This window comes from Bos javanicus, chromosome X, assembly GCF_032452875.1.
Source record: "Bos javanicus breed banteng chromosome X, ARS-OSU_banteng_1.0, whole genome shotgun sequence".
Taxonomy (NCBI): domain Eukaryota; kingdom Metazoa; phylum Chordata; class Mammalia; order Artiodactyla; family Bovidae; genus Bos; species Bos javanicus.
The window spans coordinates 68,165,485-68,742,200 of NC_083897.1; the positions used below are offsets into that span (position 1 = coordinate 68,165,485).

The 576,716-nt window shown below is 38.1% G+C and overlaps 1 protein-coding gene, 1 long non-coding RNA gene and 2 pseudogenes across 4 annotated transcripts; 3 read left to right on the forward strand and 1 right to left on the reverse strand.

Annotated features, from left to right (window-relative positions):
* Window positions 1-15,248: 15,248 nt before the first annotated feature.
* On the forward strand, window positions 15,249-264,944 carry CHM (CHM Rab escort protein). 3 transcript variants are annotated; one of them, XM_061409549.1, is made up of 15 exons: window positions 15,249-15,341; window positions 45,254-45,320; window positions 95,988-96,060; window positions 109,814-109,938; window positions 128,681-129,068; window positions 130,917-131,033; window positions 133,595-133,715; window positions 136,603-136,828; window positions 183,232-183,309; window positions 194,037-194,141; window positions 195,887-195,950; window positions 204,188-204,284; window positions 242,572-242,670; window positions 249,213-249,373; window positions 261,513-264,944. In XM_061409549.1, exons 1-15 carry the CDS (start codon window positions 15,293-15,295, stop codon window positions 261,702-261,704), a joined length of 1,962 nt encoding a protein of 653 aa, XP_061265533.1. In that variant the 5' UTR covers window positions 15,249-15,292; the 3' UTR covers window positions 261,705-264,944. The 3 variants fall into 3 exon arrangements, with proteins under 3 accessions (XP_061265533.1, XP_061265535.1, XP_061265534.1); XM_061409551.1 differs by lacking the exon at window positions 249,213-249,373 and having other exon boundaries at window positions 261,513-261,599; XM_061409550.1 differs by lacking the exons at window positions 15,249-15,341; window positions 95,988-96,060 and adding an exon at window positions 15,348-15,579 and having other exon boundaries at window positions 128,685-129,068.
* Window positions 220,344-221,286, forward strand: LOC133243090 (histone-lysine N-methyltransferase SETMAR-like; annotated as a pseudogene).
* Window positions 264,945-300,376: 35,432 nt separating the features above from the next.
* LOC133242445 (ferritin light chain-like) lies at window positions 300,377-301,313 on the forward strand (annotated as a pseudogene).
* Window positions 301,314-422,891: 121,578 nt separating this feature from the next.
* On the reverse strand, window positions 422,892-425,938 carry LOC133243091 (uncharacterized). The gene is made up of 2 exons (XR_009734973.1): window positions 425,396-425,938; window positions 422,892-424,247 (listed from the first exon to the last, which is right to left on the reverse strand). It is a non-coding gene; the product is annotated as an uncharacterized LOC133243091 (long non-coding RNA).
* Window positions 425,939-576,716: the final 150,778 nt, after the last annotated feature.

The window sequence follows — 576,716 nt, forward strand, 5'->3', positions numbered from 1 at the left end:
GAAGGAGATCAGCCTTGGGATTTCTTTGGAAGGAATGATGTTAAAGCTGTAACTCCAGTACTTTGGCCACCTCATGTGAAGAGTTGACTCAGTGGAAAAGACTCTGATGCTGGGAGGGATTGGGGGCAGGAGGAGAAAGGGACGACAGAGGATGAGATGGCTGGATGGCATCACCAACTCGATGGACATGAATCTGAGTGAACTCCGGGTGTTGGTGATGGACAGGGAGGCCTGGCGTGCTGTGATTCATGGGGTTGCAAAGAGTCGGACACAACTGAGTGACTGATCTGATCTGATGGGGCCAGATCCCATGGTCTTAGTTTTATGAATGTTGAATTTTAAGCCAGCCTTTCACCCTCCTTTTTCACTTTCATCAAGAGGCTCTTCAGTCCTTTTCACTTTCTGCCATATGGGTGGTGTCATCTGCATATCTGAGGTTATTGATATTTCTCCCAGTAACCTTGATTCCAGCTTGAGCTTCATCCAGCCCAGTGTTTCTCATGATGTACTACTCTGCATATAAGTTATATAAGCAGGGTGGTAATATACTCCCTTGACTTACTCCTTTTCCAATTTGGAACCAGTCCATTGTTCCATGTCCATTTCTAACTGTTGCTCCTTGACCTGCAAACAGATTTTTCTGGAGGCAGGTAAGGTGGTCTGGTATTCCCATCTCTTTTTGAATTTTCCACAGTTTGTTGAGATCCACAGAGTCAAAGTTTTAGCATAGTCAATGAAGCAGAAGTAAATGTTTTTCCAGAATTCTCTTGCATTTTCTATGATCCAGTGGATGCTGGCAATTTGATCTGTGGTTCCTCTGCCTTTTCTAAATCCAGCTTGTACATCTTGAAGTTCTGAGTTCATGTACTGTTGAAGCCTAGCTTGAAGGATTTTGAGCAATACCTTGCTAGCATGTGAAATGAGTGCAACTGTGTGGTCTGTTGAACATTCTTTGGCATTGCCTTTCTTTGAGATTGGAATGAAAACTGACCTTTTCCAGTCCTGTGGCCACTGCTATGTTTTCCAAATTTGCTGACATATGAGTGCAACATTTTGACAGCATCATCTTTTAAGATTTGAAATACCTCAGCTGGAATTCCATCAACTCCACTAGTTTTGTTCATAATAATGCTTCCTAAGGCCATTTCACCTCACACTCTAAAATGTCTGGCTCTAGGTGAGTGAACACACCACTGTGGTTATCCAGGTCATTAAGATGCTTTTTGTACAGTTTTTCTGTGTATTCTTGCCACTTCTTCTTACTGTCTTCTGCTTCTGTTAGGTCCATACTATTTCTGTCCTTTATTGTGCCCGTCTTTGCATGAAATGTTCCCTTGGTATCTAATTTTCTTGAAGCAATCCCTAGTCTTTCCCATTCTATTGTTTTCCTCTATTTCTTCACATTGGATGAAAACCTGTAATTTGTATACTGCTGTATGGAAATTAGGACTGCAACTGAGGATTCACCATTAACACAGCTGATTTCACATGTTTTGATAGTTCTATAACATTTCTCACAGAGTCCTTGATATCATGCATATATTAGGACCATTGTATGGAGCATTTTGAATGCTAGGCTGAAATGGCATCAGTTGTTTTATATTTAATCACTTCATGATGATATGTTAATAAGTTATTAATATATCACCTAGATTTCTGAACTTAATATTAAAAATTATAGCAACCAGCATTGCAGTAGTAGTTTCGTAACAGTGAAGAAATGGGCAAAAAGATTGAGATACAGTTCTCCAGAGATATTCAAAATATAATAGCTTCTTCAAGCCACCTGGAATAATTTGACCACAAACTGGTCTGAAGGCAAAGATAAACAGGTTATCTCTTAAGATCTGTTTTCATCCTATGACTTCTTGATCACTACTTAAATTTGAATTGTAATAATATTTGAATGGGCTTCCCATTTGCTCCCTGGGTAAAGAATCCGCCTGCAGTTCAGGAGAGGCAGGTTTGATCCCTGGGTTAGGAAGAGCCCTTAGAATAGAGCATGGCAACCCACTCCAGTATTCTTGTCTGGAGAATCCCATGGACAGGAGGAGACTGGTGGGGTATAGTCCATAGATTTACAAAGAGTCAGACATGAATGAAGTCACTAAGCATGCATGCAATATTTGAATGTTGATAATAAATACTCTTTCAGCTGTAATTTTTGGGTGGAGAAATAGTTTGCAGAGAGCCATCTGTAATTGTCTTTTATTTTGCAGGATCCACTACATAGGTGTTTAAAAATATTTTTATTGAAACTGTTTTGGTAGCAATACTCATACAGGCTACCTGAGGAAAATAAGGTGTTATTGTTCCAGACACTGGAGTCTTCTGGAACTGAAGGATAAAAAAACAAAAACAAACAAACAAAAAAAACACAGTCATCTTGGGACAGACAACACAAGCCTTTCTTCACAAGGGCAGGAACTTGCTCTTGCCCTCACGGCAACTGTACTTCTCTTTGCAGGTCTCTTCTTCTCTCCTTCCTCTTTATCAGTCAACTTCCTTTGGTATTTATCTTGATTATGGCCATAAACAATATGGATGCTTTACACAATGAGTGCTCCAGCCCACCTCACATCAAGACAAATCTCAATACTTCTTTCAACTTCTCTTATACTATAACTTCTATCTGTGTCATTTGTTTAGAATTTCCTGAATAGGGAATCTGGTTGGCCTGGGTTATTTTTTTAAAACAGACCTCAAGTCTAGGCATAAATCTTGGCAAGCCATGGATTCTCTTGGGTCAGCTTTATTCTTTTCCCTCCAGTCAACTGTGGTTAGAGGCTTGAAGTCAAGTGGTATTTAAGACATGATTGTTGTCTTTTGGCTGGGATGTAGGAGGGGTATTTTTCAGGAGAAGGTAGAGTGGCAATGGTAGACATAGATACTATAGAAATACAGAGATAATTCTTGCTTTTTGGTAGGCATTTCATATATTTCTCTCTAAACTCCTAATCCATTCAGATGGATAATATACAATATGGTTCAAATGACCTCATCATATTCAAACTTGTCACAAAATCAGTCTAAACATGAAATGATTCTATTTTTAATGTTTTGAGTCATACCTAGACTTAAAAAAAAAAAAAACATTATCCTTGAAGATCAGAGAAAATAAAAAGCTCTGAATCTTAGGTTTTTCAACAATATCCTGTAAAGACCAATTTAAAATGCTTTTGTGTTGAGATAAAACATGAATGTATTGTAGTAAAATCAGACTGTACTAATAAAACACAAAAAATAGGAAAGACTACTAGTACGAAGTATAGATATTTTAAATTTTTGCTATAAACATTTATGTTGTAAATTCTCATGTGAGGCTTTTGTCAGCAAATCTGGAGGGGATAGCTCACCCTTTAAGATTAATTATCTCTTTAAATATGAATTTTTTCTTATCAAAATGAAAAATCAAATACAATTAAATGGGAAGCCATCCTATATTGCAGAGTTCCATGTGCTTGCCTGAATTTTTTACTTTGTGTAACCATATACAGAATTCGCTACATTCAAACTTTGTGGATAATAAAACTGCTGCTGCTGCTAAGTCGCTTCAGTCGTGTCCAACTCTATGCGACCCCATAGACGGCAGCCCACCAGGCTCCCCCGTCCCTGGGATTCTCCAGGCAAGAACACTGGAGTGGGTTGCCATTTCCTTCTCCAGTGCATGAAAGTGAGAAGTGAAAGTGAAGTCGCTCAGTCGTGTCTGACTCTTAGCAACCCCATGGACTGCAGCCTACCAGGCTCCTCCATCCATGGGATTTTCCAGGCAAGAGTACTGGAGTGGGGTGCCATTGCCTTCTCCGAATAAAACAGAAGAACGCAAATTATTTTATTGAATGATGAAATGCAAATGAACAGTGCTGACACTTAATCTTTTCAGTGTGTATGCTTGAGTATGTTTAGACAATTCTAATTAACTGGATGTTAGTTTGATAAAATACAGGGAAACTTAGGAATCAGGCCACTTAATATTCAGTTTAATTATGTTGGTAGCACTTCTATTTACTTGGAATGCCAAGGATTCTTTGGTGAAATGAATGCCCATTTTGTGGTCTGTTATGCAGAAATGTTTAATCCGGTGTTTGATTTACTCTATTAAATCTTCCTTGTTGAATGTGCTTATTCATCCATGCAGAATTGGGTATGCTGCTTTCTGTTACTATGACATTACAATTAAACAGCTAAAAGAAGAACAGTAAGACTTTCTGTAAAGGTTCATGAAATTCCCACAAAACTATTGATAGTTTATTACTTTGTTCTGTTTTGTAAGGACTGTGAAAAAATGCAAATGCATTCTGATTATTTCTGTATCAAAGAAACTGAGAAATAGTTACTACAAATAGTCACTTTGTTAATAATACTAACACTTAAAACATATTTCTGATATAGCAGAAATGATTCCTGTGATTACATTGATTATTTTTTAAAGGTGGAAATGAACATGAACTCAAAGTACCCAAATATACAGGAGAAAAATGGATGTAATAATATTTGTACTATTTTCAAATGGAAAAGTCTAAGTTGACTTTGTCTGGATATGCTGTTAGACTCAGAGAGTTTATATGCTCAAAAGTACTACTTTGTGTAATATCAGGCTGTTCTCCAGTAAACTGGACTTTCTCCACTTTTAGCTATTTTTTTTTTTTTTGTCCTAAGTACTTGTGTTTGTGAACTTCTATTACCACACAACAACAGGCTTAGACTGAAAACTTTTAATTCAAAGCAAGCCCTAATACTAGATCTTAATTTTTAAAAATTCTCCTTTGTAAGTATGGAACTTTAGCAAGATACTAATAATATACTTCTGAACTGTTACTCCTTGTTTTTTCTTTTTTTTTGAGGGATGTTAAGAGACAGAAAGACCAGACAGAATGATCTCTGTTCGTTTCCAAGGCAAACCATTCATTATCACAGTAATCCAGTCTATGCGCCAACCAATAACGCTGAAGAGGCTGAAGTTGAAGAGTACTATGAAGACCTACAAGACCTTTTAGAACTAATACCCAAAAAAGATGTCCTTTTCATTATAGGGGACTGGAATGCAAAAGTAGGAAGCCAAGAAACACCTGGAGTAACAGGCAAATTTGGCCTTGGAATACGGAATGAAGAAGGACAAAGACTAATAGAGTTTTACCAAGAAAATGCACTGGTCATAGCAAACATCCTCTTCCTACAACACAAGAGAAGACTCTACACATTTACATCACCAGATGGTCAACACCAAAATCATATTGATTGTATTCTTTGCAGCCAAAGATGGAGAAGCTCTATACAGTCAACAAAAACAAGACCAGGAGCTGACTGTGGCTCAGATCATGAACTCCTTATTGCCAAATTCAGATTGAAATTGAAAAAAGTAGGGGAAACCACTAGACCATTCAGGCATGACCTAAATCAAATCCCTTATGATTATACAGTGGAAGTGAGAAGTAGATTTAAGGGAATAGATCTGATAGATAGAGTGCCTGATGAACTATGGACGTAGGTTCATGTCATTGTACAGGAAACAGGGATCAAGAACATCCCCACAGAAAAGAAATACAAAAAAGCACAATGGCTGTCTGGGGAGGCCTTACAAATAGCTGTGAAGAGAAGCGAAAAGCAAAGGAGAAAAGGAAAGATATAAGCATCTGAATGCAGACTTCCAAAGAATAGCAAGGAGAGAGAAAAAAGCCTTCCTCAGCGATCAATGCAAAGAAATAGAGGAAAACAACAGAATGGGGAAGACTAGAGATCTCTTCAAGAAAATTAGAGATACCAGGGGAATATTTGATGCAAAGATGGGCTTGATAAAGGACAGAAATGGTATGGACCTAACAGAAGCAGAAGATATTAAGAAGCGTTGGCAAGAATACACAGAAGAACTGAACAAAAAAGATCTTCATGACCAAGGTAATCACGATGGTGTGATCACTGACCTAGAGCCAGACATCCTGGAATGTGAAGTCAAGTGGGCCTTAGAAAGCATCACTACGAACAAAGCTAGTGGAGGTGATGGATTTCCAGTTGAACTATTTCAAATCCTGAAAGATGATGCTGTGAAAGTGCTGCACTCAATATGCCAGCAAATTTGGAAAACTCAGCAGTGGCCACAGGACTGGAAAAGGTCAGTTTTGATTCCAATCCTAAAGAAAGACAATGCCAAAAAATGCTCAAACTACTGCACAATTGCACTCATCTCACACACGAGCAAAGTAATGCTCAAAATTCTCCAAGCCAGGCTTGAGCAATACATGAACCGTGAACTTCCAGATGTTCAAGCTGGTTTAGAAAAGGCAGAGAAAAGAGACATCAAATTGCCAACATCCGCTGAATCATGGAAAAAGTAAGAGAGTTCCAGAGAAACATCTATTTCTGCTTTATTGACTATGCCAAAGCCTTTGACTTTGTGGATCACAATAAACTGCACAAAATTCTGAAAGAGATGGGAATACCAGACCACCTGACCTGCCTCTTGAGAAACCTATATGCAGGTCAGGAAGCAACAGTTAGAACTGGACATGGACCAACAGTCTGGTTCCAAATAGGAAAACGAGTACATCAAGGCTGTATATTGTCACCCTGCTTATTTAAATTATATGCAGAGTACATCATGAGAGACGCTGGGCTGGAAGAAGCACAAGCTAGAATCAAGATTGCCGGGAGAAATATCAAAAACCTCAGATATGCAGATGACACCACCCTTATGGAAGAAAGTGAAGAGGAAATAAAAAGCCTCTTGATGAAAGTGCAAGAGGAGAATGGAAAAGTTGGCTTAAAGCACAACATTCATAAAACGAACATCATGGCATCTGGTCCCATCACTTCATGGGACATAGATGGGGAAACAGTGGAAAGTATCAGACTTTCTTTTTCTGGGCTCAAAAATCACTGAAGATGGTGATTGCAGCCATGAAATTAAAAGACGCTTACTCCTTGGAAGAAAAGTTATGATTAACCTAGATAGCATATTGAAAAGCAGAGGCATTACTTTGCTAACAAAGGTCTGTCTAGTCAAGGCTATGATTTTTCCACTTGTCATGTATGTATGTGAGAGTTGGACTGTGAAGAAGGCTGAAGGCCAAAGAACTGATGCTTTTGAACTGTGGTGTTGGAGAAGACTCTTGAGAGTCCCTTGGACTGCAAGGAGATCCAACCAGTCCTTTCTGAAGGAGATCAGCCCTGGGATTTCTTTGGAAGGAATGATGCTGAAGCTGAAACTCCAGTACTTTGGCCACCACATGCGAAGAGTTGACTCATTGGAGAAGACTCTGATGCTGGGAGGGATTGGGGGCAGGAGGAGAAGGGGATGACAGAGGATGAGATGGCTGGATTGCATCACTGACTCGATGGACGTGAGTCTGAGTGAACTCCGGAAGTTGGTGATGGACAGGGAGGCCTGGCGTGCTTCGATTCATGGGGTCGCAAAGAGTCGGACATGACTGAGCGACTGTACTGAACTGAACTGAAGAGCTATACATTCAAACAAACAGGGTTATTTTCTAAGGCAAAAAGCTCACTTTTCGAACTCAGAGTATTGATAGTTATATGACATACTTACTTTATATAGTAGGAGATCAGTGTCTGGTTCTTTTGGTTTTCTACAATATGATAAGAATGAGATTCTCTGACAGTGGACACAGTGTGTGTGTGTGTAAAATTATGTGACTACTGAATCATAAACTGCACTAGTAACACTGAAATCTGGGAAAAGTATGTAATAGTTCTGGTTCATCTGGCCCATTACCATTCTTAGAAATTATTTTGCATGTCCTTCTGATGAGCAGGCAAACTATCATCTATGAAAACACATAGATGTTTTTAATATATGTTAAAAATTTGTCTGATTAACATTCTGAATCAGACCAATTTCAGCCTAGGGTTTCCTAAGGTGTGTTCTGTGGCTTAAAACTTATTATGAAATCTTCATAGGTCACATATATATTTATTATAAAAGATTTGAAGAGTCCTCCAGTAAGGAAACCATTTAATTGCTCCCTAAATGTATTTGATCATGAAATCCCTCTTAATATCCTGATGAATTACTTTCCTCCCAAGAACACACTTTGGGAAAGAGGTTAACCATGGTACTGAAAGGGATTTCATAGATCAGTATTATAGCTCTCTACCCCTGCAGCATTGAAGAAGTATTTATTAAGCTCCTATCCAATTATAGGCATTCTTCTAGATGCTTTGGGTAGTTCAGTGAAAAAGTTTCCTTCCTTCCTGCTACTAACTTTTATGATTGTTGAATTTATTTACATAAGCCATTCTTTAATATATGTATGTGTTCAGTTCCCAAGCTACCTTGGAGGGAATATATTTTATATATTGGTATTTTCATTTTTTGCCAATCAGGTTGGTGAAAATCTGTATCTCCCACATGCTCACAATGACTATTACTACTACTGTAGGTACTGTTACTAACAACAACATTTACTGAGTGCTTGCTGCTACTGTTGCTGCTGCTAAGTCGCTTTAGTCGTGTCCAACTCTGTGCGACCCCAGAGACGGCAGCCCACCAGGCTCCCCCGTCCCTGGGATTCTCCAGGCAAGAACACTGGAGTGGATTGCCATTTCCTTCTCCAATGCAGGAAAGTGAAAAGTGAAAGGGAAGTCGCTCAGTAGTGTCCGACTCTTCACGTCCCCATGGACTGCAGCCCACCAGGCTCCTCCATCCATGGGATTTTCCAGGCAAGAGTGCTGGAGTGGGGTGCCATTGCCCTCTCCAGAGTGCTTACTACCAGTCAAATATAGTCTTAAGCACTTTATTTACCTCTCATAACTACCTTGGAGGGTTAGTAATATTATTGTCACCATTTTTACATATGAGGAAACTGAGATTTAGACAGAATAATAATTTACCTAAGATTGTTCAGCTGGATAGAATAGGGACTCAAAAATGAATTCATAACTATTATCCTATACTGCCTTTCTAAGAAAAGGCTGTTCATTGCAGTATCATTTACAGTAGAAAAAGACTAGAAAAACTTAATATCTATCAATAAAGAAATATTAAATAAATCTTGATGTATCCATATAATGGAATTATAGGAAGCCATTAAAAATGAGGCATCCATATATGTACTAAGAATACAGGATCTCCCAAATATACATTAAATGAAAAAAAAAACATGTAAAGTAAGGAATAATGTTTATAGCATGCTACTGTTTGTGTCAAAAAATAAATATATTACTACTACACACACACACACACACACATACACACTCTAACGCACAAAATCTTTAGCAGGATTCACAAGAAACCGAATACAGTATTTATTTCTGGGGAAGACAGCAGGGGGCAATGATGGTATGAAAATTTATTAGTATATCTTTGTATGACATTCTGTACTGATTGAATTTTTATTAACCATGTGTGTATCATTTGCTTAATTATAAACACAAAATCTGCTGATGAAACAATTTCATTTGGTAATAAACTCATTTTATTCCCATTTAAAATAGTACTCCTGTATTGTTTCCTGAAGAATTCCTATACAATATTATTTATCTAGTCACTAAGTAGATTAAAATTTATTTATTTTTGACAAACAAAAATTCCATATATTTAAGGTACACAATGTGATGTTTTGATATATGTACACAGTGTGAAATCATTACTATAATCAAACTAATTAACATATTCCTCACTTCTCATAGTTACCATTTTTCTATGATGAGAACACATGAGATGTACAGTTACAACAGAATTCATATATAAAATACATTATTATTGACTATAGCCCCCATACTCTACATTCAGTTCAGTTCAGTCGCTCAGTCGTGTCTGACTCTTTGTGAACACATGAATCGCAGCACGCCAGGCCTCCCTATCCATCACCAACTCCCGGAGTTCACTCAGACTCACGTCCATCGAGCCAGTGATGCTATCCAGCCATCTCATCCTCTGTCATCCCCTTCTCCTCCTGCCCCCAATCCCTCCCAGCATCAGAGTCTTCTCCAATGAGTCAACGGTTTGCATGAGGTGGCCAAAGTACTGGAGTTTCAGCTTCAGCATCATTCCTTCCAAAGAAATCCCAGGGCTGTTCTCCTTCAGAATGGATTGGCTGGATCTCCTTGCAGTCCAAGGGACTCTCAAGAGTCTTCTCCAACACCACAATTCAAAAGCATCAATTCTTCAGCACTCAGCCTTCTTCACAGTCCAACTCTCACATCCATACATGACCACTGGAAAAACCATAGCCTTGACTAGACGGACCTTTGTTGGCAAAGTAATGTCTCTGCTTTTCAATATGCTATCTAGGTTGGTCATAACTTTTCTTCCAAGGAGTAAGCGTCTTTTAATTTCATGGCTGCAGTCACCATCTTCAGTGATTTTGGAGCCCAGAAAAATAAAGTCTGACACTGTTTCCCCATCTATTTTCCATGAAGTGATGGAACTGGATGCCATGATCTTCGTTTTCTGAATGTTGAGCTTTAAGCCAACTTTTTCACTCTCCACTTTCACTTAAGTTTCCAGAAATTACTCGTATTATAACTGAAATTTTTCACCCTTTGACCAATACCTCCCCTTTTTCCTACTCCCAGCCTCTAGTAAGCACTATTGTATTCTCTGCTACTATTAGTTTGACATTTTTTTTTAAGCTTCTTCTTATAAAGTGAGATCAGGTGATATTTGTCTTTATTGTTTGGCTTATTTCACTAGCATAATGTTGTCCAACTTCAGCCATGTGATTCTTCTTTTTTAACACTTATTTTATATCTAATATACATGTAGATGCCACATTTTCTTTATTCATTCATTGATGAACATTTGTTTCTATATATTGGCTACTGTAAATAATGGTGCAGTCAAGATGGATATCTCTTTGAGGTACTGTTTTTATTTGCTTCAGACATCCACCCATAAGTGGAATATTTTTGATGTCTATTATTTGCCAGGCACTGAAAGATGTGGCGGGAATGTAACAGTGAACAATAGAGGTACAGTCCTTGACTTTGTGGAACTTACTTTCTAGGAGGATGGCAAATATGAAACACATAATTGCATAAGGAACTCATTATTTCCCATCATGAAAAATTCAACAGAGGAGTGTAGAGTGAGATCCTAAGCTAGTCCGAGGCACTTGCCAGATTGTGTCGCTTTGAATAAACTGCAAAATGAAGATTAAACTAGAAGAAAGAGGGAAACTAGAAGAAAGAGGGAAGAAGGATCAAAGTTCACCTCAGGCACATGGAGTAACATGTGCAAAGACCCTGCAATAGGAAGAAGCATGGGATATCAGTGGAAAGTAAAGAGAGCCAATCTGGCTGGAACTCAGAAAAAGGTGAGAGATACGAGATGACTGTTGAGTTCAGCAGGGCCTTTTAGAACACGTTTAAAATCTTGGAGTGGATTTTTAAAGCAATAGGAAATCATGGAAGTTTTAGGTAGAGAAGAACATGATCAGATTTGAATTTTTAAAAGTTTACCCTACTGGTAGTGTGGGGCGTGAACTGGGGAGGAACAAGAATGAAGGAGGTGGCCAGCTGGGATCTACTGTAGTAGCCTAGGGAAGAGATTATGGGGGCAGTCCAGATTTAGAGGTGGATATATTTACAATATATCCTTGAGATAAATCTGGCAAGAGTTGCTAATGAATTGGTTTAGGGTGAAAGACAGTAATATATTAAAAAGATGATAAATGATTATATATTAAGTTTTTGACTTGAGAAACTGATGAGAAGTTGGGAACATTTCCAAGCTAGGGAACACTGGGTGAAGAGGTTTGGGAGTAATGTTGAAATATTCAGGAATTTAGTACTGGATACGGCCAGAAGAGAGAGGGTTGGATATATGGATTTGGAGTTCAAAGGAAAGGTATGGGAGAGAGAGCATTAAATTGAAGTTTGTAAAAATTTTTATGGTTTGGAGGAACATCATATCCCACAGTTGAATAAACTTCTGAATACAAGGTAAATGTTCAGAGAATTGTGGTTTCTCAATTCAAGAAATCTTTAAATAAAAAAATAATGTCACAATGATTTAACAGATTAGTCAGTTTGTAGGTATCCATCAACTCATTGTACTGTGATTTATCCACAAAAAATATTTCAGTTCTCAAAAATAGATATCTTTAGAATAATAGACACAATTAAGCTGCTTTGCTTTATGCTATTTTGTTGATGTTGTCAACCCCTACACTCACTTTTGCCTTGCAAAAGATTAACAAAAATACATGGGAAATAAAAAGTACTTTGAGTGTTTTCTCCATGAAGATACTTTACATTTTCCTAATATAATAATCTTTTCTATGCCCAGAGAGGGTGTGATAACTTCAGAGAAAGGGCAGCTAAATATAGGCTGGCACTTTGTGAAAAAATTATATTTATTTATGGCTGTGCTGGGTCTTCATTGCTCCACACAGGCTTTCTCTAGTTGCGGTGAATGGTGGTTACTCTTTGTTGCAGTGAGCGGGCTTCTCAATGCAGTGGTTTCTTTTTTTGCAGAGCACAGGTTCTAGGAACATGAGCTTCAGTAGTTGCAGCACACAGGCTTATTAATTGTGGCTCAGGGGCTCAGTTGCTCTGACATGTGGAATCTTCCCGGACCAGGGATCAAACTTGTGTCCCTTGCATTGGCAGGAGGATTCTTATCCACTGTACCACCAGGGAAGTCCTAGGGTGGCATTTTTATCTTTTTGAGGGTTGTGTGCTCTCTAGCTTCAGGGGAAAATAGTATTTCAAATCTGGGGGAAAACATAGTGGAAAATTAATATTACAGAGTAATTTTTTTTTTACTTAATTAGATATGAAAGTCATGAAGACATGTTCATTGCTGTAATCCCAGCATCTAAATCTTGCACATAGTATTTAAATACTTGTACATAGTAGGTACTCAATGAATATTTAAGGAAAGTTAAATGAATTAATAAGTTGTATCTTCACAGTGTGATTATATTTGTTAAAAAATTTCTGAATCCACAGAAAGTTAGATATGGTCATATTGAAAAGGATATATATATATATATATATATATATACATATACACACACATGCACACATACATATGTGTATACACACACACACACACACACACACATACATATACCCAAATATCTCCAAAGACAAAAATACTTTCATTTATCATGTTTTTAACCACCCACCCATCTCCAAAATAGAGATTTTGGAAAGCTTCTTGCATTTCCTCTGGTAAATCTATTAAGTTTCATTTCCACTGCTGGTATTAAGAGTCTCACAGATCTCACAGTTACGGTCTATTTCACTTCTGATACTACTCAAAACTTTCTGTGTGTATCAAGGCAAATAGCAGAGTGATTTGCTAGACAATAATTTCCCTTTTCAGAGGAAACTCTATTACACAAAATATTCACCAGAGGACCCTATCACAAGAGTATTGTTCAATACAACAAGAGATTCCATAAGTGATATTAATACAACACTGTATAATGTTGCTAATGATTGTCACAAAACTCAACAAAGTGCAGCCAAAAACCCCAGTAAAATACAATTTTAAAGACTTTTCATGGAACTTAATGTGGTAACAAACATGTATTGAGCATCTTCAAAATATAAGATACATTCTAGTGATGGGCATCTATCAAGGTGAAGACCCAGTCCCTGTCTCTATAGTACTTACCATTAGGGGAATCAGGGCTAAGTTGTTCAGCAAACACTTACTGAATTCCTGCTATACACCAGGCTTGTGTTTGATGCAGGGGGTAAAAAGATAATTAAGGCACAACCTCTATCATTAGGGGCTTATAATTTAAGGTATGGTATATCTGGGTGTGTATTTTGAGGGCTATGTGTCCAGTATAGGAACCAACATAAACACAAATAATTTTCAGTGCAATATGGGAGGTTATGACAGAGTGGTAGCAAAATGTAGGGAAATTTAACCCAATATAGGGAAGAAATGCAGGGAGGAGGTGGTGGAAATGACTGACTGAGTCTTGGGGGTAAATGTTACCTGGAGAATGGGAAGATCATTCCATGCTGGAGGACAACGGTGTGACTGCGGAACTACAAACAGCTCAGAGGTCAGGCAGGTAGTGTAAGGAATGGTCCAACGCGGCACTTTCTTTGAATTATTTTGAAACTCTGGTAAAATAACTACACGATGAATTTCTGGGATCAAAAAAGTACCCTCCCTCACTCCCATGCATCTTCCCTCTCTTTTTTACTTTGGTATTATAAGACAGCTGCTGCTGCTGCTAAGTCGCTTCAGTCGTGTCCGACCCTGTGCGAACCCATAGATGGCAGCCCATCAGGTTCCCCGCCCCTGGGATTCTCCAGGCAAGAATACTGGAGTAGGTTGCCATTTCCTTCTCCGGTGCATGAAAGTGAAAAGTGAAAGGGAACTCGCTCTTCGTGTCCGATTCTTAGCGACCCTATGGACTGCAGCCTACCAGGCTCTTCCGTCCATGGGATTTTCCAGGCAGGAGTACTGAAGTAGGGTGCCAGCATTTTAAATAAGGGGGATGAGGGTACAGGTGGGAGGAGGCCGACCTTGAAAATACTCACGAGAGCTATATTAGCTGCTTGGCAGAGGCAATCTAACCCTCATCAAATACAATCACTTGAATACAAAGGCCACTTTACTTAGATCGTCTCTGTAGTACCTAATTGGGAAAATCTTGTATGAACTCCTTGTATACTTGTATGAAACCAGATTCAGTTAATGCCTATCAAGCAACTACTGTGCTTTCATTTTTCCCTTCTGCAACCAATATTAATATATAGCCAAGGTGGTTGTTTGGACTAACTAGAACAAATACAGATGCAGTAAGGTTCCATTCCGGCGAAGCTAGGGAGAGGTTTTTTGTGGATTTTTATTCGGGCGACAAAGACAAAAAAACCCGTAAGGAATAGAGTGTGAAGGTATTGGTGTGAAAAATTATGCTTTGGGGGCCAAAACGAAAGTATAGACACGCCAAAGGAAACAGTTTCCAGGCTGAAATGAAAATTTCCTTTGTTCACAGAGCAATTCCCTTTCAATTTCACTCCGCCCTCGTGTCTCCTAACAAATCTTGCTTCATCATTGTCAAGCAGTTCGCAGGTCTTCCCACCATTCATCTTAGCCATCAGAGTAAAAATCTACAACTCTTTTCTACCTCCAAACTCCAGGCTAAATGCGCTACTGTTCTCAGCCTGGAAAAGGAATGGAGCTTTTAACGTTCGATTAAAAAGTTTCAAATACAGTGCTGTAGCCTCCTACCGGGACCCACCACTCGAGAACTACAATGCCCAGAATGCACTGTTTCCCTTCCGCCATCTACCGCGGCAGGGCGGAACTTGATCTTATTTGCACAAGAAACAGTCACATGACACGTTTCCTGTCAAGATGGCGGATAATCTCCCTTCGGAGTTTGATGTGATCGTAATAGGGACGGGTATGTGTGGCTCTGATACTACCTGGACAAAGTGTAGGAAGTCTGTCCCATTCCTACCTTCTCTGTCAGGAGCGAGGGTCGGCGAGAAATGTTGGGGTCGAGTGTGGGAGGAAGGACGGAAAGGAAGTGAGGTAGTCTGGAGTCAACGCGGGACTTGGGCGCTCCAGGGAGGGGCTTGGACCCGCGGTGCATAGCGCCATTTGAGTAGGGGTCGATATGGTTGATGCCGATTGCTGAGGTTGGTTGCTGCGGGTGATTCCTGTAATTTTCTTAGAGGGAGGAGGGTTTGCAGTGTCAAGAGAACGGAGGGTGGGAATTTTATCAATGGAGACACCATGGCATGACATTATGATTTCCTCGTTGATTTCAAAGTGATATTCCCCATTATTTTGTCTCGCCATTTCATAGGAATTTTTCATATATTTATATAATCCTAGGGTTCAGTGGATCTCGGATACAGTTTGTTACTCAGTTGTTACCCATTTACGTTTAAATGTACTAAGGCGAGGAAGTGGATTATTTTCTGTTGTGTTGAGAAGCATGCCGCTGCTGCTACTGTTAACTCGTTTCAGTCGTGTCCGACTCTGTGCAACCCCATAAACAGCAGTCCACCAGGCTCCTCTGTCCCTGGGATTCTCCAGGCAAGAACGCTGGAGTGGGTTGCCATTTCCTTCTCCAATGCATGAACGTGAAAAGTGAAAGTGAAGTCTCTCAGTCCTGTCCGAGGTTGTAATTTGTTGAGGTAGCCATTATTCCTGCTTTATGGTGCTGAAAGAAACCATTTTGCTTTCTTCTACCCATCTATCTACCCACAGCTAAATGAGCTGAGAACAAGGTCTGTGAGTCCAGTTTTAGTGTGTGATCATATCTTTCTCTTGTTTGCCCATGGTTGATGCTTCATGTTTTGGGTGGTGCCAGAACTCCCTCTGCAGTTTCTAGTTGACAAATTACACGTACAACACGTGGCAGAAAACATTTGGAAAAGTTGTTATTTTGTTTTTCTTAACAGTGTAAAGGGTGAATTTTAGATGGGATGAAATAGTTTGTTGGGTGGGGTTTTGTCCTGTCTACAGAATGTGGTAGGCTGGAGAACCTCTGGTGAATGAGACCCTGTCCATTGTGTTAATAAATTCAGCTCATTGTCTTCTCAAACAGTAGGAGCAGCCATGTTTCCAGGTCGGGAGTAAAAATAACTACCTATTTTCGACTGATTATTTGCTAATCCGTGTGCTAAGCTCTTTACAAATCGTATGTAATCCTCATGACTTTGTTAGAGTAGGCATTTTCTACACTTTACAGAGGAGGAAAAAAAGCTTAAAAAGGTTGCAGTTTGCTCAAGATCACACTGCTGGTAAATTTCCAAAAGTCCATTGTATACTAAAAGGAGAATCAGTAGTTCTGACACTCAGAATTAAACCATATTAATTGAAATAACTGGGAAAACTTGGTTGTAGACCTTGCTTGGCCATTAACCAGCTGTGTGAATTTCTAGGGTTAGGAACTTAATCTCTCAGAGCCTATTTCCTTGGTTTTGAATATAGGCAGGATAAACTAAATAACCTTTCCAGTGTTGTCTAACAAAAAATTCACGTATTCTAGTTCTACATGGGTGATTGTTCTCAAAACAGTAAGGACATGTTTATTCTCAACCTGAGAATTGCATGGCTACAAATTACTTTGCTGTAACTGCTATGAACAGATCTTGGATGACAGCTGGAAGGAGTCAGTAGATTCTATTTATTCTCACCAGTCTATCTTAAAACTTAGAACAGTATCCATTTAAAATAGTTGTTATACCATACTTGGGTCCTGTGTTACTCCCTTTTTTTGTTGTACTTTGGAACTTAGGGTGTTTTAAAAATTACTTTGTATCATTAAAATATTGTTTCTTGATTCAAATTTAATTGAAAAGTGGCAATTCTTAAGTGCTGTTAATTATTATATAAGAAGTATTTTGCTCTCTAGTTCAGTTTGTAATATGGACTATATCCATCTTCTTGGAGTCTGTTATGATAGAGGTAGGAAGATTCTGTGAGTGATCCAGAAAATTGCATCAGGAAACATCTGGTGTATTTGGAAAAAGATTCATTTTAGACTTATTAATATGAGAGTAATGTTACTTCTCAAAGTATGGGAAGAACTTATTTGAGTTAGAGGTTTTCATATCACTTAGTGAACACTGTGTAACTTTTCAAGCACATTGTTTAAATTTATGATTTGAAGCTTTGTATGTAGATAAAAGTCATTCCCAAATAAATGAATTCAATAATTATAATCATTATTAAATAAGAGTGATTTTTAATGTGTTTGGAATATTTCTCTTCTGAAATAGTATGCTGAAAGTGGCCTTTAAGATATGTTTGCCTTACCAAGTATACTAGCTTGAGTCAGTCATAGAAAAATCAGTGTTTCAAAGATTCAGTTTTGATAACAAAAGCAGAAGTAATCATGCATGTATCAGAAACATGAAGAAATGGGCTATGAGATGCAGTTTTTCTTTTAGCAGATTTAGTTTCAGTTAAAATGTCATAAAGAAACAGTTGCTTTATCAAGTAAAATAACCTGTGGATAATATTTTAAATCCTTTTGGCCTTGACTAACTTGTTTTTCTTTTCATTCTTCATAATATAACATTTTCATTAAGGACATGTTTTGAAGAGATTATGGGAAAATAAAGATTTATATGCATTTTCTTAGTTAAGCCCATTTCCTCCTGATTACAAAATACAGGAAATAATCTCTCAAACACCTGAAAACAGAGGAATAAGATAAAGTACTTAAACTATGCAGAATATAGAAGAAACTGAAATAAGGAAGGAGGGCCAAATGGAGCCTCAAGGGAGAGGACAGAAATGGAATAGCAACTCCAGTATAAAATTAAAAAAAATTTTAAAAGTTAAAAAAAATAATGACAATTATCTTAAAAAAATAGATGTAGAGATGAGTGTCTAGAAAGTGGCCTTCAGTTTGGGTGCATGATTGTAATTTTTAAGACATTTGACATTTATAAAGACATTTGAATAATAACTTTGTAGGTTACAGAGAAGTATCATTGGTCGCAGGTTAAAAATCATCCTAGTCACATAATAACATAATAGCACCTCACTGGAGGTGACTTATCTGGCATCTTGTATAATCTGTAACCTGCAGCAGAGCCATCAATTCAACATAAGGGCAGGTGGGATGGAAGTTACAAGCATCATGGGATATTATTGGCATTCTTCTTGCATAGGGGAATCCCTCATTCTCTCACCGAGAGCATATTCATTCTTACTTTAGAAAATTCTAGCATGCTCAGAGCATATTAAGTCTTAGTCACTCAGTCGTGTCCATCTCTGTGACCCCTTGGACTGTAACCCACCAGGCTCCTCTGTTCATGGGATTTTCCAGGCAAGAATATTGGAGTGGGTTGGCATTTCTTCCTCCAGAGTAGACACAGGAGATGTTAACAACTGCTGCAAAAGCTGTGTTTGGAGGGTGTCATTAGACCTAAGTGACAGTTCATAGCCTAATGTGAAAGGGGAGAGACAAACACCTAAAATGCAAACCTACATCAGGCAACACAATGACCTGGGACCATTTGGCATAGTGACAGACTACACGGTTTTTAGAATAGTCAGCCCAGAATTACTGAGAACCTAGTCCCTGCCCTTGTGACGTTTACTGTGTTACCTATTCTGAGGAACTATTTGGGGTTCCTGACAGTCACATGCTCAGAGCTGTTCTAAGACAATGTGGGCCTTTCATTGCATCCTTCTTGTTTTCTGAAGACCACATAGAGATTCATTCAGCATCCCTTTCCTTTCTAAAGTGCATCACACATGTTATATTTTGGAGTTCTTCCCCTAAATGGACTGTCGAGTAGACTAACTTAAACATTTTTCCTGCAGAGGATAAACATGGATCCTTTTTATTTAATAATTTTATTGCTAAAGATTATGGGGAAAGAAATGAAATAAGAAAAATAACAAACATGGGGGAAATTACAGGGATATTGCTCGTAAATCCTGACTGCCTTGCTATATCAAGCTCAGCATAGTCCAGAATCAGTCATTGTGGCAGCCTGGCATAAAGGGAATCACTTAATCTTCCTTCTAGGTGACTTTGGGCAAGTTGCATAACATCTTGGAACATCAATTTGTTCATCTGTAAAGTGAGAGACTTGAATTAGGTGACCTCTAAGATAGGCATCTCCCAACTCTAAAATTTACCATTGTGTGTGCATAATTATGACACTGGGTCCTTGAGAAAAGACTAAATTTTATATAGCCCTCATTTGAAGTCAAGTCAGTGTTTTCAGAAATTTTTCTATCAAAGCAGCTTATAAAGAAGCATTTTTTTGGAAATGATAAACTGCTTTCATCAGGAAAGGTCATGTGGGTAGCACAGCTGAATTTCTTGATGTTCAGTCACTCAGTCGTGTCTGACTCTTTGCCACCCCATGGACTGCAGCACACCAGGCTTCCCTATCCATCACCAACTCCTGGAACTTGCTCAAACTCGTGTCCATAAGTTGGTGCTGCCATCCAACCATCTCATCCTCTGTCGTCCCCTTCTCCTCCTGCCTTCAATTTTTCCCAGCATCAAGGTCTTTTCTAATGAGTCAGTTCTTCTCATCAGGTGGCCAAAGTATTGGAGCTTCAGCTTCAGCATGTTCTTCCAATGAATATCCAGGATTGATTTCCTTTAGAATTGACAGGTTTGATCTCCTTGCAGTCCAAGGGACTCTCAAGAGTCTTCTCCAACAACACAGTTCAAAAGCATCAATTCTTCAGTGCTCAGCCTTCTTTATGGTCCAACTCTCACATCCATATATGACTAGTGGAAAAAACATAACTGACTAGATGGACCTTTATCGACAAAGTAATGTCTCTGCTTTTTAATATGCTGTCTAGGTTTCTCATAGCTTTTCTCCCAAGGAGCAAGGGTCTTGTAATTTCATGGCTGCAGTCACCATCCACAGTGATTTTTGAGCCCAAGAAAATAAAGTCTGTCACTGTTTACATTGTTTGCCCATCTATTTGCCATGTGGTGATGGGACCGGATGCCATGATCTTAGTTTTTTGAATGTTGAGTTTTAAGCCACCTTTTTCACTCTCCTCTTTCACCTTTATCAGAGAGGCTCTTTAGTTCCTCTTCTCTTTCTGCCATAAGGGTGGTTTCATCTGCATATTAGATGTTATTGATATTTCTCCCAGCAATCTTGATTCTAGCTTGTGCTTCTTCCAGCCTGGCATTTCGCATGAGGTACTCTGCATATAAGTTAAATAAACACAGTAACAATGTACAGCCATGATGTGCATCTTTCCCAATTTTGAACCAGTCCATTGTTTCGTGTCTGGTTCTAACTATTGCTTCTTGAAACATTGGGGGGCAGTAATGTTGTCGGGGGTATAGCTGAAACTGATTTTTACTAAATACCTGTTTATGCCAGACTTTCTGCCAAGTGATGTCTTATGTATGTGTATTATTTAGTCCATTCCTGGGATGCCAGTATCTGGTTCTAACATCAGAGGATGCCCATGCTTTTTTTTGCCTGTATTTCCCCAAATCCATGAACCTGTGGTCTAGAGCAGAGTTTTTTTTTTTTTTTTTTTTTTTGCAAGATGCCACCTATTTGTGGTCATGGAATCAATTCCAGCATTTAAAAAAAACAAAGGTGGAACAGAATATGTATTAGAATATATTATATGTAATAAGGATGAGTATAGTTTTATGGAATATATTTCATGTGTGTATCACTGAAGCACACCCACATACATATATTCATATATATTTAAGGGGAGTGGCTGAGGGCAAAAAGTTTAGAGAATATTGGTTAACTGAATAGTAGGAATGAAAGTAGTATTTTAAAAGTCCTTTTGTTTTATAAATGCTATACCATCCATATGTTCTGTTTACTTTGACATGTATGTATCTTATTTGAGAGCACTGTGTAGTGCAGCAGTCCCTGATCTTTTTGGCACCAGGGACCGATTTTGTGGAAAACATTTTTTCCATGGATGGGGGACAGGTTGGTTTGGGGATGATACAAGTGCATTACATTTATTGTGCACTTTATTTCAATTATTATTGCATCAGCTCCACCTCAGATCATCAGGCATTAGATCTCAGAGGTGGGATAACCTAATTTAGTGATTGACAGTGTGGCTCTGAAATTGGACAGACTGTGTGTGAATCAGTTATGAGTCTTGTGCCACCTTACACATGTTCTTTAATGTCTTAAGTTTCTTAGCTCTAAAAGAGAGTAAACCTCAGAGAGTTCTGTTGAGGATTTGGTGGAATAATTATTTAAAATGCTTAGTAGGTGTTCAGAAAACGTAGTTTAAATTTATAGCCCATTATCTCCTACTGAGGGGCTTTTATCACCACTGCTGTCAAGGAGTGAAGGCTTCCTTGGAAAGGCTCATGGTTTCCATGGAGAGCAGTGGAAAGATTCAGGTGTCTGAGTCATTGTCCTGCTCTTCTCACTGGCTGTTTGGTGGGAAAAACCTTTGTATGTCTCTTACCACTATTTCTATCAGACTTCTTAACTGATGATTTTCTTTCATTTTCTTTTACTCTGTTTTGTTCACCAGCTTGCATTATTTGTTGTTTTGCCTGACGGTTTTGAACAGGTTTATCTTGTTTGAGGCATAGTATGAAACTCTTGTCAGTGTAAAATGATGAAGAAACTAAAGAAAGCATACAGATTTTGCTGTTTGAAAAATGCTTTGCAATTCTTCAGCCATTTATTGATGGAGAAGTATGTCTTTTCTGTTGTCAATACCTAGAAAAGTAAAGGGAATTATATAACTGCAAAGCAGATTCTTTGGGAGAAGCTTACCCTTCTCTATAAATCATAAATTTGAACCAGTCACTCAGAGAGAGCTGCATCTGTAACCAGAGTTCTCTCTGCAGCATCATTTTCATCTCCCATGCCTCATGTCATTTTCTTGTTTCCTCCAGTGTTCTCATGATGTTTTGGGTAACTCAGGCTACAGCAATTAAAATCAAATACGGCTGCTCGCCATCACATTCTCATGTTTAACATAAAATCCCAATGCACAGAAACAATTATAATTCCATATAATTGACCTGTTACTCACGCTCTTAAGTTTCAGTGCAATCTTCTAACTGAAAAGTTAGGCTTTGTAACTACGTAAATAGTTTAAAATGGTCTATGTAAATGGTTTAAAACCTAGAACAGCTTAAAAGTCACTAACGCTTCTCAGTTTATATTCATATGTATATTACAAACTATATATATGTATATGTAAACATATATTATGCATAAGTGCTAGAGAGATTGGAAACATTTGGGGGATATTTAGTTGTAACAAACAAAATAGGGATACTTTTGAAAGATTGATTTGTTATCATTTTTGCTTTTCTGATAATCTTATTAAAAGGCAGTGTAAAAGATGAGAATTTATCACAGATATTGACTTCTCCAAGTGTGATTATGAGAGCTATTGTGTTATTCATAATGAGACTATTTAAAAACTAGTTTGAAAATAGGTGAAGAGACCAGGGGCAGGTTTGCCCGTGTGGTGCTTCACAAGGGTATTTGATCTTATATTGGATTTTTACCAAGAGTTTAAGTGAATAATGTCATACCGTTTGACTGATTTCATTTATATCACATTTATAAAAGTACCAGTATCTGCTTTTTCTCCTAAGTAGTGTTCATACATATCTTTTTTGTCCAGCCCAGTGTTCATGTTGAGTTACAGTGGCTTTTGGTTAATGGTAATTTTAGTCATTTTGTATTGCTTTGAACTGTTTTGGGTCATGTATCTGTGATCTGAATTTGCATATTTGTTAAACTGCTTTTCAATATATGCATTTAAAATAATTGTGATGGAAAAGCTTGCACAAAGTAAAGTGTAGTGATATAACATTTTACATACAGATATCAGGCATATTAGGAAGATGCTGAGTTGTGTTCTAATCCTTAGTTTTCTATATTACTTTGGTATGAGCTAAGCTAAATAGATGACAGAAAATTAAATTTAGTATATACAACACACTGTTAGACAAATGTATGAAATTATTTCTAGCATTTGTTATATACTGAGTACTATATTAAGCCCGTAAAGTGCATTATCTTATCTGATTATCACGGTAACCTTGTCTGTTGCTAGATGCTTATTGTTATCTCCATTTTACAAATGTGGAACCTAAGACTTAGTTAAGTTTGACTGAGGTCAGACTGTTAAGACTGAAGTTCCTCTGGCTAGGTGTTGTTAGACTGAACTGGTTGTATTTTTCCATGTGAAAAAATACCTTATATTGTCAAGGTTAGATTATTGTGCTATAGTTTCAGTTCAGTTCAGTTCAGTCGCTCAGTCGTGGCAATTGCTTCATTTTGGGGGGTTACTATTGTTGACACTAAAGTCCTGATGCCAGAGAAGCCTTGTGATGTTAACTGCTTATTATAGACAACATCATGATGTCTGTTGTCATCTTGCAAACATTTTGAGTAAGGCGAACCTAATGACCTGGTTGTATTTATCCCTTAAAACTGAAAAAACAGAGTCAGCCACTGAAGTAGTGGCAAGAAATGGGGTCAGAGAATACAGTCATATTTCTACTTGAAAATCTGTGTCCCTAGGAATTATTCACTGATTACAAGATACATAATTTTCAACAGAAATAAAATCATTGTTAGAAATGCCCTATGGGTTATTTGTGTGTGTGCAAGGGTTTGCCATTTTGTCATTTAAAATTTCTTTTTTAGTTTTATGTGCTTGTAAATTAAGTTTTCAAGATCAAGTATGGGACTCATTGTTCTGTTCATGAAGCTTTTTTTTTTTTTTGGGTTGGTTGGTTCTTTTGGTTCCTATAATTGTCAACAGTTGTCAGCATTTACAGTGGATTCATCCTATTAATAATTGACAGAGTGGATGTGATAATATCTTTTCCCTCCAAGGACCCTGTCATTAACAAATAATAATAATAATAACTAACACTTTTATGTCTATATTTCCAGACCATTTCGCACTTTGTGTGTATAGATGTGTGTATGCTATTCTATTTTTCACATCACAGTGTTATGAATATCATTTCATAATAACCAAATCTTCATCCTCAGTGTCTTAAAAAGATAACTTCTTATTTGGAGATAAGTTTAGATTCACATGCAGTTGTAGGAAATAGTATAGAAAGATCGTGTATATATTTCATCCAGCATTCCCCAGTGGTAGTAACATCTTGGATAAATACATGTGATATAAACAGATAATTGACCTTATGAAATGACCTTATTTATTGACTGTGCCAAAGCTTTTGACTGTGTGGATCACAATAAACTGTGGAACATTCTGAAAGATGGTAATACCAGACCACCTGACCTGCCTCTTGAGAAACCTATATGGAGGTCAGAAAGCAACAGTTAGAACTGGACATGGAACATTTGGAACTGGTTCCAAATAGGAAAAGGAGTATGTCCAGGCTGTATATTGTCACCCTGCTTATTTAACTTATATGCAGAGTACATCATGAGAAATGCTGGGCTATAAGAAGCACAAGCTGGAATCAAGATTGCCAGGAGAAATATCAATGACCTCAGATATGCAGATGATACCACCCTTACGGCAGAAAGTGAAGAGCAACTCAAAAGCCTCTTGATGAAAGTGAAAGAGGAGAGTGAAAAAGTTGGCTTAAAGCTCAACATTCAGAAAACGAAGATCATGGTATCTGGTCCCATCACTTCATAAGAAATAGATGGGGAAACAGTGGAAACAGTGTCAAACTGAATTTTTTGGGGCTCCAAAATCACTGCAGATGGTGACTGCAGCCATGAAATTAAAAGACGCTGCCTCCTTGGAAGGAAAGTTATGACCAACCTAGATAGCATATTCAAAAGCAGAGACATACTTTGCCAACAAAGGTCCGTCTAGTCAAGGCTGTGGTTTTACCAGTGGTCATGTATGGATGTGAGAGTTGGACTGTGAATAAAGCTGAGGGCAGAATTGATGCTTTTGAACTGTGGTATTGGAGAAGACTCTTGAGAGTCCCTTGGACTGCAAGGAGGTCCAACCAGTCCATGCTAAAGGAGATTAGTCCTGGGTATTCATTGGGAGGACTGATGCTAAAGCTGAAATTCCAATACTTGGGCCACCTCATGTAAAGTGTTGACTCACTGGAAAAGACCCTGATGCTGGGTGGGGTTGGGGGCAGGAGGAGAAGGGGACGACAGAGGATGAGATGGCTGGATGGCATCACTGACTTGATGGACATGACATTGAGTAAACTCTGGGAGTTTGTGATGGACAGGGAGGCCTGGCGTGCTGCGATTCATGGGGTTGCAAAGAGTCTGACACAACTGAGTGACTGAACTGAACTGAATGACCTTATTCAGATGTCACCAGTCAAACATATACTTGTGTGTGTGTTCAATTCTGTGTAATTTTATCACATGTGTGGATTGTTGTCAAATCCAGATACAAGACAGTTTCATCATAGTCTCTCATAATATCTTTTTATAGCCACGAACGCTTCCCTCCTTCCTACATCTCTAAATCCTGCTGCTTCTGCTGCTGCTGCTAAGTCACTTCAGTCGTGTCCAACTGTGTCCTACCCCATATATGGCAGCCCACCAGGCTGCCCCGTCCCTGGGATTGTCTAGGCAAGAGCACTGAAGTGGGTTGCCATTTCCTTCTCCTAAGCATGAAAGTGAAAAGTGAAAGTGAAGTCGCTCGGTCGTTTCCGACTCTTAGCGACCCCATGGACTGCAGCCAACCAGGCTCCTCCATCCATGTGGTTTTCCAGGCAAGAGTACTGGAGTGGGTGCGATTGCTTTCTCCGCTCTAAACCTGGCAACCCTTTATCTGTTCTTAACTTCTATGATTATGTCACTTCTAGTTCACTTCACTTCAGTCACTCAGTCGTGTCCTACTCTTTGAGACCACAGGAACTGCAGCACGTCAGGCCTCCCTGTCCATCACCAGCTCCCGGAGTTTACGCAAACTCACATCGATAGAGTCAGTGATGCTGTCCAGCCATCTCATCCTCTGTCGTCCCGTTTCCCTCCTGCCCCCAGTCCCTCCCAGCATCAGAGTCTTTTCCAATGAGTCAACTCTTCACATGAGGTGGCCAAAGTATTGGAGTTTCAGCTTTAGCATCATTCCTTCCAAAGAAATCCCAGGGCTGATCTCCTTCAGAATGGACTGGTTGGATCTCCTTGTAGTCCAAGGGACTCTGAAGAGTCTTTTCCAACACCACAGTACAAAAGCATCAGTTCTTCGGTGCTCAGCTTTATTCACAGTCCAACTCTCACATCCATAAATGACTACTGGAAAAACCATAGCCTTGACTAGATGGACCTTTGTTTGCAAAGTAATGTGTCTGCTTTTGAATATGCTATCTAGGTTGGTCATAACTTTCCTTCCAAGAAGTAAGAGTCTTTTAATTTCATGGCTGCAGTCACCATCTGCAGTGATGTTAGAGCCCAGAAAAATAAAGTCTGACACTGTTTCCACTGTTTCCCCATCTATTTCCCATGAAATGATGGGACCGGATGCCATGATCTTCGTTTTCTGAATGTTGAGCTTTAAGCCAACTTTTTCACTCTCCTCTTTCACTTTCAATAAGAGGCTTTTTAGTTCCTCTTCAGTTTCTGCCATAAGGGTGGTGTCATCTGCATATCTGAGGTTATTGATATTTTTCCCGGCAATGTTGATATCCGACTGTGCTTCTTCCAGCCCAGCATTTCTCATGATGTACTCTGCATAGAAGTTAAATAAGCAGGGTGACAATATACAGCCTTGACGTACTCCTTTTCCTATTTGGAACCAGTCTGTTGTTCCATGTGAGTTCTAACTGTTGCTCCTGACCTGCATATAGGTTTCTCAAGAGGCAGGTCAGGTGGTCTGGTATTCCCATCTCTTTCAGAATGCTCCACAGTTTATCGTGATCCACACAGTCAAAGACTTTGGCATAGTCAATAAAGCAGAATTAAATGTTTTTTTTCTGGAACTCTCTTGCTTTATCGATGATCCAGCAGATGTTTGCAATTTGATCTCTGTTTCCTCTGCCTTTTCTAAAACCAGCTTGAACATCTGAAAGTTCACGGTTCATTTATTGCTCAAGCCTGGCTTGGAGAATTTTGAGCATTACTTTACTAGCATGTGAGATGAGTGCAGTTGTGCGATAGTTTGAGCATTCTTTGGCATTGCCTTTCTTTGGGATTGGAATGAAAACTGACCTTTTCCAGTCCTGTGGCCACTGCTGAGTTTTCCAAATTTGCTGGCATATTGAGTGCAGCACTTTCACAGCATCATCTTTCAGGATTTGAAATAGTTCAACTGGAATTCCAGCACCTCCACTAGCTTTGTTCGTAGTGATGCTTTCTAAGGCCCACTTGGCTTCACATTCCAGGATGTCTGGCTCTAAGTGAGTGATCACACCATCGTGATTATCTGGCTCGTGAAGATCTTTTTTGTACAGTTCTTCTGTGTATTCTTGCCACCTCTTATTTATATCTTCTGCTTCTGTTAGGTCCATACCATTTCTGTCCTTTATCGAGCCCATCGTGGCATGAAATGTTCCCTTGGTATCTCTAATTTTCTTGAAGAGATCTCTAGTCTTTCCCATTCTGTTGTTTTCCTCTATTTCTTTGCATTGATCACTGAGGAAGGCTTTCTTATCACTTCTTGCTATTCTTTGGAACTGTGCATTCAGATGCTTATATCTTTCCTTTTCTCCTTTGCTTTTCACTTCTCTTATTTTCACAGCTATTTGTAAGGCCTCACCAGACAGCCATTTTGCTTTTCTGAATTTCTTTTCCATGGGGATGGTGTTCATCTCTGTCTCCCGTAGAATGTTACGAACCTCCGTCCATAGTTCATCAGATGCTGTATCTATCAGATCTATTCCCTTAAATCTATTTCTCACTTCCACTGTATAATCATAAGGGATTTCATTTAGTTCATACCTGAATGGTGTAGTGGTTTTCCCTACTTTCTTCAATTTAAGTCAGAATTTGGCAATGCAGAGTGCATGATCTGAGCTACAGTCAGCTCCTGGTCTTGTTTTTGATGACTGTATAGAGCTTTCCATCTTTGTCTGCAAAGAATATAATCAGTCTGATTTTGGTGTTGACCATCTGGTGATGTCCATGTATAGAGTCTTCTCTTGTGTTGTTGGAAGAGGTTGTTTGCTATGACCAGTGTGTTCTCTTGGCAAAACTCTATTAGCCTTTGTCCTGCTTCATTCTGTATTCCAAGGCCAAATTTGCCTGTTACTCCAGGTGTTCTTGACTTCCTACTTTTGCATTCCAGTCCCCTATAATGAAAAGGACATCTTTTTTGGGTGCTCACAGAATGCAGTCCACTGAAGAAGGGAATGACAAACCACTTCAGTATTCTTACCTTGAGAACCCCATGAGCAGTATGAGAAGGCAAAATGATAGGATACTGAAAGAGGAAGTTCCCAGGTCGCTAGGTGCCCAATATGCTACTGGAGATCAGTGGAGAAATAACTCCAGAAAGAATGAAGGGATGGAGCCAAAGCAAAAACAGTACCCAGTTGCGGATGTGACTGGTGATAGGAGCAAGGTCCGATGCTGTAAAGCGCGATATTGCATAGGAATCTGGAATGTTAGGTCCATGAATCAAGGCAAATTGGAAGTGGTCAAACAGTAGATGGCGAGAGTGAACGTTGACTTTCTTGGAATCAGCAAACTAAAATGGACTCGAATGGGTCAATTAACTCAGATGACCATTATATCTACTCCTGCAGGCAGGAATCCCTTAGAAGAAATGGAGTAGCCATCATGGTCAACAAAAGATTCCGGAATGCAGTACTTGAATGCAATCTCAAAAACGGCAGAATGATCTCTGTTCGTTTCCAAGGCAAACCATTCAATATCACAGTAATCCAAGGTTATGACCCAACCAGTAACGCTGAAGAAGCTGAAGTTGAACGGTTCTATGAAGACCTAGAAGACCTTTTAGAACTAACACCCCAAAAAATGTCACTTCCAAAATCTTATTAAATGTCATTTCTAGTAGATGATTAATAAATACACTAGTATTTCTATAGATATCCTGTCATTTATTTAACTTATCAACTTTTTTTTGACACTTCAAGTTTTCAGTTTTTCACTTTCATGAAGTGATACTATGATGAACCTGGTGTACCTAAACCTTTTGTATGTATTTAGTTTTTTCCTTAGGACAAATACCTAGAACTGTAAATGTTAAATTGAATTTTAGGGGGTGGTTATGTAATGATTTTCATTTGTATTGATGAATTACCTTAAGGAAAGATTGCTAATCTATTATCACTAGCAGAGTATGAGAACACTTACTTTCCCATAGTCTTTCAGTATTTTCTAAGAATGTCAACATCATAGCCAGAAAATGTTTCCTTGTCTGAATTTATATTTTCAGATTATAAGTGAGATTATTTAATAGGTATATTGGTCAATTTATTTCTTTTATTCATTGCTTTTACCCATGTTCCTATTGTGTGATTTTTTTCCCTTTTCAATATGTAATGATTCTTTATATATTAAAATCTTTAATTCTTTGTTATGTATTTTATAAATTTTCCTTCTATTTTCATGTGTGAAACTTGATAATTTTTATGTATCTATCAATTGTTTTTTTTTTTTCTTTTATGGTTCCTGCCTTTGGAGTTATGCATAGAAAGCCTTCCCTTCAAAGATTAGTAAATATTGACTCTGTTTCTTTTTAATATTTTATATCTTACATTTAAATTTTAATACACCTGAGATTTACTTTATTCTAGAATATGAGGGGTATTCCTCCTAAGTCATTAACTTGTTATTCTAACACCATTGATCTACTCCACTAATTGAAATACTGCCTTTTTTTTCATTATAGGAACAATTTTTTAACTTTCTGCCAGTAATTTGAGTGTCTCTTTGAGTATAGTTGGAACTGTTAAGTTGGCATAGATGGGGCATCCGATCTGTAGAGAAATGATAACTTTTCCTCTTTGGAATCTCAAGAAACAAAAGGAAATGTTAGAATATATAAAAAATTACAGCATCTTCTCTGAAAAATAGCAAACTAAAAGAAAAAGGAAAACAGAGTAGGAATATTTGTAATTCATAACAAAGGGCTGTTGCTGCTGCTGCTGCTGCTGCTGCTGCTGCTAAGTTGCTTCAGTCGTGTCTAACTCTGTGCGACCCCATAGACGGCAGCCCACCAGGCTCCCCCGTCCCTAGGACTCTTCAAGAAAGAACACTGTAGTGGGTTACCATTTCCTTCTCCAATGCATGAACGTGAAAAGTGAAAGTGAAGTTGCTGAGTCCTGTCCGACTCTAGGTGACCCCATGGACTGCAGCTTACCAGGCCCCTCCATCCACGGGATTTTCCAGGCAAGAGTACTGGAGTGGGTTGCCAGTGCATTCTCCAGAACAAAGGAATAATTACATACAAATAATACCTTCAAATTTGTATGAAATACATCGAGATCTCTACAGGTAAGATGGGCAGAGAATGGAAACAGACAAGACGAGTTACAGATAGTTGACAAACTGTGGGGAAAATATTTTTCCTGATCAGTAGTCAAGTGCAAAATAACCTAATAGTTAAAAACATTAAACACACAAATTAAAAACACAGAAAGTTTTTACAAATTTAATGCTTTAAGAACATTAACATCAACTAATTGTTGATAAAGTTGTATTCAGTTGAAATGCTGATGATATTATAAATTGGGACAACACTTTAGCAAAGTAATACAACGATTTGTCCTAAGAATTGTACATATGTTTGTTCTATTAGACTCAGTAACTCCAGATCTGAGAATTTATTGTGAGAACATCACTTAATAGAGGTAAAAAGCTACAAGGGTGACAGCATCTATTTTAAAGCTGCTTATCATAGTAAAATTTGTAAACAATATAAGCACCTGAATGCAAAGTTCCAAAGAATAGCAAGAAGAGTAAGAAAGCCTTCCTCAGTGATCAATGCAAAGAAATAGAGGAAAACAACAGAATGGGAAAAACTAGAGATCTCTTCAAGAAAATTAGAGATACCAAGGGAACATTTCATGCAAAGATGGGCTCGATAAAGGACAGAAATGGTATGGACCTAACAGAAGCAGAAGATATAAATAAGAGGTGGCAAGAATACACAGAAGAACTGTACAAAAAAGATCTTCACGAGCCAGATAATCACGATGGTGTGATCACTCACTTAGAGCCAGACATCCTGGAATGTGAAGCCAAGTGGGCCTTAGAAAGCATCACTACGAACAAAGCTAGTGGAGGTGATGGAATTCCAGTTGAGCTATTTCAGATCCTGAAAGATGATGCTGTGAAAGTGCTGCACCCAATATGCCAGCAAATTTGGAAAACTCAGCAGTGGCCACAGGACTGGAAAAGGTCAGTTTTCATTCCAATCCCAAAGAAAGGCAATGCCAAAGAATGCTCAAAGTATTGCACAACTGCACTCATCTCACACGCTAGTAAAGTAATGCTCAAAATTCTCCAAGCCAGGCTTGAGCAATAAATGAACTGTGAACTTCCTGACATTCAAGCTGGTTTTAGAAAAGGCAGAGGAACCAGAGATCAAATTGCTAACATCTGCTGGATCATGGAAAAAGCAAGAGAGTTGCAGAAAAACATCTAATTCTGCTTTATTGACTATGCCAAAGTCTTTGACTGTGTGGATAAGAATAAACTGTGAAACATTCTGAAGGTGATGGGAATACCAGACCACCTGACCTGCCTCTTGAGAAATCTGTATGCCGGTCAGGAAGCAACAGTTAGAACTGGACATGGAACAACAGACTGGTTCCAAATAGGAAAAGGAGTACATCAAGGCTGTATATTGTCACCCTGCTTAATTAACTTCTATGCAGAGTACATCATGAGAAATGCTGGACTGGAAGAAACACAAGCTAGAATCAAGATTGCCGGGAGAAATATCAATAATCTAATGACCTCAGATATGCAGATGACACCACCCTTATGCAGAAAGTGAAGAGTAACTAAAACGCCTCTTGATGAAAGTGAAAATGGAAAGGGAAAAAGTTGGCTTAAAGCTCAACATTCAGAAAACGAAAATCATAGCATCCGGTCCCATCACTTCATGGGAAATAGATGGGGAAACAGTGGAAACAGTGTCAGACTTTATTTTTCTGGGCTCCAAAATCACTGCAGATGGTGACTGCAGCCATGAAATTAAAAGACGCTTACTCCTTGGAAGGAAAGTTATGACCAACCTCGATAGCATATTCAAAAGCAGAGACATTACTTTGCCAACAGAGGTCCGTCTGGTCAAGGCTGTGGTTTTTCCTGTGGTCATGTATGGATGTGAGAGTTGGACTGTGAAGAAGGCTGAGCGCCGAAGAATTGACGCTTTTGAATTGTGGTGTTGGAGAAGACTCTTGAGAGTCCCTTGGACTGCAAGGAGATCCAACCAGTCCATTCTGAAGGAGATCAGCCCTGGGATTTCTTTGGCAGGAATGATGCTAAAGCTGAAACTCCAGTACTTTGGCGACCTCATGTGAAGAGTTGACTCATTGGAAAGGATTCTGATGCTGGGAGGGATTGCGGGCAGGAGGAGAAGGGGACGACAGAAGATGAGATGGCTGGATGGCATCACTGACTCGATGGACGTAAGTCTGAGTGAACTCCGGGAGTTGGTGATGGACAGGGTGGCCTAGTGTGGTGGGATTCATGTGATTGCAGAGTCGGACACAACTGAGCAACTGAAGTGACTGAAGTAATATAATGTATATTGGTGAGCCCCAAGGTCTCAGGATTCTGGTGAGTGGATGGAGTAGGCAGTTTTACAGTATGGTTCAGGATAACTTTTATTACAAGATATCATACATACAAATGAAATGTATCTGTGTGTGTGTGTGTATATATATGTGTGTGTGTATATATATATATATATATATATATATATATATATATATATATAGGCTCTTTCTTTCAATGAAGAATAACAAAGTGACATGTATATATGACCCAGCTGAAGAAAAAGAACATTACCAGGACCTTGGGAGCTCCCTGCATGTATATGTATCACTGTCCATCTTCCCTTCCTTTCCCATGCCATAAGCATTATGACACACTGCTTTAACTGTTCTCTTGGTTTTTTTTTTTTTTTGAAGTGTTTTTTTTATTACATGTTTATATCCCCAAGTCATATGTTGTTAGTTTTTTCTGTTTTTGACACTTGTCAAAAATTCTGTTTTTTTCCGTGACATGCTTTCCTTCATAAATGTTATGCTTGTGAGATTCATCTGTATAGATTCATTTAGTGGTAACCCCCCTTTCTCTACCCACAGCTGTTAGTATTTTGTAGTATTCTAGGATTGCAAATCTTCAACTTCAGTAGGTCATGCATATTCACCAAGATGATTTTATTTATTTGCCCTTCAGTTTTCATCTTTTCAAGCCCCTGTCTCCCTTAGGAAATATATAATGTCATAAACATACTCACACATTTACGACACAATAAGATCATCAAGTATGTGTTTTTCTGCAACTTTTCAATACATAATTCTCACCTTTCTTTTCATTGCAGTAGTTTTATCTTATCTAGCACACAGACTGTATTTAACTTTTGTACGGTATATAGTTCGGTCCGAGGCAGAAGAGAAGGAGAGACTACCTCAACGGAAGTAGGTTACCTTTATTCAGGCAAGGAGGGTGACAGTCGGCCTAACAACCAGGTTGAGATGACTGAGATGTCAAAGAGAGACTAGGCCTGTGATCCTTCCCTTTTAGATTTGGCTGCTTTCTTGCTCATAATATCATTCACCTTTTTCCTCTAGACTGTCTTTCCTATAAACTGAAATATATATCTAAAGGCTTGGTGGATTCAAGGTTAACATTTTTGGCTAGAACATCTTTGGTGATACAGATATCATGTTGAATCATACCAGAAGACACAAAATATCTGGTTGATCCACTGTGAGTGTTGCTAAGATTGACCCAGGATTAGGATGATGACAATATGATGCCTCCATTGTATGGATGTATTTTTCCCTTGTGTATTGAAAATAATCTGTATGTTGCTTCTGGCACTATGCAAAAAACATTGTTTGATACCAGCTATTCACTGCATTGTTTTAAAATTGATTGGTATTCCTTATATGAATAAGTGTTTTCATTAGGACTTAGAAAATGATGTTTTTGTTTAGGTCTTTGATTCCTTCTACATTTAATAGCTACCACTGAATGCCAGTTTCTTAATTTACAAAAAGGAACATACCTTTATAGCATTATTGTGCTGTGCTAAGTTGCTTCAGTTGCCTATGACTCTTTGTAAACACAGGGACCATAGCTCGCCAGGCTTCTCTGTCCATGGGATTCTCCAGACAAAAATATTGGAGTGGGTCGTCATGACCTTCTCCAGGGGATCTTCCTGACCCAGTGATTGAACCTGCCATTTTATTGTCTCCTGCATTTTCAGGTTGGTTCTTTACCACTAGCGCCACCTGGGAAGCCCTTTATAGCATTATTGGTATCTACCAATAAGTACCTATTTCCAAGATTCAAGTCATTTGGGAAACTGAATTAATTGTAAGATTACTTAATTGAGATGGACAAAGAGATTTAGATTTCCTGTAGCAGGATAGTACTTAAGAGCACAGACTCTGGGCCCAGACTAGATAGGTTCCGATATTAACTTTGCCATTTACTGGGTATGTGGCTTTGGGTACAGTACTTAAGCCCTGTTGTCTGTTTTCCCATCCTTTACTGCCTAATGTATACCTGTAGACAAAGAATAGTAAGTAAAGGAAAAAATGAAAAAAAAAAAAAAATTAGGGGTTGGGTTATGGGTGAGTAAAATATTTTCCTTAGCATTGTGTCATATTTGCAGTGTAAGAGAGAAATGAAAAAGAAAAGTCATGCTGATTTTTAGATGTTTTTAATGTGTATTTTCAAGTGCAAGATCATTGACAAATGACTGACAAACCTTTTACATTGATTTTGGTTTATCTCTCTCATTACAGTGTTTTAGAAATTCTTAATGCAATAAAATTGTTATTTTCATTAGATAAAATTTTATGTTTTGTTTTATTTTAGTAAACTCAGTGTAATCACTGTTCAGCTTTTTAATAAATAGTATAAAATATTATCCTCAAGGTTTTCTCAATGAAATGTAGCCAATTTTCTCTTAAATACATAAGACTACGTGTAAAACTTAATTTGAAGTGGTTTACCTCAAGGAATGATATATAGTAACAAATTCATAGGCTCTTTCAAAATTTAGTTCATAAGGATCATAAGGTTTTTCTCTCTACTTTTTAAAAAATGGATTTCATGAAAGGATTCGTATAAGGAAGAAAGGTTATTTGTTGCATGATTTTGTAACATTCTTGGGATAAGCACAATCTCTCTTATCATCTATTTTAGTCTTATAGCTTTATAAGTAATACACTAAAGGTCATTTTTCTTCTGTGACACCTAAGTAAAATACGTTCTGAACAAGAGACTTTATTTTCCTTATCACAAGTTAAATATTGCTATTAAATTTGAAGAGAGCTCAGCTGGGATATACTTTGCTCTGAAAGATGATTTTAGTCATTTAAATTGATAAAATTTAAATTGATAAAACAGAAATACTAGCATTAAGAAAATTAAGTGAAAATTAATTGTAATTGAATCTGTTTATTTCCTGGTATGAAATAGGTCTTTGTCAAATATTATATTACTTAGTAAAACTTTCATTAAGAGATTGAGTTGATATAGTTTTCTCAAAGAACAAAATACTAAATGTCAGTTTTCCAAGGGATTATTTTATTTCATAGACTCAGCCTTTCATTATGTCACTAAATTTCATATTAAATTTTATTTTTTAAATGTTTTATTATGGCCAGTTTCAAACTTAAAAAAAAGAGAATAATAAAACCCCTCATGTACCAGTTTCCCAGTTTCAACTGTTATCAATTTATGGCCTATCTCTTTCATTTGGTACCATCCACCTTCTCATTTCAGCTTCCAATCCTGGATTATTTTAATGAAAATCCTATATGTCATATTGTTCTCCATCTGTAAATATTTCAATATGTATCTAAAGGATAAGGGCTTACCTTTTTAAAAATAACTACAGTTCTTTTGGACTGGGCTTCCCAGGTGGCCTAGTGGCAAAGAATTCACCTGCCAATGCAAGGGATGCAGATTCAATCCCTGGGTTCGAAAGATCACCTGGAGAAGGAAATGGTAGCCCACTCCAGTATTCTTGCCTGGGAAATTCCATGGAGATAGGAGCCTGGTGGGCTACAGTCTTTGGGGTCGCAAAGAGTTGGACATGACTGAGCACTCACTTACTCACTCCCAATTGTTACTCCTCCATGCAGGAATTTATCTAGGACAGTTTTTCATTTTCCTGAGTTCATAGGGCCCAACTCCATCTCCACTTTCTCACCTCTAGCATTCCCAGGGGTACCTTGGCACTCATCCACAGCTTAGAGTCTGTAATGTCCCCTCCCACTTGCTGCTGTTATTCTCAGAATGACCTCCCAAGCTTCAGTGAGTACCTGATTTTGGGGTTTTCTGGCCATCAATGCTGTCACAGATTTCTTTGTCTTCCGGTCATTTTCCTTGTACAGTTTCTGATACCAGGCGGATCTTACAGCTATTGAAGTTTCCTAATGACCCACTTGTATTTGGGAGTTCATCACAATATTTTGTCACCTATCTTTGTTGTAGATCTTGTCCCTGGGTGTTTGGTTTTGGTATCCTGGTTGCACTGTCTATTTTTATGGGGGTCTTAGGGGGAGATTCAGAAATTTTGCTCCTAATGCCATCTTCCCTGAATCCTGTTTTTAAGTTCAAGCCATTTGCATAAGAACAGAGGCCAAGTTGTTGATCTGTCATTAACATTCACCTTTGAGAACTTGCAACAAACCTTACAGATCACTTGCTTCTAGTGCTTCATTTTATCTATAAGGATATTTATAAGGAAGCTGAATTCCAGAAAGGTTAAGTGACTTTTCAGATATTTACTATAAGCCTGAAAACAAGAATCCAGTTTTCCTAATATTGAAACGGTGCTCTTATTCAGTCAGTTCAGTTGCTCAGTCATGTCCGACTCTTAGCGACCCCATGGACTACAGCAGGCCAGGCTTCCCTGTCCATCACCAACTCATGGTTGGTTAAACTCATGTCCATTGAGTTGATGATACCATCCAGCCATCTCATCCTCTGTCGTCCCCTTCTCCTTGTGGCTCAGCTGGTAAAGACTCCACCTGTAATGCAGGAGACCTGGGTTTGATCCCTGGGTTGGGAAGATGCCCTGGAGAAGGGAAAGGTTACCCACTCCAGTATTCTGACCTGGAGAATTCCATGGACTGTATAGTTCATGGGGTCACAAAGAGTTGGACACGACTGAGTGAATTTCACTTCACAGTGCTCTTATTAGATGTTCCTAAAAATACACATGAACAAAGCTAGTGGAGGTGATGGAATTCCAGCTGAGCTATTTCAAACCCTGAAAGATGATGCTGTTAAAGTGCTGCACTCGATATACCAGCAAAATTGGAAAGCTCAGCAGTGGCCACAGGACTGGAAAAGGTCAGTTTTCATTGCAATCCCAAAGAAAGACAATGCCAAAGAATGTTAAAACTACCACACAATTGCAGTAGTTTGAACTTATCTCACACACTAGCAAAGTAATGTGAAAATTCTCCAGGCTAGGCTTCAACAGTAGGTGAACCAAGAACTTTCAGATGTTCAAGCTGAATTTAGAAAAGGCAGAGGAACCAGAGATCAAATTGTCAGCATCCACTGGATAATCGAAAAAGCAAGAGAATTTCAGAAAAATATCTACTTCTACTTCATTGTTTATGCTTAAGCCTTTGACTCATAACAAACTGTGGAAAATTCTTCAAAAGATGGCAATACCAGACCACCTGACCTGCCTTCTGAGAAATCTGTATGCAAGTCAAGAAGCAACAGTTAGAACTGGACATGGAACAATTGATTGTTTCAAAATTGGGAAAAGAGTACTGTAAGGCTCTATGTTGTCACCTTGCTTGTTTAACTTATGTGCAGAGTACATCTTGCAGAATGCCAGACTGTATGAAGCACAAGCTGGAATCAAGATTGCTGGGAGATATATCAATAACCTGAGATATACAGATGAAACCACTCTGATGGGAGAAAGCAAAGAGGAACTAAAGAGCTCCTGATGAAAGTGAAAGAGGAGGGTGAAAAAGTTGGCTTAAAATTCAGCATTCAAAGAACTAAGATTATGGCATCCAGTCCTATCACTTCATGGCAAATAGGTGGGGAAACAATGGAAAGAGTGACAGACTTTATTTTCTTGGGCCCTAAAATCGCTGCAGATGGTGATTACAGCCATGAAATTATTATTATTTTTTTAAATTTTATTTTATTTAACTTTATAATATTGTATTGGTTTTGCCATATATCAAAATGAATCTGCCACAGGTATACATGTGTTCCCCATCCTGAACCCTCCTCCCTCCTTCCTCCCCATACCATCCCTCTGGGTCGTCCCAGCGCACCAGCCCCAAGCATCCAGTATCGTGCATCGAACCTGGACTGGCGACTCGTTTCATATGTGATATTATACATGTTTCAATGCCATTCTCCCAAATCATCCCACCCTCTCCCTCTCCCACAGAGTCCAAAAGACTGTTCTATACATCAGTGTCTCTTTTGCTGTCTCGTATACAGGGTTATTGTTACCATCTTTCTAAATTTCATATATATGCATTAGTATACTGTATTGGTGTTTTTCTTTCTGGCTTACTTCACTCTGTATAATTGGCTCCAGTTTCATCCATCTCACTAGAACTGATTCAAATGTATTCTTTTTAATGGCTGAGTAATACTCCATTGTGTATATGTACCATAGCTTTCTTATCCATTCATCTGCTGATGGACATCTAGGTTGTTTCCATGTCCTGTGCAGCCATGAAATTAAAAGACACTCCTGGAAAAAAAAGCTATGACCAATCTAGACAGCATATTAAGAAGCAGAGACAATACTTTGCCTGCAGAGCTCCATAGAGTAAAAGTTATCATTTTTCCAGTAGTCATGTATGGATGTGAGAGTTGGACCATAAACAAAGCTGAGTGCTGAAGAATGCCAGCTATCTATGGCATTCTGACTGTAGAATGGTTGACGTTGACTTCTTGGGCAACCTCTTGTGTAGTTGTAAGAGGATCAGCTTCAGTGATGGCTCCTGGTTGTTGTCAGCTTCCCATGGCTGACTACCGTGCTCCTCATCTTCATGGCTCTTGTTTCCTTTGCAAAACTTCTTGAACTACCACTGCATTGTACATTCATTAGCAGTTCCTGAGTCAAATGCCTTGTTCATGTTGTGAATTGTCTCTGGTACTTTACTACCCATTTTTAACTTGAATAAAAAAAATAGCTCAAATGTGCTTTTTGTCTAACATTTCTGGAGTGTAAAATAAATACAAAATAAACAGCAAGTAATGTTAGCAAAAAAACATAAAGTGAGAAATGTGTATTAAGATGATGTATAACATAGCCACATTTATTTAAGAATGTATTCCAGTATGAAACAGGAAAATTCAACAATGCAAAACTGCGATTACTTTTGTACCAACCTAATAACTCTAACTAGATAACTTCAGGTTTGTTATTGAAGGGATAGGAAGAGAAAGGAAGGGAACTGGCATTTATTGAATATAAGCAACATGCTTGGAGACCCTGTGTAAGGTGTTTTATATCATTTTTACCATATTCCTCCCTGTACCCCTATGAAATATATTATTAGCCCCATATTATGGTTGAATAACATTGTACTTGTATATTTGTACTCAAAGTTTTTACAGTGTATTTCCAGTGTAATGCTGTGTGAGTTGACCCTGATCTAAGGTGTAAAAGTCGCTCAGTCATGTCTGACCCTTTGCGACCGCATGGACTATACAGTCCATGGAATTCTCCAGGCCAGGGTAGCCTTTCCCTTCTCTAGGGGATCGTCCTAATCCAGGGATTGAACCCAGGTCTCCTGCATTGCAGGCCTATTCTTTACCAGCTGAGCCACCAGGGAAGCTGATCTAAGGTATTTGTTTCTAACTCATGTCTGGCTTTCCCTTGTGGGAGAGATTGTATAATTCATTGTAAGCATATGTATATTCCATATAAAAATGCCTCACAGGGATGTGTGAATTTGAGTAATGATTCAGAAGTAAGTAGTTCACTTTTTATGGTGCCAAGTCTTAAAAAAAAACATTGTTTTGAAATTAGTCAAGGGTTTAAAAGCTATAAAAATTGAGCTTATAAATATTAATTTAAACAAAACCAGCAGTTACGTATTTTGCTAAATTGTAAGTAAGACCAAAAGGTTTAATTATGTTAACTTTTCCAAAACAGGAATTTAAGAAATGTGAAAGCTAAAGCTCCAGTTTTATGCAAATTCATCCTTCATGCTGTGACTAGAGGTATTTTTCTGAAATGCTGATGATTTGATCTTGTTCTTAAGGCTAAAATCTTAGACTCCCTGTTGCTTACAGGTTCAAGTTCAGACACCACAGTTTGGCTCCAGCTACACTATGTGGCATTATTTTTTGATACTCTCTTCCTTCACCCTTTGCCAAGAATATTCCCTTCCACTTTCTTCTACAGTTTTCAGTTGAGTTATTATAGATCTGAAAGACTGAGCTGGTTTGTGTCCTCTGCTCTTCAGAGCTTTTCCATGACTACCCTTTACAGAGGGAATGCTTCTTTCCTTCGTGTTCCTTTAACAGTTTTAATTATATTTATTATTTTAAATCTTTTAAATTCTTGTTGTTTAGACTCTGAGGTCTTTTAGGCTAGAAATTACCTTTATCTATTTTTTTTTTCCTATCTGTCACAGTCTGTTCTGTCCCCCCCTTTCCCCATTACCTTATCTCTTTCTTCTCTTTCTTCAAACAAATGTTTATAGAGAATCTACTGTGTGCCTCCTCTGTTCAAGGCACTTGGTGTTTATTGAATGAGTGGGAAGAAGTATGAAATCCTGGCCAGGAAAACTTTAGCTGTGTTGTTAGCTTGTTGTTTTAATCATTTTAAGCATGAGGATAATAGGCTCTTGCCATTTAACATTGGAATGGTCTATTGCTTTCACCAACTTGTGTGAGACTATTAAGGGAAAACACAAATGATGGTCATTTTCGTTTTGTGTGATTTGGATTCAGATCAGTATTGAAATCCGTTCTTGGCTTTACTTTGTCAGTAGAGACATGTCTTCTGACAATGTTGATTGCAGCGTTGGAAATAACCACATGCCTATTTGCCAATCCAAGGTAACAGCTAATTTGAGCCAGATAGAGAAGAGTAATTTTATTACTGTTTGCCATTGGAGTTGGCATCTGGTAAAAATGGGTGTATGTTTGGAGTAGTATTTAGGTGAAAATGTACTGCTTCTAAAATACCTCTCTGAAGAGAATAAAAGTAGGTATTCTTTATAGAGCAAATACCCTCTGCTAACAATTAACAATCCTCCAAGGCAGATGGTGGTATTTCCATTGATGGATGAAGAACTAAAGGCCTGAGGTTGCAGAGCTAGTTAAGCAGCAAAACTAAAATTCAAACTTGGCTCTGTCTGACTGGAACCATTCCTCTTTCATTATGTTACCATCCTGCCCTTACATCCTCATTCTCAGACTCAAGTCCAAATTGGAAAGAGTGAATTTATCATGGTAATTTGAATTTGTGATACTGAATTACTGAATTGCTTGATCTTTGGCAAGTAATTTAACATTTCTCATCCCATTTTTTTTCACATGGATAATACTGCTTCCCTCCCAGGGTTATCAGATCAGATCAGATCAGATCAGTCACTCAGTCGTGTCTGACTCTTTGCGACCCCATGAATCGCAGCACGCCAGGCCTCCCTGTCCATCACCAACTCCCGGAGTTCGCTGAGACTCACATCCATCGAGTCAGTGATGCCATCCAGCCATCTCATCCTCTGTCGTCCCCTTCTCCTCCTGCCCCCAATCCCTCCCAGCATCAGAGTCTTTTCAAATGAGTCAACTCTTCACATGAAGTGGTCAAAGTGCTGGAGTTTCAGCTCTAGCATCAGTCCTTCCAGTGAATATTCGGGACTGGTTTCCTTTAGGATGAATTGGTCGGATCTCCTTGCAGTCCAAAGGACTCTCAAGAGTCTTCTCCAACACCACAGTTCGAAAGCATCAATTCTTCGGCACTCAGCCTTCTTCACAGTCCAACTCTCACATCCATACATGACCACAGGAAAAACCATAGCCTTGACTAGACGGACTTCTGTTGGCAAAGTAATGTCTCTGCTTTTTTGGTCATAACTTTCCTTCCAAGGAGTAAGCGTCTTTTAAATTCATGGCTGCAGTCACCATCTGCAGTGATTTTGGAGCCCAGAAAAAGAAAGTCTGACACTGTTTCCACTGTTTCCCCATCTATTTCCCATGAAGTGGTGGGACCGGATGCCATGATCTTCGTTTTCTGAATGTTGAGCTTTAAGTCAACTTTTTCACTCTCCACTTTCACTTTCATCAAGAGACTTTTGAGTTCCTCTTCACTTTCTGCCATAAGGGTGATGTCATCTGCATATAATGAAGAATAAGTGATTATTCTGATGTATATGAAAATACATTGTGAATCATAAAGCCCTGTGCTGATATTTGGTGGTATATTATTAATGCTGTCTTTATTACACACATAAACACACTAATTCTGCTTCCTGAATATTTCTTTGCTGTTGTCCTTTGTAACTAAGCCACTTAGTCAGTCACTGTTGGTCACTCAGTCATGTCCAACTCTTTGAGACCCCATGGACTGTAGCCCACCAGGCTCCTCTGTCCATGGAATTCTTCAGGCAGGAATACTGGACTGGGTAGCCATTCCCTTTTCCAGGGGATCTTGCTGATCCAGGGATCGAACCCAGGTCTCCTGCATTGCGGGCAGATTCTTTCTCATCTGAGCCACCAGGGAAGCCCACTAAACCACTTAGCAGCCTGTAAAGTAGCATAGTGACTGCATTTCTTTAAAAAGAAAACTTATTTTTTATGTATAAAGAGTTTATGTATACATGTTTATGTATAAAGAGTTAAGGTAAAACGTTAGAATGATACAGTTTTTACCGTTATGAAGAACTAAGCGTACTTAGCTTTTTAGAATTTTCATTTCTTCCTCCTATTTCTTTCTACACTATAAACTTTCACTTTTTTTCCTTTGAATTATATCTTAAGTTAAGGTTGCAACTTTATAATGGCTTATTTCCAATAATTGATATTTAATGGCTATATCTACTACATTTGGTCAGAACGTCTCTTTTGAACTAAACATTTTATACCCACAAAGTGCCCAGCACTGGAAAACTAGTTCTTCCATGAATGCAAATGCAGCTTTTGTTTAATGTGATTTTTAACTAGAAATTGGCTACATCGGTTGCTTCCATATGCTTGTTGCTTTTTTACATAAAGAAGATAAGCATTCTCTTTTCTTGAAATCTTTGATGGTTAATGTTTTGTTTAAACTGTTGCCAGAAGGATGCTGTTTCTTTTCTACTAGGTAAAAATTCAAGAGGACCATGGTATCTCATTGTAGTGAAAGAGTCAGTAGCATCACTATAGAATTTCACTAAACTAGCTTTGTTCATCTGACTGATGTAAAATATTTTAGCCTCTGTTGAAATGGTAGCTCTTATGATAAAAAGTTATGGAAGAGTCTTGAATTTATAACATAGAGTGGTAACTAGCTGATGTAGCTGAACATCTGGATTTTTTTATTATAAAATTATCTTTGGTAAATATTTTTTGGTATTGGTATTAATAATAGTAATATATATTTCCCTTTATGATAACAAAGGGGCTTCCCTGGTGGCTCAGATGGTAAAGAGTCGGCCTGCAGTGCAGGAGACCCAGGTTTAATCCCTGGGTCAGGAACATCTCCTGGAGAAGGAAATGGCTACCCACTCCAGTATTCTTGCCTGGAAAATCCCGTGGACGGAGGAGACTGGCAGGCTACAGTCCATGGGGTCACAAAGAGTCGGGCACGACTGAGCGACTTCACTTTCACTTTATGATAACAAACTTTATGATATGGCTTAATTTAATTTCAAAACAATAATGTTCTTATCAAACTACTGTATTAAGCAGAAGTGAAATAATGTATCATGTAAATGACCTTTTTAAAAATTAGTTAGCCTATTGCTTAAACTGAAAAATATATACCATTACCCCTAAGAGACAATGTGACTTGAAGTTAGATTTATGTTAAAATTTCAACTCTAGAGCTTTTTTTCTAAGCATTGGGCAGCAGGTTAACCAGTTTGCACCCCAGTTTCTTCTTCATCTCTAAAATGTGTATGCAGATCCTTTTCTGTCAGTGCATTTGAGAGAATCCGATCAGCTAATATGTGAATATAGTTTCTGAAACAAAGTGCTTGTATGAACAATATTTTGACAGTTGCTCATTTATGGTACGGAGAAGGCAATGGCACCCCACTCCAGTACTCTTACCTGGAAAATCCCATGGGTGGAGGAGCCTGGTAGGCTGCAGTCCATGGGGTCGTGAAGAGTCGGACACAACTGAGCGACTTCCCTTTCACTTTTCACTTTCATGCATTGGAGAAGGAAATGGCAACCCACTCCAGTGCTCTTGCCTGGAGAATCCCAGGGTGGGGGTGCCTGGTGGGCTGCCATCTATGGGGTCGCACAGAGTCGGACACAACTGAAGTGACTTAGCAGTTAGCATTTATGGTAATTGGCAGATAAAAAGAATTTAAGTACTTGAGTTTTAAAACATCTCCCTTCCACATGATAAAATTTTCAGTATTACTAGTATATGTTCAAGAAGCATCATTCAAGTATAATATAAACTTTATAATTTTGAATACAAGAATGAGCCTCTTTTGTTAAACTCTTCTATACAACAGTGGTATGAATTGAACATTTTTTGTGCTTTATATATAGATATATATATTTTTTTCTACATCCTAAATGATACAGGTGTATGTTTTTATAGGTTTGCCTGAATCCATCATTGCAGCTGCATGTTCAAGAAGTGGCCAGAGGGTTCTGCATGTTGATTCGTAAGTTAATCAGTGGTAGCATTTGATACTTCCTAAATATCTCTATACAAAATTAAAATTTAAATATACATACATATGTGTGTACATATATATGTCCAATATAAACTTTTAAAGTTAGAAAAATTATTAGAATTGTTTAATTTTCACCAAAAACATGGGAAATATATAATGTATGGGTTCTCCTATTATAGTTTGTGAAATAGTGATCTCTTTCCTTTAAATATAAACCAAACGTACCATAACTATTTTTCACATGAGTGATTTTGTTTTTCTAAATGATAATTTTCCACAAGGCTTGGAAACCTCATACTTACCCTTTTAATCATATATGTATGTGGGTATGTAAACCCTGTATATGCTGTTGTATTTTAGATGTGGCATTCGATAGTTGAAGAAATCAGCTAATAGAGTATGTGATTTTCTTGTAAAATCTTAACTACGAGTTTTCTAAAATATCTAGAATTTTGTTTTTTCCCCTTTTCCTTAAATGTGATGATAAAAAGGAAGTAAATGGCAAATTCAACTTTAAGGTAAAGTATAAATCTTTCCATTCCTGCTTCCTTCAGAAACAAATCCTTAACTTTCCACCTACCTATTTAATGCTTTTGACCTTTGTATTTTGGTACTTTAATTGTTCATTAAAATGGAGTAGAAAGGAAACATGAAATAATGACTTATATTTGCTGTTTGATAGTAACAGGTTTTTCAAAATGCCAGAATGCAAATAATAACTAGATTTATTACAGCTTACAGTGCCTTCTCATATATTATCCCATTGCAAGTATGTAGGAATCCAAAAGTGGTATTAATTCATTTACCCTTTCTAAATTTATTTTCAAAATATATTAATTCCCCAGTCATTGAATGAAATTTCTAAATTGAATTACTTTCTGTTCTTAAGTCCTGCCCTTGGAATTCTCTTTCACTGTTATATGCACACACACACCCCACAGTGAACCGCTCAGTCGTGTCTGACTCTGCGACCGTAGCTTGCCAGGCTTCTCTGCCCATGGGGGTTCTCCAGGCAAGAATACTGGAGTGGGTTGCCATGCCCTCCTCCAGGGGATCTTCCTGATCCAGGGATCGAACCTAGGTCTTTTGCATTGCAGGTGGATTCTTTACCATCTGAGCCACCAGGGAAATCTGTTCTGTGTGCAACTGCTGTGTTAATGTCTTATTTCAGTCTTTTTGACATATGGATTCACATGCCAAAAAATGTGCTGCCTTGAATGCTGAGGTACTAGACCAGTATGCTTTAAAAAGGCTTAATAAGAACATAAATCAAATTTATTTCTGATAACATTAATTAACCTAAAACTGAAAATGAAATCTCAAATTTGCCAAAGTTATCTGCTGTGTTTGCACTGTAAGCTACTTCCTATATCAGCTTCTTTACACATGTAATTTAATACCCATCACAGCCAAGTGAGGGTGGTGTTATCCTAATTTAACAAATAGGAAATGTGGGGCATAGTGAGGTTAAGTAATAATTCTAACTTTACCCAGCTAGTGCATGTCTTTTTCTAAAACCCAAGATCTTCCCAGAATTAAGAATATTTTATAAATCACATAGGGTTTACTGATAATATAAAATAAATTTTGATTAGGAATATAAGTTAAATCTAATTTTGATAAGCAGTAGGTCAGAAAGACTTGATAATGTTAAAAACTTATACCTTAAATAGTATTTCAAACTGACAGAACTTTTTCTTCTATTTTAGATCCTCACACTTGGTAGCTTTTGAGAGTTTAGATACATCTAGATATTGATTTATAAGATGGTTTTCTGCTCTATACCACGCTTAAATATTTTCTCATTTTTTTTCATTTTTTCCATTATGGCTCTTCATGTTGCTGTTGCTGTTTGTTGTTCAGTTGCTCAGTCATGTCCTACTCTTTGCAACCTCATGGACTGCAGCATGCCAGGCTTCCCTGTCCTTCACCATCTCCTGGAGCTTGCTCAAACTCCTGTCCATTGAGTCGGTGATGCCATGCAACTATCTCTGTCGTTTTCTTCTCCTCCTGCCTTCAGTCTTTCCCAGCATAAAGGTCTTTCCTAATGAGTTGACTCTCTGCATCAGGTGGCAGTATTGGAGCTTCAGCTTCAGCATCAGTCCTTCTAATGAATATTCAGGATTGATTTCCTTCAGGGTTGACTGGTTTGATCTCCTTGCATCCAAGGGACTCTCAAGAGTCTTCTCCAGCACCCCAGTTCAAAATCATCAATTCTTTGGTACTCAGCCTTCTTTATGGTCCAACTCTCACATCCATACATGACCACTGGAAAAACCATAGCCTTGACTAGATAGACCTTTGTTGACAAAGCAATGTCTCTGCTTTTGAATATGCTATCTAGGTTGGTCAACTTTCCTTCCAAAAGCAAGCATCTTTTAATTTCATGGCTGCAGTCACCATCTCCAGTGATTTTGGAGCCTCCAAAAATAAAGTCTCTCACTGTTTCCATGGTTTCCCCATTTATTTGCCATGAAGTGATAGGACTGGATGCCATGATCTTAGTTTTTTGAATGTTGAATTTTAAGCCAGATTTTTCACTCTCCTCTATCACCTTCATTAAGAGGCTCTTTAGTTCTCTTTGCTGTCTGCCATAAGGTTGGTGTCATCTGCATATTTGAAGTTACTGATATTTTTCTTGGCAATCTTGATTCCAGCTTGTGCTTCATCAAGCCTGGCATTTTCCATGATGTGCTCTGCATATAAATTAAATAAGCAAGGTGATAATATATCTCCTTGATGTACTCTTTTGCCAATTTGGAGCCAGTCTGTTGTTTCATGTCCAGTTCTAAATGCTGCTTCTTGACCTGCATAAAGTTTTCACAGGAGGCAGGTAAGGTTGTCTGGTATTCTCATCTCTTTCAGAATTTTTCAGTTTGTTGTGATCCACAAAAATCAAAGGCTTTGGCATAGTCAATAAAGCAGAAGTAGATGCTCTTCTGGAATTCTCTTGCTTTTTTGATGATCCAGTGGATGATGGCAATTTGATCTCTGGTTCCTCTGCCTTTTCTAAAACCAGCTTGAACACCTGGAAGTTCTCAGTTCATGTACTGTTGAAGCCTAACTTGGAGAATTTTAAGCACTACTTTGCTAGTGTATGAAATGAATGCAGTTGTGTGGTAGTTTGAACATTCTTTGGCATTGCCTTTTTTAGGGATTGGAATGAAAACTGACCTTTTCCAGTCCTATGGCCACTGCTGAGTTTTTCAAATTTGCTGGTGTATTGAATGTAGTACTTTCACAGCATCATCTTTTAGGACTTGAAATAGCTCAGCTGGAATTCCATCACCTCCACTAGCTTTGTTCGTATAGATGCTCCTAAGGCCCACTTGACTTCGCTTTCCAGGATGTCTGGCTCTAGGTGAGTAATCACACCATCATGGTTATCTGGGTCTTGAAGATCTTTTTTTGTATAGTTTTTCTTTGTATTCTTGCCACCTCTTCTTAATATCTTCTGCTTCTGTTAGGTCCATACTGTTTCTGTCCTTTATTGAGCCCATCTTTGCATGAAACGTTCCCTTGGTGTCTCTAATTTTCTTGAAGAGATATCTACTCCTTCCCATTCTATTGTTTTCCTCTATTTCTTTGCACTGATCACTGAGGAAGGCTTTCTTGTCTCTTCTTGCTATTCTTTGGAACTCTGCATACAGATGGGTTTATCTTCCCTTTTCTCCTTTGCCTTTCACTTCTTCATAGGGAAAGGAGAAGAGAAATAGAAGATTCATAGGGAAAGATGATTCAATCTTTCCCATGTCCTTTTATTTCCTTTTTTTTTGTTTTGTTTTAGTTTTCTCCTTTGAGTTTTATTGTGATAAAATTGCCATACAATACTGTGTAAGTGTAAGGTATATAGCGTAATGATTTGACTTACATCATGAAATGATTAGCACAATAATTTCAGTGAGCATTCATCATCTCACATAGGTACAAAATGAAAGAAATAGAAGAAAATTTTCCTTGTGATGTGAAGTCTTAACTTTCATATATAACATAAGGCAGTGTTAAGTTATATTTGCCATGTTGTAGATTATGTCCCTAGTACTTATAAGTATTAGCGATGTAATATCCCCATTGAACCTTTTGACTGCCTTCATACAGTACCCCCTCCCATACCTGCCCCACCTCCAGCCTCTGGCACCAGAAATCTGATACCTCTTTTCCTATGCTAGTCCTTTTATTTGTGCTTTACATCTACAATAGTACCATATATCCCTGTTCCATGTACATAGTTTCCCATACTTTATTAAAAAAAAATAACCTTTAAATTGTAGTTTAAAAAAAAATAACATAAAACTTGCCATCTTAACTATTTCTAAGCATATATAGTTGAATAGTTTTGAGTATATTCCTAATTGTTGTATAGCAGATCTTCAGAACTCTTTTGATGTTATAAACCTGAAACAGTATGCCCATTAAACAACAACTCCTCATTTCTTTTCCCCCCAGCTCCTGGCAACTCTCATTCTGCTTTCTGTCTCCATGAATTTTACTTCTTTAGATACCTCATATAGGCTTCCCAGGTGGTGCTAGTGGTAGACATGAGACAAGGAGTTCAATCCCTGAGTTGGGAAGATTCCCTGGAGGAGGGCACAGCAACCCACTCCAATATTTTTGCCTAGAGATTCCCCATGGAAACAGGAGCCTGGCAGGCTACAGTATGTAGGGTCACATAGAGTCAGACCACTGAAACGACTTAGTACACATGCACACAGATACCTCATATAATGGGAATTAGATATTATTTGTCTTTTTGTAACTGGCTTATTTCAAACAGTATAGTGTCCTCAAGGCTCATCTATTTTGTATCATGTGTTAGAATTTCCTTCCTTTTTAAGATTGAATAATATTCCATTGTATGTTTACCCAATACAACGTATTCTTTAATCTGTTGATAAATGCTTGACTCACTTCCACCTCTGGCACATAGTAAATAATGCTGCTATGAACATGAATGTGCAAATATATCTTCAAGATCCTGCATTTAGTTCTTTTGGATATATACCCAGAATTGGGATTACCAGATCAGATAGTAATTCTATTTTTAAGTGTTTTGAGAAACTGCCATACTATTCTTGATAGCAATGGAAACTTAAAATTCTTACTATTAATTTTTCCTTTTTCTGTTTTTCACTGCTCTGTCTTGGTAGAGATTTGTCTATATTATTAGTCTTTTCAGAGAACCAGGTTTTGCTTTATTGTAACTTTCTTTGGTATCTTTGTTTTCTATCTAATTAATATCTATGCTTATCTTTATTGTTTCCATCCTCCTTTCTTTGGCTTGAGATTGGTCTTGTCCTTTTTCTAACTTCTAGAATTGAATTCTTAGTTCTTTGTATTTTAGCTTTATTTTTAGTGTGTTTATGGTTTTAGCTCCCTCTTAGGATCACAGTAGCTATCTTGTATAAGTTTTAAGTCTTATAGCCATATGATCTCTTTTTTGATTCATTAGTTATTTAGAAATATGTTTTTAAATTTCTAGATACATTTTTTATTTCAATATCTTACTGAATTTATAATTTTGAACACTCGTGACAAAACAGGGAAGTGAGAAAGTAAAGTTCTAGTGTGCCTATTCATTCTTCCTGCCTGCAACCCACTGTTACCTTTTTATGTGTCCTACAATATGCTCGCCAGAAAAAGAGAATGAGGAAAAAATATGTAAGTTTTTATCATGTTTAAATTTGATTCAGTATAGAAAAAAATCAGGATACTGAGTAGTTCCAGCACCATGGATTCCTCATTTTGTCTTTCTATGTCTGTACCCACCTCCTTCCTCTACCTCCCCTATTTCTAGCCTCAGCAACTTGATTTTAGCTGTATAATTTTGTCATTTTGAGGATGAAATTGTACAGTGTACATTTTGGCTTTGGCTTTTTTCACTCAGCATAGTTCATCCAAGTTGTTACTTGGAGATTTATCAGTAGTTTTTTTTCCCCTTTTTTATTACTGAGTAGTATTCTGTATTCTGTATGTATCATAGTTTGTTTAACCATTCACCTGTTGAATGGCATTTGAACTGATTCTAGTTTTTGGCTCTGATAGAATTGTTGTGTTAACATTTATCTATAGGTTTTTGTGTGTGTGAACTTAAGTTTTTATTTTTCGGGGATAAATGCTCAGCAGTTCACTTGCTGGGTCATATGGTAATGGCATGTTTATTTTAGTTTATTAAGAAATGCAGTCTAGTTTTCAGAGTGCCTATACCATTTTACAGTCCCACTAGCAATGTATGAGTGTTCCAGTTTCTGTTATCTTTGACAGCATTTGTTGTTGTTAACTCTTTTTGGTGGGGGATTGAGGAAGGTTCAATTCTGGCTAGTGTGTAGTGATATCTCATTGGGGTTTTACTTCACACTTCCCTAATGTCTAAGGATGTTGGCCAGTTTTCAGGTGCTTATATGGTATCTGTGTATTCTCTTTGATAAAACATCTTCATGTCTTTAGACTGTTTTCAAGTTGGATTGTTTTACTGTTGAGTTTTGAGAGTTTTTCATACATTTCTTACCAAATATAATTTTTAATTATTCTTTTTTGAATAATCAATTTCTAATTTAATTACATTAATGTCAGATAATTAGCTCTGCATGATTTCAGTTATTTAGTGTTTTTGAGAATTGCTTTATGGTTTATAGCTATATGATTCCATGTGACTTAAAAGGTTTTTTTATGTTTTAGTATACTTTGTTTAAAGGAAAAATTGTACATTTTTAGAATGTTTTTATGAGTAAATTTAATGTAGAAATAAAACTAAAAAGGAAAACTTTTGCTGATTGTTGGATATGGAGATCCATCTCTTCATTAGATCAAACTTGTTAATTTTGTTGGTTCAGAATATCTGTTATCTGATTGCTCTATTAATTGGGAGGTGTTTATTAGAAATCACTTTTACTGACTGTGGCATTCTTATTTTTTCTTTATAATTCTATTAATTTTTGCTTTATGTTTTCTTGAGTATTCATAAAAGCATGTAGATTTAGATTTGATGATATCTTTATGTAGTTTACCTTATGTTTTTTCCCCCTGCTAATGCCTTTTGCCTTAAAGTTTGTTTTTTATATTACATAGCAATTTCAGGTTTCCTTGTTTTTTCCCCCAAGATTTCTTCTCTGCCCTTTTATTTTCAGTCTTTCTGCATCTTAATATGTATGCATCTTACAAATAGCATATAAGTAGATTTTACTTTTGGAGAAGACAATGGCACCCCACTCCAGTCTTGCCTGGAAAATCCCGTGAAGAGAGGAGCCTGGTGGGCTGCAGTCCATGGACACGACTGAGGGACTTCACTTTCACTTTTCACTTTCATGCATTGGAGAAGGAAATGGCAACCCACTCCAGTGTTCTTGCCTGGAGAATCCCAGGGACAGGGGAGCCTGGTAGGCTGCCGTCTGTGGGGTCGCACAGAGTCGGACACAACTGAAGCAACTTGGCAGCAGCAGCAGCAGCAACAGATTTTACTTTATTACTTCAGTCTGGCAGTCTGTTTTTTTTTTAACTGAATTTAGTATATTTATCATGATTTACTAATATTTGTATATATTTCTACTCTTATTTGTGTGTTCCCTTTACTGTACCATTCCTTTTTTTTTTTTCTTCTCTTAGCTTTCTGTCTTGTATTGGGTAGAGGTATATTTGTACTTTTTCCCTCTTCACAACTGGATTGGAATTAGAGATGAAATTTCTCTTCCTTTGGTCTAGAATATGCTTAAACTTTTGGCATATATATTCAAATTAAACTTTCAGAGTCATCAAAGTACTCTTTTCAAGCAATACAATGACCACCCCTTGCATATTGCTACCTAGCATTTTGGTAATACTTTGATCTTCTATCTTTTTTATTAATAGTTGATGCGCTGCCCTGGTGTCTCAGATGGTAAAGAATCTGCCTGCAATGTAGGAGACCCAGGTTCGATCCCTGGATTGGGAAGATCCTCTGGAGAAGGGAATGGCTATCCACTCCAGTATTCTTGTCTGGAGAATCCCACATGGACTGAGAAGTCTGCTGGGCTACACTCCATGGGGTCACAAAGAGTCAGACACAATTGAGTGACTAACACTTCATTTTTTGTACTTAATACTTGCTTGGATATGCTGTTGTGTTTATCGGTCTTTTTTTTTTTCTTTGCTTACTCTTCATTCTGGAGACAATATCCTGCTTCCTTAAGTTCCTTCAACCTGAATGTTAGTATTAAGCTCTGTCTGTCTGTTAATGCCTTTGTTTCACTCTCAATCTCAAATTATAGTTTAGTTGATTCTGTGATTACACACTGAAGGTAATTTTCTTTCAGACTTTGTCCTTTAGCTTCTTTTGTTGTTGTTGAGAAATGTCATTCTTTGTTACATGAATTCTCTTTTTTTTCTGATTGTTTTAATATTCTGTTTGTCCTTATAGTTGTATAGTAATTTGTTGAGCTGTGGATTTTATTTCTATTTATACTTATTCAGAAATTGTTTTGTTTCTTGAAATCAGATGATTTATGCCTTTTCTTGGTGGGAAAACACTCAACTGTTTCTTCAAACATTATTTCTCTCTTATTCTTCCTTTTAGAAATTCTCTTATGTATTGCACCTTCTCATTCTATCCCCTAGGCCTTTTAAGGGCTTCCCTTGTGGCTCAGCTTGTAAAGAATCCACTTGCAATGTGGGAGGACCTGGCTTTGATCCGTGGGTCGGGAAGATCCTCTGAAGAAGGGAAAGACCTTTTAATATCTCGTTCATATTTTTCATCTTTTTACCTTTTGATACTACATTCTGAGTAGTTTCCTTACCTTTATCTTCTTGTTCTGGGGTTACCAACTATGGCCCACAGGTTAGCCACTTGTTTTTATTTATTTAATTTTTGTTGTGCTGTGTTACAGTGCATGGGATTCTCATTACAGTGGCTTCTCTTGTTGCAGAGCATGGGGTCTAGACACACGGACTCAGTAGTTATGGCTCATGGACTTAGTTGCCCCATGGCATGTGGAATCATTCCAGAACAGGGATCGAACCTGTGTCCCCTGCATTGGCAGATGGATTCCCATCCACTGTAATACCAGAGAATTCTCCACTTGTTTTTTAAAATAAAGTCTTATTGGAATACAACCATGATTATATACTTAACACCTGTTTACATAGTGGCATATTGACTGTGGCTGCTTTTACACTACAAAGGCAGAGTTAAGTAGCTTCAACAAAAACTGTGTTATCTGCAAAGCCTGAAAATTTACTATCTGGCTCTTTATAGGAAATGTTTGCAGACCTCTAGTTCATTAGTTCTGTCTTGTTGTTGTTACTGTTTAGTTGCTAAAGCATGTGCCACTCTTTTGCAACTGCATGGACTGTAGGCCACCAGGCTCCTCTGTCCATGGGATTATCCCATCAAGAATATTGGAGTTGGTTGCTATTTCCTCCTCTAGGGGATCTTCCTGACCCAGGGATCAAACTTGCATAACCCACATCTTCTGCACTGCAGGTGGATTCTTTACTGCTGAGCCACCAGGGAATCCCAGTTTTGTCTTGTGTGTGTGCTCAGTTACTCAGTCATGTCCAACTCTTTGCGACCCCATAGACTGTAGTTCGCTAGGCTCCTCTGTCCATGGAATTTTCCAGGTAAGAATACTGGAGCAAGTTGCCATTTCCTACTCCAGGGGATCTTCCTGACCCATGTCTCTTGTGTCTCCTTAATTGACACTGTGCCACCTGGAAAGCCCAATTCTGTCTTGAAATATGTCTAATTTTTTATTTTACCTAGCTATTATTTTCTTAAATGACATTCATTTCTAGGAGTCCTATTGAGTAATTTTTTAAAAGCTGTCATGTTCTTCCCATGTGTTTCAGTTCATTTTTTTAAAGCATGTGAAGTTTTATGTGAACTTCTTTGAGGTTTAACATTCCTGTTTGTTATTTTTCTATCTTCAGGTTCAGTACTTTTTCTTCTTTTCTTTCCCTAAAATATTTTTCCAGATTTTTTTTAGTGGCGCTTTATCTGTGGGAATGCTCTTGTGACCTGGCTGATGGGATATATTCATACTAAGTGGTTTTGCATTTTCTTTTGCCTGGTCACCTGATGCTATTACTGACTATATGAGTTTCCTGTTGCCCCTGTAACAAACTGTCACATATGTAGTAGTTTGCTGCTCTTGCTCTTTGTCACTAAGTCATGTCCAGCTCTTTGTGACTCCATGGACTGTAGTCCACCAGGCTCCTCTGTCCATGGAGTTTCCTAGGCAAGAATAGTGGAGTCGGTTGCCATTTCCTTCTCCAGGTGATCTTCCTAATCCAGAAATCTCCCAGCATCTTCTTTGTCTCTCGCATTGTCAGGTGGATTCTTTACCACTATACCACCTGGGATACCCCATGTAGTATCGTATCACAACACAAAATTTATTCTTTTACAGTTCTGCAGGTCAGAAGTATGAAATGAATTTTACGGGTCTGAAATCAGGTCATAGGCAGGCAGTGTTTCATTCCTTTTGGAGGATTCAGGGGAGCATCTGTTTCCTTATCTTTTTCAGCTTCCAGAGGACACCTGCATTCCTTGGCTCTTGTCCCCTTGCTCTGTCTTCAAGAGCCTCAATTCAACCTCTATCATGCCATCTTGTTTTTCTGCCTTTGACTTTCTTGCTTCCCTCATAAGGAACCTTCTGTTTACATTGGGGCCTACATGGATAATGTAGGATATTCCTTCTACTTATGATACTTAATTTACATGTTAGCAAAGTCCCTTTTGCCATATAAGATGGCAAATAACAAATAAGCTGTTATTCACAGCTTCTGGGGATTCGGATATGGGCATCTTTGGGGAATAATGGTTCCCCATTATTCTGTCTACAGCACTGGATCAAAACAATTTGTATGTTAATTTCTCAGCTTGATGATTCTTGGTTTATGTGAGTAGTATGCATTAAAACATAGTCACCTGTGGTTCAAATTTGCAATTGTAAAGTCTCAGAGAAATTTTCCCTGCCACCTACCACCTGCTTCAGCAATATTCCATCATATACTCTTGAAGTATACAGTATTCTCTTACATCTTTATGCCTTTTTTTCATGCTGGCCTCTATTCTATGTGAATAGAGTACTCCTCCTTTAGGACATAGCTAGTATACCACTTTCTAGTGATGTATTCCTTAAGAATCCAAGTAGTATTAATTTTTCTATTTGTCTGTACTTTCAAGCATTCTGTATATCCTTGTAATATTTTCCATACAGTATTATTATTATTTATAAATCTGTTGGCCCTGTTAGACTCTTAGAAATTAGGGATCAGGTCTTAGTCATCTTTATATCCCCAGTGCTTGAGAGGTCTGGAATATAGCAGCTCTTAAATATTTGATAAATATTATATATGCCAAGCCACTGTTCTAGTGATGGGAATTTAGAGTTACCTCGTACATACTCAGTGCAACATTGGTCCTTGCTGATCTACAGGAAGTAGATTCACAGTAGTTTGTAAGAGAGTCATCTGTTGATGAGAAAGTTGAAGTTTGCCTATAGTCAAACAAGCAGATGGCTGGGACAAAACTCAGATCTTATTCCTATTCCAGCATTCTTCAAAATATACCACACTGTCTTTGTTGTTGATGTACCTGTATATATTTATTAAAAATAAATTAGTTGAATTATTCTAACTAATTCTAATTTGTAGACAGTAGAAATCACTACCTTGCATTTTTGCTTATTTCTCAATTAAGTTCTACTGTTGAATAGATTTGGAGAAGGCAATGGCACCCCACTGCAGTACTCTTGCCTGGAAAATCACATGGACGGAGGAGCCTGGTAGGCTGTAGTCCATGGGGTTGCTAAGATTTGGACACGGCTGAGCAACTTCACTTTCACTTTTCACTTTCATGCATTGGAGAAGGAAATGGCAACCCACTCCAGTGTTCTTGCCTGGAGAATCCCAGGGACGGGGGAGCCTGGTGGGCTGTGGTCTATGGGGTCGCACAGAGTCGGAAACGACTGAAGAGACTTAGCAGCAGCAGTTGAATAGATTAGAATCATGCTTTTCAAACTGTAGTGGTTTTCTGGCACTTTAGGTGGTGGTGGCATGTGAAGCCAAGGGATAGACAGTGGAGCATCTTCCTCTTGTATAAATTTTATAAACATTATAATGCACTAAAGTATTAAGATTTTTTGAACAAATTTTAGATTTGTGGTTAAATTGCAAAATTAGTACAGAGAGTTTCTGTATACACTTTATTTAGCTCCCCTTAATGTTAATATCTTCTGTAGCCATAGTACCATTGTCACAACTTAGAAATTAATATTGGTGAATACTAACCACTAAACTGTAGAACTAATTTGAATTTCACTAGTTTTTTTTTCAGTAATGTTATTTTTCTGCTTCAGGATCTAGTTCAGGATCCCACTTTGCTTTTAGTTGTTAATAGTTTCAAATCGTCTCCCCCAATATATACTAATGTTTGCCTAATGGTAATTTTCTATTTTCCTCTTCCTATCTTCATTTATTTATTGCATTTCTTCTATAAATAAGAACTGTTTCTTCTTTCTCATTTATTAAATTATGTATGTTATGTATAACTGTGGATTAATGGATATTTTATTCTCTAGGTTATAATCTCATGTTGCCATTGTTTATTTTGTTGCTCAATTTGTTCCAGCTTTGGTCATTGTGAGTTCCTTTCAGTTGTTTCCTGTGTCATTGTGAAATATCCAATCCTTTTTTGAGCACTTCCTTACTTTCTGACACTGCAAGATGCTCCAGGCTCATCTTGTGTTTTCTCTGCTGTAGCCCTAGAAACAATCACTTATCCATGAGCCCTCTCTCTGTGTATTTGAGAATGAGATTTAGAAACCAAGCTCAGAGTACTAGATGTCATTCTTACTGGAGTGTTATGGTTTCAAGGTCTCTCAGTGGACAGAGCTAGTTAATATATTAATGTATATTAAGCCATTCATACATACACATCTATATTTCTATGTTTGTCTACCTGTGCATGCTAAGTAGTTTCAGTCGTGTCTGACTCTGCGACCCTATGGACTATAGCCCACCAGTCTCCTCTCTCCATGGGGATTCTCCAGGCAAGAATACTGGAGTGGGTTGCCATTATATATAATATGTATATAATACATATATATATTTAAATACCAATACCTTCCATTGAATGGCGAACATTTAAAAATATTACTTAAAATGGTTGTATAATAGAGTAAGATATAAGCTGTACCAGAGTTTTTAAAGATGACATGAAAATTCAGCAGTGTGCTTACATAGGACTACTCTAAGCTATCTCCTGATTTCCCTTAGCATAAACTTTGTCTTAAGCAATGAGAGCTGTTTCAAAAGAAATTTCAAGAAGTCTCATGTTACATACTTTATCTGCTCTTAGATGCTTGGTACACAGGTGTTTAGTAAATAATTTTTCGGTAAATGACTCAATATGAGAATGTATGAATGTGAAGAGGTCAGGAACATGGTCAGCATTTGTAACCTAGCCATCTTGCTGGATGTGTATCATTGACTGTACAGGAGATTGGAGATAAAATAAATTAACACTTGCAATTCAACAATAACAAACATATCCTACCACATATCCTACCATCATGTCAGCATGTTAAGGACCTTGTCTTTGTATCCTGAACAACATCTTTGTGTAGACACTGCATAAATGCTATTTATTGATTGTTTAGGGTTCAGGAGAACTTACTTTTCATTTCTTGAAAGAATAGGATAAGAAAGTTTCTACAGAACATGTTTATTTTGCAGTTTTGACATCTTGAATTTTTGGAAAGATTTTTCCAGTCATGGAGAATGAAAGTTACTCTTACTTTACTTTAATGTTTAAAAACAATCTAAGTTATGTAATATGATACATTGAGGATCATACTATTGACAGTGGTGTGCAAACTATGATCCACAGGCCAGCTGCTTGTCTTTGTGAATGAAGTTGTATTGGAACACAGACATGCCCATTTATTTATGTATTGTCTATGTCTGCCTTTGTTATCCAGTGGCAGAGGTGAGTGGTTGTGATGGAAAAGCAATGGCCTTCAAAACCTAAAATATTTACTGTCAAGCCCTTTAAAGAAAAAGTTTACAGGCTGCCCTCCTGCTATAGAGAATATTTTTAGTCTATATAACTATATACTTTAACTGTTCTGTTCAATAGGTAAATTCTGTATTAAGTAAAAATGGCAAAGATAGAATCAGAGAAGAAATAATGATTTATATTTTAAAATTCATTGAAATCCTGCTTTTACTTTTTTTTTTAATTACAAAGGCACTATGTATACAGGGTATCATGAAAGCAAAAATACAAAAGCACTTGTAATAACTGCTGTTACTTGTTATTTTATATTTGCCATAAACATTAGTTATGACATTTTTCTAAGCCATGCTACATTGGTTAGAATGAAAGAATAAGGGTCTATAATAAAGAGACCCAAAATCCACTGGCTTGAAAAATCATCCCCTGAGGTATTCCTTGATTGCATGGTCTAAACAGGGTTGCAGGTTTGCCCAGGTTTCACTTCCCAGAAAGGAGATAGAGCATGGATGATAGACCTTTGTCCTTTTAAGACTTGGAGTGGCGTATATCACATTTGTTCCTATTCCCTGGACATACATCTGCATTCCCTTGGACATCTACATATAGTTATAGAGTTATATGGAGGCATGAAATTCATCTCTAGTTTGAGGGCCGCATGTCTACTCCCAGCTAGTGGGGGAAAGGGGGAGATTTTGGTGAACAGGTCATAGTCTCTATAGTTTTCTTACAGAAGATGTATGCTTAAAAACAATTGAAGTATAGTTAAGGTACAGTATTACATATGACAGGTATACAATATGTGACTGACCATTTTTGAGGTATACTCCACTTACAGGTATTATAAAATATTGGCTATATCCCCTGTGTTGTATAATATGTTTTTGTAGTTTCTTTTACACATAATAGTTTATATCTCTTAATCTCCTACCCCTATAATGCCCCTTCCCACTTTCCTCTCCCACTGGTAACCACTAGTTTGTTCTCTATATCTGTGAGTCTTTTTTATATTCATTAGTTTGTTATATTTTTTTAGATTTCACATATAAAGTGATACAGTATTTGTCTTTTTTAGTCTGACTTATTCCACTTAGCATAATACCCTCCCAAGTCCATCTATGTTGTTGTAAATGGCAACAATTCATGCTTTTTTCTGGCTGAGTAATAATTCCATTGGGAGAAGGCAATGGGACCCCACTCCAGTAGTGTTGCCCAGAAAATCCCATGGATGGAGGAGCCTGGTAGGCTGCAGTCCATGAGGTCGCTAAGAGTCAGACACGACTGAGTGACTTAACTTTCACTTTCCACTTTCATGCATTGGAGAAGGAAATGGCAACCCACTCCAGTGTTCTTGCTTGGAGAATCCCGTGGACAGAGAAGCCTGGTAGGCTGCAGTCCATGGGGCCACACAGAGTCAGACATGACTGAAGCGACTTAGCAGCAGCAGCAATAATTCCATTAAAAACACACACACATACACACGGATATGTGTGCATGCCACATCTTCCTTACCCATTCATCTGTTGATGGCCACTTAGGTTGCTTCCCTAACTTGGCAATTGTAAATAATGCTGTTGTTAAGTATTAGGGTGCATGTATCTTTAGAATTAGTGTTTTTGGTCTTTTTTTTTTTTTTTTTTTTTGGCTATATACCCAGGAGTGGAATTTATGGGTCATAAAGTAGTTCTCTCTATTTTTTTTAATTAATTTATTTTTTATTGAAGGATAATTGCTTTACTGAATTTTGCTGTTTTCTGTCAAACTTCAGCATGAATCAGCCCTTTTGAACCTCCCTCCCATCTTCCTCCCCATCTAACCCCTCTAGGTTGATAAAGAGCCCCTGTTTGACTTTCCTAAGCCATCCCAGCAATTCCCGTTGGCTATCTATTTTACATATGGTAATGTATGTTTCCATGTTACTCTTTGCATACATCTCATCCTCTCCTGCCCTCTCTCCATGTCCATAAGTCTATTCTCTATGTCTGTTTCTCCATTGTTGCCCTGTAAATAAATTCTTCAGTACCATTTTTCTAGATTCCATTAGGCGTTAGAATATGATAGTTATCTTTCTCTTTTTGACTCACTTCATTCTGTATAATAGGTTCTAGATTCATCCACCTCATCAGAACTGACTCAAATATGTTCCTTTTTATGACTGAGTAATATTCCATTGTGTATATATACCACAATTTCTTTATCCATTCATCTGTCGATGGACATCTAGGTTGCTTCCATGTTCTATTTGTTGTAAATAGTGCTGCAGTGAACAATGGGATACATGCGTCTCTTTCAGTTTTGGTTTCCTTAGGGTGTATGCCTAGGAGTGGGATTGCTGGGTCATATGGTGGTTTTATTCCTAGTTTTTAAAGGAATCTCCATACCGTCTTTCATAGAGGTTGTATCAATTTACATTCCCACCAACAGTGCAAGAGTGTTCCCTTTTCTCTACACTCTCTCCAGAATTTGTTTGTAGACTGTTTGATGGATGGCCATTCTGACCGGTGTGAGGTGAGTTAGTTGTAGTTTTGATTTGCATTTCTCTAATAATGAGTGATGTTGAGCATCTTTTCATGTGTTTGTGAGCCATCTGTATATTTTCTTTGGAGAAATGTCGGTTTAGGGCTTTTTCCCACTTTTTGACTGGGTTGTTTGTTTTTCTGGTACTGAGTTGTATGAGCTGCTTGTATATTTTGGAAGTGAATCCTTTGTCAGTTTTATTTGCTATTATTTTCTCCCATTCTGAGGGTTGTCTTTTCACCTTGCTTATAGTTCCCGTTGCTTTGCAAAAGCTTTTAAGTTTAATCAGGTCCCACTTGTTTACTTTTGTTTTTATTTCCATTACTCTAGGACGTGGGTCATAGAGGATCTTGCTTTCACTTATGTAGTCAAGTGTTCTGCCTATATTTTCCTCTAAGAGTTTTATAGTTTCTGGTCTTACATTTTGGTCTTTAATCTATTTTTAGTTCATCTTTGTGTATGGTGTTAGGAAGTGTTCTAATTTCAGTCTTTTACATGTAGCTGTCCAGTTTTCTGGGCACCATTTATTGAAGAGGCTGTCTTTGCCCCATTGTATATTCTTGCCTCCTTTGTAAAAAATAATGTACCCATAGTTGCATGGCTATATTTCTGGGGGGCTTTCTGTCTTATTCCATTGGTCTATATTTCTGTTTTTGTGCCAGTATCATACTGTCTTCATGACTGAAGCTTTGTAGTATAATCTGAAGTCAGGAAGGTTGATTCCTCCAGCTGCATTCCTCTTTCTCGAGGTTGCTTTGGCTATTTGGGGACTTTTGTGTTTCCATATGAATTGTGAACTTTTTTGTTCTAGTTCTGTGAAAAATGCAATTGGTAATTTGATAGGGATCTCATTGAATTGGTAGATTGCATTGGGTAGTATAGTCATTTTTACAATATTGATTCTTCCTACCCAGCAAAATGGAATATTTCTTCATCTGTTTAAGTCATCTTTGATTTCTTTCATTAATGTCTTATACTTTTCTGTGTACAGTTTTTTGTCTCCTTAGGTAAGTTTATTCCTAGATATTTTAATCTTTTTGTTGCAGTGGAGAATTGGATTGATTCCTTAATTTCTGTTTCTGATTTTTCATTGTTAGTATATAGAAATTCACGTGATTTCTGTGTATTGATTTTGTATCCTGCAACTTTGCTAAATTCACTGATTAACTCTTGTAATTTTCTGATACTATCTTTAGGGTTTTCTATGTACAGTATTATGTAATCTGCAAACAGTGAGAGTTTACTTCTTCTTTTCTGATCTGGATTCATTTTACTTCTTTTTCTTCTCTGATTGCTATAGTTAGAACTTTCAGAACTATGTTGAATAATAGTGGTTAAAGTGGACATCCTTGTCTTGTTCCTAATCTTACATGGAATGCTTTCAATTTTTCACCACTGAGAATAATACTTGCTATAGGCTTATCATATAAGGCTGTTACTGTGTTGAGCTAGGTTTCTTTTATGCACATTTTTTGAATGTGCATAAATTACTTTAATCATAAGGAATTTTAATTTATTTTAATCAAATAGGTGCTGAATTTTGTCAAAGGCTTTTTCTGCATCTGTTGAGATTATCATCTCCTTTTGATCTTTCATTTTGTTAATATGGTGTATCACATTGATTGATTGGCATATATTGGAGAATCCTTGCATTCCTGGAATAAACCCAACTTGATCATGGTTTATGATCTTTTAGATGTATTGCTGAATACTGTTTGCTAAAATTTTGTTGAGGATTTTCGCATCTGGGTTCATCAGAGGTATTGGGCAGTAGTTTTCTTTTTTGTGTGTTGTCTTTGGTTTTGGTATCAGAGTGATGGTGGCCTTGTAGAATGAGTTTGGAAGTGTTCCTTCCTCTGCCATTTTTTGAAAGAATTTTAGAAGGATAGTCGTTAGCTCTTCTATTTCTCCAGTTATTTCTGGAGAAATAACTCTAGAAAGAATGAAGAGACAGAGCCAAAGCAACAATACCACCCAGTTGTGGATGTGACTGATGATGGGAAGTCAAGTCTGATGCTGTAAAGAGCAATATTGCAAAGGAGCCTGGAATGTCAATGAATCAAGGCAAACTGGAAGTGGTGATACAGGAGATGGCAAGAGTGAACATCGACATTTTAGGAATCAGCAAACTCAAATGGACTGGAATGGGTGAATTTAACTCAGATGACCATTGTTTCTATTACTGTGGGGAAGAATCCCTTAGAAGAAATGGAGTAGCCATCATAGTCAACAAAAGAGTCTGAAATGCAGTACTTGGATGCAAACTCAAAAATGACAGAATGATCTCTGTTTGTTTCCAAGGCAAATCATTCAATATCACAGTAATCCAAGTCTATGCCCCGACCAGTAATGCTGAAGAAGCTGAAGTTGAACGGTTCTATGAAGACCTACAAGACCTTCTAGAATTACACCCCAAAAAGATGTCCTTTTCATTATAGGGGAATGCAAAAGTAGGAAGTCAAGATATACCTTGAATAACAGGCAAATTTGGCCTTGGAGTGCAGAATGAATCAGGGCAAAGACTAGTAGAGTTTTTCCAAGAGAAAGCTCTGGTCATAGAAACACCCTCTTCCAACAACACAAGAGAAGACTCTACACATGGACATCACCAGACGGTCAATATTGAAATCAGATTGATTATATTCTTAGCAGCCAAAGATGGAGAAGCTCTGTACAGTCAGCAAAAACAAGACTGGGAGCTCACTGTGGCTCAGATCATGAGCTCCTTATGGCCGAATTCAGACTTAAATTCAAGAAAGTAGGGAAAACCCCTGGACCATTCAGGTATGACCTGAATCAAATCCCTTATGATTATACAGTGGAAGTGAGAAATAGATTCAAGGGATTAGATCTGATAGACACAGTGACTGAAGAACTGTGGACAGAGATTTGTGACATTGTACAGGAGGCAGTGATCAAGACCATCCCCAAGAAAAAAGAGAGGGATGGGTAGGAAAGTGAAAAAGTTGTCTTAAAACTCAACATTCAGAAAACTAAGATCATGGAATCTAGTCCCACCTCCCACCACTTCATGGCAAATAGATGGGGAAACAGTAGAAGCAGTGACAGACTTTATTTTGGGGGCCTTAAAAATCTTTGCAGATGGTGACTTCAGCCATGAAATTAAAAGATGCTTGCTCCTTGGAAGAAAAGTCATGACCAACCTAGACAGCATATTATAAAACAGAGACATTACTCTACCAACAAAAGTCTGTCTAGTCAAAGCTATGGTAGTCATGCATGGATGTGAGAGTTGGACCATAAAGAAAGCTGAGTGCCAAAGAATTGATGCTTTTGAACTGTGGTGTTGGAGAAGACTCTTGAGAGTCCCTTGGACTGCAAGGAGATCCAACCAGTCCATCCTAGAGGGAATCAGTCCTGAATATTCATTGGAAGGACCAATGCTGAAGCTGAAACTCCAATACTTTGTCCACCTAATCGGAAGAACTGACTCATTTGAAAGGACCCTGATGCTCGGAAAAATAGATGGCAGGAGGAGAAGGGGACAACTGAGAGTGACATGGTTGGATGGCATTACTGACTAAATGGACATGAGTTTCAGTAAACTCAGGGAGGCCTGGCATGCTGCAGTCCATGGGCTCGCAAGAGTTGGACACGACTGAGCGACTGAACTGAACTGAACTTCTAATTGTCTGATAATTCTCCTGGGAAGCCATGTGGTCCTGGGTTTTTGTTTTTTGGGAGATTTTGATCACCATTCAATTTCAGTACTTGTAATTGGGTTGTTCATAATTTCTATTTCTTCCTGGTTCAATCTTGGAAGGTTGAAGTTTTCTAAGAATCTGTCCATTTCTTCCAGATTATCCATTGTATTACCGTATAGTTGTTCCTAATAGTCCCTTATAATCCTTTGTATTTCTGCATTGTCTGTTGTAACCTCTCCTTTTTCATTTCTAATTTCTTTGAGTTTATCCTTCTGTCTTTTCTTGATTAGTCTGGCTAAAGGTTTGTCAATTTTGTTTATCTTCTGAAAGAACCAACTTTTAGTTTTATTTATCTTTACTATTGTTTCATTTCCTTTTCATTTATTTCAGCTTGGATCTTTATGATTTCTTTTCTTCTTTTTTTTGTGGTTTTTCATTCTTCTGTTTCCAATTGTTTTAGGTGTGAAGTTAGATTGTCTATTCGATGTTTTTCTAGTTTCTTGAGGTAAGATTGTATTGCTATAAACTTCCCTCTTAGAACTGCTTTAGCTGCATCCCATAGATTTTTGAGTTGTCGTGTTTTCATTGTCATTTGTTTCTAGGAATTTTTTGATTTCCCTTTTGATTTCTTCAGTAACCTGTTGGTTATTTAGAAATGTGTTGTTTGATCTCATTGTGTTTGTATTGTTTACATTTTTTTTTCTTGTAATTGATATCTAGTCTCATAGCATTGTGGTTGGAAAAGATGCTAGATACGATTTCAGTTTTCTTAAATATACTGAGGTTTGATTTGTGACCCAAGATGTAGTCTATCCTGGAGCATGTTCCATGTGCTCTTGAAAAGAAGTTGTATTCTTCTGCATTTGGATGGAATGTCATGAAGATATCAATTGGATCCATCTCATCTAATGTGTTGTTTAAGACTTGTGTTTCTATATTGATTTTCTGTTTTGATAATCTGTCCATTGGTGTGAGTGTGGTGTTAAAGTCTCCTACTATTATTGTGTTACTGTCAGTTTCTCTTTTATGTCTATTAGTATTTGTCTTCTGTATTGTGGTGCTTCTTTGTTGAGTATATAGATATTTACAATTGTTATGTCTTCCTCTTGGATTGATCCTTTGATCATTATGTAGTGTCCTTTCTTATCTCTTGTAATCTTCTTTATTTTAAGGTCTTTTTTGTCTGGTAGGAGGATTGCTACTCTAATTTTCTTTTCTTCCCATTTGCACCCATCCTCTCAATTTCAATCCATATGTGTCTTTGGGTCTGAAGTGGGTTTCTTGTAGGTAGCATATACATGGGTCTTGTTTTTGTATCCATTCAGCCAGTCTGTGTCTTTTGGTTGGAGCATTTAATCCACTTACATATAAAGTAATTATTGACATATATGTTCCTATTGCCATTTTTTCAATTGTTTGGGGTCGATCTTTTTCTTCTCTTGTATTTCTTGCCTATATAAGTCTCTTTAACATTTGTTGTGAAGCTAGTTTGGTGGTACTGAATTCTCTTAACTTTTGCTTGTCTGAAAACCTTTTTATTTCTCCATCAATTTTGAATGAGATCCTTGCCAGGTACAGTAATCTTGGTTGTAGATTTTTCCCTTTCAGTATTTCATATATATCCTGCTCTTCCCTTCTGGCCTGCAGAGTTTCTGCTGAAAGATCAGCTATTAAGTGTATGGGGTTTCTCTTGTATGTTACTTGCTGCTTCTCCCTTGCTGATTTTAGTATGCTTTCTTTGTGTTTAGTCTTTGTTAGCTTGATTAGTATGTGTCTTGTTTGTGTGTCTCCTTGGGTTTATCCTGAATGGGATTCTTTTTGTGCCTCTTGGACTTGATTAACTATTTTCTTTTCCATGTTGAGGAAATTTTCAGCTGTAATCTCTTCAAAATTTTCTCATACCTTTTCTTTTTCTCTTCTTCTTATGGGACCCCTATAATCCCCCATAGTTTGAATGTTGGTGCATTTGATATTGTCTCAGAGGGGTCTGAGACTGTCCTCAGTTATTTTCATTCCTTTACTTTATACTGCTCTTCAGTAGTTATTTCCACCATTTTATAGCCAAGCTCACTGAATCGTTCTTCTGCTTCAGATATTCTGCTATTGATTTCTTCTAGAGTATATTTAATTTCAGTAATTCTGTTGTTTGTCTCTGTATGTTTATTCTTTAATTCTTCTAGGTCTTTGTTAATTGTTTCCTGTATTTTCTCCATTTTGTTTTCAACATTTTTGATCATCTTTACTATCATTATTCTGAATTCATTTTCAGGTACTTTGCCTATTTCCTCTTCATTTATTTGGACTTCTCTGTTTCTAGTTTGTTTCTTTATTTGTGTAGTATTTCTCTGCCTTTTCATTTTTTTTTTTTTTTAACGTACTTTTTTAGAGTTCTCCTTTCCCCAGGCTTCAGGGAAAGTTGAATACTTTCCTTGTAGGTTGAATTCTTTCTTCCTTTTGGTTTCTGCCCTCCTAAGGTGATGGCATCCCACTGCAGTACTCTTGCCTGGAAAATCCCATGGACTGAGGAGCCTAGTAGGCTGCAGTCCATGGGGTCATGAAGAGTCGGACATGACTGAACAACTTCACTTTCACTTTTTACTTTCATGCATTAGATAAAGAAATGGAAACCCACTCCAATGTTCTTGCCTGGAGAATCCCAGGGACGGGGGAGCCTGGTGAGCTCTATGGGGTAGCACAGAGTCGGACACGACTGAGGTGACTTAGCAGCAGCAGCAGCAGCAAGGTTGGTCCAGTGGTTTGTGTAAACTTCCTATAAGGTCAGATTTGTGCTGAGTTTTTGATTTTTTGTTTGTTTGTTTTTCCTCTGATGGGCAAGGCTGAGTGAGGTGGTAATCCTGTCTGCTGATAATTGGGTTTGTAGTTTTGTTTTGTTTGTTGTTTTGATGACAAGCCCTGTACAGGGTGCTATTTGTAGTTGGGTGATGCTGGGTCTTGTATTCAAGTGGTTTCTTGTGAGTTCTCAGTATTTGATACTCCCTAGAGTTAGCATTGGAGAAGGAAATGGCAACCCACTCCAGTGTTCTTGCCTGGAGAATCCCAGGGACGGGGCATCCTGGTGGGCTGCCATCTATGAGGTCACACAGAGTCGGACACAACTGAAGTGACTCAGCAGCAGCAGCAGCAGAGTTAGTTCTCTGGTAGTCTAGGGTCTTGGAATCAGTGCTCCCACTCCAAAGGCTCAGCGCTTGATCTCTGGTCAGGAACAAAAGTTCCACAAGTGATTTGTTATGGCGTTGAAAGTGAAAGTGAAGTCGCTCAGTCGTGTCTGACTACCAGGCTCCGCGATCCATGGGATTTTCTAGGCAAGAATACTGGAGTGGACTGCCATTTTCTTCTCCAGCAGATCTTCCCAACCCAGGGATCGAACCCAGATCTCCTGCATTGCAGACAGATGCTTTACCGTCTGAGCCACTAGGGAAGCTAGTTATGGCATTAAATGAGATTAAAACAAATATCCAAAAACAAGAAACCAAAGATGAACCCTAGATAAAATGGCACTTACAAAATCTGGCGAATAGTAATTAAAATAATTGAATATACATATACACCCATGAGCAATGTCAGAACAGTCCAACAAAAATAAAGTACAGTGTGTTGACCTGGCAGACAAAGGAACAAAGGATATCAAAATTTTTATTTACAAGTTAAGAAAAATACTAACAAAAACAAACTGGATAACAAAACTAAGGCAAGGGGCCAAGTGGGGAATTAAGTAATGAAAACAAAACTAACAAATATTCTGAGAGGAAAGGAAAGAAAGAAGGAAAGAATAGATATGCAAAGTTTAATAGAGGTAGATGAAGAAAATTTATATACATTAAAGTTTAACTATAAGGGGAAAGAAAATAGGAAAGGCAAACAAAGGAATGAATGTAGAAAAAAATATAATAGGTTAAAAAAATTAAAATATAAAAAATGGAAGAAAAAGAAAAAAAGGGGGAAATAAAAAGGAAAACACCACAGAACTGCAAAAGCCCAATGTAGAGGCAGAGGTTTATAACAACAATAAAAAGTCCAACTGAACATACACACATACATATACATGCATAAGCAAAATCAAAATAGTCCAACAAAAATAAACTATAATAGATTGACCTGGTGAACAAAGGAAACCAAAAATTATATCTACCAGAACAAAACTAACTAAAGCAGAAACTGGAAAACAAAACTATAGCAAGGTGCTAATTGGGGTATAAAGCAATGAAAATAAAATTAACAAATGTATTTAGAAAAAAGCAGAGAAAGAAAAGAAAGAATAGATATGCCAAGTTAAATAGAGGTCGATAAAGAAAATTTATATATGTTAAAGATTAACTGCAAAGGGAAAAGAACAGTAGGAAAAGTAAACAAGGAAATAAATGTAGAAAAAATAATAGATTTAAAAAATAAAAAAAAAAAAAGAAAAGAAATAAAAAAGGAAAACTGCACAGAACTGCAAAAGCCCAACGTTAGAGGCAGATTTTTATAAGAACAATAAAAATGTGTCTAAAATAGAAAAAAAAGCTTTAAAGCTTATTTGGATTTCTTAATACCAATAAAATCGTCAACTACAACAGAGGGGGGGGAAAGGGGGAAAAAAAAGAAAAAAAATCCAAAAGAATCTACAGAACAAGTTAAAACATAAGAATAAAAAAGGTTTTTCTTGAGTCATTGATGTCAGGGTCTTTGCCCTCTCTAGGAATCACAGTCCACCTCACCTCCCTAGGATGCCCTCCAACACAGTGGTGGTCTCTGGATATGTGTGGTGGCAGCCCAGATGTGTTTTGCCTCCAGTGTCCACAGTAATCAGAACTAGTACGTTTTCTTTTGTGGAAGCTCTCAATGTCCTTTTATATATTCCATGGACACAGAGTCTGCCTAGTTGATTGTGTGGATTTAATCTGCAGCTTGTACAGATTATGGGAAGATTTTGGGCCTTCTTCCTTAGCCACACTGCCCCTGGGTTTCAATTGTGGTTTTATTTCCACCTCTTGGAGAAGGAAATGGCAACCCACTCCAGTATTCTTGCCTGAAGAATCCCATGGACAGAGGAGTCTGGCAGGTATAGTTCATGGGGATGCAAAGAGTTGGACATGACTGATCGACTTTCACTCACTTCACTTCCACCTCTACATGTGTGTCTTCCCTTGGGGTTTGCTCTTGAGGGTGACCTGGAGGACTTGGGTTTGCCCTTGTGAGGGCCAAGAGTGGAATTGGTGCAGCTGCTTGGGTCCCAGGGGTCTGGCAGCACCAGATACTCAGGAGTGTTGGCAGCTAGGAAAGCAGGAAATATAGTGCTCTAGAAGGGTATGGCAACCAGTATTGGCCAATATGCTCCAGTATTCTTGCCTGAAGAACTCCCCTCCCTGACAGAGAAACCTGGCAGGCCATATTCCACAGGGTCATAGAGTCAGACAAGACTGAAGCCACCCAGTGCACATACAAGACTTTTTTTTTGCCTGTGGCAGTTTTGCCCCAGTGAGAGTTGAGTACGAAGGTAGTGCAGCTGCTTGGCTTGTGGGGGGACCCTTGTGGCACCAAGTGTGCACAGATGTGGACTCCCTCTGCCACAGGAGTTAAGGCCCTGTCAGAGTCTTTTTTTAGAGCCTCTTGTAGCTGGCGATCAGAAGGCTTTTTTGGCCATTTTCTCTGTAGCTCCGCTTATTCAGGCACTTATATGGCTCCCTTGCCTGGGGTCCTTCTCAGTTGTTTGGCCTGTCAGGCACATAGAGGCCACTCCCCCCGCACCCCTCCCCCCCCCCCCCCCCGCCCCGGCTGGGATCCTCCTCTGTAGATCAGCACATCAGGCAATTAAAGGGGCACTCTTAGTGGGGTCCTCCTCTGTAGTTCGGCATATCAGTCATTTAAAGGAGCACCCTGGGTGGGGTGCTGCTCTGTAGTTCAGTGGGTCAGGTGTTTGATGGGCCAGCCTCTCTTGTTCAACTAGGATGCTGGCATGTGGGGAGAGAAAGGCTATGGTGGTGGCTCCACCTGCTACGCGTGACTCAGCAGTATCACCTTGCTTCCACGGCTGCCTCTTTCTTCCACAGGCATTTCCCACCACAGTCTCGTTCACATTCCCTCAATCCATCTCTCTGCAGTAAACAGCAACCTTCACCCTGGGATTGCTCCACAATCGCTAACTCCAGCTCCCAGCTGCTCTACCTTCCAGGGGACCAGTGTTCCTGTCCAGCGTATATATTGCTCCAGCAATGACACTCTTCATTCTTATTCCATTTACGCTGCCAGAAATCAGCTGTTTCACTCTCAGCCTTAAATGTTTCTCCTCTGACTCAGACAATTGCCTCGATGTGGGGATCAGACCCCTCCTTCAGTTCCGCCACACGCTAAGCGCAGGTCCAGTACTACTAATACACCTGTTTTTCCCCCTCGTTCCTTCATCCTACCGAGTTTTGTGTGGTTCTGTATATTCTTTTCCACTGATCAGGTACTCCTGTTCTGCTCTCAGTTGGTGTTCTGCATGCACTTCTGTGTCTGAAGGTTTATTCCTGATATATCTTTGAAGAGAGATGTACTCCATGTCCTGGAGAAGGAAATGGCAACCCACTTCAGTGTTTTTGTCTGGAGAATCCCAGGCACGGGGGAGCCTGGTGGGCTGCTGTCTATGGGGTCGCACAGAGTCGGACACGACTGAAGTGACTTAGCAGCAGCAGTACTCCATGTCCACCTCCTCCTCCACCATCTTGTTCTCTGTAGTTCTGTTTTTAATTTATTAAGAAACCTCCATAGTGTTTTCTGCAGTGGCTGTATCAGTTTACATTCTTACTGACAGTGTATGAGGCTTCCTGTTTCTCCACATCCTCTCCATCATTTGTGTTCTTTTTGATGACAGTCATTCTGACAGGTATGAGGTGATATCTTGTGATTTTGACTTGAATTTCTCTGATGATCAGGTAGGTTTACTCCTAGGTATTTTTTTTTTTTTTATGTGATGGTAAATAGATTGCTTTTTGATTTCTCTTTCTGATAGTTCATTGTTTGTGTATAGACATATAGCAGATTTATATTTATTAATTTCGAATTCTACAGCTTAACCAAATTCATTGATGAGCTCTAATAGTTTCCCAGTGGTGTCTTTAGTCTTTTCTGTGTGTAGCATCATGTAATCTGCACACAGATTACAGTTTTACTTCTTCTTTTCTAGTTTGAATTCCTTTTATCTCTTTCTATGTTTGATTGCTATGGCTAGGACTTACAATCCTATGTTGAAGAAAATGGTGAGAATAGACATACTTGTCTTGTTCTAGATCTTAGAAGAAATGCTTTCAACTTTTCATTATTGAGTATAGATTTTAGGTGGGTTTGTTTGTGTAGCCTTTATTATGTGGAGATATGTTCTGTCCATGTTCACTTTCTGCAGGGCTTTCATTGAACATGGATGCTAAATTTTGTCAAAAAGTTTTTTCTGCATTTACTTAGATGCTCATATGATTCTTAATCTTCAATTTGTCAATGTGTGTATCACATTGGTTGATTTGTGGATATTGAAAAATCTTTGCATCCTTGGGAAGATGTACTTTTTTATGGTTTTTACTTGAACAACATTTTAACTTGCCAAAAATAAAGTTTTCCAATTAATTGTAATGGGATACGTATTATTTTTTTCAATCAAACACTGCAATTTATTTATTCAGTTCACAACTGCTGTGTTTGAGACTGTTTCCAGTTTCCCATTATAAACAAAATGTAGGCATCCATATACATATAGCTTCTGGTTTTAAATATCTAATATTTTGGGGGAAAGGTAGTGTTCCAAATTTTTACCGTGTTTGCAAAATTACCTTATAACCTTTTTCTTTTTCTCTAATTTAAAAATTCACAATTTCAGTGACTTTAATGTGCTTGTATAACTTCTGTGCCTTGACAAAATGAAGTTTTATGATAAGGAATTAGGTAAAATTTTCTTTTTTTTGCAGGAAGATTTATGTAGTTAGCCAGCAGAGTAAGTGATGTGATCTGATTATTTCATCATGATGAACTGTTGAGTAGTATTGCTTTTCTAATCTTGATTATAGTTTTTCTTACAGACAGCAGCAGGCAAAAATGTACTTTGAGTTTGTTTATGTTTATGGATTTCATCCATGATTTTGTGAAGATAAACTTAGTAATTTAATGGCTTGCTACTTTTTACATTTATATACCATTTAAGTGATGATAGTTCTGAAATGACCCATTATAAATCCTAAGTACAACCTCTGTTGATTTATAAACTCTATCCAAGCATTATTCCTATCAACAGCAGCTAATCTCATTTAAAATAGTTCTTTCATTGCTCTTTTGTCATAAATTTTGCAGGGAGATTTTTAAACCAAGTTAACTTCTGCCAAATTGCAATTGAAGGAGCTGTATTTTTGTGTGTCAGTTATCTGTGTAAGTAAATGTAAAATCTGTGGTTCTTTTTAGAGAACAACATTTACTGTAGATTTTTATGAGCTCTGGACATGTGAAATTTCAAGAATAGATGTTGTGATTTAGAAAAGCAGTTTGCAGTTCAAAATGTGGAGATTGGGATTTACTTTAATCTTGAAGTTATTTGAAGGGGGTGCAAGAAGACCAAAAGTTTATACTTTAACAGAATCTATTTCTACCAGTAATTGTTCCTCTGCACAGCCTCAGTCTTTTTCTCTAATAGATATATCATTGTTTAGTTTTGTTTCCTATATATCTTACTTTCTATATAACTGCTTCAGACAAAAAGAAGATAAACAAAATAAATTGAAAAGGATGATGTTACCTCACTGCATTAATTTAAATTCATGATTTCTTAGAATCTTTTTTAAAAATGAGTATTCGGTGTCTTTATGCCTCATGTTATTAAGTATTTAGTGGATACCTGATGTCAACCCAAATGAATGTCACAGATACAGCTATTGATGTTTTAGTCTTATGTAATGACCATATTCTTATTCCTCAAAGTTGAAAACATTGTTATACTTTACTAGTTTGACCAAAGAAGTATGTTAATCTAAATAGTATTACCTTGTGTGATTAAAAACTGATGTCACCATACATGTTTATTAGTTTGTGGGCTAGATTTGTCTTTGGCCTGACAAATGAAATTTTTTTTTTATTTAGAAACAGTGTCTAGTTAAGAATTATTTAGGAATTGTAATAAAGAGAATTAAACAATTATTTTGTCCCTGGTTTAAACGTTTTTGTTTTGTTTGTTTGAAGAAACTTTTTGCCCTTAATAATAAAAATTTACATATCCTTGTCAGAAAAATTCAAGCAATGTGTATGTCTATATATTACATGCACATATACGTGAAAATAGACATGTTGGTTTGCCCACATATCATTCCCAAGGGACCACCGTTGGTGTGTTACATTCTGTCTGGTGGAATTAAAGATAGTTTTATGAGAATTAATGAATGCATGAGTGAAAGGATAAAATTAATTGATTTTGATGAGGTGAAAATATGCAGTAATAGTGTCTCATCATCATGTCTGTTTGCACATTCTTTTCTCATTTAAGGGTATTTTTTAGTAATATTATGTTGTAGTGGTAATAGTGGGAAAAAACAAATTAAAAACAAGTTTAAACAGATGAATAGTTGATCAAAACTAAATGAGATCACATAGAATTGTATCAAGGCTTCCCTGATAGCTCAGTTGGTAAAGAATCCTCCTGCAATGCAGGAGACCCGTTTGATTCCTGGGTCGGGAAGATCTGCTGGAGAAAATATACGCTACCCACTCCAGTATTCTTGGGCTTCCTTTGTGGCTCAGCTGTCACAAGGGAAGTAAAGTATCTGCCTGCGATGTGGGAGACCTGGGTTCAGTCCCTAGGTTGGGAAGATCGTCTGAAGAAGGGAAAGGCTACCTACTGCAATATTCTGGCCTAGAGAATTCCATGGACTATACCCATGGGGTCACAAAAGTCAGACATGACTGAGAGACTTTCACTTTCAGAAAAATTCATCCCAGGAAGTTTCTTGAGAGTTGTAGATCTATGACTGACCATGATGTCAAAGGAAACTTTCTGTGTTCACTGTTTCTCCACCACTGACTTGATATTATTTTGACATCACCTTTTCCTGTATATCATTGTTCATTTTATGTTTTGGCACTGAGGTGGGAGACACTAAAATTTGTCAACAATTGTTACTTCTCAAGAAAACAGCCTCTTCCAACAACAGAAGAGAAGACTCTACACATGGACAACACCAGATGGTCAATACCGAAGTGAGATTGATTATATTCTTTGCATCTAAAGATGGAGAAGCTCTATATAGTCAGCAAAAATAAGACGGGGAGCTCACTGTGGCTCAGATCATGAGCTTCCTATTGCCGAATTCAGACTTAAATTCAAGAAAGTAGGGAAAACCACTGGAGCATTCAGGTATAACCTGAATCAAATCCCTTACGATTATACAGTGGAAGTGAGAAATAGATTCAAGAGATTAGATCTGATAGACAGAGTGCCTGAAGAAATATGGTTGGAGGTTCATGACACTGTACAGGAGGCAGGGATCAAGACCATCACCCAAAAAAGAAATGTAAAAAGGCAAAATGGTTGTCTGAACAGGCCTTACACATAGCTGTGAAAAGAAGAGAAGTGAAAGGCAAAGGAGAAAAGGAAAGATATACCCATTTGAATGCAGAGTTCCAAAGAATAGCAAAGAGAGATAAGAAAGCCTTCCTCAGTGATCAGGGCAAAGAAATAGAGGAAAACAATAGAATGGGAAAGACTAGAGATCTCTTTAAGAAAATTAGAGATACTAAGGGAACATTTCATGCAAAGATGGACATAATTAAGGACAGAAGTGGTACGGACCTAACAGAAGCAGAAGATCTTAAGAAGAGGTGGCGAGAATACACAAAAGAACTCTACAAAAAGATCTTTACAACCCAGATAATCACGATGGTATGATCATTCACCTAGAGCCAGACATCCTGGAATGCAAAGTCAAGTGGGCCTTAGGAAGCATCACTACGAACAAAGCTTAGTGGAGATGATGGAATTCCAGTTGAGCTATTTCAAATCTTAAAAGATGATGCTGTGAAAGTACTGCACTCAGTATGCCAGCAAATTTGGAAAACTCAGCAGTGGCCACAGGACTGGAAAAGGTCAGTTTTCATTCCCATCCCAAAGAAAGGCAATGCCGAAGAATGCTCAAACTACTGCACAGTTGCACTCATCTCACACACTAGCAAAGTAATGCTCAAAATTCTCCAAGCCAGACTTCAGCAATACGTGAACCGTGAACTTCCAGATGTTCACGCTGGATTTAAAAAAGGCAGAGGAACCAGAGATCAAATTGCCAACATACGTTGGATCATTGAAAAAGCAAAAGAGTTCCAGAAAAACATCTACTTCTGCTTTATTAATTATGTCAAAGCCTTTGACTGTGTGATCACAACAAATGTGGAAAATTCTGAAAGAGATGGAAATACCAGACCCTCTGACCTGCCTTTTGAGAAATCTGTATGCAAGTCAGGAACCAACAGTTAGAAATGGGCATGGAACAGCAGACTGGTTCCAAATAGGGAAAGGAGTACGTCAAGGCTGTATATTGTCACCCTGCTTATTTAACTTATATCCAGAGCACATCATATGAAACCCTGGGCTGGATGAAGCACAAGCTGGAATCAAGATTGCTGGCAGAGATATCAATAACATTTAATATGCAGATAACACCACCCTTATGGCAGAAAGCAAAGAACTAAAGTGCCTCTTGATGAAAGTGAAAGAGGAGAGTGAAAAAGCTGGCTTAAAATTCAACATTCAGTAAACTAAGATAATGGCATTCAGTCCCATCACTTTATGGCAAATAGATGGGGAAACAGTGGCAGACTTCATTTTTTTGAGTTCCAAAATCACTGCAGATTGTGACTGCAGCCATGAAATTAAAAGATGCTTGCTCCTTGTAAGAAAAGCTATCACCAACCTAGACAGTATATTAGAAAGCAGAGACATTACTTTGCCAATAAAGATCCGTCTAGTGAAGTCTATGGTTTTTCCATTAGTCATGTATGGATGTGAGAGTTGGACTATAAAGAAAGCTGAGCACTGAAGAATTGATGCTTTTGAACTGTGTTGTTGGAGAAGACTCTTGAGAGTCCCTTGGACTGCTAGGAGATCCAACTAGTCCATCCTAAGGGAAATCAGTCCTGAATATTCATTGGAAGGACTGATGTTGAAGCTGAAACTCCAATACTTTGGTCACATGATGCTAAGAGCTGAGTCATTGGAAAAGACCCTGATTCTGGGAACAATTGAAGGTGGGAGGAGAGGGGGATGACAGAGGATGAGATGGTTAGATGGCCATCACCAACTTAATGGACATGCGTTTGAGTAAACTCTGGGAGTTGGTGGTGGACAGGGAGGCCTGGCGTGCTGCAGTCTATGGAGTCACAAAGAGTCAGACACAACTGAGTGACTGAACTGAACTGAACTGAAGAAATACATACATTACAATTAGAAACTGGTTCTAAAACCACATGAGATTATGGGTATTTTTGGTACCCCAGTGTTGAGAAGTTAACAGCAAAACAGACTGATGCCTACCTTCATGGTAACCTGGAAACCTAGTAGGGGGAAATAACTGTGCTCATGAAGAGAAGGAAATGGCACCCCACTGCAGTATTCTTGCCTGGAAAAATCCCATGGACTGAGGAGCCTGGTAGTCTTCAGTCCATGGGGTCACTAAAAGTCGGGCACGACTGATTGACTTCACTTTCACTTTTCACTTTCATGCATTTGAGAAGGAAGTGGCAACCCACTCCAGTATTCTTGCCTGGAGAATCCTAGGGACAGAGGAGCCTAGTGGGCTGCCGTCTATGAGGTTGCACAGAGTCGGACATGACTGAAGCGACTTAGCAGCAGCAGCAGCAGCTCATGAAGAAGAAAAGGGCAGTGCTATAAGAGTAATGTGGATTACTTAGATCATTTAAATTTGGTGATAGGAGGGTGGCTTAAATGGAAGTGGTTATAATAACTTCTTAGTTGTTATACTGTGGATATGGGACTATAAAGATCTTTGAGAACTAATGTCATTTTTCTTTTAAATAAAGAGTTAAATTGATTTATTCTTTGAGGCTTTTTGTGTGTGTGTGTGTGTGTATGTGTGGCTTAATAAAACTGTACCTCATTGAGTTACCTCAGAAATTCCATCCGCAGTTGTGTGGCAAATCAATTTTATGATATTTTTCTGCCCTGGAAATTAACTTTACATACATGTAGTTGAGTGAAAAATATGGTCTGATGCCTTGTTTATGCTGTGGAAAAACAAAAATACTCTGTTCAGATGTTTAGTGATTATGGCTCTTGACAAAGAAGAAACCAGTATTGATTCACTGGCGACTCCTATTGTGAATTTTCTTTTTAGTTTAGTTTAGTTTTTGCTTGTGCAAAGTTAGATCTGTTTATGTTTTGTTTAACACAAAAAATATAACAACATAGCTCTTTCTTTTACACTGGAATACTTGGTCATATGTGAATAAGGTAGCTCAAAGATACGTGTTTAAAAGGTTTTAGGTTTAGGACTGCCATAAAGGGATAGGGAAACAAAAGAAAATGTAACCTCACTTAAAAGAACATTTTTATTTATCTTTACCTTCCAATATCCAGATGAAAGGAAGAAAATCTTATTTTGTCTCCTGTAGGATGAGAAAAATATATCAAAGAAGCAAGTGTTACCCTAGCTTTCCCCCCTCTGTATTTCACCATGTTAAAGACATTTCATTAGGTTTACAGCACTAAATGAGTGAAAGTAGTTTTCAGTTGCTTAACATAATCTAGTATTCAGTGTATGCTGTTACAAACAGTGTGATGTAAAAATATCTACCATTTATTGAATATTTGCTCATGAAAGGTTGCTGAACCATGACAAGACACCGGGATTCTTGGCCTCCGGAGGAGAAGAATTCAATCTGGGGCCAGAGATGAGGCTTGATCACTCAGAGCTTTTGTGTAATAAAGTTTTATTAAAGTATAAAGGAGATAGAGAAAGCTTCTGACATAGGCATTGGAAGGGGACAGAAAGTGTACCTCCTTAGTAATGTTAGCAATGGAGTTATATGCTCTCCAGTTAGTCATTACAATGAATCAAAAGAGTGTCTGGAGGTTGTAAAGACCTCAGCAGACCTACTCCCATAATTTACATTTTAAGATAACAGGATTAGCCAGTAGGTTTACTCCAGAGACTGTCCTCAAGCAGGATACATTATTGTTACATCATCCTAAGGAATGTAGGGGGAAAAAAAGTTTGTCCTTTCTTCCTCCTTGAGAATTCCAGACCCCTCTCTCCTTGGGCACCCCTAGACTTCTTATCAACCTGCCTAGGAAATGACTCTCAATCATTACTCTGCTAGATACTTTGAAAATATTAAGCTATTTAATTCCTATTATATTTCTCTAAAAGAAATATAAATTCTCTCCTTTTGCGGATGAGGACACAAATTCAGAATTGAAATCACTTGTCAAACGTCACTTGTCTATTCAAGGAATGAACCAAGATTTGTAGCCAGGTTCCTTTGACTGCAGAGCCTGTGTTCTTTCACTAAGATAAGCTGTGTGTAGGGTTGGAAGCGGAGAAGGCAATGGCACCCCACTCCAGTACTCTTGCCTGGAAAATCCCATGGATGGAGGAGCCTGGTAGGCTGCAGTCCATGGGGTTGCATAGAGTTGGACGCGACTGAGCGACTTCACTTTCACTTTTCACTTTCATGCATTGGAGAAGGAAATGGCAACCCACTCCAGTGTTCTTGCCTGGAGAATCCCAGGGACGGGGAGCCTTGTGGGCTGCCATCTATGGGGTCGCATAGAGTCGGACACGACTGAAGCAACTCAGCAGCAGCAGCAGGGTTGGAAGACTAAGAAATTCTGAGTTTGATGGTCAGGAGACCCAATTCACACTGTTACTCTGTCACTGATTAGTTATATGACTTATGTTGTTTTCTTCAACAGTAAAATGGGCCTAGTGTACAACCTACCTTGAAGAGTCCCTGTGTGGGACCAGTGAGATACATATAAAATGTTGAGGTGTGGCCAGAAGGTCTGACAGTTATGTAGCAAGTTCACTAAAAGACTTTTACTTTAGAATCACTGGGAATACATTAAGCCTTTGTTTTGGAGGGTGGTGTGTGTCGAGGGAAAAATTCTTGGAAGCAATTCTTGAATTTTTATGGGTTTGAAACAAAAATGTCATTTTGTCTTTAGGTCACTGAAATCTGTATGACAGGAGCTTCATTTGCAAATGACAATTCTTGCACAAGGATGATTTTTGCCCATAGTGCTCAAACTGGCTGGATTGATTGAGACAGCTCCTTGCAGAAATCATGATATATCAGCATTTCTCTAGGTATTACTAACTGCATTTCTCTAGGTATTACTAACTTTGACTTCTTTTAGTCAGTGGGTTTGAATGAGAATAGCTTTCACACAAACCAGAAAAACTACAAGCAAAGATAATTGAATGTACATATGCATTTTTACACTGCATTTCCCTCTTCCCCTCACTTTCTTTGTCTTGAGCAATTTCTTTATCATTCATCCTCCTCTAAAAGATTTCTCTTATATTTTCTTCCTCCTTGTTGTGTGTGTGTGTGTGTGTGTGTGTGTTTTACTTTGAAATGGCAACTATCCTTACCAGCTCCTTGGCACTTTGAAGACTACGAATCAGCTTGATAGCTAGAATCAGAGTGATCAACAGCAACAAAACAAAGTTTTTTCCTGTCTCTCAAACTTCCCTTCTCCCACCCCCGCCCCCAAAATGAAACTGGAGTTTGATTTGCCTTTCCACGACAAAGCAAGAGTTAAATTTTAGGAGCTGTGACTACTCTGACACAGAAGATAGGGGAAAAGGGAGAGGGAGTCAGCAATCCTCAGTCCTTTGATCTGTCAGTTTTGCTGTTCTCTCAACAGCGTCTGCATTCTTGTCTCTGTTCTACATTCCCAGGGTTGTTAGCAAACCTAGCTATTCCTGGCTGGCACTGGACTATGGTAGTTGCCAATGAAAAGGGCACTCGGGACTCCTGTGGACATGTTCTCCTGTGTCCACACTTGGCATAGAAGAGGGGAAGAGGATGATGACTAACTGTATGCTAGCCATTGCTTTAAATGATTTCATTCCTGTTTTAATGATAAACTGAGGCTTGAAAGAGTAACTGTAAGGTTATTGGCTGAGGTTGCACAGCTAGTAAGAGGCACAGTTGGAATTTGAACCCGCGTCCATCTGATCCTGAAGCCTTTGGTTAATAGCAGTACATTTAATTCTCTTAGCATTAAAGGTTCCAAGTTGACCAAACTGCTGCTGTTGTCCTTAAGTTTCTCCTGGTTTAGTCAGAGGAAACACTCATGCAATTTAATGACAAGACAATATGATAGATAAAAATTGTATAATGATTCATTCATTAGTGTATAGGCTAGGCTACAGTGAAGCAACTCTGTTGGTTATACTGGGCAATCATGAAGCGATCATATTACTGCCTCTTTGTTATCAATGCATGAGTTATACCTGTAAATAAATGTGTGTTTTTTCCACATAAAAAGACAATATGACAGCTCTTACAGAAGTATATGCAGAACTCTTGAAATACAGAGATCAGTTCTGATTATGTATTGGAGAGCTGAAGACTTCACAGTGAAAATGATACTAGATTTGAATAGCTCTGACTGGTTTGACTAGTTCCCATATGGGCTTCCCTGGTGGCTTAGACTGTAAAGAGTCTGCCTGCAGTGCTGGAGACCTGGGTTCAGGAAGAGATCCCCTGGAGAAGGAAATAGAAACCTGGAAAATCTCAGGGACAGCAGAGCCTGGCAGGCTAGAGTCCATGTTGCTGCAAAGAGTCAGACACAACTGAGCAACTTCACACAAGAAAAGCATTGGATATAGGTAATAATATTAATAAAAGCAGAGAGACATGCAGACACTTGAGTCACTCAGGCAATGTTGACTGCGTGGGTGTGGCTGTTGCATGACAGAGAAGAATGATGTCCAGAGATAAAGCTGGAAATTAAGTTGGAAGTAAGTTTTGACTTTGGCCACCTTATGTGAAGAGCTGACTCATTTGAAAAGACCCTGATGCTGGTAAAGGTTGAGGGCAGGAGGAGAAGGGGATGACAGAGGATGGGATGGTTGAATGGAATCACCGACTCAATGGACATGAGTTGGGGTAAACTCCGGGAGTTGGTGATGGACAGGGAGGCATGGCGTGCTGTGGTTCATGGGGTTGCAAAGAGTCGGACACGACTGAGTGATTGACCTGAACTGAACTGAAGTTTTGAAGGGTCTTAGAGTGATGCTAAGATTTTAGACATTACTCTAGAGGCATTAGTAAGCCATTAAACATCTTTATGCTAGGGAATGACATAATGTGGTCTGCCAAGACCTGATCACAATGGCAGTAATGTGGAGTTGAGGTTGGAAGGGGAGTAACTAGACTCAGGGAAACCTTTGAGGAGGCTACTTAAAAAAAAAAAAAAAAAGAGCAAATAAGAGAGAGGATGTGAAATAAGGTATATTGGTAAGGATGGCAAAGGTAGAAGGGGTTTGAGAAATTAGAATTGAAAAATGAGAGAGGGATGATGAGAGAGTTCAAGGTTTTCTAGCATTGGCAGCTGTAAGAATGGTGTTGGTATTTATTGAAATGGGGAAACCAAGAGGGAAAACCAAACTGGGGGTTTGGGACAGATAATAAATTTGTCTTTTGGACATGTAGAGATTAAAGTTTATCTGGAATATTTAGTGGATGGAGATGTCCAATAAACTAAGTGACTCATGATACCTGTCTTCAGTATTGTGTGAGTCTGGAGCTCTCCTCAAAGGGCCCAGATTGGAAAGAGCAATTTGAGAGTTATTGGTAATAATTGAGTCAGTAGGAATAGATGATAGGACAACCTTTGTACATTACCCACTCATCTACCTGGCTTGGTTGTCAAAAATGGATTTGAATGGGTGAAATAATGTGGAATGACTAGTAACTCTAAACATAGGAAGGTCTCTTCTCCAGCCCTAATGACTGGAAACGCACCATGCCATTTCATTCTGGTAGATTGATCTGATTGCCAAAGGAGCATTCTGTAGCTATATAGGACTCTAAAAATCAAGTAAGGGCTTGTTATTTCTCTCTCACATTAGAATTTCACCTGTATACTCTGTCAAAGAGACTGACCTTCCTTGATCTTAGGATGAGGGTATAGTGAAAGGAGCGTAACTTTCTTGTGTATCAAATATGTAGTGTGTGCATCTGTGCTCAGTTGCTCAGTCATATCTGACTCTTTGCAGCCCCATGGACTGTAGCCCATCAGGCTTCTCTGTCGATGGAATTTTCTAGGCAAGAATACTGGAGTAGGTTGCCATTTCCTCCTCTAAGGGATGTTCCCAACCAAGGATTGAACTTGAATAACCCATGTCTCCTCTAGCGCAGAGGGATTCTTCACCACTGAGCCACCAGGGAATCCCAATTCTGTCTTCTGTGTGTGTGCTCAGTCACTCAGTCACTCAGTGACTCCATAGAATGTAGCTCGCAGGCTCCTCTGTCCATGGAATTTTCCAGGCAAGAATACTGGAATAGGTTGCCATTTCCTCCTCAAAGGGATCTTGCTGACCCAGGAATTGAACCTGCATCTCCTGTGTCGCCTGCATTGGCAGGCGGATTCTTTACCACTGAGCCACCTGGAAAGCCCCAACAAGTATGTGGGGCTTTTAGTAAGTGAGCATTTGTATAGGGGTAAGTCTGTTATATTCCCTAGCCTGTTCTGTTATTTGTCAAACAGGAAGACAGAAAGTTGTCATGGTTCTTTGTAATACTCCAGCCAAAATTAAATAGAATAGTGCCTCTTTCAGTGTGCAAATTGATATAAGTAGACCTGCCACACTATTATTTTCCTACTCCTAGCATATAGAGAAAGGTATCTGTAGACATTAATATGTTGTTTGTTGTTGTTCAGTCACTCAGTCATGTCTGACTCTTTTTGACCCCATAGGCTGTAGCATGCCAGGTTTCCCTGCCCTTCATATCTCCTGAAGTTTGCTCAAACTCAATGTCCATTGAGTTGATGATGCCATCCAACCATCTCATCCTCTGTCACCCCCTTCTACTTCTGCCTTCAATATTTCCCAGCATCAGGGTCTTTTCCAGAGAGTCAGTTATTTGCATCAGGTGGTCAAAGTATTGGAGCTTCACCTTCAGCATCAGTCCTTCCAGGGAATATTTAGGGTTTATTTCCTTTATGATTGACTGGTTTGATCTCCTTGCTGTCCAAGGGACTCTCAAATCTTCTCTAGCAGCACACTTCAAAAGCATCAATTCTTCAGTGCTCAGCCTTCTTTATGGTCCAACTCTCACATCCGTATGTGACTACGGGAAAAACTATAGCTTTGACTATATGGACCTTTGTTAACATAGTGATGTCTCTGTTTAAATACTCTGTCTAGGTTTGTCAAAGTTTTTCTTCCAAGGAGCAAGCATGTTTTGATTTTATGTGTACACATTCAATATGAGATATGTAATAAAATTGATTGTATTTTGGATCCTAGAAATGAATAATCCTTCCAGGTTTGGCATTGGAGTAGATGTAGTCATGAAATTATTATTCAGTTTTCATTATCCAAATGAGTTGGAGAAGTGAAACAAAAATTAGACTTCATCCCATCTAGTGTCTTTAAATATATCCCATTGCCTTTATTTATATCAGATTCCGAGATTTGTGTTTTGTGCTTATGTTTATAACTTTAAATGTTCCAATACTGTTTATTATAGCAGACAGTGTTATGATAATGGAAAGAGCATAGGCTTAGGGGCCTTAAGTGCTAGGCTTAATTAGGTGCAGGCTTTGCCATTTCCTAGCTATATGAGTAAAACAAGACACTGATCTTCATGGTTGTTATTATTTCCTTCTAATTTTAAAATGGTGATAATTATAGCACCAGTCTGTCAGGATTCTTATGAAGATTAAATGAGATAGTGAATTGAAAATGATAAGCTCAACATATCAAGTATCCTATTTTTCTTTTTCCCCTTAACATGATTTAAACCAGCATTTCTCAAAATATGTTTTGTTGAACCACATGCTGTTTCTTAAAAAATGCTCACTAGTTAACTGAAATTATTCCTTCTTGGAAAGAACAGGTATTAACATATTTAATGGTGCTGAGGAACTTGTCTTAAACCATTTTCTGGTGGTTTTACTTTCTCACATCTAGCATTTTCTAAATTTATTGTGTCATTGCAACTTTTTGGTATGCCTGTTAACAGTAGATTTTATTGATGGGATACAGTTTGGAAAAGGTGAATTTAGTAATTGGGTCCAGATGCTGTTTGATATCTAAGTGTTTGGCTTCATTGAACCACAGCTACCATTATAATATCCTATGTTCTCATTGACGCTAGGCCAGCTTAGAAGTTTGGGATTGTTTATGTTGCAGTGGATAGGATTAGAGTTTGGAAGGCCAAGTTTCAGTGGCACTCCTGCCAGTTGTAGCGGTATGGCCCTGAATGGACTTAATCTCTACATAGACAGTTCTCAGGTTCTTCATCTATAAAATAACACCTGATCTGCCTCACAAGATTGCTGGAAGAATCCATGTGAAAACAGTTTTGAAAATGAAAAATGCTGTCAGTGGAAGGTTACTATCCCAGGAAAAAGAATTTAGGATCAGGGAATATAGAATAGGGTTTTTTTGAGTTATTCTGCTTCTCTTTTGAGCAGGTTTGGACCCCATCTGCTACCTGCCTGAAAACATTTCAACTGCTCGGTTTCTTAATAAAAAAAAAATGATTCCCAGATGAATGTGCCTGTATATCAGTAACTCTATCCTTTGTCAGCGTTTTTGTACCTGTTTGGACTGGAAGAAACACAAGCTGGAATCAAGATTGCCGGGAGAAATATCAATAACCTCAGATATGCAGATGACACCACCCTTATGGCAGAAAGTGAAGAGGAACTCAAAAGCCTCTTGATGAAAGTGAAAGTGGAGAGTGAAAAAGTTGGCTTAAAGCTCAACATTGAGAAAACGAAGATCATGGCATCTGGTCCCATCACTTCATGGGAAATAGATGGGGAAACAATGGAAACAGTGTCAGACTTTATTTTTCTCGGCTCCAAAATCACTGCAGATGGTGACTGCAGCCATGAAATTAAAAGACACTTACTTGTTGGAAGGAAAGTTATGACCAACCTAGATAGCATATTCAAAAGCAGAGACATTACTTTGCCAACAGAAGTCCGTCTAGTCAAGGCTATGGTTTTTCCTGTGGTCATGTATGGATGTGAGAGTTGGACTGTGAAGAAGGCTGAGTGCCGAAGAACTGATGCCCTTGAACTGTGGTGTTGGAGAGGACACTTGAGAGTCCCTTGGACTGCAAGGAGATCCAACCAGTCCATTCTGAAGGAGATCAGCCCTGGGATTTCTTTGGAAGGAATGATGCTGAAGTTGAGACTCCAGTACTTTGGCTACCTCATGCGAAAATTTGACTCACTGGAAAAGACTCTGATGCTTGGAGGGATTGAGGGCAGGAGGAGAAGGGGACGACAGAGGATAAGATGGCTGGATGGCATCACTGACTCAATGGATGTGAGTCTGGGTGAACTCCAGGAGTTGGTGATGGACAGGGAGGCCTGGCGTGCTGCGATTCATGGGGTCGCAAAGAGTCGGACACGACTGAGTGACTGAACTGAACTGAACTGAGAGATGCCATTTCCCAATACATGATGTAATTTAGCATCATGTAACTATGGCTGTTGTTAAATATTCAATACTGATTTGTAACTATGATGCGAAGGAGAAAAGATTGTTTGGATTTAATTAATATTCTCTAATTAATAGATTTAATCCTCAGCCTTCTATTACTTTATTTCCACCTGTAGTGTTTTTCTTTTCTGTTAGTAGGCATTAAACAAAATAATGTTGCTTTAACATTAAACACTATGTAAATGAAGAGAAGTCTTATTAATAACTTTTAATACTATTTTTTCTTTTGTTGTTTTATTGGTTGGTGTTAATGGAGACAGTTGTATAACTCATTTCCTTTCTGTGTCTGGAAAAACTTAGGTGGTACTTTGAGTAAGATTTGTGAACCTTTAGAAAGATTGAAACATGTTTTCTATGATTGTAAAGTCAACATTTCACACAGTGCCAAGCTGTACCTCAGTATTGTAATATTTGGGCTTTTATGTCTTTGAAAATAAAAATGTCCATTTGTGATTTTTACTATTCTAGATGAAAACTGTGAGTCACTTTTCCTTCATGAAACTTGAGAGGGCTATTGATAATAGTTTTATGTTTGCTGTCTAAATGCTATGAATACTCACTCTCCAGTTTCACAGAGACTCTAATTTTAAGGAAGTCTTTTCATCATATAAAATAGTGTTCCTGGCAATAAAGATAAACATCATCCTTCATCATAAACTACTTTTTCCTTTACTTGATGTACAGAGACAGTTGTGACACCAGGTTGGCAGAAAATGTTCCATTCCTGTTTTTTTTGTCAGTCAGGAAGTTCTCCCTTTATCCTTAAAATAAATTGTATCTGTGAGTTTTAAAAACAAAACCAGTAACCTATCCTTGTTATTCATTACAGAAACAGTTTTAAAGAGTATAGAAGTAGTATTTTATAATTTGAATTTCATTGTCAGAATTCTGAAACTGTATCTTTAAAAATAAAATTTAAGAAAGTATTTGGTAAGCTTTAATTATTACTATTTCTGTTGCGGAATTGTTCTAGAGTGCATATTATAATGTTTTTATTTTTTATTTTTCTTTTTGTCATATTAATTTTGATACTTCAAGTCTTTCGCTCTCTCTTTAGGGTATTATAAATCATATTTAAAACCATGCAAACACCAAAATGAATTTAGTTAAAATCTGCTTTGGTTTTATAGTGAGTTTATTAATAATTATGCCTTCTTTGTTAGCAAGACCACAGTAGTGAAAACCATATTTCACCTTTTACATGCATAATTGGATGATGTCACAAGATACTGATATTAAAGAGCATATCCACAGGAATAGTTGAAAATAGGTGCTGCATGGAAAAATACTAGAACCAGTTACCTCTGTCAAAAACCATATGACCAAATATAGGGGGAAAAAATAGATTTTGACTGTGAACTGATCTCAGGCCATTTACTAGTGGAAAGAAACAGCAAGATGGCCCTTTTTACTTTTTTTTTTTGACTTTTAATAATAGCAGAAGATATTTTGGAAATTGGCACATTATGGTCAGTGTTGGGTTATTTTTGTTTTTCAAGATTTTATGATAATTTTCATACATAGAGAAAAGGTGAAAAAATTGCACTGTGAATACCTATGTATCCACTACCCAGATTCTACCCCTAACATTTTGCTGTATTTGCTTTATTATGTGATTATCCATTATTAATTTTTTTATCTGTCTACTATTGCATCTTATTGTTTTAGACATTTCACATTAAGTTGTATATGTCTAATACCTTCAGTCTGAAACCCTTCAGCATGCGTTATCATTAGCTAGTTATTTATAGTTCTTTTTTCAGATAAAATTACAGTAAAATGCACAGATCTTAAGTGTACCATTTAATAAGTTCTTAGCAAATGCATTTACTTGTGTAACTAAGAACCTTATCAAGATAAAGAATATTGCCATCACTCCAGAAAGTTCCCTCATGTCTCTTCAAAGTCAGTTTCTGCCATTACTCCCACCCTCAAAAGCAACCACTCTTAGAATGTTTTTCACCATATGTCAATTAATTTTGCTTGTTCTAAAAATTCATATAAAAGGAGTCATGCTGAATGCACTCTTTTGGGGCAAAACTTCTTTCACGTATCATAAAGTTTTTTTGAAATTCGTTTATGTTGTTATATATATCAGTAGTTTATTCCTTTAATTGGTGAATAGTATCTATCATATGGCTATACCACAACTTATTTATGTAGTCTCCTATTGATGGATATTTGAGTTGTTACTAGTTTGAAGCTATTAACAAATGAAGATGCTATGAAAAAACTTGTGCAAGTCTTTTGTGAACATGTGCTTTCCTGTGTGAAAATACCTAAGAATGGAATCACTGGATCATAGGCTAGGTAAACATTTAATTTTATAAAAAAGTTTCAGACAGTTTTCCAAGTTTTTATACCATTATTTACTCCCACCAAAATGCCAGAGCATTCTGCCCATCCACCCCCACACCTGGTTTTGTAAATCTTTTTCCTTTTAACTATTCTAGTGTGTGTGTAGTGGTATTTCATCATGTTCAATTTTAATGTATATTTACCCAATAATGTTCAGCATCTTTTCATGTGTTCATTAAGCACATCTGTATTCCTTTGTGAAATGTCTGTTCAATCTCTTTGCTCACTTTAATATTTGAATATTTGTCTTATTTTTAAGTTGAGAGAGTTCTTTTATACATCCTGGATACTAGTCCTTTGTCAGATATGTTTTGTGAATATTTCTCCTACTTTGTGCCTAGCCCATTCATTTTTTTAAACTGATGTATTTTGTGGAGAAGTTTTCCACTTTGATGAATTATAATTTATTGATAGTTTTTATTGCTTTCTGTGCCCTTTCTGAAAAACCTTTGTCTACCCTAATTGCCAAATTTCTGATATATATTTATTACTTATAAATTGATATAGCCATTAAAAAAATTTACTTAGATGTTAAAGCTTTCACCCAGTAGCCAGAGCTTCTCACTTAGGACTTATGCTGGCTTAAAAGAAGTCTCATTCCCATCAGGAAGCTTGGCAGAGCCTCTTTTCTTCATCCATCAAAGGGCAGACAGAAGAAGCAAAAACAACATTCTCACAGCATTTAGAACAAAATCCACAATCACAGAAAGCTAACCAAAATGATTTCATGGATCACAGCCTTGTGTAACTCAATGAAGATATGAGGCATGTGGTGTAGGGCCACCCAAGATTAATGGGTCATGGTGGAGAGTTCTAACAGAATGTGGTCCAGTGGAGGAGGAATTGGCAATACACTGCAGTATTCTTGCCTCAGGAACCCCATGAAAGTATGAAGAGGCAAAAGAGATGACACCAGAAGATGAGCCCCCAGGTCTTTAGGTATGCTACTGTGGAAAAGCAGAGAAATACTCCAGAAAGAATGAAGAGGCTAGACCAAAGAGGAAACAGTGCTCAGTTGTGGATGTGTCTGGTGGTGAAAGTAAGTTCAGTTCATTTCAGTTGCTCAGTCGTGTCTGACTCTTTGCAACCCCATGAACCGCAGCATGCCAGGCCTCTCTGTCTATCACCAACTCCTGGAGTTTACCCAAACTCATATCCATTGAGTCAGTGATGCCATCCAACCATCCCATCCTCTGTCATCCCCTTTTCCTCCTGCCCTCAACCTTTCCCAGCATCAGGGTCTTTTCAAATGAGTCAGCTCTTTGCATCAGATGACCAAAGTATTGGAGTTTCAGCTTCAACATCAGTCCTACTAATGAACACCCAGGACTGATCTCTTTTAGGATGGGCTGGCTGGATCTCCTTGCAGTCCAAGGGACTCTCAAGAGTCTTATCCAAGACCACAGTTCAAAAGTATCAATTCTTCGGCCCTCAGTTTTCTTTATAGTCCAACTTACACATCCATACATGACCACTGGAAAAACCATAGCCTTGACTAGACAGACCTTTGTTGACAAAGTAATGTCTCTGCTTTTTAATATGCTATCTAGGTTGATCATAACTTTGCTCGCAAGGAGTAAGTGTCTTTTAATTTAATGGCTGCATTCACAATCTGCAGTGATTTTGGAGCCTAGAAAAATAGTCAGCCACTGTTTCCACTGTTTCCCCATCTATTTGCCATGAAGTGATGTGACCGGATGCCATGATCTTAGTTTTCTGAATGTTGAGCTTTAAGCCAACTGTTTCACTCTCCTTTTGCACTTTCATCAAGAGGATTTTTAATTCCTCTTCACTTTCTGCCATAAGGGTGGTGTCATCTGCATATCTGAGATTATTGATATTTCTCCTGGGAATCTTGATTCCAATTTGTGCTCCTTCCAGCCCAGCCTTTCTCATGATGTACTCTGCATGTAATTTAAATAAGCAGGGTGACAATATACAGCCTTGACGTACTCCTTTTCCTATTTGGAACCAGTCTGTTGTTCCATGTCCACTTCTAACTGTTGCTTCCTGACCTGCATACAGGTTTCTCAAGAGGCAGGTCAGGTGGTCTGGTATTCCCTTCTCTTTAAGTCTAATGCTATAAAGAACAATGCTGCATAGGAACCTCGAGTATCAGGTCCATGGATCAAGGTAAGTTGGAAGTAGTCAAACAGGAGATGGCAAGAGTGAACATTGACATTTTAGGAATCTGAACTAATATGGATGGGAATGAACAAATTTAGTCCAGGTGACTATTATGTCTACTACTGTGGGCAAGAATCCCTTAGAAGAAATGGAGTATCCCTCATAGTCAACAAAGGAGTCCAAGTGCAGTATTTGGGTGCAGTCTCAAAAATGACAGAATGATCTTGGTTTGTTTCCAAGGCAGACTACTCAACATCACAGTAATCCAAGTCTATGTCCCAACCACTAATGCCAAAGAAACTGAAATCAAACAGTTCTATGAAGACCTACAAGACCTTCTTGAATTAACACAGAAAAAAAGATGTTCTTTTCATTATAGGGGATTGGAATGCAAAAGTACATTAAGAGATACCTGGAGTAACAAGCAAGTTTGGCCTTGGCATATAAGATGAAGCAGGGCAAAAGCTAACAGTTTTGCCAAGAGAACACATTGATTGATCATAGCAAACACCCTCTTCCAATGACACAAGAGATGACTCTGCATGTGAACATCACCAGATGGTCAGTAACAAAATCAGATTGATTATATTCTTTGTAGCTGAAGATAAACTCAGCTGAAGATAAACAAGACTGACTGTGGGTCAGATCTTGAGCTCCTTATTGTAAAGTTTGGGCTTAAATTACAGAAAGTAGGGAAAACCACTGGACCATTCAGATATGCATGTGCACTTATTTGCTTCAGTCATGTCTAACTCGGTGCAGCTCTATGGACTGTAGCCCACTATGCCCCTCTATCTATGGGATTCTCCAGGCAAGAATACTGGAGTGGGTTGCCATTCCCTCCTCCAGAGGATCTTCCCAACCCAGTGATCAAACACCAATCTCCTACACTGCAGACAGATTCTTTACAGTTAAGTTTCTGAGGAAGCCCAGACGATTCAGGTATGACCTAAATCAAATCCCTTATGATTATACAGCGGACATAATGAATAGGTTGAAGGGATTAGATCTGGTAGACAGAGTGCCTAAAGAACTATAGACAGAAGTTCACAATATTGTGTAGTGGGGTGTGACCAAAACCATCCCAAAGAAAAAAATGCAAGAAAAAAAAATAATAAATGCAAGAAGACAAAATGGTTGTCTGAGGGAGGCTTTACAAATAGCTGAGAAGAGAAGTGAAAAGTAAAGGAGAAAGGGAAAGATATACCCAACTGAATGCAGAGATCCAGAGAATAGCAAGGAGAGACAAGAAAGCCTTAAGTGAACCATGCAGAGAAATAGAGGGAAACAATAGAATTGGAAAGACTAGAGATATATCCAAAAAAATTAGAGATACCAAGGGAACATTTGATGCAAAGATGGACACAATAAAGGACAGAAATCGCAAATATCTAACAGAAGCAGAGTAGATTAAGAAGAGGTGTCAAGAATACACAAAAGAGCTATACAAAAGTGGTCTTAATGACTGGGATAACCATGATGGTGTGGTCACTGACTTAGAGCCAGACATCCTGGAGTGTGAAGTCAAGTAGACCTTAGGATTACTATGAACAAAGCTAGTAGAGGTGATGAAATTCCAGTTGAGATATTTCAAAAGATGAAAGATGATGCAGTTATAGCACTGCACTTAATATTACAGCAAATTTGGAAAACTCAGCAGTGGCCATAGGACTGGAATAGGTCAGTTTTCCTTTTAATCCCAAAGAAAGGCAATGCCAAAAAATGTTCAAACTAACATATAAGTTCACTCATTTCACATACCAGCAAGGTAATGCTCAAAATCCTTCAAGCTAGCCTTCAGCAGTACGTGAACTGAGAAATTCCAGATGTACAGGGTGGATTAAGAAAAGGCAGAGAAACCAAGATCAAATTGCCAATATCCGTTGGGTCATAGAAAAAGCAAGGGAATTCCTGGAAAACATCTACTTCTGCTTCATTGACTAAACTAAAACCTTTGACTGCAATGGCACAACAAACTATGGAAAATTCTTAAAGAGATGGGAATTCCTGCAGCCATGAAATTAAAAGATATTTGCTCCTTGGAAGAAAAGCTATGACCAACCTAGACAGCATATTAAAAAGCAGAGACATTACTTTGCCGACAGGTTCTGTTAGTCAAAGCTGTGGTTTTTCCAGTAGTCACATATGAATGTGAGAGTTGGACCATAAAGAAAGCTGAGCACTGGAGAATTGGTACGTTTGAATTGTGGTATTAGAGAAGATTCTTGAGAGTCCTTTGGACTGCAAGAAGATCCAGCCAATCCATCCTAAAGGAAATCAGTCGTGAATATAATTGGAAGGACTGATGCTGAAGCTCCAATACTTTGTCCACCTGATGCAGAGAGCCAACTCACTGGAAATGACCCTGATACTTGGAATGATTGAAGGCAGGAGGAAAAGGAGGTGACAGAGGATGAGATGATTAGATGGCACTACCGACTCAATGGACATGAGTTTGAGCAAACTCTGGGAGATAGTGAAGCACAGGGAAGCCTGGCGTGCTGTAATGTATGGGGTCACAAAGAGTTGGGCACAACTTAGCAATTGAAGAATAACAATGAAAACAAATCTAAATATCTCAGCAAAATATATAAAGACAGTGGGGCTTTTTTATCACTGCCTCAGGGTTTTGTTTGTTTATTTGTTTCAATACTTAGGGCATTTTAAAATTTTGTTGAGTATTATATTGATGTTTAGATGACAGGAAGGGATGGCAAAAGTGAATTATTATCAGGCAAGGGAGAAGAGAGTATAAAGTTGCTTTGGAAAATCTAAATCTAACATCCTTCTCTTTCCCTCCTTCTCTTCTATACTGGCTATTGCCCACCTTTTTCTTCCCCTGTTGTCTCTGATCCAAGGTATCACTGCTTCTAGGCTTTCTTGATTCCAACAACTGGAATTGAGAGTATAGCTGAAATTCTATCTAAATTTTTAAAGTTTTCTCAGGATATGGACAGTTTATGAATATGCATTATCCCCAAGAGAACTATCAGATTATAAGTAGTGATCTGTTATTAGTAGGTCTACTTTCACAGTTGTTTGGTTTAATCATTTTCTCTCTTAGAGCAAGCATTGATTTTAATAAAAAATTTGAGGGTAAAACTGATTGTTCTTAAGACCAATCAAGAGTTGATTGAAGAAAAATCTATATTGGGATTTTGAGAGACTATTCAGTAATATTATGGATGAGTAATTTTAGATTTCCTATTAGAGATTTTAGTTTTTGTTTTAAAAAGGCCTTTTATAAATTTTTATTTCCTTAGAGAAAGATCTAGAGAAGCAAAAATGGAAACAAAACCAACAATCTCTCAAAACTAGAGTGAATATTATAGGTGGATTTTAATGTACTTGGGGACTCATCATACAAAGAATCAATGTAACATGATGAATTTTGTAAGGATATGGAAGCCCAGTATCTCCTACTCTGTGTGTGTGTGTGTGTGTGTGTGTGTGTGTGTGTTAGTCTCTCAGTTGTGTCTGACTCTCTGCGACCCCATAGACTGTAGTCTGCCAGGGATTTTCCAAAAAGAATACCTGACTGGGTTGCCATTTCCTTCTCTAGGGGAAGTCCGCTACTAACAGAAATTAATTAGGAGTCCAGTGTCTGCAGGGTTTATCTGATCCTAGCTAGAAGATCTCTGGGTTTTATAAAATGGATTGATTTTCACAGCGCTGTGGAGTGAAGAACAGTTCAGTTATCAGTAGAAATATTGTTGTTCTTATACTTATCACAGAAGTCTTGATGTGAATAACTGTTTCAGGATCTACTTTTATTTTTGGCCCTGGAGGCTTAGAATGGCACAGGGTCTACCACTAGAGTAGCCAGTAATATGTGTATGTATAAATAAATTTATTTATGTATTTATGCACGTGAGATGAGTTCTCTGGTGGTGCTGGCAGTGGATATTTACTGCTTGTGCAGTTTTTTCCAGTGGCCTTCTTTGAGATCTACCAAGATTTTCTTCCCAGCCATTTTTATTAACTCAGAAGTAAAATGTTGTTCATTATCACCTGCTCAGAGACACTTGATCAGTGCAGAATGTTCCAAGGAAGCCAAAGAGATTTTTTAATGCCTTATATAATGAAAAGTTACCGTTGAGGCCTGAAAGTCCCACTTCCATTTATTTTGTTCTGTTACCTCCTCTGATTCTCCACATCGTAATTATGTGTACTTTTGAACTCTGAGGTAGCAGTGTTAAAAATGAATAGGGATGAATATCAGTGATTAGATTTTTTTTTATAACCTTTCACTTACTTTTTTTTTTTTTTTTAATTGTTACAGAAGAAGCTACTATGGAGGAAACTGGGCCAGTTTTAGCTTTTCAGGTCTGTTGTCCTGGCTAAAGGAACACCAGGTAAAATTCTTATCTTATTTTCTTTTTTTTAGTTAATTATCTTATTTTTTAAAAATATATTTATTTTAATTAGAGACTAATTACTTTACATTATTGTATTGGTTTTGCCATACAGCAACATGAATCTGCCACGGGTGTACACATGTTCCCCATCCTGAACCCCCCTCCCACCTCCCTCCTCATACCATCACTCAGGGTCATCCCCGTGCACCAGCCCCAAGCATCCTGTATCCTGCATCAAACCTGGACTGGTGATTCATTTCTTATATGATATTATACATGTTTCAATGCCATTCTCCCAAATCATCACCCACCTCCCCCCTCCCCCAGAGTCCAAAAGACTCTACTATACATCTGTGTCTCTTTTGCTGTCTCGTATACAGGGTTGTCGTTACCATCTTTCTAAATTCCATATATATGCGATAGTATACTGTATTGGTGTTTTTCTTTCTGGCTTACTTCACTCTGTATAATTGGCTCCAGTTTCATCCACGTCATTAGAACTGATTCAAATGTATTCTTTTTAATGGCTGAGTAATACTCCATTGTGTTTATGTACCACAGCTTTCTAATCCATTGATCTGCTGATGGACATCTAGGTTGCTTCCCTGTCCTGGCTATTATAAACAGTGCTGCGATGAACATTGGGGTACACGTGTCTCTTTCAATTCTGGTTTCCTTGGTGTGTATGCCCAGCAGTGGGATTGCTGGGTCATTTTGGCAGTTCTATTTCCAGTTTTTTAAGGAATCTCCACTCTGTTCTCCATAGTGGCTGTACTAGTTTGCATTCCCACCAACAGTGTAAGAGGGTTCCCTTTTCTCCACATCCTCTTCAGCATTTATTGCTTGTAGACTTTTGGATAGCAGCCATTCTGACTGGCGTGAAATGGTACTTCATTGTGGTTTTGATTTGCATTTCTCTGATGACTAGTGATGTTGAGCATCTTTTCATGTGTTTGTTAGCCATCTATATGTCTTTTTGGAGAAGTGTCTATTTAGTTCTTTGGCCCATTTTTTGATTGGGTCGTTTATTTTTCTGGAATTGAGCTGCAGGAGCTGCTTCTATATTTTTCAGATTAGTTATTTGTCACTTGCTTCATTTGCTATTATTTTCTCCCATTCTGAAGGTTGTCTTTTCATCTTGCTTATAGTTTCTTTTGTTGTGCAGAAGCTTTTAATTTTAATTAGGTCCCATTTGTTTATTTTTGCTCTTATTTCCAATATTCTGGGAGGTGGGTCATAGAGGATCCTGCTGTGATGTATGTCAGAGAGTGTTTTGCCTATGTTCTCCTCTAGGAGTTTTATAGTTTCTGGTCTTATGTTTAGATCTTTAATCCATTTTGAGTTTATTTTTGTGCATGGTGTTAAAAACTATTCCAGTTTCATTCTTTTACAAGTGGTTGACCAGTTTTCCCAGCACCACTTGTTAAAGAGATTGTCTTTTCTCCATTGTATATTCTTGCCTCCTTTGTCAAAGAAAGATGTCCATAGGTGTGTGGGTTTTTCTCTGGGCTTTCTATTTTGTTCCATTGATCTATATTTCTGCCTTTGTGCCAGTACCATACTGTTTTGATGACTGTGGCTTTGTAGTAGAGCCTGAAGTCAGGCAGGTTGATTCCCCAGTTCCATTCTTCTTTCTCAAGATTGCTTTGGGTATTGGAGTTTTTTTGTATTTCCATACAAATTGTGAAATTATTTGTTCTAACTCTGTGAAAAATAACGTTCGTATCTTGATAGGGATTGCATTCAATCTATAGATCGCTTTGGGTAGTATACTCATTTTCACTATATTGATTCTTCCGATCCATGAACATGGTATATTTCTCCATGTATTAGTGTCCTCTTTGATTTCTTTCACCAGTGTTTTATAGTTTTCTATATATAGGTATTTAGTTTCTTTATGTAAATATATCCCTAAGTGTTTTATTATTTTCATTGCAATGGTGAATGGGATTGTTTCCTTAATTTCTCTTTCTGTTTTTTCATTATTAGTGTAAAGGAATGCAAGGGATTTCTGTGTGTTGATTTTATATCCTGCAACTTTACTATATTCATTGATTAGTTCTAGTAATTTTCTGGTGGAGTCTTTAGGGTTTTCTATGTAGAGGATCATGTCATCAGCAAACAGTGAGAGTTTTACTTCTTCTTTTCCAATTTGGATTCCTTTTATTTCTTTTTTTGGTCTGATTGCTGTGGCCAAAACTTACAAAACTATGTGGACTAGTAGTGGTGAAAGTGCGCACTCTTGTCTTGTTCCTGACTTCAGGGGAAATGCTTTCAATTTTTCACCATTGAGGATAATGTTTGCTGTGGGTTTGTCACATATAGCTTTTATTATGTTGAGGTATGTTCCTTCTATTCCTGCTTTCTGAAGAGTTTTTATCATAAATGGATGTTCAATTTTGTCAAAGGCTTTCTCTGCTTCTATTGAGATAATCATATGGCTTTTATTTTTCAATTTGTTAATGTGGTGTATTACATTGATTTATTTGCAGATATTGAAGAATCCTTGCATCCCTGGGATAGAGCCCACTTGGTCATGGTGTATGATATTTTTAATGTGATGTTAGATTCTGATTGCTAGAATTTTGTTAAGGATGTTTGCGTATGTGTTCATCAGTGATATTGGCCTGTAGTTTTCTTTATTTGTGGCATCTTTGTCAGGTTTTGGTATTAGGGTGATGGTGGCCTCATAGAATGAGTTTGGAAGTTTACCTTCCTTTGCAATTTTCTGGAAGAGTTTGAGTAGGATAGGTGTTAGCTCTTCTCTAAATTTTTGGTAGAACTCAGCTGTGAAGCCGTCTGGACCTGGGCTTTTGTTTGCTGGAAGATTTTTGATTACAGTTTCAATTTCCGTGCTTGTGATGGGTCTATTAAGATTTTCTATTTCTTCCTGGTTCAGTTTTGGAAAGTTGTACTTTTCTAAGAATTTGTCCATTTCTTCCAAGTTGTCCATTTTATTGGTATATAATTGCTGATAGTCGTGTCTTACAATCCTTTGTATTTCTGTCTTGTCTGTTCTGATCTGTCCATTTTTATTTCCAATTTTTTTGATTTGATTTTTCTCCCTTTGTTTCTTGATGAGTCTGGCTAATGGTTTGTCAATTTTATTTATCCTTTCAAAGAACCAGCTTTTGGCTTTGTTGATTTTTACTATGGTCTCCTTTGTTTCTTTTGCATTTATTTCTGCCCTAATTTTTAAGATTTCTTTCCTTCTACTAACCCTAGGGTTCTTCATTTCTTCCTTTACCAGTTGCTTTAGGTGTAGAGTTAGGTTATTTATTTGACTTTTTTCTTGTTTCTTGAGGTATGCCTGTATTGCTATGAACTTTCCCCTTAGCACTGATTTTACAGTGTCCCATCGGTTTTGCTTTGTTGTGTTTTCATTTTCATTTGTTTCTATGCATATTGTGATTTCTTTTTTGATTTCTTCTGTGATTTGTTGGTTATTCAGCAGTGTGTTGTTCAGCTTCCATATGTTGGAATTTTTAATAGTTTTTCTCCTGTAATTGAGATCTAATCTTACTGCATTGTGGTCAGAAAAGATGCTTGGAATGATTTCAATTTTTTTGAATTTACCAAGGCTAGATTTATGGCCCAGGAAGTGATCTATGCTGGAGAAGGTTCCTTGTGCACTTGAGAAAAAGGTGAAATTCATTGTTTTGGGGTGAAATGTCCTATAGATGTCAGTTAGTCTAACTGGTCTATTGTATCCTATAGATGTCAGTTAGTCTAACTGGTCTATTGTATCATTTAAAGTTTTTGTTTCTTTGTTAATTTTCTGTTTAGTTGATCTATCCATAGGTGTGAGTGGGGTATTAAAATCTCCCACTATTATTGTATTATTGTTCATTTGCGCTTTCATAGTTGTTAGCATTTGCCTTACACATTACGGTGCCCCTATGTTGGGTGCATATATATTTATAATTATATTTTCTTCTTGGATTGATCCTTTGATCATTATGTAGTGTCCTTCTTTGTCTGTTTTCACAGACTTTGTTTTAAAGTCTATTTTATTTGATATGAGTATTGCTACTCTTGCTTTCTTTTTATTTCTATTTGCATGGAATATCTTTTTCCGGCCCTTCACTTTCAGTCTCTATGTGTCCCGTTTTGAGGTGGGGCTCTTGTAGACAACATATGTAGGGGTCTTGTTTTTGTATCCATTCAGCCAGTCTTTGTCTTTTGGGGGCATTCAACCCATTTACGTGTAAGGTAATTATTGATAAGTATGATCGCATTGCCATTTACCTTATTGTTTTCGATCGAGTTTATACACCCTTTCTGTGTTTCTTGTCTGGAGAATATCCTTTAGCATTTGTTGGAGAGCTGGTTTGGTGGTGCTGAATTCTCTCAGCTTTTGCTTGTCTGTAAAGCTTTTGATTTCTCCTTCGTATTTGAATGAGATCATTGCTGGGTACAGTAATCTGGGCTGTAGGTTATTTTCTTTCATCACTTTCAGTATGTTTTGCCATTCCCTCCTGGCCTGAAGAGTTTCTATTGAAAGATCAGCTGTTATCCTTATGGGAATCCCCTTGTGTGTTATTTGTTGTTTTTCCTTTGCTGCTTTTAATATTTGTTCTTTGTATTTGACCTTTGTTAATTTCATTAATATGTGTCTTGTGGTGTTTTGCCTTCGGTTTATCCTGTTTGGGACTCTCTGGGTTTCTAGGACTTGGGTGATTATTTCCTTTCCCATTTTAGGGAAGTTTTCAACTATTACCTCCTCAAGTATTTTCTCATGGTCTTTCTTTTTGTCTTCTTCTGTGACTGCTATGATTTGAATGTTGGAGCGTTTAACTCTGTCCTGGAGGTCTCTGAGATTGTCCTCATTTCTTTTAATTCGTTTTTCTTTTTCCTCTCTGATTCATTTATTTGTACCATTCTATCTTCTACTTCACTAATCCTATCTTCTCCCTCCTTTTTTCTACTATTTGTTGCCTCCAGAGTGTTTTTGATGTCATTTATTGCATTATTCATTATATATTGACTCTTTTTCATTTCTTCTAGTTCCTTGTTAAACCTTTCTTGCATTTTCTCAATCCTTGTTTCCAGGCTATTTATCTGTGATTCCATTTTTATTTCAAGATTTTGGATCATTTTCACTATAATTTTTGTAGTAATTCTTTATCAGGTAGTTTCCCTATCTCTTCCTCTTTTGTTTGGTTTGGTGGGCATTTATCCTGTTCCTTTACCTACTGTGTATTTCTCTGTCTCTTCATCTTGTTTATATTGCTGAGTTTGGGGTGTCCTTTCTGTATTCTGACAGTTTGTGGAGTTCTCTTTATTATGGAGTTTCCTCGCTGTGGGTGGGGTTGTTATTGGTGGCTTGTCAAGGTTTCTTGGTTAGGGAAGCTTGTGTCAGTGTTGTGGTGGGTGGAGCTGGATTTCTTCTCTCTGGAGTGCAATGAAGTGTCTAATAACAAGTTATGAGATGTCAGTGGTTTTGGAGTAACTTTAGGCAGCCTGTATATTGAAGCTCAGGGCTGTGTTCCTGTGTTGCTGGAGAATTTGCATGGTATGTCTTGCTCTGGAACTTGTTGGCCCTTGAGTGGTGCTTGGTTTCAGTGTAGGTATGGAGGCGTTTGATGAGCTCCTGTTGATTAATGTTCCCTGAAGTTAGGAGTTCTCTAGTGTTCTCAGGATTTGGACTTAAGTCACCTGCTTCTAGTTTTCAGTCTTATTTTTACAGTAGTCTCAAGACTTCTCATTATGTATAGCATCAGTGATAAAGCATCTAGGTTAAAGATGAAAAGTTTCTCCACATGAGGGACACCCAGAGAGGTTCACAGAGTTACATGGAGCAGAGAAGAGGGAGATGGGAGTTAGAGGGGACCCAAATGAGATGAAGTGGAATCAAAAGAGGAGAGAGCAAACTCGCCAGTCATCACTTCCTTATGTATGCTTCACAGTCTGGAGTGCTCAAAGATGTTCATGGAGTTACACAGAGAAGAAAAGATGGAGGAAGGAGACAGAGGTGGCCAGGAAGATAAAAGGGGGAATGAAAAGGAGAGAGACAGATCCAGCCAGTAATCAGTTCCCTAAGTGTTCTCCACCGTCTGGAACACACAGAGATTCAGAGAGTTGGGTGTAGAAGAAAAGGGGGATGGAAGAGACAGAGGTGACTTGGTGGAGACAAAGGAGATTCCAAAAGGGGAGAGAGCAATCAAGCCAATAATCTCTCTCCCAAGTAAAAATGGGTACTGAAGAGTGGGTTCTTAAAGGTACAAAATTGATAACAAATACCAAAAGCAAAGATTAATAATCTATAGTAGAGATTTGACTTTCAAAAATACAATATTAAAGAAAAGAAGAAGAAGGAAAAAAGAAGTCACAAAAATTATGAAGAAAAATATGAAGTTTGCTTTAAAAAAGTCTTTTTTTTTAAATTTTATTTTTTAACTTTACAGTATTGTATTGGTTTTGCCATATATCAACATGCATCTGCCATGGGTATACACGTCTTCCCCATCCTGAACCCCTCTCCCTTCTCCCTCCCCGTACCATCCCTCTTGGTCGTCCCAGTGCACCAGCCCCAAGCATCCAGTATCGTCTTTTTTTTTTTTGAAAAGTAATAGTAGGTTATAAAAATGAAAATTAAAGGAGTAATAGAGGACTTAAAAATTTAAAAAAAAAGAAAAAAAAAAGCATGATCGTAAAAATTGTAAAAATATATCTAGGACTTTCTCTGGTGTTGTTGTGGACAGTGTGGGGTCAGTTCATTTTCGGATATTTCCTTGGTCTGGCTTATATTTCTCAAGATCTATAGGCCCCTTCCTATGTAGTCCGTACTAACAACGGGGTTTTAATCTATTGCACCTGTCACTTCCAAGGCGGTTCCCTCGCTTTTAGCTTCTTCTGTTTGCTCGCCTCTTCAGTGTCTGATTTCCACCCTGACACAAGGGGGGCGGTGGTGGACACTTTTTTTTTTTTTAGGCTCACTTGTTCAGTCACGCTGTCGGAAGAGTGGGACTCTGCAAACAAATAACACTGGCGTGTGCTTGCAGTATCTCAGCCACATTGGGCCTGCCCCTACTCATGGCGCATGCACCCTCCTTGCCCATACAGCTCAGGCTCTAGGTTGCTCCGCCAGTAACTGCCCGAGGCCGGCCCTGGGCTGCATGCACCTCACAGGTCTAAGCTTCTCAGGTTTAGGCACTTGGGTAGTCCTCAGAGGCGCAGACTCCATTGGGCCTGCATTTTGTGCCCTTCCCAGCTCAGAGCAGCTCGGGTGATGAGGTGTTTGGCGAGTGTGGTCACTGCCACTTATCGCCTCTCCTGTCCCTGCCACTCGGTTTTCTGGGTGTACAACCGACACACCTTCTTAGGCTGATGATGACTGTCCAGAACCCCAAGAAGTCTTAGTTAGCAAAGAAGCTTGCTTGCAGTTAGGTAGGTAATGTCTCTGGGGCTGCAATTGCCGCCTTCCAGCTCTGGCTGCCTGTCATCAGAGGGGGATGGTCTGCAGCCGGCTAGTTCTGTTCAGCCCTTTGTTCTGTTGTGCGGGCCTGGCAGTGTCTTAGGGCTTTTCGTGTGGTAGCTATATCCCACAGTCTGCTTTGCTAGCCCAAAGTAGTTCGCTCTGATTGTCCTCAGGGCATTCATGCCTGGTCCTTACTCTAAGCAAAGCAGCCCTTGCTCCGTGCCCAGTCCCCGCTTGCTAGTGGAGGGTGCAGACGTCTGTGCTGCTTCTCTGCTGGGGGAGTTACCGTTGGGCTCATAATCTGTGGGTTTTAATTATTTAATTATTTTTCCTCCCTATTTTTTTGCCCTCTGTGCTTCCAAGGCTTGCCACAGACTCTGCAGTGAGAGTGTTTCCTGATGTTTGGAAACTTCTCTCTTTTTAAGACTCCCTTCCCAGGATGGAGCTCCGTCCCTCCTTCTTTTGCCTCTTTTTTTGTCTTTTATATTTTTCTTACCTCCTTTCTGAGACAATGGGCTGCTTTTCTGGGTGCCTGATGTCTTCTGCCGGCATTCAGAAGTTGTTTTGTGGAATTTACTCAGCGTTTAAATGTTCTTTTGATGAATTTGTCGGGGAGAAAGTGGTCTCCCCGTCCTATTCCTTTGCTATCTTAGGACCGCCTGAGTTAATTATTTTTTAATTGAAGGATAATTGATTTACAGAATTTTGTTGTTTTCTGTCCAAGTTCAACATGAATTAGTCATAGGTATACATATATCTACTCCCTTTTGAACCTTCCTCCCATCTCCCTCCCCATCCCACAGAACTGCAAAAGCCCAACAGGTAGAGATTTATAACAATAATATAAAGTGTGACTGAATAAATGCATATACATATACACCCATGCTGCTGCTAAGTCGCTTGAGTTGTGTCTGACTCTGTGCGACCCCAGAGACGGCAGCCCACCAGGCTCCTCCGTCCATGGGATTTTCCAGGCAAGAGTACTGGAGTGGGTTGCCATTGCCTTCTCCGATATACACCCATAAGCATAATTAAAACAGTCTAAGAAAAATAAAATACAATAGATTGACCTGGCGAACAAAGGAAACCAAAAATTATTTCTTCCAGTTCAGAACGAAAACTAACTAAAGTACGAATTGGAAAACAAAATTAAAGCAAGGTGCCAAGTGGGGAATAAGGCAATGTAACAAATATGTTGAGAGGAAAGGAACAGAAGAAAGAATAGACATGCAAAGTTAAATAGAGGGAGATAAAGGTTTATATACATTAAATATTAATTGCAAGGGGAAAAGAACAGTAGGAAAAGCAAACAAAGGAGTAAATGTAGAAAACATAATAGGTTTTTAAAAATTAAAAGTGAAAAAGGAGACGAAAAAAAAAAAAGGAAGAAGAAAAAAAAAAGGAAAATTCCATAGAACTGCAAAAGCCCAACATAGAGGCAGAGGTTTATAATAACAATAAAAATATGACTGAGAAAATAAAAAAGCTGAGGAATTTACCTAGATTTCATAGTGCCAGTAAAACCGACAAGTACAACAGGGCGGGGGGGTGGGGGGGCGGGAAGAAACTGAAAAAAAAAAAGTAAAACGTAAAAATCCGTAAGATTCTACAGAACAAGTCAAAACATAAGACTAATAAGTGTTTTTATTTTATTGAATCACTGCTGTCAGAGTCATTTCCCTCCCTGGGAAAAGTCCACCTCACCTCCCTAGGATGCCCTCCAACACTGTCCTGACCTCTGAACCTGTTGTAGGGGCAGCTCAGATTCTAATCTGGTCCTACTTCTGTGTGTTCTTGCCGCCAGTGTCCATAGATATCAGAACTAGTGTGTTTTCTTTTGTGAAAGCTCTCAATGTCCTTTTATATATTCCTGGACATTGAGTCTGCCTAGTTGATCGTATAGAGTAAATCTTCAGCTTATACAGCTGGTTTTGCGTCTTCTACCTTAGCCACACTGCCCCTGGGTTTCAATTGTGGTTTTACTTCCACCTCTGCATGTGCATCGTCCACTGGGGTTTGCTCCTGAGGCTGCCCTGGAGGACTTGGGTCTGCCCCAGTGAGGACCAGGTGTGGAGGTGGTGCAGCTTCTTGGTCACAGGTTATGGCAGCACCAGGTACTCGGGAATTGACGGCTAGGGCAGCAGGAAATATAGTGCTCTAGAAAGTTATGGCAACCAGTATTGGCCAATACACTCCAGTATTCTTGCCTGGAGAACCCCCCTCTCTGACAGAGAAGCCTGGCAGACCACAGTCCACAGGGTCACAAAGAGTTAGACGTGACTAAAGTGACCCTGTGTGCATAGACGCAAGAGGTTTTATTTTTGGCCTGTGGCAGCTCTGCCCCAGTGCAGTTTGTGTGTGAAGGTGGCGCAGCTGATTGGCTTGTGGAGACCCTGGCAGTGCCAAGTATTCAGGGACATGGACTTCCTCTGCCAAAGGAGTTATGGCCCTATCAGAGTCTTTTTCCGAGCCTCTAGTAGCTGGCAATCAGAAGGCCTCTTTGACCAGTCTTTCTCCATAGCTCTGACTGTTCAGGCACTTACAGGGCTCCCTTTCCTGGCTTCCATCTCTGTTGATTGGCATGTCAAGCACATAGAGGGTCCCTGCTGCCTCGGGTCCTACTTTGTAGGTCGGCCTGTCAGGCACTTAAAGGAGCACCCTGGGTGGGGTCCTACTCCGTTTGATGGGTCAGCCTCTGAATCCTTCAGCTGCTGGATCCTGGCATGGAAAGAGAGAGGCTTTGGTGATAGCCCCACCCCCAATGCGTGACTCAGCAGTATTGCCTTGCTTCCATGGCTGCCTGGCTTTCTTCCACAGGCATTTCCCACTACAATCTCCTCCCTTACATCCCCTCGATCTGTTTCCTCCACAGTCAACAGCAGCCCTTGACCTGGGTTTGCTCCACAAACCCTAAACTCCAGCTCCCAGTGGCTGTACCTTCTAGGGGACCTGCTTCCCTGTCTGGGGTATGTATGGCTGTGGCAAGGATTGATTCTCATTCCATTTAGGCTGCCACAGATCAGTTGTTTCACTCTCAGCCTTAAATTTTTCTCCTCTCACTCAGACAGTTGCCCCAATGTGGGAATCGGACCCTTGCTTCAGTTCCCCCACCCACTGAGGGGAGGTTCAGTCCTACTAACACTCCTGTTTTTTCCCCTAATTCCTTCATCCTGCTGAGTTTTGCATGGTTCTATATATTCTTTTCTGCTGGTCAGGTACTCCTGTCTGCTCTCAGCTGGTGTTCTGCATGCCCTTCTGTGTCTAAAGGTGTATCCATGGAGAGAGATGTACTCCATGTCCACCTACTCCTCCACCATCTTGTTCTCCCTTACCTTCTTTTTTAATTTACTAGATTGTATTTTGTGTCATATAATTACTTTGTGTTGAAGAAGACATGAAGGTTCATCTGTATTATAGGGTTGATAATTTTTATTTACTTATTTAACAAAAATTCTGTAGTCACCTTTTCAGCTAATATCCCAATGCTACTAAAATATAGTAGCATCCCTTTTTAAGTATAAATAAATATGATGACTGAAGAATAAATCATATATGTTTGATACCATGTTCTAATTACTCTGTATACACAAGTATCAGGCAAATATTTTTCTCCAAAATATTCTTTCAAAAAAATATCTCTATCCTTACAAAATCTCACATATTACTAGTTCTTTCAGTTAGTATGTTTTGGGGGGAAAATCTGAGTATTTTGGGAAGATACATTAATTTGAAATGATCTGTCATTGGTGGTTTTGCTTATATAGAAGTCACCTGATAGAATAATTAAAAACAAAAAACAAGGAAAGAAATTTCATATATGTTTAGTAATTTTCCCCCTCAGAATAGAATTTCACTACTCCAAAGTTAGACATCATTCTAAAGTAATTTTTATAATATTTACAGCATACATTTAACATGCAGAGTTGGTTATGTCTTGGAATTTACCAATTTTTATGAGACATTAAAAACTGTCCTAATTTTCTATAAATGGTAATTGTAGCTTGATATGGAATTCCTTCTGAGAGCATCATACATAGACTAAGAAACTGCTGTATCTCAGAAGTGTTTAGACATTTGGGGAAGAAGGGTGATAGATTCTAGAACATTGTATTCAGGTAACTAATAATAATACAGCTAAGACTTATTAAGCACTTATTATGTACCAAGTATCAAACTAAGCATTTCAGTTTTCTTGATTGATTTAATAAGTGACTCAAAAAGTACCTGTAGTGATGACAAAGAAATTGACATTGAAGATGTACTGAAGATTCAGTTTGAATGCAATTCAGTATGCAGTTAGACTGTGGAAAAACAAGCGATATTTGTGAAGTAACATTTCATGTAATAATTCAAGCTATGTATAAATCAAGAAAGTAAATGATGTAAATAGATTCATTTAGCTATTTTTTTATCAATATGCCTCGATTATTTTATGTTGATCAGGAACCATTTTTTGAATGTAATCCTTGGCAAGTGTGTGTGAGGGTCACCTTACATTGAAGCATATTCAGTCCTTCCATGAGAAAATTTAGCCTAAATTCTCAGAACAATGGCAACCTAAATATAAATATCTTAACTGTCTGAATGGAAAATTTTGGGTGAGTGAAGGGAATTTTTAAAAAATAAATTTTGGTAATGGATTAGATTTATTAAAACAAGGTATTTTTGTAGACATTTATTTTAATGCTTCTTTTACTACTCCAGCATCTTGACTTTGTCATCTTATCCTTTTTCTCTTCACATGCTTCTTTTTTTCAGGTTGGTAACCCTGTTCAAAGCTCCTATATTTCACCTCCTCTTCTTTTGTGTTGGGATGTTTATGATTATCTAATAATTATACTTGATAATAAGAACTGTCTGCTGCTACTCTTTGTCGGTTTAAAATGTTAAATTCAAGACAGTAGAGCCTTTTAAAAATAATTATTGCCTACTTTGTGAAATCTGTAAGTTTTGAAACTTTCTGAGGTGAATTTACTTAAAACAAAGGCTATTATAGTTATATCTCACTACTAGTTTATTGAGCATATATAATACATTAAATATTGTTTTTTCTCTGAGAAATGTGTATCAAGTAGAATAAAATTTTAAACAGATTAAAAATTGGCCCTTGAGATTTGGAAAGGTTTCTTGACATCTTCAGAAATCCCCTGTATTCAAATATTGTATGATGTGATTTTCTCCATAGAATATAATTGGAAATTATTGAAAAATTTAAAAGGCCACTTTCAATCCTTAGTAAGAATTTGAAAGTGTGTTAGCTCCTCAGTTGTGTCCAACTCTTTGTGACCCCATGGACTGTAGTCTTCCAGGCTCCTCTGTTCATGGGATTTCCCAGGCAAGAATACTGGAGAGGGTTGCCATTTCCTTCTCCAGGAGATCTTCCCAACCCAAGTATTGAACCCAGGTCTTCTGCATTGCAGTCAGATTCTTTACCATCTGAGCCACCAGGGAAGCCCTAGATTCTTTACCATCTGAGCCACCAGGGAAGCCCTAGTAAGAGTTTATACACTTTATTATGCATTCTTATTTTTAGTGTATTTCTAAATATAAAATATTTAGTTTGATTATTATAAAGTCTTTAGTTATACTGGGATGAGTACTTTTCAAAAATACTTTTACGTATAATCAAGATTTGACACAGCTACTCACCAACTTTCAAATATCTGAAATTAAGTAGAATGAAGTAATTTTGGGCCTGCTGTTTTGACAACAAAATTTTAAAACTATTTTGGTAACAAGTAATATTTGCATCAGGCTTCACAGTTAGTGCTAGTGATAAAGAACCTGCCTTTCTATGCAGGAGACATAAAAGACATGAGTTTGATCCCTGAGTTGGGAAGATCCCCTGGAGGAGGGCATTGCAACCCACTCTAGTATTCTTGCCTAGAGAATTCCATGGACAGAGTAGCCTGGAGGGCTACAGTTCTTAGTGTCACAAATAATCAGACACAACTGAAGTGACTTAGCCCACACAATATGTGCATCAGATATGGTTGAGTCTTAGCAGATGGAAGGTTTGTTGTCCTAGTTCTTAAGCAGTGTCACAACAGCCACATCCAAATGAATGCATCAAAACGTCACATATCCTGATAGAAATTGGTAAACCAGAATGAGCTTTTGATAAGATAGATTTTTACACATTATTTTCCTTTCCTTCCTTTAAAGTTGCACACTATGCTGGAGTTGCTTCAATGATCCTGAAGTGATATCCTTTGAGTTTTGATGGGTTGGAAGGAAAGACATGAATTTAGAAAGATATAAATTTTCTCAGAAAAGTAGAAGTTCAGATTACCCAATTTAATTAGAATTTCTCATCTGTATTTTGTTTAGGAAAACAGTGATATTGTGAATGAATGTCCAGCATGGCAAGAGAAGATCCATGAAAATGAAGAAGCTATTGCTCTTAGCAGGACAGACAAAACCATTCAACATGTGGAAGTGTTTTGTTATGCATGGTATGATAAGTATTTATTTACAATAAATGACATTAATGACTTCATATTCACATCTTTTCAGAAGAAGCCAACAGTAAGAATTTACATGGCATTGGTTGCTACAAGTCTCCTTGATATGCTTGCCTTCTAAAAAATATAACTTTCAGTTTTGTTATGTTTGTTCATTTGTATTATATTTTAGATTTCACTTGTAAGTGCTATACAGTATTTATCTTTCTCTGTCTGACTTAATTCACTTAGCATAATATCCTCTAGGTTCATCAGTGTCATTGTAATTAAACTTCAAAAACAAGCAAACTCACAGAAAAGAGAAAAAGAAATCATATTTGTGGTTACCAGTGACATTGTAGTAAGGGGTGGCAACGGGGTACAGGGAGGATTGGATGAAGACAATCAAAAGGTACAAACTTTCAGTTATAACTACTAGAGAGGTAATTTACAACATGATTAATATAATAAGCACTGCTTTGTATTATATATGAAAGTTTTGAGAGAGTAAATCCCAAGAATTCTCAACACAAGAAAAAATATTTTTTCTATTTATTTAATTTTGTATCTGTATGAGATGATGAATGTTCACTAAACTTATGTGATAGTCACTTCATGATGTATGTAGTAAATCAATCATCATGCTGTGTACCTTAAACTTATACAGTGATATATGTCAGTTATATTGCAGTAAAACTGGAAGAAAACACTAAAATGTAACTCTAAGTTTTCTTTGTTTAGATAATCTTACATTAATAATTTGTAATTTACCAAGCTCTTTAAATACATTTTCTTGTTTGATCCTTAAAACAGTCCTATGCTAGTATAGAGCAAATAGTGTTAGTTCAATTTTTTAGAGTCCTCAGTGATGCTCAAAGAGTTTAATTTCCTGAAGGTCATCTGGCTTGATAAATGTGAAATCCATATCTAAGCTAGTTAGTGGTGGCATGCATGCATACTCAGTCGTGTCTGACTCTTTTGCGACCCCACAGACTGTAGCCCACAAGGCTCCTCTGTTCATGAGATTTCCTAGGCAATAGTACTGGAGTGGGTTGCCATTTCCTTCTCTAGGGCATCTTCCCGACTCAGGGATTGAACCCACGTCTCCTGCATTGGTGGGCAGATTCTTTACCACTGAGCCACCAGGGAAGCCCTAAGTAGCAGTGGAATCTTAGATTAAAACCCAGGGTTTTTTAATCCTAGTTCAATGTTTTTCTAACTCTTCTTAGATAATATTCAGTATAGCAAAATGCAAAATTATAATTTTGAATTAAAAAAACAAATTCAGTGGTGATGACATTTTGGGGCATGTTTTTGTAAATCATGAGAGAATGGCGGAAGTAATGCTTTCAGTATCTCCTTCTAAGTGAAATAATTCATTGTTTTAAAACAATTAGAATAGTTTATTTTTTCAGATTACATGGTTAATGGGCTAAAAGGTAACCATCACGTAGTTCAGTGCAATTTTTGAAGTAGTGATAAAGTCAAGGGATTTAAAACATCAATGTCAAGCTCTATAATAGTAATTAAAACTTAAAATCCAAGTTACTAGAGATTTTTTAGAATGTGTACTGTCATCATACATAGCCTTGTTGTGGCACAGTGGTAAGTATGACCTGAGCCCTTTAAAAGTTGGGGTACTTGTCAGTTGATTTCTTAACCTGTATTCATATCTGTCAGGTAACTAGCATTTTCTGCCATTAATACACAGTTAATTTTCTATGATTTTATGTAAAAGGACAGCCTTTGAAATGTCAGATACAGATTATAATTTGCATATGCTAAATGGCATTCAGTAAGAAAAGTATCACTCTGATAGTGTTCAGAGCCAGTGTAGACTGATTTAGAACAAAAGATGACCTCAGCTGTAAAGTCATATGCTTTAACAAAAGCAGGAATAAATATTTGATAACTTTATTGTGTGTCTATGAATACTACTTGACTAGAATATAGTGACAGTCATACTCAGGCCCTTTGAGAGGTACTTTTGCTGTTTCATGGCCTCTGATTTCTCTACACTTCATGACAATTAGTGTTTATAATTTCTAATGACTGATATGATACATTTTGAATGCAGAGGAAATCATCTTGTTTTTGATTCCTGTTCTCTTCATTTTCATGTTTGGAACTTCCGAAAGTGATTAGTTTGTGAAAAAGTAGTTGTAGTTTCAGACAGTGAATTTTAAATAATTGTAACTAGGATTCAACACATATCGTTATTTGAAGAAGGAAATGGCAACCCACTCCAGTATTCTTGCCTGGAGAATCCTGTGGACAGAGGAGCCTGGAGGGCTGCTGTCCATAGGGTCGCACAGAGTAAGACACGGCTGAAGCGACTTAGCATGCATGCATTCATTGGAGGAAATAGCAACCCACTCCATTATTCTTGCCTGAAGAATCCCAGGGACAGGGGAGCCTGGTGGGCTGCTGTCTATGGGGTCACACAGAGTCAGACACGACTTAAGTGACTTAGCAGCAGCAGCAGCACATATCTTTATTAATCAAAATAGGAACAATTACCTTTCAACACATTTTTACCAATGAGAAATAAGTTTGTTTATTCCTATAGCATAAAAATTCATGCTTTGGGATTTGACAAACTCTTGGAAAGCATTTTCTACCTCCTGCTGGTTTTGGAAGCATTTTCCCTGCAAAAAGTTGTCAAGATGCTTGAAGACGTGGTAGTCAGTTGGCGAAAGGTCAGGTGAATATGGCGGATGAGGCAAAACTTTGTAGCCCAATTCATTCAGCTTGTGAAGCATTGGTTGTACGATGCCATGATCTTAGTATTTTGAACGTTGAGTTTTAAGCCAACTTTTTCACTCTCCTCTTTCACCTTCATCAAGAGGCTCTTTAGTTCCTTTTCACTAGTTCCTTTTCACTATCTGCCATAAGGGTGATATCTGCATATCTGAGGTGGTTGATATATCTCCTAACAGTCTTGATTCCAGCTTGTGATTCATCAAGCCTGGCATTTTGCATGATGTACTGTGCATAGAAGTTAAATAAACCAGTGACAATATAAAGCCTTGTAGAACTCCTTTCCCAATTTTGAATCAGTCATTTGTTCCAAGTCCGGTTGTAACTGTTGATTCTTGACCTCCATACAGGTTTCTCAAGAAGCAGGTAAGGTGGTCTGGTATTTTCCATAGTTTGTTGTGATCCATATAGTCAAAGGCTTTAGCATAGTCAATGAAGCAGAAGTAGTTGTTTTTTCTGGAATTCTTTTGCTTTTTCTATAATCCTACATATATTCACAATTTGAGAAGCCGTACCATTTTACATTCCCACTAGGCGTGTGTAAGTGACTGTTTTTCCATATCCTCACCATCATTTGGTGGTATAACTTCTTCAGTGTAGCCAGTGTTTATAGGTGTGTAGTAGTGATATCTCATTGCAGTTTTATTTTGCATTTCCCTGGTGCTTGATTTTCAATATCTTTTCATGTGCTTATTTGCCATCCATATATCTTTTTTGGTGAGATATCTGTTCATATCTTTTGCTTATTTTTTAATTGGGTGGATTTTTTATTTCCTGTGGAGATTTAAGAGTTCTTTAGTTTGCAGATATTTCCCCCCAATCTTTAGCTTGTCTTTCATCCTTTTTACACATGGTATTTTGTAAAACAAATGTTTTAAATTTTGATGAGGTCTGATTTACCAGTTTTTTCTTTTGACTCTTGGACTAGCTATAGAGCTAGGAGATTTTTTCTGTTAAAAAAAAAAAAAAAGTTTCATAGATCTTATGTTTTATATGTTAAGCACACGATCCACTTTAAATTTTTGTTTATGGTATGAGGTTTAGATACGTGTTTGCTTTCCTTTATTGATATCCAGTTCCTTCAGTAGTATTTGTTGAAAAGGCTGTTTTTCTTCCATTGAGTTACTTTTGTAACTTTGTCAAAAATCAATTGGCTGTACTTGGATGGGTCTCTTTCTGGATTCTGTTTTCATTTCCATTGATTTCTGTCTGCCCGTACCAGTGTATCACACTGCCTTGATTACTGCAGCTGTAAGTTGGACTTAATATCTGTTAGAATGATTTCCCCAAACTTATTTTTCTTTATCAAGATTATTTTAGCTTTCTGTACTTTGTGCCTTTCTATATAAATGTTTTAATAAGCTTAACCATATCTAGAAAATGTTGCTGGATTTGATAGGAATTGCATTAAAGTTACTGATCAACTTGGGGTGAATTGACATCTTTATTATTTTGAGTTTCCCAATCTGTTGACAAGTTATGCCTCTCCATTGAGGGAGGTCATCTTGATTTCTCTCTATAGGATTGTGTAATTTTCAACATACCAGTTCTGTACATCTGTTTTTAATTGTGTACTTAAGTATTTAATTTGCTTTGGAGCAAGTACTATGGTAAGTGGTATTGCCTTTTTCATTTGGGTTTTCACATGTTCCTTTTTAGTATCTAGAAATACAATTAGTTTTTATGCATTCATCTTGTATCCTGAAATCTTGATCAACTTGCTTATTTTAGGAATTTTTCTGTAGATTCCTTGGGATTTTTCCAAAGACAGCTATGTTTTCTGCAAAGAGGAACAGTTTTATGTCTTCTTTTCCATTGGCTTTTTTTTTAAGAGTCTGTTTTCTATTGAAAATCATGTGTTTTCTGTCTGTAGTCATATACCACAAGTTAATTGTAATTTTCTACTTATCCTTAGGCTCACTTAATGAGCATTTTTTTTTCTCCATAAAGGAAGTTATTATCACTTCTGAGTATCTTTTAGTTATATGCAAATGCTGGGCAATTATTTAGTTTCTGTTACTAATTATCTTGATCTTGTACACTACTCTCTCAGCGTATGCAAGTCAAATTCACAGTCTGATCAAATGTCAAAATATTGAAAATCTTATACTTAAATGGTCACTAACACAAAGAGATTATTGTAGTTAGCTACATGAAGCATATAGAGAGAAGTCAAACCTCAATCCCTGATATATTTCCTATGTAGAATATTGTTTTTAATATTTTGGTAAATTTTCAAAATACCATGTAAAGATAGCTTTGTAATGATACAAATGCTGAAGTGTTATGACTTCTCTTCCCATTTTAGACCAGATGAGTAGGCTTGTAGAGTTGACGTTTATTAGGCTAAAATTTGTGATTTGATTCTCTCATATGTTGCTTGACATTTCATCAAGGAAGAACATTGGCTGTCTCTTGGCTACAAACAGTATTATAGCTATAACCAGTAGCCTTTTGATTTTTAATCTTTGATTACAAGGAGGATAGGGCAAGGATGCAAGTAGATCAGTGTAAACTCATCACCACTTTTTGGAAAATACCTGTATTGATACATGGCAAGTCAGTAACACCATATTCTAATGTAAACATACTGGATAGCACATTGTTTTTCATTGTTGACTTTACTTATTTTCAGAAATAATTCTTAAGTGTTCAGTCTAAGAGTTTTCATGATCTTTTGACTATGAAAGTTAGTACTTTTTCATTATTGCATAGTTGGGATTCCCTGGTGGCTCAATGGTAAAGAATCTGCCTGCCAATACAGGAGATGCCGGTTTGATCCCTGGGTTGGGAAGATCCTCTGAAGTAGGAAATGGCAACCCATTCCAGTATTCTTGCCAGGAAAATCTCGTGGAGAGAGGAGCCTGGCAGGCTACTGTCCATAGAGTCACCAAAGAGTTGAACATGACTTAGTGACTAAACAACAATAACAACAACATAAGCTGAATATTAAAATAAAATAGCATAAGTTCAATTCTCACAAATTCTGTAAAGAACTACCCAGATTGTTTTGCTTTATGAGTGCTTTGTTACCTTGGATGCTGCTAGTAATAAATGAGATAACCTGTAGTTTGGGCCAGAAATACTTCTGCTATACATAGATTATTTTTCTTTGAACAAATATTGTGATTATTACAGTTGACTTATGGAAGGGAAGAGTAAAAGGACTATAGCATTTATTGGATATTATCTTTTTGGCAACTGCTATAACTAGGTTCCTTACATAATTTATTTCATTCAATTTCACTTAATCTGTGCTACACCAGGGAGAGCCAGAGATAGGACAGGCAGGATTTCAACCCACATCTATCTAACTCAAAAGTTTGTGCTATTTCCATTGTATCACAGTGTATTTCAGTCATCAGATAAATAAATATATGTGTGTGCATTAAGGGAACCATTAAACCAAATGTATATTTTCTTTGTGAAGACTAGCACGTACAGAAGTACATTTACTTATTTAACTTACTAGTATATCATTTAGTAGTATAAAGTAGTTACATCTATAATGGGGAATTAAAGTGCCTAACTCCCAGTGTACAGAAGATGAGGGATAAATCCAGTATGCTTTAGTTGTTGTGATTGTAGTTAGTACCCCACAGGATATTTTTGTAGTTTATGTGAGAGAATAAAAACAACTACTATTTCTGGTTTTAAACATTCAACAGACTATGAAAAAGCACAATACATTAATTCACACATAATTCACAAAAACCCAAAGAGTTCTTAGATGAAAGATATTGTTGTTGTTCAGTCTCTCAGTTGTGTCCAACTCTTAGTGACCCCATGAACACCAGGCTTCCCTGTCCTTCACCACCTCCTGGAGTTTGCTCAAGGTGAAAGATGGTTGCTTATTAATTGCATAATGTCATATAGTTTCTTTAGTGAGAAGAGATTTTATATTTCTAAAATATTGAGAAGAACTTGTGCTTTTTCTGCCCTGTTTTACTTTTGCATAATACTGAACATCGTTTCCCCTTTTCTGATATGATAATATTAAAGCAGGATGAAAACTTGCTTCTTAGAGTTATAAACGAACCAACTCTTTCATGGATTGATACTAAAATAAAGACATTGTGCTTGTCATCTAAAATACTACTTATTAATTTATTTTAGATTCTAGAATTGTATAAATTTAGTATGAGCCTCTTTGACAAAAATGTAATAATACCAGTAAGAAGAAAGAAATACAAAATTTTAAAAACTCAAAAATGACTTGTAAGTTACAGGAATCTATGGTTTACCACTATGTAATAGCAAGTTTGTTTAAGGCTACAAGTGACACAGTGTCCAATTAAAAGTGGATTAAATGAATAGATGTATAGGTAGGTGGGATGGTAGGCTGGTAGGTGGGTTGGTTGGTTGTTACATAATTTGCTAATTGAGAATCTTAATCACATCAATCTTGGGGTAGCTGCCCAGCACTTTTCTTAGCTTTCCGTCCAGAGTTACAAGATGATTGCCATGATTCAGAACAGGTTTTCACACAACAGAAACCTCTAAATGTGAAACAAGGGGGGAGAGTTTTTTTTTTTTTTCCTATAATGTGTGTGCTTTTTTTTTTTCTGTTATAATATTATACTGGGCAGTCTTTACCAAAGCCCCAAGTTCTCCTTTATCTCACTGGCTTAAACTAGATAACCTGCTCACTTTTAAATCAGTCACTAACAAAGGACAATAAAATTACCAAAGTTGGTTTTAATCAGCCATGATCCATCCCCTAGTTCTGGGTGCTTTCTGCCTAATATTGAATCAAAATTGCAACTCTTATGGTGCTGAGGAATAGGATATGGTTGTTAAAAAGACAGCCAGTAGTGTCTGCTCTGCTGCTGCTTCTGCTACTAAGTCGATTCAGTCATGTCTGACTCTGTGCGACCCCATAGACGGCAGCCCACCAGGCGCTCCCATCCCTGGGATTCTCTAAGCAAGAATACTGGAGTGGGTTGCCATTTCCTTCTCCAATGCATGAAAGTGAAAAGTCAAAGTGAAGTCGCTCAGTTGTCCAACTCTTAGTGACCCCATGGACTGCAGCCTACCAGGCTCCTCCATCCATGGGATTTTCCAGGTGAGAGTAATGTGTGTGTTAACATTTTAAGTTGTTTACAAATAAGGGAATAAATCTATCAGTATGTTATATTGCATCAACTTAAAATTGATTACAGTAGATTTTTTATATTCCTGGTTTTTGGAACAGCAACTTTTGAACAGTCTGATTTTTTGTAAATCTTATTCATAATCATTAAACATTTATTTGCAGAAATTAACAGATGGGTAGCTGTGTAGCATATACTGTGCAAATCAAAAGTAAATGGCTTGGGATTTCCCTGACAGTCCAGTGGTTAAGATTCCATGCTTCCAATGAAAAAGGCAGATGTTGGATCCCTGTCAGGGAACTGAGATTCCACGTGCCATGTGACGTGGCCAAACAATTAAAACAATAAAAAGTGAATCGCCTTAGAATAAAGTGCGTATATCAAGGTAAAGAGTATAATTTCTGCAACAAGCTGTACTGTGAAGAGGAAAGGTGCAAATAACTGAAAAATAAATAGTGAACACCTGTGCTGAATATATTAACCGGTTGGTTGACAATTTTTCATTTGACTTATCTGAAAGTGTGACTGTTACAAGGCATTAATAAGGCATATTCAGTTTGAAGCATTCCCTTGTTGCTACCATTAATTGATAACAATACTAGATAATATCAGAATTTATACCCCTAAGACTCCCCTGACCTAGAGCCAGACATCCTGGAATGTGAAGTCAAGTGGGCCTTGGAAAGCATCACTATGAACAAAGCCAGCGGAGGTGATAGAATTCCAGTTGAGCTATTTCAAATCCTGAAAGATGATACTGTGAAAGTGCTGCACTCAATATGCCAGCAAATTTGGAAAACTCAGCAGTGGCCACAGGACTGGAAAAGGTCAGTTTTCATTCCAATCCCAAAGAAAGGCAATGCCAAAGAATGCTCAAACTACCGCACAATTGCACTCATCTCGCACGCTAGTAAAGTAATGCTCAAAATTCTCCAAACCAGGCTTCAGCAATATGTGAACCATGAACTTCCTGATGTTCAAGCTGGTTTTAGAAGAGGCAGAGGAACCAGAGATCAAATTGCCAACATCCGCTGGATCATGGAAAAAGCAAGAGAGTTCCAGAAAAACATATATTTCTGCTTTATTGACTATGCCAAAGCCTTTGACTGTGTGGATCCCAAAAAACTATGGAAAATTCTGAAAGAGATGGGAATACCAGACCACCTGATCTGCCTCTTGAGAAATGTGTATGCAGGTCAGGAGGCAACAGTTAGAACTGGACATGGAACAACAGACTGGTTCCAAATAGGAAAAGGAGTACATCAAGGCTGAATATTGTCACCCTGCTTATTTAACTTCTATGCAGAGTACATCATGAGAAACGCTGGGCTGGAAGACACACAAGCTGGAATGAAGATTGCCATGAGAAATATCAATAACCTCAGATATGCAGATGACACCACCCTTATGGCAGAAAGTGAAGAGGAACTCAAAAGCCTCTTGATGAAAGTAAAATTGGAGAGTGAAAAAGTTGGCTTAAAGCTCAACAATGAGAAAACGAAGATCATAGCATCTGGTCCCATCACTTCATGGGAAATAGATGGGGAAACAGTAGAAACAGTGTCAGACTTTGTTTTTTTGGGCTCCAAAATCACTGCAGATGGTGACTGCAGCCATGAAATTAAAAGACGCTTGCTTCTTGGAAGGAAAGTTATGACCAACCTAGACAGCATATTGAAAAGCAGAGACATTACTTTTCCAACAAAGGTTCGTCTGGTCAAGGCTATGGTTTTTCCTGTGGTCATGTATGGATGTGAGAGTTGGACTGTGAAGAAGACTGAGCGCCAAAGAATTGATGCCTTTGAACTGTGGTGTTGGAGAAGACTCTTGAGAGTCCCTTGGACTGCAAGAGATCCAACCAGTCCATTCTGAAGGAGATCAGCCCTGGCATTTCTTTGGAAGGAATGATGCTAAAGCTGAAACTCCAGTACTTTGGCCACCTCATGCGAAGAGTTGACTCATTTGAAAAGACTGATGCTGGGAGGGATTGGGGGCAGGAGGAGAAGTGGATGGCAGAGGATGAGATGGCTGGATGGCATCACTGACTCGATGGACGTGAATCTGGGTGAATTTCGGTAGTTCGTGATGGACACGGAGGCCTGGCCTGCTGCAGTTCATGCGGTCGCAAAGAGTCAGACACGACTGAAGAACTGAACTGAAGACTCCCCTAAATTCAGATTCCGCCTAATGCATTAATCTAAGCACTTATTCAGAGTTGAAATTAGGTAAAACTATCTCAAAAATATTGTTATACTGTATTGTAAATGTCCCTTGAAATTCAAATTATCAATATAAATGACACTGGATTTCATTTGTCAATTTTTTTCATATTGAAAATTTTTATAAGAACTAATGGTAAAAAAAAAAAAAAGAACTAATGGTGCATATTTTTTGCATTTATATGTTAAAATCAGTAGTGTTTAGGAACTCAAAAAATTGTTTTGTGAATTTATAATCCACATTTATGTACAACTGGCCATTGTGTTTTTATACTTTTTCGATACTTTAAAGTTAATAAAATTAAGTTATTGTTTAGGAGTGTTCTTCAAAAGGTTGAATTATTTCATTTTTAATTTTTTTAATTTGAGAATAATTACAGTATTGTGGTTTTTGTCATACATTCACATGAATCAGCCATGAATGTACAAGTGTCTCCCTTCCTGAACCCCCCTCCCACCTCCCTCCCAATCCCATCCCTCAGCATTGTCCCACTGTACTGGATTTGAATGTTCTGTTTCATGCATAGAACTTGGACTGTTGATATGTTTCACATATGGTAATATACATGTTTCAATGCTATTCTCTCAAATCATCCCACCCTCACGTTCTCCCACAGATCCAAAAGTTTGTTCTTTATATCTGTGTCTCTTTTGCTGTCTCGTATACAGGGTTATCATTACCATCTTTCTAAATTCCATATATATGCGTTAATATACTGTATTGGTGTTTTTCTTTCTGACTTACTTCACTCTGTATAATAGGCTCCAGTTTCATCCACCTCTTTAGAACTGATTCAAATGTATTCTTTTTAATGGCTGAGTAATACTCCATTGTGTATATGTACCACAGCTTTCTTTATCCATTCATCTGCTGATGGACATTTAGGTTGCTTCCAAGTCCTGGCTATTGTAAACAGTGTTGCAGTGAACATTGGGGTACAGGTGTCTCTTTCACTTCTGGTTTCCTCGGTGTGTATGCCCTCCCTCACTGGAATTGCTGGATTGCATGGCAGTTCTATTTCCAGTTTTTTAAGAATCTCCACACTGTTCTCCATAGTGGCTGTACTAGTTTGCATTCCCACCAACAGTGTAAGAGGGTTCCTTTTTCTCTGCACCCTCTCCGGTGTTTATTGTTTCCAGACATTTTGATAGCAGCCATTCTGACCAGTGTGAGATGGTACCTAATTGTGGTTTTGATTTGCATTTCTCTGGTAATGAGTGATGTTGAGCATCTTTTCATATGTTTGTTAACCATCCGTATGTCTTTGGAGAAATGTATGTTTAGTTCTTTGGCCCACTTTTTGATGGGTCGTTTATTTTTCTGGAATTGAGCTGCAGGAGCTGCTTGTATATTTTTGAGATTAATTCTTTGTTAGATGCTTCGTTTGCTATTATTTTCTCCCATTCTGAAGGCTGTCTTTTCATCTTGCTTAGAGTTTCCTTCGTTGTGCATAAGCTTTTAATTAGGTCCCATTTGTTTATTTTTGTTTTTGTTTCCAATATTCTGGGAGGTGGGTCATAGAGGATCCTCCTGTGATTTATGTTGGAGAGTGTTTTGCCTATGTTTTCCTCTAGGAGTTTTATAGTTTCTGGTCTTATGTTTAGATCTTTAATCCATTTTGATTTTTATTTTGTGTATGGTGTTAGAAAGTGTTCTAGTTTGATTCTTTTACAGGTCTTTGACCAGTTTTCCCAGCACCACTTGTTAAAGAGATTGTCTTTTCTCTGTTGTATATTCTTACCTCCTTTATCAAAGATAAAGTGTCCATATGTGCCTGAATTTGTCTCTGGCTTTGTATTATTTTCCATTTATCTATATTTCTGTCTTTGTGCCAATACCATACTGTCTTGATGACTGTAGCTTTGTAGTATAGTGTGAAGTCAGGCAGCTTGATGTTGGGGCATTTGACATTGTCCCAGAGGTTTCTGGGATTGTCCTCATTTCTTTTCATTATTTTTTCTGTTTTCTTCTCTACTTCATTTATTTCCACCATTCTTCCGCCTCACTTATCTTCTCTTCTCCCTAGTTATTCTACTGTTGGTTCCCTCCAGAGTGCTTTTGATCTCAGTTCTTGCATTATTCATTATTGATTGACTCTTTTTTATTTCTTCTAGGTCCTTGTTAAACATTTCTTGCATCTTCTCAATCCTTGTCTCTAGTCTATTTATCTGTAACTCCATTTTGTTTTCAACATTTTGAGTCATCTTAACTGTCATTATTCTGGATTCTTTTTCAGATAGACTCTCTATTTCTTCCTCTTTTGTTTGTTTTTGTGGGCATTTATCATGTTCCTTTACCTGCTGAATATTTCTCTGCCTTTTCACTTCGTTTAGATTCCTGTGTTTGGGGTGGCCTTTCTGTAGGCTGGAAGTTTGTGGTTCCTCTTTATTGTGGAGTTTGCTTCCTGTGGGTGGTGTTGGATGAGTGGCTTGTCAAGGTTTCCTGGTTAGGGAAGCTTGTGTCTGTGTTCTGGTGGGTGGAGCTGGATCTTTTCTCTCTGGAGTGCAATGAAGTATCTAGTAGTGAGTTTTGGGGTGTCTATGGGTTTGGCATGTCTTCGGGCAGCCTATACTTTAATGCTCAGTGCTATGTTCCTGTGTTGCTGGAGAATTAGCCTCATATGTCTTGCTGTGGAACTTGTTGAGTCTTGGATGGAGCTTGGTTTCAGTGTAGGCATGGAAGCTTTTGGATGAGCTCTTGTCTATTAATTTTCCCTGGAATCAGGAGTTTGTGTTCTTGAGTTTAGATTTAAGCCTCCTGCCTCTTGTTTTCAGTCTTATTCTTACAGTAGAATCAAGACTTCTCCATCCATACAAGACAGATGATGAAACATCTAGGTTAATGGTGAAAAAATTCTCCACAGTGAGGGACATCCACAGAGGTTCACAGAGTTACATGGAGAAGAGAAGAGGGAGGAGGGAGATAGAGGTGACCAGGAGAAGAGGGGAAGTCAAAAGGAGAGAGAGCAATCAATCCAGTAATCACACCCCTAAGTGAAAGTGGATACTGAAGATTAGATCCTTAAAGGTACAAAATTGATAACAAATACCAAATACAAATATTAAAAAATCTAGAGTAGATGTTAGACTCTCAAAAATATAATATTAAAAGTACAAAACAAAATCAATCACAAAAATAATAAAAAATATATATATGAAATTTGTTTTAAAAATAGGGTCTTTTTTTGCAAGGTAATAGTAGGTTATAAAAATGAAAATTAAAGGAGGAATAAATTACTTGTTTCAGCTTGTACTTGTTCTCAACGTCTATAGGCCTCTTCCAAATCTTAGTTAATGTTAACTACAAGGTTTTAATCTGTTGTACTTGTCACTTCCAGAGCTTTTCCCTGTTCTTTTTTTATTTTGGCTTCCTCTGTTTGCAAGTCACTTCAGTGACTAATTTATGCCCTGATACGAGGGGGTGAAGGTGGTCATTTATTTAGGTTCACTCGTTCAGTTGTGTTTTGGGGAGGGAGGAATACAATATTTGCAAACAAATATTGCTGATGTGTGTGGCAAGTGTGCTCGCAGTGTATGGACCACACTGGGTTTGCCCCAGCTCACAGCAGCCTGTGCTTTCGTGTCTACACAGCTCAGGCTCCAGGTTCTCTGCAGAGTACTGTCTAAAACAGACCCTGTGTTTCATGCACTTCACATGTCTAAGTTGCTCAGGTACAGATTCTCGAGTACGCTGCAAGGGCACAGACTCAGTTTGGCTTGCGTTTTGTGCCCTTCCCAGGTTCAAGCAGCTCAGGGGATCAGGTGCTTGGCGAGCACACTGTCCCAGGTGGACTGTGCATCTTAATCACCTCCCCTGTCCTGGCTGCTCAGTTTCCCAGGTTTGCCGTGAGAGCACTGTCTCAGGTGTGCTGTGTGTCTCCTCTAGGGAGCTGATCTCAAGCTGTGACCCTCCTGGCAGATGTCAACCATCCAGTATCCCAGGAAGATGTGGTTAGCAACTGGGAGCCTGCTCACAGTTTGGTGGAGGATGCAGGTCTCTGGGGCCGAGATTGCCCCTTGCCTTCAGGCTCTGGCTGTGGCATGCCTGCCTCTCTGCCTCCTGCAGGGGGAGGGGCCTGTACACAGCGGGCTAGCTCTCCTTTGGTATTCACTCAATCCTTTGTTCTGTGAGTCTTTTGGGGAAAGTTGTCTCTCTCTCTCTCTCTTTTTTTTTTCTTTCTGGCTGTCCCACAGTTTGGGTTGCTTTCTGACCTTAGCTCCCTCAGATTGTCCTCAGGGCATTGGTTGCCTGTTCCTAAACATACAGCCTGGTCCTTACCCGAAACATGCAGCCTGCGCCTCCCTGTCCAAACCCTGCTCACTGGTGGCAGACATGAATATCTGGGCTGCTTGTCCACTGGCAGTTGTGGTTAGGTGCGTATTTTGTGTGTGTGTGTGTTTTCCTCCCAGTTATGTTGCCCTCTGAGATTCCAAAACTCCCCACACACCTGCTGGTGAGAGGGTTTCCTGGTGTTTGGAAACTTCTCCTCGTTCATGACTCCCTCCCCGTGGTGGGTCTCCATCGCTAACATTTTGTCTCTCTTTTTGTCTTTTATATTTTTCCTTATCTCCTTTTGAAGAGAATAGACTGCCTTTTTGGGTGCCTGGTGTCCTCTGCCAACATTCAGAAGTTGTTTTGTGGAAGTGGCTCAGCATTCAAATGATCTTTTGATGAATTTGTGAGGGAGAAAGTGGTCTCTCTGTACCATTCCTCTCCCATCTTAGGCGAAACCAAGGTTGAATTATTTTAAGAAAACTTTTTTTTAACCAAAGTATAAAGTTTTTAATTTGAGGGAAGCTAAGTCTGTTTGATGAATAGAAGTTTGCATGATGAGAAATTAAGTGGAGTTTGGAGAGTTTTCTAGTGTCTTTATAACTTCTAGTTAGGTATTAAATTCAGTGTTGGCAGAACTCTAAAAAAACTGTAGTTGTTGATGAAAAGTAAGGATGGTATTGTGTTTCTCTTGCATATGTTTTCCATAGTGTTAGGTATTTCACCAGATTATGATGTTCAGAATAGTAAAACTTAATAGCTTATGGATATGGAACATATTTACAAAGAATAACTCCTTTTCTTAAACTTATACCCTTAATTAAGTATTTGGACTTCTGTTTTCCAGATTGTCCAGTACTGGTTAATGCATTTCATTCACTCTAGAAAGCTCCCTTTCTGAGAATATAATTCAGAGCCACTAACCAGATCAAGGACTTCCCTGCAGGCTCAGACTGTAAAGCATCTGTCTACAATGTGGGAGACCCGGGTTCAATCCCTGGGTCGGGAAGATCCCCTGGAGAAGGAAATGGCAATCCACTCCAGTACTATTGCCTGGAAAATCCCATGGACAGAGGAGCTTGGTAGACTACAGTTCACGGGGTCTCAAAGAGTTGGACACGACTGAGCGACTTCACTAACCAGATCAATTGGTGTGCTCAATTTCCATGTTGTCATCATCATTCTGTCTTATCTGTAAAGTATAATTAACTATCCTATCATTTCGTAGTTTAATGTTTAGGCATACAACGTTTTGCTGAAAATTGTCACCTCATGCAACACACTTTGGTTTCCTGGTTTTCAAAATAATGAAAGTGAATACAAAGCATGAACAATCTGTAGAAAATATACAAATCCCATTTCGTATCATCACTCTTCATTTTTAATGTTGCTTAATGGCATTTGTGCTATTACTTGGTTTTGTGGCCAGAGCTTTCAACATGTGATGTCAGAAAAACCTAAGGACACATGTTTTGAATTGCCTGTTGGCCTGTGGGAAATTTAACAGTATCTTATATTTTATTAATATCTTATGTTTGATTAACCTTTTAGCACTCATGGGCCTTCCCTTGTGGCTCAGCTGGTAAAGAGTCCACCTACAAGGCAGGAGACCTGGGTTCAGTCCCTGGGTTCAGAAGATCCCCTGGAGAAGGGAAAGGCTACCCACTGCAGTATTCTGGCCTAGAGAATTCCATGGACTATAGAGTCCATGGGGTCACAAGGAGTCGGACACAACTGAGTGACATACACTTTCACTTTAGTGCTCATGGAAAATACTCTTCATATATGTTAGGACATTTATCTTACAATAGTCTCATGAAAGTTAAGGTAAATGAATGATCTTCCATTTCATAGATGGGGAATCTCAGGGATTAAATGACTTGCCTGATATCTACTAAGTAATGCATCCAGAACTACAACTTTACCCACTACAGTTTCCTAAATCTGAAAATCTTAACATTAATGATATCATCCTTTTTTCATTATATTTGATTGAAATTACTAGATTATAACAATAAGTAGCATGATATTTTCTTTTTTTTTAAAATTATTTATTTATTTATTTATTTTTACTTTACAATACTGTATTGGTTTTGCCATACATTGACATGAATCAGCCATGGGTGTACATGTGTTCCCCATCCTGAATCCCCCTCCCACCTGCCTCCCCATCACATCCCTCTGGGTCATAACAGTGCACCAGCCCCGAGCATCCTGTATCATGCACTGAACCTGGACTGGTGATCTGTTTCACATATGATAATATACATGTTTCAATGCTATTCTGCCAAATCATCCCACCCTCGCCCTCTCCTACAGAGTCCAAAACACTGTTCTATACATCTGTGTTTCTTTTGCTGTCTCACATATAGGGTTATTGTTACCATTCTCATCCTCTGTCATCCCCTTCTCCTCCTGCCTTCAGTCTTTCCCAGCATAAGGTCGTTCCCACTGTGTCAGTTCTCCACGTCAGATGGTGAAAGTATTGGAGCTTCAGCCTCAGCATCAGTCTTTCCAATGAATATTCAGGACTGATTTCCTTTAGGATTGACAAGTTTGATCTCTTTACAGTGCAAGGGACTCTCAAGACTTTTCCAACACCACAGTTCAAAAGCATCAATTCTTTGGCATTGAACCTTCTTTGTGGCCCAACTCTCACATCCATACATGACTACTGGAGAAACCATAGCTTTGACTAGATGGACCTTTGTCGGCAAAAGAATGACTCTGCTTTTTAATATGCTGTCTAGGTTGGTCATAGCTCTTCTTCCAAGGAGCAAGTGTCTTAATTTCATGGCTGAAGTCACCATTTGCAGTGATTTTTGAGCACAAAAAAATAAAGTCTCTCACTGTTTCCACTGTTTCCCCATCTATTTGCCATGAAGTGATGGGACCAGATGCCATGATCTTCGTTTTTTAAATGTTGAGTTTAAGCCAGCTTTTTTACTCTCCTCTTTCACTTTGATCAAGAGACTGTTTAGTTCCTCTTCACTTTCTGCCATAAGGATGGTGTCATCTGCATACTGGAGATTATTGATATTTCTCCATGCAATCTTGAAGAAACAGTTAGCATGAGCCTAATTATGGAGACTTTGAGTTGACAAATTAGGATTTAAGAGATGCCATGTTGGAAAGTAGGTGAGATGAGACAAAAGTTAGTAAATAAAAAAGGTGATTTTGTTTAGAGACTGATAGAGGAAGGTTTTATAGGGGTAGAGTTGAGATTTGATTTAAGAACTGCTGTTATGTCTCAAGCAATCAATTAGCAGATGGTTATTTCCCACAGCCTATCATGTACGAGGCAATTTTAGTGTTGAATAGTGGCACAACTCAATGAAAATGTAGGTTCTCTAGAGGATAAAATACATCATGGAGAGATAATTGTGCACACTGAACAGGAACTTTTTGTGTCAGTCAAGGCAATAATGGACTGAGAATGTGAACTCTAGTAGTAATATTGAAAGTGAGGCTTCCAGTAAAGTAATAGACATTAATATTGAAAATAGCAAGAATCAATTCAGAAAGATCCTGTTAGGTACCACATTGTGACATATCAACATACACTTTTATAGCAGTTTTTTTTTAGCTTTGTCACACTGCAGATAATGGTAATAATCTTTAATACTTGCTATTGAGGATTTATGTGCCAGGCACTGTACCAGGTTCTTCACTTGTGTTACCTCATTTAGTCTTCAAAACAACCTGGTGAGGTAGTTGGTATTATCTCTACGTTATAGACAGATAATTTGCATCAGAGAGGATTAAAAAACTTGTCTACATTCACAGAGTTATCTAGTCATAGAGTCTGGGTTTGAACCTCAATCTATTTATTCTGAAGGATGAGCTTGTAAGCACTGTGTTGATTTATTTCTAAAGTGCAATTCCCCTGTCTGCCTTAACTTCTTAAAAAATACATACGTGATTAATATATACATGCATACTGTATGGCACTCAGTATTCTGTAATATGGGGAAAATATCTGAAGAAATGAATATATGTATATGTATAACTGAATCACTTTATTGTACACCTGAAGTTGACACAATATTGTAAATCAACGATACCCCAAGATAAACAGAAGTAAATTATAAAAAATAAGAATCTGCTTTTCAGATACACACACACACACACACACACACACACACACACATATGACATGCCTGCTAAACCCTGAAATCTTTATGTATATTTTTTCAGATATTAATTATGTTTCATATTGTGTCAAAACCTAAACAGATGAATGTTTAATGTGCATGTCACATAAAGCAAGACATCCACTGAATTTGATAAAATAAATGAGGTAAAGAAATAAAACTTGCCATTAAAAGTTAAAATGATATAAAAAATATACCTACGTACAATTATCACTTTGATTATTGGTGTGGATTATTATTGTAATTTCTCATCAGTCAGGATTTGCATGAAGATGTCGAAGAAGCTGGTGCACTACAGAAAAATCACGCTTCTGTGACATCTGTGAACTGCACCGAAGCTGCAGATTCTGCCTGCCTGCCTGTAGAAGATGAGTCATTAAGAACTACAAGCTGTGAAATACCGGCAGAACAAACTCCAAGCAGTGATCCAGAGAGAGCCCTAGAAGTAAATGATGTTCAAGTGACAGGGGAAAAAGAAAACTGTTGTGATGATAACACTTGTGTGCCCTCAACTGCAGAAAAGGAAACAAGTGAAAATGTACCTGTGGCCAAAGACACAGCAGAACAGCCAAAGAAAAATCGGATTACTTACTCTCAAATCATTAAAGAAGGCAGGAGGTTTAATATCGATTTGGTATCAAAGGTAAGTAACAGTTTTACCCATCTTATCATGAAACAGTACTAATTTCTAATTGATTAAATATAGCATCTGAGTCCTTAAACCCAATTTTCATTATTTTATTCTTTGAAATGTAAAGCATTTATTTTATAAAGAGATAGTATCTGAAATTTATAGTTCTATTAAAATATCCTTTAAACCTAGGTTAAAAACACAAGAATGCTCAGTACTGTATCGCACGGTTACTTCTGTATTGGAGCATGTACTCCACCCAAATATTCTCCCATTACATGGACACTATTCTATCAAGAAAACATGTCTAATGAATCTAATTATGGGTCCAGGTTATTATAGTCAATCTATTAAATAAACTTCTTTTTAGCCCTTACTTAGTAACTATTTTGGCATCTGTATAATGATGAACATTTTGAATAAACAGATGCATTTGAAAAATCATTGGTTCAGATGTGAGGGCTTTGGAAGATAATTTAATAGTAATTAAGGCAGGGAGGTTGGGAAGGATGCTATTGTCTTCGGTTTTTTGTTTTTTTATTCCCATTCTTACCTCTAATGTTAGGTCAACATGAATTCAGAGGTGGTCCCCAAGTCTTTGGAGCATGCAGTGTTGCACTGGATTTATAGGAAGCAAGACAAATTTAGTGCAAAAGAATAGAAAACACTAGTAGAAGGCAATGGCACCCCACTCCAGTACTCTTGCCTGGAAAATCCCATGGGTGGAGGAGCCTGGTAGGCTGCAGTCCATGGAGTTGCGAAGAGTCTGACACGACTGAGCGACTTCCCTTTCACTTTTCACTTTCATGCATTGGAGAAGGAATAGCCACCCACTCCAGTGTTCTTGCCTGGAGAATCCCAGGGATGGTGGAGCCTGGTTGGCTGCCGTCAATGGGGTCACACAGAGTCAGGCACGACTGAAGCGACTTAGCAGCAGTAAGATAAAATAATGGCCGTAAAACGTTATAATATAGGGCTGGGTGAAAGTAGAGAGACCAAATACCATAAGTTGAGGGCAAATGATGAGAAATTGGAAAGAAGTTGGAGAGGGTTGTGAATAACATGTGACTAGGATTTTTTATTTAATGTGCTCTCTTGAAGTTCCAAGTTATAAAGAGAGGAAGTAATGCTCCTCACATTTTGCTCATCTAATCATATATCTTTATCCTGCTGATTGAACTCTTTGAACCTGATGCTTGAAAATATATCTTTTTACTATTCATTGTTTCTCTCTGTGCCTGATTCTGCCTTGGTCTGAGTTGGCTACTGTCTTGGTCCTTCTTCATACTTCTGAACTATCTGTTCCACCTAATTTGATCCTGGCATGCTTTGAAATTTACCATTCTTTCCATGTTACCTTGGCAATTAGTTTATGGGTGAAGTTTAATCATAGCCCACCCATAGTCTTCTTGTCCTCATGAGAAGGAAAGAATTTTTTTTAAAAAGAACACTGAAGTAGTCCAGTAAGAAATAGGTTTTGTACTGAAAATTTCATTTTGAATTAGTTACTTGGATTTTAGAAATTAATACTGTATGTATGCTGGCTGATACTTTATATATGAAACATATTAATATGTATGGATATTCACACTAACTAGGACAAACAGGTGTAACAGCCCTGTATCAGTTTGGGTCAGTTGTGAAAAAATGTTAGATTCCAGAATTATTTGGATTTTTAAATTTCAGATAATCAGTTGTGAACCTGTAATAAATTGTGTTATGTATTATAATATTATTAGGTATAATAGGTTTTACAAATAATTTAAATTATAACAAAATTATATATCTTTATTCTGTTTTTATCAATTTTTCCACTATTTCACCTTTTGTTTCATTCTCTGAAATATTTTCTATGTACAGCTATTGTATTCTCGAGGATTGCTGATTGATCTTCTAATCAAATCTAATGTTAGTCGATATGCAGAGTTCAAAAATATTACCAGGATTCTTGCATTTCGAGAAGGAAGAGTGAAACAGGTACTGTGCTTAGCGAGGATGGTAACTGAGTATGAATTTAAATTGCTATGTTGTGTTTGGGAAACTAGTAGTGAAAATATTAGTTGGTTAGTAGTGTCTGACTCTTGGCGACCTCTTGGAGCTTACCCTGCCAGGCTCCTCTGTCCATGGGATTCTCCAGTCAAGAATACTGGAGTGAGTAGCCATTACCTTCTCTGGAGGATGCTCCCAACTCAGGGATCAAACCTGGGTCCTCCCGCATTGCAGATGGGTTCTTTACCATCTGAGCCATCAAGGAAGCCCCAGTTTGTTTGGGAAGGATAAGCAAATAAGATTGTTATTTTCGGGTAAAGCAGCAAGCTTAAATGCAGAGTTCCAAAGAATACCAAGGAGAGATAAGAAAGCCTTCCTCAGTGATCAATGCAAGGAAAAGGAGGAAAAGAATAGAATGGGAAAGACTAGAGATCATTTTAAGAAAATTAGAGACACCAAGAGAACATTTCATATAAAAATGGGCTCAATAAAGGAGAGAAATGGTATGGACGTAACAGAAGCAGAAGATATTAAGAAGAGTTGGCAAGAATACACAGAAGAACTGTACAAAAAGATCTTCATGAACCAGATAATCACGATGGTGTTATCACTCACCTAGAGCTAGACATCCTAGAATGTGAAGTCAAGTGGACCTTAGGAAGCATCTCTATGAACAAAGCTAGTGGAGGTGATGGAATTCCAGTTGAGCTATTTCAAATCCTGGAAGATGATGCTATGAAAGGGCTGCACTCAATATGCCAGCAAATTTGGAAAACTCAGCAGTGGCCACAGGACTGGAAAACGTCAGTTTTCATTCCAATTCCAAAGAAAGGCAATCCCAAAGAATGCACAAACACACACTTGCACTCATCTCACACACTAGTAAAGTAATGCTTAAAATTCTCCAAGCCAGGCTTTAGCAACATGTGAGCCGTGAACTTTAAGATGTCCAAGCTGGTTTTAGAAAAGGCAGAGGAATCAGAGATCAAATTGCCAACATCTGCTGGATCATCAAAAAAGCAAGAGAGCTCCAGAAAAACATCTATTTCTAGTTTATTGACTATGCCAAAGCCTTTGATTGTGTGGATCCCAATAAACTGTGGAACATTCTTCAAGAGATGGGAATACCAGACCACCTGACCTGCCTCTTGAGAAACCTATATGCAGGTCAGGAAGGAACAGTTAGAACTGGATATGGAAAAACAGCCTGGTTCCAAATAGGAAAAGGAGTACCTCAGGGCTGTGTATTGTTACCCTGCTTATTTAACTTATATGCAGAGTACAGAATGCAGAGTATATCATGAGAAACGCTGACCTAGAGGAAGCACAAGCTGAAATCAAGGTTGCCGGGAGAAATATCAATAACCTCAGATATGCAGATGACACCACCCTTATGGCAGAAAGTGAAGAAGAATGAAAGAGCCTCTTGATGAAAGTGCAAGATGAGAGTGAAAATGTTGGCTTAAAGCTCAACATTCAGAAAACAAAGATCATGGCATCCGGTTCCATCATTCCATGGCAAATAGATGGGGAAACAGTGGCTGACTTTATTTTCTTGGGCTCCAAAATCATTGCAGATGGTGATTGCAGCCATGAAATTAAGATGCTTCCTCCTTGGAAGGAAAGCTATGACTAACCTAGACAGCATATGGAAAAGCAGAGACATTGCTTTGTCAACAAAGGTCTATCTAGTCAAGGCTATGGTTTTTCCAGTGGTCATGTATGGATGTGAGAGTTGGACTATAAAGAAAGCTCAGTGCCCAAGAATTGATACTTTTGAACTGTGGTGTTGGAGAAGACTCTTGAGAGTCCCTTGGACTGCAAGGAGATCCAACCAGTCCATCCTAAAGGAGATCAGTCCTGTATGTTCATTGAAAGGACTGATGCTGATGGTGAAAGTCCAGTACTTTGGCCACCTGATGCGAAGAGCTGACTCATTTGAAAAGACCCTGATGCTGGGAAAGATTGAGGGCAGGAGGAGAAGGGAACGACAGAGGATGAGATAGTTGGATGGTATCACCGACTCGATGGACATGGGTTTGGGTGGACTCTGGGAGTTCGTGATTGACAGGGAGTCCTGGTGTGTTGTGGCTCATTGGGTCGCAAAGAGTCGGATTCGTCTTAGCAATTGAACTGAACTGAACTGATTATTTTTAACAAATGTAAATAGTAAGAGATTGCCAATTAAAATGTCTAATGTTAATTTTCTCATGGTTTATTCTGTAGCTTGATGCTCATGTTGAGAAAGTGTTAATTTCAGACAACATTGCTAGATTTGAGCTGTCATTTCTTCCCAGTTAGGGGTGACATGCTGGTGGCCTTTTAATAGCACAGGGAGCAACCTGGAAGAATTAAGTATGGGAAGTCACAAGTTAATTAACTCTGAAGTCAACAGAGATGCCAGTAGAACTGGTGGAAGTTTACATGAAACAGCCTGACTAGAAAGGAAATAATAATCTTGTTATACTTAAAAGGAAAAAAAAAATGTCATTTGGAATACTTGTATCAGTAGGAAGCAGTTTCTTAACTTTAAAATCATATATATTTAGGTTCCTTGCTCCAGAGCAGATGTCTTTAATAGCAAACAACTTACTATGGTAGAAAAGCGAATGCTAATGAAGTTTCTCACATTTTGTATGGAGTATGAGGAACATCCTGATGAATATAAAGGTATTGTTTTTCATTAAATTTGTGTTGTCACATTTTTTGAGATTTGAATTATTTTCATATGCTTTCTCTGATTTAGTGAGCCACTTGCTATGGCTTTAAAATATTTTTATTTTGCATGATCCACTAGATTAGCCTCTAGCAACAAGTACCTATTTAAATTAATTAAAATTAAAATTTAGCTATAGTATGCACACATTCAAGTGTTCACTGGCCACCCATGGCTAGTGGCTACTATGGGTACTATGCAACTATGGGACATTTTCATCATAATAGCAGTTTATGATAGATGTTAGTTTTTATTCTTGCTAATTAAAGATTGTTATCAACTGATTCTTCATAGATAATATTCCTTTTTCATTACCCAGTTTTTTTAATCATTTTTAAAAATAGAAGTTCTCTAAGCCAGGCTTCAGCAGTATGTGAACCGTGAGCTTCCAAATGTTCAAGCTAGTTTTAGAAAAGGCAGAGTAACCAGAGATCAAATTGCCAACATCTGCTGGATCATCAAAAAAGCAAGAGAGTTCCAGAAAAGCATCTATTTCTGCTTTATTGACTATGCCATAGCCTTTGACTGTGTGGATCACAATAAACTGTGAAAATTTCTGAAAGAGATGGGAATACCAGACCACCTGACCTGCCTCTTGAGAAACCTATTTGCAGGTCAGGAAGCAACAGTTAGAAATGGACATGGAACAACAGACTGGTCTTAAATAGGAAAAGGAGTATGTCAAGGCTGTATAGTGTCACCCTGCTTATTTAACTTATATGCAGAGTATATCATGAGAAACGCTAGGCTGGAAGAAGCACAAGCTGGAATGAAGATTGCTGGGAGAAATATCAATAACCTCAGATATGCAGATGACACCACCCTTATGGCAGAAAGTGAAGAGGAACTAAAAAGCCTCTTGATGAAAGTGCAAGAGGAGAGTGAAAAAATTGGGCTAAAGCTCAACATTCAGGAAATGAAGATCATGGCATCTGGTCCCATCACTTCATGGGAAATACATGGGCAAACAGTGTTAGACTTTATTTTTGGGGGCTCCAAAATCAATGCAGATGGTGATTGCAGCCATGAAATTAAAAGATGCTTACTCCTTGGAAGGAAAGTTATGACTAACCTAGGTAGCATATTCAAAAGCAGAGACATTACTTTCCCAACCAAGGTCCATCTAGTCAAGGCTATGGTTTTTCCAGTAGTCAAGGATGGATGTGAGAGTTGGACTGAAGAAAGCTGAGCACTGAAGAATTGATGCTTTTGAACTGTGGTGTTGGAGAAGACTCTTGAGAGTCCCTTGGACTGCAAGGATATCCAACCAGTCCATTCTGAAGGAGATCATCCCTGGGTATTCTTTGAAAGGAATGATGCTAAATCTGAAACTCCAGTACTTTGGCCACCTCATGTGAAGAGTTGACTCATTGAAAAAGACCTTGATTTGGGGAGGGATTGGGAGCAGAAGGAGAAGGGGACGCCAGAGGATGAGATGGATGGATGCATCACTGACTCGACTGACGTGAATTTGGGTGAACTCCGGGAGTTGGTGATGGACAGGGAGGCCTGGCGTGCTGCAATTCATGGTGTCGCAAAGAGTCGGACACGACTGAGCAACTGAACTGAACTGAAAAAATAACAGTATAGTTAATTTACAATGTTGTGTTAGTTTCAGGTGTACAGCAAAGTGATTCAGGTTTTTATACACACACACACACACACACATATATACTTTTTCAGATTTTTTTCCATTTTTGATTATTGAAAGGTATTGCATATATTTCCATGTGTTATACAGTATATCCTTGTTGTTTATCTATTTTACATGTAGTGGTACATATATGTTACTCTCTCTTACCCTCATCTATTATCTGTCTCTCTTACCCTCATCTATTGTCTGTCATTTAGAGATTTGTATATTCATTTCTCAAGGATCACTTTTGCTTAGAGTATTGAATTACTTATTTTGACTGGTTGCTTACTTCAAAGTTTGTTGAAAGTTGAATACACCACTTTAGTATCAAGAGTTTTGCACTTAAATGTTCATTGAACTGCAAAAGTTATCCAAAATAGGGATATACTGACAATTCCCTTAGAAAATTGAGAAATACAGCATTTTTTTTTTATTATATGGAATATTGAAAGTCTCTTGTTCTTAAAGTTTCAAGTCCATTTATTACTGCCAGATTTTTTTTTCCATAGTAGCTTAAACTTATATTTTCTGTAAATTTTTATAATTTTTATTTGTTTATATTCATCTAAAAAGTTTTTCTCTTCCACTAACAGTCCAGTTACATTTTTTTCTGTTATTGGTTTAAAGAAATAGTATTTAGGGGATCCTTATATTTTGAGATGAGATTATAAGGCAGTGGGATTCATACCACTAGCCATACAGAAATTAGTTTCTTTACTTTTTTAGTCATAGTTCATTGTTCCAAGTTTTAGGAAGGAATAGTAATTCAAAAAAATCAAGTGCTACAATATCATTGTTTTCACAAAAAACTTACCATTAGTTATATTTAATATTTCAAAATGTAATCATTGACATTGGTCTGTAGTTGATAGTAAAGTAAGATTATTGCCAACCATGGAAAGCTGTTGTGATGGTTAATTAATTCTTTAATGCTTTTCTAATTTTTTGAATCAATAAAATACTAAACACAGAATCATCATTTAAAACTTAAAAATTGTGTCATCAATCCAGTTAGGATAGTGCCATTGTTCCTAGTTTTTTTCCCTCTAAAATCAACGGTCTCAGTCCAAAATGTAGTAATACTACCACCAACTGTGTCGTTTGCTAAGTGTTTTAAGCAAACTTGATCTAATTTTTGTACAGTAGTTTTAAATGGAAGTTTGGTTCTGATTTTAACTAATAAATTTTCCTCTTTCTTTTCATAGCCTATGAGGAAATTACATTTTCTGAATATTTAAAAACTCAAAAATTAACCCCCAACCTCCAATATTTTGTTCTGCACTCAATGGCAATGACATCAGAGACAGGCAGCAGTACCATAGATGGTCTCAAAGCTACTAAGAACTTTCTTCACTCTCTTGGGCGATATGGCAACACTCCATTTTTATTTCCTTTATATGGTCAAGGAGAACTCCCTCAGTGTTTCTGCAGGTAAGATGGGCATTGGTTTTTTTATCTCTTCTTAAAATGATACTTGAATAACAGATGAAAATTAGAAAGACGAAAATGAAATTTAGTCAAGATTTAGTATATACAGACATACTATTTGTTATTCATCTCACCCCTCCCCTCTTCTGCCCTTGCTAATTCTTAGGCTGAAGCCTAATGAGTTCATGTTCATCTTTTTTTTTTTTTTTAATTAATTTATTTATTTTAATTGGAGGATGATTACTTTACAATACTGTAGTAGTTTTTGCCATACATTGACATGAATCAGCCATGGATGTACATGTGTTCCCCATCCTGAATCCCCTTCCCACCTCCCTCCCCATCCCATCCCTCAGGGTCATCCCAGTACACCAGCCCCAAGCACCCTGTCTCATGCATCAAACCTTGACTGGCGATCTATTTCACATAGGGTAATATATATGTTTCAGGGCTATTCTCTCAAATCATCCCAGCCTCGCCTTCTGCCACAGAGTCCAAAACTCTGTTCTTTACATCTGTGTCGCCTTTGCTGTCTGGCACATAGGATCATCATTATAATCACTCTAAATTCCATATATATGTGTTAATATACTCTATTGGTGTTTTTCTTTAACTTCAGTTTATATAATAGAATCCAGTTTAATCCATCTCATTAGAACTGAGTCAAATGCATTATATTTAATAGCTGAGTAATATTCCATTGTGTATATGTACCACAGCTTTCTTATCCATTCGTCTGCTGATGACCACCTAGGTTGCTTAGATGTCCTGACTATTGTAAACAGTGCTGCGATGAATATTGGAGTTCATGTGTCTCTTTCAATTCTGGTTTCCTTGGTTTGTATGCCCAGCACTGGGATTGCTGGGTCGTATGGCAGTTCTATTTCCAGTTTTTTAAGGAATCTCCACACTTCTCCATAGTGGATGTACTAGTTTGCATTCCCACCAACAGTGTAAAACGGTTCCCTTTTCTCCACACCCTCTCTAGCATTTATTGTTTATAGACTTTTTGATAGCAGCCATTCTGACCGGCATGAGATTGTACCTCATTGTGGTTTTGATTTGCATTTCGCTGATAAGTTACGTTGAACATCTTTTCACGTGTTTGTTAGCCATCTGTATGTCTTCTTTGGAGAAATGTCTGTTTAGATCTTTGGCCCAATTTTTGATTGGGTTATTTTTCTGGAGTTGAGCTGCAGGAGCTGCTTGTATATTTTTGAGATTAATTCTTTGTCAGGTGCTTCCTTTGCTGTTACGTTCTCCCATTCTGAAGGCTGTCCTTGCACCTTGCTTAGAGTTTCCTTCGTTGTACATAAGCTTTTAAGTTTAATTAGGTCCCATTTGTTTATTTTTGCTTTTATTTCCTTTATTCTGGGAGGTGGGTCATAGAGGATCCTGCTGTGATTTATGTCAGAGTGTTTTGCCCATGTTTTCCTCTAGGAGTTTTATAGTTTCTGGTCTTACATTTAGATCTTTAACCCATTTTGAGTTGTATTTTGTGTATGGTGTTAGAAAGTGTTCTAGTTTGATTCTTTTGCAGGTCATTGACCAGCTTTCAGAAGTCTGTTCTGGCATGTATGTCTCTTTTGCTGTATTGCATATAGGGTCGTCATTACCGTCTTTCTAAATTCCATATATATGCATTAATATACTATATTGGTGTTTCTCTTTCTCACTTCACTTTGTATAATAGGCTCCAGTTACATACACCTCATTAGAATTGACTCAAATGCATTCCTTATTTTATAGCTGAGTAGTATACCATTGTGTGTATGTACCACTACTTCCTTATCCATTAGTCTGCTGATGGACATCTAGGTTGCTTCTATGTCCTAGCTATTGTAAATAGTGCTGCAATGAACATTGGGGTACAGTGTGTCTCTTTTAATTCTGATTTACTTGGTGTGTATGCCCAGCAATGGCATTACTGGATCATATGGCAGTTCTATTTCCAGTTTTTTAAGGAATCTCCACCCTGTTCTCCATAATGGTTGTATTAGTTTGCATTCCCAGCAACTGTGTAAGAGGGTTCCTTTTTTTCTCCAGCATTTATTGTTTGTATACTTTTTGATGGTAGTCATTCTGACTGGCATAAGATGGTAGGTACCACATTTTGGTTTTGATTTCCATTTCTCTGATTATGAGTGATGTTGAGCATATTTTCATGTGATTATTAGCCATGTGTATGTCTTCTTCGGACAAATGTTTACTTAGTTCTTTGGCCCACTTTTTGATTGGGTCATTTATTTTTCTGGTATTGAGCTGCAGGAACTGCTTGTATACTTTGGAGATTTATTCTTTGTTAGTTGTTTTATTTGCTATTATTTTCTCCCATTCTGAAGGATACCTTTTCACCTTGCTCATAGTTTCCTTCACTGTGCAAAGCATTTGCATTTAATTAAGTCCCATTTGTTTATTTTTGTTTTTATTTCCATTACTCTGGGAGGTAGGTCATAGAGTATCTTGCTGTGATTTGTGTCGGAGCGTGGTTTGCCTATGTTTTCCTCTAAGCGTTTTATAGTTCTGGTCTTATATTTAAATCTTTAATCCATTTTGAGTTTATTTTTCTGTATAGTTTTAGAAAGTGTTTTAGTGGCATTCTTTTACAAGTGGTTGTCCAGTTTTCCTAGCATCACTTATTAAAGAGATTGTCTTTTCCCCATTGTATATTCTTGCCTCCTTTGTTAAAGATAAGGTGTCCATAGGGATGTAGATTTATCTCTGGGCTTTCTATTTTGTTCCATTGATCTATATGTCTTTCTTTGTGCCAGTACCATACTGGCTTGATGACTGTAGCTTTGTATTATAGTCTGAAGTCAGGCAGGTTGATTGCTCCAGTTCCATTCTTATTTCTCAAGATTGCTTTGGCTATTTGAGGGTTTTTGTGTTTCCATACACATTGTGAAATTGTTTGTTGTAGTTCGGTGAAAAATATTGTTGGTAGCTGGATAGGGATTGTGTTAAATCTATAGATAGCTTTGGGCAGTATACTCATTTTCACTATATTCATTCTTCCAATGCACAAGCATGGTATATTGCTCCATATATTTGTGTCATATTTGATTTCTTTCATCTGTGTTTTATAGTTCTGTATATACAGGTCTTTTTTTTTTTTTTTTAGTTAAATTTATTCTTAAATATTTCATTCTTTTTCTTGCAATGGTGAATGGGACTGTTTCCTTAATTTCTCTTTCTCTTTTCTCATTATTATTGTAGAGGAATGCAAGGGATTTCTCTGTGTTAATTTTACATCCTGCAACTTTACTATATTCATTGATTAGGTCTAGTAAATTTTCTGGTTGTTTCTTTAGAGTTTTCTATGTAGAAGATGATGTCATCTGCAAACAGTGAGAGTTTTTCTTCTTCTTTTCCATTCTGAATTCCTTTATTTCTTTTCCTTCTCTGATTTCTCTGACTCAGACTTCCAAAACTCTGTTGAATAGTAGTAGTTAGAATGGGAACCCTTGTCTTGTTCCTGGTTTTAGAGGAAATACTTTCAGTTTTTCCCCATTGAGAATAATGTTTGCTATTGGTTTGTCATATATGGCTTTTATTATGTTAAGGTATGTGCCTTCTAAGCCTGCTTTCTGGAGATTTTTCATCATAAATGGGTGTTCAGTTTTGTTAAAGGCTTTGTCTGCATCTGTTCAATTTATCATATGGTTTGTATCTTTCAATTTATTAATATGGTGTAACAGATTGATTGATTTGTGAATACTGATGAATCCTTGCATCCTTGGAATAAAGCCCACTTGATCATGATATATGATCTTTTTAATATGGTCTTTGGTTCTGTAGGCTAGAATTTTGTTGAAGATTTTTGCATCTATGTTTATCAGTGATGTTGGCCTTTAGTGTTATTATTTGATGTTTCTCTTCTGTCTTGAGGTAGGCATGTATAGCTATGAACACCCCTCTTAGCACTGCTTTTACTGAATCCATTAGGATTTTGGATTGTTGTGTTTTCATTTTCATTTGTTTCTATGTATATTGTGATTTTCATTTTGATTTCTTTTGTGATCTGTTGGTTATTCAGAAGCTTGTTGTTTATCCTCCATATGTTTTTATTTTTAGCCGTATTTTCTCCTGTAGTTGATGTCTAACCTTACTGCACTGTGATCAGAAAAGATGCTTGAAATAATTTCCATATTTTCAAATTTACCAATGCTTGATTTATGGTCCAGGATGTGATCTATCCTGGAGAATGTCCCATGTGCACTTGAGAAAAAAGTGAGATTCATATTTTGGGGGTGAAATACCCTGTGTGTGTGTGTGTATTTATTAATATGTGTTTTATATTAATATATTATATGTTATGTAATATATATTAATGTTATATATATAGGTCTAAGTGGTCCATTTTATCATTTAAAGTTTCTGTTTCCTTGTTAATTTTCTGTTTGGTTGATCTATCCATAGGTGTGAGTGGGGTATTTAGTTCAGTTCAGTTGCTCACTTGTGTCCGACTCTTTGCGACGCTATGAACCACAGCATGCCAGGCCTCCCTGTCCATCACCAACACTTGGAGTTCACTCAGACTCACATCCATCGAGTCAGTGATGCCATCCGGCCATCTCATCCTCTGTCGTCCCCTTCTCCTCCTGCCCCCAATCCCTCCCAGCATTAGAAGCTTTTCCAGTGAGTCAACTGTTCGCATGAGGTGGCCAAAGTATTGGAGTTTCAGCTTTAGTATCAGTCCTTCCAAAGAACAACCAGGACTGATCTCCTTCAGAATGGACTGGTTGGATCTCCTTACAGTCCAAGGGACTCTCAAGAGTCTTCTCCAACACCACAGTTCAAAAGCATCAATTCTTCGGTGCTCAGCTTTCTTCACAGTCCAACTCTCACATCCGTACATGATCACTGGAAAAACCATAGCCTTGACTTGACGGACCTTTGTTGGCAAAGTAATGTCTCTGCTTTTTAATATGCTATCTAGGTTGGTCATAACTTTCCTACCAAGGATTAAGCATCTTTTAATTTCTTAGCTGCAATCACCATCTGCAGTGATATTGGAGCCCCCAAAAATAAAGTCTAACACTGTTTCCCCATCTATTTCCCATGAAGTGATGGGACCAGATGCCATGATCTTCGTTTTCTGAATGTTGAGCTTTAAGCCAATGTTTTCACTCTCCTTTTGCACTTCCATCAAGAGGCTTTTTAGTTCCTCTTCATTTTCTGCCATAAAGGTGATGTCATCTGCATATCTGAGGTTATTGTTATTTCTCCCGGCAGTCTTGATTCCATCTTGTGCTTCTTCCAGCCCAGCGTTTCTCATGATATACTCTGCATATAAGTTAAATAAGCAGAATGACAATATACAGCCTCAACATCCTCCTTTTCCTATTTGGAACCAGTGTGTTGTTCCATGTCCATTTCTAACTGTTGCTTCCTGACCTGCATACAGGTTTCTCAAAAAGCAGGTCAGGTGGTCAAGTATTCCCATCTCTTGAAGAATTTTCCAGTTTTTGTGATCCACATAGTCAAAGGCTTTGGCATAGTCAATAAAGCTGAAATAGATGTTTTTCTGGAACTCTCTTGCTTTTTCGATGACCCAGCAGATGTTGGCAATTTGATCTCTGGTTCCTCTTCCTTTTCTAAAACCAGCTTGAACATCTGGAAGTTCATGGTTCGTGTATTGCTGAAGCCTGGCTTGGAGAATTTTAAGCATTACTTTAGTAGCGTGTGAGATGAGTGCAATTGTGTGGTAGTTTGAGCATTCTTTGGCATTGCCTTTCTTTGGGATTGGAATGAAAACTGACCTTTTCCAGTCCTGTGGCCACTGCTGAGTTTTCCAAATTTGCTGGCGTATTGAGTGTAGCACTTTCACAGCATCATCTTTCAGGATTTGACATAACTCAACTGGAATTCCATAACCTCCACCAGCTTTGTTCGTAGTGATGCTTTCTAAGGCCCACTTGACTTCACATTCCAGGATGTCTAGCTCTAGGTGAGTGATCACACCATCATGATTTTCTGTGTCATGAAGATCTTTTTGTACAGTTTTTCTGTGTATTCTTTCTTGCCACCTCTTCTTAATATATTCTGCTTATTTGCTAAGTCACTTCAGTTGTGTCTGACTCTGTGCAATCCTATAAGATGGCAGCCCACCAGGCTCCGCCATCCCTGGGATTCTCCAGGCAAGAACACTGGAGTGGGGTGCCATCGCCTTCTCCAATTCTGCTTATAGGGTTGTCTAATTATTGGTTTTTAAGTCTGACAAGTAAGGCTTTGAGTTGTAATTTTCAAACATTACTTTATTGAAGTGTTTATCTTTGATCTGTCAATAATAAAGTGAAATGTTTTGAAATCTCCCATTATGATTTTTCATTTGTCAATTTCTCCCTGTAATTCTATCAGTTTTTATTTTATATTTATTTTGAGTCAATTTATTAAGATCATATATGTTTCCAGTTTAATATTTCTGATGAATTTAATATTTTGCATAGTCTGGTTTCTCCATCCCTAATAGTACATTTTCCATTAAAGTATATTTTGTCTAATATCAAGTAACTACTCCAAGTTTTTAGTATTTGCCTATTATATCTTTCTCCATCCCTTCATTTTTCAACTAAATTTAGAGCTCTTAATAGGAGACTATTAAATTTTTTTTTTAATTCCATCTGACAATCTGTCTTTTATCAAGCAGGGTAAATGCGATTAACAGGAGTGTGTTCCTTTATTCTGAAGTATATAATTTAAAAAATTCTTCTAGTTTATGCTCTGAGTAGTTAATGCTTTCTAGTTTGTGTGTACATGAAAACAACTTTTTTTTCCCCTTTTTGTCTTGAGTGGATATTTATTAGCTAAAGAGTTCTAGGTTGGCTCTCAGTACTTTAAAATTTGATTTCCTTTTTTGCCATTAAGAAGTTTTATGTTGCTTAATTGTCATTTCTTTATAAATGTTATCTATTTTCTCTTAGGTCAAACCATATGAAATTAACAGTATTAAAACTTTTTAACCTATAATTCCACATGGCTCAAATAACTGTATTTATTTCCTCTGTCTGTGAATTGTCATTTATTATTGTAGAAAACTATCAGTCAGTATCTTGCAAATTTGTTTTTGTCCCCTGTTTCCATTTTCACCTTTTTGGAACCACAAATAGATATGTTTTAAAACCTAACATTATCCCTTCCATATTGTTTAATTTCTTTTTCATGTTTTCTATTTCCTTATCCTTCCTGCTACATTCTTAGTACCTTATATAGGTCTATTTTCCAAATTATTAGTTCTCTTCACTTGTAACTAATCTGCAATTTTTTTTTTTGTCTCATTTTATTTTTTTATTTTTTAAAAACTGTGCATTGAACCTGGACTGGCATCTCGTTTCATACATGATATTTTACATGTTTCAATGCCATTCTCCCAAATCTTCCCACTCTCTCCCTCTCCCACAGAGTCCATAAGACTGTTCTATACGTCAGTGTCTCTTTTGCTGTCTCGTATACAGGGTTATCGTTACCATCTTTCTAAATTCCATATATATGCATTAGTATACTGTATTGGTGTTTTTCCTTCTGGCTTACTTCACTCTGTATAATAGGCTCCAGTTTCATCCACCTCATTAGAACTGATTCAAATGTATTCTTTTTAATGGCTGAGTAATACTCCATTGTGTATATGTACCACAGCTTTCTTTATCCATTCATCTGCTGATGGACATCTAGGTTGCTTCCATGTCCTGGCTATTATAAACAGTGTTGCGATGAACATTGGGGTACACGTGTCTCTTTCCCTTCTGGTTTCCTCAGTGTGTATGCCCAGCAGTGGGATTGCTGGATCATAAGGTAGTTCTATTTCCAGTTTTTTAAGGAATCTCCACACTGTTCTCCATAGTGGCTGTACTAGTTTGCATTCCCACCAATAGTGTAAGAGGGTTCCCTTTTCTCCACACCCTCTTCAGCGTTTATTATTTGTAGACTTTTGGATTGCAGCCATTCTGACTGGTGTGAAATGGTACCTCATAGTGGTTTTGATTTGCATTTCTCTGATAATGAGTGATGTTGAGCATCTTTTCATGTGTTTGTTAGCCATCTGTATGTCTTCTTTGCAGAAATGTCTTAATTCTTTTTTTTTTACTTCAGTATTTTTTCCCTTCATTTTTAGAAGTTCTGCTTCTCCCCCATGAAGTCTTCCTTGTCATTGTTTGGTATTCTCTTTTGCTTGTTCATTTCTTTCATATACAGATATTTTATATTCTGCCATGTGTTGTTTCTGTTGATTTATATTAATGATTCATTTCCTTTTGTCATGCTTATTTTTGATTGAGAATTTGTATTTGATTCATTTTTTTTTATTATTTTTTTTTGATTCATTTTAATCTGTGGAAATCTGGGGGCCCAAATTAAGGACACTTTCCTTCAAGGATTATTTGTCTTTTGCTTCAGCCAGAAGGCAGTAAGACTTGAGACCATGCTGACTCCCTTCAAGGGGTCTTTGCTTAATAAAGGAACTGCAGATAGAGCTCTCATGCTGATACAGACAATGTGACATTTTTTTTTTTAATTGCAGTGTTTGTTGCTTAAAACTTTGTGTTCAGCTCAAGATTTGTACTCTGCCTATGTATGTTTGGGGTTGGGATTTTCCTCTGGATATTTCTCTTATTTCCTTCACTCTCAGCAATGCAATAAAAATTATTTTTAATGTAAGAAATAGTTTTTTGTTAGTAATAGGGGCCCTTCACAGTATCTAGTTGAATATACTACTGGAAGTAGGTATTCTCAAATCTGCATTTCTTAACTGTGTGATTTTGTTTATGGTAAGAAGGTTATGAATTTGAAAGTAACTTCATTCTGAAAGATAGGTCTTTGTATTTCTAGACAAGTTCTTCCTTCTCCAGTTGCTTGCCAAAGTAGGGATGAACAGGGAGTGTCATGTCCCCCAGGACCAGACTTCTATCAGTTAAAACTAATAGGTGAGTTCTGTGGGTTTCTTGGGCTTCCCTTCTAGCTCAGTTGGTAAAGAATCCACCTGCTATGCAAGAGACCCCTGTTCTATTCCTGGGTCAGGAAGATCCTCTGGAGAAGGGATAGGCTATTCACTCCAGTATTCTTGGTCTTCCCTGGTTCAGATGATAAAGAATCCACCTGCAATGTGGGAGACCTGGGTTTGATCCCTGGGTTGGGAAGATCCCCTCAAGGAGGGCATGGCAACTTACTCCAGTATTCTTGCCTGGAGAATCCCCATGGATAGAATAGCCTGGCAGTCTATAGTCCATGGGATCACAAGAAGTCAGACACGACTGAGCTACTAAGGACGGACACACGTGGATTTCTTAGTCATTCTTTTCTTCTTCCTATGGCATTGCCTAATTCAAAAGGAGACACAATACTTTCTCTTGTGTTCCCACTTGCCACTTACTCCTACACAGCTTTAGGAAAAGGAATAGGGACAGAATGAACAGATCACTGGGGAGTGAGTGGAAGCTCACTGGCTTCCTTAGCAACACTTTATGAAAATAGAATATTTAACCTCATTCTTATTTTATCACAGAAGCCCTATATTTCATTTCCTAATTTATACATTTGTAAATCTTTATGTAGTTTTTGTTTACTTGTTGTTTTTAAGAGAAAAGACATTTAAAGTTTCATTTGTTTGTCCTGTACTGATAAAAAATTTGAATGAGATTCTTACATGTTGAATTTTTTTAGACAAAACATTTTTTCCCAAAGATGATTGTAATCTTCTCAATATATATATTTTTCAGCCCTCTGTATCTTTTTATCCTCTGCAGAGCCTAGCTCAGAATTTTGTATGTGGTTCATATTTAATGTTTGTTATAAAAATTATATCTCACTCTCTCCAATTTGAAGTGAATTCATTTTGCAAAGAATGATATAATTAAATGTATATGATATTAACGACAACAAAAAAAGACTTATGTTTGAAGTAGTATATTAAACTTTTGGGTGATACTGTGGTAATCAAGGCAACTCTGAGTTCTTACATATTATATATATGAATCTGTGTGGTTATAAATTTAAAAAATGCATTTACTTGGCCTAAGGATATTAACTTTTAATCTTATATTTGATTCCTTGCATAATGCTTTATAATTTCATATAAATATTGTTCTGTACTAACACTATCACCATCTATACATCATAGTCAGCACTTTTTATCACTAGGTTATCAGAATTAGGTGTCACCTGTTCTGTGATTTCTAACCACCATTCTGTATTCTGTTTTAATATAACCCTCTTAAGCATTTCTCACAGCCAGTTACAGTGTATTCTCATCAAGGCTACTGTTATAAATGACATACATGCATATTTATGTGAACGATTCAAAGACTTTTGTAAGTCATATCTTTGCATTTTGAATGTATCCTGCATAAACATATAACATTTTAACTACTAGAGATAACTTCCATGAATAAACGCCCTTTGAGGTTTTTATCAATTTAAATCTGTAGTTTTTTTTTTTTTTCCACCAAAGAAAATGAAGCTTATTTATTATACTACCTACTACCCATTAATGTGTCAAGATACATAAATTGGACCATACTAGAAGAAAAGTCATTGAAACCTATATATTTTTCCAGTCTAGCAAGCCATAGAATTTCCCCTATTGTATTAGTTGGTTGATAACTTTTTTTTGGAACATTGGGCAGGATATGTATGTAGTATACAGGTTTTTAAACTCTCACACGCTTTATCTTCCAGACAGAAGTCCTTTTTAAGCCCTAATCAAGTAATTTATTTCTGCTATCTGTGTGGTTGGTAGCATAGTAGCCTTTAGAACTACTTTCTAGCTCTGAATAGGTTTCATATACTGTGTCATGTTTTTATAATGTATGAAATAAAGCAGTATCTATGGGACCTAAAAAACTACATTTAAAATTTTTTTTTTATAAATAAACCTAGACTGCCTAGAGATTGTTACTTGTTTTTTGTGAAGAGAGAGTATTTAACTGATAGTTTACCGGATAATTCAGCCTTTGGTTCTTCAGGTTTCAGCCTAGATTTTATTTTTTATTTCTTTTTCTGCTTTAATGTAGTGAGATTGTTAAAACATAAAGAATGAGTCCATTTTACATTTAACATGTAATGTAAATTGTGTGTGTGTGTGTGTGTGTGTGTGTGTGTGTGTGTGTGAAATCACCACTTGGTATCGCGTACTTACCTTCAAATGGCATTTTCCTGAATATTGTATGTGGAAAATTGAATAGATGTGCCATCTACCTCAGGAAATTTTCAGCACACCTTGATTAACTTATAGCTTTTTTTAAATAAAAAGAGAATGACAGAACACCAAAGGTCCAAAACATAAGTAACTTGCTCAAGATTATAGGAATAGCACAGAATGACAGGAAAGGAAATCTCCCATTTGATACATTCATTCAGTAATGGCAGAAAGAATGATGCCCCAAATAAGCCACATAGATACTACCATGATTTTGTTATAAACATGGAATTTGTTTTTTAATATACAATGTAAGACATTTTATATTGCTTTGTCTTTTTCTTCTGCTTTAAGAAAATATCTTCTTTAGTCTAAAGTCAAAGATCAAAATATATGCTTTACTGAATATTGTATTGTTCCATTTGGAGAACTCCTAGTACAAAACGTCTTTCAGACCAAAGTAACCTGCTTATTTTATTCTGTAATAACCAATTTTTTTTTTATTCAGAGAATTTTCAGAAATCTAAGAGATGTTTGCTAAACTGGGTAAACATATTTGAAAACTAAGAGAAGACTTAAAATTGACCAAAGATTATACTGATGGAAAATTTTATGAGTTTATGACTTAAACTGCATGTTGTCAGAAAGAGCAACGTTTCAGGTGCTTTTTAGTGTCTGCTTCCAATGTTCTTTCCCCTTCACCGAAGTGTGGACTAGGTTATGGATCTAGGTTCTTTAACAGTATATTTCTTCCTCCTCAACAGCATTCTCCTTAATCCATCTTCTTGTAAAATTCTCCCTACTATTCTGCTAGTTATGGAACAGAAAAAATTAAAGTTGGAAGAATGCTTTTAAATTGTTTTGACTGGTTGTCTAATTTTACAAATGAGGAAAGTTAACATAAAAAGAGGGTGAGGCTAGAATCCACATGTCCTGATATTCATTCTTCACAATTATCTTCTTATGTAGTGTGTCTTCAAACAACATTTTCTGGAGAAAAAAAAAAAAAAGAGAAAGTTAATACAAATATTGTTATTTCGGGGGATTTTTAAGTATTCATTGTTTAACAAGTAGTAATTTGCTATGATTTCTCCTCTCACTGTCAGTGCATAATCACTACCCCTTCAAAAAAAGGCAGAAGAGAATAAGGGCTATTCTTACATTGTTCTAGAAACATGTTCTAATTCTATGACCAATAGATAATACCAGTTTAGATGAATAAAGCAATTATTTCAACTTCCCAAATTTACCTAATTGATAAAGGAAAAACAGACCATGAACAAATCGATCTCCCTCACACCCCTATAACTTGTATGCATGCATTTGATAATACTAATGCTGTGAAAGTGCTGCACTCAATATGCCAGCAAATTTGGAAAACTCAGCAGTGGCCACAGGACTGGAAAAGGTCAGTTTTCACTCCAATCCCAAAGAAACGCAATGCCAAAGAATGCTCAAACTGCCACACAATTGCACTTATCTCACACGCAAGTAAAGTACTGCTCAAAATTCTCCAAGCCAGGCTTCAGCAATACGTGAACTGTGAACTTCCAAATGTTCAAGCTGGTTTTAGAAAAGGCAGAAGAACCATAGATCAAATTGCCAACATCCGCCGGATCATGGAAAAAGCAAGAGAGTTCTAGAAAAACATCTATTTCTGCTTTATTGACTATGCCAAAGCCTTTGACTGTGTGGATCACAATAAACTGGAAATTTCTGAAAGAGATGGGAATACCAGACCACCTGACCTGCCTCTTGAAAAACCTATATGCAAGTCAGGAAGCAACAGTTAGAACTGGACATGGAACAACAGACTGGTTCCAAATAGGAAAAGGAGTACGTCAAGGCTGTATATTGTCACCCTGCTTATTTAACTTATATGCAGAGTATATCATGAGAAACGCTGGGCTGGAAGAAGAACAAGCTGGAATCACGATTGCCGGGAGAAATATCAATAACCTCAGATATGCAGATGACACCACCCTTATGGCAGAAAGTGAAGAGGAACTCAAAAGCCTCTTGATCAAAGTGGAAGAGGAGAGTGAAAAAGTTGGCTTAAAGCTCAACATTCAGAAAACGAAGATGATGGCATCCGATCCCATCACTTCATGGGAAATAGATGGGGAAACAGTGGAAACAGTGTCAGACCTTATTCTTTTGGGCTCCAAGATCACTGCAGATGGTGACAGCAGCCATGAAATTAAGACGCTTACTCCTTGGAAGGAAAGTTATGACCAACCTAGATGGCATGTTCAAAAGCAGAGACATTACTTTTCCAACAAAGGTTCGTCTGGTCAAGGCTATGGTTTTTCCTGTGGTCATGTATGGATGTGAGAGTTGGACTGTGAAGAAGACTGAGCGCCAAAGAATTGATGCCTGTGAACTGTGGTGTTGGAGAAAACTTTTGAAAGTCCCTTGGACTGCAAGAGATCCAACCAGTCCATTCTGAAGGAGATCAGCCCTGGCATTTCTTTGGAAGGAATGATGCTAAAGCTGAAACTCCAGTACTTTGGCCACCTCATGCGAAGAGTTGACTCATTGGAAAAGACTGATGCTGGGAGGGATTGGGGGCAGTAGGAGAAGGGAACGACAGAGGATGAGATGGCTGGATGGCATCGCTGACTCGATGGACGTGAGTCTGAGTGAAGTCCGGGAGTTGGTGATGGACAGGGAGGCCTGGTGTGCTACGATTAATGGGGTCGCAAAAAGTCAGACACGACTGAGCGACTGAACTGACTGAGCGACTGAACTGAACTGAACTGAAATGACTGAATGCAGATAAGCCTGGTAGCTGTTCAGGTCCTTTAATGGACTGGAACCTGGTTGTCCGGAGTTGACGATAAGAAAGTAAAAGAGAGAGAGAAAGAGACTGATATTCTTTGGTTTACACAGGAAACCAATAAAGCTCTTGACACGGAGCTTGCACTGCTTCACATAGGCACCGGGTGCCCTCTCGAGGGGGTGAAGGCACAGTGTGCTTTCTCGAGAAGTCTTAGAAGCCCAGGTAAGAAAGTGAGCTCAGCGGGCTTCTGCGCTTCAAAGAATTAACCTGAGAGAGAGAGAGAAATAAAGACATGGGGACTCAAGGTCTCGTGGAGCAAAGGTGTTTTATTCAACATAATGTGGGTATATATATTGTCTTACAAGATAGCTATTTTCAGCAAAGATAAAAATCAAAAGTCCAGACTTACAAATTATCATAAGGCAATCTATATCAAAAAGAGAGGGTTGTAAATAATCACTTTTACCATATGGTTCATAAAAAGGAAGAGGATCATAAATAGTTACTTATCACCATATGGAAAAACTAAGGAAGCAAATGCATGCATTCCTCAGCCCCGGGAGCCGTTTGCCAACTCCTCTTAATTCCTGAATATTCAGGAGTTAATAAGGGACAGAGGATTCCTGACAGATCCAAAAGAGCACACAGGAAGCCTCCTGTTAAATGCTTCCTGACAGGTAGCCATTGTGTTTTACACATTTTTGGGACTAGTTAGCATTGATCTGTTTTATGCTCTAAATCCTCTTGATGTCCTCCCACAGTGTCACAAGTAGAACTTCATGATTCAACTAGGTACAAAATCTGGCCCTGTGTCTAACTGTATATTTGACAAGTGCAGTGTGTGTATGTGTGTGTTAGTGTAAAGCTTGATTATTGAATCAAGCCTTCAGTATTTGAAATTAAATGTTCAAAAATGGCCAGAGTGAATTAAATTGAAATGGATTAATTAATTGAACATTGATTATATAGATCCTATGGTTAAGTAAGAAATATTTTCATAATGGATCACTACACATTTTTCGTTTTGCAACACTGCAGCTGAATAGAACTGCATTGAAATATGATAAGGTTCTTAACCTAAGGTGCACTTAACTTTGGAATTTATACATAGCAGATTATATGTATATCTTTATAAAATATAAAATATGCATAATTTCATTGAATTTTCATAGGCATCCATGACCTTAATAACAAGGGTTGAGAACCATTGTTTGGAGTTTTGAAAAAAAAAGTAGCTTTTTTTTTTTTTTTAATCAGATAATCATTCGTTAAGAGCTTATAAAAAGAAGAGGCTCTAAATAGTGAATAGCCAAGGTGCTTCTTGGCTCTAAAGACCAGAGAGATATAGGAAAACTTGGAAAATACTGCTATTGGAACTGTTATTTACAGGTACCTCTTTGGGTAGGTGAAAGCAGATATCTGTGTTCTAGTGGTGTTAAGGAGAGGTAAGTTTAGTGCACTGAACCAGAGATTGCATTTTAGAGCCAGACCAAGGGGCCAAATCCTGGTTTCACCATTTACTAGCTGTGTATAATTGGGAAAGTTCTTTAACCTCTCTGTGCTTCCATTTCTTCATTTTTTTCAATGGGGATAATAATGATAGTATCTACTTCATAAGTTCTGAGGTTTAAAATAAATTAGTATGTAGAAAGTGCTTAAACTAGTCTTAGTAAATACTATGGAAGTATTAGGTGTTATTACTCTTACTATGATTGTGATAATTATCACTGCTGTTGCTATTGAGGCTGTTTTAGAATGCCACGAGGGCAAATATGAAACCAAGTTAGGCACTGAGCCAGATTTGTGTTGTAATCCAGTGGGTCAGCAAACTTTTTCTGTAAAGGGTTAGATAGTAAATAGTTTAGCCTTTGCAAGCCATATGGTTTTGGTTGAAACTGTTTGCAGTCTTAGATAATATGTAAAAGAATGGACATGGCTGTGTTTCAAAAAAAGTTTATTTACAGAAGTAGGTGGCAGGTTTTCTGACCCTAGTGTAATCAACTGGCTAGACTTGTGCCTACAAAACCATAATAATAATTTTTTAAAACTCTGATGTTAGGAAGTTATACAGAATTGCCCCAGTGCAATGCCTGGTATGTATTAGTCATTCATTAAGTATTTGATGGATAAGTTGAGTGAATAGTTAGTATATATGAATTGCTGCAAAGATTGCGTGTTAAAGGACTCATAGAGCTGAGTTTCTCAAGCTTTCACTTAATGTCAGATTTTAAAAGATTACTGTGTCTCATACCTAGAGTTTCTGACTTGCAGATCTGAAATGGGGCCTGGAAATTTGCATTCTAACATATATCCAGATGTTGATGCTGCTTGTTTAGGGAACACTGCTGAAGAGGAGGCAACTAGGTGAATTGCTATCTGTGCCTAATTCTAATCAACAAGAAAGATTTAGTTAAAGTGACAGGAAGTTGTGATGAAGCATCTGTGTCATTTGTTGTTAGCTTGATTATTTTAATTTCTTCCCATTTAATTCAACAGCTAGTTTTAAGCATCTGTTCTCTGCTTAGTAATCTCCTTGGTGTAGTGGATATATACGAAAAAGAATATGACATAGACTTTGATGGCAGTGTCAGTAGTGTTTACTGTAGTTGAGGAAAGAAAAGAAAATGCACACTCATGGACCAGTTAAAGAATAAGAAAATATATTTCATAAGGTTCCAGAATGTGCAATGTAAGAATGAATGTCATCAGTACCCAGAAATTATTTGAAGGAGCCTAAATAGATATGATGTGAAATTAATTTAATCAAGGCACACAGATGACACTTAGGAAGTTACAGAAATCTCAGACTGCTCTGTTAACCCATCTAGAAAGATCAAGAAGATTTGGCTTCAATCTGTGCCAAGAACCATTAGTGGTCTGACCCTACCCTGTCATTGAACATGGTCCATTTCTGTGAGATATGTAATTATTCCAGAGGCTGTTGGTTTAGGCCAGAGTTTCTTAATCAAAGGACTGTTGACTTTTTTGACAGGATAATTTTTGCTGTGATGTAAGAGCTGACCTGTGCATTTTAGGATATATAGCAGCATCTCTGGCTTCTATGCACTGGATGCCACCACCTTCACCTACCTACTTGTGACAGATGAAAATATCTCCAGACGTTGCCAAATGTCCCTGAGGGCAAAATAATGCCTATTTGAGAAGTACTGATTTAGTCCAACTCAGTATATAATTTGGAGTAGTCTACTCTAGCTAAATGTTGATAAGCAGGGAGAATAAATCTTACTTCTCAATTTTTGATTCTATGATCTGGAACTATGTAAAAATTCTTTAAAGAACAGAGCAGTTCAAAATCTCTTGGCACTTGGATCAGTGGAGTAATTCATGTAGGTCATTTAGCAAAGTACCTGTCAGGAGATGTTAGATATCCACTGAAAAACAAATTCTTGGGTAACATATAACATTTTTAGTAGTTAGGGAAAAAAAGAAAATACTGAAAAAAAAAAAAAAGAAAGAAAACACACACACACACTCACTTTTATAAAGAAATGGAAGTCCTGTTTCCTACCTTGAATTCTACCATTGTTAAGTTAGTTGCATATCTTCCCAGATGTCTATGTATGAACATGTATGTATATGTATACTTAAAATGTAAGGGTCTGAATAGTTCTCTGGTATATGGACCTAAGTGCCATAATTTATTTAATCATTTTCCTGTTGTTGGTGTCATCATACTTCATGAAATTATGTCTTTATTATTTAAGAAATGTAATTTTATGTACAAAATTTTTGGAAAACAGAAACAGAAGTATTACTATTTATTATTACAATTAACTAAATCCCATCATCTGTTAACAATAATCACATTGTATTTTCTTTCCCCTTTTTTCAATCTACACATTTAAAGAATACCAGTAATAACAATCCTGTTATTATTTTTTTTAATTTGGCTATCTTGAATTATAACATAAGACAACTTATAGCCATCATCTTAAAAATACATAGCTTAGCTTAAATAGACAGCAGTGGAAGGCTGGGTATAATAATAGGAGTTCTTCAAATTCATGGGTCCTTAACCTGGCACCAAGTGCCTGGAATAAATCACCTAGGTTTCAGGAATTTTTGGGTAAACAACCTGAAATTGCATGCCAAATTTTGTGTGTGTAATGTGCATAGCTGCATTTTTAGGAGGTTCCTAGTTTCTGTCAGTGTCTCAAGGAGTGTATCACCACTTAAAAATGTTAGGAACCACTGAAATGTACAATTTCAATTGAGAGCTGTCCTTATTAGAATAGCATTGTGGAGTAAATTAACTAGACAAGAAAGCTTGTCTCTATGAAGTTTGAGAACTATTGTTTGAACAGAATTTTTATAAACTGTAAAATACTAGAGGGTAAAAAAAACAGTGACATACCTAATTTTCTGAATCTTTTGTATGTGGTTTTCAAAACAGTTTTCCCTCTAGTTAATAGTTGATATTGGCATGGAGATGATACATAATGTAGAGTGTAAGCATGATGATGTCTGTATGATCACCTGTTTGTTTTTCCCTTGAGGAGAGAATGTTGTGTGCGATAAACTGCAAGGTGGTGATATAATCCATCATTTTGAAACCTGTTCTCTGGTGATGGATGGATAGATTGGTAAAATAACTGAATACTCTTCATTTTTTTCCAGGTTATTCACAGATCAGTGAGCACTGTTGTTAATAAAACAGTGGAATGCTTTTGTGTCCTTGCCTGCATTATTCCTCAGGTTGTGACAGAAAAACTCTCTTAATTTGAGATTAACCTCTTACTAAAACTTATATTACATTTAAGCGTGTGATGCTAGAGGATTTATGGTCACTCTCATGAATATATTAGTATTATATTGGCTACCTAAATTATACAGTTGGAGTTTCTACTTTATATAATAGCACCCTTCCATGCTAACTATGGGCTTCCCTTGTGGCTCAGAGGGTAAAGCGTCTACCTGCAATGTAGGAGACCCAGGTTCAATCCTCAGATCAGAAAGATCCCCTGGAGAAGGAAATGGCAACCCACTCCAGTACTCTTGCCTGGAAAGTTCCATGGACAGAGGAGCCTGGTAAGCTATAGTCCATCGAATCGCAAAGAGTCACACACAACTGAGCACCTTCACTTCTTCCATGCTAACTAATTCAGATACTAGATTATCATCATAGGTAGGTACAGAAACTTACCCAATCATTTTCTCCTCAAGTAACTATTCCAGATCTATGTGTACTATTCCAAGTCGTAAAATAATTCTAATAACTTGTATTAGAGTGAAAGGTGACTGACTATGTATAGGGCAAGAATGATATTCAAGTTAATTCCAGTGATATTTGAAATAAGTCCATGTTTAGAGCTGAAATTTTAGTTTGATTACATTGAAAGGTAACACTGTGATTGTATTAACTGACTTTAAGGAGCATTCAAAATGATTCTTAACCCATCTCTTTGGAACCAATATATTAACATTGGTGAAAAAGTAATTGCAAGTTCTGACTGTGAATTTTAAGCCATTTATAACTAGGCTCAGACACATCTTTATTCATCAAAATAGGAACCATTACAATCAATACATTGTTGCAAGTGAGAAATAAGTTTGTTTATTCCTGTAATGTAAAAATATATGCTTCAGGATTCCACGAACTCTTGGAAAGCATTTTCTGCCTCCTGCTGGTTATGGAACCGTTTCCCCCAAAAAAAGTAGTCGAGATGCTTGAGAAAATAGTAGTCTGTTGGTGAGAGGTCAGGTGAATATGGCAGATGAGGCACAACTTTGTAGCCCAATTTATTCAACTTGTGAAGCATAGGGTGATGTCATGAAGAATTGGGCCCTTTCTGTTTACCAATGCCTGCTGCAGGTGTTGCAGTTTTTGGTGCATCTCATTGATTTGCTGAGCATACTTCTCAGATGTAATGGTTTTTGCTGGGATTCAGAAAGCTGTAGCAGATCAGACTGGGAGCGGACCACCAAACAGTGACCGTGACCTTTTTTTGATGGAAGTTTGGCTGTGAGAAGTGCTTTGGAGTTTCACCTCTGTGCAGCCACTTAGCTGATCATCGCTGGTCGTTGTAGAAAACCCACTTTTCGTTGCACGGCACAATCCAATGAAGAAATGGTTTGCTGATGCATTGAATAAGAGAAGACGAAACTTGAAAGCAATTTTTTTTTTTTTTTCCAGTCAGATCATGAGGCACTGGCTTATTGAGGTTTTTTACCTTTCCAATTTGCTTTAAATGCTAAATGACCATAGAATGGTACATGTTGATTTCTTCAGCAACTCCTCATATGAGGATGACCAATGAAGGCTCTGAGTTGGTCATTGTCAATTTCCAATGGCTGGCCACTGTGCTCCTCATCTTCAAGGTTCTTATCTCCTTTGCAAACCTTCTTGAACCACCACTGCCCTGTATGCTCATTAGCAGTTCCTGGGCCATATGTGTTATTGATGTTGTGAATTGTCTCTGCTGCTTTACTACCCATTTTGAACTTGAATAAGAAAAGAGGGAGGCGACATATGTACAGCTACTGCTGATTCATGTTGATGTTCTATAGAAAACAGCAAAATTCTGTAGAGCAATTATCCTTCAATTAAAAAATAAATACATTTTAAAAAATCCCTCGAATTTGCCTTTTTCTAACATCATTTCCATATTCTAAAATACATATAAAATAAACAGCAAGTAATAAGTCATTGGGCTTCACTGACAGCTCAGTTGGTAAACAAAACAAACAAAAAAAACCCATAAAGCAGGAAATATGCCCTAAAATGATGCATAACATAAGCACATTTATTTAAGAATGTATTCCAGTATCAAACAGTAAAATTCAACAAAGCAAAACCACAGTTACTTTTGCACCAACCTTATATTATTATGCAACTGCAATAGATACAATATGTGAAATGTGTTTTATTTTCAAGCCAGTTCAAAGAGCAAACCAGATTATAAAGATCTAAGGCTTTATTTCAAGAAAATTAGAGATACCAAGGGAACATTTCATGCAAAGATGGACTTGATAAAGGACAGAAATGGTATAGACCTAACAGAAGCAGAAGATATTAAGAAGAGGTGGCAGAAATACACAGAAGAACTGTACAAAAAAAGATCTTCATGAGCCAGCTAATCATGATGGTGTGATCACTCACCTAGAGCCAGACATCCTGGAATAAGTCAAGTGGGCCTTAGAAAGCATCACTAAAAACAAAGCTAGTGGAGGTGATGGAATTCCAGTTGAGCTATTTCAAATCCTGAAAGATGATGCTGTTAAAGTGGTGCACTCAATATGCCAGCAAATTTGGAAAACTCAGCAGTGGCCACAGGACCGGAAAAGGTCAGTTTTCATTCCAATCCCAAAGAAACGCAATGCCAAAGAATGCTCAAACTGCCACACAATTGCACTCATCTCACACGCTAGTAAAGTAATGCTCAAAATTCTCCAAGCCAGGCTTCAGCAGTATGTGAACCGTGAACTTCCAGATGTTCAAGCTGGTTTAGGAAAGGCAGAGGAACCAGAGATCAAATTGCCAACATCTGCTGGATCATGGAAAAAGCAAGAGAGTTCCAGAAAAACATCTATTTCTGCTTTATTGACTATGCCAAAGCCTTTTACTGTGTGGATCACAATAAACTGTGGAGCATTCTGAAAGAGATGGGAATACCAGACCACCTGACCTGCCTCTTGGGAAACCTATATGCAGATTGGGAAGCAACAGTTAGAACTGGACATGGAACAACAGACTGGCTCCAAATAGCACAAGGAGTATGTCAAGGCTGTATGTAGTCACCCTGTTCATTTAACTAATATACAGAGTACACCATGAGAAACGCTGCGCTGGAAGAAGCACAAGCTGGAATCAAGATTGCCAGGAGAAATATCAATAACCTCAGATATGCAGATGACACCACCTTTTGGGCAGAAAGTGAAGAGGAACTAAAAAGCCTCTTGATTAAAATGCAAGAGGAGAGTGAAAAAGTTGGCTTAAAGCTCAACATTCAGAAAACTAAGATCATGGCATCTGGTCCCATCACTTCATGGGAAATAGATGGGGAAACAGTGGAAACAGTGTCAGACTTTATTTTTGGTGTCTCCAAAATCACTGCAGATGGTGATTGCAGCCATGAAATTAAAAGACACTTACTCCTTGGAGGGAAAGTTATGACCAACCTAGAGAGCATATTGAAAAGCAGAGATATTATTTTGCCAACAAAGGTCCATCTAGTCAAGGCTATGGTTTTTCCAGTAGTCATGTAAGGATGTGAGAGTTGGACTGTGAAGAAAGCTGAGCACCAAAGAATTGATGCTTTTGAACTGTGGTGTTGGAGAAGACTCTTGAGAGTCCCTTAGACTGCAAGGAGATCCAACCAGTCCATTCTGAAGGAGATCAGTCCTGAGTGTTCTTTGGATGGACTGATGCTAAAGCTGAAACTCCAGTACTTTGGCCACCTCATGCGAAGAGTTGACTCATTGGAAAAGACTCTGATGCTGGGAGGGATTGGGGGCAGTAGGAGAAGGGAACGACAGAGGATTAGATGGCTGGATGGCATCATTGACTCGACGGAAGTGAATTTGAGTGAACTCTGGGAGTTGGTGATGGACAGGGGGGCCTGACGTGCTCCAGTTCATGGGGTTGCAAAGAGTCAAACACAACTGAGCTACTGAACTGAACTGAAGGCTTCATTTGCCAGCTACGTTAGATAGCTTGGTTTCCATGCATTCTCTTCTCTTGTTTAATTTGGTTTTGTTCCAGATTGATCTAATTAAGGTGTTTGTATACAGTTGTAACAATGCTGTTTGTTTCCAAATACTCATCAGTTTATATTCAACTTTGGTAATGAGTGCTCATAAGCTAAGTGCTCAAAAACTGTTATTGTTTGCACAAACTTGAACCTGTCATTTAAATTCTCAGAACCTCAGTTGTTTTACCTGCATTATAGCTAATTAAATCTAATCCTATCTCCTGACCAGAGCTATTGTGAGACTTAAATGTGATCATGTTAGCAAAAGTACTTTGAAAATTGTCTATCACCAATGTAGTGTATTATAACAAAAATAACTGTGAATGACTTCACAGTTTTGGTATTTAGAATGAATATAGAATGTTTTTGCAATTACTGAAATATTAATTTATATATTATACAGCATTCAGTTTATACAAACAAATCTGGTATTTGGAATTTAATTGTGTAATTAAATTACCTAATAATTGTGTCTGTTGATAGCTAGATTTGTGGTATAAAATTGAGTCATCTTTATGTGTCCTGTAGTTACTAGCACATAAATAGGTACTCCATAATTTTTTCTTTTTTGCTATTGAATTTGGTATGTTTTTCTCATACATGGTTTACTGATTAGAACTTTCACTGGCACATAATAGGTGCTTAATAGATTAAATATTTTGAAAATTTAATTAGAAACTACCATGGAGAGAAATTAAATACTGCAGTATAGAAACTGTTCTTTCATGTACTAGAGAAATAATTTGTAAAAGAGATCTCTCTTGGGGCTGAAATAATTTAGTTTTTAACCATTCCTCCTCATTTCTCTACTTGTTCATGCCTCATCTTCTCCCCTCTCCCCAAATTAAGCAATAGGTTCTTCCTTGCTTGATATTTTGGCATAGAATGAAAGTTTTGCCAAAAAACACCCCACTTCCATATGGCAAAACCTCATCAATTTAAATCTCAACCACTTTAGTATTCACAACAATTTGAATGTTTTTACTTTATACGCTGTATGTAAACAGAATTTGCTAAACAAATGAGTAGCATAAACAGGAAGATATACTTAGCCTACTTAGGAAACCAAACTAGTTTCAACTAATTTTTTAATCTCTCCTACAATTTTTAATTCATATACTTTGAATATCAGAAACCCGTGGTTTATTTTTAGACTGGTATCCTTACATTTTTTCATTCAATGCACATGTATTTGTAAACAGTCATATTTTTGAAAATTTTGGTTTCCCAACTGGAGTTTTCAGAAGAAAAATGGAATCTGTATGTAGCTGTTTTTCTTAAGTAAATCTCTTTTGGCTATATTAGACTTTGAAAATACTCAGTTTTGAATGTACAATCTAATTGTGATCCTGTATGCGTATGCATGGTCCTATATGCGTGCTGCAGTCCATGGGGTCAAAAAGAGTTGGACACAACTGAGTGACTGAACTGAACTGAACCATATGCATAGACCCATATTCTTCAGGTGCATTTACAAATAGAAGGATTTAACTCTAAAATAAACCCTTTTAAATAATTCATATTTATTGAATGAGCAATTGACTTTGATCCTGATCTTATGTTTTAACATATCATATTCCTAGAGGTGGCGTAATATAGTAGTTAAGAGTAGAGACCCTGATGTCAGACATTCTAAGTTTGAATCCTGGCTCTGCCACTTAGCTCCTGGTTAACTCCTCTGTGTTTTTAATTTCCTTCTGGTGTAAAAATGAAATAACAATATAGGACTGTTACAAGGATTAAGGAAATCAATATTTGCAAAGCTCTTTAAACAGTGCTGTGCTGTGCTAGTTTCTCAGTTGTGTCCAACTCTTTGCAACCTTATGGACTGCAGCCCACCAGGTTCCTCTGTCCATGGGATTCTCCAGACAAGAATGCTGGAGTGGGTTGCCATTTCCTTCTCCAGGTGATCTTTCCGACCCAGGGTTCGAACCCATGTCTCTAACATCTCCTGCATTGTAAGCAGAATTTTTACCCTCTGAGCAGTCTGGGACACCTTATAACAGTACCTGGCACATAATGAGCACTACATGAGCCTTTGTTATATAAAATAATTTCCAAGCTTTGTTAAGTTGTGCATATGTAATTTCAGGTTCTTAGGTATGGTGGAGGGGTTCCAAATGCTTAATGAATTGAGAGCCAAATTTCTGACTGAAGTGTTCCACCTTCCATGATGTCTTCAAAATCAGCACTTACCTGTCATCCTGTTAGGGTAGAGGTGGGTGAACCAAGATCAGAACCCCTGCTGTCTGAAATCTAGCACGGCACTTCCACCCATGCCTGGAAAGCACAAAAGCATAGCAAAAGGTACTTGTCATTTTTTTGTGTGTGAGGTTAGACCTGACTTTTTCCTGCCTTGTGGTGGTGTATGTTATGATGTACTTCTTTCACAAACAAATCAATTGCAAACAAATGTTAGTTTTCTTCATATTTCTAAAGTAGAAGTAAAAAAACACTATTGAACGTCTGTTTAGTACATGAATGTTTTAATACTTAAAATGGACTCTTTTAAGAATAGCAGACTAAGACAGTGTCTGTATAGTACAGATAAATCAAGTGTAAAGCAGAACCATTTGGTCATCTACTTTCAAATTTCAACTTAAATATTCTGGCCATAATGAGATTCTATTACTTATCTCCAATAGTTTTTGCTTTATGATAATTAGATATCAAATATTATCAAACTTACATGAGAAAAGAAATACTGCTTTATTCCTGAATACTTCCTGGAGTAGAAAAGAATTTTCCTTAGAATGTAAACTTTGGAGCTAATATTTTCAAGGCCCAGTAAACATTACTGATACTCTTGATGTTCAGTCAGTTGAACAGAATGAATGTTTTTGCTATTAACCATTCTTTATGGAGATGATCTTAGTCACTGCTGCTGCTAAGTCACTTCAGTCGTGTCCAACTCTGTGCATCCCCATAGACGGCAGCCCACCAGGCTCCCCCATCCCTGGGATTCTCCAGGCAAGAACACTGGAGTGGGTTGCTATTTCCTTCTCCAGTGCATGAAAGTAAAAAGTGAAAGTGAAGCCGCTCAGTCATATCCGACTCTTAGCGACCCCATGGATTGTAGCCTACCAGGCTTCTCCATCCATGGGATTTTCCAGGCAAGAGTACTGGAGTGGGGTGCCATTGCCTTCTCCCGATCTTAGTCACAGAAATATACTAATACAAATACTAATTAGTCGAAATACTAATATTTCTTAGTCACAGAAATATACTAACAAATAAATAATAAAATATACTAATAAAATTGACCTGATCATTGCATTTAGAAATATTTTTAAAAATACCCTCATATATGATACATAATTAGATTAAAGAAATGAATTTGTCAGCCTTGCAGATTAAACTTGAGCTTGTGTGCATTTTGTTCCCCCTGGAAGATGTCAGACCACGGGTAAAACCTCCCCATAAGTAGGAATGTTTTCTTTAGAAATACCAAGTTAAGTTTGTAAATCTATGTGAGTTTAATTCCTTAATGTCAGTTTGGAACTTGTAGTTAATATGTTGAAATGGTATAAAGAAAACACCTAATGTCTATGGGAAATACAAGCTAGATAGCAAAAGGAAGGATGCCAAAGACAGCAAAGCACAAAAGCATAGTGAAAGGTCCTTGGGCAGCTTTGACGTTCTCTGTTTTGTGGGATGCCCTCTTGTTTTGTTAAGAATACGATATTTAGACAACCAGTAGTTCTCAACTCCTTTGTCAACATACATTATGCATCCATCTTTTTGCATGTTTGACCCATTCCCAGGGACATACCCTGAGAATTTTTAAAGGCTTTGACATAAGTGAAAGTGAAAGTGTTAGTCACTCAGTCGTGTCTGACTGTTTGTGACCCCAAGGATTGTAGTCTGTCAGGCTTCTCTGCCCATGGTATTTTCCAAGCAAGAATACTGGAGTGGGTTGCCATTTCCTTCTCCAGGGGATCTGGGGATCTTCCTGACCCAGGGGTTGAATCTGGGTCTCCTGCATTACAGACAGACTCTTCACCGACTGAGATACCAGGGAAGACCTAGATAAGAGAGACATAGTCTCTCTTGGCATAGGTAAGAGAGGCTGTAGTCTCTGCATAGGTCCCACCATAACACCACCCTTTTTTTCCCCCCCACAAACTTAAGACACATAGTCTCACAGAACATTCCGGTTGAGAACAGTTAGGTTATTAAACATAATAACATGTTTTATATGAGTATAAAATTCATAAGAGATCTGGAATTCATCTATGAGTGATGACTTTTATCACTTTTATCTTGTTAAATGAAAGATAGCTTATGAACAGCCAATATATAAGTTTCCTTGAGTTTTAGGGAAAAGGAAAAAAATTTTAGATGTCTTGTTCAGGAGAAAAAAATACTATATAAGATGTATGAACTTTAGCTCTCTGTGATTCTAGATTTTAATGTATTTTTAATTTCATAAAGCCAATTGAACAGATGTATTTTCAGCAGCGTAGGATTCTGTTTACGCTTTTGATATTTTCTTTCCTAACTTGCTACTGTACACTTTCTGGTTATACCTTGCAGCACGTTGACCTTTATTTTTTTTTCCTAAAAGGAAATACTTTTTTTCTTTCTGCTTATCAGAATATCCATGCTTATGATAAGAAACTTAGACAGTACAGAAGATATGAAGAATGCAAAATTTAAATTGACTTTTTTTTAATCAGAATCAGTTTGAATCCTTTTGTGACCCCATGGACTATAGTTCCTCTCTCCATGGAATTCTCCAGGCCAGAATTCTGAAGTGGGTAGCCATTCCCTTCTCTAGGGGAATCTTCCAACCCAGGAATCGAACCCAGGTCTCCTGCATCACAGGTGGATTTTTTACTGACTGAGCCACCAGGGAAGCCTTTGAATCCTTTTGGTTTGGTTTAAAAATGGCCTTCATAAGGTTTATAATCTTTACTTTGACCATCCAGTTAGTTACTTAGTATCCCAGCCTTAATTTATGCATAGTGTCAAAACTACTCTAATCTTTGAAAACTAAAACAGTTCCTCCAGATTGCTCAATATGGTAAGTATCATTGTATAAACAAATTTGTTGCTGTTGTCTAAGTCTGAGAATCCCAAAGCTTTTTTTTTTCCCTACCACATCTTCTAGTGTTGCAAGTACGTTTTGCCTTTTTAAGTATTTGTATTGTTTATTGATAAAGGCAAAAGCTGATCCTTCTGTAAATAGCTTGGAAAAATTTGAATTTCCCATTAGAGTTTATATAAGAGATAAACTTGAGTCCATATATTGGGAAATTGAGTTATGGAAAAAGATTACACACACCATGTATTTTTTTAAATTGTTTTCATAAGTTTCCAGTGAGGATTGGGAAGAAGAGAGTATATTTAAGAGGTCAAATTACCAAAGTTGAAATGTTTTTCAACCTCAGTATGGGAACAGCATAGACACTTGCCGGGGTCCAGCCCCAGCTGATCCAGGGTATTCAAAGGGGAGACCGTGTCGGTGACTATTTAAATATTCATCAAAGATATAAAGAGTAGTAGAATGAGGATAGCTCAGTCGGAAAATTCAGTGGAGAAAAGAGGCTGAGTAGCTTGGTTTACGCGGGAGACCAATAAAACTTCAAGACAAGAAGCTTGCACCACTTACGTAGGCCGCAGGCGTCCTTCCGTTCTCCTGAAGGAGAGGAGACACTGAGGCCTCCCCAGTCGGATCTTAGAAGCCCAGGCATAATTAGTAAGCATGGCAGGTTCCGCACTCCAGATGGAGACTTAGCCAGAGTTAGAGAGAGAGACATGGGGAGACCAGTATTTCGAGGAACTGATCCCAATTCTTTATTTTCCAGAGTCCGTTTTTATACACTGAGATGTTATACAAAAATCACGTGGGGACAGCAGTCCTGACTTTTATTAAAGTCAGGTGCTTCATACAAATGTATACAGAGGTCTTAGGGGTGTTACATCATCTTTTGGCCAGGGGGCCTGCTGACAATTTATGACCCTCTGCTTGTGACAGTGGTCAGTCAACCAGAACACTTATTTATCCAGAGGTGATTGTTCTTAAAACAGACGCCACCCAAATAAAGTTACATTCCTATAGGGTGAGGGTGTAGTGGGTTTTAGTTAAGGAAAGAATTTACCTAGCCTAAGGTCTAACATGATAAATATCAAAGGTTAATACTTATTTCTTCTATATATTCATTAATGTGTGTAAGGGCAGGGGATATGGAGACTTAGCAACAAACACTGGCTCAACAAATGAAAAACCCTTCACCAATACAATTTCTAATCAGCCCATTATACTTATACTAATGGTTTTCTAACTTTTCTAAGGAACCTGTTTTTAGAAGGTTTAAAGCATCTCGTTCCTCTCACAGTTGGGAGGCTGTGAGCAATCACATGTGGCCAGACAAGCCTGTCAGGCAGGCTAGAGAACCTTCAGAGGAGTCTGTAGGTTGAAACACTCCTATCACGCCCAGGAATTATTATTAACTGGAGCTCTAAGTTAACTCCTCCAAAAGAGGTGGTGGGGGACAGCTCCCTGTAAAGTCAGAGGTGTAGGGGAGAGCACAAAGTAGTAAAGTAGGCAGGGTCTGGTTATGGGGGTAGATGCTCGAGAATTTCCAGGGAGACTCCTGAGGCTCGATCCCGCCTTTGCGTATGTCGAGCCTCCTTCTTCATGACCTTTGCCATGGGCGGAGTCCCTCACACCGGCCCCCAACAGACACTAGTTCAGTGTTTATACGTTTATGTACTACCCTTTTACAAGATGAAAGAATACTAGTTGTTATGATTATTAAACTAGAAACTAGAAGTTTCACTAAAATAAGCTTTTTCTACATTAGAAAGTTTTATAAATAAACCAATAAAACACAAAAAGTTTCTGAGATCTTGGAGACTTAAACTGGTTCTGATCTCAATTTTTTTTTTTTCCTTTCCACTGAATATGTCCTCTTTGAAACGTGTATCTTCCCTGGCCAAAGATCGAGCCACTAAACCTGTCTTGCAAATGTATACTCTTGATCATAAGAGGAACTTAGTAAGAGTATTCGTTGTGTTTGTTACTATCAATACACTGGCGAGTTTTGTGCATTCTGTGATAGCCATATGCATTTTGTCTAAATATCCATGCACTCAAGCACAGCCAAACACACACACACACACACACACACTCACTGACTGGATCACACTTACTGAGTTTTTTACCAAAGACCTAAAATGAATACGTTTTTATGTGAAAAGTTAGGAGAGCATTGACTATAAACTTGGGCTCTCTGTTTTATAATATGCGTATTTAGAAGAAAAGTTAGAATTAATTTAATAAATACATGTATTGGATGTATTATACTGGCTCTTCTGTGGGTGCTAGACATACATTGTTGAAAAGAGAGAAAGTCTCTGGTTGAGGCTTGGGGATGTTGAAGAGTGTTACAGATGGAGAGACAGTACACAAAATTTAAGAGACTTATATGGCAATTGAGTGCCACCAGAGAAAGCACTGCTTAATCTTTTGATGATTTGGGCAAAGAGCCTAGGCAGCTGGAACTGTGTCAGGGGTCTAAGGTGGGATCTTTTGAAATATAGGAAGGTTAATATGACTGGGACATAGTGAGCAAGTTAATCAGGAGTGGCGATTGTGACAGTACCCCCACTGAGACCTTGATGAACACACAAATTACTGCTACCTGCTCTTTGTAGCATCTCTGCATCCTAATAATTTATTTTATGTAAATTTTCTGTCTTTTGAAATATGATTTCCTTTTGAGGATTACTTTTTTACTTCTGTGGAAAAAATCACATCATGTTTATTTTTCTTTATTAGTTTGATGTTCTTGTATGATACAACAGCTTTGATGATAGGACCTCAGATGAAGGTCTAGAAAACTTTTTAAAAAATAATAAAATGAATCCAGGACACAGAATGTTCTGTGTGTAAAAATAGATTAAATAAGACTAATATATTAGTTTGAGCCCTTGCCATTTTACTCCCTGATCTCCCTGCAAAACTGTCAGAGCCTTATTTATCTTCAGAAGGCAGAGAAGGTCTCTTGCCACCTTCAGGAAAAACTGGTTAAGACAAAGACCTACTGTTCATTTTTCATGTATAGAATCCCACATGTATAATTTTAGAAAGGAAAACAGTGCCTTGTATTTTACATTTCAGAATTTGAGGAATATTTTCAGAGATTCACTTCTTTGTGCTTTCAAATTCTAAAGCAAATACAGTTCAGATTTTATTCTTGCAGTTTCAAAATTAGTACAAATGAATATGTTTAAAATAGTTCTTCCATTTGGAAAGTAAAGAAATTGGATGAAGAGATACTTTCTGTTCTGTTGGATTTGTCTTGGGAACATTATATCCACAGAGTACATTTGTCTTACAGCGACATATTCAGTAACCCTGAAGTCTGTTTTCTTTCTTGTTACATTAGTTTTTAATTAAACAAAACAACTGGTTGGAGGCAGTTACCTTCTATGAAAATTTATTTTGGAAGTGAACTTCACTTTTATTAGCTGAAGCAGTAATCAGAAGAGTTAATAGAATAATTAAATTATATATAAATTCATAAATCAGGAATAGTGCTATCAAAAAGTTCACCTAAAATGGGTCCTATTGTTTTGCAGGTACATTAAAAAATATTACAACTGCTAATTCCTACCTACCTTGACGGGTGCTGAAATTGCTTTCTTAAAGACTATGTAGGATATGGGCTACCAGCCTCAAATTTTCACAACTGTTAATTTATCTGTAATGCAACTCGATGTCACCAGGGCAAAGTCGAAGGCGAGCGCAGTGTTGTTATGTCTTCTTTCAGTAAAATATGAATCATTTTTAGAAGCAGTACTCAACTAACTTGAGTTCTGTCAGTTTAAAATGTCTATTGTTTGGGGTTAATGGCATCAAAAAGTTAGATTATACTACGAATATACACAATTATCTGAATAATATATTGGATAGATATTATGTTGCTTTTGTGAATTTTACTTGAGCTTGTTATAAAAAAGTAATTCAAGTGGCAGTTTAATATTTGAAACAAAAAAGATATGTCATTGGACTCAGTGCTTCTTATTTCTCAGGAACTTTTTACTTGGATTTGCATGTTATTTTTAACTTAATTACAGTGGGACACATGGAAAATTTCCTGCTACTGAGCTTTGTACTTTTTACAGTTGCATGTATGGGAATGGTAGATCTCCATCACTCATGTCCTATAGCTGATGATAGTTAAATTTTAAATGCAGCTTTATGTAGTCAGGCATTACATCTGTCATAGCCTATTAAAATAGAGTAAATTTATCTTTGAAAATAATCCAAGACTGTGAATTTAGAAAGCAAGTTGTCATTTTTTAAATTAAAATTCAGTATGCACTATAATTATTTTGTTTCTTTGAAAGTGACATTGTCTTTTTTTTCCCTAGAACTTTGACAAAAGGAAGACAAGTTCATAAATGAGGAAAATTGTCTTTACTCTCAGTCATTAGGCAGACCTGATATTAATTTCACATGAATGACCATTGCTTATTTTTCAAGTTTATATTTTCATTGTGATAATATAAGTATCTGAAAAATATTAGGTATATCTCTATATTATTAAATAGTTAATGACCAAAGTATAATGTGTTAACATTATAAGTAAGAGAAATTCAAAATAAGGTTTAATCTTTGATTTATCACTGACTCTCATCTCATAGGTAGATTTTTTTTTTTCAGTCTAAAGAAAGAAGCTGAGACAAATTTATATTCACAAGCTTTCCCAAGATGCCGCAATTATTTTTACAGTCAACTTAAAATGGAAACACTCTGCTTAATTGTGGTCACTTAGGGGCATCAAATACCTTTCCCTCTTTCAATATTTTGTATAGCAAAACAAAAAATGGATACTGTTGGAATTCTACCCGTTCTATTAACATTTGCATTTTGCTGTGTCTTGAACTGATTTCTTTTTAATTTAGAAGATCCATATTTTATTTTTTTTAAGATCTTTAGAGCATTTATTTGTAAAGAAGAATTAAGAGGAAACTTGAACATAATACCTTTTGTTACCATCAATCTTCTTCTAGTTCCTAAGTCCATACTTTAGCTGGTTTTTCTGTATGATAATCTTAAACTTTTATAGCTTATAATTCACAATCTGTCTTCATCGTTATCAGATCATCACAACGATCTTTTGAGGGAAAAAAAGGGTGTTTTTTTTTTTGTTTTTTTAATTAATTTGTTTTAAAGAAAGAAAGAAAGAAAGAAAGTGAAGTCGCTCAGCTGTGTCTGCCTCTTTGCGACCCCGTGGACTGTAGCCTACCAGGCTTCTCCGTCCATGGGATTCTCCAGGCAAGAATACTGGAGTGGGTTACCATTTCCTTCTCCAGGGTATCTTCCCGACCCAGGGATCGAACCTGGGTCTCCCGCATTGGAGGCAGACACTTTAACCTCTGAGCCATGCTTTAATCAGAGGCTAATTACTTTCCAGTATTGTAGTGGTTTTTGCCATACATTCACATGAAACAGCCATGGATGTGCATGTGTCCCCCATCTTGAACCCCCCTCCCATCGCAGATCATCCCACCCTTGCCTTCTCCCCCAGAGTCCGAAAGACTGTTCTTTACATCTGTGTCTCTTTTGCTTTCTTGCATTTAAGGTCATTGTTACCATCTTTCTAAATTCCATATATATGCGTTAATATACTCTATTGGTGTTTTTCTTTCTGACTTACTTCACTCCGTATAATAGGCTCCAGTTTCATCCACCTCATTAGAACTGATTGAAATACATTCTTTTTAATGGCTGAGTAATATTCTATTGTGTATATGTACCACAGCTTTCTTATCCATTCATCTGCCAATGACCATCTAGGTTGCTTCCATGTCCTAGCTATTGTAAACAGTGCTGCAGTGAACATTTGGGTACACGTGTCTCTTTCGATTCTGGTTTCCTTGGTGTGTTTGCCCAGCAGTGGGATTGCTGGGTTGTATGGCAGTTCTATTTCCAGTTTTTTAAGGAATTGCCACACTGTTCTTCATAGTGGCTAGACCAGTTTGCATTCCCACCAACAGTGTAAGAGGGTTCCCTTTTCTCCACACCCTCTCCAGCATTTATTGCTTGTAGACATTTTGATGGCAGCCATTCTGACTGGTGTGAGATGGTACCTAATTGTAGTTTTGATTTGCATTTCTCTGATAATGAGTGATGTTGAGCATCCTTTCATGTATTTGTTAGCCATCTGTATGTCTTCTTTGGAGAAATGTCTGTTTAGTTCTTTGGCCCATTTTTTGATTGGGTCATTTATTTTTCCGGAATTGAGCTGCAGGAGCTGCTTGTATATTTTTGAGGTTAATTCTTTGTCAGGTGCTTCGTTTGCTATTATTTTCTCCCATTCTGAAGGCTGTCTTTTCACCTTGCATATTGTTTCCTTCGTTGTGCAAAAGCTTTTAAGTTTAGTTAGGTCCCATTTGTTTATTTTTGCTTTTATTTCCATTATTCTGGGAGGTGGGTCATAAAGGAGCCTGTTGTGATTTATGTCAGAGTGTTTTGCCTGTGTTTTCCTCTAGGAGTTTTATAGTTTCTGGTCTTACATTTAGATCTTTAATTCATTTTGAGTTTATTTTTGTGTATGGTGTTCTAGTTTTATTCTTTTACAAGTTTTCCCAGCACCACTTGTTAAAGAGATTGTCTTTTCTCCATTGTATATTCTTGCCTCCTTTGTTAAACATAAGGTGTCCATAAGTACATGGATTTAGCTCTGGGCTTTGTATTGTGTTCCATTGATCTATATTTCTGTCTTTGTGCCAGTACCATACTGTCTTGATGACTATAGCTTTGTAGTATAGTCTGAAGTCAGGCAGGTTGATTCCTCCAGTTCCATTCTTGTTTCTCAAGGTTGCTTTGGCTATTTGAGGTTTTTTGTATTTCCATACAAATTGTGAAATCATTTGTTCTAGTTCTCTAAAAAATACCTTTGCTAGCTTGATAGGGATTGCATTGAATTTATAGATTGCTTTGGGTAGTATACTCAAGAATATCCGTGTTTTAAATTGTAATGCACAACATCTTGAATAATAGTTGTTTAACATAGAACATTTATATCAAGGTAAATAAAAATATCAAAAGAAGTCTTAGTGAATGACTGAGGCATAGGAATTGCAATGACAAATGTCTCCAGTGACCAGTCAAGTCATAGGAAGGAAGTGAACTAGGGAGGAGATGGAGGGAATGATAGGGACCACAGTGAACTCTTAAGCACAGGGCACATTTAAAGGAAGAAGCTGCTATACGACCATTAGTCTTGATTGCAAACTCAGTGTTGACAAATTTTCTCTTATGCAGAGAAACCAGGGGTCCAGATTGTGTATGCCAAGGGAATTTTTTTTAAATTGTGAGGTCATTCAAAACTTACCTAGAGGTGGATTATCCCATGGACTTCCACAACTCCTTGTTGTAGATAAATGACAATTTTTATATGTACATTTAAGAGGATGATATTTTTCACCAAACTGAGATTTTTCAAAACTTATTATTATAGCCATTCCAAAATTCTTTTTCATTGCATCAATTCATTCTTCATTGCATCAATTCATTCTTCATTGCATCATCTTCATTGCAATTCTTCACTGCATCATCATAGTTAACAATGGTGATAGGTAGTGTATTTGTACCACGCATATACCATTCCCTAAGTCTAGACTTGGATTTTATTGTGGTTGTTGTTTAGTCACTAAGTCATGTCCAACTCTTTGCGACCCCATGGGCTGCAGTACATCAGGCTTCTCTGTCCTTCACTATTTCCTGTAGTTTGCTCAAACTCATGTCCATTGAATCAGTGTTGCTATCCAACCATCTCATCCTCTGTATTTTGAGTTACTATACAAATTGAGCACCCCTTAAGGAAACCACAAGTGTTCCAGTGGAATTTTTCTTGTCACAAATTGACAGCCTAGAAATATTGGGGTTAACCTTTGACTCTGTCCTAACTACTGTTATTTCTCCTCAATTTCTTGTAGATATGTTTTCCTTAGTTTGCACTCTTCTGTCCTGATCCAGGACTTATCACTTAACTGAATTCCTGCTGTAACCCCTAGCAGCTTTCCTGCTCCCAGTATCTACCACCTTCTTTGAGCTGACATATCACTTCCAGTGGCATTCTGTTGCTTGCCACATCAAGTCCAAAGGCTTCTATAACCATATTCTATGATCATGTGATCATTCAGCTCCTTCTTGTCTTTTCAGAATTTATCCGTCCATTCAGTTATTGGGCTTCCCTGGTAGCTCAGCTGATAAAGAATCTGCCTGAAATGTAGGAAAACCCACTCAATTGCCGGATCAGGAACTGAGATCCCCTGGAGAAGGGATAGGCTACCCACTCTAGTATTCTTGGGCTTCCCTAGTCACTCCTATGGTAAAGAATCCGTCTGCAATGCGGGAGACCTGGGTTCCATCCCTGGGTTGGGAAGATCCCCTGGAGAAGGGAATGACTATGCTCTTTTGTATTCTAGCCTAGAAAATTCCATGGACAGAGGAACCTGGCGGACTATAGTCCATGGGGTCACAAAGAATCAGACATGACTGAGTGACTATCACTTTACTTTCAGTTATTTAGATATCTATGTGCATTCTCACCTTTCTTTATATTTTCTCATGTTTTAGAGAGAAACATGCCCTCACCCTCAACAGCCTAACCTACTCCTCTTCAAGGCTTGATTCAGGGTTAGCCATCAGATCTCCCCCCACTACCTCTGGGTGCAAGAAGCTCTGTGCTTTTCAGCAAGTAGTTTAACTTCTCTGATTCTATAACAGGGAATTGGTCCAGCTCTTGTAGAGATTTTCTCTGGCTGTGACATTCTTTAACCCCATCTCTTTAAACATGTTGACTTCTTTCTTCAAACATGTTGACTTCTTTCTTCTGTAAACTCCTTTATAATGCTTTTAGTCTCTACCATATAATCTTCAGTTTTTCTCTGGCTATTACACTTAATAATGTCATTTGTCTCACATGCTTAACAAAGGGCTAAGTCCATACCTTATACTTTTGTGCCTGTTGTAAATTAATACAGTGCAGGTGACTAGTTGGTTAATTTGAACACTCTCAGTCTTTTACACAGCCTGAGCTGAATCATGGCTAATAGCTGTACCTTCAGGTCCCAAGCCAGTACTGTTAACCTTTGCACTGAAAAGGTTTGCAAGCCTTTTCTAGGATTTGTCTAACAGAAGTGACTATCCTTTGTTTTATTTTACTATATGAATTGCTATCTGCCAACAAAGGAAATAAGTGAGTATCTGGGATTGCAGAGGTCTGGGTCACTTTTGTTTGTCAACCTTCTCAGTTTAAAATGTGAGAGACTTGAGCAGAGGTTCAGTTTGGAAAGGGCAGTTGAAGACAATCAGTTCCCTTGGGGTATCGAGAAGGTGTAGAGCATACATAGTTTAAAGAAGGAGCCCAAGGAACCACAGAGGAATAAGGCTAACTATTTGACCTGAGAGTCAATTTTTTAATAAATAGCTAAAGGGTGAAGTTATTAACATATAACCCACAGGAGGAAAGAATATGTTTTTGTGAGGTAATTATACCTCAGCATCTAACAGGGTTCTTTGAGAGGGTAAAAAAGGTGTGCACAAGAGGGAGCCAGTGAACATTCAGATTTTCCAAAAGCCTTTGATAGATTTTGTACCAAAGACTGCTTTAGGAAATGTCCTCTCAAACCAGAATTGAAAGAGACATGTGTACCCCAATGTTCATTGCAGCACTGTTTACAATAGCCAGGACATGGAAACAACCTAGGTGGTCATCAGCAGATGAATGGATAAGAAAGCTGTGGTACATATACACAATGGAATATTAGTCAGCCATTAAAAAGAACCTGTGTACGAGACAGCAAAAGAGACACTGATGTATGGAACAGTCTTATGGACTCTGTGGGAGAGGGAGAGGGTGGGAAGATTTGGGAGAATGACATTGAAACATGTAAAATACCATGTATGAAACGAGATGCCAGTCTAGGTTTGATACATGATACTTGATGCATGGGGCTAGTGCAGTGGGACGACCCAGAGGGATGGTATGGGGAGGGAGGAGGGAGGAGGGTTCAGGATGGGGAGCACATGTATACCTGTGATGGATTCGTTTTGATATTTGGCAAAACTAATACAATTATGTAAAGTTTAAAAATAAAATAAAATTTAAAAAAAAAGAATGCATTTGAATCAGTTCTGAGGTGGATGAAACTGGAGCCTGTTATACAGAGTGAAGTAAGTCAAAAACAGCAATAGAGTATACTAATGCATATATATGGAATTTAGAAAGATGGTAACAATGACCCTATATGCGAGACAGCAAAAGAGACAGAGATGTAAAGAACAGTCTTTTGAACTCTGTGGGAGAAGGTGAGGGTGGGATGATTTGAGAGAATAGCATTGAAACATGTATATTATCATATGTGAAACAGATCACCAGTCTAGGTTCGATGCATGAGACAGAGTGCTCAGGGCTGGTGCACTTGGATGACCCTGAGGGATGGGATGGGGAGGGAGATGGGAGGGGGTGTTCAGGATGGGAAACACATGTACACCCATGGCTGATTCATGTCAGTGTATGGCAAACACCACTACAATATTCTAAAGTAATTAGCCTACAATTAAAATAAATTAATTAAAAAAAAAAAGAAAAAAGAAATGTCCTCTCACCATAGAGTTGGGGATAATGTTTATTCATGCATAGAGATCTAGTTTAAATAGAAGGAAGGAACAAATGGGTAGTTTAAAATGAGCTCTTACTTTCATGGAGAGATTTTTACAGTAGGCTTTCTTTGTTTTTAGGATTTTTATAAATAATTGAAGAGTCGGCATAGTAACTCTGAGGTGCTTCCCAATTTATAGTTGACATTGAGAGCTTGTATATAGTAAAATATAATACTAAGCTAAAGAGTATTATCTGAAGGACTGTTTTAGAAGGCAGAAAAATGGAATGCAAGACTATATCTCTAAGAAGATGGCTGCACACATATATTTCAACTCATGGAAGAGATCCAGGAGTCATTATGTAGGGATCTCTGAAGATACTTGCCTTGGATATTCATGTATCTTCATTCAGAAGGACCTATATAATTCTGGATGTAATCATAAAAATCTGTTATTGCCTGATTCAAAATTGATACCTCTTTACCTGTGTTATTTGTACAATTTGAGTTTTGAAGATTAAGTGGAAAATGGATCAAGGATTTGAATAAGGAGTATTCAAATAAGAGATGAGTATATCATATCAAGCCTAGCTCAGTTGCTCAGTCATGTCTGAGTCTTTGTGACCCCATAGACCCCATAGAGTCCAGCCTGCCAAGCTTCTCTGTCCGTGGGATTATCCTGGCAAGAATACTGGAGTGGATTGACATTTCCTCCTCCAAGGCATCTTCCTGACCCAGGAATCGAACCTGCTAACCCATATCTCCTGCGTCTCCTGCAGCTGAGAGCAGTGAGCCACCTGGGAAGCCTGAGGATATCAGCAGAGAAAGTCTGAGAAAGGAAATTAAAAGAAATCTCATGAAGGTCATATGTTGGTTGGTTTACTGTAGACTTGTTTGCTACATCCCAAAAATTTGAACAAGGCTTTCTTTTGAATTTGAAAAATCTGTTTTTAAATGAATTTGATTTAGCAGACATGTGGCAAATAAGAAACATGAGGCTATTAGCCTGAGTGTTCAGACTGAAAAGTTCAATTTTATCAACAACTTAGTTTAAATTATAATTTGTTTAAAGAGTAGTCAGTAAATACCAGTGCTTTCTCATCAAAAGCTCTGTGGATATCATTGTGATAGGCTATATTGAAGAATCATTGAATTGGCAAAGTGATTCTGACACTTATATAAACCAGGGAGCCATTTTACACAAGAACTGTAGATACAGAACCTAGGTTGTGACCCAAGGATGTAAATTGACCCCCAATACTTTGGGAAGACTTTATTGTTAAAAAATTGAATGATGACTTGCACTCTATAATTTGTGCTAACTTATTCTGGGCCCCTGGTGCAGTTATTAATACAGATGTGTTTCTGTCATCCAATACATAGTTTTATTGTGACTTTTCCTATAGAAGGTTAAATTTAAGGACAGGTGGAAAAGCTGGGGAAATAAAAGAGAATATATCATCCACAGAATGTCACCAAGAACAGGGAAAGCTAGATATATGGCTGAGATCTATAAAATAGGGACAGTTTCTGGGAATGAGCTTTATGAAGGCTATGCATTGCTTTTTGACAGCTTTTTCTTAAGTTAAGCATGATGATAATGCCTTCCCAGAGTGATGCCAGTGCCTAAAGGGCAATCCATCTGCCCACAACCTTTTCAGTGAGTGTGAAACTTGCATCAAAAGATGCACTGGACTCAGATACTTGTACCATATAATTTCTTAAATTATCAACAGTGCTGTGCCCTTCCAAGTACATGGTAACTCCTTGAAAGCACAGAAACTAATCTCTTCATCATGCCCTCCCATGTAGAAATTAGTATTAAATAGTAATTTTAAAGGATGGTCAGGAGTTATGGTTACTGAGTTGGTAAGACTTAGCTGACCCTAATAATGACACCCCAGGTGGAAGAAGAATGTTTCTGCAGAAGCCCTTCAAAGCACTTATTGTACAGCAATACTGTTATCAGACTTGAGCAGTAACATTTGATTGTTCACACATTTCAGAGGGGAGACTGCTCTCATGGATAGGTGTATTACCTTAAATTTGTCTTCAGGAAGACATCTTCCTGCTACATCTAGTCCATCAGCAAATCTTGTCAGATTTATGTGTTAAATATGTCCCCAGTCTCTCCAGTTCATCTCTCTTGCCATGACCCTGCTTCAGACCGGCATCATCTCTCACTGATCTACTGCAGACATAACTTCCCTCCCCTATTCTACTCTTGCCCCATTGACAATTCTCTCAACAGCAGCCAGGCTCATCTATTTTTTGAATACAAATCTGATTATGTCACTGTCCTACTCAAATTTTCTGGTGGTTTCTCATTGTACTTAGAATAAAATTTAAAGTCTTCACTCTAACCTCTGAAGCCCTGCATGATCAAGCCCCTGACTATCTCTGTGACCGCATTTCATGTGATATTTCTCACTAGTCACTATGTTCCAGCCCTGCTGGCTCTCTCTGTCTCTCTCCCTCAAATACACTGAGCTACTCTGCACTTTTACATTTTCAAATTTGCTGTTTCTTCTGCGAAGTATATTCTTCCTCCAGATCTCCACATGGTTGATTTCTTCTCATCACCTAGGTCTTAACTCAAATGTCAGTTCCTCAAAGAAGAATTATCCTGTCTAATCCTGATTAGACATCTAATGTGGTCATCTGTGTGGATCACTATAAACTGTGGAAAATTCTGAAAGAGATGGGAATACCAGACCACCTGACCTGCTCTTGAGAAACCTATATGCAGGTCAGGAAGCAACATTTAGAACTGGACATGGAACAACAGACTGGTTCCAAATAGGAAAAGGAGTACGTCAAGGCTGTATATTGTCACCCTGCTTATTTAACTTATATGCAGAGTACATCGTGAGAAATGCTGGGCTGGAAGAAGCACAAGCTGGAATCAAGATTGCTGGGAGAAATATCAATAGCTCAGATATGCAGATGACACCACCTCTAATGGCAGAAAGCAAAGAGGAACTAAAGAGCCTCTTGATGAAGATGAAAGAGGAGACTGATAAAGCTGGCTTAAAACTCAACATTCAGAAAACTAAGATCATGGCATCTGGTCACATCTCTTTATGGCAAATAGAAGGGGAAAAAGTGGAAACTGACAGATTTTATTTTCTTGGGCTCCAAAATCACTGTGGACAGTGACTGCAGCCACAAAATTAAAAGACGCTTGCTTCTTGAAAGTAAAGCTATGTCTAACTTAAACAACCTGTTAAAAAGTAGAGACATCACTTTGCCAACATCACTTTGTCCGTATAGTCAAAGCTGTGGTTTTTGCAGTAGTTATGTACGGTTGTAAGAGTTGGACCGTAAAGTATGCTGAGCATCGAAGAATTGAAGCTTTCAAACTGTTATGCTGAAGAAAACTCTTGAGAGTCCCGTGGACAGCAAGGAGATCAAACCAATAAATCCTAAAGAAAATCAATGCTGAATATTCATTGGAAGTACTGATGCTGAAGCTCCAATACTTTGGGCACCTGATGTGAAGAGCTGACTCATTGAAAAAGACCCTGCTGCTGGGAAAGACTGAGGGCAGGAGAAGAAAGGGGTAACAGAGGATGAGATGGTTGGATGGTATCACTGACTCAATGGACATGAGTTTGAGAAAATTCCGGGGGATAGTGAAGGACAGGGAAGCCTGATGTGCTGCAGTCCATGAGGTTGAAGAGTTGGACACGACTTAGTGGCTGAACAGCAACATTCCAACAATGTGAGAGATTAAGCCAACTGTACAGTTATATGTTGTAGTCCTTGTAAGACCACCCGTACTTCTAACACAGTCTACACATTTGGGGTGTTCACAAAACCAGTCTCAGTTTTGGTGATTCATTAGAAGGACTCCCAGAACTCTCTAAAAGCTGTAAACTCACAGTTATGCTTTATTGCAAGGAATGGGTATAAATTGAGATCAGTCAAGGGAAGAAGTGTATAAGATAGAGTTCAGGGTGGCTCCAAATGTGGAGCTTTCAGTTGTCCTCTCCCCATGGAATCAAGGCAGTGTTACTCTCCTGGTATTGTTGTATAGACGTTTTCACAAAGGATGGCTAAACAGGTAAGCTCAGCTGAGCTTCAACTGTCCAGAACTTTCATTGGAGCTCCATCACTCAAGTGTGACTGATTTACCCATGGAGCTGATCTCAGTCTCTAGCCCCACCAGAGGTTAACTGATATCACAGTTCCCAAAGTCTCCATCCTTAATCAGACTTTGATCTTTTTTAGTCTTAGGCTAGTCCTTACCCTAAGACTCTCTGGTATGGCCAGTCCCCACCATAAGTCATATTGTTAAGACTATCTGGTGACCCAAGGCCCACGGACAAACAAGGACATGTCTTTCAGGCTTGGCATTTCAAGGGCTTAGAGATCACTTCTGAGAGGACAGAAACAAAGGCTAGATGTCTTTATGGGCCAGGTTAAATTCTTTATCACACATATGAATATACTATATTTTCTTTGGTTCATTCTCTTCTTGATGGATATTCGGGTTACATGTGATGTATAGCAAATAGTACCTTTATTTAATGAATGAGTGCTTTATGTAATACTGTGTGCCAGCACTGTGTATCTTCTTTTCAAATATTAACTCATTTAATTTCCAGAAGAATCCTATATGAGATAAATACTATTATTCTCATTATACAGATGAAGAAAATAGGATACTGAAAGGTCACATAACTGCTAGATGGACTAGCTGGGATATAAACTAAGACAGTCAGCAACTTCCTCATAACCACTATGATATGCTGTCTAAAAAACAATACAGCAAAAAAATATATTTATGCACATCTTTTGTATATATGTCTGAGAGTCTGTAAGATATATACCTAATAGTCGAATTGTTGCACTCTTGATGAAAGTAAAAGAGGAGAGCAAAAAAGTTGGCTTAAAATTCAATATTCAGAAAACTAAGATCATGGCATCAGGTCCCATCACTTCATGGGAAATAGATGGGGAAACAGTGGAAACAGTATCAGACTTTATTTTTTTGAGTTCCAAAATCACTGCAGATGGTGACTGCAGCCATGAAATTAAAAGACGCTTACTCCTTGGAAGGAAAGTTATGACCAACCTAGATAGTATATTCAAAAGCAGAGACATTACTTTGCCAACAAAGGTCCATCTAGTCAAGGCTATGGTTTTTCCTGTGGTCATGTATGGATGTGAGAGTTGGACTGTGAAGAAAGCTGAGCGCCGAAGAATTGATGCTTTTGAACTGTGGTGTTGAAGAAGACTCTTGAGAGTCCCTTGGACTGCAAGGAGATCCAACCTGTCCATTCTGAAGGAGATCAGCCCTGGGATTTCTTTGGAAGGAGTGATGCTAAAGCTGAAACTCCAGTACTTTGGCCACCTCATGCAAGAGTTGACTCATTGGAAAAGACTCTGATGCTGGGAGGGATTGCAGGCAGGAGGAGAAGGGGACAACAGAGGATGAGATGGCTGGATGGCATCACTGACTCGATGGATGTGAGTCTGGGTGAACTCCGGGAGTTGGTGATGGACAGGGAGGCCTGGCATGCTGCGATTCATGGGGTCGCAAAGAATCGGACATGAATGAGCGACTGAACTGAACTGAACTGAGGCATATGCATCTTCAACTTTATTAGACATGGCCAAATTATTATCCAAACTGATATTTTTTAGATAATTTGTAAGATATTTTTTTATATCTTTCCTAGTCCATGGCTTTTCTTTTGTTGTCCAAGTGTTTATCATTTAAAAATACTTTTTTCAACATTTTCTCTACAATTTAGCCTTTTGTATCTTATTTATGAAATATTTATTTCCCCTGAACTCAAAATGTATCCTCTCATATTCCAGAAGCTTTGTCTTTTATATTTATACTTTCATCTACCTGGGATTGATTCTGTATATGGTATAAATCAATTGTCTCAAAACCACTCCTTCAGTGATCCATTCTTTCCCCACTAGTCTGTAATGCCACCTCTGTCATAATCATTTTCACATACTTATGGGTCTTATATTAAGAGACACCCTGCTGGCTCAGACAGTAAAGCATCTGCCTACGATGTCAGAGACCCACATTCAATCCCTTGGTTGGAAAGATCTCCTGGAGAAGGAAATGGCAACCCACTCCAGTATTCTTGCCTGGAAAATCCCATGGACAGAGGGACCTGGTCGGCTATAGTCCATGGGGTCACAAAGAGTCGGACATGACTGAACAACTTCACTTTCACTTCATGGGTCTTATATTAGTTTGCTATCACTGCCATAATAAATCACCATAAACTTATTAGCTTAAAACCATGAAAGTCTGTTGTCTCACACTCCTGGGTGTCTGAAGCCTAAAATGAATAGGCTGGGCTCCTTCTGTCTTGGGGCTGTAGGAGAGAATCTATTTCTTGTCTTTTCCAGCTTATAAAGGCCCCCTGCATTCCTTGACTTGTGACCCCCTTTTAGCAGTGGCATGACTCTGACCTCTGCTTCCATCTGCACATCTTCACTGACTTTGACCTTTCTGCTTCCTCTTTTAAGATACCTTTCTGATGACATTGCATCCATTGGGAAAATCTAGGATAATTTCTCCATCTCATGATCTTTAGTTTAATCACATCTTCAGAGTTCCTCTTGCTGTGTAAGAGAACATATCCACAGGCTCCAGAGATTAGGACGTGGACATCTGTGATGGGAGCATTATTCAGTCTACCACAGTCTTCTTCCTGGGCTTTCCATCATTCTTAATGTTTTTAATCCATCCCTTTTTAGTATACTCATTTTAACTATCTGAATAAGGTTTTGTGGGAATCTAATCCTTCTGTTTGTTATGTCTGTTAATTCTCACTCAGGATAAGATGTATTTCTTCATCTGTTGTACTGGATTATAAGCTCATCATAAGGGAACTCTGTTTTTGATAATTTCATGTAGCCTGGATTGAGGTCATATTGTTCTAGAAAGTTTTAGCAGTTGCTTCCACAAAATTTCCCAGGGTACTACTGACCCAGGTGGGGCCAGTGGTAAAGAATCAGCCTGCCAATGCAGAAGACACAAGAGACGGGGTTCGATCCCTGGGTCAGGAAGATCCCGTGATGTAGGAAGTGGCAACCCACTCCAGTATTCTTGCCTGGAAATTTCCATGGACAGAGGAGCCTAGCAGGTTAGTCTTTGGGGCCACAAAGAATCAGACACAGCTGAGCTATTGAGCACACACACTGGCACAGAGCCATTTTTCATGATGTTTTATTGGTTAGTGAGTGAAGTTGCTCAGTCACAGTATCTCAAATCATGTAATAGTGTAATTTCAGATTTCCAGTCTATGTGAGAGAAGACCACTGGTTATAAATACAATATTGTAAAGTTAAAAAATAAAAAATAAATAAATAAAATTCAAAAAATAAATAAATAAATACAGAAGAATATACATCCTTGCAGATGGATTCTTTACCACTGAGCCATCGTGGAAACCCACACAGGGCTTTAGATAAAACAATTTAATGTTTTCTGTCTTGTAGTCACTGGATTTCCCCCCTTGATCACCTTTTCACTAAAGTGTAGTCCTTTATGGATCCAGATATTATTAGAGAATATCTCATTCTCTACTCCCTGCCTTGTTTGAATCCTAAGGCCTCTGCTTTCCCTACATGGGCATTAAAACTCCAGCCCCTAGATTCATGAGTTAGACAAACTCCTTAGACCTTCTGTAGCATTAACTCGTGTGCTTATTGCTCTGGTTTTCAGTTCCTGATTTAGTTTGTGCTTACTTTTATGGTAAGTAAAATTTCCAGAGCCTTCCCAGCTTGTTTTTCCCTTAGCATTTCTTTGTGGTCACTTCTGTTTTGGAGGGGTCTCATCCATCACCTCCTGAGGCTATTTGTAGCCTATGTGCCTTAGGTAGTCAGTAGGTGGTTTGGGAGTGGGGGATAACTGAGCTTTGCTTATGGATACTTTCAGCTTGGTCACAATTCTAGGTTTTCATGTTGTATTATTAGCACTAATACCTCTGCTGCATTAAAATATTAATCTTATCTCTGAGATATCCTTAATACCATGATAGAAAGATAATAAATTATCAATATATTTTTTTTCTAAGACCAGTTACATTTATTAGGTGTTAGATATTTTAAAAAACATTATATTACCTTAATTTTCAACTCAAGAATTCTAATCCTCATTTTCCTATTCTCTTCCTAGAATGTGTGCAGTGTTTGGTGGAATCTATTGTCTTCGCCATTCAGTACAGTGCCTTGTTGTGGATAAAGAATCTGGAAAGTAAGGATGATATAAGTTACCTTCCTGTATTTACACCCCCAAGCACAAGTGAAAAATGCTAAAGTCGATTTTTAAAAAATGATTCTTCAAAGATCCTCCTTGGTATTAATAACATATCAACCTTGATTAAAAGTAATTTGTGTTTAGATCCTCCAGAACAAGGAAAATGAGTTCAGAATATAGAAACTAAATTAATTTCCCTGCAATATGACTATAACTCCTGATCATCCAAGCTCAGAAGACAAATCATTTCAGCTGCCGGGGGTAGGTGATGAGTGATGTTAGTTTTCCTTGTGGCCTTACCCCCTCTAATTGATTTTCATCAGATGACAACAAAGCCCTCTGTTATTGCATTTTTAAAAATGGATCTCACCTAAAGACTCATCAGATTAATCTCTGCTGATAATGCATGTCACTCCAAAAGAAAAGACTTTAATGATTTTTAGGTAGATTGTTGTCATAAACTATGCTGCCCTGTTATCTGAGGATGAATTCCTTTACAACCATATCAGGCCTGCAGGCTGGTTTAGGATTGAAATAAGAATGTATCTGCTTTTAAAGAAAGCTGAACATGATCTCTTTATCTGTTCATTTTTATATTTCAGTTTTATTTTTCTAGGATTTGTTATTCAGTTACTAAAATATATTCTTGTCTAAATTACACTAAGTAGTATTTTTTCTTTTTTTTATTTCTGGGCTTTACATTTAAACATAAATGGGCTAACTGCATCAAATTTTAGGAGCTGTTTAAATTGCTATGTATTTTTCTTTTTCTAAGTATTTACTGATCCATATCTCTTGTATGACTGTTTTTAGGGATACATAAAGAAGTAGTATTGTTCAGGTCATAAAATACCTTAATATCTGGACCTAGAATCTTAAAAATATAAAATTTAAGCTGTTTTTTTCATTTTACAATAATTTTATATAGTCCAAGTAGCATAAAGTGTTAATTTCTCATAGGCCAGCTATAGTGTCATAACTAGTATTTTGAGATATGGTGGAGAACAAATTCAACTAGAATATGTAATATTTAGACAAGGAAAGTAATTATTTAATATAAGATAAAATAGACATATGGTTTAAATGCATATAATTATCTTTAGCACTTTAACAGAAAGGTACTACATAAGTGAAACATTAATAATCTACAGTGAAAAATCTACCCCACAGGCCCGAGATATATTGATATGTGAGGGCTCTCTGGAGGTTCATGACGGAATAGTTTTCTTTATGATTCTTAGAGTCATTTTCCCTTATGCATTCATTTTGAAGCATGAGTATGTATCCATGATGGAAAGCTAGATAATGAATTGCTTGTTTGGTGCTTATTTACTTAGATCCTTTTACGTTTTGGAGGCCTCATTCCAGTCCTACATGTTACTCTTAGTGACATGAAGAATTCGCATGGCTCGTGATTGTTGTTTTTCTTAAAGGATCTGTTAGGACAGTAAAAAGCATCTGTTGCACTAAAGGCTGCATTTACCTTAACTTTGACTTAGTTTTTATTACAAACTCTAAATAGAGGAACTCTTCTTTGTGGTCTGCTGCAGATCTTGGACTGCAACAGATAGCTGAGGGCTCAGGCTCTAAAGACCAAAGTTTGGTAGTTTTCAAATTTTAATGTGTCTGTAAATCACTAGGTAATAGGTAAACATGTAAAACAAAATGCCCATTTCTGTGCCTCATGCTGGCAGAGTAAAATTGGATAATATGCTTAGAGTGAAGCCAGGAAATTGGCAATTTTAAGGAATACCTCCAGCTGAATATTATGTAGGTACTCCTTAGATGAAACTTAGAAACACTTATCTGTAAGGTAAAATTCAAGATTTAGCCACTGGTACTATGTTCCATGATGGACTAGGCACTCTAGGTCTTAATTCATTTCTTTTTTATCTGTGTAGAAAGATCTTAAACATAATAATTATTCTTTAACAACTCTTAAGGCATGCAATGGTCAGGTAACCCTGGAGTAAAAGGAGACCTGGAACTCTGTCATTGCCATGAGGGACAGTGGGCAAGTCACTTGTCTCTGGGCCAGTTCCTTTGGCTATGAAATAGATGGACTCTGTGGTAGATTTTGGGTCTCCTCCCAGATATGACATGCTTTAGTTGAGTTACTGAAAGTACTTAAAAAGTACTTAGTTTTTCCTTAGCACTTAGAAATAAATTATCTTAAAATGTTTTATATGCCCAAATATAGTCCATTCTCACATATTGGGTAATCTTCAGTCCAGTGAAAAATTTAAAAAAATGTTAGAACAGGTTGTATGTGTCTACTTTAATGAATATAAATGAAATTGCAAAATGGCTACTTACACTGTTTATTATTACTTTACTAGAATGTCAGTTTTCCAATGAATATCTTTTTATTGTCCATCTTGGGGTGTTTAAGATATAGCCATTTTGTATTCTGTGTATGATTCTCATATTGGAAAACTTATTCCAAGCCATAAATATTTATTTCCTTAATAGTGGGACAGTTAAAAATTTGACCTGCATTTATAATATTCATGATATGTACAGTATTCTCACTACTAAATTGCATAAGTGATCTTTAAAAAGTTTCTTTATAAGAGACAACCAGTACTTCAAAACTGTAAATTCATACCTTCACTAAAAATCCATTGTATCAAGTCGAAGAGTATCTATAAGCATCTAAAGCAAGTATTGACTGAAGTTGACTCAGGCTAATTTATCTTTCACAAATACTATTACTTTGTCATTCAAAATCCAATAATTGAGAGACCTACCAGTAATAGATATTTTGTCAGGATTTGAATATAAATGAGGGATAATTTTTTGAGGGAAAAACCTTGAGTTTATATTTGGGCATATCCAGCATACATTTCTTTTTAAGCAATCCAGGTTGACTCAAACAATTGTTTATTCTGAGTTTTATAGGCTTATTAATCAAGGAATTTGCAAACGTTTGCATTTGTCTCCTTATGGTTTTAGATTGTCTTGTCTCCCCTATTTTCTTGTATGGAACACTTGGCATCCTCTTTCCTCTTTGGTGTGGTTAAGAGCTACCCATGCTTCAGTTGCTTAGACCTCATGCTTAGACCTCAGAGGTCTAAGTTTATTTCCTGATCCCACAGACTAGATCAGAACCCTCTGCCAGGCCCACAACTCAGGTCCCCTCATATGATTGTAAATTCTCTATAAGAAAAGGCAGGATCTCACTGCTGTAGTATCCCCAGAATCAAGGCAGGTTCCTGTCATCCATTATACTCAATAGATTTAAGTTTAAAAAAATGAATATTAAAAATTGATGATAGCTTTATTGTGCTTTTCTTTTCACCTTTCATTGAGGAAAGCAAATAGAAGCATAAATGATCAAAGCACTGAGTTTAGCGTGGTGATTATACATCAAAGTGTTGTACAAACTTTGAGAGGAGAAATATGGAATATGTAACTAAATCCATACTTACTTTGAGCTATATCTTATTTTTCATTTTTGTTTAATGTACTCTCCTGAGATCCACTTTGACTGTGCTCTCTTGGCTATGTTATCCTTGACCCTGCTTTCTTAATTTTCAGAGGACATATATATCAGGAGTTCTTTTCTATACACTCTCATTAAATTCTAATACTGAAGCCCTCTGTTGACTGTTTTTGGAAATACTGAATGCTGTTGTTGAGCAGCTTTCTTTTCCTTTGTAGGAATGCTGACCATGTAAAACTCTTGTAAATTTGATTTCACCATTTAGCAATGCAGTATTTGATATTAGCATAGGGTATGGATGACCTTGGCCAGACATGTCTGTAACCAATAGTCAGAATCTAATTACTTCAGCTAATGTTCTTGTGAACTTCAGCTGTCTCACTTACTAGATTTCCTGCTATTACTATTTCTTGGAGATATCTTTTTTTTTTTTCTTATGTCAGGAATAACTGTACCTTTCCCAGGTATTTGGAAGTTAATAATGAATAGTATGTTAGACTCAGGGTGAGGTGACTGATTCTTAACACCATTTTTCATTAAATAAGAAAAGCACTGAATTTCATATTTTAGTATGTCCAATTTGCAAGATGGTAGTGGTAATATTCTAGATATTTAACCTCCACCAATCACATGCTAGTTGCTATGGGAATAAAGAGATGAATAAAACATGAATCTTGCCCTTGTGTATAAAGATTACAGGCTCTAAAGTCATGTAGGCCTAAATCTGTGTTCTGGCTTCCCCACTTACTAGTTGAGTGAACTTTAGCAAGTTGTTTAACCTCTCTTTGCTTCAGTTTCTTTATCTTGAAAGTGGGACACAACAGTACCTATCTCATTTGGTTATTATGAGTATGAATTGAACAGATAAAGTGTGTAGAATCCATATAGCAAGAGCTTAGTATCTGTTAGCTAATAGTAGTTTTTAATGTAATTGGATACTTTGGAATCCCATAGAGGAGATATATTGGGAAGATCCTTCTGTGCTATGCTAAGGAGTTCAGATTATAATTAATGGTATTTCAGATTATAATGTAGTTTTTTAAATTTTTTATTGAAGAATAATTTCTTTACAGAATTTTGTTGTTTTCTATCAAACCTCAACATGAATCAGCCATAGGTATACATATATCCCCTCCCTTTTGAACTTCCCTCCCCATCCTACCGCTCTAGGTTGATACAGAGCCCCTGTTTGAGTTTCCTGAGTAGTACAGCAAATTCCCATTGGCTATCTATTTTACATATGGTAATATAATTATAAATGGGTGAATAACAAGATTAGATTTGTTACTTTTACATTCCATTTCTGTAATTAGAAGTGATTTGGAAGAAGCACTGCGATGGAAAGAGATTCTTTACCTGCTAAATCAGAGATTCTGTAATTTTTGTTTCTGTTTCTGCACTATACACATATATTGAATACTTCCATCATCCATCATGTATTCAGGCATCCATGCACAGTTGTCATCTGTGTGCCAGGCACTGGTGGTATAGCACATTACAAGACAATCATGGTCTTTGTTCTCATGGAGCTTAGAGTCTACTGGGGTACATTAAAGAACAAATAAATTAATTAGATAATTATACATTGAAATCTGTTCAATATGCAGATCTGGCTCTGTCCTTCCCTATGTAAAAAGCTTCAGTGATTTTATATCACTTCAGAATGACGCATGACCCCTTTAACATGACGCGTGAGACTCTGGGGTCTGACGTTTGCCTGCCTCTGTCAGTTCATCTGTCTTCTCTCCCTATTTGGTTCCTTGTATTTCTCTTACTTGCCTCTGTTCCCCTGCAAGTCCTGAGCTTCTATTGAAATGTTCTTATTTGCTTGCTTTAACTGGTTTTAACTGCTTTAAGTTCAGTTCAGTTCAGTTGCTCAGTCGTGTCCGACTCTTTGCAACCCCATGAATTGCAGCACGCCAGGCCTCCCTGTCCATCACCAACTCCCGGAGTTCACTCAAACTCATGTCCATCGAGTCAGTGATGCCATCCAGCCATCTCATCCTCTGTCGTCCCCTTCTCCTCCTGCCCCCAATCCCTTCCAGCATCAGAGTCTTTTTCAATGAGTCAACTCTTCACATGAGGTGGTCAAAGTACTGGAGTTTCAGCTTTAGCATCATTCCTTCCAAAGAAATCCCAGGGCTGATCTCCTTCAGAATGGACAGGTTGGATCTCCTTGCAGTCCAAGGGACTCCCAAGAGTATTCTCCAACACCACACTTCAAAAGCATCAATTCTTCGGTGCTCAGCTTTCTTCACAGTCCAACTCTCACATCCATACATGACCACAGGAAAAACCATAGCCTTGACTAGATGGACCTTTGTTGGCAAAGTAATGTCTCTGCTTGTTGGTCATAACTTTCCTCCCAAGGAATAAGTGTCTTTTAATTTCATGGCTGCAGTCACCATCTGCAGTGATTTTGGAGCCCCCAAAAATAAAGTCTGACACTGTTTCCACTGTTTCCCCATCTATTTGCCATGAAGTGATGGGACCAGATGCCATGATCTTCGTTTTCTGAATGTTGAGCTTTAAGTCAACTTTTTCACTCTCCACTTTCACTTTCATCAAGAGGCTCCTCTTCACTTTCTGCCATAAGGGTGGTGTCATCTGCATATCTGAGGTTATTGATATTTCTCCCGGCAATCTTGATTCCAGCTTGTGCTTCTTCCAGCCCAGCGTTTCTCATAATGTACTCTGCATAGAAGTTAAATAAGCAGGGTGACACTATACAGCCTTGACAAACTCCTTTTCCTATTTGGAACCAGTCTGTTGTTCCCTGTCCAGTTCTAACTGTTGCTTCCTGACCTGCAAATAGGTTTCTCAAGAGGTAGGTCAGGTGGTCTGGTATTCCCATCTCTTTCAGGATTTTCCACAGTTTATTGTGATCCACACAGTAAAAGGCTTTGGCATAGTCAATAAAGCAGAAATAGATGTTTTTCTGGAACTCTCTTGCTTTTTGATGATCCAGTGGATGTTGGCAATTTGATCTCTGGTTCCTCTGCCTTTTCTAAAACAAAAGCAGCTGATGTATCACTTCCTGCAAAGAACATTCCCTAATACTCTGCTGTTCCCCCCACCACCAAGCTTTCACCTCTTAGAACAGTGCTTGGTACATGGTTGTATGCCACACACATATGGCATAAATATTATTTTTAACGAACTACCAGTGTGCTAACAATCCATTCATTGTCTTATTAGATTTAACAAGAGTCTAGGGCAGTGTCAGTGGAGATGTTGAGGAAAGGCTAGTTTCAAGAAGTCTTTATAAGGTGAAATCAAGATTGAGTAGCAGATTAGATGTGGGAAAAGAGATTTCTAATCTAAGGAAAGTCTAGTAACTGCTGGTCATGCCATTAACTGGGACTGGGATTCCAAGAAGGGAAGCAGGTGAGGAACTATGAAGAATTCAGGTATGGGGCATGCTAGGTTAAAAAGGCATTTGGAGTCTATCCAGAAAAAAAGTAGATAATAGTTAAAAATATGAATACAGAGCTTGGGATTGATTACAACAAAGAGCCATAGGTTTGGAGTTATAATCATGTTTGAGACTGTTGTAGTAGATATTTACCTAATAAAAATGAGTAATAGGTGTTTTGGAATGGTTTCATCAAAAAGGTGGCATTTGAAATAATATGTTTGAGAAAGCTTGAAAGGGCATAGTGAGCAGAGGTATTATTCTGTTTTCTTCAGTTACTGGGAATCTTCTAATTCCTTTAATTAATGTATTTTTCTTTTAATGATTTCATGTGTGATTTATGTATTCCTTATAAAAGTAATTGGGATATTAATCTGAAGATTATAGAGAATGGATACTTGTTTTAGTATTATTTTTATCTCCTGGACCAAATTCCAGATAAAGAGTTTTCATCTTGCTGATTCTTTTCTTTCTTACCTTAATTTTGCTATTTGTGCCCTCATGTTATTGAACCAAGGACTGTATAACTGTTGTAATATAGAAAGCTCAGCTCTAGAAATGTTCTGTGTGGCTTCACTGATTCTTATGATCAGCTTGGTTGTTGCGCCCTGTAACTGGGAACTCCTATCATGTTCCTCCTCAATTTACTATTTATGGGGCTCAGCAAGGTCCTCAACTAAATCCAGAATGCTGTTAATCTTTAATGGCTTCCTCAAGTTCATGTTGCAGGGGTGAACAGAGGCTATTTTAAGGTCTCATTTTGTTGTTTTCCGTTACTTGAATGTCATAATTTTTTATATTAATCTTTATAATACAAAGTCTAAGTCTAGGTCCCAAATCTATATTTCCTTCCTCATTGTTCTCCCAATTAGGCCTAATATATGATAGTAAGTATCTGAGGGGAAAACAAATCTTATCACTTACTTAAATGTGTCTTGGTTTGAACAGCTTTGCTCAGGCCTAGAGCCTTAGAACTTTAGCATGAGACTATCAGGTAAGTTGTATTGTTATCATCTATCTGGCTGACTAGGCATATATGACTGTCACCTCAATTTCTGCAGAAATCAGTGTTTTTTTCCTATAGCAATAATCTTGAATTTCCACCTAGGATAGCATAAAGATACAACAGTAGCTGTGACACACTCCATGGTGATTCTTCCCTGGGATTTGGGAGCTTATCAGAATCTCCAGGGGTACTTATAATTTGAAAAAGTCCCCCAGGTGTGATTCTGATTTGCTTCCTTCTCCTTCTCCTCCTCCTGTGAGAATCACTTTTTAATCCAGAAGCGTCAGCATAGATAGGCACATTTATTGGCATATTATCCTTGCATAGTTGAGCTCTCCAGTCTCCATACCCATCCTTCTGTTCTGAGTGATCCCCAGTAGTGTTAATACCATAACTTCTGAAATCACTGTCTGCCTTTTACCAAAGCTGTAGCTATCATGAAAGCAGCCCAGTTAGTATTTGGAAACCTACAAGCAAGGAGGTCTCCACAAGCTTCAGGGCCAGGTTTAATTATGCGGTTTACTTAAATGGGAGCCCTTTGCAAAGACTTAGATTGGAGTCCAAGGTTTACACTAACATCACTCCCTCTTCCAATTTGATTCCAACATTTTATGGTGAAAATATTAAACTCTACACCAACATGGAAAGAATTTCAGGGTGATCACCTGTATATCCACAACTTAGATTCTACAATTAACATTTCAACGTGCTTGCTTAATCATATGTCTACCCAAATACTTATCCCTCTGTTCACCTATTCACCATTTCACAGTAACTTTCACAGTAAATTCCAGATAGCAGTACAGTTTCCCCTAAATACTTCAGTATGCATATCATTAACTAGAGTTTAATATTTGTTTATAGCTTTTTCTTCTGATGTAAAATTTACATGTGGTAAAGTACCCAAATCTTAAGTGTTCATTACCTGAGTGTTGACAAATGATAAATCTGTATAACCTGAATCCTTGTCAAAATACAGAAGATTTTTAACAGCCTCTTTTTTTCTGCCCAGATTATTCCCTCTTGACTTTCTATAGTCTCTGAGTTAAAGGTAAGAAAGAGGCTTGTCAGTGTTTCCAGGACAAATAGGGATTGGAGCTTCATGATGGATCAACAGATTTCTCTTTTCCCTTGCCAAAGTACCTTGTGTTTTAAATTGTGTATGAATGTTTTAAAACAGAAGACTTGAAGGAATTCTCTGGCAGTCCAGTGGTTAGGGTTTGCAGTTTTCACAGCAGGGGCCCTGGTTCGATCCCTGCTTGGGGAACTAAGATCTCACAAGCCACATGTCATGGTCCAGAAAAAGAAAAAAAAAATTAATAAAAACATAAACCAGGAGACTAACTTGCCTTTCTGATTTTAAGTACTTATTTTTTAAAATAGATATAAATACTTTAGTTAATTAAGTATTTTATAAAGCAGGAGCTCTAGTTTGATGAAATGTGAGGTGATATGCATAGAAATATAACTGAGGAAGAGAAAGGAAGTAGAAGTTATATGGGAAAAAATCACATAAATATTGATATATTTATTAATATGTAGTCAATTGATTAAAAATATATGTATCTAACATCACAAGATATAGTTTAGCCTGATGGCAGTGTCATGCCATTTATTTAAGAATATCAGCATATCATAATCTGCCTTTATTAAAATACGCATTAAATTCCTTTCACTATTGGTCTTGGGTATTTGTCATTTTACTGTTAATGCCTTTATGCCTGGCAAATAGCTCTTTTTAAAAAATAGCTCTTATTTAGGGTAGCATATTTTAATTTATGCTAATATATTTAAAATATGACATCAGTTTGAAATTACTTGTTTGCATTTTATGAGGAGTAACACATAAGTGTTTTTCAAATAAAATAATTCTAGTCTCAAAAGGAAAGCTATGACAAAGTAAATTGTGTTATTTCCATAATAAAAATATATAGGAAACATGTAGACATTTGCATATAGTTCCTGAAATATTGCATACTGTCTTTGTCAGTGCTGGTAAATCCATTTCAAGGATGTTGCCCTTAGTCCATTAGTTTGGATAATGAACCCTATAAAGTACATTTATAACTTGTGGCACTGCAAGGAGATGGATTCTAATATTCATCGTTTTATCTAGACACATTGAGAGAAGGTCAATGGAGGGTTCTATATGATTCATTGTCCCAACACATTTCAGATGACAGAGACCTGATAATGTCCATGCATAAGTGTTTTCTTTATTTGGAAACAGCACTTGAAAGAAATCTTTCTATGATCATCCTTTGAAGTAAAGTGGAAACAGATATTAAAAAAGCTCTATCCCTCCCCCCGTTTTTTTTGGTTTAAAACATTACCACACTTGTTTCAAAATAGCTATTCTTGAACAAAAGAGAAAGCGACACTTAACAGAAAAACAAGCCTTTAGTGGCTTTATTAGGCTGTAAATAGTGGCTTTATTAGGCTGTAAATAATATAACAAGATACTTAATCAAATTTTCCTCCCCCTTTTCTTAGATCTGTTAAGAAAAAAAAAAAAGCCTATTTTCTAAACAAAGAAAAATCTTCTATGTTCCTAAACATTAGAAAAGCTTATAGCATAATAGTTGTCCTAACTTTCCTCTTACTATTAATAGCATTCAAAATAAATATTTAAGTTCTAGTCCACACTTAATAGTTTAAAATAATTCAAAATAGCAACAAGAATATATATTCTGCAGTTTGGTTTAAGTTTTGTGTCAAAAATGTGTACTTGTGGGCAATTTTAAAATCTTCTCACAAATTAATTTTAGATTCAGGATTGGTAGCTAGCTGATTCTGTTTGTTTTCTTTATTATGTAATCATCAATGAAAACTTTTTTCTTTGCTTATCTTCTTTGTAGATGTAAAGCAATCATAGATCAGTATGGTCAGAGAATAATCTCTAAGCATTTCCTTGTGGAAGACAGTTATTTGTCTGAGAACACATGTGCACATGTGCAATACAGGTAAGGCACTCCTCTAGCCACTCTGCAAGGGAAGGTGAAACTTAGGGAAATTCATCCGTGTGGTTACATTGACAATTCTGTATGATTCTGTACTTCAAGTAAGATGCAAATGTATACCAAACAAAAGATATATTCAGTGTGTTACCACTGTTTTCTTATAAGGTCTGGTTTGAGGGGAATCTAGCCTAATGTTGACTCCATTGCATTAGCTGGGATCTGTCTGCAGGTCACACATCCTCCTTTGCTGAGCCAAGAAAAGATTAAAGCAGAACTTGACTTGGTTTGGGGAGGTGACACTTTTATCATGACTTAAATCTTTCAATGAAACTAGACCACTTTCTAACACCATACACAAAAATAAACTCAAAATGGATTAAAGATCTAAACGTAAGACCAGAAACTATAAAACTCCTAGAGGAGAACATAGGCAAAACACTCTCTGACATACATCACAGCAGGATCCTCTATGACCCACTTCCCAGAATATTGGAAATAAAAGCAAAAATAAACAAATGGGACCTAATTAACCTTAACAGCTTCTGCACATCAAAGGAAACTATTAGCAAGGTGAAAAGACAGCCTTCAGAATGGGAGAAAATAATAGCAAATGAAGCAACTGACAAACAACTAATCTCAAAAATATACAAGCAACTCCTACAGCTCAACTCCAGAAAAATAAATGACCCAATCAAAAAATGGGCCAAAGAACTAAATAGACAGTTCTCCAAAGAAGACATACAGATGGCTAACAAACACATGAAAAGATGCTCAACATCACTCATTATCAGAGAAATGCAAATCAAAACCACTATGAGATACCATTTCACACCAGTCAGAATGGCTGCGATCCAAAAGTCTACAAATAATAAATGCTGGAGAGGGTGTGGAGAAAAGGGAACCCTCTTACACTGTTCGTGGGAATGCAAACTAGTATAGCCACTATGGAGAACAGTGTGGAGATTCCTTAAAAAACTGGAAATAGAACTGCCTTATGATCCAGCAATCCCACTGCTGGGCATACACACTGAGGAAACCAGAAGGGAAAGAGACACGTGTACCCCAGTGTTCATCGCAACACTGTTTATAATAGCCAGGACATGGAAGCAACCTAGATGTCCATCATCAGATGAATGGATAAGAAAGCTGTGGTACATATACACAATGGAGTATTACTCAGCCATTAAAAAGAATACATTTGAATTAGTTCTAATGAGGTGGATGAATCTGGAGCCTATTATACAGAGTGAAGTAAGCCAGAAGGAAAAACATAAATACAGTATACTAACGCATATATATGGAATTTAGAAAGATGGTAACAATAACCCGGTATACGAGACAGCAAAAGAGACACTGATGTATAGAACAGTCTTATGGACTCTGTGGGAGAGGGAGAGGGTGGGAAGATTTGGGAGAATGACATTGAAACATGTAAAATATCATGTAAGAAACGAGTTGCCAGTCCAGGTTCGATGCACGATACTGGATGCTTGGGGCTAGTGCACTGGGACGACCCAGAGGGATGGTATGGGGAGGGAGGAGGGAGGAGGGTTCAGGATGGGGAGCACATGTATACCTGTGGCGGATTCATTTTGATATTTGGCAAAACTAATACAATTATGTAAATTTTAAAAATAAAATAAAATTTAAAAAAAATCTTTCAAGCATACCTTCTGGTGGTCATGTAGCTATATAAATGAGATTTATCCATGGAATCTGAGTCACTGATTAACTTTTCTGCATTACAGGCAGATCTCCAGGGCAATCTTGATCACAGATAGATCTGTTCTCAAAACAGATTCAGATCAACAGGTAATTCTAGTCCTGTACTCGTTGGTAACATGTTGCTAACTTAATCTACATGGTAATATGTTGTAAATTAATACAGGTGAAATAAAACATATTTTAAAAATATGTGCTAATAAAATATTTAATGCATTTTAAAAATACATAATGGCAATTATGTAATACTTTTGGTTTCTTAAAGATTCCCTTCCAGTGGAACAACTAATTGCTCTTATGTAACAGATTTATTCTAGGAATATTGAAATCATCCTAGTTGTTTTTTTTTTTTTTTTTACAACTATGAAATTGAAATTATATTATTATGGGAAGAAAAGCATTTAGAAACATTTAAAAATCTTGGATAAGATGAGGATGATATGGTTAGGTAGCATCACTGACAGTGAACGTGAATTTGACCAAACTCTGGAAGATAGTGAAGGACAGGGAAGCCTGGCATGCTGCAGTCCATGGGGTTGCAAAGAGTTGGACACGACTTAGCAACTGAACAACAACAACAGCAAAAATCTTGAAGGAAAAGGCTTAATGGTAACCAGTCCTATAGCAGTGGTGGTAAGTTCAGTTAGGGGCCTCGTGTGAATGAGCATCAGCATGCATTTTCAATTCAGGCTTTCCTCATCACCATGGTTCATCTTGGTACCCTCTTCCTCCTCATAACCACTGATGCTATCAGTGGAATCTTTATACCTGTGGTTTTTCCTTAATCTGAACACGTAAATTCCAAAAGAATGCCCCCTTCTCCTTCTGACAACAGTTTACGGGACTGATAAAATCAGCTTACTCAGTAAGCATGAATGTCAGATCTAGCTTGAATGCTACTGCTTAAGATAGGTTCTGAAATTTCCTTAAGTTGGAAACTTTCTATTTTATTAAACAAATATGTTAGTTTTAAGTGTGAGTGCAAATTCTTTCATTTAATCATTCAACAGAGAGTGAGTACCTTTCACATGCCAGGCAGTGTGCTAGATTCTGAGGAGATATTGCCGACCATGATAGCATCTGTCCCCTCATAGCTTGCAGTCTGTAGGATAGAGATTGTCTTTTGTTGTTTAGTCGCTAAGTCATGTTCGAGTCTTTTTCGACCCCATGGACTATAGCCCACCAGGCTCCTCTGTCCAAGGGATTCTCAGGCAAGACTACTGCAGTGGGTTGCCATGCCCTCCTCCAGGGGATCTTCCTGACCCAAGGATCAAACCTGTGTCTCCTGCTTGGCAAGCAGATTCTTTACCACTGATTACTCCTTAAGAAAAAGGGTGTAGATCCCTCAGGGGGAATGAGACAGGCTGAGACCTGGGACCCTTTGCCGCAGTGCTTGCACCTGGACACAACTCTTCTTGATCAGCAAAATACAGAGAGACTATATGGGACTAAACTGTGTTCATACACAGTTGGGACAATTTCTGGACCCAAAAGATATAAAGAAACCAAAAAACCCAACTGCCACTTTTGAAGAGCCTGGAGCAAACACAGAGTGTTGGGAGCAAAAGCAGGGTACTGAGTATGCCCCCTGCACACAACGAAACAGAGATGGACAAGCAAAACACCTAAGCCACTTTTCTGGCCACATCTCCTGCATTGCAGGTGGATTCATTACCACCGAACCACCAGGGAAGCCTGCGGATACAGATACAGACAGATAAATAGGAAGGACAGTTCAGCACGGAAAGTGTGAACAAGAAGTTGTAAAATCGTAGCACTCATCATACTGTCGTATAATTGCCAGTTTACTTGTCTATCTCCCAGTAAACCATAAGCTTTGTGAATGGGTTGAAGAGTGACAGAGGCAGAAAAGTGAAGAGAGCAAAAAAGACACTTCTGTAGAAGCTAAGCTGGGAAGAGCAAGAGAGAGGACAGTGATCTCTGCTGAGGGATGTGGAAGTGAAGAGGGCATTTCTTTGAAGTGTTACAGTATATTTCAGCTGATGAGAATGGGGCCAGCAGAGGAGAGGTTGAAGATTCCCAGAAGAAAAGAAAGATAACTCATGCAGCAAGGTCCAGATAAAGGCTAGGGGAGATGGGATTCAGAGAATAGGTGAGAAACATTGTCCTTAGATGGGATATGTGACACTTTGAAATAAGAGGGTGAATGCATGAACACCTTGAGCTGCATGCACAAATTCTGGTAATTCATTTTTTATTTTTGTTCTGTGACAAATATTTTCTAATTTTCCTTTTTATGGCTTCTTAGATACACCCATCATTTAAAAATGGACATTTAATTTCCAAATACATGTTTAGTAAATTTTATGTATTTATTCATTTATTTTTCGCTGTGCTGGGTCTTTGTTGCTGAATGTGGTCTTTCTCTAGTTGCAGTGAGTGAGGGCTACTCTCTAGTTTTGGTGCATGGGTTTTTCATTGCTATGGCTTCTCTTGTTGTGGGCCACAGGCTCTAGGGTACAGGCTCAGTAGTTATGGTGCATGGGCTTAGTTATCCCTCAGCATGTGGAATCTTCCCAGACCAGGGATCGAACCTGTGTCCCCTGCATTGGCAGATGGATTCTTAACCACTGGACCACCAGGGAGGTCCTACATGGGTTTTTTTTAAGTATCTTTGATATTAATTTCTTATTTTGATATTAATTTCTCATTTATTCTCTGCTTTATATCTGCTTTATTCTCTGGAATCACCATGTGTATTTTTTCAGTCTTCTAACTATTGAGGCTTTCAATGGCTAAGTTAAAAATCTCTCTTGGTAAATGTCACATTGTGCTTAAAAATATGTGGCTTATTTCCAAATATATTTTGATATTGATTTCTGGCCTATTTTCACAGTGATAAGAGAACAGACTCTGTGATTTTAATACCTTTAGACTATAAAATTTTTGCACCTTGTTTCATGTCCCTGGATATGTTCCAGTGTCTCCTAGTTTATAGTTTGAGGGAACTTGAATAGAATTTGTATCTTGCTGTTGTGTGAAAATTGTATAAATCTTAATTATGGTGAATTAGTTCATGGTGCTTTTCCTTCTACTTTTCTGCATATTCATTTTCTTAATTTTTAAGAGTTTAATATTAAAACTCCAACCAAAAATCTTAATTTATCTACTTAAATATTTGTAATATAAAGTAGAACTGTATGTAACTTTGTATTTTCCATATCTCCTATAAATGTGTTATCATTCTTTCATAATTTAAAAAATCAAACTAACACAGAATAAAAATTTTTTAAAAAGGAAAAAAAAAAGAGTGAATCTGGGAACATTTATAGTCTTGGGAGTTCCCATCCAATGGGTTCTATTTTATTTTAAAAATTACAAGGTGAGGTCGTCTCCTGAGAATGGGGGTGTGAGTGTGGGAATGGGTCAGAGCTCAAGGAAAGGAGTAAAATAATCACCGTGGAAAGTGACCTGTCTCATGGTCAGATGACTGGGCAGTGTTGAGGGGTACAGCTGAGTCTGGAGGTCATGGGTTTACAGTAACATTAATCTGCTCTGATCTTTTCAACTCTTTCATTCTTTTACCCCCACCCAGCCTGCTCATTGACATGTTAAGAGAGACCTACAGTTCCTTGTTCCCTCTGTTTCCTCCCAGATTACCAGCGCCTTTCTGCCCTCTTCCTTTTCCATGTCCTAGACCACATGGTAGGTCTTACGAACTGCTCTTCCTTCAAAACCTTCAATTCCCATGTAATGTTCTTCTGTACCCACAGAGGTAAGTCCCATCCCTGGATGAAGCTCAGATCTACACTTGGAACACTAAGGGCTTATTGGGAAAACTGCAACCAGATAGACTGGCACAACCACAGTGTTGGTGGCACCAACCTCATCTGGCAGAACCCTGAGTACCTACCAACAGTTAGCTCCTCACTGGCCTCAAACAGCTCCCTCTCCCCTCAGAGCTAGTCTTAAGTTTTCACTATTTTTACCCACCCTTAGCCCTCTAACTTCTCCCCCGTCACTTTGCTGAGAAAAGTAAGGACACCTCCAAAGCACAGTGGCCCTTGATCTCCTGCCTCACCATCCACAACTTACATACACAAGCATAGAGACTAATGAGGGAGCGCCCCTCCTTATCCAAGGCCAATCCCTTTTACAAGCGCCCTTGACACACACATGTGCCCACACCAACCTGTATGCCTGCTCTATCTCCTACATCTTCAGCCTCTCCCCACTATTGGTACCTTCCCCTCAACCTGTACACATGTATTAGCATTTTCTGTTCCAAAAATTAAAATAAAAAAAAAAACAGAAAAATGCTCTTTGTGTTTGTACTTATTTGCAGCTAATATCCAATCTCTCCCCTACCCTTACAATATTTTTGAGATGGTATCTCTGCTTGCTGCCTCCAGCTCCTTACTTCTCATTATTTCTAGACCAACCTGGCTTCTACCTTCGTATTTTATTAATAACTTCATACTAGTCAGGACCACAGGACATTTTTGGGTTTTGTTTCCTAAGTATTTTCTGGTATGTTTGACAGTGTTGACAATTCCCTTTCTCTTGAAACTCTACTCCTTTGGCTATCATGACACTTTGTTCTCCTGGTTCTCCTCATAACTCTCTGGCTATTTCCTCTTGACTTCCTCTGTGGGCTCTATCCTCCTCTTAAATATCAGGCCACCTCAGCGTTCTAAGTACAGTCTACCATACCTCTTATTCTGCATGCTTGCCACTTGACTCCATGTACTTTTACGGTTTCCAACTCTGCATAGCCTTCCATGTCTATATCTCCTGGGATTGTTAGCCCAAAGGCCAAAATTCCTACTGGACATCTATCCCAAAGACCCCTCAAACTGAACATACTCAGAGCTGAACTCACCATCTACCCTCTCAAAACTGCTCATCCATTGCTTCCTACTTCCATGAAAGCACTGACGTCCTTCCAACATCTGCTCCCATCTCGGACATGTCGTGAGCCTCCAGGTCCTTGTCAGTATACTTCCTAGAAGTTGCCCCAGTCTGCTTTCCTCTCAATCCTTCTTCTCACTGCTCTGGTTTCAGAGCTCATCACCTCTTCCTTCTAACTGATTGTCCTGCCTCTCATCTTGTCTCCTTTAAATCTGTACTCTTACACAGCCATCAGAGAGATCAGTCTAAAATGTATATCTGGTCTGCTGTTATTTGTTTCCTATATGTTTTCTTTTTTCTCATTTTGAATTTTTGAATCATAAATAAATTGATGAGACTTAGAGGAAAGAATGGTGTGATCACTCACCTAGAGCCAGACATACTAGAATATGAAATCAAGTGGGCCTAGGAAGCATCACTACAAACAAAGCTAGTGGAGGTGATGGAATTCCAGTTGAGCTATTTCAAATCCTCAAAGATGATGCTGTGAAAGTGCTGCACTCAGTATGCCAGCAAAATTAGAAAACTCAGCAGTAGTCACAGGACTGGAAAAGGTCAGTTTTCATTCCAAACCCAAAGAAAGGCAATGCCAAAGAATGTTCAAACTACTGCACAATTGCACTAATCTCACACACTAGCGAAGTAATGCTCAAAATTCTCAAGGCCAAGCTTCAGTAGTACGTGAACCATGAATTTCCAGATGTTCAAGCTGGTTTTAGAAAAGGCAGAAGAACCAGAGATCAAATTGCCAACATCCACTGGATTATGGAAAAAGCAAGAGAGTTCCAGAAAAACATCTCTTTCTGCTTTATTGACTATGCCAAAGCCTTTGACTGCATCACAACAAACATTGGAAAAATCTTCAAGAGATGGAAATACCAGACCACATTACCTGCCTCCTGAGAAATCTGTATGCAGGTCAAGAAGCAACAGTTAGAACCGGACATGGAACAACAAACTGGTTCCAAATTGGGAAAGGAGTACTTCAAGGCTCTATATTGTCACCCTGCTTATTTAACTTATGTGCAGAGTACATCATGTTAAATGCCAGGCTGGATGAAGCACAAGTTGGAATCAAGATTGCTGGGAGAAATATCAATAACCTCAGATACGCAGACTACCGTTATGGCAGAAAGTGAAGAAGAACTAAAGAGCCTCTTGATGAAAGTGAAAGAGGAGAGTGAAAAAACCTAGCTTAAAACTCAGTATTCACAAAATGAAAATCATGGCATCTGGTCCCATCACTTCATGACAAATAGATGGGGAAACAGTGGAAATGGTGACAGACTTTATTTTTGGGGCTCCAAAATCACTGAAGATGCTGATTGCAGTCATGAAATTAAAAGACGCTTGTTCCTTGGAAGAAAAGCTTTGACCAACCTACACAGTATATTAAAAAGGAGAGACATCACTTTACTGATAAAGTGATAAAGGTCCATATAGTAAAAGCTCTGGTTTTTCCAGTAGTCATGTATGTATGTGAGAGTTGGACTATAAAGAAAGCTGAGTGCTGAAGAATTGATTTTTTTGAATTGTGGTGTTGGAGAAGACTTGAGAGTCCCTTGGACTGCCAGATCAAACTAGTCAATACTGAAGGAAATCGGTCCTGAATATTCAATGGAAGGACTGATGCTGAGGGTGAAACTCCAATACTTTGGCCACTTAATGTGAAGAACTGACTCATTGGAAAAACCCTGATGCTGGGAAAGATTGAAGGCAGGAGGAGAAGGGGACTACAGAGGATGAGATTGTTGGATGGCATCACCAACTCAATGGACATGAGTTTGAGCAAGCTCTGAGAGTCGGTGATGGACAGGGAAGCCTGGCATGTTGCAGTCCTTAGGGTGGCAAAGAGTTGGACACGACTGAGTGACTGAACTGAACTTAGAGGAAAGAGTTAATTGTTGGTTTAGGTAAATTTTATGAAAGGGTTATTCAAGGATTGAAGGAATTACCTTTTGATGGCTTTTATAATCTCTCTGTGATTTAAGATATTTACCTTTTCAAGAGTTGAGACAAAAGACACTATGGTCGGGGGTCACTGATTATATGTGATAGTTGTCGGAATCAAAAGAAGTATTTAGATGTTGGTCCAATCCTTAAGATACCTTTTCAGTTATATACATGTTTTTAGTCATAATTGTTTGATAATAATTATGCAGCATTAGGGGCTTCCCACGTGGCACGGTGGTAAAGAATCCTCCTGCAATGCAGGAGATATAGGAGATGTGAGTTGGATCCTTGGGTTGGGAAAATCCTAAAGGAGGAAATGGCAATGCATTCCAGTTTTCTTGCCTGAAAAATCCCAGGAACAGAAGAATCTGGTGGACTACAGTCCACAGAGTTTGAGTTGGGCATGACTGAGCACACATGCACACAACATTAGATCCATGTTTTACTGGCTCCTCTCTCTTTAATGCTGCAGTATGACATTTTTTTATCATAGCAGCAAAAGGAGCTGAGGAATATGGAGAAAACAATTTTTGAGACATAGTAAATGTCCAAATGTATATACAGGTAGTGATAATAAGAAGGTCATGATTATCAAACAAATTTTATTTTCAGAACTTAAAAGCATTTCCTCTGTTGGCTATCAATATGATGTTGCCAGTTAAAATCTAAACATAATGCTCACAGGTAAAAGTACAAATAGGGCTTTATTTTTTGGCAGTGTTTCCTATAGAAAACAATATATTTTCCTCAGATTGAAGATTAAATTGAGAATTGGTATTGAAGTTTTTGGTTCTGTAGAGAAATATTTACCTGACAATTATTTAAAGTTTTTTATTTTTTTTTTTTAAAGTTTTTTAAATATAAAGCCGTATAGCAATTAGTCGTGCCTAGCACAGCATACTGCATATTAATGGAGTCCTTAAATTAATTTGAAGCCATTCATTTTGAAATATTTTGGTATTTGTTTAGCTGTAATTTGGTATATGCTGACATTAGTATCTTTGCACTTTTTTTTTTAGGTAACATTTCAAAATTTTAGTACTATAACTTCTATTTTTAGCCCTTATGAATAATCAAATTTAATTTAATGTGCTGTGATTGAAACAATGAAGTGCATACAATTCAGAATAATGAATTGTACCTTTATTGTGCCTTTTGAGGGGGCACAATAAATTGTTTAAACCTTTGGAACAAATGAAGTAATTAATCACATCTTTTGAAAATATGTAGTAAGTGAAAGATTTAATAAATATTAAAGATATTTGAAATATTTATTGTCCACGAATTTTAGGACTGCAATATATATCATATATAAATATATCAATAGTTTGACACATGTGCATGCTTTATGTTTCAAATTTTGTTCTAAAATTCAATCCCACCAGCTAAAGTTTTTCAAACATCAATGAATGTTTGAAAAAAGATGTTCAGTTTGCTCTAATAATAAAATAATGAAAATGAGATCTAACAGCTATGTCTGATGTTTTGTTTCTGCTTTTTAGATTTCCATTTTAACAGTGCCAGCAGAGGAACCAGGAACTTTTGCTGTTCGAGTCATTGAGTTATGTTCATCAACAATGACATGCATGAAAGGCTCATGTAAGCACAATAGAGTCTGGTAGTTGGTCTTTTGTGTTTGTTTAGAAGGTAAAGGGGGACAGCTATTCTTATGGTTGTCAGGATTGTATTAATAGTTTTGCTACATACATATATTTTTTAATTCATAGTATTTGTTCACATCATGTAAGTCATACAGTAAGTCATTTCATACCTTCCCCTTGCCTCTGAACATTTCTAAAACTAAATCTTCACATGCACCATTGTTAAGCTATCTATCTGTTCTTCTACCTATGTGTATCAAAATTTCTGTCTCAACACTGTCAGTTATCGTGCTGCCTACAACATATTTCTTAAAGATGTTTCAGTAAGTAAAATAAGCAAGTGTACATTGGCCATCACTATGCCTAGACCTAAACTGCATATTCATAGGGATTATTAAGGAACAGTTGACATTCCCGATTTGAAGTATTCATAATCTTACTGCACATCCAATGAAACAAGACAATATTAACTGAGTGCAGTGTGCTCTGGTAGGCATATCAGGGTAGCTAAAGATGAATACAACATAGCCCTGAATTTGGGGGACTCACAGACTAGTCGGACAGATATGACAAATACCTTAGTAGCTGTAAGAGGCAGATTATTAAAATATCATGAGAGGTACTGACAAATTAGACTCTAGATAGTCTTAGAAGGAAAACATAACAGTATCATTAGCTACGATTATTTTAAATTCTGTAAACTTATATTGAGTTTTACTACAACTGTTAACATGAATTATGAAAAGCTGAAGACTAATCTGATTTGGCCTAGTCAAGGAATATTTGACTATGCTTACAAGTGTAGTACTATTGCTTCCTAAAAGATGGTAAAAACGTGGTCAAACAAAGAGAAGTGGGAGCATGATGCCAACAGGGAGAGGCAAGCAAACTTAACCAGTATTGCTATAATCCTGAACTTCCATTTGAAAAAGTAGCTCAAGTTTTTCTCCTTTTATAGTGATATAGGTAAATCTTTACCATATTATTTTTCCCCCTATTACTTTAGCCAGTTTTTGTGTATGTGTCAGTTTATCTGTGTTAGCATATAAATTATGCAACTGCACTCATTTTGGATTTTCTAAATTGCATTTATTTTATGTTTGTGACTATTTTTTAAAATTTACTTTTATAGATTATTTTTCTATGTGAAATATTTTATATTCCCAGTCTTAATAATATACATTCACTGTTGACAATTTGGAAGATGTAAGAAAGAAAAGTAAAATTACTATAATCCTTCTCCTTAGACATGATCAACACTTGATTATGTTTGTCTTTTTTTAGATGTGTATGCGTATATATTTTCAATAAAATGCAATACTATTTATATACTGTTTATAACCTGCCTTTTAAAAAGACTTTAAAACAGCAAAAATCTTTTTGTAATTCTATGATATAATTTTCAATGATTGTGGATATGCCATTTTTATTTAATCCCATGATGTTGAGATTGTTTTGAAAAATTTTACTTAATAGTCCTATAAAAACCAGCCATTTTTATAGTAAATATTTATGAGCATCAATTATTTTTTGTAGGATTTTTTTTAGTGGAATTATTGAGTCAAAGTAGATTTTTTTTAAATTTTGGAATAATTATGGATTCATAGAATTTGCAAAGATAGTACACAGAGGTCGAACGTATCCTTCATCTAATTTTTTCCATTAGTTACATTTTACTAAATTATAGTGCAATATCAAAACCAGGAATTTGACATTGGTACAATGTGTGTATGCTTTTGCCATATAGATAATGGTTTTTGGTTTTCAAGGATACATTCAAGATTTTTCTCCTTAGTCTTTGAGTTTTAGAATTTTGATTATGATGGGTCTTGGCATTTATTTCTTTGGATTTATTCTATTTGAAATTTGTGCAGCTTCTTAAATCTGCAGGTTTGTATCTTTTTTTCAAATCTGTGAAATTTTTGTCCTTTATTTCTTTGAGTATTTTTCAGCAAACACTCTTTCTCCTTCTGGGACTTCTATGCCATGACTATTGGATCTTTTCTTTTTTTAAATTAATTTATTTATTTTATTGGAGGCTAATTACTTTACAGTATTGTAGTGGTTTTGCCATACATTGACATGAATCAGCCATGGGTGTACATGTGTTCCCCATCCTGAAGACCCTCCCCATCCCTCCCCATCCCATCCCTCAGGGTCATCCCAGTTCACCAGCCCTGAACGCCCTGTCTCATGCATCGAACCTGGACTGGTGATCTATTTCACATATGGTAATATGCTATTCTTTCAAATCATCCCACCCTCACCTTCTCCCACAAAGTCCAAAAGTCTGTTCTTTACATCTATGTCTCTTTTGCTGTCTCACATATAGGATCATCGTACCATCTTTCTAAATTCCATATATCTGCATTAATATACTGTATTGGTGTTTTTCTTTCTGACTTACTTTACTCTGTGTAATAGCCTCCAGTTTCATCCACCTCATTAGAACTGATTCAAATGCATTCTTTTTAATAGCTGAATAATATTCCATTGTGTATATATACCACAGCTTTCTTATCCATTCGTCTGCTGATGGACATCAGGATTGCTTCCGTGTCCTATTGTAAACAGTGCTGTGATGAACATTGGGGTACATCTGTCTCTTTCAATTGTTGTTTCCTCAGTGTGTATGCCTAGTAGTGGGATTGCTAGGTTGTATGGCAGTTCTATTTCCAGTATTTTAAGAAATCTCCAAACTGTTCTCCATAGTGGCTGGACCAGGTTGCATTCCCACCAACAGTGTAAGAGGGTTCCCTTTTCTCTGCACCCTCTCCAGCGTTTATTGCATGTAGACTTTTTGATAGCAGCCATTCTGACTGGTGTGAGATGGTACCTCATTGTGATTTTGATCTGCATTTCTCTGATAATGAGTGCTCAAACTACTGCACAATTGCACTCATCTCACACGCTAGTAAAGTAATGCTCAAAATTCTCCAAGCCAGGCTTCAGCAATATGTGAACCGTGAACTTCTTGATGTTCAAGCTGGTTTTCGAAAAGGCAGAGGAACCAGAGATCAAATTGCCAACATCCGCTGGATCATGGAAAAAGCAAGAGAGTTCCAGAGAATCATCTATTTCTGCTTTATTGACTATGCCAAAGCCTTTTACTGTGTGGATCACAATAAACTGTGGAAAATTCTGAAAGAGATGGGAATACCAGACCACCTGATCTGCCTCTTGAGAAATTGGTATGCAGGTCAGGAAGCAACAGTTAGAACTGGACATGAAACAACAGACTGGTTCCAAATAGGAAAAGGAGTTTGTCAAGGCTGTATATTGTCACCCTGTTTATTTAACTTATATGCAGAGTACATCATGAGAAACGCTGGGCTGGAAGAAGCACAAGCTGAAATCAAGATTGCCAGGAGAAATATCAGTAACCTCAGATATGCAGATGACACCACCCTTATGGCAGAAAGTGAAGAGGAACTCAAAAGCCTCTTGATGAAAGTGAAAGTGGAGAGTGAAAAAGTTGGCTTAAAGCTCAACATTCAGAAAACGAAGATCATGGCATGCAGTCCCACCACTTCATGGGAAATAGATGGGGAAACAGTGGAAACAGTGTCAGACTTTATTTTTCTCGGCTCCAAAATCACTACAGATGGTGACTGCAGCCATGAAATTAAAAGACGCTTACTCCTTGGAAGGAAAGTTATGACCAACCTACATAGCATATTCAAAAGCAGAGACATTACTTTGCCAACAGGGGTTCGTCTAGTCAAGGCTATGCTTTTTCCTATGGTCATGTATGGATGTGAGAGTTGGACTGTGAAGAAGGCTGAGTGCTGAAGCATTGATGCTTTTGAACTGTGGTGTTGGAGACTCTTGAGAGTCCCTTGGACTGCAAGGAGATCCAACCTGTCCATTCTGAAGGAGATCAGCCCTGGGATTTCTTTGGAAGGAATGATGCTGAAGCTGAAACTCCAGTACTTTGGCCACCTCATGTGAAGAGTTGACTCATTGGAAAAGACTCTGATGCTGGGAGGGACTGGGGGCTGGAGGAGAAGGGGACGACAGAGGATGAGATGACTGGATGGCATCACTGACTCGATGGACGTGAGTCTCAGTGAACTCCAGGAGTTGGTGATGGACAGGGAGGCCTGGCATGCTGCGATTCATGTGGTCACAAAGAGTCGGACACGACTCAGCGACTGATCTGATCTGATCTGATAATGAGTGATGTTGAGCATCTTTTTCATGTGTTTATTAGCCATCTGTATGTCTTCTTTGGAGAAATGTCTGTTTAGTTCTTTGGCACGTTTTTTGATTGGGCCATTTATTCTTCTGGAAATTAGCTGCAGGAGCTGCTTGTATATTTTTGAGATTAATTCTTTGTCAGTTGCTTCATTTGCTATTATTTTCTCCCATTCTGTAGGCCATCTTTTCACCTTGCTTATAGTTTCCTTCATTGTGCAAAAGCTTTTAAGTTTAATTAGGTCCCATTTCTTTATTTTTGACTTTATTTCCATTACTCTGGGAGGTGAGTCATAGAGGATCCTGCTGTGATTTATATTAGAGTGTTTTGCCTATGTTTTCCTCTAAGGAGTTTTAGTATTTCTGGTCTTACATTTAGATCTTTAATCTGTTTTCAGTTTATTTTTGCTTGTCAGTAAAGCTTTTGATTTCTCCTTCACATCTGAATGAGATCCTTGCTGGGTCAAGTATTCTGGGTTGTAGGTTTTTCTCTTTCATCACTTTAAGTATGTCCTTACATTCCTTTCTAACATGAAGAGTTTCTATTTAAAGACCAGCTGTTATCCTCATGGGGATCCCCTTGTGTGTTATTTGTTGGTTTTACCTTGCTGCTTCTAATATTTCTTCTTTGTACTTAATCTTCATTAATTTGATTAATATGTGGCTTTAGGTGTTTCACCTTGGGTTTATCCAGTTTGGAACTCTCTGGGTTTCTTGGACTTGGTTGGCTATTTTCTTCCCCATTTTAGGGAAGTTTTAAACTATTGTCTCCTCAAGTATATTCTCATGGCTTTTCTTTTTGTTTTCTTCTTCTGGGATTCCTATGATTTGAACGTTGGGGCGTTTAACATTGTCTCAGAGGTGTCTGAAGTTGTCCTCATTTCTTTTAATTGCTTTTTCTTTTTTCTTCTGCTTCATTTATTTCCACCATTCTATCTTCCACGTCACTTTTCATATCTTCTGCCTCAGTCATTCTACTGTTGGTTCCCTCCAGAGTCCTTTTGATCTCAGTTACTACATTATTCATTATTGATTGACTCTTTTTTATTTCTTCTAGGTCCTTGGTAAACATTTCTTGCAACTTCTCAATCCCTATCTTTAGTCTATTTATCTGCAACTCCATTCTATTTTCAAGATTTTGGGGGTCATCTTTACTATCATTATTCTGAATTCTTTTTCATGTAGACTCCCTATCTCCTCCTCTTTTGTTTGTTTTTGTAGGCATTTATCATGTTCCTTTACCTGCTGAATATTTCTCTGCCTTTTCATTTTGTTTAGATTGCTGTGTTTGGGGTGCCCTTTCTGTGTGTTTGAAGTTTGTGGTTCCTCTTTGTGGAGGTTGCTCCCTGTGGGTGGGGTTGGACGAGTGGCTTGTCAAGTTTTCCTGGTAGGGGAGCTTGTGTCCGTGTTCTGGTGGGTGGAGCTGAATCTCTTCTCTCTGGAGTGCAGTGAAGTATCCAGTAGTGAGTTTTGGAGTGTCTGTGGGTTTGGCATGTCTTTGGATAGCCTGTACTTTAATGCTCAGGGCTGTATTCCGGTGTTGCTGGAGAATTATCCTGATAGGTCTTTCTGTGGAACTTGGCTCTTGGGTGGAGCTTGGTTCCAGGGTAGGTATGGAGGCTTTTGGATGATCTCTTGTCTCTTAATTTTCTCTGGAATCAAGAGTTCTCTGATGTTCTCGAGTTTGGATTTAAGCCTCCTGCCTCTGGCTTTCAGTCTTATTCTTACAGTAGCCTCAGGACTTCTCCATCCATACAGCACAGATATAAAACATCTATGTTAATGGTAAAAAAATTATCCACAGTGAGGGACACCCAGAGAGGTTCACGTAGTTACAAGGAGAAGAGAAGAGGGAGGACGGAGATAGAGGTGACCAGGAGGCGAAGAGGGGGAATCAAAAGGAGAGAGAGCAATCAAGCCAGTAATTACACCCCTAAGTGAAAATGGATACTGAAGATTAGATTCTTAAAGGTTCAATTCAGTTCAGTCACTCACTCATGTCCGACTTTTTGAGACCCTGTGAACCACAGTACACCAGGCTTCCCTGTCCATCACTAACTCCCAGTGTCCACCCAAACCCATGTCCATTGTGTTGGTGATGCCATCCAACCATCTCATCCTCTGTCGTTCCCTTCTCCTCCTTCCCTCAATCTTTCCCAGCATCAGGTTCTTTTCAAATGAGTCAGCTCTTTGCATCAGGTGGCCAAAGTATTGGAATTTCAGCTTCAACATCAGTCCCTCCAATGAACACCCAGGACTGATCTCCTTTAGGATGGACTGGTTGGATCTCCTTGCAGTCCCAGGGACTCTCAAGAGTCTTCTCCAACACCACACTTCAAAAGTATCAATTCTTTGGTGCTCAGCTTTCTTTATAGTCCAACTCTCACATCCATGACTACTGGAAAAACCATAACCTTGACTAGATGGACCTTTGTTGGCAAAGTAATGTCTCTGCTTTTTAATATGCTGTCTAGGTTGGTTATAAGTTTCCTTCCAAGGAGGTAGTGTCTTTTAATTTTCATGGCTGCAGTCACCATCCGCAGTGATTTTGGAGCCCAGAAAAATAAAGTCAGCCACTGTTTCCACTATTTCCCCATCTATTTGCCATGAAGTGATGGGAGCAGATGCCATGATCTTAGTTTTCTGAATGTTGAGCTTTAAGCCACCTTTTTCACTCTCCTCTTTAAAGGTACAAAATTGATACAAATACCAAAAAGCAAAGATTAAAAATCTAGAGTAGAGTTTAGACTGTGAAAAATACAATATTAAAAATACAAAACAAAATCAATCAGAAAAATTATTTAAAAAATATGAAATTTGCTTTAAAAATAGGGTATTTTTTTGCAATGTAATAGATTGTAAAAATGAAAATTATATGAGTAATAAAGAACTTAAAAGTTAAAAAAATTTTAAATTAAAAAATGATAATAATTAAAATATATCTAGAAATTTCTCTGGAGTTGTTGAGGGCAATGTGGGGTCAGTTCAGTTTAAGATAGTTCTTTCTTACAGCTTATACTTCTCAAGGTTTGTAGGTCCCTTCCAGTGGTTAGTCAGTGCCAACTACAGGGTTTTTATCTGTTGCACCTGTCACTTCCAGAGCAGTTCCCTCTTCTTTGTTTATTTTGGCTTTCTCAGTTTGCAAGTCTCTTCAGTGTCTAATTTCTGCACTGACACAAGGGGGCGAAGATGGTCACTTATTTATGCTCACTTGTTCAGTTATATTGTGGGAAGGGAGGAACCTTGCAAACATATATCACTGGCGTGTGTGGGGAGTGCTCGCAATGTATGGACCACACTGGGTTTGCCCCACTTACGGTGTGTGTGCTTTCCAGGTCTACACTGCTCAGCCTCCAGGTTGCTCTGCAGAGGAACTGTCCAAAGTAGGCCCTGGGTTGCATGCACTTCCCAGGTCTAAGCTGTTCAGGTTGTTCTCAGGTACTCCACAAAGGCACAGACTTGGTTAGGAATACATTTTGTGCCCTTTCCAGGTCCGAGCAGCTCAGACGACCAGGTGCTTGGCCAACACACTGTACCAGGTGGGCTGTGCATCTTAATTACCTCCTGCGTCCCAGCCCCTCCGTTTCCCGGGTGCAGAGCAAGGGCACTGTCTCAGGTGTGCTGTGTGTCTCCTCTGGGGAGCTGATCTCTGGCTGCAACCCTCCTGGCAGATATCAAGAGTCCAGGAACCCAGGAAGACTTGGGAGCAACTGTGAGCAACTGGGAGCCTGCTCACAGTTTGGTGGAGGATGCCGTCTCTGGAGCCAAGATTGCCGCTTGCCTTCCGGCTCTGGCTGTAGCCCGCCTGCCTCTCTGCCTCTGTCAGCGGGGGCGGGGCTGGTGTGCAGCTGGCTAGCTCTCCTTTGGTATTTGCTCAGTCCTTTGTTCTGTGTGCGGGCCAGGCTGCGCCTTAGCTTAGAGCATTCAGAAGTTGTTTTGAGAAGTTGCTCAGCATTCAGATGATCTTTTGATGAATTTGTGGGGGAGAAAGTGATCTCCCCATCCTATTCATCTGCTATCTTAGGACTGCTGTTGTCTATTAGATCTTTACATTATACTTCCACATGTCTCTGAGGCTCTGTTCATTTTTTTTTAATTCAAAAATATTTTGATATCTATTGAGAGCAATGTACCCTGCTAGACAGAGTGAATTATAGGAAGGAATATAGCCCAATTGGTAGCAATGAAAAGATAGTACAAAAGCAAGAAGAATGCAAAGTACATGTATTTCTGTTCATGTTCATATAGTCTATTTTCTCTGTTTTGTACATTTTGTGCCATTTCTACAGTTCTACTTTTAAGTTCAATGATTCTTTCCTCTGTGCATTCCATTCTGCTGTTGAACCTATTCATTATGTTTTAAAATTTTAATTATATTTTTTAGTTTAAAATTTTCTGTTTGATTCTTCTTTAAATCTACTTGGTGCTTGTGGAATGCATCAGGATTTTCAGAACTCTAATCAAGAAAGAGATATCAGGAGACTACTAATCCAAGATAGATTAAAACAAGAATTCTTTATCATTACCAAGATGAACTAATGAGTGATGGTTGTGACTTTTATTTTTTAGAATACTATTGATGTTTTAATGTTCTTTTTTTCTGGATTGAGGGAATCCTTTTTTTCTTTTTTTTTTCTAATTTAAATTCATTTATTTTAATATATATTGTGCTTTTGTAAACAGATATGAACAATTTATCTTTTCTCAAAAAAAAGCTTTTCTACTTGTTTCCTAATGCTTTCTCTTTCTTTGTTGAGACTGTCTGTCATTTCATTTGTTTCCTGCATGTTTGTAATCAATCACTGATGCATTTTTATGATGGCTACATTAAATCTTCAGACAAATACAGCAGCTGTGTTGTTCTGATTGCCTTTTCTTATTGAAGTTGAGGTTGTCCTGGTTTTTGGTAAAATTAATATTTTTTTATTGCTACCCAGATATTTTTGTTATATAATGGGACTTAGATCTTATCTTGGGCTTCCTCTGACACTGTTCTGGTAGCGAAAGAGAGTATTCCCTTGTTACTGCCAGCTGATAGTGGAAGTCCTGGTTCCCTGCTTGGCCCCTGCTGGCATGCAGAAATTGGAGCATTTCCTTATTACTGCTCAGTGATTGTAATCTCCAGTAGGCCTCACTGATTCCACTCTGGGTAGGAGGAGCAGCAGTGCTTCGATACTGCTCCACATGGCCTCAATGACACCATGGGGACAGGATGTGGCTTTATTACTTGCGCATTGGTGGCTTATTCTGACACCACCCCAGCGGGGCTGAGGAGCTGTCTTCTTTATTGCTGGATAGGGGTGAAAATCCAGGATCGCATCATGGTCTCTGCTGATATGGTAAAGGATGGGGGGACTGCTTCTCCTGGTAAATCCTGGCTCCCTACTTGGCCTTCTTTGACACCACCCTACCAGGGATGTTGGGACACTTCATTATAACTTGGTGAAGAATGGAAGTCTACATAAACTCCTTATTCAGGCACTAATGGTGAGTGTAGATGTGGGGGCCTTGTTTTTTTTTTTTTTTTTTCCTGCAGTGTTCAGCTGTGGTAGAACAATTACTGTCTAAAAGTTTTCTGTCTTGCTAAGTTGCCCCTTTCCCGATATTTTGACTAGAGAGAGGCAGGCTTTTGTTGGGGCTTTGTTTGTCTGAGTCCACTGATGTTTCTGGTGGCCAGTTTTTCTGGTAACTACTCTGGGATATATGAGGCAAAAAGAAAACTCAGGGAACTCTGCCATTTTGTTCCTTTGGTGTCAAGGTCCCTTGCTGGCCTGCTTTATTTTCTTTACTTCAGAATTTTCTTATGTTCATTTTATATATTATGTCTAAGATTTTTAACTCTACTTAATAAGACCAATAGACAAAGGCACCTTTACTCCATGTTTCTATAAATGAATGTCCCAAAGTTTCTGAAAGTTTCTGGAGTTTTTAGGGCTTTTGCCCCTCTTCCAAAGGAGTATCAAATTAGATATCCAATGGTAGTTTATAAGCAAACATGTCTGTTTCTCCAAACATACAAGAGCATTGCGTATTATCTTACCAAATCTCCATTGCCAGGTTAAAAGTAGAAAATGATATTTTGATTAAATGTGTATTTAATAAATCATGAAGTTGACCATCCTTTCATAGTGTTTACTGGGTATTTATCCCTTTTATGTGAATTACTTATTCATTTAATTTGTCTATTGTATTGATTATTCTTTTCTTATCACCTTGTAAAAACAGTATAAACATTAAGGGTAGAAAAGAAGAATAATAAAAATAAACATTCATGAAAAGATGCTCAACATTGCTAATTATTAAAAAAATGCAAATCAAGACTACAATGAGGTATCAATGCAAAGAAATAGAGGAAAACAGCAGAATGGGAAAGACTAGAGATCTCTTCAAGAAAATTAGAGATACCAAGGGAACATTTCATACAAAGATAAGCTCGATAAAGGACAGAAATGGTATGGACCTAACAGAAGCAGAAGATATTAAGAGGTGGCAAGAATACACAGAAGAACTGTACAAAAAAGAGCTTCATGACCCAGATAATCACGATGGTGTGATCACTGACCTAGAGCCAGACATCTGGGAATGTGAAGTCAAGTGGGCCTTAGAAAGCATCACTATGAACAAAGCTGGTGGAGGTGATGGAATTCTAGTGAAGCTATTTCAAATCCTGAAAGATGATACTGTGAAAGTGCTGCACTCAATATGCCAGCAAATTTGGAAAACTCAGCAGTGGCCACAGGACTGGAAAAGGTCAGTTTTCATTCCAATCCCAAAGAAAGGCAATGCTAAAGAATGCTCAAACTGCCACACAATTGCACTCATCTGACACGCTAGTAAAGTAATGCTCAAAATTCTCCAAGCCAGGCTTCAGAAGAACATGAACCATGAATTCCAGATGTTCAAGCTGGTTTTAGAAAAGGCAGAGGAACCAGAGATCAAATTGCCAACATCCGCTGGATCATGGAAAAAGCAAGAGAGTTCCAGAAAAACATCTATTTCTGCTTTATTGACTATGCCAAAGCTTTTGACTGTGTGGATCACTTTAAACTGTGGAAAATTCTGAAAAAGATGGGACTACCAAACCACCTTACCTGCCTCCTGAGAAATCTGTATGCAGGTCAGGAAGCAATAGTTAGAACTGGACATGGAACAACAGACTGGTTCCAAATAGGAAATGGAGTATGTCAAGACTGTATATTGTCACCCTGATTATTTAATTTATATGCAGAGTACATTGTAAGAAATGCTGGGCTGGAAGAAGCACAAGGTGGAATCATGATTGCCGGGAGAAATACCAATAACCTCAGATATGCAGATGACACCACCCTTATGGCAGAAACTGAAGAGGAACTAAAGAGCCTCTTGATGAAAGTGAAAGTGGAGAGTGAAAAAGTTGTCTTAAAGCTCAACATTCAGAAAACTATGATCATGGCATTGGGTCCCATCACTTCATGGGAAATAGATGGGGAAACAGTGGAAATGGTGTCAGACTTTATTTTTGGGGGCTCCAAAATCACTGCAGATGGTGATGACAGCCATGGAATTAAAAGACGCTTACTCCTGGAAGGAAAGTTATGACCAATCTAGATAGCATATTAAAAAGCAGAGACATTACTTTGCCAATAAAGGTCCGTCTAGTCAAGGCTATGGTTTTTCCAGTAGTCATGTATGGATGTGAGAGTTGGACTGTGAAGAAAGCTGAGCACTGAAGAATTGATGCTTTTGAACTGTGGTGTTGGAGAAGACTCTTGAGAGTCCCTTGGACTGCAAGGAGATCCAACCAGTCTATTCTGAAGGAGATCAGCCCTGGGATTTCTTTGGAAGGAATGATGCTAAAGCTGAAACTCCAGTACTTTGGCCACCTCATGCGAAGAGTTGACTCATTGGAAAAGACTCTGATGCTGGGAGGGATTGGGGGCAGGAGGAGAAGGGGATGACAGAGGACGAGATGGCTGGATGGCATCACTGACTCAATGGACGTGAGTTTGAGTGAACTCCGAGAGTTGGTGATGGACAGGGAGGCCTGGCGTGCTCCAATTCATGGGGTTGCAAAGAGTCGGACATGACTGAGCGACTGAACTGACTGAACTGACCGTATAATCCAGGAATCCCACTCCTGGGCATACCTGGAGAAAACCACAGTTCGAAAGGATAGATGTACCCCAGTGTTCATTGCACTGCTGTTTATAAAAGCTAGAACATGGAAGCAACCTAAATGTCCATTGCTGGAGGAAGGGACAAAGAAGGTGTGGTACATATATACAATGGCATATTACTGAACTGTAAAAAAAGAATGATATAATGCCATTTGAAGTGACATGGATGGACCTAGAGATTGTCATACTGAGTAAAGTCACATAAAGAGAGACAAGTATCATATGGCATCACTTAAATGTGGAATGTAAAGAAATGGTACAGGTGAACCTATTTACAAAACAGAAGTTAAGTCATGAAAGGTTGTTGCTGAACTACGAAAGACACCGGTATTCTTGGCCTCCAGAGGAGAAGAATTCAATCCAGGGCCAGAGGCAAGGCTTGATGGCTCAGAGCTTTTGTGTAATACAGTTTTATTAAAGTATAAAAGAGACAGAGAAAGCTTCTGACATAGACATCAGAAGGGGGCAGAAAGAATACCCCCTTGCTAGTGTTAGCAATGAAGTTATATACCTTTTAATTAGTTATTACAATGAATCAAAAGACTGTCTCAAGTTTGTGAAAAATTTACCAGATTCACTCTCATAATATACATTCTGAGATATTAGGATTAGTCAGGTTTTCAGGAAGGAGAAACTGTCCTGAAGCAGGATACATTATTGGTGTATAATCCCTAGTACAGAGTTTAAACTGAGTTGTGTAATTGACTAAGACTAAGGAATGTAGACAAAAAAAAGTTTGTCCTTTCCTCCTCCTTGAGAATTCCAGACCCCCCTATCTCCACTTCAACAGCCTCAGACCCCATTCTTCTCCTTGGGGACTCTGGACTTCTTATCAGTCTGCCTAGGAATTGACTCTCTGTCACAGATGTAGAAAACAAACGTGTGGGGGCAGTGGTGGAAGAGAAAGTCACTCAGTCATGTCCAACTCTTTGTGACCCTATGGACTATACAGTCCGTGGAATTTTCCAGGCCAGAATACTGGAGTGGGTAACCTTTCCTTTCTCCAGGGGATCTTCACAACTCAGGTATCGGACCCAGGTCTCCCACATTGCAGGTGGATTCTTTACCAGCTGAGCCACAAGGGAAGCCCCATGGGGCAGGAGGGAAAGGAGAGGATAAATTGGGAGATTGAGAGTAACATATACCTATTGCTATATATAGAATAGGTAATAAGGACCTACTCTATAGCACATATCAATACTCTGTTAATGCCCTATATGGGAGTAGAATTTATAAAAGAGTAGATATATGTGTATGTATAACTCACTTGGCTGTACCCCAGAAACTATCACAATGTTGTAAATCAACTGTACACCAATAAAAAAAAATTAAGTTAAAAAATAAAAAATAAGCCTGATAATTTCACCATAGGAAATTAAATTAAATAAACATTAAGGGTATCAACCCTTTGACTTATTTATTGCAAGTACGTTTCTTGGTTCACTAAGCATTTTTTAAAACATAGGTTAAGTAGAGGGCATTACCCTAAGCCTTGGGAATAAGGCACAAAGTGATAATAATGCATGATCTCCGGAAGCTTTAATTTTATGGGGGAAGAGCAAAGCAACAACAAATGAGCTAAAAATGAAAACAAAAACAAAGTAAGCAAAGCACAGTAGGGTAAACTAAGGATGCAAGCAATGAATATTAAAGGGAGGAGAAGCCATTGTGGTCTAAAATGATCTAGGAGTTCTTCAAGAAAGTTACAGAACATAATCCTCGCCTTAAAAATGGAATATAAGAAACTTTGTGGTTTCATGTTAAGTATAATGATAATATAAAGTTTGCTTATATAAGTTTTATATTATCAGTAAATTTTTTGAATTAATTTTTTATTGTGAGGGATGAGCATATTTGTATGTGTTTATATATACACATGCACACACATATATGTGTATTTATAGGTACATCAGTGTATTTATAGGTAACAAATTCCAGAGAGTATATGCCAAATAGTGGTTGTCCACTAAATGATGTTTAGTGAATGTTTAGCAGATGAGTGGTTATCCCTAAATGATGGGAAGACAGGTAAACTAACTTTTAGGGGTTTTTTGTTTGTTTGTTTTTTTACCTTGATTTTCTGATTTTTCTACAGTATGAATTAAAAACAGATTTAAGTGATTATGCCACAAGGATAAAGGATCATAAAATAGTATAACCAAAATTTAACATACTATACCAGATGTTCATTATAATTTTGATTGTGTACAATTGAATCCACAGTTTGAAGTGTTTATTTCCAGTCTGTTACAATACAAATCGAACACCATCAATGGTCCAGATTTCGCACGTATGTGAAAAAGCCACCTGTAAGGTTTGGTGATTTATAGTTTAGTTGTTTAACAGTGGAATGCTTTAAAGATACATTGCTGATGAGCAAATTAGCTTGTTTGTAAGGCATACTTACAAAAAAATTGTGGCTTCTAGAGAAAAAATAGAAATTGTATAGTAAAAATTTAAGTCTTTTTGAATTGAAATATAGTTGATTTACAATGTTTCATAAGTTCAGCAAAGAGATTCAGTGATTCTTTTTCAGATTCTTTTCCAGTATGGTTATTACAAAATATTGAATATAGTTCCCTGTATAATACAGTTGGTCATTGTTAAGTCTTTTTTACTTTAAATTCTGGGTTTTATTAAAGTCTAACTCTGCTGCTGCTGCTGCTGCTAAGTCACTTCAGTCGTGTCTGACTCTGTGCGACCCCACGGACGGCAGCTCAACAGGCTCCCCAATCCCTGGGATTCTCCAGGCAAGAATACTGGAGTAGGTTGCCATTTCCTTCTCCAATATATGAAAAGTGAAAGTGAAGTCGCTCAGTCGTGTCCGACTCTCAGCGACCCCATGGACTGCAGCCTACCAGGCTCCTCCATCCATGGGATTTTCCAGGCAAGAGTACTGGAGTGGGGTGCCATTGCCTTCTCCGAAAAGTCTAACTCTAGTGTATTCAATTCTTCATTAGCCATTGAAATCTATATATGAAGATTTATTTTCCTTTTAATGATGTTATTGATTTCAAAAGTGTTTTTCTCCATTTAAGTAAACATGAGAAGACAAAGGAATTTAAATCTGCCACAGATACTCTGCTCTTAGCTAAGGAAGATTTTATGTTATTTGTGAGCACATACTAAGTACTTGTTGACTGATTCTGGTACTGAATTCATTGTTACCTCTGTTCAGTATCTATTGCTGAAACTCTCATTGTTTTTTGTTTTTTGTTTTTTAACCACTACAATATTGTAAAGTAATTAACCTCCAATTAAAATAATAAATTAAATTTTAAAAAAGCAAAACAATACAATATTGTAAAGTAATTAGCCTCCAATTGAAATAAATAAGTTTATATTAAAAAATAAATAAAGTAGGGGGTGAGGTGGAATCAAACTCTCATTCTTGAATTAACATTGCTTTCACTTTCTTCCCGCTGAGAACAGGATAGACATTTTAGACCTTTTATAGTATAATTCATGGTTGACCAATACTATGGTTTTCTGTTGTTCAGTTGCTTTGTACTTTATATTATTAAGTTGGTACAAAAGTAATTGCAGTTTTACATTGTTGAACTTTGCCGTTTGAGTTTGGAATACATTCTTAAATAAGTGTGGTTATGTTATACATCATTTTAGTATGCATTTCTTGCTTTATGTTTTTTTTGCTAATGACTTACTACTTGCTCTGTATTTTATATTTATTTTAGAATAAGGAAATGATGTTAGACAAAAAGCAAATTCAAATGATTTTCTTATTCAAGTTCAAAATGGGTTGTAAAGCAGCAGAGACAACTCACATCAACAATGCATTTGGCCCAGGAATTACTAACAAACATACAGTGCAGTGGTGGTTCAGTAAGTTTTGCAAACAAAATAAGAGCCTTGAAGATGAGGAGTACAGTGGCTGGCCATTGGGGGTTGACAACAACCAACTGAGAGCAATCATCAAAGCTGATCCTCTTATAACTATATGAGAAATTGCCAAAGAACTTAGCATCAACCATTTTACGATGGTTTGATATTTGAAGCAAATTGGAAAGGTGAAAAAGCTTGATACATGGGTGCCTCATGAGCTGACTGCAAATAAAAAAAAAAAAAAATGTCATTTTGAAGTGTTCTTTTATTCTATACAGCAACAATGAACCATTTCTTGATTGGATTGTGACATGCAACAAAAACTGGATTTTATACAACCAGTGATGACCAGTTCACTGGTTGGAATGAAAAGAAGCTCCAAAGCTCTTCCCCAAACCAAACTTGCACCAAAATAAGGTCATGGTCACTGTTTGGTGGTCTGCTATCTATCTGATCTACTACAGCTTTCTGAATCCCAGCAAAACCACTACATCTGAGAAGTATGCTCAGCAAATAGATGAGATGCACCAAAAACTGCAATGCCTGCAGCTGGCATTGGTTAACAGAAAGGGCCCAATTCTGCTCCATGACAATGCCTGACTGCACGTTGCACAACCGACACTTTACCAGTTGAAAGAATTGGACTACAAAGTTTTGCCTCATCTGCCATATTCACATGACCTCTCGTCAAGCAACTAACACTTCTTAAAGTATCTTGACAACTTTTTGCAGGGAAAATGCTTCCACAACCAGCAGGAGGCAGAAAATGCTTTCCAAGAGTTCGTCAAATCCTGAAGCATGGATTTTTACACTACAGAAAATAAAGAAACAAATGTGGATTGTAATGGTTCCTGATTTCATTAATAAAGATGTATTTGAATCCAGTTCAGTTCAATTCAGTAGCACAGTCATGTCCGACTCTTTGCAACCCCACATACTGCAGCACATCAGGCCTCCATGTCCATCACCAACTCCCGGAATTTACTCAAACTTATTTAAGTCTAGTTATAATGATTTAAAATTCACAGTCCAAAACCGCAATTACATTTGCACCAACCTAATAGTATTGAATTGCTGTATTGCATTCAGTGAAATAGACATAAAATTCATTTTGTTATTTTTGTTAAAGACAATCTTAATGTTTTAGGCATTGTGTAATAAGCTAGAATATATAATTTTCTCAGTGTTTTCAATTTGTGTTTTAGTTTTTATTTTTTATAAATCACATGCTTCAGACTTTTTAATTCTTCATCTAATGCTGTGTCAGTACTGTAGCAACACCATAGTCCTAAGTATGTGGCAAATACTTTAAATTCACTTTCACCTTTTAGTCTCCTTAATTTAACATTTGTTTTTTTTCATGGCTTATATTTGGCTTGATTTAGAATTTGTAACGGAGAAGGCAATGGCACCCCACTCCAGTACTCTTGCCTGGAAAATCCCATGGACAGAGGAGCCTGGTGGACTGCAGTCCATGGGGTCGCTAAGAGACGGACATGACTGAGCGACTTCACTTTCACTTTTTACTTTCATGCATTGGAGAAGGAAATGGCAACCCACTCCAGTGTTCTTGCCTGGAAAATCCCAGGGATGGGGGAGCCTGGTGGGCCTCCATCTATGGGGTCACACAGAGTCGGACACGACTGAAGCAACTTAGCAGCAGCAGCAGCGGAATTTGTAAAACCATAAGTGTGCAATTGAAGTTAACCCTCATACGATATGGGTATGGTGTATATGAAAGGTACTTGCAAAGCAACTAAATAGATCAGTTAACCAGAAAGATGCATTCTAATGATACAGTATTGTATTGCAGTTAAGAACAATCTAGGTTTAAATCCCAGCTCCTTCTAGTTTGACTTTAAGCAAGTTACTTAATCTCTCTTTACCTCAGCTTCCTTATCTGTAAAATAAGGCTGATGGAAGTACCTACCTCTGGATTGTTATCAGAATCAAATTCATGTGAATAGTGCATGGCACTTGTAGGTGCTCAATACATACTACTTTTCACTTAAACGCTGATCACCAGAGTTAGAGAGAGCTCTAGGAACCATAGAGATGTGTTCCAAAACTTGGACACATGTCTTGGTGAGCTGAGCCAGTGATTATCTTGTATTTATTTCAGAATAATTTCCTACTCGAGGCTTCCCAGGTGGCACTATTGGTTAAAAAAACAAAAAACAAAAAACTACATGCCAGTGCAGAAGACGTAAGAGATGAGAGTTAGATCCCTGGGTCAAGAAGATCTCCTGGAGAAGGAAATGGCAACCTGTTCTGGTATTCTTGCCTGGAGAATCCCATGGCCAGAGAAGCCTGGTGGGCTATAGTCCACAAGGTCGCAACAAGTTAGGTATGACTGAAGTGACAGCACAGTACAATATCCTAGTCAAAAAGCAGACTTCTGATCTGTGTACAGACCAGAAATGGCTAGCAGAGATACCATCTAAAGAAACTGGGAATACCTTTTGTTCAAAATGAAAATACTTTAAATGATTTGTTAAATGAATTTTCATTACAATGAAATTGATGCTAAATAGGAAAAGTTTGAGAGCCAATTAGAAATATCCATTAGCTTGTAAATACTGGTCAATATTACATTATTTATTTAGTATCCAGTAGGGTGCTGTAGTCTCCACAAATACTTTCTTTTGAAATGTATCCTTTTAGGATTGAAATTTATCAGGTTGGAGTTTTTAAATAATTAACCTTCCTAGCATGTTTCACACATTTCCTTCACCATACTATACTGAATATATGAAACATTTTAACCTTTTTCTTTTCTCTTTTTCGGTTTTCTGGTCCCAACTGTTTTCTTTTTTTAAGTTTTTATTGGGGTATATTTAATTTACAATGTTGTGTTATTTTCAGTTGTACAGCAGAGTAAATGAGTTATATATATGTATATATATATATATATATATATGTATGTATATAAACATATATTCACTCTTCTTTAGATTATTTTCCCATATAGGCCATTACAGAGTATTGAGTAGAGTTCTCTGTGCTATACAGTAAGTCCTTATTAGTTATCTATTTTACATATAGTTGACCTTTTTCTTATAATTTAGGAATATTATGAACATTATTCATTGTATTTCCTTGTAATCTAGCAATGCCCTTTAGGCCTGTTGAAATGTTTAGATCTACTTGTTCCTATGCTAAATGCCCCTGTTCTGTCAAGCATTTATCATTTCTTGCATCTAGATTTTGTATGTCTTCCTCCAGCTGTTTTCACGCAGCTGTCAGGATGTTCTTTCTGGCAGCTCTTTCCACTGACTTCCCTTCCCCCTTATTTCCTACTTGGAATCTGCAGAGGGCCAGAAAAGTTAGCCAAACTGGTCATGTTAGTCTGTGTGTATTGCAACATCTACCTTGGGTGCTGAAGCCTTTTATTTTTTTAATGGGGGTGCATACTTCCTGTTTCTTGATGGTAGATAGAAGACTTCTGAATAAATGAGATATTACTGTAATTGTTATATAAACAGAGGTCAGTATTGGCTAAGTGTATTTGATACACTGATAGCAAATCTAGGTTAGTCTAGTTATTTTATCTTTTTAAAGTAGTAGCATTACGTTTTTCTAAAATCTATAAGTCAACTTAACTTCCCTTCCCTATATATAATTTGGTTAAAGTTTTAAGTTTGTTAAATATTTGAAATTTACTTATTATGTTTTTCAAAGGTAAAGTATATTTTTTGTATACATAGTGCATCTTTCAGAACATACCTTACATCTTTATTTTCTACTCATCCTTCCTTATATCCTAAATGAACCTAATTATTTTCTTTTAAACTAATTTGTAACTGTGCAAAACATCATCTCTGTAGCCCTTCCATTTGACAGTTTCACACTCTTTACAGGGCTTATTTGTATTCTAAGCCACTTGAAATCTCTTTTTTATAAATATTCCATCAGTAACAGCTGTCTTCCTCTCCAGTACTCTTGCCTGGAAAATCCCATGGACGGAGGAGCCTGGTGGGCTACAGTCCATGGGGTCACGGAGAGTCAGACACGACTGAGCGACTTCACTTTCACTTTTCACTTTCATGCATTGGAGAAGGAAATGGCAACCCACTCCAGTGTTCTTGCCTGGAAAATCCCAGGGACGGGGGAACCTGGTGGGCTTCTGTCTATGGGGTCGCACAGAGTCGGACAGGACTGACGCGACTTAGCGGCAGCAGCAGCAGCAGCAACAGCTGTCTTATTCTGAGATTTTATGTTACAGTGTGTTATTTATCTGTGACATTATTATATATTTATGAATACATAGTGTGAATATATATACACATATGTATACTTGATAATCAAGAATTTTATGTAGGTAGTTACTTGTTCAGTCATGTCAGACCCTTTGCTACCTCATGGACTGTAACCTGTCAGGCTCCTCTGGGATTCTCCAGGCAAGAATACTAGAGTGGGTTTCCATTCCCTTCTCCAGGGGATCTTCCCTACCTGGGGATCGAACCCAGGACTCCAGCATTGCAGGCAGATTCAGTGTAACCTGAAACTTATTACTCACTTGACAATACTTCCCGTGTAATTCTGTGTTCAAAATTAACTTAATTAGTGTAGTATCTCTCTTTGGGATTTTTCAGGGGCTCTGTGAAGCATCCCAAAGTTAGCTAGAAGTCAAAGTGCTTCATTAGAATGATTTACGAACTTTTTCAACAAATAACAAAAAGATTTAGAACACTCAGTCAAATAGGATTATAGGTCATTGTGAAACAATAGCTATTCACTTAACCAAAGTCACAATAAAGGATTTCAGAACAGATCATTTAAGACATAAAGAAACTTAAATCTATTATCAAAGGCAGTTCAACATCTGAAGAAAAGATGTCTTCTTCACAGAGAGAAAAGTCAAATATAAGTTTTTGCACCAGCTTACTTTTAGGATTCCCTGGTGGCTCAGACGGTAAAGCGTCTGCCCACAATGCGGGAGACCGGGTTCGATACCCGGGTCGGAAAGATCCCCTGGAGAAGGAAATGGCAACCCACTCCCTCTCCAGTATTCTTGCCTAGAAAATCCCACGGATGGAGGAGGCTAGTGGGCTACAGTCCATGGGGTTGCAAAGAGTCGGACATGACTGAGCAACTTCATGGAAAGATAAACTTAATTAAATTTATTTTGAACTTAGTCCTAACCATGCACAGAACTCTTTTCTCAGGGTCTCCTTTGCACAAACCTTCTTACCACTTTCTGTACCCATTACTTTGTTCTCCCATCCTGAAAGAGCCACCTGTAAGTCAGACCTACTTCCTTTTCCCATCATAAAATCCAATTCCATTCCTCATAGCTTTTTTACTGAAAACATACATTCTGTTTTCCTTAAGCAACCAAGAACTGAGATTTATATTAGTATTCTGTAGATTGGTGAGCATAAATACCAGTGATAATTTCTAAAAAATATTTGCTTTCTTATAGAGAAAATCTCAAGATGGCACCAAACATTATTCATTAATAGTCCCAAATCTCTTTAGATTTTCTGTAAGAGAAAATTAATGTTTAGTAATAAATATTTCAAACTCTTATTTTATTTGAAAATGACCTAGCTATTCAACAGACTTCTCATCATTTAGTTTACCACAACCCTTAGAAATTCAAGTTACCTCAATCTGGAGAGACTGTTTTAGACAGACATCCTAATTCTTTTTTTTTTTTTTTCTAATTTTTTATTCCTTTATTTCTCATGTGTTCCCCATCCTGAACCCTCCTCCCTCCTCCCTCCCCATACCATCCCTCTGGGTCGTCCCAGTGCACCAGCCCCAAGCATCCAGCATCGTGCATTGAACCTGGACTGGCATCTCATTTCATACATGATATTTTACATGTTTCAATGCCATTCTCCCAAATCTTCCCACCCTCTCCCTCTCCCACAGAGTCCATAAGCCTGTTCTATACATCAGTGTCTCTTTTGCTGTCTCGTATACAGGGTTATCGTTACCATCTTTCTAAATTCCATATATATGCGTTAGTATACTGTATTGGTGTTTGTCCTTCTGGCTTACTTCACTCTGTATAATAGGCTCCAGTTTCATCCACCTCATTAGAACTGATTCAAATGTATTCTTTTTAATGGCTGAGTAATACTCCATTGTGTATATGTACCACAGCTTGCTTATCCATTCATCTGATGATGGACATCTAGGTTGCTTCCATGTCCTGGCTATTATAAACAGTGCTGCGATGAACATTGGGGTACACGTGTCTCTTTCCCTTCTGGTTTCCTCAGTGTGTATGCCCAGCAGTGGGATTGCTGGATCATAAGGCAGTTCTATTTCCAGTTTTTTAAGGAATCTCCACACTGTTCTCCATAGTGGCTGTACTAGTTTGCATTCCCACCAACAGTGTAAGAGGGTTCCCTTTTCTCCACACCCTCTCCAGCATTTATTATTTGTAGACTTTTGGATCGCAGCCATTCTGACTGGTGTGAAATGGTATCTCATAGTGGTTTTGATTTGCATTTCTCTGATAATGAGTGATGTTGAGCATCTTTTCATGTGTTTGTTAGCCATCTGTATGTCTTCTTTGGAGAAATGTCTATTTAGATCTTTGGCCCATTTTTTGATTGGGTCATTTATTTTTCTGGAGTTGAGCTGTAGGAGTTGCTTGTATATTTTTGAGATTAGTTGTTTGTCGGTTGCTTCATTTGCTATTGTTTTCTCCCATTCTGAAGGCTGTCTTTTCACCTTGCTAATAGTTTCCTTTGATGTGCCTAATTCTTTTTAATAGAACTTATCTATCTAAAAGTTCATATCTTACTTGCATTGGTTAGAAGTTTCTGTACTTGAGGTACTTTTTTGTTGACAGTCTTGTAAGAAATATAATATTTAACTTACATTAAACCTAGGCACAATGAAAATAGTCTGCCTAATGTTAATGATTCTTAGATATGTCTACATTAGATCAACAAACAAACATTAATACCAAGTATTTAATACTAAATATTCCCTAGTTCACATGAACCTGAAATACATTTAGGTTAATTTCTCTTGTGTTTAGAATTATTTGATTTAAAAGCACTTACTTTTCTTTAAGCCAGTTATATTACAGCTCATTTACAAACTGATCTCGGCAATATTGTCCAAAAACAAAGACACACTGAGACATACATAATTACAGACAAAGATCTCTTAGTTTTCTGTTTGAGATTTAAAATGTCTCTTTGCCCTCTCCCCACTTTTTTTTTAGCTTTGAATCTCTAATTTGCCCAAGAATAAGGTCTCAGGCAAACTGGGCTGTGTATTTCAAGGACATGGCAAGGGTTAACTTCAAGCTTTTCCCTAGGCAGGCCTTTTTAACAAGCTAACTATTTTTAATTGCATATGCAATAAAGAACTGGTTCTGCAGTTTCCAAGAAATAAAAAATTTCATTTTAATCAGTTTTCTCTGGAGTCTAATATGGCGATACTGTCTTTTTCTTTCTGTGGTCATGGTCTCATCAGTCAGTCAGTCAGTTAAGTCACTCAGCTGTGTCCGACTCTTTGTGACCCCATGGACTGTAGCACACCAGACTTCCCTGTTCATCACCAACTCCCGAAGCTTGCTCAAATTCATGTCCTTCAAGTCAGTGATGCCATCCAACCATCTCATCCTCTGTTGTCCCCTTCTCCTCCTGCCTTCAATCTTTCCCAGCATCAGGGTATTTTCCAATGAGTCAGTTCTTCGCATCAGGTGGCCAAAGTATTGGAATTTCAGCTTCAGCATCAGTTCTTCCAATGAATATTCAGGACCGATTTCCTTTAGGATTGACTTGTTAGATCTCCTTGCCGTCCAAGAGACTCTCAAGAGTCTTTTCCAACACCACAGTTCAAAAGCATCAATTCTTCATCACTCAGCTTTCTTTATAGTCCCAACTGTCACATCCATGCTAGACTACTGGAAAAACCATAGCTTTAACTAGATAGACTTTTGTTGGCAAAGTAGTGTCTCTGCTTTTTAATATGCTGTCTACGTTGGTCATAGCTTTTCTTCCAAGGAGCAAGCGTCTTTTAATTTCACGGCTACAGTTACCATCTGCAGTGACTTTGGAGCCCAAGAAAATAAAATCTGTCACTGTTTCCATTATTTCCTCATCTATTTGCCATGAAGTGATGAGACTGGATGCCATGATCTTTTTTTAATAAATGTTGAGTTTTAAGCCAGGTTTTTCACTCTCCTCTTTCACTTTCATCAAGAGGCTGTTTAGTTCCTCTTCACTTTCTTCCGTAAGGGTTGTGTCATTTGGGTATCTGAGGTTATTGATGTTTCTTTCTCCTGGCAATCTTGATTCCAGCTTGAGCTAAAATTTAAATTAGAGAGTGCTCAAACCAGCTCTGATAACAGGGGCAGATTGACTAGTAAGTGTTGTCCCAGAAAGGATTGTCCCTCTGGGGAAGTGCAGGTCTCAGTTTGATTAATGCCAGGCTATTGATTATAGGAGAAAGTCCTGGACATAAGTGAACTTCAGTCCATTTTCCTATCCTGTGACAATAAAGATCTAATGTTTTAGGCCATTTTTCTTGTCATTGGATCATAGCTATATGTTGACGAGTCATTTAAAATTTTTTCCAGTGACTTCCCAGGTGGGATGTGGAAATTTAAGAGGAAATGCTTCCCATATTAGCTCAAGCAGTTTGTACCAGATGTCTAGAGTGCTCAAACCAAACCAACAAAACCAAACCAAACCAGAACCTCACCAGCTGGGAGTCACACTCCAAATAAAACAAAATGCAAAGAGATACCCAGAAATCAGAAGTCAAGTGGCAATAATGCCCCAAAAAAGATGGCAAAGTGATACCCAGAAATCAAAAGCCAAATGGCATAAATGCAAAACATTACTTCCCAGTCCCACTAGACCTGCAACCTGGCAGAGTCAGTGCTAGCATCCTTTTTCAGTTCTGATATAGTTTCAAGCAATTTCTTGTTGGTTTTCTGCAAAGAAGTTACTCTATTGTTTCCTTTTTTAGAAGTTTCTAGATACCAATCAAAGCAAGCACAGCTGGCCTTTTCTAATTGTGCACACAAAAATAGCAATTTTGGAATATCAAAAGAGTCCCAACCTGGCCATTTTAGGTTGAGATCTCCTTTAGTTTAATTTCTCCAATGAACTAGGTACTTGCAAGTATGAGCTCCATACGCATTGTACATGCATCTTGCTGGAGTGTTAAAGGCTGACTTTCTGATACCCCTTTGTTTCTATTTTTGATATTCTGTTTCCCATTTTAAGTTGAATTTGCCTGGGATAAAAATCACTAGTGAAATTGTGTAGTGGGCCAGCGTGCTGCTTGTGAGCTTAACTCCTCTGGGAGTCATCTCAGAGTTGTTTCAGCCCATTTTACATGTTTCAGATTCTGCCGCTGGCAATCTAAACCACTGTGGCTGATCAAGTCACTGAATGGCCAGTTATGTGTGACCCCTGGACAAGCAAGTATTTTAATTAATGAGTAGGTTTCCCTATGGGACCACCACATGGTATGAGGACTAGGCCTCCACGACTCCTGTATATTTCTCAGTCACCTGAGAAAACCAAAAACTGGCCGGGAGAAGACATCCCTTTTCTTCAGAGTAAAGCTCTCATATATTCTCCTTTTATTCCAACAAAGTCTATAAAGGTAGTCGAATGAGGGAAATTGTCAGATCAGCTTCTTACTTAACCACTCAGCCAAGACCATTGAGTCCCGTACAATGGAGTGACCTCAGCATCTTTCATCTGATCTCCGGGTATTCCTCGATTTTTTTTTTTTTTTCAATTGACTGCCCCTCCGTCCCTCCCTAGTACCCCCATACCTTTCCACTGGGTGAGTAATTCCCCTGGCATCTTTCAGCCAGCCCGCACCCAATAGCTTTTGACTGGGTGGGAATTTCTCAGTATCTTTCAACCAAGTCCCACTCAGTGTCTAGACTGTGAATGGGTATACCCTGGATGAAAAGTTTCACTTGGGCCCTGCCCCAGTATCCTTCCAACTGGGAGAGGGGCAAGTAACCTGCTCCACCGTCAAATAAAACTCAGAATCTCAACCAATATGGGAGATTTGAGAACCAGGAGAGACTTACCCAAATTTGTCTACACTCACCAAAGAGGCGAATGGGCACAAGGGGCCACTGCTGGCACCAAATCTCCAGTTCACCATAGAGTTTAGGCAAAGGAAGGTAGTCCAATCTGGATCGCTTTGTCAATCACCATAACTGTCAACTAAAAAAGATGTACAATTTGACAGTTGCAAGGTAAGTTTTCTTTGGGACAAAATGAGGACTGCAGACTGGGAGGCAGCACCTCAGATAGCTCTGAGACACTGCTCCAAAGAAGCAGTGGGAGGAAGGTCAATATATAAGGTTTTGGTGAAGGCAGAGTTCAATACCATCAAGCACTCATTGTAATGATTTATATAATCTTTTCTGCTTTATTATCCCTTCAAGCAATTGTTATACATTTCATAAAAATGAGTTTAGGTAATGATTTAAAACAATCATTGGTGTCTTTTTTCTGTTCTGTTGTGTTAGTATTATCATTATGAAGCACAGATTTAATCTTACAAAGAAACTGATTTTTCTTAGTGATCTTAAGTTGATATTAAAGGATTTGTTTTTTGTTTTTCCATTAAATTCTATTGAGAAAATGGAGTTACTGTAGAGTTTTTCATGGTTGGATTCAAAAACCAAATTGTCTGGCATGTGTCATCGCACTCAGTTCCTTACTTGGTATCATAAAGAAAATGTATTTCTGACATTTTCTATCTTATTGACACAGTCATATATTCTTAATTGGACTATATTACATAAATGACATTTGGCCTTTGTGCCTGTATGAAAGATAAGGTATGAGGCACATCAGTCCCTATGTACATTTAGTCCTACTTAAGTTGCACAGCAAAATGCACTTTTTGACTAGCCCATACATAAAGTTTCTATAAATGCACTTGGAAAAATTTTGTCTACTTGCATAGAGTGAATGACTGCTGTGTGTGATAATCTCAGAAGCTTAAGGAATTTCTTTTTTCAGCAAGCAAATTTTCAATGTAAAATTTAGGTTTTACATTTATATTTGTACTGTCAGTTTTTGGCTTAAGATCTGTCATCATTGAAAGAATCATGGCTGATTAGTATGAAGATAGATTCATAAAACCTTAGAACTAGAAGAAGTCTTGTAGATGGAACTAATTCCACCCCTTCCATTTAATCATAAAAATGCTGAGGTCAGAGAGATTAAACTGACTTGGCCAAGTGGATACAAAGAGAAGTAATACCAGCCCTGTATAACCATCCTCTACTGTGTCACCCTGCGACTTTACATTAGACTTGTCACTTTTAAGTGCGTACATTTTTACTGATGTGCAAATTCTGAGTAGAAATCCCACTTCTCCTGTGTTTCAAAACAACAACTTGCAAGAAGGCAGTATCTTATGTGAGAAATGGGTATTCCAAACCCAATTTTATTTTTTTAATTAAAATTCATTTTTTTAATATTTTAATATTACCATGAAATTTATTATTTTTTTTTTTTACTTTACAATATTTTATTGGCTTTACCATACATTAGCATGAATCCACCACAGGTGTACATGTGTTCCCCATCCTGAACCCCCCTCCCACCTCCCTCCTCATATCATCCCTCTGGGTCATCCCAGTGTACCAGCCCCAAGCATCCTGTATCATGCATCAAACCTGTACTGGCGATTCGTTTCACATATGATATTATACATGTTTCAATGCCATTCTCCCAAATCATCCCACCCTCACCCTCTCCCACATAGTCCAAAAAACTGTTCTATACATCCGTGTTTCTTTTGCTTTCTAGCACACAGGGTTATTATCACCATCTTTCTGAATTCCATATATATGTGTTAGTATACTGTATTGGTGTTTTTCTTTCTGGCTTACTTCACTCTGTATAATAGGCTCCAGTTTCATCCACCTCATTAGAACTGATTCAAATGTATTCTTTTTAATGACTGAGTAATACTCCATTGTGCATATGTACCACAGCTTTCTTATCCAGTCATGTGCTGATGGACATCTAGGTTGCTTCCATGTCCTGGCTATTATAAACAGTGCTGCAATGAACATTGGGGTACACGTGTCTCTTTCAGTTCTGGTTTCCTCAGTGTGTATGCCCAGCAGTGGGATTGCTGGGTCCTATGGAAGTTCTATTTCCAGTTTTTTAAGGAATCTCCACATCGTTCTCCATAGTGGCTGTAGTTTGCATTCCCACCAACAGTGTGAGAGGGTTCCCTTTTCTCCACACCCTCTCCAGCATTTATTGCTTGTAGACTGTTGGATAGCAGCCGTTCTGACTGGTGTGAAATGGTACCTCATTGTGGTTTTGATTTGCATTTCTCTGATAATGAGTGATGTTGAGCATCTTTTCATGTGTTTGTTAGCCATCTGTATGTCTTCTTTGGAGAAATGTCTATTTAGTTCTTTGGCCCATTTTTTGATTGGGTCTTTTATTTTTCTGGAGTTGAGCTGCAGGTGTTGCTTCTATATTTTTGAGATTAGTTGTATGTCAGTTGCTTCATTTGCTATTATTTTCTCCCATTCTGAAGGCTGTCTTTTCACCTTGCTTATAGTTTCTTTTGTTGTGCAGAAGCTTTTAATTTTAATTAGGTCGCATTTGTTTATTTTTGCTTTTATTTCCAATATTCTGGGAGGGGGGTCATAGAGGATCCTGCTGTGATGTATATTGGAGAGTCTTTTGCCTATGTTCTTCTCTAGGGGTTTTATAGTTTCTGGTCTTACATTTAGATCTTTAATCCATTTTGAGTTTATTTTTGTGTATGGTGTTAGAAAGTGTTCTAGTTTCACTCTTTTACAAGTGGTTGACCGGTTTTCCCAGCACCACTTGTTAAAGAGATGGTCTTTTCTCCATTGTATATTCTTGCCTCCTTTGTCAAAGATAAGGTGTCCAAGGGTACATGGGTTTATCTCTGGGCTTTCTATTTTGTTCCATTGATCTATATTTCTGTCTTTCTGCCAGTAGCATATTGTCTTGACTGTGGCTTTGTAGTAGAGCCTGAAGTCAGGCAGGTTGATTCCTCCAGTTCCATTCTTCTTTCTCAAGATTGCTTTGGCTATTTGAGGTTTTTTGTATTTCCATACAAATTGTGAAATTGTTCTAGCTCTGTGAAAAATACTGTTGGTAGCTTGATAGGGATTGCATTGAATCTATAGATTGCTTTGGGTAGTATACTCATTTTCACTATATTGATTCTTCCCATCCCTGAACATGCAAACCCAATTTTAGAGTACCAAATTTGTGTTGTTATTGCTACTTTTGTGTTGAGTAACATCTGACTTATGAGTTTCAGATGCTCTTGTTTCAATAGTGCTAGTTGTGACTGGCACTTGATTCACTAGTTTTTCAGTTATTGCTCTTATGAATTAAATCAATTAAAGCTTATTTTGCGGCTTCTTTTTTTGATTAAAAGATAGTTGGTTTATAATGTGTTCATTTCTGGGGTTGGAGAAGGCAATGGCAACCCACTACCAGTACTCTTGCCTGGAAAATCCCATGGGCAGAGGAGCCTGATAGGCTGCAGTCCATGGGGTCGCTAAGAGTCAGACACGACTGAGCATCTTCACTTTCACTTTTCACTTACATGCATTGGAGATGGAAATGGCAACCCATTCCAATGTTCTTGCCTGGAGAATCCCAGGGTCGGGGGAGCCTCGTAGGCTGCTGTCTATGGAGTCGCACAGAGTCCGACACAACTGAAGCGACTTAGCAGCAGCAGCATTTCTGGGGTACAACAAATGATTTAGCTTTAGATGTTTGTATATACACACACACACATAAACACATATATACACATTTGCCAGAATTTTTTTTCCATTATAGGTTATTGCAAACTATTAAATATAGTTAACTGTGCTATACAGGAAGACCTTGTCATTTATCTGTCTTATAATTAGTAGTGTGTATCTGTTAATTCTAAGCTCCTAATTCATCCCTCCCCCACCTTTCCCCTTTGGTTTGTTTAAGTTTGTTTTCCATTTTTGTGAGTCTGTTTCTGTTTTGTAAATGAGTTTTTTTTTTGTCATTATTTAGATTCCTCTATTAAGTGATGTCATATGGTGTTTGTATTTATCTGACATACTTCACTTAGAATGATGATCTCCAAGAACATCCACGTTGTTGCAAATGGCATGGTTTCATTCTTTTTCGTGGCCAAGTAATATTCCATTTTGTATATATACCACAGCTTCTTTATCCATTCATCTGCTGATTACAATTTAGGTTGCTTCCATATCCTAGCTATTGTAAGTAGTGCTGTAGTGTACATTGTGATGCATGTATCTTTTTGAATTACTGTTTTCTCCGGGTACATGCCCAGACTTGGGATTCCTGGATCATATGGTAGCTCTGTATTAGTTTTTTAACAAACCTCCATACTGTTCTCCATAATGGCTATACCAATGTACATTCCCACCAGCACTGTAGAATTCTCTCCAGAATTTGCTGTTTGTAGAGTTTTTTGATGACAGCCATTCTGACCAGTGTGGGATGGTATCTCATTGTAGTTTTGAATTGCATTTCTCTCATAATTAGTGACATTGTGCATCTTTTCATGTACAGTTTGGCCATCTATATACCTTCTTTGGAGAAATGTCTGTTTATATATTCCATCCATTTTTGATTGGGTGTTTTGTTTGTTTCTTTTGTTATTTAGCTGCATGAGTTGTTTGTATATTTTGGAGGTTAATCCCTCGTCAGTTGCTTTATTTGGAAATATTTTCTCCCGTTCTGATGGTTGTCTGTTTGTCTTGTTTCTGGTTTCCTTTGCTGTGCAAAAGATTTTAAGTTTAATTAGGTCCCATTTGTCTGTTTTTGTGTTATGTTCATTACTCTGAAAGGTGAATCAAAAAAGATCTTCTGCAATTTATGTCAGAGAGTGCCTATGTTTTCCTTTAAGAGTTATATAGTACATATCATTACATTTAGGTCTTTAACCCATTTTGAGCTTGTTTTTATGTATAATGTTGGAGAATGTTCCTATTTCATTCTTTTACATGTAGCTATTCAGTTTTTCCAGCACTACTTATTAAAAAGACTGTCTTTTCTCCATTGTATATTCTTGTTTTCTTTGTCATGGATTCGTTGACCATAGGTGCATAAGTTTATCTCTGGGCTTTCTATGCTGTTCCATTGATCTATATTTCTGTTTTTGTGACAGTGCCATACTGTTTTGTTGACTGTAGCTTTGCAGTGTAGTCTGAAGTCAGGGAGCTGGATTCCTCCCACTTCATTTTTCTTTCTCAAGATTGCATTAGCTAGTCAGAGTCATTTGTGTTTCCTTAAAAAATTTAAATTTTTTTGTTGTAGACCTATGAAAAATGCCATTGGTAGTTTGATAGGGATTGCATTGAATCTGTAGATTACTTGTGGTGGTATAGTCATTTTCACAATATTAATTATCCAGTCCAGGACATAGTATATCTCTCCATCAGTTTGTGTCTTTTTTTTTTTTTTATTTCTTTCCTCAGGTTCTTATAGTTTTTGGAGTACAGTTCTTTTGTCTCCTTAGGTAGGTTTAATCCTAGATATTTTATTATTTTTGTTGCAGTGATTAATGGGATTGTTTCCTTAATTTCTCTTTCTGATCATTCATTGTTAGTGTATAGGAATGCAGGAGATTTCTGTGTATTAATTTCGTATCCTGCAACTTTACAAAATTTGTTGAGGAGCTCTCATAATTTTTTGGTAGCATCTTTAGGGTCTTCTATGTATAGTATTATGTCATGTGAAAATAGTGACACTTTTACTTCTTTTTATATTTGAATTCTTTTATTTCTTTTTCTTCTTTGTTTGCTATGGCTAGGACTTCCAAAAATACATTGAATAAATTGATGAGTGTTGACATCCTTGTCTTGTTCCTGATCTTAGAGGAAATGCTTTCATCTTTTCACCATTGAGTATAATGTTACCTGTAGGTTTGTCATGCTGATGCTGCTGCTAAGTTGCTTCAGTCGTGTCCAACTGTGTGTGACCCCATAGATGGCAGCCCACCAGGCTCCTCCGTCCCTGGGATTCTCCAGGCAAGAATACTGGAGTAGGTTGCCATTTCCTTCTCCAAGGTTTGTCATATATCATGCTTATTATGTTGAGGTAGGTTCCCTCTATGCCAACTTTATGGAGACTTTGTCATAAATGAGTATTGAATTTTGTCAGAAACTTTTTCTGCATCTATTGAGATGATCATATGATTTTTATTCTTCAATTTGTTGATGTGGTATATCACATAATTTTGCATATACTGAAGAATCCTTTCACCCCTGGGATAAAGCCCACTTCATCATGGTGTGTGATCTTTTTAATATGTTGTTGGATTTGATCTCCTAGTACTTTTTGAAAATTTTATGTCTGTGTTCATCAGTGATATTGGCCTGTAATTTTCTTTTTTTCTGATATCTTTGTCTGACTTTGTTATCAGAGTGATGGTGGCCTTGTAGAATGAGCTTGGGAGTTTTCCTTCCTCAGAAAATTTTTGGAAGAGTTTTGGAAGGATAGAAGTCAAGTTTTCTCTAAATATCTTATAGAAATCACCTGTGAAGCCATCTGGTCCTGAACTTTTGTTTGTTGGAAGTTTTTAAATCACAGTTTCAATTTCAGTACTTGTTGTTAGTCTGTTCTTATTTTCTGTTTCTTCTTGGTTCAGTCTTGGAAGATTGTACCTTTCTAAGAACTTGTCAGTTTTTTCTAGTTATCCATTTTATTGACAAAGTTGCTTGTAGTAGTCTCTTATGATCCTTTGTATTTCTGTGGTGTCTTTTGTAACTTCTCCATTTTTATTTCTAGTTTTATAGATTTCAGCCCTTTCCCTTTTTTCTTGAGGAGTCTGGCTAGAGGTTCATCATTTTTTAAAAAATATTTTCAAAGAACCAGCTTTTACTTTTCATTGATCTTTTCTATTATTTTCTTTGTCTCTGTTTCATTTATTTCTACTCTGATCATTATGATTTCTTTCCTTCTACTAATTTTGGATTTTTCTGGTTGCTTTAGGTTTAAGGTTAGGTTGTTTGAGGTTTTGTTTGTTTGTTTGTTTCCTGAGGTTGTATTGTATTGCTGTAAACTTTACTCTTAGAACTGCTTTTGCTGCATCCCATAGGTTTTGGATTATTGTGTTTTCATTGTCATTTGTCTCTAGGTATTTTTTATTTCCTCTTTGATTTCTTCAGTGATCCATTGGTTGTTTAGTCTCCACATGTATGTGTTTTTTACAGTTTATCTTTCCCTGTAATTTGTTTCTAATCTCAATATTGTGGTCAGAAAAGATTGCTGATACAGTCTCAGTTTTCTTAAATTACTGCAGCTTGATTTGTGACCTAATGTGTGATACATTCTGGAGAAGTTCTATGTGCACTTCAGAAGTGTACTCTGCTGCTTGTGTATGAAATGATGTAAGAATATTAATTAAGTCCATCTGATCTAATGTGTCATTTAAAGCCAGTGTTTCATTATTGGTTTTCTGTCTGGGTAATCTGTCCATTGGTGTAAATGGGTCATTAAAAAGTCATCCATTATCGAGTTACTGTCGATTTTCCCTTTTATGGTTATTAACATTTGGCTTATATATCAAGATGATCCTCAATTTCTCTAAGTAGTGACGTGAAGAATTTTTTCGTGTGCCTGTTGACCATTTGTATATCTTTGGAGAAATGTTTATTTAGGTCTGCCCATTTTTGATTGTTTTTTTTTTTTTTTTATTGAGCTGTTTGAGCTTTTCATATGTTTTGGAAATTAAGCCCTTATTGGTGACATCATTTCAAATATTTTCTCCCATTCCATAGGTTGTCTTTTCAATTTGCTTGTGATTTTCTTTGCTGTGAAAAATTTCATGTGTTATTAGGATATGTTGCAGTTTATTTAATTCTAATACAAAGGTAAATATATTGCCAAAAGAGGAATTTGTGACAGAGAACACATTTTGTCATCTTTTATGCCATTAAGCCTTTATTCCTATGCTGAGCTATGCTCAGTCATGTCCTACTCTTTTGTGACCCCATGGACTGTAGCTGGCCAGGCTCCTCTGTCCATGGGATTTTCCAGGCAAGAATACTAGAGTGGATTGTTGTTGCCTTCTCCAAAGGATCTTCCCGGCCCAGAGATCAAACCCAAGTCTCTTTTGTCTCCTGCAATGGCAGGTGGATTCTTTACCACTGAGCCATTTGGCCAATGAAAGTAAAAAGGAACTTAGTTTATAAAAGGTAGATTCAGGATTTAAACCAATTTTCAAGTCAATTATAATCTCACATGATGCCAGTGGGCAACATTTCCAATTCTATTGCATCTTCCAAACTCTTAAGTTATATTTGTTAATTGGTACTAATGAATATAATACTTTTAGGAAAACAGTTGGCCCACTGATCTAATTTGTGATCATTTTTAGCATTTATTCAGCAAGTTAGTTTGATGGAAAGGAATTAGAATTGGTCACAGAATAGGAAGGAGCATTTTACATAGAGATTCAAATTTTAATAGAAATATGACATGTTCTGGGTATGGTTTTGTGATTACTTTAACCCCTTAAGGTCTTGAAGCCTTTTTGCTCATGTACCCCTCAAACACTTAGAAGTTGGCTTATATAATTTTTCATAAGATTCAAATAATTACCAAGAATGTAGTTTCCAGCAGTACAAATGTTGATGTGGCATAATAAAACAGTAACATCACCCCTTTAAATATATACAATGGAATTTAAGTATCAGAAATATTTGATTGCCACTATCACTCATTTCAAATAATTAATGGAAATAGATTTTTTAAAATTTTCTTAAGGCAGTAAGCTCAGTATTAAAAAAAAACTGTCTTCTGGGTTCAGTAATTCAAATTATTATTTGTATAAAATTAATCAAGCTATCATAAATACATTACAGTTTTGATAAATGATTAAACACAAATTAAATTCCTTGAAATTCATTGCTTAGTAAAGTGGAAGTAGAGGAAGTTGAGTATCTAGACAATGACTTGCTTGGAGTTATTTTTTTTGTTGTTCAGTCACTCAGTTGTGTACAGCTCTTTACAACCCCATGGACTGCAGCACACCAGGCTTACCTGTCCCTCACCATCTCCTGGAGTTTACTCAAACTCATGTCCATTGAGTCGGTGATGCCATCCAGCCATCTCATCCTCTGTCATCCCCTTCTCTTCCTGTCTTCAGTCTTTCCCAGCATCAGGGTCTTTTCCAGTGAGTCAGCTCTTTGTATCAGGTAGCCAAAGTATTGGAGCTTCAGCATCAGTCCTTCCAATGAATGTTAAGGGTTGACTTTAGGATTGTCTAGTTTGATCTCCTTGCAGTTCAAGGGACTCTCAAGAGTCTTCTCCAGCACCACAGGAGTTATTTTACCTTGTGAAAAGTCCTCTTGTATCTTTATACACATACCCGAAGTGACTTGCAGCACCTTGTACAAGAGATTATTACAATTACTCAGCATCATTTAGTGACTAAGAGTGGGCATTCCAGAGGCAGACCATGTGGACTTGAATTTCAGCTCTGAGCCTCAGCTCTTCCTTTTACTAATTGCATGACTTTGAGAGATCTGCTTAACTCCACTGTTAACTCTTACCTGTAAAATGAAAATAGTGATTGACTGTTGCATGGGTAAAATGAAATAATACATCAGACATGCTTAGGGTAGTGTCTGACATATGAAAGTTTGCTGTACAGTAAATTCTAGATAATCTTTTCAATTATTTTGAGAATTTCATATAAGTATCTTAAAGTGTCTGTGAGCATTTCTCAGGCAGATTTAAATAATTTAAGGATTATCCACTAATAATTTCCTTACTTCTACCCTGGTCGGTCAAATAATTTTCCATATTTTGTACAAGAAGCTAGTAAAGTTTTCCTATGCATGTGTATGCATACATATATTTGTATGCACACATATGTCTTCTTAAGACTGAATACTTAGTGTCCACTCATGGCAGGGAAGCAAATGTCTACTCATGGCGGGGAAGCAAATTGTCTTTACCCACAAATATTTGTTAAACACCCATTGAAATTCAGTGAAAGTTATATTTAACAAAGAAGAGGAAAACTGACTCTAAAACTTGCTCTCACTAAAGACTTATGAGATGTATGAAGATTAATAAGCCAATTTTGAAACAAAAACACAACCTCTCTGATTTGAAATGAAACAGTAAATTCAAAGTGACCTAAACAAGAAAGTAATATAGATAACAGGAAGAGCAGATAACAAGAAGCAGGAAGGAAAAACAGTTGTTCATACCTTAAAATTGTAAATCAATTATTTAATAATAATGTAGAATCTAAGCAGAATCAAGGTATATACATTAGCATTAAAGTTATGGGTGTCTTTAATTTTTTCTTCTAAAAATTGTAATAAAACTTGTTAAGCACAAAATGCTAATCTGACATTATTACTAGAAAATTTTGCTATCATTGCATGAACTGAACTCTCTTACATTGTTAGGAAACATAAGGATATATTTACTTGGTGTATTTCTTTTATATATCCTGATTTATAGAACTAGTAGTTTACTATTAAGATATTTTTTTAAATATACTTTATTTCCTCTAGTACACATTAATTGAATAGGAAAGAACTGGAAAATTAATAACTTTGATGTGAATGTTAGTATTTTGAAGACTGAGATGAGAGACAGGACAATTTCTGTCGAGTGTTACATCAGAGATTTCTACCTTTATAGTTATATACTCTATTTAACTCAGAATTTATCTAGGGACTTTAAACTTCCCACCAAAGTTATATAACAGTTGAAAATTTTTATTTCATTAGGAAATAAAATATTTCATTATTTTCATTAGGAATAATTTTGTTGTGAAGGTTGTTTACCTTTTGAAGTAATTAGTACCATATATCCTTCAATATCCCAGAACCAATGGGAATCGTTATTACATTCATATAAAAACATTGCTTAAATAGAATGGGTATTTTATTGGCCATACATAAGACAGAAACTTCTTTAGAATATCACTTTAGTTGGTAAACCTGGAAAAAATACTACAAAATTTTATTTTAGTTCACATGGTTATTAAAAGCCCTTCTATGCTTAGATATATTTAAAGAGAATTCTATTCTGATGTTACATTTCTGTTGTAAACTTTGAACTATCTTCCTGAGGTTTAAAAAAGTCTACTAGCCTAAAATAAACTTTTAGAAAAGAAGCACATGTACTTCTCTATTGGGGTTTTAGGAGCAGGAATGTCTCAGTTCTTATACTTTTCTCTAATATGTATTTTTTTCTTCCATAATTCTTTTCTGCCCTAAGCCCTTTACAGAACCACAAGAATTACTCCCATTTAGGGATCCCCTTAGTTCTTCCTTTCAGTACATAGACCCTTTTGTCCTTCCTTTACCCTATGTATTAATATGTAGGCCTTTAGGAATTCTAAGTGCCTTAGACTGCAGTATTTCACTTCTGTGATGGGCCTTTTTGTACATGATATTCTAACCCAGACATTCTTTGAAGTCCAGCCCTCATGAATCTGTAAATGCAAAACAAAATGATTTGGAAATCCTGAAAATATTACAGACTGTTTTGACTTGTGCCATATTATAGACCTTTAAGTATATGTATGATTTAAACTAAGCTAACAGTATTCCCCAAAAGCTTTCTTAGAGAACCCTATAATGAATAGATGATTTGTTTTTAACTTATCAGTAAAGTTTGCATAAATGGTCTTTTCAGTCTGAAGAATATGAAGTGTGTTCTTAAAAGTAAATAGATAGTCCACTTTTAGTCTTTTTTTTTATACACTATTTTGCTTGGCAATCCTTTATCCACCTTTGTTGGGAATGTTTTAAGAATAGCTTAAGCTCTTTCTATGAACACAGGTTTCCTAAGCTTTTTCACTGTGCTGATTTGACAAAACCATCCACTGGTACTTCATGAGTCTCAATATGCTCCCTCTTAGTTAACGTGTATTTTCGCTATACAGTTAACACACATAGCCTATTGCTTTGGTTTTCACATGCCCCCATCACTAGATCATAAACTTCTTAAAGGCAGGGGCCATGACTTACTTGATTCTCTTCCCCCATGGCACCAGCTTAGTGGCTTGAATATTAGTACACAGTGAAATTTGTGATATGCAGGAAACTCAAAATATTTTTTTTTTTAACAGATTTGGTTCATTTGACTTGTACATCTTCTAAAACAGCAAGAGAAGATTTAGAACCAGTTGTGCAGAAATTGTTTACTCCATATACCGAAACGGAGATAGGTAAGAACCATAATCAGTGATTCATGATGTAAAGGTAATATGACCACTTTACTCTTCTTAGAGATGTCTTAAAGGTTTCTGTAGCCTGAACTGAAATCTGTTATATTCAGCACCAGTACTTGAATGTTTTCCTAGGATGATTAACCACATTCTCTTCCTAAAAATAGGATAGTTTCTGTAAGGATAAAGGAAAATATACATCTCACACACAGTGTATATTTTAAGTGCAAAACTATACATTTATATGTGTACATACTTGCATAGAAAAAAACTGTCAGGATATCTGTCAATCTTGGTGAAATTATAGGTAATATATTTTTTTTAATTTTCTTTATTTTATAGATGTTGTACAACAAGCATATATTCCTTTATCAGAAAAAGTTTTCTTCATTTATTAAGGAAAAAAAAAACTTGGTTCGACTGACTGAGAGATTAAACTATTAATTGGCAAATGCAGGAATCCTTCCTGACCAATAATTGTCTTTTAATGCATAGTATGTTAGTGATGTGATATTTAGCTTTCAAGATATATATATCACTTTGCTACTTACTCATGGTGGAAAAATGCTTTCCAGCCATAAATTTTGTAACTTTTCTCCCCACATCATAGGGTAATTCTTATAGATATGAATGGAGCAAATTGTAGTGAATCTTATGTATAATTGATCAAAACGTAGCCTAATCGATCTTATTCATTTATATGAAGTGATGGTGATTTTCATTATAGGATTATCATGTCCAATTGAATTCTGGCCAGTTTCCTCATTGATTCATATGTCTTCATTTTCTTTGAATGCTATGTTCAGGCAACAATTTATTTCCTCCCTACTTCCTGTGTTTCCTTTTAGTTCATCTCCTGTGTGTCTTGCTTGTTTTCTTTGCAGAGACAGTGCATAAAGGGGCATTTACATAGGAAAACAAACTGATCCTTTCTGAGGAGCTGTATCTGTATAATTAATTTCATTTTGAGCTGCCTGAATCAAATCCTGCAACCTGAAAATTTATTTCACTTTAGTTTAGAATTTAATTTGTTCCATATTTACTTTCTTTAATTAAAAAATCTCATATAATTATTAGTATTATTGTTAAAAATTTGATTGCAGAGTTATGGTACACAACAATATTCTTAACTGTAATATGAAATCAGTTTTATCTTTGGCTTTAATTACCTTGCTTATAAAAACTCTGAATTCCTTCTTTTTTCTGAAGTTTTTCATAATTTTTTTGTAATTTCATTGTGTGGTGGTCTCAAATAATACACTAAATTTGAGTCTTGTCTCATTGCTCTTCACTTTTTAAATGCATATAATTTTCTTTTTTAAAAGTCAAATTTATATGTTCATTCCTTAGCATCTTCTAGCCATTTTAGATTTTTAAGCATTAATCTTAATGGTTAATATGATCCCATTTTGAAATGATGTATGGTTCAGAACATGAGTGAAATTCTTCAGTAAGAACTATGTGCTCAGAGGGGTCATCAGGTGCACTGAGGCACTGAAAAGCTAGTTTTCACTGATACATAGGCCTTTTTATCATCAGGATGAGATAGTGGTCATATTTTAATTAAAATGTCAGAACAAATACTGTTGGAGTTATTGAAAATGAATCACCAGATAAAGTGAGCACTGGGCCATGGCAGGTCAAAGAGGCAAAGTCACCTGGAGAAGAGAACTCAATTCATTTTCCTGCCTAAATGAGGAAGAAGGAACTTTATGAACAATATGAACTTTTAATACATTAAAGCACATTCTTCTCTATAGCAAAAGCCCCTGTTTTCATGGACTGGTGGCTTGTACTGTTAATGTTTTAATTATCTTTATATTTCACAATGATATGAAACCTTATGCTTTAGAGCTTTATAAATATTTTGTCTTAAAGTGCATGCCAGAAGAATAACATTATTTAAGCTTATTTTCTTTTTATTCGAGTTCTATGTTCTGTGTAGTGCTTGTGTTTCATGAGCTTCCGTGAAAGTCAGCCTAGTCACTTTAATGAAGTTTATTTATTGTAAAATGTAATGTTCTCTTCTCAAACACAGTACTACTTTTCCTATGTATCTGAGAAATTCAGTGTCCTTGCCTTCTGTTCTCTCTCCTTCCTGGTTCATGCTTAAGGTATCAACTAGAGCTCTTATCATATGCTATGCCTTAAAGAAGCATTTGTACTGATACTTCCAAGAGCCCTACTTCCCAGGCCCTTTTAAGAACATCAGAGATCTCTAAATTCTTCCCTGCTTCACAGTGCAAGGACATTTCAGATGTTTTATGCTTAATAAACCTGATTCTATGGGTGAGAAAATGAGGTGATTGCTCACCATTCATAGGTGCAATAATTCTTCAATAATCCATGCATGTGTGCATGCTCAGTCACGCAGTCATGTCTAACTCTTTGCGACCAAATGGACTATAGCCCGCCTGGCTTCTCTGTCCATGGAATCTTCCAGGAAAGAATACTGGAGTGGGTTGGCATTTCCTTCTCCAGAGTATCTTCCCAACCCAGGCATCAAACCCATATCTTCTGCATCTCCTGCATTGGTAGGCAGATTCTTTACCACTAGTACCACCTGGAAAGTCCCTAGATTCCATAATATCCTTCTAAACACTGGTAGAATTTTCCTAAGTATTACTTATTTTACTCAGGAAATTAAGATTTTTCCATACAAACTGAAGCAGAAATTTCATTAGTACAGTATCTTCAAATGTGTGCCATGTAGTATCATGACTTGTACCATCTTCTTTCTCTTTTTCCCTCCATTGGGCACAACATGTGGAGTGTTACCTCATTCCATCTCGTCAGTTCCTATCTCAAAAAGCAGCACTGCCTAAAAACAGGAATTCCCTTTATAGATGTCATTTTGAAAAAGGTGGCAGATGAGGGTATTCAGAATTGCTGGACTGAGAAGTCAAATGCCTTATCTTAATTCCCTTTTGTATTTACTGTGTTCAGTCTAGGTGGTATCTATAGTAGTTTCCTACTCTCTTGGTCTCGTGTTAGCTATGTTGCTAAAGTAGTTCACTCTCTGCCTAAACATGACAAGCAACTGTAGACTATTTGTTGCTTTTATTTGGTGTGCCACTGTTGATTTTCTTTGGGCTACTTTGTTCTGTACTTGCCTCAGTTTAATTTGTGCAAGATTTTATTCTAAATTACCTATTCCTTGTTTAGTCTTTGCACAGTCTAATTGAAATGAGCTTTTACAGAAAACCAATTCTATTTCTGGCCAAGTGATGTATTCCTATCCAAACCTTGGCAGCTTTAATATTTTTTGACAATTGTGCACTGCACAATTGCATGTTATTTTTCCAGCTCTCTGCCTTCAAGCTGGCCTCAAAGAAAGATGAAGCAATTATGTTTCTTTCAGGCTTTTAAGGTCAAAGCACGATAACTCCCTTGTATCTAGACCATTTATCTTCAGCCTATGTTAACTTTTCATCTTCATGGTTTCCTTTCAAAGCTTCAACCTCTATGAAGTTTCTTTCCTAAATTGATTGGATTATTTATTTTCCCTAACTTGTATTGAGTGAAGGCCCTCCTCTGAGCTGGAACTTTCATAAAATATAAGATAAGCTCTCTTAGTATATGCTTAGAAATGGAATGAGCAATATTAAGGGACTTCCAGACCTTAGCCCACTTTTCTGCAATGCTCCTAGAGTCTGGTTTCACAAGTGATAGGCACTATGTTTAATTATCTTCCTGTAACATTTAACGAAACTAAACTCACTAATAAACTTACTAAGAGCCATATGGTTTTTGCTGTGAAATATGAGTATCTTATGTTCCTTAATTTTGTTAGTAAGTAGTCTTTGCCATCTATTGTGTGCTTACACAAAGCTGGTGATACCTTAGACTCATAGATCTTGGCATTAGAAAGGGACGTCTTAGAGAATCACTTCATCCAGAGTTTCTGTGTCCTATCACATTAATAATTATGGATTATTCAGGATGAACAAGGAAAAGAACATATTTGGTATTCTTATAGTGGAGATATTTTGAGTTAAGTATAATAAATGGCTGTTTGTCCTGAATTGAGGGATGGGACATTCTTTTTAACTGAATACTACAGTTAGCTAACTTTTCTACACTGATTATAAATTAACAAATAAGATTTAATTAACTAGATAATTATACCTTTAGAATTTTCTTTATGATTCCCATAGTTCCTCATGGTCTTGGGTAATTGTCATGTACATCCATTAATACCATTATACAAAATTTGAGTTTTTCTTCAAATTCAGGCTAAGAAAATACTGTAGTCAATAAATATATTAACAGTAATGTTTTCTGTTTTCAACCAAAGAAAATGTAATTATAACATTTCCAAAGAGGAGGGGCATAAAAATAATTATTAAGATAGCAAGGAATGTTGCTGTTCTGTTACCAAGTCATATGACTTTTCGCAACCGCATAGACTGCAGCACACCAGGCTTCCCTATCCCTTACCATCTCCTGGAGTATGCCCAAGTTCATGTCCATTGAGTCAGTGATGCCATCCAGCCATCTAATCTTCTGTCCCCTCTTCTCCTTCTGCCCTCAGTCTTGGATGGCATCAAGGTCTTTTCCAATTAGTCATTTGTTCACATCAGGTGGCCAAAGTATGGGAGCTTCACCTTCAGCATCAGTCCTTCCAAAGAGTATTCAGGGTTGATTTCCTTTAAGATTGACTGGTTTGATCTCCTTGCTGTCCATGAACTCTCAAGAGTCTTCTCCAGCACCACGGTTTGGAAGCATCATTTCACAGTTTGAAAGCAAGGAATAGGCTTTAGTTATTGAAGTTAATAACTTTTTATAGCATATCATACTACCTGAAAACAGAATTAAAATTAGTTCAAGAATTACTCATTGAACATCTGTTGTATACTACGCTCTGTATTAGGGAACATGAAAATTCCAGAGAATAAGGACTAAGTCTACTTAATCTTTGTATCCCTAGCTCCTAGCCTGATGCCTAACATATATAATAAATGCTTGCTGTAAATGAGAGAATGTGTACTGAAAATAACTTACAGTCTCTTAATCGTATTTTTCTTGTTGGTTGGCATTACTTTTGTAATCTAGTAGGACAGAGTGTTAGTGAGTGAGGATATCCAAGTTTTAATCTTGTATATATACTATTTTTTAATAACAGCTTTATTGAGATTCACATACCATACAGTTTACCCATGTACGGTGTAAAATCCAATTTTTTTTTTAATTTGTTGTTCAAACATCACCACAGTCAATTTTAGAATATTTCCATCACCCTTTAGCCATTAACCTGTTCAATTCAGTTCAGTGGCTTAGTTGTGTCCGACTCTTTGTGACTCCATGAACCGCAGCACGCCAGGCCTCCCTGTCCATCACCTACTGCCAGAGTTCACCCAAATCCATGTCCATTGAGTTGGTGATGCCATCCAACCATCTCATCCTCCATCATCCCCTTCTCCTCCCGCCCTCAATCCTTCCCAGCATCAAGGTCTTTTCAAATGAGTCAGCTCTTCACATCAGGTGACCAAAGTATTGGAGTTTCAGCTTCAACATCAGTCCTTCCAATGAACACCCAGGACTGATCTCCTTTAGGATGGACTGGTTGGATCTCCTTGCAGTCCAAGGGACTCTTAAGTGTCTCCTCCAACACCACAGTTCAAAAGCATCAATTCTTCAGCATTCAGCTTTCTTCACAGTCCAACTCTCACTTCCGTACATGGCCACTAGAAAAACCATAGCGTTGACTAAACAGACCTTTGTTGGCAAAGTAATGTCTCTGCTTTTGAATGTGCTATCTAGCTTGGTCATAACTTTCCTTCCAAGGGGTAAGTGTCTTTTAATTTCATGGCTGCAATCACCATCTGCAGTGATTTTGAAGCCAAAAAAAATAAAGTCTGACACTGTTTCCACTGTTTTTTTTTACATTAACCTGTACTTTCCCTCAGTTCCTCCCCAACTGAAGGTAACTGTAATCTCCTTCATATCTTTTCTTTATTAGCTAAGTGTCATACGCTTATCGGATCTTAGTTCCCCAACTGGGGATTGAACCTCGGCCATAGCAGTGAAAGCACCAAGTCTTAACCACTGGACCTTCAGGGAATTTCCCTACTCCCTGTCTATAGATTTTTCTATTCTGGTCTTCTCATAGTCCTAGGTATAGTATTGACTTTATAATATTTTAAGTTGGTTTATCCATGTGAAACATAAGAAAATCTGTTTATGTTAACTTCTTACTTCACTGGCATAATTTAAAGATGAATATGATCATAAGCACTTTGATACTAGTGATGAGAAATAAGAAAAGTCTAAGGAAATGTGATTGGATTTAAATCTAAGTAACTTACTGATAATCAAAATAATTTTTAAATCTAACTTGTCTTAGGTTGAAAAGCCATCATCGCTTGAAATATCAAATACATGTATTAGAGTGTGCATATGCAGATATACTTTTGTTGAAATACAAAGCTCTGATTTACTATAATGTATAGTTACAACTTTGTTAGTAATTGGCTACATATTATAGTAATTGAGAGGTATGCTGTACTTTAGATATACATAAAATTTATGTTTACATTTAGAAAATGAAGAAATTGAAAAGCCAAGACTTCTATGGGGTCTTTACTTCAATATGAGAGATTCTTCAGATGTCAACAGGAACACTTATAATGATTTACCATCAAACGTTTATGTCTGCTCTGGCCCAGACTGTGCTTTAGGAAATGATAATGCAGTCAAACAGGTAAGGCTGTTGGTCTTTCTCAGTTTTAGATTAAGAAGTTGGTGTGGTAGGGAAAGTGAATTGTTTTTTCCTCTAAGAGGTGGGAAAAGAGACTAAAAAAGCATCTTTATCATTTAATACCCTCTCTGTAATTTGCTCCTAAACATTTTCTCTCTGAATAACAAAGCCACATTAAATATATTTCAAATGTAGTATCAAATATTGTCCTGGTCTTGAATATAATGATGAAATACAAGAGAATATTTATGAGTTCCATTTTGGGAATAAGGATAGAAGGTCTTAGAAATACATATCCAGAAAATGAATTTATAATGCCAATATTCTAAAGAGACATTGCTTCTAATTTAAATTGTGGTCTATCAGTGTATTTGGAAATACATGAACTTTTTTCCTCTTTAAACTTGAGTCATTTCAAAAGGTGTGCAACTGGTAAGGCACACAAAATGTATTTTGTAAATGGCATTTTTAAGGCACATTTTTATCATGGAAAAGAACATAGTTTTTCACAGTAAACATGATTCCTTTAATGTTTTGACACAAGCTGGTGTCCAAAAGCTACTATAATAACTGCTGAGGAGTATGTTAAATCAAGGTTGTATTTGTGACAGCACTCCTGGGCAGGGCTATAAAGGTACAAGGTAGGTGACACAAAATGCCAAAAGTGAATTATGACTCTACTAAGCTGAATATTCATATGCATGTACAAATATACTTTTCTGCACTTGACTGAAAGAGAAGAGCAGAAAATACTGTTTTTGAGGCATAAGTCTAACCTTTTCACCAGTATAGTTAGTGCATCTATCTATTGAATCAATAAATGGATAATTTAACATTTTTCTAAGACTACAGGTGGAAATTTCATTCCCCCTAGTGGCAAGGATCTTATAAGAGCAAATGGCTTCTTTGAGCCTTTAATCTAATTTTTCAGCATAGCAGCAAGGCCATGACCCATACATTTACGGTTTTTTGCCAAATTCTTTGTTTTTAATCCTCAGAATCTAATGGTAATCCAGGATAATCATATTTAGTCAATGATAAGAAACAAAAACAGGAAGTCACATCTCTCATCCATTTTTTTGTTCTGTTAGTTTAATAGGAACCCAGAATAGTTCAATATCTACATTTATGGCTTAAAATGGCCCGGTCATTTTTGCTTTGATGTTCCATTTTTTTCCCAAGCAGAAATTACCAACAAGTTATCAGCCAGATAACTTTATTTATCAGTGAACTTTAATGTTTTTAACCAAAATAAAAAGCCTTAAATAAGGACTTAGTATACAAGTGCTAGTGTGATCTAAGATGTAAGCTAGAAGATTATAATTAAAGGATAATTTTATCATGAATTAATTTGCTTCCCAAGAAGATAGACTTGAGTACAATGTTACCACAGAAGAAAACAATAATGCTAGTTTGGGTGCTAATTATTATATGCTATTAATTATAAGTAGGCTTATATTTGTTATATAGCTTTTAACCTCAAATAAGTTTTAGGAGAAATATTACAATGCCTATGTTAAAGGGCATCAATAATAACTTTTAAAAATAGCCAGTTTATTTAGATAAACTGTGTTCTAATTCTAGTATATTATACTGTGTTCATCCCAAATGCTAATTGATGGCTTCTGTCTTCCAAATTGTCTATAAATATCAGAATATCACCTAAGTTTTGCCCATGTAGGAACATAAGCACTCGGAGATTTCCATTTTCCTTTTTTTTTAAGTAAAATGCTTTATTTTACTATTTGTCAAGTTTGCATCTACTGTTCTTATTTGTAAATGTATAGATGTTGAATAACATAGGCCTGTCTCCCTTATGTTTATTTGAAGCTATGATTTGAAGACATTAAAAATAGGAAGTAATCTGTGTTTAATACTCACAAGTTAAAGTTGTATGCAGGAGCATACCAAGACATTCTCGATTATGTAATTCTTTCTGTGACTTGCTAGTTTTGTGGTCTGTGTTCTATTTTTTTTTCTGAACCTCACATAGATACTTCTTTTCTTATATGAGGAATGTTTCATTTACCCATGCATACTGATAAACAGACTGGTCTATAGTCCCTGCTGGTCTATACTCCCAAGGCAGTGATAGCTCACTCCTCTTTCAGGTGTCCCAATTGCCTTGGAGCTGCCACTGCCTTGGGAACAAGAATAGTTAAATAGTGCTGTACTCTGTATTATACTTCAGGTGTGAAATGTGTTAAATTGGCTGATGCTGGACTGGCAGTATAACCACCATTAAAATATTGTTTGTATGGAGAGACCGGCAAATTGCTTATGACTTTTGGTACACAGTTTGTAAGTTGAAGATGAGCTTTCTTGGTTGTAAGAACTGTCCAGTTGCTCACATAGTGCAGTAGCATTTACTTTCTCAAGCTATTGAGGGAGAGGGCAATTTTAGCTGTCATATTTCCTGAAGCTTCCATTTACTGTGCATTTTCTATATGCCAAGCACTGTCTTAAGCATTTTATATATATTATCTTATTTAGTCTTCACAACAACTCTATGAGGTAAGTATCTGTTGCATCCCCATTTTACAAATGAGGAAATTAAAGCCCAAAGAGGCTAAATAACTTGGCCAGAGATCACATAGCTGGTAAATTTTGACCCAAGATTTAACCTCAGGTCTGTTGGACCCCACTGCTTGTACACACATGTAGTATACAGTGCTTTCATCTTGTTAATGTAGATGCATCCTAAATACATTAAACTACTAGACTGACAAAATATTTGTTTTTAGACTTCCTTGTAGCTCAAATGGTAAAGAATCTGCCTACAATGCAGGAGACCAAGGTTTGATCCCTGGGTTGAGAAGATCTTCTGGAGAAGGGAATGGCAATCCACTCCAGTATTCTTACCTGGAAAATCCCATAGACATAGAAGCCTGGTGGGCTACAGTCCACGGGGTCACAAAGAGTTGGACATGACTGAGTGACTAACACACACAATGTTAAGTAAACATTAGGAATATCTAAACTACTCAGCTTTTTTTCTCTGTACTTCCCAGTATAAGGAAACTAAGTCACAATATAATTAGCCCTTTTAAATTATTTTAACTACATGAAAGCCTTTACCCTTTAAGCTTACTTCTGGCTTTAAAAGGACGAGGAAGATTAACAGTTGACAATTAAGTACTCTGAACCAACCTCTTTGTGTAACTCTCAGAATTGTGGCTTAGTTGGCAAATGAAATGAAACACACCGAGAAGCTTCCAGAAGACCTTCCAGAAAGTGATGGCGCTAAAATGTTCCAGCAGTTGGAAAGAGAGGAGAGACTTGGGAAAGGCCAGAGTCTGGCCATAGGAAATTGGCAACAACAGGGGCCAGTGGCAGATGGCTTAAAGGGGGATTTCCACATCAGGTAGTGTACAAATAAGGGCAGGACAGCAAAACCTGCAGTTGGTTGGCAGTCTTAGGACACATGTTGTTCATGACAGGAATATACAGAAACAGATTGAGTGGGATCCAGCCACGGAAATTGGGGTTCAGGGGAATCTATCCTATAGAGAGGTGGCAAAAGAGAGACAAGGTGTAAGATACAGAGGAACTGGAGTAGAAGTAAAAGAAAGTAATAATGATTATAGTATTTATATTCAATATTTGCACAATATATAATTTCTAAAATTCTTCCATTTATATATATCCTTACATGTATAGCTACGTGTGTGTGTGTGTGTGTGTATGTAAACTGTATTGTAGAGATGTTGGATATAAGTATTACAACATACATTACATATATGTACATACATATGCGTACATCATATATATATAGAGAGAGAGATTCTATTCCATGCCTGGCACTACGGATTCAGAGTTAATTAAAACCTAGTCGTCATTCCTGGGTGAATCACTGTGTGGTAAAGGATAAAATACTTTGGCCACCTCATGTGAAGAGTTGACTCATTGAAAAAGACTCTAATGCTGGGAGGGATTGGGGGCAGGATGAGAAAGGGATGACAGAGGATGAGATGGCTGGATGGCATCAATGACTCGATGGACATGAGTTTGGGTGAACTCCGGGAGTTGGTGATGGACAGGGAGGTCTGGCATGCTGCAGTTCATGGGGTCACAAAGAGTCAGACACGACTGAGCAACTGAACTGAACTGAACTGAACTGAACTGAAAGGAGAAAAACATATAAACAAATGACATTGCAGTGTGGTATATACAATAAAAGAATGATATCAGGACTTCTCTGATGGTCCAGTGGTTAAGACTGCTTTTCCAATACAAGGAGTGCAGGTTCAATCCCTGGTTGGAGAACCAGAGATTGAAGATCCCACATGCTGCATGGTGAGGCCGTAAACAAATAAACAAAAGAATAGATTAAAAAAAAAAAAAAAAAAAAAAGAATGATATTGAAAGTACAAAGGTAAAATAAAGGAGCCACAAGTTCTATCTAGGAGTCAGAGAACCTTACACAGAAGGATATAAAAGATGAGTAGCAATTTTTCATCCAAATGGAAGACAATCAAATTGAAACATTCCATACATGATAGCATTTGCACCAGCCTAGGCTGTAAACATCATAGTTTAAGAAGTCAGTCAGTCAGTTCAGTCATTCTATTGTGTCCGACTCTTTCTGACCCCATGAACTGCAACACTCCAGGCCTCCCTGTCCATTACCAACTCCCGGAATTTACTCAAACTCATGTCCACTGAGTCAGTGATGCCATACAACCGTCTCATCCTCTGTCATCCCCTTCTCCTCCTGCCTTCAATCTTTCCCAGCATCAGGGTCTTTTCCAGTGAGTCAGTTCTTCGTATCAGGTGACCAAAGTATTGGAGCTTCTTCAGCATCAGTCCTTCAAGTGGATATTCAACACTGATTTCCTTTAGTATGGACTGGTTGGATCTCCTTGCAGTCCAAGAAACTCTCAAGAATCTTTTCCAACACCACAGTTCAAAAGCATCAATTCTTCGGCACTTGGCTTTCTTTATAGTCCCAATTATCACATCCATACATGAAGAAAAGACTCTATACATGGACATCACCAGATGGTCAACAACGAATCAGATTGATTATATTCTTTGCAGCCAAAGATGGAGAAGCTCTATACAGTCAGCAAAAACAAGACCAGGAGCTGACTGTGGCTCAGATCATGAACACCTTATTGACAAATTCAGACTGAAATAGAAGAAAGTAGGGAAAACCACTAGACCATTCAGGTATGACTGAAATCAAATCCCTTATGATTATACAGTGGAACTGAGAAATAGATTTACGGGCCTAGATCTGATAGATAGAGTGCCTGATGAACTATGGAATGACGATCGTGACATTGTACAGGAGACAGTGATCAAGACCATCCCCATGGAAAAGAAATAAACAAAATGGCTGTCTGGGGAGGCCTTAGAAATAGCTGTGAAAAGAAGAGAAGTGAAAAGCAAAAGGAGAAAAGGAAAGATATGACCATCTGAATGCAGAGTTACAAAGAATAGCAAGAAGAGATAAGAAAGCCTTCCTCAGTGATCAATACAAAGAAATAGAGGAAAACAACAGAATGGGAAAGACTAGAGATCTCTTCAATAAAATTAGAGATACCAAGGGAACATTTCATGCAAAGATGGGTTTGATAAAGGACAGGAATGGTATGGACCTACCAGAAGCAGAAGATATTAAGAAGAGATGGCAAGAATACACAGAAGAACTGTAAAAAAAGATCTTCATGACCCAGATAATCACGATGGTGTGATCACTGACCTAGAGCCAGAAATACTGGAATGTGAAGTCAAGTGAGCCTTAGAAAGCATCACTACGAACAAAGCTAGTGGAGGTGATGGAATTCCAGTTGAGCTATTTCAGATCGTGAAAGATGATGCTGTGAAAGTGCTGCACTCAATATGCCAGCAAATTTGGAAAACTCAGCAGTAGCCAAAGGACTGGAAAAGGTCACTTTTCATTTCAATCCCAAAGAAAGGCAATTCCAAAGAATGCTCAAACTACCACACAATTGCACTCATCTGACACGCTAGTAAAGTAATGCTCAAAATTCTCCAAGCCAGGTTTCAGCAATATGTGAACCATGAACTTCCTGATGTTCAAGCTGGTTTTAGAAAAGGCAGAGGAACCAGAGATCAAATTGCCAACATCTGCTGGATCATGGAAAAAGCAAGAGAGTTCCAGAAAAACATCTATTTTTGCTTTATTGACTATGCCAAAACCTTTGACTGTGTGGATCACAATAAACTGTGGAAAATTCTGAAAGAGATGGGAATACCAGACCACCTGTGGAAAATTCTGAAAGAGATGGGAATACCAGACCACCTGACCTGCCTCTTGAGAAATTTGTATGCAGGTCAGGAAGCAACAGTTAGAACTGGACATGGAAAAAAGACTGGTTCCAAATAGGAAAAGGAGTACGTCAATGCTGTATCTTGTCACCTTGTTTATTTAACTTATATGCAGAGTACATCATGAGAAATGCTGGACTGGAAGAAACACAAGCTGGAATCAAGATCGCCGGGAGAAATATCAATAACCTCAGATGTGCAGATGATACCACCCTTATGTCAGAAAGTGTAAAGAAACTAAAAAGCCTCTTTATGAAAGTGAAAGTGGAGAGTGAAGAAGTTGGCTTAAAGCTCAACATTCAGAAAACTAAGATCATGGCATCTGGTCCCATCACTTCATGGGAAATAGATGGGGAAACAGTGGAAACAGTGTCAGACTTTATTTTTGGGGGCTCCAAAATCACTGCAGATGGTGACTGCAGCCATGAAATTAAAAGACACTTACTCCTTGGAAGGAAAGTTATGACCAACCTAGATAGGATATTCAAAAGCAGAGACATTACTTTGCCAACAGAGGTTCGTCTAGTCAAGGCTATGCTTTTTCCTGTGGCCATGTATGGATGTGAGAGTTGGACTGTGAAGAAAGCTGAGCGCTGAAGAATTGATGCTTTTGAACTGTGGTGTTAAAGAAGACTCTTGAGAGTCCCTTGGACTGCAAGGAGATCCAACCAGTCCATTCTGAAGGATATCAGCTCTGGGATTTCTTTGGAAGGAATGATGCTGAAGTTGAGACTCCAGTACTTTGGCTACCTCATGCAAAAATTTGACTCACTGGAAAAGACTCTGATGCTGGGAGGGATTGGGGGCAGGAGGAGAAAGGGACGACAGAGGATGAGATGGCTGGATGGCATCACTGACTCGATGGACATGAGTCTGGGTGAACTCTGGGAGTTGGTGATGGACAGGGAGGCCTGGCGTGCTGCGATTCATGGGGTCGCAAAGAGTCGGACACAACTGAGCAACTGAACTGAACTGAACTGATACATGACTACTGGAAAAACCATATCTTTGACTAGACGGACCTTTGTTGACAAAGTAGTGTCTCTGCTTTTTAATATGATGTCTAGTTTGGTCATACCTTTTCTTCCAAGGAGTAAGCGTCTTTTAATTTCATGGTTGCAGTCACTATCTGCAGTGAATTCGGAGCCCCCAAAAATAAAGTCTGTCACTGTTTCCATTGTTTCCCCATCTATTTGCCGTGAAGTGATGGGACCAGATGCCATGATCTTAGTTTTCTGAATGTTGAGTTTTAAGCCAGCTTTTTCACTCTCTTCTTTCACTTTCATCAAGAGACTCTTTAGTTCTCCTTCACTTTCTGCCATAATGGTGGTGTCGTCTGCATATCTGAGGTTATTGATATTTCTCCCAATAATCTTGATTCCAGCTTGTGCTTCCTCTAGCTCAATGTTTCTCATGATGTACTCTGGTTATAAGTTAAATAAGCAGGGTGACAATATACAGCCTTGACGTACTCCTTTTCCTATTTGGAACCAGTCTGTTGTTCCATGTCCAGTTCTAACTGTTGCTTCCTGACCTGCATAGAGATTTCTCAGGAGGAAGGTCAGGGGGTCTGGTATTCCCATCTCTTTCAAAATTTTCCACAATTTGTTGTGATCCACACAGTCAAAGGCTTTGGCATAGTCAACAAAGCATAAGTAGATGTTTTTCTGGAACTCTTGCTTATTCAATGATCCAGCAGATGTTGGCAATTTGATCTCTGGTTCCTCTGCCTTCTAAATCCAGCTTGAATATCTGAAAGTTGACGGTTCACATACTGTTGAAGCCTCCAACAAACAGGTAATAGTGTGTAGCAAAATGTCTGAGAAGCAGAGATGAGGTGAAGTAGAAGATGATGAGAACAGAGAAGATAGGCCTGAAGTGTTTTGTTCGCCATAATCATCTTGGATTTTTATCCTATTTAGTTCAGTTCACTTCAGTCGCTAAGTCGTGTCCGACTCTTTGCGACCTCATGAATCACAGCACGCCAGGCCTCCCTGTCCATCACCAACTCCCAGAGTTCACTCAAACTCACGTCCATCGAGTCAGTGATGCCATCCAGCCATCTCATCCTCTGTCGTTCCCTTCTTTTCCTGCCCCCCATCCCTCCCAGCATGAGGGTCTTTTCCAGTGAGTCAACTCTTCACATGAGGTGGCCAAAGTATTGGAGTTTCAGCTTTAGCATCAGTCCTTCCAATGAACACCCAGGACTGATCTCCTTTAAGATGGAATGGTTGTATCTCCTTGCAGGCCAAGGGACTCTCAAGAGTCTTCTCCAACACCACAGTTCAAAAGCATCAATTCTTTGGCACTCAGCTTTCTTCAGAGTCTAACTCTCACATCCATACATGACCACTGGAAAAATCATAGCCTGACTAGATGGACCTTTGTTGGCAAAGTAATATCTCTACTTTTCAATATGCTGTCTAGGTTGGTCATAACTTTCCTTCCAAGGAGGAAGCGTCTTTTAATTTCATGGCTGCAGTCACCATCTACAGTGATTTTTGAAGCCCTAAAAAATAAAGTCTGACACTGTGTCCACTGTTTCCCCATCTATTTCCCATGAAGTGATAGGACCAGATGCCATGATCTTTGTTTTCTGAATGTTGAGCTTTAAGACAACTTTTTCACGCTCCACTTTCACTTTCATCAAGAGGCTTTTGAGTTCCTCTTCACTTTCTGCCATAAGGGTGGTGTCATCTGCATATCTGAGGTTATTGATATTTCTCCTGGCAATCTTTGATTCCAGCTTGTGCTTCTTCCAGCCCAGCGTTTCTCATGATTTAACTCTGCATAGAAGTTAAATAAGCAGGGTGACAATATACAGCCTTGACGTACTCCTTTACCTGTTTGGAACTAGTCCAGTCCATGTCCATGTCCAGTTCTAACTGTTGCTTCCTGACCTGCATATAGGTTTCTCAAGAGGCAGGTCAGGTGGTCTGGTATTCCCATCTCTTTCAGAATTTTCCACAGTTTATTGTGATCCACACAGTAAAAGGCTTTGGCATAGTCAAAAAAGCAGAAATAGATGTTTTTCTGGAACTCTCTTGCTTTTTCCATGATCCACTGGATATTGGCAATTTGATCTCTGGTTCCTCTGCCTTTTCTAAAACCAGCTTGAACATCTGGAAGTTCACGGTTCACGTATTGCTGAAACCTGGCTTGGAGAATTTTGAGCATTACTTTACTAGCGTGTGAGATGAGTGCAATTGTGCGGTAGTTTGAACATTCTTTGGAATTGCCTTTCTTTGGGATTGAAATGAAAACTGACCTTTTCCAGTCCTGTGGCCACTGCTGAGTTTTCCAAATTTGCTGGCATATTGAGTCCAACACTTTCACAGCATCATCTTTCAGGATTTGGAAGAGCTCCACTGGAATTCCATCACCTCCACTAGCTTTGTTTGTAGTGATGCTTTCTAAGGCCCACTTGACTTCACATTCCAGGATGTCTGGCTCTAGGTTAGTGATCACACCATCGTGATTATCTGGGTCATGAAGCTCTTTTTTGTACAGTTCTTCTGTGTATTCCTGCCACCTCTTCTTAATGTCTTCTGTTTCTGTTAGGTCCATACCATTTCTTTCCTTTATCGAGCCCATCTTTGCATAAAATGTTCCCTTGGTATCTCTAATTTTCTTGAAGAGATCTCTAGTTTTTCCCATTCTGTTGTTTTCCTGTATTCCTTTGCTTTGATTGCTGAGGAAGCCTATTCTTTGGAACTCTGCATTCAGATGCTTATATCTTTCCTTTTCTCCTTTGCTTTCTGCTTCTCTTCTTTTCACAGCTATTTTAAGGCCTCCTCAGACAGCCGTTTTGCTGTTTTGCATTTCTTTTCCGTAGGGATGGTCTTGATCCCTGTCTCCTGTACAATGTCCCGAACCTCTGTCCATAGTTCATCAGGCACTCTGTTTATCTGATCTAGTCCCTTAAATCTATTTCTCTTTTCCAAATTTGATTTAGGTCTAGAAGAGTTTTAAGCTAGTACCTGATTGCTTAGCAGGTGAAGAATCTGTCTGCAATGTAGGAGACAAAGGAGACATGACTACCATCCTTGGGTTTGAAAGATCCCCTGGAGGAGGGCATGGCAACCTATTCCAGTATTCTTGCCTGGAAGTTCCCGTGTCATAGAAGCCTGGTGGGGCACAATCAATGGGGTTGCAAACAGTCGTACACTACTGAGCAACTAAGCACAAGGCATAAACAGAATTTCATTTTCCATTGACCCCTCTGAGGGCAGCATAAAGATGGATTACACAGGAGAATCCTAGAGACAGATTGACTAGTCCAGTTCTGAGATGTTGCAGTTGTCCCAGGGAAAGATGGTGCATATCTGTTCTGTGTCTCTAAGAACAGATGGAGTCAAGAACTAAAAGAACCAAATCAATAGGATTTGGTAATTGCCTCCAGAGAGTGAAGGGGAAAAAGAACTTCTTCACGTAGACTAGGTAGAGATAAAAGACAAAATGACCATTAGAGTAAAGTGTGAGATAGAGGCTCTGTCTGGCACCAGTCCTCCTGTTTCTAGAGACTAAATGTCTCCTTCAAAGATGTATATAATGTGATCCCTGGGTGGAAGCAAGCAAAGCAGGCATTTCAAATATTTAATTTGAAAATAACCATAGTTAAATGGCAGGTCCAAAAATATACCCTTGAATTATACTTAAGAAGGAAAGAAACTGTTGTATTTACTGGATGCAGGAGTATGCAATTAGAGATGGCCAGCTAGCAAATGGTTTTAATTTTACAACCCATATAATGTATTTTGCAGATGCTTGACTCCACCATTGCAGTGCAAAACCAGCTATAGATAGATAAATGAGAGTGACTGTGTTCCAATAAAGCTTTATTTATGAAAACAGACAACAGGCTGGATCTGGCCTGTGGGCCATAGTTGTCAACTCCTGGCCTAATAGATGACCTTGTGTGTACATTGGCACAGAGGGTTAAAGTGGTACAGACAGACATTGTAAACTTTAAAGCAAAACAACCATATATATTAAAACCCTTTAATGACTTTCTTTTACCAGTAGGGTAGCATGCAAGCTACCTGACTTGGCAGGGACCCCTATCTAACAAAGAAATGTATTCATCTAAATAAAACTAGAAATATGTTTAGAATAGAATAACAATGCTACTTGCCACATTTACATTCTTGTATGTGTGTATATATTTGTTGTTTTTAATTAAGATCACGTTTACTTTCTTATTCTCTTACCCTGCCAGACTAAGCTCAGCTTAAATCTCGACATTTTAATTTCTGTTATTATTAATAACAGTGATAGCAGTTACCATATAAAGAAGCTTATGCTCTTCTATGCTGTAGACAAAAAGAGCAAGGCTCAGACACTAATTAAACATTCCCTAGATCACATCACTGTTGCATTTGGCATGGTTTTCTATTCAGAGTCCATAGTCTTGGATTATGTAATACTCCTCAAAGCAGAGGGAAGAAAAATAGAAAAGCAAATAGTTGAACAATGAACAATGTTCTTGATTTGAACAGTTGTTAAAATTGGTATACACTAAATTAGACTACAGATATCACAGATAAGCTCTATTAAGAAATTATATAAAGAATATTAAAGGACATTTTATTTCTATTGACTCGTAGAATAAATGACCTTAAAGTCTTGACTGGGCACCTAATCAAGTACTGATATACTTAAAGGGTGGGTCTGAATGAATGTATTTGAGTTCTGAAAGCAGACTTTAGAAGATTATGTATGCTGTGTAAAGTTCTGTAACTTAATGATTATAAGGATGATACTTCATTTTTTAAATTGTTCCAAAAAGATTCATACATTTTAAGTTAGTGTTCAAAAACTATTGTGCCCTTTCTTCCCTTGCCAGGCTGAAGCACTTTTCCAACAAATCTGCCCCAACGAAGACTTCTGTCCTCCCCCACCGAATCCTGAAGACATTATCCTTGATGGAGACAGTTTACAACCAGAGGCTTCAGAATCCAGTGCCTTACCAGAGGCCAGCTCAGAGACTCCCAAAGAAAGCTCAAATCTGAGAAACCCAGAGGAGCCCTCTAAATAATGAGTATATACCAAACTGGATACCACACTGTGGAAAATCCTCCTAGCCTGAGAGTCTTCTTGATGGAAGAACTGTTTGAAAAATGTTACAAAACAGCAGCCAGTTAACATGCAGAATTACCAGTAAAAACAATAAAAGATATCCAAAAGGGGATTTTCCTTAAAGAGGACATTCTAAGACCACAAAACACGTTGTAAAGCACATTGACTTGCCTGCTTTAAGATACCAAACCTGTGGAATTAGCAGATAAAAATTATAAAGTGGATTGATTCCCAAAAATACAGCTATGTTTATGAAAGTAATCCTATGCATTATTAATAATTCCGTGGTATTAGGACAGTTCTGCCTGCCACTTTGCTTGAAAGCCACATATTTGGAATTGGCTCCCAAATTTCCTTTGATTATTTGAGTTATATTTTCTTTATGGGTGTGAGCATCGTGACACAAATGATGAAAGTATATGTAGATATAGTTGAAAAAAATTAAAGTGTCATAATCCAAGAAGGAGCCTGTGTTTGAAATAGAGGTTTGTTTTGTTCTCTATCTTGAGGAGAATTGAAGATACTATATTAAAGTAGACACTTTTACAAACAAGTCATGAGTCCCTTACTCAGTGTTTTTGTTTTTTTTTTTTAATGTTAATAGTATTTGTATTTGAGTCCTGAACATTCTACAAAGCTCAGTACTAAAGAAATGAAAGGAAAGATTTGAATAGGCTCCTTTGGTGTTTGGAAATTCTTTCTAGTTGAGTACCATTTCATCCTAGCTATGCTGATATTAGGCAAATATGATGATATTTGCAAATTGCCTAATATGATGATATTAGGCAAATTGTGTACTTTCTGCAGCTCAGTTTCTCCGCATGAGTACTGTATAAGAATTATTTTGAAGATATATGCAGTGCTATCCTTAGAATTATTTTTCTGGAATAAAAATTCTTTCAGAATTTTCTCATTGACTTGGGGGTGAATATCAGATCTCATGCAGCAAATAATTGTTTGCTGTCACTTCCCCCAACACAATAAATCACAGTGTTTTTATTGCATTAAGCTTTTAAAATAAAAATCTATTTCTTAAATTAGTATTTAATATTCTTATAGAAAAGTAAACAAAGTAACATATAGAATTATGGTTTTAAATCTTAATAAGGAAAACACTCTATAAACTCTTCATATTCCTTTTCTAGTAATTAGACCTGAAACCACCAATGACTCTAAACAGAATATGACAATTGATAAACCCTAATATGCACTTAACATAAAAATATAAGGGCTGTGAATAGACAGCAAATCTAGGTACAGTGAGTGCCTGTATTAAAATCTTTCCAAATGCTGAGCTCTGATGATTTCCCTTCTTTGAGCAATAGTTTGGACTTAACAACTTATTTGAATAAATAAATTCATTGAAAGTGTATTGTCATGCTGTCTGGCCTGTATTGCTGATCAGAGAGCCATGGCTACAGTAGAAAGCACATAGTTCTTACATTCTTCAGCTGTAGCAGGGCTTTGACCTCTCCAGATTTCAGCCGGCTCTTTAAGGTCACAGACTCATGAGAAATGGAAAGAATGTAGCTCTTGCCTCAACTTTTAACCCCCCAGCAGGGTTTAAAGTCAGCAGATATAGCTGAATCCAGAGGAAAATCTTCCAAGCCTCTCAGGCTACTTCTAACCCCTCTCCCCATTGCACAGCCTTTACCCTATCTCTTTAATCCCCTCTATCCCTCTCTTCCCTTTTTATAATGTTATACAAATCAGGGACAATAGAATTACATTATAACCTACTTTGTTATGTGGATTCAGATCTGTCTTAAATTATATTTCCTGAAACCCAACTATGGCATGTGCTAAATGCACAATATACACCTATAAGCACTGGGTATTGGTCCTGCCCTGCAGTACCAGCAATATAAAAGGTTCCACTATATGAGAGCATTGAGTTTGAATACAAATGCAGTAAGCTGTACCAATTAAAATATTGTACTTTGTTATAGTCTTATACTTTGTTATAGTCTTAGAGTTAAGGCCTCTTGATATATCATGCACACTTAAGTAAACAGCCAATCAGGGTAGACCCAGAATAACTAGAAAAATTCTGATAGCTTTACTATAGTTCTCTGAACAATGAAGGATACTCTGTGGTCTTGTGGCCCAATCTATACTGTACCCTTTTTCATCCATTAGCCAGTATCAGAATTTCTCTTCTGGATTATTTATTAATACTGTTGAAATGTTTAAAAGCTCCTGAATATCATTAGTTATGATTAAGATAATACACAGCTGTTTAAAACTTTGTGTTAGAAAACTTTAGATACTTCCTTTTGCCTCAGAATATAATAGAAATTATTCTAAAAACATTATTTTCAGCTGTCTTACTGAAAATACTTGTTTTCATAGCTTTAAAGAAAAGCCTTTCGGTTTTATTGTAAAACCATAAGCATGAAGTCATATGAATAAAATTTAGATGTTTGTACATGATGCGGAAATTTCATTTGCTAATTTTAAATTTTGAAAATTGCTGTTATCAAAGAATTGTTATTCCTGTGTTTAAAATGTTTGTGTTATGCATGCTTCTTATTAGCCAAAAGTGATAATACCATTCAGTTCAGTCATCAATATGAAAACAGATTACTAACCCTATGTTGCTACTGTATTTTTGTCTAGTTGGTATGCCTGCCCAGAAAAAAAAAAAAAATATATATATATATATATATATATATATATATATATAATAAACATATATTTTTCTACAGGAAAACTGAGTTATAATTTTCCCATCTGCTATTATACTTAGCTGCTTATAGAAAAATGGTCATGTTAATGGTTAACTTTTGGAATAGTAATTTCTGAGATTGGCAGCCCTCTGCCCAAAATAATGAGCATGCTAATTATTAACTTCTGTCACAGCTATAGTTCTGGAGAAAGCAAAGTATGTCTAAAGTCCTAAAAACCTCAAAAAAAATTTTTTGTTGAAATTTTATTGCTAAATAGTAATGATACTTTAAAGCAATTTTCTTACAGATAAGTATTTACTCCCATTAGGATAATTTCTCTCAACTTTTGATTGATTTTCTTAAGTGCATTTCAGAAAGCATGAATATATGGTTATTAGTAATTTGCACACTGTAACAGTAAGTTTTCAGAGGAAATAGTCTGTTTTAACACCTTTCAGGTGTGGTATCCTATTTTTTAATATTAAAATTTTGTATATATGCCAAGAAATTAAAAATTGTCCTGAAAATGATTTATTTGTTGATATTGGTCTATTATTTAACCTCTCAGTTAATTTTCCAGCTATATATTTGATTTTATTTCTAGGCATCTGCTGACTGTGTCAGGCTTTTGAAAAAGGCAATCAAATGATACATGGGTATGATTTATTTAGCAAACTGTTCTAGATGCCAGCATCAAGCTTCATTCTGTTTGAAATCAGTGTTCTGAGGCATGGGGTATGGCATTACAATACACTACCTGCAAACTGTTTTCCCATCTCACTTAGTGTATGAGACTCTGAAATATTTTTCTTATTTACTTCATCAATGAGAATCTGCAATGTGTTTTCTTTGTGGTGGTTGAGTCCCCAGTAGCTTACAACAGATAAGAGACTGTTGATGTTCTTTTCATGCAGAAATAATTCACTGAACTGATTTGTTCTTGAATCAAATAATTAAAGCAGAGTGACATTTTCTGTGAATTCCAGGTAGTTTCTAAAGCTTCTCAGACAGGATGTATTCAAAAGATAACATCAGTATTTCAAAACTGGACATGTATCTGTTATTAATAAATCAAGTTTAAAAAAGATAAGGTTAATTGAATTTTTTAAACAAGTAGCTAGATTATCCTTCAAGCACGTTGAAGCTCAGAGTATTCACACTTTTTTAAACAAGTGCTTTAATATGTTTGAATTCTTTAATGATGGCTTTTTAAAAACGCAAGAGGTTTAACCCTTAACATCCTAGGTCACACTTTGAAAATCACTTTTTTTTTTTTTCTATTATAGTTTAGCTATGGGGCTGCAATGAGATGCCCTTCCCATACAAGTTGCCACGTCTGCTCTTTGTGGTGATGATGACTCTTAGGACCATTTGACAGATAATCAATAAAACTTGGATTCTAGTAGACTGGAGGGTCTTATCGCCTATCATTACAGGGTGATTTATATTGGTAACACCTATTAATGTTAATAGGACTTGCATGTGTAAGTCTTTTTCCTGTCAGTGAGACAGTTGACCCCTGAAAGAAATATTCTTTAGAGATGGACAGTTTTACTCTAGAAACAGAAGGATCATATGATCTAGCAATTTCACTACAAGGTATTAATATATATCCAAAGAAAATGAAAATGCCAGTTCAAAAATATGCATGCATCACAATGTTCATAGCAGAATTATTTATTTCAATACAGTAGCCAAGACATGGAAGCAAGCTAAGTGTCCATCAACAGATGAATGGATAAAGAAGATGTGATATATATAGATATATATACACAATGAAATATTACTGAGTCACAAAAATGAATGAAATTCTGCCTTTTGCAACAACATGCCTGGACCTAGAAGGTATTATGCTTAGTGAAATAAAGAAAGAAAGGAATGTGGGGCTTCCCTTGTGATCCAGTGGTTAAGAATCCGCCTGCTAATCCCTGGATCCCTGGTCCAGGGATCAAAGACCCCACATGCCAAGGAGCAACTAAGCCTGTGTGCCACAACTACTGAGCCAAAGTGTTGTAACTACTGAAGCCTGTATGCTTAGAGCCCATCCTCTTCAACAAGAGAAGCCACCATGAGAAGCCCAGGCAACACAATGAAAAGTAGCCCTCACTTGCCACAACTAGAGAATACCCACACACATCAATGAAAACCTAGTGCAGACAAATATAAAATAATTCTTGAAAAAAAAAAAAAAGAAGAAATGAACGTATATAATGAAAGAGAAACAGGCTCTTAGGTATAGAAAACAAACTATTGGTTACCAGTGGAGAGAGGGATCAGGCGTGGAGCAAGATAGGAATATGGAACAAGCTACTATGTATAAAATAGATAAGCAACAAGGATGTATTGTGTGGCACAGGGAAATACAGCCATTATTTTATAATGATTTCAAGTAGACTCATTATTCATCTGTAAAACTATTGAATCACTATATAGTACACTTGAAACTGTTATAGTATTGCAAATCAACTATACTTCAATTAAAAAAAAAAAAAAATACTACTACTGAGTGGAGATCATGCCAGCGGCTTTTATCCAAATAGAGCTACTGATGGAACAAATGAGTATGTAAATTGAAATGTGGACTTATTTTTTTTAATCGAAGAATGAAAAGATAGAAATCAATAGATTCAGAAGATCTATTCGCTTTGCTTACATACATGTTAAATTACGACTCCTCACTTCCTCAACTCCCTCATTCAGTTGAGCACAACATCTTATTGATTTTATCTCAGAACATCTTCCCAGGTGGCGCTAGTGGTGAACCCACCTGCCAATGCAGCAGACATGAGACACAGGCTCAATCCCTGGATTGGGAAGATCTCCTGGAGGAGGGCACGGCAACCCACTCCAGTATTCTTGCCTGGAGAATCCCATGGAGAGAGGAGCCTGGCGGGCTACACTCCATAGGGTCGCAAAGAGTTGGACACGACTGAAGCGACTTATCACACTACATTTTACTGATCACAACCTCCTCTCTATTTCCACAACCCTCTATTCTCATTCTCTTTCAGATTATTATAATCAGTCTTCCTGACACCAAGCTCCTCATTCTATTCCACCTACCCACTGAGGCAGAAACAATTGCATGGATTCCTTCTCCTGCTTAAATATCATGAGAAGGGATCCATTTAGCACAATAACACACCAAAGTTAAGGAAGAATAAAGCCCTTGAGGGAGCATTCATTCCCAGCCTGCACCAAATGTGTCAGGGGTAGCTTGGGCAGAGAGAAGAGTAGAAAACTGACAGGTAACATGTGTAGTGCCTATTATGTACCAGGCACTATTCAATTATTAATAAAACTTTTAACCTGTGGGTACCATTATCATTCTCCATTTTACAGTTGAGAACTTGTCAAGAAAACTGAAGCACAGAGATAAAATTACTTGCCCAATACTGCACAGTTAGAAAGGCTTTGATTGTTTCTCCTAATTCAGTATACACTGAAACATGTTTGTGATCTACTAGTAGTAAGATTATATTCTTTCTCATAATGAGCTGTATCTGTTTGCCCTACTAGTGGTAGAATTTCACCTAAAAAATACAAATAAAATCCCTGATCTTGTAATTTTTGTCCTTAAAATCTCTTCCATATCAAATACAGTCTGATCTCTTCAGTATAGCATATGAAACCACACCCTTCGAAAACCAAAATATTCCTCTTTGGCTTCATCTATCATTCTACCCCCCTCCCCAACTCACACAATGAACTTCTCAGTATCTTCAAACTCTTTGACCCCTTGAATATACCACTTCTTTTTTGGAATTTCTAGGCATCTCTGTGCTACCACCACACCCCTTCGCCTTACCTTTCTTTTCATACTTTTAAACCCATCTCTAATGTCACTTCAACTGCTAACACTTGGGCAGCTCCATGAGGCAAAGTTACTTTTCCCTTTGTGCTCCCCACCCAGAACTGATCATAAAGCCCTTATCTCATAGGAATCCAAGTTTTTTAAAATATTGTTTCTGTCTCCTAGGTAGTAAGCAACTTTAGGGCAGGTGCCCTCCTTGCATCTATACCACCTAACAACACCTGGTATGGCCATACATCTCCTGCATAATCCTGCTTCTGTGACTACAGTGGTTTCTATTTTGGATAGAGACATGCTCCTGCTCCTCTTTGGAACTGAAACCCATAAAGAGCTTGACTTTCTGAGTGGCTGACCCATAACACAAAATCTCTTCAGTTATTTGCTGTTGTTTAGTCACTAAGTCCTTTCCAACTCTTTGCCACCCCATGGACTGTAGCCCTCCAGGCTCCTCTGTCCATGGGATTTTCCAGGCAAGAATACTGGAGTGAGTTGTCATTTCCTTCTCCAAGGGATCTTCCGGACCCATGGATCGAACCCATGTTTCCTACATTGGCAGGCAGATTCTTCACCACTGAACCACCTGGGAAGCCCTCTGTTTAGCTCTCAGTTCAGTTCAGTTGCTCAGTCATATCTGACTCTTTGTGACACCATGGACTGTAGCACGCCAGGCTTCCCTGTCCATCACCAACTCCCGGAGTTTGCTCATACTCATGTCCATTGAGTTGGTGATGCCATCCAACCATCTCATCCTCTGCCATCCTCTTCTCCTCCTGCCTTCACTCTTTCCCAGCATCAGGGTCTTTTCCAATGAGTCAGTTCTTCGCATCAGGTGGCCAAAGTATTGGAGCTTCAGCTTCAGCATCAGTCCTTCCAATGAATATTCAGAACTGATTTCCTTCAGGACTGACTCATTTGATCTCCTTGCAGTCCAAGGGGCTCTCAAGAGTCTTCTCCAACACCACAGTTCAAAAGCATCAATTCTTCAGTGCTCAACTTTCTTTATGGTCCACAGCCTTGTCTGACTCAATGAAACTATGAGCCATGCTGTGTAGGGCCACCCAAGACAGACAGATCATGGTGAAGAGTTCTGACAAAACGTGGTCCACTGGAGAAGGGAATGGCAAACCACTTCAGTATTCTTGCCTTGAGAACCTCATGAACAATATGAAAAGGCAAAATATATGTGTGTATGTATGTGTGTGTGTATATATATATATATATATATATATGACACTATTTAGCTATGGAGAGCTACATTTTCTACTGTGTGGCTAGGAAAGCCAAGACAGTTTGCAAAGAAAGAAGCATTGATGAGACACAGAACTGACAAATGAACCTAAAATTGGTTTCTGAGAGCTTTCTAAAACCACAATCAGGTCCTCCCTGAGGCCCAGTATCATTCTTGCCATTGTTTTGGGGTTTTTTTGTTTTTGTTTTTTTTTTTAAGACATTCCTTTCTCATAATCAGATTTCTTTTGATGTTCAAGATATACATGTTGAATTCTGATACTTACAAAAACTAAATTATAAATCTTTATTTTAAATAAATATACCTGGAAAATTTTTTTATAAGAGCCTTCCAAACTACTTCTATCTCTGTAATTCTGTGTATAGGTTTGTGAATGCATTTGTATACCCTGGGAATTTAGATTTTTACTGATTAGGAAATGTCATAAAATGTTCAGGTCCAAAGTTCTACACAGAAAGAAGAGTAAATTAAGGAAGAAATAAAAATGTTGTCTACACTTGGGAACTTCAGCAAAGGATTATCTTGGTAACTTCTAACCACTACCTAACCACTTCTAACCACTATTTTTATTCTGAGAAAAACTGCAGGAGAGGCAATACTCACTAACAAGTATGTGCTGTAAAAAGCAACTGTTGTTACAATGGAAGTCAACTATGGGTACCTAAACCTTTAGTACATGTGATGTGAAGTTGTCCTTTTTGATTTGGATTTATCTTATAAATATGTTTCCAAAATAATACTTTGGAATGAGACTCTTAAGTTCAAATATGGTCTACAGTTTTGCAGAAGTTCACCTTTGTTTGGTATGGAAGCTATTTGCATAATATATAAACATTTAAGTTTTACAGATAATTAAATTATCAAAGCATTAGATATAAGGTATACCCTAAGGAGCTTAGAATTTTTAAGTCAGAAATGGGCAAAGTACCAGAAAGTGATTTCCTTTGGTTGAGCTTATGTAATAGGAACAAAAAGATTTGTGCAGAACTTGAAACTTCTTTCTATATGTTTTTATTATGACTGGAAAAAATTGCCTACAGGAAATGTTTTTCCTTTAATAAATCTTGATTTGAAAATTATAGGGACAGATAAACTGAACCTTGAACATCATTTTTCTTTCAGATATTCTGAAAGTAATTTTTGACTGTTAGATTTGAGATGCTAACAGGTGGTGCTGGTGGTAAAGAACTCTCCTGCCAATTCAGGAGACATAAAAAACGTGGGTTCAATCTCTGTGTTGGAGGAGGGCACAGCAACCCACTCCAGTATTCTTGCCTGGATAATTCCATGGACAGCAGAACCTGGCGGGCTATGGTGCATAGGGTAGCAAAGACTCAGCCACAACTAAAGTGATTTAGCATACTCAGATACATCCTGTTTTAAGATTTAGCATACTCAGATTCATCCTGTTTTAAGAGAAGAGTCTCTAAGAATATCTAGATTCATAATGCACATTTTGGAGGGTGACTGTGCCCATTACAAAGTAGTTCTTTGCTTTACCAACAAATTCAAGCTGCTTTTAAGCAGGAGTTCCTAGGAGTTCCCTGATGGTATATATCAACATTGCATAACTTCTAGACAGAAAGAGGTAGGTGTGGTAGGTAGAACCACTGCCAACTGAAGATCAAACTGAGAATAAAGCAATTCTAAAATGATTGTGGAAGTAAAGGAGAAGATATGGACTGACAGAAATCTGGTTTGAGAACAACTTTGCAGGAATACATGTGTGGTATAACATATGTTGCACTTAAAGTGAAGATTATTTGGGGACTACAGTTCCCTCCTATAGTAGAACCCATCAATCAGTTTGCCCCCAATAAGTCTACGTGAAACTGCCATTCAAAAATACTCCTTACACTTGGTTCATATTTTTCATTAATACTACATGGCCAAAATCTTCTTGACCAAAAGATTATATGGTGAATAGTTTTTTCCCCTCATTTTCTTAGATGTCTAAGAGTAATTTGTAAAATCATGGAATTTTCAATGTGGTTCAGGCCTTATAAATAAGCAAATGTTGATCTTCTTCAGTAAAACCTGGGAAGTCTGCCTGTGTAAGCCTATCTCACAAATGGAAAAGGGAATACTATCCTCTGGAAATGTGAAATATAATGTTTTCAATATATACTTAAGATTGAGGGGGCTAAGCAGAGCTGGGGGTAGGATCTTAAAGTTATGGCTCAGGCCATATGATTCTAAGTAGCCACTCTTGATGGAGTATTAGGGTGGCTTCTGCTGCCCCCGCCATATCCCTTCTTTTGTCAACTTCACCCTCTGGGTGATAAGTAGTATGAGGGTGCAACGGCAGGAACACCTTGGCAATATCAATGAAAAAAAATGTTGCCTGCCATATCAGTAAGCAAAGGATGTTGTAGCCATCAAGCCACCATATAACAGCTGCCTTGAGAGCAAGCCCTGAGGGAACCTGGGATAGAAGCAGGATACCCACTATCAAGCAGTCAATGGCTGCATCCACCCCCTGGACAGTGCACCCTGAGGAGACTCAGGATGAGAAGTCACAGATACTGACCCCTGGTAGCTGACATTCACATCAAAGGAATGATTTCAATGAGCTGTGACTTCTGCAACGACTGGCTCAGCAGTAAAGAATTGACTGCAATGTAGGAAACCCAGATTGGATCTCTGGGTCAGGAAGATCCCCTGGAGGAGGGCATGGCAACCCACTCCAGTATTCTTGCCTGTAGAATTGAATGGACAGAGTAGCCTGGTAGGCTACAGTCCATGGGGTCACAAAGAGTTTGACACGATTGAGTAACTAACACTTTCACTTCACTTTTTTCTCCACTTATTTGTAACACTTGGCAAACTATTCTCTCCTCTCTCATCATCCATTTCCTTGTTTGTTCATTGGTAATGATGATAGTACCTACTGCATAGGCTTTTTGTAAGAATGAATATGAGAAAAATCATGTAAGCACTCAACAAAGTGCCTGGCACATAGAAAAGCCCTCAATAAGTGGTAGCGTTGCGGTTGTGTGATTAATGAGAGTCAGGTTTAGGACCCAGGTTTCCTAATTGCCACTGTTCTCTTCACCATGACTGCAATGGCATAACTGCTAGAGAACCTTTAGTAAACTTAAACATATATTTTCTAGGTATACCCCATTAATCAGACCAGAGTTCCTCTCATTACCAGTTAGTGGGTTTAGATATTTTCACCTACAAGATAAAAAGTGACATCTATAATTCCATTAAAAGAGACAAATAAATCTAAATATTCAGTTTCAATCCCAAGAGAAACAGCACAATATACTCTCCAAGTTGCACTTTATAAATTAAACTGCTTCTGAATACCTAAAATTTAGTCATGAGACACAGGAAACTCAGGAGGAATGCAACATTCAAGCTTTTGTTGTTGGAAAAGCATTTGTTATGGATTCCATCACTAGCTTTATTTACAGGCCTTTTACCCATATTCTAATACTGATTGGTGCATCACAGGCTGAAAAGGAAATTTCATGGAAATACTGTAAATCTTTGCAGCAATTGGGACTTAGAACTTGACAAGGAAGAGCCAAACAGATGCAGTGGCTGTCTGCATAGGAGGTCTGATCAAAGGGAACTAGAATAGAAAGCACTACATGTGCCATAACTTGGACAGACAATAAATATTCAACTAACAATACTATTTGTGGTAAGAATATCTACTTGGATGCATATCAGGAATGTGGTATATATTTAAATAAAGTTTTGTAACAAGAGTCATTGACTTGTTTTTCTGCTCATGTTGCAGTCCAGGCCAAAAAACATTTTACTGGTATTTTCTATAAAAACTTCAACCTCTGCATAGAAAGTTCTTTGAAAAATATCTCAGTTTGAGCACACTAATGGGCACTCTTTCCCTCCTGCTTCTTCAAATATCACAATACTTGTCTGAATGAGCAACGTTGATATTGTATACACAAAAGTTAATGCTTCTGCAGCAATAAAAATAATCTTAAAAGAACATTAAAAGAATATAGATGTATATATAAGCAAGGGATCTAGGAAAGTTCCTTAAATGTAGTAATCCCTATCAATGTTTTATAAATAAATAGGTAATTAATGTCATGGGGAAAATCCACAATATATGGTTAAACAACAACAAAAGTAAGCAAGTTACAGCTATACATCTGGAACTGACTCAACATTGTTAAACTAAGTTCCAATTTTTTAATTTTATTTATTTATTTTTTAAATCCTTTATTTCTCATGTGTTCCCCATCCTGAACCCTCCTCCCTCCTCCCTCCCCATACCATCCCTCTGGGTCATCCCAGTGCACCAGCCCCAAGCATCCAGCATCGTGCATTGAACCTGGACTGGCATCTCGTTTCATACATGACATTTCACATGTTTCAATGCCATTCTCCCAAATCTTCCCACCCTCTCCCTCTCCCACAGAGTCCATAAGCCTGTTCTATACATCAGTGTCTCTTTTGCTGTCTCGTATACAGGGTTATCGTTACCATCTTTCTAAATTCCATATATATGCGTTAGTATACTGTATTGGTGTTTTTCCTTCTGGCTTACTTCACTCTGTATAATAGGCTCCAGTTTCATCCACCTCATTAGAACTGATTCAAATGTATTCTTTTTAATGGCTGAGTAATACTCCATTGTGTATATGTACCACAGCTTTCTTATCCATTCATCTGCTGATGGACATCTAGGTTGCTTCCATGTCCTGGCTATTATAAACAGTGCTGCAATGAACATTGGGGTACATGTGTCTCTTTCCCTTCTGGTTTCCTCAGTGTGTATGCCCAGCAGTGGGATTGCTGGATCATAAGGCAGTTCTATTTCCAGTTTTTTAAGGAATCTCCACACTGTTCTCCATAGTGGCTGTACTAGTTTGTATTCCCAACAACAGTGTAAGAGGGTTCCCTTTTCTCCACACCCTCTCCAGCATTTATTATTTGTAGACTTTTGGATCGCAGCCATTCTGACTGGTGTGAAATGGTATCTCATAGTGGTTTTGATTTGCATTTCTCTGATAATGAGTGATGTTGAGCATCTTTTCATGTGTTTGTTAGCCATCTGTATGTCTTCTTTGGAGAAATGTCTATTTAGATCTTTGGCCCATTTTTTGATTGGGTCATTTATTTTTCTGGAGTTGAGCTGTAGGAGTTGCTTGTATATTTTTGAGATTAGTTGTTTGTCGGTTGCTTCATTTGCTATTATTTTCTCCCATTCTGAAGGCTGTCTTTTCACCTTGCTAATAGTTTCCTTTGATGTGCAGAAGCTTTTAAGTTTAATTAGGTCCCATTTGTTTATTTTTTCTTTTATTTCCAATATTCTGGGAGGTGGGTCATAGAGGATCCTGCTGTGATGTATGTCAGAGAGTGTTTTGCCTATGTTCTCCTCTAGGAGTTTTATAGTTTCTGGTCTTACGTTGAGATCTTTAATCCATTTTGAGTTTATTTTTGTATATGGTGTTAGAAAGTGTTCTAGTTTCATTCTTTTACAAGTGGTTGACCAGATTTCCCAGCACCACTTGTTAAAGAGATTGTCTTTAATCCATTGAATATTCTTGCCTCCTTTGTCAAAGATAAGATGTCCATATGTGCATGGATTTATCTCTGGGCTTTCTATTTTGTTCCATTGATCTATATTTCTGTCTTTGTGCCAGTACCATACTGTCTTGATAACTGTGGCTTTGTAGTAGAGCCTGAAGTCAGGTAGGTTGATTCCTCCAGTTCCATTCTTCTTTCTCAAGATCGCTTTGGCTATTCGAGGTTTTTTGTTTTTCCATACAAATTGTGAAATTATTTGTTCTAGCTCTGTGAAGAATACTGTTGGTAGCTTGATAGGGATTGCATTGAATCTATAAATTGCTTTGGGTAGTATACTCATTTTCACTATATTGATTCTTCCAATCCATGAACATGGTTTATTTCTCCATCTATTAGTGTCCTCTTTGATTTCTTTCACCAGTGTTTTATAGTTTTCTATATATACGTCTTTAGTTTCTTTAGGTAGATATATTCCTAAGTATTTTATTCTTTTCGTTGCAATGGTGAATGGAATTGTTTCCTTAATTTCTCTTTCAGTTTTCTCATTATTAGTGTATAGGAATGCAAGGGATTTCTGTGTGTTGATTTTATATCCTGCAACTTTACTATAGTCATTGATTATTTCTAGTAATTTGCTGGTGGAGTCTTTAGGGTTTTCTATGTAGAGGATCATGTCATCTGCAAATAGTGAGAGTTTTACTTCTTCTTTTCCAATATGGATTCCTTTTATTTCTTTTTCTGCTCTGATTGCTGTGGCCAAAACTTCCAAAACTATGTTGAATAGTAATGGTGAAAGTGGGCACCCTTGTCTTGTTCCTGACTTTAGAGGAAATGCTTTCAATTTTTCACCATTGAGGATAATGTTTGCTGTGGGTTTGTCATATATAGCTTTTATTATGTTGAGGTATGTTCCTTCTATTCCTGCTTTCTGGAGAATTAAAAAAAGCAGGTTACAGAAATAGAATGTATAGCACATCTCATTTTGTATAAAGAATAGAGAGCAGTCTACATGCATATATGTATGTTTGTGTGAACTCTAGAACAATACACAAAAAATTGGTGACATTAGTTATTTTTGAATTGTGCAAATATTCAATAATGTTTTCCCTTTATAATTTTTGAATTTTCTACATTTTTGACACATTCATTCATCAGCACTTCTAATATCACTCCTCACCAGATGTGTAACTCTGTTCTTTCAGATATTTTACTATGTATACACACATGTACACACTGACTGACACACTCAGTATAGGGTACACAACCTTTGTTTAAAAATTTAAAATAAATTGGCTTATATCATAGTTCTGTAATAGCTTTTTACAAAACAATGTATCTTGGACACCATAAAATCCAATAAATAAGAACTGCTTACCCCTTTTTCATTGCTGCTTAGTGTTCCATGGTATGAAATTCATTTAACCAGTCATTATTATTGAACATTTAGGTGTTTCTAGTTTTATTGCTACTGCAAGCAGTGATTCAATGAACATTTCATATGCATATTTCTGTTCACATGCATATTTATGATGAGTGAATTCTTAGAGATTAAATTCCTGGGTTAAAGAATATGTACATTTAAAACTTTGCTAGAAATGGACAAATGGTACTCCAAAAAGACTTTATCAATTTGCACTATTTGTACTAGATGTTATTATTCCTTTACTGTCTGCCAGTCTGATGGGCAAAGACATGGCATCATATTTTTATGCTTTGCATTTCTCTGATTACTTTTACATCTGAACATATGTTAATTGGTGATTTTGAATCACCTCTTCTGTGATTTACCAATCCATGCCCTTGCTGCTTTTATGATTTGTTAACAGTTCTTTTTATATTATATGTACTTACTTTTGTTATATACGTTGTAAATATTTCCCTCCAATTCTGGATTTTAAAATTGTTTATGGGGTGATTTGTTACATAGAAACTTTAAATTTTGATGTAGTCAAATCACTCAATATTTACCCTTATGACTTCTGGGCTTTGTGTCTTGTTCAGGAAAGTCTTCCCCAATTTGATATTATGAAAATAAATCCTATATGTTGTTTAAATACTATTATGACATTGTTTAACATTTAGATCTTTGTATGTGTGCCCAGTCACTCAGTCATGTCCAATCCTTTGCAACCCTTTGGATGGTATAGCCTTTCAGGCTCTTCTGTCCACAGGATTCTCCAGGCAAGAATACTGGAGTGGGTTTCCATGCCCTCCTCCAGAGGATCTTCCCGACCCAGGGCTTGAACCCAGGTCTCCCGCATTGCAGGCAGATTATTTACCCCCTGAGCCACCAGGGAAGCCCAAGAATACTAGAGGAGGTAGCCTATCTCTTCTCCAGGAAATCTTCCTCATCCAGAAATCAAACTGGGGTCTCCTGCATTGCAGGCAGATCCTTTACCAGCTGAGCTACGAGGGAAGCCTGGTAACCAGAAATCTGATCCCTTTTTCTACAAGTTTGTTTGTTAATTGTCCTACAACACTATGTTAGTTCCTGGTGCACAAAATGGTGATTCATCGTTTCTATACATTCCAAAATGTTCACCACAATAACTCCAATTTACTTTATATTACCTTATTATTGATTGTATTCCCCATACTGTATATTTCATACCCATGACTTGTTTACTTTGTAACTGGAAGTTTGTACCCCTAATCTCCCTCACCTGTTTTTCTCCTCCTCTTACCCTCACTTCCCTTTGGCAACCATCTGTTTCCTGTATCTATGACTATTTTTCTTTTGTTTATTTGTTTTGGTTTTTTAGATTCCGTATATAAGTGAAATCATATGGTATTTGTCTTTATTTGTCTGAATTATTTCACTTAGCATAATACCCTGTAGGTCTATCCATTTTGGTGAAAATGGCAGAATTTCATTCTTTTTATAGCTTAATAATATTCCCCTGGAATATTATTATATTTAAATATTATAGTATTATAATGGATTATAATGTTTACTCCACACATCTTCTTTATTCACTTTATTCACTCACCTATCCATGGACACTTGGGCTTCCCAGGTGGTTCAGTGGTAAAAAATTTGCTTGCCACTGCAGGAGACATAAGAGACATGGGCTCAATCACTGTGTCAGGAAGATCACCTGGAGGGGGACATGGCACTCACTTCAGCTTTCTTGCTTGGACAATCCCATGGACAGGAGCCTGGCAGACCACAGTCCATAGGGTTGCACAAAGTTGGATATGACTGTAGCGATATAGCACACATGCATCCATGGTTACTTAGGTTGATTCCCTATCTTGGATATTGTAAATAATGCTGCAGTGAACATAAGGTTGCATTTACCTTTTCAAATTAGTGTTTTCATTCTCTTCAGATAAATATCCAGAAGTAGAATTGCTGTATGTTTGGTAGTTATTATTTGATTTTTTTGAGGAACATCCATACTGTCTTCTATAGTGGCTGCACCAATTTACATTCCCACCAAAAATGCATGAGGGTTCCCTTTTCTCCTTGCCAACAATTGTTATTTATAATCTTTTTTTTCTTGAAATATATTTGATTTGCAATATTATGTTAGTTTCAAGTGTACAGCATAGTGATTTGATATTTTTTGTACATACTCCATTACAGCTTATTTCAAGATAATGGCTCAAATTTCCTGTGTTATATGGTATATCCTTGTTACTTATCTATTTTATATATAGTAGTTTGTATCTGTCAATCTCATACCACTAGTTTGTCCCTCTCCCCTTCTCTCTCTGTTAACCACAAGTTTGTTTTCATATTTGCGAGTTTGTTTATGTCTTGCATTATACATTCATTTGTATTATTTTTAGATTCTGCATATAGGTGATACCATGAAGTATTTGTCTTTCTCTGTCTGGCTTAATAAACTAAGCATAATCCATCCATGGTGCTGCAAATGACATTATATCATTCTTTTTTTATAACTGAGTAATATTCCATGGGTATATGCACCACATCTTCTTAATCTAATCATCTGTTGATGGGCACATGGACTGCTTCCATGTTATGGCTATTGTAAATGGTGCTGCTATGAAAATTGGGGCATGCATATCTTTTCAAATTAGAGTTTTGATTTTTTTCAGATATAACTGGAGTTTTTGGATGGTATGGTAGTTCTACCTTTAGTTTTTTGAGGAACCTCCATGCTGTTTTCTATAGTGGCTGCACCAATTTATATTTCCACCAACAATATACAAGTATTTCATTTTCCCCACATCCTCACCAACAATTTTTATTTATGGTCATTTTGATAAATAGCCGTTCTGACAGGTGTGAGGTGATACTCATTGTGGTTTTGATTTACATTTATCTGTTGAATAATAATAAGCATCTTTTCATGTGTCTCTTGGCCATCTGTATGTCTTCTTTGAAAAGATGTCCATTCAGATCTTCTGCCCATTTTTCAATTGAGTTTTTTTTGGGGGGGTTGATGTTGAGTTTTATGAATTTTTATATTTTGGATATTAACCTTTTATCAGATATATCATTTTAAATGGCTGAATGGATACAAAAACAAGACCCCTACATATGTTGTCTACAAGAGACCCACCTCAAAACAGGGGACACATACAGACTGAAAGTGAAGGGCTGGAAAAAGATTTTCCATGCAAATTGGGACCAAAAGAAAGCAGGAGTCACAATACTCGTATCAGATAAATTAGACTTTAAAACAAAGGCTGTGAAAAGAGACAAAGAAGGTCACTACATAATGATCAAAGGATCAATCCAAGAAGAAGATATAACAATTATAAATATATATCCACCCAACATGGGAGCACTGCAGTATGTAAGACAAATCCTAACAAGTATGAAAGAAGAAATTAACAATAACACAATAATAGTGGGAGACTTTAATACCCCACTCACACTTATGGATAGATCAACTAAACAGAAAATTAACAAGGAAAAAAAAAAAACAAAACATGTATCTATAAAGCTCACTAAAGCAAAGCACAGTAAAATGAGGTATGGCAATAAAAGGCATTAAATTTATCAAATAAAAAAAAATAAAGTGCTGAAAAATTAAAGCTGTCAAAAAAAAAAAAACAAAGTAGGGGCAGTATAAAAAAAATAAATAAATAAAATAAAATCTAAACTCTTAAAAAAAAAAGATAGAAGTAACATTTTATTTACAGCTGATGGACTTTTAGTTTCAGCTTAGTAAATATAAGTAAGAAACTGATTTGACTTCTTTAAATTCTTGATTACTGGAACTTCCCTGGTGGTCCAGTTGTTAAGACTCCATACTTCCAATGAAGGTGATGTGGGTTCCATCCCTGATCAGAAACTAAGATCCCACATACCACATGGCACAGCTAAAACAAACAATTCTTAACTACTTAGTTTATTGTCAGTTGCAGATGAGGTTTACAAAGGGGACTAAGAAGTTCTCCTGGAAGTCTATAGCTACTAAGTTGCTATGGATCACTATTACTTTCTTCCTTTCAATCCATAAAGTGTGCATCATTGCCCAAATAGTACAGATAATTATTGCACAGTTACTTTTTGACCTAGTGTGACACTGTTTGGCCTTAATTCACTGGTCCCAATGTTCATCACTGGTGCTTTTTATGCCACAATTTTTTCTTTATTAAGTTTACTTTATTCCTCAGTTTGCTGAGTGTGCCTTAGAGTAGTTTTTACAGAAATGATATAAAGGTGGTAGATCTTCTTGGCCCAGGAATAGCTGGGAATGCATTTCTGTAAAAAAAATAAAAATAAAATAAAATATATTCTCCCATTCAGTAATCTGCCTTTTTATTTTGTGGACAGTTTCTTTTGCTGTGCAAAACATTTTCATTTGATATAGTCCCATTTGTTGATTTTTGCTTCTGTTTCCATAGCCTGAGGAGGCATATCCAAAAAACATTTCTGAGACTGATGGCAAGAGTGTACTGCCTATGTTTTCAAGTTAAATTGGGTCAGTGAGCTGAGGGCAGTTCAGTTCAGTTCAGTCGCTCAGTCATGTCAGACTCTTTGTAACCCATGGAATGCAGCATATCAGGCCTCCCTGTCCATCACCAACTCCCATACTTTATTCAAACTCATGTCCGTTGAGTCAGAGATGCCATCCAATCATCTCATCCTCTGTTTTCCCCTTCTCCTCTCACCTTCAATCTTTCCCAGCATCAGGGTCTTTTCAAATGAGTCAGCTTTCGCATCAGGTGACCAAAGTATTGGAGTTTCAGCTTCAACATCAGTCCTTCAAATGAACATTCAAGACTGATTTCCTTTAGGATGGACTGGTTGGATCTCCTTGCAGTCCAATGGTCTCTCAAGGGTCTTCTCCAACACCACAGTTCAAAAGCATCAGTTCTTCTGTGCTCAGCTTTCTTTATAGTCCAACTCTCACATCCATACATGACTACTGGAAAAACCATAGCCTTTACTGGACAGACCTTTGTTGGCAAAGTAATATCTCTGCTTTTTAATATGATGTCTAAGGTGGCCATAACTTTTCTTCAAAAGAGTAATCATCTTTTAATTTCATGGCTTCAGTCACCATCTACAGTGATTTTGGAGCACAAAAAATAAAGTCAGCCACTGTTTCCACTGTTTCCCCATCTATTTGCCATGAAGTGATGGGACCAGATGCCATGATCTTAGTTTTCCGAATGTTGAGCTCTAAGCCAACTTTTTCACTCTCCTCTATCACTTTCATCAAGAGGTGCTTTAGTTCTTCATTTTCTGCCATAAGGGTGGTGTCATCTGCATATCTGATGTTATTGATATTTCTCCCAGCAATCTTGATTTCAGCTTGTGCTTCTTCCAGCCCAGCATTTCTCGTGATGTACTCTGCACATAAGTTAAATAAGCAGGGTGACAATATACAGCCTTGATGTACTCCTTTTCCTATTTGGAACCAGTCTGTTTTTCCATGTCCAGTTCTAACTTTTGCTTCCTGGCCTGCATACAGATTTCTCAAGAGGCAGGTCAGGTGGTCTGGTATTCCCATCTCTTTCAGAATTTTCCAGTTTGTGCTGATCCACACAGTCAAAGGTTTTGGCATAGTCAATAAAGCAGAAATAAATGTTTTTCTGGAACTCTCTTGCTTCTTTGGTGATCCAGAGGATGTTGGCAATTTGATCTCTGGTTCCTCTACTTTTTCTAAAACCAGCTTGAACATCTAGAAGTTTGCAGTTCACATATTGTTGAAGCCTGGCTTGGAGAATTTTGAGCATTACTTTAATAGCATGTGAGTTGAGTGCAATTGTGTGGTAGTTTGAGCATTCTTTGGCATTGCCTTTCTTAGGGATTGGAATAAAGTCTGACATTTTGCATTCCTGTGTCCAAATTTGCTGGCATATTGAGTGCAGCACTTTCACAGCATAATCTTTCAGGATTTGAAATAGCTCAAACGGAATTCCATCACCTCCACTAGCTTTGTTCATAGTGATGCTTCCTAAGGTCCACTGACTTCACAGTGTAGGATGCCTGGTTCTCACCATCGTGATTATCTGAGTCATGAAGATCATTTTTGTACAGTTCTTCTATGTATTCTTGTCACCTCTCCTTAATATCTTCTGCTTCTGTTAGGTCCATAATATTTCTGTCCTTTATTGAGGCCATGTTTGCATGAAATGTTTCCATGGTATCTCTAATTTTCTTGAAGAGATCTCTAGTCTTTTCCGTTCTAAAGTTTTCCTCTATTTCTTTGCACTGATTCCTGAGGAAGACTTTATAATCTCTCCTTGCTATTCTTTGGAACTCTGCATACAAATGAGTATATCTTTCCTTTTCTCCTTTGCTTTTCACTTCTCTTCTTTCCACAGCTATTTGTAAGACCTCCTCAGGCAGCCATTTTGCTTTTTTTCATTTCTTTTTCTTAGGGACGGTCTTGATCCCTGTCTCCTGTACAATGTCATGAACTTCAGTTCATAGTTCATCAGGCACTCTATCTATCAGATCTAGTCCCTTAAATCTATTTCTCACTTCCACTGCATAATCATAAGGGATTTGATTTAGGTCATACCTGAATGGTCTAGTGATTTTCCCTACTTTCTTCAATTTAAGTCTGAATTTAGCAATAAGGAGTTCATGATCTGAGCGCAGTCAAATCCCGATCTTATTTTTGCTGACTGTATAGAGCTTCTCCATTTTGGCTGCAAAGAATATAATCAATCTGATTTCGGTGTTGACCATCTGGTGATGTCCATGTGAAGAGTCTTCTCTTGTGTTGTTGGAAGAGGGTGTTTGCTGTGACCAGTGCATTCTCTTGGCAGAACTCTATTAGCTTTTGCCCTGCTTCAATCTGTACTCCAAGCCAAATTTGCCTGTTACTCCAGGTATTTCTTGACTTCCTACTTTTGCATTCCAGTCCCCTATAATGAAAAGGACATATTTTTTTGGGTGTTAGTTCTAAAAGGTCTTTTAGGTCTTCATAGAACCGTTCAGTGTCAGCTTCTTTGGCATTACTGGTCGAAGCATAGACTGGGATTACCATGATATTGAATGGTTTGCCCTGGAAATGAAAAGAGATCATTCTGTCATTTTTGAGACTCAGCATTCAAGTACTGAGGGCAGTATGTTACAAATGCTGCTCTCATTCTGCTTGAGCATGCTGAGAAATATCTATGATATGCCTGCTAAAGTATATTTGATTTTGATTTCTGGGGAATCTCAACATGATAGCAGGAGGAAGGTCAGAGAAAATGTAAATAAATGAGGTCAAGGGAAAAACACAACAAGCAAAGCCATCTTCTCTTTAGAATGAAAAATGTGTTTTTAAAACCAAGTTTAACTTTTATTAATTAGATTTTATAATACTAAAACTGATACATAGCTATTAGCTAACCAGTGGAAACAGTGTCAGACTTTATTTTTTTGGGCTCCAAAATCACTGAAGATGGTGACTGCAGCCATGAATTTAAAAGATGCTTATTTCTTGGAAGGAAAGTTATGACCAACCTAGACAGCATATTGAAAAGCAGAGACATTACTTTGCCAACAAAGGTCTGTCAAGTCAAGGCTATGGTTTTTCCAGTGGTCATGTATGGATGTGAGAGTTGGACTGTGAAGAAAGATGAACACTGAAGAATTTATGCTTTTGAACTGTGGTTTTGGAGAAGATTCTTGAGACTCCCTTGGACTGCAAGGAGATCCAACCAGTCCATTCTGAAGGAGATCAGCCCTGGGATTTCTTTGGAAGGAATGATGCTAAAGCTGAAACTCCAGTACTTTGGCCACCTCATGCGAAGAGTTGACTCATTGGAAAAGACTTTGATGCTGGGAGGGATTGGGGGCAGGAGGAGAAGGGGACGACAGAGGATGAGATGGCTGGATGGCATCACTGACTCGATGGACGTGAGTCTGAGTGAACTCCGGGAGTTGGTGATGGACAGGGAGGCCTGGTGTGCTGCGATTCATGGGGTTGCAAAGAGTTGGACCTGACTGAGCAACTGAACTGATCTGAACTGAGCACATACACTGTAACAGGCATTTTTTAGGTGTTTCATATACAATAATCCAAATCAATGGACACTATTATTATCCCCATTTTTATAGATGAGGAAACTGAAATGCATACAAATTAAATAACTTGCCCAATATCAACATAATTAAGTGGAAAAGCCACAGTTTGAACCCAGACAATCTTTTTCCAAAGCCAAGACAATGATACTGCTGCTGCTAAGTCGCATCAGTCATGTCCGACTCTGTGCGACCCCAGAGATGGCAGCCCACAAGGCTCCCCCATCCCTGGGATTCTCCAGGCAAGAACACTGGAGTGGGTTGCCATTTCCTTCTCCAATGCATGAAAGTGAAATGTGAAAGGGAAGTCGCTCAGTCGTGTCCGACTCTTAGCGACCCCATGGACTGCAGCCCACCAGACTTCTCCATCCATGGGATTTTCCAGGCAAGAGTACTGGAGTGGGGTGCCATTGCCTTTTCTGGAGACAATGATAACATATGTGTAAATATGGTAATTTGGATTTTGGCGGGGTAATTTTGATTTTATAAAAGCAACAGATAAATCTAAATGTAGAGTATGCACATTCCCTGCCCCCTTTCCCCTACCACCCTGTTATTGTCTCCTTCATTTGGTGGTAGCTCAGGGAGTTAAACTAAAAAGAGAGCACTAGTCAAATGCTTGATTTTGATGCAAATCTCTTTCACTTATTTAAACACAACATACTGGAAAATTTTAGTAGCCCAGTTTCTGTAGAATTTTTTACCCAACAACTTAAGAGTAAAAATGTCACAGTAGCCATCTATAACCACACTGTGGCAGAGTTCTCTTATTTGACCTCCATCAGGCGGGGCATCAGTGAGGAGATACCCCTCGTCCAAAGTAAGAGAAACCCAAATAAGATGGTAGGTGCTGTGAGAGGGCATCAGAGGGCAGACACACTGAAACCATAATCACAGAAAACTAGTCGATCTAATCACACTAGGACCACAGCCTTGTCTAACTAAATGAAACTAAGCCATGCCCTGTGGGGCCACCCAAGACAGACGGGTCATGGTGGAGAATTCTGACAGAATGTGTTCCGCTGGAGAAGGGAATGGCAAACCACTTCAGTATTCTTGCCTTGCGAACCCCATGAACAGTATGAAAAGGCAACATGATAGGATACTGAAAGAGGAACTCCTAAGGTCGGTAGGTGCCCAATATGCTACTAGAGATCAGTGGAGTAATAACTGCAGAACGAATGAAGGGATGGGGCCAAAGCAAAAACAATACCCAGCTGTGGATGTGACTGGTGACAGAAGCAAGGTCTGATGCTGTAAAGAGCAAAATTGCATAGGAACCTGGAATGTTCAGGTCCATGAATCAAGGCAAACAGGAAGTGGTCAAACAAGAAATGGCAAGAGTGAATGTCGACATTCTAGGAATCAGTGAACTAAAATGGACTGGAATGGGTGAATTTAACTCAGATGACCATTATATCTACTACTGTGGGCAGGAATCCCTTAGAAGAAATGGAGTAGCCATCATGGTCAACAAAAGAGTCTGAAATGCAGTACTTGGATGTAATCTCAAAAATGACAGAATGATCTCTGTTCGTTTCCAAGGCAAACCATTCAATATCACAGTAATCCAAGTTTATGCCTCAACCAGTAATGCTGAGGAAGCTGAACTTGAATGGTTCTATGAAGACCTACAAGACTTTTTAGAACTAATACCCAAAAGAGATGTCCTTTTCATTATAGGGGACTGGAATGCAAAAGTAGGAACTCAAGAAATACCTGGAGTAACAGGCAAATTTGGCCTTGGAGTATGGAATGAAGCAGAGCAAAAGCTAATAGAGTTTTGCCAAAAGAACGCACTGGTCATAGAAAACACCCCCTTCCAACAACAAAAGAGAAGACTTTATACATGAACATCACCAGATGGTCAACACCGAAATCAGATGGATTATATTCTTTGCAGCCAAGGATGGAGAAGCTCTATACAGTTAGCAAAAACAAGACTGGAAGCTGACTATGGCTCAGATCATGAACTTGTTATTGCCAAATTCAGACTTAAATTGAACAAAGTAGGGAAAACCACTAGACCATTCAGGTATGACCTAAATCAAATCCCTTATGATTATATAGTGGAAGTGAGAAATAGATTTAAGGGACTAGATCTGATAGATAAAGTGCCTGATGAACTATGGACTGAAGTTCATGACATTGTACAGGAGACAGAGATCAATACCATCCCCACGGAAAAGAAATGCAAAAAAAGCAAAATAGCTGTCTGGGGAGGCCTTACAAATAGCTGTAAAAGAAGAGAAGTGAAAAGTAAAGGAGAAAAGGATAGATATAAGCATCTGAATGCAGAGTTCCAAAGGATAGCAAGAAGAGATAAGAAAGCCTTCCTCAGTGATCAATGCAAAGAAATGGAGGAAAACAGCAGAATGGGAAAGACTAGAGACCTCTTCAAGAAAATTAGAGATACCAAGGGAATATTTAATGCAATGACGGGCTCAATAAAGGACAGAAATGGTATGGACCTAACAGAAGCAGAAGATATTAAGAAGAGGTGGCAAGAATACACAGAAGAACTGTACAAAAATCTTCACGACCCAGATAATCACAATGGTGTGATCAATGACCTATAGCCAGACATCCTGAAATGTGAAGTCAAGTGGGCCTTAGAAAGCATCACTATGAACAAAGCTAGTGGAGGTGATGGAATTCCAGTGGAGGTATTTCCAATCCTGAAAGATGATGCTGTGAAAGTGCTGCACTCAATATGCCAGTAAATTTGGAAAACTTAGCAGTGGCCACAGGACTGGAAAAGGTCAGTTTTCATTTCAATCCCAAAGAAAGGCAATTCCAAAGAATGCTCAAACTACTGCACAATTGCACTCATCACACACGCTAGTAAAGTAATGCTCAAAATTCTCCAAGCCAGTTTTCAGCAATATGTGAACCGTGAACTTCCAGATGTTCAAGCTGCTTTTAGAAAAGGCAGAGGAAACAGAGATCAAATTGCAAACATCTGCTGGATCATCAAAAAAGCAAGAGAATTCCAGAAAAAAAAAAAAAAAAAACATCTATTTCTGCTTTATTGACTATGCCAAAGCCTTTGACTGTGTGGATCACAATAAACTGTGGAAAATTCTGAAAGAGATGGGAATACCAGACCACCTGACCTGCCTCTTGAGAAACCTATATGCAGGTCAGGAAGCAACAGGTAGAACTGGACATGGAACAACAGACTGGTTCCAAATAGGAAAAGGAGTACGTCAAGGCTGTATATTGTCGTCCTGCTTATTTAACTTCTATGCAGAGTATATCATGAGAAACACTGGGCTGGAAGAGGCACAAGCTGGAATCAAGATTGCCGGGAGAAATATCAATAACCTTAAATATGAAGATGACACCACCCTTATGGCAGAAAGTGAAGAGGAACTAAAAAGTCTCTTGATGAAAGTGAAAGTGGAGAGTGAAAAAGTTGCCTTAAAGCTCAACATTCAGAAAACGAAGATCATGGCATCTGGTCCCATCACTTCATGGGAAATATATGGAGAAACAGTGGAAACAGTGTCAGACTTTATTTTTGGGGCTCCAAAATCACTGCAGATGGTGACTGCAGCCATGAAATGAAAAGATGCTTACTCCTTGGAAGGAAATTTATGACCAACCTAGATAGCATATTCAAAAGGAGAGACATTACTTTGTCATCAAAGGTCCGTCTAGACAAGGCTATTGTTTTTCCAGTAGTCATGTATGCATGTGAGAGTTGGACTGCGAAGAAAGCTGAGCACTGAAGAATTGATGCTTTTGAACTGTGGTGTTGGAGAAGACTCTTGAGAGTCCCTTGGACTGCAAGGAGATCCAACCAGTACTTTCTAAGGAGATCAGTCCTAGGTGTTCTTTGGAAGTACTGATGCTAAAGCTGAAACTCCAATACTTTTGCCACCTTATGTCAAGGGTTGACTCATTGAAAAGACTCTGATACTGCAGGGATTGGTGGCAGGAAAAGAAGGGGACGACAGAGGATGAGATGGCTGGATGGCATCAGCGACTTGATAGACGTGAGTTTGAGTGAACTCCGGGAGTTGGTGATGGACAGGGAGGCCTGGTGTGCTGCAATTTATGAGTTTGCAAAGATTTGGACACGACTGAGCTACTGAACTGAACTGAACTCAACTGAAGAGAATGTGACATATATTATATTTAGAATCTTTCAGTCTAGTAATATATGCTGCTGAGAAAGAAATGTAGGCTTATGTGTATAGTTTTCACTAGCACAGCCTAGTAAATACTACACCATCAAATAAATGCATGCTCAGTCTAAAATTTCAACAGAATTAAATGAGTCCCATCTTAAGTGGGCCATCTTGCCCATGAAAACTGGACCCTGACCGGAAAACTGAATCAATTAGGCCCAGGTTGCTTGCTAAGGAGGCTGGACTATATCCAGGAATTGAGAGAGAGATCACATCCCTCTTCACTTAATGCAAGATATATGGCCCTGTTCAATTCTTTAAAAACACTAAGAGGTGAGAAAAAGATGAGATTTGAGCTATGTGACATTTTCATTATTGTTTCTGTTTAGTCACTCAGTCCTGTCCATTTCTGATTCTTTGCAACCCCATGGATTGCAGCCCACCAGGCTCCTCTGTACATGGGGTTTCCCAGGCAAGAATGCTGGAGTGGGTTGCCATTTCCTTCTCTGGGTGATCTTTCTGACCCAGGGGTTGAACCCATGTATCTTGCTTGGCAGGTGGATTCTTTACCACTGAGCCACCTGGGAAGTCCAAGTGGCACTACTTGATCTTAATTGGAGATGTCAAAACAAGCATATGAAGATCATATTTCCCAAAGCTTCTTTAATCTGTTATAACCTGATAATAGAAAACAACCAATGGTACCAGTGTATTCTTGAAAGTGTATGCTCTCACTATGCAACTCAAACTATTTCTTCTGTCTGGTTTATTTATACAGCACGGTTTACAACACTCAGTGAAAACAGTGTATTTTAATGCCTTCTGAAGAGAGTACCTGAGTCCGGACACCTAAATGCTGCCAGAATAATGATAAATGGCTAAATCATCTTCTTCTGACATGAATAGCAGCACTGATTCAACAGTGTGAAGTGTTGTTTAGCAGAGGAAACAGTGAATGTTAACAATATGCTGTAGATATGTCCTGGAAAAATTACTGATGACAGGTGCAAACAATTTTCTGCGTGGAAATTCAAATATAGCTGTAATGACATGTGATAGAACAGCAGATGTTTCCCAGAACAAGTACCACTTTCATCACTAATGCTTTCCTTATTTTTAAGCCACTTTCACTGATTCAGAGAAACATTGATTTGTTTAGGGTTTAAAAAACAGAAGTAATTAAAATGCAATGCAAAATGATGTTTTTATTGAAATATGTTTAATTTCTGCACATGATTTGCTAGCAAAGGAAAAACTGCTTGATTCTTTAATTACGTCCAAATGCTAATGTCATTATACTCTTGCTTGGTAAAGCTTTGAGCTTTCTTGTTTTTGACCAAATGATTAAAAAAGTTATATTATTCTTCTACTACAATAGCTATGACTATGAAAATTAGGTTTTTAAAAATATTCACTTTATATTTGAAATGAACTATTTTTATGAGAATTAATGCCATTGAGCCTCATATATTTTTCTATTATTAGGACCATGCAAAAATTTCAGTTCACAGACATACTTATTTATAGACCTTTGTATCTATAAGAAGGGATGGAGGAAGATTTTCCAGTTTCTGGGTCTTTTTAAAGAAGAAATAATACAGGAAGAAAGAAATTACAACTTGGCTGTTTTTCCTCTTCCAGAGTTAGGGTACTGTGAATAAGATAGTGTCAAGCAATTTGAGGAGCTCAGAATATAGATGAAGATGTGCCAAAATACAGAAAGGTATCCTTGGGTTTTGAAACAGATGGGAGAAACAAAAACATTTTACAAAGTGAGAAAAGTCAGGGTACCAAGAACAGTATAAGGTGGTGAGGAAGCTGAAACAAGTGTATTCTTAAATCTTTAGTTAGTTTTTAAAGAAGTTTGTTTATTTTTAATTGGAAGATAATATCCTTACAATGTTATATTTGTTTCTGCCAAATATCAACATGAATCAGCCATAGGTGTACATATATCCCCTCCCTTATGAACCTCCTTCCCACCTCCCACCCCTTTAGATTGTCATAGAGCATGAGGTTTGAGTTTCCTGCATCATACAGCAAGCTACCACTGGATATCTATTTTACATATAGTAATGTGTATGTTTCAATTTTACTCTTTCAATTGGTCCCTCACTCCTTTGCTGTGTTCTCAAGTCTGTTCTCTATGTCTGCATCTCCATTGCTGCCCTGCAAATAGGTTCATCAGTATCATCATTCCAGATTCCATATATATATATGTTAATATATGATATTTGTTTTTCTCTTTCTGATTTACTTTGGTCTGTATAATAGGAACTAGGTTCATCCACCTCATTGGAGTGGACTCAAATGCGTCCCTTTCTATAACTAACATTCCTTTGTATATTTGAACCACAACTTCTTTATCCATTCATCTGTTGATGAATTCATTCATCTAGGATGCTTCAATTTCCTAGCTATTGTAAATAGTACTGCAATGAACATTGTGGTACACATGTAATGTTCAGTTATGTTTTCCTCTGGGTATATGCCCAGTAGTTGGATTGTTGGGTCATATAGTTGTTTTAGTCCCTGTTTTTTAAGGAATCTCCATGATGTTCTCTACAGTGGTTGTATCAACTTATATTCACACCAACAATGCAAGAGGGTACCCTTTTCTCTACATCCTCTCCAACATTTATTATTTGTAGATTTTTTGTTTTGACTAGTGTGAGGTGATACATCATTGTGGATTTGATTTGCATTTCTCTGGTAATGAGTGATGTTGAGCATTTTTTCATGTGTTTATTAGCCATCTGTGCAGGCTTCAGCAATATGTGAACTGTAAACTTCCTGATGTTCAAGCTGGTTTTAGAAAAGGCAGAGGAACCAGAGATCAAATTGCCAACATCCGCAGGATCATGGAAAAAGCAAGAGAATTCCAGAAAAACATCTATTTCTGCTTTATTGACTATGCCAAAGCCTTTGACTGTGTGGATCACAATAAACTGTAGAAAATTCTGAAAGAGATGGGAATACCAGACCACCTGACCTGCCTCTTGAGAAATCTATATGCAGGTCAGGAAGCAACAGAAAAAACTGGACATGGAACGACAGACTGGTTCCAAATAGGAAAAGGAGTACGTCAAGGCTGTATATTGTCACCCTGCTTATTTAACTTGTATGCAGAGTACATCATGAGAAACGCTGGACTGGAAGAAACACAAGCTGGAATCAAGATTGCCGGGAGAAATATCAATAACCTCAGATATGCAGATGACACCACCCTTATGGCAGAAAGTGAAGAGGAACTCAAAAGCCTCTTGATGAAAGTGAAAGCGGAGAGTGAAAAAGTTGGCTTAAAGCTCAACATTCAGAAAACGAAGATCATGGCATCCGGTCCCATCACTTCATGGGAAATAGATGGGGAAACAGTGGAAACAGTGTCAGACTTTATTTTTCTCGGCTCCAAAATCACTACAGATGGTGACTGCAGCCATGAAATTAAAAGATGCTTACTCCTTGGAAGGAAAGTTATGACCAACCTAGATAGCATATTCAAAAGCAGAGACATTACTTTGCCAACAAAGGTTCATCTAGACAAGGCAATGGTTTTTCCTGTGGTCACGTATGGATGTGAGAGTTGGACTATGAAGAAGGCTGAGCGCTGAAAAATTGATGCCTTTGAACTGTGGTGTTGGAGAAGACTCTTGAGAGTTCCTTGGACTGCAAGGAGATCTAACCAGTCCATTCTGAAGGAGATCAGCCCTGGCATTTCTTTGGAAGAAATGATGCTAAAGCTGAAACTCCAGTACTTTGGCCACTTCATGCGAAGAGTTGACTCATTGGAAAAGACTCTGATGCTGGGAAGGATTGGGGGCAGGAGGAGAAGGGGACGACAGAGGATGAGATGGCTGGATGGCATCACTGACTCGATGGACGTGAGTCTGTGTGAACTCCGGGAGTTGGTGATGGACAGGGAGGCCTGGCGTGCTGCGATTCATGGGGTCACAAAGAGTCGGACACGACTGAGTGACTGAACTGAACTGAACTGAGGTATTCTTTGGAGAAATATCTGTTTATGATTGGATTGTTTGTGTTTCTGTTATCAAGCTGTGTGAGCTGCTTGTATATTTTGGAGATTCATCTTTTGTCAGCTGTTTCATTTGCTATTATTTTCTCCCATTCTTAGGGCTGTCTTTTCACCTTCATTATAGTTTCCTTTGCTGTGCAAGAGATTTTAAGTTTAATTAGGTCCCATTTGTTTATTTTTGTTTTTATTTCTATTATTCTAGGAGGTGGGTCATAGAGGATCTTGCTGTGCTTTAAGTCAGGAGTGTGCTGCCTATGTTTTCCTCTAGGAGCTTTATACTTTCTGGCCTTACATTGAATCTTTATCCCATTTTGAGTTTATTTTTGTGTATGGTGTTAGGAAACAGTTCTAACTTTATTCTTTTATATGTAGCTGTTCAGCTTTCTCAGCACCAATTATGGAAAAGGCTGTCTTTTCACCATTGTCTATTCTTGCCTCCTTTGTCAAAGATAAGGTGCCCATAAGTGTATGGGTTTATCTCTGGGGTTTCTGTCTTGTTCCCTTGGTCTATATTTCTGTTTTTGTGCCAGTACCATACTGTCTTGATGACTGTAACTCTTTAATACAGTCTGAATTCAGGAAGGTTGATTCTTCCAGCTCCATATTTCTTTCTCAAGATTGCTTTAGCTATTTGGGATCTTTTAGTTTCCATACAAATTGTGAAATTTTTTTCTCTAGTTCTCTAAAAAAATATCATTGGTAGTTTGATAGGGATTGCATTGAATCTGTAGATCGCTTTGGGTAGTACAGTCGTTTTCACTCTATTGCTTCTTCCAGTCAAAGAACATGGTATATATATCTCCATCTGTTTGTGTCCTCTTTGATTTCTTTCATTAATGTCTTATAATTTTCTCCATGCAGCTTTTTCATCTCTTTTGGTAGGTTTATTCCTAGGTATTTTATTCTTTTTGTTACAATGGTGAATGAGACTGTTTCCTTAATTTCTCTTTCTGATTTTTAACTGTTAGTATATAGGAATGCAAGGGATTTATGTGTATTAATTTTATATCCTGCAACTTTATTCATTGATTAGCTCTACTAATTTTCTGGTGGCATCATTAGGATTTTCTAGTATAGTATCATGTCATCTGCAAACAATGAGAGTTTTACTTCTTTTCCAGTCTGGAGTCATTTTTATCACTTTTACTTCTCTGACCGCTGTGTTTAGGACTTCCAACACTATGTTGAATAATAGTGGTAAGAGTGGGCACCTTCTCTTGTTCCTGATCTTAGGAGAAATGCTTACTCTTTTTTCACCATTGAGAATAATGTTTGCTGTGGGTTTGTCAAATATGGCCTTTATTACGTTTAGCTATATTTTCAATGCCTACTCTCTGGAGAGTTTTTATCATAAATGGATGTTGAATTTTGTCAAAAGCTTCCTCTGTATCTATAGAGATGATTGTATGGTTTTTATATTTCAATTTGTTAATATGGTGTATCACATTGATTGATTTGTATGTATATTGATGAATCCTTGCATCCTTGGGGGAAAGCCCACTTGATCATGATGCATAATCCTATTAACGTGTTGTTGAATTCTGTTTCCTAGAATTTTGTTGAGAATTTTTGCATCTAAGTTCATAAGTGATATTGGCCTGTAATTTTCCTTTTTTTGTGGCATTTTTGTCAGGTTTTAGTATCAGGGTGATGGTGGCCTTGTAGAATAAATTAATGAGTTTTTGTTTGAAATTTTCTGGAAGACTTTGAGCAGGATCAGTGTTTGTCCTTCCCTATACTATTGGTAGAATTCACATATGAAGCCATCTGGCCTTGGGCTTTTGTTTGCTGGAAGATTTTTTTTTTTATTATTATTATTACAGTTTTTACTTTTGTGATTGGTCTCTTTACATTTTCTGTTTCTTCCAGGCTCAGTTTTGGAAGGTTATACTTTTCTAAGAATTGATCCATTTCTTCCAGATTTTTCATTTTATTGACAAATAGTTGCTCATAGTAGTTTATGACTCTTTGTATTTCTGTGTTGTCTGTTGTAACTTCTGCTTTTTTACTTCTAATTTTATTGACTTGAGTCATCTTCCTTTCTCTCTTGATGAGTCTGGCTAATGGTTTGTCAATTTTATTAAAGAAACAGCTTTTAGTTTTATTGATCTTTGCTATTGTATCCTTCATTTCTTTTTCATTTATCTCTGCTCTGATCTTTATGACTTCTTTCCTTCTACTAACTTTAGGGGTTTTGTTCTTATTTTTCTAGTTGCTTTAGGTGTAAGGTTAGATTATTTATTTGATTTTTTTTCTTGTTTCTTGAGGTAGGCTTGTATTGCTATAAACTTCCCTCTTAGTACTACTTTTAGTGTATCCCATAAATTTTGAGTTGTCTTGTTTCCACTATCATTTGCTTCTAGGTATTTTTTATTTCTTCTCTGATTTCTTCAGTGAACTATTGATTATTCAAAAGCATATTGTTTAGCCTCCATGTGTTTTTTTTTTTAATAGTTTTTCCCCCTATACCTGATTCTAACCAAGCATCATGGTTAGAAAAGATGCTTGAAATTATTTCAAAATTTACCAATGTTTAAAAATTTACCAAGGTTTGATTTGTGACCTAAGATGTGATCTATCATGGAGAGTGTTCTGTGTGCACTTCAGAAAAAGCTGAAATCTATCATTTTCACATGGTATTCCCTGTAAATATCAATTAGGTCCTACATCCCCAATGCATCATTTTGAGCTTGTTTCTTTATTAATTTTCTGTCTGGATAATCTGTCTATTGGTGTGAGTAGGTTACTAAAGACCCCTCCCCCAACTCTTATTGTGTTCCTGTAGATTTTCCTTTGAATCATCATTAACATTTGCCTTATGTATTGAGGTGCTGTTATGTTGGGTGCATATGTATTTATAATTGTTATATCTTCTTGGACTTATCTCTTGATCATCATGTAGTGTCCTTCCTTGTCTCTTGTAAAGGTCTTAACTTTAAAGTCTATTTTATCTGGTATGAGTTTTGATACTACTGCTTTCTTTTGATTTCCATTTAAGTGGAATATCTTTTCTAGCCCCTCACTTTCAGTTTGTATGTGTCTCTAGGTCTAAGGTGTGTCTCATGTAGAAAGCATATATAGGGTCTTGTTTTTGTGTCCATTCATCCAGTCTGTCTTTTGGTTGGAGCATTTGATTCATTTACATTTTTTAAAAAAAATATTTATTTTTTAATACAAATTTATTTATTTTAATTGGAGGTTAATTATTTTACAATATTGTATTGGTTTTGCCATACATCAACATGAATCATTTAAGGTAATTATTGGCATGTATGATCCTATTACTATTTCCTTTATTCTTTTGAGTTTGTTTTCATAGACCTTTTCTTTCTCATGTGTTTCTGTCTAGAGAAGTTCCTTTAGTCTTTGTTGTAAAGCTAATTTGATGTTGCTCTATTCTCTATATTTTTCTTGTCTGTGAAGCTTTTGATTTCTCCCTCAAATCTAAATGATATCCTTGCTGGATAGAGTAATCTTGGTTGTGCGTTTTTTTCTTTCATTACTTTAAGTATATCCTGCCACTCCTTTCTGGCCTTCACAGTTTCTCTTGAAAGATCAGCTGGTAGTCTTATGGGGATCCATATGGTATGCTATTTGTTGCTTTTCTTGCTGCTTTTAATGTTTGTACTTAGTTTAATTAGTTTGATTAATATGTGTCTTTACATGTTTCTCCTAGGGTTTATCCTATTTGGGACTCTCTGGGATTCCTGGACTTGAGTGGGTAGTTGTTTCCCATGTTAGGGATTTTTTTTTGGCTATAATCTCTCCAAATATTTTCTCATACCTTTTTTCTCTTTTTCTTTGGAGACCCCTATAATTTGAATATTGGTGAGCTTAATGTTGTCCCAGAGGTCTCCGAGACTGTCCCTGTTTCTTTTTACTCTTTTTTCTTTATTCTGCTCTGCTTCAGTTATTTCCACCATTCTGTCCTCCAGCTCACTTATACATTCTTCTGCCTCAGTTACTCTGCTATTGGTTCCTTCTAGTATATTTTTAATCTCAGTTTTTATGTCGTTCATTGCTGATTGTCTATTCTTTATTTTTTCTGGGTCCTTGTTAAACATTTCTTCTGGGTCCTTGTTAAACATTTCTTAAATCTTCTCAAACTGTGCCTCCAGCCTATTTATCTGTGCCTGAATTTTATTTTAAAGATTTTATGTTATATTTATTATCAATACTCTGATTTCTTTTTCAGGTAGACTGCCTATTTTCTCTTCATTTTTTTGGTCTTGTGGGTTTTTACCATGTTCCTTCATCTGCTGCATGTTTCTCTGTCTTTTCATTTGGGTTAATTTACTGTGTTTTTGGTTTCCTTTCTGCAGTCTGGTGGGCCATAGTTCCTCTTAATTGTGAAGTCTCACCCCCATGAGTGGAGTTGGACCAGTGCCTTGTGAAGATTTCCTGGTTGGGGGAACTCATACCTGTGTTCTGATAGATGAAGCTGGATTTTTTCTCTCTGAAGGACAGTGCCATATTCAGTAGTGTGTTTTGGGGTGTCTATGGGTTTGGTATGGCTTTAGGCAGCTTGTCTGCTAATATGCAATGTTATGTTCCTGTTTTGCTGAAGGATAGGTAAAGGTCATCTGGCACTGGAGCTTGCTGGCCTTTAGGTAGGGCTTGGTATTAGTGTTGAGATGGAGGCCTTTGGGAGAGCTCCTGCTGATTCCATGGGGTTGGTATTTCTCTGGTCCAAAGTCCTCAATTCAGGTCTCTTACCTTGGGGCTTCAGGCTAAACCCTTTACTGTAGCAGCAAGACTTCTTTGGCTACACAGCACAGAAGACAACACCCCAAGATAATTGATGAAAGCAACACTCAATAGTCTAGAACACCCAAGAAACTCACACTCTCAAAGATGAGAAAAGATGATAAAAACAGGAGCCAAAAAAGAAGAGAACAATCAAACCAATAAATAAACCCATACATAAAAATGAATACCAAAAACTAGACTTTCAAAAACACAAAATTTAGAACATAGAAAAAATGCAATATAGCTAAAGGGTACTATAAAAGAGGTAAATAAAATAAAATGAATTTGTTTAAACTAAGATGCTTTACAAAAGGAAAGAGTAGGTTATAAAAAATTAAAATTAAGGGAATAATATAGAAAGAGCAACCTTAGAACAATATGAAAAAGAAAAAAGGGGGGAAATTATATAGAAAGTGGTGGTAAGAAGAAGGTCCTCTTGATTCCTCTTTTTTTTTCCACTCCACATAATGTATTCCAGTCCATCTGCCTACTCAGAAAGTCCTCCAATATTTCTAGGAAGGTCTCTGGACCTGTTGTGGGCAGTGTGGGGTTTGCTCAGTCTCAGATCTGGCCTTACTCCAGCTTGTACTTGCTCCCAAATTCCACAGTTGTCCCCAAAGTCCACAGTCTCAAGGTAATTGTGGGGATTTAATCCATTGCACCTGTGGTTGCAGGTGCTAATACCCTTTCTCTTCTTCAGTCACGCAGCCCCTGGTGTTCCACTTTGGTTTTGGACCCAGCTCTGCTTGTAGGCTGCCCTCTGCTGTCTGCCCCCCATCCAGGCAAGAGGGGGCAAAAGACTGAGACTTATTAGGGCTCACTTGATCACTTGGGCTGGGGAGAGGGAAGGGTATGTCAGCCACAATTGGGATGGAACAGGGAGTGCCTGAGGTCGTAGAAACCTGCTGAATGTTGTTATAGTCAGCTGGGTTGTGTACTCTCCCAGAAGAATTGGCCCCAGGTCATGGGTCCTTAGAAAGGGCCAAGTTGCTTAGGCTCCCAGTAAGGTGTGGGCAGTAACCTGTGCCTGCTCACAGCCTGGTGGTAGCTGCTTTGGCAGTGGCTAATGGCTTACGTTTCCTCCTCTGGGATCATAAACTGCAGTCATGTCCAATTCTGCTGGTGGTGCTCCTACCAGTTTTGCTAGTTTTGGTGGCCACTGGTGAAGTCAGAGTTTCCTGGTGTTTACAATTTCCTGCCTCTCTGAGATGCCCCGTCCCCACCCTAGACTCCCTCAGCTGCATCTCACCAGCCCCCTCAGAGTATCCTTGCGGCAGCCAACTCTGGTCCTCTCCCTAGGGTCAGATACCTGAACCTGACTGAGCTTCAGCACTCTGCCCCTACTCACAGCTGTGCGCACCACTTCTCTTCTGAGAAGTGCTGTTCGGCAATGATCTCTGTAGTGAATTCTCTCTGTTTTGTCTTCTGAGCATCTGTTGCTGAACTCCCCTCTGAAGTTCCAAAGCTCCCTCCTGCCCCCAACCCTGAGGGGGTTTCTGAGTGTGTGGAAACTTTTACTCCTTCACAACTCCCTCACTGAAGTGCAGGTTCCCATCCTGAAATCCTTTGTGTCATTTTTTATCTTCATCTTTTAACCTACCTTCTTCTAGGGAGATTGGCTTGCCTTTTTGAAAGTCTGGGGTCTTCTGCCAGCTTTCAGAAGATATTCTGTAGGATTTGTTCCATATGGAGATGAATTTCTGATGTATTTGTAGGGAGAGAGGTGATCTCCCCATCCTATTTCTCCACCATCTTGGATGCCTCCACCTTTTCATTTATTAAGGATGAAATATTGAGCATTCAAAAGAGTAGAGTTTGGGCTAAATTGGGGAATTAAAATCTTTTATATATCTATGGCCATTAGTTATTAGTGTTTATTTTTATTAAAATTATATCTTGGTAAATTTGTATTAAGATCTGAGAAACAGAGATCTGGTATGTCTTTAACACAGAAACTAGTCCCAGAACTTCTGACAAAGGGAGAATAGGTATGTATGTGTATCTGTGTGTGATCAGAAGCAGGGGATTGATGGTATAATTGGAGAAATTCTACTCAAAGGCAAGTTTTGTTTTGACAATTTCAGTTTCAGGTGAAGGATATCTCAACTCAAACTAGTTCAAACAAGAGAGAAATCTATTGGTTTGTACAAACAGACGTCTGAAAGTCCAGATCTTTAGGCAGATCTGGTTCCAGACACTGAAAGGATAGCTCTCACTTTCCCTCTTTGACTCTGATTTCCTGTGTGTGTATGTCATCTTTTGGAAAATCTCCTAGGGTAGCAGCAAGTATAGGTTTCTACCATCTTTATATCTCTCAACTGCAGAGATAGAATTTCTTACTCAAGTTCCAGTAAAAGTTTTAGAAATTTCCCTCAGTGACTGGCTAAGATCACTTGCCCATTCCTGAACTAAACATTTGGGTCAAGGGGATGAAATACTACTGGAAATGCCCATTGTCTTACCACTCCCGTGGTCAGTTAGAGGAGTCAATCTGACCCCCCAAAAAGGTTCTAGTACTAGAGGAGGAATGGGGTGGGAGAAAGTCATATTGAGAAGACAAAACCATAGCTAACACAATATACTACCAGCAGTATGATCAAACTGTTGATGTGATAAGGGCACATATGATATGAGTGTAACAAAAAGCAAAGTAAAATACTTCAGTCTCAATTACCTTGATATATTAATAAAAGTATAGGAAGAATACATGCCCACTTTTTATTCAGGTATGATTCTTAATTAGTATTTCTTGAGTACAGTCCTTGGACCAATTGCACCAGAATTATTTTGGAATCTTGTTTAAAATATAACTTCCTGAGTTCTATCCTAAATCTGCTAAATATGAACCTACAAATAAATTCCTGTTGTCCAGGAATCTACATTTTTAACAGGTGATCTGGGTGATTTGTAAGAACATTAAAGCTCCAGAACCATGATTCTATTTTATTTAGACACATTGAATTGTAATACTAGGAGAAGTTATTATGTTTGGACTTGTAATTAGGGATGTAAATCTAGTCAAGCCCATTGTTGGTGCTCAACAAATATTTGATGCACTGAAATCTTACTAGTATCTTACTAGTTCAGACTAATTAGGTAGAAGCCATCTGAACTAATGAAAGTTCAAAACCATAGGTTGTTTTAAAAACGAAACATGGGGACTTCTGGCTATGATGTAGTGAAGAAGACAACAAAATTCCTTTGCCCCAAAACAACTGTAAAACTCAACAACAACGTTCAAAAAACTAGTCATCGAAGTGCAGTTCTTGGTCCTGCAGATCTGTGTCTTGCTTCAACAATGCTTGGACAGAACAGACCCAGGGATGTCCCTTGCTCCATCAGCGGACCAGCCTTCAACCTTTTTCCCAGTTGCAACCTTCAGAATCAGCCACTCAGCTGTCCATGATCACCAGGGCCAGCCATCACTTTTTGAGCTTAACTCCTTATTACCATGAGCTCCAAGATTCGTCAGAATTATTCCACCAAGGTAGAGGCCGCCATCAACCACCTGCTCTACATGCACCTGCAGGCTTCCTATACCTACTTTTCTCTGGGCTTCTATTTTGACCACAACAATGTGGCTCTGGAGGGTGTAGGCCACTTTTTTTCACGAATTGGCCAAGGAGAAGTGCAAGGGTGTAGAGCGGTCTCTTGAATATGCAAAACCAGAGCGGCGGCCTTGCCCTCTTCCTGGATGTACAGAAGCCATCCCAAGATGAGTGGGGTAAAACCCAGGATGCTATGGAAGCCTCTCTTCTCATAGAGAAAAGGCTGAACCAGGCCCTTTTGGATCTGCATGTCCTAGGTTCTGCCCTTGCAGACCCCCACATCTGTGATTTCCTGGAGAACCACTTCCTAGATGAGGAGGTGAAACTCATCAAGAAGATGGAGCCATTTCTCAAGTTTCGGACACAATGGAAACAATAAAGCTTTTTGCAGAAAAAAAAAAATCACCATTTCAGAGCTTGAACAGAAGCAAGTAGGAAAAAAAAAGAAAGAAATATTAATTCATGAAAAACTGAATTTCAGGTATGAACAGTGAAAGTCTATGGTGTTCTTTTCTGGAACTACTTCCATCCTACCTCCATATCAGGTGAGGTAGATGAGGTTGTTCTACCACAATGGGGCTGGCAGTGAAAAATCAGCAGATTTACTGGTAGAAGGGACTAACTTGGTTTGCAATAGATGATGAAAAACCTATATCCAATGATATTGTTGATAAAGTACCAAATTTGGCAGAAATGAGCAAGGAAAGCCAGGAACAATGCTAGCCTCAAGGTGAAGTCTTGGTTGGAGTCAGTGGCAGACAAACTAAAAAGCTGAGATTTAATAGGGAAATTCTGGTCATGAGAAAAGCATAGAAGAACTATCCTTGGCTGTCCAGGAGGCTGAATGAATGCATGTGGAGACCTGAGAAGACCTGGTAAAAATTAATAGCTGAAAATGGCCTGAATTTGTACACATACTTAAAATCACATGCAAATCCATCAGCAGTGGGTGGATACCTTACTGACTCAACTTGGTTGAGCACAGCTTCTAACCAATCATTAGCTGACCCTTAAAATAAGAAAACACAGAGGTGACTCCTAGGAAGCCAAACTCAAAAGGAAAAATAAAATTCAAAAAAAAATAAGCAGAATAGTTAGAGACCAGAAAGCAGGAGGAGACAAATTCTTCAGATTAAGCCCAGGAAGGCTACAAATAAATGAAACAAACAAAATGAACAACACTCTCAGTGGAATAAAGAATCCAGAACTGCTACAATACATTGTATAAAATGTCTAGTTTTCAAAGATAAGATGACAAGACACGAAATGGCAAAGAGTGACCCACACTCAGGGAAAAATTCAATAGAAACTGCCCGAGTGAGCCCAGATGTTGGATTTAACAGGCAAGGACTTCAAAACACTGATAAATATGTTCAAAGAATTAAAGGAACCATTGTTTATGAATTAAGGGAAAATGTGATGACAACAGCTGCCTCATTGGAAAAGTTCTGGATGCTGGGAAAGATTGAGGGCAGAAGGAGAAGAGGGTGTCAGAGGATGAAATGGATGACATCACTGATGTAATGAACTTGAACTTGGGCAAAGTTTGGAGGTGGTGAGGGACAGAAAGTCCTGGCATGCTGCAATTCATGGGGTTGCAAATAGTCAGACACGACTGGGCGACTGAACAACAACAACAACAACAACAACAGGATGACAACCCAATGGCTCAGCAGGTAAAGAATCCATTTACAATGCAGGAGACACAGGTTCTATCCCTGATTCAGGAAAATCCCCTGGAGAAGGAAATGGCAACCCACTCCAGTATTCTTGCCTGAAAAAAATCCCATCCCATGGGCGGAGAATCCTGACTGACTACAGTCCACAGGGTCACAAAGAGTCAGACCCAACTGAGTGACTAAGTACAAACACATGATGACAATGATACAAAAAAAGAGCAAGTCTCAATTTAAAAAAGGAACTTTAGAAAGAACCAAATGGAAACTGCTCAGTTGAAATCACAATAACTGATATGAAAGTTTACTATATTTACTCAAACATCATATTTGAAATGGCAGAGAGAAGAGTCATCCAGTCTAAAAAACAGAGAGAAAAAAACTGAAGAAAATGAACAGAACCTTCTGTGACTAATTCTAGCATGCCAACTTACATGTAATAGGAATCTAAGAAGAGACAAGAAAGAAAAAAATATTTGAAGAAATAATCAAAAATTTTTCAAGTTTGGTGAAAAATATTAATTGGCAGGTCAGTGAAGCTCAATTCCAAGTAGGATAAACACAAAGGGGTGCATATGTAGTCATATTGTAGTCAAACTTTTGAAAGCCAAGAACAAAATCTTGAACAAGAGACAAATGACTCCTCATATACAGTGAAACAATGTTTACCCTATGGTTAACATTATACTTAATGATCAAAGACTGAATGCTTCCCCCTTAAATCAGGAAAGAGGAAAAGTTTACATTCTCATCACTATTTGCTGGATGTTCTAGCCAGAGCAATAAGGACAAGAAATTAAGTAACAGGCATCTAAATTTGAAAAGAAGTGAAACTAACTCTATTTGTAGGTGGCAAGATCTTACATGTAGTCTACAAAAAAAATTAGAACTAATAGCATACAAAATGATAATAGGATACAAGATACAAAGTCCAATCGTGTTTCTGTACATGAGCAGTGAACATTTGAAAATGAAAGTAAGATGTAATTATATTCATTATAACATCAAAAAGAATAAACTAAAAATAACTAACAAAAGAAGTATATGACATATATACATTGAAAACTACACAACATTGCAAAGAAAACTTAAGACTTAAATCCCCCACATTGACCAATATATTCAACACAATTCCTATCAAAATCTCAGCAGGTGATTTTTTTCAAAGAAATTGATGACCTGATCCAAAATTTTATATGGGAACACAAAGAACCCAGACCCAGAAATCCAAGCAATTTTGGAAAGGAGAGGAGCTGTAGGACTTAAGGTACCCAACTTCAACTTACTATAAAACTACTGTAATGAAGGCAGTGTGGTATTGGCCTAAAAATAAATATATAGATTAATGGAAAAAAAAAATAGAGTCCAGAAATAAACCCTTAGCTTTATGGTCAATTGATTTTTCCCAAAGATTGCAAGGCAATTAAATGAGGAAAAATATAATTTTTTTAGCAAATGATTCTGGTTATCCACATACAAAAAAATTAACTTCTACCTTTACCTCATATCGTACACAAAAATTAAACTGTAAATGGATCATAGACCTAAATGTAGTAGCTAAAACTATTATAAGTTTGAAGAAAATATTAGGACAATTTTTAATTCTCTCTCTATATATTATATCTCAATAAAGTTGTTGGAAAAATATCATTTTATGATTGTTTTCTATGACTGCATAGAAAATCATCCCCAAGCTTAATTTGTACAGGTTATTTTGCTCATGGATTCTATGTAACATGGCATTCAGCATACAGAGGAGACGGTTTGTTTCTGTTCCACAGTTCTTGAAACCTCAGCTGAAATTCTAGAATTCTGGAGGTTGGAATCATTGCAAGGCTTGTTTACTCTCATGTCTAGTGGTTAATGCTGCTGCTGCTGCTGCTAAGTCGCTTCAGTTGTGTCCGACTCTGTGCGACCCCATAGATGGCAGCCCACTAGGCTCCCCGTCCCTGGGATTCTCCAGGCAAGAACACTGGAGTGGGTTGTCATTTCCTTCTCCAATGCATGAAAGTGAAAAGTGAAAGTGAAGTCGCTCAGTCCTGTCTGACTCTTCACGACCCATGGACCACAGCCTACCAGGCTCCTCCGTCCATGGGATTTTCCAGGCAAGAGTATTGGAGTGGGGTGCCATTGCCTTTTCCAGGTTAATGCTGGCCATCAGTCAATACCTTAATTAAGACTGTCAGCTTAAATATCACATGTGGTCTCTTTTGGTACGGGACACCTTACAAAATGGTGTGTTTGTCTGATGTTTTTCTCATGATTAGACTGGGTTTATAATTTTGGGGAGGATGATCACAGAAGTGAAGTGCCATTCTCATCACATCATATCAAAGATATACATTTATCTATTACTTATTACTGATGATGTTAATAATGTGGTCAAGGTTGTGTTTGTCAGAGTTCTCCCCTGTAAGGTTACTTTCTCTCCTCTCCCCTTTTAATACTCTACTTTTTGGAAGCAAGTCACAGTAACAACCTCCTTAAGGAATGAAGAGTTATGCTTCATCTCCTTGAAGACAGTATATAAGTCATTTAGAATTCTTATACAAAAGAGACTTGTCTATTTACTTATTCAATAATTCATTTATATCAATATGGATTCATGGATACTTATTTTGTATTTTGGGTTATAATCCAATACTAGTTTCTTTTATTGTTCATATATTTCAAGTTTTGGCCATTGGAAGCTGTTTCAATTGGCCCCACTACCCCTTTGTGAGTGTGTTGAGAACTTCCTTACTTTATGCCGTTACAAAATGCTTCAGTCTCATCTTGTATATTCCCTATTTCAGCCTATGAATCAGTCAGTCATTTTTTTTCCCAAAGACTCACTGTTATTTTTATTGAAGAATGATATTAAGTATGAACTTTTAGACACTAAGTGTGTTCATTGGGGTGTCATTGCTTCTAGGCAGTCTCAGCTATCAGAGCAAGAAAATATAGGTGTACATCCTAGCCCAGTTATGCATCAGATCAGATCAGATCAGTTGTTCAGTTGTGTCCGACTCTTTGCGACCCCATGAATCGCAGCACACCAGGCCTCCCTGTCCATCACCAACTCCCGGAGTTCACTCAGACTCACGTCCATCGAGTCAGTGATGCCATCCAGCCATCTCATCCTCTAGCGTCCCCTTCTCCTCCTGCCCCCAATCCCTCCCAGCATCAGAGTCTTTTCCAATGAGTCAACTCTTCGCATGAGGTGGCCAATATGCATATATGCATATCCATATGTATCTATTAAGCAAAGCATGAGTTCATACTGAGATCTCTAACTCTAATCCAATAGCATGGAGCTTCCCAGATGGCTTGGTGGGTAAAGAATCTGCCTGCAATGCAGGAGATGTGGGTTCCATCTCTGGGTCAGAAGATCCCCTGGAGGAGGGCCTGGAAACCCACTCCAGTATTCTTGCCTGAAGAATCCCATGGACAGAGGAACCTGACAGGCTACAATCCATGGGGTCACAAAGAGTCAGACATGACTGAAGTGACTTAGCATTCATGCATGCACAATCCAATAGCACATGGATCACTCTGGGCTTCTCCTTTTGTTTCCTTTTAAAATCCCTTGTCAACAGTGGGCAACCTAACTCTCATCATTCATTTATGCTTATTTGTTCAATCACAGCATACATCTACAGCAGTTTCAGAGTTGTTATCTGTCTATTTTTTAATAGCATATATCCATTTTCCATTTTCAGCTCAGCAGTGGAACTGTATCCACAAATGCCAAGGTACAATGAAATAAATTCATTAGGAATCAGCATTTTATTATTATTATTATTGGCCTTATGGAATGGCATGCAGGATCTTAGTTCCTCCACCAGGGACTGAATTTATGCTCCCTCGAGTGGAAGCATGGAGTCCCAACCACTAGACTACCAGGGAACTTTTGAAATCAGCATTTTAGATATTTTAACTTTTATACCACATAACATCAGAGCCAAACATCAGAGATTGCTTAAAAGAAAAGAAAAAAATATAATTTTAAAAAGAATCCCTTTCCCTTTAAAAAATTTTCTTTTTTACTATCATAAAAAATATGCAATATGTACCATTTTAACTATTTTTAGTGTGTGATTTCGTGGCACTAAGTACATTAACAATATATACGACCATCACTAGTATCCATTTCCAGAATTTTCATCATTCCTTACTGGAATTCTGTACCCATTAAACAAGAAGTCTTTATTTCTTTCCTTTCTCTTCTGATAACCTCTGTTCCACTTTCTGTCTCTATGAATTTGCCCATTCTATTTAATTCCTATAAGTGGAATCATAAAATAGTTGTCTTTTTGTATCTGCTTCTTTCACTTAGCGTAATGCTTTCAAGGTTCAGCCATGTTGCACCATATATTAGAACATCCTTTCATTTTAAGCCTGAACAATATTTCATTATATGTTTATACCACATTTTATTTAATCCATTCATCTGTTGGTGGACATTTTGCTGTTTTAGCCTTTTGTCTATTGTGATCAATGCTGTTAGGAACATGGATGTTCATGTATCTGAGTCTCTGTGTTCAATTCTTTGTATTTATATTTAGAAATGGAATTGGTTGGTCATATGGTAATTCTATGTTTATGTTTTTTTTTTTTTTGAGCCACCAAATTGTTTATCACAACAGCTATACAATTTTACATTTTCAACAGCAATGCATGAGAGCTTTAATTTCCCTACATCTTCACCAACACTGGTTATTGTCCTATTTTCTTAAATAAGAGTGACCTAAATGGGTAGTGTCTTAGTCTAATCAGGCTGCTATAACCAAATTACATAAAAGTGACATCAGCAAAATGGCTGGACAAGATGTCCCTTGCAAGTATCTACCCCTCAACAACAAAATTTGGCATCTACCCACAAGCAAAAGTACCTTTGATGGAGCTGTGGAATCTAGTACCATACATAAGAAACATGGAAGGATTCTTACTTACCTACACATTAGGTAATAGGTATGCAAACCGCGGTGCCAGATGTGGACCCTAAAGTGGTCCTTGAACCAACTCCAGCCCTTCTTAGCCATGATCTAGGAACCTCCAGAGGACACTAATTTAGACAATAAACCACAAATGAGAGGACATTTGTGGAAATCTAGGAGTCCAGTGGAGAAGTTCCAGCATACCACAGGAGTGAAATAAAAATCCAAGATGTGATACATTGGAAATGGTAAAAGGAATACTTTGATTTACCCCTCCCCTAGAGTGGCACATCTCAGTGAAAGAGAGCCTTTGTTGGCTTGTAATTTCCTCTACAGGGGAACATGAGAGCATGGGAATGAGTACTTGGCTACTTCAGCCATGTGGAATCCTGCCAAAGGGGCCCATTTCTCTCTTGCCCTTCCAGAGTACTGAGTCATGAGCTATGTGCCTTGGGGGCAGTGAGAAGCTGGGAGAACAGAAACCAGTGCTCTGAATGAAACATCTGTATCAAAGGGACATGGATCCTACTAGCCACATCACAGCCTCCATTGAGAGCCTCCCAAAAGCCACTCAGATCACCTCACCAGCAAATCCCCCCCCTCCCAAAAAAAAAAAAACTGGTCTAAAGGCAATCACAAGACCCTGTTAGGCTCACCCCTACACACTCCCCAACCTGTGATCAGACCTCTGTGTGCACTCTTGATGGAAATAAGATTGAGCTTTTTTCAGACAGCAAATATTGCACATGCAGATATCAGGCCTGAATCTGGGGGACAGAGAGAGATCACAAACTTGAGCATTTAACATCAACCTTGGGAGAACAAAAGGGAAGCAATCAGTGCTTAGGCTTGGCTTTGCAGGTTCAAGAAAAGACAAACAAGCTTAAGAATTCTGACACAGGAAGGAGCCAAGAGTGTGGAGCAGGCCTATCCACAGAAGGTCTGAGAAAACCCGAGAATCCTTAGCAGAGATGATGAAAGGCATTTCTCTCTTGAAGTCAGTCAGTTAGGACTAGAGGAGGTGATTGCTACATCAAATGAGAAGACAACAAGGTAAGACTTCAAAGAACATGAAAAATCAAGAAAATAGGACACAACCAAAGAAACACAATGAATTTCCAGTACTGACTCCAAAGATATAAAGTACTAAAAATAACTATAGCTAAAATAATTAGTTAATGGAGGAAATATACTAAAAGAATAGATTGTAATGTCAAAAACATAAAAGGGGTAGTAAAAGGGTGGAGATTTTGTATGCAACTGAAATTATTATTATTATTATTTATTTATTTTTTTTTGGCTATGCCACATGGCTTGCACGATCTTAGTTTGCCAACCAGCGGTTGAACAGGCTCCATGCAGTGAAAGTGTGGAATCCTAATCACTGGACCACCAGGAAATTTCCAGAATTGAGTTCTGATAAGCCAAAAAATAGACTGTTAGACGTAAAAGATGCTTTATATGAGCCTTGTGCTAACCACAAAACAAAAACCTGCAGTTGACACACAAAAGATAGAGAGAAGGGAATCAAAGCATACCACTATGAAAAACAAATTCACAAAAGAAGGCAGGAAGAGAGGAAGAAGAGGACAAGGGAAAAACAAAACTGTCAGAAAACAACAAAATGGCCTTTGTAATTTCCCACCTATCAGTAATTATTGTAAATATAAATGGATTCAATGTTCCAATTAAAAGGCATAGAATGGCTAAATGGATAGAAAAATGAGACCCAACTATATGCTGCCTATAAGAGACTCACATGGGCTCAAAATGAATGAATAGAAATACCAAAAGAAAGAAACTGTAACAATACTTATATAAGATACAATAGACTTCACCTCAAAAGCTGTAACAAGTGACAAAGAAGGTCACTTTATATAATGATAAAATAGTCAATTCATCAAGAGGATAATAATGATTGTAAATACATGTATACCCAAAATAATAGCACCTAAATATTAAGGAAATACTAAGAAATATGAAGGGAGAAATAGACAACAATACAATAATAAAAGGGCACTTCAATACTTCACTTTCAACAATGGATAGGTTATCAATTCAGGAAATCAATTAGGAAAAACTGGAGTTGAGCTGTACTTAAAGCAAATGGCCTTAACAGATATATACAGAACTTTCCACTTATCAGCAACAGAATACACATTTTTCTTGAGTACTCATGGAACATTCTCCAAGATATACCACACATTAGGTCACAAAACAAGTCCTAACAAATTTAGGAAGATTGAAAATATACCATATATCTTCCTGACCACAATGGCATGAAACTAGAAATTGATAATGGGAGAAAAACTGGAAAATTCACAAATATACAAAAATTAAACAGCAAAATCTTGAACGACTAATGGGCCAAAAGACAAATCAAAAGTGAAACTGAAAAACATCTTGAAACAAATGAAAATGGAAATGGAAATACAACATACCAAAACTTATAGGATACAGCAAAAACAGTTCTGAGAGGGAGTTTATAGCAAGAAACGCCTACATTAAGGAAAAAAAGAAAGCTCTCAAATAAACCTAACACTACCACAAAAAGGACAAAGATAACCCAAAGTTAGAAAAAAAAAAAGAAACTAACAAATATCAAATAATAAATAAATGGAATAGAGGCCTGAAAAACACTGGAGAAGATCAATGAAACTGAGAACTTAAAAAAAAAAAAGAAATAAAATTGTAAAACCTTTTAGCTAGACTAAGGAAAATGACAGAACACTCAAATAAAATCAGAAATGAATGAGGAGTCATTACAACAGATATCACATAAAAAGGATTATAAGAGACTGCTCTGAATAATTATATGCCAATAAATGGAATAACTTAGAAAAATGGATACACTCTATAAACATATAACCTACCAAGATGAATCATAAAGAAAGAGAAAATCTGAACAGACCAATAATTAGCAGGGAAATTAGCAATAATGAGCAAGGAAATGAGCAAGGAAATAGTAAAAAACCACCCAACAAAGTAAAGTCCAAGACCAGATGGTTTCACTGGTAAATTACAATTTACATTTAAATAACAATTTAATTTACATTTAATGTAAATTAATTTAATTTATATTTAAATAACAATTAGTGCAAATTCTCCTTAAACTCTTCCAAAATACTGAAGATTAGAGAACATTCCCAAATTCATTTTTAAGGCCAGCATTCTACCCTGATACCAGAGCCAGATAAAGACACTATATCCTTGATGAAATTAAATGCAAAAATTCTTAACCAAATATTAGCAAACTAATCAAAATGACATTAAAGTGATTATTCACAATGATCATTGAAATTTTTCACTGGAATGCAAGGAAACTTCAACATATGTAAATCAATAAATGTGATACACCACACCACATTAGTATAATGAAAGATTAAAATCATATGATCATTTTAGTAGTTGCAGAAATAGAATTTGACAAAATAAAACAGCCTTTCATGACAAAAACTGCTAACCAAGAGAGTATAGAGAGAATGTACATTAAAATAATAAAAGCTATATATGTCAAACCCATAGCTAAGATCATACTCCACAGTGACATGTTAAATTTTTTCTTCTAAGATTGAGAATAGACAAGGATGCCCACTCTAACCACTCCTATCCAAAAGAGTACTGGAAGTCCTAGTCAGAGAAATTAGCGTGAAAAAGAAAGATGTTAAAGTTAAGAAATAAGAAGCAAAATTTCTCTGTTTGAAGATGAATATATATAAAGTCTCCACTAAAAAAAAACAACAACAACAACAACTACAAAATGCTAGAACTTATCAACAAATTCAAACTTCTGGATTAAAAATCAGGATTCAGAAAACAGTTGCAATTCTATACACTAAACAAAATGTCTGAAAAAGAAATAAAAAGAACAATCTCATTTAAAGTAACATCAAAACTGAACTGAACTGAAAATTAATAAAATACGAGGATTAAAATTAATCTTGAGGATCGACTAGTTTGACTTTGCTGTCCAAGGGACTCTCAAGAGTCTTCTCTAATACCACGGTTCAAAAGTATCAGTTATTTGGTGTTCAATCTTCTTTAAGGTTGAACTCTTGTATACATACATGACTACTGGAAAAGCCGTAGCTTTGACTAGACAAATGTTTGTTGGCAAAGTGATGTCTCTGATTGTTAATACACTGTCTAGGTCTGTCATAGCTTTTCTTCCAAGGAGCAAGCGTTTTTAATTTCATTGCTGCAGTCACCATCTGCAGTGACTTTGGAGCCCAAGAAAATAGTCTGTCTCTGTTTCCATTGTTTCCCTATCATGCGAAGAATTGACTCATTGGAAAAGACTCTGATGCTGGGAGGGATTGGGGGCAAGAGGAGAAGGGGACGACAGAGGATGAGATGGCTGGATGGCATCACTGACTCAATGGACGTGAGTCTCAGTGAATTCCGTGAATTGGTGATGAACAGGGAGGCCTGGTGTGCTGCGATTCAGGGGGTCGCAAAGAGTCGGACATGACTGAGCGACTGAACTGAACTGAACTGAATGGGACTGGATGCCATGATATTAGTTTTTTGAATGTTGCATTTTAAGCCAGCTTTTTCACTCTCCTCTTTCACTTTCATCAAGAGGCTGTTTAGTTCCTCTTCACTTTCTGCCATAAGAGTGGTGTCATCTGCATATCTGAGGTTACTTATATTTTTCCTGGCAATCTTGATTCTAGCTTGTGCTTCATCAAGCCTGGCATTTCCCATGATGTACTCTGTTGGTAGAAATGTAAATTGATACGGCTGCTATGGAAGATGGTGTGGAGAGTCCTTAAAAAACTAGGAATAAAACCACCATATGACCCAGCAATCCAACTCCTAGACATATACCCTGAGGGAACCAAAATTGAAAAATACACATGTATCCCATTGTTCATTGCAGCACCATTTATAACAGCTAGAACATGGAAGCAACCTAGATGTCCATCAACAGATGAATGGATAAAGAAGTTGTGGTACATATACACAATGGAATATTACTCATCCATAAAAAAGAACACATTTGAGTCAGTTCTGACGAGGTGAACGAACCTAGATGCCGGGGTCCAGTCCCTGTGGATCCAGGGAATTCAAAGCAGAGATGGCATCTGTGATCAGGAAACAACAGCTTATTTAAATGTTAATTAAATATATAAAGAATGGTTAAATAAGGATAGCTTAGTGAGAAAATTTAGTGGAGAAAAGAGGCTAAATAATTCAGCCAGAAGGTGAGAGAAAGAATGACATGGGGAGACCAAGATTCAGTGAACAAGTCCTGCACTTTATTTTCCAAAGTAGTTTTTATACCTTAAGTTATGCATAGAAGATAATGGGGGAAGGGGTAGAGTCATGCAGTAAGCCAGGCTTTCTTCCTGCAAACTTATCATATGCAAAAGTTTAGGTGATTTGCATCATCTTCTGGCCCGGAGGCCTGTTAACATTTTAAGAAACTTATTTTTCTCTAAAGGTGATTATTCTAAAGTCAGGCGCCACCCTCCAAAAGCATTAGATAAAGTTGCATTCCTATAGGGCAAAGGTGTGGTGGGCTATAACAAGAAAAAGAATTAACTCAAGGGTCCAAGGTTACAAACATTAAAGCTACTACTTACATCAATTATATTAATCAATACACTGCCAGGGACACAGTAGGTAAGGGATATGGAAACTTAGCGGCAAACATTGGCCCAACAAGTGAAAAACCCTTCACCAATACAATTTCTAATCAATCTTTTAACTGCTCAAAGGAATCTGTATTCAGACAGTTTAGAACATCTCATGCCTCTCATGGTTGTGAACTAAAACACTCTTGTCACGCCCAGGACAGACCCCCGTAAAGTCAGAGGTGTAGGTGAGAGCACAAAGCAGTAAAGTAGGCAGCCTCTGGTTTTGGGGGTAGATGCTCGAGAATTTCCAGGGAGACTCCTGAGGCTCAATCCCGCCTTTGCGTATGCCAAGCCTCCTTCCTCATGACCTTTGCCACGGGTGGAGTTCCTCACGCTGGCTCACGCTGGCTCCCAGCACCTAGAACCTATTATAGAGAGTGAAGTGAGTCAGAAAGAGAAAGATAACTATTGTATTCTGAAGCATATATACAGAATCTAGAAAAATGGTACTGAAAAATTTATTCACAGGGCAGCAGTGGAGAAACAGACATAGAGAATAGACTTATGGACATGGGGAGAGGGGAGGAGAGGGTGAGAGGTATGGAGAGAGTAACATGGAAGCTTACATTATCATATGTAAGATATATAGCCAATGGCACTTTGCTGTATGGCTCAGGAAACTCAAACAAGGGCTCTGTATCAACCTAGAGGGGTGGGATGGGGAGGGAGATGGGAGAGAGTTTCAAAAGGGAGGGAATATATGTATATGTATGGTTGATTCATGTTGAGGTTTCATAGAAAACAGCAAAATTCTGTAAAGCAATTATCTTTCAATAAAAAAATAAATTAAAAAGTACACTGGAGGGAACAAACAGTAAAGTAACTGAAGCAGAAAATGGATAAGTGAGCTGGAAGATAAAATGGTGGAAATAACTGAAGTGGAACACAGCAAAGGAAAAACACATATACACAATGGAGTATTACTCAGCCATTAAAAAGAATACATTTGAATCAGTTCTAATGAGGTGGAAGAAACTGGAGCCTATTATACAGAGTGAAGTAAGCCAGAAAGAAAAACACCAATACAGTATACTAACGCATATATATGGAATTTAGAAAGATGGTAACAATAAACCTGTATACGAGACAGCAAAAGAGACACTGATGTATAGAACAGTCTTTTGGACTGTGCGGGGGAGGGAGAGGGTGGGATGATTTGGGAGAATGGCATTGAAATATGTATAAAATCATATATGAAATGAAAAAAAAAAGTATTAAGAACAGTCTCAGAGACCTCTAGGAAAACATTCAGTGTAACAATATTTGAATCATAGGGGTCTCAGAAGAAGAAAAAAAAAAAAAGGAAAGGGCATGAGAAAATATTTGAGGAGATTATAATCGAAAACATCCCCAAAATGGGAAAGGAAATAGATACCCAAGTCCCAGTAAGCCCAGAGAGTTCCATACAAGATAAACCCAAGGAGAAACACACCAAGAGGCATACTAATCAAACTAACAAAAGTTAAACACAAAGAACAACCATTAAAAGCAAAAAGGGAAGAGCAACAAATAACACAAAATGATCCCCATAAGGCTACCAGCAGATCTTTCAAGAGAAACTCTGCCTGCCAGAAGAGAATGACAGGATATACTTAAAGTGATGAAAGGGGAAAATGTACAACCAAGATTCTACCCAAGAGGATCTCATTCAGAGTCAAAGGAAAAAGCAAAACCTTTACAAACAAGCAGAAGTTAAGAGAATTCAGCACTGTCAAACCACCTCTACAATAAATGCTAAAGAATTTCCTCTAGATAGGAAAAAAGGGCATACAAAGCAAACCCCAAATAACAAAATAAATGGTAATAAGCTCATATATATCAATAATTACCATATAGGTAGATGGGCTAAATGTTTCAACCAAAAGACACAGATTGGCTGAATGGATACAAAAAACAGATAAAAAAAGACCCCTATATATGCTGTCTACAAAAAAAGACCTCTATATATGCTGTCTACAAGAGATCCACCTCAGACCTAGGGATACATACAGACTCAAAGTGAGGGGCTGGAAAAAGATATTCCATGCAATCAGAAATCAAAAGAAAGTGGGACTAGCGATACTCATATCACATAAAATAAGACTTTAAAATATAGAGCATTACAAGAGACAAAGAAGGAGACTACATAACAATCAAGGAATTAATCTAAGAAAAAGATACAACAATTATAAATATATATGCACCAAACATAGGCACACCTCAATACATAAGGCAAATGCTAACATCTACTAAAGGGAAATTGACAGTAATACAATAATCGTGGGGGACTTCAGTAACCTACTCACACGAATAGACAGATCATCCAGACAGAAAATTGAGAAGGAAACACAAACTTTAAATGATACATTGGACGAGTTGTACCTAACTGATATCTACAGAGCATTTCATCCAGAAGCAATAGAATTCACTTTTTTTCTCAGTGCACATGGAACATTCTCCATGATAGAGCACATCTTGGGCCACAAATCAAGCTTTGGTAAATTTTTAAAAGCTGAAAACATTTCAAACATCTTTTCTGATCACAAGGCTGTAAGATAAGATATCAGCTACAGGAAAACAAAAAAACCTATTAAAAAACACAAACATATGGAGGCTAAACAATATGTTTCTGAATAACCAACAGACCACTGAAGAAATCATAAAAGAAAATAAAATATGCCTAGAAAAAAATGACAGTGAAAACATGACAACTCAAAGCCTTCGGAATTCAGCAAAAGCAATTAAGAGGGAAGTTTATAGCAATACAAGCCTACCTCAAGAAACAAGAAAAAATCAAATAAACAACCTAACCTTACACCTAAAGCAATTAGAAAAAGAAGAATAGAAAAACCTCAAAGTTAGAAGGAAAGAAATCATAAGAATCAGACCAGAAACAAATGAAAAAGAAATAAAGGAGACAATAGCAAAGATGAATAAAATTAAAAAGCTGACTCTTTGAGAAGATAAAATTGACCAACCGTTAGCCAGACTAATCAAGAGAAAAAGGGAGAAGGCTCAAATAAATAAAATTAAAAAATAAAAAAGCAGAAATTATAACAGACAACGCAGAAATACAAAAGATAATAAGAGACTACTATGAGAAACTATATGCCAATAAAATGGACAACCTGAAAGAAATGAAAAAATTCTTAGAAAAATATAACCTTTCAAAATTCAACCAGGAAGAAATAAAAAATATGAACAGACCAATCACAAACACAGATATGAAAACTGTAACCAAAATATTCCAACAACAAAAAAATCCAGAGCCAGATGTCTTCACAGGAAAATTCTACCAAAAGTTTAGAGAAGAGCAAACACTGATCCTGCTCAAACTCTTCCAGAAAATTGCAGAGGAAGGAAAACTCAAGAACTCATTCTACAAAGCTACCATCCCTCTGATACCAAAATTAGACAAAGATGCCACCAAAAAAAAAAAAAAAAGCAAAGAAAATTACAAGCCAATATCACCAATATCACTGATGTACCTAGACGCAAAAGTCCTCAACAAAATTTTAGCAAACAAAATCCAACAACACATTTAAAATCATACACCATGACCAAGTGGGCTTTTATTGCAGGGATGCAGGATTCTTCAATATTAGCAAATCAATCAATGTGATACATCATATTAACAAATTGAAAGATAAAAACCATATGATTATTTCAATAGATGCAGAGAAAGCCTTTGACAAAATTCAACACCCATTTATGACTAAAAAAAATCTCCAGAAAGTAGGCATAGAAAGAACATACCTCGAAATAATAAAGGCCATATACAATAAACCCACAGCAAATATCACTCTCAATGTTGAAACACTGAAATCATTTCCTCTGAAATCAGAAACAAGATAAGTGTGCTCACTCTCACTACTATTATTCAGCATAGTTTTGGAAGCCCCAGCCACAGCAAACAGAGAAGAAAAAGAAATAAAAAGAATACAGATTGTAAAAGAAGAAATAAAGCTCTCACTGTTTGCAAATGACATAATTCTCTACATAGAATACCCTAGAGATGCCACCAGAAAACTAGCAAAGCTAATCAATGAGTATAGTAAAGTTGCAGGATGTAAAATTGATACACAGAAATCCCTTACATTCCTATACACTAAGAATGAAAATCAAAAAGAGAAATTAAGAAAACAATCCCATTCATCATTGCAAAAATAATAAAATATGTAATAATAAAATTACCTAAAGAGAAAAAAGACCTCTATGCAGAAAACTATGACACCCATGAAAGGTGTCAAAGATGACACAAACAAATGAAGATATAAATGATGTTCTTGGATTGGAAGAATCATAGAGTGAAAATGACTATACTACCCAAAGCAATCTATAGATTTTTGCAATCCCTATCAAACTACCAATGGTATTTTTCACAGAACTAGAACATATAATTTCACAGTTTGTATGGAAACACAAAAGACCCTGAATGGCCAAAGCAATTTTAAAAAAGAAAAATGGAGCTGGAGGAATCAACGTTGCTGACTTCAGACTATACTATAAAGCTATGGTCATCAAGACAGTATGGTACTGGCACAAAAACAGAAATATACACCAATGGAACAAGAGAGAAAATGCAAAGATAAATCCATGCACTTATGGGCACCTTACCTTTGACAAAAGAGGCAAAAATATTGAATGGAAAAAAGACAATCTCTTCAATAAGTGATGCTGGAAAAACTGGTCAGCTATGTGTAAAAGTATGAAATTAGAAAACTTCTTAACACCATACACAAAAATAATCTCAAAATGTATTAAAGACCAAATGTAGCACCAGAAACTATAAAACTCTTAGAGGAAATTATAGGCAGAACACTCTTTGACATAAATCACAGCCAGATCCTCTATGATCTACCTCCTAGAGTAATTGAAATAAAAACTAAAAATTAAAAAAAAAAATGGGACTTAATCAAATTCAAAAGCTTTTGCACAACGGAAGAATCTATAAGCAAGGTGAAAAGACAAAACTGTCAATAATAGCAAAGTGAAAGAGGAGAGTGAAAAAGTAGGCTTAAAGCTCAACATTCAGAAAACTAAGCTCATAGCATCTGGTCCCATCACTTCATAGGAAATAGATGGGGAAACAGTGTAAACAGTATCAGACTTTATTTTTGGGGGGCTCCAAAATCACTGCAGATGGTGACTGCAGCCATGAAATTAGAAGACGCTTACTCCTTGGAAAGAAAGTTATGACCAACCTAGATAGCATATTAAGAAGCAGAGACATTACTTTGCCAACAAAGGTCCGTCTAGTCAAGGCTAAGGTTTTGCCAGTGATCATGTATGGATGTGAGAGTTGGACTGTGAAGAAAGCTGAGCGCCGAAGAATTGATGCTTTTCAACTGTGGTGTTGGAGAAGACTCTTGAGAGTCCCTTGGACTGCAAGGAGATCCAACAAGTCCTTTCTAAAGGAGATCAGTCCTGGGTGTTCTTTGGAAGGACTGATGCTAAAGCTGAAACTCCAATACTTTGGCCACCTAATGTGAAGAGTTGACTCATTGGAAAAGACTCTGATTCTGGGAGGGATTGCGGGCAGGAGGAGAAGGGGACGACAGAGGATGAGATGGCTGGATAGTATCACCGACTTGATGGACATGAGTCTGAGTGAACACTAGGAGTTGGAGATGGACAGGGAGGCCTGGCATGCTGCAGTTCATGGGGTCGCAAACAGTCGGACACGACTCACTGACTGAACTGAACAAAGGATTAATCTCTAAAATATACAAGCAGCTTTTAAAGCTCAATACCAGAAGAATAAATAACCCAATCAAAAATTGGACAGAAGACCTAAACGGACATTTCTCCAAAGAGGACATCAGATCAGATCAGATCAGATCAGATCAGTCGCTCAGTCGTGTCTGACTCTTTGCGACCCCATGAATCCCAGCATGCCAGGCCTCCCTATCCATTACCAACTCCTGGAGTTCACTCAGACTCACGTCCATTGAGTCAGTGATGCCATCCTCTGTCGTCCCCTTCTCCTCCTGCCCGCAATCTCTCCCAGAATCAGTCTTTTCCAATGAGTCAACTCTTCGCATGAGGTGGCCAAAGTACTGGAGTTTCAGCTTTAGCATCATTCCTTCCAAAGAAATCCCAAGGCTTATCTCCTTCAGAATGGACTGGTTGGATCTCCTTGCAGTCCAAGGGACTCTCAAGAGTCTTCTCCAACACCACAGTTCAAAAGCATCAAATCTTCAGTGCTCAGCTTTCTTCACAGTCCAACTCTCACATCCATACATGACCACAGGAAAAACCATAGCCTTGACTGGCCAGACCTTTGTTGGCAAAGTAATGTCTCTGCTTTTGAATATGCTATCTAGGTTGGTCATAACTTTCCTTCCAAGGAGTAAGTGTCTTTTAATTTCATGGCTGCAGTCACCATCTGCAGTGATTTTAGAGCCCAGAAAAATAAAGTCTGACACTGTTTCCAGTGTTTCCCCATCTATTTCCCATGAAGTGGTGGGACCGGATGCCATGATCTTCATTTTCTGAATGTTGAGCTTTAAGCCAACTTTTTCACTCTCCACTTTCACTTTCATCAAGAGCCTTTTTAGTTCCTCTTCACTTTCTGCCATAAGGGTGGTGTCATCTGCATATCTGAGGTTATTGATATTTCTCCCGGCAATCTTGATTCCAGCTTGTGTTTCTTCCATTCCAACGTTTCTCATGATGTACTCTGCATAGAAGTTAAATAAACAGGGTGACAATATACAGCCTTGATTAACTCTTTTTCCTATTTGGAACCAGTCTGTTGTTCCATGTCCAGTTCTAACTGTTGCTTCCTGACCTGCATGCAAATTTCTCAAGAGGCAGATCAGGTGGTCTGGTATTCCCATCTCTTTCAGAATTTTCAACAGTTTATTGTGATCCACACAGTCAAAGGCTTTGGCATAGTCAATAAAGCAGAAATAGATGTTTTTCTGGAACTCTCTTGCTTTTTCCATGATCTAGCGGATGTTGGCAATTTGGTCTCTGGTTCCTCTGCCTTTTCTAAAACCAGCTTGAACATCTGGAAGTTAATCGTTCACATATTGTTGAAGCCTGGCTTGGAGAATTTTGAGCATTACTTTACTAGCGTGTGAGATGAGTGCAATTGTGCGGTAGTTTGAGCATTCTTTGGCATTGCCTTTCTTTGGGATTGGAATGAAATCTGACCTTTTCCAGTCCTGTGGCTACTGCTGAGTTTTCCAAATTTGCTGGCATATTGAGTGCAGCAGTTTCACAGCATAATCTTTCAGGATTTGAAATAGCTCAACTGGAATTCCATCTCCTCCACTAGCTTTGTTCGTAGTGATGCTTTCTAAGGCCCACTTGACTTCACATTCCAGTATTTCTGGCTCTAGGTCAGTGATCACACCATCGTGATTATCTGGGTCATGAAGATCTTTTTTTACAGTTCTTCTGTGTATTCTTACCATCTCTTCTTAATATCTTCTGCTTCTGTCAGGTCCATATCATTTCTGTCCTTTATAGAGCTCATCTTTGCATGAAATGTTCCTTTGGTATCTCTGATTTTCTTGAAGAGATCCCTAGTCTTTCCCATTCTGTTGTTTTCCTCTATTTCTTTGCATTGATCACTGAAGAAGGCTTTCTTATCTCTTCTTGCTATTCTTTGGAACTCTGCATTCATATTTTTATCTTTCCTTTTCTCCTTTGCTTTTTGCTTCTTTTCTTTTCACAGCTATTTGTAAGGCCTCCCCAAACAGCCATTTTGCTTTTTGCATTTCTTTTCTATGGGAATGGTCTTGATCCCTGTCTCCTGTACAATGTCACAAACCTCATTCCATAGTTCATCAGGCACCCTATCTATCAGATCTAGGCCCTTAAATCTATTTCTCACTTCCACTGTATAATCATAACGGGTTTGATTTAGGTCATACCAGAATGGTCTAGTGGTTTTCCCTACTTTCTGTAATTTAAGTCTGAATTTGGCAATAAGGAGTTCATGATCTGAGCCACAGTCTGCCACAGTACTGCATCTCAGATTCTTTAGTTGACCATGATGGCCACTCCATTTCTTCTGAGGGATTCCATACAGATGGCTAATAAATACATGAAAAGATGCTCAGCATCACTCATTATTAGAGAAATGAAAATGATAACTACATTGAGATATCATCTTACACTGATCTGAATGGCCATCATTAGTCTACAAACAATAAATGCAGGAAAGGGTGTGATGCAAAGGTGTGGTGTACTGTTAGTGGGAATACAAAGTGATGGAGCCACTCTGGAGAACAGTATGGAGATCTCTTAAAATCTAGGACTAAAACTACCATATGACTTAGCAATGCCAGTACTGGATATATAGCTTGAGCAAACCAGAACTGCAAAAAACACATGTACCCCAATGTTCATTTCAGCACTATTTACAATAGCCAGGATGTGGGAGCAATCTAGATGTCCACTGACAGGTGAATGGATGAAGTTGTGGTATACAATGGAATATTATTCAGCTGTAAAAAGGAATGCATTTGAGTCAGTTCTAATGAGGTGGATGAACCTAGAGCCTATTATACAGAGTGAAGTTAGTCAGAAGGAGAAAGACAAATGTGGTATATTAATGCATATATATGAAATTTAGAAATATAGTACTGATGATCCTACTTGCAGGGCAACAAAGGAGATTGGACATAAAGAAAAGACTTCTGGACACAGTGGGAGAAGAAAGAGTGGGACAAATTTAGAGAATAACATTTGGAACATATACATTACCGTATGTAAAACAGATAGCCAGTGAGAATTTGCTGTATGATGCAGGGAATGTAAAGCTAGTGCTTTGTGAAAACCCAGAGGGACTGCATGTGGAGGGAGGGAGGTTCAAAAGGGATGGGACATATGTATGCCTATGGCTGATTCATGTTGATGTATGGTATAAACCATCACAATATTGTATAGGAATTATTCTCTAATTAAAATAAATATTAAAATAATAAAAAGGTAATTATATCAGGTGATGAAAGTGTTAACTAACTGGACTGTGGTAATCATTTCACAAAATATGCTTGTATTACATCATCCCATTGTATGCCTTAAATAATGTTATATGTCAAATATGTCTCAATAAAGCTGGGAAAAATAACGAACAGTAAAATGTGTGGCTTATAACAATAGAAATTTACTTCTCACAGTTCTGCAGGTTGAAAAGTCTTAGATCAAGGCACTGACACATTCAGTGTCTGGTGAGAGCCCACTTCCTGATTCATAGATGGTTGTCTTTTCACTGTAACCTCATTTGATAGAAAGGTGAGAGAACTCTTTCAAAAGAGAGGCAGGCCTGTTTTATACGGGCACTAATCACAGTGTCAGACTTTATTTTTGGGGGCTCCAAAATCACTGCAGATGGTGACTCAGCCATGAAATTAAAAGACGCTTACTCCTTGGAAGGAAAGTTATGACCAACCAAGTAGCATATTCAAAAGCAGAGACATTACTTTGCCAAAAAAGGTCCATCTAGTCAAAGCTATGGTTTTTCCTGTGGTCATGTATGGATGTGAGAGTTGGACTGTGAAGAAAGCTGAGCACTGAAGAATTGATGCTTTTGAACTGTGGTGTTGGAGAAGACTCTTGAGAATCCCTTGGACTGCAAGGAGATCCAACCAGTCCATTCTGAAGGAGATCAGCCTTGGGATTTCTTTGGAAGGAATGATGCTAAAGCTGAAACTCCAGTACTTTGGCCACCTGATGCAAAGAGTTGACTCATTGGAAAAGACTCTGATGCTGGGAGGGATTGGGGGCAGGAGAAGGGGATGACAGAGGATGAGATGGCTGGATGGCATCACTGACTCGATTGACGTGAGTCTGAGTGAACTCTGGGAGTTGGTGATGGACAGGGAGGCCTGGCGTGCTGGGATTCATGGGGTCGCAAAGAGTCGGACACGACTAAGCGACTGAACTGAACTGAACTGAACTGAATCACACTTATGAGGGTTCCACTTCGTGACCTAATCACTTGCCAGAGAACCCACTCCCAAATACCACCACATTGGTGGTTAATAGGTCAACATTTGTATTGTGGAGGGAGGCACAGTCTGTCCGTTGCAAATTTGAAGTTATATTTCTTTGTAGTTTTGATTTGCATTTCTTCATGCCCCTATCAGCCATTTGTGTATCTTTGGAGATAAGTCCCTTCAAGCCTTTTGAAATTCAGTTGTTTCCTTGTTGTTGTTGAGGCGTAAGAGTTATTTTTTTTTTAATGTTCTGGATATTAATCCCTTATCAGATGTATGATTTGCAAACATTTTCTTCCATTTTATGGTTTAATTTTGGTGAAGTCAAATTGTTTTCTTTCTGCCCATGCTTTTGTTGTCATAGTCAAGAAACTCACTGCCAAATCCAATGGTGTGAGTATTTTCCCCTGTTGGTCTAAGAATTTTACAGTTTTAGCTTTGAAATTTATTTCCCTTCCCTTTGTAAAATGAATAAAGGAAAGGAAACATATTATTAAGCATTTAACCCATATTTTATTTATTTATTTTTTTAAATTTTATTTTGTTTTTAAACTTTACATAATTGTATTAGTTTTGCCAAATATTTTAAAACATAATCTTTAGGAATTGCTCAATTGCATTGCATGTATTTCTCTATTGGTTTTCTTATTTATTTATATATTTATTAAAATATCTATGTATTCATGTAATATTTTGTGTGTTCCCATGACTAATTTGAAGTTACTATATTGCTACTCCTTTTATTTCCTAGCACTTACCAAATACTATTATAACTATCCTATATGTGCTTATATTCCTTGTTTCTGAGGAATTATCTTTGTAGAGTATTGCTTATGCAGGTATATTCTGCTTCCCCCTCTCATCATTTCTGAGAATGTTTAAAATGTAAGCAAGGCTTTGGCAGAAGCACCCTTTTGCTAGTATATTTACCAAAAGTTTATCAGAAATATGTGGAATTATTTTAAAATACATGTAATAAACATTGTCAGTAAACAGCACATCAAGGCTGAAATTTTGTATACTGAATTTTTTTAAGGTTACTCATCTCTCTTGATGGAGGAGTAAATGGCAACCCACTCCAGTATTCTTGCCTGAGAAACTTCATGGACAGAGGAGTCTGGCAGGCTACAGTTCATAAGGTTGCAATGAGTCAGACACGACTGAGCAACTAAGCATACATGCGTGTATGTGTCTCTTAAAACAGCTAAGATGAAATGTCATTTCTGCTTTTGCCTCTGAGAACATTTTAGTATTTTTAAAAAGTAACACAAAGTTAAGTAACCAAATAGTAGGGAAGACTATATTGAAAATTAAGAACTGCCAGATAGGCCCCTCTCACTTCTACTCTTGCTCCCAGATGCCAACACTTTTAATCATTTTTGTTTTTAGTTCCTTAGAATTTACCTCCATGCTTGAATTATATGCTTTTGCCTCTACACTGTGTTTTGTTTTGACTTTCTCTTCTCCTAGATGAGGCTATAAAGCTCACTTGTACTATCCCAACATCTAACTTCCATCTAACTTCCCAATGCCATTATATTAATGTTGTTAATTAGAATTGAGATAAAAAGCCTTTGTTCCAATGAAGACTTTAAAGGAGTTATGGAGTCTTGGATGTGTGAGAAAAGGAAAGTGGGAATAACCTTCTTCTGGTCTGACAAAAACTCTTATAAATATTCATGCCTTTTAGGAATATTGACGTCATAATAAAAAAACTTTTACTATGGCAAAAAATCAAGAAAGCCATCAACCACTTCCAAGAAAAGTTTATTGTTAGCAGCCTCCTGTTTGTTTTGAGCCTAGTCAGGTTCTGCTAATATTCCTTTAGCTAAATTTCAAAAATTTCCTTGGTGGATTTGTATTTTGCAGGATATAATAGTCACATCTCTGTATTCCATATAATAGTCCCCTCCCATTTTAAGAGTCTCATGCTGCCAAAGAATAGGATATAAGTGAAATTGACTGTACTAGGTATTGTTGATACTGACCAGGGTTCTTAGCCTTCCACAAATAATAGAAATTGACTAGAAGCCAGATAAGAAATTCAGGCAAGGCTTTATTTAGGCTTCTTCAGAAGGGAGAAAAAACAAGTAACATGTTTCCTTGTTTGCTCCCTGAGAGGAGGGTAGGTAGTTCCTTAGATGGGGTGAGGGTAGAAGTGTGTCCAGGGGTCAGGCTGGAGAGGTGGTTTAGATGGTTTCCCCACACCTTTGTGGAGTTGAGTGCAGGGGCACGTGAGTTGTACACTGCTTTTGCTCCCCAAAACCCTGTTTTTGCTCCTAACTCTTCAGAGTGACAGTTGGGTTTTTTGTCTTTGTATATTTTGGTGCAGAATTTTCCTGAAGTGCATGTACACAGTTATTTTTAACTACACATAGTGTTTCTTTGTATCTTGTAGCTCAAGAAGAGGTGTGTCCAGGTGCTAGCTTTGCAGCACTGCAGCAAAGGGTCCCAGGTTCCAGGCCTGCCTCATCCCCCCTGAGAGACTCTACACCCTTATTCTTTTTTTTTTTTAATAACTGTTTCATTAAAAAAAATAATCTATTTGCTTTAATTGAAGGCTAATTATTTTACAATATTGTAGTGGTTTTTGCCATATATTGACATGAATCAGCCATGGGTATACATGTGTTCCCCATCCTGAAACCCCTTCTCACTTCCCTCCCCATCCCATCCCTCAGGGTCATCCTAGTGCACCAGCCTTGAGCACCCTGTCTCATGGATCAAACCTGGACTGGCGATCTATGTCACATATGATAATATACATGTTTCAATGCTATTCTCTCAAATCATCCCACCCACGCCTTCTCCCAGAGTCCAAAAGTCTGTTCTTTACACCTGTGTCTCTTTTGCTGTCTTGCATATAGGGTCACCATTACCATCTTTCTAAATTCCATATAATATGTTAATATACTGTATTGGTGTTTCTCTTTCAGACTTAATTGTGTTTTCCTTGGTGTGTATGCCTATCAGTGAGATTGCTGGGTTGTATGGCAGTTATATTTCCAGTTTTTTAAGGAATGTCCACACTGTTCTCCATAGTGGCTGTACTAGTTTGCATTCCCACCAACAGTGTAAGAGGGTTCCCTTTTCTCCACACCCTCTCCAGCATTTATTGTTTGTAGACATTTTGATAGCAGTCATTCTGAATAGCAAGAGATGGTACTTCATTTTGGTTTTGATTTGCATTTCTCTGATAATGATATTGAACACCTTTTCATGCATTTGTTAGCCATCTGTATGTCTTCTTTGGATAAATGTCTGTTTAGTTCCTTGGCCCATTTTTTGATTGGGTCATTTATTTTTATGGAATTTAGTTGCAGGAACTGCTTGTATATTTTTGAGATTAATTGTCAGTTGCTTCGTTTGCTATTATTTTCTCCCATTCTGAAGGCTGTCTTTTCACCTTGCTTATAGTTTCATTCGTTGTGAAAAAGCTTTTAATTTTAATTAGGTTCCATTTCTTTATTTTTGCTTTTATTTCCATTAGTCTGGGAGGTGAGTCATAGAGGATCCTGCTGTGATTTATTTCAGAGAGTGTTTTGCCTATGTTTTCCTCTAGTTTTATAGTTTCTGGCCTTACATTTAGATCTTTAATCCATTTTCAGTTTATTTCTGTGTATGGTGGTAGAAAGTGTTCTAGTTTCATTCTTTTACAAGTGGTTGACCAGTTTTCCCAGCACCACTTGTTAAAGAGATTGTCTTTTCTTCACTGTATATTCTTGTCTCCTTTGTCAAACATAAGATGTCCATAGGTGCGTGTATTTATCTCTGGGCTTTGTAGTGTGTTCCATTGATCTGTATTTCTGTCTTTGTGCCAGTAACAAACTGTCTTGATGACTGTGCTTTGTTGTAGAGCCTGAAGTCAGGCAGGTTGATTCCTCCAGTTCCATTCTTCATTCTCAAGATTGCCTTGGCTATTCAAGGTTTTTTGTATTTCCATACAAATTGTGAAATTATTTGTTCTAGTTCTCTGAAAAATACCATTGGTAGCTTGATAGGGATTGCACTGAATCTATAGATTGCTTTGGATAATATACACATTTTCACTATATTGCTTCTTCCAATCCATGAACATTGGATATTTCTCCATCATTTGCATCATCTTTGATGTCTTTCATCAGTGTTTTATAGTTTTCTATATACAGGTCTTTTGTTTCTTTAGGTAGATTTATTCCTAAGTATTTTATTTTTATTGCAATGGTGAATGGGATTGTTTCCTTATTTTTTCTTTCCGTTTTCTCATTGTTAGTGTATAGGAATGCAAGGGATTTCTGTGTGTTTATTTTATATCCTCCAACTTTACTATATTCATTGATTAGCTCTAGTAATTTTCTGGTGGAGTCTTTAGGGTTTTCAATGTAGAGAATCATGTCATCTGTAAATAGTGAGAGTTTTACTTCTTCTTTTCCAATATGGATTCCTTTTATTTCTTTTTCTTCTCTAATTGCTGTGGCTAACACTTCCAAAACTATGTTGAATAGTAGTGGTGAGATTGGGCACCCTTGTCTTGTTCCTGACTTTAGGGGAAATGCTTTCAATTTTTCACCATTGAGGATAGTGTTTGCTGTGGGTTTATCATATATGGATTTTATTATGTTGAGATATGTTCCTTCTATTCCTGTTTTCTTGAGGGTTTTTTTTATCATAAATCGATGTTGAATTTTGTCAAAGGCTTTCTCTGCATCTATTGAGATAATCATATGGTTTTTATCTTTCAATTTGTTAATGTGGCGTATCACATCGATTGATTTGGAAATATTGAATCTTTGCATTGCTAGGATAAAGCCCACTTGGTTATGATGTATGATCTTCTTAATATGTTGTTGGATTCTGTTTGCTGGAATTTTAAGGATTTTTGCATTTATGTTCATCAGTGATATTGGCCTGTAATTTTCTTTTTTTTGTGGCATGTTTGTCTGGTTTTGGTATTAGGGTGATGGTGGCCACATAGAATGAGTTTGGAATTTTCTGGAATTCCTCTGCAATTTTCTGGAAGAGTTTGAGTAGGATAGGTGTTAGCTCTTCTCTAAATTTTTGGTAGAATTAAGCTGTGAAGCCGTCTGTACCTGGGCTTGTGTTTGTTGGAAGATTTCTGATTACAGTTTCGATTTCCATGCTTGTGATGGATCTGTTAAGATTTTCTATGTCCTCGTGGTTCAGTTTTGGAAAATTATACTTTTCTATGAATTTGCCCATTTTTTCCAAGTTGTCCATTTTATTGGCATATAATTGCTGATAGTAGTCTCTTATGATCCTTTGTATTTCTGTGTTGTCTGTTGTGATCTCTCCATTTTCATTTCTAATTTTATTGATTTGATTCTTCTTCCTTTTTTATTTTTTTATGAGTCTGGCTAATGGTTTGTTTTTTATTTATCTTCTCAAAGAACAAGCTTTTAGGTTTGTTGATTTTTGATATGGTCTCCTTTGTTTCTTTTTCATTTATTTCTGCCCTAATTTTTATAATTTCTTTCCTTTTACTAACTCTGGGGTTCTTCCTCTCTCCTTTTTCTAGTTGCTTTAGGTGTAGTTAGCTTATTTATTTGATTTTTCCCTTGTTTCTTGAGGTAAGCTTGTATGGCTATGAACCCTTAGTGCTAACCCTTAGCACTGCTCTTACTGAATCCCATAGGTTTTGGGTTGTTGTGATTTCATTTTCATTCATTTCTATGAATATTTTGATTTGTTTTTTTATTTCTTCTGTGATTTGTTGGTTATTCAGAAGCATGTTATTTAACCTTCATATGTTTGTATTTTTCATAGTTTTTTCCCCTGTAGTTGACATTTAATCTTACCACATTTTGGTCAGAAAAGAGGCTTGAAATGACTTCAGGTTTTTTTTTTTTTTTTTTTTTAATTTACCAAGGCTAGATTTATGGCCCAGCATGTGATCTATCCTGCACAATGTTCTGTGTGCACTTGAGCTGCTGGTGCTGCTAAGTCGCTTCAGTCGTGTCCAACTCTGTGTGACCCCATAGACAGCAGCCCACATGAGAAAAAGGTGAAATTCATTGTTTTGGGGTGAAATGTCCTATCGATATCAATTAGGTCTAACTGGTCCATTGTATCATTTAAAGTTTGTATTTCCTTGCTAAATTTCTGTCTAGTTGATCTATCCATAGGTGTGAGTGGGGCATTAATGTGTCCCACTATTATTGTGTTACTGTTAATTTCCCCTTTCATACTTGTTAGCATTTGCCTTACATATTGTGGTTCTCCTATGTTGGGTGCATATATAATTTATAATTGTTTATAATTGTTATATATTCTTCTTGAATTGATCCTTTGATCATTATGTAGTGTCTTTCTTTGTCTCTTTTCATGGCCTTTATTTCAAAGTCTATTTTATCTGATATGAGTATTGCTACTCCTACTTTCTTTTGGTCTCCATTTGCATGAAATATCTTTTTCCAGCCCTTCACTTTCAGTCTGTACATACACCCTTATTCTTAAGGGATAAGGGGGCTGATGGTCTCTTCTTTTGAAATTTCTTCCTGTTGTACAGGGGCTGCAGACCCTAGCCCATCCTAGAGGTGTAGAAGTCCTTCACTGACTGTTTTAAGGGCCTATAGGGACCTGGGCCACTCTCTGCTGGAATGGGTTGAATTCCTTGGACCATCATGAACCTCACTTCAAACTGTTGGAGCCTAGAAAACACAAACTTAACCAAATGTTAAACAAACAAGGGCTAAAAAATGAGAACAACAGTAGCTGTTAAAGGACCTAGAAAGGAAGGAACCAGGTTAAGCTTGGGAGGGTTTCCTTAACTGTTGGAGAGGATGGCACCTCTGCCAACAAGCCATTCTGCTTGGATATATATTTTTGTTAATCTTTGGGTTAAAGTCTAACATGTTTCTCTATTTTAAGAATGGTAGATACAGATCTGTTGGTCCTAGGTCTCCTTTAGGATAAAACATCTTAGTCACAGGTTTACAACTGTAGGGAAGACAACAGAGCACTATACAAAATATGGCATAAATCAGTATGACTGAAAAGAAGTGAGTTATAAGGAAATTAAAACCTCTAGCCAGAAAGTTTTTTATATTTTCTGGGACCCAAGAGAACTGACTAGTAAACCAGTTTTCAGTTTTCCTGCCCATATTAGATAGTGAGGATTGGTGGTTAATTATCTATTGAAGCCAAGCAGCTTGTTGTTGAATTTTCTCAATATTTGTTTCTACATGGTATGGACATCAGGGCTATTTCCTTTGCCTCCTGATCTGCCTTGTTGTTTCCTTGGGTAATTTGAGAATTCCCCTTTTGGTGCACACAATAGTGGATGACTGCCACTTCTATGAGAAATAAAATCTCAGCCCCATGTTTTACAGGGGAATTTGTTTTACATTCAAAAATACTCTTTCTTTCCAGATAGATATAAGGGCATGTTAAACAATGAAGGCGTATTTTGAGTCTCTCTATATATTTATAACCTTTCCTTTCCCAAGGTTAAGGCTCGAGTTAGGTCTATTAGCTCAGCCCTTAGGGCTGAAGTGTTGAGTGGCAACTGTTTTGCTTATATCACACTGTAGACATTCACAATAGTTTTCAAAATCCTGCCACATCTAAGAAAGTATGAAGATTTTCCCTCCCCTTTGGAGTGCTTAGGCCTAATATAGCTTGTTTTATATTTGGAGATAGCTGTCTACTTCCAGAATTTATAATACATCCCAGATATTTAAGGGGTTTCCCAGGTGGCACTAGTGATAAAGAACCTGCCTGCCAATGCAGGAGACATAAGAGACATGGGTTTGATTTCTGTGTCAAAGATTTCCTGGAAAAAGGCATGGCAATCCACACCAGTGTTCTTGCCTTGAGAATCCTATGGGCAGAGGAACCTGGTGGGCTATAGTCCATGTGGTTGCATAGAGTCAGACATGACTGAAGCAACTTAGCATGCACACACAGATATTTAACTTATTCTTTTCGGATTCGTGTCCCCTCCCCACCCCTTCCCCCGGGAGATCCTGTAGCCTCAGGCCCCAAGGAATTAAGAACTTCAATGACATTCTGATCTGAGGCCTCCATGGTAGGACTACATATTAATATGTCATCAACATAACATACTGTAGAATAGCACCTTCTATTAGGTGTATTTCCCTTAGTTATTTTCCTAGGGTCTGGGTGAGCAAGTGTGGGCTGTCCTGAAACCCCCAAAGTAATACTGTCCAAGCATATTTTTGCATTTGGCCCAACTGGGGGTTAGTCCACTTGAAGGCAAACAGATACTGAGATGGGGGATGAACTGGGATGCAAAAGAAGGCATCCTTGAGATCAAGAACAGTAAACTATTTGACATCTCCAGGAACTTGAATTAATATAAGGATTGGCCATAAGAGGATGTATAGGGACCACTGAATCATTTAGTGCTCCAAGGTCTTGTATCATCCTATATTTCTTATTTAGTTCAACAATTGGCAGAATAGGGGTATTGGAGACTGACGACACTAAAAGCCTATGTTTATTTTTAATTTTTAAAAAATTTATTTATTTTAATTGGAGGCTAATTACTTTACAATATTGTATTGGTTTTGCAATACATCAACATGAATCCACCACGGGTGTACATGTGTTCCCAATCCTGAACCCCCCTCCCACCTCCCTCCCCATACCATCCCTCTGGGTCATCCCAGTGCACCAGCCCCGAGCATCCTGTATCCTGCATCAAACCTGGACTGGTGATTCATTTCTTATATGATATTATACATGTTTCAATGTCATTCTCCCAAATCATCCCACCCTCTCCCTCTCCCACAGAGTCCAAAAGACTGTTCAACACATCTGTGTCTCTTTTGCTGTCTCACATACAGGGTTATTGTTGCCATCTTTCTAAATTCCATATATATGCATTAGTATACTATATTGGTGTTTTTCTTTCTGGCTTACTTCACTCTGTATAATCGGCTCCAGTTTGATCCATCTCATTAGAACTTATTCAAATGTATTCTTTCTAATGGCTGAGTAATACTCCATTGTGTATATGTACCACAGCTTTCTTAACCATTTATCTGCTGATGGACAATTAGGTTGCTTCCATATCCTGGCTGTTATAAACAGTGCTGAGATGAACATTGGGGTACCCGTGTCTCTTTCACTTCTGGTTTCCTCAGTGTGTATGCCCAGCAGTGGGATTGCTGGGTCATAAGGCAGTTCTATTTCCAGTTTTTTAAGGAATGTCCACACTGTTCTCCATAGTGGCTGTACTAGTTTGCATTCCCACCAACAGTGTAAGAGGGTTCCCATTTCTCCACACACTCTCCAGCATTTATTGCTTGTAGACTTTTGGATTGCAGCCATTCTGACTGGCATGAAATGGTACCTCATTGTGGTTTTGATTTGCATTTCTCTGATAATGACTGATGTTGAGCATCTTTTCATGTGTTTGTTAGCCATCTGTATGTCTTCTATGGAGAAATGTCTGTTTAGTTCTTTGGCCCATTTTTTGATTGGGTCATCTATTTTTCTGGAACTGAGCTGCAGGAGTTGCTTGTATATTTTTGAGATTAGTTGTTTGTCAGTTGCTTCATTTGCTATTATTTTCTCTCATTCTGAAGGCTGTCTTTTCACCTTCCTTATAGTTTCTTTTGTTGTGCAGAAGCTTTTAATTTTAATTAGGTCCCATTTATTTATTTTTGCTTTTATTTCCAATATTCTGGGAGGTGGGTCATAGAGGATCCTGCTGTGATTTATGTCAGAGTGTTTTGCCTATGTTCTCCTCTAAGAGTTTTATAGTTTCTGGTCTTACTTTTAGATCTTTAATCCATTTTGAGTTTATTTTTGTGTATGGTGTTAGAAAGTGTTCTAGTTTCATTCTTTTACAAGTGGTTGACCAGTTTTCCCAGCACCATATGTTAAAGAGATTCTCTTTTCTCCAATGTATATTCTTGCCTCCTTTGTCAAAGATAAGGTATCCATAGTTGTGTGGGTTTATCTCTGGGCTTTCTATTTTGTTCCATTGGTCTATATTTCTGTCTTTGTGCCAGTACCATACTGTCTTGATGACTGTGGCTTTGTAGTAGAGCCTGAAGTCAGGCAGGTTGATTCTTCTGGGTCCATTCTTCTTTCTCAAGATTGCTTTGGCAACTCGAGGTTTTTTTATATTTCCATACAAATTGTGAAATTTTTTGTTCTAGCTCTGTGAAAAATACCGTTGGTAGCTTGACAAGGATTGCATTGAATCTATAGATTGCTTTGGGTAGTATACTCATTTTCACTATATTGATTCTTCCAATCCATGAATATGGTGTATATCTCCATCTATTAGTGTCCTGTTTGCTTTCTTTCACCAGTGTTTTATAGTTTTATATATATAGGTCTTTAGTTTCTTTAGGTAGATATATTCCTAAGTATTTTATTCTTTTCATTGTGATGGTGAGTGGAATTGTTTCCTTAATTTCTCATTCTATTTTCTCATTATTAGCATATAGGAATGCAAGGGATTTCTCTGTGTTGATTTTATATCCTGCAACTTTACTATATTCATTGATTAGCTCTAGTGTTTTTCTGGTAGAGTCTTTAGGGTTTTCTATGTAGAGGATCATGTCATCTGCAAACAGTGAGAGTTTTACTTCTTCTTTTCTAAATTGGATTCCTTTTATTTCTTTTTCTGCTCTGATTGCTATGGCCAAAACTTCCAGAACTATGTTGAATAGTAGTGGTGAAAGTGGGCACCCTTGTCTTGTTCCTGACTTTAGGGGAAATGCTTTCAATTTTTCACCATTGAGGATAATGTTTGCTGTCGGTTTGTCATACATAGCTTTTATTATGTTGAGGTATGTTCCTTCTATTCCTGCTTTCTGGATAGATTTTTTTTTTTTATCATAAATGGATGTTGACTTTTGTCAAAGGCTTTCTCTGCATCTATTGAGATAATCATATGGCTTTTATTTTTCAATTTGTTAATGTGGTGTATTACATTGATTTATTTGCAGATATTGAAGAATCCTTGCATCCCTGGGATAGAGCCCACTTGGTCATGGTGTATGATATTTTTAATGTGATGTTAGATTCTGATTGCTAGAATTTTGTTAAGGATGTTTGCGTATGTGTTCATCAGTGATATTGGCCTGTAGTTTTCTTTATTTGTGGCATCTTTGTCAGGTTTTGGTATTAGGGTGATGGTGGCCTCATAGAATGAGTTTGGAAGTTTACCTTCCTTTGCAATTTTCTGGAAGAGTTTGAGTAGGATAGGTGTTAGCTCTTCTCTAAATTTTTGGTAGAACTCAGCTGTGAAGCCGTCTGGACCTGGGCTTTTGTTTGCTGGAAGATTTCTGATTACAGTTTCAATTTCCGTGCTTGTGATGTGTCTGTTAAGATTTTCTATTTCTTCCTGGTTCAGTTTTGGAAAGTTGTACTTTTCTAAGAATTTGTCCATTTCTTCGAAGTTGTCCATTTTATTGGCATATAATTGCTGATAGTTCTCTCTTATCATCCTTTGTATTTCTGTGTTGTCTGTTGTGATTTCTCCATTTTCATTTCTAATTTTATTGATTTGATTTTTCTCCCTTTGTTTCTTGATAAGTCTGGCTAATGGTTTGTCGATTTTATTTATCCTTTCAAAGAACCAGCTTTTGGCTTTGTTGATTTTTGCAATGATCTCTTTTGTTTCTTTTGCATTTGTGCCCTAATTCTTAAAATTATTTCCTTCTACTAATCCTGGGATTCTTCATTTCTTCTTTTTCTTGTTGCTTTAGGTATAGAGTTAGGTTATTTATTTGACTTTTTTCTTGTTTCTTGAGGTATGCCTGTATTGCTATGAACTTTCCCCTTAGCACAGCTTTTACAGTGTCCCACAGGTTTTGCGTTGTTGTGTTTTCATTTTCATTCATTTCTATGCATATTTTGATTTCTTTTTTGATTTCTTCTGTGATTTGTTGGTTATTCAGCAGTGTGTTTTTCAGCCTCCATACATTGTAATGTTTAATAGTTTTTCTCCTTTAATTGAGATCTAATCTTACTGTATTATGGTCAGAAAAGATGCTTGGAATGATTTCAATGTTTTTGAATTACCAAGGCTATATTTATGGCCCAGGATATGATCTTTCCTGGAGAAGGTTCCGTGTGCACTCGAGAAAAAGGTGAAATTCATTGTTTTGGGGTGAAATGTCCTATAGATATCAGTTAGGTCTAATGGGTCTATTGTATCATTTTGAGTTTGTGTTTCTTTGTTAATTTCTGTTCAGTTGATCTATCCATAGGTGTGGAGTGGGGTATTAAAGTCTCCCACTGTTATTATGTTATTGTTAATTTCCCTTTCATACTTGTTAGCATTTGTCTTACATATTGTGGTGCTCCTATGTTGGGTGCATATATATTTATAATTGTTATATCTTCTTCTTGGATTGATCCTTTGATCATTATGTAGTGTCCTTCTTTGTCTGTTTTCACAGCCTTTGTTTTAAAGTCGATTTTATCTGATATGAGTATTGCTACTCCTGCTTTCTTTTGGTCTCTATTTGCATGGAATATCTTTTTCCGGCCCTTCACTTTCAGTCTATATGTGTCCCTTGTTTTGAAGTGAATCTCTTGTAGACAACATATGTAGGGGTCTTGTTTTTGTATCCATTCAGCCAGTCTTTGTCTTTTGGTTGGGGCATTCAACCCTTCTATGTTTAAGGTAATTATTGATAAGTATGATCCTGTTGCCATTTATTTTATTGTTTTGGGTTCAAGTTTATACACCCTTTCTGTGTTTCCTGTCTAGAGAATATCCTTTAACATTTTTTGGAGAGCTGGTTTGGTGATGCTGAATTCTCACAGCTTTTGCTTGTCTGTAAGGCTTTTGATTTCTCCTTCATATGTGAATGAGATCTTTGCTGGGTACAGTAATCTGGGCTGTAGGTTATTTTCTTTCATCACTTTAAGTATGTCTTGCCATTCCCTCCTGGCTTGAAGAGTTTCTACTGAAAGATCAGCTGTTATCCTTATGGGAATCCCCTTGTGTGTTATTTGTTGTTTTTCCCTTGCTTTTAACATTTGTTCTTTGTGTTTGACCTTTGTTAATTTCATTAATATGTGTCTTGGCATGTTTCGCCTTGGGTTTATCCTGTTTGGGACTCTCTGGGTTTCTTGGACTTGGGTGATTATTTCCTTCCCCATTTTAGGGACGTTTTCAACTATTATCTCCTCAAGTATTTTCTCATGGTCTTTCTTTTTGTCTTCTTCTTCTGGAACTCCGATGATTCGAATATTGGAGCATTTAATATTGTCCTGGAGGTCTCTGAGATTGTCCTCATTTCTTTTTATTCATTTATCTTTTTCCCTCTCTGATTCATTTGTTTCTACCATTCTATGTTCTAATTCACTAATTGTATCTTCTCCCTCCGTTATTCTACAATTTGTTGCCTCCAGAGTGTTTTTGTTCTCATATATTGCATTATTCATTATATATTGACTCTTTTTTATTTCTTCTAGGTCCTTGTTAAACCTTTCTTGCATCTTCTCAATCCTTGTCTCCAGGCTATTTTTTTACGATTCCATTTTTATTTCAAGATATTGTATCATTTTCATTATCATTATTTGGAATTCTTTATCAGGTAGATTCCCTATCTCTTCCTCTTTTGTTTGGTTTGATGGGCATTTATCCTGTTCCTTTACCTGCTGGGTATTCCTCTGTCTCTTCATCTTGCTTATATTGCTGCATTTGGGGTGGCCTTTCTGTATTCTGGCAGTTTGTGGAGTTCTCTTTATTATGGAGTTTCCTCGCTGTGGGTGGGGTTGTATCGGTGGCTTGTCAAGGTTTCTTGGTTAGGGAAGCTTGTGTCAGTGTTCTGATGGGTGGAGCTGGATTTCTTCTCTCTGGAGTGCAATGAAGTGTCCAGTAATGAGTTATGAGACGTCAGTGGTTTTGGTGTAACTTTGGGTAGCCTGTATATTGAAGCTTAGGGCTGTGTTCCTGTGTTGCTGGAGAATTTGTGTGGTGTATCTTTCTCTGGAACTTGTTGGCCCTTGGGTGGTGCTTGGTTTCAGTGTAGGTATGGAGGCTTTTGATGAGCTTCTATTGATTAATGTTGCCTAGAGTCAGGAGTCCTCTGATGTTCTCAGGATTTGGACGTAAGCCTCCTGTTTCTGGTTTTCAGTCTTATTTTTACAGTAGTCTCAAGACTTCTCCTTCTATACAGAACTATTGATAAAACATTTAGGTTAAAGATGAAAAGTTTCTTCACAGTGAGGGACACCCAGAGAAGTTCACAGAGTTACATAGAAAAGAGAAGAGGAAGGAGGGAGTTAGAGGTGACCCGAATGAGATGAGGTGGAATCAAAAGAGGAGAGAGCAAGCTAGCCAGGAGTCACTTCCTTATGTGCACTCCACAGTCTGGACCGCTCAGAGATGTTCATGGATTTATACAGAGAAGAGAAGAGGGAGGAAGGAGACAGAGGTGGCCAGGAGGATAAAAGGGGGAATGAAAAGGAGAGAGACAGATCCAGCCAGTAATCAGTTCCCTAAGTGTTCTCCACCATCTGGAACACATAGAGATTCACAGAGCTGGGTAGAGAAGAGAAGGGGGAGGGAGGAGACAGAGGCGACCTGGTGGAGAAAAAGGAGAGTCCAAAGGATGAAAGAGCAGTCAAGCCAGTAATCTCACTCCGAAGTAAAAATGGATACTGAAGATTGGGTTCTTAAAGGTACAAAATTGATAACAAATACCAAAAAGCAAAGATTAAAAATCGAGCGGAGAGGTTGGATTTTCAAAAATACAATATTAAAGAAAAGAAAAAAAAAAAAGTCACAAACATTATATATATATATATATATATATATATATATATATATATATATATGAAGTTTGCTTTAAAAAAATAGGGTCTTTTTGTTGCAAAGTAATAGTAGGTTATAAAAATGAAAATTAAAGGAGTAATAGAGGACTTAAAATTAAAAAAAAAAAGAAAAAGAAAACAAAAACGAATGATTGTAAAAATAGTTAAAAAAATATATCTAGGACTTTCTCTGGTGGTGTTGTGGGCAGTGTGGGGTCAGTTCATTTTTGGATAGTTCCTTGTTCCGGCTTATATTTCTCAAGACCTATAGGCCCATTCCTATGTAGTCCATACTAACTACAGGGTTTTAATCTATTGCACCTGTCACTTACAAGGCAGTTCCCTCTGTTTTAGCTTCTTCTGTTTGCTGGTTTCTTCAGTGTCTGATTTCTGCCCTGACACAAGGGGGGTGGTGGTGGGCACTTTTTTTTAGACTCACTTGGTCAGTCGTGCTGTGGGAAGGGAGGGACACTGCAAACAAATGACACTGGCATGTGCTCACAGTGTCTCAGCCACACTGGGTCTGTCCCTGCTCACGGTGCATGTGCTCTCCCTGCCCACACAGCTCAGGCTCTAGGTTGCTCTGCCGGGAACCATCCGAGGCTGGCCCTGGGCTGCCTGCATCTCTCAGGTCTAAGCCGCTCGGGTTCAGGCTCTCGGGTAGTCCTCAGAGGCGCAGACTCTGTCGGGCCTGCATTTTGTGCCCTTCCCAGGTCCAAGCAACTCAGGTGATGAGGTGTTTGGTGAGCGCAGTCGCTGCAACTTATCGCCTCTCCTGTCCCTGCTTCTTGGTTTTCTGGGTGTACAACTGGCGCACCTTCTCAGGCGGATCATGACTGTCCAGAACCCCAAGAAGTCTTAGTTAGCAAAGAAGCCTGCTTGCGGTTAGGTAGATAATGTCTCTCTGGGGCTGTGATTGCCCCCTTCCAGCTCTGGCTGCCTGTCACTGGAGGGGGATGGTGTGCAGCCGGCTAATTCTGTTCAGTCCTTTGTTCTGTGCACAGTCCTGGTGGTGTCTTAGGGCTTTCGCGTGGTAGCTATCCCACAGTCTGGATTGCTAGCCCAAGTTAGTTCGCTCTGATTACCCTCGGGGCATTCATGCCCGATCCTTACTCTAAGCAATGGAGCCCGTGCCTCCCTGCCCAGCCCCCACTTGCTAGTGGTGGATGCAGGCGTCTGTGCTGCTTCTCCACTGGGAGAGTTACCATTGGGCTCGTAATCTGTGGGTTTGAAATTATTTATTTATTTTTCCTCCCTGTTATGTTGCCCTCTGTGCTTCCAATGCTCACCACAGACTTGGCAGTGAGAGTGTTTCCTGTTGTTTGGAAACTTCTCTTTTTTTAAGACACCCTTCCCAGGATGGAGCTCTGTCTCTACCTCTTTTGTCTCTTTTTTTGTCTTTTATATTTTTTCCTACCTCTTTTTGAAGGCAATGGGCTGCTTTTCTGGGTGCCTGATGTCCTCTGCCAGCTTTCAGAAGTTGTTTTGTGGAATTTACTCAGCGTTTAAATGTTCTTTTGATGAATTTATGAGGGAGAAAGTGGTCTCCCCGTCCTATTCCTCAGCCATCTTAGGACCGCCCTCAAGAACCTATGTTTTAATAATTTATCTATGAGGGGTTGCAAACCTTTTTTTTTTTCTTTTGCTTCCAACTTTGCTTATCTTGTTAGGATAAACAAGTTCTGGCTTAAGGCTATTTTCTTTTTTTTTTTTTGTTTTCTCCTTTTTTAAAAAATTTTAGTTGGAGGCTTATTACTTTACAATATTGTGGTGGTTTTTGCCATACATTCATACGAATCAGCCGTGGGTGTACATGCGTTCCCCATCCTGACCCTCCCTCCCCACTCCATTCCTCAGGGTCATCCCAGTGCACCAGCCCTAAGCACCCTGCCTCATGCATTGAATCTGGACTGGCAAAGGCTATTTTATTTATAGGTTGGGCATTAATAGCCTTCCCAGGGATTCCTTTGTTCAAAACTGCATGCAGAATGGCTGGGAATAGGACCTTGTTTTTCCAGCTAACTTGTCTTAGTCCAAGTCAAGAAGAGGGGCTAGTTTGGGCCTCCTAACCAGAGTATGGCTACAGGGGGAGCCCAGACAGTCTCTTCCCAGTAGTAGGGTAGGAAACTTAGGCACAAGTAAGAAGACATATGAGATCAAACACTGTTCAAACTGGCAAGTGAGAGGCCCAGTGAAGAAATGGGTGTGAGGCTTTCTATCAACACCAGTCACAGTAGAGTTTTTGAAAGAAAAAGACCCAGTATGAGAAATCAGGACAGAGGAAGTGGCTCCTGTATCCAATAACAAATTGATTTTCCTGTCAACTCTGTCAAGGACCAACCAGAGCTCCTCAGTGGAGATAGACATCTCATTGGGGGAGCCACCAGAATCCCTGAGCTGCCTTAATCATTCAACATGGCCATCTTGGGAGTAGGAGCAACCCCCTGACTTCTCCTTTGGGAATGGGGACAGTCCCACTTCTAATGACATTTTGTTTGCAGACTAGGCGTGGACCACGGGTTCCTTTTGTCAGTTTGGAGCTCAGTGGCTGGTTGACTTATATTTGAAGCATTCCACCTTGCTGGTTTTGTCTCAAGGTGGATGGTTAAACTTCCTTGGTCCCCTTGGGTTGTCCTGAGGTTGCAAGACATGGCTGACAGTTATGGGCACCAGTTTAGCATGAGCCCTGGCCTTCCTGCTTTCACATCAGGTTCTCTCTTCTTCCTTGGCTTGATCTCAATTATCAAATATCCCAAAGGCCACATCTAGGAGCTGGGGCATTGGGGTTTGTGGGCCTAATTGTAACTTTTGGAGTTTCCTCCTAATATCAGGGACTAACCTTCAGGAATGGAAAGATCAATGTCTAAAAGCCTCCACAAGCTATCCCTGAAAGAAGGTTGGATTTTCTTTTTCTTCCTGGGTCATTCATTTAACCTCCCCATAGTTAACTGGCTTTTTGATACACTTTCTCATCCCTTCTAAATCACATTGATTGGATCATGTACTTTCTGGATTCTGTTCCCTCCCAGGAATTATAATTCTAATGGGACTTCTGATTTGGAACTGTGTCTCCACCCACAACAAAATGTTCAGGTTAGTCTTTGGCAAGCTGGTCACCATGCCCCTGGGCTGCTTTCTTGAGCATTTTTTTTCCCCAAGAGTACATCAAGTAGATAGGACTACTAGAACATTCAAGTTAAATCAAATGCCAGAATTGGGACTGAAGCCATTTCAACAAACTTACTAGGGTCTTCAGGAAATCAACACAATCTCTGTTTGCATTGGGTTAAAGCAGTTAAAGAGAAAGGCACATGTACTCTGATTGTTGCTTCACCAGGGCATATTTTTCCTGACCCTGGGTGATAGGAAGTTCCACTAAGTTACTTCGCAGGGACTAGTCTCTCCTTCCTGGGGTAATGAAGGGTATAAATGGATATAAGGAGTGGAGTTTGGGATTGGTCAGAGGGATCTGGAGAAATAGGTGCCTCCAGAGAAGTAGGTGGCTCTGGAGAAGCAGGGGAAACTTGGTTTCCTGCTCCCCCTGAGAATTGGGGAAGATTGGGAGGGTATAATCTAAAATGTTGGAAGTGCTTTCTGATTTCCCAGGCTTTTGATTACAAAAGCCTCGTAGATCAGGGTTTTGGTAAAGGACCATGAAGGCTTGGAATATGAACCCCAGTCCAATTCCCCATCTTGTGACAGTAAAGATCAAATTGTAAGACAGTATTGTAATTTAGAGATCCATTTTCAGGCCATTTTTCTCCATCCCCCAAACCTATATGAAGGCCTGGCAATAATGTTTAAATTTTTTCCCTTTCAGTCAATTTATTTTTTAATTTTTTTCCAGTTTTTAATGATACATTCCAGAGGTGTTTCATCTGGCTTAGAAGAGGATCCTCCCATGTTGAGTAACTTAGTACAGAGAAAGAGCACTCCTAGAAATTAAATCCATCAGCCTGGAGACATTTTACCAGGGGGCTTTTTTCAGAAGGGAGTCGGAATGTCCTCTGAGTTCCCTTCTCACCCAATGGGGTTTTGAGCATTCTCCACTCTCCCATCACTTAACCAGATGTTTCTGGTCATTCTCATCTCTTGCACAAGGGTTCCTCAATAAGGGACATTTGAACCAGTATCAGTGTCTTGCCAGGACTCTCCTTGAGGGAGATCTGTTGTCTATATAATGCTTATGTCCTATAACAATTTCCCCACACTTGGGTTGTAGACCTCAAGATTGAACATATGTAAAGCCTAGGATGTGGGCTGCTTAGAATTAGCCAATCCAATAGGTAGTCTGTAAAAAGATACTAGCTGTCAAGGCCTGGCATAGAAGGAGGTCCTTTATTTCAGGTGCAAAAAGAACTCCTGTAGGAATTGGAGTCAGGCATAATGGAAAATGCCATTGGTGTCAGAACCTGAAGGTCTAGACATGGGAGTATTCCCACAGGGAAGTTTTTGGACATAGAGTAAGTTGAGAAACTAGACAGAAGATGATTTAAGCTGACATAGGCAACAGCGAGTTTGGATAGCACTTCCCATATAATTTAACATACCAACCCAATTAATTTAGGATGTCTGTTTGAGATGCTCCAGGGGCCTTTTGGAGTACTTCAAAGTTAGCTGGAGGTCAAAATAAATTTTATTAGAATTTGATATATGGGAAGTATGTCAAAAATTTCAAAAAATTTAAAAACACCCAGTCAAATAGAAACATAGGTTGCTGTGAAACAATTATTCCTTGAGGTAAGGTGAAAAAAAGATTTAAAAAGTAAATACAGATCCTTTAAAGGTATAGAAACACAGTGAAGTGAAAGTTTCTCAGTCGTGTTCGACTCTTTGTGACCCCATGTACTGTCCATGGAATTCTCCAGGCCAGAATACTGGAGTGGGTAGCCTTTCCCTTCTCCAGGGGATCTTCCCAACCCAGAGATCGAACCCAGGTCTCCCACATTGCACACAGATTCTTTACCAGCTGAGCCACAGGGCAAGTCCAAGAATACTGGAGTGGGTAGCCTATCCATTCTCCAGGAGATTGTCCCGTCCTAGGAATCAGACCAGGATCTTCTGCATTGCAGGAGGATTCTTTACCAACTGAGATATATGAGGGAAGCCCAGAATCTGTTATCAGAAGGAACATTCCAGGAAAACGTTGTTCTCTTATGAAAGAGAAACCAAATCTAGTCCTGCATCAGCCTATCTTAATAAAATCCATTTACCTAAACAAATTAAATAAAATCAATTTACCCAATTCCAAATTTAGAAAATCCTGACCACATAAAAATTCTTTTCTCAGTGTCCCCCTTCCACAAACCTTCTGCCACTTTCTGTAGCCATACTTTATCTCTTATTCTTTCCATTTAGAAATAACCAGCTTTAGGACATAATCAACTTTTTTCCTTTAACAAAATATATTTCCATTCCTCGCACATCTTTTTCTAAAACCACACATCCTACTTTACTCAAGCAACCAGGAACTGTCTTTCACATTAGCATTTTATATATTGGTAGAGAACATTTCAAGGTGGCACCAAACACCTTTAGTTTCTCTCTCACAAAAAGACAAAAGTAAGTAAATTTAGACCTACTTAGCAATTAATGTTCCCAATATTTTTTTCTTATTTGAAATGGTCTGTATATTCAATGAATTCTTATCATTCACCTTAATTTAGTTTTGTTACCAAAATTTGGAGGGACCATTTCAGATGCATGTTTTCAAAACATAAGTATTCCTGTAGAATTCACCAAAAAGCCATTATCCCAGTTACATTTGCTTAAAATTTTAATCACATCAGGTTGTTTTCCCTGTCGACAAATTCCATAACAAAAACAATATGCACTTATTGACTTTCCATAACCCTAGTTACAATGAAAGTATTACACTTAATGTTGATGACTCTAAAGACAGGTCTGTGTTAATAAAGTCCACAAGCTTAAGCCAGACAAGCAAATTTCTGTAGAACCAGAGATCTCATAGTTTTCCTGCTTGTATTTAAAATGGGCCCCTTTTTCCCCCTTCAATCTAGGGGACTACAGATGAACCAAGCAGTTCCCGAGATCCCAGACAGAATAGTTACATTGCAAAAGTAGAAGAGAGCTTTTGCAAGCTCCTCCAGCTCAGGTAGGCATAGGAGGCAGAAATTGCAAAGGCACAGGAGACAGAAATGCAAACTTTCTTTTCTTTTTGTTCTTTAAAATTCTACCAAGAAACCAAAGCTGGAGTCTCAGGCAATGTAGGTTGCATTTGTATTTCAAACTTTAAACGGTCCACTGTGCCCACAGTTTTGGCACAGTCTTGCAGGAACAGTTGGACAGACAAAACTACATAAAACAGACACCAGTGAGAAAAACTTAGACACAAACACTGTTTAGTGGGGAAAGGAGAAGGTAGGACCAGGAGAAGGAGAAGTAGCATTGACATGTATACACTATCATGTGTGAAATAGATAATTAGCTGGAAGCTGCTGTAAGCACAGGGAGCCCAGCCTGGCATTCTCTGATGACCTAGAGGGTTGGAATGGGGAAAGGAGGATATATATATATATATATATATATATATATATATATATATATATGAATCATGTTGATGAATCAGTCATATATATATATATATATATGAATCAGTCATATATATATTCATATATATATATGAATCAGTCATATATATATGACTGATTCATGTTGGTGGTCTACAGAGACCACATAGCATTGTAAAACAATTATCCTCCAATAAAAATTTAAAAAAGGCACAAAAAAGTTTTCATAATAAAGGGGATATGAATGCAGGTATAAGGATCAAGGGAAAGGTACAAAGAAAAGGGACAAAAAAGACTGAAAAAGAGAAACAGACAGCAGTAAAATAAAATAAGACTACTGGGCTTCCCCAATATGCCAATTGGTAAAGAGTCCACCTGCAATGCAGGATACCCTGATTTGATTCCTGGGTCGGGATAATTGCCTGGAGAATGGATAGGCTACCCACTCCAGTATTCTTGGGCTTCCCCTGTGGCTCAGTTGGTAAAGAATCTTTGTGCAATGTGGGAGACCTGGGTTCGATCTCTGGGTTGGGAAGATCCCCTGGAGAAGGGAAAGGCTACCCAATCCAGTATTCTGGCCTGGAGAATTCCATGGACTCTATAGTCCATGGGGTCACAAAGAGTTGGACACGACTGAATGACTTTCACTTTTCACTGGGTCAATAATACTTTCAGGTACTACATGATATGAGGTTTAAACCTCTAATGCTGTCATAAATCTCCTCTCAGGGAGATCCTGCTGGACCAGGGTCTGCACAGTGTAAGGAGAGCCTCTTTTACCTCTGCTTGTTGCCCATCAAGGTGAGCCATTGCCAACCAAGGGGAGCATGGTATCACAAGCTGAGAAGACTGATGCTTGACATATACTCTCTTGGAAGGAGAAGGTAGAAATAAGAGAGGACAAAGAGAGGAGAAATAGAGAGGTATTAAGAGAGGGAAAAGGACAAACGGGAGGTGAAAACATGGCCTAAATATGGGTCTTGAGGCCCCAAGAGGTGAGAAAAGCAGATTTACCAGATTCAGTAACACTGAAACAAGAGGTTCAGGTGGCCACGAGGAAGCTGGTAGAGGTGGTCATCCATGAGGAAGCTGTACTTGATGGTCCTGGAGGTTCCCAGATCCTCTCCCCAGAAGGGGACAACTGCCCCACGTTGGGCACCACTGAGTCTGATAATGACAAGGATTCTTGGCCTTCTCAAATCAATAAAAATTGACTAGAGGCCAGACAAGAAATTCGGGCAAGGCTTTATTGAGGCTCTTGCACCAGCTTCAGGAGTGAAAACAAGTAACAGGTTCTGTTGCTCATTCCCAAAGCCAGAGGGGAGACAGCTAGTTCCTTAAATGGAGTGAGGGTAGGGGTGTGTCCAGGGGTCGAGCTGAAGGGGTGGCTTAGGTGGTTTGCCCACCCCTTTGTGGTGTTGAGTGCTGGAGGGCATGCATAGTACCCTCTTTTTGTTCCTGGCTGTTCAGAAGCAGAAGTTGGTCTTTTTGTCTTTGTATCTTTTTGGTCCAGAATTTGCCCCAACCTCATGCATGCAGTTATTTTTGTCCCATGTAGTTTGTTTGTATCTTTTATCTCCAGGAGAGTTGTGTTCAAGTGCCAGATTTTTGGCACTGAAGCAAAGGGTCCCAGATCCTAGGCCTGTCTCAGTGCCCTACAGCCCACTAGACTACTTTATAATAATGTCTTGATTAAGCACAGGGAACCATGGAGTCAGATAGATCTGACTTAAAATCCTAGATCCTCCATGTAATAGCAAGTTATGTAATTGACCTGAGGCCTCAGTTTCTTCAACTGGAAAATGGGAACAAGTACCTATTTCATTGTGTGATGTTACACAAAAGAATGAGACAATTTATTTATTATTATTGAATGATAATGTGTGGAAATGATTAGGGTATACAATTTATGTTTAGCTTGCCATTGACACTCCAACAGAGTTATAATTTGCTTCCACTTATTGTACTGGCAAAATAAAATTAGTTACTCAAACATCAAGATACATTTAACACAAAGCCAACTGTAATCTTTATGGCAGTGAGATACAGTAAACTCACCAACATACCAGGACTAGTCGTCTTAGACAGAGTTCACAAAACTTATATGGTCCAGGATGATGACCTAAATGAATAAAGAAGATCTAGTGTAGACTATGGACAATTGGAGAGCACAGCCTCTAAATTAAGTATCATCTATTCAATGACTCCCACTTGTGGCAATATGGATTTTCCCATGCAGGGAGGCAAGCTAACAGTTGATAAATTCTCTGAATTTGCAAGGGTAATTAGAAATCCAAATTTTAATACAGAATCTCCTGACAAACTGTTGGCAACTATAATAATCATCAGTTTTAAAAAACAAAAATACTATGTCAGCAAAACACAATCCATCTCTGGGCATCCAGGTTGTCACTTCTATATAACAATTCCTTTCATATCAGAATGCAGATATCTTCAATATACAGAGTTCATGAAAACATAAATCTTATGTTAATTGACTAGGTCTCAAAATTATTATCCAATTTTAGCTAAAAATGTAATATATTTTATTTCCCATCTATGTAAAAAATGCTTCTTACAAGAGTGCAACATGTATGTAGATTTTTCCCAAAGCAGTTTGGTTGGATTTTATCAGATATATTTTAAAGAAGAAATTTTATGTTATACCTCTCTTTGTTGGTTCTCCTGAAATTCAAGGGATAATCTTATAATGTAATGATATTTAACCCTAAAACATAATGGAAATGTCAATGTAGCAAGTTGTTTATTGGTAAGGGTGGAAGGGTAGGAGGTAGATTTGGAGAAGAAACAACTGAATTCCATTTTTGTTGTGAAAACTTTTCTATTAGGAAAAGTCCGGAATGGCTACTTATCTATGAATCTTTCAAATCAGTTTGGACTTTGCACCTAATGTAAATAGTCCTTGGAAGAAAAACAATAACAAACCTAGATAGTGTATTAAAAAGCAGAGACAGTACTTTGCCTGCAAATGTCCATATAGTCAAAGCTATGGTTTTTCTGGTAGTCATGTATGAATGTGAGAGCTGGACAATAAAAAGACTGAGTGCCGAAGAAATGGTGTTGGAGAAGACTTGAGAGTCCCTCGGACATCAAGGAGATCAAACAAGTCAATTCTAAAGGAAATCAACCATGAATATTCACTGGAAGGCTGATGCTGAAACTGAAGCTACAATTCTTTGGCCACATGATGTGAAGAGCTGATTCATTAGAAAAGACCTTGATGTTGGGAAAGACTGAAGGCAGGAGGAGAATGGGACAACAGAGCATGAGATGTTTGGATGGCATCATTGACTCAAGAGACATGAATTTGAGCAAATTCCAGGAGATGGTGAAGGACAGAGAAGCCTGGTGTGCTGCAGTCCATGGGATCTCAAAGAGTTGGACATGACTGAGCAACTGAACAACAATGAATTTTGAATGTTATTTTTAGAAAGACTACTTTGAATATCTTTTATATTTTGGATAAGCATTTAATAAATTGCATTCCTGAAAAATAGACATTCTTTAGTTTCTTAATAGGAAATGAATCAGAATACCACAAATCTGAATATTATCCAAACAAGGAACTTGGAAATTCAATCATTCATACTTACAGCAATTTATACCCATGTTTGATACATAACTGTTTGGATGTCATATGCACTTTTGTGTAATTTATTGTGTTGCTCTCAGTCTTTTCTTTAATGGAGAAGAGACCTGTTTGTCCCATTGAATCTTTTTTTTTTTAATTTACTTTTTTTTTTCTAATTTTATTTTATTTTTAAACTTTACATAATTGTATTAGTTTTGCCAAATATCAAAATGAATCCACCACAGGTATACATGTGTTCCCCATCCCGAACCCTCCTCCCTCCTCCCTCCCCATACCATCCCTCTGGGCCGTCCCAGTGCACCAGCCCCAAGCATCCAGCATCGTGCATCGAACCTGGACTGGCAACTCGTTTCCTACATGATATTTTACATGTTTCATTGCCATTCTCCCAAATCTTCCCACCCTCTCCCTCTCCCACAGAGTCCATAAGACTGTTCTATACATCAGTGTCTCTTTTGCTGTCTCGTACACCGGGTTATTGTTACCATCTTTCTAAATTCCATATATATGCGTTAGTATACTGTATTGGTGTTTTTCCTTCTGGCTTACTTCACTCTGTATAATAGGCTCCAGTTTCATCCACCTCATTAGAACTGATTCAAATGTATTCTTTTTTTTAATGGCTGAGTAATACTCCATTGTGTATATGTACCACAGCTTTCTTATCCATTCATCTGCTGATGTGCATCTAGGTTGCTTCCATGTCTTGGCCAATGTTCATCGCAGCACTGTTTAATTTACTTTTTATTTTATACTGGAGTAGAGTTGATTAACAATGTTGTGTTTGTTTCAGGTGTACAGAAAAGTTATTCAGTTATAAATATACATATATCCGTTCTTTTCCATACTTTCCTTCCCATATAGATTATTACAAAGTATCAAGTGAATTCCCTGTGCTATGCAGTAGGGCCTTGTTGGTTATCTATTTTATATATAGTATTGTGTATATGTTAATTTGAAACTCCTAATTTATCTCTCCTCTTTGATAACCATTAGTTTATTGTCAAAGTCTTTGAGTCTCTTTCTGCCTTGTAAATAGGCTCTGTTGTATCATTTTTTAAAATTTCACATATAAATGATATATGCTGAATAAAAGTGATGAGAGTGAACACCCTTGTCTTGTCCATGATCTTAAGGAAATGCTTTCAGTTTTTCCACTATTGAGTATGTTAGTTGTGGGTTTGTCATATATTATGTTGAAGTAGGTTCACTCTGGGCTTCCCTGGGGTGCTGGTGGTAAAGAACCTGCCTGCCAATGCAGACCTAGGACATGTGGGTTCAATCCCAGGGTTGGGAAAATCCCCTGGAGGAGGGCATGGCAACCCACTCAAGTACTCTTTCCTGGAGAATACCATAGATAGAGCAGCCTGGCAGGCTACTGTCCATAGGGTCACATAGAGTTGGGCATGCCTGAAGTAACTTAGCATGCACACATGCAGGTCCTCTCTATGCCCACATTCTGGACAATTTTTTTTTTAACATAAATTGGTGTCGAATTTTGTCTAATGCTTTTTCTCCAATTTGTTGATATGATGTATCACACTGATTGATTTAGGTATACTGAATCCTTTGAATCTCTGGGATAATTTCCAGATGATAATGGTGTCAATTCAGCTCTTCTCAGTCACTCATTCATATCCAACTCTTTGCGGTCCCATGTACTGCAGCATGCCAGGTCTCCCTGTCCATCACCAACTCCCAGAGTTTACTCAAACTCATGTTCATTGAGTCGGTGATGCCATCCAACCATTTCATCTCTGTTGTCCCCTTCTCCTCCTGCCTTCAATCCTTCCCAGCATCAGAGTCTTTTCCAATGAGTCAGTTCTTCGCATCAGGTAGCCAAAGTATTGGGGTTTCAGCTTCAGAATCAGTCCTTCCAATGAATATTCAGGACTGATTTCCTTTAAGATTGACTGGTTTGATCTCCTTGCAGTTCAAGGGACTTCTCCAATACCACAGTTCAAAAGCATCAATTCTTCAGCACTCAGCTTTCTTTATGGTCCAACTCTCAAATCCATACATGATTACTGGAAAACCATAGCTATGACTGGATGGGCTTTTGTTTGCAAAGTAATGTCTCTGTTTTTTAATATGCTGTCTAGGTTGGTCATAGCTTTTCTTCCAAGGAGTAAGAGTCTTTAATTTCATGGCTGCAGTCACCATCTTCAGTGATTTTGGAGGCCAAGAAAATAAAGTCTCTCACTCTTTCCATTGTTTCCCCATCTATTTGCCATGAAGTGATGGGACCACATCACTTTGTTTATTGAATGTTGAGTTTTAAGCTAGCTTTTTCACTGTCCTCTTTCACTTTCGTCAAGAGGCTCCTCAGTTCCTCTTCACTCTCTGCCATAAGGGTGATGTCATCTGTGTATCTGAAATTATTGATATTTCTCCTGGCAATCTTGATTCCAGCTTGTGCTTCATCCAGTCGAACATTTCACATTATATACTCTGCATATAAGTTAAATAAGCAGGGAGATAATATACAGCCTTGATGTATGCCTTTCCCAATTTTGAACCAGTCTGTTCTGTGTCCGGTTCTAACTGTTGCTTCTTGACCTGCATACAGATTTCCCAGGAGGCAGGTCAGGTGGTCTAGTATTCCCATCCCTCAAAGAATTTTCCACAGCTTGCTGTGATCCACACAGTGAAAGGCTTTGGTGTAATCAATAAAGCAACAGTAGATGTTTTTCTGGAACTCTCTGCTTTTTCTATGATCTAACAGATGTTGACAATTTGATATCTGGTTGCTCTGCCTTTTCTAAATCCAGCTTGAACATATGGAAGTTCACAATACACATACTGTTGATGCCTGGCTTGGAGAATTTTGTGCATTACTTTGCTAGTGGGTGAGGTGAGTGCAATTGTGCGGTAGTTTGAGCATTCTTTAGCATTTCCCTTCTTTGGGTTTGGAATGAAAACTGACCTTTTCCAGTCCTGTGGCCACTGCTGAGTTTTCCAAATTTGCTGGCATATTGAGTGCAGCACTTTCAGGAATCATCTCTTAGGATTTGAAATAGCTCAACTGGAATTCCATCAGTTCCACTAGCTTTGTTTGTAGTGATATTTCCTAAAGCCCACTTGACTTCATATTCCAGGATGTCTGGCTCTAGATGAGTGATCACACCATCTTGATTATCTGGATCATGGTGGTTTTTTTTTTTTTTTTTTTTTTTTGATAGTTCTTCTGTGTATTCTTGCCACCTGTTTTTAATATCTTCTGTTTCTGTTAGATCCATACCATTTATGTCCTTTATTATGCCCATCTTTCCATGTAATGTTCCCTTGGTATCTCTAACTTTCTTGAGGAGATCTCTAGTCTTTCCCATTCTATTCTTTTCCTCTTTTTCTTTGCAATGATCACTTAGGAAGGCTTTCTTATCTCTCGTTGCTATTCTTTGGAACTCTGCACTCAAAGGGGTATATCTTTCCTTTCCTCCTTGACCTTTCACTTCTTTTCTTTTCTCAGTTATTTGTAAGGCCTCCTCAGACAACCATTTTTCCTTTTTGCATTTCTTTTTCTTGGGGATGGTCTTGGTCACTGCCTTCTCCATCCATAGTTCTTCAGGCACTTGATATCAGATCTAATCCTTTGAATCTGGATCCAAATTGGGAAAGGAGTATGTCAAGGCTGTATATTGTCACCCTGCTTATTTAACTTATATGCAGAGTACATCATGAGAAATGCTGGACTGGATGAAGCACAAGCTGGAATGAAGATTGCTGGGAGAAATACCAGTAACCTCAGATATACAGATGACACCACCCTTATGGCAGAAAGGGAAGAACTAAAGATCCTTTGATTAAAGTGAAAGAGGAGAGTGAGAAAGCATCTGGTCCCAACACTTCATGGCAAATAGATGGGGAACCAGTGGAAACAGTGGCAGACTTTATTTTGGGGGGGGGGGTCCAAAATCACTGCAGATGGTGATTGCAGCCATGAAATTAAAAGACGTTTACTCCTTGGAAGGAAAGATTTGACCAACCTAGACAGCATATTAAAAAACAGAGACATTACTTTGCCAAAAAAGATACGTCTGGTCAAAGCTATGTTTTTTCCAGTAGTCAGGTATGGATGTGAGTGTTGGAGTATAAAGAAAGCTGAGCACCAAAGAATTGATGCTTTTAAAGTGTAGTGTTGGAGAAGACTCTTGAGAGTCCCTTGGACTGCAGGGAGATCCAACCAGTCCATCCTAAAGGAAATCAGATCAGATCAGATCAGATCAGTCGCTCAGTCTTGTCCGAGTCTTTGCAACCCCATGAATCGCAGCGCGCCAGGCCTCCCTGTCCATCACCAACTCCCAGAGTTCACTGAGACTCACGTCTATCGAGTCAGTGATGCCATCCAGCCATCTCATCCTCTGTCGTCCCCTTCTCCTCCTGCCCCCAATCCCTCCCAGCATCAGAATCTTTCAGTCCTGAATATTCATTGGAAGGACTGATGTTGAAGCTGAAACTCCAATACTTTGGCCACATGATGTGAAGAACTCACTCATTTGAAAAGACCCTGATGCTGGGAAAGATTGAAGGCAAGAGGAGAAGGGGAAGACAGAGGATGAAATAGTTGGATGGCATCACTGACTCAATGGACATGAGTTTGAGTAAACTCAAGGGGTTTATGATGGACAGGGAGGCCTGGCGTGCTGCAGTCCATAGGGTCGCAAAGAGTCGGACATGACTGAATGACTGAACTACTGATGGTGTCTTCAGGAGTCTCTGGCAGAGGTATGGGTTGGAGGTGGCCTGCTGCAGGATCGGGTACTAAGTGTGGCAGTGCATGCACAGGACCTTTTGAAGGAAGTCCCCATTTTCTTCATTACCTCAACCATCGTTTTGTCTCAGGTCAAACAACAGGGAGGGAACACAGCCCCACCAATCAACAGAAAATTGGATTAAAGATTTACCGAGCATGGCCCCATCAGAATAAGACAGTTTCCCCCACAGTCATTCTCTCCCATTAGGAAGGGTCCATAATCCTCTTATACTTATCCATCAGAGGGTGGACAGAATTAAAACTGCAGTCACAGAAAACTAATCAAACTGAGCACAGACGTGTCTAACTCAATGAAACTATGAGCCATGCCGTGTAGGGCTACCCAAGACTGACGGGTCATGCTGGAGAGTTCTGACAAAACATGTTCCACTGGAGAAGGGAATGGCAAACCACTTTAGTATTCTTACTTTGAGAACCCCATGAACAGTATGAAAAGGCAAAATATTATGACCCTGAAAGATGAACTCCCCAGGTCCGTAGGTGCCCCATATGCTACTGGAAAAGAGTGGAGAAATAACTCCAGAAAGAATGAAGAGACAGCACCCCCAGTTGTGGATGTGACTGGTGATGGAAGTAAAATCTGATGCTGTAAGTGCAATATTGCATAGGAACCTGGAATCTTAGGTCCATGAATCAAGGTAAATTGGAAGTGGTCAAACAGGAGATGGCAAGTGTGAACATCGACATTATAGGCATCAGTGAACTAAAATGGACAGGAATGGGCAAATTTAACTCAGATGACCATTGTATCTACTTCTGTGGGCAAGAATCCCTTAAAGAAACAGAGTAGCCCTCATAGTCAACAAAAGAGTCTAAATGCAGTTCAGTTCAGTCACTTAGTCTTGTCCGACTCTTTGCGACTCCATGGACTGCAGCACGCCAGGCCTCCTTGTCCATAACCAACTCCCAGAGACTACCAAAACTCATGTCCATGGAGTTGGAGATGCCATCCAACCATCTCATCCTCTGTCGTCCCCTTCTCCTTCCCTCAGTCTTTCCCAGCATCAGGGTTTTTCAAATGAGTCACCTCTTTGCATCAGGTGGCCAAAGTATTGGTTTCAGCTTCAACATCAGTCCTTCCAATGAACACCCAGGACTGATTTCCTTTACTATGGACTTGTTGGATCTCCTTGCAGTCCAAGGGACTCTCAAGAGTCTTCTCCAACACCACAGTTCAAAAGCATCAGTTCTTCAGTGCTTACCTTTTTTTATGGTTCAACTCTCACATCCATACATGACTACGGGAAAAACCATAGCCTTGACTAGATGGAGCTTTTTTGGCAAAGTAATGTCTCTGTTTTTTAATATGCTGTCTAGGTTGGTCAAATCTTTCCTTCCAAGGAGTAAGCATCTTTTAATTTCATGGCTGCAGTCACCATCTGCAGTGATTTTGGAGCCCCCCAAAATAAAGTCTGCTACTGTTTCCACTGTTTCCCCATCTATTTGCCATGAAGTGATAGAACCGGATGCCATGATCTTAATTTTCTGAATGTTGAGCTTTAAGCCAACTTTCTCACTCTCCTTTTTCACTTTCATCAAGAGGCTTTTTAGTTTTCTTCCCTTTCTGCCATAGGGTGGTGTCATCTGCATACCTGAGGTTACTGATATTTCTCCCGGCAATCTTCATTCCAGCTTGTGCATCATCCAGCCCACCATTTCTCATGATGTACTCTGCATATAATTTAAATAAGCAGGGTGACAATATACAGCCTTGACTACTCCTTTTCTTATTTGGAACCAGTCTGTTGGTCCATGTCCAGTTCTAACTATTGCTTCCTGACCTGCATACAGATTTCTCAAGAAGCAGGTCAGGTGGTCTGGTATTCCCATCTCTTTCCAGAATTTTCCACAGTTTTTTGATCCTCATAATCAAAAGCTTTGACATAGTCAATAAAGCACAAATAAATGTTTCTTCTGGAACTCTCTTGCTTTTTCCATGATCCAGATGAAGTTGGCAATTTGATCTCTGGTTCCTCTGCCTTTTCCAAAACCAGCTTGAACATGTGGAATTTCACAGTTCACATATTGTTGAAGCCTGGCTTGGAGAATTTTGAGTATTACTTTACTAGCATGTGAGAAAAGTGCAATTGTGTGGTAGTTTGAACATTCTTTGGCATTGCTTTTCTTTGGGATTGGAATGAAAACTGACCTTTTCCAATCCTGTGGCCACTGCTGATTTTTCCAAATTTGCTGGCATACCAAAATGTAGTACTTGGGTGCAATCTCAAAAATGACAAGACTGATTTCTGTTCATTTCCAAGGCAAACCATTCAATATCACAGCAATCCAAGGCTATGCCCCAACCAGTACTGCTGAAGAAGCTGAAGGTGAACTAGTCTATGAAGACCTACAAGACCTTCTAGAACTAACACCCAAAAAAGATGTCCTTTTCATCATAGGGGACTGGAATGCAAAAATAGGAAGTCAAGAGATACCTGGAGTAACATGCAAGTTTGGCCTTGGAATACAGAATGAAGCAGGGCAAAGGCTAACAGAGTTTTGCCAAGAGATTATGGTGTAGGATCCTTTAATGTGTTGTTGGATTCTGTTTGGTAGAATTTTGTTGAAGATATTTTTGTCTATGTACATCAGTGATATTGGCCTGTGATTTTCTTTTTGTGTGTGTAATATCTTTATCTTGTTTTGGTATTGGGGTGATGATAGCCTCATAGAATTGATTTGGGGAGTGTTCCTTACTTTGCAATCTTTTGAAATAGTTTCAGAAGTGTAGGTGTTAACTCTTCTCTAAATGTTTGATAGTATTCACCTGTGAAGCCATCTGGTCCTGAAATTTTGTTTGCTGGAAGGTTTTAAATCAAAAAGTTTCAAGTTCAGTACATGTGATTTTGTGTGCAGCACTCCAGGCTTCCCTGTCCTTCACTATCTCTTGGAGTTTGGTCAAACTCATATCCATTGAGTCAATGATGCTATCCAACCATCTCATCCTCTGTCCCTCCTTTCTCCTCATGTCCTTAATTTTTCCTCGCATCAGGCTATTTTACAACGAGTCAGCTCTTTGCATCAGGTGACCAAAGTGTTGGAGTTTCAGCTTCAGCATCAGTCCTTCTAACCCCAAATATTCAAGATTTATTTCCTTTTGGATTGACTGGTTTTATCTGCTTGCTGTCCAAAGGACACTCAAGAACACTTCCATTGTATAATCATAAGGGATTTGATTTAGTTCATAACTGAATGGCCTAGTGATTTTCTCTACTTTCTTCAGTTTAAGTCTGAATTTTGCAATAAGGAGTTAATGATCTACTTTTGTATTCCAATCCCTTATGATGAAAAGGACATATTTTTTGGTTTGTTTGTTTGTTTTGATGTTAGTTCTAGAAGATCTTGTAGATCTTCATAGAACCATTCAACTTCATCTTCTCTGGCATTATTTGTTGGGGGATAGACTTGGATTATTATGATATTGAATGGTTTGCCTTGGAAATGAACCGAGATCATTTTGTTTTTGAACTTGCACCCAGGTACTGCATTTTGGATTACTCCATTTCTTCTAAGGGATTCTTGCCCACAGTAGTGGATATAATGGTCATCTGAACTAATTTGCCCACTCCTGTCCATTTTATTTATTTATTTATTTTCATTTAAACTTAGACTAATTTATCTTTGGTAGTGAACATATAGGTATATTTAATATAAATATTATTTTAATGTCTACATATCAACTTTAATATTAACAATTTGGAAAGCTAATTTTACTGGTATTGATCCCATGAATTTTCATTAAAAATATAGATTTAGACATATTTTATTTATTTTCTTAGAAATTTTTCCTTTCTGAGGAATTTTCTTCACCTGCATTTTGATAATGAGTTATAGATATAAGGCAGAGATTTTGTTCATATAGACTTTTGTGCAGTAGAGATTTTTGAATAGGATGAATATATGATCAAAGCATATTACCTGCCATTTCAGACTTGAGTGTAATTAAAGCTCTTCTGCCTACACTTGATGCAGTTCTGAGATGTGAAGAAAGAGATCTTTAGTTCACTGATTCTTAAAATATTAATGTTAACTCTTGCTATCTCCTGTTTGACTTCCAATTTACCTTGATTCACAGACCTAACATTATAGGTTCTTATGCAATATATTGGTCTGTTCGTATTTTCTATTTCTTCCAGGTTCAGTCTTAGAAGATTGTATCTTTCTAATAATTTGTACATTTCTTCTAGGTTGTCCATCTTATTGGCATATAGTCTCTTATGATCCTTTGCATTTCTGTGGTGTTCATGGTAACTTTCTCTTTTTCATTTCTGAGACGTCACAGCAGTGGAGCCTGAAAGCTCTTGGGTGGGGCTAGATCTCAATGCCAAAATGGGGACCTCTGGGTGGTCTCACAGCAACGAATATTCCCTGGAGTCTCTGCCACCAGTGTCCTTGCCCCCAGAGTGGCCAACATCTGATCTCTGCTTCTCTAAAAGACCCTTAGGCTCTAACAGACCCTACCTCAAGATGTGCAGGTAGGCCTGGCCCAGGCTTCTATGAAGTTGCTGCTTTGCCCTGGGTTCCAGTACAGAGGAAACCTGATGTGCACCCTCCAAGAGTGGAGTCTCTGTTTCTCCCAGTCTTGTGGATCTCCTGCACTTTGAGGTCCATTGGTCTTCAAAGTCAAATATTCTGGGGCTTCTCTTCCTGATGCTTGATCCTCAGGCTGAGAATCCAAATGTGGAAATTAGAACTCTCACTTATGTGGGAGAATCCCTGTGATATACTTTTTTTTTTTTTTTCAGTCTGGGGGTTGCCCACCAAGTGTGTATGGAATTTGATTATATCATGAGAGTGCCCCTCCTACCATCTCATTGTGGCTTTTTCTTTGTCTTTGGATGTAGAATATCTTTTTTGTAGTTTCCAATCTCTTTTTTGATGGTTGTTCAGCAGGTATTTTTGATTTTGATATTTTTGTGAGAGGGAGTGAACTCAAGTCATTCTACTTCACTGTCCTGTCTCCTCCCTCCAATGGATTTTTCCTAGGTACATTACTCGGCTTTTGAGTTTAAAATTACTATTTTGTAAAGATGTTAATCTTTATCTTAAAACACATTTACTCATTTTAAAATAATGTTTTTAATAAATAACTATTAATATTATTAGCATTTAATTTAATTATAGATCTTGGGAGCAACTTGTCACAGACTAAACTTGGAGAAACAGAAAGGTGGACATAACTCAAAATAAATATCACCTAGAATTTTGTGATTTGGCTTATTCTACATGAAGGATAACTGAAATGATATAATTTTTATCATAATCTTTCTTTTCATATTCTTAATTATGTGACTATTGATCTTATTTTAATGGTCTGAACTGTGTGCCTGTCATTTGTAAGCAAGTCTAGTGTTCTTTGAAAACATGCATGAGCACCTTAAGCCCAGACTTTCCACTTTTTATCACAGTCATTTCAGAAAGTTCCCTTCAGTGCATGTGGCAAGATCCTAACTCTAGAGTTTGCCATTGATCTTCAGCCCACAATATCTGACAGTATACCATGTCTATTAGCTTGATAGATTTTTCAAGATCTACAAGTAATTCAATGTTTCTTTGAGCTCTCTTCATACCATTTTTAGAAGTTCAAGGCTAACAACCTAGCAAGTGTATAAGCACCAATTTCTCATTTTCATCACTTTGTGATATTGATTCTACAAGCTAAACTTTTAACTTTTCTTTCAAGGTTCCATTTTCAATAGACATCTTTTTTTTTTTTTCCTTCATTGATCATTCTTTTGTCTTCTGAGAAGTTATGTATCTTTAATATTTAGAGAAAGGAGATTTTTTACAACTTCATTTAGTTTCCTACTGCTGGACATTTCTGTCTTTTTAAAATTTGTGATAAAAGACATTTCTGTCTTTTATAAATTTGTAATATCCTTTTCAAAAAGGAAAAATTTAATTCTTGTATTGTTCAGGGATTATGTGACATACAACCAACAGATACACATCTGTCTTAACGAAGCAAGGATGTGACTGTGGAAATTTCCATCTTTCTTTTTTGTTCCAAACAAATAAGCCAATATAAAGGTTGCTCTCTTATTCCTAACCAACTAACAGCTGCTCCAGCAGCATTTGGCATGGAATGGTATCTTTGCTGACATTTTTAGAGGCATAACCTAAGGATAAACAAACCTACAATTTAGCGTAGACTATTTCCACAACAGGTGTGCTTACAAAAGTAGTTCACGATCCACTTTAAAGGATTTGTGTAGGAAACACAGCATAGCTGCTGAGACCTGTTAGTCCTGCAAAAAGGTTCTTCTCTTTCCATGACAGTTAATTCAACCGTTTTCTTCAGGGTCACAGTCTACATTGCGTGAACAGTAGGTTCTTTCTGAGAGAGATTAAAATAAAATTCAATCAAAAAGCTAGTGTTGCTACTATAAAATAGAAAGGCTCTTTCTTTGTGGTAAGGTGAATTACCATGTTATACCTGTACCAAGCATATTAATGGAGCAATTCATGTACATAAAGATAGCTTTCAAACATGAGGCTCTCCTGTGAAAAGAATATCATTTTTGAAGTATAAGCAGGAAGGATTTTTCAACGATGAGTCTTTTTCTCAGAATAATGTTGCATACAGACTGAAGATTGCCTCTTCTATTGAATTGTATAATGAAAAATCAATCAGTTTAATGGTTGACAAACTTTGATACTCAAATAAAAATGTTGCTAGTATTTTCATAAGGACCTGTAGGCAAAACGAGACGCCATGAGTTTAATTTATGCAACAGTAAATGTCTGCCAAAACGTTGTACAAATGACTGTATAATGAGGCAATAATAACTAAAGGAATCAAGGTAAAGCAAACAGAAGCCAAATTTTCCCACTTTTGCAGATAACAGAATATGTATTCACAAAACCTAGTAAGTTTCTTGCAGTCTCATTACACCAATAGGTTTCGTTAGGGGTGAAAGACTTCTAAATCGTTTGCTATGTTGCTTTAATATCCTTGCCTCTTTCCCCAAAAAGAAAATGTAAGACTCCTCATTTTTGTAATCCTGCATTTTAGGTGATTTCATATGTGATCTTTATAAACCAAGCTTCAAGGTAAAAAAGACAACATAAAAGCCCTAATTTATAATGCTAATTGTCTGAGATAAAACCAGTTGCTTTGATACAGTATGAGCAATCTCAATCTATGATTTATGGGTAGTATGAATGAGATCTTTCCTATTTTGTGATGTCGTTTAGTCACTCAGTTGTGTCTAACTCTCTACAACCCCCTGGACTACAATACGTCAGGCTTCCCTGTCCTTCACTATCTCCTAGAATCTGCTCAAACTCATGTCCACTGAGTCAATGATGCCATCCAATAGCTCATCCTCTGGCGCCCCCTTATCCACAAGCCCTCAATCTTTCCCAGCATCAGGGTCTTTTCCAATGAGTCGGTTCTTTTTATCAGGTAGCCAAAGTATTGGAGCTTTAGCATCAGTCCTTCCAATGAATATTCAAGGTTTATTTCACCTCCTATTTTACCCAGGTGCTACATCAAGGTTAAAAATGTTTACAAAGGCTAGACTATAGAGATGGCAGTGAATGTAACTAAGTTGGGTGAGTAAGGATAAATAGACTTGGGGAGTGATAGAGAGGGGGTAAAATGATGATAAGATGCTAAAGATTGAAATAAATGAGGCAAGATGAATGTTTTAGTATTGATATTTGTAAATCACGTATTGATAAAGGATTAATATCCAAAATATATTAAATAACGCCTACAACTCAACAACAAAAAAATCAAATAACCGATTTAAAAATAGATAGAATACTTTAATAGACATTTCCTGCCAGGTTCCTCTGTCCATGGGATTCCCCAGGGAAGAATACTGGAGTGGGTTTCCATGCCCTCCTCCAGGGACCTTCCTGACCCAGATCGAACCTGCATCTCTTACGTCTACCTGCATTGGCAAGTGGGTTCTTTACTGCTAGCACCACCTGGAAAGCCCCAAAGAAAATATACAAATATCCAATAAGCACATGAAAAGATGCTCAATATCACTAATCATTGCATGTATTCTCAGTTACTAAGTCGAGCCTAACTCTGTGTGACCCAATGGACTATAGCCCAACTGGCTCCTCTATCCATGGGAATTTCCAGACAAGAATACTGGAGTGGGTTGCCATTTCCTTCTCCGGGGAATATTCACAACTCAGGGATTGAACCCAGGTTAGGATCAAACACAGGTTGGGATCGAAACCCAGGTCTCCCGCATTGGCAGGCAAGTTCACTGAGTCACCAAGGAAGCCTATTCACTAACCATTTGTTGTTGTTCAGTTGCCCAGTTTTGTCTGACACTTTGCAACCCCATGGACTGCAGCATGCCAGGCCTCCCTGTCTCTGTCACTAATCATTCAGTCAGTTCAGTTCAGTTCAGTCACTCAGTCGTGTCCGACTCTTTGTGACCCCATGAATCACAGCATGCCAGGCCTCCCTGTCCATCACCAGCTCCCAGAGTTCACTCAGACTCATGTCCATCAGGTCAGTGATGCCATCCAGCCATCTCATCCTCTGTCATCCCTTCTCCTCCTGCCCCCAATCCCTCCCAGCATCAGAGTCTTTTCCAATAAGTCAGATCTTTGCATGAGGTGGCCAAAGTACTAGAGTTTCAGCTTCAGCATCATTCCTTCCAAAGAAATCCCAGGGCTGGTCTTCAGAATGGACTGGTTGGATACAAATCAAATCCATATTGAGATTAACCTCACATCCATTAGGATAACTAGTACAAAAACAAAACCTAGAACATAATGTAAGTATTTTTAAAGATATGGAGAAGTTGGAACACTGTGCATTTCTACGGGAATGTAAAATGGTACACCACTGTGGAAAATATCATGAGGTTTCCCCCCAAAATTAGATTTAGGATTAGCATATGATCCAGTAATTCTGCTTCTAGGTATATAGTCAAAAGATTTGAAAACAAGGGCTTGAGTAGGCATTGTATACCATTGTTCATAGCAGTATTAGTCACAATAGCCAAAACATGTAGATAGTCTAAATGTACATAACAGATGAATGGATAAACAAAGTGTGATATATACATAAAATGGAAGAAATTTCTGATAGCTATTAACAAGAATAAATCTTGAAAACATTGTAAATTAAGTAAGCTATACACAAAAGGTCAAATGGTATGTGTCCAGTCATATGTGATATTTAGAATAATCAAATTCACAGAGACAAATTGTATATTACAGGTTACCAGGGACTAGGGAAGGGCAAAAGGGGACATACTGTTTACTGGACATAGAATTCTAGTTGGGAAGATGAAAATTATGGAGATGGATGGTGGTGGTTTTATGGTGATGGTTATACAACAAATATGCATGTACTTCAGTTCAGTTCAGTTCAGTTGCTCAGTCATGTTCGACTCTTTGTGACCCCATGGACTGCTGCATGCCAGACTTCCCTGTCCATCACAGACTCCTGGAGCTTACTCAAAGTCATGTCCATCGAGTCGGTGATGCCATCCAACCATCTCATCCTCCCACCTTCAATCTTTCCCAGCATCAGCATCTTTTCCAATGATTAGTCAGTTCTTCGCATCAGGTGGCCAAAGTATTGGAGTTTCAGCTTCAGCATCAGTCCTGCAGTGAATATTTGGGACTCATTTCCTTTAGGATTGACAAGTTGGATCTCTTTGCAGTCTAAGGGACTCTCAAGAGTTTTCTCCAATACCACAGTTCAAAAGCATCAATTCTTCGGCGCTCAGCTTTCTTCACAGTCCAACTCTTACATCCATACATGACCACTGGAAAAACCATAGCTTTGACTAGATGGACCTTTGTTGGCAAAGTAATATCTCCGCTTCTTAATATGCTGTCTAGGTTGGTCATAGCTTTTCTTCCAAGGAGTAAGCATCTTTTAATTTCATGGCTGCATCCACCATCTGCAGTGATTTTGGAGCCCAAGGAAATAAGTTCCATCACTGTTTCCCCATCTATTTGCTATGAAGTGATAAGACCAGATGCCATGATCTTAGTTTTCTGAATGTTGAGTTTCAAGCCAACTTTTTCACATTCCTCTTTCACTTTCATCAAGAGGCTCTTTAGTTCTTTGCTTTGTGCCTTAAGGTTGGTGTCATTTGCATATCTGATGTTATTGACATTTCTCCTGACAGTCTTGATTACAGTTTGTGCTTCATCCAGCCTGGCATTTTGCATGCTGTACTCTGCATAAGTTAAATCAGCAGGGAGACAATATACAGCCTTGATGTACACCTTGCCCAATTTGGAACCAGTCTGTTGTTCCATGTCTAGTTCTAAGTGTTGCTTCTTGACCTGCATACAGATTTCTCAGGAGTCAGGTAAGGTGGTCTGGTATTCCCATCTCTTTATACTTAGTGCTGCTGAATTATACCATTACAATGATTAAAATGGTAAATTTCATGTTACATATTTTTTACCATAATAAAAAGCAAGAAATAAAATTTTGAGGACAAAATATTTTTATTTTAAAAGTTTAAATGATAGTTTATGAGTTGCTGGAAATTATGGTAAATGGATTCAGTGTGGGAATAAGTAGTGTGATACTGGTACAAACTAGGAGATGTAGAAAGTAGGATGGAGGCAAGAGGCAAATAGTTAAGAAATGACCTAGGAAACTACCTTTCCTATGGTAATTGAGGTAAAGAAAGATGTAGGTAGCTCTAGGTAGTGAGATTATCTGCAGGAAGGGTGTAAATGCCTTGGAATGTCTGTTTTTCATTGAATCATGATAGTTCAATGAAGGCAATGAAGAAAAAAAAAATGTTGCCATCATGGAGTTTTGCTTCTAACAAAACTAGATTTAAATCATGTTTCTGCTACTTACTATCTATGTAGTACTTCCATTAAATTTTTGAAACTCAGTTTTCTCAACTATAAAAAAAAACACTGATAAGACCTGCCTGAAAGAACTATATGGGTCCAAAAACAGTTATATAGCTAATGTGCTTAATACATTGTCAGTACTAGATAAAATTGTAATTTTGCTTTGATTGCTACTGCAATTATTATTGCATTCATCAACATTATCATTATCATCATACTTCTCTTTTAGAGAAGAAATACAACATGGTAGTATAGAAGGCCTGGGAATATTGAAGGGAAAGAAAGGGAGTAGGAGAAAATTTGCTAGTGGTTAAACTAAATCTGCTTCCCCATTTTGATCTGAGCTGGATTAATTCATGTAACTGATAGACAAACAGGATCAGGAGGTTTAGAAATATTAATGGAAGAAATATGAAAGTTGAAGGTTTGTGACTCCATACAGTTGAAGATTCTATTCTGTCAAATAATTTAAAAAAGTGTTTTTTATTAATATAAACTGTAATGCAACTGAATATTCTAAAACTTTTTTCTTGTATCATAAGAACTGAATTTTCACTACTGAAAGTTATAAATTTCAAGAAACATAAAGACAAAAATTAAGAATGGCATGTGATCCTAAAACCCAGAGATAACCACCACTACATCTCAATGCATAAACTTCTGGGTTTTTTTTTAAACTCACATGTAAATCTTTTTTAAAAACTATTTTATTGGAATATAGCTCTTTTGGGCTTCCCTGGTAGCTCAACTGGAAAACAATACACCTGCAATGCAGGAGACCTTGGTTTGTTTCCTGGGTTGGGAAGATACCCTGGAGAAGGAATAGGCTACCCACTCCAGTATTCTCAGACTTCCCTGGTGGCTCAGACAGTAAAGAATCTGCTTGCAATGCGGGAGACTTGGGTCTGATCCCTGGGTTGGGAAGATCCCCTGGAGGAGGGCATGGCAACTCACTCCAGTAATCTTGCCTGGAGAATCCCTGTAGACAGAAGAGCCTGGCAGGCTAGAGTCCATGGGGTTGCAAAGAATTAGATGCAACTGAATGACTAAGTACACATAGTTCCTTTAAAATGTTGTCACATGTAAACTCTTTAATAAAATTAAGATCCAACTTCATATTCTGATTTAAACTTGAATTTTTCACTTAATGCAAAATTTTGAACTTATCTTATGTCAATAAATATAGGATTAGATTATTACTTCTAAATTATATAGTATTGCATTGTATGAAAGTGCCATAATTTATTTAACCTCATTGTAGTACATTTAGTTTATTTTTATTTTTTCGCTATCAAAGACAACTCTGTGCTGAACATCCTCTTAAGTAAATCTATTTATCCATCTTGTCATTTCCTTTATAAAAATTGTTAGAGAAATACTCCTGAATCAAAAGCTATATAATATATTAAGGTGTCTACATATGTAAGGATAAAAAAAAGAGTGGCACTGTGGTGCTTAGAGTCAGAAAGGCATGAGTTGGAATTCTAGCACCTAAACTTACTATCGGTGTGACATTTAGAAGGTTTCTCAACTATAACAAGAGGAATAAATAACTGCCAGCCACATAGGTGGGTGTGAGAAAATGCATATGAAGTACTCAGTACGGTGCAGGCATACAGAAGGTTTTACTGAAATATATGTTAAATATTTTAAATTTATATACTCTTGCTGCTGCCAAGTCACTTCAGTCGTGTCCAACTCTGTGGACATCAGCCCACCAGGCTCCCCTGTCCCTGGGATTCTCCCGGCAAGAACACTGGAGTGGGTTGCCATTTCCTTTTCCAATGCATGAAAGTGAAAAGTGAAAGTGAAGTCACTCAAGTCGTGTCCAACTCTTAGCGACTCCATGGACTGCAGCCCACCAGGCTCCTCCATCTATGGGATTTTCCAGGCAATAGTACTGGAGTGGGGTGCCATTGCCTTCTCTGAGTATACACTCTTAGGTATAGACTAACATGCATACTACAATGCAAGTGGTCTTGGAAATATCAGTGAGGCCCCTTCACAATTGTTCAGTTCAGTTCAGTTGCTCAGTCATGTCCAACTCTCTGTGACCCCATGAATCCCAGCATGCCAGGCCTCCCTGTCCATCACCAGCTCCCGGAGTTTACTCAAACTCATGTCCATCCAGTTGGTGATGCCATCCAGCCATCTCATCCTCTGTCGTCCCCTTCTCCTCTTGTCCCCGATCTCTCCCAGCATCAGAGTCTTTTCCAATGAGTCAACTCTTCGCATGAGTTGGCCAAAATATTGGAGTTTCAGCTTTAGCATCAGTCCTTCCAATGAACCCCCAGGACTTATCTCCCTTAGAATGGACTGGTTGGATCTCCTTGCAGTCCAAGGAACTCTCAAGAGCCTTTTCCAACACCACAATTCAAAAGCATCAATTCTTCAGTGCTCAGCTTTCTTTACAGTCCAACTCTCACATCCATACATGACCATTGGAGAAACCATAGCCTTGACTAGATGGACCTTTGTTGGCAATGTAATGTCTCTGCTTTTCAATATGCTATCTAGGTTGGTCATAACTTTCCTTCCAAGGAGCAAGTGTCTTTTAATTTCATGGCTGAGTCACCATCTGCAGTGATTTTGGAGCCCAAAAAAATAAAGTCTGACACTGTTTCCACTGTTTCCCCATCAATTTCTCATGAAGTGATGGGACCAGAGGCCATGATCTTCATTTTCTGAATGTTGAGCTTTAAGCCAACTTTTTCACTCTCCTCTTTCACTTTCATCAAGAGGCTTTTTAGTTCCTCTTGACTTTCTGCCATAAGGGTGGTGTCATCTGCATATCTGAGGTTATTGATATTTCTCCCTGCAGTCTTGATTCCAGCTTGTGCTTCTTCCGGCCCAGCATTTCTCATGATGTACTCTGCATATAAGTTAAATAAGCAGGGTGACAATATACAGCCTTGACGTACTCCTTTTCCTATTTGGAACCAGTCTGATGGTCCATGTCCAATTCTAACTGTTGCTTCCTGACCTTCATATAGGTTTCTCAAGAGGCAGTTGTAAATTCCACTAAATAAAGGCAACACACAATGAATGAGCTGTTATATGCAAATATCATGAAAGAAACAGTGTCTTTCAGTCCAAAATATAGAAGCAAGCACTAGATTGCAGCCTAATCAATGGTATTGACTAACCTAAAGATTCTGATGATAGAGAGTGGTTGATTTTGAAATAGCTTTTTTGGGAAAAATTATTATAGAGGCACAATCTAAGAGAAGAAGTCTTGGTGAACTGACATCAACATTTCCTCAGCAATGTGACCACTTCTGTGAAGATGGGTAGTACATTATTCTCTAGCTGGTTGATAGTATCCATGAAAACCAACCAGCTCACTCTCCAGGTATATTAAATCACCTGGTTATAATCTGATTATCATCCCATGTAAACTTTACAATAGAGAAGAGAATGTACTGACTGAACCTGAGTATTCTAGGCCCATGTAGCAGTTATATTTTAAAAGTAAAATTTTAAATTGTTATTCTGTTTTGTGTCTCAGATTTGGCGCAGTTTTGTGAATTTGGGAAATATAAGCTATTCTCAAAGATCCTAGTTATCTTCTAGGCAGAATCACTACTGAGTTTCTGACCTTGCAAACCTGGAGTGAGTAAAATCATTAAGTTACATATTAATACTGGCATCTTTTTTCTACCCATTTGCCCCAAATCATTTCTAAATCTTGGTAGGCCAAGGCAGAGTGGGACAAAATATGGTTTAGATTATTATCACCCATCTATGCTCTATCCACTGGGACGCATATAATTTTCTTTCATCTTTGGTAGTCAATCCTCACTGGTTATGCTGCTCTTTCCCTTGCTTCTTATAACAATGTCTCTTTAGGTCTGGCTTTCCCTCAGACAACATCCACAGCCCTCTGGAATGTGCCAGAAATTGTTTTCTGCTTCTGTGTCATGGTATGATGCAGGTCAGGCTGTGAGACTCTCTATAGGCCTCTCTGACAAAGTACATCACATTCATTTTCACTCTACTCTTGCTGTACCATGTTGAGTACAGGATAACTCTGCCAGTCCATTATCTCATCTGTGTCAAGATGGGCTAGGTAGTTAGTTTTGCTTTATGCCTCCCATGCCATCCATGAGGGAATTCTCCCTTGGAAAACGGCACAGGGAGTAAATCAACCAAACCTATATAGATATCTTATTATCCTTATTTCTTGGAACTTGAACCAGGGTTCAGAGCACAGGGCTTCTTCTCAGAGACCTGTCAGTTTCTAACTCTCTTCTTCGTCTCTCTGAATCTCTTCTTCCCCTAGTCAATGGACTTCTTAACCCCTCTAAAATAGGACAAAATGGTTCTAGCTCATCATGCAGTCTTATGAAATTATTTTGTATGACAAAACCCTGTGCTCTAAGTTCTAGGCTTATAAAACCTTGAACTTTTTATCTCAAACTATTTGTAATTGCCCCAAGTTTCAAAAGTCTATATTAAAACATGAAAGCCAATGGTTGTCTTTTTGCCTTCTGGTTTTGTTGTAATAATACTTTCTTGTTAGGTCTGTAATTCCAGAATCCTTCCAAACAAAAGCCATTGTAACCTGGAAAATGATAGTGTATAGCACCAGAGAGGCTGGATGTAGCACAGGCAAGAATAGGGTACTCTCTCTTGACCTTCAATATTGCCCCAGATCATTGAAAACATTCCTATTTTTCATATAATACATTATGGCTTTGGTGACCTTTGTATGACACTCTGGTAATTCTTTCACCCTGCACCATACTTTCTGTCCTCCCTTGTATTTCATTTTGACCTTTCACTGCTGCTGCTGCTACTGCTAAGTCGCTTCAGTCGTGTCCGACTCTGTGCGACCCCATAGACAGCAGCCTACCAGGCTTCCCCATCCCTGGGATTCTCCAGGCAAGAACAATGGAGTGGGTTGCCATTTCCTTCTCCAATGCACGAAAGTGAAAAATGAAAGTGAAGTCGCGCAGTCGTGTCCGACTCTTTGCGACCCCATGGACTGCAGCCTACCAAGCTCCTCCACCCATGGGATTTTCCAGGCAAGAGTACTGGAGTGGGGTGCCATTGCCTTCTCTGGACCTTTCACTATTGTACATTATCTAAGTGCCTTTCTATTGAGATAAAGATGGGTAAGTACCAGCCACTCCTATGGACCAACTGGACTTATTTGAAAGTTCTAGCACAGGAGTACAGCTATTCTGATACCTTTGATAGTTATTCTCTCTGGAAAAATCATACTCTTTGGCTGAAAGCAACTTTGGGAGCAGACAGGGCTGATGGAGATGGGTTTGCTAAATTGATCATACTGATAAATGGGATAAAAAATGTGAAAACAAACTTATCCTTCTATTCAAGTACAATATCACTAATGGAAAAAATAGCAGAGATATAGACCTACTCACATAGAGTCAATAATATCTTCTTCCTACTCAAAACAACTAGGCCCATCCCTGGTATACATTTTTTAAGCTTTACTGAGTTATAAATGAAAAATAAATCTGTAGTATATTTAAAGAGTATAATGTGATATATGTATAAATTGCAAAAGGATTCTCAAAATCAAGTTAATTTATACTTTCATCACCTCACATAGTTACCTTTTTTTGTTTCTTGTTTGTTTTGGTGAGAATGCTTAAGATCTACTCTCAACAATTTCAAGTATATGATGCAGTACAATTAAATGGAATGCATTTCTAAAAATTAAAGGTGATGATTTTTTAAAAATAGGTAATACATATACAAGGTACAAAATCCAAAACTGTCAAATGGATATATAGTGAAAATTAAGTCTCCCTTTTACCCAGACATCCAGTTTACTTCTTCAGAGGTAACTGTTGCTAACGTTTCTTGAAAATATTTATTGGCATTTTCTATACATAGTTATATTGTTTTTTAAATGAATTTCAAGATAGTATAATGCATTGCTTCTTTACTTAAAACCAACATAAGGATTATTAATATAAGTAGAGAGCTGTGTCAATTTTTTGATGGCTACATGATATTCCCTTGTGTGGATATATCACAATTCATTTAACTAGTCCCTTTGATAATGAATATCTAAATTTCATTCAAAGCAGTCATGTTGCACCATTGAGAACTTCTTTTTCTGTCTCCCTCTTTCTTGCCCCAAAGGTATTTAGTACCTTCTTGCTGCTCTCTGGATGCTCTATTTGCTTCCCAAATAGGTCCATCATCAGTGGAAACATCTTTCCTCTCCTGATTTTAAAATTACTAGTCATAGCATAGTATATTTCACAATATGCCCCATAAATATTAGATTTATTTCCTCAGATTGGATGTATTAATTGATATGTTCTAGAAGAAAAATAATCTGATTAACCAAATCATACATATATGTCAAGAATCAATAATACATCTTATTATAGTCCATCTAGATGTGTTACATTTTCAAAGAAGACTTAAAAGAATCAGAGAAGAATCTCCAAGTATTTAAATGGAAAATTTACATAAGTAAATCAAGCAATGTGGAATAAGTACACATATCCTTGGGGTCACCTTCTCAGCATATCCTAAATGTCATTAGACTAGATATTATTCTATTTATTGGTAACACTTTTCCTTCAAAGTCTGGCTCTTCATTAGATGATCTCTAAGGTATCACACAGTTCTAACATTCTCTGATTCCTAATTTAATTACAAAAAACCACATTCATAAACAAGATTTTAACATAAAGGGCTAATGTAATTGCAATCCTAGTTGTTAGATTTTTGCCAATTTTGTAACAATTTAAACATATTTCAATAAAACTACCTTTAAACCATATCAAATTTCTATATTATCAATATATTAATTAATTGAATTAATATTAGCACTCTGCCAAATGAGACAATGGAGTGTCCTCAACAGGCTCTCTACTTAACAACAGAAGTACTGCAATACGTGAACACCATGAGAATAACTGCTTGTTTAAATTTTCTGCCCATGCTTGACTCACCTAAGTAACAAACTGGTCTTGGCCAAGAGGTAAGCTTAGTTTTAAGAAGTAAAAGGAGACCTTCCTTTCGCCTAAGTTTTAGGTTTGTGATTCTCAACTATGTGTGCACCAGGATCACTGGATGGTGGGATGAAACAAATTTCTGGACCCCAGCTCAAGTTTTTGATTAATCTAAGGTGGAGTCTGAATTTTAGTATTTCTACAAATTCTGATGATACCAAGGATGATTGTGCTCATGTGGACTGTTCAGGATGCACACTTTGAGAACCACTATCCAAATGGCAAATACCTAAGTGTTCTCTACAACTTCATGCTCTAAAATTTATAGGTGCAGGCTCTGTCTCTGCTGGAGGAAGCTTGCCTCAGTCTGTTGCTATTGGTGACTGGATTGTTAATTTTATTTCAAAGATGAGTATTAGGAAGCCACTTGCCCACAGATATAAGTCACATGTCCCAATTTCAGCTTTATCAGTGGTACAAGCAATATTTCAATATTTTAGACTCCCAACTTCTAACTCTTATGTTTCAATAGGTTCAGGATACCTGTGGGAAAGTGGTTTTTTTTTTTTTTTTTTGCTAGCTCTTCCCTCAAGACCCTAACATACATCAACACAGTATCAAACATATGAATGTTTTCAAGAACACCTCTACTATATCTGAATAGATGTTTTCCAGAATTTGAAAATATACTTAGAAGTATGTAGGTGAGGAAATCTGGTAATGTAAGATTACTCTGTCAACAAAAACAATTTTTGCTATATTAAGTATTTATTCATACATTTACTTGGTGTTCAGTCTGTATTTTTATCAACAATGCAAATTAAGTATATTATACATGCCAGAACCTTTATGTGTTGAGGGAAAGTGTTTAAAAAAGAAAAGATGATGTCCCTACTCTTGTGGAACTTACACTGAACACTGAAATAAACAAATATATAAATGAGCACAATGTATAAAGTGGCCAAAGTTGATATGATAAAATAAAAGAGAAAGTGATTGGCAAGACATGTCAAGTCAAGCAAAACACTCACTAAATGATAGATGAGAAAGAGGCAATTAGGCAAAGATCTGAGAAAATTGAATCAGTAAAACAATTTAGATTATTGAAGTAGTCTAATGAGAAATGCTGTCAACCAGGACTTTGAAAGGAGACTAAAGGAAAATGGACACTTTCAAGAAATATTTCGGGAGCAAAACCCATGTTGGATTGGATATAGGGAGTAAAAGGGATGGGAATGCCAATCTACTTACTTTCTGGCTTTAGTGACTGGGCTGTTAGTGGTGTCAAGTTCTAAGACAAGGGGAAGTAGCAGAGAAGCCATTTGGGATAAAATGATGATCAGTTTTGAGTGAATTTGAGATGCTATGGAACATTTATCTGGAGATGTTCACCCTACTGTTGGAGATATACATATGGATTTAGAGTTCAAAAGAGAAAGGTCTGAGCTAGAACTACAATTTGTCAACATGATAGTCCGTCATTTAAATGATGGGTGTGAATAAGATACCTCCCTCCATCATAGCTCAGCTGGTAAAGAATCCACCTGTGACGCAGGAGACCCTATTCTGATTCCTGAGTTGGGAAGATCTGCTGGAGAAGGGGTAGGCTACCCACTCCAGTATTCTTGGGCTTCCATTGTGGCTCAGCTGGTAAAGAATCTGGCTTCAATGTGGGACACCTGGGTTCGATCCCTGGGTTGGGAAGAAACCCTGGATAAGGGAAAAGCTACCCACTCCAATATTCTGGCCTGGAATAAGAATGATAAGTCCACGGGGTCGCAAAGAGTCGGACACAACTGAGTGACTTTCACTTTCACTCCAGAGGAGTGGAAAAGGCCCAGCGCACAACCTGCACACTTTACATAGAGAGTGGTTAAAGAGTGTATCTCAAATACAATCTAATTATATAAATGTTCATGCTCTTCAGTTATAAGATTTTCTTAAAGTAATATCATATAAAGCAGAAAAGAAACATTGTCTTTAGTTAAACATTCCAAAGACTACTTAAAATCTGATGCAGTTATCATTTTTTCCTCCAAAATCATCATAGATACATGTTTATGTGTATATAGTTGGCTATTTGGCTATATGATTTTGTATTAGTTTTTAGTAATCCTGTTAATTCTTTGAATTATTTTCAAAGAATTCACCAGATAAATCCTTCCAGCTGTGTGAAGTACGCTGGTACCACTATTTGAATCATGTGTTAGTTCAGATATGTTCAAAAGCTGATACCATAATAGGATTAGATGGACAAGAAATTTACTGGGAACAGGAGGAGGGGAGAGGCTTCAGATCACAATCCATGTCTGACACTTGTGAAAGAATAGAAATAAGGAAAGGAGATTGGGTGAGAAGAGTCTTCAGCTGTAGCATAATTGTTACAGCAGTTCAGCTAGGCCAATGGGGAATCCTCAAGCCAATGTCTCCATTGAAGAAGCCCTGTGCCTCTCAAGAATCTTGTTTTTAGTATGCCCATAATACTTAGTCACTGGTTGAAAGCAGCTCACAGGAAAAGCACTGCCTCATCATAAATACACTGGTGAACCCAGAGGGATCACAGTTGGAGCCATCGATCAATTATGCTCCTTGTAGCATGAGATCTGAGTGGCATATTTACATGGCTACCACACCTTAATAATACTTGAGTCAGTTCTGTTGCTCAGTTGTGTCTGACTCCTTGCAACCCCGTGGACTGCAGCATGCCAGGCTTCCCTGTCCATCACCAACTTCTGGAGCTCTTGCTCAAACTTATGCCCATCGAGTCAGTGATGCCATCCAACTATCTTATCCTCAGTCATCCCCTTCTCCTCCTGCCTTCAATCTTTCCCAGCATCAGGGTATTTTCTAATGAGTCAGTTCTTCACATCAGGTGGCCAAAGTATTGGAGTTTCAGCTTCAGCATCAGTCCTTCCAATGAATATTCAGGACTGATTTCCTTTAGGATTGACTGATTTGATCTCCTTGCAGTCCAAGGGACTCTCAAGAGTCTTCTCCAACACCACAGTTCAAAAACATCAATTCTGCCACACTCAACTCAGTAATAATACTTGGTATTGCATCATTGACAGATGTTGTAAACAATGGATTATCATTTCATATTCTAGCTGAACCTAGCATTATATGATCTTGAAAAACCATAAAAACTTTCTGGTCCTCAGTTTCACTTTTGGTAAAACGTGAAAGATAATATCTGCCCTACTTGCTTTAATAGGCTGCTTCCCTGGTGGCTCAGCAGTGAAGAATCCATCTGCCAATGCAGGAAATATGGGTTCAATCCCTGGGTTGGGAAGATCCCCTGGAGCAGGGCATGGCAAACCACTCCAGTATTCTTGCCTGGGAAGTCCCATGGACAGAGGAGTCTGGCAGTCTACACAGTTCATAGAGTCACAAAGAGCCAGACACAACTTGGCCACTAAACAACAACAACTTGCTTAATAGATTTGTAAGGATCAAATGAGGTCATAAATAGGACATTACCATGATGTGCTATACTATATAGTCCAGTATTATTGCCACTTGTGGCTACTGTACTCTTGAAATGTATAGTTGTGTCTAAGTGTAAAATACATAACATATTTTGAAAACTTATTGAAAAAAATATAAATAAAATATTCCATTAATATCCTTTATATTGACTATATGTTGAAATGACATTTTTTATATATTGGGCTAAATAGAATATACTATTAAAATACTTTTAATTGATTTAAAAAAGTTTTTTTTAATATAACTACTGGGAAATTTTAAATTACCTATGTTGCTTACATTGCATTTCTACTGGACTGTGCTGTTGACTGTGCCTTAAGCATGAATGACCATGAAAAACTTCAGTTTTAAGGACACACTAAAAATCTGTGTGAATCATAGAGGAATATTATAATAAATAGCTATAAATAATATAGGAATTAGATTCAATTATGGTTGCTGAGAGATGAAAGACATTAAACTGTTGACATTTTAAAACTTACACTGAAACATCTATTTTATGCAGTATAACTGACATACAATATCATGTTAGTTTGAGGTGTACATCATAGTGATTTATTTATATACATTTTGAAATGATCACCTCAATAAGTCTAGTTATCTGTTACCATAAAAATTATTTAAATATTATTGACTATATTCCCTATGCTGTACATTACATTCTCATTATTTATTTGTTTTATATCTGGAAGTTTGTACCTCTTAATCCTTTTCACCTGTTTCACTCACCAAACGCCCTCCCCTCTGACAACCACCAGCTTGTTTTCTGTATCTGTGAGTCTGTTTCTTTTTGTCTTGTTTTTTAAATTCCACATAAGTGAAATCATGAGGTAATAGTGTTTCTCCATCTGTTTTATTTCACTTAGCATAACATCCACTAGGTCCATCCATGTTGTTGTAAATGGCAAGTTTCATTACCTTTTATGGCTAACTAATATTCCATTACCTATCAATCAATCAATCTATCTATCCTGCAACTTTTTTATTCATTTATTAATTAGTGGCCACTCTTGCCTTGTGATGCAGGTAAGAGCACTCCTTTCAACATTTACTGGAAGTCTAGTTTTGATGAACTCCCTCAGCTTTTGCTTGTTTGTAAAAGTTTTATTTGTTCTTCATATTTGAATGATAACTTCGCTGGATAGAGTTTTTGCTGAGAAATCTGTTAATAGTCTAGTAGGAGTTCCTTTGTAGGTTACCAATTTTTTTTTTCTCCCTAGCTGCCTTTAAGATGGTTTCTTTGTCATTGACTTTTGACAGTTTTAATGTGTCTTGAAGAAGATAATTTTGCATTGATGTAATTAGATGTTTTCTTAGCCTCATGGACTTATATATTCAGTTTCTTCCCTAGGCTTGGGGAATTTTCAGCTTTTTTTTAAAATAAATTCTCTGCTCTGTTCTCCCTCTCTTGTTTAAGAATACCAATGATCCTAATGTTGCCCTTTGTAAAAGAGTCAGAGAAATTTTTTCCTCATTTTTAAAATATCTTATTCCTCTTTCCTCTTCTACTTGTATCATTTTTAGATTTCTGTCTCTGAGCTCACTAATTCTCTCTTCCATATTGTCTGTTCTATTTCCTTTGCTTTCTAATGCATTCTTTATCTCATTTATTGAGAATTTCTGTTTGGTTCCTTTTAAGAGTTTCAATCTCCTTGGTAAAGTATCCATTCTGTTCATCGTTTTTATTTCTGGGTTCACTGAACTACCTTTCTGAATTTTCTTGTAGTTCATTGAGTTTCTTCATAACAGCTATTTTGAATTCTGTATCATTAAAAAGCAATATTTATTTTTCTGGGCTCCAAAATCCTGCAGATGATGATTGTAGCCATAAAATTAAAAGACACTTACTCCTTGGAAGGAAAGTTATGACCAACTTAGACAGCATATTAAAAAGCAGAGACATTACTTTGTCAACAAAAGTCCATCTAGTCAAGGCTATGGTTTTTCCGGTAGTCATATATATATGTGAGAGTTGGATTATAAAGAAAGCTGAGCGCTGAAGAATTGATGCTTTTGAACTGTGGTGTTGGAGAAGACTCTTGAGAGTCCCTTGGACTGCAAGGAGATCCAACCAGTCCATCCTAAAGGGGATCAGTCCTGAAGCTGAAACTCCAATACTTTGGCCACCTGATGCGAAGAGCTGACTCATTTGAAAAGACCCTGATGCTGGGAAAGATTGAAGGCAGGAGAAGGGGACAACAGAGGATGAGATGGTTGGATGGCATCACCGACTTGATGGACATGGGTTTGGTGGACTCTGGGAGTTGGTGATAGACAGGGAGGCCTGGCGTGCTGTGGTTCATGGAGTTGCAAAGAGTCAGACACGACTGAGTGACTGAACTGAACTGACTGAAATAGCAATATTCTATAATTTTAAGCTTTTTTTTTTTTGAGAATTGTCATTTTCTTTTGGTGATACCATGTCAACATGGTTCTTCATGGTACTTGATGAGTTCCTCTGCCATTGCTTTTGTAGTAACAACTGCCTTTCTTCTTTAGGTAAAATGTTTTTTTTTTTTAATTTCATTGTACCAATTCAACTGATTAGTAATTAGAGATCTTTCTTTTGTTTTCCAGCAGGTGGCATTATAGAACAAGTTTTGGTTTCTCTTTCTTGTTCAGCCTCTGGTTATATTTGAGAATGGGCATTTTCCACCCTTCACCTTTCACATTCACCATTCACCTCTGTTAGAGGTGTCACCTTATGATCTTGTTGCCACTGCTTGTGCCTCTTGGGTTGGTGCCTTTCTGTTGCTGGTGTTGGTGGGACCACAGCTTGGTGCATCACAATGATGGGACCACATCTGGGGCCTCCTGGCTCTACTGCTGCAAGAGTAGGGAGAGGGGAAGCCAGGTCACAGTGTCTCTGCCATGACCAGGATTGTCAGGACCCTAGGTACCAATACTGTAGGCAGTGATGAGGGTGGTTCTGGCCACGGTTTCATGTGTCTCTGTGGCTGAAGGGACAGGATTGCAGACCCTGCTGCTGCTGTCTTGTTTCCTGTGGCCATAGGCTCTGCTGTAATCAGGAGGCCGTGGTTATCTACACTACCTCCCATGATGCTAAAAGGTTATCTGGGGCTGTGGACCATGGCCAGGGTCCAGAAATGCTGGGACTCCCTCCTCTGTTCCCCTAGTCCTGCCTCTTTTATGTGTTCCAGTCCACCCAACTTTAGATGTACAGATGAGTGGAATTCTTCAGCACTGTGATGTGTTGGCCTGAGGCACCTTTGTTGAGTTATGGATGTTTTACTGGTTATAGATTGAGGGAAAGAGACAAAAGGGAACTCATATCACTATGACACTGATGTCACTTTCAAGATTGCCTGACTTATTCTTGATATGCTCTTTTTGAGGATGTGCTAAGACCTGTCAGGTTTCCAGGAGGAGGAAATCTCATTTAGCATTTAGTTTTAGGTTGATTGGATGCCAGTCTCTCAGGCAGCAGCCTTTAAAGTACATAGATATATATAGTCCTATGGGGTTTTGTCAGGGAACGTTTAACAGGAGGATTCCTGTGTGCTGTTTTCTGTCTCTCATAAATCCTCTGTTCCTTATCAGTTCCTGGTAATGGGAATGAGTGGAGCAGCACACTGCTCCCAGGACTGAGGTCCTGGGATGAAACGCATGCATGGATTTCCTTCAGTAAATATTCTCCTTATGACAAAACTGCTTAGTCACGACCATCTTTCTTGAGGTATGGATTGTCTTCTGACCTTATGACCATTACTAATTCCTTGTTTCCTTGATAACAGTTGCTGTACATATGGTTTTCTGATCTTTATCATTGTCGAAAAAAATTCCTTGTATAACAGCCTATATATACTCACAGAAAGATCATTAAAGCACCCTTACTCCACCAGAAACTTGGGTCCCCGTGTCTCTCTCTCTCTATCTCTCCATCCGGCTAATTCTCTGGAGCATAGAAACCCTCCAAGCTCACTCTTCTGCCCTGGCTTTCAAGACCTCCTCGAGAGGATGCCCTGCGCCTTCGTGAGCAGTGCAAGCCCTCTTCTAGGGTTTTATTGGTTCTCTGCTTAAACCAGGGAATATTAGCTTCTTTCTCTCTTTCACTTTCTTATTGTTGACTCTGGACCACCAGGTTCTGGTCCATTAAAGGACCGCAACAAGTGGTGCCCAAAACAGGAACCTGGTATACATGGCATTTCAGACGGAGTGACTCGGGACCTATTGATGTTGGTAAGTACTAAGACATGGGTAAAACAGCTGGAAAGCCCATCATTTTTCTACTTTACTTCACCATTTGTTTAAAGTTCAGGGACTTTTGGTTTCATGCCAATGAATAGAGGCTTGTTTTCAAACAGTAGTCGAGCATAATCCCTGGTTCCCTGATGAAGGCAGTTTTGATTTAGAAATTTGGCACTGGGTCAAAGAAAATGTTGAACGAGCCACCAGGCAGGGAGAGAACATTCCAATTGATTTCTGGTCCATATGGGCTCTCATTAAAGCTGTAATTCTGCCATTTCAAGGTAATTCTAGCCCTCACGATATTCGACCACAGAACACTTGTTACACGAATATGAATTAGATGATGAAACTTTACGAAGGGTCCAATTAGACCAACATAAAATATTTCTGAATTTTCCTACAAGCCCTGCCCCGGCTGCTCCAAATGCCCCTTCTCTGCCAGCAGGCACAAATCCAAAAGTCTCTCCTTTGCTAGAACCTAATGATTCTGACAACGACTCTCCTGAGACAATTTTTATCACCAAAACTGGCAATACTTTTCTGGATAATAATGATAAGCCTTTAGCACAGACTCATACTTGCAAAAAATCGATACCTACTCACGCTGCTCCATGACAGGCTCTCTGAATTGCTGGCTTTGCAATCACAAGTCTCTGAAGCTGATGGTTTTTCCACTTTTCCAGTTTTAAGAAATCCTGACACTCAAGGGCACATAACACCTCAATATGAAGGTATTAACTTTTTTCACATGCAACAAATGAAAAAGGCTGTAACTATGTATGGCCCACATTTGCCTTTTACTAAAGAGCTTCTAAATATTGTGGCATCTTCTATTGGAAACTTTATTCCCTATGATTGGTGAATTTTAATAAAAACTCTTGTTAAACCAGGAGAATATCTTCAATGGACAATGTGGTTTAATGATATAGCCAGAGATCATGCTAACAAGAATGTTTGAACTAGTGCTCCCCAAAACCAAATTACTTTTGAAATGTTAGCTGATACCAGACAGTTTGATGCCATAGAAGCTCAAATACAATGCCCTCCCTTGTTGCATGAACAATTAAAAACAGTGGCCCTTGAAACTTGGGATCAAATGACTCCTCAAGGAGAGCCTGCAGGTAGCTACACTAAATTATTACCAGGACCTAATGAAAATTATGTTGATTTTTACCTAGATTAGAAACTGCTATTTCTCATACTGTAATTGCAGAAGAAGCCAAAAAACTACTAGAGAAATTACTGGCTAATGAGAATGCAAATCAGGAATGTCAAAAGGCAATAGCTCCAATTCTTGAGACTGGGACTATTATTGATTATTTGAAGGCTTATCGCAATCTAGAATCAGAAACTTAATAGATGCAAGAGCTAGCTGAAACAATGACTGCTGCCTTTAAAAGGGGAAATGAAAGATGTTTTACATGTGGGAATAAGAACCATTTAAAAAGGGACTGCCCTAAGAAAGCTGATAAAAAACCTCCAAAAATCTGCCCTCACTGCCATAGAGGAATGCATTGGGCCAAAGATTGTAAATCTAAATTTGATATTGAAGGAAAACCTATTCCTGGAAACTCCAAGCAGTGGCCCCCCCCCCCCCCCGCCCAGGTCCCCTTCAACAAAAACCAGGGGAAAATTCCGTCTTTTCCCTCAAACCCTCAACATCCAGCAGTGCTGCCATCGATATACCAGCCCTAAATGATTTTCTCCTTTACCCTCAAGCAGTCCCTTCTAAAATACCTACCAAACTTTTTGGACTCCTGCCCCCACAAAACTTTGGTCTCTTACTTGGCCAATCTAGATTGACTTCTAAAGGAATTACTGTTCACCCTGGCGTAATTGATTCAGATTATAAAGGAGAGATTCAAATTACGATGTCATCTCAGATTCTATGGCAATTCAAAAAGGGGGACAAAACAGCTCAATTACTTCTTTCACCTTACACCTCTATTAGCTCCTCTAATAATGTACAGACAGGCGGATTCAGCAGTACAGATTAAAAACAATCCTTATGGGCATCATTGGTATCTGAATATGTCTGACAAAATATAAATATCAAAATTAATGGTAAATTTTTTTCTGGTCTTTTTGACACTGGATCTGATACTACTATTATATCCAAACATTTATGGCCCAAATCCTGGCCTATACAAAAAATCTCTTGCCAAATTGCAGGGATTATTCAAATCAAAGTACAAGAGGTTTATCAGAATACTCAAATCTATCCATGTGAGGGGCCAGAAGGCCAACCTGCAACATTAAGATCTTATGTGATAGTTGCACCCCTTAATCTAATAGGAAGGGACTTATTTATGCAATGGCAAACTTAGATATACATTCCAAATTTTTCCCAGGGGCCACTGCTCATTTAACAAATAATGCAATTATTAAAATAACTTGGAAGAATGACAAGCCTATTTGGACAGAGCAGTGTCCCCTTATGAAAGAGAAACTACAGGCTGCTAAAGAACTTATCAGATCAGATCAGATCAGATCAGTCGCTCAGTCATGTCCAACTCTTTGCGACCCCAAGAATCGTACTACGCCAGGCCTCCATGTCCATCACCAACTCCCGGAGTTCACTCTGACTCACGTCCATCGAGTCAGTGATGCCATCCAGCCATCTCATCCTCTGTTGTCCCCTTCTCCTCCTGCCCCCAATCCCTCCCAGCATCAGGGTCTTTTGCGATGAATCAACTCTTCACATGAGGTGGCCAAAGTACTGGAGTTTCAGCTTTAGCATCACTCCTTCCAAAGAAATCCCAGGGCTGATCTCCTTCAGAATGGACTGGTTGGATCTCCTTGCAGTCCAAGGGACTCTCAAGAGTCTGCTCCAACACCACAGTTCAAAAGCATCAATTCTTCGGCGCTCAGCCTTCTTCACAGTCTAACTCACATCCATACGTGACCACAGGAAAAACCATTGCCTTGACTAGATGAACCTTTGTTGGCAAAGTAATGTCTCTGCTTTTGAATATGCTATCTAGGTTGGTCATAACTTTCCTTCCAAGGAGTAAGTGTCTTTTAATTTCATGGCTGCAGTCACCATCTGTAGTGATTTTGGAGCCCAGAAAAATAAAGTCTGACACTGTTTCCACTGTTTCCGCATCTATTTCCCATGAAGTGGTGGGACCGGATGCCATGATCTTCGTTTTCTGAATGTTGAGCTTTAAGCCAACTTTTTCACTCTCCACTTTCACTTTCATCAAGAGGCTTTTGAGATCCTCTTCACTTTCTGCCATAAGGGTGGTGTCATCTGCATATCTGAGTTTATTGATATTTCTCCCGGCAATCTTGATTCCAGCTTGTGTTTCTTCCAGTCCAGCATTTCTCATGATGTACTCTGCATAGAAGTTAAATAAACAGGGTGACAATATACAGCCTTGACTTACTCCTTTTCCTATTTGGAACCAGTCTGTTGTTCCATGTCCAGTTCTAACTGTTGCTTCCTGACCTGCATACAAATTTCTCAAGAGGCAGGTCATGTGGTCTGGTATTCCCATCTCTTTCAGAATTTTCCACAGTTTATTGTGATCCACACAGTCAAAGGCTTTGGCATAGTCAATAAAGCAGAAATAGATGTTTTTCTGGAACTCTCTTGCTTTTTCGATGATCCAGCAGATGTTGGCAATTTGATCTCTGGTTCCTCTGCCTTTTCTAAAACCAGCTTAAACATCAGGAAGTTCACGGTTCACATATTGTTGAAGCCTGGCTTGGAGAATTTTGAGCATTACTTTACTAGCGTGTGAGATGAGTGCAATTTTGCCGTAGTTTGAGCATTCACAATTAGAATTGACACATATTGAGGAATCTTGCTCTCCTTGGAACTCTCCTATTTTTGTTATAAAAAGAAATCTAACAAATGGCATATCTTAACAGACATAAGAAAAGTTAATGCATCTATGAAATCTATGTGTGCATTGCAACCAGGGATCCCATCACCTACTACTATTCCTTAAAAATGGCAAATTATTATTATTGATTTACAAGATTGCTTTTTTAATATACCTTTACACCCTTTAGACTGAGAGAGATTCTCTTTCTCTCCCCCTTTTCCTAATCACATCGGGCCTCATAAACAATATCAATGGACTGTGCTACCTCAAGGAATGATGAATTCTCCCACCATGTGTCAATACTATGTAGCTAAAGCCCTTGAGCCTGTGAGAAAACAACTTCCTGACTTGCTTGTTATTCATTATATGAATGATATATTGTTTTTGGCTCCATCTGCTTTAGAAGCTCAACACATGTTTGATATAGCTCAACAATGCTTAGAAAACTCTGGGTTAATCATTGCTCCTGAAAAATTTCAAACCTCTACACCTTACCATTACTTAGGATTTGTTGTTAATAGAAAACGTATTACTCCCCAACTAACACAGATTTGTACTGATAAATTATCAACTTTAAATGATTTTCAAAAACTCTTAGATGATATAAATTGGATTAGACCCTCATTAGGCATTGCTAATTATCAAATAACTAATCGATTTGATACTTTGAAAGGAGATCTTGATTTAAATCGTCCTCTTTCACTTTCTCAAGAGGCACGAGAGGAACTCTATTTAGTGCAAAATAAATTACAAAAACAGTTTCTTACTCGCATCAGACTAGATTTACCTCTAGAATTATTTATACTCCCCTCTCTTCATTCTCCAACAGGACTTCTTGCCCAACAAGAACACCCAGTAGAATGGGTCTATTCCCATTTTAGAGGAATGAAGTCATTTACACCCTATCTTGATTTAATTGCTTTAATCGTTATCAATGGAAGAAATAGAACTAAAACTCTAATTGGCTCTGATCCTTATAAAATTGTAATACCTATTAATAAATCTCAGTTCAAACTCCCACCGATTTCCAAATAGCTTTTATGGAATATTTTGGAGAAATTTCATTTCACTATCCCTCTAACAAGTTATGGAATTTCTTCAAAAATACTGAATTTATTATTTCCCACATCATCAGCTCACAGCCTATACCTCAAGCTGAAGTTTTCTATATAGATGAGACTAAAAACGCCAAAACATCATTCTGATCTCTCAAAAAATATAAAGTCTTTTACACTAAATTTCATTCTGCTCAGCAAAATGAATTATATGCTCTTATTCAAGTTATTTGCCTACGTTCTTTCCCCATTAATATAGTATCTGATTCCTTATATTCAGTTTTTATATTAAAAAATATAGAAACCTCCACAATAAACTCCAATAAACCTATTATTCAACACCTTTTTTTCGAGCTACAATCCATTATTAGAAACCACACTTCTCCCATTTATATTACCCATATTTGGACACATTCCTGCCTTCCCAGTCCTATGACTCATGGTAATGAACAGGCTGATAAACTAGTTTCTTTTGCTACTCTGGAGGAATAGCATGCTCTGTTGCACAACAATGCTGGCTCTCTACAACACTTATGGAAAATCCCATACCACCAGGCTAAAGAAATTATTAATAATTGCTCTACTTGTAGACCCCTACATCTTCGACCCATTGCACAAGGTATTAGTCTTCGGGGATTGCAACCTAATGAACTATGGCAGATGGATGAAACTCATTGCCCTGAACTTTCTCCATCTTCTTTCCTACATGTCTGTATCGACACCAATTCTTCTTTTATATGGGCCACACCTCTTCACAGTGAAGCTACACAACATGTTATAACTCACCTATTAGCTTGCTTTGTTATAATGGGAACTCCTAGTTCTATTAAAACAGACAATGGCCCTGCCTACACTTCAAGATATTTCAAACAAGTTTTAAAATAATTTTCTATTAAACATATCACGGGTATTCCTTATAATCCACAGGCACAAAGCATAGTCGAACGAGCACATCACACACTAAAATTACAAATAAAAAATTTTTAAAAACGTGGAATATACGGGAACACTACTATCTAAAGCAGACTTTACCAACATAAGATATTCTCTAAACCTATAACTATTGTTAATACAGCTTTATTTGTTTTAAATTTTTTAAACTTACTGTAGGGAGATATCTTAACAAGAGCCGAAAAACATTTCAAGGAATTGAAGGACTCTTCTCTTCCTCTGCCCATTTGGTACTAAGATGGGTTAACTAAACAATGGAAATCTGGGAAATTAATCTTACAGGGAAAGGGGTATGCTTGTACTTCTCCAGAGGTATCCAACGAACTCACATGGCTTCCTCTTTGGAAGGTTCGACCCAAGGGGGCCCCTGGCATTCAAAATAGAGATGAAACAACAAAACCCCCAGGAGGAAGAAATTCCAATATGGGCCATGGCGGCTCTAAAGATCTCCAGAAAGCACTGCCCTCGGTGGCATCAACCTTATAATCTCCCCTCTTGGGGACAAATAAAAACCCTTAATAATCAAGCTGAAAATCTGATTCCTCAACAGGGAATGCCTCAGAGTCCTGAAAACATTCTTTTTGCTAAGCTTGCTTTAGCTTCCCCTGCTCAAGCTGAACTAACTAATCATACTTACTGGGCTTACATACCCAACTCCCCTTTATTACAGGTTGTAGAATGCACAGAAAAGGGACGGATCATATCAACCAATGATTCCATACATATGCCTTCTCCCTGGAGCATGAAAGGGCCCTCACAGCCTGAGGAAGAGGGAAGACTAATTAATATTTGTCTAGGTTATGAAGTCTCTCCCTTGTGCATGGGCCCGGTGGAACTATGCATTAACGTTAGCTGACAATCTTGGGCTTTTGTCCTGTCTCCAAAAGAGGGCTTGTGGACATTGCTTGGATTATTTACTGCCATTTCTTTTACTGAAAATCATGTCAGTACTACTGAAACTCTAGGGAAAGCACAAAGAACATTATGTGAAGGATTTACTTATAATTACTTTAAATATACTCCTGTTTGTTGGGACAAATGTCAAGCCAAATCAGGAAAATTAATATTCATGGCTGATCACACCATTGTCGATTGGGGACCCCATGGTATGTGGTTGTCTAACTGCTCAGATGATATTAATAATACTATGTGTGACTACGCTACTGAAGTAGCATGGAAAGTTACTAATACTACAATGGAACATTACCATGACAAAGGACTTGACAGTGGAATGGCACCTCCTCACCCTTGAATCATCCTCGATAAACAGATTGGGCCTGCAATGGGACATCTGGAAACTTGCTGCGAGGACTGTAGAACTTCGAACTTGGACTGCACATTTCACAGGGACCAGTCATAGTCATAGTAACTATTTCTTTCATTATAATCAATCATATTTCATTCAAGCTTGTGTTCCCCTTCCTTTTGTTATAGCTATAGGAAACTTGCAATTCAATAAGACTTTAAATTCTCTAACTTGAATAAATTGCAAATTATATACTTGTCGTAACTCTTCTGTTTCCTTAAGAAATGAATCCCTTTTGATTCTTTGATCTCGATGTAGTCTGTGGTTAACAATAAATCTCCAGCAGCCTTAGGACGAAGGTCCCATGTCTGGACTTGCTTCCTGGTTACTTACTAAACTGTTCCAGCGATCTAGACAATTCATTGGATGGCTGATTTTTGGCATTTTTGGATTAATAGTTATTTGTACCGCTGCTGCTGTCACTGGCGTTGCTTTACAAGCCTCAATTCAAACACATAATTTTATCCAAAATTTGACTAAAGATGCTCATACTATGTGGGCCACTCAGGCTCAGATAGATGAGGATACTCAAGATGAAATATAGGAACTAAAAACAGCCATCAGATGGGTTGGAGATCAATTAATAGATGTACAAAAACAAGTGACACTAAAATGTGATTGGAATTCTACTCAATTTTTCATTACTCCTGTTCAATTCAATCATAGTGCCTACAACTGGGGACAAATCAAATTTCATTTACAAAACATACATGATAATGCCTCTCTGAATGTACAATTATTACAAAAAGAAATCTTTGAAACGTTTTCTAAAAATCTGTTCTCTTCCACTAATTTGAAAACTTTAGCTGAACAACTAGCTGATCAATTATCTGGGCTAGACCCATGAGGATGGTTTCAAAGCATTACTCACAGCATCGGGTCTGGAACTGTAATTTTGGTGATTGTCTTGACAATTATATTTGTCATTTACTATTGCATTCATGCAAAAATTGTTAAAACTAAACAAACTCAAAAGGTCAGAACCCTTTTTACAAATATTATAAATAAATAAGGGGGGATTATCAGGGAATGTTTAACAGGAGGATTCCTACGTGCTAGTCTCATAAATCCTCTGTTCCTTATCAGTTTCTGTTGTCAAAAACCAGTGGAATGACAAGCCGCTCCCAAGGCTGAGGTCATAGGATGAGACAGGCTTGAATCTCCTTCAGTAAACATTCTCCTTACAACAAAACTGCTTAGTCTCGATCGTCTTTCTTGAGATACGGATTGTCTCCTGACCTTGTCACCATTATTAATCCCTTGTTCCCTTGGTAACGGTTGCTGTTCATTTGGTTTTCTGATCTTTATCATTGTCGAAAGAAATTTCTTGTACAACAGCCTATATATACTCCCAGAAATATCATTAAAGCACTTTTGCTCCATCAGAGCTTGGGTCCTCGTGTCTTTCTTTCTCCCTTTCTCTCTCTCTTTCTCTCTCTCTCTCCTTCCCTCTGGCTTTCTTTCTCTTTCACTTTCTTACTGTCGACTCCAGACCACTAGGTTCCAGTCCATTAAAGGACCCCAACACTGGTCTTTTGCAATGATTGAACTAAGAAAATGAATGGGAGATGTCACACAAATCTTTGATAGTGACTCTAGTATCTGGAATTCTTCTACAGAGGTGATACTATCATCATTGATCTAGCCTGTTGATAGAAAAGTGGTATGCCTGAACCCCCTGTATCTTGCATTGAACCTGGACTGGCGATTCTTTTCTTACATGATATTATACATGTTTCAATGCCATTCTCCCAAATTATCCCACCCTCTCCTTCTCCCACAGAGTCCAAAAGACTGTTCTATACATCTGTGTCTCTTTTGCTGTCTCACATACAGGGTTATCGTTACCATCTTTCTAAATTCCATATATATGCATTAGTATACTGTATTGGTGTTTTTCTTTCTGGCTTACTTCACTCTGCATAATAGGCTCCAGTTTCATACACCTCATTAGAACTGATTAAAATATATATTTTTTTAATGGCTGAGTAATACTCCATTGTGTATATGTACCACAGCTTTCTTATCCATTTATCTGCGGATGGACAGCTAGGTTTGCTTCCATGTCCTGGCTATTATAAACACTTCTGTGATGAATATTGGGGTACATGTGTCTCTTTCAATTCTGGTTTCCTCAGTGTGTATGCCCAGCAGTGGGATTGCTGGGTCATAAGGCAGTTCTATTTCCAGTTTTTAAAGGAATCTCCTCACTGTTCTCCAGAGTGGCTGTACTAGTTTGCATTCCCACCAACAGTGTAAGAGGGTTCCCTTTTCTCCACACCCTCTCCAGAATATATTGCTTGTAGACTTTTGGATCGCAGCCATTCTGACTGGCATGAAATGGCACCTCATTGTGGTTTTGATTTGCATTTCTTTGATAATGAGTGATGTTGAACATCTTTTCATCTAGCCATCTGTATGTCTTTTCATCTAGCTATCTGTATGTCTTTTTGGAGAAATGTTTATTTAGTTCTTTGGCCCATTTTTTGATTGGGTCATTTATTTTTCTGGAATTGAGCTGCAGGAGTTGCTTGTATATTTTTGAGATTAGTTGTTTGTCAGTTGCTTCATTTGCTATTATTTTCTCCCATCCTGAAGGCTGTATTTTCATCTTGCTTATAATTTCTTTTGTTGTGCAGAAGCTTTTAATTTTAATTAGGTCCCATTTGTTTATTTTTGCTTTTATTTCCAATATTCTGGTAGGTGGGTCATAGAGGATCCTGCTGTGATTTATGTCAGAGAGTGTTTTGCCTATGTTCTCCTCTGGTAGTTTTATAGTTTCTGGTCTTATGTTTAGATCTTTAATCCATTTTGAGTTTATTTTGGCGTATGATGGGGAGCACGTGTACACCCGTGGCAGATTCATGTTGATGTATGGCAAAACCAATACAATATTGTAAAGTAATTAACTTCCAATTAAAATATATAAATTAAAAAAAGAAAACATTAAAAAAAAAAGTTGTATGCCACTGTTTTCACTTAGTTTTTCCTATGACAACCCTTAATCCATCAGGCAAAGAACTCAACAGAAGGTTCTGCAAGTTACCAAAGATATCTTCACCTACTCCTTCAGGAACTGAGTTGATTAATACAGAAAGTATTTGGGGACCCATTGAAATTAACATGAGGTAAAAATATCAAGCCTATTACCCTCTGGTACAGCCATGGAAATGCACCACTCAGATCTTTCTTCCAGAGAGAACTTGTTTATCTCTAAGTACAGTTAGCTGACAGCTTCCAACTATTAGCACCTTCAGGATCTACTTCGATTTTTTAGCTGAGGCCCTCCTCTTCTGAGTAGCCACAAATAGTGACTGAGGATGACAGAAATACTAGGGCCTGGTCATTTCTGCCTAATGTGGAACTCTTCTAACAGGAAATCTTTGCTCTGTATTTCCCCTTTATGTTGGCTAAGACTCCACTACACCTGAAAAAGGTCTGAGATTCTGTGCTTCATAGACAGCCAAGTACCACAGTTGTTTAGCTGCTAAATTGAATTCAACTCTTTTGCAACCCCATGGACTAGCCTCCCAGGTTTCTCTGTCTATGGGATTTCCCAGGGAAGAATACAAAAATTGGTTGCCATTTCCTTCTCCAGGGGATCCTCCCTACCTAGGGATCAAACCCATGTCTCCTGCATTGGCAGGTGGATTCTTTACCACTGAGCCACCAGGGAAGAATTTCAAATACCATTAGATCACTAAAATTATGAGAATTAATGGAAAAGGAATTGTTATTCTTACCCCTATCCAAAAGACATTTTGCATTTTCAACTCCGTTTCAACATCTGCCTCCTAACCTATAGACCATCATGACACTTGGAATCTTCAGGAATTACAGTTAGCTCAGGGTCAGTCAAAAATATGATAATTTTCTTTACTCCTGTATTCAGTCACATGGATGGATATACTGCTTCAGTTTCCTTTGTGAAAGGCTATAAATAAAATCACAAATCATATTTGAGGTATTATAAGACATCTTTAAATATTTCTGGACCCCCTGTCATTAAAAGGTCTTCAATTTGTTAAATGATCTTGTTCAGAATATAATGAATAAGGAAAGATGTTCTTCTCTGTATGTTTGAGTCAGGCTGAGACTCTTTCATAGGCCCAGAACTTCTCTGATAAAAGTACAACCTTTGGGTCCTGAAGGTCAATTTAATATATGGGGCAATATAGTGCTTAAATCCAAAGAAAAATATATTAGACCACTCTTCACCTCAGATTGCTGTCCCATCTGGTTGAAAATTAAGTTTTTATAATTGGCAAATAGACTGAACCAACTCTGCTTTTCTTGTAGTTACTGTGATTTCTAGAGCATTTCTGAATAGCACAGCATATATAGGGAGAGCCTTTTTACCTTAAAGGGGGTTAGCCTGGTAGCAAAGGTACAAGACAATCAGAGATACAAATAACGTCCAGTACCACAAAAACCTTGCTTCTCACACCGAGAAGCTCCCAGGCCCATTTCCTATTATCAGCCATGACACCATATCTAATTTAACAGCCTCTTTAATCTCATGCTGCTTGGAATACCACTCATCAAAATATTTTTTTTCACAGATTTGACTCTCTAATGTTGTAAATGCTACAATTGCATTCTGTTTTTTTTAATATATTAATCTCTTAAATTATATAGAAAACAAAGAGTAGAGTTACAAATTATTGCTACAGTAATGTTAAATTTTATAACTGTCCCTGTCAGGGAATGTTTAACAGGAGAATTCCTGTGTGCTGTTTTCTGTCTCACATAAATCCTCTGTTCCTTATCAGTTCCTGGTAATGGGAACGAGTGGAACGGCAGCCTGCTCCCAGGACTGAGGTCATGGGATGAAACGCATGCATGGATTTCCTTCAGTAAACATTCTCCTTATGACAAAACTGCTTAGTCACGACCCTCTTTCTTGAGATATGGATTGTCTTCTGACCTTATGACCATTGCTAATTCCTTGTATCCTTGATAACGGTTGCTATACGTATGGTTTTCTGATCTTTATCATTGTCGAAAGAAATTCCTTGTATAACAGCCTATATATACTCACAGAAAGATCATTAAAGCACCCTTACTCCATCAGAGACTTGGGTCCCCATGTCTTTCTCTCTCTCTTTCTCTCCCTCCAGCTAATTCTTTGGAGTGTGGAAACCCACCGAGCTCACTCTCCTGCCTGGGCTTTCAAGGCCTCTTTGAGAGGACACCCTGTGCCTTTGTAAGTGGTGCAAGACCTCTTCTAGGGTTTTATTGGTTCTCTCTTTCACTTTCTTATCGTTGACACCGGACCCCTAGGTTCTGATTCATTAAAGGACCGTGACAGGATTTCAACTGTATCCCTGCTGGCTTCCAAACCAGGAGACCTAGAGGTATCTCCTGGGTGATAGTTACAAATCACTGAGCCTCCTACTGAGTGTGACAGCCCTTTTATGGGGAGTCCTGTTGAGCCATACTGAGGCCAAGGGAGTGTACAAGGATGGTGTCTCCTGGCTTGCCTTCTTAGCTGCTAGATATGTGGGAAGTGTGAAGCCTGTCCCCAGATGTGAAGCACCAGGCTAATTAAATAGGCCTTTTTTTTCACAAGAAGACTGACTTGTATTTCAGTTTGCTGTCTATACAGTGCATTCGGTGGGGGCAGGGGGTGGCTTGCCAAAAATTGACTTTCATTGTTACAGTTCCATGGAGCCCTGGAATTCTAGCCCCTTGGCCACCAGTGCCAGGTAATCAAGGGGTGTCCTCTGTAGATTGCACACCTAATTTTCTTTAGGTAGGCAACTGGAGAGTGTTGGAGTAGGGCTTGTTATCTTGTTTAAGGAAGGCAGCAGGAAAATGACTTGAACATATATGCCTCTGAGCTCAGCAGTACAACATGAGAGATGCCTTGTCCATCCATGCACATGCATCAGCTTTAGGCCTGAAGTGGGAGACTGCTGAGACTGCACCTGCTACCAAACTCAGTCATGGGAAAGGGCAGTGCTGAGTTGGTTTTAGGCTGGGAAACAGATAAGACAGCTTATACTTGCCAGTCCCAGCCAGGGACTGAGGGAGTGGTGAATTTGCTGGAGCTCTTCAGCTTCAGCACTGCAGTAGGATGCTGCCACAGTTGCTTGCCTCCATGTCCAATCCCTCCACCTCATGCTTTTAGATCCACAAATGACTCTTCTTCACACAAAGCCTCAGCACTTTCCAAATTGCTATTATTTCACTGGGTCTTGGGTCCTATAGCACTTTGGGATCCTTGAATGTCAGCCCTTTTGGTTTTTTAAGCCAGACTTTTGTGGAGGTCCTCTCTCAGATATAGATTTCAGGGGCTGGGATGCCTGATGTGGAGCATCCACCTTTGCTTCTCTTGAAAAAACACCCATCTGGTGTAATCCCATCCTATTGTGTGAGATGATATCTCATTGTAACTTTGATTTGCATTTATCTAATATTGAGCAATGTTCAACATCTTTTCTTGTGTTTATTAGCCAATGGTATGTCTTCTTCAGAAAAATGTCTGTTTCGGTCTTCTGCTGACTTTATATTGGGTTGTTTGTTTTTCTGGTATTGAGTTGCATGAGCTATTTATATATTTTGGAAATTAATCCTCTGTCAGTTGTTTCATTCACTATTATTTTCTCCCATTCTGAGGGCTGTTTTTTCACCTTGTTCATAGTTTCCTTTGTTGTGCAAAATCTTTTAAGTTTAATTAGGTCCCACTTGATTATTTTTGTTTTTATTTCCATTACTCTAGGAGGTGGGTCTAAGAGCAAGATCTAGAGGATCTTGCTGCAATTTATGTAAAAGAGTGTTCTTCCTATGTTTTCCTCTAAGGCTTTTAGAGTTTTGGTCTTACATTTAGGTCTTTAATGCGTTTTGAGTTTATATTTGTATATGGTGTTAGGAAGTGTTCTAATTTCATTCTTTTACAAGTGGCTATCCAGTTTTCCCAGCACCACTTATTGATGAGACTGTCTTTTCCCCATTGTATATTCTTGCTCCATGTCAAAAATAAGATGCCCATAGGTGTGTTGGTTTATTTCTGGGCCTTGTATCTTGTTCCATTGGTTTATATTTCTGTTTTTGTGCCAGTAACATATTGTCTTGATGACTGTAACTTTGTGGTATATAGTCTGAAGTCAGGAAGGTTTAGGTTGATACCTCTGGCTCCATTCTTCTTTCTCAATATTGCTTTGGCTATTCAGAGTCTTTTGTGTTTCCATACAAATTGTGAATTATTTTGTTCTAGTTTAGTGAAAGATGCCATTGGTAATTTCATAGGGATTGCATTGAATCTGTAGATTGCATTTGGTAATATAGTAATTTTCACAATATTGATTCTTTCAGCCAAGGAACATGGAACAACTCTCCATCTGTTTATGTCATCTTTGTTTTTTGTTTTTTTTTTTGTTAGTGTCTTATAGTTTTCTGTGTAGACGTCTTTTGTCTCTTTAGGTAGGTTTATTCCTAGGTATTTTATTCTTTTTCTTTTTTTACAGATAAAAACGGCACATAATTTATTGTTAAAATATCACACATTTAGGCAATAAGGCACAGGTAGTGAACTGGAAGAAGATATTACTATTGCTTTCTGGCTCATTTAAGTGTATATTTGCAGGTTCACTTTTCCATGACTTTCTCAGATCCCTCCTTGTACTATTCTTTTTCTTGCAATGGTAGATGGGGTTGATTCCTTAATTTCTTTTTCTGATTTTTCATTGTTAGTGTATAAGAATTCAACTGATTTCTGTGTATTGATTTTGTATCCTGTGACTTTGCTAAGTTCACTGATTAGCTCTAATAATTTTCTGGTAGTATCTTTAGGGTTTTGTATGTATAGTATCATGTTGTCTGCAAACAGTAAGTTTTATTTCTTGTTTTTCAATCTGGATTCTTTTTATTTTTCTTCTCTGATTGCCATAGCCAGAACTTCCAAAACTATATTGAATAATAGTGGAGAGAGTGGACAGCCTTGTCTTGTTCCTGGTGTTAGAGGGAATGCTGTCAGTTTTTCACCATTGAGAATGATGTTTGAAGTGGATTTATCATATATGGCCCTTATTATGTTGAGGTAGACTCCTTCTATTGCTCAGTCATGTCTGACTCTTTGGGACCCCATGGACTGTAGCCTGCCAGGCTTCTATGTCCATAGGATTTTCCAGGCAAGAATACTGGAGTGGATTGCCATTCCCTTCTCCAGAGGATCTTCACGACCCAAGGATCAAATCCCAGTCTTCTGCATCATAGGCAGATTCTTTACCTTTGAGGCTACAAGGAAGTCTATCATATATGGCTTTTATTATGTTGAGGTAGATTCCTTTTATACCGATTGTTTGAAGAATTTTTATCATATATGGGTGCTGAATTTTTCTTTAATTTATTTTTTTTATTGAAGGATAACTGCTTGCTGTTTTCTGCCAAACCTCAACATGAATCAGCCATAGGTATACATATATCCCCTCCCTTTTGAAACTCCCTCCCATCTCCCTCTGCATCCCACCCCTCTAAGTTGATACAGAGCCCCTGTTTGAGTTTCATGAAACATACAGCAAATGGTGCTGAATTTTGTCAAAAGCTCTTTCTGCATCTATTGAGTTTATCATATGGGCCTTTCTCTTTCAATTTTTAAATATTGTGTATCATATTGATTGTTTTGCACATATTGAAGAATCTTTGCATCTGTGGGACAAACCTGACTTGATTATGGTGTATGATCTTTTTAATGTGTTGTTGAATTCTGTTTGCTAGAGTTTTGTTGAGCATTTTTGAATCTATGTTCATCAGTGATATTGGCCTATGATTTTCTTTTTTTGATGTCCTTATCTGCTTTTGGTATCAGAGTGATGGTGGACCTGCAGAATGAGTTCAGAAGTGTTCCTTATTCTACAGTGTTTTGGAAGAGTTTCAAAAGTATACACATTAGCTCTTCACTGGTGCACTGGGACGACCCAGAGGGATGGTATGGGGAGGGAGGAGGGAAGAGGGTTCAGGATGGGGAACACATGTATACCTGTGGCAGATTCATTTTGATACATGGCAAAACCAATACAATATTGTAAAGTTAAAAAAAAATATCTCATAGAATTCACCTGTGAAGCCATCTGGCCCTGGGCTTTAGTTTTTTGGAAATTTTTTGATCACAGTTTTGATTTCAGTACTTGTGATGGTCTTATTCATAATTTTTATCTCTTCCTGGTTCAGTCTTGGAAGGTTGAAATTTTCTAAGAATCTGTCTATTTCTTCTAGGTTATCCACTTTATTAGCATATAGTTTCTTTACTAGTCTCTTATGATCCTTTGTATTTCTGCATTATCTGTTGTAACCTCTCCTTTTTCATTTCTAATTTTGTTGATGATTCTTCTCCCTTTTTTTCTTGGTGAGTCTGGCTAATGTTCTGTGAATTTTATCTTCTCAAAGAACTAGCTTTTAGTTTTGTTAATGTTTATTTATTGTTTCCTTCATTTCTTTTTCATTTATTTCTGCTTTGATCTTTATGATTTCTTTCCTTCTATTAACTTTTGGATTTTTGTTCTTCTTTTTTCCAGTTGCTTTAAGTGTAAAGTTAGGTTGTTTATTTGATGTTTTCCTTTATTCTTGAGGTAGGATAATATTGCTATAAACTTCCCTCTTAGAACTGCTTTTGCTGCATCTCCTAGGGTTTGTATCAAAATGTTTTCATTGTCATTTGTTCCTAGAAATTTTTATTTCCCTTTTTATTTCTTCAGTAATCTGTTTGTTATTTAGAAATGCATTGCTTAATCTCCCCATGTTTTTAAATTTTTTATCTTTTTTTCCAACCTGTAATTGATATCTCCTCTCATAGTGTTGAGGGCAGAAAAGATACTATTTCAGTTTTCTTAAATTTGCTGAGGCTTGATTTGTGATCCAAGATGTGGCCTATCCTGGGGAATGTTCTGTGTACACTTGATAAGAAAGTGTATTCTTCAGCATTTGGATGGAATGTTTCAAAGATATGAATTAGATACATCTGAGCAGATACATCTGACCTAATTTGATCATATAAGGTTTGTGTTTCCTTATTAATTTTCTTCTTTAAAAACTTATATATGACTTTATTTTTAAAATTCTGAAGGAGATCAGCCCTGGGATTTCTTTGGAAGGAATGATGCTAAAGCTGAAACTCCAGTACTTTGGCCACCTCATGCAAAGAGTTGACTCATTGGGAAAGGCTCTGATGCTGGGAGGGATTGGGGGCAAGAGGAGAAGCGGACGACAGAGGATGAGATGGCTGGATGGCATCACTGACTCAATGGACGTGAGTCTGAGTGAACTCCAGGAGTTGGTGATGGACAGGGAGGCCTGGCATGCTGCGATTCATGGGTTCACTACGAGTCAGACACGACTGGGTGACTGATCTGATCTGATCTGATTTTTAAAATTAATTTGTTTACATTAATTGGAGGCTAATTACGTTACAATATTGTGATGGTGGTTTTTGCCATATATCAACATGAATAAGCCATGGGTGCACACGTGTCCTCCTATTCTGAACCCCCATCCCAATTCCCTCCCCACACCATCACTCTGAGTTGTCCCAGAGCACCAGCTTTGAGTGCCCTGCTTCGTGCATTGAACTTTCACTGGTCATCTATTTTGCATATAGTAATATACATGTTTTAATGCTATTCTCTCAAACCATTACACCCTTGCTTTCTCCCACATAGTCCATAAGTCTGTTCTTTATATCTGTGTCTCTTTTGCTGTCTTGCATGTAGGGTTATCGTTACCATCTTTCTAAATTCCATATATATGCATTAATATACTGTATTGGTGTTTCTCTCTCTGATATAATTCATTCTGTATAATAAGCTCCATCCAGTTTCATCCACCTCATCACAACTGACTCAAATGTGTTCTTTCATATAGCTGAGTAATATTCCATTGTGTTTATGTACCACAACTTCCTTATCCATTTGTCTGCTAATGGACATCTAGGTTGCTTCCATGTCCTAGATATTGTAAACAGTGCTGCAATGAACATTATGGTACATGTGTCTCTTTCAATTCTGGTTTCTTCAGTGTGTATGCCCAGCAGTGGGATTGTTGGGTCATATGGCAGTTCTATTTCCAGATTTTTTAAGGAATCTCCACACTGTTCCCCATAGTGGCTGTACCAGTTTGCATTCCCACCAACAATGGAAGAGGGTTCCCTTTTCTACACACCCCATTGAGCGTTTATTGCTTGTAGACATTGATGGCAGCCATTCTGACAGACATGAGTGAGATTGTACTTCATTGTGATTTTGATTTACATTTTGCTGATAATGAGTGATGTTGAGCATCTTTTCATGTATTTGTTAGCCATCTGTATGTCTTCATTGAAGAAATGTCTGTTTAGTTCTTTGGCTCGTTTTTTGATTGTGTCATTTATTTTTCTAGTATAGAGCTGCATGAGCTGATTGTATATTTTGGATATTAATTCTTTGTCACTTGCTTCATTTGCTATTATTTTCTCCCATTCTTAAGGCTGCCTTTTCACTTTGCTTATAGTTTCCTTCATTGTGAAAAAGCTTTTAAGTTTAATTAGGAGTCATTTGTTTACTTTTGTTTTTATTTCCATTACTCTGGGAGGTGGGTCATAGAGGATCTTGCTGTGATTTATGTCAGAAAGTGTTCTGCCTATGTTTTCTGCTAATGGTTTTATAGTTTCTGGTCTTACATTTAGATTTTTAATCCATTTTGAGTTTATTTTTGTGTATGGTGTTAGGAAGTGTTCTAGTTTCATTCTTTTGAAGGTGGTTGACCAGTTTTCCCAGCACCACTTGTTAAAGAGATTGTCTCTTCTCCATTGTATATTCTTGCCTCCTTTGTCATAGATAAGATGTCCATAGCTGCCTGGGTTTATCTCTGGGCTTTCTATTTTGTTCCATTGATCTATATGTCTCTTTGCACCAGTACCATACTGTCTTGATGACTATAGCTTTGTAGTATAGTCTGAAGTCAGGCAGGTTGATTCCTCCACTTCCATTCTTCTTTCTCCAGATTGCTTTGGCTATTCAAGGTTTTTTGTATTTCGATACAAATTGTGAAATTAGTTGTTCTAGTTCTGTGAAAAATACTATTGGTAGCTTGATAGGGATTGCATTGAATCTATAGTTGCTTTGCTTATTATACTCCTTTTCATTATCTTGATTCCCCCAGTCCATGAACATGGTATATTTTTTCTATTTGTTAATCTTTGATTTCTTTCATCATTGTTTTATAGTTTTCTATATATAGGTCTTTTGTTTCTTTGGGTAAATTTATTCCTAAGTATTTTATTCTTTACATTGCAATGGTGAATGGGATTGTTTCCTTAATTTCTCTTTCTGTTTTCTCATTGTTAGTGTATAGGAATGCAAAGGATTTCTGTGTATTAATTTTATATCCTGCAAATTTACTACATTCATTGATTAGCTCTAGTAATTTTCTGGTGGTATCATTAGGGTTTTCTATGTAGAGGATCATGTCATCTGCAAACAGTGAGAGTTTTACTTCTTCTCTTCCAATTTGGATACATTTTGTTTATTTTTGTTCTCTGATTTCTGTGCTTAGGACTTCCAAAACTATGTTGAGTAGTAGTGGTGAGAGTGGACACCCTTGTCTTGTTCCTGATTTTAAAGGAAATGCTTTCAATTTTTTGCCATTGGGATAATATTTGCTGTGGGTTTGTTGTATATGACCTTTTTATGTTGAGGTATGTTCCTTCTGTGCCTGCTTTTTGGAGAGTTTTGATCAGATATCTGTTGAATTTTGTCAAAGACTTTTTTATTGAGATAATCATATGGTTTTTATATTTCAATTTGTTGATGTGGTGTATCCCATTGATTGATTTATGAATATTGAAGAATCCTTGGATCTCTGGATAAAGCCCACTTGGTCATGATGTATGGTCTTTTTAATATGTTGTTGGATTCTGTTTGCTAGAATTTTGTTGAGGGTTTTTGCATCTATGTTCATCAGTGATATTGGCCCATTTTATTTGTTTGTGGCATTTTTTTCTGGTTTTAGTATTAGGGCGATGGTGGCCTCATAGAATGTGTTTGGCAGTTTAACTTTCTCTGCAATTTTCTGGAAGAATTTGAGTAGGATAGGTGTTCAGATCAGATCAGATCAGTCGCTCAGTCATGTCCGACTCTTTGCGACCCCATGAACTGCAGCACTTCAGGCCTCCCTGTCCATCACCAACTCCCGGAGTTCACCCAGACTCACGTCCATCGAGTCAGTGATGCCATCCAGCCATCTCACCCTCTGTCGTCCCCTTCTCCTCCTGCCCCCAATCCCTCCCAGCATCAGAGTCTTTTCCAATGAGTCAACTCTTCGCATGAGGTGGCCAAAGTACTGGAGTTTCAGCTTTAGCATCATTCCTTCCAAAGAAATCCCAGGGCCGATCTCCTTCAGAATGGACTGGTTGGATCTCCTTGCAGTCCAAGGGACTCTCAGGAGTCTTCTCCAACACCACAGTTCAAAAGCATCAATTCTTCAGTGCTCAGCCTTATTCACAGTCCAACTCTCTCTAATTTTTTGGAAGAATTCACCTGTGAAGCCATCTGGCTTTTGTTTGTTGGAAGATTTTTCATTACAGTTTTGATTTCCATGCTTGTGATGGGTCTGTTAAAATGTTCTATTTCTCCTTGGTTCAGTTTTGGAAGGTTATACTTTTCTAACCATTTGCCATTTCTTCCAAGTTGTTCATTATATTGCCATATAGTTAGTTGCTCATAGTAGTCTCTTATGATCTTTTGTATATGTGTTGTCTGTTGTGATTTCTTCATTTTCATTGCTAATTTTATTGATTTGATTCTTCTCTCTTCTTTTCTTAATGAGTCTGGCTAATGGTTTGTTTATTTTATTTATCTTCTCAACCAATTTTTAATTTTGTTGATCTTTGATATCATCTCCTTAGTTTCTTTTTCATTTATTTCTGCTCTGATTTTTATTATTTCTTTTCTTTTACTAACTTTGGGGTTCTTCTTTTCTTCTCTTTCTAGTTGCTTTAGGTGTAAAGTTAGGTTTTTTATTTGATGCTTTGCTTGTTTCTTGAACCTCCATCTTAACAATGCCTTTACTAAATCCCATAGCTTTTGGGTTGTCCTGTTTTCATTTTCATTTGTTTGTATGCATATTTTGATTTCCTCTTTAATTTCTTCCATGATCTGTTGATTATACAGAAGTGTGTTGTTAAGCCTCTACATGTTTAAATTTTTAATAGATTTTTTTTCTGTAGTTGACGTCTAATCTACTGTAATTTGATCTGAAAATGTGCTTTAAATAATTTCATGTTTTTATAATTATGAAGGCTAGATTTATGGCCCAGGATGTGATCTATCCTGAAAAATGTACCTTTTGACTTTAGAAAAAAAGGTGAAATTCATTGTTTTTGGGTGAAATGCCCCATAGATATCTATTATGTCTAACTGATCCATTGTGTCATTTAGAACTTGTGTTTCCTTGCTAATTTTCTGTTTGGTTGATCATAGGTGTGAGTGGGGTATAAAAGTCCCACACTACTACTGTGTTACTGTTAACTTCCCCTTTCATAGTTGTTAGCATTTGCCTTACATATTGAGGTGCTCCTATGTTGGGTGCATACATATTTATATATTTTTCTTGGATTGATCATTTGATCATTATGTAGTGTTCTTTTCTGTCTCTTATCACTGTCTTTATTTCAAAGTCTATTTTATCTGATATGAGTATTGTTTTTCTTGCTTTCTTTTGGTCTCCATTTGCATAAAATATCTTTTCCAGGCTCTCACTTTCAGTCTGCATGTGTCTCTAGGTTTGGGTCTCTTGCAGACAGCATATATAGAGGTCTTGTTTTGTATCCATTCAGCTAGTTTTTGTTTTTTGGTTGGGGCATTTAGCCCATTTACATTTAAAGTAAGTATGATCCTGTTACCACTTACTTTGTGTTTTGGGTTTAGTTTATATACCTTTTCTGTGTTTGCTGTCTAGAGAAATCCTTTAGCTTTTGTTGAAAAGCTGTATTGGTGGTGCTGAATTCTCTTTTTTGTTTTTTCTTGTTTGTAAAGCTTTTGATTTCTCCTTCATATTTAAATGAGATCCTTGCTTGGTAGAGGAATCTTTGGTTGTAGGTTTTTCTTTTTTATCACTCTAAGTGTGTCCTGCCATTCCCTTCTGGTCTGAAGAGTTTCTATTGAAAGATCAGCTGTTATCCTTATTGGGATCCCCTTGTGTGTTATTTGTTGCTTTGCCCTTGCTGTTTTTATATTTGCTCTTTGTGTTTGTTCTTTTTAGTTCGATTAATAAGTGTCTTGGGGTGTTTTGCGTTGGGTTTTTCCTGTTTGGGAATCTGTGTTTCTTGGACTTGGTGGTTATATCCTTCTCCATTTTAGGGGAGCTTTCGACTATTATCTCCTCCAGTATTTTCTCATGCCCTTTCCTTTTGTCTTCTTCTTCTTCTGAGGCATCTATCCTTCGAATGTTGGGCATTTAACATTGTCCCAGTGGTGTCTGAGCTTGTCCTCATTTTTTTTTTTTTTTGGTTCTTTTTTCCTGCCTGCTTCATTTATTTCCATCGTTCTATCTTCTACCTTACTTATCCTCTCTTATGCCTCAGTTATTCTATTGTTGGTTCCCTCCAGAATGCTTTTAATCTCAGTTACTGCATTTTTCATTACTGATTGACTCTTCTTTATTTCCTCTAGGTCCTTGTTAAACATTTCTTGCATCTTCTCAATCCTTGTCTCTAGTCTGTTTATCTGTAACTCAATTTTGTTTTCAAGATTTTGGATCATCTTTACTATCATTATTCTGAATTATTTTTCAGGTAGACTCCCTACTTTCTCCTCTTTTGTTTGGTTTAGTGGGTTTGTTTCATGTTTCTTCAGCTTCTGGATATTTCTCTGCCTTTTCATTTTGTTTAGATTGCTGTGTTTGAGGTGCCCTTTCTGCAGGCTGGAAATTTGTGGTTCCTTTTAATTATGGAGTCTTCTCCCTGTGGGTGTAGTTGGACCAGTGGCTTGTCAAGTTTTCCTGGTTGGAGGAGCTTGTGTCTGTGTTCTGGTGGATAGAACTTGTGTCTGTGTTCTCTCTTCTCTCTGGAGTGCGATCAAGTGTCCAGTAGTCAGTTTAGGGGTGTCTATGGGTTTTGCATGGCTTTGTGCAGCCTGTATTTTAATGTTCAAAGTTGTGTTCCTGTTTAGCTGGAGAGTTAGCATGTTATGTCTTGTACTGGAACTTTTGGCTCTTGGGTGGATCTTTGTTTCAGTGTAGATATGGAGACTTTTAGGTGAACTCTAGTCTATTAATGTTCCTTGGAGTCAGGAGTTCTTTGATGTTCTAAAGTTCTGGAGTTAGCATACTGCCTCTGGCTTTTTGTTCTTCTCTTATGATAGCCTAAAGACTTCTACATCCATATAGTACAGAAGATTAAACTCTTAGTTTAATGGTGAAACAATTCTCCACAGCCAGGAGCACCCAGAGAGATTCACAGAGTTATATAGAGAAGAGGGAGGAGGGAGATAGATGTAACCAGGAGGGGAAAGGGGGGCATCAAAAGGGGATAGAGCAATCGAACAATCAAGCCAGTAATCAATTCCTTAAGTGAAAATGGATACTGAAGATTAGATTCTTAGAGGTACAAAATTGATAAAAAATATCAAAAAACAAAGATTAATAACCTAGAATAGAGTTTAGACTCTCAAAAATACAATATAAAAATACAAAACAAAATTATTCACAAAAATTAAAAATATATATATATATGGAATTTGTCTTTTAAAAATAAGGGTATTTTGAAAGGTAATAATAATAATAAAAATGAAAGTTAAAGAGTAATAAAGAACTAATTTTTCTTAAAAAAATTAAGAAATGATAATAGTAAAAATATATCTAGGAATTTCTCTGGAGCTGTTGTGGGCAGAGTAGGGTCAGTTCAGTATCAGATAATCCCTTGTTCTGGCCGTACTTTTCTCAAGATCTATAGCTTCCCTTCAAATGCAGTTTCAGCATTAACTGCTGGTTTTTAATAGTTGCAACTGTCACTTCCATAGCGGTTCTCCATTTGTTTATTTTGGCTTCCTCTGTTTGCAAGTCTCTTCAGTGTCTAATTTCTTCCCTGAAACAAGGGGACAAAGGTGGCCACTTATTTAAGCTCACTTGTTCAGTTGTGTTGTGGGGAGGGAGGGACACTGCAAACAAGTACTGCTGGCATGTGTGAGGAGTGCTCGCAGTGGATGGACCTCACTGAGTTTGCCACAGCCCAAGGCGGCATGTACTTCCTGAGTCCACACAGCTCAGGCTCCAGTGTGTTCTGCAAGGGCACTGCCCCAAGTGAGCCCTGCATTTCATGCACTTCACAGATCTAAACTACTCACGTTCTCAGGTGCTCCATAGGGGCACAGACCCAGATACGCTGTGCATTTTGTGCCCTTTCCAGGTCCTAGCCACTCAGGTGACCAGGTGCTTGGCGAGTGCACTGTCCCACATGAGTCATGCACCTTATGCACCTCCCTGATCCTGGACCCTCGGTTTCCCGGATGCACCATGAGAGCACAGTCTCAGGTGTGCTGTGTGTCTCCTCTGGGGTGCTGATGTCAGGCTGTGACATTCCTGGCAGATGTGATCCATACAGGATCCCTGTAAGACATGATTAGAATCTGGGAACCTGATCACAGTTTGGTGGAAGATGCAGTCTCTGGGGCCGGGATTGCAGCAGCCCCTTGTCTTCTGGCTCTGGCTGTTGCACACCTGCCTCTCTGCCTCAAGGGAGGGATGGCCCTATACAGCAGCTGACTTGCTCTTCTTTGGTTATTGCCCAATCCTTTGTTCTGTGAGTGTGTCAGTGGTCACTGTGTGGTGTTAGAGCCTTTTGCGGGAAAGGTTTGTTTGTTTGTTTTCGTCTTTCTGGTGATCCCACAGTTTGGGTTGCTATCTCAAATTAGCTCCCTCAGATTTTCTTCAGGGCATTCAGGCCTGGTCCTTACCTTAAGCATTGATGCAGCCCGTGCCTCTCTGCCCAGCCCCCACTCACTCGTGGCAGATGAGAGCCTCTGGGCCACTTCTCCGTCTTTGCTTGTAGTTGCGGTTAGGTGCATTTTCTATGAGTTTTATTTTTCTCTCAGTTATGCTGCCCTCTGAGATTCCAAAAATCCTCACAGACACACCTGTGAAAGGGTTTCCTACTGTGTGGAAACTTCTCCTCCTTCAGGACTCCTTCCCCAGGACGGGTCTCCATCACTAAATATTTTGTCTCTGTTTTTGTGTTTTATATTTTGTATTACCTCCTTTCAAAGAGATTGAGCTACCTTTCTGGGTGCCTAATGTCTTCTACCAGCATTTAGAAGTTGTTTTGTGAAAGTTGCTCAATATTCAAATGATCTTTTGATGAATTTTTGGGGAGAAAGTGGTCTCCCCTTCCTATTTCTCCATCATCGTAGGACTGCCCTTTCCTTATTAATTCTGTTTTGGTTATCTGTCCATTGGTGCAAGTCGGGTGTTAAAGTCCCCGACTACTATTGTCTTACTGTCTATCCTCTGCCCCACTGAGGACTGAGGAAGGAGGTAATGCTGCTACTTGGATTGTGGTGCCAAGTGTTCAGGGATCTGGTGGCCTCAGGTGCAGGAGTTGTGGCGCTATTAGAATCTTGTTCTAATCTCTGGCAGCTGGTGTTCAGAGGGCCTGCCTGGCTGGTCCTTCTTTGTTGCTTGGCGTGGCAGATGCTCAGAGGTCCCCCTTGGCTGGAGTTCTTCTCTATTGCTTGATGCATCAGGCAGTTAAAGGGCCACCCTCTCTAGGGTCTTTTTCTATTGGTCAGCTTCCAGTGCTGGCATGTGGAGTGAGAGAGGCTACACCTCTTATATGTGACTCAGCAGTGTCACCTTGTCTCCATAGCTGCTCGGCTTTCCTCCAAAGGCATTCCCCACTGTGACCTCCTCCTTCACATCCCCTCAGGTCATCTCCCTACAGTCAAAAGCACACCTCATCCTAGGATTGCTCTCCAATCCTTATACTCCAACTCCTAGCCATAACACATTCCAGGGGACTTACATCCCTGCCTGGGGTATGTAGGGCTGCAGCAAGGACGGTCTGTGTGGTAATCACTCCATTCAGACTATTACAGATCACCTGTTGCACCCTCCCACAGCCTCAGATGTTTCCCCTCTGTCCCAAATAATTGCCCCAATGTGGGGATCTGACCCCTGCTTTAGTTCCCCTACACCTTAGGTGAAGGTCCAGTCCTCACTCTCCTCTTTTTCACTTTCTTCCTTTATCCTACTGAGTTTTGCATGGATCTACATATTCCCTTCTGGTGGTCAGGGACTCCAGCCTGCTCTCAGCTGGCATTCTGGAAGATCTTCTGCAACTGAAGGTGTATTCCTGATGCATTCATGGAGAAAGACGTACTCCATGTCCACCTACTCCTCTTCCATCTTGTTTCCTTGACATTATCTTTTTATTATGAAAAATTAGTGAGTCATAGAGCTTTTAAAAATTGAGCCAAAGCTGGAACAATTTGAGTAGTAATATAAGTAAAATGGTGTTGAATTATAACCCAAAGTATAAAATAATATGAGCTTATTCTGAAATAAATAAGTGATTGATTGAATAAATAAATAAATGATAAAGGAGAGAAAAATTCCTCATGCAGAAGAATTCTGAATTATTTATTTAGATAATCTGCCCTCACAGAGTTCAACACAATTCCCCACTCTTTGCATGTGGACTCCACATAATAACTTCCTTCCAATCAGTACATTATGGAAAGGATAGAAAACAAGTTAGCTTTACAGTAGAGAAACCTAAGAAACTGTACCTCAGCCAAGTGCTCAAAGTCAGAATCAACAACAATAAGTCATGTTGATTTGTGAACTCTTGATCTGACGTAATCAAAATGACACATTATCTATGTAGTCTTTTTCTTCCAAACTCATAGCCACAGTCCAAACATGAGAAAAATATTTCACAACTCCCAGTAGAGGGACATTCTATGAAATACCTTACCTGTACGCCTTAGAACTGTTAAAGTCGTCAAAAACAAGGAAATTCTGAAAAACCATCACAGCCAAACTGAGTCAAAGCTATAACAACCAAATGTAATGTGATTTCAGGATGGGACCCTGAAAAAGAAAATGAGTCCTAGGCAAAAATTAGTGAAATCTGAATAAAATATGAAATTCAGTTAATAATACTGTATTCATTTCAGCTCTTTAATTGTAATATATCATGAAATGTCAACTGTTGGTAATAGGGGAATTGAGTCTAGACTATAGGGAAACTGTATTATCTTTATAAATTTTTCTGTAAATCTAAAACTATTCTAAAATTTGGAGACTAATCCCTTGTAAGTCACATCATTTGCAAATATTTTCTCCCTATCTGTGGGTTGTTTTTTCATTTTTCAAAAATTGTTTCCTTTGCTTTTGAGTTTAAATATGTCTCATTTGTTTATTTCTGTTTTTATTTCCATTATTCTGAGAGGTGGATTGAAAAAGATATTGCTGTGATTTAGTTAGAGATTGTTCAGGCTATATTTTCCTCTAGGAGTTTTATGGTACCAGTCTCACATTTAGGTCTTTAATCCATTTTGAAGTTATTTTTGTGTATGGCTTTAAAGAATTATCTAATTTCATTTTTTACATGTAGTTGTCCAGTTTTCCCAGCACCGCTTGTTGAAAAGACTGTCTTTCCAACATTGTGTAGTCGTGCTTCCTTTGTCATAGATTAATTGACCATAGGTGCATGGGTTTATTTCTGGGTTTTCTGTCCTGTTCCACTGGTCTATGTTTCTATTTTTGTGTCAGTTCCATACTCTTTTGAGGACTAGTTTTGTAGTATATATAGTCTAAAGTCAGGGAGCCAGATTCCTCCAGTTCCATTTTCCTTTCTCAAGATTACTCTGGCTATTTGGGGTCTTTTGTGTCTCTAAACAATTTTTAAGAATTTTTTGTTCTAGTTCTGTGAAAAGTGCCATTGGTAATTTGACAGAGATTGCATTGGATCTGTAGATTGCATTGAATATTATAATCATTCTGACAATATTGTCTTTTACAATCCAGGAACATGGTATATCTTTCCATCTATATCTTCTTTGATTTCTTTCATCAGCATCTTATAGTTTTATGAAGTACTGGTCTTTTAACTCCTTAGGTAGGTTTACTCCCAGATATTTTATTCTTTTTGATGTGATGGCAGATGAAATTGTTCCTTGCCTTTATTGTTCTGATCTTTTGTTGTTAGTGTATAGAAATGAAATATATTTCTGCCTGTTAATTTTGTGACCTACAACTCTACCAAATTCACTGATGAGCTCCAGTAGTTTTCTGAAAGAATCTTTAGGATCATCTATGCATAGTATCATGTGATTTGCAAGCAGTGACAGTTTTAGTTTTACTTGTTCTGACAGTTCATTCTTATATTTAATTTTATAATCTATTTTGAGTTATTTTTTGCTTGCATATGGATTAACATAGGGGTCAAACTTCAGTATTTTGCATGTGGATATCCACTTTTCCTAGAACCATTCTTTGAAAACAGTATTATTTCCCTATTGTATGGTCTTGACATTTTTATTGAAATCAGCTAACAATTGATATGTGAGTTTATTTCTGGATTCTCAGTTATAGTCCACTGCTACTGCTGCTGCTAAGTCACTTCAATTGTGTCCGACTCTGTGTGACCCCATAGGTGGCAGCCCACCAGGCTCCCCCGTCCCTGGGATTTTCCAGGCAAGAACACTGGAGTGGGTTGCCATTTCCTTCTCCAATTCATGAAAGTGAAAATGAAGTCGCTCAGTCGTGTCTGACTCTTCGTGATCCCATGGTCTGCAGTCCACCAGGCTCCTCCACCCATGGGATTTTCCAGTCAAGAGTACTGGGGCAGGGTGCCATCACCTTCTCCATATAGTCCACTGACCTCTATGTATATCCTTATTCCAATACCATACTTTCTTGATTTCTTCATAGTAAGTTTTGAAATTAGGAAACATGAGTCCTCTAACTCTTTTTCTTTGGCATGATTCAGTTGCCTATTCTAGCATATTCTTGAGTATTTATATAAATTTTCAGATCAGTTTATCAATTTTTACAAAGAAGCCAGCCAGGATCCTGAATGGGATTGCACTATGTCTTAATTTATTTATATCTCCTTTAAATTTTGCAGTATTTTCTAGTTTTCATTATACAAATAATGTAGTTCATTTGCTAAATGTATTCCTAAGTATCTTATTCTTTTTGATGTTATTACGTGTTTATTTAATTTCATTTTCAGACTGTTCATTGAGAATATATGAAAATACAGTTGACTTTTGTATATTGATCTTGTATCTTGCAAATTTTCTGAACTCATATATTCAGTTCAGTTCAGTTCAGTCGCTCAGTCGCATCTGACTCTTTGCAACCCCATGAACTGCAGCACGCCAGGCCTCCCTGCCCATTACCATTTCCCGGAGTTCACTCAAACTCACATCCATCGAGTCAGTGATGCCATCCAGTCATCTCATCCTCTGTCGTCCCCTTTTCCTCCTGCCCCCAATCCCTCCCAGCATGAGTCTTTTCCAATGAGTCAACTTTTCGCATGAGGTGGCCAAAGTACTGGAGTTTCAGCTTTAGCATCATGCCTTCCAAAATATTAGTTCTTAATAATATTATTATATTAGTATGTTATAGATTTTTCAGTGGATTGCTTGGATTTATCTATTTATAAGGGCTTTCCTGGTGGCTCAGAAGTAAATAATCCACGTGCAATGAAGGAGACATTTTCGATCCCTGGGTTGGGAAGATCCCCTGGATTTGAAATGGCAACTCACTCCAGTATTCTTGCCTGGGAAATTCCACAGACAGAGGAGCCTGGCAAACTACAGTCCATGGAGTTGCAAAGAGTTGGACATGACTGAAGTGACTTAGCATACATTTTATTCTAAGCTCTCCTTTAGTTGTTTCATGAGTTTAGTATATTTTATCTTGCTTTCATTAATGCTAAAGTATTTTCTAATTTACTTCGTGATTTTTTCCTTGACATATTGATTATTTAGGATAGTTAATTTTCACTTATTTGTCAATTCCCCAATTTTCCATCTGTTATTGATTTCCACTTTATTTGTAGTCAGAGAACATACTTTACATTAAATACTTTTCAATTTTATTAAGGCTCATTTTATTTCCTATCAGACAATATTATCTATCCTGGATAATGTGTGAACTTCACAAAAAAATGTGTATTCTGCTGTTGTTGAGTGGAGTGTTCTACAAATATATCAGGTCAAGTTTGTTAGTAGTATTGCTTATATCTTCTATAACCTTGTTGATCTTCTGCTTAGCTTTTCTATCCATTATTGAAAATGGGTTTACTGAGTTGAATAGTGTTCCTCCAAAATTCATACCTATCCAAAACCTGTGAATATGACCTTATTGGAAAGAGCATCTTTGTAAATATAATCATGTAAAAATGAGATCATACTGGATTAAGTGTAAGTGAAAGTGAAGTCTTGTTCGACTCTTTGCGACCCCACGGATGGTAGCCTACCAGGCTCCGCCATCCATGGGATTTTCCAGGCAAGAATACTGGAGTGGGCTGCCAATTCCTTCTCCAGCAGACCTTCCCAACCCAGGGATCGAACCCGGGTCTCCTGCATTGCAGACCGACGCTTTACCGTCTGATTAAGGTGTGTTCTAAATCCAGTTTTTGACTGATGTCCTTCTAAGAAGACAGATATTTAAACAGAGACACAGACAGAGGAAAAATTCATGTGAAGATGGAGGCACAGTTGGGTTGATACACTAAAGCCAAAGAATGTCAAGGATTGCTGGAAACCACCAGAAGCTAGGAGAGAGGCAAGGAAGAGATTATCTCTCAGAGACTCCAGAAGGAACCAAACTTGTCAACACCTTGATTTCTAACTTCTGGGCTATAAAACTATGAAAGAATACATTTTCATTGTTCTAAGACACCAAGTTTGTAGAATTTTGTTACAGCAGCTCTAGGAAACTAATAAAATGGGTGCTGAAGTCCCAAATATTACTGTTGGTTTATTCAGTTCTCTCTTTAATTCTGTCAGTTTTTGTTTCATGCATTTTGGAACTATATTTAATTACATGCATATGTTTATGATTGTTAAATCATTTTAAAGGTCACTCTTTGTCTCTAGTAATAGCTGTTTTTTTTAATGTCTATTTGGTTTGATATTATTACAGCCACACCAGCTCTCTTATGGTTGTTGTTTAATATCTTTTACTTTTCTATCTTTTTGCTTTCAATCTACTTATGTCTTTGAGTATATTGTGTGTTTCCTATAGACAATGTACAGTAGAATCATGATTGTTGTTTTTTAATCCATGTATTTTGATTGGAATGTTTAATCCATTCATGTTTAAGGTCATTATTAATATGATTGGACTCTTTTCTACCATTTTTTTTTGTTTGTTTCTATATGTCTTATGTGTTTGCACTTTAAAAATGTCCTACTGCCTCCATCTGTTTCTGTTGAGGAGTCAGCTGTTAATCTTATTGGAGTTATCTTGTGTGAAATGTCATTTTCCTCTTATTCTTTTCAAGATTTTACTTTGTTTTTCAAAAATTTCATAATTGTGTCTCTGGTTGAAAATCCTGAATTTATTCTACTTTAGTTCAAGTTTTAAGATATGTATATTAATGTTTTCATCAATTTAGGAAGTTTTCCACCATTACTTCTTTTAAAGACATATACTTAATGAAGTCCCACACATCTTTATGTCTCTGTTCATTTTTAATTTTTTTTTATTTCCTGTTCTTCAGATTTCATAATCTTTACTGATTTATTTTCAAGGTCACTGATTCTTTCTTTTGTCAGCTCAAACCTATGTACTCCCAAGGTCCTTTAGTGAATTTTTTATTTTGATAATTTTTTGCTTCAATTTCAAATTTCCACTTCATTGTTTTTTATACTTTTCCAATGATATTCTCTATCACTGTCACCATAATTTCTTTAATTATACAACCATTGCTTACTCTAGCTTTTAGATTTAATTACGGGACATTTGTTTATTTCTGTTTTTATTTCCATGACCTTAGGAGATAGATACAAAAAAATATTTCTGCAATTTATATCAGAGTGTTCTGCCTATGTTTCCTCTAGGAGTTTTATGATTTCTGGCCTGACCATTAAGCCATTAATACATTTTAGGTTTATTTTTGTGTATGGTGTAAGAAAATTCTCTCTTTTTTTAAAACTTAAATTTATTTATTTTAATTGGAGGCTAATTACTTTACAACACTGTATTGGTTTTGCCATACATCAACATAAATCCGCCACGGGTGTACACGTGTTCTCCGTCCTGAGGCCCCTCCCACCTCCTTCCCCATACCATCCCTCTGGATTATCCCAGTGCACCACCCCCAAGCATCCTATATCCTGCATCGAACCTGGACTGGCGATTCATTACTTATATGCTATTATACATGTTTCAATGCCATTCTACCAAATCATCCCACCCTCTCCCTCTCCCTCTCCCACAGAGTCCAAAAGACAATTCTATATATCTGTGTCTCTTTTTCTGTCTTTCATACAGGATTATCGTTCAGTTCAGTTCAGTTCAGTCGCTCAGTCATGTCCGACTCTTTGAGACCCAATGAATCGCAGCATGCCAGGCCTCCCTGTCCATCACCAACTCCCGGAGTTCACAGACTCACGTCCATCGAGTCAGTGATGCCGTCCAGCCATCTCATCCTCTGGCGTTTCCTTCTCCTCCTGCCCCCAATCCCTCCAAGCATCAGAGTCTTTTCCAATGAGTCAAATCTTCGCATGAGGTGGCCAAAGTACTGGAGTTTCAGCTTCAGCATCATTCCTTCCAAAGAAATCCCAGGGCCGATCTCATTCAGAGTGGACTGGTTGGATCTCCTTGCAGTCCAAGGGACTCTCAAGAGTCTTCTCCAACACCACAGTTCAAAAGCATCAATTCTTCAGTGCTCAGCCTTCTTCACAGTCCAACTCTCACATCCATACATGACCGCTGGAAAAAAACATAGCCTTGACTAGATGGACCTTTGTTGGCAAAGTAATGTCTCTGCTTTTGAATATGCTATCTAGGTTGGTCATAACTTTTCTTCCAAGAAGTAATTGTCTTTTAATTTCATGGCTGCAGTCACCATCTGCAGTGATTTTGGAGCCCCCCAAAATAAAGTCTGACACTGTTTCTACTGTTTCCGCATCTATTTCCCATGAAGTGATGGGACCGGATGCCATGATCTTCGTTTTCTGAATGTTGAGCTTTAAGCCAACTTTTTCACTCTCCACTTTCACTTTCATCAAGAGGCTTTTTTTCCTCTTCACTTTCTGCCATAACGGTGGTGTCATCTGCATATCTGACGTTATTGATATTTCTCCCAGCAATCTTGATTCCAGCTTGTGTTTCTTCCAGTCCAGCATTGCTCATGATGTACTCTGCATAAAAGTTAAATAAGCAGGGTGACAATATACAGCCTTGATGTACTCCTTTTCCTATTTGGAACCAGTCTGTTGTTCCATGTCCAGTTCTAACTGTTGCTTCCTGACCTGCTTACTGATTTCTTAAGAGGCAGGTCAGGTGGTCTGGTATTCCCATCTCTTTCAGAAATTTCCACAGTTTATTGTGATCCACACAGTCAAAGGCTTTGGCATAGTCAATAAAGCAGAAACAGATGTTTTTCTGGAACTCTCTAGCTTATTGTTACCATCTGTCTAAATTCCATATATATGAAGAAATACCCTTCATCCAAGGTAAGGAGCAGTGGCTGCACTTTGCTGGAGCAGCTGTGAAGAGATACCCCACGTCCAAGGTAAGTGAAACCCAAGTAAGACAGTAGATGTTGCAAGAGGGCATCAGAGGGCAGACACACTGAAACCATAATCACAGAAATCTAGTCATTCTAATCACACTAGGACAAGAGCCTTGTCTAACTCAGTGAAACTAAGCCATGCCCTGTGGGGCCACCTAAGACAGGCAGGCATGGTGGAGAGGTCTGACACAATGTGGTCCACTGGAGAAGGGAACGGCAAACCACTTCAGTATTCTTGCCTTGAGAACCCCATGAACAGTATGAAAAGGCAAAATAATAGGATACTGAAAAACGAACTCCCCAGGTCAGTAGGTGCCCAATATACTACTGGAGATCAGTGGAAAAATAATTCTAGAAAGAATGAAGGGATGGAGCCAAAGCAAAAACAATACCCAGTTGTGGATGTGACTGGTGATAGAAGCAAGGTCTGATGCTGTAAAGAGCAATATTGCATAGGAACATGGAATGTCAGGTCCATGAACAAGGCAAATTGGAAGTGGTCAAACAGGAGATGGCAGGAGTGAATATCGCCATTCTAGGAATCAGTGAACTAAAACGGACTGCAATGGGTGAATTTAACTCAGATGACCATTATATCTACTACTGCAGGCAGGAATCCCTTAGAAGAAATGGAATAGCCATCATGGTCTACAAAAGAGTCCAAAATGCAGTACTTGGATGCAATCTCAAAAACGACAGAATGATCTCTGTTCATTTCCAAGGCAAACCATTCAATATCACAGTAATCCAAGTCTATGCCCCAACCAGTAATGCTGAAGAAGCTGAAGTTGAAAGGTTGTATGAAGACCTACAAGACCTTTTAGAACTAATTCCCAAAAGAGATGTCCTTTTCATTATAGGGGACTGGAATGCAAAAGTAGGAAGTCAAGAAACACCTGGAGTAACAGGCAAATTTGGCCTTGGAATATGGAATGAAGCAGGGCAAAGACTAATAGAGTTTTGCCAAGAAAATGCACTATAGCAAACACCCTATTTCAACAACACAAGAGAAGACCCTACACATGGACATCACGAGATGGTCAACACCAAAATCAGATTGATTAAATTCTTTGCAGCCAAAGATGGAGAAGCTCTATACAGTCAATAAAAACAAGACGAGGAGATGACTGTGGCTCAGATCATGAACTCCTTATTGCCAAATTCAGACTTAAATAGAAGAAAGTAGGGAAAACCACTAGACCATTCAGGTATGACCTAAATCAAATCCCTTATGATTATACAGTGGAAGTGAAAAATAGATTTAAGGGCCTAGATCTGATAGATAGAGTGCCTGATGAACTATGGAATGAGGTTCATGACATTGTACAGGAAACAGGGATCAAGACCATTCCCATGGAAAAAAAATGCAAAAAAGCCAAATGGCTGTCTGGGGAGGCCTTACAAATAGCTGTGAAAAGAAGAGAAGCAAAAAGCTAAGGAGAAAGGGAAAGATATAAACATCTGAGTGCAGAGTTCCAAAGAATAGCAAGGAGAGATAATAAAGCCTTCTTCAGCGATCAATGCAAAGAAATAAAGGAAGACAACAGAATGGGAAAGACTAGGGATCTCTTCAAGAAAATTAGAGATACCAAGGGAACATTTCATGCAAAGATGGGCTCGATAAAGGACACAAATGGTATGGAACTAACAGAGGCAGAATATTAAGAAGAGGTAGCAAGCATACACAGAAGAACTGCACAAAAAAGAGCTTCATGACCCAGATAATCACGATGGTGTGATCATTCACCTAGAGCCAGACATCCTGGAATGTGAAGTCAAGTGGGCCTTAGAAAGCATCACTACGAACAAAGCTAGTGGAGGTGATGGAATTCCAGTTGAGCTATTTCAAATCTGGAAAGATGATGCTGTGAAAGTCCTGCACTCAATATGCCAGCAGATTTGAAAAACTCAGCAGTGGTCACAGGACTGGAAAAGGTCAGTTTTCATTCCAATTGCAAAGAAAGGCAATGCCAAAGAAAGCTCAAACTACCGCACAATTGCACTCATCTCACATGCTAGTAAAGTAATGCTCAAAATTCTCCAAGCCAGCCTTCAGCAATACGTGAACTGTGAACTTCCAGATGTTCAAGCTGGTTTTAGAAAAGGCAGAGGAACCAGAGATCAAATTGCCAACATCCGCTGGATTATGGAAAAAGCAAGAGAGTTCCAGAAAAACATCTATTTCTGCTTTATTGATTATGCCAAAGCCTTTGACTGTGTGGATCACAATAAACTTTGGAAAATTCTGAAAGAGATGGGAATACCAGACCACCTGATCTGCCTCTTGAGAAATGTGTATGCAGGTCAGGAAGGAACAGTCAGAAATGGACATGGAACAACAGACTGGTTCCAAATAGGAAAAGGAGTAAGTCAAGGCTGTATATTGTCACCCTGCTTATTTAACTTTTATGCAGAGTACATCATGAGAAACACTGGGCTGGAAGAAACACAGGCTGGAATCAAGATTGCCGGGAGAAATATCAATAACCTCAGATATGCAGATGACACCACCCTTGTGGCAGAAAGTGAAGAGGAACTCAAAAGCCTCTTGATGAAAGTGAAAGTGGAGAGTGAAAAAGTTGGCTTAAAGCTCAACGTCCAGAAAATGAAGATCATGGCATCTGGTCCCATCTCTTCATGGGAAATAGATGGGGAAACAGTGGAAACTGTGTCAGACTTTATTTTGGGGGGCTCCAAAATCACTGCAGATAGTGACTGCAGCCATGAAATTAAAAGACGCTTACTCCTTGGAAGAAGAGTTATGACCAACCTAGATAGCATATTGAAAAGCAGAGACATTACCCTGCCAACAAAGGTCCGTCTAGTCAAGGCTATGGTTTTTCCAGTGGTCATGTATGGATGTGAGAGTTGGACTGTAAAGAAGGCTGAGCATTGAAGAATTGATGCTTTTGAACTGTGGTGTTGGAGAAGACTCTTGAGTGTCCCTTGGACTGCAAGGAGATCCAACCAGTCCATTTTGAAGGAGATCAGCCCTGGGATTTCTTTGGAAGAAATGATGCTAAAGCTGAAACTCCAGTATTTTGGTCACCTTATGCGAAGGGTTGACTCATTGGAAAAGACTCTGATGCTGGGAGGGATTGGGGCAGGAGGAGAAGGGGACAACAGAGGATGAGATGCCTGGATGGCATCACTGATTCGATGGACGTGAGTCTGAGTGAACCCCGGGAGTTGATGATGGACAGAGAGGCCTGGCATGCTGCAATTCATGGGGTCGCAAAGAGTCGGTCACGACTGAGCGACTTGAGTTTCACTTTCTCTTTCATGCATTGAAGAAGGAAATGGCAATCCACTCTAGCACTCTTGCCTGGAAAATCCCATGAACAGAGGAGCCTGATAAACTACAGTCCATGGGGTGGCAAGGAATCGGACATGACTGAGCAACTTCACTTTAATGACTGTAGCTTTGTAGTATAGTCTGAAGTCAGGGAGCCAGATTTCTTCAGCATCATTTTTCTTTCTTAAGATTGATTCAGCTCTTTGCGGTTTCTTGCATTCCCATACAATTTGTGTTTTTTTTTTTTTTTTTGGTTCTAATTCTGTGAAAAATGCCATTGGAAATTTGACAGGGATTGCACTGAATCTAAAGGTGTTCTTGGATGTTATGGTCATTTTAACAATATTGATTCTAACACAGTATTATCTTTCCATTTGTTTGTGTCATCTTCAGATTTGTTCATTAATGTCTTATAGTTTTCTCTGTACATGTCTTTTCCTCCTTAGTTAGACTTATTCCTTGGTACTTTATTCTTTTTTATGCTATTATAAATGGTGTTGTTTTGTTGATTTCTCTTTGTGATAGTTCATTGTTAGTGTTTAGAAATGCAACAGATTTCTGTATGTTAATTTTGAATCCTGTAACCTTACTGAATTCATTGATGAGGTCTAATAGTTTTTTGGTAGCATCCTTAGGATTTTCTATGTACTGTGTCATGTCATCTGCAAATAGTGACAGTTTTCCTTCTTCTTTTCTAATTTGGATTCATATTATTTCTTTTTCTTCTCTGACTGTTATGGCTATGACTTCCAAAACTATTTTGAATAAAAGTGGCAAGAGTGATCATCCTTGTCTGAACATTGAACCTTTCATATAATATATTGCATTGATTCTGTATAGGGATCCCCCACAAGGGTTGTTGTTTTTCACTTGATTGTTTGCTTATTTGTTTAGTGACTTGGCTGAACTAACTCTGCAAAGTCTAGAGGAGATAGTAGGTGTCACTCACTTGATAAGCCCAGTGTAGCAGCTCTCCTATGACACAGAGGTAAAAGGAACACATTCTACATCAGTTATCCCACTGGAAGCCTCCCTATATAGTGGAATTTGAAGGTAAGAGGATGGGCATTTTGTGGATGCCACCGTCTGTTGGATATTGACCTTCTATACTACAAAGCTGTAAAAAATGGAATCTTCTATTGTTCACCAGCTTTGGAAACTACTCAGAATATCTTTTCCATTCCAAAAATCTGGGAGAGATAGGAATTTATATTCTGTTGCCAAGTTCTCTTAAATAATTCTTCTACAGGGTAGAGTTGTGGAGGAACAGGCAAAGTCTCTCAAATGCCACAACCTCCAACTATTCCTGAAATATTCCATAGATTTTGTTGAATACATGTTCCTCAGTTTTTTGTAAGTCTTTTGTCATTCTTCAGGGATTATAAATGATTTTCTTTACTAATTTTTACTGACCTGAGATGTGTCTCTCCAGAACATAGTTTTCCTCAAGCTTCTCATGCCATCATTCGTGAAGTCCCAACTCTGCATATACTTTTCAAAAGTAAAATATTGTTGAAAAACTTCCCCAGATTTGGGAAGTTCTCAGACATTATTTCTTTAAATGAACTTTCTGCCTCCTTCATCCTCTCTCTCTTCTCCTTCTGGGATACAATTAATCTGCAGATTGTTTCTTTTTATGGTGTGCCATAATTCCCATAGGCTTTCTTCATTTTTTCTCATTCTTTTCTCTTTGTCCTCTACTGGGTAAGTTCAAAAGTCCTGTCTTCTACTTCATAGATTTTTCAGATTGATCCATTCTCAATGTTGATGCTTGCTATTGTATTTTTCGCATCGTTCATTGTATTCTTCATCTCCAAAATTTCAGTTTTTATAATGATTTATATCTATTTCTGAAGCTTCTTATTTTTTTTAAGTATAGTTCTTCTGATTTTGTTGAATTATATTTCTCTATTTCCTTTAGGTCATTGAAATTGCTTAGAATAGCTATTTTTTTTTTTGTCATTGAGTAAATCATAAATCTCTATATTTTGGGGTCTGGTTAACAGAAAATTATTGTGTTTTTTTTTTTTTTGGTGGTATCAGGTTTCCTTCATTTTAAAAATGTCCCTTGAGTTTTTGCCCTGTTACCTTTGCACCTGAAGTAGCAGTCACCTCCTCCAGTCTTTTTTTTTTTTTTTAAACTTTACAATATTGTATTAGTTTTGCTAAATATCGAAATGAATCCGCCACAGGTATACCCACGTTCCCCATCCTAAACCCTCCTCCCTCCTCCCTCCCCTACCCTCCCTCTGGGTCGTCCCAGAGCACCAGCCCCAAGCATCCAGTACCGTGCATCGAACCTGGACTGGCGACTCGTTTCATACATGATATTATACATGTTTCAATGCCATTCTCCCACATCTCCCCACCCTCTCCCTCTCCCACAGAGTCCGTAAGACTGATCTATACATCAGTGTCTCTTTTGCTGTCTCGTACACAGGGTTATTGTTACCATCTTTCTAAATTCCATATATATGCGTTAGTATACTGTATTGGTGTTTTTCTTTCTGGCTTACTTCACTCTGTATATACCTCCTCCAGTCTTTACTGACCCACTTCCAAGAAAGAAACACCTTTCATCAGCTCTTCTAGGGATTCTCAGTCTTTCTCAGATCTTTTCTCTGGATACATCTCCTCCACACAGCTTTCTTCTTCTTGCAGCAGAATTTTTTTTTTTAATTTTATTTTTAAACTTTACAATATTGTATTCGTTTTGCCAAACATCGAAATGAATCCGCCACAGGTATACCTGTGTTCCCCATCCTGAACCCTCCTCCCTCCTCCCTCCCCATACCCTCCCTCTGGGTCGTCCCAGTGCACCAGCCCCAAGCATCCAGTATCGTGCATCAAACCTGGACTGGCGACTCGTTTCATACATGATATTATACATGTTTCAATGCCATTCTCCCAAATCTCCCCACCCTCTCCCTCTCCCACAGAGTCCATTGCAGCAGAATTCTTAAGCTTGTATGCCTCATTTCCACCCTGCAAAGACAACCAAAGTTCTGACAGCCTCCTTTTATTTTATTTTATTTTTGCTACAAATTATTTATGTATTTTGTCTACTTTTCTACTGGATATAGAAATACTTTATATAATCATAAAAATAATTCCTTTAGAAATGAATGTAAAACTTGTTCTTAGTTTGACATGTCTTTTGAGTTCTTTTATGTTATTTTACTTGCTTTGTTTTTTTTCCCTTTGATTGTTTTGGTTTTATTGGTCATGCAGACTTTTCCCGTTTCTAATTGGTCAACGTTTACCAAACTTTTGTTTTACTACTTACTACGTTTAGTTAATTATACTTAGATCTACACCTCTCTTGTATTACTCTGAAAATCCTTCTATGGTTTCTTCTTCTTCTTTTTGCAAGAAGAACTTTTAATTACTTTTACGTACAGAAAACTCAATAATGTGCACTTGACCAAGTTTGGTGGCTAGTTCTTTGATCTTTGCCTTCTCCAGCTTGGCAATATGAGCTACTGGTTTTGAACCCAGCACACTGCCTCCCCATTGATGGTAGATCTCACCATATCTGTCATTGTAATTGGTCCTGATGACTTCCACCAGTTTAGCCAGTGTGCCCTTGTCTTCTGAGTTGACTTGTGTGAAGGCCACAGTGTGTATAGGTCTTCCCATGGACCAGACGCTCCAGCCTGGCCTTCTCCTTGATTATGAAGTAGGGAACCCCATCTTACAGCACAAGGCAGGCAGGAAGACCACGATCAAATCATTGGGAGACCTGGAGAAGCACTTTTGGCTAGATATTTTGGAGTGAATAACACTGCCAAACTTGTCCACCATGAGAGCTGCTACTTCTGAGGCTGCTGGAGTCATGCTAGGGCTGGAGCCACAGCCTTTGCTGTGATTCATAGTTTGTGTTTCTTTTGTTCCCATAATTTGGAAGTTCTGACAGGTTCTCTTTGAGGAGCCCAGTGAGTGAGAGGTAAATATTCTCATATGGCCAATCTTGAGGGGAAGGGCTGGCCGCAGGCCACTCAGCTCTTCCATCAAAGCATTTCCATTCTAGAATGTAACATTTACTGAATCCTAGCTGGGCTCCTTCTGGGAAAGTCTCGCCTCAGTCCCCAAGGTACTGCTAGGTACTAGTCCAGTGCCTAGCACCTGACACTCAATATCAGCAGATGATGCATTAATACAGTCATTATTGAAGCTGGTTACCACCTAACACTGCCAGACGAGTCTCATCGGTTTCCTGCAGGTGGATGAGCCCACCTAGCGCTCACAGCAGAGTGCTTCAGACAAGATGACGCCCCTGACAACCTCCTTTTAGCTCTACTGAGGATGGTCCTAAATACTCAAATTTTTGCTCTCTTCCAGGACCACAGACTTGGGCAGAATTTCTGCATGTGTTCATTGCCCATCTGCAAAAGCTCACTCTCACTGCTGAAGGACCTGTCCAGGGAGTTTTCCATGGATTGTAGAGTGTGTGGGTGAGACACATGTAGCTCTCGTGGTGTCCATGGAACAGTTGTCAGAATCTGCAAGTGAGGCATACCCCAGTCGTTCAGTGGGAGGTCGTCCAACACAGTCCATGATGTGTTTAGTAGAAATCAGTGTCCCTTTGAAATGTTCCATTCTGAACCCCGACTGCTCGTCTCCCAACTACTCAATATCCCCTAGTCATGCAGTCCCTGACTTAGTTTAGATGGGGCATGAGAGAAATGGACTTCTCTGACAGAAAACAGAGCTTCCACAGAGCTGAGGAAACCAGGTACCCACTCATATTCTCTCACATTTTCCTACAGGAGAAATAATAGGCTAAGATTAGTGCTCTTGGCACTAAGCTGTATTGCCTAGGGGGAGAGGTAATATAGTCAAACCGTTTCTCTTATCCTCTTCAATGTACCTTATCGCCATTTTTATGCACCTATGGTGTGTTTTCACTTCTCTTTTGGATTCTTGAACTTCCACAAAAGCTCTTTCACCCATGGGTAATTGTCTAAATCAGAGTTCTCTTAAAGAGACATCTATTCTCCTGTCTTTATTGCTGCATTATTCATAGTAGCTGGAACATGGAAACAATCAAATAATCTAATTGACCATCAGTGGATGGATGGACAAATACACACACACACACACACACATGCTGAGCTTAGTCACTCAGTCATATCTGATTCTTCACAACCTCATGGACTGTAGCCAGCCCACCAGGCTTCTCTGTCAACAGGATGTCCCAGACAAGAATACTGGATTGTGTTTCCATTTCCTTCTCCATATATATATATATATATATATATATATATATATATATATATACACACACACACATACATATATGTTACACACACAGTGGACTTCCCAAGTGGCTCAGTGGAAAAGAATCTGCCTGACAATGTAGAAGTAGTAGGAGATGCAAGTTTGAATATAAAGACAAATATTGTATTATCTCTTATATGTGGAATCTAAAATAGTTCAACTCACAGAAGCAGAGAATAGAATGGTAGTTGCCAGGGGCTAAGAAGTAGAGAAAATGGGGAAATGTTAGCCAAGGGGTACAAAGTTTCAATTATATAAGATAAATAAATTGCAGACATCTAGAATAAAGCACTGTGGCTATAGTTAACAATACTGTTTTGTATATTTGTAATTTTCCAAGAGGGTAGACCTCAAGTGTTTTCATCACATACACGCAATAGTAATTACGTAAAGTGATGGGTATGTTAATTAGCTTGACTATGGTGGTTATTTCACAATGTATACATATATCAAATCATCAAATTATACACATTAAATATATTCAGTTAAACCTCAGTAAAGCTGGGGAGGCGGACTGATACTATAAAAAGTACAGACTCTGAAATCACATGGTGCTGCTGCTGCTGCTAAGTCACTTCAGTCATGTCAGACTCTGTGTGACCCCATAGACACAGCCCACCAGGCTCCCCCGTCCCTGGGATTCTCCAGGAAAGAATACTGGAGTGGGTTGTCATTTCCTTCTCCAATGCATGAAAGTGAAAAGTGAAAGGGACGTCGCTCAGTCGTGTCCGACTCTTCGCGACCCCATGGGCTGCATCCTACCAGGCTCCTCTGTCCAAAATCACGTTGTATGTCTGCTTAAATCTTAGTTTCACCACATCTTGGCTATGTGACCTTAGGCAAGTCACTCAATTTCTTTGTGCCCATGTCTTCATATGTAAAAGTGGAGACAATAATGGTATCTATTTGACAGAGTAGTTACAAGAAAGTTAAAGAGAAAACACATAGCATGGTGTTTCATTATGTGGTTAAAAAAACTCTAATGCACTTTATTAGCTATTCTATATATTAATAAAGGTTAGTAACCAGGGTTTTAAGCATTTTCTTCTCCCATCTTTACACTCAATTTAGAGATCAAAATCAATGTAAAGGGAGAGAAAATTCAACAGAGGAATGGAATAAAGTTCACATTACCCACATTTCACTAATTGGATTTCATTCAATTGTTTGTCAGATCACCTTACCTTAGTTTGTGCATTAACTACATACCATAGTATGTACTACATACCATAAATAAGTCAATATCCTTGTATCATTCCCTTTCCGTTGAAGGCAGATTATATTCTCAGCAGCAAAATGGAAACTACTTCTTACATTTCAACACTATGTCAGCAGCAAAATTGAAAGTGTTTTTTGTCACCTGCACTGCTATCAGAAGAAAAAAAAAAACAAGAAAGTGAGGAACATAATTTTAGTACTAACACAAATATCAGAATGATTTACCTGTCTGTTCTGCTTCACTTTCATTTCAGCTTTCAGAGCTTCATTCATCAATATTTTATTTACACATGCATATCTCATTTTTACACTATTTCTATCCCCACTGCCAGATGGCTGTGTTGTTTGCATAGTGTTCATCAAGGAGAATGAGAAAGATTCATAAACAGCTATGTAATATTGGCATTTGAGTGGGGCTCAGATAACCACATTTTCTACTGTGAATCTCCCATGAATAATTGGTCAGACTGAAGCAAACATTTGTTCCCCCTGGAAGAAATACTGGGCAATGACTAAACAAATGAGCAACTTGATTCAAAAACTTTTGGACCAGATTTCAAGTGATTCTATTAAAAATTTTAAAACTTCCAATTCTTTGCTGATGTGAAGGTTTTTTCAAATGACACATATTCCAGTGCTCTATATTGTCCACTTTAAATGACTAAAGGCGTGAAGTTGCTACCAGTTCTAACAAGAGTTTAATAGATCTCCTGACTGGGCATTATTCTTAATATTCATTCTAAATGTGTCTTACAGGAGAAAAAGACATGGTAATTTTGAATAAATTTAGCTATTTCATTTTTAGCCATAATGAATTTGTTTTAAAATGTTATTTTAGATTGTCACAGAGCACCTGATTTGAACTTCCTGCATTGTACAGGAAACTCTTACTGGCTATCTAATTTTACATATCATAATTGTTGCGGTCCTTTAATGGACTGGAACCTGGCAGTCCGGAGTCAATGATAAGAAAGCAAAAAAGAGAGAAAGAAAGAAAGAAAGACATGGAGACCCAAGCTCTGATGGAGCAAGGGTGCTTTATTAGCAGAAATGCAGGCTTATATATCTTTAGTAAGATGATTACTCAGCTATTACACAGGATGAAATTTTATCAATAGCCACAATATGGATAGTCTAATACATACAAGGTCACTGACGCTGAAGAGTCATTGCATGTCTCATCCTATGATCTCAGTCCTGAGAACTGCATGCAGCTCTACTCGTTCTCAGAATAGGAACTGATAAGGAACAGAGAATCCTTGAGAAATAGACAACAGCATGCAGGAATCCTCCTGTTAAATGTTTCCTGACAATTCCTGCTTATTTATTATATTTGTAAAAAGGGTTTTGACTAACTGAGTTTGTTTAGTTTTAACAATTTTTGCATAAAGGCAATGTTAAACAACAAATATAATTGTAACAAAAGGAAGGGGAACACAAGCTTGTATGAAATATGATTGATTATAATGAAAGAAATAGTTGCTATGACTATGACTGATCTCTGTGAGATGTCTGGTCCGAGTCCCAAGTTGTTCAGTGCTCACAGCAAGTTTCCATATTTCCCTTCTCGGGCATTTGAGAACCCAGTCTCAGGGGAAAGGGCCGATGACCACTCTGGTTTCTTCAGGCTGTACAGGGGCATCATGGGGTTCTGGGTTCCCTTTGCCTGCTTTCTGTCAGGGTGCATTAACAGAGGGAGATGAGAGTCCATGGAATGATAAGGTGACTCGTTTCAGCATTGTCTAGGTGTTGGTCAGGGAATATTCTTGTCATATTACTATTTGGAGATTTGTTGTATTCTGGAAGAAACAAACTTAACAAGAAAGTTAAAGGTACATGGCCCAGAGATTAATAGAAGTGGAAAAGCTGTTTAGGGTTTACCAGGAGAACCAGGACCAGACATTGGTTCATGACATTAGTGTTTTTCTAGGTATGAGATGATGAAAGAATTTGGGCTCATAAAATCTTTACATTAAAACATCTGACTGTCTGAAGGCTGGTCCTTCTGGGTTTCTCCCAGAGCATAGAGTGCCTTATTTCTGGTTTCCACTCTGAACTCCTTTCAGGGGGTGTTGAAGGTCAGCAGCTTGCAGTGGTCATGATGTAATCTTTGTAGAGGCAGCTGGCAAGTACCAACTTCCAGTCAGCAGGGTCCCTTCATAGCCACATATTTGACCATGTTTGGGGGGCATTTCATGACCATGTGTCCAACGGTGCTGGGAAGGCTCATTCCCAGGTTTAAGGAAGATTCCATTGATAAGCCACTCAGTGTGCTGTTATTGGACTAGGCCTTGCAAGTAGCAAATGTCTCTGGATCACTGTCTTACTAGCCTCTTGGTCCAGGAAAATATTCCCTCTTGTTGCTTCTTCCCATATCTAGAGTTACATTATTACAATCATTGATCTCATATGGAACTCTATATCAGCATTATATCACAGGCTCAGTCACCATTTGTTAACGTAAGAAATTTTTCTGAAACAAGCGACATAGAAAATAATATAGCTATAGCTAGCAATTATTAGTAAAGTCATAACTCTTAAGAAACTTGTATCATGCATAAAACTCTTTTCTACTTGCCACAAACCTTTTTTACACTTTCTGTATTTATCACTTTATTTGTCCATTCATAGAATAGCCATCTATAAGCCATATTTCTTTCTTTTTCTCTTAATAAAATGTACCACACATAGAACTTTCTTCTTGGGTCTCATTTTCTATAAACCTTTTTTTATACTTTCTGTATTCATCATTTTATTTGTCCATTCATAGAATAGCCATCTACAAGCCATACTTCCTTTTTTCCTTAATAAAATGTAATTATATTTCTTATACCCTTTTTACTGAAAACATGCATCTTACTTTCTTTCAGAAACCATGAACTGTTGTTTCGCTCATTTATAAATTAACCTCAGCAATATTATCCAGAGACAAAGATATACACTGAGATATACATATATATCCAGACAAACAGAGATCTCATAGTTTTCTGCTTTAAGATTTTAAAATAGGAGAATTCCAAGAAGAGTGAGCAAGTCTAGCAAGTCAAGGAGAGACTTTTGGATTTGTGCCTGCTGGCAGAGGAGGAGCATTTGGAGCAGCCGGGGTAGGATAAGTAGGGAAGTTCTGAAATATTTTATGTTGTTCTAATTGGGCCTTTTATAAAGTTTCATCATTTAATTCATATTCATGTAACAAGTGTTCTGTCTTTTGTCAAATATTGTGAGGGCTAGAATTACCTTGAAATGGCAGAATTACAGCTTTAATGAGAGCTCATAGGGGCCAGAAATCAATTGGAATATTCTGTCTTTGGCGGCTCATTCAACATTTTCTTTGACCCGGTGCCAAATTTCTAAATCAAAATTGCCTTTATCAGGGAACCAAGGATTACAGTCAACCAGTGTTTGAAGGCAAGCCTCTATTCTTTGGCACAAAACCAAAAGTCCCTGAGCTTTAAAAAAATGGTGAAGTAAAGTAGAGAAATGATGGGGCTTTCCAGCCATTTGACCCATGTCTTAGTATTTACCGACTCAGTAGGTCCTGACTTAAATAGGCCCTGAGTCATTCCATCCAAGATGCCACGTGTACCAGATTCCTGTTCTGGGTGCCATTTGTAGGGGTCCTTTAATGGACTGGAACCTGGCTGTCTGGAGTCGATAATAAGAAAGAAAAAGAGAGAAAGAGAGAGAGAAAGAAAGACAGAAAGACACGGGGACCCAAGCTCTGATGGAGCAAGGGTGCTTTATTAGCAGAAATGCAGGCTTATATATCTTTAGTAAGATGATTAGTCAGATATTACACAGGATGAAATTTTATCAATAGCCACAATATGGATAGTCTAATACATTCAAGGTCACTGACGCTGAAAAGAGTCACTGCATGTCTCATCCTATGACCTCAGTCCTGAGAACTGGAGGCAGCTCTACTCCTTCTCAGAACAGGAACTGATAAGGAACAGAGAATCCTTGAGAAATAGAAAACAGCATGCGGGAATCCTCCTGTTAAATGTTCCCTTACACATACTGTATATGTTTCAATGTTACTCTCTCAATTCATCCCACCCTCTCCTTCCCCCACTGTGTCCACAAATCTGTTCTCTATGTCTGTGTCTCCACTGCTGCCCTGCAAATAGGTTCATCAATATCCTTCAATTAAAAACAAATAAATTTAAAAAAATGTTATAGTAGAAAAACTGAGTAATACTCCATTGTGTATATGTACCACAGCTTTCTTATCCATTCATCTGCTGATGGACATCTAGGTTGCTTCCATGTCCTGGCTATTATAAACAGTGCTGTGATAAACATTGGGGTACACGTGTCTCTTTCAATTGTGGATAGCAGTAGGTAAGAGCTGCAAACAAGAAGGCCTGGGTTAGAATCTCAGCTCTGCCACCTATCAGTTGTGAAACCTTGGGCAAGTACTTTAACTTTTCTAAGGCTCATTTTGTTCAGTTATAAGTGGGAACAACAACTACAACAATGATGAACATGTTACATATTTTGAAGATACTCATTAGGAGAATTAAACAAAAAATAGAAGTCATTATCAGTATAGTGTCTAGCATAAAGACTAAATAAATGGTAGTTTTTTTGTGATAGGATCAAATTCTGATATAACTAAGGTTTTTTCTTTACTGCATTTTTCTCCTTTCATGAGACCCTTTACCTACTGAATTGTTGATTTTTAAAGATCTGGAGACATTTTTCACCTAAAATAATGAGAACACAAAAGAACTCCAATAGAAAAAGTCATTTCAGTTTCTAAATAGACATTAAAAAAATTTTTTTTGGGAAAGATAATAGCTTTGGAAGTCAAGGCACTTTTGAAGCACAAAAGTTAAGCTTCCTAAGAAGGAAGAGTTATTTATTTTGTTTGTTTTAGTCTCAAAAGCTTAATGTTGAATTGAGAATCTAAGAGTTTTTGCAGCCTAAAGAACTATTATAAAAGTTTATTCTAAAATATATGTTTATACAATAATATACTAAAGTATATAGCTATAGTTCTCACAGTATGGTCCCTGGACAAGGTATCAACATCACTTGGGGGCTTGTTAGAAGTACAAAACCTTGGGCCTCAACTCACACCAACTGAATCAGAAACTTTGTGATGAGGCCCAGCACTGTGTTTTAAAAAGCTCTCCAAGTGATTCCTATGCATGCTCAAGTTTGAGATACACTGGCATATAGTATTAACACAGATTGGGAAAGCATCCATGATGAAGTTATAACTAGCTTTTTAACTTAAAAAAAAAAAAAAAAACACAAAACGAAACAAAAAAACCAAAGCCAACTGCAAGGAGCAAAGAGAGAATTGGGATGCTGTAATAAAATATCACAGACTGTGTGGCTTAAATAAGAGACATTCATTTTCTCATAATTCTAGAAGCTGGAAAGTCTAAAATCAAGATTCCAGCAAGGTTCAGTTTCTTATGGGAACCATCTGCCAGGTTTGTAGACAGCTGTGCTGTTCTCACATGGTCTTCTCTCTAGTTGCAAGAGAAGGGAAAATGTGAACTCTCTGGTATCTCTTCTTATGGTGACACTAATTCTATTGGATCAGGGCCTCAGCACCATGCCTTCATTTAACCTTAATTATCTCCATAAAAGCTCCATCTTCAAATAAAATCACATCAAGGGTTGGAGCTTCAATATATGAACTGGGAATGGGGACACAAATATTAGTCCATAACAATTCAGTTCAGTCACTCAGTTGTGCCCAACTCTTTGTGACCCAATGGACCGCAGCATGCCAGGATTCCCTGTCCATCATCAACTCCTGAAGCTTGCTCAAACTCATGTCCATTTAGTTGGTGATGCCATCTAACCACCTCATCCTCTGTCATCCCCTTATCCTCCTGCCTTCAATCTTTCCCAGCATCAGGGTCTTTCCCAGTGAGTCAGTTCTTTGTATCAGGTGGCCAGAGTATTAGAGTTTCAGCTTCAGCATCAGTCCTTCCAATGAATATTCAGGATTGATTTCCTTTAGGACTGACATGTTTGATCCGTTGCAGCCCAAGGGACTCTCAAGCGTCTTCTCCAACACCACAGTTCAAAAGCATCAATTCTTCGGTGCTCAGTTTTCTATAGTTGGACTATACATGACTACTGGAAAAAACAGAGCTTTGACTAGACAGATCTTTGTCTGCAAAGTAATGTCTCTGCCTTTTAATATGCTGTCTATGTTGGTCATAGCTTTTCTTCCAAGGAGCAAGAGTCTTTTAATTTCATGGCTGCAGTCACCATCTGCAGTGATTTTGGGGCCCCCTCCCCCCCCCAAAAATGAATTCTTTGTATTCTAGACCATTCAGGTATGACCCAAATCAAATCCCTTACTATTACACAGTGGAAGTTACAGATTCAAGGGATTAGATCTGATAGAGTGTCTGATAAACTATGGACAGAGGTTCATGATATTGTACAGGAGGCAGTGATCAAGACCATCTCCAAGGAAAAGAAATGCAAAAAGGCAAAATGGTTGTCTTAGAAGGCCTTACAAATAGCTGTGAAAAGAAGAGAAGCAAAAGGCAAAGGAGAAAAGGAAACATATACCCATTTGAATGCAGAGTTCCAAAGAATAGCAAGGAAAGATAAGAATGCCTTCCTCAGATTGTTGCAAAGAAATAGATGAAAACAATATAATGGGAAAGACTAGACATCTCTTCAAGAAAATTAGAGATACCAAGGGAACATTTCATACAAAGATGGGCTCGATAACGGACAGAAATGGTATGGACCTAACAGAAGCAGAAGATATTAAGAAGAGGTGGCAAGAATACACATGCCTGGGACGACCCAGAGGGATGGTATGGGGAGGGAGGAGGGAGGAGGGTTCAGGATGGGGAGCACATGTATACCGGTGATGGATTCATTTTGATATTTGGCAAAACTAATATAATTATGTAAAGTTTAAAAATAAAATTAAATTAAAAAAAAAAAAAGAATACACATGCCTGAATATATGGTTGAAAATCATAAACTAGTAGATTAGTTTCATTGCTAGTAATAGTACTAGCAGCAGCAAGAATAGTCCCCTCAACATAAAGGTGAAAAGTACTGGGCTTCACAAGCAACTGAAATACATGCCACATGAATATACAGTGGCAATCATTGATCATTTTTGTCGAGAGGATAACACAATTTGAACATGCTATTAAAAATGTTTTCTCTCAGTTTTGCTTCCATCTAGGATGTTATCAGCAATTTCAGTGTTGCACTTCAGTTTTTAAGGCTGTCAGGCACTACCAGATGCATATACCTGACATTACAAACACATTTATGACTTGCAGTTTATATTTTTATGTGTATACATATATACACATATAAATAATTTATGTGCATGTGAGTGTTCAGTTGCTCAGTCGTGTCTGACTCTTCACAACCCCATGGGATATAGCCCGCTAGGCTCCTCTGTACATGGGCTTTTCCAGGCAAAAATACTGGAGTGGGTTGCCATTTCTTCCTCCAGGGAATCTTCCTGATCCAGGGATTGAACCCACATCTTCTGTGTCTCCTGCCTTGGCAGGTAGATTCTTTACCAATGAACCACCTGGAAATCCCCCCAAAGTTCTCCCTGACCAGGAATTGAACCCAGGCCGTGGCAGTAAAAGCACGGAATCCTAGTCACTAGATCACCAAAGAAAGTCATATAATTCAATTATTTCTAAGCAATGTTTTGTCACTAATAACAATGGGTTTGAGTTTTCCAATAATACAAAATCCATCCATATTCTTTAGGCTTGACCTGTCTCCTTCTAAGGTCTTCTGAAACTTACCAATCCTTTGCAACTTTGGGTTTGATGTTATCTTCAACTTAACTTTAGGCCAAAGTTCCAAGTCACTACAGACTTAATCAGCCTCTACCCACCTATACCTTATTGGCAAATCAATAATCAAGTTGGGAGAGAAAATTCAATTAGCATACTGGATTTTCATATTAAGAACCAATTCTTAAAAATTTATTTGGAAATTAATTCATACTTAAAGGTAAGCAAAAAATAAAACAAAGAAACCTGGACACACTTTAATCAGATGTATCTGTTGTGAGTATTTTATCCCTTTTGGGAGAGAGAGAGAGAATTGATAGATATTGATATACATACAGATAATTTCATAATATTTTTTAAACTATGCAAGGGCAAGTTATATTCATCTTCATCCTAAAACATGATACATACTTTTATCTAGTGTATCTTTCATATTCCACTTTCGTCAGTTGGTCCAAAAGTATCCTTTAGAGGGCATTGCTTTCCTCCAACTGAGGAGGATCTAGATTAGTATGTGGTATCACATACTGTTGTCATATCTTGTTAGGTTTCTGTAATCTAGAACAGTTTCATAGCCTTTCTTTGCCCTTTACTCATTGAATCAAGTAAGGTGTTGCCTGATTTTTCCCTGGTATAATTACTGTTTGTTTGTTTTTTTTTTTTTTTTTTCTCCTCCTTTTCAACTATTGAGCAGTCTATAAAGAGTCACTTTGTGCTGTGCTGTGCTTAGTTGCCGGAGAAGGCAATGGCACCCCACTCCAGTACTCTGGCCTGGAAAATCCCATGGACGGAGGAGCCTGGTAGGCTGCAGTCCATGAGGTCGCTAAGAGTTTGACATGACTGCGTGACTTCACTTTCACTTTTCTGCATTGGAGAAGGAAATGGCAACCCACTCCAGTGTTCTTGCCTGGAGAATCCCAGGGACGGGGAAGCCTGGTGGGCTGCCGTCTATGGGGTCACACAGAGTCGGACACGACTGAAGTGACTTAGCAGCAGCAGCAGCAGTGCTTAGTTGCTCAGTCGTGTCTGACTCTTTGCGACCCCATGAACTGCAGCCTGCCAGGCTCCTCTATCCATGGGAATTCTCCAGGCAAGAATACTGGAGTGGGTTGTTATGTCCTCCTCCAGGGGAGGGGGTCTTCCCTATCCAGGGATCAAACACAGGCCTCCCACATTGCAGACATATTCTTTATGGTCTGAACCACCAGGGAAAGCCAAGAATACTGGACTGGGTAAACTATCCCTTCTCCAGGGGATCTTCCAAACCCAGGAATCAAACTGGCGTCTCCTACATTGCAGGCAGATTCTTTACCAGCTGAGTTACGAGCGAAGCCCAAAGAGTCACTTTAAGACCATACAAATATTCTGCTCCGTATTATAATCCCTCTCAAGATCCAGCCTCCGTTGATGATTCTTGCATTAGCCAAACTTTACTATGATTGTTGTAAAATTATTTTTCAATTCCAGTACTCCCTCTTACAGTTACCAGCTAACTCTCAGAATTCTACATTAAGAAAGAGCTTTTATCCCACTTTAATTTATATATTTATCTATTATTATCAATGTAGACATGAATTTTTATTTTTATCAATGGTTTACTTAATTATTGGCGCTCATATTGTCTCAGATTTGGCCAGGGGAAGCCTTTTCAAGCATCCTTGTGATATATTCCAATAAAATCAAAACATTATTATTACATTTTTAGTATAATGAGATGTTCCAGGTTTGTCTTGTGTCTACCTTATCATAGCCCTGGGATTAGCCGTTTCTCCAAATAGCTCTGAGGAAGTTTTTGTTGTTGTTGTTGCTGTAGTTATTGTGTTACATGTTTTGAGAAAGTTAAGGTCTCAGGATTTATTAATTATATTGTCAATCTGTTTTTTCCCATCTTTTAACATTTTAATGACATTTCAAGAAGAATGAGTTGCTCTAACTTGGAAATTCCTGTCTAAGAACTCTTCTTGCTATCTTACATAAACCTGAATTAACACCACCTCTAATTTGTGGGGACAGGGTTGTGTGTGTCAAAAGAGACAAAGTATCTATTTCATTTTAAAATTTGAGTACCTGTAAAGTTTTGCATATGCATGCCTACTGAATATATTTAAGCACATATATATTCACCAACATATAATTAAAGAATACAGAAGCTAAATTAGGCTATTTCCTGTTTTCTCCAAATTGTGAGGGATGAGTTTTATTTAAATCCTTAGGAGAAAAGACAAGGCAAAGGCAAGTGAAAGAGTATAATTTTCAATGTTCAAAAATCTTTTTTGGTGCAATCATACATAAAGAGATAAAGGAAAAGCTAGATTTTTTGTGGTGTTGACTGTGGCTCCAGATGTGTTGTGAATCACCATACTGGAAGAGAAAGACTAGCTACAAGCCAAAGGTCTAGACAAATAAAAATTCTGTATGAAGCAATTTAGTTATAGCAAACTCTTTTTCCTGAAGCAATCTAACAGAAGGTGAGGACGGCTGCATATCACTTATGGAAAGGCAGAACAACTGTGATTTGGTTGATGAAGTGCCCTAACCATAGCATTTCTGGCTCCAAGAATAGTCCATGCTAACTATAGCTATCTTTTCTGAAGCTATCTTTTTTGAAGCTGAGAAAATGAATATGAGCTCTTTGCGGCATAGAGATGAGGAAGTTCCATTTCCAGGGAATCATTTTTCTCTGTCTTGGAAGAGAATAGCCAGACTACTCAGAAAGCAATGAAAAACAGGAGGTTTGAAAGTTGTGCGCACACTGACGTGTGCTCTGGCTGCAGCCAGTCCTCTCTAATCTCTGGGAGGAGTGCAGTGTCATTCACAGGAAATTAAAGTATCAAAGGATGAATTTAACTATGTAGTAGAGAATGTGCTTCGATCAAAAGAAAATTGCGATCTGGCTAAGAATATCTTCATTATTAATTCACCCCACCCCCCTCCTTTCTCTTGCTTTTTGGAAAAGGACTTTTTTGTAAAATAATGCAAGATGATATTCACAGGAAACAAAAAACAAAAAACATGCAACATTTGATAGTGTTATTTCTTCTGATCCCAGCAACTGCCTTTGACCTATGAGAGACAATAATATCTCTCAAATAATATTTCTCAAAACAATTTCAAACCCAAGAAGTTATACCCTGTGGAAGCCAAATCTAAGAAATAACTTCAGCATTTGCTAAATCATATTGTGGCTTTGCAATCATGGAAATGTAATAGATGGTCCTCTTGCAGTTCTACATGAGAAGTGTGTTCTCTGTTAACTTCCAGAATAAATCTTTTTGTTCTGGACAACAAATCTTCACCCTTATCATTGTCTTCCTCTCAGCATTAATTAAGCAACCATGTGCTATCTAGGATTTACTTTAAGAACTGACTTAGTAGAAAGCAAGTCTCTCATAGTAGGATTTATGGACACCTATCATATGAACTGACATTTCATAACTACAGACTGTGCTTCTTGGCCCTATATATGGTATTTGCAACTATTTCCTGAACACTTCCATTTGGATGTTCCTCATATATTTCCTCAATACTTTAGCCACCTGATGCAAAGAGCCAACTCATTGTAAAATACACTGATGCTGGGAAAGACTGGAGGCAGGAGGAGAAGGGGACAACAGAAGATGAGTTGGTTGGATGACATCATCTATTCAATGGACATAGTTTGAGCAAACTCCAGGAGATAGTGAAGGACAGGGGAGCCTGGCATGCTACAGTCCATGGGGCCACAAAGAGTCAGACATGACTTAGCTACTTTGTACAACAACAACAGCAACAAAAATTCATCTGCAAACAGAGTTTTACTTCTTTTTCAATCTGGATTCCTTTTATTTCTTTTTCTTCTCTGATTGCTGTGGCTAGAAATTCCAAAATTTTGTTGAATAATAGTGGTGAGAGTGGGCACCTTTGTCTTGTTCCTGATCTTAGAGAAAGATGATTTTAGTTTTTCACCAATGAAAATAAGTTTTAAAGTCTGGTTCAAAATTGGGAAGGCTGTATATTGTCACTCTGCTTATTTAACTTATATGCAGACTACATCATGCAAAGCATGGGGTTGGGTGAATCACAAGCTGGAATTAAGATTGCTGGGAAAAATATCAATAACCTCAGATATGCAGATGACACCACCCTTATGGCAGAAAGAGAAGAGGAACTAAAGAGTCTCTTGAAAAGGGTGAAAGAAGAATGTGGAAAATCTAGCTTAAAACTCAACATTCAAAAAATGGAATTGGAAGGACTGAAGCTCCAATGCTTTGGCCACCTTATGCAAGGAGCCAACTCATTGGAAAAACCCTGATGCTGGGAAAGATCGAAGGCAAAAGGAGAAGGGGGCAGCAGAGGATGAGATGGTTAGATAGCATTACTGACTCAATGGACATGAGTTTGAGCAAACTCCAGGAGATGGTGAAAGACAGGGAAGACTAGCATGCTGCAGTCTATGAGGTCGCAAAGATTCAGACACGGCTGAGTGACTGAACAACAGCAACAACATATATTTCACATTCAGTAAGTTAAAAAATGAGCTAGTTTTCCTTATAGACAAAGCTTAATTATCCTTCTGACTTCCTCCTGGGCTTGTAAGCTTCAATATCTTTGTTATTGTTGATTCTTCTTTAAACCTCACACTGAGTGCACAATTTATGGGGATTCTTTTACAGTGTCTCTAGCACTCAACTCTTGTTTTCAGTCTTTGTTGCTATCAACTTGGCTCAGGCATTGCCATTCCTCTGTAAATAAACACTCCATTCCTTTCTCCAGGGGATCTTTCCAATCCAGGGATCAAACCTGGGTCTCCTGCGTTGCAGGTGGGTTTTTTTTACCATCTGAGCCACCAGGAAAGCCCCTATGAATAAATGCTGTTTACAAATGTATATTTCATAACCATATACTCTTGTGTCCTAAGAGGAAGCTGATACTCTTCCTCTTGAGCTGATACTCCCTTTCTTTATCTCCCACCAAACTCACAGGAGGCTAAAATATGAAAGTGGACAGGGTTGGAGCACAGGTGATCCTGAAGCTGATGCCCACTCACTGGTGAATGAGGTCAAGTACTGGGGTTATTGCCAGCCCATTGGTAAGTGGGGCAAAGTCCTTGGCCCTCTGGTATTTGGGGATGGGTTCTGGGGTGAAAGAAAGTGAAAATGAAAGTCTCTCAGTCGTGTCTGACTCTTTGTGACCCCATGGGCTGTCCCTGGAATTCTCCAGGCCAGAATACTGGAGTGGGTAGCCTTTCCCTTCTCCAGGGGATCTTCCCAACCCAGGGATTGAACCTAGGTCTCCCGCACTGCAGGCAGATTCTTTACCAGCTGAGCCACAAGGGAAGCCCAAGAACACTGGAGTGGGTAGCCTATCTTCCCAACCCAGGAATCAAACCAGGGTCTCCTGCATTGCAGGTGGATTCTTTACCAACTGAGTTATCAGGGAAGCCCTACTATTGGGGGTTACTGTGGGCTAAAAAACAGATGGCCTGCTTTTGGGGGCGGGCCATGTCCCACCCAGCTAGCTGTTTGGCTTGGGGCATCCAAGGACTGGTGCTGATTAGTTGGTGGGTGGGACAGCGTCCAAACACTAATAAACTAGAGAGAGAATTCCAAAATTGTTCTTACCAGTGCCAGTGTCCTTGTGGTGAGATAAGCTCCCAAAGGACTGCTGCCAGTGTCTATGCCACCAAGGTGAGTTTCAGTTGTCTCCTACCTCTCCAGAAGGCTCTCAAAGATCGGCAAGTGTGTCTGATTCAGGTAAATTATTGTTTCTATCCTGAATCTCAGAGTGTGTGAGATTTTGTGTTCACCCTTTAAGAATGGAGTCTATTTATCACAGCTAGCTGACTGTTCCAAAAGTAAACTCCACTGGCCTTTAGCACCAAATGCTCTGGGGTGGGGAGGGGGGGGGTTGTCTTTCCAGTGCAGGACTCCCAGGCTGGGGAGCTTGATGTAGCTCTCATTCTTCGAGAAATTTTCAGCAATTGTAATTGTGGGTCATCTAACTAGGGATATGGGTCTTGACTATAATATGTTTCCACCTCTCCTACCTGTCTCATTGTGGTTCCTTCTTTATCTTTAGCTATAGATTTTTTTCTACTAGTCTTCAGGTCACTGTCATGGATAGCTGCTCTGTAAATAGTTGCAATTTTGGTGTGTTTGTGGGAGGAGGTGAGTTCAGGGTCTTCCCACTCTACCATTTTTGTCACTTTGCCAAGAGACAATATTTTAGTTTGAGTTTGAAGGCAGGAAAAATAATGCTTTCCCAGATCAAAAGGAATCAGGCAGGAGGAGTTCCTTCTTTCTCAGCCTCTTTGTTCTATTCAAACCTTCAACTGATTGAATGAAGCCCACTTATATTGGGGGGGGGGAGGCAATCTACTCTACTCAGTCTAATAGCTCAAATGTTATTCTCATCCACAAATATCCTCATAAAATACACCCAGAATAATGTTTGAAAAAACGTCTGGGCACCCCATGCTGCAGTAAAGTTGACACATAAAATTAACACTCATATTACTGAAAGCAATCTACATTCAATGCAGTCTCTATCAAAATTCCAATGTCATTTTCTGCAGAAACAGAAAAAATTCTACAGATCATATGGAATCTCAAGGGACTCCATACAGCCAAGAAAATCTTGAAGAAGACAGTTTGAGGACTCCCAATTCTTGATTTCAAAATTCACTACAAAGCTACAGTAATCAAAACAGCATTGTATTGGCATAAAGTCTGAGATATACACCAATGAAACAGAATAAAGAGCCTAGAAATTAACATTCATGTATGTGGTCAAATGGTCTTTCACAAGGATGCCAATATACAACAGGGTCCCCACAAATGTTGTTTAAAAATGGATATCTCCATCTAAAAGAAACAAGTTAAACATTTACCTTACATCATATGCAAAAATTAACTCAAAATTTCTTAAAGACAAAAACATAAGACTTAAAAGTATAAAACTCCTGAAAGAAAATATAAGAGGAAAACTTTAAGACATTGCATTTGGGAATTATTTTTTTGGATATGACACCAAAGCCTAGGCAACTGTGACAACAAAAAAATAGACAAATAGAACTACATCAAACTTAAAAAAAAAAAAAAAAACTGCTTTACAAAGAAAACAACAAAATGAAAAGGCAAATTATGAAATGGGAGAAAATATTTGCAAGTCATATATCTGATAAAGGGTTAATAACTAGAATATACAAAGAACTCATGTGACTCGACAACAAATAACCTCATTAATATATGGACTACAAACGAGATGGAGAAATGGCCAATAACAAGCATATGCAAATATATACACATTACCAACCATTCAGTCAGTTAAGTCACTCAGTCATGTCCGACTCTTTGTGACCCCATGAATCGAAGCACGCCAGGCCTCCCTGTCCATCACCAACTTCCAGAGTTCACTCAGACTCACGTCCATCAAGTCAGTGATGCCATCCAGCCATCTCATCCACTGTCGTCCCCTTCTCCTCCTGCCCCCAATCCCTCCCAACATCAGAGTCTTTTCCAATGAGTCAACTCTTCACATGAGGTGGCCAAAGTACTGGAGTTTCAGCTTTAGATCATTCCTTCCAAAGAAATTCCAGGGCTGATCTCCTTTAGAATGGACTGGTTGGATCTCCTTGCAGTCCAAGGGACTCTCAAGAGTCTTCTCCAACAACACAGTTCAAAAGCATCAATCCTTCGGTGCTCAGGTTTCTTCACAGTCCAACTCTCACATCCATACATGACCACTAGAAAAACAATAGCCTTGACTAGATGGACCTTTGTTGGCAAAGTAATGTCACTCTGCTTTTCAATATGCTATCTAGGTTGGTCATAACGTTCCTTCCAAGGAGTAAGTGTCTTTTAATTTCATGCTGCAGTCACCATCTGCAGTGATTTTGGAGTCCAAAAAATAAAGTCTGACACTGTTTCCACTGTTTCCCCATCTATTTCCCATGAAGTGATGGGACTGGACGCCATGATCTTCATTTTCTGTATGTTGAGCTTTAAGCCAGCTTTTTCAGTCTCTACTTTCACTTTCATCAAGAGGCTTTTTAGTTCCTCTTCACTTTCTGCCATAAGGGTGGTGTCATCTGCATATCTGAGGTTATTGATATTTCTCCTGGCAATCTTGATTCCAGCTTGTGCTTCTTGCAGCCCAGCATTTTTCATGATGTACTCTGCATATAAGTTAAATAAGCAGGGTGACAATATACAGCCTTGATGTACTCTTTTTCCTATTTGGAACCAGTCTGTTGTTCCATGTCCAGTTCTAACTGTTGCTTTCTGACCTGCATATAAGTTTCTCAAGAGCCAGGTCAGGTGATCTGGTATTCCCATCTCTTTCAGGATTTTCCACAGTTTATTGTGATCCACACAGTCAAAGGGTTTGGCATAGTCAATAAAGCAGAAATAGCTGTTTTTCTGGAATTCTGTTGCTTTTTCCACGATCCAGCAGATGTTGGCAATTTGATCCGTGGTTCCTCTGCCTTTTTAAAAACCAGCTTGAACATCAGGAAGTTCACGGTTCATGTATTGCTGAAGCCTGGCTTGGAGAATTTTGAGCATTACTTTACTAGCATGTGAGATGAGTGCAATTGTGCGGTATAAATAAGGTAAAATAATAGCAAATGAAACAACTGACCAAGGATTAATTTCCAAAATATACAAGCAGTTCATAAAACTCAATACCAGAAAAACAAATAACCTAATCAAAAAGTGGACAAAAGACCTAAACAGACATTTATCCGAAGAAGACATCAGTTCAGTTCAATCACTCAGTCATGTCTGACTCTTTGTGACCCCATGAATCGCACACACCAGGCCTCCCTGTCCATTACCAACTCCAGGAGTCCACCCAAACCCATGTCCATCGAGTTGGTGATGCCATCCAGCCATCTCATCCTCTGTCATCCCCTTCTTCTCCTGCCCCCGATCCCTCCCAGCATCAGGGTGTTTTTAATGAGTCAACTCTTCGCTTGTGGTGGCCAAAGTATTGGAGTTTCCGCTTTAGCATCAGCCCTTCCAGTGAACACCCAAGACGGATCTCCTTTAGAATGGACTAGTTGGATCTCTTGCAGTCTAAGGGACTCTCAAGAGTCTTGTCCAACACTACAGTTCAAATGCATCAATTCTTTGGTGCTCAGCTTTCTTCACAGTCCAACTCTCACATCCATACATGACCACTGGAAAAACCAGAGCCTTGACTAGAAAGACCTTTGTTGACAAAGGAATATCTCTCCTTTTCAATATGCTATCTAGTTTGGTCATAACTTTCCTCCCAAGGAGTAAGTGTCTTTTAAATTCGTGGCTACAGTCACCATTTGCAGTAATTTTGAAGCCCCCAAAAATAAAGTCTGACACTGTTTCCACTGTTTCCCCATCTATTTCCCATGAAGTATATCCAGGGTTTACAGCATGCCCACTAGCCTCATGCTGTTCGATGGAAAGGATTTATAAACTCCAATGTTGGAACACCCCCAGGGGGATCAAAATTATTTCATTTTTTCTTTTTTATGTCACTGTAGCAGGGTATAATACGATCCTATGTTAACAAAGAAAAAATGTTGTTGTTCAGTCACCAAGCTTTGTCCAAATCTTTGTGATCCCATGGGCTGCAGCCCACCAGGCTTCCTTGTCCTTCACTATCTCTCACAGTTTGCTCAACCTCTTGTTCATTGAGTCAGTGATGCCATCCAATCATCTGATCCTCTGTTGCTCCCTTCTTTTCCTGCCTTCAGTCTTTACCAATATTAGGGTCTTTTCCAATTCGTCAGCTCTTCACATCAGGTTTCCAAAGTACTGGAGCTTCAGCTTCAGCATCAGTCCTTCCAAATGAATATTCAGGATTTATTTCCTTTGGGATTGACTGGTTTGATCTCTTTGCTGTCCAAGGGACTCTCAAGAGTCTTCTCCAGCACCACAATTTGAAAGCATAAATATTTGGTTCTCAGTCTTCTTTATAGTTCAACTCTCACATCCATACATGACTACTGGAAAAACCATAACTTTGACTACATGGACCTTTGTCTGCAAAGTGATGTTCAGTTCAGTTCAGTCACTCAGTTGTCTCCAACTCTTTGCGACCCCATGGACCTCAGCATGCCAGGCTTCCTTGTCCATCACCAACACCTGGAGCTTGCTCAAACTCGTGTCCATTGAGTCAGTGAAGCCAACCAACCATCTCATCCTCTGTTGTCCACTTCTCCTCCTGTCTTCAATCTTTCCCAGCATCACAGTCTTTTCTAATGAGTGAGTTCTTTGTGTAAGGTGACCAAAGTAATGGAGCTTCACCTTCAGCATCAGTCTTTCCAATGAATATTCAAGACTGATTTCCTTTAGGAAAGTGATGTCTCTGCTTTTAAATACACTGTCTAGGTTTGTCATAGCTTTCCTCTAAGGAACAATTGTCCTTTAATTTCATGGCTGAATTCAGCATCTGCAGTGATTTTGGAGCCCAAGAAATAAAATATGTCACTGTTTCCACATTTTCCCCATGTATCTACCATGAAGTGCCAGAAATGGATGCCATAATCTTAGTTTTCTGAGTGTTGAGGTTTAAGCTGGCTTTTTCACATTCCTCTTTCACCCTCATCAAGAGGCTTTTTAGTTCCTCTTCTCCGTCTACCATTAGAGTGGTAACATCTGCATATCTGAGGTTGTTGATATTTCTCCTGGCATTCTTGATTCCCACTTGTGATTCATCCAGCCCCACATTTTGCATAATGTACTGTGTATATAAGTTAAATTACTGGTGACGGTATGCAGCCTTGACCTACTCTTTTCCCAATTTGGAAACAGTCCATTGTTCCATGTCTGGTTCTAGCTATTGCTTTTTGACTTGTATACAGGTTTCTCAGGAGGTGGGTAGGGTGGTCTGATATTCCCATCTCTTTAGGGATTTTCCACAGTTTGCGTGATCCACACAGTCAAAGGCTCTAGCACAGTCAATGAGGCAGATGTAGATGTTTTTCTGGAACTCTCTTGCTTTTTCTATGATTCAGCAGATGTTGGCAATCTGATCTCTGGTACCTCTGCCTTTTCTTAAACCCAGCTTGTATATCTGAAAATTCTCGGTTAGCATATTGCTGAAGTGTAGCTTAAAGGATTTTGAGCACTACCTTGCTGTCATGCAAATCACCATCCATAGTTCTTCAGGCACTCTATCTATCAGATCTAATCCCTTGAATCTATTCACCATCCCCACTGCATAATCATAATGGATTTGACTTAGCTCTCCCTAAATGGCCTAGTGGTTTTCCCTATTTTCTTCAATTTAAGTGTGAAGTTTGCAGTAAGGTGTTCATGATCTGAGCCACAGTCAGCTCCAGGTCTTGTTTGTGCTGACTGTATAGAGCTCTATCTTCAACTGCAAAGAATATAATCAATCTGATTTTGGTATTGACCATCTAGTGATGTCCATGTGTAAAGTCGTCTCTTTTGTTGTTGTAAGAGGGTCTTTGCTATGACCAGTGTGTTCTATTGGCAAAACTCTGTTAGCCTTTGCCCTGCTTCATTTTTTACTCCAGGAGAACTGGGCCAAAATGGAAACAATGTTTAGTTGTAGATGTGTCTGGTTGTGAAACTAAAGTCCAATGTTGTAAAAAGCAAAATTGCACAGAAATCTGGAATGTTAAGTCCATGAGTCCAGGTAAATTTGATGTGGTTGGTCAAGCAATAGCAAGATTGAACATTGACATTTTAGGAATCAGTGAACTAAAATGGATGAAACGGACAAATTTGATTCAGATGACCATTATATCTACTACTATGGGCAAGAATCCCTTAAAAGAAATGGAGTAGCCCTCATAATCAACAAGAGTACAAAATGCAGTACTTGGGTGCAATCTTAAGAAATACTAGGCCTCTGCATTTGCAGCCCTGAAAATGAGAGTAATCCTGAAAAGTACAGCTTTTTGGCTTCCCCAATGAATCATTTGTCAGTGCACAAATAATATTCCAGTGAGAGGTTTCTTAGAATGAATTCTCTCCATTTTAAACATTAGGAATTCATACCTCTGAGCCTCCCCTGGGCAGCATACTAGAAGTCAGCTTTAAAAAGATAAGTTAAGGATTTCTCTTTCTTTCAATTTTGTCTAACTGTTGTGCTGTGTCCTTTCAAAAGACAGGGTACTATTTTAAGTAGCTAGAAAATGGCAGGGACATATGTTCACTCCACAGCTCACACAAACATGAAACTACACTTTACATATCTATTTAAATCCATACCAAAATGCATAAAAGGGCTCATTCTTTATTTGAAAGCTATCTTTGGAAAGGCTGCCTCCTTAGGAACCATCACTGTAATTGATATTCAGATGTATATATCAGTTTGAAAAGATCAGGAGATAATTCATACTTTACAAGATAGTTATTAAGACTACTGCAAGTTAACTCTAGTTTAAATATATGAAATTGTAGGTATTTCTAGTGTATTCATTTGATTCCAAAGTAGAAAATATAATCATGTCAATGACAATGCACGAGAAAAGTTATGTATTTGATTACTCTGGAAACAAAGATTATTCAATAATGCTTCATTTTATGCATATATACCTTCTGTAAAAATGTATCAATTGTATCTTTAATTTGGACACATTTCTGACATAAAAAAATTAATGTGATTTCAATGCAACCCAGACTGAACGTACCATATCAAGATTATTGTGATGTGAGGTTCTTCAGGGCTTGAATAAATTCAGAAATAGGAAAAAATTTTCAGGCCACTATTATACAAACAAAAGTTGATCATACGGTGACCATATGTCAACAGATTTTTAAAAAATTAAATCAATTGTATTTTATGTAGGCACATAAGTTTGCCATTTGACTAACTTTCTTATTCCTAATTAATGTAATTCAACAGAAATTTATTGCATATGTTTTCTTTATCTTTTTCTCTCAACTCTAAATAAATTGATCCTATTTCTTCTTGCATCCAGAGCCCTATTACCTTTTAGGTAAAAAAAAAAAAAATCTTCCATAAAGTTTCACTTTCTACTAGTAGATCTGTTCTAAAATAGCTGTACTTTAGTCCAGAGTGGGCCAGGCTATGAAGATAAATCAGGCAAAGCACCAAGGTGAGGTAAAAAATAAAATGAATTTTCTGAAAGCTCTTAGAAGGAAAGTGATGTTTCATATATCAGTACTGTATTATAGTCTGAAAAGGATTCCCTTGTGGCTCAGTGGTAAAGAATCTTCCTGCCAGTGTAGGAGTAACAGGAGACACAGGTTCCATCCCTGGATTGGGAAGAGCCTCTGGAGGAGAAAACGGCAACTCACTCCAGTATTCTTGCCAGAATAATCCAATAGATAGAAGAACCTGGCTGGCTATAGTAGGGGATCACAAAGAGTCAAGACTGAGCAGTAATCAGATGAGATAGTCAGAAAGCAAGTGATCAGTAACTTTGACTGCATTATTATAATATTTAATTTTCCTATGAGGTTAGAATATGATTTACCCTTATTATCCTCAGTTAACTGATAATGAAACTTTCGTTGTTCCCATAGACTTTTTCATACAAATATTAAACTTATTTAGTTCCTTTCCAAGGAAAGCCACATTCAGGTTATGATTGGAACTCAGTCTAAAAGTTCCTGACTTATTATTGGTAGTATAGGAACAAAAGTACCACTATATAGATATGCATATATCAGGATATAATACACAACAGCTTGACTTTTAATAGTACAAAGATTGGAACTGATCTAAATAAACATCCAATAGTGGAATACATTGTAGTGTATCTAAACTACAGACTTTGAGACTCTAGGAAAAAAGAGTACATTCTATCTCTATATCTTGACCTGGATGGGTGTAAAATATATCTTATTAAGTGAAAATGTAATTTTAAAAGTAATGTGTATAATATGAACCCATGTTTGTAAGAGAAAGTTATAGAAAAGCACGTGCTAGACTAAGGACATTGGTTCAGTTCAGTTGCTCAGTCATGTTCGACTCTTTGCAACCCCATGGACTGCAGCACGCCAGGCCTCCCTGTGCATCATCAACTCCCGGAGTTTACTCAAACTCATGTCCCTTGTGTTAGTGATGCCATCCAACCATCTCATCTTCTGTCATCCCCTTTTCCTCCTGCATTCAATCTTTGCCAGTGAGTCAGTTCTTCGCATTAAGTGTCCAAAGTATTGGAGTTTCAGCTTCAGCATCATTCTTTCCAATGAATATTCAGGACTGATTTCCTTTAGGATGGACTGCTTGGGTTTCCTTGCTGTCCAAGGGATTCTCAAGAGTCTTCTCCAACACCACAGTTCAAAAACATCAATTCTTCTGCACTCAGCTTTCTTTATAGTCCAACTCTCACATCCATACATGACTACTGGAAAAACCATAGCTTTGACTATATGGACCTTTGTTGGCAAAGTAATGTCTCTGCTTTTTAATATGCTGTCTTCATGGCTGCAGTCACCATTTGCAGTGATTTGGACATTGGTTATGTCAGTGGAATGCATATGGAGAAGAGTTGGGGAAATGGTAGTGTTTATTTTTTATATTTCTTTTTTATATATATTACAATGATCATATATTACTTTTATAATTAAAAAGGAATAAACCATAATGTCTTACAAAAACCAAAAACAAACAGCAAGGTATTATAGTGATTTTTCTCTAAGTGATGCATTACCATTGCTTATAATGGCACCCCACTCCAGTACTTTGCCTGGAAAATCCCATGGCTGGAGGAGCCTGGTAGGCTGCAGTCCATGGGGTCGCTAAGAGTCGGACACGACTGAGCGACTTCACTTTCACTTTTCACTTTCATGCATTGGAGAAGGAAATGGCAATCCACTCCAGTGTTCTTGCCTGGAGAATCCCAGGGACAGGGGAGCCTGGTGACTGCCGTCTATGGGGTCACACAGAGTCAGACACGACTGAAGTGACTTAGCAGCAGCATATTATTCACATTGTTTTACTGTTGTAGCATGAATAAAAGTTATTTTATTGAGTAAATAATAGTTGCCTCACAGAGTTGTTGTAAAGATCAAATGAATTATGAAAATGAAGCCCCCACCAGATAGAATACCCAATGATAACAGCTGCCCTGGTCATAGTGGTAGTAGGTCAGAAGAGAAATAATTTTATGTATTTGCAGAGATAAGGAGGAAGGTAGTATTTGAGATGGATCTTGAAGAAGGAGTAGGACTTCCATATATGAATATGGGGGTGATGGGCAAGGAGATGACAAACACAGAATATGTTCAGGGAAATTGATTATAAGAAATGTGTTTTTAAAAAATTGACAAAAGAAAAGAAAAGAGGGTGATGGTGCTTTGAAAGAATTATCAAATTCAAGAAATGTGTTTTAAGATAGGGAGAAACCTGAGAACGTCTGCAAGCAGAAGACAAACAGATTGAAGGTTGAATTTGAGAATTAATTAAGCCCACGTGACTATGTACTCCAGCTTGTCTGCCTCTCGGTGAGTGATCATACCATCATGATTATCTGGATCATGAAGATCTTTTTTGTATAGTTCTTCTGTGTATTCTTGCCACCTTTTCTTAATGTCTTCTGCTTCTGTTAGGTCCATACCATTTCTGACCTTTATTGTGCCCATCTTTCCATGGGATGTTACCTTGCTATCTCTAATTTTTTTGAAGAGATCTCTAGTCTTTCTCATTCTATTGTTTTCCTCTGTTTCTTTGCATTGATCATTGAGAAAGGCTTTCTTATCTCTCCTTGCTATTCTTTGGATCTCTGCATTCAGATGGGTATATATTTCCTTTTCTCCTTCACCTTTAGCGTCTCTTGTTTTCTCAGCTATTTGTAAGCTGAGATGACCATTTTGCCTTTTGCATTTCTTTTTCTTGGGGATGGTCTTGATCACTGCCTCCTGTACAATGTCACGAACCTCCATCCATAGTTCTTCAAGCATCCTGTCTATCAGATCTAATCCCTTGAATCTATTTGTCACTTCCACTGTATAATTTGTCATTTTTGAAAATATTTTGAATGTTCAATCTTGCCACCTCCTGATTGACCACTTCCAATTTACCCTGATGCATGGAACTAACATTTCAGGTTTCTATGCAATATTATTCTTTACAACATCGAACTTTACTTCCATCACAGTCACATTCACAACTGGGCATTGCTTTCTCTTTGGATCTGTCTTTTCACTCTTTCTGGAGTTATTTTCCACTCTTCTCCAGGAGCATATTGGGCACCTACTGACCTGGGGAGGTCATCTTTCAGTGTCATATCTTTTTGAGTTTTCATACTGTTCATGGGGTTCTCAAGGCAAGAATATTGAAGTGGTTTGCTCTTCCCTTCTCCAGCAGACCACGTTTTGTCAGAACTCTCCACCCTGACCTGTTTGTCTTGGGTGGTCGTATACAGCATGCTCATAGTTTCACTGTTAGACAAGGCTGTGGTCCATGTGATCAGTTTGATTAGTTTTCTGTGTGATTTTCATTCTGTCTGTCCTCTGACAGATAAGGATAAATGGCTTATGGAGGCTTCCAGATGTGAGAGACTGACTGTGGAGGAGTTAAACTCAGTTCAGTAGCTCAGTCGTGTCCAACTCTTTGTGAGCCCATGGGCTGCAGCACACCAGGCATCCCTGTCCATCACCAACGCCTAGAGCTTGCTCAAACTCATGTCTGTTGGGCCAGTTAAGCCATCCATCCATCTCATCCTCTGCCATCCCCTTCTCCTCCTGCCTTCAATCTTTCCCAACATCAGGGTCTTTTCAAATAAGTCAGTTCTTTGCATCATGTGGCCAAAGTATTGCAGTTTCAGCTTCAACATCAGTTCTTCCAATGAATATTCAGGACTGATTTCCTTTAGGATGGAGTGGTTGGAAACTGGGTCTTATTCTGATGGGTGGGGCCATGCTCAGTAAATCTTTAATCAAATTTTCTGTTGAATGGGTGGAGCGGTGTTCCCTCCCTGTTGTTTGACCTGAGACCAAACTATGGTAAGGGTAGTAAAGATAATAGCGACCTCCTTCAAAAGCACTTGGGCACCCACTGTTGTATTCAGTGTCCCTGACCCCACAGCAGGCCACTGTTGACCCATGCCTCCACTGGAGACTCCTGGACACTCACAGGCAAGTCTGGGTCAGTCTCTTCTGGAGTCACTGCTCCTTACTCCTGGGTTCTTGTGCACACAAAGTTTTGTTTATGCCCTCCAAGAGTCTGTTTCCCCAGTCCTCTGTAAGTCCTGTTATCAAATCCCAGTGACCTCCAAAGTCAAATTCCCTGGGGGTTCTCAGTATGCCAGAAAATTTGGAAAAATCAGCAGTGGCCACAGGACTAGAAAAGGTCAGTTTTCATCCCAATCTCAAAGAAAGGCAATGCCAAAGAATGTTCAAACTACTGCACAATTTCAGTCATCTCACACGCTAGCAAAGTAATGCTCAAAATTCTCCAAGCCAGGCCTCAACAGTGCGTGACCTGAGAACTTCCTGATGTTCAAGCTGGATTAGAAAAGGCAGAGGAACCAGAGATCAAATTGCCAACATCCGCTGGATTATTGAAAAATAAACATAGTTCCAGAAAAACATCTACTTCTGCTTTATTGACTATGCCAAAATCTTTGACTGTTTGAATTCTGAAAGACATGGGAATACCAGACCACCTTACCTGCCTCCTGAGAAATCTATATGCAGGTCAAGAAGCAACAGTTAGCACTGGACATGGAGCAATCAACTAGTTCCAAATTGGGAAAGGAGTATATCAAGGCTGTGTATTGTAACTCTGCTTATTTAATTTAAATGCAGAGGACATCATGTGAAATGCTAGGCTGGATGAAACACAAGCTGGAATGAAGGTTTCCAGGAGAAATACCAATAATCTCAGATACACAGATGACACCACTCTTATGGCAGAAAGCGAAGAACTAAAGAGCCTCTTGATGAAAGTGAAAGAGGAGTGTGAAAAAGCTGTCCTAAATCTCAACATTCCAGAAACTAAGATCATGGCATCCGGTCCCCTCACTTCATTGTAAATAGATGTGGAATTAATGGAAACAGTGAGAGACTTTATTTTCTTGGGCTCCAAATTCACTGCACATGCTGACTGAAGCCATGAGATTAAAAGACACTTGCTCACTGAAAGAAAAGCTATGACCAACATAGACAGCATATTAGAAAGTACAAACATTACTTTGTGGACAAAGTCCATCTAGTCAAGGCTATGGTTTTTCCAGTAGTCATGTATGGATGTGAGAGTTGGACCATAATGAAAGCTGAGTGCTGAAAAATGGATGGTTTTGAACTGTGGTGTTGGAAAAGGCTCTTGAGAGTTCCTTAGAGTGTGAGATCAAACCAGTAAATCCAAAAGGAAATCAATCCTGAATATTCATTGGAACGACTGATGTTGAAACTGAAACTCCAATACTTTGGCCGCCTGATGAGAAGAACTGACTCATTGGAAAATACCCTGATGCTGGGGAAAATTGAAGGCAGGAGGAGAAAGGGATGACAGAAGATGAGATATTTGGATGGCTTCACTGATTCGATGGACATGAGTTTGAGCAAGCTCTGGGAGTTGGTGATGGACAGGGAAGCCTGGCATGCTTCAGTCCATGGGGTCACAATGAGTCAGACATGACTGAGAGACTGAACTGATAGAAAAAAGTGTAGAGAATGCAGGTAACGAAATCAGGACATGAGTAGAGTTGTGGCTTTGGCAAAGTGAGGTACACTTTATTAAAGACAGAGTTAAAAAGGGCAATAGCAAGTGATTTTTAAGATGGGTAGAAAGAAAATGGGTAGAAAGACTTCAGTCGTGGCTCAGATGGTAAAACATCTGGTTACAATGCAGGAGACCTGGGTTCGATCCCTGGTCGGGAAGATCCTCTGGAGAAGGAAATGGCAACCCATTCCAGTACTCTTGCCTGGGAAATCCCATGGACGGAGGAGTGTGGTAGGCTACAGTCCATGGGGTCGCAAAGAGTCGGACACGATTGAGGGACTTCACTTTCAGAAAGAAAACTGAGAGAAATTTCATGTCGAAAATCTTTAATTTAAAAATAAAGAGTCAATAAAATAGTAAGAAGGCTAGGGTGAGGTTGAATACTTTGAAGAAAGCTTGTACTTGGGGGGTTCCAAAATCACTGCAGATGATGACTGCAACCATGAAATCAAAAGACACTTATTCCTTGGAAGAAAAGTTATGATAGCATATTAAATAGATATATAGTTATATCTATTATTATTCAGGACTGATTTCCTTTAGGATGGAGTGGTTGGAAACCACTATTATTATGTTGCAAATAAATCATTTTTGTTGTTAAAAATATATATATATATATATATATAAATATATATATATATATTATATATATATATTTTTTATATATATATAAAAAATATATATATAGATATATATCTATAATATATATAGATATATATTAGATAGCATATTAAAAACCAGAGACATTACTTTGCCAACAAAGGTCCGTCTAGTCAAGGCTATGGTTTTTCCAGTGGTCATGTATGGATATGGAAGTTGGGCTGTGAAGAAAGCTGAGCGCCAAAGAATTGATGCTTTTGAGCTGTGGTGTTGGAGAAGACTCTTGAGAGTCCCTTGGACTGCAAGGAGATCCAACCAGTCCATTCTGAAGGAGATCAGCCCTGGGATTTCTTTGGAAGGAATGATGCTAAAGCTGAAACTCCAGTACTTTGGCCAACTCATGAGAAGAGTTGACTCATTGGAAACGACTCTGATGCTGGGAGGGATTCGGGGCAGGAGGAGAAGGGGACGACAGAGGATGAGATGGCTGGATGGCATCACTGACTCGATGGACGTGAGTCTGAGTGAACTCCAGGAGTTGGTGATGGACAGGGAGGCCTGGCATGCTGTGATTCATGGGGTCGCAAAGAGTTGGACACGACTGAGCGACTGAACTGAACTGAACTGGAATAGTTACAATGGAGAAGACCAAAAGAGTGCTGTTAAGGATATTTAAAGGGATTAGTAATCAACAGCAAAATCCTAGCTGAGATCAAAGTACATAATCATCATAGTTTTGCAACTATTTTACTGAAGCCCTATGCCAAAGCAGTGAGAGTGAATGACAACCATCATCCACAGCTGGAAGTTAGTGTAGCAGGGACTGCTGGTGTTCCCCGAATATCTACTCTACTCTTTTTCTACAGTAATAGAGTCTGCTTTTATCTGGACACATGAATACCCAGAATAAGGCTAAATTTTCTAGTTTCATTTCCAATTAGTTATTGCCACATGACTCAACTCTGACTAAGTTAGGAGCTGAAGCAATGCACACAAATTCTACGTTGTCCCTAAATAGAAAATGTGCCACTTGTCCTCTTTGTTTACCCCTTCAAGTAGGTACTAGATGGAGTACAGATGTAGGATGGGTCATTTTGGACTATGTGGATCAGCATCCTAAAGATGGATCATGAAAATGGAGATAATTTGAACTTATCATGAATTCACAGAGTAAGACATACTAACTTAAGGGGAGTGACATGAAGATGGTGGCACAAGTCATTCCTGACTTTGCTTCCCCTCTCAAGTGCAACTAATAGCTATTTGAGCTGACAGACAGGAAGAAGACACCACTGAACAAATTCTAGAACACAGAGGTGAGGCTAAAGCACCTCCCTGCATCAGAGACCAAGACAGACTATATTAGGTTAAGAGATGCAACTATATATTTCCTGCACTGTACCTCCCACAGGCAAGTGGGGCACTACATGGAAAGGTCGCCTCTGAGCCTCAGATTCCATCATTGGGGGAGGAGACTCCAGGGGAAAACAACTGGCCCCTCACTGCTGGAGCTTTTTGGGCCACTTTGTGGAAGTCCCTACACTGATCTTGCCTCATAAGTATTGCAAGGGAATCTGTGGGGCTCAAACACTTGGAATCTGATGGTGATTGAGAAAGGGGGGCTTGCAACAACTAGTACACAGATCTTTGCAGACCAAGTTCATACCTGCAGTGCCTAAGAGGTAATCCCAACAAGTAGCTTTGCTAATTTGAAAAACTAAGTTGGTGATGCACTCTGATCAGGGATCTTGGTAGGGTGCAGAGCTGCCTGATTCAGATCCTTAAATAAGGAGTTTTACCAGCCCTTGAGCCTGGTTTGCCTACACTTAGGCAAGGAACTGAGTCACAACCCCATATGCTGTGGAGAGTATCTCCCAGCCATATGTGATCAAGGGAATAATAGAACTATTTGGAAGATGTTGCTGCTTCTGCTGCTGCATCGCTTCAGTCATGTCTGCCTCTGTGAGACCCCATAGACGGCAGCCCACCAGACTTCCCTGTCCCTTTATTTCTCCAGGCAAGAACACTGGAGTGGGTTGCCATTTCTTTTTCCAATGCATGAAAGTGAAAAGTGAAAGTGAAGTCGCTCAGTTGTGCCCAACTCTTAGCGACCCCATGGACTGCAGTCTACCAGGCTCCTCCACCCATGGGATTTTCCAGGCAAGAGTACTGGAGTGGGGGTGCCATTGCCTTCTCCCATATACTGTATAGCACAGGCAATTTTGCCCATTGTCTTTTAATAACTTATAATGGAGTATAATCTGCAAAAATACTGAATTACTGTGCTATACTCTTGAAACTAACACAATTTTATAAATCAACTGTATTTCAATTAAAAAAAAACTAAAATTAGAAAAAAAAAAAAGATTTACTAAGTCAACTCAAGGCAATGAAGTAAGATCAGAGGGAAGGGCTGACTTAGAATACCATGACGACTGTCACTCTAAATATCCTCTGGACTAGTAATTTAGACTTTTCCTAAATTCCAGGGTGAGAAAACTACCCTCAGTGCAAGCATTAGTGGGGACCAATCTATTTTTAATTCTTTTATAAATTTATTTTTATTTTATTTTTGCAGTTTATTTTAAATTGAAGGATAATTGGTTTACAATATTGTATTGGTTTCTGCCACACATCAACATGAATCAGCCATAGATATACCTATGTTCCTTCACTCATCAATCTCCCGCCCACTTCCCTCCCCATCCCACCCTTTTAGGTTGTTACAGAGCCCCGGTTTGTGTTCCCTGAGGCACATAGTAAATTCCCATTGGCTATGTATTTTTCATATAGTAATATATATGTTTCCATGTTACTCTCTCTATACACCCCACCTTCTCCTTGCTCCCCCTCCCAGCCCTATGTCCATAAGTCTGTTCTCTATGTCTGTGTCTCCATTGCTGCCCTGCAAATAAGTTCATCAGTACCATCTTTCTAGATTCCATGTGTGCATGTGTGTATGCTAAGTAGCTTCAGGCATGTCTGAATCTTTGTGACCCCATGGACTGTAGCCCACCATGTTCCACTGTCCATGGGATTCTGCAGGAAAGAAAACTGAAGTGGGTTGTCATGCCCTCCTCCAGGGGATATTCTTGAGACAGGGATCAAACCCACATCTCCTGTGTCTCCTGCATTGGCAAGCAGGTTATTTACCACTAGATTCCGTATATAAGTGAGTTAATATATGATATTTGTTTTTCTATTTCTGATTTACTTCACCCTGTATAATAAGCTGTAGTTTCATCCACCTCATTAGAACTGACTCAAATGTGTTCCTTTTTATGACTGAGTAATATTCCATTGTATATATGTACCACATCTTCTTTAACCATTCATCTGTCGATGCACATCCACGTTGCTTCCATATATAGTGCTTCCACTATTGTAAGTAGTGCTGCAATGAACATTGGGATACATGTGTCTGTTTAAATTTTGGTTTCCTTAGGGTATATGTGTAGTAGTGGAATTGCTGAGTTATAGTGAAAAAGTTGGCTTAAAGCTCAACATTCAGAAAACAAAGATCATGGCATCCGGTCCCATCACTTCATGGGAAATAGATGGGGAAACAGTGGAAACAGTGTCAGACTTTATTTTGGGGGGCTCCAAAATCACTGCAGATGGTGACTGCAGCCATGAGATTAAAAGACGCTTACTCCTTGGAAGGAAAGTTATGTCCAACCTAGAGAGCATATTCAAAAGCAGAGACATTACTTTGCCAACAAAGGTCCAGCTAGTCAAGGCTGTGGTTTTTCCTGTGGTCATGTATGGATGTGAGAGTTGGACTGTAAAGAAAGCTGAGCACTGAAGAATTGATGCTTTTGAATTGTGGTGTTGGAGAAGACTCTCGAGAGTCCCTTGGACTGCAAGGAGATCCAACCAATCCATTCTGAAAGATCAGCCCTGGGATTTCTTTGGAAGGAGTGATGCTAAAGCTGAAACTTCAGTACTTTGGCCACCTCATACAAAGAGTTGACTCATTGGAAAAGACTCTGATTCTGGGAGGGATTGGGGGCAGGAGGAGAAGGGGACGACAGAGGATGAGATGGCTGGATGGCATCACTGACTCTATGGAAGTGAGTCTGAGTGAACTCCGGAAGTTGGTGATGGACAGGGAGGCCTGGTGTGCTGTGATTCATGGGGTCACAAAGAGTCGGACTGAGCGACTGAACTGACTGATGGTGGTTTTATTCCTAGCTTTTAAAGAAATCTCCATAACTGTCTTCCATAGTGATTGTATCAATTTACATTCCCACTAGCAGTGGAAGAGGGTTCTATTTGCTCCATACCCTCGTCAGCATTTATTGTTTATAGATTTTTTTGATGATGTCCTTTCTGACTGTTGGGAGGTGACATCTCACTGTAGTTTTGATATGTATTTCTCTAATAATGAGCGATGTTGAGCATGTTCTCATGTGCTTATTATCAATTTGTATGCATTCTTTGGAGAAATGTGTGTTTAGGTCTTTTCAATTTTTGATGGGGTTTTTGTTTTTCTGTTATTCAGTTGTATGAGCTGCTTTTATATTTTGGAAATCAATTCTTTGTCAGTTGTTTCACTTTCTATTATTTTCTCCCATTCTGAAGGTTGTTTTTTTTCACATTGTTTATAGTTTCCTTTGCTGCGCAAAAGCTTTTAAGTTAAAATAGGTCCCACTTGTTTATTTTTGTTTTCATTTCCATTACTTGAAGAGTTGCATCATCGAGGATCTTACTGTGATTTGTGTCATAGACTGTTCTGCCTGTGTTCCTCCAAGAGTTTTAGTTTCTGGTCTTATGTTTAGGTCTTTAATCTATTTTGAATTTATCTTCATGTACGGTGTTAAGAAGTGTTCTAACTTCATTTTTACAAAAGTAGCTGTCCAGTTTTCCCAGCTGCATTTATTGAAGAGACTGTCTTTGCCCGATTGTATATTCTTGCCTCCTTTGTCAAAAACAAGGTATCCATAGGTGCATAGGTTTATCTCTGGGATTTCTATCTTGTTCTATTGGTCTATATTCCTGTTTTTGAGCCAGTACCATACTGTCTTGATGACTGTCAGTTCAGTTGATTTCTGTTGCTCAATTTGTCTGACTCTTTACGACCCCATGGGCTGCAGCACACCAGGCTTCCCTGTCCATCACCAACTCCTGGAACTTGCTCAGACTCATGTCCATTGAGTTGGTGAAGCCATCCTGCTGTCTCATCCTCTGTTATCCCATTCTCCTCATGCCATCAACATTTCCTAGCATCAGAATCTTTTCCAATGAGTTCTTCCTATCAGGATGCCAAAGTATTGGAGTTTCAGCTTCAGCATCAGTCCTTCCTATGAACACCCAGGACTGATCTCCTTTAGGATGGACTGGTTGGATCTCTTTGTGGTCCAAGGGACTATCAAGAATCTTCTCCAACACCACAGTTCAAAAGCATCAACTCTTCAGTGCTCAGCGTTATTTATGGTCCAACTCTCACATCCATACATGACTACTGGAAAAACCATAGCCTCGACTAGACTGACCTTTGTTGGCAAAGTAATGTCTATGCTTTCTAGGTTGGTCATAGCTTTTCTTCAAAGAAGCAAGTGTCTTTTAATTTCATGGCTGCAGTCATAATCTGCAGTGATTTTGGAGTCCAAGAAAATAAAGTCTCTCACTGTTTCCATTGTTTTCCCATCTATTTGCTATGAAATGATGGGACTGGATGCCATGATCTTAGTTTTTGGAGTGTTGAGTTTTAAGCCAGCTTTGTCACTGTCTTCTTTCACTTTCATCAAGAGGCTCTTTAATTCTGCTGTGAGGATGGTGTCATCAGGTTATTAATATTTTCCCCAGAAATCTTGATTCCAGCTTGTGCTTCATCCAGCCCAACATTTCACATGATGTACTCTGCATGTAAGTTAAATAAGCAGGGTGACAATATACAGCCTTGACGTGCGCCTCTCCCTATTTGGAACCAGTCTGTTGTTCCATCTCCAGTTCTAACTATTGCTTCCTGACCTGCATATAGGTTTCTCAAGAGGCAGGTCAGGCGGTCTGGTATTCCCATTTCTTGAAGAATTTTCCACAGTTTATTGGGATCCACACAGTCAAAGGCTTTGGCATAGTCAATAAAGCAGACATAGATGTTTTTCTGGGACTCTCTTGCTTTTTCCTATGATCCAACGGATGCTGTCAATTTGATATCTGGTTCCTCTGCCTTTTCTAAATCCAACTTGAATATCTGGAATTTCTCAAATCGCCTACTCTTGAAACCTCACTTGGAGAATTTTGAGCATTACTTTGCTAGCATGTGAAATGAGTGCAATAGTCTGGTAGTTTGAACATTCTTTGGCACTGCTTTCCCTTGATATTGGAATGAAAACTGACCCTTTCTAGTCCTGTAGCTGCTAGTGAATTTTCCAAATTTGCTGGCATATTGAGTGCAGCACTTTCACAGCATCATCTTTCAGGATTTGAAACCGCTCATCTGAATTCCGTCACATCCACTACCTTTGTTTGAAGTGATGCTTCCTATGGCCCACTTGACTTCAGACTCCAGATGTCTGGCTGTACATAAATGATCACACCATGCTGGTTATCTGGGTCATGAAGATCTTTTTTGTATAGTTCTTCTGTGTATTTGTGACACTTTTTAAAAATTTCTTCTGCTTCTGTTAGGTTCATACCATTTCTGTCCTTTACTGTGCCCATCTTTGCATGAAATATTCCCTTGGTATCTCTAATTTTCTTGAAGAAATCTCTAGTCTTTCCCATTCTGTTGTTTTCCTCCATTTCCTTGTATTGATCACTGAGGAAGACTTTCTTATCTCTCCTTTCTATTCTTTGGAACTCTGCATTCAGATGGTATATATTTACTTTTCTCCTTTGCCTTTAGCTTCTTTTCTTTTCTCAGCTATTTGTAAGGTTTGCTCAGACAACCATTTTGCCTTTTTGCGTTTCTTTTTCTTGGGGATGATTTTGACCACAATCTCCAGTACAATGTTAGGAACCTCTGTCATAGTTCTTCAGTCACCCTATCTATCAGATCTAATCCCTTGAATCTATTTGTCACTTCCACTGTGTATTCATAAAGGATTTTATTTGGGTCATACCTGAATGGCCTAGTGGTGCTCCATACGTTTTCAATTTAAGTCTGAATTTTGCAATAAGGAGCTCATAATCTGAGCCACATTCAGCTCCCGGCCTTGTTTTTGATGACTGTACAGAGTTTTTCCATCTTCAGCTGCAAAGAATATAATCAATCTGATTTGATGACTATAGGTTTTTCATAGTCTAAAGTTAGGAAGGTTTATTCCTCCAACTCCATTTTTCTTTCTCAAGATTGCTTTGGCTATTTGAGGTCTTTTTTATTTCCATATGAATTGTGAGACTTTTGTTTTTCCTAGTTCTGTGAAAAATGCCTTTGGTAATCTGATTGGAATCACATTGAATATGTAGGTTTCATTTGGTAGTATAGTAATTTTCACAATATTGATTCCTCTGGTAGTATAGCAATTTTCACAATATTGATTCCTCCAACCCAGGAACATGGAATATCTACACATCTTTTTATGTTGGCTTTGATTTCTTTCATCAGTGCTTATAGTTTTCTATATACAGCTCTTTTGTCTCCTTAAGTGTATTTATTCCTAAGTGTTTTATTATTTTGTTGCAATTGTGAGTGTGATTGGTTGCTTAATTTCTCTTTCTGATTTTTCATTAATGTATAAGAATGCAAGTGATTTCTGAGCTTTTATTTTGTATCCTGTGATTTTGCTAATTTCTCTGATTAGCTCTAGTAATTTTATGATAGTATCTTTAGGGTTTTACTTATATAGCATCATGTCATCTGCAAACAGTGAATTTTACTTCTTGTTTTCCCACCTGGATTTCTTTTATTTATTGTACATCTCTTATTGCTATAGCTAGGACTCCCAAAACTATGTTGAATAATTGTGGTGAGAGTGGGCACACTTGTCTTGTTCCTGATCTTAGAGGAAATGCTTTTCACCATTGAAAATGATGTTTCCTGTGTGTTTAACTCATATGGCCTTTGGCCTTTACTATGTTGAGGTAGGCTCCTTCTATGCTTATTTCTGAAGAGTGGTTATCATAAATGGTGCTGAATTTTGTCAGAAGCTTTGTTGCATCTACCGAGATATTCATATGGTTTTTATCTTTCAATTTTTTAGTATAGTATATCACATTTATTGATTTACATATGTTGAAGAATTATTGCATCCCTGGGATAAACTTGACTTGATCATGGTGTATGATCTTTTTAATGCATTATTGAATTCTGTTTGCTAGAGTTTTGTTGAGGATTTTTGCAGCTATGTTCACCAGTGATATTGGCCTGTACTTTTATTTCTTTGTGTTTTCTTTGTCTGGTTTAGGTACCAAGGTAATGGTGACTTTGTAGAATGAGTTTGAAAGTGTACCTTCCCCTGCAATCTTTTTGAAAGAATTTTAAAAAGATAAGCATTAGCTCTTCTCTAAATGTTTGACAGAATTCACCTAAAGTCATCTGGCTCTGGGTTTTTGTGTCTTGGGAGATTTTTAACCAGTTTCAATCTCAGTGCTTCTTTTTGGCTTGTTTGTAATTCCTATTTCTTCTTGGGTCAGTCTTGGAAGATTGAACTTTTCTAAGAATCTGTCCATTTCTATGAGGTTGTCCATTTTATTGACTTATAGTTGGTCATAATAGTGTCTAATGATCCTTTTTATTTCTGCATTATCTGTTGTAACCTCTCCTTTTTCATTTCTAATATTTTTAATTTGAATCTTTCCCCTTTTTTCTTGATGACTCTGGCTAGTGGTTTGTCAATATTTGTTATCTTCTCAAAGAACCATCTTTTAGTTTTATTAATCTTAATTATTGTTTCCTTCATTTCCTGTTCATTTATTTCTGCTATGATTGTTATGATTTATTTCCTTCTACTAACTTTGGTATTTTTTTGTTCTTTTTTTCCAGTTGTTTTAGGTGTAAAGTTAGGTTGTTTATTCGATGTTTTTCTTTTTTACTTGAGGTTGTATTATATAGCTATAAACTGTCCTCTTAGAACTGCTTTTGCTGATTCTCTCACTTTTGAGCTGTCATGTTTTCACTGTCATTTCTTTCTAGGAATTTTTTTTTTAATTTCCCTTTTTATTTCTTCAGTAACCTGTTCAGTTTTTAGAAATGTATTGTTTAATCTCTATGTGTTTGTGTTTTTTATGTTTTCTCCCTGTAGTCGATATCTAGTGTCATTGTGTTGTGGCCAGAGAAGATGCTTGATATGATTTCAATTTCCTTAAATTTACTGAGGTTTAATTTGTGACCCAAGATGTGATCTATCCTGGAGAATGTTCCATGTGCACTTGAGAAGAATGTGTATTCTTCTGCATTTGGATGGAATGTCCTGAACGTATCAATTAAGGCCATCTGGTCTAAAGTGTCATTTAAAGCTTATGTTTCATTGCTAATTTTCTGTTTTGATGCTATGTCCATTGGTGTAAGTGGGGTGTTGAAGCACCATACCATTATTGTGTAACTGTCAATTCTCCTTTTATGTCTGTTAGTATTTGTCATAAGTATTGAGGTGTTCCTATGTTGTATAGATAAATATTTACAATTGTTATGTCTTCCTCTTGAATTGATCCCTTGATCATTATATAGTGTCCTTCCTTATGTCTTCTAATAATCTTTATTTTAAGATCTATTTTGTCTGATATGAGGATTGCTACTCGGACTTTCTTTTGCTTCCCATTTACATGGGGTATGTATTTTCCATCCTCTCACTTTCAGTCTGTATATGTCTCTGGGTCTGAAGTGGGTGTCTTATAGACAGCATATATATGGGTCCTGAGGTATTATTTTTGTATCCATTCAGCTAGTCTGTGTCATTTGGTTGGAGCATTTAATATATTTACATTTAGTTATTGACCTATATGTTCCTATTGCCATTTTAATTGCTTGAGGTTTGTTTTTGTAGGCCTTTCCTTCTCTAGTATTTTCTGTCTATAGAAGTCCATTTAACATTTGTTGTAAACAAATTTGGTGGTGCTAAATTCTCTTAACTTCTGCTCATCTACACAGATTTTGATTTCTCCATCAATTTTGAATGAGATCGTTACTGGTTAGAGTAATCTTGATTGTTGATTTTTCCCGTGAAGTACTTAAATATATCCTGCCATTTCCTTCTTGCTTGCAGTTTCTTCTGAACAATCATTTGTTAATCGTATGGGATTTCCCTTGTATGTTACTTGTTGCTTTACCTTTACTGCGTTTACTATTCTCTCTCTCTCTCTCTTTTTTTTTTAATCTTTATTTGATTAGTATGTGTCTTGACATGTTGTTCCTTGGGTTTATCATGTGTGGGACTCTCTGTGCTCCTGGACTTGATTGACTATTTCCTTTCCCATGTTGCATAAATTTTCAACTATAATCTCTTCAAAAATTTTCTCAGTTCCTTTCCTTTTTTTTTTTTTTCTTTTTTCTACTGGGACCCCTATAAATCAAATGTTGGTGCATTTAATATTGTCCCAGAGGCCTCTGAGACTACTCTCAGCTCTTTTTGTTCTTTTCCCTTTATTCTGCTCTTTGGTGGTTATTTCCACCATTTTATCTTCCAGATCACTTATCCATTCTTCTGCCTCAATTGTTCTACTAATGTTACCTTCTACAGTATTTTTAATTTCAGTAATCATGTTTTTCATCTTTGTGTATTATTTATTTCTTCTAGATCCTTTTTAAAGGTGTTAACTGATAATTCCATTTTCTCCATTCCATTTTCAATGTTTTGGATCATCTTTATTATCACTATTCTGAATTCTTTTCCAGATAATTTGCCTATTTCCTCTTCATTTATTTGGTCTTTTGTGTTTTTAGCTTGTTCCTTCATTTGAGCAGTATTTCCCTGCCTTTTCATGTTTTTAACTTATTGAATTTGAGATCTCTTTTTCCCAAGCTTAAATGTAAAATTCCATCTGCCTTTTGGTTTGTGCCCTAGTGGTTATGGTTTGTCCTGTGGTTTGCACAGGCTTCATTTTGGATACTTCTTGTGCTTGTGTTCTGGTGGGAAGAGTTGATTTTTTTCCCTCTGATGGACATGGCTATGTGAGTTGGTAATTCTGTCTGCTGATGATTGGGTTTGTGTTTTTGTCTTGTTTGTTGTTTGGGTGAGAAGTCTTGCACTGGGTGCTGCTGGAAGTTGGGTTTTGCTGGGTCTTGTATACAAGTGGAGGCCTTTGTGGAAGTTATCACTAATCAATACTCCCTGAGGTTAGGAGTTCTTTGGCAGCCTAGGTTCTTGGAGTCAATGCTCCCACTCCAAAGGTTAATGGCCTGATCTCTGGCTGGGGAACTGAAATTCCACAAGTGGTTTGTTATGGCATTAAAGGGGGTTAAATCAATACACAAAAACAAAACAAAAGGCAAACCCCAGATATATGGTAAATACAAAATCAGGCAAATAATAGCAGAAATAATGGAATATGCACATACATATACACACATAAACAAAACCAAAACAGTCCAAAAAAGAAAATATGAGAGTGGCCCAGCAAGTGAAGGAAACCAAAAATGATATCAACCAGTTAAAAACAAGGTACAAAATGGAAACCAAAGCAAGGTGCCAACTGAGGAATAAAGCAACAAAAACAAAACAAACTAACAAACATGGTGAAGAAAAGAAAGAAAAGGAAGAAAAAATAGAAAAGCAAAGTTGAATAGAGCTAGATAAAGAAAATTTGCATATATATTAAAGAATAATTATAGCAAGAAAAGAAGAACAAGAAAAGCAAACAAGGGAATAAATATAAAATAATATTAATAATACATTTAAAAATCTTTAAAGGAAAAGAAAAAATCCCACAGAATCACAAAAGGCCAGTGTAGAGGCAGAAGTCTATAAAGCAAATAAGAAGTGTGATTTTTTAAAAAACATTCTCAAAAGCTGGTGTGTGGGGATAGAGACTACACTGATGGCTCCACCCCCAGCTTGTGATTCAGCAGAATCTCCCAGCCTCCATGGCTGTCTGGTTTTCCTCTCAGGCTTTTCCCACCTCGATCTCTTCCTTCATGTCCCCTTGGGTTGTCTCCCCACAGTCAACAGCAGACTGCACCCTGGGATTACTTTCCAGTCCCTGTGCTCCAGCTCCCAGCTGCTTCACTTTCTAGAGGACTTGTATCCATGTCCAGGGTATGTAGGGCTGCAGCAGGGATTGTCTGTGTGATTCTAATTTTGTTCAAACTGTCACAGATCAGCTGCTTCACTCTCCAAGAACCTCAAATTCTTCACTTCTGTCCCAAACTATTGCCCCGATGTGGGGATCTGATCCTTGCTTCAGGTCTCCAACTTCCCCAGAACAGGTCTAGTCCTGCTCACTCTCCTCTCCCCACCCCACTTCCTTCATCCTACCGAGATTTGTGTGGGTCTATATATTCTTTTCTGATGGTCAGGTACTCTTGTGAACTCTCAGCAGGTGTTCTGAAAGATTTTCTGTGTCTGAAGGTGTATTCCTGATGTATCCATCGAGAGAGATGTACTCCATGTCCACCATCTTATTGCATAATCTTGAAACCAATCTATTTGATGAAACTACTATTACTGTCATTAATGATGACAAGAGACATTATCACAACAGACCTAAAAAGGGAGATATCTCATTAATTAGCTACCCTCAATACATTTTTCCCTTGCTGCTTTCCATTATATAACTTAGAAAGGCAAAAGGTCAATTTCCTATACTCATTTGCAGATAAGGGTAACAATGTAATTCAGTTCTGGGAGTGTGACATTAAGCAGAAGTCTGCTGGCACTGACCCCTTACTCTTTCTTCTTCTCTCTGCTTTGAATGTAAACATTATGTCTGGAGCTTCCCCAGCTATCTTATGACAGTATGACAACAGATATGAAGATGAAACTCAACATTTTAAGAAAAGAAGGCGGAGGTCCTAAGATGGCAGAGGAATAGGACGGGGACACCACTTTCTCCCCCACAAATTAATTGAAACAACATTTGAACGCTGAGCAAATTCCACAAAAAAAAAACTTCTGAATGCTGGCAGAGGACATCAGGCACCCAGAAAGTCAACCCATTGTCTCTGAAAAGAGATGGAGAAGTCTTGAGGCTACTGTAAGAATAAGACTGAAAACCAGAGGCAGGAGGCTTGAGTCCAAATCCTGAGAACATAAGAGAACTCCTGACTCCAGGGAACCTTAATCGATAGGAGCTCATCAAATGCCTCTATATCTACACTGAAAGCAAGTAACACCCAAGGGCCAAAAAGTTCCAGAGAAAGACATACCACACAAATTCCCTGAGCTTCAATAGACAGACTGCCCCAAAGTCACACCAAACCCACTGACATCTCAAAACTCATTACTGGACACTTCAGTGCACTGCATGGAGAAGAAATCCAGCTCCACCCATCAGAACACCGACATAAGCTTCCCTAACCAGGAAACTTTGACAAGCCACACGCCCAACCCCACCCACAGTGAGGAACCTCCAAAATAAAGAGGAACCACAAACTGCCAGAATACAGAAAGGCTACCCCAAACACACTAATATAAACAAGATGAAAAGGCAGAGAAATACTCAGCAGGTAAAGGAACAGGATAAATGCCCACCAAACCAAACAAAAGAGGAAGAGATAGGGAATCTATGTGATTAAAAAATTCCGAATAATGATAGTGAAAATGATCCAAAATCTTGAAAAAAAAATGGAGATACAGATAAATAGCCTGGAGACAAAGATCGAGAAGATGCAAGAAACGTTTAACAAGGACCTAGGAGAAAAAAAAAAGAATCAATATATAATGAATAATGCAATGCAATGCTGCTGCTGCTGCTACGTCGCTTCAGTCATGTCCGACTCTGTGTGACCACATAGACGGCAGCCCACCAGGCTCCGCTGTCCCTGGGATTCTCAAGGCAAGAACACTGGAGTGGGTGGCATTTCTTTTTCCAATGCATGAAAGTGAAAAGTGAAAGTGAAGTCGCTCAGTTGTGTCCGACTCTTCATGACCCCATGGACTGCAGTCCACCAGGCTCCTCCATCCATGGGATTTTCTAGGCAAGAGTACTGGAGTAGGGTGCCATCACCTTCTCTGGAATAATGCAATAAATGCGACCAAAAACACTCTAGAGGGAACCAACAGTACAATAACGGAGGCAGAAGATAGGATTAGTGAGGTAGAAGACAGAATGGTAGAAATAAATGAAACAGAGAGGAAAAAAGAATTAAAAGAAATGAGGACAACCTCAGAGACCTCTGAGACAATGTTAAATACCCCAACATTTGAATCATAGGAGTCCCAGAAGAAGAAGACAAAAAGAAAGGCCATGAGAAAATACTTGAGATAATAGTTGAAAACTTCCCTAAAATGGGGAAGGAAATAGTCACCCAAGTCCAAGAAACAGGATAAACCCAAGGCGAAACACCCCAAGACACATATTAATCAAATTAACAAAGATCAAACACAAAGAACAAATATTAAAAGCAGCAAGGGAAAAACAACAAATAACACACAAGGGGGTTCCCATAAGGATAACAGCTGATCTTTCAATAGAAACTCTTCAAGCCAGGAGGGAATGGCAAGACATACTTAAAGTGATGAAAGAAAATAACCTACAGCCCAGATTACTGTACCCAGCAAGGATCTCATTCAAATATTATATTGAAGGAGAAATCAAAAGCTTTATGGACAAGCAAAAGCAGAGAGAATTCAGCACCACCAAGCCAGCTCTTCAACAAATGCTAAAGGATATTCTCTAGACAGGAGACACAAAAACAGTGTATAAACTCGAACCCAAAACAATAAAGTAAATGGCAATGGGATCATACTTATCAATAATTACCTTAAATGTAAATGGGTTGAATGTCCCAACCAAAAGACAAAGGCTCACTGAATGGATACAAAAACAAGACCCCTATATATGTTGTCTACAAGAGACCCATCTTGAAACAAGGGACACATACAGACTGAAAGTGAAGGGCTGGAAAAAGATATTCCATGCAAATAGAGACCAAAGGAAAGCAGGAGTAGCAATACTCATATCAGATAAAATAGACTTTAAAACAAAGGCTGTACAAAGAGACAAAGAAAGACACCACATAATGATTAAAGGATCAATCCAAGAAGATATAACAATTATAAATATATATGCAACCAACATAGGAGCACCATGATATGTAAGACAAATGCTAACAAGTACAAAAGGGGAAATTAATAGTAACACAATAATAATGGGAGACTTTAATACTCCACTCACACCTATGGATAGATCAACTAAACAGAAAATTAACAAGGAAACACAAACTTTAAATGACACAATAGACCAGTTAGACCTAGTTGATATCTATAGGACATTTCACCCCAAAACAATGAATTCACCTTTTTCTCCAGGGCACATGGAACCTTCTCCAGGATAGATCACATCCTGGGCCATAAATCTTGGCTAATTCAAAAAAATCTGAAATCATTCCAAGTATTTTTTCTGATCACAATGCAGTAAGATTAGATCTCAATTAAAGAAAAAAAAAAACTATTAAAAATTCCAACACATGGAGGTTTAACAACCAACAAATCACAGAAGAAATCAAAAAAGAAATCAAAATATGCATGGAAATGAATGAAAATGAAAACACAATAACCCAAAACCTATGGGACACTGGAAAAGGAATGCTAAAGGGAAGGTTCATAGCAATACAGGCTTACCTCAAGAAACAAGAAAAAAGTCAAACAAATAACCTAACTCTACACTTAAAGCACCTAGAAAAGGAAGAAATGAAGAACCCCAGGATTAGGAGAAGGAAAGAAATCTTAAAAATTAAGGCAGAAATAAAGGCAAAAGAAACAAAAGTGACCATACCCAAAATCAACAAGCTAAAAGCTGATTCCAAGAGGGAGGGTCTGGGGAGGGAGGAGGGAGGAGGGTTCAGGATGGGGAACACAGGTATACCTGTGGCAGATTCATTTCGATATTTGGCAAAACTAATACAATATTGTAAAGTTTAAACATAAAATAAAATTAAAAAAGAAGTTAAATAAAATTGACAAAGCATTAGCCAGACTCATCAAGAAACAAAGGGAGAAAAATCAAATCAAAATTACCATGCACCTATGGACACCTTATCTTTGGCAAAGGAAGCAAGAATATACAATGGAGAAAAGACAATCTCTTTAACAAGTGGTACTGGGAAAACTGGTCAACCACTTGTAAAACAATGAAACTAGATCATTTTCTAACACCATACACACACAAAAAAAACTCAAAATGGATTAAAGATCTAAATGTAAGACCGGAAACTATACAACTCCTAGAGGAGAACATAGGCAAAACACTTTCCGACGTAAATTACAGCAGGATCCTTTAGGACTGACCTCCCAGAATACTGGAAATAAAAGCAAAAATAAACAAATGGGACCTAATTAAACTCAAAAGCTTTTGCACAGCATAGGAAACTATAAGCAAGGTGAAAAGACAGCCTTCAGAATGGGAGAAGATAATAGCAAACGAAGCAACTGACAAAGAATTAATCCCAAAAATATACAAGCAATTCCTGTAGCTCAATTGCAGAAAAATAAACGACCCAATCAAAAAATGGGCCAAAGAACTAAACAGACATTTCTCCAAGGAAGACATACAGATGGGTAACAAACACATGAAAAGATGCTCAACATCACTCATTATTAGAAAAATGCAAATCAAAACCACAATGAGGTACCATTTCGTGCCAGTCAGAATCAGTTCAGTTCAGTCAGTTAAGTCGCATAGTCCTGTCTGATTCTTTGAGACCCCATGTATCACAGCACGCCAGGCCTCTCTGTCCATCACCAACTCCTGGAGTTCACTCAAACTCATGTTCATCGAGTCAGTGATGCTATCCAGCCATCTCATCTTCTGTAGTCCCCTTCTCCTCCTACCCCCTATCCCTCTATCCCTACCAGCATCAGGGTCTTTTCCAATGAGTCAACACTTCCCATGAAGTGTCCTAAGTATTGGAGTTTCAGCTTCAGCATCAGTCCTTCCAATGAAAACCCAGGACTGATCTCCTTTAGGATGGACTGGTTGGCTCTCCTTGCAGTCCAAAGGACTCTCAAGAGTCTTCTCCAACACCACAGTTCAAAAGCAACAATTCTTTGGTGCTCAGCTTTCTTCACAGTCCAACACTCACATCCATACAGAACTACTGGAAAAACCATAGCCTTGACTAGATGGACCTTTGTTGACAAAGGAATATCTCTGCTTTTCAATATGCTATCTAGTTTGGTCATAACTTTCCTTTCAAGGAGTACGCGTCTTTTAATTTCATGGCTGCAGTCACAATCTGCAGTGATTTTGGAGCTCCAAAAAGTCTGACACTGTTTCCACTGTTTCCCCATCTATTTTCCATAAAGTGATGGGACTAGATGCCATGATCTTAGTTTTCTGAATATTGCACTTTAAACCAAATTTTTCACTCTCCTCTTTCATGTTTCTCAAAAGGCTTTTTAGTTCCTCTTCACTTTCTGCCATAAGGGTGGTGTCATTTGCATATCTAAGGTTATTGATATTTCTCCCGGCAATCTTGATTCCAGCTTGTGCTTCTTCCAGCCCAGCATTTCTCATGATGTACTCTGCATAGAAGTTAAATAAGCAGGGTGACAATATACAGCCTTGGCGTACTGCTTTTCCTATTTGAAACCAGTCTGTTGTTCCATGTCCAGTTCTAACTGTTGCTTTCTGACCTGCATATAGGTTTCTCAAGAGGCAGGTCAGGTGATCTGGTATTCCCATCTCTTTCAGAATTTTCCACAGTTTATTTTGATCCACACTGTCAAAGGCTTTGGCATAGACAATAAAGAAGAAATAGTTGTTTTTCTGGAACTCTCTTGCTTTCTCGATGATCCAGCAGATGTTGTCAGTTTGATCTCTGTTTCCTCTGCCTTTTCTTAAACCAGCTTGAACATCTGGAAGTTCACTGTTCACGTACTGCTGAAGCTTAGCTTGAAGAATTTTGAGCCTTACTTTACTAGTGTGTGAGATGAGTGCAATTGTGCAGTAGTTTGAGCATGTTTTGGCATTGCCTTTCTTTGCAATTGGAATGAAAACATGTTTTCCAGTCCTGTGGCCACTGGTGAGTTTTCCAAATTTGCTGGCATATTGAGTGCAGCACTTTCACAGCATCATCTTTCAGGATTTGAAATAGCTCAACTGGAATTCCATCACCTCCACTAGCTTTGTTCGTAGTGATGCTTTCTAAGGCCCACTTGACTTCACATTCCAGGATGTCTGGCCCTAGGTGAGTGATCACACCACTGTGATTATCTGGGTCATGAAGCTCTTTTTTGTACAGTTCTTCTGTGTATTTTTGTCACTTCTTCTTAATATCTTCTGCTTCTGTTAGATTTATACGTTTCTGTCCTTTATTGATTCCATCTTTGCATGAAATATTCCCTTGGTATCTCTAATTTTCTTAAAGAGACCTCTAGTCTTTCCCATTTTGTTTCTTTCCTCTGTTTCTTTGCATTGATCGCTCAGGAAGGCTTTCTTATCTCTCCTTGCTATTCTTTGGAACTCTGCATTCAGAGGCTTATATCTTTCCTTTTCTCCTTTGCTTTTCGCTTCTCTTCTTTTCACAGCTATTTGTAAGGCCTCCTCAGACAGCCATTTTGCTTTTTTGCATTTCTTTTCCATGGGGATGGTCTTGATCCCTGTATCCTGGACAATGTCACGAACCTCCACCCATAGTTCATCAGGCACTCTGTCTGTAAGATCTAGTCCCTTAAATCTATTTCTCACTTCCACTGTATAATCATAAGGGACTTGATTTAGGTCATACATGAATGTTTTAGTTGTTTTCCCCACTTTCATCAATGTAAGTCTGAATTTGGCAATAAGGAGTTCATGATCTGAGCCACAGTCATCTCCCGGTCTTGTTTTTGCTGACTGTATAGAGGTTCTCCATCTTTGGCTGCAAAGAATATAATCAGTTTGATTTCAGTGTTGACAATCTGGTGATGTCCATGTGTACAGTCTTCTCTTGTGTTGTTGGAAGAGGGTGTTTGCTATGACCAGTGTGTTCTCTTGGCAAAACTCTATTAGCCTTTGCCCTGCTTCTTTCTGTACTCCAAGGCCAAATTTGCCTGTTACTCCAGGTGTTGCTTGACTTCCTGCTTTTGCATTCCAGTCCCCTATAATGAAAAGTACATCTTTTTTGTGTGTTAGTTCTAAAAGGTCTTGTAGGTCATCATAGAACCATTCAACTTCAGCTTCTTCAGCATTACTGGTTGGGGCATAGACTTGGATTACTGTGATATTGAATGGATTGCCTTGGAAATGAATAGAAATTGTTCTGTTGTTTTTGAGATTGCATCTAAGTACTTCATTTGGGACTCTTTTGTTGACCATGATGGCTATTCCATTTCATCTAAGGGACTCCTGCCCACAGTAGTAGATATAATGGTCATCTGAGTTAAATTCACCCCTTCCAGTCCATTTTAGTTCACTGATTCCTATAATGTCAAAATTCACTCTTGCCATCTCCTGTTTGACCACTTCCAATTACCCTTGATTAATGGACCAAACATTCCAGGTTCCTATGCAACAGGATCTTGCTTCTATCACCATTCACATCCATAACTGGGTATTGTTTTTGCTTTGGTTCCATCCTTTCATTCTTTCTGGAGTTATTTATCCAGTGATCTCCAGTAGCATATTGGGCACCTACCGACCTGGGGAGTTCCCCTTTCAGTATTCTATCATTTTGCCTTTTCATACTGTTCATGAGGTTCTCAAGGAAAGGATACTGAAGTGGTTTTCCATTCCCTTCTCCAGAGGAACACATTCTGTCAGACCTCTCCACTATGACCCTCCCATCTTGCGTGGCCCCATATGGCATGGCTTAGTTTCACTGAGTTAGACAAGGCTCTGGTCCAAGTGTGATTAGATTGACTAGTTTTCTGTGATTATGGTTTCAGTGTGTCTGCCCTCTGATGTCCTCTTGCAACACCTACCATCTTACTTGGGTTTCTCTTATCTTGGATGAGGGTTATCTCCTCACAGCCATCCCTCCTAACCTTGAACATGGAGTAAAAATCTACAAGCAGTAAATACTGCAGAGGGTGTGAAGAAAAGGGAACTCTCTTATGCTGTTGGTGGGAATGCAAACTAGTACAGCCACTATGGAGAACAGTGTGGAGGTTCCTTAAAAAACTGGAAATAGAACTGGCATACGACCCAGCAATCCAACTTCTGGGCATATACACCAAGGAAACCAGAATTGAAAGAGACATGTGTACCGCAATCTTTATCACAGCAATGTTTATAATAGCCAGGACATGGAAGTAACCTAGATGTCCATCAGCAGATGAATGAATAAGAAAGCTGTGGTACATATACACAATGGAGTATTACTCAGCCATTAAAAAGAATACATTGAATCAGTTCTAATGAGGTGGATTAAACTGAAGCTTATTTTACAGAGTGAAGTAAGCCAGAAAGAAAAATACCAATACAGTATAATAACGCATATATATGGAATTTAGAAAGATGTTAATGATAACCCTGTATGTGAGACAGCAAAAGAAACACAGATGTATAGAACAGTCTTTTGGACTCTGTGGGAGAGGGCGGGGGTGGGATGATTCGGGAGAATGACATTGAAACATGTATATTATCATATGTGAAACAGATCGCCAGTCCAGGCTTGATGCATGATATAGGATGGTCAGGGCTAGTGTGTTGGGATGACCCAGAGGGATGAGATGGGGAGGGAGGTAAGAGGGGGTTCAGAATGTGGAAGTCATGTACATCTGTGGTGGATTCATGTCAATATATAGCAAAACCAATAAAATATTGTAAAGTAATTAGCCTCCAAATAAATAAAGAAAGAAAGAAAACAATAAAACAGATTTGAGGCACTTTAAGAGATACAGGTATTCAAACTAGCTTTTAAAATACACATCTTTTATTTTATTTTTTAATTTAAATTTATTTAAATTGGAGGCTAAATACACATCTTTTGAATTAAAGATTCAAACAAGACATGAAAAAATGAAACAAGATTAGTTTCAAGGAAAAAGACAAATTTAAACTCAAATTCAGCAAAATATTAAATAATCACATCTTTTCAAGGGTCTATACTATAACTGAATCTGTACACCTGAAACTAATATATTGTTAATTATACTTCAACTAAAAATTAAAAATAGATCCTATACTAGCAGTCATTATTTATTCTTTACTAAATACCTTGCTAGTTGAGAAAACATAGATAAAATACTGAACATAACCTATGAAAACTACATAAAATTCAGGCTGACTCACTGAATAAATATTTACTCTATGCCTAAAAAAAATAATGCAGTGAACATCATTATATGTACATCCTTACAGTCATATGTAAATAGAACTGTTCGAAAAGTTTATATATTGTGGGATCAAAGGAAATATGTATTTTTTAATGTAATCACTTTTTATTAAAATTAAATAGAGTTCTTTGCAATTCCAATTCCAAAAATACCTTTTAGAATTAGAGATATTTCATATGTATAATGTGTACACGGACATAAACAAGCTAGAGATCTCATGTCTTTATTAAAAGCTTAGATATGAACTAGATATTACAATATTAATATAAACTTACTAGCTGAAACACAGTTGGAATACCTTAAAGTTGCTTTCTCACATGATTAAGGCTTATTATCTATTAAGTTTGGCTGTGGAAAACTTTTTTTTTTTATTGGACGCTAATTACTTTGCAATATTGTATTGGTTTTGCCATACATCAACATGAATCTGCACGGGTGTACACGTGTTCCCCATCCTGAACACCCCTCCCACCTCCCTCCCCATACCATCCCTCTGGGTCATCCCAGTGCACCAGCCCCAAGCATCCTATATCCTCCATCGAACCTGGACTGTTGATCCATTTCTTATATGATATTACACATGTTTCAATGCCATTCTCCCAAATCATTCCACCCTCTCCCTCTCCCACAGAGTCCAAAAGACTATTCTATACATCTGTGTCTCTTTTGCTCTCTTGCATACAGGGTTATTTTAACCATCTTTCTAAATTCCATATATATGCATTAGTATACTGTATTGATGTTTTTCTTTCTGGCTCACTTCACTCTATATAATAGGCTCCAGTTTCATCCACCTCATTAGAACTGATTCAAAAGTATTCTTTTTAATGCCTGAGTAATACTCCACTGTGTATATGTACCACAACTTATTCATTCATCTGCTGATGGACACCTACGTTGCTTCCATGTCCTGGCTGTTATAAACAGTGCTGCGATGAACATTGGGGTACATGTGTCTCTTTCAATTCTGGTTTCCTCGGAGAGTATGCCCAGCAGTGGGATCGCTGGGTCATATGCTACACTATGCTAAGTCACTTGAGTCGTGTCTGACTCAATGTGACCCCATAGACGGCAGCCCACCAGGCTCCCCCGTCCCTGGGATTCTCCAGGCAAGAACACTGGAGTAGGTTGCCATTTCCTTCTCCAATGCATGAAAGTGAAAAGTGAAAGTGAAGTCGCTCAGTTGTGTTGGACTCCCAGCGACCCCATGAACTAGAGCCCACCAGGCTCCTCCGTCCATGGGATTTTCCAGGCAAGAGCACTGGAGTGGGATGCCATTGCCTTCTCCGTCGCTGGGTCATTAGGCAGTTCTATTTCTAGTTGTTGTTTTTTTTTTTTTTTTAAGGACTCTCAACACTGTTCTCCATAGTGGCTATACTAGTTTGCATTCCCAACTTTGTAAGAGGATTCCTTTTTCTCCACACCCTCTCCAGCATTTATTGCTTGTACACTTTTTGATCGCAGCAATTCTGACTGGCATTAAATGGTACCTCATTGTGGTTTTGATTTGTATTTCTCTGATAATGAGTGATATTGAGCATCTTTTCATGTGTTTGTTAGCCATCTGTATGTCTTCTTTGGAGAAATGTCTATTTAGTTCTTTGGCCTATTTCTTTATTGGGTCGTTTATTTTTCTGGAATTGAGCTTCAGGAGTTGCTTGTATATTTTTGAGATTAGTTGTTTGTCAGTTGCTTCATTTGCTATTATTTTTTCCCATTCTGAAGGCTGTCTTTTCACCTTGCTTATAGTTTCCTTTGTTCTGCAGAAGCTTTTAATTTTAATTAGGCCCCATTTCTTTATTTTTGCTTTTATTTCCTGTATTCTGGGAGGTAGTCATAGAGGATCCTGCTATGATTTACATCGGAGAGTGTTTTGCCTATGTTCTCCTCTAGGAGTTGTATAGTTTCTGGTCTTACTTTTAGATCATTAATCCATTTTGAGTTTATTTTTGTGTATGGTGTTAGAAAGTGTTCTAGTTTCATTCTTTTACAAGTGGTTGACCAGTTTTCCCAGCACCACTTGTTAAAGAGATTGTCTTTTCTCCATTGTATATTCTTGCCTCCTTTGTCAAAGATACAGTGTCCATATGTGTGTGGATTTATCTCTGGGCTTTCTATTTTGTTCCATTGATCTATATTTCTGTCTTTGTGCCAGTACCATACTGTCTTGATGACTGTGGCTTTGTAGTAGAGCCTGAAGTCATGCAGGTTGATTCCTCCAGTTTCATTCTTCTTTCTCAAATTGCTTTGACTATTCGAGGTTTCTGTATTTCCATACAAATTGTGAAATGATTTGTTCTAGTTCTGTGAAAAATACTGTTGGTAGCTTGATAGGGATTGCATTGAATCTATAGATTGCTTTAGGTAGTATACTCATTTTCACTATATTGATTCTTCTGATCCATGAACATGGTATATTTCTCCATCTATTAGTGTCCTCTTTGATTTATTTCACCAATGTTTTATAATTTTCTATATATAGGTCTTTAGTTTCTTTAGGTAGATATATTCCTAAGTATTTTATTCTTTTTGTTGCAATGGTGAATGGAATTGTTTCCTTAAATTCCCTTTCTATTTTCTCATTATTAGTGTATAGGAATGCAAGGGATTTCTGCATCTTGATTTTATATCCTGCAAATTTACTACATTCATTGATTGGCTCTAGTAATTTTCTGGTGGAGTCTTTAGGGTTTTCTATGTAGAGGATCATGTCATCTGCAAACAGTGAGAGTTTTACTTCTTCTTTTCCAATTTGCATTCCCTTTATTTCTTTTTCTGCTCTGATTGCTGTGGCCAAAACTTCCAAAACTATGTTGAATAGTAATGGTGAAAGTGGACACCCTTGTCTTGTTCCTGACTTTAGGCGAAATGCTTTCAATTCTTCACCATTGAGGATAATGTTTGCTGTGGGTTTGTCATATATAGCTTTTATTATGTTGAGGTATGTTCCTTCTATTCTTGCTTTCTGGAGAGTTTTTTTTTTTTATCATAAATGGATGTTGAATTTTGTCAAAGGCTTTCTCTGCATCTATTGAGATAATCATATGGCTTTTATTTTTCAATTTGTTAATGTGGTGTATTACATTGGTTGATTTGTGGATATTAAAGAATCCTTGCATCCCTGGGATAAAGCCCACTTGGTCATGGTGTATGATCTTTTTAATGTATTGTTGGATTCGGATTGCTAGAATTTTGTTAAGGAGTTTTGCATCTATGTTCATCAGTGATATTGGCCTGTAGTTTTCTTTTTTTGTGGCATCTTTGTCAGGTTTTGGTATTAGGGTGCTGGTGGCCTCATAGAATGAGTTTGGAAGTTTGCCTTCCTCTGCAATCTTCTGGAAGAGTTTGAGTAGGATAGGTGTTAGCTCTTCTCTAAATTTTTGGTAGAATTCAGCTGTGAAGCCGTCTGGACCTGGGCTTTTGTTTTCTGGAAGATTTCTGATTACAGTTTCAATTGCCATGCTTGTGATGGGTCTGTTAAGTTTTCTATTTCTTCCTGGTCCAGTTTTGGAAAGTTGTACTTTTCTAATAATTTGTCCACTTCTTCCACGTTGTCCATTTTATTGGCATATAATTGCTGATAGTAGTCTCTTATGATCCTTTGTATGTCTGTGTTATCTGTTGTGATCTCTCCATTTTCATTTCTAATTTTATTGATTTGATTTTTCTCCCTTTGTTTCTTGATGAGTCTGGCTAATGCTTTGTCAATTTTATTTATCCTTTCAAAGAACCAGCTTTTGGCTTTGTTGATTTTTGCTATGGTCTTTTTTGTTTCTTTTGCATTTATTTCTGCCCTAATTTTTAAGATTTATTTTCTTCTACTAACCCTGGGGTTCTTCATTTCTTCCTTTTCTCGTTGCTTTAGGTGTAGGGTTAGGTTATTTATTTGACTTTTTTCTTGTTTCTTGAAGTATGCCTGTATTGTTATGAGTTGTCCCCTTAGCACTGCTTTTACAGTGTCCCACAGAGTTTGGGTTGTTGTATTTTCATTTTCATTCATTTCTATGCATATTTTGATTTCTCTTTTGATTCCTTCTTTGATTTGTTGTGGTGCTGCAGCGACTTTGCTGGCAGCAGCAGTGATTTGTTGGTTATTCAGCAGGGTGTTGTTCAGCCTCCATATGTTGTAATTTTTAATAGTTTTTCTTCTTTAACTGAGATCTAATCTTATGGCATTGTGGTTAGCAAAGATGCTTGGAATGATTTCAATTTTTTTGAGCTTACCAAGGCTAGATTTATGGCCCAAGATGTGATCTATCCTGGAGAATGTTCAGTGTGTGCTTGAGAAAAAGGTGAAATTCATTGTTTTGGGGTGAAATGTCCTATAGATACCGATTAGGTCTAACTGGTCTATTGTATCATTTAAAGTTTGTGTTTCCTTGTTAATTTTCTGTTTAGTCAATCTATCCATAGGTGTAAGTGGGGTATTAAAGTCTCCCACTATTATTGTGTTATTGTTAATTTCCCCTCTCATACTTGTTAGCATTTGTCTTACATATTGTGGTGCTCCTAAGTTGGGTGCATATATATTTGTAATTGTTATATCTTCTTCTTGGATTGATCCTTTGAGCATTATGTAGTGTCCTTCTTTGTCTCTTTTCACAGCCTTTTTTTTGAAGTCTATTTTATCTGATATGAGTATTGTTACTCCTGCTTTCCTTTGGTCTCTATTTGCATGGAATATCTTTTTCCAGCCCTTTAATTTCAGTCTGTATGTGTCCCCTGTTTTGAGGTGGGTCCCTTGTAGACAACATATATAGCAGTCTTGTTTTTCCATCCATTCAGCCAGTCTTTGTCTTTTGGTTGTGGCATTCAACCCATTTACATTTAAGGTAATTATTGATAAGTATGATCCTGTTGCCATTTACTTTATTGTTTTGGGTTCGAGTTTATACACCCTTTTTGATTCTCCTGTCTAGAGAATAACCTTTAGCATTTGTTGGAGAGCTGGTTTGGTGGTGCTGAATTCTCTCAGCTTTTGCTTGTCTGTAAAGCTTTTGATTTCTCCTTCATATTTGAACATGATCCTTGCTGGGTACAGTAATCTGGGCTGTAGGTTATTTTCTTTCATCACTTTAAGTATTTTCTGCCATTCCCTTCTGACCTGAAGAGTTTCTATTGAAAGATCAGCTGTTATCCTTATGGGAATCCCCTTGTCTGTTATTTGTTGTTTTTTCCTTGCCGCTTTTAATATTTGTTCTTTGTGTTTGTTCTTTGTTACTTTGATTAATATGTGTCTTGGGGTGTTTCTCCTTGGGTTTATCCTTTTTGGGACTCTCTGGGTTTCTTGGACTGGGGTGATAATTTCCTTTCCCATTTTAGGGATGTTTTCAACTATTATCTCCTCAAGTATTTTCTCATGGTCTTTCTTTTTGTCTTCTTCTGGGACTCCTATGATTCGAATGTTGGGGCATTTAATATTGTCCTGGAGGTCTCTGAGATTGTCTTCATTTCTATTATGTCGTTTTTCTTTTTTCCTCTCTGATTCATTTATTTCTACCATTCTATCTTCTACTTCACTAATCCTATCTTCTGCCTCTATTATTCTACTATTTGTTGCCTCCAGAGTATTTTTGATCTCATTTATTGCATTATTCATTATATATTGAGTCTTTTTTATTTCTTCTAGGTCCTTGTTAAACCTTTCTTGCATCTTCTCAATCCTTGTCTCCAGGCTATTTTTCTGTGATTCCATTTTGATTTCAAGATTTTTAATCATTTTCAGTATCATTATTCAGAATTCTTTATCAGGTAGATTCCCTATCTCTTCCTCTTCTGTTTGGTTTGGTGGGCATTTATCCTGTTTCTTTACCTACTGGGTATTCCTCTGTCTCTTCATCTTGTTTATATTGCTGAGTTTGGGGTGGCCTATCTGTATTCTGGCAGTTTGTGGAGTTCTCTTTATTGTGGAGTTTCCTTGCTATGGGTGGGGTTGTATGGGTGGCTTGTCAAGGTTTTTTGGTTAGGGAAGCTTGTGTCGGTGTTCTGGTGGGTGGAGCTTGATTTCTTCTCTCTGGAATGCAATGAAGTGTCCAGTAATGAGTTGTCAATGGTTTGGGAGTAACTTTCGGCAGCCTGTATATTGAAGCTCAGGATTGTGTTCCTGTGTTGCTGGAGAATTTGCATGGTATGTCTTGCTCTGGAACTTGGCCCTTGGGTGGTGCTTGGTTTCAGTGTAGGTATGGAGGCATTTGACGAGCTCCTGTTGATTAATGTTCCCTGGAGTCAGGAGTTCTCTGGTGTTTTCAGGATTTGGACTTAAGCCTCCTGCTTCTGGTTTTCAGACTTATTTTTACGGTAGTCTCAAGATTTCTCCTTCTATACAGCACTGTTGATAAAACATCTAGGTTAAAGATGAAAATTTTCTCTACAGTAAGGGACACCCAGAGAGGTTCACAGAGTTACATGGACAAGAGAAGAGGGAGGAGGGAGTTAGAGGTGACCTGAAAGAGATGAGGTGGAATCAAAAGAGGAGAGAGCGAGCTAACCAGTAATCACTTCCTTATGTGTGCTCCACAGTCTGGACCACTCAGAGATGTTCATGGAGTTATACAGAGAAGAGAATAGCGAGAAAGGAGACAGAAGTGGGCTGGAGGATAAAAGGGGGGAATCAAAAGGTTAGAGACAGATCCAGCCAGTAATCAATTCCCTGAGTGATCTCCACTGTCTGGAACACACAGAGATTCACAGAGTTAGGTAGAGAAGAGAAGGGGAAGGGAGGAGACAGAGGCGACCTTGTGGAGAAAAAGGAGAGTCCAAAGAGGGAGAGAGCAGTCAAGCCGGTAATCTCACTCCCAAGTAAAAATGGATACTGAAGATTGGGTTCTTAAAGGTACCAAATTGATATCAAATACCAAAAAGAAAATATTAAAAATCTAGAGGAGAGGTTGGATTTTCAAAAATACAATATTAAAGAAAAGAAGAAGGAAAAAAAAAAAAAACACACCAAAGTCACAAACATTATATATATATATATATATATATATATATATATATATACACACACACATATGTATGAAGTTTGTTTTAAAAAAATAGGGTCTTTTTGTTGCAAAGTAATAGTAGGTTATAAAAATGAAAATTAAAGGAGTAATAGAGGACTTAAAATTTAAAAAAAAAAAGAAAACGAAAATTAAAACGAATGATCATAAAAATAGTAAAAAAAAAAAAAAAAAAAAACTTATCTAGGACTTTCTCTGGTGGTGTTGTGGGCAGTGTGGGGTCAGTTCATTTTTGGATAGTTCCTTGGTCTGGCTTATATTTCTCAAGATCTATAGGCCCATTCCTATGTAGTCTGTACCAACTACAGGGTTTTAATCTATTGCACCTGTCACTTCCAAGGTGGTTCCCTCTGTTTTAGCTTCTTCTGTTTGCTCGTCTCTTCAGTGTCTGATTTCTGCCCTGACACAAGGGGGGCGGTGGTGGACACTTTATTTTAGGCTCACTTGTCCAGTCGTGCTGTGGGGAGGGAAGAACTCTGCAAACATAACACTGGCGTGTGCTCGCAGTGTCTCAGCCACACTGGGCCTGGCCTCACTCACAGCGGGTGTTCCCTCCCTGCCCACACTGCTCAGGTTCTAGATTGCTCCACTGGGAACCATCGGAGGCCGGCCCTGGGCTGCCTGCACCTCCCAGTTCTAAGCCGCTCAGGTTCAGGCACCCGGGTAGTCTTCAGAGGCACAGACTCCGTTGGGCCTGCGTTTTGTGCCCTTTCCAGGTCCAAGCAGCTCAGGTGATGAGGTGTTTGGTGAGTGCAGTCGCTGCGTGCCTGCCCCCATCCCTGCTGCTCGGTTTTCTGGGTGTACAACTGGTGCACCTTCTCAGGTGGATGTTGACTGTCCAGAACCCAAGAAGTCTCAGTTAGCAAAGAAACCTGTTGCAGTTTGGTAGATAATGTCTTTCTGGGGCTGTGATTTACCCCTTAGGGCTCTCTTAGGTCACCAGAGGGGGATGGTCTGCAGCTGGCTATCTCTGTTCAGTCCTTTGTTTTGTGAGTAGGCCTGGCGGTGTCTTAGGTTAGGGCTTTTTGCGTGGTAGCTATCCCACAGTCTTGTTTGCTAGCCCAAGTTAGTTCCCTCAGATTGCCCTTGGGGCATTCGGGCTCAGTCCTTACTCTAAGCATTGCAGCCCGCGCCTCCCTGCCCAGGCCATGCTTACTAGTGGTGGGTGAAGGCGTCTGCACTGCTTCTCCGCTGGGGGAGTTACCATTGGGCTCGTAATCTGTGGGTTTTAATTATTTATTTTTCCTCCCTGTTATGTTGCCCTCTGTGCCTCCAAGGCTTGCCACAGACTCGGCAGTGAGAGTGTTTCCTGGTGTTTGGAAACCTCTCTTTTTAAGACTCCCTTCCCGGGAAGGGACTCCATCCCTACCTCTTTTGTCTCTTTTTTTGTCTTTATATTTTTTCCTACCTCCTTTTGATGACAATGGGCTGCTTTTCTCGGTGCCTGATGTCCTCTGCCAGCATTCAGAAGTCGTTTTGTGGAATTTACTTAGCATTTAAGTGCTCTTTTGATGAATTTGTGGGGAAGAAAGTGGTCTCCCCATCCTATTCCTCTGCCATCTTCCATGGGAACCTTTTAAGCAGTTGATTTAAAACTCAGAAATGTGTATTTTAGTTTTGAATATTGTCAAATTGCCCTCCAAACAGTCTGCAATTTACATCTTTGCTAACAACATACAGAAGTACCTGATTCCATCTCCTTCCCAACACTTAACTTTGCTATTTGATAGGTGAAAAATAGCATCTGTGATTTTAATTATTGTATTTATTTTTAAAAAAGATTTTGATGATTTAATTTGCATTTTATTAATTATATGTGAGATTAAAAATATTTTAATACATCAAAAAAATAGAAAAGCAAGTTAGAAAAAAAAAATAGAACTTCCTTGAGTCCAGATGGCATTATTGAACAACTAAATCAACACCAGCAATGATATACTTCCACACTTGCTTTTATGTTAAAAAGTAAGCCATTATTTGCTTGAGCCTCAATTTTTTGTATGTAACTTGCATTTGATTATAATATTGAAGCTAATGGCAGTTGCCACTGAGTGGCCAAAAGTTCTACTTTGTGGAGCATGTGATATACCACCCACCCACCTACTCCTCATCCTTTACAGGACATTCAAAGTATCTTGGGAGAAAATGATGATCTGGGGTTCTTGCAGGGTAGCTATGGCTATTCATTATGCATTTTCTAAGGAAGTTTGGAAAGGCGTTATGTTAACCTGTGCTATTTGAAAATATGAACAGGTCTATATAATGAAGTAAGGTAAGTATGGACTATGTTGGCAAACAATAAAAGTATCAGCAATTAAATAGCATTTCTTTGAAATGTGGCCCTCAAAATACTCTCTAAATTCTTTCACAAATAAAAATACTTATGATTTACCATGGGCTTCCCTGGAGGCTCAGACAGTAAAGAATCTGCCTGCAATGCAGGAGACCCAGGTTAGATCCCTGGGTTGGGAAGATCCCCTGGGAAAGGGAACGGCCTACCACTCCAGTATTCTTGCTTGGATAATTCCATTGACAGAGGAGCCTGCTAGGCTACAGTTCATGTGGTCTCAAAGAGTCAGACACAACTGACTGACTAACATTTTCACTCACTTTCACATGATTTGCCTAATGTTTCCATTTTCACATCACATAGATAATTTATTGTTTCAGGAATGTGTTAATTACATACTATACAGATTTGCATTTACAATTCAACCAATGTGCCAACAATCTTACCCAGTCAGCTTTGAAAATGTAGCTTGTAACATACCTCAGAAACTGAAGAGTACTGCTGATTTGGAATCATTATTCCCAACTATTGGCTATAGGAGCAGGAGAATAGATTTAATGCATTCTGCAACATGCCACTACCAATGGGAAAAAAATCCTGCTTCTCTAAATTTTTATTTAGTCTAGCTTGAAATAGCCTAAAATTAGCAGATTAATAGTTCATTGCAAAACACAATTCAGATTTGTTTTCAAAGTATCTTTCATTAAAAAATACTTTTTGAGTGATAGTTTTCAAAGGTGTAAAAGACTGGATATCCTATGGTTTTAATCCATTCTATAGCACAAAAAGTTTCAAAAATCTAAAAGATAAGATAAAAAGAAATATTTGAGAGAAATTTAAAATGACAAATAAAGAGACAGTTCTAGAGTTCCTAAGGTATAAACGTCATCACTATCATCATTCTATTTATATATGGAGCTTAGGCAAATTCAGTCCTAACAGAATACTATATGAACAAACACATTACAAAAATCTATTGTTTGTATAGAAATCTCCATACACTTTGACATGTATCTCTTTCTGAAATGATAGAAAGTATCTTTTTCCAAAATGACATTCAAACAAAACAGATCAACAATGGAAGATATCTAGTGTATAAGAAGTGAGACTTTTCACTGATAGAACTAGTTTTCATTCAATAATCTTAAACTTCTAGTTTTACTTTTCTCCTCTGCCATTGTCTGATGCATCTTTATTTAGTATTTCTCTTAATTGTTTATGATATTTCTATTTTCTTTATATTTCCTCCCAGACCAAAGAATAAGTGGTTTTGATTTTAAAAACAATCAGCATATAACAGAAAAGGGATATTTGTAGACTACATAAAATGTTTCCAAATAATTGAGTTTTTTTCTCCAAGAGGTACAGTATGAAATAAACACATAAAGGGGCAGACTATGTGTAGTCTTGGTTATAAAGTGATAATGGTATTACAGTATCTAAGGAAAGGATTTGCCAATCAAAGAGGATTAGTGTGAAATGGTACCTCATTGTAGTTTTGATTTGTATTTCTCTGACAATGAGTGATGTTGAGCAGCTTTTCATGTGTTTGTTAGCCATCTGTATGTCTTCTTTGGAGAAATGTCTGTTTAGTTCTTTGGCCCATTTTTTGATTGGGTCATTTATTTTTCTGGAATTGAGCTTCAGGAGTTGCTTGTATATTTTTGAGATTAGTTCTTTGTCAGTTGCTTCATTTGCTATTATTTTCTCCCATTCTGAAGGCTGTCTTTTCACCTTGCTTATAGTTTCCTTTGTTGTGCAGAAGCTTTTAATTTTAATTAGGTCCCATTTGTTTATTTTTGCTTTTATTTCCAATATTCTGGGAGTAGGAATGGCTGCTATCCAAAAGTTTATAAGCAATAAATGCTGGAGAGGGTGTGGAGAAAAGGAAACCCTCTTACACTGTTGGTGGGAATGCAAACTAGTACAGTCACTCTGGAGAACAGTGTGGAGATTCCTTAAAAAACTGGAAATAGAACTGCCCTATGACCCAGCAATCCCACGACTGGGCATACACACTGAGGAAACCAGAATTGAAAGAGACACATGTACCCCAACGTTCATCGCAACACTGTTTATAATAGCCAGAACGTGGAAGCAACCTAGATGTCCATCCGCAGATGAATGGATAAGAAAGCTGTGGTACATATACACAATGGAGTATTACTTAGCCATTAAAAAGAATACATTTTAATCACTTCTAATGAGGTGGATGAAACTGGAGCCTATTATACAGACTGAAGTAAGCCAGAAAGAAAAACACCAATACAGTATACTAATGCAGATGGTGACTGCAGCCATGAAATTAAAAGACGGTTACTCCTTGGAAGGAATGTTATGACCAACCTGGATAACATATTAAAAAGCAGAGACATTACTTTGCCAGCAAAGGTCCATCTAGTCAAGGCTATGGTTTTTACAGTATTCATGTATGGATGTGAGAGTTGGACTGTGAAAAAAGCTGAGCACCAAAGAATTGATGCTTTTGAACTGTAGTGTTGGAGAAGACTCTTGAGAGTCCGTTGGACTGCAAGGAGATCTAACCTGTCCATTCTAAAGGAGATCAATCCTGGGATTTCTTTGGAAGGAATGATGCTAAAGCTGAAACTCCAGTACTTTGGCCACCTCATGAGAAGGGTAGACTCATTGGAAAAGACTCTGATGCTGGGAGGGATTGAAGGCAGTAGGAGAAGGGGATGACAGAGGATGAGATGGCTGGATGGCATCACCAACTTGATGGACATGAGTTTGAGTGAACTCCGGGAGTTGGTGATGGACAGGGAGGCCTGGCGGGCTGCAATTCATGGGATCGCAAAGAGTCGGACACGACTGAGCGACTGAACTGAACTGAACTGAACACATATATATGGAATTTAGAAAGATGGTAATGACAACCCTGTATGTGAGACAGCAAAAGAGACACAGATGTATAGAACAGTATTTTGGACTCTGTGGGAGAGGGAGAGGGCGGGATGATTTGGGAGAATGGTGTTGAAACATGCATGATATCATATATGAAATGAATCGCCAGTCCAAGTTCGATTCATGATACTGGTTGCTTGGGGCTGTTGCACTGGGACAACCCAGAGGGATGGTACAGGGAGGGAGGAGGAAGGGGTCTTCGGGATGGGGAACAAGTATATACTTGTGGCGGATTCATGTTGATGTATGGCAAAACAAATACAACATTGTAAAGTAATTAACCTCCAATTAAAATAAATAAATTTATATTTTAAAAAAGAAAAATAAAAAAGAAAACAAAGTGAGGATTGGTCTACAATATAAGTTTAAATTATTCAGAATTCAGTCAAATATTAAAATTTTTGTTGAGTACCTAGAAAGTGATCTATGCGCAAAATCTGTTTCAGTGAAGCTTATATTTTAATAGGAAGTGAAAGAAAGGTAAAAGAGAGAGAATATCAATGTAGTGGGTTAAATGTTACAATCAATATAAACCCACAGCACTGGGGGAGTAACAGAGGAAAAGCACTTAATCCAGCCAAGCACATGGCAGGAGAGGAGTCTTGAAGAATATGACAGCTGAGACACATGTACTGGATCTTAAAGGAAGAGTTAGAATAATTCAGAATACCTAGTTAGAATAATTGAACAAAAAGGGTGGGAATAGGAGCAGATGGAAGGCTTCTTGGTAGAAGGTTCAGAAATAGCATGATGTGGGCATAGAAGTACACCTGATTCAGTGCTACTAGAGCAACAGGAGGGAGAATGGAGATAATCAGAGGCCAGATCATGAAGGCCATGGAAGCCAGCTTGGACTTTGTCCTTTGCCAGTTTATTACACTGGGGTTTTCCAAGTTGTGTTAAAAAGTATGCCAAGGCATGGGACAAAGCTTATGAGACATCAATTTTAACTTGATGGTATATAATTTGAAACAATATTTCTACAATAAAGGAAACATGTATTATCATTTAGAATTCAAAATGGCCAGTGAATAAGTTTAGGATAAAATATAAGACTTTAAAGAATTTTCAAATTTGTAGTCCTTGTCACCACCACCCTCCGCCCTTCCTTGCTTTTAGAGTTCTTGTGAGAGGTCATCTTTCTTGAATAACACTTCATAAGAAAAGTTTTAGAACCACAGTTCTAAATTATGGGCAGCCATTGAAGGATTTTAAGCAGAAGAATGATAAGGTGAGGTTTGGTTTTAGATTACCATAGCAATTGTGTGAAAGATGGAAGGGAGGGTGGAGCATGGCAGGACAATAGCTTAGGAAGCTATTACAACAGTGCTGATAAAAGGTTAGGGGCTTCCTAGCTAGTGGTAAAGAATCCTTGTGCCAAAGCTAGAGATGTAGAGATGGGGGTTTGACCCCTGGGTCAGGAAGGTGTCCTGGAGGGTTTGGCAGCCCACTCCAGTATTCTTGCCTGGAGAATACCATGGACAGAGGAGCCTGGTGGGTTATAGTCCATGGGATTGCAAAGAGTTGGACACAACTGAGTGTCTGAGTAGAGATCAGTGGTTAAACTAGGACCATGGTGGATGGAGAGAAGTGACAGAGACCAGAAAGATTTGATAGAGAAAATTGGCAAAATTTATTGACTAGATATCAGAAGTTTGGAAGAGGAGAAATCTAGAAAATGTTCCAGTTTCTGCCTTTAATATATCTGAGTAGGTAGGTCATAATGAGTAGAATATCTGTCCTTAAGGGAGAGATAATAACTTCATGTTGGACATGGTGAGTGTGGGGTGTTTGGTGAGATATCTAGGTCAGAACTTTGACCCAAATGGGTTACTATATATGGGAATATGAACTCCTCCGCCCTCAGCATGGCTGGGTTTTCCGGGGCAGCTAAAGTCCCCAGATTGTCAGGGTACAAACCTCAGGCATGCACTACCTTATGCATTAAGTCCAATGTGTTGTTATAATTATTTCCATTTTCTGTTTTCACCATGCCATGAAAAATTTGGGAAGCATCAGTTGAGTTGATGATGCCCCACTGGCAAAAGAATATGTAAGTGTGAAACTCAGAAGAGCTAACAGGGATGGAGATATAGATTTCGGCATCATTCACACAAAGATACTAGTTAAAGCCAGAAAAGTAGGTAAAGTAAAGACATGCACAAGATAGAGTCCATAAATGACTGGTAAGAGAGGTCCAGTGGGTTGAATTCAGGGTATTTCCATTGTGCAAACAATATATTAAGTAATAAAAATAATAATAACATGTTTTGAGCACTTAATATGTGCCAGGCATTGTTCTAAGCACTTTGCATTTATTAATTTAATCCTAACAGCAATCCCATAAAGTAGTAAGCATTATTGTTATTCCCACTTTACAGAGGAGGAAACTGAGGTACAAAGTTAAGTAGGTCACCCAAAGCCCCCATAACTAGAAAGTAGAAGAGCCAGAGCTTGATGTTACAGACCAGTCAAATCATGCAGCTCACTCCTCTTGTTCTATATCTGTGATCCACAAACAAGCTTCTGATTATGTTTTGACTTCCCCTATAAGTTACTGGGAGAAAATGGGCTGATCAGAGAATGAATGATTATGATCCCTTTGACAATTATAACTATCATTATAAAATAATGAACAAATTCTCTGGTTTAAATGCCAGTCTTTGGTGAAGCTGGTGATTGTAAGTCAGGTCTTTGGAGACTAATCAGCTTTAGAATACAGACAAAATTGAACATTTGGCCTTGAAAGACTGAGTGCCAAATCCTACACTATGATAACTCTCAGGAAAAAAAAAAATGCTACCTATTGAGGTCTCTGGGTAGCCAAAAAACTTCTAGTAAAGCCTGACATAATTTTCTTTTGCACTTCAAACTACAAAAGCAGGAAAATAAATAAATAAAAGGCAAAATAATGAGATATAGGTGCAACTTTCTATATGCCCAAACTGTTGAATGCAGTGATCCTGCTCACCAGGATCTACACAAAGGAGGAACCCAGGCTTCTGTTCAGTAAATAGAGCAAATTGTTTGGTTCAGGTTGATACAAGAAATACTGTATTTACAACCCACTGTGTGCTCACAAAGAGCAAACCCAGTATATTTACACATGTAATTTGCATTTTCTTTTTTTATATCTGTTAATCAGACCTCCAATCAGATTGAAAGGCCAGGATCCTAGGTCAGAGAAAGGTAAATCACAAACAAATGAAACAGGGAAAAATTGCTATTGTTATTTGGAAAGTTGGATAGGTCAGAATTGTTTTCATCTGATAATGAAGAGGATATCTTTCTTTTGGCAATGCTGCCAAAGATGCTGTCTATTACACTTTAAGTAAACATACTTTCAATTAATCGGGAATTAAGGCCAAAAGTACCAAAGAAAAAGGTCAAAAAATTGTAAAGAAAAATAATGAAAGGTTAGATGGGATTTTTGTATTTCATGTGTAAATATTTTCTATAAGGAAGGCTATTAAACTCTCTAAACTTAGTCTCCTAGTCTATAAAATTTTGATAATGGAAGTTACTTCACAGGATGAAGATTAGATGCTACGATTTGTGTATATAAATATCCAATACATAGTGCCTGACATGTCAGACAATCAATAAAAATTAAATATTATGAACTTTGATCAAGTGTTCCCACACATAATATGATTAGAGTCTTACTTTGAAAAACTTATCTCACTGTTAACCACACACAGTGTTTACTTCTTAGAAATATTTAAAACAGTTTGCAAGATGTATTTAATCTCAGTATTTTCTTTGAAATGTTCTGTAGCTATTGCCTAGTAAATCTCACACCAACCTTGTCACATCAGTGCCTGTTGTTTGTATACAGGTTTTGGTTACTGGCACAACCCCATCTTAAAACCATTACCGTGAAATAAAAAGTCGCCTCCCTTCCCCACCTCCCGCCTTTTACAATTTTCAATTTCCTTTGAATCCAGACCTGCCTTATACTGCCATCTCCTGGAAGTGTCTGGTCTTGAACAACTTTTTGATTTATTTAGTATTATAACATTTTGCTGGTCAGTGGCTTTGCTATCTGCAAAGAGTCGAACATAACTGATATAACTTAGCATGCATGCACGGCTTGCTATCAGAGATCAATATCTACATGTTAGTTTTCATCTTCCCAATATCCCTTCTTTTAGGTAACACTCTGAGTAATCACTGGACAATAAACATGCAAGTTTCCTAGGGCAATTCATGACTTAATCCTAGGGCAGTAGGATTAACAAAGACATTGCTAAATGAAAATGTCCAATAAAGATTGAGCTTTTTTTCTACAGCAATTTCAGTTAGTTATAAGACTGAATGAGATAAATGTAATTTCATATATTATCAAGTTGTGATATGCTAGAAAATTTCCTTAGAAGATCGTGTGGAGAGGACAATGAAAATGGGAAACTAAATATTCATCCCATTAGGAATTGTTTTCAAATGATGATCCATAGCAGTATGGCAAAGAAGAAGAATATCAAGACTTGGAGTCAAGAGACTGCAATTCTAGGTCTTATTTTAATAGCTGTGTAACCCAATACAAGCCAATTCCTCTTTCTGAACTCAGCTTCTACATATTGTAAAACAAAGGAGTGGAACTAAGTGATCATAAGTTCATTATAGGATTTCATATTCTGTGGTTTTATGAAAGGCCAAATGACATTGTGATGTCATCATATCATCAAGATGACATCATATCTAGCAAAAATAGACTGATTTATTGAAACGGTGTTGCTAAGTCTTACTGAGATGGGGTAAGTAACACATATAGGTTTGCCCATAATTGCTATTGAAAGAAAATATATTGATAATAATGGGTGTATATATTAAATTTGACTGTGATTATACCTTATGTCAAATAAAGTTTTCTGGTTCTCTTTAGATGGTTACTGCCATTTTTGTTGCATTCTTGTATCAGGAGCCCCAAATGTTACTATCTGAACATAGGTCAGCTTATATACTAATAGCCAGCTAAGAGGCAAGATTTGGGGGTCACAGATCTAAGAAATCTGTGCATTGAAACTCTGTTGGGCTCTGACAAAACATGCTTGATGACATGGGTATGAAGAGTTTATCAGAAATTTAAGCTTCATTTTGAGATGATTTATCATTTCTCTAACAATCGGGGCCTATTGAAATTGGGACCTTGGACTATGAGGTTTGAGAGCTAGCAGAAGAACAAGAGTTGTTCAAGGTACACTGCCACGGAGGAAAAATCAATAACTACAATCAGCTAACATCCATTGGATCATAGAAAAAGCAAGAGAGTTCCAGAAAAACAAGTACTGCTTTATTGACTATGCCAAAGTCTTTGACTGTTTGGGCTACAACAAACTGTGGAAAATTCTTCAAGAGATGGGAATACCAGACCACCTCACCTGCCTCCTGAGGAATCTGTATGCAGGTCAAGATGCAACAGAACTGGACATGGAACAACTGACTGGTTCCAAATTGGGAAAGGAGTACGAAAAGGATATATATTGTTACCCTGCTTGTTTAACTTATAGCAGATTGCATCATGCAAAATGCTAGGCTCACTGAAGCACAAGCTGGAATCAAGATTGCTGGGAGAAATGTCATTAACCTCAGATATGCAGATGACACCACTTTTATGGCAGAAAGAGAAGAGGAACTGAAGAGCCTCTTGATGAAAATGAACAAGGAGAGTGAAAAAGCTGGCTTAAAACTCAACATTCAAACAACAAAGATCATGGCATCTGGTCCCATCATTTCATGGCAAATAGATGGGGAAACAATGGAAACAGTAAGAGACTATTTTCTTGGGCTCCAAAATCACTGCAGATGGTGACTGTGGCCATGAAATTAAAAGACGTTTGCTCCTTGGAAGAAAAGCTCTGACCAACCTAGACAGCATATTAAAAAGCAGAGACATTACTTCGCTGACAAAGGTCTGTCTAGTGAAAGCTATGGTTTTTCCAACGGTCACGTATGGATGTGAGAGTTGGACTATAAAGAAAGCTGAGCGCTGAAGAATTGATGCTTTTGAACTGTAGTGTTGGAGAAGACTCTTGAGAGTCCCTTGAACTGCAAGGAGATCAAACAAGTCAATCCTAAAGGAAATCAATTCTGAATATTCATTGGAAGGACTGATGCTGAAGCTGAAACTCCAATACTTTGGCCACCTGATGCAAAGAGCTGACTCACTGGAAAAGACCCTGATGCTGGGAAAGACTGAAGGCAGGAGAAGAAGGGGATGACAGAGGATGAGATGGTTGGATGGCATCATCGACCTGATGGGCATGAGTTTGAGCAAGCTCCAGGAGTTGGTGATGGACAGGGAAGCCTGGCATGCTGCAGTCCATGGGGTTGCAAAGGGTCAGAAATAACTGAGGGACTGAACTGAACAATCGGCCAGTTGCAGAAGTTAGAGGAGTCACGACTGTGAGTACAGGCAATTGTCATTTCATGAAACTTGATTGTGAAGGGAGAGGGAATCCCGATTTTTGGATACAATAAGCAATGCCTCATTTTTTAGAGTCATCATACCCTAAGACGTTTGCAGCTATCCAACCCCACAATGTAACATGGGCCGAAGACCAATAAATCTGTGTAACATCATCTAACTGAGAACCAGAACAATCAGAGGGCAACATTGAGAAGCTGTGTGCTCTATGTTAAGGGGCTGATCTGCATCCAATACAAGATCTATATAGTTGCAGGTAACAGCAAGTAGATACATCATGATCTCAATTTCAGTGAGCTCACAGTCCAATTTTATTACTGTATCACTCTTTAGTACCATTACTTACAGTCAGACATACCTTCCTGATATGTCTTACTGCTTTAAAGCCATTTGTTTTCTTCTACCTAAAATATCTTTTTTGTTTCATCAGATTCTAGCTAACTTCTCTAAAATTCAGCTCAAACTTCACAATCTCATGAATACCTTTCTCATTTACTCATTTAAATGCTCTTTCTCTGTCTTCTCATAGCACTCTGTGCTTATCTCTATCATAGCACTTACCACACTGTTCTAACAAATTTGATTTATCTGCCTCCTCCAGTGAGACTTTGAATTCCTTGAGAAATTATGTTTTCTTTACATTTGTATCCCTATCACCTAGCCTAATGCTTTATATATATAGTAGGTGCTCAAGATAAATGTTTGAAAACGTGAATGAAGGAAAATGCAGAAAACATTTTTTTTTTCATCTCATTAAGCTTTTACCTGTAGAAAGCATTATGAATCCTGATTATTTCATTCTGCATTTCAGCTTTATTTCCACACCTTGTATAACCTGCAAATCTGATCTGCATGCCTTTTAGTAGTGTGACCCTAATAGATATTATCCTCTGGGTTTAACATTCATTCATTAATCAGCACTTGTTGGTAAAAGACTTCCAGCTATTGGCCTCTGAGCAATGCTATTACCCAGATAAGGTTCCAGAACCTTAACAAACATCTTGATGAAGTCCAGAATTTTTTAATCTGTAGCACTACTACCATCTGTCTAGTGACACTATAGAAAAGGAAATGAGGCTAAACTGACCTCTAAATTGGCCACTCTTACTAAAGCCTACATTCCTCTTCAGAGTCCATCCCTAATTCATCCTTCTCTTCTATTTCTAAACACAGGGAATATTATGTTTGCCAAGCAATGCCTCATATGCATGCCGTTTCTCACACAATTCCACTTGAAAATATCTTCCCTTCTCTACTTGTTTACATTATTATTCAAAATCCAGTTAAAATTCAACTTCTTCCAAGAACCCCTCTATGAATCCCATTCCTAATTTCACCTTTTATGATGAGGTGAAATGAGATAGTCTCTGACATTTTTCTGTAGTCTGGGAAGAAAATGAGCAATGTGAGGGCAGCAATCCTGGTATCCTTCACAGTCAATTACAGAGCAGGGAGTAGAACAGCAATCTGTTAGTATAACATAATCAAAATTAATAGTTCATATAAAATATGCTTAAAATTAAATTTGTCATATAGTGCATATGTGGCTTAGGGAGATTCACTTTGATGTGTTGGATGTGATCTACATTAAATATGTTAGGAGAGAACATACTTATAATTCTAACCCTTCTCTCACATATACCCAAAGAAGATATCAAGAAATGAATTCTGAGAGGCAAAAAGGAGTGATCCAAATCTCTCATGGACAGTAACATTATATCTTAGAAGCTACCTTACATAATATTAAGATATCCTTATGCTAATTCCACATCCCACCATCCTACATGCACTAGAATATGCACTGCTTGAGTTCCAGGACTGTGTCATAATCACTCGTGTGGAATTAAATTCTCTCATTCCTGAGCATGTTTCCGTAAGAACCTAATTTCTAAATAATCATTGAAGCATATATTTATATAATGTATAAACTGATGAAAGTTTTCCTTTTGTAATATTCACTACTACCGTGTCTTCTATGGGAGAAGGCAATGGCACCCCACTCCAGTACTGTTGCCCGGAAAATCCCAAGGATGGAGGAGCCTGGTAGGCTACAGTCCATGGAGTCGCTAAGAGTCGGACACGACTAAGCGACTTCACTTTCACTTTCCACTTTCATGCATTGGAGAAGGAAATGGCAACCCACTTCAGTGTTCTTGCCTGGAGAATCCCATGGACGGAGAAGCCTGGTAGGCTGCAGTCCATAGGGTCGCACAGAGTTGGACACGGCTGGAGCGAATTAGTAGTAGTAGTGTCTTCTATATCAGTGGTCTACAATCATCTAATCAAACCATTAAATAAATGGTCAGGTTTCTTTTAAGTTTTAGTTCCTACTTCAGTTTCTACTTGTTAGTGCTACCTTCATATACCCTTACACATTAATACCTGCAACTTTCTTCTTCTAAGTTTAAATACTGGTTCTTGTGTGCTCAGTTGCACAGTTGTATCTGACTCTTTGCAGCTCCATGGACTGTACTCCACCAGGCTCCTCTATCCATAGAATGTTCCAGACATGAATACTGGAGCAAGTTGCCATCTTCTATTCCAGGGGAACTTCCTGACCCAGGGACTGAACCTACATCTCTGGTGTCTCCTGCATTGTTAAGCAGATTATTTACCACTAGCAATGCCAAAGAATGCTCAAACTACTGCACAATTGCACTCATCTAATACGCTAGTAAAGTAATGCTCAAAATTCTCCAAGCCAGGCTTCAGCAATACATGAACCATGAACTTCCAGATGTTCAAGTTGGTTTTAGAAAAGGCAGAGGAACCAGAGATCAAATTGCCAACATCCACTGGATCATGGAAAAAGCAAAAGAGTTCCAGAAAAACATCTATTTCTGCTTTATTGACTAGGCCAAAGCCTTTGACTGTGTGGATCACAATAAACTGTGGAAAATTCTGAAAGAGATAGGAATATAAGACCACCTGATCTGCCTCTTGAGAAATGTGTATGCAGGTCAGGAAGCAACAGTTAGAACTGGACATGGAACAACAGACTGGTTCCAAATAGGAAAAAGAGTACATCAATGCTATATATTGTCACCTTGTTTATTTAACTTATATGCAGAGTACATCATGAGAAATGCTGGACTGGAAGAAACACAAGCTGGAATCAAGATTGCCGGGAGAAATATCAATAACCTCAGATATGCAGATGACACCACCCTTATGGCAGAAAGTGAAGAGGAACTCAAAAGCCTCTTGATGAAAGTGAAAGTGGAGAGTGAAAAAGTTGGCTTAAAGCTCAACATTCAGAAAACGAAAATCATGGCATCCGGTCCCATCACTTCATGGGAAATAGATGGGGAAACAGTAGAAACAGTGTCAGACTTTATTTTTCTGGGCTCCAAAATCACTGCAGATGGTGACTGAAGCCATGAAATTAAGAGAAGCTTACTCCTTGGAAGGAAAGTTATGACCAACCTAGATAGCATATTCAAAAGCAGAGCCATTACTTTGCCAACAAAGGTTCGTCTAGTCAAGGCTATGGTTTTTCCTGTGGTCATGTATGGATGTGAGAGTTGGACTGTGAAGAAGGCTGAGCACCAAAAAATTGATGCTTTTGAACTGTGGTGTTGGAGAAGACTCTTGAGAGTCCCTTGGACTGCAAGGAGATCCAACCAGTCCATTCTGAAGGAGATCAGACCTGGGATTTCTTTGGAAGGAGTGATGCTAAAGCTGAAACTCCAGTACTTTGGCCACCTCATGTGAAGAGTTGACTCATTGGAAAAGACTCTGATGCTGGGAGGGGTTGGGGGCAAGAGGAGAAGGGAACGACAGAGGACGAGGTGGCTGGATGGCATCACTGACTCGATGGACGTGAGTCTGAGTGAACTCCAGGAGTTGGTGATGGGAGGCCTGGTGTGCTGCAATTCATGGGGTCGCAAAGAGTCAGACATGACTGAGCGATTGATCTCATCTGATCACCGAGAAAGCCCAATCAAGATTCTACCACTTATTAATTGTGTGCCTTCTGACAAATTGCTTAAGGTCTCTAAGTCTCAGTTTCCTTATAAATAAAAGAGGAATCAGAAGAGTTGGTTCAAGATGGCAGAGTAGAAGGATGTATGTTCATCTACTGTAAGAGCACCGAAATTGTGTCTGTTCAACAACCATCAACAGGAGGTTGCCAGACCAGCTCCAAAAAAGATATCCCACATCCAAAGACAAAGGAAAAACCGCGATGAGACAATAGGAGGAGTGCAATAATGATAAAATCAAATCCCATAATCTTTGAGTGGAAGACCCACAAACTGGATAACAATAATAACAAAGAATTTCCTTCATTGTTGTGAAGGTTCTGAGCCTCACATCAGGCTTCATAGTTTGGAGATCTTGCAAAACGACTAAGCATCTCCAGGGAATCTGACATTGAAGGCCAGTGGAATTTGATTAAAGGACTTCCACAAGACTAGAGGAAACAGAGACTCCACTATTGGAGTGCACAAACAAAATCTTGTGAACACCAAGACCCAGGATAAAAGCGCAGTGACCCCACAGAAGACTGAAACAGACCTACCTGCTAATGTTGGAGGATCTCCTGTGGAGGTGTGGGTTGGCAGGCTCTCACTGCCAGGACAGGGGCACTGTTAGCAGAAGTCCTAGGAGATTACCTTTGGCATGAGTCCTCTTGGAGGTCACCATTAGCTCTACCATAAAGCCTGTAGACTTCAAGGCTGGGTTGCCCCAGGCTAAAAAACTAACAGGGAAGAAGTACAGCCCCACCCATCAGCAGACAATTGGATTAAAGTTTTACTAAGCACAGTCCTAGATAACATATGACCAACTTAGATAGCATATTCAAAAGCAGAGACATTTCTTTGCCAACAAAGGTTCGTCTAGTCAAGGCTTTGGTTTTTCCTGTGGTCATGTATGGATGTGAGAGTTGGACTGTGAAGAAGGCTGAGCACCAAAAAATTGATGCTTTTGAACTGTGGTGTTGGAGAAGACTCTTGAGAGTCCCTTGGACTGCAAGGAGATCCAACCAGTCCATTCTGAAGGAGATCAGCCCTGGGATTTCTTTGGAAGGAATGATGCTAAAGCTGAAACTCCAGTACTTTGGCCACCTCATGTGAAGAGTTGACTCATTGGAAAAGACTCTGATGCTTGGAGGGATTGGGGGCAAGAGGAGAAGAGGACGACAGAGGATGAGATGGCTGGATGGCATCACTGACTCGATTGACGTGAGTCTGAGTGAACTCCGGGTGTTGGTGATGGACAGGGAGGCCTGGCGTGCTGCGATTCATGGGGTCGCAAAGAGTTGGACACGACTGAGGGACTGATCTGATCTGATCTGATTATTTAGTCTACTACATCATCTATTGCTAGACTTGAGAGAGAGGGAGAGAGAGAAAAAAAAGGAGGAGGATAATGAGAAGATGCAGAAGAGGAAAAGGAAGAAGAAAGAAAAGAAAGAAGAGGAGAGAGAGAATAGAGAGAGTGAAATCTCAAAGCATCTACTATTTTGTAGGTATTTCTGAAGGGTGAGTCTCCAGTATGTGTGGGCTTATATTTTTCATATTATGTTAGTTTGTCTTTGGATACAAGATGATAGACCTTAAGATGAGTGTTGTGGACAGAATTATGTCCCGCAAAATTCATGTTGAAGCTTTAACTTTCAGTGGGACTGTATTAGGAGATAGGGTCTTTAAGGAGATGATTAAGGCAAATGAGGTCATGAGGGTGGTACTAATACAACAGGACTAGTGTCTAAAATGGAGAAGGAAATGGCAACACACTCCAGTATTCTTGCCTGGAAAATCCCACGGACAGAGGAGCCTGGTGGGCTACAGTCCATGGGGTCACAAGAGTTGGACATGACTAAGCAACAGTGTCTATAAGAGGAAGAAGAGATACAATTAAAATGTGACCAGAGAAAAGGCCATATGAAGATCCAAAAAGAAGGTGACATCTTCAAGCCAAGAAGGGAGACCAACCTTGCTGGCACTTTGTTCTTTTGGACTACTAGCACCCAGAACTGTGAGAAAATAAGTTTCTGTTGTTTAAACCAGTCTGTGGTATTTTATTATGGCAGCAGTAGCATACTAATACAATAAGTAAATGGATAGAGAATCATTATTTTATGCAATAAAACAAGAGAATTAAGTTTGGGGAGAGTGATTCTAGAGGAACTTGGCAAACAGAGTAGCAGGAAGATATAAGGAAAACCTTGAGAGAGACAGAGAGAGAGAGAGAGAGACAGAGACAGACAGAGAGAGAGAGAGCTGAGCAATATGGAAGTATGCTTTGGAGCTTGTGGAATAAGATAACCAGTGAGAAATTCCTTGTATCAGTATGGCCAAAAGACTTGCAAATAGGTGCATGTCTAAAATTAAGTCCCAAGTTGCTCATTTTGCATCAGTGGAAACTCTCTCTTTGATTCCAAATTGCTAGTGTGCTCTTTGCTACACATTGCAAAGAGAGAGCAATTTGGGAAGAAATCAAGGGATAGGAACAGAGTTCTCTAACTGGCTATATGTAAGATGGAAAAACTATCTGGGAGATTAGTGGAAGCAGGAACTCAAAACCAGATGTGATTATAAGACCATAATTCCCTGAGGATTCACAGGAAATACAGGGGCAGCATTAGACCTACCAATGTATGTTGGAGGACTTGTGCCAAAATTATAGAAATCTCAAAGCACAAGATAATATCAACAAACATCTGGATAGCATATGCAAGTTGCTCAGTACAGTGTCTGATATTTAATAATCACCCAGAAAATGATGGTTTATTTTTTCCACTTATTTTTCTTACTACAGATGAGGTGTGTCTAAGAGTAGGTGTTTAAGTGTGTCTGAAAGTGTGTCTTGAGGTGTTTCTAAGAGTAGGTGTGTCTAAGAGTTTAAATAAGACAAATTTTTAAGTACATTATGGGTGGACTAATATTCAGTATAATTTATGGCAGAGTCTCTAACACTCATGTTTGGAAAGAAAAAGGGACACTATTTGTAAAAATTATAACAGGGACCCCAAAATAGCTGTCTGGATATGTTTCAGATTTTAGGGAAACTAACAGAATAAAAAGAATACTTTTCTTTTTGGCATGGAAATAAAGAACCTCAAATTTTGAAATCACTGAAGAATCATAAAATGAAGACCCGCCACTGGAGAGTTCTTCAGGCTTTCTCTGTTTTCAATAACAGCCATACCACAGGGAAGAAGTCGAAATGTGGTTTGTGTTTTTTTCCTAATTTGGCAGAACATGAAGCATCTTCAAACAATGATATGAAGCAATCCTACTTATTTACTCTTTGGGATTTAACAGCCATGGAAGCTTAACAAACTTACAAATTGTGGATGTGAAGAACAGATTCCAAAAGTCTCAGATCTTCTCTAGAATTCTTTTGAATGAGAAGGTATATGCAGTATCTCATATGAAGACTGACAGTCCAGGATTTGAGAAATGTCACTGTAGCAAGGCTTTGGGGAATCACAGCCAGCAGGCCCAGAATCTCAAGAAATGTTAGCATAGGTAGGTAGTTAAGTTCTATACAAGAGCCTCTGTCCTCATGGGCAGTTACATGGGAGTCACTCAGCACTTCTAGCATTTCAAAGGTTCTGCCTTCTCCCCATCCCCATTCCCACAGAAGTGGAAATCCTTCCAGCTATTTCTAAGTGAAGTTTTATTACAGAACAGAAAATTATGATGAGCACCTCCAACATAACTACCGATGAGAGAGATGTTTCTTAACTGAGTCATTACCCCTGAAGGGATGAACAAATTCTATTTCTTAATGCTTACTTTCAAAAAATATTTCTGAGGGCTGCTGAGGGCAGCAGAAAGAAGACCACCTGTACTTGGGAATCTCATACCTCCTCAGTGCTTAGATTTCTCATTTGACCAAAATCAGTTCTACAGTGTCCCCCTAGTTAAATAGAATAATTAGCTGACAGCAGATATTGCAGCTGACACAAAAATGAACTTTTCAGCAGACATTATGAAAGGATTCCTCCAACCTGAAACATTGCATGAAAAAAAGCAATTTCATAAGCCTTTAAGATATTTAGAACTTTTTTCATGGAAAAATATTCAAGATATAGATGAAAAAACACAAAGAACCATGAATAACATAATCTCATTCTTGTTAAAATTTTTACTAATTCATTATTTACCATATTACACATGCATACACACACCTACACACCTGAAAACATCTGAATATCCATATAACAAATTTTTGAAAAGCGTGATCTCTTAGTTACATAATTATTAGGGATTTTTTCCTAATTATTTGTTTTTTCTATATTTTCAATAGTGAGCATGGATTATACATATAATAATATAATAGCAAATAAATAAATAAATAAATAAATAAATAAATAAATTCAGGTGTTCAAATCCACTTCTCATTTCAAGCTCCAGGTTTTCCTACAAATCCGATGAATGTTCTACAGAATTTGCATATCTTTTCCATAGAGAACTGCATTTGTCAAACTCTTGGCTCCTTTCACTACCTTAAAAAAAAAATTTGGTTGGCCAGTTGAAAAATAATCACTGAAGACCTCTACTGTCTTGGTCCAAAAAACAGACAAACTTTCTTTACCCTCATTTCCTTAAACATAGGATTTTTAAAAAATGGACATTTCCTTTGCTCATTAGGATAGGTCAGTGCACCAACTGCTTTGAGAGTTATTGCACCAGTCTCTAAATGAAAGATTTTGATTAGAGTTTTGAAGCAAAGGAGAGACATTGATCTCAGGGAGAAGAATGGAATGTGTCTGGAATTATGGAATTTCACTATTTTGGAATTCCACTATTTTCAGGATGGAATAGTGTCTGAATACTGATAACTAACATTGATTAAACATGTATTAAGAAGTTTTATTTCATATAATCTACAAAACAATGCTTTTGAGGTAAGTGCAATTGTTCTTATTTTCCAGATTAAGAATTGAGTCCTTACTCTAGGCCTTTCTTACTGTGCTAAGGGAGCACCAGATGGGGAGCAAGAAGTGTTGGACTTCATTTCCAACAACTCTAGGGATAAATTTGGGGTGAGTATCTCACTCTGCCCTGTGAGATAGTCTAATTAAATCATTCCCATTTTCCAGCTGAAGAAACACACACAGAGGATATTGCTATAAAAAAAGAGAAGCAAAGAAAAGAGTTGATCTAAATATATTTGAAGAATTGCATGAGGACAAACAACAGTGTGCAAATTGTATATTAAGGTCTCTAGATTTGAGAAAGCTGTGATTCTCCAGGCAAGAATACTGGAGTGGGTTGCCATGCCCTCCTCCAGAAGACCTTCCCAACCCAGACATTGAAAGTTCATCTCTTACGTCTCCTGCATTGGCAGGCAGGTTCTTAACCAGTAGCATCACCTGGGAAGCTCCTCTCTAGATATAGCCAAAAAAAATGAGAAAATAATTTTGATAAAGCATGTAAATTAATATGATAAATTCTATAATATAGTACTAATTTACATGTTTTATCCTTAAAAAAAAAAAAAACTTTTGAAGTAGGTACAGTTTTTCTTATTTTCCAGATTAGGAATTGTGGCTTAGAGAGGTTAAGTGATTTGATAAATCAAATAAAATGAGAAAGAACAAAATAAAGTATAAAATTTAAATATAAAAAATTTTTAAATAAAATAGGGAGATGACAACTGCAAGATGGAGGCCTAGGAATTCTTGACACTTGCCTCACATAAAAACTATATAAACAATAAATAAAATGCAAAGTAACAAAAATGCTCCTAGAAAGCTCTGGACTGTAATGAAGAAGCCTTAGAAACTCCGAGGAGCTCAAAAAGTAAAGATGACTACATAAAAAACCATAGGAAGTATTTTACCTGTGTCACCCCAGCCACCATCCCAGAGAAACTTGGCACCAGGAGAGGCCTCCTTAGAATTTCACTCCATAGGTAAAGAAGAGCAGGAAGACACCAACGAGCTTTACACTATGGATATTTGAATTCTTTGCTATTGAGGATTCAAAACATCTTCACCAATGCTACATCTAGATGATGGAGCTGGTTGGTGTCCCTACTGTTGTGTCTCCTCCCTGGGGCTAGATTTGTTGTTGCAGTGAGACATGCTCCCAAGGGCCCCAGTAACTACTGTGCCTAACCCTCCAGGATCAGGGCACTTCAGTGCCTTGCAATCTCTAGGACTAGAGCTACTGCTGTTCTGCACTCTGCCTCTAGGTCCTTAAGTTGTGCCTTTGACCCATGACAAACAGAGTTGCACTGCTGTTGCTCTGCACTCTGTCTCCAGGTAGTAAGTCAGGACTGTAGCCCTAACCATACTGCTGCTGCTTTGCACCCCAGCACCTGGGTGTTCCCAACATGTGGTTTTAATGAGCCATCATCAGGCCCAGCTGCTGCTGTTCTGCAACTTTCCCTGGAGTTCTAAATCATGGCTTTGACCTACCATCATTGAGATGCACTACAGCTGCTCTGTGCCCTGTCCCTGGGATTCTAAGTCATGGGTTTGAGCTGTTACCACCAGAACCAAGCTTCTGCTCATCTACAACTGCTCCCATGGGGCCAGAGTTTGACTTGACCTACCTCCCTCCAGGATATGATGCTAGTGTACCTTGTCCCCTTGAACCAAGCCACTGCTGCACCATGTCATCTTCGAGTCTCCACCACTGCTACATCCACATCCCTCAGGACCAAGTTACTGCTTCAAGACCTAGAGAGCTGAGACAGTTCCATGGGAGATCTGTACATGTCTGTATCTCATAAAACGAGTACCATTGACATCCCAAGAACACCTGTGCTCCAGGACCCAGGGGCTGTGGTAGTTCTATATGTACCTAATTCCAAGACCCCATTTCTGATGCCACTTAGAATGCAAGCACACAAAACCTGTCCAAGAGAGATCTCCTCAACTGGAACTTCCTTCCATGGACCAAAATAAATAAATAAATAACAAAATCCAAGCAATCTTTGCCTCTGATGACCCCAACAACCATAACTACCATCGCCACCTGCAAGGTCTCTGAAATCTTCACCAACGTTGACCTCAGGTGATGGAGATGTACAAAGACCATGCCACTGTGCCCTCCCAGGAGCTAGAGCCCTCAAAGTGCCCTCCTAGGAACTCAGTCAGTGTCTTTCAGCCACCATCAGTTTAAAGTCTTTACCCACTGCAGCAAGTTTGAAAAGATTGGAAGAAGTTACTGCCCCCTCAAACACACAGACGTCAACATAAAGCCATTAGGGACATGAAAAAGCAAAGAAACATACCACCACCAGAAACACAGTAACTTCTCAAACTGACCCCAAATAAACACAAGTATGAGAGTTAACTGAAAAATAATAAAAAATAACTATTTTAAGGACGCTCAGCAAGAGTCAAGAGAACATAGACAACTCAGGAAAGCATTGTATAAATAAAATGAGAAGTTCAGCAAAATGAGAGAAATCATAAGAATGAACCAAACAGACATTCTGTAACTGAAGAATAAAATGAATTAAAGGAAAATGAAACAAAGACCTTCAATAATAATGAAACCAAACAAAAAAAGAATCTGCAAACCTGAAGACAGATCTCTTGATATTATCCACTCAGAGGAGAAAATAAATAAAAAATTTAAAAGAGTGAAGAAAGTCTGCATGAATTATGGGACACTATCAACTGAAAGAAAATTCACATTATGGAAGTATCAGAGAAGGATAACAGTGAGAAGAGGACAGAAAGCATATGTAAGGAAATAATGACTGAAAACCTCCCAAGTCTGGGGAAATATGGCCAACTACATACAAGAAGCACAAAGATCCTCAAACAAATTCAACTCAAAAAGATCTTTAACAAGATACACTATAATAAAATTCAAAAACCAAAGACATAATTCTGAAAGCAGCAAGGGAAAAAAGACTTATCATGTACAAGGTAGTCCTAATAAGATTATAGGCAGATTTCTCAGCAGAAACCTTGCAGGCCGGGAAAGAATAGAATGATACACTTGAAATGCCCAAAGGAAAAAAAAAATACCAACCAAGAATACTTTATCTAGCAAAGTTGTCCTTCAGAAATGAAGGAAGGGAAAAGACTTCCCCAGACAAATAAAAGCTTAAGGAATTTATCATCCCTAGACCTGTCTTGGAGAGGGAAATGGCAACCCACTCCAGTATTCTTGCCTGGAGAATCCCATGGACAAAGGAGCCTGTCAGCTCCTTTGTTACACTCCATGTTACACTCCATGAGGTTGTAACCTGTCTTATAAGAAATGTTAAAATAAGTTCTTCAAGTTGAAAAAAGAGGATGCTTATTAGCAACATGGAAACATAAGATTCACTGGTAAAGTTAAGCATATAGTCAAATCTAAAATACTTTAATACTGCAATGATGTTGTATAAATCACTTTAAACTCCTATCATCTAGTTTTAAAGACAAAAGTACTAAACATAATTTTAGCTCCAATATTTTGTTAATAGATACACAATATAAAAACATGCAATGTTGATATCAATAACATAAAACACCAGGGAAAACAAGTAAATGTATAGAGCTTTATATGCAATTTAAGTTAGATAGTTGCAGTTTTTAAAGGATTCTTATAAGATATATTATGAAACCCTTAAAGTAATTACAAAGCAAAAATATAATATATACATAAGTAATGAGAAAAGAATCAAAGCATATCACTATCAAAAAACCCCATTAATTCACAAAGAATTCATTAATTCACCAAGAAAGATAACAAGAGAGGAAGAAAGGAACTGCAAAACTAAAAGAAAAGTTAACAAAATGGTGATAATTAATCTAAATGTAAATGATTTAAATTCTCCAATTAAATGACATACAGTAGCTGAACAACAAGAACTTTATGCTGCCTCAGAGAGACTCACATAAGCTTTTATTTTGAAAATAGTATTTATTTATTTGGATGTGTTGGGTCTTGGTTGTGGCATGCAAACTCTTAGTTTGACATGTAGGATCTAGTTCCCTGACCAGGGACCAAATCCAGGCTCCCTACGTTGAGAGCACAGAGTCTTAACCATTGGACTACCAGGGAAGTCTCTCAGTTCAGCTCAGTGCAAACGCTCAGTCATGTCCAACTCTTTGCGACCCCATAGACTGCAGTATGCCAGGACTCCCTGTCCATCGTGAACTCCCAGAGTTTATTCAAACTCATGTCCATTGAGTCAGTGATGCCATCCAACCATCTCATCCTCTGTCATCCCCTTCTGCCTTCATTCTTTCCCAGCATTGGGGTCTTATCAAATGAGTCAGTTCTTTGCATCAGATGGCCAAAGTATTGAAGTTTCAGTATTCAGGACTGATTTCTTTCAGGATGGACTGGTTGGATCACCTTCCAGTCCAAGGGACTCTCAAGAGTCTTCTCCAACACCACAGTTCAAAAGCATCAATTCGTCAGCGCTCACCTTTTTTTATAGTCCAACTCTCACATCCATACATGACTACTGGAAAAACCAGAGCTTTAACTATATGGAACTTGCTTGGCAAAGTAATGTCTCTGCTTTTTAATATACTGTTTAGGTTGGTAATAGCTTTTCTTCAAAGGAGCAATCATCTTTTAATTTCATGATGCAGTCACTATCTGCAGTGATTTTGGAGCCCCCAAATAAAGTCTGTCACTGTTTCTGTTCCTTCCCCATCTATTTGCCATGACGTGATGGGACCAGATGCACTGATCTAGTTTTCTGAATGTTGAGTTTTAAGGCAACTTTTTCACTCTCCTCTTTCACTTTCATCAAGAGGCTCTTTTGTTCTTCTTTGCTTTCTGCCATAAGGGTGGTGTCGTCCGCATATCTGAGGTTACTGATATTTCTCCCTGTAATCTTGATTCCAGCTTGTACTTCATCCAGCCCAGCATTTCTCATAATGTTCGCTGCATGAGAGTTAAATATGTTAAATAAGCATGGTGACAATATATGGCCTTGAAGTACTCCTTTCCCGATTTGGAACCAGTCTGTTGTTCCATCTCCAGTTTTAACTGTTGCTTCCTGACCTGCATACAGATTTCTCAGGAGGCAGGTCAGGTGGTCTGGTATTCCCATCTCTTTAAGTATTTTCCACAGTTTGTTGTGATCCACCTAGTCAAAGGCTTTGGTAGATGTTTTCCTAGAACTCTCTTGCTTTTTCAATGATCTAATGGACTTTGGCAATTTGATCTTTGGTTCCTGTGCATTTACTAAATCCAGCTTGAACATCTGGAAATTCATCGTTCATTTACTGTTGAAGTCTGGTTTGGAGAATTCTGGGCATTACTTTGTTAGCATGTGAGATGAGTGCAATTGTGAAGTAGTTTGAGCATTCTTTGGTATTGGAATGAAAACTGACCTTTTCCAGTCCTGTGGCCACTGCTGGAAAGTACCTCACATAAACTTTAAGGACATACACAAACTGAAAGTAAAAAGTTTGCAAAATATATTCTATGAAAATGGAAACCAAAAAAGAACAGGGTTTTTATATCAGACAAAATAAGTACTTATAACAGACAAAATAGACTCTACCTCCACAGCTGTAACAAGAGACAAAGAGATCATCATATAATGATAAATGGGTCAATTCATCAAGAGGATATACCAATCATAAAATTTATTCATCCAGTATGGAAGCATGTAATTATAGTAAACAATTATTAATAGAGTAACAGGGAGACATAGACAATAACGTCATAATAGTAATAAATGTGGGCAGATGACATGATCTTATGTGTATAAAATTGTAAGACTCTACCAAAATAATGAATGAATCAGAAAATTTGTTGGATACAAATTCAGTGTACAAAAAACAGTGTGCTTCTATACACTAATAATGGGCTGTCTCAAATAGAATAAGAAAACAATTCCATTTGCAAAAGCATCAAAAACAATAAAATATTTAGAAATAAATTTAGACAAGAAGGTGAAAGATCTGTACACTAAAAATTAAATTGATGAAAGAAATTGACAAGGACACAAATAAATGGAAAGTTAGCCCATGTTTTTGACGGGATGAATTAATTTTTTTTAAGTCCATACTATCCAAAGCAATGTACAAATTCAATGCAATTCCTATCAAAACTCCAATGACACTTTTCACTGAAATATATAAAACTATCCTAAAATTTGCATAGAGCCATGAAAGTTCTCAAATAACCAAAAAAACTTGAGAAAGATGAACAGGAGGTATCACATGTCCAGATTGCAAACTATATTACAGAGCTATAGTAATCAGAACGGAATGGTAGGTTAAAAAAACAAGCACACAGACCCGTGGAAAAGAATAGAGAGCCCAGAAACAAGCCCATACATATATGGTCAGCTGATTTTTAACAAAGTCATCAAGAACACACAATGGAGAAAAGATAATCTCTTCAACAAATCTTGGGAAAACTAGATATTTATATGCAAAAGAATGAAACTGAGCAAAACTGGACCCCTATTTTACACCACTCACAAAAGTCAACTCAAAATGTGTTAAAGACTTAACTGTAAGACCCCCAAACCATAAAACTCCTAGAAGAAAACATAGAAAAGAAGCTCCGTCACATTGATCTTGGCAAGGATTTCTTGAATAAAACCCAAAAAGCACAGGCAACAAAAACTAAAATAAACAAGTGAGACTACATCAAATTAAAGAGCTTCTGCATAGCAAAGAAAACAATCAATCAATAAAAATATAGCATATAAAATGAGAAGATTTTGCAAACCATGTGTCTAATAAGGGGTTACTATCTAAAATATATAAATAAATCATACAAGTAAATGGGGAAAAGAAAATAATCAAATTAAAAATGGGCTAGGACCTGACAAAGACATTTTTCTGAAGAAGACATACTAATGGTCAATAGGTACATGAGAAAGTACTCAACATTGCTAATGTAAACCATACTGAGCTATTATCACACACCTGTTAGAATAATTATTATCAAAAAGACAAGAGAGAGAGTTCCCTAGTTGCCTAGTGGTTAGGATGTGACACTTTCCCTGATACAGTCTGGGTTCAATCTCTGGACAGAGATCAAGATGGGCCAAAACAAAACAAAAACAAAAAGACAAGAGAGATAACAAATGTTAGTGATGATGTGGAGATAAGAGAACCCTTAAACACTGTTGCTGAGAATGTAAATTTGTATAGCTATTATGAAAAACAATAAAAATAGAACCATCATATGGTCCAGCAATCCCACTTATGTATATATGTCTCAAAGAGATATCTGCACTCCAATATTCAAGGTTGAGAGGAGTTAACAACCTAAATGGCCATCAACTGATGAATGGCTAAAGAAACTCTTTAGCCATTCATCAGTTGAAAGGTGTGTGTATGTGTATATATATATATGTATCACACTTAAAAGATGTATATGTATACACATATATACATATATATGTGTATGTATATGTATATATATATACATATACTTTCTTCAAATTAAGTCTGAATTTTGCAATAAGGAGTTCATGATCCAAGCCACAATCAGCGCCCAATCTTGTTTTTGCTGACTGTATAGAGCTTCTCCATCTTTGGCCGCAGAGAATATAATCAATCTGATTTGATACTGACCATCTAGTGATGTCCATGTGTAGAGTCTTCTCTTGTGTTTTTGGAAGAGGGTGTTTGCTATGACCAGTGTGTTCTCTTGGCAAAATTCTGTTAGCCTTTGCCCTGTTTCATTTTGAATTCCAAGGCCAAATTTGTCCATTATTCCAGGTACCTCTTGAATTTCTACTTTTGCAGTTCAGTCCCCTATGATGAAAATGACATCTTTTGGGGGTGTTAGTTCTAGAAGACCCTATAGGTCTTCATAGAACCGTTAAACTCCAGCTTTTTTGGCATTAGTGGCTGGGGCATTGACTTGGATTACTGTAATATTGGTCTGCCTTGGAAATGAACAGAGATCATTCTACCATTTTTGAGATTGCACTCAAGTACTGCATTTCAGACTCTTTTGTTGACTATGAAGGCTACTCCATTTCTTCTAAGGGATTCTTCCCAAATCTTGTAGTAGATATAATGGTCATCTGAATTAAATTTGTCCATCCGAGTTCATTTTAGTTCACTGATGCCTAAAATGTTGATGTTCACTCTTGCCATCTCCTGTTTGACCACTTTCAATTTACCTTGATTCATGGACCTAACATTCCAGGTTTCTATGCAAAATTGTTCTTTACAGCATTGGAATTTACTTCCATCATCAGTCACATCCACAACTGGGTGTTTTCTTCATTTTGCCTCTGTCTCTTCTTCTTTCTGGAGTTATTTATCCACTCTTCAGCAACAGAGTGCCTGAAGAACTATGCATAGAGGTTCATGACATTGTATAGGAGGGAGTGATCAAAACCATCCCCAAGAAAAAGAAATGCAAAAAGCAAAATGGTTGTCTGACGAGGTCTTACAAATAGCTGAGAAAAGAACAAAAGCTAAAGGCAAAAGAGAAAAGGAAATATATAACCATCTGAATGCAGAGTTCCAAAGAATAGCAAGGAGAGATAAGAAAGCCTTCTTTAGTAATCAATGCAAAGAAACAGAGGAAAACAATAGAATGGGAAAGACTAGAGATCTCTTCAAGAAAATTAGAGATACCAAGGGAACATTTCATGCAAAGATGGGTACAATAAAGGACAGAAACAGTATGGACTTAACAGAAGCAGAAGATATTAAGAAGAGACGGCAAGAATACACAGAAAATCTATACCAAAAAGATCTTCATGACCCAGATAACCACAATGGTGTGATCACTCACCTAGAGCCAGACATCCTGGAATGCAAAGTCAAGTGGGGCCTCAGGAAGCATCACATGAACAAAGCTAGTGGAAGTGATGGAATTCCAGTTGAGCTATTTCTAATCCTGAAAGATGATGCTGTGAAAATGCTGCACTCAATATGTCAGCAAATCTGGAAAACTCATCAGTGGCCACAGGACTGGAAAAGGTCAGTTTTCATTCCAATCCTAAAGACAATGCCAAAGAACGACCAGACTACGGCAGGATTACACTTATCTCACATACTAGCAAAGTGATGCACAAAATTCTCCAAGCCAGGCTTAAACAATACGTGAACCAAGAACTTCCAGATGTTCAAGCTAGATTTAGAAAGGGCAAAGAAACCAGAGATCAAATTGCCAACATCCGTTGGATGATCAAAAAAGCAAGAGAGTCCCAGAAAAAAAATCTACTTCTGCTTTATTACCTATGCCAAAACCTTTGACTGGGGGAATCACAACAATCTGTAGAAAATCTTTCAAGAGATGGGAATACGAGACCACCTTACCTGCTTCCTGAGAAATCTGCATATAGGTCAAAAAGCAACAGTAAGAACTGGACATGGAACAATGGACTGGTTCTAAATTGGAAAAGGAATACATCAAGGCTGTATATTGTCAGCCTGCTTATTTAGCTTATATGCAGAGTACATCATGTGAAATCCCAAGCTGGATGAAGCACAAGCTGGAATTAAGATTGCTGGGAGAAATATCAATAACCCCAAATACACAGATGACACCACACTTATGGCAGAAATCAAAGAGGAACTAAAGAGCCTCTTGATGAATGTGAAAGAGGAGAGTGAAAAAGCTGGCCTAAAACTCAACATTCCAAAAACTAAGATCAGGGTCCCTGGCCCTGTCACTTCATGGCAAATAGATGGGGAAACAATGGAAACAGAAAGACTATTTTCTTGGGCTCCAAAACCACTGCAGATGGTGACTGCATCATGAAATTAAAAGATGCTTGTTCCTTTGAAGAAAAGCTATAACCAACCTAGATAGCATATTAAAAAAGAGACATTCTTTTGCCAACAAAGGTCCATCTAGTCATAGCTATGGTTTTTCAGTAGTCATGTATGGATGTGAGAGTTGGGAATATAAAGAAAGTTCAGTGCTTAAGAATTGATGCTTTTGATTTATGGTGTTGGAGAAGACTCTTGAGAGTCCCTTGGACTGCAAGGAGATCAAACCAGGCAAATCCCAAGGAAATCAGTCCTGAATATTTATTGGGAGGACTGATGCTGAAGCTAAAACTCCAATACTTTGGCCACCTGATGCAAAGGACTGACTCATTGGAAAAGACCCTGATGCTGGGAAAGATTGAAGGCAGGAGGAGAAGGGGATGACAGAGGATGAGATGGTGGATGGCATCACCAACTCAATGGGCATGAGTTTGAGCAAGCTCCAGGAGTTAATGATGGACAGAAAAGCCTGGCATGCTTCAGTCCATTGGGTTACAAAGAATTGGATACTACTGAGCGACTTAACTGATATATATGTATACATATAAAACTATAAAGGAATGTTATGAAGCCATAAAATGATGGAGATTCTCCCATATGCAACAACACAGATCAACCTGGAGGACATTATTTCAAGTGAAATAAGCAAACACAGAAAGACAAACTCATTGTGCTGTCAGTTGGTGGAATCTGGACAAAAAAGAAATTGATTTTATAGAAACAAATAATAGAATAGTTGTTGCTCAGACTGCAGAAAGAGGGACATAGAGAAGTGTAAGTTAATGGACCCAAAATTTCAGTTATAGAAAGAATAAGTTATGAGGAGCTAATTAATGTACAGCATGATATTTATAGATAATAATAGAGTATCATACACTTGAAAGTTGCTGAGAGCAGACCTTCAGTGTACTACCCTCAAAAGAATTAGCTATGTGAGCTGATGACTGTATTAATAACCTTGAACTTAGTGATCATTCAGTGATATATATGTATATCAAATCATCTTATTGTACATTTTAAATATGCAAAATTATATTTGTCAATTATTCCTCAATAAAGTTGGGGGGGGAAACCCCAAAATAAAAGTAAAATATGTGTTTGTATATCAAAAATATGAAGGACACATATACTTGAATGATAACTATTTTCCTTCCAGGACTTATTTAATCCACAAGCAAAATGATCTAACATATAAAAATAAGGTAATAGAAAATATAATAATGCTTCATTCTTATGAACTCCTGAGAGCTAAAAGTGCTTCTTTCAAATCCATTTTCTTCTCCCCACCACTAAAGTGCAAGAAAGTATATATTTTCAAGAAATTCTAAAGAAAAAGAAGATATTTAAAAATATAAAGTGAATAAGAACATATTCAAATTCCAACACTAGGTGTTGCTGTTTCACAGGGTGGGATCCCCAATTGGACTTAAGTAGCACTGTGGTTTTGTTTCAAATTTAAGAAACCTATTTTGAATTCTGTCATCAACTTTCCCAGAGAAAAATGATTAGCTCAAAGTAATCCCCCTGAATTATACAAACAATTATATTCCATTTCTATTGTTTTGTGTAAGTCAAAAGTGATGCCAGAAGCTACTGTATTCAGTAGTGTTGTATATGATGAAAGACATTATCCTAGGTGTCAAGAACTTTTTGAAACTTCTCATTCATTCATTTATTTGATTATCTGATTTGAATCTGAAGCAATCCATACCTACCCTGAATTACATATATTGGTTCAGTTCAGTTGCTCAGTTGTGTCCAACTCTTTGTGACCCCATGAATCACAGCACACCAGGTCTCCCTGTCCATCACCAACTCCCGGAGTTTACCCAAACTCATGTCCATCGAGTCAGTGGTGCCATCCAGCCATCTCATCCTCTGTCGTCCCTTTCTTCTCCTTCCCCCAATCCCTCCCAGCATCAGGGTCTTTTCCAATGAGTCAACTCTTCACATCAGGTGGCCAAAGTATTGGAGTTTCAGCTTCAGCATCAGTCCTTCCAGTGAACACCCAGGACTGATCTCCTTTAGAATGGACTGGTTGGATCGCTTTGCAGTCCAAGAGACTCTCAAGAGTCTTCTCCAACACCACAGTTCAAAAGCACCAATTCTTCGGCACTCAGCTTTCCTCACAGTCCAACTCTCACATCCATACATGACCAGTGGAAAAATCATAGCCTTGACTAGACGGACCTTTGTTGGCAAAGTAATGTCTCTGCTTTTTAATATGCTATCTAGGAGTCTAATTTCACCCTCTCCTCCAATCCCATTCTTCCTTAGGCTCCTTAGTTGTTTCAGAGTGACTTAAGATGTGTTTAACCTACCACAGCTTTTGCTCTACTAAAGTACTATTTGTTCAAAGTCTATTTCTCTTCTGTTTAACCCAGCCTTTGCTTGTCATCATTAGATAAAACAACATAAACACCTAAAAATCAAAGCTACTTGATTTAGGGATAGGAAGATGGTGTGGACAAGGTTTCAGTTATTACAGTTTAAAAAGTGACTTCGGATTCAAAAATCAAGATGGTGATGTAAAAAGATATGGAACTCACCTCCCTCCAACAGACACACTGAAAATACAGCTACATGTGGAAAAACTTTCATGGAAAACTAACTGGAAACTTTCAAAAAGACTCCCATAAAACCAAGGCTGTAAGACAAATATATATATATATATATATATATATATATATATATATATATATATATATATAATTGAGTAGAATGGGAAGAATCAAACAGGTCAGGATCTCTGCTGCTGGGAGGGGACTAAGAATTAAAGAGAGATCACATGAGCAGACTCTTGCCCTGGGGAGTAAGCAGGTCAAGTCACAGGCTGGGTGTTCCACTCCTGGAGTGCTACACAGAGGACACAAGTCCCCTTGGTGACTTGGAGAATTGCTGGGACAAATAAAATGGCTAAAGAAACCTGGATCCCACTTGTGAAGAGTGTGCAGGTGCTGGCTTGCCTCCAAGTAAAGCAGAGATGTTGGTCCTAGCTGTTGCCAAATTTTCCATGACTACCTCACTGCACTCCTTAGCCTGAGCCTCATGAATACCTTAGCCCTGCAAATTGCATGCCACAGTTTGGAACTAGTTCTGGGGCAGACATGACTAGGGAAAAGATTCAATTGTGGGCTGTCTGAGTGGAGCCACAGATGCAAACACAGGCAGATGATTAGACTTCTGTAGGCACATGGGCCCTGCTTGCTTTAGCACTCCACTTTTTGGGGGAAGGTTCAATGCAAGTGGAGGTAAGGAAAAACACATGCTTAAAAGAAACAGAGCCCATTCAAGCCTGACCATCAGGGCTTCCACTCCAGCAACTTGGAATGAGAACCCATTCCTGACAGGACCGCAACAGTCACTGAGCAGAGAGGAAGTTTATCTCATACCCTGTGCAAGCTCTAGCTATTCTATTTCCAGCCACATCCCCTACCAGGGTGATAACTGTCGCACATTCCAAAGAAATATGTGACTTTTGTCCCTATCAAGTTCAGTCCTACCACCAAGCACACTGGGTACATGCAGTCTGAATATGGATACTCTTTCTCACAGAAGAACATTCATTCAATATGACAACAGGTAACTGTTTCACTTAATTCACAGATGCATAGAAAGTTAAGTGAAATGTAAAGGCAAAGGAAATACTCATTTGCAAGATAAAACACCTAAAAAATAAATAGTGAAGTAGAACTAATTTATTAGATAAAGATTTCAAAACATTTGTAATAAATGTGTTAGCTGAATTAGGGAAAATAATTGATCTAAATATTGATCATTTTGTTTTGCCACTGCAGCAAAGCTGAGTAATAGAAACACCTACTTCATACTTTACATAAAAATAAATTCCAGATCCATTAAACATGTAACTATAAAAGGAAAAACAATTAACAATATGAAAAAATACTGATCATTTTAACTAGGAACTAGAAAATATAAAAAAGAACCAATCAAAAATAGATAATTCAATAACTGAAAAAAAAAGACACTAGAAGAAATGAATAGGAGACTAAGTGGTGCAGAAGAATGCATAAGTGATCTGGAAGATAAAATGGATACCATCCAATCATAACAGCAGATGAAAAGACAGATAAAAATGCAACACACAATATATCTGAGATAACATAAAAAGTGCAAACAGTCACATTATAGTGGTTTCAGGAGAAAAGGGAATAAAAAAAGATATTTGAAGAAATTTTGGCTGAAAATTTCATAAACTTGTAGGAGGAAATAGATACCCAGGTACAGGAAACACAGAGGGTCCCAAACAAAATGAACTCAAGCAGAATAATACTAATACATACCTAAGCTAGCAAAAATTAAAGATAAAGAAAGGATTCTAAAGGAAGCAGAAGAAAAACAGTCATATACAAGGGACTCCCCATAAGGCTTTCAGATGATTTTACTGCAGAAACTTTACAAGCTAGAAGAGTGACAAGATTATTGAAAGTGCTGAAAAGAGAAAACCTACAACCTAGGATAGTCTACCCAGCAAGATTATAATTTAGAATAGAGGGAGAGATAAATAATTTCTCAGATAGGCAAAAACCAAAAGAATTCAGTGATAGCAAACCTACCCCAAAAGAAGAGTTGAGGGGGACTTCCCTGGCAGTTCAATGGTTAAGACTTCACCTTTCAATGCAGGAAGCATGGGTTCTATTCCTGGATAGGAAACTAAGATCCCACATGCTGCATGGCACAGACAAAAAGAGAAAGAAAAGAAAACGAAAATTTGAAGGGTCATCTGTAAATGGAAAAGAAGTAAGAATGTATGTGCATGCATAGTTGCTAAGTCATGTCCAAATCTTTGCAACCCCATGGACAGTAGCCCACCTGGCTCCTCAGTCCATGGAATTTTCCAGGCAAGAATACTGGAGTAGATTGCCGTTTCCTCCCACATGGGATCTTCCAGACCCAGGGATTGACCCCATGTCTCCTGTGTTTCCTGCGTTGGCAGAAATGGATTGGGAAATGCATAGGCAGATAGGATAGGGAAAATTCTACTAGGAAAGGCAAATATATAGTAAGGACTGAAAGTTGCATAAATAAGCTGGTATAAGGATAAAAGACAAAAACCCTGTAAAAGCAGCTGTAACTATAATAAACAGTTAAAGGGAAAACATGAAAATGCAAAACTATGACATCAAAAGCACAAAATGTGGGGTTACAGTAAAAAATTTAGACCTTTTAAAAGGTCTTCTTAAATGACCTTAAATGACTACCAGTTTAAAACAAGTAGATGTAATTATAGGTCAACATATATGAACCTCATGGTGACCATACAACAAAAACTTAAAATAGATACATACCCACACATACACACAAGGAACTCAAGCACACTACAAAACAAAATCATTGAGCCATAAGAACGAAATAAAAATAAGAAATGAACAGAGAAGAACTACAAAAACAATCAGAAAAGAAGTAACAAAATGGCACTAAGGACATAGCTATCATAACTACTTTATTTTTTTATAGGTTATGGTATAATTCTTTTTCTAATTTAAATTTATTTATTTTAATTGGAGGCTAATTACTTTACAATATTGTATTGGTTTTGCCGTACATCAACATGAATATCATAAATACTTTAAATATTACAAGACTCACTTCAGGCTTCAGATCAGATCAGTCGCTGAGTCGTGTCTGACTCTTTGCGACCCCATGAATTGCAGCACGCCAGGCTTCCCTGTCCATCACCGACTCCCGGAGTTCAATGAGACTCACGTCCATCGAGTCAGTGATGCCATCCAGCCATTTCATCTTCTGTCGTCCCCTTCTCCTCTTGCCCCCAATCCCTCCCAGCATCAGGGTCTTTTCCAATGAGTCAACTCTTCACATGAGGTGGCCAAAGTACTGGAGTTTCGGCTTAAGCATCATTCCTTCCAAAGAAATGCCAGGGCTGATCTCCTTCAGAATGGACTGGTTGGATCTCCTTGCAGTCCAAGGGACTCTCAAGAGTCTTCTCCAACACCACAGTTCAAAAGCACCAATTCTTCGGTGCTCAGCCTTCTTCACAGTCCAACTCTCACATCCATATATGACCACAGAAAAAACCATAGCCTTGACTAGACGAACCTTTGTTGGCAAAGTAATGTCTCTGCTTTTGAATATGCTATCTAGGTTGGTCATAACTTTCCTTCCAAGGAGTAAGCTTCTTTTGATTTCATGGCTGCAGTCACCATCTGCAGGGAATTTGGAGCCCAGAAAAATAAAGTCTGACACTGTTTCCCCATCTATTTCCCATGAAATGATGGGACTGGATGCCATGATCTTTGTTTTCTGAATGTTGAGCTTTAAGCGAGCTTTTTCACTCTCCACTTTCACTTTCATCAAGAGGCTTTTTTTCCTCTTCACTTTCTGCCATAACGGTGGTGTCATCTGCATATCTGACGTTATTGATATTTCTCCCAGCAATCTTGATTCCAGCTTGTGTTTCTTCCAGTCCAGCGTTGCTCATGATGTACTCTGCATAGAAGTTAAATAAACAGGGTGACAATATACAGCCTTGATGTACTCCTTTTGCTATTTGGAACCAGTCTGTTGTTCCATGTCCAGTTCTAACTGTTGCTTCCTGACCTGCATACAAATTTCTCAAGAGGCAGATCAGGTGGTCTGGTATTCCCATCTCTTTCAGAATTTCCAACAGTTTATTGTGATCCACACAGTCAGAGGCTTTGGCCTAGTCAATAAAGCAGAAATAGATGCTTTTCTGGAACTCTCTTGCTTTTTCGATGATCCAGCGGATGTTGGCAATTGGATCTCTGGTTCCTCTGCCTTTTCTAAAACCAGCTTGAACATCAGGAAGTTCACGGTTCACATATTGCTGAAGCCTGGCTTGGAGAATTTTGAGCATTACTTTATTAGTGTGTGAGATGAGTGCAATTGTGCGGTAGTTTGAGCATTCTTTGGAATTGCCTTTCTTTGGGATTGGAATGAAAACTGACCTTTTACAGTCCTGTGGCCACTGCTGAGTTTTCCAAATTTGCTGGCATATTGAGTGCAGCACTTTCACAGCATCATCTTTCAGGATTTGAAATAGCTCAACTGGAATTCCATCACCTCCACTAGCTTTGTTCGTAGTGATGCTTTCTAAGGCCCACTTGACTTCACATTCCAGGATGTCTGGCTCTAGGTCAGTGATCACACCATCATGATTATCTGTGTCGTGAAGATCATTTTTGTACAGTTCTTCTGTGTGTTCTTGCCATCTCTTCTTAATATCTTCTTCTTCTGTTATGTCCATACCATTTCTGTCCTTTATCGATCCCATCTTTGCATGAAATGTTCCTTTGGTATCTCTGATTTTCTTGCAGAGATCCCTAATCTTTCCCATTCTGTTGTTTTCCTCTATTTCTTTGCATTGATCGCTGAAGAAGGCTTTCTTATTTCTTCTTGCTATTCTTTGTAACTCTGCATTCAGATGCTTATATCTTTCTTTTTCTCCTTTGCTTTTCACTTCTCTTCTTTTCACATGTATTTGTAAGGCCTCCCCAGGCAGCCATTTTGCTTTTTTGCATTTCTTTTCCATGTGGATGGTCTTGATCCCTGTCTCCTGTACAATGTCACGAACCTCATTCCATAGTTCATCAGGCACTCTGTCTATCAGATCTAGGCCCTTAAACCTATTTCTCACTTCCACTGTATAATTGTAAGGGATTTGATTTAGGACATACCTGAATGTTCTAGTGGTTTTCCCTGCTGTCTTCAATTTAAGTCTGAATTTTGCAATAAGGAGTTCATGATCTGAGCCACAGTGAGCTCCAAGTCTTGTTTTTGCTGACTGTATAGAGCTGCTCCATCTTTGGCTGCAAAGAATATAATCAATCTGATTTCGGTGTTGACCATCTGGTGATGTCCATGTATAGTCTTCTCTTGTGTTGTTGGAAGAGGGTGTTTGTTATGACCAGTACATTTTCTTGGCAAAATTCTATTAGTCTTTGCCCTGCTTCATTCCATATTCCAAGGCCAAATTTGCCTGTTACTCCAGGTGTTTCTTGACTTCCTATTTTTGCATTCCAGTCCCCTATAATGAAAAGGACATCTTTTTTGGGTGTTAGTTCTAAAAGGCCTTGTAGGTCTTCATAGAACCGTTCAACTTCAGCTTCTTCAGCATTACTGCTTGGGGCATAGACTTGGAGTACTGTGATATTGAATGATTTGCCTTGGAAACAAACAGAGATCATTCTGTCGTTTTTGAGATTTCATCCAAGTACTGCATTTTGGACTCTTTTGTTGACCATGATGGCCACTCCATTTCTTCTGAGGGATTCCTGCCCACAGTAGTAGATATAATGGTCATCTGAGTTAAATTCACCCATTCCAGTCCTTTTCAGTTCGCTGATTCCTAGAATGTCGACATTCACTCTTGCCATCTCTTGTTTGACCACTTCCAATTTGCCTTAATTCATGGGCCTGACTTTCCAGGTCCCTATGCAATATTGCTCTTTACAGCATTGGACCTTGCTTCTATTACCAGTCACATCCACAGCTGGGTATTCTTTTTGCTTTGGCTCCATCCCTTCATTCTTTCTGGAGTTATTTCTCCACTGATCTCTAGTAGCATATTGGGCACCTACTGACCTGGAGAGTTTCTCTTTCAGTATCCTATCTTTTTGCCTTTTCATACTGTTCATGGGGTTCTCAAGGCAAGAACACTGAAGTGGTTTGCCATTCCATTCTCCAGTGGACCACATTCTGTCAGATCTCTCCACCATGACCCGCCCATCTTGGGTTGCCCCATGGGCATCGCTTGGTTTCATTGAGTTAGACAAGGCTGTGGTCCTAATGTGATTAGATTGACTAGTTTTCTGTGAGTATGGTTTCAGTGTGTTTGCCCTCTGATGCCCTCTTGCAACACCTACTGTCTTACTTGGGTTTCTCTTACCTTGGGCTTGGGGTATCTCTTCACGGCTGCTCCAGCAAAGTGCAGCCATTGCTCCTTACCTTGGACGAGGGGTATCTCCTCACTGCCGCCCTTCCTGACCTTCAACATGGGATAGCTCCTCTAGGCCCTCCTGCACCGGCGCCAGAGGGTTAAGGCACCACTTCAGGGTTAAGGGCACACAAAGACTGAACATGAGGGGATGGAATAAGATAGTTCACACAAACAGAAATAACAAGAAAGAGGGGTGGCAATACTCATATCAGACGAAACAGACTTTAATACAGAAGCCAAGGAGAACAAGATGGTGGGGGAATAAGTGCATGTGGAGTACATCTCTCCCCACAGATACATCAGGAATACACCTTCAGAGACAGAAGTGCATGCAGAACACCAGCTGAGAGCAGACAGGAGTACCTGACTAGCAGAAAAGAATATATAGACCCACACAAAACTTGGTAGGATAAAGGAACTAGGGGGGAAAATGGGAGTATTAGTAGGACTGGACCTGCTCTTGGTGGGTGGGGAAACTGAAGCAGAGGTCCGATCCTCACATCAGAGAAATTGTCTAAGGAGGAGAAACATTAAAGGCTCAGAGTGAAACAGCTGCTCTGGGACAGCCTAAATGGAATGGGAATGAGACAGTCTTTGCTGCAGCCATACACACCCCCATAAGGATGTAGATGCCCTGGAAGGTTCAGTGGCTGAGAGCTGAAGTTTAGGGATTATGGAGCAACCCCAGGGCGAGGACTGCTGTTGACTGCAAAGAGACGGAGAGAGGGGATGTGAGGGAGCAGAGTATGGTGGGAAATGCCTCTGGAGGAAAGCCAGGCAGCCATGGAAGCAAGGCGGTACTGCTGAGTCATGTGTAGGGGGTGGAGCCACAAACATAGCCTCCCTCCTGCCACATGCCAGCATTGGTAGCTGAACAATAGGGAGGGTGGCCCATCAAACACCTGACACAGTGAACTACAGAGTAGAACCCCAGCTGGGGGAGCCACACTATGTGTCTGATGCATCGAACAACAGAGAAAGACCCCAGGCAAGTGAGCCCCCTAAGTGCCCAAATGGGCAGAGCTACAGAGAGAGACTGGCCAAAGAGGCCTTCTGATCACCAACTACAAGAGGCTTGAAAAAAAGACTCTGACAGGGCCATAACTCCTGGGGCAGAGGCAGTCCATGTCCCTGCACACTTGGTGCCACCAGGGTCCCTGCAAGCAAGCAGCTGCTTCACTTTTACACCCAACTCTCAGTAGGGGAGAGGTGCCACAGCAAAAAATGTCTTGCGTCTATGCATGCAGGGTCACTTCAGTTGTGTCCTACTCTTTGTGACCCTGTAGACTGTGCCCTGCCAGGCTTCTCTGTCAGGGAGGGGGCTTCTTCAGGCAAGAAGACTGGAGCATATTGCACATTATTGGTTGCCATACCTTTCTAGAGCATTGTATTTCCTGCTGCCCTAGCTGCCAACTCACCTGAGTACCTGGTGCTGCCAGAACCCCTGTGACCCAAGCAGCTGCACCACATTCTTCACCCGGCCTCCATAGGGGCAAACACAAGTCCTCTAAGACAGACTCAGGGGCAAACCCCAGTGGACAACCCACAGCAGAGGTGGAAATAAAACCACAACTGAAACCCAGGGGCAGTGCGGTTAAGGAAGAAGACCCAAAACCTTCCTACCAGCTGTACAAGCTCCAGATTAAATCCACAGAATCAACTAGGAAGATTCTGTGTCTATAGAATATTGGACATTGAGGGCAAGAACACATTGGAGTAGGACCAGATTAGAATGTGAGCTGCCCCAAAACAGGTTCAGAGATCAGCACAGTGAAGAGTGCATACTAGGGAGGTGAGGTGCACTGTGATTCCCAGGGAGGGAAAGGACTCTGATAGCAGTGACTCAAGAAAAACATTTATTATTCTGATGTTTTGACTTGTTCTGTAGATTATTTTGGATTTTATTTCCCGCCCCCCTTTTCCCCCTCTGTCGTAGTTGTCCATTTTACTGGCACTGTGAAATCTAATTAGGTTTCTGAGCTTTTGTTTTCTCAGTCACATTTTTTATTGTTGTTATAAACCTCTGCCTCTATGTTGGGCTTTTGCAGTTCTGGGGAGTTTTCTTTTTTCTTTTTCTTTTTTTTTATTTTAATTTTTAATTTCAGTTCAGTTCAGTCGTTCAGTCTGTCTGACTCTTTGTGACCCCATGAACTGCAGCATGCCAGGCCTCCCTGTCCATCACCAACTCCCAGAGTCCATCCAGACCCATGTCCATTGTGTCAGTGATGAAATCCAAGGGTCTCATCCTCTGTCGTCCCCTTTTCTTTCTGCCATCAATCTTTCCCAGCATCAGGGTCTTTTCAAATGAGTCAACTCTTCGCATCAGGTGGTCAAATTGTTGGAGTTTCAGCTTCAACATCAGTCCTTCCAATGAACACCCAGGACTGATCTCCTTTAGGATGGACTGGCTGGATCTCCTTGCAGTCCAAGGGACTCTCAAGAGTCTTCTCCAACACCACAGTTCAAAAGCATCAGTTCTTCAGTGCTCACCTTTCTTTATAGTCCAGTTCTCACATCCATACATGACTACTGGAAAAAATCATAGCTTGACTAGACAGACCTTTGTTGGCAAAGTAATGTCTGTGCTTTTTAATATGCTATCTAGGTTGGTCATAACTTTCCTTCCAAGGACCAAGTGTCTTTTAATTTCATGGCTGCAATCATCATCAGCAGTGATTTTGGAGCCCAAGAAAATAAAGTCAGCCACTGTTTCCACTATTTCCCCATCTATTTCCCATGAAGTGATGGGACCAGATGGCACGATCTTCGTTTTCTGAATGTTGAGCTTTAAGTCAACATTTTCACTCTCCTCTTTCACTTTCATCAAGACGCTTTTTAGGTCTTCTTCACTTTCTGCCATAAGGGTGGTGTCATCTGAATATCTGAGGTTATTGATATTTTTCCCAGCAATCTTGATTCCACCTTGTGCTTCATCCAGCCCAGCATTTGTCATGATACATTCTGCATGGAAGTTAAATAAGCAGGGTGACAATATACAGCCCTGACATACTCCTTTTCCTATTTGGAACCAGTCTGTTGTTCCATGTCCAGTTCTAGCTGCTGCTTCCTGACCTGCATATAGGTTTCTCAAAAGGCAGGTCAGGTGGTATGATATTCCCATCTCTTTCAGAATTTTCCAGTTTATTGGGATCCACACAGTCAAAGGCTTTGTCATAGTCAAAAAAGCAGAAATAGATTTTTTTTTTTTTTTCTGGAACTCTCTTGCTTTTTTGATGATCCAGCAGATGTTGGCAATTTGATTTCTGGTTCCTCTCCCTTTTCTAAAACCAACTTGAAATTCTGGAAGTTCACGGTTCACATATTGCTGAAGCCTGGCTTGGAGAATTTTGAGCATTACTTTACTAGTGTGTGAGATGAGTGCAGTTGTGTGGTAGTCTGAGCATTCTTTGGCATTGCCTTCTTTGGGATTGGAATGAAAACTGACCTTTTCCAGTCCTGTGGCCACTGCTGAGTTTTCCAAATCCGCTGACATATTGAGTGCAACACTTTCACAGCATCATCTTTGAGGATTTGAAATAGCTTCACTGGAATTCCATCACCTCCACTAGCTTTGTTTGTAGTGATGCTTCCTAAGATCCATGTGACTTCACATTTCAGGATGTTCAGCTCTAGGTGAGTGTGAGTGATCACACCATTGTGATTATCTGGGTGATGAAGATCTTTTTTGTACTGTTCTGTGTATCCTTGCCACCTCTTCTTAATATCTTCTGCTTCTGTTAGGTCCATACCATTTCTGCCCTTTATTGAGCCCATCTTTGCATGAAGTGTTCCACTGATATCTCTAACTTTCTTGAAGAGAACTCTAGTCTTTCCCATTCTATTGTTTTCCTCTATTCCTTTGCATTGATCACTGAGGCAAGCTTTCTTATCTCTCCTTGATATTCTTTGAAACTCTGCATTCAGAGGTTTATATCTTTCCTTTTCTCCTTTGCTTTTCGCTTCTCCTTTTCTCAGCTATTTGTAAGCCCTCCTCAGACAGACATTTTGCTTTTTTGCATTTCTTTTTCTTGGGGATCGTCTTGCTCACTGTCTCCATTAAACCTATTACTATTGTTTCTACATTTATTCTTTGCTTTTCCTTCTGTTCTTTTCCCTTTGCAGTTAATCTTTAACTTATATAAATCTTCTTTATCTACCTCTATTTAACTTCGCATATCTATTCTTTCTTTCCTTTACTCCCAACATATTTGTTAGTTTGTTTTCATTGTTTTATTCTCCACTTGGCTCCTTGCTTTAGTTTTGTTTTCCATTTTGTGCTTTAGTTAGTTTTGTTCTTAACTGGTAGACATAATTTTTGGTTTCCTTTGTTCTCTGGGTCAATTTATTGTACTTTATTTTTGTTAGACTGTTTTGACTTTGCTTGTGGAATTATATATCCCATTATTTTAAATATCATTAGCCCGATTTTGTAACTGCCATTTCTCTGGGGTTCATCCTTGTTTTCCCATTTTTGGATATTTGTTTTAATCTCACTTAATGACATTAAGAAAAAACACTTGTGGAATCTTAATTCCTGACCAGAGATCAAGCCCTGAGCCTTTGGAGTGGGAGCACAAACTCCAAGACCCCAGACTACCAGAGAACTAGCCTTAGGGAGTATGAAAGAGTGAAAACTCACACAAAGGAAACCACTTGAATATAAGACCCAGTATCACCCATCAAAAGTAGCACCCTGTGCAGGCCACCTCAAGTAAACAACAACAACAACAAAAAATACACACCAAATCATCAGCATACAGGATTACCACCTCACTCAGCCTTGCCCATCAGAGAAAAAACAAACACACAAACCAAAAAACTCAGGACAAATCTCACCCTATACAAAGCTTACACAAACCACTTGACCAAACTTAGGAGGGCAGAAACGAAAAGGAAGAAAGAACTCAACCTTGAAGCCTGGGAAAAGGAGACCTCAAACACAATAAGTAAAAAAAAAAAAAAAAAAATAACGAAAAGGCAGAGAAACACTACACAAATGAAGGAACAAACTAGAAACACAGAAGTCCAAATAAATGAAGAATTAGTAGTCAAAATACCTGAAAAAGAATTCAGAATGATGACAGTAATGATGATAAAAAACCTCAAAAACAAAATGTAGAAATGCAGGAATCAACTAACAAAGACCTAAAAGAATTAAAGAATGATCATACAGAGACAAACAACACAATTACTGAAATTAAAAATACTCTAGAAGGAATCAATAGCAGAATCTGAAGCAGAAAAACTAATCGGTGAACTGGAATATAAAAAGGTGGAAATAACTTCTGAAGAGCAGAATAAAGTAAAAAGAATTAAAAGAACTGAGGATGGTCTCAGAGGCCTTTGGGACCATATCAAATGCACCAACATTTGAATTATAGGGGTCCCAGAAGAAGAAGAGGGGGAAAAAAGGGGAAAAAAAAAGTTCTTTTAGAGATTATAGTTGAAAATTTCCCCAACATGGAAAAGGAAATAGTCAATCAAGTCCAAGAGGCATAAAGAGTCCCATACAGGTAAAACCCAAGGAGAAACATGCCAAGACACATACTAATCAAACTAACAAAGACGAAATACAAAGAAAGAATATTAAAAGCAGCAAGGGAAAAGCAACAAGTTACATACAAGGGAAACCCCACACGTTTAAAAGTGATCCTTCATCAGAAACTTTGCAGGCCAGAAAGAAATGGCAGGATATATTTATTTTAAAGTACTGAAAGGGAAAAATCTACAACCAAGATTACTGTTCCCAGCAAGCATCTCATTCAAAACTGATGGGGAAATAAAAAGCTTTTCAGACAAGCAAGTTAGAATTCAGTACCACCAAACCAGTTTTATAACAAATGTTAAAGGGATTTATATAGTCATGAAATACAAGAGAAGAAAAAGCATCCACAAAATCAACCCCAAACAATTAAGAAAATGACAATAGGAACATGTATATCAATAATTACTTTAAATTTAAATGGATTAAATTCTCAAACCAAAAGACACAGACTGGCTGAAAGATACAAAAATAAGACCCATACATATGCTGTCTACAAGAAACCCACTTTATATCTAAAGACACATATAGACTAAAGACACGTATAGACTGAAAGTGACTTGATCAAAAAATATATTCCATGCAAATGAGAAGCAAAAGAAAGCTAAAGTAGCAATCCTCATATCAGACAAAATATACCTTAAAATAAAGAATATTATAAGAGATAAGGAAGGACACTACATAATGATCAAGGGATGAATCCAAGAGGAAGACATATCTATGCACCCAACATAGCAGCACCTCAATACATAAGGCAAAAACTAACAGATATAAAAAGAGAAGTTAACACTAACACAATAATATTAGGAAACTTTAATACCCTACTCGCACCAATGGACAGATGATCAAAACAAAAAATTAATAAGGAAATATAAGTCTTAAATGATACATTAGATGAGATGAATCTTATTGATATCTTCAGGACATTCCATCCAAATGCAGGAGAATACACCTTCTTCTCAAGTGCACATGGAACATTCTCCAGGATAGACCACATCTTGGGTCACAAATCAAACTTCAGTAAATTTAAGAAAAGTGAAATTGCATCAAGCATCTTCTCTAACCAAATGTTATGAGACTAGATAAAAATTACAAGAAAAAACTATAAGAAACAGAAACATATGGAGATTAAACAGTATGTTTCTAAATAACCAACAGGTTGCTAAAGAACTAAAAAGGGAAATAAAAAATTTTCTAGAAACAAATGACAATAAAAACACAACTCAAGGCCTATGGGATGCAGCAAAAGCAGTTCTGAGAGTGAAAGTTATAGCACTACAATCCTACCTCAGGAAAGAAGAAAAACATAGAATAGACAACCTAATTTGACACCTAAAACAACTGGGAAAAGAAGAAGAAGAACAACAACAAAAACAAACAAACAAAAAAATTTGTAGAAGGAAATAAATCATAAAGATCCTAGAAGAAATAAATGAAACAGAAATGAAAGAAACAACAGTAAAGATTAATAAAACCAAAAGCTGGTTGTTGAGAAGATAAACAAAGTTGGTAAACCTTTAGCCAGACTCATCAATAAAAATGAGAGAAGAATCAAATCAATAAAATTGGAAATGAAAAAGGAGAGGTTACAACAGACAATGCAGAAATGCAAAGGATTATAAGAGGCTATTATGAACAACTATATGGCAATACAATGGATAACCTGGAAGAAATGGAAAAATTCTTAGAAAAGTTCAATCTTCCAAGTCTGAACCAGGAAGACATAGAAATTATGAATAACACAATAGCAAGCACTGAAATTGAAGCTGTGATAAAAAATCTCCCAAAAAACAAAAGCCCAGGACCAGATGGCTTCACAGGAGAATTCTGTTAAACATTTAGAGAAAAGCGAATGCCTATCCTTCTAAAACTCTTTGAAAAAATGGCAAGAGGAAGGAACATTTCCAAACTCATTCTACAAGGCCACCATCACCCTGATATCAAAACCAAAGACAACACACACACACACAAAAACTACAGGCCAATATCACTGATCAACATAGATGCAAAAATCTTCAACAAAATTTTAGCAAACAGAATTCAGCAACACATCAAAAAGCTCATATACCATGATCCAGTTGGGTTTATTCCAGGAATACAAGGGTTCTTCAATATATGCAAATCAATCAATGTGATACATCATATTAACAAATTGCAAGATCAAAACCCTTTGATATTCTCAATAGATGCAGAAAAATCATTTGACAAGATTCAGCACCTGTTTATGATTAAAACTCTTCAAAAAATGGGCATAGGAGGAACCTACCTCAACATAGTAAAGGCCATATATGATAAGCCTACAGTAAACATTATTCTCAATGGTGAAAAACTGAAAGCATTCCCCCTAAGATCAGGAAAAAGACAAGGGTTTCTACCTTCACCACTACTATTCAAAATAGTTCTGGAAGTCCTGCTGCTACTGCTAAGTTGCTTCAGTCGTGTTCGACTCTGTGCAACCCCATAGACAGCAGCCCACCAGGCTCCCCCATCCCTGGGATTCTCCAGGCAAGAACACTGGAGTGGGTTGCCATTTCCTTCTCCAATGCATGAAAGTGAAAAGTGAAAGTGAAGTTGCTCAGTCGTGTCCGACTCTTCACAACCCCATGGACTGCAGCCTACCAGGCTCCTCCATCCATGGGATTTTCTAGGCAAAAGTACTGGAGTGGGGTGCCATTGCCTTCTCCTAGCTACAGCAATTAAAGAAGAAAAATAAAGAAAAAAAATCCAGATCAGAAAAGAAGTAAAGCTCTCACTGTTTGCAGATGACATAATACAGTACATAGAAAAACCTAAATATATTATCAGAAAATAACTAGATCTAATCAGTGTATTTAGCAAAGTTTCAGGATAGACAATCATTACACAGAAATCACTTGCAATTCTATATAATGAGAATGAAAAATCAGAAAGAGAAACTAAGGAATCAATCCCATTCACCGTTGCAACAAAAATAATTAAGTATTTAGGAATAAACTTACCTAAGGAGACAAAGGGACTGTACAGAGAAAAGTATAAGACACTGATAAAAGAAATCAAAGATGACATAAACAGATGGAGAGATATTCTTGGGTAAGAAGAATCAATATTTTGAAAATGACTATACTACCAAATGCAATCTACAAATTCAATGCAATCCCTATCAAATTACCAATGGCATTTTTTGACAGTACTGGAACAAAAATTTCACAGTTCATATAGGAACACAAAATACCCTGAATAGCCAAAGCAGTCTTGAGAAAGAAGAATGTAGCTGAAGGAATCAACCTTCCTGTCTTCAGATTATACAGTCATCAAGGCAGTATGGTACTGGCACAAAAACAGAAATATAGAACAATGGAACAAGATAGAAAGCCCAGAAATAAATCCATGCATGAATGAGTACATTATTTTTGACAAAGGAGGCAAGAATATACAATGGTGCAAAGACATACTCTTTAATAAGTGGTGCTGGCAAAACTGGACAGCTGCAGGTAAAAGCATGAAGTTAGAACACTTCCTAACACCATACACAAAGATAAACTCAAAATGTATTAAAGACTTAAATATAAGACCAGAAACTATAAAACTCTTAGAAGAAAGCATAGGCAAAACACTCAATGACATAAATCAAAGCTAGATCCTCTATGACCCACCTCCTAGAATAAAAGAAATACAAACAAAAGTAAACAAGTGGGACCTGATTAAACTTAAAAGCTTTTGCAGAACAAAGGGAACTATAAACAAGGTGAAAAGACAACCCTCAGAATGGGAGAAAATAATAACAAGTGAAACAACTGACAAAGCATTAATTTCCAAAATATACAAACAGCTCATACAACTCAATGACAGAGAAACAAACAACCAAATCAAAAACTGGGAAAAAGACCTAAACAGACATTTCTCCAAAGAAGACATACAGATGGCTAAGAAACACATAAAAAGATACTCAACATCACTCATTATTAGAGTAATGCAAATCAAAACCACAGTGAGATATCATCTCTCACTGGTCAGAATGGCCATCATAAGAAAGTCTATGAACAATAAATTCTGGAGAGGGTGCGGAGAAAAGGGAACACTCTTACACTGTTGGTGGGAACGTAAAATGATACAGCCACTATGGAAGATGGTATGTAGATTCCTTAAGAAGCTAGGAATAAAATCACCATATGAGTCAGAAATCCCACTCCTAGACATATACCCTGAGGAAACCAAAATTGAAAAAAAAAATGTATCTCATTGTTTGTTGCAGCACTATTTACAATAGCTAGAACAAGGAAGCAACCTAGATATCCATTGACAGATGAATGGATAAAGAAGCTGTGGTACATATACACAACGGAATAGTACTCAGCCATAAAAGGGAATGCATTTGAATCAGTTCTGATGAGGTGGATGAACCTAGAAACTATTCTACAGAGTGAAGTGAGTCAGAAGGAGAAAGATAAATATTGTATTCTAACACACATATATGGAACCTAGAAAAATGGTACTGAATAATTTATTTACAGGGAAACAGAGGAGAAACAGACATAGAGAACAGAATTATGGACATGGGGAGAGGGGAGGAGAAAGTGAGACTTATGGAAAGAGTAACATGGAAACTTACATTACCATATGTAAAATAGATAGCCAACAGAAATTTGCTGTATGGCTCAGGAAACTCAAACAGGGACTCTGTATCAACATAGAGGGGTGGGATGGGAAGGGAGATGGGAGGGAATTTCAAAAGGGAGGTGACATATGTATACCTATGGCTGACTCATGTTGAGGTTTGACAGAAAACAACAAAATGTCGTAAAGCAGTTATACTTCAATAAAAAAAATGAAAAAAAAGAGGGTGAATAAAACAAATAAGGGTATTATATAATGACAAATGGATCAATACAAGAACAGGCTAGTATAATCATTAACATATATGCACCCAAAACAGGAGCATCTAAATACATAAAGCAAATACTAATAGACATAAATATAGAAATTTACAACAATAGAATAATAGTAGTAGAATTTAACACTCCACTGATATCAATAGACAAAGAATCCAGACAGAAAATCAATAAGGCAACAGTGGTCTTACATGATACAATTGACTAGTTGGCCTTAATTGATATCAACAGGACATTATGTTAAAAACAGCAGGATACACATTTATTTCAAGTGCACATGGAACGGTCTGCAGGGTGGATCACATACTAGGCCACAAAAGAAGCATAAAAAGTTTAAGAAGATAGATATTATATAAATCATTTTTGAGCACAACTTTATAAAATTAGAATTCAACTACAGAAAGAACAGTGGAAAACATGTGGAAATTAAATAACATGCCAAGCCCAGGGCCAGGGGAGGCGGCCGGGAGGACCAACCCCATGTCCAAGGAGCAGTGGCTGCACGGGTGCAGGAGGGTCTAGAGGAGCTATCCCACGTTGAAAGTCAGGAAGGGTGGCGGTGAAGAGATACCCCCGTCCAAGGTAAGGAGCAATGGCTGCACTTTGCTGGAGCAGCCGTGAAGAGATACCCCACGCCCAAGGTAAAATAAAGCCAAGTAAGACGGTAGATGTTGCAAGAGGGCATCAGAGGGCTGACAAACTGAAACCATACTCAAAGAAAACTAGTCAGTCTAATCACACTATGACTACAGCCTTGTCTAACTCAATGAAACTAAGCCGTGCCCATGGGGCAACCCAAGATGGGCCGGTCATGGTGGAGAGATCTGACAGAAGGTGGTTCACTGGAGAAGGGAATGGCAAACCACTTCAGTGTTCTTGCCTTGAGAACCCCATGAACAGTATGAAAAGGCAAAATGAAAGGATAATGAAAGAGGAAGTCCTCAGGTCCGTAGGTACACAATATGTTACTGGAGATCAGTGGAGAAATAACTCCAGAAAGAATGAAGGGATGGAGCCAAAACAAAAAGAATATCCAGCTCTGGAATTGACTGGTGATAGAAGCAAGGTCCGATGCTGTAAAGAGCAATATTGCATAGGAACCTGGAATGTCAGGTCCAGGAATCAAGGAAAATTGGAAGCACTCAAACAAGAGATGGCAAGAGTGAATGTCGACATTCTAGGTATCAGTGAACTGAAAAGGACGGGAATGGGTGAATTTAACTCAGATGACCATTATATCTACTACTGTGGGCAGGAATCCCTCAGAAGAAATGGAGTGGCCATCATGGTCAACAGAAGAATCCGAAATGCAGTACTTGGATGAAATCTCAAAAACGACAGAATGATCTCTGTTCATTTCCAAGGCAAAACATTCAATATCATAGTACTCCAAGTCTATGTCCCAACCAGTAATGCTGAAGAAGCTGAAGTTGAATGGTTCTATGAAGACCTACAAGACCTTTTAGAAATAACACCCAAAAACGATGTCCTTTTCATTATAGGGGACTGGAATGCAAAATAGGAAGTCAAGAAACACCAGGAGAAATAGGCAAATTTGGCTTTGGAATACAGAATGAAGCAGGGCAAAGACTGATAGAGTTTTGCCAAGAAAATGCACTAGTCATAACAAGCACCCTGTTCCAACAACACAAGAGAAGACCCTACACATGGACATCACCAGATGGTCAACACTGAAATCAGATTGATTATATTCTTTGCAGCCAAAGATGGAGAACCTCTATACAGTCAGCAAAAACAAGACCGGGAGATGACTGTGGCTCAGATCATGAACTCCTTATTGCCAAATTCAGACTTACATTGATGAAAGTGGGGAAAACAACTAAAACATTCATGTATGACCTAAATCAAGTCCCTTATGATTATACAGTGGAAGTGAGAAATAGATTTAAGGGACTAGATCTTACAGACAGAGTGCCTGATGAACTATGGGTGGAGGTTCGTGACATTGTCCAGGATACAGGGATCAAGACCATCCCCATGGAAAAGAAATGCAAAAAAGCAAAATGGCTGCCTGGGGAGGCCTTACAAATAGCTGTGAAAAGAAGAGAAGCGAAAAGCAAAGGAGAAAAGGAAAGATATAAGCATCTGAATGCAGAGTTACAAAGAATAGCAAGAAGAAATAAGAAAGCCTTCTTCAGTGATCAATGCAAAGAAATAGAGGAAAACAACAGAACGGGAAAGACTAGAGATCTCTTCAAGAAAATTAGAGATACCAAGGGAACATTTCATGCAAAGATGGGCTCAATATAGGACAGGAATGTTATGGATCTAACAGAAGTAGAAGATATTAAGAAAAGATGGCAAGAATACACAGAAGAACTGTACAAAAGAGATCTTCATGACCCAGATAATCATGATGGTGTGATCACTGACCTAGAGCCAGACATCCTGGAATGTGAAGTCAAGTGGGCCTTAGAAAGCATCACTACAAACAAAGCTAGTGGAGGTGATGGAATTCCAGTTGAGCTATTTCAAATCCTGAAAGATAATGCTGTGAAAGTGCTGCACTCAATATGCCAGCAAATTTGGAAAACTCAGCAGTGGCCACAGGACTGGAAAAGGTCAGTTTTCATTCCAATCCCAAAGAAAGGCAATGCCAAAGAATGCTCAGCCTACCACACAATTGCACTCATCTCACACACTCGTAAAGTAATGCTCAAAATTCTCCAAGCCAGGCTTCAGCAATATGTGAACCGTGAACTTCCAGATGTTCAGCTGGTTTTAGAAAAGGCAGAGGAACCAGAGACCAAATTGCCAACATCCGCTGGATCATGGAAAAAGCAAGAGAGTTCCAGAAAAACTCCTATTTCTGCTTTAGTGACTATGCCAAAGCCTTTGACTGTGTGGATCACAATTAACTGTGGAAAAATCTGAAAGAGATGGGAATACCAGACCGCCTAATCAGCCTCTTGAGAAATTTCTATGCAGGTTAGGAATCAACAGTTAAAACTAGACATGGAACAACAGACTGGTTCCAAATAGGAAAAGGAGTAAGTCAAGGCTGTATATTGTCACCCTGATTATTTAACTTATATGCAGAGTACCTCATGAGAAACGCTGGACAGGAAGAACAAGCTCGAATCAAGATTGCCGAGAGAAATATCAGTAACCTCAGATATGCAAATGACACCACCCTTATGGCAGAAAGTGAAGAGGAACTAAAAAACCTCTTGATGAAAGTGAAAGTGGAGAGTCAAATTGTTGGCTTAAATCTCAACATTCAGAAAATGAAGATCATGGCATCTGGTCACATCACTTCATGGGAAATAGATGGGGAAACAGTGGAAAGAGTGTCAGACTTTATTTTTCTGGGCTCCAAATTCCCTGCAGATGGTGACTGCAGCCATGAAATTAAAAGACGCTTACTCCTTGGAAGGAAAGTTATGACCAACCTAGATAGCATATTCAAAAGAAGAGACATTACTTTGCCAACAAAGGTCCATCGAGTCAAGGCTGTGGTTTTTCCTGTGGTCATGTATGGATGTGAGAGGTGGACTGTGAAGAAGGCTGAGCTCTGAAGAACTGGTGATTCTGAACTGTGGTGTTGGAGAAGACTCTTGAGAATCCCTTGGACTGCAAGGAGATCCAATCAGTCCATTCTGAAGGAGATCAGACCTGGGATTTCTTTGGAAGGAATGATGCTAAAGCCAAAATTCCAGTACTTTGGCCACCTCATGCAAACAGTTGACTCACTGGAAAAGACTCTGATGCTGGGAGGGATTGAGGGCTGGAGGAGAAGGGGACGACAGAGGATGAGATGGCTGGATGGCAATATTGACTCAATGGACGTGAGTTTGAGTGAACTCTGGTAGTTGGTGATGGACAGGGAGGCCTGGCATGCTGCGATTCAGGGGTTCACGAGTCGGAAATGACTGAGCGACTGAACTGAACTGATAAAGCCAATATAAATTAAATAGGCAGGCTAACAATACACAAACTTGACATACTCCTTTTCCTATTTGGAACCAGTCTGTTGTTCCATGTCCAGTTCTAACTGTTGCTTCCTGACCTACATATAGGTTTCTCAAGAGGCAGGTCCTGTGGTCTGGTATTTCCATCTCTTTCAGAAATTTCCACAGTTTATTGGGATCCACACAGTCAAAGGCTTTGGCATAGTCAATAAAGCAGAAATAGATGTTTTTTCTGGAATTCTCTTGCTTTTTCCATGATCCAGCAAATGTTGGTAATTTGATCTCTGGTTTCTCTGCCTTTTCTAAAACCAGCTTGAACATCTGGAAGTTTGAGGTTCACATATTGCTGAAGTCTGGCTTGGAGAATTTTGAGCATTACTTTACTAGCGTGTGAGATGCGTGCAATTGTGCGGTAGTTTGAGCATTCTTTGCAGTTGCCTTTCTTTGGGATTGGAATGAAAACTGACCTTTTACAGTCCTGTGGCCACTGGTGAGTTTTCCAAATTTGCTGGCATATTGAGTGCAGCACTTTCACAGCATCATCTTTCAGGATTTGAAATAGCTCAACTGAAATTCCGTCACTTCCACTAGCTTTGTTTGTAGTGATGCTTTCTAAGGCCCACTTGACTTCACATTCCAGGGTGTCTGACTTTAGGTGAGTGATCACACCATTGTGATTATCTGGGTCATGAAGATCTTTTTTGTACAGTTCTTCTGTGTATTCTTGCCATCTCTTCTTATAATCTTCTGCTTCTGTTAGGTCCATAACATTCCGGTCCTTTATCAAGCCCATCTTTGCATGAAATTTTCCTTTGGTATCTCTAATTTTCTTGAAGAGATCTCTAGTCTTTCCCATTCTGTTGTTTTCCTCTATTTCTTTGCACTGATCACTGAGGGAAGCTTTCTTATCTCTCCTTGCTATTCTTTGAACTCTGCCTTCAGAGGCTTATATCTTTCCTTTTCTCCTTTGCTTTTCACTTCTGCCTTCAGAGGCTTATATTTTTCCTTTTCTCCTTTGCTTTTCGCTTCTCTTCTTTTCACAGCTATTTGTGAGGCCTCCTCAGACAGCCATTTTGCTTTTTTGCATTTCTTTTCCATGGGGTTGGTCTTGATCCCTGTCTCCTGGACAATATCTCAAACCTCCGTCCATAGTTCTTCAGGCACTCTGTCTATCAGATCTAGTCCCTTAAATCTATTTCTCACTTCCACTGTATAATCATAAGGGATTTGATTTAGGTCATACCTGAATGGTCTAGTGGTTTTCTCCACTTTCTTCAATTTAAGTATGAATTTGGCAATAAGGATTTCATGATCTGAGACACAGTCAGCTCCCAGTCTTGTTTTTGTTGACTGTATAGAGCTTCTCCATCTTTGGCTACAAAGAATATAATCAATCTGATTTCGGTGTCAACCATCTCATGATGTCCACGTGTAGAGTCTTCTCTTATGTTGTTGGAATAGGGTGTTTGCTATGACCAGTGCGTTCTCTTGGCAAAACTTTATTAGCCTTTGTCCTGCTTCATTCTGTACTCCAAGGCCAAATTTGCCTGTTACTCTAGGTGTTTCTTGACTTCCTACTTTTGCATTCCAGTCCCCTATAATGAAACGGACATTTTTTTTTTGGGGGGGGGCGGTGTTAGTTCTAAAAGGTTTGTAGGTATTCATAGAACCGTTCAACTTCAGCTTCTTCAGCATTACTGGTTGGGGCATAGGCTTGGATAACCATGATATTGAATGATTTGCCTTGGAAACGAACAGAGATCATTCTGTCATTTTTGAGATTGCATCCAAGTACTGCGTTTCGGACTCTTTTGTTGACTATGGTGGCTACTCCATTTCTTCTAATGGATTCTTGCCCACAGTAGTAGATATAATGGTCATCTGAGTTAAATTCACCCATTCCAGTCCATTTTAGTTTGCTCATTCCTAGAATGTCAACGTTCTCTCTTGCAATCTCTTGTTTGATGACTTCCAATTTTCCTTGATTCATGGACCTAACATTCCTGGTTCCTATGCAATATTGCTCATTACAGCATTGAACCTTTTTTCCGTCACCAGTCACATCCACAACTGAGTGTTGTTTTTGCTTTGGCTCCATCTCTTCATTCTTTCTGGAGTTATTTCTCCACTGATCCCCAGTAGCATGTTGGGCATCTACCAACCTGGGGAGTTCATCTTTCAGTGTCCTATCTTTTTCCCTTTTCATGCTGCTCATGAGTTTCTCAAGTCAGGAATACTGAAGTGGTTTGCCATTTGCTTCTCCAGTGGACCAGATTTTGTCAGAACTCTCCACCATGGCCTGTCAATCTTGGGTGGCACTACATGGCATCGCTCATAGTTTCATTGAGATAAACAAGGCTGTGGTCCATGTGATTAGATTGGTTAGTTTCCTGTGATGGTGTTTTTCAGTCTGTCCCCCCTCTGATGAAGAAGGATAAGAGGTTTATGAAATCTTCCTTATGGGATAGACTGACTTAGGGGGATACTAGGTCTTGTTCTGATGGGCAGAGCCATGCTCTGTAAATCTTTAATCCAATTTTCTCTTGATGTGTGGGGCCCTATTCCCTCCCTGCTATTTACCTTGGGGCAAACTGTGGTGGAGGTAATGAAGATACTGGTAACCTCCCTCAAAAGATCCCAGGCATATACTGCCATCAGTCCATGCCCCCAACCCTGCAGCAGGCCACGACTGACCCATGCCTTCACCTGAGACTCCCAGACACCTAGAAGCAGGTCTCCTGTGTGGTCACTGTTCTTTTCTCCTGGGTCCTGGTGAACGAAGTTCTGTTGTGCCCTCCAGGAGTCTATGGATTGTAGCCTACCAGCCTCCTCAGTCCATGGAATTTTCCAGGCAAGAGTACTGGAGTGGATTGCCATTTCCTTCTCCAAGGGATCTTCCCAACCCAGGGATCGAACCTGGGTGTCCCGCACTGCAGGCAGATGCTTTACCATCTGAGCCACCAGGGAAGCCCCATAGTGGGGTTAATGGTGACCTCCTTCAAGAGGACTTATGCCATACCCACACCCAGAGCCCCTGTCCCTGTGGTAGACCACTGCTGACCTGTACCTCCACAGGAGATGCTCAAACACATTTCTGTCTCAGTCTCTGTGGGGTCCCTGAGTCTTGGTGTGCATAAGGTTTGTTTAAGCCCTCTGAGCATCTCTGGCAGGAACAGGGTTTGATTTTAAAAGTGAATTTGCCCCTCCTACCGTTTTGCTGGGGCTTTTCCTTTGCCCTCAGATATAGGGTATCTCCTCACAGCTGCTCCAGTGCCTACTGTCTTACTGGGATTTTTCTGACCTTGAAGGTAGGGTATCTCTTCACAGCTGCTCCAGCGAAGTGCAGGTGCCACTCCTGACGTTGGACATGGGGTATCTCCTCAGGGCCGCTGCTCCTGCCTTTGGACGTGGGGTATCTCCTTTTAGGTGTTCGCCACTCCAGTGCCATGCAGACGTGGCTCACCACTCCAAATAAACATATCTTGACTTAAAAACTGCCACTTATGACAAATCCACAACCAATATTATACCCAATGGTGAAAACCTGGTTGCCTTTCTGCTAAATTCAGGACCAAGAAAAGGATGCCCACTCTTTCAACTTCTATTTAATATAGTGCTGGAAGTCTTAGCCATAGCAATCAGACAAGAGAAGGAAATAATTAGAAGGGAAAAGGTTAAAATGTCAGTATTCACAGATGATATGATACTTTTATATAGGAAATCCTGAAGTCTCTATCCAAAAATCACTAGAACTAATAAATGAATTCAGCAAGGTGACAGGATATAAGATTAATATAGAGAAATATACTGCATTTCTATATACCTATAATGAAATATAATAAAGATAAAGTAAAAAGAAAATTCAAAATTTAAAATTGCATCAAAAAATACCTTGGAATAAACTTAACCAAGGAGATGAAAGATCTATACTGCAAAAACTGTAAAACATTGATGAAAGAAATTGAAGGTGATACAAAAATGAAAAGATATCCCATACTCTTTTATTGGAATTAATATTGTTAAAATGGCCATGCTTGTCAAAACAATTGACAGATTTGATGTAACCCTTATCAAAACTCCCATGACAATTTTCACAGAACTAGAACAAATAATCCTAAAATTCATATGGAGCAACAAAAGATCCTGAATTGTCAAAACGATCTTGAGGAGAAAGAACAAAGCTGAAGGTATAACCTGTCCAGACTTCAGACTATGCTACAAAGCTACAATGATCAAAACAGTGTGGTATTGGGACCAAACCAGACACACAGATCAGTGTGACAGAATAGAGAGCCCAGAAATAGACCCATACATCTATAGTCAATTAATCTTCAACAAAGGAGGCAAGAATATGCAATGGTAAAAGACAGTCTCTTCTAAAAGTTGTGCTGGAAAAACTGGACAGCTATACAAACAGTGAGATCTATTTCACATATTTCACACATGTTTCAATGCTATTCTCTCAAATCATCGTACCCTCACCTTCCCTCCCCCACAGAGTCTAAAAGTCTTTTCTGTATATCTGTGTCTCTTTTGCTGTCTCGAGTATAGGTTCTTCATTACCATCTTTCTAAATTCCATACACACACACACACACACACACACACACATTAATATACTGTATTGGTGTTTTTCTTTCTGACTTACTTCACTCTGTATAATAGGCTCCAGTTTCATCCACCCCTTTAGAACTGATTTAAATGTGTTCTTTTTAATAGCTGAGTAATATTCCATTGTGCATATGTACCACAATTTCTTATCCATTCATCTGCTGATGGACATCTAGGTTGCTTCCATGTCCTAGCTATTGTAAACAGTGCTGTGATGAACATTGGGGTACATGTGTCTCTTTCAATTCTGGTTTCCTTGGTGTATATTCCAAGCAGTGGGATTGCTGGGTAGTATGGCAGTTCTATTTCCAGTTTTTTAAGGAATCTCCACACTATTATCCACAGTGGCTGTACTAGTTTGCATTGCCATGAACAGTGTAAGAGAGTTCCCTTTTCTCCACAACCTCTCCAACAATTATTCTTTGTAGACTTTTTGATAGCCATTCTAACTGGCATGAGATGGTACCTCATTGTGGTTTTGATTTGCATTTCTCTGATAATGAGTGATGTTGAGCATCTTTTCATATGTTTGTTAGCCATCTGTCTTCTTTGGAGAACTGTCTGTTTAGTTCTTTGGCCCATTTTTTATTGGGTCGTTTATTTTTCTGGTATTGAGCTGCATGAGCTGCTTATATATTTTGGAGATTAATTCTTTGTCAGTTGCTTTGTTTGCTATTATTTTCTCCCATTCTGAAGACTGTCTTTTCACCTTGCTTATAGTTTCTTTCATTGTGCAAAAGCTTTTAAGTTTAATTAGGTCCCATCTGTTTATTTTTGCTTTTATTTCCATTACTCTGGGGGTGGGTCATAGAGGATCTTGCCGTGATTTATGTCAGAGAGTTGCAGAAACCTCTTTGACATAAACAGTAGAAATATTTTTTGAAGAGGTCTCCTAAGGCAAAAAAAGTAAAAGCAATTTAGAAAAATGGGACCTGATTAAACTTGATAGCATTTGTACAGCAGTGGAAACCATCAACAAAATTAAAAGACAACTTACTGAATGGGAGAAAATATTTTCAAATGAGGTGACCAATAAGGGGTTAATATCCAAAATATACAAAGACTTCATACAACTCAATATCGTAAAAACCAACAACCTAATCAATCAAAAAATGGGCAGAAGACTCGAATAGACTTTTTTCCTAAGAAGACATACAGATGGCTAACAGGTACAGAAAAAGGCAGAAAGTGAAGAGGAACTAAAAAGCCTCTTCATGAAAGTGAAAGAGGAGAGTAAAAAAGTTGGCTTAAAGCTCAACATTCAGAAAATGAAGATCATGTCATCTGGTCCCATCACTTCATGGGAAATAGATGGGGAAACAGTGGAAACAGTGTCAAACTTTATTTTGGGGGGCTCCAAAATCACTGCAGATGGTGACTGCAGCCATGAAATTAAAAGATGCTTACTCGTTGGAAGGAAAGTTCTGACAGACCTAGATAGCATATGCAAAAGCAGAGGCATTGCTTTGCCAATAAAGGTCCGTCTAGTCAAGGCTATGGTTTTTCCTGTGGCCATGTATGGATGTGAGAGTTGGACTGTGAAGAAATCTGAGTGCCAAAGAATTGATGCTTTTGAACTGTGGTGTTGGAGAAGACTCTTGAGAGTCCTTTGGCCTGCAAGGAGATCCAACCAGTCCATTCTGAAGGAGATCAGCCCTGGGATTTCTTTGGAAGGAATGATGCTAAAGCTGAAACTCCAGTACTTTGGCCACCTCATGCGAACAGTTGACTCATTGGAAAAGACTCTGATGTTGTCAGGGATTGGCGGCAGGAGGAGAAGGGGACGACAGAGGATGAGATAGCTGGATGGCATCACTGAATCGATGGACGTGAGTTTAAGTGAACTCCAGGAGATGATGATGGACAGGTAGGTCTGGCGTGCTGCAATTCATGGGGTCACGGAGAGTCGAACACGACTGAGTGGCTGAACTGAACTGAACTGAACACAAAAAGGCACTCAACATCACTAATTATTAGAGAAATGCAAATCAAAATCACAATGATATATTACCTCACACATCTCAGAGTGGCTATCATCAAAAGTCTATACATAACAAATGTAGAGAGGACGTGGAGAAAATAGAGCCCTTGTACATTGCTGGTGGAAATGTAAATCATTTCAGTCATTGTGTAAAACAGAATGGAATCCTCAAAAAAGCCTAAAAAATTGGACTAGCAATTCCACTTTTGGGTATATATCTGGGAAAATTAAAATACTAATTTGAAAACATACATTCACCTCAATGTTCATAGCAGTATTGTATATAACAGCCAAAACATGGAAGCAACCCAAGTGCTCATCAAAGGATAATTAGACTAAGAATATGTACATAAATCATGGAGTATTACTCAGCCATAAATAAGAATGACATTGCCATTTGCACAATGTGGATGGACTTTTTCCAGACAAAAGAAGAAAAATACTGTTATTGTGTCACTTATAACTGTAACCTAAAAAATAAAACCAATGAATGTATTTTTAAAGCAGCAGACTCACAAACCTGTTACCAAAGGGGAGAGGGAAGAGAGGAGGAACAAATTAGCAGTATGGGATTAAGAGATGCAAACTTCCATTTATAAAATAGATAAGTAATAAGGTTATATTATACAAAAGAAGGAATTATAACCATTATCTCCTATAACTTATAATGGAGTATAGTCTGCAAAAGTACTGAATCACTGTGCTGTATACCTTAAATGAATATAATATTGCAAATCACCTATACATCAGTTAAAACTGAAAAATAAGTTATAATAAAGTGACCTTTGACTTTCTTCCAAAAGGGGCCCCTGTGCCATGATATGTTACTGCTTAGCTGTACAAATGTTAAAAGTGGCAGAGAAACCTTGCTTACAGATTCAGATACATAACAATTGATGCTAAAATCTGAGCTGCACACAACATGGTAGTTTGGAGAGGTTAATCCAGACCTCTCTCAAGGTCTAAACATACCCTGGGGTGAGCAAAATGGTCAGTACTTACAGACAAGTAAATATAGACTTATAATTTATATAGATCCATGCAATTGACTATATAAGTGATTGTGCCAAGCACATGAAAGTCTTTAAAGGTTAAAAAAGCTTTTATTTATTTATTTTTTGTTAGAGGATAATTACTTTACAATATTGTGATGATTCCTGCCATACATCAACAGGAATTGGCAATAGGCAAACATATGCCCCTCCATCTTGAACCCTTCCATCTCCCTCCCCATCCCACTCCTCTAGGTTGTTACAGAGCACTGGCTTTGGGTTCCCTGCATCATACATCAAACTCCCACTGGCTATCTATTTTACATATGGTAATGTATATATTTCAGTGCTATTCTCTCAAATCATCCCATCCTCTCCTTCTCCCAGTGTATCCTTGAGAGGACAGCTAGTTCACCTTTATATTTCTAACAAAGATTATAGCAGAATTATCCCACAAAGCTAAAGCAATTATTTATTCTCTCTTTAAAAAAGTCTCCAGGCAAAGAGATGCCACAAACACTTCATGATATTTTCCAGTCTCGTATTTCTCATGAAAATAATTTAACTTTAATAAAATCAGGGTTACCATAGTAAATTATTTACATTTTCATCACTTTGTTCAGCGAGTGGGATAAACACCACCAACAACCAACAAGAGGCCTTGCACATAAATGATATGCACAGCTGCTAACCAGAGAACAAATTGTATGCATATTTAGCACTGAAAAGTTTCTAAAACATGGAACAATCTTTATATACTGGAGTAGTAATATAGAAGCTAATCATGAGGATGTATGTGGGAGTTGTTCCCACTCATAATGTTTAATATTATAGCCTTTGTCTCAGGAAATATTACCTGCTTTTAAAATGTGGTACAATTCCTACTTGTGCTTGTAAAAAAATTCAGGCCTCCCTGGAAGGACACAGTGCTTATCAGCCTTGTCCTGCATAAAGGGAGTTTCATCCCAATACTCATTGATTCACATATGCCACTCCCCCTAATGCAACTGCAAAGATTAAGATATATTTTAGCACATTTGAAGAAAAGGGCTGGCTTAGCCAAGGCCACTGCTTCTACTTGACTTATGACCCACCATTGTTGGTCTACTGTATGCTATTGGGACTACCATACTCTCATTGTCCAGGGTTCTGGGGCAGCTGCCTCCTTCTCTACCAATTGTGTTTTTCCTGACCAATGTATTTAAAGAGGCTTAATATCACCACAACTGCTCTTTTTGTATTATGATACTAAGTACTGTTGATTCAGAGCTCCACCATCTAGAACTTTCCTCTTTACTAGGGTGTTTTCATTTGGCTTTAAATTGCCAGATGGAAGATTTTCCTCTCAGAACTGCTTTTCAACACATCAGTATGAGACAGAGCAGCAACTCAGTTGACACACAGTCTTCACAAAAAGAGCCCTATGAATCATGCACAGATTCAGTTTCTTCTATTGAGGATATAGACCCAAGAGACTCACAATTTGTGGGAGAAAATGGTGTCTTGTGTCAATTCCAATCTCCCAATTCATCCCATCTCACTTTCCCCCCTTGGTTGGTAACCATAAATATGCTTTTTACATCTGCAATATATAAAATAGATAACTAATGAGAACTTAATGTATAGCACAGGAAGATCTACTCATTGCTCTATGGTACAATAAATGGGAAGGGAATTAAAAAACCAGGTAATAGATATATATGTATAGCTGATTCTCTTTGCTGTACAGTAGAAACTAACACAACATTTTAAAGCAACTATATGCCAATAAAAATTAATTTTAAGAAAATTATATACTGTGCATACTTGCTTAAATGTTCTCCTCTTCTTAATGTCCCTAAATTGGGACCCATGGCCACTAATCTTAGTTAGACCTAGGGCTGCCATTTGACCTTATACTGACTCTACTGTTCTAGTGAATGTCTGCTCTCCAAGACAGAGGAGTCCTAATCTGGAGCCCTTTCTATATCAGAAACTCCTAGGAAATTGTAAAAATGTGTATTTCCAAGTCCTTACTTAGTCCTTCTTAATCAGAATATTCATTAAAAAAAAAACTACCTGTGTTATACTTTAAAGTGACATAAGCAAGATATAAGATGAGGAAGTTATATGCTCTCTATGGAAATATTTTTTAATATAAATTTATTTATTTTAATTGGAGGCTAATTACTTTACAATATTGTAGTGGTTTTTATATAAATTGACATGAATCCGTCATGGGTGTACTTGCGTTCCCCATTCTGAACGCCCCTCCCCCCCACTTCCATCACCTTCCCATCCCTCTGGGTCATCCCAGTGCATCAGCCCCACCACCCTGTCTCATGCATCGAACCTGGACTGGTGCTCTGTTTCACATATGACAATATACATGTTTCAATGCCATTCTCCCAAATCATCCCACCCTCGCCCTCTCCCACAGAGTCCAAAAGACTGTTCTATACATCTGTGACTCTTTTGCTGTCTCATATATAAAGTTATCATTGACAATTTTTTCTGAATTCCATATACATGAATTAGTATTCTGTATTGGTATTTTTCTTTCTGGCTTACTTCACTCTGTATAATAAATAGGCTGCAGTTTCATCCACCTCATTAGAACTGATTCAAATGTATTCTTTTTAATGGCTGAGTAATACTCCATTGTGTATGTACCACAGCTTTCTTATCCATTCATCTGCTGATGGACATTTAGGTTGCTTCCATGTCCTGGCTACTATAAACAGTGCTGAGATGAACATTGGTGTACACATGTCTCCTTCAATTCTGGTTTCCTCGGTGTCTATGCCCAGCAGTGGGATTGCTGGGTGATATGGCAGTACTATTTCCAGTTATTTAAGGAATCTCCACACTGTTCTCCAGAGTGGCTGTACTAGTTTGCATTCCCACCAACAGTGTAAGTGGGTTCCCTTTTCTTCACACCCTCTCCAGCATTTATTCTTTGTAGACTTTTTTTTTTTAATTTTATTTTATTTTTAAACTTTACAATATTGTATTAGTTTTGCCAAATATTGAAATGAATCCACCACAGGTATACCTGTGTTCCCCATCCTGAACCCTCCTCCCTCCTCCCTCCCCATACCCTCCCTCTGGGTCGTCCCAGTGCACCAGCCCCAAGCATCCAGTATCGTGCATCGAACCTGGACTGGCGACTCGTTTCATACATGATATTATACATGTTTCAATGCCATTCTCCCAAATCTCCCCACCCTCTCCCTCTCCCACAGAGTCCATAAGACTGATCTATATATCAGTGTCTCTTTTGCTGTCTCGAACACAGGGTTATTGTTACCATCTTTCTAAATTCCATATATATGTGTTAGTATACTGTATTGGTGTTTTTCTTTCTGGCTTACTTCACTCTGTATAATAGGTTCCAGTTTCATCCATCTCATTAGAACTGATTCAAATATATTCTTTTTAATGGCTGAGTAATACTGCATTGTGTATATGTACCACAGCTTTCTTATCCATTCATCTGCTGATGGACATCTAGGTTGCTTTCATGTCCTGGCTATTATAAACAGTGCTGCGATGAACACTGGGGTACACGTGTCTCTTTCCCTTCTGGTTTCCTCAGTGTGTATGCCCAGCACCTTGAGGAGTGTGCATGCCAGGCTCCTCTGTCCTTGGAATTTTCCCAGGCAAGAATACTGGATTGGATTGCCATTTCCTCCTCCAGAGGACCTTCCCAACACATGGATTGAAACCATGTCTCCTGTGTCTCCTGCGCTGCAGGCAGATTCTTAACCTGCTGAGCCATTAGGGAAGCCGGCATTTGAAGTTTTTGAAATGCTGGATGCTGCTGGGATTCTGTGGTTATGTGATGATCTGGCGCCACCCAGCAGACCAATTGAACATTGATTCAGTGGACACTTAGGGCAGAGTGGAGTGAGCAGGCAGAAGGCACTGCTAGTGGTGGACTGGGTGGTAGAGCTTCAAGCTTTGAAAGCAACAGCCTGTTGGTCCTTCCTGTTCTCGTTCCTGTCAGTGGGCAGAGAGGCCATTCAGGAATTACTTCTTTGCAGAAATAATGTTAGTGTTTAGGTCTTGGTTGCCACTCCTCAAAGTCCTTTCTTCTCTCTTCTTCCTTCTTGGAGATCAAAGTAGAAAAACTGAGAGAGCTCCTTGATTTGCAGTGAAATCTGAAGTGTAAGATCTTTCCTAGATATATCCCTGGTGCTCACATCGAGGGTTATTTTAAGGAGAAACATCATATGAAGGGGTTTATAATTTAGATTTCTCCTAATGTTTACATCTTTTCTACATACCCTTTCAATCTCATGAGCTCCCTGGAAAGTGTTTCCATTGTATGAAGATGTGTTAAACTTGTTCACTGTTGGAAAGAATGTAAGTTGACTTTTGCCTAAATTGCCTTTGAATGTTTATTGATATTCTTCCTATAAATGTACGCTTTTCCTCAATGCTTCACACGGAAGAGCTGCTTATTAAAGCCTATTATCAAGGGCTAATTATATCTGAAGATGTCACTTAGGTTGAAAATCAACATAACATAAAGGGAAATATGATAATCTCTTTTCCAGTTGGGAAGACTATTGGTTGCTTAAGTGGGAGAAAGTGACTACTACATCTTTCTCATCATACACTTTTTTTTTCTTTTCTTTTTTTTAAATTTTATCTTATTTTTAAACTTTACAATATTGTATTAGTTTTGCCAAACATCGAAATGAATCCACCACAGGTATACCTGTGCTCCCCATCCTGAACCCTCCTCCCTCCTCCCCCCCATACCCTCCCTCTGGGTCGTCCCACTGCACCAGCCCCAAGCATCCAGTATCGTGCATCGAACCTGGACTGGCATCTCGTTTCATACATGATATTATACATGTTTCAATGCTATTCTCCCAAATCGCCCCACCCTCTCCCTCTCCCTCTCCCACAGAGCCCATAAGACTGATCTATATATCAGTGTCTCTTTTGCTGTCTCGAACACAGGGTTATCGTTACTATCTTTCTAAATTCCATATATATGCGTTAGTATACTGTATTGGTGTTTTTCCTTCTGCCTTACTTCACTCTGTATAATAGGTTCCAGTTTCATCCATCTCATTAGAACTGATTCAAATGTATTCTTTTCAATGGCTGAGTAATACTGCATTGTGTATATATACCACAGCTTTCTTATCCATTCATCTGCTGATGGGCATCTAGGTTGCTTCCATGTCCTGGCTATTATAAACAGTGCTGTGATGAACATTGGGGTACACGTGTCTCTTTCCCTTCTGGTTTCCTCAGTGTGTATGCCCAGCAGTGGGATTGCTGGATCATGAGGCAGTTCTATTTCCAGTTTTTTAAGGAATCTCCACACTGTTCTCCATAGTGGCTGTACTAGTTTGCATTCCCACCAACAGTGTAAGACAGTTCCCTTTTCTCCACACCCTCTCCAGCATTTATTGCTTGTAGACTTATGGATCGCAGCCATTCTGACTGGTGTGAAATGGTACCTCATAGTGGTTTTTATTTGCATTTCTCTGATAATGAGTGATGTTGAGCATCTTTTCATGTGTTTGTTAGCCATCTGTATGTCTTCTTTGGAGAACTGTCTATTTAGTTCTTTGGCCCATTTTTTGATTGGGTCATTTATTTTTCTGGAGTTGAGCTGTAGGAGTTGCTTGTATATTTTTGAGATTAGTTGTTTGTCGGTTGCTTCATTTGCTATTACTTTCTCCCATTCTGAAGGCTGCCTTTTCACCTTGCTAATAGTTTCCTTTGTTTTGCAGAAGCTTTTAATTTTAATTAGGTCCCATTTGTTTATTTTTGCTTTTATTTCCAATATTCTGGGAGGTGGGTCATAGAGGATCCTGCTGTGATGTATGTCAGAGAGTGTTTTGCCTATGTTCTCCTCTAGGAGTTTTATAGTTTCTGGTCTTACGTTTAGATCTTTAATCCATTTTGAGTTTATTTTTGTGTATGGTGTTAGAAAGTGCTCTAGTTTCATTCTTTTACAAGTGGTTGACCAGATTTCCCAGCACCACTTGTTAAAGAGATTGTCTTTAATCCATTGTATATTCTTGCCTCCTTTGTCAAAGATAAGGTGTCCATATGTGCGTGGATTTGTCTCTGGGCTTTCTATTTTGTTCCATTGATCAATATTTCTGTCTTTGTGCCAGTACCATACTGTCTTGATAACTGTGGCTTTGTAATAGAGCCTGAAATCAGGTAGGTTGATTCCTCCAGTTCCATTCTTCTTTCTCAAGATAGCTTTGGCTATTCGAGGTTTTTTGTATTTCCATACAAATTGTGAAATTATTTGTTCTAGCTCTGTGAAGAATACCGTTGGTAGCTTGATAGGGATTGCATTGAATCTATAAATTGCTTTGAGTAGTATACTCATTTTCACTATATTGATTCTTCCAATCCATGAACATGGTATATTTTTCCATCTATTAGTGTCCTCTTTGATTTCTTTCACCAGTGTTTTATAGTTTTCTATATATAGGTCTTTAGTTTCTTTAGGTAGATATATTCCTAAGTATTTTATTCTTTCCGTTGCAATGGTGAATGGAACTGTTTCCTTAATTTCTCTTTCAGTTTTCTCATTATTAGTGTATAGGAATGCAAGGGATTTCTGTGTGTTGATTTTATATCCTGCAACTTTACTATAATCATTGATTAGTTCTAGTAATTTTCTGGTGGAGTCTTCAGGGTTTTCTGTGTAGAGGATCATGTCATCTGCAAACAGTGAGAGTTTTACTTCTTCTTTTCCAATTTGGATTCCTTTTATTTCTTTTTCTGTTCTGATTGCTGTGGCCAAAACTTCCAAATCTATGTTGAATAGTAATGGTGAAAGTGGACACCCTTGTCTTGTTCCTGACTTTAGAGGAAATGCTTTCATTTTTTCACCATTGAGGATAATGTTTGCTGTGGGTTTGTCATATATAGCTTTTATTATGTTGACGTATGTTCCTTCTATTCCTGCTTTCTGGAGAGTTTTTATCATAAATGGATGTTGAATTTTGTCAAAGACTTTCTTGGCATCTATTGATATAATCATATGGTTTTTATTTTTCAATTTGTTAATGTGGTGTATAACATTGATTGATTTGTGGATATTGAAGAATCCTTGCATCCCTGGGATAAAGCCCACTTGGTCATGGTGTATGATCTTTTTAATGTGTTGTTGGATTCTGATTGCTAGAATTTTGTTAAGGATTTTTGCATCTGTGTTCATCAGTGATATTGGCCTGTAGTTTTCTTTTTTTGTGGGATCTTTGTCAGGTTTTGGTATTAGGGTGATGGTGGCCTCATAGAATGAGTTTGGAAGTTTACCTTCCTCTGCAATTTTCTGAAGAGTTTGAGTAGGATAGATGTTAGCTGTTCTCTACATTTTTGGTAGGATTCAGCTGTGAAGCCGTCTGGACCTGGGCTTTTGTTTGCTGGAAGATTTCTGATTACAGTTTCAATTTCCATGCTTGTGATGGGTCTGTTAAGATTTTCTATTTCTTCCTGGCCCAGTTTTGGAAAGTTGTACTTTTCTAAGCATTTGTCCATTTCTTCCACGTTGTCCATTTTATTGGCATATAATTGTTGATAGTAGTCTCTTATGATCCTTTGTATTTCTGTGTTGTCTGTTGTGATTTCTCCATTTTCATTTCTTATTTTGTTGATTTGATTCTTCTCCCTTTGTTTCTTGATGAGTCTGGCTAATGGTTTGTCTATTTTATTTATCTTCTCAAAGAACCAGCTTTTGGCTTTGTTGATTTTTGCTATGGTCTCTTTTGTTTCTTTTGCATTTATTTCTGCTCTAATTTTTAAGATTTCTTTCCTTCTACTAACCCTGGGGTTCTTCATTTCTTCCTTTTCTAGTTGCTTTAGGTGTAGAGTTAGGTTATTTATTTGACTTTTTTCTTGTTTCTTGAAGTAAGCCTGTATTGCTATGAACCTTCGCCTTAACACTGCTTTTACATTGTCCCATAAGTTTTGGGCTTGTTGTGTTTTCATTTTCCTTCGTTTCTATGCATATTTTGATTTCTTTTTTTTATTTCCCCTGTGGTTTGTTGGTTATTCAGCAGCACATTGTTCCGCCTCCATATGTTGAAATTTTTAATAGTTTTTCTCCTGTAATTGACATCTAATCTTACTGCATGTGGTCAGAAAATATGCTTGGAATGATTTCATTTTTTTAAAATTTACCAAGGCTATATTTATGGCCCAGGATGTGCTCTATCCTGAAGAAGGCTCTGTGTGCACTTGAGAAAAAGGTGAAATTTATTGTTTTGTGGTGAAATGTCCTATAGCTATCAATTAGGTCTAACTGGTCTATTGTATCATTTAAAGTTTGTGTTTCCTTGTTAATTTTCTGTTTAGTTGATCTATCCATAGGTGTGAGTGGGGTATTAATGTCCCCCACTATTATTGTGTTACTGTTAATTTCCTCTTTCATACTTGTTAGCATTTGCCTTACATATTGCAGTGCTCTTATGTTGGGTGCATATATATTTATAATTGTTGTATCTTTTTTTTTTTAATTAATCATTTGATCATTATGTAGTGTCCTTTTTTTTTATAGCCTTTATTTTAAAGTCTATTTTATCTGATATGAGCATTGCTACTCTTGCTTTCTTTTGGCCTCTATTTGCTTGGAATATCTTTTTCCAGCCCTTCATTTTCAGTCTGTATGTGTCCCTTGTTTCGAGGTGGGTCTCTTGTAGACAACATATATAGAGGTTTTGTTTTTGTATCCATTCAGCCAATCTTTATCTTTTGGTTGGGGCATTCAACCCATTTACATTTAAGGAGATTATTCATAAGTATGATCCCGTTGCCATTTACCTTGTTGGCATGTGTTCAAGTTTATACACACTTTCTGTGTTTCCTGTCTAGAAAAGATCCTTTAGCATTTGTTGGAGAGCTAGTTTAGTGGTGCTGAATTCTCTCAGCTTTTGCTTGTCTGTAAAGCTTTTGATTTCTCCTTCATATTTGAATGAGATCCTTGCTGGGTACAGTAATCTGGGTTGTATGTTTTTCTCTTTCATCCCTTTAAGTATGTCCTGCCATTACCTTCTGGCCTGAACGATTTCCATTGAAAGATCAGCTGTTATCCTTATGGGAATCCCCTTGTGTGTTATTTGTTGTTTTTCCCTTGTTGCTTTTAATATTTGTTCTTTGTGTTTGATCTTTGTTCATTTATTAATATGTGTCTTGACACCACCCTTATGGCAGGAAGTGAAGAGAAACTAAAAATCCTCTTGATGAAAGTGAAAGTGGAGAGTGAAAAAGTTGGCTTAATGCTCAACATTCAAAAAACGAAGATCATGGCATCTGGTACCATCACTTCATGGCAAATAGATGGAGAAACAGTGGAAACAGTGTCAGACTTTATTTTGGGGGGCTTACAAATCACTGCAGATGGTGACTGCAGCCATGAAATTAAAAGACACTTACTCCTTGGAAGGAAAGTTATGACCAACCTAGATAGCATATTGAAAAGCAGAGACATTACTTTGTCAACAAAGGTCCATCTAGTCAAGGCTATGGTTTTTCCTGTGGTCATGTATGGGTGTGAGAGTTGGACTGTGAAGAAGGCTGGGCACTGAAGAATTGATGCTTTTGAGCTGTGGTATTGGAGAAGACTCTTGAGAATCCCTTGGACTGCAAGGAGATCCAATCAGTCCATTCTGAAGGAGATCAGCCCTGGGATTTCTTTGGAAGGAATGATGCTAAAGCTGAAACTCCAGTACTTTGGCCACCACATGCGAAGAGTTGACTCACTGGAAAAGACTCTGATTCTGGGAGCAATTGGAGGCAGGAGGAGAAAGGGATGACAGAGGATGAGACGGCTGGATGGCATCACTGACTCGATGGATGTGAGTTTGAGTGAACTCCGGGATTTGGTGATGGACAGGGAGGCCTGGAGTGCTACGATTCATGGGGTCGCAAAGAGTCGGACACAACTGAGCAACTGAACTGAACTGGGATGTTTTGCCTTGGGTTTATCCCGTTTGAGATTCTCTGGGTTTCTTGGACTTGGTTGACTCTTTCCTTCCCCATTTTAGGGAAGTTTTCAACTATTATCTCCTCAAGTATTTTCTCGTGGTCTTTTTTTTCTGTCTTTTTCTTCTGGGACTCCTATGATTTGAATGTTAGGACATTTAACATTGTCCTAGAGGTCTCTGAGGTTGTCCTCATTTCTTTTAATTTTTTTTTCCTCTCTGCTTCATTTATTTCTACCATTCTATCTTCTACCTCACTTGTCCTATTTTCTTCCTCCGTTATTCTACTGCTGATTCCCTCCAGAGTGTTTTTTATCTCATTTATTGCATTATTCATTACTGACTGACACTTTTTTATTTCTTCTAGGTCCTTGTAAAACATTTCTTGCGTCTTCTCAATCCTGTCTCTAGGCTATTTATCTGTAACTCTATTTTGTTTTCAAGATTTTGTATCATTTTCACTATTATTATTTGGAATTCTTTATTAGGCAGATTCCCTATCTCTTCCTCTTTTATTTGATTTGGTGGGCATTTGTCCTGTTCCTTTCAGTTCAGTTCAGTCGCTCAGTCATGTCCGACTCTTTGCGAGCCCATGAATCGAAGCACGCCAGGCCTCCCTGTCCATTGCCAACTCCTGGAGTTCACTCAGACCACATCCATCGAGTCAGTGATGCCATCCAGCCATCTCATCCTCTGTTGTCCCCTTCTCCTCCTGCCCCCAATCCCTCCCAGCATCAGAGTCTTTTCCAATGAGTCAGCTCTTCACATGAAGTGGCTGAAGTACTGGAATTTCAGCTTTAGCATCATTCCTTTCAAAGAAATCCCAGGTCTGATCTCCTTCAGAATGGACTGGTTGGATCTCCTTGCAGTCCAAGGGACTCTCAAGAGTCTTCTCCAACACCACAGTTCAAAAGCATCAATTCTTCAGTGCTCAGCCTTCTTCACAGTCCAACTCTCACATCCATACCTGATCACAGGAAAAAACATAGCCTTGACTAGACGGACCTTTGTTGGCAAAGTAATGTCTCTGCTTTTGAATATGCTATCTAGGTTGGACATAACTTTCCTTCCAAGCCTGCTGAGTATTTCTCTGCTTTTTCATCTTTTTTATATTGCTGTGTTTGGGGTGGTCTTTCCGTATTCTGGCAGTTTGTGGTTCCTCTTTATTGTGGAGTTTCCTTCCTGTGGGTGGATTTGAATGGGTGGCTTGTCAAGGTTTCCTGGTTAGGGAAGCTTGTGTCATTCTTTTGGGTGGAGCTGGATTTCTTCTCTCTGGATTGCAATGAAGTGTCCAGTAGTGAGTTATGAGGTGTCAGTGGGTTTGGTGTGACTTTGGGCAGCCTGTATGTTGAAGCTCAGGACTATGTTCCTGTGTTGCTGGAGTATTTGCATGGTATGTCTTGCTCTGGAGCTTTTTGGCTCTTGGATGGTGCTTGGTTTCAGTGTAGGTATGGAGGCATTTGATGAGCTCTTATGGATTAATGTTCCCTGGAGTCAGGAGTTGTCTTGTGTTCTCAAGGTTTTGACTTAAGCCTCCTGCCTCTGGTTTTCAGTTTTATTCTTACAGTAGCCTCAAGACTTCTCCATCCCTTTATGGGAAGGGGTGCCTGCTGGGCTTGAATTCAGGAGGAAATACAATAACTTCCTCTTTGCCTGGTAGGCAATTTCTCGTTACACAGAAGTATTGTCAAACCAAGTTATTATTATCATTCTTTGTGCCACTGTCACTTACTCTGCCATGTCAGTGAGACAGGCTTCACAACAGTGGAAATATTTTTTTAAAACACAACTGGATACTGACTAAAATAACCTTATAGGAGCTCTAAACATTATTCAAACATTTTCAGTAACCAAGTGAAATTCCAATCAAGAAAAAGCCACATTCAAAATACTAAGAATTTTTGTGACATTTTTACTTGCCCTTGTCCACTCCCTCCCTGGAAATGGTCCTAAATACCTTTACCAGAACTGGAGAATGCAGAGTAGACCGGCTCTTGAAAATTTCTAACCTGTTTGTGGACTGCCTAAAAGATTGGTCTCTGTGTAACCTAACTCAAATCTCAGGATTGGAAAAGATAGAGGAGCTAAAACCAGCTGAAAATGTCAGCTGATGCATGCATAGATAAACAAAATGTTGTAAACACATACAAGGGAATATTGCTCAGCCTTGAGAAGGAAGGAAATTCTGACATATTCTACATCATGGAATAAGCCAGTTACAAAAAGACAAATGATGTATTATTTAAGTTATATGAGGTAGAGCAGTCAAATTCAGAGACAGAGAATAAAATAGTAGTTTCCAGGGGGTGGAAGGAGAAGAAAATGGGGACTTATTGTTTAACAGGTAGAGAGTTTTCAGTCTAGGGTGATGAGACAACTTCTGGAAATGGATTGTGGTGATGGTTACACAGCAATGTGAATATATTTAATGCTACTAAACTATACATTTAAAATGATTTTGAAATGGTAAACAAACAAATTCCTTGGTTAATTCTGAAACAGCCAGATGTTTAGAAATCACTGCTGTAAATTTACCCCTCTAAAGTCCCCTCCCCTCAGAAACTTAAGTGCAAAGTGGACGATTCTGAAGAGTGGCAGAAGAAGGTTAGTAGGGAAATGTGAAAGACCTTTTGCCACCAAACACTCAAATGAATGCCTTCTGCTTAGAGCCATCTGGTGCACTAAAAGTCACGGGTGAGAAGGCCATCTTAGCTGGAATGAAAGTGACATTTCGTATATTGTAGCACTAGTCAGATCTGACAGATGTCGTCCTGGGTTTCCCAATGAAAGCTATTTGCTACTTCCAACTCTATAGATCCTGGTTCTGCCCTGAGGCATTCTCTGAAAAGGTAGTGTATGGCTTGTATCCAAAATTGTTTACTAAGCACTTTGAAAGCCAAGTGGTGATTTCTCTGCCAATTGCAAAGTATTTTCAATAAAGTTAAATGCCCTCCTTTTCAAGTCACTGTTAACTTACATAAACTTTTACATAAGATTTTTACAAAATTTACATGAAATAGATTGACAAAAACCTGATACAAGATAAAACAATGTGAAGACAAAATTAGTCTTTTTCTAATCACTGCCTAGAGCATTCTAATTTAAGTAATTCATTAACGAATTTACCTTTAGCACCAAGAGCTATTCCTAGGCAAAACTGTGAAGTAGTCAAACATGCAATTTTATTTCTTCCCTCTCTCATTTTCTTCTTTCCTCCTTTTGAGTCTCCCAACCCCACATGCTTCATTAGAACCTACTATTTAGAATATTATGTCTCCACAAATGGCAAAACTTTTTCATGTTACCAGATACTCAGAAGCAGTATATAAAACTAACATTTGGGGGAATTCCCTGTTAGTCACGTCGTTAAGACTCTGCCATTCCTCTGCTGTGGGCCAGGGTTCAATCCTGATCAGAGAAGTACGATCCTGCATACCAAGCAAAAAAATGAATAAATCATAAAACAAATTAAAAAATAAAACTAATATTTGAAAAGAGGACTCTCTGAACATTTTAATTAATTAAGATAAATGATTTACTAATTGATGAGTTTTAGGTATTCCAAAAAGTCACTAGGAAGGGAGAGAGTTAAGGGTTGAGAAATCTTTTTCCAGTATTTCTAAAGTCACACCAAGCAGCCTAACCATAACATGGCCCCACCATCACTTTATTTAACCACAGTTTTACTTATCTCACACTCATTTAAGATGAGTAATCCCCTAATCAACTTCTTACATGTTCTGCTGAGTAGAAGTCTTTATTGTCCCCTGCTTAAAAAAAAAAAAAATGACATCCAAAACTCCTCTTATTGCTTAGCTAAAAGGAGAAAAGTAACATGTTTTTATCTCTTCTCCCACTTATTTTTTTTAATCTCATCTCCTAGGAAGGGAACATTCTATCCTTTTTCAAGGTATCAAAGAGGCAGATGGATCGACAAACTTAAGAAGTCTTTGTGTCTTATCAAAACTCTCTGTGCCACTATATTATTGAAAACCTAATTTTTACTTATCTAAACCTATCTAAACCTATCTACAATTGCAGACAAAATTTTATATTAGTGCTAATTTGTAAATTTTTACCTAAATATAATGGTATATTTATGGGATTCCTAACCTAAAAAGTATTTTAATTTTTGGTTTCTGATGCTCTGCTCTGAAGGGTTTTCCAAAAACCAGACAGCATTAACAAATCATAATTATTTAAGAAGGAGACCTTTCTTTTATCACTGTTCCCTTGATATAATAATTTCACATTTATCAGCATTGTTTCAAGATTTACTATAAACAGTAAAAATAATTGCCTGCTTAACTGAAAATATATTATTTCCTCCAAACAACTGGTTCTCTTGCTTTTATCCAGCTCTTTCTTTCCTGTAATTTGAAATTTTATTACTGTTTTGTCCATGGAAAATGGAAAATTTTAAATGCTTTGCATGCACTGATTTATTAATCATAGTAAGGAAAGAAATAATTAACTTGTGTCAAAATCCAAAACTCAGACTAATTGCTATGGGAACTTATTTTAATATATTATAGAAAAGCAGGTTACTCCATTTGAAAATACTGTTAGTGATCCCTTAGGAAATAGACTGACTCATAAATATCTTAATTCTATGTCCTCTCCATAACCATTTTTCTTTAGGTTATCTACCATTTATCCTTAATTCAGTTTATTTTCTTCCCTTTTGGAATATTTTATAATTTTTCTAGGATGCCAGAAAGAGCCACAGATTTAATTTATAACATAATAGAACCTGATCAAAATATGATACCTGTGATGGCAGAAGATTTAGAGAAAATCCATTAGGGCATACTATTGAACCACATGCAAATGCTCATTTCTTTTGACATAAATTTTATTTGTATCAATAAAAAGGAAAGAAGAGCTTGTTTAGTTCAGAACATTTTTATATCATTAAATATATATTTTCCCTTTTTCATCTTGATATACTTGATTTCCATAATACTTTTGAAATTTCAGATCAATTTGTCTGTGTGTGTGTGTGTGTGTGTGTGTGCGCGCGCGTGTGTGTGTATTAGTGGCTCAGTCCTGTCTGACTCTTTGTGACCCCTTGGACATGGGATTCTCTAAGCAAGAATACTGGAGTGGGTAGACATTCTCTTCTCCAGGGTATCTTCCTGATTCAGGGATCGAACCTGGCTCTCCTATATTGCAGACAGATTTTTTTACTGATTGAGCCAACAGGGAAGCCCCAAGAGCCAATTAAATAACAATCAATCCTTCATATACCAGATTGCTTAAAATTCAGTCTTCAATCTCCCCTTTTTCTGTGTATGTTAGTGTTCTAATTAGCATGGGTGAGGATTTAAGAAATATTTTTTAAACCAGCTTATATAAGAAAGTTCCCATTTACTTTTAATACTTCTAATATGTTATTATAATATTTGAAAGTATTTAATGAACATGGATTTAATTTATATTTGAATAGTTTTAAGACTCTTAATATATTGTCTAAAAATCCTTTCTTTATAACCCCATGTTCTTAACAGTAACTATTTATCAGCACTATACAAGACATAAACAGTAGCTTGTCAAGCAAGGCTATCTTGATAACACCACTAAGAACAAAAAAACAGTATTATTTTGTGCCTTATAATCCAGTTATATTTTATGATTTAGCCAGCTTAAATAATAATGCATCTTATATAATTGACAAGTACTCATCATTGTGATAGGCTTTCATACATTTTTAAGCATGGTTCTCACTCTAGAAATTGAAACTCTAGAAACCCAAGTCTACCAATTTAGAAGTCATTCTGTAAATTATTTAACATAAAAGAGCCACAGTTAATGCAAGTGTTTTCTCTAATGTAAAGGAGTTTCTCATATTGCCTGAATTCTAAAGGTAAAAGAGTGACATTCTAGGGCTTCCCTGGTGGCTCAGTGATAAAGAATCTGGCTGCCAATGTAGGAGACATTATGTTGATCCCTGATCCAGGAAGATCCCACATGCCTCAGAGCAACTAAGCCTGTGTGCCCAAGGCTATAGAGTTGGTGCTCCAGGGAATGGGAGCCACACCTACTTACCAAAGCCACCGTGACCTACAGCCTGTGCTTGCTAACAAGAGAAGCCACTGCCGTGAGAAGCCCACACACTGCAACTAGAGAGTAGCCCTCACTTTCCATAACTAGAAAAAAACCCATGCAGCATAACTTAAAGACCTAGCATAGCCAACTAAATAAACAAATTTTAAAAATGACATTCTGCTGCTGCTGCTTAGTCGCTTCAGTTGTGTCTGACTCTGTGCGACCCCATAGACAACAGCCCACCAGACACCTCTGTCCCTGGGATTCTCCAGGCAAGAATACTGGAGTGAGTTGCCATTTCCTTCTCCAATGCATGTTAAGTCACTTCAGTTGTGTCCAACTCTGTGCTACCCTATGGACAGAAGCCCACCAGGCTCCTCTGTCCATGGGATTCTCTAGGCAATAATACTGGAGTGGGTTGCTATTTCCTTCTCCAGTGACATTCTATTACAAGACAAACTGTAGTATCAGTAACCCTCCTTTCCCATTTTGCCTGCTATTCATCCTTCAAAATTCAATTCAAATTCCGTCTCCATAAAACCTTCCTGATCTCTTTCACAGTGTGAGGAACTTATCTGGCTACCATGTGGGCTTCCTTGGTGACTCAGACGGTAAAGAATCTGCCTGCAATGCAAGAGACCTGGGATCAGTCTCTGGGTTGGGAAGATCTCCTGGGGAAGGGAATGGCAACCCACTCCAGTATTCTTGTCTGGGAAATTCCGTGGGCAGAGAAGCCTGGTAGGCTACTGTCCATGGAGTTGCAAAGAGTTGGACACGACTGAGAGACTAGGCTACCATATACATATACCACTATTTTAATACTTATAATAATTTTCTTTTAATACTTATAACAATTTTCTTTTAATACTTATAACAATTTTCTTTATGTAAGCCCAAGATGCAAAGAATGTACAGATAAATATGCAAATACAATCTGATGATGAATCAGCAGTATCCCATATCTACAACTGATACATACCTTTTAGTTTCACTTCCATCTTTTTTCATTCATCTTCCTTTATTTTAAACTTCTTGGCTGCTCTATGTGGAATGTTAAAGCATTTAAAAAATATATTTTTTAAAGGTATCACTCTTTCCTACCTTCATGAAAAAACTTTAAGAAATTAAACTTCCATTTAGAGCAATAATCAGTTCAGTTGCTCAGTCATGTCCAACTCTTTGTGACCCCATGTACTGCAGTATCCCAGGCTTCCCTGTCCATCACCAACTCTCGGAGTTCACTCAAACTCATGTCCATCACATCGGTAATGCCATGCAACCATCTCATCCTCTGTCATCCCCTTCTCCTCCTGCCTTCAATCTTTCCCAACATCAAGGGTCTTTTCAAATGAGTCAGTTCTTCGCATCAGGTAGCCAAAGTATTGGAGTTTCAGCTTCAGCATCAGTCCTTCCAATGAATATTCAGAACTGATTTCCTTTAGGATGGACTGGCTGAATCTCCTTGCAGTCCAAGGGACTCTCAAGAGTCTTCTCCAACACTACAGTTCATAAGCATCAATTCTTGGGTGCTCAGCTTTCTTTATGGTCCAACTCTCACATCCACACATGACTACTGGAAAAATCATAGCTTTGACTAGATAGACTTTTGTCTGCAAAGTAATGTCTCTGCTTTTTAATGTGCTGTCTAAGTTGGTCATAGCTTTTCTTCCAAGGAACAAACGTCTTTTAATTTCATGGCTGCCGTCACCATCTGCAGTGATTTTGGAGCCCCCCAAAATAAAGTCTCTCACTGTTTCCATTGTTTCCCCATCTATTCGCCATGAAGTGATGGGACTGGATGCCATGATCTTAGTTTTCTGAATGTTGAGTTTTAAGTCAGTAATATCCTTAATCAAAAAAAAAAAAAAGTTGTTTAAAAATGATAAAACTGTGGCTTTTAGACAAATGTCAGTAATTAAATGGCTATTAAGGAGGTATCACTTTTCTAGTAATGTCACCCAGCTAGGGAAATGTACTTTCAGATGTCCTAGGTCTTTATATTTGTTGTAAAAACAGACCACTTACAACCACCTCTGGTGGAGATCACACACTAACTGTATCACTTTTTGTTCACTTTATTTCACCTGGCCATAGATTTTTAGAAAAATACAAAGTCCCAGTATATTTCTGTTATAAGCTTTCCTATTCCGAAAGACTTATGGAATGTGTTGGTGTGAGGAATGAAGTGTATGCAAGGAAATATAAACTTCACTTACTTGTGTCTGGGAACAAAGGCATGAAGATTAAGAAGTGAGACTATCTTGTGTTCTCAAAGTGAAGACCAGATAGAATACAGGAGTCATTGTGTCTCCTAACTTTCTGTGTGTCAGTAAAACTTAGAGTGTTAAATAAATGTGTGGACATAAATCTTTATCCTGGCAGGTATGTAACTCTCTGAATTTACTCTTAGAGCAAACAAATGATAATTTGTTTGATTTGCTGTCATTATTTCTGCCATTAATATAAACAATAATTGGTAAACTCTCTCCATCAAGGACCAAATAGTAAATATTTTAGGCTTCTCTAGTCACATAAGGTCTCTGTCATATGTATGTGTGTGTATGTGCATATATTTATTTCACAAAGCATAAAAATATTTTCTTAGCTCACACGCTGTGTAACAACAAGATTCAAGTCAGATTTTATTCAGAGGTTGTAATTTGTGGATCCCTGCCATAGATACTTTTAAGAAAGGTAGCTTTTAAGACTATTCAATGCCAATCATGCTTTGGAGAACAGAGTGGGGCAGTGAAAAAAAGAGAATAAAGAATAGTTTGGAGATATCACTAGTGTTCAAGCTTCACAAATAGCAATTTTATACATTCCAAGATGTATTACCATTACTATGTTTAAAAAATCACTTTCTATACCAAGAAAAAACTTAATTGGTAAGTTGATATCTCTTTTCTCTTGATAGTGTGAACTTAACAATTGCTAGTAAAAACTAAAATTTATGTTATTACATTTTCTTATGCTAGTTTAAAAAATAATATTACAAAAGACATCATTTCAGAGAGAATAAAAAACAAGGCTATTGGTCATAAGCTCAATGTCCCTCAAACTGAGATAATGAACAAAGTAATATTCTCAAGCCAGTGACCAAATGAATGTACTCTTATATTCTCCTGATAATTTGAACCCTCAAAGAGAATCTATAAGAATTGGATATAAGCATAATTCACTCATTTTAATATTTCCATTTGTTTTGTATGCTGAATTAGATCTTGAAACTCTTAGAGGGGATCTACATGCTAATTACAGGAACTTCATTTATCGCTGGAGTCTTTTGGGCTCTTCTAATAGTTTTCTTTGTGACAATATGGCCTATAACAGTTTGTGAAGGTGGTTCATCCACCTTCTGTATATGGGTGTGAAATCAAACTCCAGAGACAGAGTTTTAAGTGAAGTAGAAAAGGATAGCTTTATTGCTTTGCCAGGCAAAGGGAGATACACCAGGTTTCTGCCTCAAAAAACTATGTGTCTCTCATTGAATATGTATTTTAACTGCTGATAGAAAACATTTTCCAATAAACCACCTTATTAATATACTTTCTCTCTTGCAATAACAATATTTATAGTAGCTAATGAGACTTTTGATGCTGTTTTAAAATTGTTCTCATTTTTTTAATTGAGGTATATTAGTTTCAGGCATACAATTATGATTCAGCATTAGAAAATATTATGAAATGAACACCAAAACACATGGGTTAACATCAGTCACATAACTACACTTTTTTCTTGTGATGAGAAGTTTTTCAAATCTATTATTTTAGCAATGTTCAAATATGGTCAGTTCAGTTCAGTTGCTCAGTCAGGACTGATTCTTCATGACCCATGGACTGCAGCATGCCAGGCATCCCTGTCCATCGCCAACTCCCAGAGCTTGCTACAACACATGTCCATTGAGATGGTGATGCCATCCAATCATCTCATTCTCTGTCATCACCTTCTCCTCCTGCCTTCAAATTTTCCCAACATCAGGGTCTTTCCCAATGAGTCAGTTTTTTGCATCAAGTCGCCAAAGTATTGGAGTTTCAGCTTCAGCATCAGTCCTTCCAATGAATATTCAGGACTGATTTCCTTGAGGATTGCCTGGTTTGATCTTCTTGCAGTCCAAGGGACTCTCAAGAGTCTTCTCCAACACCACAGTTCAAAACTATCAATTCTTCAGTGCTCAGCTTTCTTTATGGTCCAACTCTCACATCCATACATGAATACTGGAAAAACAACAGCTTTGACTGGACGGACCTTTGTTCGCAAAGAAATGTGTCTGCTTTCTAATATGCTGTCTACGTTGGTCATAGCTTTTCTTCCAAGGAGTAAGCGTCTTTTAATTTCATGGCTTCAGTCATCATCTGCAGTGATTTTGGAGCCCAAGAAAATAAGTTCCATCACTCTCTCCATTGTTTGCCCATCTATTTGCCATGAAGTGATGGGACTAGATGCCATGATCTTCATTTTCTGAATGTTGAGTCTTAAGCAAACTTTATCACTCTCCTCTTTCACTGTCATCACAAGGCTCTTTAGTTCCTCTTTGCTTTCTGCCATGAGGGTGGTGTCATCTGCATATCTGAGATTATTGATATTTCTCCCAGCAATCTTGATTCCAGCTTGTGCTTCTTCCAGCCCAGCGTTTCTCATGATGTACTCTGCACATAAGTTAAATAAGCAGGGTGACAATATATAGCCTTGACATACTCCTTTTCCTATTTGGAACCAGTCTGTTGTTCCATGTCCAGTTCTAATTGTTGCTTCCTGACCTGCACATATGTTTCTCAAGAGGCAGGTCAGGTGGTCTGGTATTCCCATCTCTTTCAAAATTTTCCAAAGTTTATTGTAATCCACACAGTCAAAGGCTTTGACATAGTCAATAAAGCAGAATTATATGTTTTTCTGGAACTCTCTTGCTTTTTTGATGATCCAGCAGATGTTGGCAATTTGATCTCTGGTTCCTCTGCCTTTTCTAAAACCAGCTTAAACATCTGGAAGTTCTCGGCTCACGTACTGTTGACACCTAGCTTGGAGAATTTTGAGCATTGCTTTGCTAGCCTTTGAAATGAGTGCAATTGTGCAATAGTTTAAACATTTTTTAGCATTGCCTTTCTTTGGGAATGGAGTGAAAACTGACCTTTTCCCGTCCTGTGGCCATTGCTGAGTTTTCCAGATTTGCTGGCATATTGAGTGCAGCACTTTCACAGCATCATGTTTTAGGATTTGAAATAGTTCAGCTGGAATTCCATCATCTCCACTAGCTTTGTTTGTGTAATGCTTCCTAAAGCCCACTTGACTTTGCACTCCAAGATGTTTGGCTCTAGGTGAGTGATCACGCCATCTTGGTTATCTGGGACATTAAGATATTTTTTTGTATAGTTCTTCTGCATATTCTTATCATTTCTTCTTGATTTCTTTTGTATCAATTAGTTTCATATTGTTTCTGTCCTTTATTGTGCCCATCTTTGCATGAAATGTTCCCTTGGTGTGTCTAATTTTCTTGAAGAGATCTCTAGTCTTTCCCATTCTATTGTTTTCCTCTATATCTTTGCACTCAAAATCCTCTATTTCTTTATCACTTAGGAGGGGCTTCCACGGTGGCTCAGACGGTAAAGAGTCTGCCTGCAACGCGGGAGACCCGGGTTCGATTCCTGGGTCAGGAAGATCCCCTAGAGAAAGAAATGGCAATCCACTCCAGCACTCTTGACTGGAAAATCCCATGGACGGAGGAGCCTGATAGGTTACAGTCCATGGGGTCGCAAAGAGTCGGACATGACTGAGCGACTTCACTTTCACTTTATCACTTAGGAAGTCTTTCTTATCTCTCCTCTGCATTCAGATGGATATATCTTTCCTTTTCTCCTTTGCCTTTCACTTCTCTTGTTTTCTCTTGTCTCCTCAGACAACCATTTTGCCTTTTTGCATTCCTTTTTTTTTTTTTGGGAATGGTTTTGATCCCAGCCTCCTGTACAATGTTACAAATCTCTGTCCATAGTTGTTCAGGCACTCTGTCTATCAGATCTAAACCCCTGAATCTATTTGTCACTTCCACTGTATAATTGTAAGGAACTTGATTTGGGTCATACCTGAGTGGTCTAGTGGTTTTCCCTACTTTCTTCAATTTAATTCTGAATTTGGCAATAAGGAGTTCATGATCTGAACCACAGTCAGCTCCTGATCTTGTTTTTTGCTGACTGTATAGAGCTTTTCCATCTTCGACTGCAAAGAATATAATCAGTCTGATTTCAGTGTTGACCATCTGGTGATGTCCACATGTAGAGTCATCTCTTGTGTTGTTGGAAGAGGGTGTTTGTTGTAATCAGTGCACTCTCTTGCCAAAACTCTGTTATCCTTTGTCCTGCTTCACTTTGTACTTCAAGGCCAAACTTGTCTGTTACTCTAGGTGCTCCAGGTTCAAAATATGTAATATAGTATTATTAACTATAATCACCATGCTGCATGCTACATTCCCTTGACTTACTTATTTTATAATGGGAAATGTGTATGTTTTGATTCTCTTCTCCTTTTTGACCCAAACCAATCCAATCCCAATCTTGACAATCACGAATTTGCTTTCTATATCTATGACCTTTTTTTTTTTTTTTTCTGGTTTTAGATTACACATGTAAGTGAAATCCCAAAGTATTTGTCCTTCTTTTGACTTATTTCACTTAGTATAAAGCCCTCAAGATCCATCAATATTAACAAAAATGGTAAGATTTCACTCTTTGGGGGAGGAATGGTGGTTAATATATATATCTCACATTTTCTTTGTCCATTCATTTGTTGATTGACACCTAGGTAGTTTTCATATCTACTGTTTACTATTGTAAATAGTGCAACAATGAATATGGGGCAAATATATCTTTTGAAATTAGTGTTTTCATTTTCTGTTTATAAGTACCCAGAAGTGGAGATGCTGGATCAATGGTAGTTCTACTTGTAATTTTTTGAGAAACAGTCATACTGTTTTCTGTAGTGGTTGCACCACTGTACATTTCCACCAACAGTGCATGAGGGTTCCACATCCTTGTCAACACTTGTGATTTCTTATCTTTTTGATAATAGGCTCCCTAACAGCAGTGAGGTTGTATTTCATTGCAGTTTTGATTTTCATTTCCCAGATAAGTAGTGGTGTTGAGCATCTTTCATGTACCTATTGGCCATCTGTATTTTTTTTGGGGGGGGGGAAATGTTTATTTAGATCCTCTGCCTATTTTTAAAATCATATTATTTTTTTTTCTGTTGAGTGATATGAATTCTATATATTTTTTCCAGATTAACCTCTCATCAAATATACAATTTGCAAATGATTTCTCTTGTTTAGTAGGTTGTCTATTCACTTCGGTTTGGGTTTTCTATTTATGTACCTCAGATGTCATTTGATGCCAAACTAGCTAAGTGACAGGGGAAAAATATTACGAAAGAAAAGCAATCACCCAGCCTCACACAGGGTGAAAGCTTTCTTTCAATGCTTCTAAAATACCATAGCCTAATCCTTTCTTCTTGCAGTTTTATTATTTTATATTTGTCTGGGATACTGGGATGCTGAAGCTGAAAATACAATATTTTGGTCACCTGATGCAAAGAACTGACTCATTTGAAAAGACCCTGATGATGGGAAAGATTGAAGGCAGGAGGAGAAGGGGACGACAGAGGATGAGATGGTTGGATGGCATCACTGACTCAATGGACATGAGTTTGAGTAAATTCTGGGAGTTGGTGATGGACAGGGAGGCTTCGTGTGCTACAGTCCATGGGGTTGCAAAGAGTAGGACATGACTGAGTGACTGAACTGAACTGAGATACTGTGTAACAGTTGCTCCCAAATAGCTGTTTATCATTTGACCAGTGCCAGACAAGCAAAATGAGAAAAATGACAATATATTGCTGAGCGGGCACAGGAGGGCCGAGAGGAGCTACTCAGTGTTAAAGGAGGGGTGCCTGTGAGGAGATACCCCTCGTCCAAGTTAAGGAGCAGCAGCTGTGCTTTGCTGGAGCAGCCGTGAAGAGATACCCCACATCCAAGGTAAGAGAAACCCAAGTAAGACGGTAGCTGTTGTGAGAGGGCATCAGAGGGCAGACACACTGAAAGCATAATCACAGAAAACTAGCCAATCTGATCACATGGATCACAGCCTTGTCTAACTCAGTGAAACTAAGCCATGCCCTGTGGGGCCACCCAAGACGGACGGGTCATGACAAAGAAGTCTGACAGAATGTGGTCCACAGGAAAAGGGAATGGCAAACCACTTCAGTATTCTTGACTTGAGAACCCCATGAACAGTATGAAAAGGCAAAATGATAGGATACTGAAAGGGAAACTCCTCGGGTCGGTAGGTGCACAATATGCTACTGGAGATCAGTGGAGAAATAACTCCAGAAAGAATGAAGGGATGGAGAGAAAGCAAAAAAAAATACACAGTTGTGGATGCAACTGGTGATAGAAGCAAGGTCCGATGCTGTAAAGAGCAATATTGCATAGGAACCTGGAATGTCAGGTCCAAGAATCAAGGGAATTGGAACTGGTCAAACAGGAAATGGAAAGAGTGAACATCACCATTCTAGGAATCAACGAACTGAAATGGACTGGAATGGGTGAATTTAACTCAGATGACCATTATATCTACTACTGTGGGCAGGAATCCCTTAGAAGAAATGGAGTAGCCGTCATGGTCAACAAAAGAGTCCAAAATGCAGTACTTGGGTGCAATCTCAAAAACGACAGAATGATCTCTGTTTGTTTCCAAGGCAAACCATTCAATACCACAGTAATCCAAACCTATGCCCCTACCAGTAATGCTGAAGAAGCTGAAGTTGAACAGTTCTATGAAGACCTATAAGATCTTTTAGAACTAACCCCCAAAAAAGATGTCCTTTTCATTATAGGGGACTGGAATCCAAAAGTTGGAAGTCAAGCAACACCAGGAGGAACAGGCAAATTTTGCCTTGAAGTACAGAATGAAGCAGGGCAAAGGCTAATAGAGTTTTGCCAAAAGAATGCACTGATCATAGCAAACACCCTGTTCCAACAACACAAGAGAAGACTCTACACATGGACATCACCAGACGGTCAACACTGAAATCAGATTGATTATATTCTTTACAGCCAAAGATGGAGAAACTCTATACAGTCAGCAAAAACAAGACCGAGAGCTGACTGTGGCTCAGACCATGAACTCCTTATTGCCAAATTCAGACTTAAATTGAAGAAAGTAGGGAAAACTACTAGACCATTCAGGTATGACCTAAGTTAAATCCCTTATGATTATACAGTGGAAGCAAGAAATAGATTTAAGGGCCTAGATCTGATAGATAGAGTGCCTGATGAACTATGGACTGAGGTTCGTGACATTATACAGGAGACAGGAATCAAGACCACCATCTCCATGGAAAAGAAATGCAAAAAAGCAAAATGGATGTCTGAGAAGCCCTTACAAATAGCTGTGAAGAGAAGAGAAGTGAAAAGCAAAGGAGAAAAGGAAAGATATAAGCATCTGAATGCAGAGTTCCAAAGAATAGCAAGGAGAGATAAGAAAGCCTTCCTCAGCTATCAATGCAAAGAAATAGAGGAAAACAACATAATGGGAAAGACTAGAGACCTCTTAAAGAAAATTAGAGGTAGCAAGGGAACATTTCATGCAAAGATGGGCTCGATAAAGGAGAGGAATGGTATGGACCTAACAGAAGCATAAGATATTAAGAAGAGGTGGCAAAAATACACAGAAGAACAGTACAAAAAAGAGCTTTATGACCAAGATAATCACGATGGTGTGATCACTGACCTAGGGCCAGACATCCTGGAATGTGAAGTCAAGTGGGCCTTAGAAAGCATCACTACGAACAAAGCTAATGGAGGTAATGAATTTCCAGTTGAGCTATTTCAAATCCTGAAAGATGATGCTGTGAAAGTGCTGCACTCAATATGCCAGAAAATATGGAAAACTCAGCAGTGGCCACAGGACTGGAAAAGGTAAGTTTTCATTCCAATCCCAAAGAATGGCAATGACAAAGAATGCTAAATCTACCACACAATTGCACTCATCTCACACGCTATTAAAGTAATGCTCAAAATTCTCCGAGCCAGGCTTTAGCAGTACGTGAACCGTGAACTTCCAGATGTTCAAGCTGGTTTTAGAAAAGGCAGAGGAACCAGAGATCAAATTGCCAACATCCGTTGGATCATGGAAAAAGCAAGAGAGTTCCAGAAAACATCTATCTGCTTTATTGACTATGCTAAAGCCTTTGACTGTGTGGATCCCAATAAACTGTGGAAAATTCTGAAAGAGATGGGAATACCAGACCACCTGACCTGTCTCTTGGGAAACCTATGTTCAGGTCAGGAAGCAACAGTTAGAACTAGACATGGAACAACAGACTGGTTCCAAATAGGAAGAGGAGTACATCAAGTCTGTATATTGTCACCCTGCTTATTTAACTTCTATGCAGAGTACATCATGAGAAACGCTGGGCTGAAAGAAGCACAAGCTGGAATCAAGATTGCTGGGGGAAATATCAATAATCTTAGATATGCAGATGACACCACTCTTATGGCAGAAAGTGAAGAGGAACTAAAGAGCCTCTTGATGAAAGTGAAAGAGGAGAGTGAAAAAGTTGGCTTAAAGCTCAACATTCAGAAAATGAAGATCATGGCATCTGATCCCATCACTTCATGTGAAATAGAAGGGGAAACAGTGGAAACATTGTCAGACTTTATTTTTCTGGGCTCCAAAATCACTGCAGATGGTGACTGCAGCCATGAAATTAAAAGACACTTACTCCTTGGAAGGAAAGTTATGACCAACCTAGATAGCATATTCAAAAGCAGAGACATTGCCAACAAAGGTCCGTCTAGTCAAGGCTATGGTTTTTCCACATGTCACGTATGGATGTGAGAGTTGGACTGTGAAGAGGGCTGAGCAACGAAGAATCGATGCTTTTGAACTGTGGTGTTGGAGAAGACTCTTGAGAGTCCCTTGGACTGCAAGGAGATCCAGCCAATCCATCCTAAAGGAGATCAGTCCTGGGTGTTCATTGGAAGGACTGATGCTGAAACGGAAACTCCAATACTTTGGCGACCTCATGCGAAAAGTTGACTGTTGGAAAAGACCGTGATGCTGGGAGGGATTGGGGCAGGAGGAGAAGGGGACGACAGAGGATGAGATGGCTGGATGGCATCACTGACTCGATGAACATGAGTTTGAGTGAACTCCAGGAGTTGGTGATGGACAGGGAGGCTTGGCGTGCTTTGATTCTTGGGGTGGCAGAGAGTCGGACATGACTGAGAGACTGAAGTGAACTGAACTGAATCATATTTTAGTGGGCTGTCTTTTATACTATAATTGTGTCATTTTCCTATGTATGAAATGGAAATAAAAGTGAATTAAAATTTTAATTATCTTAATAAGCAAAATTAAAAGTTGGCAACTTTATGTTGCTCGTTACCGATTGGGTGGAGGGACATGGATTTTACTGGTCCACGAAGTCCCAGAATCTCAAAACCATTTTGGAAAATTACATTCACATGGTTTTTTAGAGTGTTTTTTTTTTTCTTTCCCTTTGGATCTCTGGAGATAATTACATGTTTATTAGTGATTTATGTACAAATGAATATTTTCTTATAGTTTTTGACCCACCCAGACTCTCAGTCTTATGTTCCACTTTTTATTTAAAATTATCTATGATATTTGGTAAAAACTCCAAATCCTTTTCAATCATTGAAAATTCCAAATTTCTTGCAATCTTTGTACAATTAGTATTTGGAACTATTTGGAGATATTTAATTCCGCATTTAAGTATTTCAAGATAGTTCAAAATACGAACGGTAGGTGGTGGTAGTGAGTTTCTGACAAAATAGTTTCACCCTTAAATTTACTACAGAATAGGGGCGGAAATTGGATGAGTCACAACAACACATGTCCAGAGTTTTAGGATTTTAAAAATACTTTAACTTTAAAATACTAAATTAATTGGTTAAAACATCAACACGTGTTACTTGGGGTACAACAAGATACTATATCAAATCTCTTTTTTCTGGTTTTAATGCCATTTTATACCTGAAAATGCCATGAAAATACTTTTGAGATAAAACATGGATCTAAATGTAAATTCCTGGCTTTTTTTTTTTAAATAGAGAAAGATCTCTTAAACTATTTAACTTAGTAAATTTCCATAGGGCCTTTGTGGCTGTTGAAAAGTGTGCATTCAAATCATTAACAAGCTCTGAATAGAAGAAATAATACAAACATTTGCAGCTTAATGTGGCCACTGAGAAATAAGCAAGCTACATTTTTATGTGAAAATGCTAAGAAAAATGTAATTTTTGTCTATTGCTATCCTCAGGAATAACCTGTTTTAAAATTGTGAAACTTCCATGGAAATATAACATAAAAAAAAAAAAAAAAACTCCTTTGGAACTCACAATACATTTAATTTGTGTGATAATATGATAATGGCAGTGGAGTTACCATTTGGTTATTGTGCTTCTGAAAATATTTTTGGCTGAGATACATTATAATAGAGTCATGCTGCTGCTGCTGCTGCTAAGTCGCTTCAGTCGTGTCCGACTCTGTGCGACCCCATAGACAGCAGCCCACCAGGCTCCTCTGTCCATGGGATTCTCCAGGCAAGAACACTGGAGTGGGTTGCCATTTCCTTCTCCAATGCATGAAAGTGAAAAGTCAAAGTGAAGTCGCTCAGTCGTGTCCAACTCTTAGCGACCCCATGGACTGCAGCCTATCAGGCCCCTCCGTCCATGGGATTTTCCAGGCAAGAGTACTGGAGTGGGGTGCCATATAAGTTACAGCAAATCTCATTCTTCTCATTTCAATTTTATTCACATTGTTGGAAACTGGATTTCCCAATGCATTTCTAAAATTAAGCACATGTGGTCCTGGGAAGTTTGAGCTGGTCTAGGCTAGGAGGAGGATGGGATGGAGAGACATGAAATGGTTCATTATTTTCTTCCAGTGTTTTTCAGCATTTTGATGTTGAACTGTTTTTGTCCCCCTTGCTGCTGCTGCTGCTAAGTTGCTTCAGTCGTGTCCGACTCTGTGCGACCCCATAGACGGCAGCCCACCAGGCTTCCCCATCCCTGGGATTCTCCAGGCAAGAACACTGGTGTGGGTTGCCATTTCCTTCTTCAATGCATGAAAGTGAAAAGTGAAAGTGAAGTCCCTCAGTCGGGTCCGACTCTTAGCGACCCCATGGACTGCAGCCTACCAGGTGCCTCCATCCATGGGATTTTCCAGGCAAGAGTACTGGAGTGGGGTGCCATTGCCTTCTCCATTTGTCCCCCTTCGGGAGGACTAAACTAATGTGCCTCCATGGAAGTAGTAGAATGAAAATTATGTCAAAACTATCTAGGGAAGTTTTTAAAAACAAAGTTTTTAAAATATTTTAAACATTTAAACCTTTAAAATGATCACAGTCCATCAAAATCTCATCCACATCTCAATAAGATATACTTATGGAAACTGCTATAAGCTGATTCTTGCCTGTCTACAAATTTACTCATTTTAAGAAGAAAAAAGAAGAAGAAATATATTTACACAAGTTTTAAAAAATGAACTAGTTAATTCTCTGCCAAAAATCAATTGTTTCACTGAATTTGTTTTTTTTTTAAGCAATCAAATTTAAACAGTGAAAGAAATCTAGATTCTATATCTTGATGTGTGAAAAATCACTTAAAGTATTTTCCACATAATAAATAGAGCCATTAAGACACAATTTGTCAGTGCCCTTGGAACCTTAAAACTTTTTACACTGGCAGAGTGAAACATTCAAATTTATAAAACTCAGGAGAATGTCATATTTTTTTCCTACATATTTTGGACTTTTGCAAAATGAAAGCTCTATTCTCAAGACACTTTTGCAAATAATCCAGTGAGCCAATATGGAAAGCATCATGCATTTGGAGATGTTGCATATAATTTATTTTACCATTACAGAAGCCACTATAATAATTTAATTAGAATATAGGTTTGTTTTTTGTCTTGTGTTCCTCTAATTGCTTTCCTTGAAATGCATACTAATTCTTGAAATTTTTCTGAAATGTAATATGAAATGGAATGAATTAAGTGTACAATTCCTCCTATTACTAGAAAATGTATAGCGTTTTCTCATTATATGAGAAATCTATCAGAATTGAAGGTTCTGATTTTTTTCCTAATATACAAAACTTATTGTGTTCAAAGTAGTAAAGCCTCATTTATTTCAAATTATTATCAGTTTATTCTCTGAAAGTCCACACTGGAAATATAACCCAGGATAAATAAGAATCAGCCCAATTGCTGAAATATGGAGTTCTGTGCAGACACTACCATTACTGTTAGGTGGTATGACTATGAAAATTTTAAGACTTCAATATATAAAATGACTTAAAATGTTAGAAATAATAGTAAGAATTTACATTCCTAACCCTTTGAGTTTTAAGCAGGAACAAAATAGCCAAATATCATGCTGTTGTTTTAATATAGCTGTCACCCAGGAAGCAGGAGAAAACAATGGCACCCCACTCCAGTACTTTTGCCTGGAGAATCCCAAGGACGGAGGAGCCTGGAAGGCTGCAGTCTATGGGGTTGCTGAGGGTCGGACACGACTGAGCGACTTCACTTTCACTTTTCACTTTCTTGAAGAAGGAAATGGCAACCCACTCCAGTGTTCTTGCCTCGAGAATCCCAGGGACAGGGGAGCCTGGTGGGCTGCCGTCTATGGGATCACACAGAGTCAGACATGACTGAAGGGACTTAGCAGCAGCAGCAGCAGCACCCAGGAAGCACATCCTCATTCTGTACTATCATCACAATATGAATATGAGAACATATTTCAAAAGAGGAGGAGAGAATGATTTAGGAAAAAGCATATTTTTACTTGGACTCATTTTGGTAAGTCATTCCATTTAACATAGCACTTTAAATGTATATATTTAATTTAAAGTATGTGTATAGATAATCATGGTTTAAATGGGGAAATGGCGCCTCATAAAGAACAGGATGGAGGGGATGGATATTTTTCAGGACTGTGTACCAATTTCTTTTTTGGGTGCCTTATAAATATTATCTCATTTATAGGTATCTACAGTCTTTGGAAGGACTGATGTTGAAGCTGAAGCTCCAATATTTTGGCCATCTGATGTGAAGAGCTGACTCATTGAAAAAGACACTTATGCTGGGAAAGATTGAAGGCAAAAGGAGAAGAGGGCAGCAAATGATGAGCTGGTTAGATAGCATCACTCACTCAATGGACATGAATGTGAGCAAACTTCGGGAGATAGTGAAGGATGGGGAAGCATGACTTGCTGCAGTCCATGGGGTCACAAAGAGTCAGACATGACTTAGCGACTGAACAACAACAACGGTTGCTATTACTGGAAAACAGTACCTTGAAAGAGTTTGAGATAACTGATTTTTATGTTCCTGTTTTAAAAAAAGTACCTCAGATACTAGAGTAGGATATAGGATAAATGGAATTCATGTAATAGGGAAGAACAAATCTGACTCCATATTGGACCTATTTCTTTTTCTTTAACCTTTGTATTTGACTGCTATTGCTTCAGGTTAAGAATGCTGCCTAGAGCATGAAATATATAGGATAGCTTATTCTCAAGGCTTTGACCTTTGAAGGTATAATCATTTTCCATTCATACAGAAATAAAAAGTTGCAGAACAGAGATTATCATTTGTCTTGTTGGAGGTTATCAGGACACTGTGACTGGACTTATGTGAATAGCTGCTAGAACAAAGGATTCTGGCACCAAGAAGTTTGCAGCAACCAACCACACCCCTTTTTAATATAAAATAAGCCTGAATTCTAACTCAGGTAATAGTTCTTTGAAAAATGATCTATTCTCTCAGTGTGCTGGCTTTCTGAATAAAGTTGCTGTTTCTTGTCCCAACAACTTGTCTCTCAATTCATTGGCCTCTCATGACTCAAGCAGTATGAGCCTAGACTCTTAACATTTACATCGAAACTAGAGTATCAAAATATCTAACCTGGAGTTTAAAATAGCTATAGTTTAAGATCAGAAAAATAATTCCCTTGGTGAAGAATATGCTTTATATGTGTCAAATCTGAAAGGTAAATCTTCTACCTGCTCAGGACTCTGAAGAGGTAGGCATACTGAATTCAGATGGGATACATTCTTGGATATTAACCATTTACATGTAAGTAACTATTTTCTACAAAAATAAATGTTTGTATCAACCAATATTATAAAACCTTATGACAACACTACAGTGTACAGTTCTATCTCTGATTAATAGAACACAAAATTGAGTTTAAACAAAGCAAACAGTGTCAAATAGAACTATGTCACATTTCCTTTAGTGCAACTGTTGTTCATATGGATTTAATAAGTGAAGGAGAAAGAGACAAATAATATTATTTTCTTTTTGATCTAAAGGGGACATATACAGAAGGGCCATTTTAACGTAGGTTATCACTTTAAGCCAGTTCAGTCCAAAGGGTACCAAAAAATTAACAAAACCAAAATGTCATTTTACTCTTGATGTTCTTATGCACACATGGGCTTATAGTTAAACATAGGTTGACCTGACAAGGAACAACATTCTCATGTGTAAGAGTCATCATTTAAATGCCACTTTAATTTTGAAATTATGTATCAGTTCAGTTTTCAGTCGCTCAGTAGTGTTCAACTCTTTGCAACGCCATGGACTGTAGCACGCCAGGCTTCCCTCTCCATCACCAACTCCAGGAGCTTGCTCAAACTCATGTCCATCAGGTCAGTGATGCCATCCAGCCATCTCATCCTCTGTTGTCCCCTTCTCTTCCTGCCTTCAATCTTTCCCAGCATCAGGGTTTTTCCAATGAGTCAGTTCTTCACATCAGGTGGCCAGAGTATTGGAGTTTCAGCTCCAGCATCAGTCCTTCTAATGAATATTCAGGACTGATTTCCTTTAGGATGGACTGGTTGGATCTTCTTGCAGTTCAGGGACTCTCAAGAGTCTTCTCCAACACCATAGTTCAAAAACATCAATTCTTTAACACTCAGCTTTCTTTATAGTCCAACTCTCACATCCATACATGACAATCAGTAAGTCCTAAAGGCACTGTTTATTGCACTAAAGCTGACACTTGGTTGGGCCTCTCAATATGAAGTTAAAGTAACAAATGAAGAATATAATGATTATGACTGACAGAAGTTTTACTAGAAAATCCAGGGCTGGCCCAGAATATGTTGATCATAGACCTTAAAGAAAAGAGTAATACCAGGTGCTTTTGACCAAAAAAATAAATAAAAATTAAAAAATTGTGTTGATTACAAAATCAACATTTAGAACACCCTCTTATTTATGTGAATTCTTGGCTCTGCCCTGTAGTAGGAAGGGCAGCACTGAGGTGTTCCGGAACGTGGGAGGGAAATGGGAGGCCAATACCAACTGGCAGATGTCATTTCAGGATTCTGTGGGCTGTAAGCTGTTCAAGAGCAAAAGCCATTCTTGTTCTTAATCCATCTTCTATAACCCACCCCTGTCTAACACAGTAGTCTGAAGCAAGTATAGTGCAATAAACATATGTTGATGATGATAATATTGTCTTTGAAGGATTAAGATGATCTGCAACACAATGAAAAGCAGATGGATGATCACAAACTTTGAAAGAATGAAAAATAACCCCTTTGCTGAGTCAACTAATTGACTATTGAAATGTTTAAGTGTTAGGTATCATTCAAGATTGCTGCCCTCTAGGAGTCAGCCTGCTCGAAAAATAATACACATTACACAAATCCAACAAGCGATTTATTCCAATGCCTTAAACAGATTATCTCTTATTAGCCAGTGTGTAAGGTTTGAAAAATTTGAAGTGAATTTTTAAAGCAAAGGGAATTCTTAAAAAGATTTCAGGGAAACAGAATTCTATATATTCTACCTCTTTAATAAAGGAAATATCAATATTGTATTTATTTTAATAAATAATATATATTATTATTATATATTAATTAATTAATATTATTAATAAATAATATATATATAAAATAATAATATCCAAGCAATGATAATGTTCCAGAAACTACTCTTCATGCTGCACAGGGAGATCAAACACAGATAAGTGGAACAAAAGACAAAACAGTGAGCTCTATTCCCCCTCCCCAAACATCTAATCATCAATGATAAAAATCTAGTTCATGTCTGGCCATTGAGCAGAGGAACTGCAGTAATTTTCCAGAGAAGTCTCATTAGAAAAAGCCAAATTGGGGAATTCCTGGTGATCCAGTGGTTAGGACTCCATGCTCTCACTGCTGAGGGCCCAGGTTTGATCCCTGGTTTAGGTACAAAAATCCCATAAGCTGGGCAGCTGACCAAATAAATTTTTTTTTTAAAGAAAAATCCAAATTGAATCCAAGTTTTCCAAGACTCCAAATCTTTTTTAGATGGCCAATTCCCATTATAAAAATATCTACCCTAGGGATTGTATGAGATGTTAAGAGATTATGTTGTTATATTATGTGGTTTTAAAATTATGCAAGAGAATAATCAAAGAGTCTGCTTTAATAGAAAAATATAAAAATAGCACTTAGAAATCAAGGAAAGCTCATTGGACCAAACTTTGATGTAGATGGGACAAAGAAAGATATCGGGAGGAAAAACAGCTCCAAGAGAGAATGCATTACTTGGAAAGTAAGTAGGACCTGGTTAGAAGTCTTGCTGCATTGGAGCATTCTGGGAATAACAATTGTGTGATTAAGGAAAAGTATAATCTTTGTTTATACTAAAGTAGTAGAGATTTTTTAAAGTTATTGTCACAGAAAAAAATAATATACTAAAGTGCTAGTATACTATGAAATAATCAGTTACACACAATCTTTTTTCTAAAGATGATTTTAGGAAAAAATCTCATAAATTGAGTCAACTGTGCAAAGGAAATTGCAGGGAAATTTCATTCTTCAAAATCTATAGAAAACCATACTCTATTCTTTCTCTATATCTGAGGAAGTGGTGTTTTTCCTTTCCTCACTCTTTTCTCCACTTATGCCCTGGATCCCATTTCATCTCAACATCTCTGAAGCCTTGCTCCATCAATTCCCTCTTCTCTCTGTGTGTGATCTTTGATCTCATCTTTTCTACCCTTTCCTTTCTTTTAACCCACATGCACGCTCTGGTTTCCTTATCGTCAAGTTAAAACAAGCAAACAAATACACACTTTGATCCTTGATCTGGGAAGATTCCACATGCCACAGGGCAACTGGGCTCACAAACCCAACTACTGAGCTTACAAGTCGCAACTACTGAACCCGCATGCCTTAGAGCCCATGCTCTGCCACAACAGAAGCTACCGTAATGAGAAGCCCAAGCACTGCAACTAGAAAGTAGCCCCTATTTGGCACAACTAGAGAAAGCCCACACAGCAACAAAGACCCAGTGCAGCAAATAAGTAAATAAATAAATTAGAAATTTTCTTGATCTGCTTTTTTTTTTCCCTGTTGGGGGCCAGAGTGAGGTACTCCGCCCGTGGCAATGGTCATGAGGAAGGAGGCTCGACTTACGCAAAGGCGGGATCGAGCCTCAGGAGTCCCCCTGGAAATCCTTGAGCATCTACCCCCATAACCAGAGCCTGCCTACTTTACTACTTTGTGCTCTCACCTACACATCTGACTTTATGGGGGGCTGTCCCCCACCACCTCTTTCGGAGAAGGAGTTAACTTAGAGCTCCAGTTAATAATAATTCCTGGGTGTGACAGGAGTGTTTTAACCTACAAACTCCTCTGAAGGTTCTCTGGCCTGCCTGACAGGCTTGTCCGGCCACATGTGATTGCTCACAGCCTCCCAACCGTGAGAGGCATGAGATACTTTAAACCTTCTAAAAACAGGTTCCTTAGAAAAGTTAGAAAACTTTTAGTATAAGTATAATGGGCTGATTAGAAATTGTACTGGTGAAGGGTTTTTCATTTGTTGAGCCAATGTTTGTTGCTAAGTCTCCACATTCCCTGCCCTTACACACATTAATGAATATATAGAAGATATAAGTATTAACCTTTGATATTAATCACATTAGACCTTAGGCTAAGTAAATTCTTTCCTTAACTAAAACCCACTACACCCTCACCCTATAGGAATGTAACTTTATTTGGGTGGCGTCTGTTTTAAGAATAATCACCCTTGGAGAAAAAAGTGTTCTGGTTGACTGACCACTGTCACAAGGAGAGGGTCATAAATTGTCAGCAGGCCCCCTGGCCAGAAGATGATGTAATACCCCTAAGACCTCTGTATACATTTGTATGAAGCACCTGACTTTAATAAAAGTCAGGACTGCTGTCCCCACGTGACTTTTGTATAACATCTCAGTGTATAAAAACAGACTTTGGAAAATAAAGAAGGGGGATCAGTTTCTCGAAATACTGGTCTCCCCATGTCGCTCTCTCTCCCACTCTGGCTGTCTCCATCTGGAGCGTGGAACCCACCATGCTTACTAATTATGCCTGGGCTTCTAAGATCCGACCAGGGAGGTCTCAGTGTCTCCTCTCCTTCGGGAGAATGGAAGGACGCCCGCGGGCTATGTAAGTGGTGCAAGCTTCTTGTCTTGAAGTTTTATTGGTCTCCCGCGTAAACCAAGCTACTCAGCCTCTTTTGTCCACTGAATTTTCCTACTGAGCTATCCTCATTCTATTACTCTTTATATCTTTGATGAATGTTTAAATAGTTGCCTAAGCTGTCTCCCCTTCGAATACCCTGGATCAGCCGGGGCTGGACCCCGGCATTTCCCCACACTGTGCAGCATGTGGGATCTTAGTTCCCCAACCAGAGGTCAAACCTGTGCCCTGTGCAGTGGAAGCATGGAGTGTTAACCACTGGACTGCCAAGGAAGTCTGTGATCTCTGACTTCTTTGAGTTCTATTTCTCTTCCTCTGTCCCATAATTAAACTTCTCAATAATCTATACTTACCGTTCTCAATAATCTACACTTAACCGTTTTGCAATTTGGCTATCCTCCCACATCATTTTGTTTTGTTTCCATTCCTTTCTTGTAATTGAAACTACATTCGAAGCAGGGGCTCCTAAGCTGGTACTCATTCACAAGAATTCAGAGTTCTCAGAACTTGCATCAGAAAAAAATAAATTTTTATTTTCACTAACCACTAACTAAAAATTGACATGTCCCTCTATTATGAATATAGGCAGAAAATCACAGTAGGATCAGCAGTATCTGTGAATCTGTAACCAATAGGAGCCACAGATATTTTCATACCACATATTTGTCATTGCATAGATCTTAAAATGTCATTTATACTCATCACTACTTTGGAATTAAGGTAGTTTTTAGATTGCACATGATTGCAGTCTTTCTGTCTACAGATGCTTTGTCCACATAGATAGCCAACTATTGGACAATTCTGCTCCTACTGGTCATTTGCCCACCAAACTCTGAAGTCACATGTTCTCACACTGGTAAACCAAGCATATAAGTCACTTTTTGATATTCCCTAACTATAGCTGATAATTAATCAACACAGAAGAAAATGAGCCAAAGATCACTCCAAAGTTTATTGTTTTTATTCAAGCTAAGCAACAACAACCTTCACACTATGTCTTCTGGAAAATAAAACCTAATTTTAAATTGCCTGTATTTGAAGTGTATCGTCTTGTTACTAAGTGATAAATCAGACATATGTTACTATATCACCAAATTTTTAAATATTTTGAAAAAAAACACATTTCTATATAATTGAGTTCCTTTTAGAAGCTACATATTTTATTTAATGCATTTAAATGCGTTACTCTCATAAAGGATCTCTAGGTCTTACTAGATTGCCAAAAGATCCATGGAACAAACAAGGGTTAGGAACTACTGCTCTCAGTTCAGTTCAGTCGCTCAATCGTGTTCGACTCTTTGCCACCCCGTGAATCGCAGCACGCCACGTCTCCCTGTCCATCACCAACTACCGGAGTTCACTGAGACTCACGTCCATCAAGTCAGTGATGCCATCCAGCCATCTCATCCTCTGTCTTCCCTTTCTCCTCCTGCCCCCAATCCCTCCCAGCATTAGAATCTTTCCCAATGAGTCAGTGCTTCACATGAGGTGGCCAAAGTACTGGAGTTTCAGCTTTAGCATCATTCCTTCTAAAGAAATCGCAGGTCTGATCTCCTTCAGAATGGACTGGTTGGATCTCCTTGCAGTCCAAGGGACTCTCAAGAGTCTTCTCCAACACCACAGTTCAAAAGCATCAATTCTTCAGCACTCAGCTTTTTTGACAGTCCAACTCTCACATCCATACATGACCACTGGAAAAACCACAGCCTTGACTAGACGGACCTTTGTTGGCAAAGTAATGTCTCTGCTTTTGAATATGCTGTCTAGGTTGGTCATAACTTTCCTTCCAAGGAGTAAGCGTTTTTTTTTTTGATTTCATGGCTGCAGTCACCATCTGTAGTGATTTTGGAGCCGAGAAAAATAAAGTCTGACACTGTTT

Excerpts from the sequence above, each read along its gene's own strand:
- CHM (XM_061409549.1), top strand. The coding sequence starts at position 15,293 with ATGGCGGATAATCTCCCTTCGGAGTTTGATGTGATCGTAATAGGGACG. Across the intron at positions 45,321-95,987 it reads AGGGTTCTGCATGTTGATTC|AAGAAGCTACTATGGAGGAA; the intron begins GTAAGTTAATCA and ends TAATTGTTACAG. Across the intron at positions 136,829-183,231 it reads CTCCCTCAGTGTTTCTGCAG|AATGTGTGCAGTGTTTGGTG; the intron begins GTAAGATGGGCA and ends TTCTCTTCCTAG.